The sequence below is a fragment of the Caloenas nicobarica genome, chromosome 3, assembly GCF_036013445.1.
Source record: "Caloenas nicobarica isolate bCalNic1 chromosome 3, bCalNic1.hap1, whole genome shotgun sequence".
Taxonomy (NCBI): Eukaryota; Metazoa; Chordata; class Aves; order Columbiformes; family Columbidae; genus Caloenas; species Caloenas nicobarica.
Genome location: NC_088247.1, coordinates 89,835,691 through 90,412,406, shown reverse-complemented (window position 1 = coordinate 90,412,406; position 576,716 = coordinate 89,835,691). Strand labels below are relative to the sequence as shown.

Below are 576,716 nucleotides of genomic sequence, written 5' to 3'. Positions count from 1 at the left end.
GAACAAAAGCTGGATGCATGTGTTCCTTTTGATACATTTGTTTTATAAGCTTATCACAATATGGTTCTTAGTATGGAAAATCTCTGTAAGATTTACCAGGGATGAAACCATCGAAGTTTTATAGAAATTAAAACCGGTTCTGTATTTTTATGGAATCAGAGATATATATTTCCTGCCACAGAATTACAAAGCATCGAGGTGTTGATACTTCTCCCAGGTTGTTAAGAGAAATATTAAGAAGTTTTCCTTCCCTATCACTATCTGTAGACACTGGTCTGGGCAGAAACAGGGGATAAGAGAGATGACAAAGCAAGAGAGATTTGAACACAGGGACATGGTTGTTTGGGATAGCACACGGAATAAACATATAAGTAAATATATATCTTATAAGGTCTCTATGCAGGCTTCCCCCTGAAACTTTTTATTGTTCCCAGTGAACATCTCCCTACAGAGGATGCTATGATACTGCTCTGTGAATGAAGTGAGTCTGTTTCATGTGATCCTTTATTTTGCAGAACACTTGGTAAGAAAATATTGTGTGGGTCAGCTCTTACCTGAGGCAGCCTACATCTATCTTTCCAAATCTTTGAAAAACAAAGTTGTTTTTTGCCTAAAGAGTCCAAAACCACAGGCAAATTTATTAAACAAACATCAGCACATAGCTTTTCATACACAGACTGGAGTTGTCTACATATTAATTATCCTCCTAAAGTCCAGTGTGGACAAATGTTATTAAAACCATGACTTTGGTCTTTGGATTGAATTAACTGTGTCTAGGTTCCTGCAAAGAAGAGATGTCTCCCTTCTCTCCCACTGTCCTTGCTGATTACAGAAGGTTGTTAGACCAAGTTTAGGGAGAATAGGCAACTTCTAAGCACTTTCCAACTTCAGTGCTGAAGTAAATCTGGTCTACTGGAAAAAAAAATATAAATCCCTACAGCTACATCCATTTTAATCCACTAGACAAGCACTTAGAGCTAGTGTCACATGGAGGGAGGATTAGGAATGTTAATAGTCAGCATGGTATACTGTGACTTCTGGAGTCTTTTCTCAGGAAATATTCCCAAACTCATACTCTGCTTCACAGAAGGAGGACCTGGGAGGAAACACCAGGATTGAGAATATCCAACACAACAGGATTCTGTAACCTCTCTGGAGACCTCTGCGTTAAAATCCCTATTGTAACACATACTGAAGAGGTCTATGAACCCATACCATAAATTGTAGGTAAGTGCTCCAGCAGCTGGACTTTTGTGTAAGAGACAGGAAGGCATTTTTTCTTGCAGATTGTGCTCAAAGCACATCCACAAGGTCAGTCCCAGAAGCTAAGGTAGGCAAGCAGATACCCAGGGATTTACTGAAACTGTAAACATAAGTGTAAAGGTATGAACAGTTGTGTACATAGTGAAAATAACAGAAATGTCAGCATCCAGAGACTCCAGGGTTAGGTTGCAAGTAAGTGCCAGAAATCGTTAGATTTTAGCACAAGGTTCAATCAGGAACATAACTTCTTCTATTCTCCTTCTTATATGAGGAAGTTTTTTTTAATACTTTGTCAGTTGCAAAAGGTTTAAAATAATACTATAATAAGAATGCCTACTGCTGTGGTGATCATTATAAAATTATGATACATAACCAGTAAAACTGCTAGCTGAGAGATATGCATAGGTGAACTATTGCTCTTTTATTTTGTATAATATGCATAATATGGGGCTTTTTTAGTTTTTCACACTCAAAAAGAAATATAATAGTATGTCAGAAGAAGAGATCCATCATAAAAATATACCTGCAGGCCTATGAGGTGGTTGTAACATGGGGACAAATAAAATGCCACCAAAAGGAAGCTAAGTTAATATGCCAACCAAAACCGTTGCCTACAACAATAGATCTCATTTTGCTTTGTTAAGAATTCCCTTATTTCACTTTCCTTGCTTTTTCTTTTCTTTTTCCCAGTACAATAGAAAAACATTTCAGAAAATGAAATATAGAGAGATGTGCTCTTGAAGAGTTTTTTTTCCATTCTCACTTTCAGAAAGTATGGCAGTCCATCTTCAGCTTACATAAGCCAAAACTGGATGATCTCCTTTGATCTCCTTCAGAGATAAATGGCCCACTAAAGTTGGCCAGATGACAACAGTAAATGTAACAGTAAAAACTTCAATGTAAGTCCTGATTCTAGCTAAGCACAATTCACCTGAATGCTGCTTAGTGACCACTTCCTGGGTCATTTTATCCTTGGCCACTTTCTATATATATATATATATATGTATATTTAAATAGCTATCCAGCTCCATTTGTTCCATTCTATTTCCGTTTCAGATTATACTCAAAAACAGCCCATAGGACTTTCACAAATACTCAGTAGCTGAGTTCCAAAATTCACTCCAACCTGTTATTTTGTATGCCAGTACATTTCTCCCCTATTTCTTTTATTTCTGGTTTGTAATCTCATAGTTGACAGATTCCCATTGCTTAACAAGCACCACTTTTATTCTTATATTTCTGAGTTTTATTGAGCTATCACTTAAGTGAAAATTTCCAATTCAGAACAAGCAGTTAAATTAAACACTAATATAATTCTCAGTAAGGTTGGAAAAGTAGAACACACGGTCCAAATTCACAGGCTCCAAGGTCCTAATGGGCCAGCTCTGCATCACCAGATAGTCATTTGGTCATGCTGCACTGAGATAAAATGATGTCATGAAAACAGGAAGGTTTATTTGCAGGATCATTTCTTAAAAATAGTAACCTTCATCACCTTATTGTTTTCTTGATAAGGATTAGATACAGCATGAAAAGAATGCAAAATAAAGATATTTTTTTAAAGAGTCCTGTGATTTTCCTGATTTGAATGCATTACTTTCACCCATCCTACTGTGCAAACTGACAACAAAGTCCATTAGTACTAGTACATGTTCTTTTCAAAGCACCTGTCTGGTACCCATATGGAAAAGAACACAAATCATTTTTCTGTTTTGCTTCCCTCTCATCCTCCCTATAGATATTTGAGGGGATGAAATTCACAGCATCATTTAATTATGCATGATATTAATAATTGTATATCTTCTTTATTACTCAAACCTAAAGAAAACAAAAAATATAGGATAACCTGGTTCTTACATCTTATACCAGAGATAATCAGGATTTGGCCTTCTGAGGACAGGAATGTTGCAACAGTAAAAATCAATGAAATAAGTACTAACATCTTTTGAGGCATTTAAGAACAACTCTAAAGCTGTGCATATATTTTTTGAGAAGAAATCACTCCCTTACAATGAATTTACTGGGAGTATTTTCACCTTTGCATGACCTTCTTCCACCACATCATCTGTACTTACCTTTATACAGAGACTGATATTAGATCAGTGGATTCAGAGGATGAGCATGATTTACTCAGAAACTCAGTAGGTGTTTTCTTCTGCAGTTGCTCTGTTATATACAATAGCTCAGCAATGCTGTTTACAGGATCTCTGCATACAGTCACTAGTAGATGCAATCTGCAATACTTACAGTCCTGTAAGTATTTGGGAGCACATTTAAGGTTTTTGCATTTATATAGACCTTGTTCATATCAGTGTTGTTTGATAATATTCAAAATTAAGAAGACACAAATCCTCACATAGTAGAAATCAGATTAGCTTTGACAGGTTACACCAGACAAGGGCACAGCCCAAAATGTATTATATCCTATACACAGCAAACCTTCAAAGCTCTGTATGAGTCACTGCAATTTCAAACCCTCATTCTCTAAAAGAAGGTATTGTTTTTACAGGAACTTAGCATTAGCCAGTGGAACCTAGCCAGCACAATACAAAATCTCCAAGCTGCAATGAGTTTTAAAACATGGTAAAGCAGACACAGTTCGCCCCACACTTGTCTGGCACTTAATCTACATAATATTTGTGTTCTCCCAACATAAGTGTCTGGATCCATCCACATTGCAGCTGTACTCTGTCTGGTTGGAGCTGCTTCATGCCCCAATAAAACAGGTGTCTCATGAGTAGCTGTACCTGGTCCATCTGACAGTAATTTAGAAATTAGGTTTTTACTATTAGCACTCTATAATCAGCTCATTGTGTGATTGCCAGTCTGCCCCCCCTGCCATGTTCTTGTGTGTCCTTTTGCATGTTTTCATATTTTCAATATGAAACCACTCTTTCTTGCTTTATGACTATCAAACGCAACCAAGATTTAGAGAATGGAACCACACACAATGAGCCAAACAGCTGGCTTTGTGTTGCCTTGGTAGAAAATGTCTAATTACAGCAGAGTACACATGCCACCATTGATGGCAACACATTTGTATTAAAATGCCTTTGTTCTGGGTAGAGTCCTATCATTTATCTAAAAGACTATTATTTTCCCTTTCTCCTCAGAGCTTTTATTAAATCTCTAAGCAATTTCAAGCCATTAGCCTACAGATACAGGCTTATTCAACAGGAATGCATTACTAGGAGAATGGCTGTCTGCCTAGCTGTGCCTGGCACTAGCCAGTCATGTCAGGAGTTCCAGCTCCAAGGGGTATGGCTCTTCTCATTTTGATTGATGCTCCAGTCCCTTAGTGTTGCTGCCAAGAGAGGTTGTAATTCATGCCCGGATGATTCTGCTGTCACTTATTTCTGTATACAGTGCCTGTCTTTTTCTGGGTGCATTGTAATTTCTGGGGTTTATTTCCATTACTGCCAAAATCCACTTGATGCTAGAGAGACTGCTTTCTAATACAAACTATTAATAATTGGGGGAAATGTCTAGGTGTGAGGAAGAAGCTGGTGCAGCTGGCCCTTATACATGCCTCTGCTCTTCCTCCTGTGGTTGGTGGTAAACAGGGCACATCTGCAGTCATTTCTTCTCCAGGCTGTGGTCTTGTCAACCTGCCTTGAGATATAAGATTGATCACATCATCTGTGTTCCTTTTGTCTATTTAAATTAAGCTATTTGGGCTAGGGACTGATTTACCTGCCTGTATATACTGTACTACATGTAGTTGGACAAGCATAATAACACCACTAAAATGCAAATACACACTAAATTTTATCTCAATAAAGATCTTCCAGAATGCTTTGAAAATCTGTAGCAGCTGGGCTGAATTTCTGCCTTGCAGGATAAAATATCACTGCCTCCAAGAGAGGTTAGAACCAGTTTTGGGAAAGCTACGAAAGACTTTCACGCCTGGGACAAAAGGTCCTCCAAAATAAACTGAAGAATGCAGGTAGAATTCCTCTTCCAGCAGTGCAGAGTATGGATATGTGGGCAGGACACTGCCCGATCCTAGGATTAGGGTTCATTTCAGAAACATCTTAACAAGAGACAGAGTAAAAATAGAGTCCAAAAGGGCCTATCAAGGTGACATTTGGGTCTTGGACTTAGACACCCCTCCCAATGGTGTGTCGTCTAATCACACAGACAGGCCTGAATCTCTGTTTCTTTACCAGGTTCAGGTAACACTGAGGGTTCTAAAAAAGATAAATCCCTGGGCAGTAGTAGGAGCACAGTTGTTTGAAAAGGGACTGGTGAAGTGAAGGGCTGCAGCGGGAATTCATCAGCCAGCATCGTGTGCTCTCAGGACCTGGAAGAATTCCAAGCCCCATTCCAGCTGAGGGCTAAGGTTCACAATAGAATCAGTTCTCTAGGAGAGACAGCAAGAGCAACATTGAAAAGTGCCTGATCACTAAACCAAGAGCTTGTTAATGTCTCTTCCAGACAGAATACTCAGGTACTGTGTCAGGGGTAGTCTACCATGTCCCAGTCTCCCTCCACTGGGCAATTCTGATCTGCATGCTGACACCTGAACTATTGCTGTCTAACCCTTCTAGTTACCAGACTACTTCATTCCTTAGCCAAAACTACTACTACGTTTTCTTTTAACCACTGTAAATGGCAAGCCACCTTGCTATTCAAGGGCCTTCACATCTTTCTTCCAGTTTATTTACTTACCCTGCTTACACTCAGGCTTTGCAGAGCTCTCACACCTGCACTTGAATCCTCTGCCATTTCCTCAGCTTATTTTCCTAGTATGCAGATACTCTCATGATGCTATCTTTACTTACTTTCATTCACAACTTCTTACTCCAGATTACAGATCTCCTGTATAAAGAAACTGCTGGAAACATTTTTCTGGTTCTGAAAGAGTATGAGGTTTAATTGTGTGTCAGAGCTCTAATTCAAAGCACCATTCTTGCTTACCATTGCTCCTCAGAACAACATGCACCAGAAGAGGATTTACTACCGATATATTCCAGTAGTTTTCATGAGTCATAGATCCATCTCCGCAAATGCAATGGATAACTCAATTAGCTAGGTTATATTTAATTCCCTGCCCCCCCCAAAAGATAATTTTAAAAAGGCATGCACTGAAACACATTGAAAAATATTTGCACCTAATTTTCTGCAAGAAACTTGGATTTATAAACAAAGTTAGTTTCTTTTTTCTGTCCTATACTTGTCTGCTGTTCTTCCTGGACCCGCAAAAGATGGGATGGGCAAGTGAACAAAGATAAGCTGGAGCTCAGAAGTCCAAGGCTGAGATTTGTGCAGTGTCATAGATGTCCTGTGTGACCTTTCATCCTCACAGGTGAAATGGAGAAACCAAGAACATACTTTTCTCACAGAGATGGCATGGGACGCTCAAGTACACATGCAATAGGGGTCACCTAATATGAGGATAAACTAAAGAAAAGCATACCGACCCACCCTTTCCTTTGACCTATTTTACAAGATTAAAGCAGGTAGCTTTCATAAATCTAAAAGCGAAGATAAGACACATGTATGATTAAGTTTTGCATCTGTAGTGACATTAGCTAGAATGAGATTATAATGGCTGTAAATCATAGATACTCCAAAATTAGAGATACAACACTATTGTATAGGCCAATCAGTCCACCCAATGGCAGGATTTCCAATGGAAACTATTCCCCAATATCTTTATCTAGCCTACTTCTGGAGTCTTTGTGGCTTGAGGCAGAAGGTGATCTCCAGATGAGGCCATAAATAAATTTTTCCCTATAGCACAATACAATTTCCTGAGCATGTCTGGATCAATTTATTTATTTCCAACAAGAGACTTTACCATTTTTTCCCTACCAATTTGAAGCAGATGGCCTCATCTGAAAGCTAGTGACCTGAAGATATATGGGTTTTTTTCCACTCACAGGTCAACCACTCATCGCTGACCTTGATGAGAAAAAAAATCCAAATCCTGAAAGAATTTGCATTGCTAAAGGAAAAACAAAAACATTTTAAGTGAGTGGCTCAAAATACGATTCTAAAATTATCCCGTGAACAAATTAAGCACTTAACAATGAAACAATGTTCCCTGGTATTATTCGTTACAAGGGATTTCAGCCCACAAGCCATCTGTAGCCTTATGTGACAGTTAACTCAGGCTGAAGCCTGCTTCTGGATTCCCTTTCAGAGGTCGCAGCCTGAGCCAACAGCAGTTTGCAAAAGAGGATGGATATTTCTGAAGGCAAGATGCTACCTTCTCCCAGGCATCTTTTCTACAACACGTTATGTGTGCATGATCATAGAATGCAAGAAGAACTCAGGAGATAAAGTGGTAAAAGAGCTCCCAGACACAGACTGTTCTTGCATTTCACTGTCTACTCCCTGTCCCAGTCCCAAGAACAATCAAGAAAAGTTGCAGCTGCGAGTGGGCTATATCAATTACTTTGTTCATGGCAACGTACACATGCAAACCATCTTTCCAGGTTACTTCTCAAGCTCTGATAGCTGTAGACATGCCTAAATACAGTAGTTGATCTGCTCATTAGTGGTACAACTGGCACTTCTCTCAATTTACTTTATGCAAAATGCAATTATAAAAAATCAGGTGCAGTTTTCCTCCTTCTATTCATGAGGATAATATTTTTTCCTTGAAATCCCTGCCCAAATGTCATTTGTGTTGTTTAATCACCTCATGCTGAATCCCACTGCAGGACTGAAGGACTTCACTTTCATAAGGCTATTTTCCATTTGCTTTGCATGGTGTTATTGCTGAAAAGCTTGGGTGTTTTGCTTCTGATTTATTCTTCCTGAAAAACCCAAGAGTACATGACAGTCTCTCACTGCACTATTTAGTTACATCTGGTCTGATTTCCAGAGCAGTTTATCCAACTGTTTGTTGGGAGATAGATTACCACAGAGCATAAGAAAAGATGTTCTCATGAGAACACATAAATGTTGGGAAAGAATAAGTTAACTTTCACAATGGAAAGATATCAGAAGTGGTCCTAATGTTTTTCAAGGTATTCATATATGATGTGGCGCAAAGTTATTCAGAGCAGTGAAAACTAGAATTGACAGATAAGAGTGGCAGAGGGCTCTTAATGATAAGTAACTGATCAAAAAAGCATTACATGAAATTCAGTGTCAATAAATGAAAACTGAGGAACACAGAGAACTTAATCAGATGCATAAAACATTGGCCTGTAAATTAACTCTTACTTCTCAAAAAGCGGTTCTAGAATTCAATGAAGACATCAGTGTTCAGCGTCAGCCAAAGAAGGAAACAAATTATTAGAAAGAGGTGAGATAGAAACACTGGGAAAAAGAAATGAGAAAGTGCATTGTGCTGTGTTATAATGCCTCGGAGCAGTTAAGGACAATGAAAAATAAGGAGCAGATTTCAGATGAGGAAAAATTAAAAAATAAGGGATCTTAATATTGGAGATGAGACAGAAGCAAGGGATATTATAGGCAACAACAAAATCATTACTGACATGGAGAATGTAAACAAGGAACAACTTTTTGTCATTTCACTCAACACAAGAGCTAGAGGGGACTCAATCCAATCCCTGAGCAAGAGTCTTAAACTATAGTCAGTATTCTGTTCACATGTCATTGCTTCAAGACAGTACAGGGGTCAGAAGTATAAATGGTTAAAAAAGTAACAAGATTTATTTATGCAAAAAAATTCTTCGAGGGCTCTTAAACACAAAAATTAGGGTTATAGCACCTGTCTTAGGAAATCCTTACACCACAGATTTCTAGAATCTGGGAATAAGAATAGGAGAAAATATCATTTTGTACTGTTTTGTTCATATACTTTTTCCTAGTCAATGTCTACTGGACACCATGAAGAAGAGTGTACTGAGCTAAATGGACTGTTAAATGACTTGGTATGGTTCATTTACTAGTATGGCTATTCTTAGGTTTGAACACCTTAAATCTCATCCACCTCATTATGATTTCATGCTTAGCAGAGGAGATTTATCAGTCAAGGATTTTCATGCTGAGGCAGAATGTCTTTTTGTGATCCATCACGCAGTGTGGGCCAGGAGTTCAGCATACACAAATTCACAGGCATGAAGTTATATACTATGTTCTTGAATTAAGTTTGGTACATATTAAGTGGCGTCTCCTCATGGCAAACAAATTGTTTTGGAATGTACCTTTGACTAGGTCTGATATTTTGGGCTTTATCATTCAATCAGCCTGTTTTGCTTAGCAGTTTTGTAAAGTAATTAAAGTTCGTAGTTTCCATAGTAACATGTGATGCTCCTCTGAAGTCAGTTATATGCTCTTGAAAGAATGTTGTCCTCTCCCAGTTTTCTGAAGAGTAATGCTATATGCAACTTAATATAAAGTAACACTGTTTAAACATGTAAAATATATGTTATAGGGTTTTGTAAAATGACAAGTATTCTTTATAGTCTATCACTCTTCACATAAGAATTCATATTATCTGTTCAAGTAAGGAAGTGCTATTCCACACCATCAAAAGCAGTAAAAACTAACTCAGAGTAAACATTAATGGCACTTTACAAAATAATAGAAAGTAGAGATATAGATCATATGCATGAATCCAGGGGAGTGTTTCAATAACTAGGGAAGGTAAATACAAACTTTTCCAAACATCAAGAGTGTTAAACAGGCCTGCTTCAACTGTTCATGTATTTAGTTTATCTCTGTTGATTTCAGCATGTAAGTTTGCTGGGTTAAAGAAAAGCTATAGGTAACTGTTGCAGAATGTTTTCAGAGACTTGCCTTTAATTTCATTAAGATATGTCAAGTTACTTCAGCTGTTGTTTGTTAATTTCTAAAATATGTATAAATAATATGTAACTGAAGGGGAATGTCACTCTGAAATAAAGAACTAATTCTGAATACAAACCTCGAAAGATGTAAATCCATACTAGAATCAGTACCACAGAACAATACTCCAATATAAGTCACAATTCCATTGACATAAATAGGCCAAATTAGCAGCTGACATAAGTAGCTCCGTAAGGAAAAACCTACTTATAGGGCTTTTCTCCAGATATGGGTCTGCATAAGTGGGATTTTTTTTTTTAATTAAAAAAAACGAAGAGAGAAATCTTTCACATTTCATTTCATACCAGCCAGAAGACTACACATTACCACTTCCTCCATCTGCTCTTATCAAACACTGAGGAGAGAAACACATCATGTTGCTGACCTTAGAGGCTGCAATTTACCCACTCACTTTCCTTGCAGCATTCCCCATTACAGCAGGGTCACTGATTTACTAAAGCAATGGTAACTCTCACTAGCAGGCACTGTCTTCGAACAAGTTGATTATTCACGAGTGCAATATGCCCCTCAGTGCTAATACTTGACCTCTTATTTGTTCTTTTCCTTTTGTATCTGGACCAATTTGTGCTCATAAAATTACTTTGGGCCTTTTCTATCCTCCAGGATTGTACATTTCCATCACATGATTGCTTCCTTACACAAAGGGATAGTAATCAGTAATTCATGACTTAATATTTCCCTTCTGTAGCTAATTAGCTTCCTGATCACATTGCTGCCATCAGGAGCATTCAGATGCCATAGATTATGATACCAATCAGGGCTCTCAGCCAGGAAATATCTAATACTTTTAGTGCTGGTAGGTGTTATGTTTGTTGGAGGTGTGTTAAGGAAGTTTTTTTATCCCCTAACTATGTGTCCTTTTCCAGATGTGATAGGAAGCCAAGGTTTCTGCTACACTGAGTTGCTTAAAAGATGACAGTGTCTCCACATATATTATATTCTAATTCTGATGTACTTGCTAGGTTTCATTTTCAGGTTTTGATAAATAGACCTGATATTTGAATCTAATGTTAGATTCTTCCTTACCTAAGCTAGTATGAAGAATTAGTATGTGGTACAAAGTTATATTCTGTGCTACAGAAGGGATTCAATGGAGTCTAAAGTGATTTTTTTCAGGGAGTTTGCAATCTATGTCAAAAGTTCTGTGATCTTCAGCTGGCAGGTACTCAATTTTAGGCATAGTTAATATAGTACAAAATTTAGACAATGAATATCACAGAACCACAGAATGGTTGGAGTTGGAAGGGAGATCATCTAGTCCAACCCACCTGCTAAAGCAGGTTCACCTAGAGCAGATCACAGAGGAATGCATCCAGGCACATTATGAGTGAAACAAAAAGAAATCTAGAAAAAGTCCTTGTTAGTGACCCTTGTGCAAGCTGTGGCAGATAGGATATCCATGTCAATGATACCAGTACAAACTTCATACCTTCATCTATCAACTCCACACTGTGTTCCTGAACATGCGCCTCCCTCATACATATTTACGTCCATATATGTACATTTAGATTAAGTTAAAGAAAGAAAAAGACAAGAAGCGGCATATTCCAGAAGTGGATTGCTCAACCTGGATTTTCCTGAGCAGAGAACAAGTTTTTACCACTAATATTTCTGTGCAGGTCTTATGTATCATGAGCTTATGTTCTAGTGCAGCCATATGAAAGATTTTGTCAGGAGCACCACTGAAGACAAAAGTAAGAACTTTGTTGACTACTAATGTATTCCTATATGACTTGTATACACCATATTTTCCAAGTACATTATTAGATTTATCTAGTTATTTCTAATAATTTCCCATTCACCAAGTCTGACTATGATACGGATTCCCTTTGATGGATCACTGATAGTAGAAGAGATGTCTTCAAAATTCAAGCTTGAAACTGATCCTTGTAAAACTGTCCCTGTTGGTACAGGGATTGTGTCAGACTTGGCATTAATAGTGAGGAAAATTCATTTTCTTATGTATCACTGCATCACTTTGTGTGTGTGTTGGCTTTCATTGAGAAAGGGAACCTGTCATTAATGAAATGCCTACAACCAAAACCAGTATAATTATTCTAGTTTTGATCAATGATAATTTTATTTTCCCTAAATATAAAGATTCTTCTTCTAAACTTCTTAATTCCCATGACAGCGTTGATAACATTAATGTTGATGGATTATCTTGCAAATCATGGTCATTTTTCTCAAAAGGACACCCTAATACAAATGATTATAGCATTAGAAGTAAGTTCTTTTTTCCTCTGAGAGCTGGTCAATATCCTTGAAAACTTTCTTTGTAAACTATTGTTTGGAAAACTTTAAGTGCAAGAGCTTGGAAAAGTAGAAGACTGCACAAAGGAGGCAGTGTTCTGTCTTCTGCTTTGAGGAATAAAATAGACATGGTAAGCAACAATTTATATTTCAGAGGTAGTATTTCTTATAATAACTGGTGAATTATTTCATTTATCATAAAGAATTTTATTACAAGCTCAGGATAAAAACCCTGAAAAAAATCAGCAAACATTCAATCCTGCCCTGACAAACACAGTGCATCTGTACTTCCAAACACAATGTGTTTGAAATTCCTGATTGTATGTATTTTGTCTCTCTGACTGTCTTTGCTTCCTAAATAATCTAAAAGATATCAGTGGAGGTCAAGATCATGGCAACAAAAGGTGTCTTTATTTAGGAAGAGGTGGCATCTTTTTCATTACTTGCAAACAGAATTTAATACTAGTCAGGAATATATTGACTTTTTGAAGGTTCAGTTTCATACAGTGAAAACATGTGTAAACTACCTGTAACTCACCAGGCTTAATCTGACAAAAAAAGAATTTAAATAAGAGAATGACAACAGGGAATGTTTCAAATCCTGGAAGATCCTAAGGGCACAATCAGGCAAGACAGGTAAAAATCAGTAAAAAGAAAACAAACAAACAAACAAACAAAATGCTGGCCATAAAGAGTGACAAATTTTTTTTGTAAATTAATGTGTGTGTGTAAAAACAGATGAAAAACAGTAAATAGACAGTTAAAAGAATGTATTTGAAGCTATATTTTTTATAAATAAGTATATATTACAATCCCTGAATTGTATAACATATCCAAAATTTGATTACAAGGTTAACTCAATAACAAGCACAGTTTGAAGTTCTTCTTGGTAAATGGCAGAAGTTTCTTCTGAAAACAGACTTTCAGAGATTCAGAAACACAGAACTCAGTTTTCTCCATGGGCAAGAGATGACAGAAGAGAGAAACCTCACTTTCACCCAATAAATACCCTTTTTTATTTATCCTTCTATCCCATTTCAGTTGTAGTTATATGTGAGCACTCAGTCCAAGGTGGTTCCCTAAAAGAAGCTCATTTATAATGTCTTCATTGCTTTCTAATGTAAATCTATGATCTATATTACCTTTCATCTGGGAAATATTGGATCCTAATTTTATTAATAGCATTTACTCTCCGCTCTATACATAAGAACTTGAAACCTCTCACAATGTCACAACTCCTGTTACTATGTATTCCCCTCACAACATTAGAGAAGACTCTAATCAAATCTAGCCCTTAGTATCTGTAGCAGCTACCAGAATGAGTGATGACAGTAGCTGTCCTCCAGCTTTAACAACTCTGTAAAATGAAACAAGGAGAAAGTCCAAGAAAACCCTATCTAGATACAAGCGCTGTCTTCCAGACTTGTGTTATAGGATCTCACTTCACACTTTGCATTTTTGCAGCATAAAGCTATGTTTTCTTTCTCTTACATCCTTTGGGATTGCACACAATAAAGTTTTAAGGTATAGGCTGGGGGGATCTGTGTTCCTCTCTCCTCAGGGCCACACAGCCAGAGCACAGACTGCAGTGTGCTCAGGCTATGAGAATTGATTTTGTGTGCAGGACCTCCAAATGTGAAAACTTTAGCTCTTGGACCAGCTACCCATTGCCCAGCTGCATATAATACATGGGATGCCAGAGCAAAAGACCAGGTATAAAGTCTATAAAATAGCACTGCAATTGAGATTGTATTACTATTCTTCCTCAGGCATGGTCTTTCACTCGCAGAATCACAGAATCACAGAATGTTAGGGATTGGAAGGGACCTCAAAACATCATCTAGTCCAATCCCCCTGCCGGAGCAGGAACACCTAGATGAGGTTACACAGGAAGGTGTCCAGGCAGGTTTTGAATGTCTCTGGAGAAGGAGACTTTACAACCTCCCTGGGCAGCTTGTTCCAGTGTTCTGTCACCCTCACCGAGAAGAAGCTTCTTCTCATATTTAAGTGGAACCTCTTGTGTTCTGGTTTGAACCCATTACCCCTTGTCCTATCATTGGTTGTCACCGAGAAAAGCCTGGTTCCATCCTCATGACACTCACCCTTTACATATTTGTAAACATTAATGAGGTCACCCCTCGGTCTCCTCTTCTCCAAGCTAAAGAGACCCAGCTCCCTCAGCCTTTCCTCATAAGGGAGATGCTCCGCTCCTTTAATCATCTTTGTGGCTCTGCGCTGGACTCTCTCCAGCAGTTCCCTGTCCTTCTTGAACTGAGGGGCCCAGAACTGGACACAATATTCCAGATGAGGTCTCGCCAGGGCAGAGTAGAGGGGAAGGAGAACCTCTCTCGACCTACTAACCACCCCTCTTCTAATACACTCCAGGATGCCATTGGCCTTCTTGGCCACAAGGGCACAGTGCTGGCTCATGGTCATCCTGCTGTCCACCGGGACCCCCAGGTCCCTTTCCCCTACACTGCTCTCTAATAGGTCATTCCCCAACCTATACTGGTACCTGGGGTTGCTCCTATCCAAATGTAAGACTCTACACTTGCCCTTGTTATATTTCATTAAATTTTTCCCTGCCCAAGACCAGCATTACAAGGTCTCTAAAACAGAGAGAGAACATACTACTGGTCTACTACAGGAGGCAGTTGCCAAGTAGAGCTCACATCTCTGCATCCTAAAAGTGCACATTGTTGCAGAAGATTTTTTGCACACTTCAACATATTAGCTCAATGCATAGACTATATAGTACCTTTTTCTGACATGCAAATTTCACATCTTTCTTTATCTTTAAAAGGAAGGTGTGTAGGGCACCTGAACATCACCATTTGCTGCTGTAAGTACATTTTATCAATAGAAAAATAATGGGAATGAGCAATTTTTATAGTGTGTAAAAAAAACCACTATAAAAACATCTACCCCGCTTTCATCCTATTTGTGAAGAACAAGCGACAGACCCCTTTCTCACTTCCCACTGCAAACCCAAGATAGCAGAAGCAGCCTCTTTCACTTGGCTAAGCCTTGCTATGCCATCACTTCTTTGTACACCTCTGAGTTTCCTTCTGTGTACATATATGAACAAAACCTTATTGTGTACACATAGGCAGGCATGTCGCAAGAAGAGCCAGAGGCCACGAATGCATTGCAAAGAGCAAGTTTTATTTTAGTTACCTCTCTACTGGGGGATCTCTGAAGTCGCACCTAAGCTGCCAGGCAGAGGTGACACAAGCAGGGATGCAGGCGCTGGTAAGTTCAGCCCTGCTGGAAGATCACTGGGCCTGCTGAGCTCACCTGTATTTCAAGGCTTCAGGCAGGCGCAGCCTCCCACTCATTCTCACAACAAAGCAAGAATCTCAGACATAGTGATAAGGTGCCTGGAGTTTCTCACAGGCCTATGTTATCTAACACAGAGGTTCTACTCATCAAGCACACAAGGTCAGTAAAACAATTAGTGTGATGTATATGCTTTTTCTACAGACAGGTGCAAGTCACTTGAGCATATTTACATTTAACTAACCTCCCATACACTTACACATGCAAATGTTCATGGAAAAGAATACAGAGAAAACATTTGGGCTCAGCCAGCTCAAAGTTATTTTGCTCTTGAATGGATTATTAATTGAATATGTTTGCTCTGAGCTCCAACTTTTAGACAAAGCAGTGTGTCAGGCACTTTAAATTGCATCTATCCATCTGAACACTTCTAGCAGTATAAGCACTGAATGCCTCCTATGACAGTCAGGATGGACAAGATGAATGAATTCATCACATCTCCATCATTAATTTGAGTGATTTCAATGCAGCCAGACAGCTATTTGCCGGTGGTAGCAGCATCTCTGTGATGTGTTACTTTCTCTGACTTAATATTTTTCTTAACGGAAGCATTAGAGAGAACAGAGCAGAGACATAGAGCTGCTAAAGCAGAATGAAATGATGTCCTGGAAAACATTTAATCAAAGCCCCCTCAGTTTACCCATTAAGAGTTCATGGAAATCCTGTCAAATTCAACTAACGGCCAAAGTAATTAAATACTTAAGTAAATAAATAAATACATGCAAGAACAAAAATAGAAAGGCACACATCTCTAGCACTCTACTTCTCTACTTCCTACAGAGTTTAATCATTACACTTTGTTGTTCAGATGAGTCACAGGATACCCAAACTACCGAGTTTGACTGAGACATAACTGTGGATAAATTTAGCAAATGTAGCTACTGGCTTTCTAATTAATCCTTTTTGATTCCCATGGATTCCTACCCAGTGGTGACTGGGAGGAAGGAAATATAACTGGGAAATTTTCCATCTGCAGAAGTGTTTCAATATAACCAACTATGAATATTACAAAGCCCATTTCTACTCTCATTCCAGATCCACAGACTCCAGTAATACCAATATAGATACTACTGATTTACACCTATAGAAGCCACAAAGCAGATATAAATGAGTTTACATATTTCGCTCTGCAGTTTTAGTATCCTCTTTTTCATTTTATTTTTAGTGTCAATACTATCGTTTGGGGTTTTTTTCCCCATGTTTGTTTTTATTGAATTGTAGTATAATTTATTCTTGGGAAAGCATCATGATCATTTGTAAGCGGCCTCCAGTTGTCATTTACATTTTTATTCCTTTGCTTCTGAACAAAAAAATTATTCTTTAAGGCTAGCTGGCAAGACAGTGACTATTTTTCCCATAGTCACTGCAGTCGTGAGACTACAGTGAAGCGTTACAGCAGTTCAGCTAGAGAAAACACACTTCATCACGGAATCTGGAGTCTCGCCAGTGGAGAACAGAGGCATGGTGCATTTTAGTGGTTCAGGGAGATGTGGACTTACTATGAATACATCCAGAAGTAAACATTTCCTTATTTTGTGTGACAAAAAGGAACATTTTTATTCCCACCAGTATAATGAAAAAGTCTAAGTGTAGTTATTAGCCTGCTAGTATGTGAGAGGAAGTTTATCAGGCAGAAAAGGATTTCACAGCATAGCATCATTTAATGGAAACTGTAAAGGGTTTTTAACCAGTTGGAAATAAACTACATTCTTCCACAAGTGCGACAACTAAGGCGATACCAACTCTCATATTCTGGTGCTCCCTGTCAGCAATTACCCTAGGTCCTTCCTTTACCCCTACGACCTTGAAAACTTTACCTTTCTGTGAAATACCTCCATGTTCCTCATTTCCTTCATCCCAAAGCAAAGATGAACAGCCTCTTCACACTCAGTCTAGTCACTGTATTAGCTGGACCCTAACAGACTGAGGACGTGCTCAAACAGCTTCCAAGCTTTATGTGCAATGTTTTGTCAGATGAAAGCCAAGCAGAACAGTTAACCATTGAGTTTACACTGCAGTCTTTCCTTCTGTGGGATCTCTAATTTGGATCTCACTCCTCTTCTCAGCCACCATTTTTCACAAAGCATATATGAAAGCAATTTCCTTTGATACCTCTGCTTCCTTGTGAAATGCAGTTGAAACTAGCCAACAGATTGGACAGTTACTTAGATAAGTATTAGGAGACAAACAGATGAACAAACAGGTGGAAAGCCAACATGATCACATTATTTTGTTCCCAGCCAAAAAAATAATTTTGGAAAAATTGCATTTGCTGCTACAGAAAGGGTTTTGTGGGAACTCTTCCATGGGAATGTAATAAGTTCCTCTATCAGCACTGGGTACCATCTTAAACTCTCAGGAAAAAGAAAAAAAATATTCTTTACTAAGCCCACACCACGCAGATAGAATTGAAGAACCTGATACTGCAGTCATGCTCTTGCTGATGAAGCACAGTGTATTAGTGAAAGGACAGTCTAACAACATGGACCTAACAGAACTGCTCCCTTCCCAAGACCAAACTGAGGCACACTGTGGTGGATAAACAGATGCAATCCTGGATGTACTATCAATCACTCAAAGCTGTTGCTCTTCCAATCTACAAGTCCAACACTCGTCCACATTATGTTCATTTTCAAGATGGAAACTTTGAAGGATTTCCTTTCAGTTCAACTTCTGTACATTCCACTGTAAGCAAAATAAAGTGGTCAGTGCAGAAGAAAATGAATTAGACAATTATTATTGTGGATTCAAAACTCCGTGGATCAAATTTTCAGGATCATTATTCCTTGACCTAGCATTGACATGCTCTGATTTTTAACAATTGCACTAGATTTTTACTTTGCATCTTTCATTAGTGCTTATAGAAGGCTGATTAAGTGATCACTTGAGATTCAGAGAATTCAGCATGCTGTTTTGCTTTGGCATCAAGATCTTTCACAAGTGTTGGGGTTTTAATTGTTTTCTCATGCAAAGTTTTATCTCCTTTCTTTGACTTTTACTGAAGTTGTCACCAACTTGCAACATTGTCATCACTTTAGAGAAATTTTAGCACTTTTGAAAAGTGAGGGGCATTAAACTGCCTCTCCCCCAAGGTAAAATGTGATTCTTGACTTTGTCTTTTGCATTTTCATTAATGTGCTCTGTAGCTCTAAGCAGGAGTAGATTTTCAGTTCTGAATGCTGACATGGAGAACTGAAATCAAGGTCATTATTATAGTCATCAGTCACTTTATTCTGAGATATGCCTTGAGGATGTTTCATACAGTATATTCAACTGTCCCTTGCAGGACATCTGAGTCTGTTCTGAATTCTAACACCTTTTTCTTTTTTTCTTTTTCGTTACTGCAGATTCACTTATCCTCATCTCTCCATCTTTATGTATAACTGTTCTTCTTGTTGAACCTTTCAACTTATTACAAATCGTTATAAAGCACCTTCACTATTTCTTAGAAGGCTTTCACACTTGCATATTTTTCTTTTATATGATGTGGTGAGTTGACCCTGACTGGATGCCAGTTGCCCACCAAAGCTATCACTCCCCTCCTCAGCTGGGCAGGGGAGAGAAATGATAAAGAAAGGTTCATGGGTTGAGATAAGGACAGGGAGAGATCATTCACCAATTATCGTCATGGGAAAAACCTACCTGACTTAGGGAAATTAGTTTAATTTATTACCAATCAAATCACAGTAGAGTATTGAGAAATAAAACCAAATCTTAAAACATCTTTCCCTCACCCCCTCCCTTCTTCCCAGGCTCAAGTTTACTCCCAATTTTCTCTACCTCCTCCCTGTCTAGTGGCACAGGGGTATGGGAACGTGAGTTGCAATCAGTTCATCACACATTGTCTCTGCCACTCCTTCCTCTGCAAGGGAGGGACTCCTCACACTCTTCTGCTGCTCCAGTATGGGGTCCCTCCCGTGGGAGACAGTCCTCCACAAACTTCTCCAACCTAAGTCCTTCCCACAGGCTTCATTAACTGCTCCAGTGTGGCTCCGTTCCACAGGGGTTAGTCCTTCAGGAACAGACTGCTCCAGCATGGGTCCCCAGTGGGGTCATAAGTCCTGCTAGGAAACCTGAGTGAGGACCGTGGGCTTCTCTCTTCACAGGGCCACATGCCCTGCTGGGAGCCTGTTCCAGGATGGGCTTCCCACAAGGTCACAGCCTCCTTTGAACACTCATCTGCTCTGGTGTGGGGTCCTCCATGGGCTGTAGGTGGTTATCTGCTCCACCATAGACCTCCGTGGGCTGCAGGGAGAAAGCCAGTCTCATCCACCATGAGCTGCAAGGTGATCTCTGCTCCGGTGCCTGGTGCATCTTCTCTTCCTCCTTCTCCACTGACCCTGGTGTCTGCAGAGCTCTTTCTCACACATCTTCTCACTCCTCTCTCCTCTGTCTGCTGCTCTGCTGCAGTTTTCCTCCACACCACTTCTTAAATATGTTATCACAGAGGTGCTACCACCACCGTTGATGGTTTGGCCTTGGCCAGAGTCAGGTCCGTCTTGGAGCCAGCTGGCATTGGCTCTATTGGACACATGGGAAGCTTCTAGCAGTTTCTCACAGAAGCCACCCCTGCAGACCCCCCACTAACAAAACCTTGCCTCGCGAAACCAATACATATGGACAGTCCTCTGCTTCCCATGTGGGTTTCTTCTCTTCTTGGTAATCACAGAAACAAGAAGAGGAGAAGACCAGCTGAGTTTCTCCATTGCCCTGGCTCAAGGGTGGGACTGAGCTTTATGATATACTTTCAATACTTATTCCTGTTGCATCTGATGTGTACACAGAGCAGGCCAGGCTTCAGTGCATGCGGATTGCTCTGACGCTGTTAGCTCCAGTAGGAAATTGCTCATTTACACAAACCAAAAATTTGGTCCACTTTGGCCCACTGTCCTCCCTCCTCAACCTGCCTGCTTACATACTTCAACCACACTTTAGATACAGTCTTCTCAATCGTACATTCACTAGGTTATGGAGAAGTATATGCTTATACTTCTCATACTAGCAAAAAGGCCTCACATAATTTGATATTTTCTTCAAAACCCATGTCTCACAGAATCAGAAGAATATATCACTGTTGTACCTTGACAATGTAAGGTTTGGGGTTTTTTTGATGAGAGAATAACATTGGACTCAGATCCACTCTAATCTCAAAAAATAGAGGTAAAATAATAAAGCCCTAAGGCATGTTTTTATTATAGGTTTTAGATTTTTTACTTTTAACACTACCTCATGATTTTCAAGGGCGTGACTCATCATTCTAGAATTCCTGGAATTAACAGTACCGAGTGACAGTAAAAACAAGGCTCCCTCATAGCATAAGCCCTTAGGCAATATTGTGGCAATAAAACAAACACTATCTTACAGTTAGGAAGTTATTTCTAGGTCCCTCTGGGTATCAGCAGGACTTAAGCAGAGCACAGAAAGAAGTGAATTTCACAGTGCACCTAAGCCTTTGTGGTACATCAGCACAGTTTCTGAGGAATTAATTCTGCTCACAAAGGGAAGCTTCCACCTCCACAGTACAGCAAAATTATCTAATGAACACTTTTATTATGAAGCCATTATCAGGTGAGTTTCTACACAGTGTTTACACCTTTCCTGTCACTATTGTGGCTATAGGCTTCCCCTCTCCAAAGAATACATGAGGGGTTTTTTGTATCATTATGAATGGTGAATTATAATAGAAATCAGTTTTGCTGCTTGATAAACTAAGTATCATTTGAAGTTCTCACAGTTTTATTTAAAAACTCAGAAACACATGTTTGTTTTGCTAGGACAATGAAATGCCATTTAGCTACTGAAATCCTAATTAAGTAAAATTCTGTGCTGGTTCTGCTGATGTAAATCAGGCTATTGGACAGGCAGTGCAAATGAAGATGCAGAATTGGTTCCAACCATTTAGCTATTGCTAATTGACATGAAATGGAAGGCAACACATTGAATTTAACATTGTCTGTATAGACAGTTTAGTAGTCTTTTTTTCATTGCAAGAATTTATGGACTGTGCAATGATAGCACCAGTGAAAACATGACAATGTAATAGTGTGATGCATTGTAAAGCTTTATCCTTTATTGTAAAGCAATTAGGAAATATGGAGGTGATGGTACATTACCTCCCACATTTTCCAATGAACCTTTCCATACTGCTGTATCCCATGGGACTGCTGAAGCTAAAAGCAGTGGAAGACTTACCAAGGGAATCTGGTCACAGGGGAAGGGTTATATTATAGTCACTAACAAAAGAACCTCAAGAGTCCAGATTTCCACAGGGGAATCTCCATGAAGCAACATTTATCCCTCTAACAGTCATTTGTAGATGGCTTGCCATTGAAGTGCACATCAGAGCAAAAAGGCCTAAATAACACATAGGGAAAGAAAGATATCTAAAATTTAATTCAAGGAAGTTGATAGCTCAGCTGAGGAAAGGCAGAATTCAGGAAAACAATTAGGGAAGAAGTTGTTTAGACTTTGCATCTCAAAGAGATTTTAACATGTGGGCTGAAAGGCAGTAATTCCCCTGACTTATGTTTGAGAGCTTGTAAACTCACAGAGTCCAGGGCCTAAACCCGGTCAGTCCTTAATTTTAAATAAGAAATCAGCAACATCCACCACTCAGGAAAGTATGCTATCCCCCACTCTGTCCAGTTTCAAGTGCAGCTTTCTCTTTCCGTCCTGCTCAAGCCTTCCCATTTCATATCAACAATACAATGTGTTGTGTTAATGGTAGGATACAAATGACTGAGCAGATCAGTAGTTAGGAGCATAGCTAGTTCAGGTCCTGTTCCAGTGAAGAGTTGGGTATTTCCAGCAGAAGAATTTTAATGGTAGATGTTCAGATTGCTTGACATCAGAATGTATAATAACCCATCACACTGGAATGCTTTAGGGTCAAGGTACTTCTCAGAACAGTAGCAGTCCCTCCTTCAAATCAGGATGAAGAAACTGTTGAACCAAACCAACTACATAGTTGGTGTAAACAGCTCATCACAAAGATCCACACTGATCACAAAAACATTATTATTTTTTGTTTGTTGTACTATTTTTAGCAAGAAACTAAATTGTGTTAAGAGAAACTGTTCTCCTAGGATTCCTGAAAGGGCAAAGAAGTTGAACTCAATATATATCTAAAGGTAAGATTAAATGTTAAGATAGGGAACATGTTTGCCATTTTAGACCTACTGGCATTTTTTTGTGAAGTTGGCTAAGGGGTCTGAGAACAGGAAAAGGAGACAAGGATAAAGTGATGATCTCTCAATATCTCTAGCAGAAGCTATACCATTCAGCATGAAACAGTTGGGTCAGACAAAGAAAGATGGAATAACTGAAGTTTAGGAGATTAGTCAGCCACTAGAGATAAGAAGAAACTTAAATCTATTATCCATTTCAATAAAGAAAGTCTTTTGTCAGAAAATTATTCTGGCAAAAGCTGAGGTGCTTTAAGATGTTAGGTTGTAACTGAGAAGGTCTTTGGAGAATTATCATTTTCAATGTAGTGCCTGCATGTTCTTATCAATGCACTTGTCTTCTGTGATCATTTCCCATAAGCATTTCTATGATTGAGTTTCTCTGAAATGAATATTCATGCAAACTATACATATTAGCCTCAATATGTGAATGCTTGTATTAAAAAAAATTAAAATGTACTTTCTGCAAACATTTACATCTGAAATGAATTACAGTCAGCCAATCATAAAGTGAAAGCATTACTTGTATGATCAGACACATAAAAGCGACATGGTTCCTTCTGGATTGCAAGCTGGCATAAGTCAAATGGTTTAACTGCAGAAAAACACAGGACATTCAAGAACATTCTCAAATGAACAGCATCTTGAATGTATTTCTATTCATTTCTTATATATTATGATACTCATTATTTCAAGAAGAATTTTTAAAGAGTGAAAATATTTTTATGACAAAATGAATTGGGCCTACCTATACTCATGTATTCCTCCCAGGCAGAAGCAACAGACATGAAAATGCTGCAGGGTTCACACAACAGGGTAATGAGAATTTTGGCTGAGATATGTGTTTTATGAAAAGAAATGCTTTCTTCTCTCTTGGGTGCGTTGCCATGAACGGTTGAAAGCAGGGGCCTGGAGGTTTACAATATGTCTCTACTTTTAGAATAAGGACTTAGGATAATGGATGTCTGAGTCTGAAGAAAGTAGCACACAGAAAACTGAGAAGCATGCCATTCCACCTTTTGGAGATGTCTGTTTTTTCTTCTGGTCTCAAGATTGGAGTTTGAGGTGGAAGAAGTAAATGAACTTCCATGTAACTTTCCCTTACCTTACTGTTAAGTACCAGGTGCTCAGCATCAGAAACCAGAACCCAGGATAATTATAAAAAAGGTTTAAAAACCATGAAGTTTTTTTTTTATATTTGAAATACATCACCTTACACCATGAGTCTGTGCCTTTACAGGCAAGTCTTCAGCTTTTCTAAACTAGAAAACTGCTCTACACCAGAATCTCAAGGGAAAGATTGATTTGTCAGTTATTTGCTTATATTACATGTTTCTAGGAGAAAGCAGAAACCTTAGAAGAAAAGTTAAATATCAGTGACTCAATAGCTGGTAGCATGCTGGTCACATAAACTAGAAACAGGGACAGGAAAAAAAAAAAAAAGGAAAAGGGCTTACAGTAAAACCTCATAGTAAGGAGACTGAAAGACCCCTTAAGTGTAAAAATGGACTACGAACACCACTGAAACTTGCTGATAATGGAGACTTTAATACCAAGTAACCAAAGACCAACCCTTCTCCATAAACGAAGTGTGGCTAGAGAGGACAAAGATATCACCCACAACTGTGCCTGAATTTTGTTAGCCTCTCTTTCTCTTGAAAGTAAGAATGTCTGGTCTGTGTGGCCAATAGCTTCCAGTACCAAACTGTCCTACAAGCAGCAGAGGTGGCAGTTGTGGAAGAAAATTGGTGATACAAAGTAGAAAGAACTGACACATGGGTATCTGGGCACCAGAAAAATTACTGTGATTTCTCTTAATGTAGTTTCTAGATATACTTGAAACAAGATTTGATAAACATGCATGTCTTTGTATTTTGGATAAGGTGTGATTGGTGTACTACAGTAGAGCACACAAACAGGCAGTAATGCATGCATAGCTCAATCCTATTGACATCAAACTTTGTAAACCCCATTGACTGCAGTGGGTTTCAAACCTAGTCCTCTGAAGGTTACCGATTTTCTCCTGTACCTGGTACTGAACTACACAGCGCACTGCTGAGTGACTCTTCAGGGAAACAATGGCAGGACAGCAGGAAGAGATTATATTTGTTCAAAAAAACCTTGTAGGTTACTTTTGAAGTAAGGAAGAAAGAATACGAAAGCTTTAATGACTCAAAGACCTGTGCATTGAAAGAACTTGAGAAGAAAATATGGCACACTTCATTTCTGAAACTGTCTTACAGAAAAGCTCTTTGAAAAGTCAAATATTTCTTTGTACCTCAACTTCTTTTGTCTTTATGAAGAGGGTACATATGCTGAAAGCACAGGGATAAGCTGTAAGATCCCAAAAGGGATAAGCTGTAAGATCCCCAAAGAATCTCAATGTATTTAAAGCTTTCCTTAAAAGGTAACGTGGAATATGAGATAGCATCTCAGTGATCCAACAATGAAAACTGTTTTTTAAAATTTTTTCTTCTTGTTTCTTGAATTATGTCCCTGATGCCTCAAATCAGTTAATGTTGCCTTTACAGGACAATTCAGGTTTGTGTATACCTGGAGTTCTAGATGAATTTTATGAGACATGAACACATTAAGTTTTTAATATATGTTACCTTTGTGAGCTGAAGGTGCTCAGAATATTGACAGACAGGAATTGACAGAAGGACAAAATGGGCTATGGACACTTCCAAACTTTATTACCTGCAGACCTTGCAGAGTCTAGAATGAGGTAAGAGAATTTTGGTCATCTTTGTTTCAAAAATAGTAGAGTCTGTGGGTGAAAATTCACTTTGTTTTGTATGTTCTTATCAAGCAGATACAGAAAAGATGATGAACCAGTTGCAAAGGTATCCTTGCTTTGTTCTGGTCAGCACTTTCCTTTACTCACCTCTCTATCCTTCTGCACTCAAATCTCTATACCAGTGCCAGTGACAGGAGTAAGCTGGGGAAAGGGAGTAGAAGGAGGGCAAGACATAGCTGTATCCATTTTTGCCAGTCGTGTGTGGTCGTTTAAAACAAGGTCTCAAGTAGTGACTGAAATGATGACTAGAAACTGGATTAACTGCATCCTACATTAAAAAAAAAAAAATTACAAATAAGCAAAATTAAGTGGAGGGGACCTGAACAGATACATTGAAGAAACTATGTAAAAGTAGAGGACACTTAAGAAGATGATTTTAAAAAGGAAGGAAAGAAGACGCAGAATGGATAGGTATGTATGAGAAAACCTCACTAAGATTTCGTGGAGCTTCTTCAGCTGTGAAGTTCACCACTCCTGCAATCTGCAGGAGCAGCTATCCTGTTCAAGTAAGTTTGATACAGTATTGGTCAGGAGGATAATGCCCCTTGCATTTTTAAGTGTTTAAAAAAACTCCATTAACCGTCACACAACACTAGTCATCTCAGCAAAACAGCTGGAGGTAGACATAGAAGTGGACAGAAGGAGTGTACTCAAAATACAGACCATTGTAATACCCACTAAAAACTGGTGTTATACGTAGCAAGCAGCAATGTGGTTTTCATAGATTGGGAAATGAATAATGTTAGTTTGTGGGCTTGGAACTCCTTAAGATGGTGATTTTCTATGTTTATGGGGAGCGAGAAACTTAAAAAGATACCTTCTTAAGAACTGCAGTTCATGTTTGTTCAATGCATATGTTGAAAGAATACCAGGTAAAAAAATTCCTGGACAATTCCTGCTAGGCTCAAAGTATCTGAAACAGGATGCCTTGGGATCCCAGATTTAATCTTTCTAAATTGAAATGTTTTGTGGTGTTTTCAGAAGCATTTCCAAGCCTGTATGCAAGTTTTGGAAGAAAACTTTGGAAACAGTTTCTTTTCTGTTATTCTATTTCTTGCTTACTGGAGAAGCTCTTTTCTTGACACAATAGAGTTTCCATCCTAGAGAAGGTCCTTACCTTCTGTTTCCCCAAGGTTGCATGACCAAGATCCATCATGCTAAAAGATGTGGTTCATTGTGAGCATGTAGAGACAGCTTTGGGTTCACTTGGTTACAGAAGACCTTCCTGGAGCTGAGGCCAAGATGTTGTAAGGAGTTATTTTGGATCCATTCCTTATTTTGGGTGAAATATTTCAAGATTTTTTAAAATTTTTTTTTTTCATTTTTCCTCACAATATATTTCTGGAGTTGCAGATCAGTTGAAAGAAAGAAGCGAATGCACTGAATATTAACACATATCATTTTAATGTTATTATCTTAGGCTATATTTATTGGAAGGTTGATTCATTGTTAATTGAAATGTTAATACAGAAATATTAGGCAAGAGGCTTCAAGGGCAATACTAGAATTTCTGATTAATAAAAGTCCTATTAATGTGCCTTAATTAACTACAATATGTGGTTCCTATAGCTTGAAGGTCTGACTCTTCTAAGCAATCTATTGCCAGTAAGGTCCAAAGCAGTGCCTGTTATAAATTTAATCCATTAAAATGCCACGCTTAATGAGAAAAAGGTTATTCTACAGAATTCAGACCGGGTGCATATATTAGCTTTGGTAACGGATAGAGCTTTTCTAATCTTGCAACAACTTTTTAACACAAAATTCTCTGCAATACATTCCTCCTCACTGTAGTTTCAATCAAATAAAAACAGAGAGGCAAATCAGAAACAAATCACAAACAAAAATGTGAGTCTCCCTCTCTACTACGGGCCTCTGGAGGGCCTTCTTGAAAGTAGTAATATGTATGGTTGTTCAGGAGGAGGAAGTGATACTGCCCTCCCATTATTTATTTTATCATCTAGATGATATTTATGCATACATTTTTCAGTGGGAAAATTAACAGTGCTATAGAGTATAAAATAGTGTTATAGAGCATAAAAGTACATAAAACTGAAAGACAAGAACTACTAAACTGTCTATTCGGATCAGACAGCATTAACATGATCCCTCATCTTATTCCTTACATAATGTACATCATAGAATCTGACCCAGCAATTCCTGGATCAAACCCACAAGCTCTTCTTCAGCTCTGTGGGACCAAGTGAGACCTCTTCTGAATCATAGTCACTCCATGTCAGGTGGTAGCTCACCCTGCATCAGCACGTAGTGAAAGAAAGACTAAAGGATCTCAACTCCCTTCTTCTCTCTTCCTCCCAGTGTGTCAACAACTGCCACAATCTTTATTTTGTTTTTGAAAAGCTTATTTTCAAATAAGACTAAGTAGACTAAAAGAAAAATAAATCCAGCCCATTTACTGAGAAGAAACTGAGGCTCAAAGAAATGAAAGTAATTGTGCTACAAAGGTGTACTAATTTTCTTCCTAGTAGCTGGTATAGTGCTGTGTTTTAGATTTAGAATGAGAATACTGTTGATAATACACTGATGTTTTCACTGTTGCTAAGTAGTCAAGAACTTTTCAGTTTCTCATGTTGTGTCAGGTGCACAAGAAGTTGGAAGGGAGCACAGCCAGGACAGCTGACCCAAACTGGCCAAAGAGATATTCGATATCATATGATGCCATGCTCAGTATATGTTTTGGGAGAAAAAGAAGGAAGCGGGGCGAAGGGCAGGCATTTGGAGCAGTGTCATTTGTCTTCCCAAGCAACTCTTACGTGTGATGGAGCCCGGCTTTCCTAGAGATGGCTGAACACCTGCCTGCCAATTGGAAGTAGTGAATGAATTCCCTGTTTTGCTTTGCTTGCACAGGCAGCTTTTGCTTTATTTATTAAACTGCCTTTATCTCAACCCATGAGTTTTCTCACTTTTACTCTCTTGATTCTCTCCCTCAACCCAGTGGGCAGGGGGTAGAGTGAGCGAGCATCTATGTGGTGCTTAGTTGCTGGCTGGGGTTAAAGCATAACAAAAGAGAATCTCTAACGGAGACAGGATTTGCAGGAAGGAAGAGTGTTAAGGGAAAATAAAAGGCTACTTAACTTTTACCAGCCCGATTATAGGTTTGATACTGTTTGAATGCTTGACACGTAGGAGGACCCTGGTCCTCCAGTCCCTGACAACACCACAGTTCTGATAGGATGTAGCCAATAAGAGCTTTCTCATTCCTAAATAAGACATGGTCTTCTATATAGTTTCATTATCATGCCATGACAAGGATCAATGTCTTGAGACTAACTTGTGTATGGACCAAATGGATGGGGCTCTGAGAAACCTGATCTAGTTGAAGATGACCCTGCTCGTTACAGGGGGGTTGGACTAATGCAAATGATTCTATAATTCTATGTTTCTGCTTCTCAGATGTTCTTATATCAGATTTGAGTGAAGCAGGGGAAGTAGATGAATTTTAACAAAATTGCCTTTACATGAGATATTGATTCAATTAGTGGTGCATTTCACATTGGAAAACAGCTTCCTGACACTCCTACAGAGCAAATGGTCATATTTCAAAAATATATTTTGATGTCCACAGTTGTAATATTTGCACCCACATGCATCACTTCTAGTTCCTGCTGAAAATGAAGATCTATTTCTGAAAATCTTACAGGCACCTAAATACCTTGAGAAACCTGGCTTTTCTGGGGCAACAAACATATCTCTGTTTCCTTCACTACTCAATTAGTAACCGCTATGCCAGCAGTTGACAAGGAACACAATCTCTGAAACAGATGGCCTGCTTATTGTGTTGTTGCTTTCCTCCTAGTCAGCCTAATTTGGGCCAGCTGTCCTTTTAAGAGATTCTTTGAGAGGTGCCTGCTTTCATGTTCAAGCTCCAAAAGTTTTCTAAGAAAGTGAAAATGCTGGGATAAATCATGAGTCAGGTTTCCTCCTGGGTACAAGTAGAACCTGGCAAAACTGTTGCTTTTAGGTTGTCTACAGCTCTGTCTTATTGAGTGTGGGCCGAACAACCTCCTGACTCACCAGCTCACCTGACCTTAGGTTCCACTATTCCTCTTTTTTCCCCTCTGACCTTTTCAGCAAGCGTTGCACAGGTTGTGTATATTATACCGATGTACCTAAGAAGAATAAATGAAACTTGTCATTTAATATGTTTAACAATTCAATAAAGTGAAAGAAAATAACTATAGCATTGTGATGAGAGACAACTGTGGACAGGGAGAGACTTGAGAAAAGTGAAGTAGTTTTAAAATAATGTTTAAACTCCCATGTTTTCTATAGCACTAGGACAGGACTAAGAGGAGGGCTAAAATTCATTGATGTTCCTCCAGTCATGTTCTTTCTCCTGTGGCAACATCCCCTTGCTTCCTCAGAGCCCTGCAAAGATATTGTACTCTCATGTGGTTGCAACTAACCATTTCTGTGGATATAAATTCATAAGTGAGGAACAGCAAGACAGGTGTTGATAGAGCATGTATACAAGAGAGGATGGTTATGCAGGCAGTTTGCTCACATTAGTTAACTTTGTAAGGCAAAATGCAGATAGAAAAAAGGGGGTAGGTAAGAGAAAATGTGTCTGTGTATTACAGCATTCTCTCAAATCAAACTGAGAACTGCAATAAATTAAAAACAAACTTTCCAAAGACCTTCATCAGACACTGAGCAGCATTTTTTAAATGATTGATAAACAGTTATAAAGCTGCTGTCATACCTCCAGCATCATAATTCAAGTCGTCTGCCTAGAGTATTGTTTAAATCACTAGTTCATGTCAGGAAAAATAAATAAGTCTCTATTCTCATATGGCACTGAGTTTTCCTCCTTTGCTTCATTTCTACCCAGAGTATTTTCCCTCAGCTGTTTGAACATTCGCTAACAAGCCAAGTAAGTTTCTCACTTACAATCTAGAAAGATATAGCTATATAACCTCTGGGCATTCTCTCTGGATGGGCTGCTTAATTGTTGTTCACAGGTGCTGAATACCCCAGGGAAACCCTTACTGCTGAAATGGATTTATATCCAGCCTCCTGATGAAAATATTGGCAGCTTCTTCCAGAGAAGCATGCAAAGAAACATGACATTTTGGGACTAATATTTATTGCTCAACAGCAGCTGGCAAATTGCTCTCATCTGATTTGGCTGGCTGCTTTGCTTTGGAAATCAATAGCAGATTGGAGATATTTCGCTCCCATCTATTAGGTCCAATAAAATATATATATATATATATATATATAAAACACCATAATTAAAGTCAGAGATTGCATAAAAACCTCATTTGAATGTGGGTGGTATTCTACAAGCCCAAGTTACAGCCCAAATACTGTATGGCTGTAATGCATGTCTAGCTGCTACAATAGGTGATGAAGTATACTCAGTCATCCAGCTGTGCAGCTGTTGCTGTAATTCTGGAAACTATTGAGGAGTAAATTGTATTAGTTTTGTTAACGTGTTGTCAGATTACAGCACATCATAGCACAGCTACAGCACACAGGCATCAGGGGGCAGCACCAGTGAAAAAAACACATCAAGAACATGCCAGGACTGAGCTGTTCCACATTCCAGGGAAATGCATTACGGAAAAGAAGAGACGGGATCCTAATGCTATTTAAACAAATTTACCCAGAGCTCAGAAAAGCTAGTATTTGAATCTAGTAAAAAAGAAAGGGTTTGAAGCTGAGTGATGTGGTTCTTTTTTCTGGTTCAAAAAAAAATATTTTATAGAGCTGCTTCATAGAAATGTTGTAATCTAGTCAACAGCTCAAGGGTCTTGGCTTCTCAAAGTTTAGAATGCCATTGTTTCGATGGTGGCATTACTGCCAATAATGGGTATGCAGAGATAGTATTCCAGAATATGGTGAACAGAAAAGAGGAAGTTTCACAACCAACTTCTGCTCAAATAGCCAAAGTAATTTTTCCTTCCACTCAAAAGGTAGAAAATTCTAGGGGAAAATAAATTTATCTGAAACAGGTGTATCTGTTGCCTTCATGAAGTGATCTCCTAGTCTAAGCAGGGATCTGGGAGCCAGGACTGAAGTTCTCAATGTTCAGCTACTATTCTATTTGATTGAGACCTAGATACTTTGTTCTAAAAGGGACAGAATTTAAGATTTGTTTTCATCCTTAATGCCACAGTTGTCTTGGGTCTTAAGTAGAGGGGGAGGGCTACTTCTGATTGATCTTGAGCCTAATTCATTCGCTGTGAATTCAGTCAATGAAATTAAAGCCAGCCTTTATACCTGTCCTTTGTTTCTGTATGGAACAATTTTCCTGCAGAAACATCAAAATGACAAAGGTCTGAGCCCCAGATAACAGTAACTCATCCAAGTTACTAGGGACCTCAGACCAGTTTATTTCAGGGAGCTCTGAGGCACAGTTCCTCAGATCTTAGTAGAGTTAAAGTGGTGAATGGCCACTGTGGTGACCAAGGATTAGGCTGGACAGCAAGAAAACAGGCTGGCATAGTCATAACTGTGAGTTAATATGCAAATTGCACACTTCTGGTGCAAAGATTTAATCACTGGGAATAGCTTTGTCTTGGGTTCTGTTTGCATTTCAGTATAAAGGAGATGCACACTGTTTTTCAGTGAGTTTGTATAATAGGTCATTTGTCTATTTCCTTCCTCTTGGAGCCTCATATTTTGCAATGATAAATGTATTAAATCTTTCCTGAAGTAAGCAAAAAAGATAGGGAAATGGGGAATAGATCAAAGGCTTGAATGAAAGAGTTTGTCATTTTTTCACATTCAATTGCCATAGAGATATACTGGATGTCAGGTTGGCAATTTTATTTATGTTCTGTCCTGCTGTTAAAAATATATCATTAAAATCTGCATTCAGTAAAATCATACCTGGGTGTGCCTTTACCATTAATTCAGTAAATTCAACTAACCAAACAAAAATGGCTAAATAAGCCATACCCCGCAGTGGAGAAGTCTCTATAGTTCATTGAATTCTTCTATGCTGTCAGCTGTCCAGTCTAGTCTCTTCCAGTCTTGATTCAAATCGATGAAAAAGTAGCTTCGAAGGAACCTTTATCCTTTCACATCTTTCAGTCAGTCCTGGAGTTATAATACTGAGCCTTAACTCTGTTGTTGAAGCTCATTGATTGCACTCCTTTAGCTGACAAATTAGGCAACCTCCTAGACACTGAATCTGCTTTATTTAGGCACATATATAATATTTTTACCTGCACAGCTACATTCTCCACAGTGGTGCCTTTTAGAGCTCCCTTCTGAGCCTGAGCACAATTTCAGAGTACACCTAGTGTGCTTGAGCAAAGCCTTTGTGCTCTTTGTGCACATTTTGGTAAAGACAATTAGAATGGATTTTCCAAATGAGTTTGAAATTATTTCTTTTCAGCATAAGAAACCTTAAAAAGTCCCTGTGGGATGTTTTGTTGCCTGAAAAGAGATAATTACAAACAATAACTGGAACGTAAATAGGAAAACACATAGGCTTGCAAGTACTTCCTATTTTTTTTAAGTGAAAGGAAAGGGAAAACATCTGGAAAGGTTGAAACTTATCAGAGAGGATGTCATCAAACTCAGTTAAGAATCTCTAGGTTGAATATCTTTTCACTACTTGTGTCTCAGAGGCACCCCAAAACTAATCCAACCAAATAATAAGCTTTAACTTTAATTCAGAACCGAAACCAAACAACAGAAACCCATGCAAGTGGGGGAGAGTAATCCAAAATCAGTCAGCACTCCTGCAACATTATAAACTGCAGGTTCACTATACCAGTTGGGGATATTATTACCGTATGGCCACACAAGACTGATGATCCACAGGGAGCACACACTCGCTCACAAAAAGAGGTCTCTCACTCAAGGATACCCAGAAGAAATAATCACTTGCCCAGGGTGGCCAAGGGCTCACTCAAGGATATATCCAGCAGAAATAATCACTCACCAAGGAGAAGGCGAGGATTCTCAGTCCTGGAAAGTCTCCTTAGACGGCGTCCCTGATCTAAGGGGAGGGCTCCGATCACAGACCCACCACTCCGAGAAGACCACTCCAGGGGCCGTCTCTGGTGGTGGCCCCATTTCACAGCCTGGTCAGATCTGGCTGTGGTCATTACCAGCACAGTCACGAAGGTTCTCCGGGCCTGGGCACCTCCTTGGCTGAGGACCCTGTTTGTTGGCTGGGGTGCCTCCCCTCCTGCCCCTCCCAGCCAGGGGGAGGTGTACAGGGGGAGTCACCGTGCCCCGGGATGTGAGGATGTGATGGTCGACATTGATCAAGGTGTATACCAGAGGACGTCCACAGTGGGGCACAAAAGGTGTTATAGAGCCATCAGCTGCCCTACTGAAAGCTGCGGATCTCATCGCACGGGGAGTGGGAGGAGAGATGTACCACTGCCACAGCTTGTGTATCTCTAAAGGATGTGGAATGGTATCACAAGTGTCTGGCTTTTCTATCAGATAGTCAACATATTCAGAGGTGAGATGAACCCAAAGCAGGCTGCCTTCAAAAACTGTAAAATGTCACTATGCTGCTTTGGATTTGGGGGGAAAACAAACAAACAAAAACCAAACAATAACCCAAACAAACAAAAACTACATACACACACACAAACAAACAAAAACTACAACAAAAAACCAACCAAACAAACAAAAAACTGAAAAAGAAAAGGTCAGGGAAGGGGTAGAGAAAGGGGAAAAGGAAGAGGAAGTAGAAGGGGACTTCACGAAGTAACTCACTACCTTCCAAAAAACCGAATCACAGGTTCTGAAACTCTGGCATGAGTTGTATTCATTTGCATTCATGTTGGTGAAGCTTGGCTGTGGATCTGAGAAACTGTTGGGTTTTCTCTGAAGGTTGTGAAGTCCTCTTCAGTAGCCCATATCATCAAATTCTACTGACAAAATTTTGCTTATGTTCTGGACTAATGACAGGCGAAATTCTGACTCCAGCTTCTAAGCCTCTAGAAAACTTTAGGGTTTGCTCTAATGTTAATCTTCTTAACTGCTATTGTGGCAGTAAATCAAGTACCCTAGGCAGAAATCAGCGGCACACTCAACAACAGGTGCTAGTCACAGCTCTAAAAAGATTGTGGCTTATTATTGAGATGATTCACAACAGCATATTCACACTTAGCTTGTAAGCATTTTGAGATGTACACCATCTGTTCCTGTGTGTCTTGTCCACGCTTGAGAAATTACTGTCATAATAATAGTTTTAACAATAATAGATGATTAAATGGGCTAAGCTAGACCTTTCAACAGTGTCAGTCAAAACAACAAAGCCCCAAAGAAAAAGCAGCTTTCAGCTCTCTTCATGCCTCAATGATTGCAGGTTGCTGCTCACAGTGGTTCTCAGAATAATAATCGTGCCTGTCAACACATTTGTTCCACCAGTTTTAGATCTCTAACAAGTGGTCTTGTCTTAGGCACAAGTCTAAGAGTGTTTTAAAAATTCAGCCAAGCAAGTACATTTATTTTCAATTTCCAAGCCTCTTTATCTCATTCACAATTCCAGATCATGAGGCTTTAGAGCTTCAAAGAAATTGCAGGTTTCGGCTTGGGGAAAGTACCATACTATCCACCAGCGTCCAATTTCATTAAGTCTTACATCGTGCAAGAATCACCATTTGTTGTTGTGTGGATCTTCTAGAAACACTTCTCTCTCCCAGCAGAACCTGACAGTTTTAGAATTAAAATCTTAATTGGACTGATATTTCCTAGGCAACTGTACTTTGGCAGCCCTTGAGTGCAAACAAAAACCCCAAACATACAAACAAAAAAAAAAATTTGCATTTAGATGGTGAAATCATTTTTTCCTTTTTTTGTTTTGTTTTGTTTTGAAGAGAGTAACAAGCAGCAAACCATGATAACTTTCAATTTTTGAGATAACACCCTCTTGGAATTATACCAACCCTGATCAAATTAGGGGTCTGCCTCTTATTAAAATATGTTCTCCCATACGAGGCACAATATGTTCCTTTTTTTCAATTTTATTGTTTGCCTGTAGCATGTAGCAACAGAAACAAATCAAATCAGCTCACTTTGTGCCAAATCCAAAGCATGAATTGCTTTCAGTAATACACCCACACTTCCATACTTTAAAAAAATAAATTGTTGGCCCCTTGACTTCTAAAGCTCTAGAACATTACTTTATTCATTAAGAAGCAGTCAGTCCTTTAAAGGTACTCAAACTGTATTGTCAAAGAAAAAACACAGTTGCTAAATGGTGCAGCTGTAAGTGAAATGATTAAATAGACTGACGGTTAAATGCTTCAAAGCTGGCTGTCCCAGAAGGTGTGGCTGCTGTACAGTTTTTGAGAGTCAGACATTCATACCCACTCTGCAATCACACCTCCACTTGCAGTATAGACATAGACTGAGTTTCATATCCACGCCTGACCTGGGGTCTACAATCCAAATTCAACACAAAGGTATTACATAAAACAGAAAAGAGCTAATAAAGATTGCGCATGTTGTCAAATTACGGTAGAGAATATGAGTGACAGTCTGAGCTGGGGCAGTTAGCAAAACTGGGAAGAGTTCAGAAATGCAAATTCTGTGATCTTACACCCACAGACTACTCTAGCTGAGCCCTAAACCAGAAATTAGTTTCCTTGAATGGTGTTTTTCCTTCCCTAACTAGCTCAGGATTAGGGGAAATGTAAAACATAACAGAATCACCACAACCTGCTTTCACCCAAAGAGTAAGTTAGGGTCAGCCTAGCTCAGGCTATGTTCAGACTGAGGATGGTAATTGTCAGCAATCACTACCTGTGGCACCGATACTTAGATAAAAGGCAACCAAAGCTAAAGGACAGTCTCTGGGTAAGTCTCAGATCTCAGTCAACAGAGGCTGCATCTGAACCAGCAGCTTTCTCAGTTTCACTGGGTGCTTCTGCACAAGCTTCAGCCCTGTGATATGTTCTACCTTTCCCAAGCCGCTAGTACATAAGGTAAAGAATTATTACAATAGATGGCTAAAACACATTGTATTTTTTTTTACTGTACTAAAAGGAAAAGAGATGAAAAGTGTTCATAGCATGAAGACAGTTCTTTATAGCAAGTACTTAATCCTGCAGTTTAGTTCCATTTCCTCCACTTATCCTAAAAATAAACCCTGCATTTTCTCTGAAAATTGTGTTCTTGGCATTGCTTATTCTCTTTCCACTCTGCTCTAACCTCAGCTCTAACTTTGACTCAGCTCAAATATAATACTTAGAACATGATTTCTATTTGATGGCTCAATTTACTTTGCAAACATTAACAAACTCAGTCCATGCCATTTCCAAAAGTCAGGAACTATTTGAGGAGTTAAGGAAGTTAGTGACAGAGCCTGGAAGACAAAACTGCTGTCCTCACTTCCAGGCCCCATATCTTAAACAAGAGACAATCCAGGGATTGTTTTGTTTTGTTTTCAAAGGGTGGAAGATACATTGTGCTACACAGGAACAAACCTGAGATAAATCACCTTTAATGCTGTTCTTGTAATTGAAGTGAAACTGCATACCAGTGCTAATCAGAAACTGTTCAATAGTATTGTCTGTTCTAGAACGTTTTGATTTTCATTTAATTCTTTCTACAGAAAGAATTTTGAAGCAATTTCATGTCAAAATGTGGTATTGCATTTTGATTTTCTCATTTCGTTCTCTTCTGACTTTTTTTTTTGTACAAAAGTGAATATTTTTTAAATAGATGTTGCCTTAGAAACATAAATTATTAAGATTTAGTAGTTAAACAACTGGTTTTAATACAGACCTTTTGACATTTCAGAATTAATTTGGTTTGGCTTTTTTTTCCAAATGGTATCACTTCACAATTCATAATTTATGCAAATCAGGGAAACATCATTGCAGAATCGGAATTTCGTTTGAAATACAAATTCTATTTTTGTGCATACCATGTGCTCATTTAATTTCAAGAGAGTATTGTAGTAAAGGTCCAATAACAAGCTTGTATGCACTTTGCCTGTTGTGATTCTAAATACATTGTTTACAATCATGCACTCACTGTCTCCATTCCAAACAGTCTCTACAGTCTAAAAAGTCTTTATAGCATCCCCAATAAAAAAGAAATAGAGACAAGACAGTAAGAAGTTGAAGACAAGATGGAAAGCATACATTTTTTATCTTCCAAGTTAATGAAACAACTGACTTGTCTTCCACAGGCCAAGTAAGGATTTCCCAATGGTGTATACTGGGCAACATACGATCCTATACAAGAATCACTACAGAATTTAATGCACATGCAGGTATCATGTTTCCAGAGGCATATACTAAAACTCTGTGAGTTGCTATCAAGAAAAAGTTTCTTTCTACGTATTTTGGAGACTTCAAGTAGAATTGCTTCCAAAACTTGGATATAAACTTCTATTAATATTAACTCTATTTAACAAATACAGGTACAATTGTTAACTGACTGTTTGGTTTTATAAAAGTTTGTCAAATGCACATGATTTTAATAAGCTTAAAGTATATGCAACGAACCAAGCTAGTACAGGTCTAACTTTAGTTCACAGGTGCTAAAAAAAAATTGAAATGGGGTCTCATTTGGAAAAGTGGTTTCCACTACTCTTCCTATTTTATGTGGGAGTCATGTTGTTCCATTCTCTTGCAATTCGTACAAAACTGAAATCTTGAGTACTGTGTCAAAGACTGTGCCAAAATAATAGGAGGGGAGATCACTTCAATTTCATATTGGAATATAATAATGAGTTGGTTGGTACAAAAGGAATGTAGCACATTTGCTCATTCAAAAATCCATAAATGAACACCAGGGCACACTGACTTAAAAAAGAAAATGGCTTGAGAATATGACTAGTAAATATGGAAATAAACAGGGTTGTCAGCCAGCTGAGACATTTCTGGAAGCAAGTGGGTCAGACAGCACTAAAACATATGGCATCAGTCTTAAGCATGAGGTATTTATAAGCAAGTAAGAGATGAGCTTCACACTACCTCCCATGTTCACCCGGGATCACAGTGTGACTGGAACTGACACACTGATTCTTAACAGTTGGATAATACACAGTGCATCAAAGTACAGCAGGTACAGATTATGTGTGGGGAGACTGCAAACCTAAATGGTGTGATTTTTTTCCAACGTGCTGAATGTTCACAGATGTCCTGAGAGTCAATGATATTGAAAACTTGGATCAGAAATTGAAGGCACCTTGCTTTACAGGCAGTGGAGTGGATGCCAGACCCCTAAAAGTTTCTCCAATACTTCTGCTGACATATTTGGAACAGAAGAAATACACGGGGGCTGCTCCCTTGCAGATACCTAAAAAGATTTGCACATGAAACTGTCAGAGATTTTCTGCCCAAGTCCATTTTTTCTACAGCCGTGGTTCTTATGGTTTATTTTCTTTTACATCAACAGCTTTAAAATCAGAACAGCTTTTTCTCATTTAAATTCTTATCCAGTGTGGAATTATTGCAAAGCTCATTTTTAAAGGTCATGGTTTATCAGATCAGCATTATATGGACACAGTCAGACATGAGGTATCCTAGAGGTAGCATCACTCAGGAAAGGTGAAGATTTCCTTTTTAATCCCAACCCTGAACATGTCATATTAATCCCAGCTAGAAACCAGCTAATGCTCAGGTAGGGTGGAGCAGAAGTCATGAAAATGTACGAACTTGACAGAACCTATGGATCGAAACCAGACTCATTTTAGAGCTGAAACATTTTTTCCTAAATAAAGCAAAGCCTAAAAAAAAAAGTGAGGATCCATGGGATGAGAATAAATATTTACTTGCAGCTAGAAGACCCCAATCAAAGGGGATTTGTATTCAGGCAGTAAAAAGGAATAGAAGAAATTCTAAACAATAAATAAGAAAACAAATATGACTATTTCCTTTTTGTTTTGTCCTGTGACATAGCAATAGGCGTATCCACCGAGCTCATCACCTCACAAGATGATTGGTAGCTTTTGTGCCAATTTGGAATTTGAGAGTTTATACTGTCAGTATAAATCCCTGTGCAAATGGTCAATGCTCCTCGTAATGCCCTTTAATATCTGGCAGTTTTCGTTCAGATTTTGGGGTACTGAGATGAATATCTGAGGGTCTCTTTCAGGTGCCCTCACTTTGAGAGCAATAAGGCATGGAACAATAACACACATTACCAGAAGGTACGCCTGAGGTTTTTGCAAGCAGATCACTAACACAGCCTGGAAGACATGGTTCTTCCCTTTGTAGAACATAGTACTACTGATGGTGATAAACTTCTGCAGTTTTTTTGTCTCTGGAGCTCTTTTGTACTCCCATAACACTATTCCTTGTCCTGTCAACACTATTAATAGTGTTCCTATATAAATAACAGAGGCAGATTACCTAAAGATGAAAAATAGGATTCCCATTCAAGACAATTTTTAAAGATTTTGCTTCTTTTGCTACGGGATCTTAGTATTGGCTTTCTCAGAGGCAATCTTAATCTGAAGGATGGTATGAGTGCTTTGAGAGATATCCAGATAATTTCAGCCTCCAGGAGGAAAATACCTTGATATCCACACAGCGTGAATAAAAAATCTGGAGAAAAGGAGGAGCTCTATTAGAAGAGTTTGATTTTAATAAAACGATGATGAAGTTAATTAAAGCTCAGTGCCCATGAGCAAAGAGAAGAAGAGAGCACTTTGGGGTTTTTCCTTTTGCTTTGCTCCAGCTGTTCCTATCTCCAAGCCAAACACATGAGCCAAAATGACACAAGCTGGCAGCTTTTTCTAGCAAGGGGATCATCTGTTAAATGGTTAGGTTGGTTTTGTTTTGCCATAAGAAGATGGGGAGTATAGTTTCAAAGTTTTCAGCCGGAATTTAGCCAAGTAGTTCTTTTCGCTTTTTTAGCCTCTCTTCATTTTCCTGCCCATAAATTATACAATGAAATCCCTCTCCCTCAGAGCACCTCTCATGTCTGGAGTTAGTCATCAGTTCCTCTTTTGCCTGTACCAACTTTAACCTTTCTAAGCAATTTGTGAGTTCTGTGCTTTCATTAATAAGGTGATTATGCATAAAACCCCCCTGTTTGTGTCCTAGAAAATAGACATTTGTGCATGCAAATTAGCAAATAATTGCCTAGGCCCTTAAATATGCTAAGATCCAAAATACAATGGGAACATAATAAATCTTTCAGTATTTCACCTATTATTAATACTCTCCAGGTCACCCACCTTCCAAAGTTTCAGACCAGGAGCCTCAAAGAACAGGGTTTAATGCTTGTCTGAAGCCTAGACTAGCCAGACTACTGAATTTGCACTCAGACAAAAATTCTCCCATGCATCCTTAGTGACTGTCTGTTGGTTCCCAAACTTGCCTTCATTCTGACGTAAGTCCTCTGGAGAACTAGGTAAGACTAGGTCTCGTTCCTGTGGATGGTGACTCTCTCTAACAGCCAGGTCAGGTAGCCACATACTGTCCCTTTAACTAAATTGTACCACAAACAGGCTGGTATTGCTTGAAAGTTTCAAATTCCCCTGTATTTAAGATCTGGTTCTCTGAAGCATTGAGAATTTCTTGAAAAAAACTGAATATGCTGAGACTTACATAAGAGAAAGAACATCAGTATATTTTATCTCTTCCTGCATGCATTTGGCCCTATAAACTGATTTGATGCTAAAAGAAATTCCTGACATCTGTGGATTTGCTTCTGTTCCACTTCAAAATATATAATGTAAATCAGGTCTGTGGTGTGTCCTGCTGTCTCTTCTCTCTTAATGAATATTCCTCTCCGTCTGTGCTTTGCTTGACCAAGACAGTTCTACCATAAATTGGAACGCACAGTCAGCATCTCACTTTCCCATGTTTGCCTTTCCTGATGATTCACCTTATTCTTACATACTCAAATCAGAGGAGTTTGAAGTGCTAAGACACTAGCCTATAGCCTTCAACAACTGCCAGGAGAAACACTCCCAGTGCGCTGTACCTTCAGATACAAACAATTAAACTAGCAGCTGTACAACAAACAAATTGATTTGTTTATAGTGGCAACATGTCAGGATATTTAAGGATTGCACAGTGAGGCACCTAATTCAGTCTTGACTAGGAATATTCCCCAAGTTAATAACAGGAAAAAGGAGAATCAAGAATTCCTCTAAATTCTCTTCCTGGAAGTCCTCATCTCCAATAGAAGTCAACAAAGTAGAGAATAAATCTCAGACTAAGAAGCTGGATGGAAGAATCTAGAGGGATAAGATAATTCCAAAAAGATGGCAACTGAGAAAAACAACTTCTTATATACCCAGCTGTAAACAAACCAGCTGGCAGATTAGTTTACAGTACGATGCAGAAAATCAAGCAGTATCTCAATGCCTCTTTAAATGTCAGAGTTGCTAACATTTGAAAGCAATTAATGGTGATTTTGCATAGGAAAGTAGGAGATACCTTTAACCCCCATAAACTGCCCTGCTATCCATTAGGTTTCTGTGAGAGGAATGACTAGTCAGTGTGGGTAAAGTGGCAAAAAGACAGCCTGCGTATTAAACTTCTCAAAACATTTGGAGCTCTAAAGAAAGTCACTAAAAGCAGAAAAAGTACTTTGGAGTGCTGAAAAAAAAAACAACCCAAAAAAACCAAACCAAACCAAAACAACACAAAACAAAAACAACAAACAACACAAACAAACAAAAAACCTAAATGAAACCAAACAAAACAGACACACACAAAACCCAATCAACAAAAAACAAAGAAAAACAAACAAACAAACCCATCACACACAACACCTGGGCAGTATCCCAAGAGCACTTATAAAACAAGTTGTAACAAAGCTGAAGTATTGGAAGACAGGTATAGATAAGGAAGGCAGTGTCATTTCCACAGAATCTTCGCTCTGAGGTTTTGGATAAACCTCCTAGGTACCTTGTGGTTTTGTTTCCGCTTCTGTAAGACAGAGAGAGAGATAAATGAGGCATGGATTCTGGAAGGCTTAATCTCTGAGAGTTAATAAAGTCTGAAAAAGAAGACATAATATCAGCAAAAGTGCAATATCTCATCAAAAGCAGACTCAGCTTTCAGCCAGGCCTCCACTTCACCTCACAAATTGAAAGTAACTAAAGTTGAGTTAATTTTCTCTCATTCAGAACATTGCTGAAAACGTGGCCCATTCTTGAAAAGGAAAGCAGGGAGGTTCTGGGTGCTTCTTAGGATACCTGTTTTTTGGATGATGAATGAAAGTCTGAGGTTGTGAGCATAATGTGAGAATAAATCTTATTGTCAGGAACTCATTGGCCTCCACATAAATATTTACAATATATTATTGATCCTATCCCCTTGCTGTTTTTATATCAGTGCTCAACCTTTTCAGCAATAAATCAATCATTTACCTTGAAGTACTGCAAAGTATTCCAGGCAGTTAAATAACTCCCTCAACCAGGTTCTCAGATCATACAATGCCATCAAGGCCAGTAGAGTCATGACAACATTGGATTTGGCTGGTAATCCCTGCCTCAAAGAGCACACAGAGTTATTTCCGTGATACAGCAAAAGACTGATCAAGATCAGGACAAAGAAAGTCAGATGAGACTGTCATCTGTCACAATTATTAGTGACCCCTTACTCCTAACATTATAACAATGGAGAGAATTTCACTCCATATCACTCTAATGTGCTACATTGCTAATAATACTATTTGAGAACTGGTAATCCAAAAGCAAGGAGACAACACCCGGTGGTGTAGCTTGCCATTCTGCATTACCTGTTCTTATTTTAACAGTTGTAGTAGAGAAATTGCAAGGCTCCTTTTCTCCATATCCTGAGATTTGGATAATTTTCTGTCATAGTTCCAAATGTGTAGGGCTGCAAGATCAAATGGTGCTGCACTCCCACTATCGACACTAATTTTTTGCAAGGTTGCCCTTGATCTACAATGTATAGGGTATATTCAGTTTACTTGAAGGAAGAGAAGACAGTTTTATTGCTATATAGGACTGTATTTACAGACTCCTAGCCATTGATGCTCCAAATGGCTGCTTCTATTCAGAATACAAAATCTGAAAAAAATCTTTCAGAATGCAGGTTATCAACTTACTGGTTACCAACAAAACAAAACAAGATCAACATTGCAACTAACAAGTTATATTTATAGAGGTTATCAGTATTCTGAGCAGAACGACTAAGGAAGCAAGTACAGCTCTACTTCATTCCAAGGATTTCTTCCCTACATGCAGCTGAAGCAGCTAATGACAGTCACTGCAGACTGACGGCACTACCAGCATTTTTGAAAATCTTCAAGTAAACAGTACTCAAAGGTAATAAAAGAGGCAAGTAGACTATGTGGTGAGAGAGCAGTACTATCAACCTGAAAGCATTCAAGTTCCAGAGCTGGAGTGCTATACATCGAGTGGTTAAAACACCGACCAAAGAAACAGAGTAGGGCACAAGGACCCAGAGTCAGTTATAAGGATGCGGAGTAGGGTATTTTGCTTGTTCTGTGACCTTGTGCTTCTCACCCTTTCCTTGCCATTATCTCTTTTGGGAGAAGCATTGTCTTTCACTATCTGTTCACATCAGCAAGCACCAAGCACAAGGGTGCTCCTCTTTCACATGTGGCCTCTTAACACCAACACAAGGACTAAGAAGCTTCAAGTTTTCTTGTAGGTCCTGCACCCAAATCAGAAATACATCAGCGAAAATTGTAAGAAAAGCCTGCCCTGGCATTGCTCACTATGTGTGTTTTCTGGAGAAAGAAACAAAGATGTCACTCATGTATCTTTCATCAATGCCAAATTCCCTCACACTAAATTCATAACTTAACATATTGGTTCAAGACAGTGTGAATAACGATATGGAAATTTTTAGATATAAGTGGAAGGCTAGTAATTATTTTTATGTTCAGCAAAAGTAATAATCATCTATTTCAAAGATGAAGTGAAATGACTGACCGTCCATTGAGAGCAGTGTAATTGGTCCATGTAATGAAAGACGTAGTGGGGGAAAGACTTCAACAGTGATGAAAGAGGAAGAGCCTAAGCAGCAAACATGAAACTAGCAGAAGAAACACAAAGTCAGAACATTATTCAGATTACTCTGATCAGATTTGTAAATGAACCCTTATATTTAAAGGATGGTGTACACCAATTCTTTTTATTTTATATTGCTTTGGAAATGAAACAGCTAAGAACAGAAAAAAGTATAAATTCCATCCACTGCTGGTAGCTGAATCATTTAATCAATGTTTTATTAATATTCCCACCCCAATCTGAACTCAGTTTGACTTTTCGTGGTGAAATCAATAGAGCACTTTTAACCTCTAATACTGACTCTTTTCCTGGAATGAAATATGTGGAGATATAACCATGGCTGGGATTTTACTTTTCAAAATATGGTTTGTTTTTTAAACACTAGAAGATTTTAAGTTTGTACTAGTGGCCAAAGACAAGCGCAGGACAAAACCACATAACAGAATACTTTATCTGGAACCTGGGCTGTCTATGAGTGTTGTCCCATAATCTTGACTTATAACAATATTATAAAATCTTTCAAAATCTTTGGAGTTCAATTAGGCTCACCTCTGTCTTACCACATGTGAAGAGCCTTTCTGGTTAATACTGTCAATGGAAGATGGATATTCCTTCTCCTCACTTCTCTGCATTAAGGGGAATGTTGGTTTGATTATTTTTTTTTTTAATACTTTGACTAAATATTTTGGTTCTTTGCACAAATGATCCCAAACCTCAGAGGTAAAAAGCTCCACAATCAGCAGTGTGGAATGCACTAATTCAAGGCAATTTGCTTTCAGATAATTATTAAGTCTGGACAAATGCAAATAACGGGAATTGAAAGCTCTTTTTCACCTTCCCACCTTGCTTTCCCTCAGAGTATTTACTGGCTGCATCGCTTTCCAGGTACCATCTCTTGTAGTTGACTAAACTATTACCAAATCTTTTAATCCTTTGGATGTTTAAACTCCTTCCCAAAGTTATTACAACATGAAAATCCTAGGCTGGTTTTCCTGTTACACTACATCTTGCATTTCTAATCAAACTGTCAGCTGATCTCGTGAGTTAATAAAAGGGTGTGAAATTAACAGATTATTTTATTCTTGCTTGTGACCTGCCTGATTGAGTCTAGGGTGACTGAAAACTGCTACCACTTTGAAAATTATCATGCTGTTTGCCATGTGAAGGCAAAGCCTACAAGATTCTTCAAAGGCAAAGTTTATGATGTTGGGCTGATTCCAATTCATCAAAAAAATCCTTCATCTGGGATGTCCTCTGGCCATCGAGGTTGAGAGACTTGTAGGAGTATCCTTGCTCTCATCCTGCCCTCATAATGTGTGGTTGTTTTTTTGTTTGGTGTTTTGGGTTTTTTTTCCCAAAAGAAAAATGTAAAGACAAAGACCCTGAACCTAGGAGCTAGGAAATATTCCTGCATCCCGCAGTTTAGATGTAAGCTGGCTAAGCCAGTTTGATATGTAATAGCAAACCCAGCAGTGAGTCACCAGCTAGTTTTGAAATAGAACCTTAACGAAGATAATATGGTTTGGAATAAGAAAGAATGCTCAGTGTTACTCCTCACTTACTACTCACATTTATGTTAGAGTGTATATGGTACCTACACAGGGACACTGAGGTCATCAGTGAGGTTCAAAGTCTAGCATGAAAGGCATAAGTCCTCAGTGCTTGATCTGAAGGAGCAGCTCTATCGAATGCACTAATAGCAGATTTTTATAGTTCACTAGGCAAGCTTTTGGAAACAAACCAAATCACCTGCACTGAATCAGAGAAGAAAAAAAGCTCTACTGAAGCATTTGTACGTGGCTGTGCAGACTCATGGGTTTTGCTCTGAAGATTCAGATTTAATGGAGAATTAACCGTGCCCACTCTAAGGGACAGAACTTGGATCCTTGTGGTTTCTTCAATTTTTAGGTCCTTTAGGAAATGTTTGCCCTCCCTGGTCAGACTAACACCCCACAGGAACTGTACGTTCTGCCTTTCACCAGGTGGAATATAAGAGATTTTCAGAATTTACGTGAAAAACAGCAGTAGGTGCTCTTCTCCTACAACATCTCACAGCACTTTTCTCATCCTAGGACTAAATCTGTTCTTAATTAGCGGTCAGCTATTTTTTTGGCAGAAGTAATGGGCTGTGGCCACTGAACCCCTTTGTCAGAATGCAGAGTTCCTGTGGAACATGTGGAGCCCATTTGCAGCAATGTCTATGCAGCCATGATAAATAGGTAATTTTTCGTCAACACAGATGGGCCTCTAAAGGTTTCTCTCCACAAAACTTCAGTGTTGTCCACTCCATTAATTAACCAGAAAGAGTTAACATAGTGTACTCTCTGAAGAAGTGACAGAATGTGAAACAGCTGTTACCTTCTTTCTCAAGATGCACATCTGCTCAACTCAATGTTCTTAGAAGAACATGCTTTAATCTCTGGGTGGGTTTTATGATCTTACTACAGACTGAGCTATAACACCATGGGCTATAACTTCTATGTCCTCTACTGGCAGAAACCACTGCTTCAGCAACCAAACCCTTGTTTTTATTCCCATTGCATGTATTTTGTGTCTGTAAAGTGAACACAGGGTAAAGATCAGACACTAATCCCGCAAGTTAAGAAACTTGAATTCCATTCTCCACTCTGCCACTAATTTACCTCAGGCAAGTCATGCTTGTTCCTTAGCCACTCTTGTCACTACTCCCATAAAAGTCAGCTTCTGTGTCACAAAGCTGACAGCAAGCCTGCCCAACACTCTAAGCTCACATGAACAGGCTGTGAATAACTGAAAAAATGACACTTCAAGTTCATTAAACTGTTTAGCTCCCACCTTCTGTATCTATGAGCAAGGACAGATTTAAACTGACATAAACCGTTCTTCTATTTTTTAGTATCATTTAACTTATGATACATTAATATGTGCTTTACATGTGTGGCCCTTACTTAACATGAATAATTCCATCAACTTAATGACACAGGGAAGGGGAAGATGTCCACATGCAACCCGCTGCTTGTTTTTTAACAATCACACATACCTAGTATTTTAGGAAGTAAACTGATTTTGCACGCTTCTTCTGGAAAAGATCTGTCTGTGTTTATTTACCACTGCTATAAGTAATGTGTTGCTTTTCAGTCCAAATCCTATTTATACAAGCATGAAAAACAGACACACACATAAAGAAGGATTAGAAGTTCACATTTTAAAGTTATCAGAAGGTCTTATTACAGCTGACAGAAAGCCAGGAAACTGACAGCTAGGAGCTGACACTCCATGTATCATGTTCTGTCAGGCTTTATTTCATGTGTGTGAGTGTGCGTGCATGTGTATGGGAGTGTGACTTTTCTGGCCTTCTTTAATGTTAATTTTAAAAAAGGACTTGTATGCTGGAACAAACTTGAGAGACAAGAACATTAACACAAACAGACAGTGTCCTTATAAACAATAAAGGCAACAGTAACAGGCACCATCCACTGTAATTATCTTGACATGGCGCTGTGCCTCTGTCTTCCAGAGCTACTTAACATGACCTTTTTAATGACAGTGTCAAAGGCACATCATACCCTGCTCCACTGGCATGATGCCATTCTCCCTCCATCCCACCCCACTTTGGGTAAGGTGGCTATTTCAGAACAGGCTGGTCACAGATCACGGGAGCCGCCAAAAAATTATTTGGCATATCATGAGACAGAAACAGCACAGATCAATCTTCATTATTTCCTGTGAAGATCCCAACCCAAAGGCCTCAGAATGCTTCACAAATATTAATTAAACATCAGAGAAACCTCTAATAAGAAGGAATTATTTTGTACAGGTCCACAGTGCTGCCGTGTCAGTACAATTCCTCTCCTAATGGGAGACCATGCTCCACAGGCAAGGTGGAGTTCTCTTGGACAGGCTGGGAGCTGCAAGAGCAGGAGATAAGCCCAGCACTGCCTCCTCTGGTAAGAGGACTCCTGTCCTAAGGAGTGTGAATGACCTACAATCTTACTGAGTGAAACCCCAGTGGCCAAGGGCTCACACACACCATTAATGGTAAAACAGCCAATGAACAATGAAGAAATTACTGTTTAAGAATATCCCTGCTGCCAAGGGTGATGCAGCCTCCTAGCAATGACCCTCTTTTTTGTGTCATGTTAGGCACTTCACGTCAGGCTGCCTGGGTATTTGTGGATAGGAAGATTTAACTAAAGCATAGATTTAAGGGTGAATAAAGCAGAAAAGGATTGACAGACTTGAAGTGATTTAACGTAACTGCTTATTTGTTCTTATTCTTTTTTCCAGTCTGCTGATCTTTTTCTGATATTCTCAGGTTTAGAATTGAAAATAAGGCGAGACTTAAACTGTTTCACCAGAGCTGTACAGCAAACAGCATAAAAGGATTGATCTGCAAATTCAGCTTACCTTTTCCTTCTCCCTTTTCCTCCAAACACATTGATTCTTAATGCCATTGTGTTTCGTTACAAAGTAATTTAACTTTTTTTTGTGGCCACCTCTAGGATTTTTTCAACCTTACCTCTTTTTCACTTATCTGTCTCCTCTTGAATAGCATGGAATCGAAGCATTATTCTCCAGATAATTTAGTTTGCATGCTATTTTCTGCCCATGTTTTAACCTGTAGATTTTTTTTTTTTATTATGACTGAGCCCTGACTGGCATTTATAATATTTTCCAATACACTTTCACATACTAATTAAGATGTGAGGGATGTCTTTTCACTTTTCCTAGTCAGCACAGAAGTGGCCCTGGAATTAGATATGACAAAGGGCACACAGGAGTATGACCTCAGGAAGCTGAATGCACCAATAACAAAGATCCTGTTTTCAGATAATACTTCTTGTACATCTGTAAGTATCTGCATTTTCTTTCATTTTTCCAAAGAGCAATGTCCACTACACAAAGGAAACTGTGATACTTTAAATGTTCTTAGGTTCATGCATGTCAGCATTCTTTACAGAGTGTTTAAAATCTTTTCATTCCTGAAGTCTGGCCCAAGGTACCTGGAAATGATCACTTTTTTGGATCCTGGCTCCCAGAGACTATTTAAAGGCATGGCAGTTGCCTTGCAATTCGAGAGACTTACCCATCATGCTATAGGAAGCAAAAAAGTGCCTGAAGTTCTGCCAGAGGACCAAATAAGTCTTGCTCTGGCTGTTATGATGGTACAGTGGAACTAGCAACACGCAGAGTAAGATGTGCAAGTAATCTGTATGCAGGGGGTACAGTCAATTTAGCAGATACTTGATGAATATGGAGGTTGAGTATAAAGGAGGCATAAATGACTACCATGTATAAATATCTTCAAAACATAATACAAAACCAGCTTTTCAGCATGGGTTTCCCCTGTTATCTAAACAAAACCAAAACAAAATACAAAAAAGAACAATGCAAAAGGGACTTGCAGAATAAAGTCTACTCTTGACTAGAAAGAAGGTGATAAAATATCTTTATGTGTACTTTTCAAGACTGCAAATTAATAGAACTTTCTAATAATTCAAAGGCTGAAGTAGCTGAGTGGATTCAGGAATGGTTTTTTTACTCATTTTTCCTCTTCCTGTGTTTGTGCCTTATCCTTGAGAAAATCATTGTTTTCTCGAATATGTCATTCATTTAAAATTACTGCTCCATTCTATTGCTTGCATGTATCCCATATTATGTTTTTGTTCTTGCATTGGATGAGTACCAGTCTTGGATTCAAATTTTATCTTCTCATAAAGTTCATTATTGTTTATTTAATTAAAAGCGTCATCAGAAATATTACTTTTTCTCAGCTACCTATTTTTTAAGAGGAAAGCAAATCCAAATGGACTCTCTGACCAAATTCACTTAAAATATTAATTTATTTTCCTGGAATTAACATTTTTTCAGGGTTTTCAAAAATATTTTATTATACTACAAGGAGTAAGCAGTGCATTTTTTATATTTAATGGGTGAAATATTGATGTTAAGTGATTTTACTTAAATTATTATTATTCAGTGATATCGAATGTTTGTTAGTCTAGCATACAGCGTACAGTGTAGTGCACCTGTACCTGAAAATGGTTTCAAGGGACACCTATACAATTTTGTGAAGATCCTTGAAATCATCTCATGTAGGTTACAGAAAAAGTCAGGGCTAACTATTGCTTCTTTATCTGCTATCTTTAATCCAGGAACAGAAATGTGCTTGCGAGACAGTGGCTTAGTTCTTTCAGTTCAATCCTTTTAGCATCTTCCTTGCTACCTACATCTTGCTCTTTTGTCATGGTCAGTGCATTTGTTCACTGCATAAAGCTGGTCTGAATAGTGCTTTAGATCAAGTGGCATCTCTATGCTGTGATAGAGCTGTGGCCGAGAATTCTCACTTGTGAAAATCTTTCTGATTTCTAAGTGTGTCCTTGTTCATATCTGAAATGAAAATGAAACCTTTCATAAGTCATTGGTTGTTCTTTGTTTGCTTTTTAAAAACAAGGAAGTTGTATCAAAGTCTCCAATTCCAAACAGGAAGCTTCAGGTCTGATTTGAGAAGAGTTGTCAAAATGTCCAGAGGTGGGTCACCTAGTAGCTGACATGCCCTGCTGAAGACATGAGATCAATTCCAGATGTCCTTCTTCCTGAATCAAAGCAACATTAAACCTAGCTAACATTTGAAACTGGGTCCCTTGTATCTCATAAATATTTTTAACTGCCAGGTGCAGAGTAGGCAATTCACTTTTAGTAAGAATAATTTTACTGAACTTTATTCAAGAAAAAGCAAAATACAAGGCCAACCAAGCCCTGCACTCAAACAGAGCAACTAGGAACTATGGTATTGCATGGCTTTGGTTCCCTGAGTAAAGAAAGATATATGGTATCTTCTGCAAGATGCTGGAGAAGTCACACATTTGCGAGCTCTGTAAAGAACAGCCAAAATCTACTCAACATTTTCAGAGTGATGGATTTGGGTCAGACAGGATGAGAATTCACTGTTTTCAGAGGTCTTGTGTGAAGATATGAACATCTCTCTTTTTCTTGCTCTCTCTCCTTTTATCTCCTAAGAAAGTGCAAAAAATCTTTGATGTTTGGCTTCAAAATGGAGATGAAACTTCAGAAATAGCTAAGAAATATAAGAGAACTTAGACTGTAGGTCACTCTGTGGATTTTTTTTTTTTTTAAGTCAAAACAAAAGCAGAAAGCTCAAAAAGGAACATGTTTACTCTTTTGGCACTAGTGTGATGTGTTTGGGGGCTAGCAAAGAACGTAGCCTTCTTCTAGGGATCAGTTTTTTTGTCCTGGCATAACTCATGCAATTTACCTAAGGTTAACTACTGTTGGTTTTTTGGTTTTATTTTGGTTTTGGTGTGGGGGTTTTTTTGTTACAGTTTTTTTGTTTTGGTTTTGGGGTGTGTGTTTGTTTGTATTCTTGTGGGTTTGGTTTGGTTTTGGGGTTGGTTTTCTTTGTCTTAAGTGAACAGCAATGTGAATGTGTTGATCTTCACTTGGAAAGGAAAATTACACTTTCTACCTGATTGTTTTAATACTTCTTCTTCTGCTGGCCCTCGCTCAGCTTTCAGCAGTATCTTATCTTTTTATTTTGTGTGAACCAGCCATTGGAAGAGCTTCTCTCTGTCTGGGGAGAATGGTTAAAAACATGAACTTCTTTGCACAGCTGTGTGGTCAGTGGTGCACGATTGTTCATAAATCCCCAGAGCAGACATGCAGGCTAGTGCTTTAGTACAAAGTCCTGTAAACAAATGGCACATGGCAGAACACTCACAGGGAGGCACGAATAGTACCCAGAGGATCTGCAGTGTAACAAGTTCAAGTAAAAAAGGTGATGTTGATTCAAGAAAGATGTGTAAACCTCTCTTACAAAGTAACAAGCTGGGCTTTTGAGCTTCTCGGGGTTTCATGACGATTTGACTAGTAATGCTCAGAAATGTTTCCAAAAAATCAACTTCTGCCAGAAAAATGCCAGTCCATTGAAAGTGAAATGTTTTGCAGAAATATGTCAATTTGAACAATTCTGCTAACAAAACTCAACAGTTCTCTGCCTCTTCTTTGCTCACCCAACCAGCTTCTCAGATGCTCCCTGAAGGACTGCCACATAGCTCAGATCTCCACAGCTTTTAAACTTCCAGGATATCTGCCTCCCAGAATTGCTGCCCACCTTTTATGCTCAGGAAACCTGTTTTCATAAGCAGAGAGAATAACTTATTGGACAGAGTTTCCAGACTTGCTGCCACAGCATTCAGAGCCCGAGTCTGGGATGGGCTCCTGGTCACCCTGCAAGTCAGCATCCTGAATGAAGTGCCAGGAATCCAATGTTTCCATTGCTCAGCCTGTCTACCGGTCTAGGAGTAGCGGCCTCACAGGGCCCTGGCTATGTGGTCACAGCAGCTTGCAAAGTCAATTACCCTGAAATTACAGTAGTCATCTGTCCGTATGGCTTTACGTTGGATCACCATGAAACTGGCCAGAAATAGCCTCGCTTTGAGTCAGTATGTTTCAAGAATTTAGAGAAGTTAATTTTATTGTAGGAATATCAATTCGCAATATTTCTGAAACAAAGTACTTCAGAGTGTGATTTTAACAAACATCTTTAAATTTTTAGTCTTTCTTTCCAAACATGAAAAGGTTTCAAACAATGCAAAATGTATGAAAAATGGGAAAGTAGTTTTCTGACCTACTATAGTCTTTTCTAAAGTGATTGCTCAATAGGTTATAGAAATAATGAGTTACTTTACTGCTTTATTGCGACCTCCCAGCCCACTGCCAATTGCTAAGGGAATTAAAACTCATATCAGCCTTAAAGAGAATGAATGAATGCAAATAAATGCCCCTACTACAAACAGAAGATCTGTTTCTTTTTCCTTTATATCAGTGAGACTGTCCTAAGCCAGTCCCCAGCCACCGACCATGCAAGATGAAGATGTGACTTGCATCAGCTCCCAGAGAAATACACACTTATGGTAACAGACAGGAAACTCAAGGTTTGTGTGTTGTCTTCCTGGAAAACTATGTAAAGGCCATGGAGGAAAAACAAAGATAGCTCTAATGATAGATATCTCATGACAAAGTCTCAGGCGATTTTTCAGAAATATTAAGAGAGATCTATTTTGCCTACTTTACTAATACTTGGTCTAAAAATATGATGTGTTCTTTGAATTTTGTGTGATCCTCTCTCATTAACTTTTAATCCTTTCCTTTCCTTTTTGCAAAGGAGAACACCTTTCCTCCTGGTCTGTAAAAAAAAAAAAAAGAATAAAATTCCAGCAGAATCAACAGAATCAGAAAATTTGGGAACAGTCTGGTCACCACATAATACCACGACCACCTCAGAAGCATACTCTTTAATTGTTATTTACTAGGCAAAATATTCTGCCTCTGTTCACCCTGTTTCCTGCCGTCCATATCAAAAAAGTGTATGATGTTACTGAATAAAAAGCTGGTTGGCATTCTCAGCATTAGCACCAGAGACAGAATAAACTATACAGACTTCAAGACCTTTATCCATCAGACCACATTCAAGGACATCCCTGGTATAAGGGATGCTGAAGGAGAAAGGAAAAGTGGTAGCTTTTCCCCACGAAATCTATTCTCCACTTGAATAAGCCTTGCGTAGTGAAAGTTGAAAGTAGACAGAAAACTTGATCTACCACCCTGCCACAGATCACTACCCCTTCTTAAAGCTGCATGCATGCTTCACAGTAGCCCCTGCATCAACCATACTGCAAAGTTTGTGTTTCTAATGGGAAAGCAAGACAAAGAGTAGTCAAGTGTTCACAGGAAGCCTTTTAGAATTATTTGAAGTGTCTAGACTAGACCAATCACCTGAAGAGTTTCTAGTTCCATTTCTGACTATATCACATTGTTTTATTTTTATAACTGCTAACCCTTGAGGAAAAGCCACACTGATTCTACAACAATGCATACATATCACTGCTGAATCCCCTTTCTTCCTCCACCAATAACCCATCTCCAAATTTTCTGAATCATTCTCTATGTCTTTGAATTTCAGATTTAGGTTTCAGAACATGGAATAGAATGTGAACCATTTATAAGTACAGAGGGAACACAGTGCAGATATTGATTACCTATCAAGGTTCTACAACATTCTGCTGAATTCAAGTCAAGGACAGAGAAATGGGTTTGGCTGAAATAGGATTTCTCACTTGTGCCTTTTATCTTTTTCCTAGCTAGCAAAGCTTTGCTCTCCAAATTACTTTGCATTAGCTGCTTCCCTCACAGTCTTTCATTGTGCTCAACTTCAGCATAGCCCTGATATTTTCAGGTTTAATTTGCAAAAATACAGAAGGAAACTGCCAGGAAGAACTTCATTAGGCTATAGATGAGTAGAAAAACCAGATGAAAAGAATCTGTCAAAAAATGCTTACAATGTCATTGGCATTTTTGTCAGCATTGTGAATCACTGTCTCCAGAAAAGGATTATTTCTTACCAGAAGACAGGATTTTTTTTTTTTTTTTTTTTTTTAGTATATAAACTTCTGACATTCAGAGTAGCTTTATTTAAGTGCACCGTTCACACAGTATTTGAATAGAGGTTCTTAATATACCGGGAGCCTCTTCAGACCTAGAGTGTGGGTCTGAATGCCATAGCTTGAGCCTCTCTCTGCTCACCTGAAAAAATGACATCATTCTCATCATCATTATGCACTATTTTGTAACTGATAAGAAACAGCTGTTTAATTTCAAAGCACATTATTGTTACTTGAAACTTAGAGCCTTCACAAGTTTGTCATTTGTGAGAGATGCCAAAGGATATTACAATAGTTATGCATTGATAACTATCATTCAAATGCTCAACAACAACCAAGACCATCATGGCAATGTATGGGAACATAGTCTCTGCCTAGGTGTACAGTCCATAAAAAAAAGACAAACTGAACTAGAAACTTCAGCTGTAATAAAGCAAGCAGCTCCTTCTGACAAACAGAATACGAATATTTCACCAGCGTTTATGAGGGATTTTTAAGTAAAGTTTGTATTGCCACAGAGCAGTGAACATGACAATGGTAATATACATACTATACATATAGAATCATAGATTTACAGAATTGTTTAGGTTGAAAAAGACCTCTAAGATCATCAAGTCCAGCTGTTAACCTAGCACCACCAAGTCCCTAAGCACCACATCTACACATCATTTAAACACCTTCAGGGATGGTGACTCAACCACTTCCCTGGGCAGCCTGTTCCAATGCCTGACAACCCTTTCTGTGAAGAATTTTTTCCTAATATCCTATCTAAACCTCCCCTGGTGCAACTTGAGGCTATTTCCTCTTGTCCTATCACTTGCTACTTGGGAGAAGAGACCAACACCCTCCATGCTACAACCTCCTTTCAGGTAGTTGTAGACAGCGATAAAGTCTCCCCGCAGCCTCATTTTCTCCAGGCTAAACAGCCCCAGTTCCCTTGGGTGTTCCTCATCAGACTTGGGCTCCAGACCCTTCACCAGCTTTGTTGCCCTTCTCCGAACTTTCTCCAGCACCTCAATGCCTTTCTTGTAGTAAGGGGCCCAAAACTGAACACATTATTCAAGGCAGGGCATCACCAGTGCCAAGTACAGGGGGACAGTCACTGCCCTAGTCCTGCTGGCCACAGTATTTCCGATACAAGCCAGGATGCTATTGACTTTTTTGGCTACCTGGACACACTGCTGGCTCACAGTCAGCCAGCTGTTGATCAACACCCCCAGGTCCTTTTCCATCAGGCAGCTTTCCAGCCACTCTTCCCCAAGCGTTGCCTGGGGTTGTTGTGACCCAAGTGCAGGACCTGACACTTGGCCTTGTTGAGCCTCATACAAGTGGGCTCAGCCCAACAATCCAGTCGGTCCAGATCCCTCTGTAGAGCCTTCCTACCCTTCAGCAAATCCACACTCCCACCCAACTTAGTGTCATTTGCAAACTTACTGAGGGTGCACTCAATTTATATGGTCTTAATGCTAGCAGTTTCATTATTTATTAATTTCTCATATACAGCAGAAGGTTACATAATTTCTTCTTCCACCTTGCCACTGAAGGTGACAGTGCCCTAATGGAATTGACTTGTTCAGTCAGGTGGCAAAATGTTAATTAGTTTTCATAAAAGATTAATCCATTGAATTCTAAGTGAGTGAATTTATTCCAGGGTGCTGAAAAAAACTCACTGTGATATGCTTTGAATTAGCAAGTCATATCTGTGGAAAACTCCACAAAGTAAGATCATAATTTCCTTGGCATACTGTTCCATATGTCTCACAGTAATTAAAAGGTTAAAATACGAGGAAGTATCACAGGGAGAAAAGGATGAACTGCTACTGTTTTGGTGCAATTTGAGCAGAATCCACATGTGTACAGATAATTATCATCAAAATCTAATCCAACAGTTTTCCTGAACTCCTAGTCTCTGTCATGGTGGTGTTTCTGCTGACCACAACTTAAAAGAAATTACAGTCTGACTCAGAGAAAAAGGCTGCAAAAAATAAACTAATATGGAAAAATAAAAAAAGTTGATAGCAATTAATAAAACTCAGATATTAGCAATTACAGAAGATTGGTATGGGGAGGAAAAGGGTATGAAGGGAATAATCTGTAGCCTGAGAAATTTAGCAGATAAGAAAGAACTTTTAGCAACAAAAAGAACATGAGTTTGGTCCTGCCTTATTCCTACTGAAAGAAACAAACAAACAAACAAACAAACAAACAAAACCTACACAGGTAAAAAGGTGCAAGGGATGTATGCATTCAGTAAATATTTCTGTTCTCTGCTTGGAAAGAACAGGTAATATATTTTCATCACCTGATGGCCTTTCAATACCTTCCTTTCTGCCAGAAGTGCAAGAGGATGTAAAGACAGCTACTACTACCAAATACATTTAAATCAGCAGACCTGTATAGTTAGTATGCACAGGTTTTGAAAACTAAGAAGTTGTCTTTGATGTAAATGTTGATTTTCAATGAATCTTGGCAAAACAGATTTCCAGAGGATACTTGAACCAAATGACCTGAGTCATTGCTAGTCTGACACTGATCTCAAACACAGCCTGATACAAGACTGATACAGGTCTAGATTAAAACAGAATTAAAGGAGGTAATGATAACTAAATCCAAGCAATATGAGCTTGTAAAAGGAGATTCCGTCAAGATAACATCAGAACTTTGAAAAGAACAAAAGCTCATAAATACGGTAGATAAGATGTATTTCAATTTTATTTCAAAAGGTATAATATATGGAAGTTATAAAATCAAATTACTGCTATATAAAATCAAGAAGGCATATATTACAGGAATTAAGAACTGGCTAATTGGCAATATCTTCAAAATGTACTTGTGAATCACATTTATGTAGAAGACCAGCAATCAGTGCCATCCAGTTGGGATACATTCTTTTTCCTAAGTTATCTGCCTGATGTAGTTGCAGACTCTGAAAGCCTTATGATTATGGAGATGGGAGTAAACTGAGGTAAGAACCATTTTATATGTACCCTATTCCTTACAGGATTTCCGTAAACATTTTTTGCTAGTCACTGTTGGAGATGCAGCCTCCACTGAGGTAGTAATTTATTTTTTTAACTAGTGCCTCAGAAGTAAACACAAAATTATTAATCTTCAGTTTTTCAGATAACACAAATGTTAGGGAAGTGAAATAAAACTGAATAAAATAGCTAATTAGACCACTGCACATATAAAGAGGTCAAGCAGAAGCAGACAAGTTACATTGCCTCTATCTGTGCTAAGCAGCCTCATAGCACTGCCTGCAGGACCATGTTCAGCTCTGGAGTCTGTAAGAGTGTAGGTTATGGAAGAATTGGAGAAAGCTCGTAGAGTAACCTTGCAAATGGTTACAGAAATGAAAACATACCCTTCTAAAAGAGTTTCCAAGAGCTCATGTGGAGGTCTACTGCATAGCAGTCTGCAAATATCTTCTTACAGGGACTGCAGGGAAAGTGGGACTATATAATTCAAAAGTATATTTTAAACAGTAGGTTATCTAAATACAGGTTAAATTTTATGGAGGCTGTTGTAGAGCTCCCACCTCTGTCATTTTTTTAATTAATATGATATAAATCATGCTAGTTTTCTTCAACTTTGTGCCATGATTCCCCAAGACTATAGAAAAATGAGAGAGAAGTTTAAGAAATAAGTGTTATGAAGTATTTAAGCTTAATAAATTCCACCTATTTCCATAGGGGTTGCATGAAGACTGATGATCAAAAAGGGAGTTAAACTTTCAAAGCATTAGGGAAATAAACAATTAACTCCAGAAATCCTCAAGACAGAAGATCGAATGAGATAATCATAATGTCCTTTCAGCTCTTCTAATTTGTTTATCTATTAATTACATCTATGTAAGTGGGGATTTGATTGCTCCAAAGTGCCAAGCTATGAGCTTAATTTACCTAGCCTGCATGGACTTATTGTGCCAGATGTACACTAAAGTGAAGTTAAAGATTTAAATATATGTTAGTGATCCAGCAGTCAGGTCAACAAAGGGTAGCTAAGTAATACGACAGCTATGATACAGACATTTTTGCAGGTATAAGTCAGAATTTATTACAACTGAGGATCTGCCACTCAGTTTGAAGCCTGCATGGGCCAATACCTTCTGCTGTCATAACTATGGTAGAGGTTGTAACATAATCAAAAATGGCTTCTACAAGTTTAAAGTACTCTCTAATGTTTATCTAAGTCTTTTGGACTGCATTCTATGCCCTGTGTGGCTGCAGAAAGTAGCGATGTTCTTTGAAATGGATGTGCTCATTATAAAACCATCAGTTTAGCAGCAATGGCTCAAATATGTATGGTGGCACTGGGAATATATATTTAGTCTAATCATCCAGTAAGAAGGAAAGAAACAATGGATAGAGATTTATCTGGAGGATGAAGAACATAGCAAGTATTAATTTTAATAATTCAGCATTTGTTTTACTATTTCTTAAATAACTACTTAGCATTTATATTACTGTTTATTACCATCTAATCTGCAAGGGCTACTCAGTCCTCTGTTCTTCAAACAAAGAACAGTAAACAGTATGATTTTAGTATGGATGTCCTTTTATAAATACTTGATCATCACAAGCTTCTCACTGAGCTGTTACTTCCTCTTTATCTCATTTTGTCTGAGTGGGGCTTCCCTCCAACACTGCCCCTTGCACAAAAATGAATTTGCCATTGCACTTGAGTAAAATCATGGTTAGTTTTGCTGTGGTCATTCTGCAATGATTTATCATTCGATAAGCAACTCTCGTCCTGCAACTATCCTAAAATCAGATGAAAATTTAGAAAGGAAATATTCCAATCGTATAGAACAGATCAAGAAGGATTTAACCACATCTGAAAACAGTTTGTTGAAGGTAAACAGCATGCTGGACTCAGTAGAATGTAACACATTTTTCATTTCTAGTCTTATTTTTTACGTTTTGAAATCAGTGACTTATTTTAATTTGCTATTAAGAATCTATTTGGAGAATACGAACATAAAATTTTGGTTTGAGGCTAATATCATTTAAAGAAAAAAAAAAAAAACACGCCAAGAGAGAAAAAAATATGTTTCCTGACTAGATTTGAATTTTTCAAGCTTTCCAAATTGAAATAGAGAAGCATATAGTCCAGATTCTCCTTGTATAAACCTCTGACTTTTCTTCCCTCTTGCATGTGAATTTATTATCATGTGGCATTGACTTTTATGGGATGGTATTGCTATTGCTTTGATTTAGATTCTTTCCAAATACCACAGTCTATTAAAAGCATCAGTTCGTCAAAGTCCAGAGTATTAATCTACTAGGAATATCCCCAAAGGATTTTTTAAAATAATTTTGTATTATGAAATCATGCTTCAAACTGAACTAACAGAAACCTGATTATAATTTGGAGCACAGTGCTAATTAAACCACCCACTCCAGCATTAAGGCCCACTTGGAGGTATTCACATTGGTAAGCTGCCAATTTAAGCTAAATTGCAGGATATAATAACCGAGTATTGGCTAGCCATGCCTTTCTGTTCCTCTCTCTCCTTTGGAGAAGGCAAGAAGCAAGAGAAGAATAGCTACTGTAGTAGCAAGGGTCAACCTAAAACATAAAGAGTTCCCAAGCCTGACTCTTCAGGTTAAAAGTAACCCGACATGCTCTCTAACATGGCTGGCCTATCCAAGACGCTGTCCCAGGTCATGGGAGCCATGGGAGCCAGGTCATGCCTGAGCCATGCCAAAGGACTGAGGAAGGCAGTTCTGTGCTAATCACTGCTCAGGGATCTGCTGTTTCCCAGCAGAGACACTCATTTCAGGAAAAAGGAGTCATCAACACACAGTGGTCCCAGCCACAGCACTGATATGGCCCATCTGGCTTCTCTGCTTTGAGTCTTCGCGATAGAGTGTAGGTTCTCCAGCAGAAAAGCTGTAACAACGAACCTTTGGTCAATTCTGTCTGATCTGCAGGCTCTGAGAGTACAAAGGCCAAGAGCCATCCGGGCCAGGTAACCTTGATCTTGTGTTCTGTCATTTAGACTGAAGGTCACCTATGCAACAAGTGGACTGTGTGTGATAAAATTACCTGCTCTGATATTTTGTTCAGAGAGAGATACACTAAAATGAATACTCAGAGCATTCATTTTAGTGAGAACAGAGATGATTTGATTCCCAGTAAACCAATACTCTGTTGAGAGAAAGCAAGAAAGTGACATGACTTAAGGATTTTATTTCAGAATAAGGATAGTGGCACCTCTCTTTTACTCTGAGAGAAAGGTAGCTAGGTGATAGATACCTAACCACTCTGACTGGACAGAGAGAAGGATGGATAAGTGTCCTAGCAATCAGCCTTTACTAAGTAGTGATAACCTGGATTCTAGGACAAAATAAGGATCGAAGGAGAAATTTTAAGAGGTTATATCTGGGTGTATATGTGCATATCTGTTATCTTTCCAACAAAACTTGAGTTTCTATTTATTACACTGAAGTGTTTGGCCTCTTAGATACCACCTGGCTGTTACCATCAAACATTAATGGGAATTTCACCGCTTTAGTGGCCAGATCCATAGTCAAGCTGAGACCTCTCTAACTCACTAGCAATGCTTCCTTCCAATTATGTATGTCTGGAGAGACCCACTGGGTAACTTTGAAAGGTTTTTGTGATGTATCATTAGACACACAGGACTGTGATTTCATACAGTAACTTCCCGACTAAATGATGTCAGGCTTGTTCACAATTTGTCTGACAAACCTCTGAAGATAGCCTAGGGAAAGAAGTAGCACTAGCACTTTGCAGGTAGAAATGTCCAATACACAGCGAGTAGTGAAGCACTGCTTAGTGCACTGGGGCACTAACACATCAAGAGGAAGGCTGTGTGACTGATTACTTGTGGTCATTAAAACACCAAAGTGTTCAGCAGAGCAGGCATATTTCTCAAACAGAAAAAATAATCCTGTATGAGAAAATAAAATTTCTTCTATATATAATACTATTGTTGTATTTTCTGTTATATATGGTAGTCACTACTTTTTCTGAAGTATTTGTGTACCCTTTTTATCTCTTATGCTGCTCTATGTTATTATCTACCATAATTCATACCAGATTTTTGTCTTGCCTCAAAAAAGTCCTGTGTCTTCTTTGTGAAGCTCTATTGTTTTGAAAGATGCTATGTTCTCACATGCCTGCAATGGAATTTCTAGGTGACAGGAAGCAAAAATAGGCATGTCTGGCTATACCTTATAGAATTAGATTTGCTTGATGCTAGGACCCAGTTCTCCATTTCTTACAATTTTTCTGAACTTTAACAGTCCATGCTGAGATTTGTTATCCTGAACATCTGTCCTAAGCTTTATCAGTGACATGGAGGAGGTGTGGAGTACACCATCATGAAGTTTGCAGGTGACACCAAGGTAGTGGGCACAGTCAATATGTGTGAGGGCAGGACAGCCATTCAGAGGGACCTAAAGAGTCTGAAGGAATGGCCGGACAGGAAATTCAACAAGGACAAATGCAAAGTCTTGAAATGGGGAAGGAAAGGATCCTGTAGTGGTACAGGCTGGGGACCGATGGGCTGGGGAGCAGCTCTGCAGAAAAGGATCTGGGTATCCAGGCAGAGAGCAAGCTGTGAATGAGCCAGCAGTGTGCCTTGGCAGCAAAGAAGGCCAACAGTATCCTCAGCTGTATTAAAAGAAAAGCCAGGAGGTTGGAGAAAGTGATTTTTCTGCATTACTTGTCAATCATTAGACTGTACCTGGACCACTTCATCCAATTTTGGGCCCCCAGTACAGGACAGATGTCAACAAAGTGAAGCAAGTTCACTGGGGTCACCAAGATGTTCAGGAGCAGGAACACTTGTTCTGTGAGGAGAAACTAAGGGAAGGGGGCTTGTTCAGCCTGAAGAAAAGATGACTTTGTGGACAGGTAACAGCAGCCTCTTACTATCTATGAGGAGGTTATAAAGAAGAGAGACAACCTTTTCACAGTGGTGCACGGTGAAAGGATGAGAGACAATAGGTACAAATTGAAATGAGAGATCCAGACCAGATATAAGGAAAAGCTTTTTTCACCACGAGGACAGCCAACCAGAGAAGAGGTTAAGCAGTCTCTGTCCTTGGAGATGTTCAAGTTCACACTAAATAAAACCCTGAGAAAACCAGCCTGATCTAATGGCTGACTCTCCTTTGAGCAGGAGCTCACACTAGAGATCTCCCGAAGTCCCTTCTCATCTGAATTCCATAACAGTAAGCCCATTATTTAAAGTTTCAATCAGGAGAGTTCAACCATTTCCAATAAGGCATTTTTAGACACATTAGAATACCTTTTGCAGAATATTGGTTTGGAAACTCTCATTCCCCGGGGTCTGGAAAGGAGACTTCTTTTATATTTTCATTTGAAGTTACCTTTGTGTTCCTTTTGCTTTTCCATTAAAACCCATTCAAGCTAGAAAATTTTGTAGAGGTCTTCTCAGCAGCAAAGCAGTGGGAGCAGGTCAGAAGTTGCCAAGAAAACTACCTGAAAATGTCCTTCTTTCTTTGCAGTGATTGTACAGGAAGAGCAGCATTAGGATTCACCTTGTCTACCTTTAGAAGTCTACAGTGTAGGTGTTCACTTCTGAGCTAGTCAGTCCATGGTCCTTTTATAGCACAGTGTAGGAGTTAACAGCTGGTTAGCTGAGTCCTGCCCTAGATGACTAGCCTAGACACAGAACTTTCAGAAGATTTAAATTAGATGAGATGAATCTCATGACTAACAAGCAGCTATCTAGTCTGTATTTGCTTTTTCCTCATGTAGCCCTCCGCCCCCCCATTACATGACCAGAAAGCAGTACTATGTTACTTCATGAGCTGATTTTCTGTAGTACCCAGATTCTTTGAAGACATGCAATTTTAATTTAATCTCAGTTCGAATCTATTATTATTCCTATTTTATAGGTGGAGGACTGCACTATCTGCAATAACAGATACCCACAGACATATTTATCTAAAGATATTTCATCTCCAAATCCCTGTCCTTAGTCTTATTGGTTTGAGTTGGTTTGATGTGACCTTACAGGAGACTTTCACTTGTCCTGAGATATGGTTTCTGCAAACTTTTACTAAAGCAGTGGTTGACACGTATAATGCATTGCACTTCTAACTTCAACTTTACTCACACACTGATCACAAAATGTTCCACAAACAGCAGTCAGTAGGGTTATCCCCATTTACCAACAGATAAATTGAGACACTAATTGTTTACAGTGTGACTTGTAGAAGAGTTCAAATTGTCATGTTAATGCTCTTATGTGAATTAACCTCACAGTTCTCAACTGAGGGAGAAAATGCACTTGGAATACTGGAAAGTGATCATGGGGGCTAATTCAATTCTTAATAAAAGTGTAGAAATAAACTGCGAGAGGAGAACTGATTTTTTTTTTTTTTTTCCCCCCAGAAAAAGAATGAATCTTGAGAAAGCTGCAGGGAGGATCCAATGGGAAGCGAATGGCATGACTGATCAACAATGCATGCAGTGTTAATGAAATAGTCACAACGTACTACATGTGCTATTTTCTGAGACCTCTGAGCTGGTTTCTTGTCTGCCATACACCTGAATGAAAAGCATAAGTCAGATCTTCGCTCTGATGCTTTTGGAACAGATGTATCTCTGATCACATTGCTGCAAAAAGATGAATCTTACAAATAGGTAAAAGTATAGATTTTGCTGTTTAAGTTACAGTTTGCTGAAGTCTTCCACTGAAGCTTAACTGAGTTTGTCCAAAGCAATCTTACATTTGCTTCCTAATGTGTTGTGTTTGTTTTTTCCCTGCGAGCCTGAAGGCAAAGACAGAGAAAAAAGTAACTTAAATGCAGGTGTTCAATACTGAATGTTCTGTCAATGCTGCTGGGACATCCTGGAACCGTGTCAGTTCTCTGGAGCGGAAGATACAGTAGCTGTTTACAGCATGATTTGTTGTTGTCCATTTTTATCAGTTAGTTCCTGGAAACTGAGACAATGCAGTGAGGAAATCTGTTACTTATTTCATGTTTAAAGGAGCTGTCTGTTTCACTGCTCTGAATGTCTGGTGGAGATTTCAAGTGAGTGTAAGCACATTTTAAACCACTTTAGAATATAAGGATTGTCACATGTTCCTCAAGTTCACTGTCCTGTCACCAGGAGTGGCAAGCCACATGTGCAAAAGCAGAGCTTGCCTATGATAATCATTCCTCTGTGACATCTTTCCATCCCAGCATCAAATTTAAAGACTTCCTGAGCCAGAGGTTGTAAACCAACCTTTGTGTTGAATAGCTACCAAAAGACTTCGAGGAGTCTCTGCAGTTTCCAGGAAGTGTGAAAAGGCATAAGAATTACATTCACCATCTTTCAAGCAATATGGTATGTCCAGAAACCTGCAAGGTGATGGTGAAGGATGCCTGGAGTGATTCTTGTTCAGTCCTACTTGTAATCTGTAGTGGAGACACAGTATAATTCTAAAGGCAGCTGCTGCTATTCCCCAGACTCTGGCAGGAGATGGTCTCAACTGCAGTTCATTGCAGGCTGAAGGTGTGTCAGAGAATCCCCCCTGCAAATTCAAGACTCATTCCCTGAGCAAGTCCAGCAATTCAAAAAGCGTTGTGGAGGAGTGGGGGGTGTATATGTAGAGGTATCTTTCTTCCCTGAGTAACATGTAAAATCTTTTTATTCAAAATTAATTGTACTATTGCTCAAGGGGGACATTTTTCAAGCTGCTGTAAATATGCAACATTTACTATTTGCCAGTCAGAAACAAGTGCTGTTTAGAGTTAATAGATATAAAGGGTTTATAGGAATGAGCCCCATTTATAGATAGTGAACAAAGGCACAGAGGAAGGAAAAGCAGTCTCAAAGGATGTTTTGTTCCCTTTGGAAAACCCTCAGCCCTAAGCGTTGTATTTTGCCAATACAATGTACAAGGAATATCACTAGATCCAGGACCTGAACCTCTGTACCTTCATATAGCACTCAGATAATGGTCTGTGGACTTCCGTGGTGTTACTTTCAGGCCCAGTGAATATTTAATGATCTATGCAAAATGCAGCCTCTCCATACATGTAGAGACATACAGACATGTTCGTGTGTCTAAATGGACATACAGAGAGACAAGCACATGGTAATAGTCAGTATATTACTAATGGTCAGGATGCGAGTTCAAGATTTTACTTTTAATCAAGCAGTTCTGTAATTTAAATACATCATAGGTGAGTATAAGACTTCAGCAGAACAGCAGTTAGGGATGTCTCACCTTACCCAGCTGAAGATTACAAAGCCTCTTGGAACAGTGACTCCATTTACTGTCCGGATAGGAACCGACTGTCCCATCCAAGAGCTCTGATCCTTCACGTGAACATTATATCCAAAGAACTCAACAGATTAGATTTAGTTTTGTTTTTGTAAATAAGCACTCTGTTCACAAGTGTTTGTACAACACTTACATATGCCCAGTTTATCTAAAAAAGGTCCTAAGCAGATCATTCTTTGCTATGGGTAGTATATCCCACCAAACACTGCTGTTGTGTACTATTACCATTTACAAACACTCATTTTCTTAACTTAGTTGGAGCTTTGATTTTGACTTGCTTTGACTGGGGGGACAGGAGTGGAAGGGGGTGAACAAGTGACAGAACAAGAAGAATTTAGAACTTAAAAAAATTTTGTTCTGTTCTTGCAGATGTTTCTTCATCTACTTATTACTTTTTGCATATGCATGTCTGTGTGTAATGTAGGTTTCATTGCTTACATAAGTTTCTGGTTAATATACTTTAAAAGCTTCATGAAGAAAATCGTCATTTTAATTATTTATCATTACAGATGCTTTTAAGGCACTTACCACCATGATATCTGGATGCACTTTTTATAGTTCGTATTAGATCATTAATAGCTAAAAAGAGAGAGAAAAAAATCCACCATCCTGTTCTGCAGTACTCTATAGCTGAAAGGCAAAGGAGGTGCTTTTGGCCAGTCAGCTAAAAAAGCAGAAGCTTGTTGCTTCAGATCAGCCCACACAGAGAGGTACAATTTCAGCCCTTGAGCACACCCAGATACACTCCGAATTATTTCCGATAGAAGCTATTTGCAGAGACAGGCCTCTTTTCCAGAATACTCTCCCTCCAGATTTCAGAACCCTCATCCTGATCCCACAGATCTAAGCATTTTATATAAGTAGAGGCCACATAATCTGGATAAATGAATCCCATTCCTTGGTCACCAAATTGACAGGAATGGTGGAGCTCCCAGTAGCCATGCCTCTGTTCTTGCGAGGCCTCTTGCTCAGCTCCAGGCTGTGAGTGGAATGTGTGGGTGTTACGGGTGGAATATGGAACAGGCTTTCTACACATTGTCATCTTCTGGTGTTGGATCTGGTGTTACTTTGGCTATATTTCAGAGAACTCAGCTAAGTTATTTTGCACCTGCTTGGGGCTAAGAGGATGCATAGAGGCAATTACTGCAAACTAGCTGATGCACAATGACCTGTTAGCTGTGTCACTTTATTCATACATCTAAACCATAAGACAACTTTAATAGGAAGCAAGATAACCTGAGGTAATTTTCAGCTGCCACAGGCTAAATATAAAACCACAAGTATCTTCCACAGCTCTACTTTTGTGCTCTTGCATGTTACCCTAGAACAACATGTCCATGTGTCTAAGCCATAAGCAAGATCCCTGGAAACATCCAAGGCCAGGCTGGATGGGGCTCTGAGCAACCTGATCTAGTTGAAGATGTCCCTGCTCATTAGAGGGGGGTTGGACTAGATGAGCTTTGAAGGTCCCTTCCAACATAAACTATTCTATGATTCTAAGATTTTATTAAACATTTGAGAAATCAATTTTTTAGGGGCAAGCAGACCAGGGTTCAGATCCCATGTCTTCTTGTGTAAAATGCATGTGTTCTCTTGTCCTATCTGATTCTGAATTTTGGCAACAGACCTTCAAAGCCACTGCTGAGCAGACTGTTTTTCAGAGCATCAGGAGTCAGACTGTTGAATACAGCACTGTCCCTGTATCTCTCTCATATACTTTAGTTATTATTCGCATCATGAAGATGCCCTTGTAACATGCTGGACTTGCTGCTGCTTCTGGTGATGGATTTCACTGGTTTTTTTTTAAACTTACTTAAAAAAAAAGGCAAGCTTTCACAAGTTTTATCCTGTAGATAAACTTGTAAGTCCTGCTATTATCTGTTATTAAACCATAGCAGAGCATTATCCCACTTGGACTGAATGAGTCTGTAAAAAAAATCACACCTCTTACATTGTTTCAGAAAATAACAATACCAGAATAGCCATGCTGAACCAGAACTTATCACTGGTCAATAGTACAAATTTTGGGAAAAATATAAGACTAGGATAAATCTACAGTGACACTTCTTTATGATAACATCCAAGATTTTAGCAATTGCTAGTTTACAGATGTCCTGAGCTGGAGATTGTACCTGCATCTTCACTCTTAATAGCCCTCAGTGGACTTGTTTCCACGAATGCCTACTTTTTCTGAACCTACTTATACTTTGGGGCTCTGCAACAATCCGAAGTAGCACTTTTTTTGTTGTTTCATTGTATGAAAAATACTCTCCTTTACATTTCTTAATTTAAAAATATCCATCTGATTCTTTCACTTGTACACTACTTCCTCTGCACTACTTGAGAATGTATAGAGATCTATCAAATTCCCTTTGGCCATCTCTTCTGCAAACTGAAAAACCTACAATGTTTAACCTTTCTTCACTGAGAAGCCTCTATTGCAACTTCTTTTTCACTACAACTCAGCTGACTTTTCCTTAGACTACACCCAGACTTGAAACAACTTCTTGACCTTACTACTGTCAAGGCTGGAGGCCAAATTTAGTTCTCAGGCATTCAAGAAACTTGACAGGTGGATGTAAGACAAATATCTTAGACCTCATAATTTGCTGAGAAATTCTCAAAGAAAAACACAAATACATTTATAACATCCTGGCCAAGTGTGCCATGTTCCAACGGAGCAGTTGCTTTGCATGAAAAAGGAACTTCTGCCAGCAGTTCCAGATTTTCTTTCTTGAGATAAAGCAGTGAAGTCCTTTTTTTAATGTAGAAATCCTTTGTTCAAAGGTATGCAGAAAGTTAGCATGGAATTCTTTCTCAAAATTGCAGATAGAGATTCCATGATAGCATAAACTAAAAGGACTAAAAGAAAAATCTCCCTTGTAATCATTGCTCTTCTACCATGTTGTAGAGCCACAGCTGAAGTACCTGTGATGTAAATAATCTTAAATTACCTGGAAGACAGTAATTAAAATGAGGTAAAGCAATGGCATATTTCTCCAGCTCTGGGCCAGAGAAGGAAGAGCTGCAATACACATTCTTGTGCAAGGATATCTGATGAAGAAGTAGAAATACTGAATTCTCTAATTTATCAATATCTCTGTTCACCTTCAGAGGTCAAATCAGTACACCACATTGCAAGAGTGAATCAACTCTGGTCAAATGCAGATGGAAAGTACTTATCTAGTTAGCCCCTCCTTATAGCTCTATTAGGTACTTTAAGGAGTTACTATTCTTATGTCTTAGTATCGATGAAGAAACGATTTCAGGAGCATCCTATATGATTACATAATGTAATTCTTGTGAACAGACATTCCCTCCAAGCACCAAAGAGAAATATTTGAACACATTTGTATTTTCCTGAATTACAGGAAATTGTTTCCATCTATTGAAATCTATCACTTTTCTCTGTTCAGCTGTAGTAAATTGATAAGGTAAACCAAAATGTATAAAGTACTGTGCCCGGTCAGCAGAGTGAAATTAAGTATTTCAGGAAAAAAAAAATTAACAATGCATCTATCCATGATGAAATTGTCAATAATAATATAGAAAAGGTTAGTGTGCAATAGACACTAGATTATCTTTGGGAAAACAGGATGTGGATTTATATCATATGAGGCTTTGACATGAGGGCTGTAGATGTATTTGTTTTCCCTAATTGTGCAAAATTAACAGATTGAAGACAGAATATAGATGAGTACTTCAGAACTTGGAAACTTAGCATAATGCAGCAATCCAACAGAGAAAAGGCAAACTTTAGGATCAAGAGCATTGCCAAATAAAGCTCTATCAGGTAAGAAGAGGAGAAAAACTAACACTAATCAAAGTGTGACTTCTTTCTTTTTAATTTAAAGTTACTACAGAATATCTATTCTGGGCAGCTTGGGCATTTATCCTGCTGCCTATCAAATCATGTAAAATCTTTTGCAATTGGCATCCAATGTGCTAAACCTTGGTGCTGAGTCTTCAGATAAAATTAAAAGCCAGGGAAATGTCATTCCATGAGAGGTTCCTAAAATCTAAAAATTTGCATTTCCTTACTGAAAGTAATATTTCAGTAGAACCAGAGAAGTTGTTGAAGGGAGGTACCTTTAACATCTATGATGCCTGTGTACAGATTATCCAGGTGCAGCACCAACACTGGAGGAAACTTAGAAGTCTGCACTAAGATGAAAAAAATAGATATAACTGCTCACCAATTAAAAAGTAACTATTTCTGAAGAAGCCTCACTGTGAGGTCTGAAAAGTTTACTGAAAAGTTTATATCCATAAAAGCCAAGACAGACAAAGCAAGGGATACAAATTTCCTGCTTCTAGTTACAACCTATCAGCTCTCACACTTCAGAAAACAACAAACTATTGTATGGATATGCAGCTGACAGGTTTTATGCTGGGTTTTGGCTAAAGTTTAACCCATAGAGGAGTTAATAGTCTGATCCATTTTGTAACAAAGCCTAGTTAGTAATTTATGAGTCATTACCAACTTATTCAAACACAAAATACAGGAAGCTTGTGAAGATTGGAAATAAGAGGAACAGAGAGAAAAGAAGCCAGAGAAGTCCTTCTTTACCATCAGCACTTCAAAAGCATCACCTTTGTAATGAGACTTTAAGCAACAGTTATCCCAAACCATAGAGAATGCAGCCAGTGGAGGAATAGTGTACATAGAGAGAACAAAACAGAATACATTTGTACATCTGACCTAACCAGGAAAACGGCTGCAAGAAAGGAGAAACTATCAGTAAGGAGAAAAGTTGGAAGAACTGAGGAGTGGGACAGGCCTGATAATGATACTGCACATCATTGCTTTAGCAGGAAATCCATCTGTCCCTCCTTTCCGATGACAGCCCCGACTTCTGAGTCATGGATGAATCCTGCCCCTACTTTCAATGATATTTCTAAAATTATCTTGGACCATTGAAATATTTTATATCTCAAGCAGAAGTTACAGAATTGATACAGAATTTAACTGATGAACCATGAGGCTTATGCTGTGCAGAAGTCAAGTCAGATGGACACAGAAATAATCCTTTCCAGATTTAATACCCTCAAGTCTGTATAGATCAGCTTCTCCAGCAGCCTTATCTTAAAATAGAAAAGTGAAGTTGATTAGATGGTGGCTGAGATGCAGGCCCAGTCTCCTGATGTACTGATTCCACAGTACTGCAAGTTACACCGTCTCACAGGATTGGAAAAAAACTCTTTGTTGTATGGACCATTGAATCTCAAAATAACTTATGTGCAGTGTACCTGCAGGTTCAGATTTTACACTTGACACACTGAGTGCTTAGTTTTGTCATCTTAAATTGTCTTTACACTTCATTGGGAGTGGGGAGGAGGTGTTGGAGGGTTTTCACCTGCTAAAGCCTGTAGGTGTCAGGACTATCCATTCTATCATCTCCCTTCTGTTTATGTTATTACCAGCTTAAAAATGGCATTTTGATCTGTTTAGGTAATTCATAAACACAGGGAAGTTAAAATCATAGATGTCTCTGACGGTAAATACAAATTGCCAGAGGAAAAAAGATAACTTCAAGCTTAGCTTACCTGGGACAAATGATTTGAGGACAAAAAAGGCAGAATCTGAAAAACTGTAATGTGTCTAGCCCATGAGAAAAAAAAGATGTGCAAGACATACATGCTCTTCTCACACTAGAAAATATCTTCATCACTACAGCACCCAAAGTAAATAGAATTTAATGAAGGACAAATTTGAGTAATTGCAACACAGTTATCCCTTTGGATATCTAATTCCTGTTGGGAATTAGAAATATTGAAGCATCTTGTTCCTAGAAAGAACTGAAAATGAAACATTACACTGTATCTGAATTAAAAATGTAATGAAGTTTTGGTCATGTGGAAAAAGTTCAATACCTCACGTTTTTATAAATCCAGGAACACAAGAAGTACCAGAATTTAATACAGGACTGAAGCCCTGATTTTTTCTCAGAGCTCTCCTGCCTCAACTAAAAGGCTCTCAGGAACTCATTTCACAGAATAATTGCACAGGTGTTAGATGAGCATGCCAGCACTCCACTGGCCTGAACTGAGAATCTATGATGGAGAAGGATTCTGCAGATTTGCTCTCATGCCAGTAGTTCCTGGAAGATGATCTGGACTTTCAATTTATACAGGAAAACATTCTTATCAAAAAGTAACACACAACACAGTAGAGGCAACAACTTTTTGTAGAAAAAGGTTTTAAAACAAACTAGAGTTAATCTGTGACACCTGCTACATCATGAAAACCCACAAAGCCTAAGATTTTATCAGCATGAAGACAAAGCTGGTTATTTACATAGATAATGAGGACATCCATATGCTGATTTGATAGCCTACATAAATTAAGAGACATAGAAACCCTTATGGCTTTATTACCTGTTCTGAATATGGGATAGTGCTGTCCTGAAAGACAAGTTTTTTACAAATGTCCATCATTCAGACACTTAGATTACTCACTGTAGAATCCTGTTTCAGAGATAACACACAGCGTTAAATGTTCTGCCAAAATGAATAGGCAATGGTCTTCCTCCAGAGATTGTCTGGCTGGCATGCCTCTGGATGGGTGAGGACTTTCTTAACAGGTATCTTTGGTCCCGCTTTAGATTTACCTGACAGATTACTATAAAGGCCCGTTAATGAAGACCGCCAGATTCAGCCACCTATACGGCCAAGTAGCACAGAGTGGCTGTAAAAATTGTTATGTTTTCATGGCAATTCTTTAGATCCACAGCTGCGCTCTTCCTTTTCCGGTACTGACTGGAACATTAAAGAGAAGACATCTAGAAACCACATATGATGAAACCAAAGAAATGGCTTCAAATCAGGCATGCTAACTCCTGCTATGCCTTGACGCACTGCAACATGGATCACACCCTGCTGCAGAGGAGTTGACTCACAAGCTTTCTCTTGGCTGACACCTCTGGTTAGTACAGAAGCCTACTCAACAAGTGATTTAAGGCTTCCTGGAAGATCAGTGTAACTAAACCACTGGAAGCTGCTCCCTAGAGCTTTATCCTGCTGAGTCCTACATGTCTCTGTCAGTGACCCTCTGGGAGGATTCCTGCAGCTGTGAAATACAGATACATAATTGTCACTGTCAGGAAAACTGTTGTGGGTGCAGTCATGTAAACATTACAGTGAAGTTCACTTATATTCATCACTTGGGCACAGAACTCACTTTTGTGAAGCTCTCAAAAAGGCAAAAAGAAAAGGACTAGCCAATGTTTCTGCTCTTCTATTGGGGCAGATATTGTGGGGGCTGCACAGAGCCAGGACATTCAGTAGTCTGTAGCTTTAGGCCTCAAAATGTGCCTGAAGACTCTGCTGAAGCCACAGTTCACCAGACAGAAGACATTTCTGGTGCTCAGACTAAATTTTCCTTATCTAGATGTTTCCTAGGTACCACCCAAACATCGCCTTTCCCTCTTGCCTACTGCATACTGCAGCCTGCAGATCTGCTTTACAGGATTATCCCAGGGAAGGCAGAGAAAGCAAGAAAGGAAAGATACGGTAAGATTAATTTAGTTTCAGGCAGCAGCAGCACACACTAAACGTTGCACGCTGCACACTTATTCCTCCATAGAACTGCTCAGATACCATTGTGAAGGACTAGCATAAAAAGCCAGATCATACCTAGTAGGATATGTAGACAAAGAGATGAGAACATCCATTTCGATCAGCTCAGATAGTCCTTTAATTCACAGTGACCAAATTCCAAAGCTCTGCATCACCTAGTGATATTTTTTTAAAAAACTAAGAAGCATTGTCCTTACCAGAAGCTTTTATGAAATCCATTTAGCAAATAGGCTGTACCGTCTTCAGTGCCCTATGTTGTTACAGGAACTAGGCTGTAGCAGGAGCTGCCAAAACATTCAGGCTGTAACAAAATGAAATTGACTGGTTTTCATGATATTTAAGGTACATAGCAAACATCATAAATCCTGCTCTCTCTATATATATATTGTCATACAGGGCACTTGCAGCACATATTTTAAATGGCTTAGAAATTGGGGCCTATTTGTAATGGTTTTAATTTATTGACAGTATTGCAGGTTTATTTATTTTTTGTTCCCATGAAGGTGGGAAAGTAATGTTGCTTAGACCACAAGGAGCCTGAGGTCATACATGAGTTGAGAGTCTGTGGGTGAGAATTAAGGGGGCCAGGCTGGCAGGGGTGATACTATTGTGGGTGTCTATTACAGGCCACCAGATCAGGGTGAGGATGTTGATGAGGCCTTCTACGGGCAGCTGAGAGCAGCCTCACAGTCACAGGCCCTGGTTGTCATGAGGGATTTTAACTTCCCTGATGTTTGCTGGAAGGACTACTCAGCCAGCCAGCCTCAGTCTAGGAGGTTCCTCCAGTGCATTGATGATAACTTTCTGATGCAAAGGGTGGAGGAGCCGACTAGGAGAGGTGCATTGCTGGTTCTCATCCTCACTAACAAGGAGGGTCTGGTTGAAGCAGTAAAGGTGGAGGGCTGCCTTGGTTGCAGCGACCATGAAATGGTGGAGTTCAGGATCTCGTGTGGCAGGAACAGAATAGCAAGCAGAATTGCAACCCTGGACTTCAGCAAGGCTAACTTTGGCCTTTTCAAACAATTGCTAGGGGAAATCCCATGGGCAAGGCTGCTTGAAGGTAAAGGGGCCCAAGATAGTTGGTTAGCATTCAAGGACTGCTTCTACCAAGCTCAAGATCAGAGCATCCCGACACGTAGGAAGTCAAGGAAGGAAGCCAGGAGACCTGCATGATTAAACAGGGAACTGCTGCGTAAGCTCAAGTGGAAGAGGAGAATTTACAGATCACGGAAGGAGGGGCTGGCCACTTGGGAAGAATATAAGGCTGTTGTCAGAGGATGTAGGGAGGCAACTAGGAAAGCTAAGGCCTCCTTAGAATTAAATCTGGCGAGAGGGGGCAGGGACAACAGGAAGAGCTTCTTCAAATACATGGCAAATAAATCTCACACCAGAGGCAATGTAGGAACACTGATGACCTGGTGCCCTGGTGACAGAAGATACAGAGAAGGCAGAGTTACTGAATGCCTTCTTTGACTCTGTCTACTCTGCCGGAGGCTGTCCTGAGGAGCTCCATACCCCTGAGTTTGCCTTAGTTGATGAGGATTGGGTTAGGGAGCAATTAAGCAATCTGGACATCCGTAAATCCCTGGGTCCAGATGGGATGCACCTGTGGGTGCTGAGGGAGCTGGCTGAAGTCATTGCTAGACCACTCTCCATCATCTTTGCTAAGTCTTGGGAAACGGGAGCGGTGCCTGAGGACTGGAAGAAAGCAAATGTCACTCCGGTCTTCAAAAAGGGCAAGAAGGAGGACCTCAGTAACTATAGACTGGTCAGCTTCACCTCCATCCCTGGGAAAGTGATGGAACAACTTATCCTTGGTGCCATCTCAAGGCATATCAAAGATAAGAGGGTCATTAGGGGCAGTAAACATGGCTTCACCAAGGGGAAGTCGTGCTTGACCAAACTCATAGCCTTTTATAAGGACATAACGAGGTGGATAGATGATGGCAGAGCGGTGGATGTGGGCTACCTTGACTTCAGTAAAGCATTTGACACAGTCTCCCACAGCATCCTTGCTGCTAAACTGAGGAAGTGTGGTCCGGACGCTCGGGTAGTGAGGTGGACTGTAAACTGGTTGAAGGAAAGAAGCCAGAGAGTCATGGTCAATGGAACAGAGTCTAGTTGGAGGCCTGTATCTAGTGGAGTGCCACAAGGGTCAGTATTGGGGCCAGTACTATTCAATATATTCATCAATGACTTGGATGAGGGAATAGAGTGTACTATCAGCAAGTTTGCTGATGACACCAAACTGGGAGGAGTGGCTGACACGCCAGAAGGCTGTGCTGCCATTCAGCGAGACCTAAACTGGCTGGAGAGTTGGACAGGGAAAAATTTAATGAAATATAACAAGAGCAAGTGTAGAGTCTTGCACCTGGGTAGGAACAACCCCAGGTTCCAGTATAGGTTGGGGAATGACCTATTAGAGAGCAGTGTAGGGGAAAGGGACCTGGGGGTCCTGGTGGACAGCAGGATGACCATGAGCCAGCACTGTGCCTGTGTGGCCAAGAAGGCCGATGGCATCCTGGGGTGTATAAGAACAGATGTGGTCAGTAGGTCAAGAGAGGTTCTCCTTCCCCTCTACTCTGCCCTGGTGAGACCTCATCTGGCATATTGTGTCCAGTTCTGGGCCCCTCAGTTCAAGAAGGACAGGGAAGTGCTTGAGGGAGTCCAGCGCAGGGCAACGAAGATGATTAAGGGAGTGGAGCATCTCCCTTATGAGGAAAGGCTGAGGGAGCTGGGTCTCTTTAGCTTGGAGAAGAGGAGACAGAGAGGTGACCTCATTAATGTTTATAAATATAGAAAGGGTGAGTGTCACGAGGATGGAGCCAGGCTCTTCTCGGTGACAACCAATGGTAAGGCAAGGGGTAATGGGTTCAAACTGGAGCACAGGAGGTTCCACTTAAATTTGAGAAGAAACTTCTTCTTGGTGAGAGTAACAGAACACTGGAACAGGCTGCCCAGGGAGGTTGTGGAGTTTCTTTCTCTGGAGACTTTCAAAACCCACCTGGACACATTCCTATGTAGCCTCATCTAGGTGTTCCTGCTCCAGTGGGGGGATTGGACTAGGTGATCTTTTGAGGTCCCTTCCAATCCCTAACATTCTGTGATTCTCTGGTTCTGTGATGCTAAGAGGAGTTGCGTAGCAGAGTGAGTATATCTGAACAGTGGAGGACCTTGAAGCTGCAGAGCCTGGTGCAGAGAATTTATTTGAAACCAAGACCACCTTCCACTGAAAAGTAAGTGTTTAGTCAGGTGCTTTGTAGCCCCAGCTCTCTTTTTGCTCTATCACTCAGGCAAATTAAAAGGGAATTTAAAATGGAGGTTTGAGAGGGATGATGGTGAAGGGAGGAGAAAAGGATAGGAAAAAATCTGAAAAAAAAAAATAACCTGCATGCTGGAAAATAATTTTCCCTATAAAACATAATTGCAACTTCCTATGTTGCTGTATTAAATTAAATTTGAATATTTAACTGGAGTACTGGCATCACAATGCCTGGTGCATGTGCCATCCCCTGCTCAGGAGAGGTAGAGCCTATCTTGCAGAACTAAAGTAGCCCTGTTGCTGTCCACTCCATGGGGCTGCTTGTCTCTGCAATGTGCATACCTCTTCTGCTCATGGCAGCTCTACCGGACCCAAGCAGCTGCAGATGGTGGCTCAAATGCCATAAAGATAGATGAGGCAGGTGGTGCCAGGTGCTTCTGCTGGTGCACTTTGCTTTACCTCAGCAAAAGCCAGTGGGACACCAGCCCTTCAAAAAGTGTGCTGTGGTCTCCTGCAGCCGGGAAAAGTCATGAATTCCCTGTACAATGCATGACTAAAAAAATCCAACACAGCTTTCATGGCCACAAAAATGGGAATGAGGTCATTGATGATCGATAACCTGTTATTTTCTTGAAGGATTCAACACCCAGAAGTCTTGCTAAAACCAGTATTAGAAATAGCCACATCATACATTTAGAAAATCAGACCATTAACCAGGCTCCCTGTGAAGGAAGGATGGTTCCTTGGAGTATACTCAACAGCACTCTGTCTAGTCTGCTTTTCCAAATGGCCTCTGTAAGAGAGCCTCCATCACATCCCTTGTTAACTATCCCATAACCTAACAGCTCCCATTTCTTGCTGTTCTGCTAAAGTGTTCTCTCAGTGTATTTATCCTCATCCTACCCTCTTGCACTCCCTTTAAAATTCCATCCTTGCGAGGCTATTTGGGACCCCCTCTCCCAAATACTCCAAGAACACTTTTCCTACATTTGTTTTAAGATTTATTGCGTCCTTTTTGTAGAGAACAGAAAAAGAGGTAGCATTGTTCTCTCCTCTGTTCTTTTGCCATCCAGAAGGGATCAGGGCTGTGCTATGTTTGGCTAAGGGACAGGCATAAAAGACGGAATCATAGAATCATTCCAGTTGGAAGAGATCCTCAGGATCATCGAGTCCAACCATAACCTAACCTAACTCTAGCACTAAACTCTGTCCCTAAGAACTTCGTCCAAACACCTTTTAAACACCTTCAGGGATGGTGACTCCACCAGTTCCCTGGGCAGCCTGTTCCAATGCCTGACAAGCCTTTCCATGAATAATTCTTTTCCTAATATCCAATTGTCCTGGTTTTGTTAAAAAACAAGTTTCTCTTCTAGTGAATTTTCCTGTCAGCTAAAGTCTTCTTACTAACTGCACTTTCCTGAAAGCTAGATGCATGTTTTGGTAGACATAGCAATGGAATGCAAGGTCACTGAACCGATAAGGATGGATGCACATCCTGCGAGAGGGACAACGAAAAGTAGTGAACTGAAACTGACCAACTAAGTATTCCATCCCATTCACGTGATACTTCATATAAAAGTGGGAGATCACGAGGATCTCGTCCCTTTTCCTTATGGCGGACACTGGGAGAGGACCTTGCGAGTTGTCCCTGCGAACTGAGGCCCAGTGACAGGCTGAATCCAGTTCTGGTTGGCTGCAGCGTCCAGTCCAGGACTTCAGGTGCCGGCCCTACATCTGCCGGAGCAGTTGCTGGGACTTTCAAGATTGGTTTTGTATATTTTGTATTATTTTCTCTCTTTTTATTAGTAGCATTAGTAAAACATTTTTGATTTTTCCAACTCTCTTCTCTCTGTCCTTCTTTCCCCCCCAATCACCTGTCCTTAGTGGGAAGGGGGGAGAGGGAGGGGCTAATGGGAAAGAGGGGGGAGAAGGGGTTAACGATACATCTGCCACAGTTTATTTTCACCCTGCAATCAAACCTCAACACCAATCTAAACCTCCTCTGGCACAACTTGAGGCCATTTCCTCTTGTCCTATCACTTGCTTCTTGGGAGAAGAGACCAACACCCTCCATGCTACAACCTCCTTTCAGGTAGTTATAGACACCAAGAAGGTCTCCCCTCAGCCTCCTTTTCTCCAGGCTAAACAGCCCCAGCTCCCTCAACCACTCCTTATAAGACTTGTGCTCCAGGCTCTTCACCAGCTTCGTGGCCCTCCTCTGCCCTCTCACTAGTACCTCAATGTCCTTTTTATGATGAGCGGCCCAAAACTGAACACAGTATTCAAGATGGGGCCTCACCAGTGCTGAGTATAGTGGCACAATCACTTCTTTAGTCCTGCTGGCCACACTATTCCGCATACAAGCCAGGATGCTGTTGGCCTTTTTGGCCACCTGAGCACACTGCTGGCTCATATTCAGCCAGCTGTCAATCAACACCCCCAGGTCCTTTTCTGCCAGGCAGCTTTCCAGCCACTCTTGCCCAAGCCTGTAGTGCTCCATGGGGTTGTTATGACCCAAGTGCAGGACCTGGCACTTGACCTTGTTAAACCTCATACAACCTGCCTCAGCCCAACGATCCAGCCGGTCCAGATCCCTCTGTATGGCCTTCCTACCCTCTAGCAGGTCAACATTCCCACCCAATTCGGTGTCATCTGCAAACTTACTAAGGGTGCACTCAATCCCTTCAACCAGATCATTGCTCAAGAGATTAAACAGAACTGGCCCCAATACTGAACCCTGGGGAACAGCACTCATGACTGGCAGTCAGCTGGATTTGGCTCCATTCACCACAACTCTTTGGGCCCGGTCCTCCAGCCAGTTCTTTATCCACTGAAGAGTACACCCATCCAGGTCATGAGCTGTCAGCTTCTCCAGGAGAATGCTGTGGGATACAGTGCCAAAGGCTTTACTGAAGTCTAAGTACACAACACCCACAGTCTTTCCCTCACTTACTAGGTAGGTCACCTTGTCATAGAAGGAGATCAGGTTGGTCAAACAGGACCTGCCTCTCATAAACCCATGTTGACTAGGCCTGATCACATGGTTCTCTTGTATGTGCTGTGTGATGTTACTCAAGATCATCTGCTCCATGACCTTCCCCGGCACCAAGTTAGACTGACACATCTGTAGTTCCCCAGATCCTCCTTCTGGCCCTTCTTGTAGATGGGCATCACGTTAGTCGACTTCCAATCAACTGGGACTTTCCCAGTTAGCCAAGATTGCTGATAGATAATGGAAAGTGGCTTAGTGATCATCTCTGCCAGCCCCATAGACTTGTGGGTGTCCAAATGGTGTAGCAGGTTGCTAACCATTTCCCCTTAGATTATTGGGGCTTCATTCTGCTCCCCATCTCTGTCTTCTGGCTCAGGGAGCTGGGTACCTGGAGCAGAACTGTTCTGACTATTAAAGACTGAGGCAAAGAAGGTGTTCAGTACCTCAGGCTTCCCTCATCCTCTGTCACTATGTTTCCCCCTGATGGATGCAGACAGAATCCCCCTTTGGTTTTACTCTTACAAAATCAGGTGTCCATAGTCAAATGAAATCCCAAAGATGGAACACCTGAGTCAACAAGGTTGCTGCTCATAAGAGCTATTCAATACCCTCTGTGGTCATCTATGAGTAGCAACAACTTTTACAGAGTGGTTTGCATAAGGATGGCAATGTGATTTTCTACAGTGCTATATGGGTGAGGGGGTTTGAAAACCTGTGAGGCTTTGTTTTTCTTGGTTGGAACGCTAAAGCTTTGCTGCAGTGGTTTTGAGAAGACGTAAGAAGAGGTAATCCTTTAGCTAAAAGGTAGCAAGCATTTGGGGCTTAAGACTCTCTGTGGTTCTTGCTGATGGTTCCACTTAGAGAGCAGTGAGTTCTGCGTGTTGCTGCTATTTGAGCAAAAAGCTGCCACTGCCTTGTAGCTCCCTTAAGCTTCTATGGGAGGTGGGTAATCTAGAAAGGAAGGGAAAAAAAAAAAAAAGGGGAGCACATTAGTAAAGCTGGAAGGAAAAGTTAAGGGGTGGGTTGTGAACAGTTTGGTCTAAATCCCTGAGTAAGTATGAGGAAATGAGTGTGTCCAAAGAAGGGCAACAAAGCTGGAGGAGTGCCTGGAGCATAAATCAGATGAGGAGCAGCTGAGGGAACTGTGGTTGTCTAGCCCAGAGAAAGGAGGCTGAGGGGAGACCTTCTCACTCCTTAAAGCTATCTGAAAGGAGGTTGTAGCATGGAGGGTTTGGGTCTCTTTGTCCCAAGTAATAGATGATAGGACAAGAGGAAATGGCCTCAAGTTGCACCAGGGGAGGTTTTGATTAGACATTAGGAAAAAATTCTTCACTGAAAAGGTCGTCAGGCATTGGAACAGGCTGCCCAGGGAAGTGGTTGTGTCACCATCCCTGCAGGTATTTAGAAGATATGTAGATTTGGTTCTTAAGGACATGGTTTAGTGGCGGACTTGGCAGCATTAGGTTTATGGTCGGACTCAGTGATCTTAAGGGTCTTTTCCAATCTAAATTATTCTATTCAATAGTTTATCCAGTCTCTGTATGTGACAAGTATAAGGCCTCAACTTAGCAAGATTTTTAGTGCATTCATATTCAGGACTGAGGAATTCTTTAGGAAATAGACAACATCTGTGCATCCAAAGCAACTTCTAAATTACCTAATCACTCTCTGTCAAGTCTAATTTCAACATAACACTTCTCAAAGGGATAGTACATTCTGAGTCACGCTGAAAAAAATCCAGTCTTCAGGTCACTAAGCGGCTTTCACCCCTCGCACTCAGAAAGGTTAGGCTTTGAGAAGAATCCAGGTGGGAGGATGCATAATGCATGAACTCATAAGTGTAAGCCTGATTACAGTGATTATACAACAACATTGTGCCTGGCTGAGTTTTGTCTCTGTGTTAGCTAATTCTGTGAACCACTTGCCTGGTGATTTATTGTTGGAGTTCCCCTGGAAAGGAAGTCCCTGAGCCTGTAGCCTAAAGCAAATGCATTCTAATATCAGAAAAAAAACAGAGAGAAGGAGAGGTGGGGCCTTAAAGCTTGGCACAGGTAAGCCTGTCTCAACATTCTCAACATCTTTTTTTGTAACAGGGGACAAAGCTTCCTCCTTTAATTTAATGATTTCTTTTGTAGAAATGAGGAACAACTCTTCAGTTGAGAGCAGTTTTATCAGAATAGTTTTTTTCTGTAGTGGGGATCCCCCAAGCTGTTTAACAGAGCTTTTCAGAGAACCCAAAGAATGAAGCAAGGTGACCTTTTTCAGGTATACTAATGTAGCAGGGTCACGTAGCACTTAAAACAAAAAGGTATGAGCCCAGATAGTTTTGCCCTGTTTCCACCTCTAGTACTAATTTGCTGGGTGTCTGAGCAGCAGAATTGATTGCTGCAAGTCCCAATTTTTTTTTAAAGAAACAGGCCTCCTAGTATTTTCTTACCATGTGAAAACTGCTGAAATGTTTGTGTAGAAGCACCTGTATTATGAATGCTCCCTCATTAAACAGAGTGCCCAGATCACAAGAAAGCCAAAGGAAGTCAAGGAAGCTCTGTCAGCTAATACTAGTTCAGACAGAATCCTCTAACCTGGGATGAAGGTGCGTACAACAAATATTTTTCTACAGTCTTTAAATGTCTTGAGAAATAGCTGATGTCTGATCTTTATCTCACTAAAATCTACCCCAAAGTGCCCATTGAGTAGACTGAGGATGAATTCATGCTTTAAAAAACCACAGATATATAATAGTTATGTCTCAGCTGCAGGACAAGCATGCTGCATGGTAGCTACTGATCATCTGGATTTGGCAGCTTGGCAGGCCAGGGCCTGCTTGCTGAATGACAGCCCTTTCACAGTCAGTGCTACTGTGTGCTGAAGGGCTTGGTCATGCCAGAGCAAAGCTCACGCGTGCTTAAGTAGAAGTGTACTCCTGCCACAGTCAGCAAGGGCCTCTCTCCAAGGAATTAAAGGCTAGCATGTACTTAAGAGCTTTACTGTATCTGGGTAAAGGTGTCTCATGCCTTGAGGACTTGAGCTCTGATGCAGCACAAGTCTAGTACTTGAGAAGCCATATTCTGCTTTCATTTAACACTGATGTAAACTAGAATAACTCCACTGAGATTAGTGGCATTACTTGAGCTTACACCACTGTGCAATAATACCAGAACTTGACTGTATTAACTGTCTCTTATTGTGATCTGCACTTCTGAGGATACCTTTGCCAAAGATGTTAAATTTCTGCAGAACTGTCTATTACTTGGGGCAACTGAAAGATTTCCATCTCTGTAATATTAATTTCTTCACTGCTATCAGCATGGCCCTGAGGAACCATCTTTCAACCTCTTTCAACAAAGATATTGATAAATTCCCTAATATGTATACTGCTTTTCTTTTCAGTGCTTGAATTGAATACATTTATAAAGCAGGTATTACTTTAATCTGGAAAATATTGCCCACCAGTGAACATGCTGTTGTACTCATGGCTTAGCCATGATGCTGTTCCTGTCTTCTCCCTAGTAACAGTTTTGGTCGTTGAAAGAAATATTGAACCAAAGAGATCTCAGGGCATCTAGTGGTTCAGAGGGTAAATTGCATCCTCATGCCAGCGCTTTGGGGATGAACTGTCAGTATTGACAAGTGAGGGAGGAAGTGATAAGGAGTGTTAGAGGGGAAGAGTGTCACCTATTCCAACCCTGGTCAGCAATGAGCCTTCGGCCTCAGTCGCAAAATTCTCTTAAAAAGCTCTGCCTGCATCACTACCCAAGCTTCATCATCAAATGACAGTGACAGGTACCAAGCAAGTTGGCGGAAAGCAGGAAGGTGATCCTTTGCATCTGCATCCATTCGCAGACTGTGATAAAGCAGACTGATTCCAACAAGGCTGTAAAAATGGAGGACTAACCTTGTGATTAATAGGATACAAAGCCAGATGTGGATTTCTGCCTCAGTTTTCCCTGCATGATTAATGGCTCATGTTAAAAATGGAGTGTTTACAATATGGAAATGCTGCTTACTCCCACAAGAACTGTCCCTCTGAGTACAGATGCACAGGAGATTGAGTGTAGCTGCCATGGCTACATACATATCGTTCAAATCCTTATTCTTGTCCATGTAAGTGCAAATAGCTTGGCTAACAGTGATCATTTTGCAAACTATTAAGCATTTTTGTAAAGGTATTGTTTCTATGGCCTGAAGCTAGTCTACAAGGTGTTTCTTTCTAAGCTCTGCATCTTGCAAGCAGCAGTTAAAATTTAAGTTTCCAGAGGGCCTAGCTAAGATCAGGGCTTTGCTGTGCCAAGCATTGAGTAAATATATAAAAGAGACCCCCAGGGCCGAATTAAAATTCTGAAAGAAACTGAGGTGAAATGAAAAGCAACTCGTGTTGAAACAGACATTTTAGTATAAGGAAATAAAACAGGACGGAGATGAGCAGGGGGAACAAATAAATAAATGGAAACCAATTGTTACTTCTATGTCCATCACCTCCCCCAAAGGGCTCTCCATGCTTGAACGGCTGCCCTGTGGGTTTTTTTGTATAAGATAAAGCACAGGCTCTCTGATTTAAATGCCACAGCTGGGAAAGCAAGAAGCACACTTCCCTCTTGATTTTAAATTAGATCTACACACTATAAGAAGTGGAAAGCATTTTATTAAAGTTGCAACTTTGCAGTGCAAAGTTAGAAAGTGGCGTAATGATGGCAGTACACAGAATTTTGGTTCAGTCCTCTTGTGTCTCTATTATGGCACACTTCAGTTCCTTGATTGCATGCTATTTCTCTCAGCATTCCCCTGACATATATCGCAGACCTGGGCTGAACTGATCAAAGTTAAGCATGGCAACTAGCAGGGAAGTTGTCAGCTACTGGAGAGATCTACAATGAACTCAGTATCACCAGCAAATATGAGATGCCTGCAGTTCACCTGACCATGGTTAGAGTTACAATCCATGTATATGCACAATATTTCAAAATGGCATTTGTGTGTCAGAAGTCCTCTAAAGCTAAGAGGGAAAACCTATACCAAATATGTGATCAATGTGCTCATCAGACAGTAGATAATCCAATAAGTAAACATGTTTCAAGTTCCTTAGCAAATGACTCATGCGGTGACAAAACATACGTTTCTGTCTCAAGGAAGTCATGGCTAGTGTACATTGGATTCACAGAATCACAGAATGTTAGGGATTGGAAGGGACCTCAAAACATCATCTAGTCCAATCCCCCCACCAGAGCAGGAACATCTAGATGAGGCTACATAGGAATGTGTCCAGGTGGGTTTTGAAAGTCTCCAGAGAAACAGACTCCACAACCTCCCTGGGCAGCCTGTTCCAGTGTTCTGTTACTCTCACCAAGAAGAAGTTTCTTCTCAAATTTAAGTGGAACTTCTTGTGTTCCAGTTTGAACCCATTACCTCTTGTCTTACCATTGGTTGTCACTGAGAAGAGCCTGGCTCCATCCTCGTGACACTCACCCTTTCTATATTTATAAACATTAATGAGGTCACCCCTCTGTCTCCTCTTCTCCAAGCTAAAGAGACCCAGCTCCCTCAGCCTTTCCTCATAAGGGAGATGCTCCACTCCCTTAATCATCTTCGTTGCCCTGCGCTGGACTCCCTCAAGCACTTCCCTGTCCTTCTTGAACTGAGGGGCCCAGAACTGGACACAATATGCCAGATGTGGTCTCACCAGGGCAGAGTAGAGGGGAAGGAGAACCTCTCTCGACCTACTGACCACTTCTGTTCTTATACACCCCAGGATGCCATTGGCCTTCTTGGCCACACAGGCACAGTGCTGGCTCATGGTCATCCTGCTGTCCACCAGGACCCCCAGGTCCCTTTCCCCTACACTGCTCTCTAATAGGTCATTCCCCAACCTATACTGGAACCTGGGGTTGTTCCTACCCAGGTGCAAGACTCTACACTTGCTCTTGTTATATTTCATTAAATTTTTCCCTGTCCAACTCTCCAGCCAGTTTAGGTCTCGCTGAATGGCAGCACAGCCTTCTGGCGTGTCAGCCACTCCTCCCAGTTTGGTGTCATCAGCAAACTTGCTGATAGTACACTCTATTCCCTCATCCAAGTCATTGATGAATATATTGAATAATACTGGCCCCAATACTGACCCTTGAGGCACTCCACTAGATACAGGCCTCCAACTAGACTCTGCCCCACTGACCATGACTCTCTGGATTCTAGGTACTGGATGAAATCCTGCTGGTCATTGTTTGCCCAGGAACATACAAATGCTGTGCTGCTTGGTGTTTGCTGTTGACAAAGTGAAAATATCTAAATGGTGGTCCTGGTGTTAGTTCAAGTATGTGGCAAGGAAAGTCAAAGACGCATAGGCTGAAAAAGCTAGGCAGAGTAAAGGTAACTAGCGATGGATAATTCTGCTAGACCTGCCTGATTACCAGCAATTAGTACAACTTCTCATAAGGCCTAGTTGTTCTTGGACAGGTAGGTCAATGATGTGTTTCTACTCTGGCTTAGTATACAACGACAACACATCCTTGAATTCCCAAGTGATCACAGATTTGCATTTCCAGCAAGTAATAGTAATTTTAACAACTGTTACTCCATTCAGATATCACTATCAGTAGATTGCTCTTCATCATGTTAAAAAACAGCATGAGATGTGAGGAATGGAACATAGCTATCTTATTCAGACTACAGGGTCCAGGTTGATGGCAAATGATGATATTGTTGATGGTAAATACTTCAGAGAGACAGCAGTCCTGTGCAAAACAGAGTGCTTGACTTAATTTCAAAGTGAAAGTATTCTAGGTAGTAGGAATAGTTAAAAGGACTGAGAAAGACACATCATGACAGACCTTAAAGAAAAAATGATTGTAGCTATGCAGTATTTAGTGATTCAATCACAGAAAAGCTCCTTGAGGAAGATAAAGTGATTTAAGATAATGTTAGATATAATAAAGGATAACACTATTCAGAATTATTACAAAGAATAACATTATTAAGAGGTGTGTTTTTATGTTGAGTGTCCCTGCTAGGATGAAAACTGTGAAGAGGGTTTGTGTCCCTACGCCAGGATACTTAGCAAAAAAGAAAAAGCAAAAGTGCCCTAGTGTCGTGGTTTGACTGCGGGGTGACATTAAAACCATGGCAGATGTATCGTTAACCCCCTCACCCGCCACTTCCCCCTCCAACCCCTCCCTCTCCCCCCTTCCCACTAAGGACAGGTGATTGGGAGGGAAAGAAAGACAGAGAGAAGAGAGCTGGAAAAATTAAAAATGTTTTACTAATGCTACTAATAAAAAGAGAGAAAATAATACAAAATATACAAAACCAATCTTGAAAGTCCCGGCAACTGCTCCAGCAGATGTAGGGCTGGCACCCGAAGTCCTGGACTGGACTCTGCAGCCAACCGGAACTGGATTCAGTCTGTCATTAGGCCTCAGTTCGCAGGGACAACTCGCAAGGTCCTCTCCCAGTGTCGGCCATAAGGAAAAGGGGACGAGATCCTCATGATCCCCCACTTTTATATGAAGTATCACGTGAATGGGATGGAATACTTTAGTTGGTCAATTTTCAGTTCACCTCCTGCTTGCACATCTCACGAGATGCATCATTATCATTGACCTTGCATTCCATTGCTATGTCTACCAAAACATGTATCTAGCTTTCAGGAATACTGCAGTTATTTAGAAGGAAATTCACTAGAAGAGAAACTTGTTTTTAACAAAACCAGGACACCTAGTAAGGTCACTGGACAGGAATACTCAGGAGTTGTCTGAGGAAGATATGTGCATATCCTTATTATGGATCCATTGCCCTCTCCTTGTAAGTCCAACTTGAGAACTCTGCTGATCAGTTTCCAAAAATTTCAAATAAGAAGCAACATCTTTTTATCCATCATGCAGAGCTGGGTGAGGAGTTCAGGGGGAAAAAAATGCATGTTTAAATAGATGCCCTGTAGGGCAATTTCTCACTCCTTGTGGAAGGAGAGAGTGTTGTTTGTATACATGTAAGCATCTACTTTTCCATAAGATTATGAAAACAAATATCAGAGAAAAGAAGTCCTACAATGTTGTCTTTTCTCTTGTAAAAGCATAGACAGCATTATATGTCAACTTCTGATATTTTTTGTCTCCACTAGAATATATGAAACTGCTGATAATAGCATGTAGAAAGTGGGACTGTAGGAGTTGGGGTCATAATGTTGTTCTACAACTCCATCAAAAACAATTGCTTAAGAAGTTTTCCATAGCAAAACCTAGAGAGATGCCAGTGTTGCCTGAGGGCAGGCTTGATGTCAGGTGAATGGACTGGCTCCAAACTTACCTGCTACTTGCTTCAATTGAAGAAGTGACATTACGCCTACATTATCCTTTGGGGAAATCAGGTAGATGGGTAGATACTGCCTCTCTATTTTTTTTTTCTTTTCTCCTCCTCTTTTTTTTTCCCTCCTTTTTTTTTTTCTTTTTCCGCAAGCTAAATGACATTGACGGCAGCAGTCTGACCACTGATCGATGGAGCAAATATTCTGTCCATTTCTTCTGTGTTGTAACCTCATGCCAAAATCTAATCAACTCATCCTCTACCTAAAACTTCCCTCCTTGCCCTCTTCTTTTTTAAGACATAAAATTTACTGAAAGTGCTGAAAAGATAGAAAGCTTTGCAGCAGAGCTGAGCATCAGAATTCTTTGGTTCTCTCTCTGTGCTGTGGTTTTCCCTGTTACCTTACAAATAAGGTGGTTAAATCTCCCTGTGCCTTGTTTGCTTCTGCTCTGTAAAATGGAGGTAATTAAAAACACCCACCTTATGGGAATGCCTTACACTGGTACTTAATGGATTAACATCTGTAAAGCTCTTTGAAAGCCTTGGATGTGGGTCTGTATAGAAACTCAAAGCGTTGTTATCTTGTGGGATAAACAGGCATTTCTCAAGGCTGATCCTGCTTTATTCGTGATATGTGGGGATAGACACATCAGTATAATTCAGATAGAGCTTTTGGCTTGCTTGTGCTTCCAATAATATCATTCTGTCTTCACCATCTTCTGCTTACATCAGCCTGAGAGCAAAAGTCCCAGTGCATGTAAGAGTAACCTAGGGCCTAATGACACAAATGCATGTTTTTCTATATTCTACAACTGGTGTTGTAGAAAAGGCATACTCTGGTCAGAATCCAGAACAAATATGTGGTTTTCCTTCATGTAGTGAACAGGCTAAGAGAAAACAACTTTAGCAGACTTTCTCCCCATGGCTGTGGAATTATGTCACCTTTCTAAATAAAAGTGACTTCTCCTCCTAGCCCCTGGCACCAATAACACTTTTAACTCTGGCCATCAAGTTGTCTCTTAGTTCTGACAGTAAGGGCTTGTACACTTTACAGATAAGGGATAAAAGGTATAATCCTAGGGGTTTTTTTATTTCTGTGTAGATTATGTAGCAGGTTTGTCTGCTGTAATGTGAACAGGGAGGCCTTCACACAATCTCTCAAGTAGGTAACTGAGACTTCCTGACAGGTCAAGTAAGTAGGTAGCGCAGCCAAGATCTTCAACAAACACAAGGTCACACAACTGCAAAAACGGTTAGATACTGCATCGTCAGACCATGCACTAGCTTACGCATTCCCTGTACTTTGTTAAGGGAAATAAAAGCCACGAAAATTAAAAAAACCAAGTTATCCTATACATCTACTTGCTGGTTTATGGCAATAGCAAAATTTTGGAAGACAGCTTTTAAGTATAGCGAGTTTTTTTCATCCCTGTTCTAATTCTTCTGCTGGCTCCTTCCTTCCTTACAAAAATCAGTCCATTCTGTTTGTAATCATGCCTAACACAGGCAGATGAAGTGAGTCAAGTCCTTTTTAGCTGTTTAAAACAAACATGATATTCAGCTAAATGTTCAAAGCAGTCACAAAGCTACTGGTAATCTTAAAACAAGGAAGATTGTTGTGGTGAAGAGCATAAAGCAGGTGAAATAGAACAAACTTCAGCTGAGAAAATACCAACTATGAGGAAATCTTCAAATATTTGATTTTGTTTTCATCCTTTAAAAAAAGAAAAAGTGTAAAGAGAGACATAAGCTTTCTAATGAATAAAAGATTCTCTATAGGGAAGAGAGATTGAGAAAAGTTTATTTTTAGCTGAGATTTTCACTGAATATAAAGAGTTGCTTACTACGAGGAAGACTAATGATGGGCTAGACCAGGCAGCCTAGAGATGTGGAATCCACTTTAAAGGAGAAGCTAACCAATTGAGGGATGGTTTCCAGCTAGTTGGTCTTGTATATGAGTTGGAGGTTGAAATGGCTTTGGTTTTGGTTTTTCTTGTAGCTGGTTTTTGGTTGGTTGGTTTTTCCCCCCTCCTTTTCCCCTCCCCGCTCCCATATGGTATGCTAAAAAAATGTCATGGGTTCTTTTCAATGACAATAAACAGTACAACCTCAGGTAGGAGGTGTGATATTTGATAAAGCACATGAATATCAAGAAATAAGAAAAGGTGTGAGATATTTCAAGATATACTTAAATTCTTATTGAAATAATTTAAATCATTCCAATAACATATAATAAGGGGAGGCTGTCTTTGCAATTGTTTTCAGTTTTATTTTGGAATAAATTAATACTGCCAATGGTGGGTTTGGGTTGTTTCTTTTGAATGGTGTATTATGAAACATTTAGCTGTGATCTTAACTTCATTATAGGAAGGAAAATGAACATGCATTCAAGTTTTTCACTGAATACATTGCTTTTGTTAACTTATCATATACAAGCAGAATCAGGAATACAATGCAAAAAGCAAATATGTATTGTGGGTAAAATAGATCTGATTAGACAATACCTAAACAACATGTCTATAGTTTTAAGTATCATGGCAAGCCCATTGGCTTCAGTGAGGCAACTTAAATCCTTAACATTCATTAAATGTCTTTCTGAATTAGTCTCTATAATGGAAAGTCTAGGCGAAGCTTTCTTTCCTCCTGATTCAGCTGTAGGTGCCCACTGAAGCCTTTGCAAACCATCTTTTGAACTTTGCACAGTGGTCTCTAACTCAGTTTTGCAAATTGCTGTGGATTACTCAATAGGTGTGCTTTCTGACCATTATGACTTGTGTTGAATCCTACTGACATCACTGGACTTATCCTGAAGAGGAATCTGGACCAAGAGGTCAGTGAGCAGCAGTGCAGTGTATTATGGGACTTTGATCTGATGAGGAAATAATAATTGCTAGTACTCTGAGGCCCTGTTCTGGTTGCATGCTGGTTTTGCACAAGAGTCATTCCATTGACTTCATTCAATTTGCACCAGAATCAAACTTGTTCCCCTTCTTATTGCATATTTGGATACATTAATAAGTGTTTATTTTAGGGGGAGAATGTTGTTGAATTTCAGTCATTTTTAAACTGTGGGATTCAATGACTAATGCAAGTTAGATCCTGGTCACACAGAGCATTAAGCAGCATGAGTTTAACAGCACAGTGTTAAAAATGAGTCACTTAACAATGGCAGGGAGTGATTAGTACAGAAGAGAATAAATGGTACCCAGCTAAAAATATTTTCTATGCTTTATTATTTCAATTTATTTGTTTTTACTTGAAATTACGTGGATTAGGGACACCAGGCTGACATATTTCACCATACAGCCCCAGCCTGAATATGTGCTGACAGATTACACTGCAAGTTAAATATGTAACAAGTGACTCTACAGATACTAATTGAGAGTCGTGTTCAGAAAGAAGGGATTTTGTGTTAGGCAGGAGAATTTTATGTCAGCTGATGGTAATCACTAGAATACCCAAAAGTGAAAAATATTCTCTGCTTGTATCTTTCTAAGTGACAACCATTTACCTGGAGACAAACAATATGGAAAACATCAGGTATATTAACATAGAAATAAGGAAATATTCCAAACTTACAAATTTATGTAAGACTCTGTCATATATCCCATTTCTGACCACCAAAGATGAGTATTTTCACTTCCTTCTAATTATTAACTTACAGATTGCCTTTACAGATTCAAACTATTTTTTTTTCTTTTCTCTCTAAATCTGGATTACTCATAACCCATTCTGTCATGTCAGCTAGTCATTTCTTGTGCCATTCTGCTGTTAAACCAAAAAACCTAGTTATTAGCAGGCTTCCCCTTTCCCATAGTTGCAGTTTTTCTTTCTTCTCCCTCTTTTGCTGATCATCTAATCACTGACAGAAGCTCACTGAAAACATTTTCTTTTAAATGTCAGCAATTTCTGTGTCCTGCCTTGTCGATGGCCCATGTTTCCATCAGGAAGAAAATAGGACCATGATCAAGGCATTTGGTTATGAGTCTGTTTCTTTCCCTGGGTTTATAGGGACATTACTTTGCTCTCCACTCTACCTTGATTGTACATCTATGAAATGGAGACAGTAATTGTGATCTACAAGAGGCAAAGGTTAGAACAGCTTATGGGTTGTTTCAGTCAGATGACAGAAGTTATGAAAGTACTCCATTTGGAACAGAAAAATACAAATCACAACTAAGGTATGGTAGACAACCATAACAGAAATTCCTGGACTCAAATAATAAAGTGTTGCAAGACATAAATGGAAGATGACCTGTCCCTTTTTTTAAAAGTAAAATGCCATCAGTAGATGACTGATAATAGGAACAAAAACAACTGCTTCTGATAGGCTTATTATGGACTCCTATATACGCACAGGAGAATTACAGCAAAAGAGAATGTGATTAGAAGCAGCTGCCAAAATTGGATGGTAGATGGAAACAAAACTTCAGAGTTATGTAGGAAATGAGGTGAAATAAAACGAACTAGCCTAGCTGAGATAATATAATGGTATATGAATTTGCCACACTTATAAATAAAACATTGACTTATTGTACTTCCAGGGTGTACAGATCACAGGGAATTTAACATAACATGATGCACATGTGGGGGCAGAAGGGAAGGTCATAAACAAAAATGTGATGCTGGAAATGGCTTTCATGTAGGCTGTAGAAGGGGGAGGAAAGGGGCTGGGGGGGAGCAAGGAGCATTCAAAACCTGATTACCGTTTTTTCTCTTTAGAACAAATTTCTAATCAGGGCTTGAGCACAGAAAATGTTAGACTGCTAGAAGAGTAATTCAAATAACAGGAAATAAAAGTGTCACTTCACTTATTACTGTCTTTGAAAGGTTTCTGTATCTCTTTCAGTTTTTCTCACCATCTCGATCCATTGAGCTTCATGTTTTCATGTCCAGTTGATGCAACCCTCTTTATAAACAGGAGGAACCATCCAAATAACATAAAGTGTCTTGTTGAAAACACACAAATATTTGGACTTCAAAAAGCAGGTTCTCTTTCTTTAACTCCTGGTATTTTGAAAGGAAAGAGAAACTCAATAGTGTATGTTCCAAATGGAGTGGGCGACCATTTGATGAATGAACAGAACACGAACACAATACAGAGGTATCCTGTGGAGTGTCTTTGATGTAAATGTGAGCTCAAAGTGCTTTATGAATTTAAATTGGGTAGGAGGATGGAGGAATTAAATGCCAGAAAGGTGAGAAAATTAGGACTTTTTTTTCAGCTGATGAGGTGGAAAGATACAGACAAGTTTTCAGCTCACACACAATGGTAGAGAAAGGTCTTGCACTGAGGTGAAAGAAAGTTGAAATTAATAAAATACACATGGAGGGAACTTCTGAATGTGTTGACAAAATGTGTGTGTAAAATTCCCTGAAGGTTTTGTACAGTTCATTGGAAACCCAGGGCTCTAGTAGAAGGGAAAATACAAAAGATTTATTTAAGAGAAATAACTTCATAGCCTCTCAAAAGGTGTGCCAGAAAGGCAGAAGAATATTTGCTGATGCTCCAGAAATATTTTAGAGGAGGCAGAAAGACTGGCTGTCTGTATAAATCACAGTTATCACTTTTTATGAATATTATCATGCAAGCATCTTTTTTTTTTCATATCTGTTTCTTTGGGGTAGTTTTTTGGTTTGATTTTTGTGTGTTTGCACACCACATTTTGCAGAATTTTGATGGTCTTTTGAAGGATTATTGACACACACTTGTCTACCTGCTTAGCAGTCATTTTTGAAGTCTTTGAATGACTCCATTATTGCTGACTTCAAATATTTGTCCATGTAGGGAAAGGAGGACATGACAGGTACAACATCATGTGCTATACCTGTATGCTGCCTGTTATTACTGTATTCCCGCTGCCTAGAAATACAGCCTATGGGGTATTCAGTATTGTATTCAGTTGGTTCACCTTTTTGTATCCATTTCCTGGTCACCTTGACAGCTGTCTCTGTGCTCGGCAGACAAGATGTGATACAAAGAAATTCTTGAGTCTGAATTCTGCTTATACTACACAATGTGCGGTCCTCACAAACACTGGATGGAGCCAGATGAGTTACATGTGTCCTGGGGAAAACAAGTCTCTGGCACTCAGTTATATGGACTGCTCTTGTTTTATTTAAGAGCCCTCCTTTCCAATTAGTGTTTGGATTTTTACCTATAGCTCAACATCTCCCATGTTAGGCATCTGGGTGGTAGCTATGAAAGCTTGCTAATATTTACAGTATTTACAGTCATCCCAACCATTTGCACTGCAGCAAGGAAAAGGGTATTGCTTACTTTTGTGCTGAAACAGTTCAAAGCATTTGGCCAGCTCCACTAAAAACAAGTTAAAATTAATCTAATATACAAAGAGCATCAAAGAAAGTCACTAAAAGGACACATCACCACCAGACTTCTCTGATTCTATTTTCTATTTTTCTCTTCCCCCTCCTCCTTTTATTAAAACAAAACCCCACAACCACACATAACCATCATTCTTGAGCACTTTAAACTGACTTACTCTGTGTTGACAGATGTACATGCGCAGTTCAAACCAGCTGGCAAAACCTTCAAACCAGCTGGCAAAAGCCTGTGCAAAGCACTGCATTAGGGAAGACCAGGCATAACCAATGACCCAGCCATCTGACCAACACCTGGCTGTATGATGATAGTGGAAAACCAGTTCTGCTGAAAACCAGGGCACCATCTCTGATGAACAACTGGCTACCCAGTGACAAAGAGGCTACAAGAAGGGCTCAATACATGCTGTGTTTGACACTTCATCAGCCTGCTACCTCAAAGACAGACGCTTGTGTAAGTGGGCCCAGAAGGATGCTCACACACCACTGAAGTGTGCATTCTGCCTCTGGTTGAGGCCATCCTTGTGTAGCTACTACAGAAAAGAGAGGTAGGGCAGACTGTCAGAACCCATAGAGGTGTACTCCATCCTACCACAACACAGGAAGGTCTACATTTGCAATTTTGTATGCACAACATCTCCAGGCTGAGTAAAAAACGCTGGATTTGGCCTTCACTGAGCAAGGCATCAAGGTACCTGGTTGTCACACATTAGCTTGCAAGTGTGATTACAAGAAGCACTAATGGAAACCTTCCTCGTTCCTATCACTAGCCTGTCAGCCTCAGCTTCCCTTTGAGAATAATAATGGAGTTTCTAATGGCATTAGTCATCCCTTTACATTCAGAGAGTTTTGACTGGTAAAGGTATAAAAATAAACAAGATGCAGTACCAATAAGCAGTAGGTAACAATTCTCCATACAATTCCTCTGTACACATTTTCACTGCAAATGTCACCATAAGAAAGAACTATATAATCAAGGCACAAATAACTAAAGAGCACAGAATAAACACAACAGCCCTCTTCCTGCAAGATATACAACTCACACTTATTGAAGCGTAAAGAGTATACTGAACACTAAGGAACAAATCACTTGCAGTAAGAGAAATTGTCTTTCTTCTGATGATATGGTTACTCAAGAGGAGGGAGGGAGGAAGGTAGAAGAAGTAGAAAGGGGAGGAAAGAACAGGACTCTCCGTCACAAGAGGAGATTGAAATGCATAAGCCAGTAGAAAGGAACTCTAGCTAATAAATTCAGTTGTGAGACACTTCTAGTTCAGGGAGAAGTCCCAGGTTTTAATCCACTCAGTGATTTCAAGGGTAGACACTAAAGGGCTTCCTTGTGGCCCAGAACAGAGCATAATTTTTAGGTAACACTTGAAGATGGATGGTGTCAAGCTCATTGAACCTTTTGGCACCTAAATTTCAGACAAGTCTCAACTCAGAGTTCCATTTCCTAGTCTGTTAATGCACAACTTCCAAAGGGACTGTGACCACATGCACTGCAGTGAGCTCCAGAACAACAGAGAAAATGCACCTGACTTCTAGAGAAATGCTTGTGTTATATGGAAAGAGATTAAAGAACAGCACATCGCTGAGTTCAACTGAACTCTGCTTCCTAATAATCCTGCTGCTTCTTTTCAGGTTTTTGTATTGGGTTCAAGCTGGTGAGCCACACAGTTCTAATGCTCTGTCAAATGCATTCATGTAACAATGGTGCATTTGTACTCAGTGTCAGTTACAGTATGCTACATAGTAATGTAAAAATTAGAAGTTGCCCTCAAAATCTAAATTGTTAGGAAGCACAGAAGAGATTCAACTAAAATGGTTCTGTGAACCCTAGGAGTGGTATAAAAGTACAGAGTCTGGAAAATAAACCTTATAAATGTACTTAGCTTGCTGTTTTCTCCAGCTATGTAAGATCTCTGTGGGAGTTTCTTAACAAAATACTTGTTATATTTGAGGAGTTCGGGGAGTTGAGGAAAAGTAACTGAAAGAACTGGATAACTGTCAAGGCTAAAGAATAAAATCTACATATAGTATTCAGGAGAGGATCACTAGAGCATGTACTTCCATGTGCACGACTAGCTAAAGACCCCTAGTGTTAAAGCAAATCATCAGTGTGTGTAATCTTTCCTCGGATTTCATATTGTTCAACACCAGTTCAAGGAAGACAATCTGCCACATGATTTCACAGATCTTATTTCATGACTAGCACTTGTATGCATGAATTTGATAAAAAGCTCATACAGGGTTTCAGTATTTGTCAGGAAATGCGTCTCTTCATCCATCACTGAAGTTCCCTGTTATTACCTCAATTCTGCTGCTCCACAGAGGGGTCTCATTGAAATTTCTATTTGATTTGGGCTGTGTCATGAGATAGGAAATAATTCTGAAGTGACTACTATTCCTGCAATACTAGAGACAGCAAAACAGAGCCTTTGAAGCAGTTTCTGACTACTACATCACATCCTGCTTCATACAACATCGTGACTAGAATGGAAGCCCTCTTATTATGCATCACTAATTTGATTGGGATTGCATAAGCCTATGGCACCACCTAGCTGCAAACATTTGTGATTTTTTTTCACTTCAAAAAAACAACTTCGTAATTCAGCTCTCGGCTTTAAATCAGCTAGCACTGAATTAAGCGGGTTAAGTATTTACTACAAATCTACTTATCATCTGGTCTGTGGTTCCCCAGATCTGTCTTCTGCATGTTCTAGCTTATGTCACTTATCTGTTATAGGATGTCATATTGGTGCTTAGTTATCTGTACTGACTTGGTGGAAGGAACTTACCTGTCTAGGGCTCAATTCAAGGTACAAGACTGCTTGGCTGAGCCAAAGTCCTAATTTGTATTTCTTCTTTCTGAACCAGAACAAATACTGAAGCTTTTTGTCTGTTAAATCACAAAATTGTGTTACTATCCCAAACAGAAAAAAAAAAAAGTAATCTAAAACCAACCACAAAAAGAGATACTTATTTTGCACTAGGAATTAAAGCTGCACTTTAAAAAATTATAAAAGGCTGAGAAATAAGTGTACCAAATTGTGCTGTTTTCTGGAAGTTAGAAGTATTTGTTTCTTTGGATCAAATTTGGCAGTTTCAAATTCCCAGAAAGGGGTAAGAAATATTAAACTTCCCAAATTGTCTCTTCTTTTCTACAGCTTCTCAAAAACATGACAAATACATTTTTGTTTGAAAACAAACGCCTGTATTTTTCAAGTTTAAAGAGTTCACTTAACAGGGTGGTTAAAAGAAGCATTCTTATTCTATACAAAATGGTATTTTGTCTATTTTCTTAAATAGATATTCATTTCTATGTTAATCTAAGCCAATGTGTCTTCCTTTTCTGGGATATTTCTTACAGCCATTGAACAAAATCAAATATCCTATTATTTAGCCAATTCCACACAGCAGGCTGGAGACACATCAAGATGTATTAATATCTTCATTGCTCTTGATATGTTCCCCAGAAAGCTTGGCATAAAAGAAGTAGAATTTGACATTTACAAGATGGGTTTTTATGAACTTGGTGGCCTTGGATACACTTACAGTCAGAAAAGATGCTTGAGTTGTAATGGCAAGGTCTTTATGACTGAGATCATTATACTGTTAATAGCTATTATATTTGGTGAAAGAACAGAAAGCTAATGTTTTTCTTTGTCAATGTTCATCTTGGGCAGAGTTCAGCAAAACGACTTTGAGGAAGATGCAGCACATGCTTTAGAGAACAAAGAATAGTTCGAGTTTTCTTTTTCTTAGAGATAGCATTTTAGACATGTCAGCGTCCTTGTCTCTGCTATATGGATGCAAGATTCACTTGTGCCATTGTGCAAAATTACTTGGAGAGACTTCTAATCTGTACAGACTTTTCTTTCGGTCTCATTATCAAAAGTCCCGCAGAAAAGTTGAAATGACAGCTTTAGCGCAGTCAGACCTGTGCTTTCTTATTGGTGCTGCAGAAGATTTGTTTTGAAAGCTTATGGAAGAAAAAGCAGGTAGAAAAGAGATCATAGTATCAGCACCTTAAATCTCATGCCCCAGGCCTCAAAGAATGCTACCACAGACATGAGGAAAGATGCAAATTTTCTCCCCAAGCAAGTTTTCTATTAGCAATTAACCAGAGAGTTAGAAGGTTCTATGATTCTATGATGTTTATTAAGCACACTGAAATTCTGCTTTTGCAGTATGGCAAGGTGAGCTGTTTGAACCACAGATGTAAAGCCATTCTGCATTGCATCGTTTCCACTGACTTGGAAACTCAGTTGTTGATTTCTGAGTTGTCTTCTCTGAACTATACATAAAAGCTTTCCCAAAGCTTAGTGAAATTATTGCATCCTTTTCAATGCAAGATTGCATTCTGACAGCTCTGGTCCCCCAAGCCCTGCTGTGGAAGTTTCCCAGAAATGAAGAGAAATCATTCAAATAAGTCATGAATTCTTCCTGATCTTGAGGAAGGTTTTGGATGAATTTCAGGGCAAAGGACTGGGACAAAATTCACTGTTCTTAATGGCTCACATTTCCAGACTAAGCAAGCGAGGGTAACTGCTAATAAGTAAAGAAGCCATGGTAAAACCTTCGTGATTACAGAGAAATAGGAGATGTTTCCCTGGGTTGTTAGCCATTATTCATAGCTTTTCTGCCCTACCCTCCTTTCTGATGCATACTGAAGAATCTGCGTATAGTGCTTTTGCTGCCCTTTACTATCCATTACTCAGTACAACTTATAAAGCACCAGGAAATTTTCTTGTTAGCATTGTATTCATTCATTCTGAAATGAGTCTCCTTGTTGTGCCAGCAGGGTTGTTTGGGGACAACTTGGTGAGATGAATTGGAGAACAGATCTATGTTAAAAACAGCCTTGCATACAAGTAAGAAAAGTCCTTGGAACCGTGGGTTTGATGGACCTTAGTGATATTTCTCACATAAGTGTGAGTAAAATTTTGAACATGTGAACAAAGAACTACAGCCAAGCAAATCCAAAAAAGGAAAGTGTCTCAAGAGGAATTTAAACACTTAAACATTTAGTGAAGGTGCTAGAAAAGGTATTTAGGTGTTTCTGCCATTAAGACCTCCCTTTCCACACACACTCCTCCTCCCCACCATCCAGAACATACATGGCTGCTATATGGGTGGAGGTTGCTTCATGATTCTGATATGTCTTGTCATCTCACACCAGAGAAGCAGAATGCACAAAGTGATAATTTTACTTCCATGATCTGGTTCAGTAAGCCTAATACAATGGTGCCTACCTTTTCCCAAGTGAAAACTGAGGGACGGGGAAAATCTGGTAAATGTACACAGCTCACAACCAACCCATCCAATGGAAAGGTCTTAATATAATTCTGCATAAAATGAAACTTTGTTATGTGTGAGGTTTTTACATTGGGCATCTGCTTGGGACTCAGGTGTCATTGCCTCCCAAATATTATAATTATCAAATATTTGTTAGAGTGGAAAATGACAGTCATGATCCTCTTCTTACAGAATGGAATGACTTAGATGTAAGACTGAAGAGTCTTGTTTTTTCCCCTGGCTCAAAAGCTAATTTTCACATGCAAATCAACAGCACCTTCAACAGAGATGGACTGATGGTGCTCTACTCAGGACTATTTGGACAGAACATGACCAGAGAGGTGGACTCTTGCCTCCTCAGGCAGAAGAAGCAATGTGCCAGAGCACCCTAAAAAACAGTACACTGTTGAAGAAAAGGGTAAGGGGAAATGTGTCATACCCTTCCTCCTTTTCCTTGCAATCCACATTGTCAGAAAATATTTGGCACTTCGTCCCTTCCACATTGCTTTACCAGCATCCTGTAAATAAATAGGTACTTGGCAATAAGAGTCCAGAAGAGGTTCTATAATTTTGAATCTTGGTTAGAAGCAGAGATTGCCCAGAAAGTGAGAGTATACTCCTCAAGGAAAAGAGTAACAGGACTTGAATATTAGTTTGGTTTAGACATTTATTGATGCAATAAACAAGATATTTATTTTTTCTTTACAAATCCCTAAACAAATAACAATTGCTGCTGTTTAGACTTAGGTTTGGTATGACAGAGGATATTACAAAATAATCAAATAACTGCATATACTGATCATTAGCATATTAATTTAAAATCAAAGTCTGTAGCTATTTAATTTAATAGGACAAACTTTGAGAGAAAAAGAAATGTGCTGCAGCACAGACATATAAAATACTGAAAAGGAATAGAATTTATTCCTGTTCTAAAAAGGAGGAAGAGATTTATTTAAGGAATTAAGATAGCTATTATGTCGCTTTTGTACCTACTCCTGCAGTACCTCACAGGACATGGTTGCTTCTGATGAGTTTGGATAGCCCTTATCTAGACCACAGTTGCATCTGGGCTGACAAATTCTATCTGTTATTTACGTCCTAGTCAAGGGGAAAAATCTGTAAGGATGAGCTTCAAAGATAAGAATCACTTCAACAAGAATATTGGGAGTGAGAGCGGGTGAGGAGGAAAGCCTTGACCAGAAAAGAAAGTTATGCTTTGGAGATCCAAAAGTGGAAGTATAAAAATAGTTGGAAAACATTGAAGTGTGACAGAGCTTGCAGTGTTCACAAAAATAAATGGTAAAATCTTGCTTGCTTGTGGAAATAAAAACTAATAAATGAAAGTAAGTGTGCTACTATGCATGGAGATAGCATAGACTACAGATAACTGATATATGAGCAACCAGTAAACAGTATCTTGTTCCCCATTCTACATACACATATTTTTATTGAAAGTATAGTAAGAGCAAGATTATTAACATGAATGAGTGCATAGATGTGGAAAGTACACACTCAACAGGGAATTAAGTGACCCAAGGCTAGTGGCAAGGTTATTTCAAAAGCTATCCCTTCTAGTCTTAAATGTTTCCATGAGATTTGAAGATAAAGTATTATATTTCCTGTTTAAGAAAGGAGTAGTAGTGTGATTCGGACAACAACTGGTTTATTAGTTTGACCTCAGCTGGTTAAGCACTATCTAAAAACTACAAAGAACATTTTGCTGAAAGAAAAGGCCTAGAAAGAGATGGCTAGTGGGGATCTGTCTTCAGACTTGTCAAATATTTTCACTAATAATGTTGGCTCAGAAATCTGGTGCTCTGATTAAAATTGTTGCATACACTTTGCAGTGATTAGCAAATCAGAGGAGGTATTGAATATCAGATAGGAAAAACTGGATTATCATGGGGCCCAGAGTAATAGAAATGAGGTGAAATTAAATCACACAAAACCGAAGGTCATGCATTTATATCATATATTATTGCTTGTTCCTTAGTGACGAAGTGACAGAAGATCCTATGCCCACTAGTTAATCATAGCTTGTCTGTTACTACCAACATGACATGATCTTCAAAAAGATAAATACGTCTTGGGATCATATTAGGAAAGACATCTCCAGCAGCCAACATATTGAGAAAGGATTAATTTTAATATATAAGGCAGAGCGCAGACCTCAGCTGCTGGAAGGATGTATCTTTGAATATATCTCTAGACAGCCACCCAAGTGAAGAAAAATATTTTCTTCTTTTTTAACACTAGGAAGGTGCAAGGAGAATGTTGGGTCATTCAGAAGAATGATCAACCTATGTGCCATGTCTAATGGCACTAGGAATTCATAGCATTGTTCTGTAGCTAAGGGCCTCGAGGAATGACTTTGCCAAGAAGAAGCATCACTTGTCTCACTCACAGCACCTACAGAATCGCGAGAACAGATTTAATTGCCCAAGAGCAAAACTAATTACAGCAGAACAAGTGCAGAGAAAGGCCTTCCATTTCCCTGCTCACCCTAACACCACATTTAATAAGAGAAATCTAAAAAACGCGTTTCATCTGCTCTGTGGAGGGGTACACGAGTGGAAAGCTGGGAATAGAAGTATATAAGACAGAGACCAGATTGTGCATAAGCTACTGACAATTTTTTTTTAGGTCAAAACTTAGAACTTTCATAGTCATCAGAGTTCCTTGGCTCTGAACTGGCTTCCCAGGAACAGTAAAGGTTCAAGTTTGTGATGTGGCCATCTCTAACAGCAACGTACTCATCTCAATGGTCCTCCAAGTCCCTCCCTGTCCTACTAAATTTCCTACGGAAAATTTCCACCCAGCTTTCTCCCTCCTCCCTTCATTTTTTCCCTCTGACATGTACCCTAGCGATTGTCGGAGGTCATGGCAATCTGAAAATTAGAAAAAGTGCTAGCAGGCAGTGAAACATAATCATAAAACTCCAGTAATCACAACAAGTTGGAGTCACTTGGGAAGGTAAGCAAAGAAAGCCTGAAATTCTGGTAGCTTTTGTTTTGGTCTTGCCTCTGTTACAATATATCTGTTGTTAGAATTAATGTCTGCACATTCTCATTCTCCAGACTCTTAGTCTGTATGTGAATTGAATAAAGTCTTCGTTAACTTTATCATGACTGAGTTAATATCCTAATCATAAACAAATTAGGGGACAAAGGCCATATCCTTCCTATTAATCCAAGGACAAACTTTTTCTTCATTTGAGCTGGAGCAAAATTGGATCAAAGGGCTCAGTATACTGTAGCCTTGTTCACTCATGCAGTCATTTACCCATGCAAGTTGATTGTAAATTATTGTACAAGGCAGAAGTCAATGATGAAAAAATTGCTTGGATTATATCTTCTGTTTAAGGAAGGACTCTCTGTTCCCACTCAAACATCAATTGTATCAGCAGATATTGTGAGTCATTAAATGGTTTGGTTTGTCTGAAATAGCAGATGAACTGTCTGTTGAATTGCCTTTTTGCAAGGGGATCATGTTCTAGTGAAAATGTTTCTGAAGTCTAAATTTTTATGGGAAATTTCTGAGAAAAAAAGCTTAATGTTATTTTGTTACACTTTACATATTTTTACAAATATGCAAAAAGAGAAGAGGAAATATATTGCAGGAAAAGACTGCAAACATAATATTTGAAGTGTCAATGCAGAAATGAACAGACTAAATAATATCTTAAGGTGCTGAAGTTTACAGACAGAAGATGACAGATTAGAATGAGCCAGTGGTCAGAATTTATCATTCAATCTTACAGCTATGTTTTGTCCTGATAAAGCAAAATAGGCTTAATTCGGTTTTGATTTTCCTTGCATATTAATCACCTTAAAGGGAGTGTCTTATTACAGCTGTGTTCTAGATTATAAACTTCTAAGCCAGTCAAATGTTTTGACCGCACAAACAAACTACACAGAAGTTTTCAGAACATTTCTTTGTCGTGACTCACTATTAGTGATTTACAGAAAGTAGAGCCATGCCAGCTGGATGGAAATACAGGGATTATCACCAGGTCCTGCAGGTTTGGGGGTCATCTCTATTTTTTCAATTATGTTTCTTCCCCAACTCCCTTACCCATCTCTCATCACACATCTTGCCAAGTCAGAACAAAGTTCCTCAGGATCGGTACTGTCTCCTCTGATACAAGGTGTAGAGCCCAGGTGCCTATGGGAATAGAGTGCTTCAGCATGAGGTCTTTAGTGTGACGCTCCCTGTGACAGGATTTAAGTAGGATTTGTTGTGCTCCTGCCTGTATACTTCTGCTCATGTGAAAGTTCTATGTTCTGCTACCACCAACCAAGGAGGTCAGTCTCCTTCTGTTTTCTCAGAACATGTCCAAATACCTTCCTGATAGCAGATACAAACCCATGTCCAAGGACGTGCAGACTGATTTGCCATGCAGGTCTAGACAGCAAGGTGATTAGATCATTTTCCTAATGCAGGAAACAGAGTTCAGATGTGTTCTGTTCTCTGCCCTGGAAGAGAACAGTTATGGTATTATTTTTATCAGGTACTGTAATGACAACTGGAAGTTTGAAACTCTGCCCTCTGGAGATCTGGTATTTTGAGGATTTCTGCATTTGGATTGAGGGGGCAGCTCTTTTCTAAATGTGATTAACCATTACTTATGTGGTTTACTTTTGCTGACCATTTTTAGTGTCTTGTATAAGCCCTCTTCAATTGGCTGGGATACCACTGTGAGTCATGGAAATATTTCAGTTGTCAAGTGCAAGAGTTTTCTCCCTTCAGTGTTGTTGCTTTGGATTCTCTGTAGTGGTCTAATATGTTGACCTTTTTCAATTTTTTTAGGCATATATGTGGTATTTCTTTTAGTAGTTTAAAGTCACCACTGCTGGCAGCTACCTCTGAGTTAGAACTGGTTTTCGGTAAAGCAGAGCAGGACAAATGTCGCTAGATAAACACAGCTACTTCAGGTGTCAGGTGTGAAAGGGATGGCTTGCTGCTTATTGTTATTGCACAACACAGAATTTGGTTTGCAAAGCTAGATTGAGGGAAAGAAGGTAAACAAAATCAGGGGCCTTCTTCCAACAACAAAGTAGCTATTTACTCTAAGAAATGGAGAACAAAATTAGTGTTCTTTATAATCAGTGTTCTTTATAATCAATTTTGCATGCAATAAATGGTTGTGTTTTGTACATGTTGAAATGGCTTTGTGCTAAAATGCGTCTCATAAACCAAGACGTCTGGAAGAAGGCTGAAGCACTGACTTGTCCACGTTTTCCTCACACCCTCGGTGATATTTTGTTTTATTGTTTCACAAATCTTCATTTGGGTTTTCTTTTAAAGTGTTCTTTTTACTTTTTATTTTCCCAGGGCAGCTGAACAAGCTAGAAGGGCTGAAAACCATTGCTGTCACAACCAACGGGATCAACTTGGCCAGATTGCTACCCCGACTGAAGGAGGCAGGACTGAATGCCGTTAACATTAGCCTGGATACTTTGGTCCCGGCTAAGTTTGAGTTCATTGTCAGGAGGAAAGGTACAGGCTTGTCTTCTAAGGCAACTGTGTTAATACTTGCAGTAATGTTGTGAATTGCTTGGTGTGCTTTTCACACTGAGTTCCTCGGGAAGGCAAAGTCAATTGCCATCCTTCTGAGGTTAGGAAGAATCTAGTCAATCCTAGCTGATTTGCTAGTGACTCTTTTTCCTTCTTTCTACGACCCTTAGGCAGGTAGAGCCCCTTGCAGCTGGTAGAGCAGAAGATGCTCAGCTCGCCACAGTCAGTGGGACTGTGACTACGGCTGCCAGTAGCTGGCTGGTTACTGCTTAGTCATGGATGTCAAGAGGATTCTCCAAATCTGGTGTTGGTCTTGCTTGCTGCTCTTCTTCAATACTGTTCAAAACCCAGATGTTCCTGCTGTAGCAGCTGGGGACTAAGCTGCCACAAGAAATGAACTTCTTGTCACGAACAGTGGCGGTTTCTGGAAGTTATATTTGGAGTACGCTCACAGTGGTCTCACTTGTAATCAGTGATGTTCCCTACCTCCACTACCCTTTAATAGGAGTGAACATAAATCGTGCCTGAGGGCATTTGAGGATAGGTGCAAGCTTTGTAACTTTTCTTTGATTGAGCTATTCTAGTAACTCCAAACAAAGTTTGAAAAATGCTTGGCTGTGCCCAGTGTTACAGATTCTTGTGTAAATGAATGTGAAAGCTCATCATGAAGTTCATCTTCATGGTTGGGCTTCCTTCCAATCTGAAACTAATTAGATCTTGTATCATCCTGTTTCTGTCCAGTAATGTAATTATAGGCAGTCTGTGAACTTCTAATTCAGACAAAACCTCCAAGTAGCCACTAGATGGTGCAACAACGCAACAGAAACGTAGGGCGAGGGCTGTAGAAATCTTGGATGCTCTGAGAAATCATTCAGTGTTTGAATCACTCTGCTATCAAACCGAAGTTCTGCTGACAGGTGCAGGAAGTTGTCCTTCTCTGTAGTCTCTCTGGGAGCACCTCTTGAGGTTTCTACATCATGGTGCAGAAGTCTGTTCCTGTCATAAATCTGACTGGAGCATTATCCTGCCAGCACAGGCTATTGCATTAATCTGGTTGTGTCATGGCACAGTTGGGTCTCAGTGAAATATCTGGGAGTATCTAATTGCAAGCAGGTGTTGACTGTTCTCTTTGCCTCTGCTCTCTGTATTTGAATGTTACCTGTTTTGTGACATTCACTGGAAACAAGCCCTTTCTTCACTACTGAAGGGGCAAATCTGATCCTCCAGCTTCCTAAATTATACGGCCACAGCTCTTTATATCTGATTGGAAGCTGGTAGGAAGCTGCTTATAAAGTAATTTGAAAGTTATTGGGGGGTGAGGGGAGCTTTCATATAAATAAATGTTCTCTTTCCCTCCTCCCCCTTAAAAGTAAAATAGGTCTTTAACCAAAAGAGAGAAATTGCTCAGCTGAATAGCACAGAGAATGCTTTTTTTTTTTTTTTTCTTTAGGTGGAGCTCAGGTAAAAATAGTAACACTGAGTTTGTGGTTTTGGTGGGTTTTTTTCTTCCTTTTGTCAAGGGCTGAAATTATTTTTTTAATTGTTTTTGAGGGTTTTTGTTTAATAGGAGACTTTCAAGTATGGAATGAGCAGAGAATAAAGTGCCTGCCCTACTGTTCTACCCTGTCTCCTGTGGCAGTTCCAGAGGCAACAAGATATAGCTCTATTAAGGTGAGAGGGATTCCTGGTCTTAGATTCCTACAGGCTGGTAACTTCTATAGAACGTGAAGGTGTCATCTGGTTATGGAGCTAACCAGGAAATCAATCACTTGGAATCAATTTTTCTGCTCCTTTGGAAACTCATTCTGAGGTTTTAAGAAAAGGCTGAAACATTGTTATCTTTGGTGCAAGTGCATTATGCCTGCTTTTATTCCAAATAGTTGGGATGGAGGGAATGACTGTGAGATGATCAGAGATTTCACTGCTGTCTGAAAACACATTAGATGACTAAAGTATTTCTACTTTTCCCCATCTACCCCATTCTAAGGGATAGACAAATGAAAACTACTTTCTTGCAGGTAGCCAGTCTAACCTGTTTCACAGCCTGTCCCTTCTTTTTTGTTCGGTACAAGGAAAATGAGATAATATTGTACTGTAATTGAATCATTAAACATTGGCTTGAAGCCTTTCTTCTTGTAAGGGTCAAAGGTTGGGGGGGAGTTGTCCCACATAGGATTGTTCTGGATGTGTCTAAGGTTCTCTGTGCTTTAAAGCTGGCTGAAGTTATCATTCCAGAAGAAGTCTAAAAAGATGAAAATACTGAAATTTTTCCTTGGGTGGGAGAGCTGTCATTTTGAAATTTCAAACAAAAACTTAGAGAGCTTCTGTGCCTTGACACTATTATATTTCCTGACACTATTACATCTAGTATTAATTTGTGCTCTAATATTTAGAAATGTTTTGGTTTTATTCTTTTTGTTGTTCCATTACCACACAAGGACTTTGATCTAGAAGGGATGTTTCAGTAAGTATGGCAATACATATGAACTAGTAACAGCTTTTCATAAAGAAAAAACAGAAAACAGTTAACATCAAAATACAAAATGTGGTTACAGATTTTTATTTTTTTACCGTTACAAATTTTTATTTTAAATAATCACCCTGCCCCCAAAATCTTTTAATGCAAACAAGCTCATAATTGTTGTTAATCAGAATAGCCTCCTCTTTTCCTTTTTTTTTATTGTAGAGGTTTTCGATAGCTGTTCTAAACCACACTCTTGTGCTAGCGTAGTAGGAGGTAAGAGGCAGAACTGGGAGGGATGCTGAGTTGAATGCATTGTAAGCTGTAATCCTGTTCTGTACCTCTACAGCGAGCTGAACCCAAGTGTGCGAGTATTCCAACATGCAGAGTTTTTTTTATCTACTGCTTGCTAGTGATTGCTTGCTCGCCTTTTTAGTTGAGTTCAGTTTCACCTTTCTGCAATCCTGAAGTTGCACATAAGCTTTACTAAGCTGTTGGGGAGCTTTTTGATCCCTTTTGTGGCTCTGGGATGTGCTTACAGTGATGTATCATTATCTCTGTTGCCACATTCAGCCTGCAAACTTGCTTAATTGGAACAAAAGTACCACTGGGGCTGCAAACTTCCTGGGCACATGCAGAACAAGTAGGTGGTGAAGGAGAAGGCTGACAAGTTCTAAGTTCAAACAGTTGCTTGCAAGTGTTAATTCGCTGTCTTCTCTGTGCTCTTCACCTCTCTCTTTGCAGCCAGGACTATATTATGGCCTGCTTATAAAACAGTTAGCATCTTCTGCTTTCCTGTGTTTATGCTGTATAATGCCTTTATCAACCAGAAAGCAGTTAAGTCAAAGTATCATGTCTTTCTTTTTTCCTCATGTTAAATGCATCCAATATAAAGTATGCACAGACTATTACCAAGTTATTGCTTATTTCTGGTAAAGCACCTACAGATTAATGCAGGTGTGATGTCTTCACTAGAGGACCTGAGTTTCCAGTAGATAAGAGATAGGGAAAGGAGGGTGATGGACCTACATGGAAAAACATATGACAAGGAACAGCACAGGGGCTGTCAGCACAAACGTCTGGAAGATATTGCCCTTTTGCTTGCATGTGTAAAGTATTTGCTGTTGAAGCCTGCAGGTTTGGAAGAAGGAGCACAATCCCATACAGCATTTGGTCTCTCACACCTTAGTTCAGAGTGCAGAACAGGAGGAGAACTTAGCCTGGTACCTGACAGAGCAGGAGTGACATTCACAAACTGGGCTGGCAGCTGAGCTTGGGAGCTTCTGTCTTATTCTTGTTCCTATCACCTTCTTACTTGCAGCCCTGTCTGTGGAATCTAACTGTTTTTTTCCCCATCTTTTAGTCTTGTACTCAACCACCTTTTGCATTCTGTTTTTATACAAGAAAAAAATTTTTTAATTATTTTTATATCTTAGGTTTTCATAAGGTAATGAATGGAAGGAATCCACAAAGCCACTGAACTTGGCTACTATCCTGTTAAGGTAAAGCCAGTGTTTGTTTATTCTGGAACTGTTGTGTGTTACCATAAATGGTGATGAAAGATACAGCTTGCCTGATGAGGAATTTATTATTTCCCCCACCTCTGTGAATATCTTCTGGTAAGACTGAAGAAGAACTTTAGTAGACTGAAGATCACATCAAGATGTGATGGGGGAAATTCATATTATCTCCTCCTGCAGCTGAGGGTACTGGTTCACTCTGGCACCAAACCTATTGACAGCCTCACTGCAGGCTCCAGGGTGGTCCTGCCCTGTACTTGCCTCTTCCTACCCCCTCTGTTGATTTGGCACTTGTCTGACCCAGCTGTGAACTTGGCCAAGAGAGTTAACAGGCAGAAAACCACCCTGCAGAAAGACATTCATTTTCTCCTGGTTTATCTCCTTCAGCTGCTGACAGCAGGCTCTGAGTGCCAGTGTGAAGGAGGGAGGGAAAGGGAGTCCTCCTTTGAGGGGGTGCAGGTAAACCAGCTCAGCTGTAACAAAACTTCATCCCAACTCAGCTGTTTGCAGTTCTGCAACTGTGGTTCCCTTCAGCTTCACCAGTGCTTTGGAAGATGTGCAAGTGGTCTAGGCTATAGAGTTATGAAAAACACTTGAAATTAAACTAGATTTAAGCTGTCTTGAAAGATCTTGAGAATCATGATGCACAATGCTTGGATATACAATCTGCCTTGCTAATAAGGTGTGTTTTAGCAACTGCACAGCTGTCTGTTGTTCTGCAGGTAAAGCAGAGAGTACCTGAGGCTCCAGTGTAAATATTATTTATGAGAAATGTGCATAAAACTCAAGTTTTAACTGCTTTTTGAAGGAAGGCAGAGCTAGTCATCATGCAGCCTATGGTTATGAAGTGTGCTGTGAACACTTCCTGGTGTGGGACATTTTCCTGATATCTGCCTTAAAGAGTGCTCTAGAAGGTATCCTGTTAGCACTGTTATAGAAGCCATACAACATAGGACTGGGGAGTGGAGTTGTCATTTTAGACAGTAAAAACCACCATACCTTAGGTGGGTAAGATGATGCCTGTGTTACCCAGCTTTTATTCATTTTCCATTTAGCAAAGCAACTCTAACAACATTAGAGTGGATGCAAAAACTTAGTCATTTCAGTAGAAATTATCATTATACCATTTCAATCCTGCTAACTTCTCTCAGTCTATTCTTTCAAAAAAACAAAAATTCTGTCCACCTTGCCTTCAGCAAGGACTGGGAAAACTTGTGTAAGAGGGTAGAAAGTCATGCTCTGCTCACTGATTTCAGGGCTCTGCTTTTCTTGCAGGTAAATTGTGTGGTGATGCAAAGCTTCAATGAGGGTTTGCTGCTTGGCTTTGTGGATTTTACGGAGCATCACCTCTTAATGTGTGGTTCATAAAATACATGCCTTTTGATGGTAAGCAGGCCTGTTTGGGGATTCTTCACGGCATGAACTGTACCTTGGACATAGGTGGATCTGGTTGGTGGTTATTCACCCCATGGGCTTGTCTCTGGAAATTTTGGTGAGCTCTTCTTGGGAATTATTAAGTTTTACATTGTATCTTTTGCAGTTTATCCATCTTCCCTGAATAAACTTGAGAATGATTTGCAGCAGGATTAATTGGGTCTGGGACACCTACAGGGAAAACTGAGATTTGTGTTTTGCTGAAAAACTTGGATTTCTTGTTCCTACAGTCTACTATATGACACCAGATAATCATAGCAGCTTCAAATCTAGTTCTAACCACAGTGCAACCTACATGAAATAAGCCATAGCAGATCCTACATGGAAGCTGTCTGTATCACAAGTACTATTCTCTAGTTGCCCCACTATGAAATGTAAGCAGATGGGCTAAGGTACCAAGAGTTGAGACTGAATCACATCCTTATATTGGACAGCCACTCCTGAAGGTCTGGAGTGGGGCATCTTAGAAAGTAACCATTCACATCTAATCAATTTTACATGGATGGGGGATTTTTTTTCCCCCTCACTTGGCTGTTGAACAAACATATTCTTCCAGAACTAAAAATATCAGAAATTACCAAAACACATTAGCCCTGCCTTCACTCATTTTCAGCTGCATTGGAGGATGTTTAGCCCACTTTTATTTGCATTAGGAGAGCACGTGAGCAGGAAGGAAATGAAAATGAATGTCAGTGCTGTAAAAACAGATCTACTGATGCAAAAGTGATTTATCTGGTAAATCTTCAGTTAATCAGCAAGAAGACATGCTGTAACTCTAGATCCTTCATGGTACAGGTGTATTTGTAGTTGTATAAGAGTTTCCTGCCTAGCTCAGGATAGCTTATCTGTCCCATCTCCCTCTCCTCCCCTCTGAACTTCCAGGACAATTCAGTGTGACCAAAATGAGGAAGACAAATCATGAAAAGGGAGAGAAAAGAGAGAAGATAAAATACAACACCATAAAATGCCTATCCTTGCATTACTGGCCAGAGAAATCCTCCCAATGCATTGTGCTGGAATAAACTCCCAAGAAAGTACTGATGGATGGTTTAGGAAACTCCAGTCAGGGGCTTTCCCTCACATTCAGGCCAGACGGATAACAATCAAAAACAATTGCATTTTCAGTTGGTCTAGAAAGCAGATTTAAAAAGCCTGGTGTGGCTTCTGATTGTGTTCCCAGCAGAATGTTTCCTGGTTGCCTCTCCAAGTACATCTCTTGTGGCCACCAACAGGGAAGTACAGGAATATCCTTTGCCTCACTGATGCAAGGTCAACAATACTGAATTGGGAACATGCTAGAAGCAACGCTATAGTTTCCCTCCCCATTGCTCAGTTTTCATCTTTTAATGCCCTGTACACATTCCCAGGACACCCTCAGAGTGGCACATAAAACACTCAGTTGATTGTCAGGTTGTTCCTAATTACTGATACCTAAAGAGAGTCACATGTAACAGACACAGGGATTTATAGCCAGCCTAATTCAAAAGGACTAGGTTGGTAAGCCCTAGGTTAAGGAATCAAAGGCTTGTAGAGTCACAGGGACAGAGGTTTGCTGCTTTCATAATCTTTCCTTATCCCACAAGGCTTGCAGTTACCACCTGCACTACATCAAAATTGCTGCTCTAGATCTAGGAAAATGCACAAGTTACAATTTATCCTAATTGGACTTTGTGTGTCGCACTGGAATTCCCTTCCAACAAATCATTTAAGGCGGGAGATGATAGCTCTTCAAGGGAATAATTTAATTACCTTTGTTTCACAACTGCTTTTCTGATTATCTAATAGATGCCATTCTCTTCTGCCCCCTCATGTGGAATCAGTTCTCAGGCATAGCAGACAGGAATTCTGTTTTACTAGAAACATTTTCAGATGCTTACTTTCATTTCAGTTAAAAATTACTCTTCATATCTCCTGCAAACATTAACATCACCTGGCGAGTTTTTTGTTTGCTCAGATTCATTGTTGTCTGTGTACTCATCATTGATACTACCTGCAATTATGGAAGAGAAAAAGCAAGTACCTGATTGATATGGAATAAAACTAAAGCAGACATAGACTCCAGCAGCTATAAAATACTTTCTTTTCTATCCTTTACTATAGGGACAAAGGAGTGTTCAACCTCTTATAAGAACACTTTGCTAGTCACACTAATTACTGGTACATAAATTGATTCATATCTTGTCAATTATAAATGTAGTGCTTATCTCTATATGCTGTTATCACCTTCCATACAGTACACACCATAGCAAAGCAGTGAAAATCATCCCAAACAGTCATTGTTCAGCTCATGGAGCAACAAAGGCTGCCAGACACACAAACAGAAAAGATTTTTGGCAGACGAGAGGTAATGGTGAGTGTTTGAACTGGACTAAGATGACCAGGTTACTATATCTACTCTTGCAAGAAACATCCAATTGTGACTTTCTAATGACCAAAATTGTGAGGTTCTTTTTTTATATTTCATCTTTGACTGTGACTCGGCCTCCAAAGTGACCCAATGTCCCCTTGTCTCAGCTTATGTAACCAATTTGGTATTGGGTGCTAGGACCAGTAAGTTAAGAACAAACATTAAAGCACTCAGATGACATGAGAACTGGTGAATGCTTTTAAAGTCACAAAATGCAACTTATTTTGAAGGAAGCTAGGCCTCACCCAACAGCTCAAAGCACCTAAAATGTATATTTTTAAAAAATAAAACAATTTTTTCCCTTCTGCTCTCTCAGTGGACATATAGGTGTTGATATAGCTATGCTGAAGACTACAAGACTCTTTCCATTGATTCCACAGACATCAATTGGATTCCTCATACAGGTGAAGGTAAAAGAGCTGTCTCTCTTATGCTAGGACTCATCATTCTGTCCTGAACACAAAGGGATCCTAATAGGTACAACTGCAACATATACTTCATTTTAGCTCCCTCCATACCAACCAGAATGGTGAAAAAGAATTTATATGGAGGCACAAGTCAAGCCTAACATCTTCAGAAATTAGCAATTCAAAGGCTGACAGGACTATAATAGCTTGGATACTTCATGAAAAAAAATCTGTTTCCCTTGTCATTCTGAGGGCAATGGCAAGTCTGCATCTTTAATGAGAGGTGACAACCATCAGTTTAATTTCAGTATTGACTGAGATATGGGTTCTTGCCAGTATTTCCAGAGGTTTCTGAAGGACAAAGAGGTGTGCAACTAAAGCTTATGTACATCATGAAGTGCAGACAGTGAAATAGCAAGATTAACATAAAGTACAACTCCTGCCCAATTTTTCCCGCTGTAAATGTACTCTTCTTGGCAACATAGTTTACATTGTCTGATAGAGAGGGTGCTGCTCCACTTCAGCCATAATGGCAGTTACACCTCTTCATCAGAATGTAAAATTTGAGGCATATTATGAACACTCAAATATCACAGTCCACATTAACACAGCTGCTGAATTTGTTATTTAACAGAACCCATGAACTATACTTTGTTTTGTCTTTAGTATTGTCTGCATGTCACTGATGGGAAACTGAAGCAAATGTTATGAATGGCATTAGAAAAATTCTAGCACATTTTCTTGGTCATGCCAGGCGCCTATGACAACAAATTAAGAATAGTGAAATGATTTTTACAAGATGATACAAAAAAAATCAGTATTAAAAGCCAGAGCTCCACCTTCTGACTGCCTTGTCTCTTACCACATGTAGATCTTGCTGTTCAGAAGACAAGACTTCTGCAGTCTGTACACCTTAGATCTCTTGCTCAACTTGTGAACAAAGCATACACTCCTGATAATGTGATAATTAGAAAGCACAGGAGATGAAAACAAAGTTATGTGAAACATGTCAGAGTTACTTAAATACACTAGTTGTAACTGGTAATAGGGAGGTAGCAACTACCTTCCCCCCCACCTTGCTTAAGACAATTCACAGCTATTGCAATCATACAGTATGCTGTATTTATTAACCCAGCAGGCACTGTCAAATGCCGATCAAGCATTTGCATGTAATCTTCAGCAGAAAAATTGCTTTTGATGGCAAGTTTATGGCATTCAGCAGTGATGGTCAATGTGTTGCATTGCAAAGCCACCTTGAGTGACAGGATTCCACAAAAGCCTCCTAAGACCCAAGGGATGAAGAGGTTAAATGTGTCATTCAGGGAAATCTATATAATCAGTGAAAGTGCCACAAGCATCCTTGCTGTCATTCATTTCCAGTTCCACTGCAGCTTCTCCAGGGCATCTACTGAAGAAACTTTGGGAAGGACTAATTTCTCTTCCAACTAGAATCCAAAAGTACCTATATTCTGGCAATACCCTTCTCTTGTGAAACTTTATATCTACATTGTCTACATTTCTTTAAAAACATCATAAACTGTCTCCTGACATGACATGTTCATTTATTTACTCATATATCCAAAGATGATCTATACTATAATACTACACTATGTGTCTTAAGATCTTCACACTCTTGAAAATACATCTGTTAAAGCCTCCCAAAATATCTAAAGCATGGAAAGTTCCTGCAAGGCGCGTTTGGCCAAACAGTCAAAATGAAGAATGACCCAAATGCCAAAGCAGCCAACAAATTCAGAGCAAATCTCTTGGAATAATCCTCCAAGACAAAAAAGATAAGTACAATTTTTGTTTTATTATAGCTTTGTGAGAGGTAGGAAGTTTCCATGTTGGTGACTTATAGGCCTGGAAGAAAAAGGATAGAACTACTTGTTTCTGCATGAGACTTAAAGCCCTTAATGCCACTGCTACATTTAGGATTGTGTGTATCTTGCATACAAATAGGCACATTGTGGTTCTCAGCCACTTCACGTCATGCCAGTGGCAGTGTTGGGCTCCACAGACTACCTGGAAATGCTGTATTTCCTTAATATTGTATTTGCCTGGAAATATTGTATTTCCAGGTAGCCTGTGATGTATTATACAGCAAGGCAGGGTTGACCATATAACAATAACATGTTTTCTGTTAAGAAGGATTTACTCTGGGTTAAGAGAAATATTCTCTCTCTGCTAGTGCCTGATGACAGCTGGGAAGTCTTAGAGGGCCTTGCACTGCAAGATAGTCTGGAAATACTGCCCAGAAGTTAGTGTTTGACTGCCCCAGCTGCATTCATGGAGTTACTCCAAGGAAAGAACATTATTGACTCTTCAGTAGGCTTTTAAATTTACTGTTAGATTTCCACAAGGGATTGCTTCTTATCCAAGTTCTCCTCCTTTTCTATTCAGCCTTCATCAGAATTCAGCTTTTAATGTAGATGAGTGGATTGTCATGTAACACTAAAGGCAAGTGTTGCAACATCTGTTTAAATAATGCAAAACTTGGTATAGGCCCCGCTCTAATCTTCTCTAGTTACCATAGATGCCTAGTGTTTGCATTTTGAAAACAAGGCAAAAAACCCCACATAAATAAAACAATACAAACCTTTAATTCTGATTTTTGTATTAGCCAAGGGGTTTTTATATGGGTACTAAACTGAAATTTCCCATCTGAAAGTGTCCAGCTTCATTCCCAGGCAGGAAGCTGCCTGCTTTTTAAGCAAGTAGTGTTTCTAATCATTGCCTGCTAATGAGCATATTAACCCGCATTTCTGTTTGCATTGCAATTTCTCTCTGCATTTCAGCCTAGTCAGCTGTTTTATTACTAAGGAGGATCATTACTGATGCAATAATATTTTTCAATTCATGTTTATTGCACAGATATAAGCAAAAGGCATCTATTTTAACTACTTTCTAATCAGATAAAGGAATGAAAGAGCGATGAATCAAAGGAAAAGTTATCACAAAAATGATTCAGTGAATTGTCTCTTATAATAGACAGTGACAATAAAGTAACATGCTGCTTTTTCATACAACAGTGAGCATTAACCAGTTTATCAGCCAATGCTACCAATGTGAAAAATATGAACTAGAAGAAGGCCAAGTGACCTGACCATGAACAACTCTCAGAAAACTCAGAGCTACACTGGGAACATGAATATTTCCGGTGCCTTAATCAGCACCCTGTGCTGTACTCCCGACCTGAACAGCCAGCCCTGCACATTCATCCAGCGACAGAGAGAGTTGCATTTCAGGAAGTCCATCTGTGGTGAGGTTAGTTCAGCTGTCCAGGGTTCCACACCCCCCTTTTCAGCACTATGAAGGGTATATTTTTCAAAACTCTAACTTCAAGACAAGAGGCTAACAGAAGGAAGTGGCTTCACTTCTAGGACCAAAAAAAAGCTTTTTCCACTGCAACTGACCTCAATGCTGAAGAGGCATTATTTTAGCATGCAACCTACCTAAAAACCAGAGGCCCACCATGATGGCACAAAGAACAATCAACATTTTCTAAATTTGCCACTGTGTCTGCTTGGTACTAAATGCTAGGATCAAGTGTTTGGTCATCATCTCTTTTCATTTTAATCTACATTTTTTTCTAACTTGCTTTACAGGCTGCTGAGCTTTCTCTTCTGCAAATCCGCAGCAAGATTAAAAAATAACATACACCCTGGCACCAAATAGGCCATTCAGCAATGAGTTCGCATGAATAGAGAATGTATCCCTGTTAAGATGTGTCAGAGCCCTGAGCACATCCATCCTTCCCCATCTTGGAGGTTTGTCTGCCTGGGCTTGGGGCCAGCACTGAGCTTATGCTGCTGGTATAAACACAGTCTGCCCTCAGACTGTGCATCTCAAGGAATAATTGCTTACTAGTCGGCCACAATGTAAAAGCACATTAAATATTCACATTTTGGCGATAGCTACAAGATTACAGTTGACTTATCTTTCTTGGGGAAAAGGACTGCATTTAGTTCACAAAGAACACATCTCGAATTAAAGCATTCCATTCTGGAGCCTGCCTGCCACCTTCTTAAACCATACCTCCCTAAAGCCAGAGACACAAGGAAGCAATGTAAATAAATGCATTTCTCAGGCCACAGAGGCAACATCCTCAGCTCTGCCAGACAGTTTGATGTCATATGGTCAGATGGAGCTGAGCAGGTGAGCATGTCAGGGATTTTGCTACAGAGGAAAATTCGAGAACGATAAGAAGTATCAAGAAGATGAGGAAGGCAAGTCCTGTGGTTTTTGAGATTTGAATGGCCTTTGATTAGACTTCCTCTCCTGAATTTGAGTAGAGTGTGCTTTTGGAACAATGTAACTCTAAACGTTACAGCGGCTTCCCTTTCAGCCCGCAGTGGTTTGCTATTGTGGAAATAAATTGACATATTTGCATATGAATGCTCTCTTTTATCATAGCTGGGCTCAGAATGGATTGAGAGCTAGCAGGTCTGGAAAGAGGAAAAGAATAGATTGCCCTTCAATAACAACACCAAAAAGACACCAATCCCACCCCTCACTTGTCCTCCCACCCTCCAAAAGAAAAAGGAAAAACCACTACCCCCTTCTCAGGTGTCAGGGACCAGAGAGGAAAGATTTTCCCTCTAAGAGCCCTCTAAATGCTTAGTCACAGGGGTTTTCAACTTGTGTAAGCCTTAAAAAAAAACCCTATAAAATAACAAAGATTCCATTCTTCAAATAGACCTGGCTTCATATTTTGCTCACTAGTCGAGCTGAGCAAAAACAGTCTTCCACTGTTTCTCCATTACACACACTCACTGTGTTTCAACTTACAGGCATACATACAAGGGGATATTCAACTCATCTGCCATGTTTAACTGGTCACCTTGCCCCTGAGTATGACTTGAAGGCAAAAAGCATCTTCCCTCTCTCCCCACACGACAGCTCAGCCTCATGTCAAAGATAACTTGCACAAAGACAAAAGGAAAAATGAGGACCTTCTTGGGCAAAGACACCATCCTCTCTCCTTGAAAGGGATCAGGACCCATTCTGAGCCTAAACAATGGATTATGCCAGCACCTCTTCTCTCACCCCCTCCCCAAACTACCGATCTTGCAGGAAATGCAGCATACTAAGGAGAAAGAACTACCAATAACAGCAACATCCTGCATTTCAAGCCTTCCACTTCCTGAGTCAACAACAAAAGCTTCTGACCAAAGCTGGAAAAAGGCAGCATATGCCCACTTTACAACATGTTGTGAAGCTTCGTAGTTGCAAAGAAATGGGATGCTGTCTCAAGAAGAAACCAGACTTTCAGTAGTAACTGGACAGAACAGCCAAAATACTCACAACAAGCATGGATTACAAAACAAATCCTACCAAGAAAACCTGGAATAAAAATATTAAAAACACCTGAAATACCTCAAAGAAAAAGCAAAAACTACTGACCGTATTACAATAAGCTCCCTCTAAACTTCCTGCTTTTTTCAGTTGAGCAGGAGCTTCAGACTCTGGAAAACGTAACAGGTCAGAGAAAGCCTCTCAAGAAACATCTTATGTCCACTCTGTCTAAGCTAACACCTCTCTCCATCACCCACAAAGAACTGAAACAAATGAGATCTGACTGTCCCCACCCACATATTGACCTCCTGATTACTCCTTTTCCACCTTTCAGGTGCAAAGGTGCTAACAAGTATCCACTTTACAGGTGGGTTGGAATTACAAGCCATAGCAACCCCCCTAAAAGCTCCTAGCATAAAGTAATGTAAGCAAATTCAGGCTGAGGTTGCTGTCAGAAACACAACAGATTGCTGATGGAAACAGGTCACCCTTATAATGACTCTGTGTTCTGATATTTCAAAAAATTATTCATTAAAATATGGTGTTTATTGCTCCAGATCCTGTAGCATCATCCTTTATTATCTAAGTCAAGCTGTGTACCCTCAGTTAAAGGCACAGTCTTCCAGATGTTTTATTCTTCCTGGCAGCCAGCTGTGGCAAACTATATATGCAAACAATATTTACTGGGGATGTGGAGATTTATTTTGCTTTTGCCAAAATTGCTGCACTTCGCACTGCATGATTCTGCCTTGAGTGCTCAGTTCCTGCTCAGTTGCAGCCACAGAGCAGCTCAGGCTGGCGATACTAACGGCTTGGAACTGATGTTGCTCCTCTGGGTCACTTGAACCAAATACTGGAAACACACCAGGCTCTTTCTTCCTCTTATGGAGAAGATCTTCTTCTATCTTGGTAGAGCATACTTGGGAAAGCATACTTGGAAGAGTCAGATGAAAAATGTCAAAACAAAGTGAGTACAGAACTAGGAAGAGGTTTGGGTTTGGTTTTGCATTTGACTATGGTTTGGTTTGGGGTTTTTAGGGAGGTTGTTTTTCTTTGGTTTTTTGTTTTTTTAAGTTAGGTCATTTTAAGTCTTGCTTGAAAGAGCTTTTCTTTCTTCCTACCATCAATAGTACACAAGCTTTTGCTAATGCTTTATAATAAATAAGACTGGCCCAAATTACGAAATTTTGCCTTCTGTGCAGGCAAAGCTCTCAAGAAAAAACATGGTCTGTGCTTTTCCTGAAAAATTATTAAGGCTAACAGCATAAGAACCTGGCTTAGCCATTTATACAGCATCAATTTTTCAAATTATTCAAGCACCAGAAATACTATTGACCCTATCAAACTTCAGAAAACTAAACAATACATACAGAGTATGGTGCCTCTCTCCTGATGGAGAGAAAGAATCACCTCCAGAAGAAAACCCACCCATCATAAGTGTTTGAAGACACCAGCCATCCAGCAGAGTGCCCAGTTTTTCTTCATTGAGACAGGGGCCCTCAGTGTACCAAAGCTGAAGTATGTAAGTTAAATGAACACTTTCTGGTGATCTTCACAAGTATTAGTCCCATTCCCCAAATACCTAGACATCTGCAGCACTTGTCTCAGCATTACTTCTCCAGCTAGCTGAAATGCAGACAGATTTGTGTTAGGCACACTAGAACCCATCTGAAGTTATCTAAATGAAATATTCGGAACTGACCAAAGGTTTTCAGATCTGACCTTAAGCTGAACCTTCATACCACCCTGAACCCAAGCCTTTTAGAAAAGCTTGAAATAAATGTCCTTCCATTCTAAAACTTCAGGTTTCCATGTCCCTTCTTCTTTCAATCAATCTGAAATCAAAGGCTTTCACATGCGATTGTTGCCTGTCATACAAGGAATGGTGTAACCTTGTGAAAAGGGTACTTTAAAAATCTTGCAGTGTGCACTTTCCTTGTTAAGCCAACATCTCTAGTGACGGCAGACTGCATAGGAGACAGTACTGAAGGTTTAGGTTTATCTTCTAATAAATACAAGTCAAAGTAAAAAGTAAAAACCAAAACCAAACCAAACCAAAACAGCAACAACAAAAACCAAACCAACCAACCAAACAAAAAAACCCCAACAACAACAACAAACCTCAAACTCCTCAACAGAATCTAGCCCATGTAGATGGGAAATAATGATGGCTAGTATTGACCCTAGACTAGGTCAGCTGCAAGATGTTAAATCTCAAATATCTGTAGGATTAGACCTACTAAGATGTTGAAATAGTGAGTGGGATTTTTTGCCATCATTATTTCTTCAGTAGTAAGAATCTGTCCCCAGACACATAAAACAGATTAAAAACTTGCACTGAATGAATTGTCAGATGGTGGATATGTCTACCCTTATTTCAATAGGCAAAGGTCAAAATACAGCATATGCTGTTATGTGCAGCAAAGACACTGCTATTGATTAGTCCTCCTGTCTGCAGATGTGGGTGGAGCAGAGCACCACTGATGGGGGTCACCAAGAACAGCAAGGCTGCACAGAGCTGTACTCTTCATCTACTCCCTCCACTCCCTCTTTGCAGCACAGCAGTTTAACAGAGCAACTGAGCTGGAGCAAGTCTCCAGAGTTACACCCTGAGTAAATGTGTGTGTAATTTGGGACCTGATGAGATGCATCCCAGAGTCCTGAGGAAATTGGTTGATGTAGTTGCCAAGCCATTCTCCATGATATTTGAGAAGTCATGGCAGTCAGATGAAGTTCCTGGTGACTGGAAAAAGGGAAACATCGCACCCATTTTTAAAAAGGGTAGAAAGGAGGATCCTGGGAACTACCAACCTTTCAGCCTCACCTCTGTGCCTCAGAAGATCATGGAAAAGATCCTCCTAGAAGCTATGCTAAGGCACAGGGAGGACAACGAGGTGATTCAGGACAGCCAGCATGGCTTCACCAAGGGCAAGTCCTGCCTGACCAACCTAATGGCCTTCTACAATGGAGTAACTACATCAATGGACAAAGGAAAAGCTATGGATGTTGTATATCTGTCTATGACATTTAGGCTCTAAGCCCTCGGTACAGCCAACATTTGTCTGGATGGGGATCCGATGTGATCAAGACAAGCTGGTTTTATGGTGGCTTTTACTTTGCCCATTATTAGGCTGTTTGGAAGCTGGATTCTCCCCTTGTTTTGTTTTTGTTTGGTTTGGGGTGTTTGCTTGTTTGTGTGGGTTTTTTTTTTTAGGTTGGTTGGTTTTCGTTTTGTTTTTACATGTTGCATAACCATTTTCAAAAGCCCTTTCACAGCAGTCAGTCAACAGAAGAGAGCTCATTCTCACTGAGCTGTTTCTGACCCCACAACATTGCCAGGAAGGTGGCATGAGAGTGCTCCAGGAACAGGGATACAACTCTGAGGTCATTCAGAGTGTTTTTTTCTTCATATTCCTTCTAGCTGCCTTTCAGTTTATATTAAAACCTTAATTTTGGTCCCTTGCTGTTCATTTTTTTATTAAGTGTTAATGGTTTCTCTAGAAGTATATGTCTTTTATTTTTATGAGTGATTTTTATCTCATACTAAGTCTCTTTGCCATGCTAACGAAGGGAATTTTTAGGTTTAATTAATGGAATTATTATCTTAATTTCCTTGGCATTTTTTAATAACCCTAACCCTAATGACCCTAACAATAATGACCCTAACCCTAACAAACCTAACCCTAACTCTAAAACCCTAACCCTGACCCTAACGACCCTAACCCTAACTCAAACGACCCTAACTCTAACCCTAATGACATTAAGCCTAACCCTAACCCCAACGATCCTAATCCTAACCCTAAACCTAACCCTAAAACCCTAACCGTAACCACTCTAATCCTAATGACCCTAACCCTAAAACACTAATCCTAACCCCTAACATTAACTCTAACCCTAAAGCTCTAACCCTAACTGTAATGACCCTAACCCTAACCCTAAAACCCTAACCCTAACTCTAACGATTCTAATCCTAACCTTAAAACTAACCCTAAAACCCTAATGCTAACCCTAACAACTCTAATACTAACAACCATAACCCTAAAATCCTAACCCTAACCCTAAAACCCTAACCCTAACCTAAACCTAAAACTAACCCTACAGCTAACCCAAACCCTAACGCGTAACCCTAACCCTAAACCCTAAACCTAACCCGAACCCTAACCTAACCCAACCCTAACCCTAACCCTAATGACTAACCCTAGTGACTAACCCTAACCTAACCCTAAGCCTACACCTAACCCTAATGTAACCCTAACCCCTAAATCCTAGCTCTAACCCTAACTCTAACTCTAACCCTAACCTAACCCTAACTCCTAAACCCTTACCCTAACCCTAAACCCTAACCTAACCGTAACCGTAGTGACTAACCCTAACTCAACCGTAACCATAAGTCTAACCCTAGTGACTAACCCTAAACCCTAACCCTAACGACTAACTCTAACCCTAACCTAAGCCTGACCCTAACTTAACTCTAACCCTAACCCTAACCCTAATGACTAACCCTAACTTAACCCTAAGCCTTACCCTAACCCTAGTGACTAACCCTAACCCCTTAACCCTAACCCTAACCCTAGTGACTAGCCCTAACCCTAACCCTAAAGACCCTAACCCTAACGACCCTAACCCTAAAACCCTAACCCTAACGCTAATCCTAACCCTAAAACCCTAACCCTAATGACCCTAACCCTAACAGCCCAGAAAGATTCCCTAATGTTTTTCTTATTTTACTTTATTTTGTTCTGTTTCCTGCCTTGTGACTTCCTAACTTGATAAAGCTCCTTGGATACAAATTATCTTTCTCAAGGTGATGTTTGTTACAGTTTCACTTACCTTGAGGGGATGCTTAACAGACTGGAAGCTGGCTTCTGTCAGCGAAATAAGCCAAATAAATCCTATCCTAGTTTGACTAAGACCCCAGCTATGAACACTCCCACTTGGTTTTGAAAGGGATAGAACAGGTATACTTTAGAGCCTTGACAGGACTGAATCAATTTCCAAATCACATGAAACTCTTCAGGCACAAATAAATCTTGAAGGTCTGTGCTGTTGCTTATTGTTTTGTTGTGATGTGGAGAAGGTTTTTTCCTGTTATCGATGAATATTCTTGCTTCGAAGCAAATTAAATGGGAAATAATCATCATATTTCATGAGATCATAGGTCCAGCTGTTTAACTAAATTAATTGTTCTTCCAAATACAGGGACTAATTTCAAGGGAGCAGGACAGCACCTGTATTGGAAAAGAGACACTTTTTTTTTTTAATGTAACGCCTAAGGACAAAGCCAGTATAAGGCCATTTGGAGTTTGTCTTATCCCCTTTTGAGGTCCAATGCATTTTTCCTGGAGCAGGGAAGGCATAATTCCTTCTCTTAGAGTAGATGAAGACCAAGAACTGGATCTATACTTCGAGGAAGAAGGGAGATCATGATTTGTTTTGTCCAAAATTCTCAGGTCTGAGACTTCCTTCCTTCCTTGCTTCCTTCCTTCCTTCCTTCCTTCCTCCCTCCTTCCCTCCCTCCCTCCCTTCCTCCCTTCCTCCCTTCCTTCCTCCCTTCCTTCCCCCCTTCCCCCCTTCCCCCCTTCCCTCCTTTCCTTCCTCCCTCCCTCCCTTCTTTTCTCCCTCCCTTCTTTCCTCCCTTTCCTTCCCTGCTTCCTTTTTTCTCCCTTTCCACTTATATCAACCTCTGGGTTTTATGCATTTCTTAATGCCCTTTCTGTAGCGTAGCTGTGCAACAGTATGGAAGAGTAAATGTAGACTTAGCTTTAATGTGTAGGATCAGTTGGATTCCTTGGTATTCCACAGCCCATTACTCCAGATACTGCTAGATACTGCTCAAACAGAAAATGCCAAAAACATCATCGCTACAAGTTTAGTAACATTAAAACCCCCTTTTTTTCTTTTCTCGTTGTGAGCAGCAAAACTAGATGACATCAAAGAAAATACAGCAGAGGAGAGTAAGAAGATGAGGGAGGGGAGGGTTTCTTCAGCAGACAGAAGGAGGGATGGGAGACATAGGATAGACAGCATCGACACCTGTTTTCTAACCAGCCTGGATGGTTCCACAGCAATGATTTTCAGACCAATTTAATTAAAATGGCTGGTCTTGTTGTGATTTCTTCTGCATCTGTGAGAGGCTGTTGTTTTTGTGGCAGCCTTGACATGGGTATTTAGAAAATCCCTGTTTGTAATTCAATGTGGTTTTTGGCACATGCTTTTTAATTCCATGGGAGCAGTACATCCTAGAGAGCTGTGGATGTTATTTTGTGCCAGCTACCAGGAAAAAAACACCAGGAGGGCTCCTGAGCCTCTTTCTAATGAGGAAAGCAAACTTTAACAGAAGTCTGTGCTGCACCAGCTCCTTAGGATTTCTCAAGTGTAGATAAGAATAATTACACAGTGGTGTGCTTTAAACTGAAAAATGCTATGATGCCCTCAAACAACTGAGATGTCCTAAGCTAGTAATTTGTACCTCACATATGCCCTGAAGTTTAACAGTGAATCTCTATCCTTGTGGTAGTTTCTTTAAAGGAGTGCCTATGCTGCTCACTAGTAACAAATGCAGAGAGGGACAATGTTCTGCTTTTGCAAAAAATGGACAAAACAATCAGGGTGTCTTTGCAAAGTCTAACAGTTATTTCGTGCTCAATTTGCAGGAAGTTGGACATGGAAGATTTCCCCTGCTTGCTCTAGACTAGGCAGTCCCACAGTCTTTCTGAACTGCAGCCCCAACACAAGCCCTGGCTGTGTTCCAGCCCAACAGGAGGACAGGAACAGGTCTTCCACTTTGCCGTGCTTTTCATTCAGGCATGTAGCCCGAAGTTTCAGAAAGACATTGAAACTTCTAACAGATGCCTAGTTTGGACAGTGAGGCAATCGTGACTCAGTGTGGCAGATCCATCCAGTTCACATACTGTGCTCTTCCCTAGAGTTTTAAATTATTATTATTTCATTATTAACATATTTCTAAAACTTTGTTCGGTGCTTATCTGAAGCCTGAAGAGCCCTGGAAGGAGTCCAGCACTTTGCATTTTTGTATTGTTCTGGGATAGGCTCACAGAGGATGCTGGAACATGGACTGGACTCTGCCCTTCCATTTTCCACGTGAGTGTAACACTCCTTGGCAGCACATGGGCTTTTATGAATGGCTCAGTGCAGTCTCGTGAGGAAAGCTGGTTAATCTCTGACTGTGCAAGAGTGCCAAATGAGACTTGTAAACTGTAAAGCATGAATTCAGCAAAATCTTGAAACAAATAAAGAGCTAAACAAGTCATGGCTAGCTTAGGATCCCTGTAAATCAGGAAGGAAGGCAGCAGCAGGAAGGGCAGGAAATTTCTCTCTCTGGAATTTGGACTACAGAACTACTCTGTGCCAAACACAAGTGAATGTTTGCATAATGTCTGGAAGACAACTGAAGGACCAGTGGCAAGAGTTTCTGTGGATGCTAAAACTATCTTGAGTAACTGTCTTCAGCTTCACCAGAGTGACGGTACCCTTTGCAGACAGATGTAGACAGGTATTATTTTGCCATGGTAGAATTTCACGCACAACTTCAGTTACAATGCAAAGACATACCACTGCGCAGCATCTTGGCCTAAATATACAAACCTCAAACATTTAATTCTTTACGGAGTACTAGTTCTTCAGATAGGTGCCAAGAAAAGCAAAGAAATAAAATCTCTAGCTGCTGTCTCACATGCGCAAAACCCCTTATTCTTCATGACACATGACACGACATGACATGACTGTATCCCAGTAAAAAAACGGAATCATCTCTTATGCAGATGCTCTTATTCCATTATATTTATTTTACAGTTTCATTTAATTCTGGGCAAGTGTTTCTGTCAAGCAGCAGTAGCTACTTCTGACAGCGAGAGGTTGCCTTTGGAGGTGTAAAAGCTGATTTTATACCGGTTTAATGAGCTATGCCTATATTTGTACAGCCTGATAAAACTGGAAAAATACAAGGCTTCAAGTATGCAAAGACATTTCATTTCTCATCTTTCCTGATATGCTCAGCCCTGCCATATTCAGTTGGATTATAGATGTAAGTCAAGCTTAACATAGTCTTTAAGTAAAATAAAATAACTATAGAACCACAGGACCAGACCCTTCATGGTAGGTAATAACAATTACTGGAGAAAGATATTCGAGATCTTGTGGATATTTTTTAATGCTGACAAAGCAAATGATAAAATGATAATTTTTGCTTCTTTCTGAGGTTAACAAATTTTGATCTTTATTCACTTTACACATAATTAAACATTTTTTGCAATTGAAAGGTTTATTTAATTGAACAACTACGACATTTAATACTAAGCTAAAATGCTTTCTGTATTTCACCCTTCATTATCACTTGCTGTTCAGTTAAATTCAGGAAATCCTTTAATTACAGTTATTCCAATTCTAGAGGGAAAAGCGATGCTTCATAAAGCTACTGTAAATGTAAACATCAGGCTCGCTTCTGCATCCCTTGAAAACTGTAGTTAAAACCAGCGTTTTGCCTTATGTTCTCTATTGTTTTGACTGGTGTGTATGTTACCTTGATATCATACTGACGAGAATGGTTTCAGAATGGATATTTGGCCATGTTACAGGTAATTCAAGTCTGTATTTAATTCTCAAATGGCTCAGATTTGGGGTGAAAAAAGAAGCAAGCAATGTTGTGTTAATTTTTTCTGTTAGTTTCTATCCAGGCTAAAGACTTCATTAAGTCTAAAGTCTAAATGCTTAAGGCTGAATTGCACAGAAGGTGTTTTGCTACAGAGCAAACATTTGAGCATAACCTGACTAAACATTTTAATCTGTACCAGCACATATAACTGTGTCTTGAAACAACAGCTGGCACAAGGAATTGTAAAACCCAGTTCCTCACACATCAGCAAGTACTAGCATGGGTCGAACACAAAAGCATTACGACTATGTAGAGAATCATTAACGTTTATGCAATTGTTATTTGCAAGTGCTTATTTCCCTGACACAGCAATTTGGTAACAGAAAACAAAATTATTTAAATCGGGAGAGTTACCATAGAAGCAGCACAGTGTACAAAGGTGTGAGTTTTACTCCTAAGAGCTACAACAATACAACAGCTGCACAGTTCTAAGGTTGAGAGTAATAAAAGTCATTTATCGAGATGTGTCTTTTGGAAAACTAGTGACATAATTTGGGAAAGGGGATCCAGGGAAATTTTTGGCACCCAAGCTCCCCTTTCATGTCTGAATCGGGCCAGAGCAAGCGTCTCAGGTTCAGCTTGGCCATGGGCGGCCATGCTCTGCAGACCCAGCGCCCAGAGGTGGATGGTGGGCTGCGGGGCGTTTCACCATAAGGAAACACTGGGAGTGTGGGGGAATTATAATAACGCTGGAAAACGGAAATATTCTTTTCTTATGCCCCATAAGACCGGAATATTTGGTTCCTGTGCCCAACTTCTGACAATGTTTCACAGATTTTACTTGAGACATGGGCAGGACTAAGGCTGAAGTCGTTTTTTCCACCAGAAATGTTTCCGAGCTGGGGATAACCGTGTTTCCTGCGCCTCTGCCCGTCCCGGCGGGGACATGCACCCCGTGTGCGAGCCCTTCAGCTGCCGCGCTGCCCGCGACAGCGGCCGGCGGGCAGGGCCGGCCTGCAGGCCTCGGGCTCCGCACCTGCGTTTGGGCGGCGGGAGGCGGAGAATCAAGGCTGCCTGTGCAGGTTTTGCCCTTGCTGCTGAGGGACGTGGGGCTCGCAGGAGCTACCCGGGACCCCTGCCTCAGGAGGGCACGGCGGGGTCGAGGCACCTGCGAGACGCCGCTCTCAGCTACCCCTTTCCTCCGCCCGCCCGGCTGCGGGGAGCGGACTACAACTCCCGGCATGCAGCGCCGCAGCTGCGGCCGCTCTGATTGGCTACCGCTCCCCCGCCCTCCCCCGCGCGACGGTGCGAGCCTGGTGGCGGCGCCGAAGCCCCCCGCGTGCTGGGGGCTGGTGAGCCCCATGGCGGCGGCGGCGGCCTGGGGGGCCTGGGGGCGGCGCGGCGGCCCCGCGCTCCTGCGGGGGGTGTTCGGGGCAGCCCTGGGCCGCGCCTGCAGCTCCGGGGCGACCGTGAGGGCTCCGTCCGCCGCGGCTCAGGTGAGGCGGGGCGCCGGGGGTCCGGCGGGGGAGGGCTGTGAGGCGAGGCCGGTGCGGCGCCGGAGGGTGTGAAGGGAGGTGTGGGGTGTGGGGCCGGAGGCCGGTGACGGGCGGGCGCGCGCCGCTGCCAGCGGCTGCCCGGCAGGAGTGCGGCCGCCGCGGGTCGAGGTTGGGATTTGGAGTCCCGGACCGGTGCAAAATTAAGAAAACGTAGTTTGCGAAGGGCATGGCCTGGCGGGGCTGCCCCGGGGAGCTCGGATTGAGAGCTCCGCACCGGGATCGGCCGCAGCGCAGGGGCGAGGCAGCTGGCATCTGCTGGGGCCGGTGGCACCGGCACTCTGCCTCTTGCTGTCTGGTAGACACGTTTATTTTTGCAACCTGGACCAGGCTGGGACAGTAATTTGTGTGGTGGACGTTACTTGATTATACAAATCGGGAAGTAGGGGAGGTCAGCAGAACATGGAAATATATACTTCAATGTCCTTACTTTAGTGAAATGCCACCTTTACTTTGAAAGTAAGTAGGACGTTCAGTGTCTTGGACTGATGCAGTTCTGTGTTCCTTCCAAGTCAAAGAAGAGATGGCACAACAGTGTTTGATCTGCCAAGGTCAAAATCCAGTGGTTTGGCAGCTCTTGGTGGTTGTGGCCTGAGTGGTCACACAAACTTTGCAATGAGGCTGTTTGCTCTGTGTCTGGCGTGAAACCAATACAGGTGTTGTCCAGAGCCAGCTCCATGTAGTTTGGCTTCCACTCCCTCAGAGGGATTTGGCCTCTTGGTGTTCAAACGCAGGAGAAAAAGCTGCACAGAAAGGCACAGGTTCTGTAACTGTCTAGCAGAAATAGGGCATGACATGCAGAGTAGGCTCAGCTGGGACATGATTTATCGATTTGCTTGCAATTGCATGGCTGGCTTTAGGAAGCAGAAAATAAGCTAAAGTTACTGGTGTTAGTCTTTGTGTCACCAGAATTGAATGCATTCACTACCACTTAGTTATTTACAGAAAGTCAAATGGATTTGTGCGTTTCTTTATTGAAATCTTACTTGGCTCAGGTATCTAGAAAGGTTATTGTGTTTCTTTTGTTTGTTATAAACCATGTACTTTATTTGTAAATTCTGATCAGAATTATTTTTAACTGCTTTCTATATCTGGAGTAGTTCTAGCATACATTTAGGAATACTTTTGGAAGAGCTTGATTACAGCATCCATCTCTGAAAGCACCACTGCCTTAGGGAATGAAAGCCACAGTGGTTGGAAGAATGGGATGGGTGATTGGTGTGTGTGCCATAGTAACTGTGGCAAGTGAGCTGGGACACTGGCTGATACCCTGCAGGGCCTGAGAAGCAAGCTAATGAAAAGCAAAGACAGTGCAAACTTAGCAACTCTACAGTGATAATATATTCATTGCTCCTTGTTGTTCTCGGTCTGTGATTGGTCTGTAAGGAGGAGCAATTAGTGTTAAAGCCATAGGGGACACTGAAACATGCTTTCATATGACAGGATGTTGAAACTTACAAAACAATTGTGAATACTGCTTGACTATCTTCTGGGTTGGATCTGAAAATGTTCATGGGTTCTGTTTAGTTTCATGAGATTTCAGTTGGGCGTGGGAGGTGCAGAGCTAGACTCCGTGCATTTCATCCCCTTTTAAAATGATCCTTCCAGCTGTGGAAGAAAAAACTCTGTGATTTAGGAGCTTCAGGAGACAACTGGATGGCTCTGTCCAAGGCCATCTGTTCCAAGTCTTTAGGTTAGATTACAAACAGTGGGGTCAGTACAGCTGCTGCATTGGTATTGTGTGATGAATTTATGTTCAACTTTTGGCCTTTTTGACCTATTTCTACTTGGTGTTTTTTGAGACCGTGGGAGGCTGAGTGCATGCTATCTATTCTGTATTCTGCATTTACTGTCTATAATAACACTTTCTCTGAATACTTGGTGACTCCCTCTAGCAGAAACACTGTATAGCTTTTTTTTGTGGTTTGAGTATCCATTAAGTCCTTATAATGTCGTCTATATGAAATATGTGGTTAAAATTGATGTATTTATAGAAGTGAAATTATATTGGCCAGCTAACCTGAGTGGGCCACCCCCAGGCTGTGAAAATTTATGTTAGTTTTGAAGGTGAAATCAGATATACCTGGGAAGCTGGTCCTAAATTGTTTACTAATAAAAGCCAGAACTTGATCAGATTGTTATTGGACTGGTTAGTGCACAAGATAGATCCTGTTTGTATCTTAGTATTTAAGGTGCGGTTGTCAGTCTCACAGATGTGTGCAGTGTAGGGTCCATTTTACTAAGACTAGATAAGGGCAGGTAGCAACAGGCACTCTGAAAGTGGCATTTTCATGCTTATTTGGTTGTGTACAAGCATTTCTTGACTAATTCACAGTAAACAAAAGAAAGTCTGATGCCACCCTGTCATCTTGTACATATGATGGCATATCCAAATTATATTCTTGAATTTAAAAAAAAAGAGTAGGATTACATGTTTTTACTACAAAACTGTGTTTTCCAGTACAATAAAAAAGTAATTTGTACTGTTTACACGTGAAAACCTCGGCTTTTTGTTATGAAGAGGGAAGGCGAGAGGACTCTTAAGGTAGTGAGGCTTGAGAGCATTAACATTAAGGAAATTAGTGTCTCTTTTTTTTTTTTTTTTCCATCCTGCTCTAGATGTATCATTTCCAGTAAAGGTCTTCAGCATCCTGATACAAATTTCCATTTCAGCATCCTCCATCTGTTCGTGTAGATCCTGTAATTCAGACATAACCGCCTGAAATTTTATGTGGCCTCAATGAAGTCATCACTACTAGGATGAAGAGGACAGCCCAGCTCCTCTAGAAAGACCTTGTGTGGCCCTTGTTCTTGGCCAGTCCTCTCTGAAACTCTCTGTGTCCTGGAGCTCCATTTTGTGGGTAGCTGGTCACAGACTCTGAGCAGCAGGCTCTGTGCCAGAAGCCAGAACTGCAGCATGCTGTTTGGGGTCAACTCTTGGGCAGCAGCTGCAGAGCCTTCAGAAAAACATTTGTCTTGGACTTCTGAGCTCAAACCTCATTCTGGCACTTGGCCTACTTAGACCCGTTTCAGCCTCTGTGGTTGTCTAATTTCCAGGTTAAACAAGGACACCGTGTCACTGCTTCCCTACAGACCAACATATTAAAGGTGAGGCATGAAACAGAAAAACTTTTGCTGAGTTGTGTCCATGATGCTGGCGCAGCAGCATTGTGTACTACAGTGAGACGGCAGCACTGATATAGGGACCTAAAAGGGCTGCAGGAGCTGAAAGATCAGCACCAAGTGTCATAAGTACACAGGTTGTGATGGTCCCTGAAGCCTATGCAGAAGAAGTGTTTGCAAGCATTGCTGTTTCCTAGTGCACAAATATCACTGGGGGTAAGGTGGAGCTGGAAGGCTAGACCAAGTACAGCACTCGATCTTCAGCATGATGAATAGATTAGAGTTCTGTTCTCTTCCCTCATGTGTTCAACTGAGCCTTCCCAGTGTCTGTCAGTTTGTGGTGTTCCTGGTTGTTATTAATACCTCTGGTGACAGCTTCCAATTTTGCTGTGTTGTTAGAAGAGTTCTCCTAGAAAGCACAGGTGAATTGGCAGGTCTGAAGGGCTGACAGCTTGTCAAAACATAGTTGCTAGGTCCAGTCATCTAAGCTCTCATTCTTTCAGTACTAGTATAGAACATGGGATTGACAGCCCAGAGACTGAAACTGTTTTTTCACGGGTCAGACAAAGCACACTCTGTGACAGGGTATACTTCTCTGATGTGCCAAAGTGTTGCCTGTCAACTATGCAGAGGGGAGTAGGGACTTGGGGATTGTAACCATCCCTTTTGACTGACTTACGTGTTTGGGCACTGATATGTTAAAATACCAACAACCACACGTTTTTTCCAACTGCAGGGAACTGAATAACCCTTCCCCTGTAGCATGGGAACTGTAGCAGATGGCTTTTGGTTTTTCCCTGCCCTCTTAGCTCTCACACAGGCTACAAGTGACTCTAGGTCCAACCTCATCCTATTCCTCCCCTGTAGAAAATCCTATTTACACAACTACCTGAGAAAGTGCTTCATCCTTCCCCTGAGTTGCCAGCTGAGTTTCCATCTCTAATATTTGGCATTCCTTGTGGAATTGATAAAAACATGAATCACTGCTGGGTGCAGTGGCAGTTTTGGTAATACAGGATTAACTCCCACTGGAGCTCAAGCTGATGCTACTGAACTCCTTATGAGTGGCTCCTAATTCCTTCTTGCTGACATCAAACTGGGCAGAAACTGAACTAACAGCATAAAAATTCCATCTCCAGTCACTTTTTCCTCCCAGACAAACCCATCTCTGTACACAACAAGAAGCTGTAGTAGCTCTGGGAAACTCCTTTCTGTTCCCCATTGCAAACCCTACTGTTTTGCAGCGAGACAGCAAAAGTTATTTATTTTGTACCTGAAAAAGGTACAAAAATAAGTTACCGAGAAAGAAACAAGAGAGGAGTGCTCCTACAAGAAGGGCTAAAATAGCTTTAATAAGTATGGGAGTGCTTTCACTCTCAAATATGGACGCCTTTTCAAAATAATGGAGAAGAGAACATGAGAAATTCAACCAGGCCAGAAAGCAGTAGTTTTCAGGAAAAAAAAAACTCTTTTGTTGCTTGTTTAGGTTTGGTTTTGTTGTGGAGGGTTTTTTTTTTTTTGGGGGGGGGGTTGGTTGTTTGGTTTGTTCTTGTTGTTTGTTTGTTTGTGGGTTGTTGTTTTGTTTGTTTGGGGTTTTTTTCTGTTCAGGGATGAGTTTTCTTAATGGGGGAGAAGCAGAAATGAAGCCTGAATATTTAGCTGGGCTTTTTGATTTCACTCTCCTTACATTCTGAGGAACTCTTACCATGAGTGCAACAGAGTCAGCATTTCTAACAAAGCAAGTTCCCAACCTGGGATTTCCTGGGGCAAGTGAAGCTGTGCAGAGCTCACGAACGACCCACAGTGCCCAAACTGGAGCATGTCCTCAGGGAGATTGAAAACCAGATGAGTTGTTCTGCCTGTGCACATTGGAGAGGAAGGAGATGTAGGAGCGAGTGTAAGTGTGAGGTTGCCACTGGCACCTTTGATGCTACAGAGGTGGAAGGCCAGGCCTGGCGTGGGCTGGCCTCAGCCCCTTATCCCTCTGCTCTTGTGGCACCGCTAGGAAATGGAAACTGAGATTGCTTGCTCCTGGCAGAAAGGCCAGGACTGTTCTTAGAGGTCTTCTTATCTAACCACAAAACTGTTTGGATCAAGAAGTGCAGTGGGTTGCTTGAAGGCTAACGGAAAGATTGTGCTGCCAAGACAGACTGCTCCTGCTTTTAAGTTTAGCAGCAGCTGTGGTGTTAGTGCAGCTGGAATCAAACTTGCTGCAGCTGCTGATGGCTGAAGTTGGGCCTCTCCCCAGGTAACCTTTGCTGTCTGACTGATCTGGTTAGTGAGGGTGTCCTCTCTGTCTTCCACCCAATCCCAAACCTTTCTTATAAATGCTTTCAGAATAAAATGTTTTGAGGAAGCATACCTAGGGTTTTTGAGTTGTTTCAGCTGACCATTTCCAAACTCCTTGCTAAGCCTGTTTAGAAATACTGTGCAAGATTAACTCCTGTGGTTACTGGTGATGACCAGAGCCAGGGAGATGATGGCCACAGCCACGTGTGTTTCTGCCCAGTCCCTTGGCGTTGTTCCATACATGCCAAGTTTTAATATGTCTGGAGATTTTGCAGGTCTATTTTTCACTAGGTGGAAATCGTGACTTTTGCTCAGTTAAGCAGTTTGAATACTACCTAATGTGTCATTTTGTCCAGTTCCTCATTCTGCATCTCAGGTTTATGTTGAAACGTTATTTAATTCTTTGCCTGCTGCAGCCTATCAGGACTAGCCAGCATGATTTTGGCTTGAGGCGCAATTTTGCAGCTTTTTTCCCCCTCCTCACTTTTTAAATTTTGTGAACACAGTGTAACCAGAAGTGGTTTTGTACGTGTCATTTCACTGGAGATAAAGTTCACTGTACGTCCAGGAACCTTCTAGCTTTCTTCAGTTTTCTTAGCTCGCTATTAAGTGTCTGTATGTGGTTAAACAAGAGTACAGTGAAGGTAATTCCTTTAATTATTTTGATCCAATTTCTGCTGTTTCATTTTGTGATGTTATGCATCTGGCATCTGTCAAAGTTATTACATTGGCTTTCTATAAAATGTTAATTTAACTGTGATATAGTAGATGAAAAGACACCAGACTTGACAGAGTTTGAATGATGATGTTTGTGGACATTTGTAAGCAGTGCCTGAATGAAGTATCTGCTAGCTGATTAAAGTATGTTGGTAAACTTTTGCTTTTCTGGGGTACTGTCATAAGAATTGGTTCAGTTACTGCATGTTTCACTTAAGGTGTTGAAATATTTTCCAGAAGTGGCAGAGTAGTTTCAGCTGTGCTTTACAGGTATAGAAAACAGAGATATAACATGGTAATTTGAAAGTCATGGGCTAAAGACAGCAGTGGGACCCCTTGTTCCTAGACCTTGCCGTAATCAACAGTGTTCTGGTGTTGACTATAGTGATGTTTTAAAGATGCTTGGTGTAGACTTGAACTGTATTCCAGTAGCAGCTGCTGGTTTATAATATTTCATTTGATACCTAAAGTCATCAGCCCTCATTCTGGAACACAAATGCTCAGTACTTTCTGAAAAACATGTTGCTCTAGAATATGTTACACTGTACTTTAAAAAAAAAATTGTAAATAGAAAAAACTTTTAATGATTACTTCATGACAGTTAAGACATTATTAAAATTCTGGATCTTTTTATGCAGGCTTGAACAGGTAGAATGTTTAGGATCATATGTGCTCTTCCAGTCCCACTGTGCCCTGTATTATTTATCATCATTTATCTGAGACAAGCTTTTTGGAAGTATTCTGTTGTATGGATTTGGGCAAGACGACCTTTTTGGAAATGTACTTGAAACAGACATCACGAAACATAATTGTACACAGCAATACTTTGGTTTTGCTATTAACAGGATGTTACATCTTGCAGATGAAGGTTGTTAGGGAGACAAGCAGACATGCAGAGTTTCATCAACTTCTAGTTCTCATGTGTTGAAATGCAGAGACTCTCATATATGGGATACATATATTTCATTTATCTGAGGGCTGTAGTGAGATGGAGTGGTCCTGGATCATTGATTCTGGAAAGTGAAGAGGCATGCAATTGAAAAAGCTGCCTCCTATGCTGCATAAAAAGCCTGAAACACCTGTTGCAAAGAGGCTGTATCTTTAGATGCACAGGGAAAATGGTAGTACAATTTCATGGAATTAAGCAGGGTATGGAACTTAATCTCCAAACAGCCATTTTTGACCATAAAGGCAAGTCATGTCTTGTTCTGCTGTCCTTGGAATAATAATTATCAGTTGAGTTCAAAGTTAATATTTATACACCAAGTTGGTAGTGAGGATAACTGTTAAAATATTTACTATTTGCTTGTTTGCATTACAGGAATTGCAGAGCTCAGGAAGAGGACACTTTCTACTGGAACATGCTGCTCCCTTCTCTGCTTTTTTGACAGACAGCTTTGGGCGGCAGCACAACTACTTGCGAATTTCTTTGACTGAGAAATGCAACCTCAGGTGTAAGCGTCTGCTTTTTTTCTTGCACAAAGCTCTTACGTAACATATTGTGTGCAGGCCAAGAATTGAGATAGAGTACTTACTGCTCTATTCGCTCTGTGCTGTTTCTTGTCTGTCGTGGTTGAGACGGACAAACGACATAGACCAAGTTCTTCTGTACAAACAGCAGTCTCCATTTATTGTCACAAACACCTTTTTATATAGTCTTTACCAGCTCAAGTGTCTTTTTGCTATTGGTTACAAGTTGCAGTAGTAACATCTCATTGGCTAATTTTGCTATCATCAATGTTACTCTTTTACTCCGTTCTCTCTCACGGGTACACCTTAGTATCTCCAGATACTCCTTTACTTCCATCTTTCTCATGGGTAGGCCTTAATATCTTCAAGGCTAATTTCTGTTCCCATGCCCTCTGTCAGGGAATCCTCAGACCCACCGTAGTCCCCCACAATTCCTCCTTTTTGTTTTTTGTGCTAAAGAAATTGCCTTCATTGTCCGCTGCAGGGCCCTTTGCAGCTGAGAAATCATGCATGGCAACATTAGTAATACAACCACAGCAGTCATCAAGACAATCAGTCCCATTTTCACTACTGATAACAACCACCCTGAAAGCCCCCAACCACTAAGCAATTTATTGCATATACCATCAAAATCTTCACACCCATGTCCTTGAGCTAATAACAAAAAGTCTATTGTGGCTCTGTTCTGAAGTTTAGCATGTCTTACAGAATCTACATCTAACAAAAGCCCACTTAAAGCCTTAGAAGTTCTGTTAGTTTGCTTAGCTAGCCAACATCCTAATTTTTCTAAAGTATTTAAAGCTTTAGCTGTGCCAACACCAGGTACAAGAGATCTTAAAACTCTTAACTTCGATCCCAAAAATCTACACTATCGTCACATTTTGACTCATATACATGCAAAAAGTGTTTTTCCCGTCTTGCTCTTCTGTGATCTATTATCATAGATACATTGGACGTTAAGAGAGTTAATCATCCCAAACTACATGATCCTCCAACAACATTAGAAGGAATTCCTGGCCAGGCTCTATCTCCACAGATCAAGAATATACCATACAGGAGTTTTCGAGGTCACTGTCCCACATTAATGATGGCACCCCTTGGATTCTTCCACGAGGCATTACACCATCAAGTTTCATTTCTGTAGTCACCAAGGGTAGCATTAACATTTTGCAGTTTTATCCATTCGTGCCCTTGTATATTGTTCTGATACTTTTCACAAACCAGCTGGATACAAGCATCCATGGGCACAGATCCCAGCAATTCCAGTTCCTGTGGTTCAATATCTGCTTCCGGGAGGCAATTAATCCAAAGTGCCATATTGGTGGTATTATAGTTCATTGCAATGCCTTTGCACCGACCACTATTTTGAAGCAGTCGTGTGATGCTGCTGTAGTCGTCAAGGGGGATGCCAACCAAGCATGTGTGAAATGAGTTTTCCGGATATGCCATAACTAGGCATATAGAGTCCTGGCCAGTCGTGTTGGCTAAAGTAATCCACATGTTAGTCTTTGTCTGTACAGGCATCCAAAATGCAGCAGCTGCAGCAGTCATCGTCAGGACGATAACACAGGTTTCACATTTTGCGCTGGCAATCATTGCGGTCCTTGATCTGTAAAGACACAAGCATAGCCTCTCCCCCAGGTTATCAATTGATGTGGCCTTTTCCATTGACCATCAACTAGTGATTTGACCATAACTGATGTAGGTTCTTTCTGGTTTAACATGTTTTTGGGTCTTACTTACAAAGTGTTGCATCACAGGGCAAATGTGGGCTGCACTACTTAGATAGAAGTGATTCATCACATACAATACTTTCGACAGTTGGTTTTGTGGTATTTCTCCTACTTCTCTCCCTTTTTGTTTTTACAAAAAAAACCCCAGTTCAGAATCAGATACGTGCATTGGACCTTGACTACGTACTCAGAATCACAAATCATATTTAGAGATTCCTCCTTAAAAAGCTCTAAGTAATGTAAAGCTGCACCAAGTTCTACTAATTGGGTGGAACTTTCAATAATTTTTACAGAATGATGCCAATTGTTATCTTCACACCAGACCACTACAGCTTTGAGACTTCCCTGAACCATCAACAAAAACTGCAAGCATGTGGGGTCAGACCAGATACAAGTATAGTCTGTGACCTGATGTCAAAGACTTGCAGGTTCTGCAGCAATTTACATTTAGGCATGCCAAAAGCTATACTGTTAAGAAAATCAGCTGGTGCAATTTACAAGGACATAGATTGCAAATAAAAAAGATCAAAATTAGGTTTCACAAATGGTACATATATGACAAAAGGATCATGGACTATTAAGACTTAAATTCATTCCCTGCATTTTTTGATCAAAGTAACAATCGGTATATCAATCTGTTAGCATTCTCATCATACTGTCCCACAATAGCCACAGGTTGTTTCTGTGTTGCAGCTATAACTAGACAAATCTGCAAGTCAAATCAAATGCAGTCACCCTGTAAGGTTGTCATAAATTTATTCATCAAAGTCTGTAACTCCATTTTGGCTGTCACATTTATTGGATATTGTTTTCCCTTACCAGATCGAATTCCTCTTTCAGTTCTATCAATGTAGTGTTGGCTTTACCAAAACATTGGCTGCCAATACTAATGGAAATACAGCATTCAAAATTTCCTTGGAGATTTCTCACTTGCAGCAAACAGATCTGCACCATCCAAGCAGCTTCTTGTAGGACATGCAACTAAACAGAATTATCAGAAAGCGTTATTTGAGCTTACAATTTACTTAACAAATCTTGACCTAAGAGAGGTATAGGGCTATCTGAAAAATACAAGAATTCAGCTGTTAAAACTTTGTTCTAAATTTGGCATTCCATTGGTTTCAAAAAATGGCCTGTCTTTCCGTCTGTCTTTCCCATGATCTCAAAAACTAGCACAGCGAATTAAAAATTTTTTTTGGTTGAATTTCCCAGCTTCATTAGAACTATGGATGCACTGGCGATGCCTTTAAATTTCACCCTCAGACTCCTTCAGTCAGTATTACAGTTCTCTAGCAGTGACATTGCTGGAGGAGGGGGGCGGGGAGGAATAAAGCCTCCCTCTCGCCCCCATCCGAGATGGCAAGATCTCCAGCCCAGCATGAAAATAAATCAGTCCAAACTCCACATCAAACCAACTTGGTTCCACTCCACACACAAATTAGTACCAGTCTGACCCAGAGAAGCACTGAGCACTCTGACCCTCCAAAGCTGACCAGCGTGAAAAGACTGACCCCAGCAAGGAGGCAAAATGACGAGCTCTTTCCCCAGATGTGCTGGAACCTAAGAAACCAGACGGAAGCAAAAAGAAGCAGCACTGACAACCCCTGATTCAGAGCTGAGAAGCAATGCAGCGTCACAAGAAGGATGGATGACAACACTCCAGGAAAAAAAGACGGAGGGGCGGGGAATAAAGCCCCCCTTTTTCTGCTTAGCAGCAGACAACCAGGTTTTTCTTTTTTTTTTTTTCTTTCTCTTCTTGCTGCAGTTTAGATATAGCGAAGGCCACGCAAGTGGTGTAATCGCTGGTGCTAAGGGGGAGTTGCCAGACTGCTGGGTTACAGTGAGCTAAGTTTATCTTGCAGCTTGACACAGGCCTGAAATTTATGTTCAAGCTGTACAGCACAGGCCTGCGATATTTTGCTTTTTTGTTTTCCCATTTCATTCCAAACATAATACACTTCATATGCAATTCCAATTAGCTTAACAGTTGTTACATTCCTTAGCTCCAGTTACCTTTTACAATTTCTTACAGATGTCAAAAAACAACACATTAAACATCAATCCATTATTTCCATTTTCCTAGATCCAAATCAGTTCATATTCTAGCAACTTTGAAATACAACCTCATACAATACCAATTTCACATCCATCGTAGCATTTAGGGGTTTTTGTTGTTGTTTTTGTGGGGGTTTTTTGTTTGTTTGGTTTGGGTTTTTTTTCAATGCGGATCGAGTTTAACAATTTAAATTCTTTTCTGGTCTCAAAATTATTAGATAGCAATAAGAGCAAATTAACTTACAGTACCGTACTTCATCCCATTTTTTCCAAAGTTCTGCAGAACAACATTAATTGCAATACAGCACTAAAATCCAGAATTCCACATTTAAGCCACATTGGAGTACAATATTGTTTCAATTTTTCTTCTATCAGAATATTTCCCCAAAAGTTACTCTAATGTGTAAGGATACATCCTAAGGGGGAGCAAGGTGGTATTTTAGTAGCAGAACTGGTTCCCATTTTGTAATTATCTCCCCAAGCAAAATTCTTTTGGTACCAAATATAAATATATGCAAACTAAAATACTGAGCTCAGATATGAAAACCAAATACCAAGTTCAAATATGGAGATGGATCACAGTTACACTTATTCAAGACAATATCTTGATTTTTAGCATTGCACCTTTGAACTGCTTACTGCTCAGTCAGGTAGAGGTGCCGCTGAGTCTCCCTTACAAAACAGGTCAGTGTGCGCTGGAGCCCAATCGGCACCTGCCCCCGATGCTGCCCTAGCAAGCTGGACTGGGCAAGGCTTTTATTAGCGTCTCATCTGGCGTGCTACAACTGTTATCCCAAACCCAGAGTTCTTTACCTGGTGTGCATACAAAAGAGCCAAATTTAGTACACCAAGATGAGACACAGCCTATCACAGAGTTGCGCAAGTCTGAATGCTGGAATAAAGCTAGCATGCTAGAAAGAAAAGTAACAGCTATTACAAAATTTTATCATCACATTCACACAGTAAAGAACTAAATTACTCATGATCTTTTGTATTATCACAAAATGCACATTTTGAGCCCATGGATTCTCACAATTTAACAGTCTGTGAACTCACTGTACCACACAACAGACAAAGGCCTACTAAAACTGCAACATACTGAAACAGATACTCACAAGGAAAATAGGCTACCAAGGAAGACATCTATGATTGCTGTGTTATACTTAGAGATACTTAAAGGTTCTATTCTCTGGCCAATTTTCCCAATCATTTAACTTATACAGCAGCCACCACTGATTTCAATATTTCACAAGATCCTCTTTCCTCATATTTCCAAGTGCTTTCCTATGTTCTAAAATACCTCCCAATACCAATTTCTTAGGAACACAACTGAAGACAGTCATTTCTGACCCCATCTCGTAAGTAAAAAACCATGAGAAGGGCGGGGAGGAAGCACAGGGCTGCTTGCAGCACGAGTGGGAAAAGTGGGGAGAAGGTTTTACGGCACACTTACACAATCAATACCACAAAGAAACAACTGTAACAACAACCAGTAAAACAATTAACTCACATTCCTGACAAGCTGCTTGATTTTCAGAGAGGCAATACACAGAAGCACGTAATATGTAGTGTAAAACTTGCAGATAACACGTTGATAGCAAACATCAGCATTCTCTACTGCTAATTTCAACACTAGTGCTTCCTTAGCTTCTAAGTTTTCAACCTGCTTATTGATGGCCTCTTGAAGATGGTCAATAAACTGCATGTAATTCTCATTGGGATGCTGATTAATAGTCGTAAATGATTTGGCTGCTTTGTCAGTTTCAGGCACCTTTATCATACCTTGATATGCAAGGTCTGCTGACTGCCTCAAGATTTCAGAAACTAATAGCACCTGTAGCTGTGGTGTGCCAATTAGTGTCTCTTCCAAGAGTTGGGGGCTACCTGCCCCTTTCAACAAATCCCCATCGTTTCGTCCTAAATGATCTATAGCTGTTACATTGCATAGGTCTAATTTTGCTTGAGTCTTTCATGGTTTTTATCTGATCTCAGGGCAACACGTACACATACTCCTTTTCCTTTTAACTTTTCAAGAGAATGCTGCGGGCCTTCATCCTCACCCGAGTCATCAGATAACGTGGACTTGAGCAGTGCTGAAGAATCATTAGTAACGGGGGTTCGGAATAGTACATATTTTCATGGTGTTTTTTGGTTTTGTTTGTTTGTGTTTGTTTGGTTTTGTTTTTCAAATCTAGCCCAGGAAAGCCACCCCCTTCCGCTGTCTCTGCCTGTTTCCGTTGCTCTTTTAATCCTCTCAAAGCCTCTAGCAACAAGTGCCATGTCATTACCAGTTCAGTTGTTTCTTTGGATCTTTGGGTAGTGCTTTGCCCTATAGTAACGTCCTTCGTAAAGTCAATTCCAGAAGGATAATACCCTGCTTCTTCAGAAGCAACTTCCATGTAGATAATGTAATACCCTCTTCTTTAGGGAGGTTCCCTCCCATATTCCCAGTAGCTGGCCTGCTCTTGGTGTGGGTGTCTTCTCAAGGATCTGGATCTCGGGCAGCTCCCCGCTGCTGCTCTATCAGCTGCACTGGGCTCCATCTCCCCAGCTTGTCTTGGGCTGTCACAGCTTCACCACTGTCTCTTCTTCATGCGGGATCCTTCTTCATGCAGGATCACATTGGGGTCACCATATGTCGCAGTTGAGACGGACAAACGACATAGACCAAGTTCTCCTGTACAAACAGCAGTCTCCATTTATTGCCACAAACACCTTTTTATATAGCCTTTACCAGCTCAAGTGTCTTTTTGCTATTAGTTACAAGTTGCAGTAGTAACATCTCATTGGCTAATTTTGCTATCATCAATGTTACTCTTTTACTCCGTTCTCTCTCATGGGTACACCTTAGTATCTCCGGATACTCCTTTACTTCCATCTTTCTCATGGGTAGGCCTTAATATCTTCAAGGCTAATTTCTGTTCCCATGCCCTCTGTCAGGGAATCCTCGGACCCACCGTAGTCCCCCACACTTGTCTTCACAAAGTAAAGGTAAAGGATAGAGACTGGTTTGAGGCTGAGCTGTTGGTGGGATGGGGAAGCAGGAGCAAGTCTAGAGGTCTGCCAGAGACAGGTAGGAGTGACAGGTCTTTCATCAGACTTGGCGTGTTGTCATACCCAAAGTGTGTGATAACTGTGAGAGCTCATACCTAGGTATTCCCACAGTTATGTCTGTGAAGTTTGTGACATTGTCCCAGTGCTTTCCAGTTCGCTTTGGTGCCTCTATTTGAATGCAGATTACATAGAAACAAGATCAGCTTTCCCTTCCAAGTGTAATTTTGAGACATGTCAAATGAGTCTTGAGTTTTCTTTTGAAGGAAAAGAGGAAATTGTTAGGAGATTGCTTGTAAGATTTGGTGTATGATTTTACCTGTATTTCAGAAAAGCAAAGTCATTTGACATCCATTAAAAACAGTTGCACTTGGGGCATTCTTTCCTGTCAGTATTAGATTAACTGCTGCTGTTTATTTTTTCCCATGTATGTCTGTATTCTTTGTTTCAGGTCAGTATTGTATGCCAGAGGAAGGTGTTCAGCTGACCCCTAAATCAGAGCTACTTACTGCTCAGGAGATAATCACCCTAGCCAAACTGTTTGTGAAAGAAGGTGTAGAGAAGATCCGACTGACAGGAGGAGAGCCACTTATCCGACCTGATGTGGTCGATATTGTGGGTGAGTTCCCAATAAATACAGTGTGTTTCAAAGTGACTTGCTATATATTGATCCGAGAACTATGCTTATAACTTTCTACTAATACAGTCCAGCAACCCGAAGAATGAAATGATGGTGCGTTTTCCCAACATTGTGAAATGCAAGATAGTTCCTTTCAGAAAACTTTAAGTTCTGCTCTGCTGTTTGGATGGAACTTATATCTTTTAATATTCTAACAGCTGAACTTAGCATCGTCTTCATATTTAACATCTACTGGAGTAGCTTGCAATAATGCAGCCTTGGGGTGAAAAATCGAGAATTGATGTGACCAGGTCCTCACTGAGGAGGAACAGCTGATATGTGCTTACAAACAAAACAAGTTTTCTTTGGGATTTTTGGGGGGGGGGTATTTTTGTTTGTTATTTTGATAACAGATGCCCCTTTCTTATCTGTGTTTAATAAGGAATGGTGGAAATGTCTGTGCTTTTACAGTTATTGATGAAGACTATTACTTGAATGGAAGATAAAGTACTGCGTAATTTTTAGAAGTCTATCTGCTTTGATTGTATTATGTTGACAGACTTTGGTGTTACTCTGTGGTGCACACATTTTGGCACCAACAGAAAAGTCAAAACTAAAAAGATCTCATGTAACATCTATGGGAAAACTCCTTGAAGGGAAAACAAGCACAAAAATGTCTTCTGCATAATGTGAGTCAGGCATCTATATTGAAGCCATCTTAGCACAATGTACTGGTTTAGGCTGGGATAGAGTTAATCTGGATTTCTAGGTGTTTTATAGAAGCTGGGTACAATATCTCAGGTGCTGAATAGGATTGAGATTTAAGTTAGGTTTGTTTTAAGCAAACCTTTCTCTTAACCATAAATGGTCTATGAAATACTAATAAAGGTCAAAAATATTAATGCTTGATTACTGTCACTGGGTTTTCTAACACTCAAGGTCAAACTTTTTTTTTGTTTCAAGGAAGAAATGTGATTTTAAGCTACTGTAGGAGACCATGTTGTTCAGAGACCTGCTACGGTTCTTTAGATTATTTCGAATCTTTTAATATATGTGCATACATAAACTGACTCAGCAACTAACACTTGCTGAAAGCTAAATCATGTCCTGGCAGCTGCTGAAAACATATGGTTGAGACTTTCCTGAAGCAGCTGATAGTGGAATATAGAATCCATCTCCTTGAGATACTCAAAGTTTAAATTAGCGCTGCATTCAAACTGTGTGATAGCTGTTTATTATTAATAGTCTGAGAGGTACAAATCTCCACTTAGAAAATAGTTTTTCATGGGGTGGGGGACAGATGGTTGGATGACTTTCTGTAGCAACATACACATTTCAAGAGTGAAGTGGAGAATATGTAAGCAACTTGTCTATTTAAGAAGATGCTCTTAATCCTAAAGGAAAAAATAAATGTAAAAGGATTTACTTGATGGTGTGAGCCTGACAAACAAGCTTTTAGCTTCATGCTATTGAATTATAGCATCTGTTCTGCTTCCTTTTCTACTTGATAGTTTTATCAGTTGCTGTTGCTTGTGCTGATTGTTGCTAAATCAGTGACTAAAGGTCAGCAAACAGACATAGTACAGGTACGAGGTGAGTTATAAAGTTATGAAATCTCTTCAATCCCTTTTGAATTTAGAGGCCAACAAGCCAAGAAACCAAGCAACTACAACTGTTCCACTTTTTGGCTTGCAAAGATAAAGCAGAGTGTACTAACTGGTCCTTTTTAACTTTAGTGTTAAGTCTCTAATTTCTCACAGTTGGCTTCTGTCCAGTTTGTTCTTACAGGTGGTTCCACATATTGGTGTATTTCTAGAGCCTCATGCTGTATCTCATCCTGCCTGATGAGGAAGAAGATACATTGAGAACAGCTGCTCCCTGCACTAACTGACCAAATCAGCTGGTGCTACTTTTTAAAATTTTCCATTTTAGGCTGCAACACGGCTTTGGTTTTATTCTATGCCTTTATGCATTTTACATTTCTAACAATGAAGCCTGTATGGTAGCTAGTATTTTTTTCTCTATTGTTAGGGGGTTGAGCATTTTGTGTGTTCTGAGGCTGTAAATAAAAGCAGTGGTGTTCCCTGTGCTACCCTCTGGCTGCAGAGGATATCCTATGCTCTCATAAAGACTAGGCTGCTAGTGGTAGTTGGCGTTAAGTAATTTTTGGTATGCTTGGGTCAATAGAACTCATCCTTCAGGAAAAGGTTATTCCTGGTCAGGAATTATGAGAGGTGAATGCCAGAAAAATCTAGTTCTTAGTAAAGACTGCTCTTTTGTTACAGCTTCAGTTGCCAAGTGTCTTTACAGGGCTCCTAATCATCTTGCAAAATGCTGCTGCTGTAAAGCTTCAGCATCTTTAGTGTGACCTGGCTCGTCCCATTCCAGAGTTTTGGGCCCAGCTTAGGGTGAATATTTTGAGAATAGCTGGGAAATGAGATAAAGCAGAAGTAAAGCCCTTATCAAGAGGAACAAATAGAGGTAAAATAAGGAGGAGAGAAGGGACTATGAAATATTTGTGCTGTAATTAAAGCTGCCTCAAGAGCAAGGGTTCTTCAAATATTTATCAACTAGTTAGGGTGGGGGCTCTGAGAGAAGGAAGGAGGGAAAATAAGAAAATTACTTTGCCATTGCTCTGCTTCTGCAAGTGGCTTATGGGGTTTTTTTCCTATTTGTTTTTCTACTGATAACTGGAGGTTTGAAACCCTGCCCTCTGGAGATCTGGTATTTTGAGAATTTCTACATTTGGCTTATGAGGAGGGAGCTATTTTCTAGATCTTAAATCTCATGTTATTAACCGTTTTTTATGTGGTTTTCTTTTGCTGGCCATTTTTTAGTGTCTTGATTAAGCTCTCTTCAATTGGCTGGGCTACCACTGTGAGTCATGGAAATATTTCAGTTATCAAGTGCAAGAGTTTTCTCCCTTTAGTGTTGTTGCCTTGGATTCTCTATAGTGGTCTAATATGTTGACCTTGTTCTGTTTATTTAGGCATATATGTGGAATTTCTTTTAGTAGTTTAAAGTCACCACTGCTGGCAGCTACCTCTGAGTTAGAACTGGTTTTCGGTAAAGCAGAGCAGGACAAATGTCGCTAGATAAACACAGCTACTTCAGGTGTCAGGTGTGAAAGGGATGGCTTGCTGCTTATTGTTATTGCACAACACAGAATTTGGTTTGCAAAGCTAGATTGAGGGAAAGAAGGTAAACAAAATCAGGGGCCTTCTTCCAACAACAAAGTAGCTATTTACTCTAAGAAATGGAGAACAAAATTAGTGTTCTTTATAATCAGTGTTCTTTATAATCAATTTTGCATGCAATAAATGGTTGTGTTTTGTACATGTTGAAATGGCTTTGTGCTAAAATGCGTCTCATAAACCAAGACGTCTGGAAGAAGGCTGAAGCACTGACTTGTCCACGTTTTCCTCACACCCTCAGTGATATTTTGTTTTATTGTTTCACAAATCTTCATTTGGGTTTTCTTTTAAAGTGTTCTTTTTACTTTTTATTTTCCCAGGGCAGCTGAACAAGCTAGAAGGGCTGAAAACCATTGCTGTCACAACCAACGGGATCAACTTGGCCAGATTGCTACCCCGACTGAAGGAGGCAGGACTGAATGCCGTTAACATTAGCCTGGATACTTTGGTCCCGGCTAAGTTTGAGTTCATTGTCAGGAGGAAAGGTACAGGCTTGTCTTCTAAGGCAACTGTGTTAATACTTGCAGTAATGTTGTGAATTGCTTGGTGTGCTTTTCACACTGAGTTCCTCGGGAAGGCAAAGTCAATTGCCATCCTTCTGAGGTTAGGAAGAATCTAGTCAATCCTAGCTGATTTGCTAGTGACTCTTTTTCCTTCTTTCTACGACCCTTAGGCAGGTAGAGCCCCTTGCAGCTGGTAGAGCAGAAGATGCTCAGCTCGCCACAGTCAGTGGGACTGTGACTACGGCTGCCAGTAGCTGGCTGGTTACTGCTTAGTCATGGATGTCAAGAGGATTCTCCAAATCTGGTGTTGGTCTTGCTTGCTGCTCTTCTTCAATACTGTTCAAAACCCAGATGTTCCTGCTGTAGCAGCTGGGGACTAAGCTGCCACAAGAAATGAACTTCTTGTCATGAACAGTGGCGGTTTCTGGAAGTTATATTTGGAGTACGCTCACAGTGGTCTCACTTGTAATCAGTGATGTTCCCTACCTCCACTACCCTTTAATAGGAGTGAACATAAATCGTGCCTGAGGGCATTTGAGGATAGGTGCAAGCTTTGTAACTTTTCTTTGATTGAGCTATTCTAGTAACTCCAAACAAAGTTTGAAAAATGCTTGGCTGTGCCCAGTGTTACAGATTCTTGTGTAAATGAATGTGAAAGCTCATCATGAAGTTCATCTTCATGGTTGGGCTTCCTTCCAATCTGAAACTAATTAGATCTTGTATCATCCTGTTTCTGTCCAGTAACGTAATTATAGGCAGTCTGTGAACTTCTAATTCAGACAAAACCTCCAAGTAGCCACTAGATGGTGCAACAACGCAACAGAAACGTAGGGCGAGGGCTGTAGAAATCTTGGATGCTCTGAGAAATCATTCAGTGTTTGAATCACTCTGCTATCAAACCGAAGTTCTGCTGACAGGTGCAGGAAGTTGTCCTTCTCTGTAGTCTCTCTGGGAGCACCTCTTGAGGTTTCTACATCATGGTGCAGAAGTCTGTTCCTGTCATAAATCTGACTGGAGCATTATCCTGCCAGCACAGGCTATTGCATTAATCTGGTTGTGTCATGGCACAGTTGGGTCTCAGTGAAATATCTGGGAGTATCTAATTGCAAGCAGGTGTTGACTGTTCTCTTTGCCTCTGCTCTCTGTATTTGAATGTTACCTGTTTTGTGACATTCACTGGAAACAAGCCCTTTCTTCACTACTGAAGGGGCAAATCTGATCCTCCAGCTTCCTAAATTGTACGGCCACAGCTCTTTATATCTGATTGGAAGCTGGTAGGAAGCTGCTTATAAAGTAATTTGAAAGTTATTGGGGGGTGAGGGGAGCTTTCATATAAATAAATGTTCTCTTTCCCTCCTCCCCCTTAAAAGTAAAATAGGTCTTTAACCAAAAGAGAGAAATTGCTCAGCTGAATAGCACAGAGAATGCTTTTTTTTTTTTTTTCTTTAGGTGGAGCTCAGGTAAAAATAGTAACACTGAGTTTGTGGTTTTGGTGGGTTTTTTTCTTCCTTTTGTCAAGGGCTGAAATTATTTTTTTAATTGTTTTTGAGGGTTTTTGTTTAATAGGAGACTTTCAAGTATGGAATGAGCAGAGAATAAAGTGCCTGCCCTACTGTTCTACCCTGTCTCCTGTGGCAGTTCCAGAGGCAACAAGATATAGCTCTATTAAGGTGAGAGGGATTCCTGGTCTTAGATTCCTACAGGCTGGTAACTTCTATAGAACGTAAAGGTGTCATCTGGTTATGGAGCTAACCAGGAAATCAATCACTTGGAATCAATTTTTCTGCTCCTTTGGAAACTCATTCTGAGGTTTTAAGAAAAGGCTGGAACATTGTTATCTTTGGTGCAAGTGCATTATGCCTGCTTTTATTCCAAATAGTTGGGATGGAGGGAATGACTGTGAGATGATCAGAGATTTCACTGCTGTCTGAAAACACATTAGATGACTGAAGTATTTCTACTTTTCCCCATCTACCCCATTCTAAGGGATAGACAAATGAAAACTACTTTCTTGCAGGTAGCCAGTCTAACCTGTTTCACAGCCTGTCCCTTCTTTTTTGTTCGGTACAAGGAAAATGAGATAATATTGTACTGTAATTGAATCATTAAACATTGGCTTGAAGCCTTTCTTCTTGTAAGGGTCAAAGGTTGTGGGGGGAGTTGTCCCACATAGGATTGTTCTGGATGTGTCTAAGGTTCTCTGTGCTTTAAAGCTGGCTGAAGTTATCATTCCAGAAGAAGTCTAAAAAGATGAAAATACTGAAATTTTTCCTTGGGTGGGAGAGCTGTCATTTTGAAATTTCAAACAAAAACTTAGAGAGCTTCTGTGCCTTGACACTATTATATTTCCTGACACTATTACATCTAGTATTAATTTGTGCTCTAATATTTAGAAATGTTTTGGTTTTATTCTTTTTGTTGTTCCATTACCACACAAGGACTTTGATCTAGAAGGGATGTTTCAGTAAGTATGGCAATACATATGAACTACTCCTTTTTTTTTATTGTAGAGGTTTTTCGATAGCTGTTCTAAACCACACTCTTGTGCTAGCGTAGTAGGAGGTAAGAGGCAGAACTGGGAGGGATGCTGAGTTGAATGCATTGTAAGCTGTAATCCTGTTCTGTACCTCTACAGCGAGCTGAACCCAAGTGTGCGAGTATTCCAACATGCAGAGGTTTTTTTATCTACTGCTTGCTAGTGATGGCTTGCTCGCCTTTTTAGTTGAGTTCAGTTTCACCTTTCTGCAATCCTGAAGTTGCACATAAGCTTTACTAAGCTGTTGGGGAGCTTTTTGATCCCTTTTGTGGCTCTGGGATGTGCTTACAGTGATGTATCATTATCTCTGTTGCCACATTCAGCCTGCAAACTTGCTTAATTGGAACAAAAGTACCACTGGGGCTGCAAACTTCCTGGGCACGTGCAGGACAAGTAGGTGGTGAAGGAGAAGGCTGACAAGTTCTAAGTTCAAACAGTTGCTTGCAAGTGTTAATTTCGCTGTCTTCTCTGTGCTCTTCACCTCTCTCTTTGCAGCCAGGACTATATTATGGCCTGCTTATAAAACAGTTAGCATCTTCTGCTTTCCTGTGTTTATGCTGTATAATGCCTTTATCAACCAGAAAGCAGTTAAGTCAAAGTATCATGTCTTTCTTTTTTCCTCATGTTAAATGCATCCAATATAAAGTATGCACAGACTATTACCAAGTTATTGCTTATTTCTGGTAAAGCACCTACAGATTAATGCAGGTGTGATGTCTTCACTAGAGGACCTGAGTTTCCAGTAGATAAGAGATAGGGAAAGGAGGGTGATGGACCTACATGGAAAAACATATGACAAGGAACAGCACAGGGGCTGTCAGCACAAACGTCTGGAAGATATTGCCCTTTTGCTTGCATGTGTAAAGTATTTGCTGTTGAAGCCTGCAGGTTTGGAAGAAGGAGCACAATCCCATACAGCATTTGGTCTCTCACACCTGAGTTCAGAGTGCAGAACAGGAGGAGAACTTAGCCTGGTACCTGACAGAGCAGGAGTGACATTCACAAACTGGGCTGGCAGCTGAGCATGCTGCTCACCAGAGATGCTTACCCAGAGCTCAGTAGCTTCTGTCTCGTTCTTGCTTCCATCACCCTGCTTCTCTGCCAGCTGGTGAGTGTGGCAGGGGAGGAATATGTCGAATGTAAAACTGGTATCACGATGCAGGGTGTTAACTTTGTTTAAAGTTGATAGAAGGTGTGGTTTGAATGGGATGATTAAGAGGCTTTCCTAAAGGCCTTTGGAATTCCAAAATTGCATTGTCACTTTATTTTTCTTCCAAATTTAGGAGGTATGTACAGGGGTGAAGATACTTGCCCTAAATTAGCTGTAGCTCTTTGGGAGCAGCTGACAAGTGTAGGCCACTCTAAATGGCAGAGTGAGGCCAGGCACTTCACTCCTTGAAGCCACTGCAGTTTCTGACATATTTCATTTGCTTTCAAGGTTCAAAAGCCAGCTGAATTGCTTTCCTAAATGCTCTAATTTCCACCTCCTCTCCACCCCCGCCCATGTTGTGCTCACCAACTTTACATGTTTAAAGTAGTCATAAAAATGACGATGATGTAAAATGCTGCCTGTGATTTTCAAACTAATGGATAGTCGGTTGCTTTGAGAAGCCAATTGCACCTGTAGCTAGGGATGAACAGGGAATCGAGGGGCTTTTCTTTGTTCTTAACCCCATGCCCCTCCATACACACTTTAGATAGATCTTTTAAAAATTTACTTTGCAATATTGCTGTCTGGCTGAGAACAGTGAGATTCTGCCATTTTGGTGAAGACATGTGCCATTATTATCAAATAAACATTAATCTAATATTCCTTACTGCACCTGGAGGCAGTTCACAAATGCTTGCCACTCCATTTAAGAAGAACATAAGGCCAAACTGAGTATGGGGCAGTGAAGAATCATATGCAAACAATATATGGATGTCCAAAGATGCAGAAAAGCATACTAATATTTTTGACTACTCAGATACCCATTAAAAAATGTCTGGGTGATTTAACCACAGTAACACTGGCAGCCTCTGGGGAGGGTGTGTGTAGCATTGAAATCTCTTTACTTGTAGCTCTTCTTAATTGCAGCCCTGTCTGTGGAATCAGATTGGTTTCTATTTGTAATCTTTTTGTCTTGTACTTAATAACCTCCTTTTGCATTCTGTTTTTATACAAGAAAAATATTTTTTTTTAATTCTTTTTATATCTTAGGCTTTCATAAGGTAATGGAAGGAATCCACAAAGCCACTGAACTTGGCTACCATCCTGTCAAGGTAAAGCCAGTGTTTATTTACTCTGGAACTGTTGTGTGTTACCATAAATGGTGATGAAAGATACAGCTTGCCTGATGAGGAATTTATTATTTCCCCCACCTCTGTGAACATGTTCTGGTAAGACTGAAGAAAAATTTTAGTAGACTGAAGATCACATCAAGATGTGATGGGGGAAATTCATATTATCTCCTCCTGCAGCTGAGGGTACTGGTTCACTCTGGCACCAAACCTATTGACAGCCTCACTGCAGGCTCCAGGGTGGTCCTGCCCTGTACTTGCCTCTTCCTACCCCCTCTGTTGATTTGGCACTTGTCTGACCCAGCTGTGAACTTGGCCAAGAGAGTTAACAGGCAGAAAACCACCCTGCAGAAAGACATTCATTTTCTCCTGGTTTATCTCCTTCAGCTGCTGACAGCAGGCTCTGAGTGCCAGTGTGAAGGAGGGAGGGAAAGGGAGTCCTCCTTTGAGGGGGTGCAGGTAAACCAGCTCAGCTGTAACATGAAACTTCATCCCAACTCAGCTGTTTGCAGTTCTGCAACTGTGGTTCCCTTCAGTTTCACCAGTGCTTTGGAAGATGTTGTCATGGTTTGATCGTGGGGAGACAATCAAAAACCGCGGTAGATGTATTTTTCTTAAACCCCCTTCCCCCATTCACCCCCCTTTCCTCCCCCTTTTCACTAAGGACAGGCGATTTTGAGAGGAAAGGAAGAGAAGGACAGAGAGAAGAGAGCTGGAAAACTTGAAAACATTTTACTAATGCTACTAAATAAACATAGAGAAAAATAACGCAGAACAAATATTATAGAATCAGTCTTGCAATTGCCATCAGCTACTCCGGCAGGACCCTGCACCAACTGGAGCATGATTCAGTCTGTCACGAGGCCTCAGCTTGCAGGTATGGCAGAAAAGAAGCAGAGACGAAGAAGCAGTGAAGCAGCAGAAGACCTAGCAGAAGAGAAAGTCCTTCTAGTCTCCACCTTTTATATCCAGGATGTCGTGAATGGGATGGAATACTCCAATTGGTCAATTTGTGGTCACCTGACTCAGACCACTTCCTCTCATTGTTTCCCCCAGTGACCCAGGACAGATGTGAAAGTGGTCTAGGTTATAGAGTTATGAAAAACACTTGAAATCAAACTAGGTTTAAGCTTTCCTGAAAGATCTTGAAAATCATGATGCACAATGCTTGGATATACAATCTGCCTTGCTAATAAGGTGTGTTTTAGCAACTGCACAGCTGTCTGTTCTTTAGATAAAGCAGAAAGTACCTGAGGCTCCGGTCAAATATTATCTATGGGAAATGTGCACAAAACTCAAATTTTAACTGCTTTTTGGAGTAAGGCAGAGCTAGTCATCGTGCAGCCTATGGTTATGGAGTGTGCTGTGAACACTTCCTGGTGTGGGACATCTGTGTGACATCTGCCAAAAAGAGTACTCTAGAAGGTACCCTGTTAGCACTGTTACAGAATCCATATAACCTGGGACTGGGGAGTGGAGTTGTTATTTTAGACAGTGAAAACTGCCATACCTTAGGTGGATAAGTACTATGAAACCTTGTGTAAGAGGGTAGAAAGTCATACTCTGCTCACTGATTTCAGGGGTCTGCTTTTCTTGCAGGTAAATTGTGTGGTGATGCGAGGCTTCAATGAGGATGAGCTGCTGGACTTTGTGGATTTCACAAAGGATCTGCCCCTTGATGTGCGGTTCATAGAATACATGCCCTTTGATGGTGAGCAGTCCTGTTTTGGGATTCTTCATGGCATGGAGTGTGCCTTGGACATAGGTGACTCTGGTTGGTGTTTATTCACCCCATGGGCTTGTCTCTGAAAGTTTTGGTAAGCTCTTTTTGGGAATTAGGAATTGCCTTTGGTTTTATGTTGTATCTTTTGCAGCTTATCTGTCTTCCCCAGATAAACTAGAAAAGGATTAGCAGCTGGGACACCTACAGGGAACACTGAGATTTGTTGAGAATGTAAAGGTGGTTCTCTGCTAATTAAAACAATAAAATCCACAGTCTAAAGTTATGCTGGTTTCATTAATTCTAGGCAATAAATGGAACTTCAAGAAGATGGTGAGCTACAAAGAAATGCTTGATACAATTAAGCAGCGATGGCCTGAATTGGAGAAGTTGCCCTGTGAAGCTTCCAGCACAGCCAAGGTGGTGTTAGACAAGAAACATGTGAAATTTACCCCTGTTCTTTCCTTACCCTAAACCCCCGAATTCTCCCCAAGTTCTGCATTTATATTTGACAAGCAAAATAAAAATGCTCCGTGTAGTAACTCTGGGATTTTGGTCAAGCTGCCTGCATGTGGTTTGACTCTTATTAAACACTGGTCATTGTCTTTATCTTTGGAAATACAATGTGTTTACTAGGTGCTCAGTCAGGTATAAAGAATGGCAGACTTATATCCTTTATTTGAACCATATATATCTAGCTTTTGAAACTTTTGTCAGTCTATGTCTGTCTATGACTGCACATTAACAAGCCTGATGAAACAGGTGTTCAGTGAAATAACAGTATTGCTTTAGAGTGTGCAGGGTCACATGGGGGATTTCTAGTCTACATGAATCTATGGTGCATGGCTGCCTGAGTAAGAATATGCCTACTGGCATCACCTGTGAGTTGTTAACTACAAGAGCAAACATTTAACAAGTTTGGGAATTTCCAGGAACAGGGCAGAATAGACTGGAACCCCTGACAAACCTGATTTTGCTTTTTTTCTGTCATGTGACATTAGAACTGAAGAAAATCTGTGTGAAAATGTCTTCTGGTCTTCAGGAAAGTGGAGCCTTAAAAAGGAGTCGTCTATATTTGACTTTTTTTTTCCTTCCTCTCTGTGTTTCTTTAGAGTTATAAGGTGCCACATTTCCAGGGACAAATCAGCTTTATCACCTCCATGTCAGAGCACTTCTGTGGATCCTGCAATCGGCTGAGGATAACAGCAGATGGGAACCTAAAGGTTGGTAGTGAAACATAATTCTATTTGCTTTCATGCAGTGAAAGTAGTGTTGAAATTCTTCCTTTAAAAGTAGCTTGGATGTAAAGTAGGGTGGAAAGGCACATAATTATTACCGGCTAATTCCAGTTTACCTGTCCTGTATGTATTCTTGTTCAAGCTTGTTGAGCTGTTATGGAGATGTTACATCACCTTTTTTTGGTTTCTCTGTTTTGCTAACATAATGAACCTCAGTTGTAAAACATGGCTGCAAGGCCAGTAAATATAAACATTTATTTTAATCTTTGCTTCAAAATCATCTTAAACATGAGGCAAGCAGATGATTTCCCATTAAAAAAGATCCAAGCAGCTGTGAGGGCTTGGCTTTTGTGTTCCACAAGGATCCTGTCTTTTTTCACCAAACATCTTCTTGCAACTCTTCTCCTTCAAAAGCAGTCTCTGTACATTTGCTCAACGGCTGTAGAAGAGGGAGGGATACCATTTCCTGCCACGTTGAAACTGGCAGTTTCTGGGGGAAAATTAAAGTTTTCAATTAAAAATTGGCACTTAGACATTGTCACCTGATACAGACAACAGCTGTGCTGCTGTCTACTGTCAGATGACTGAGGCAGCCTGAAGGCCCAAGCAGCTTCAGTTACATAAATGTCCCCGGCTCTCTATGTGTATGGATACATGAAGAGAGATAAAGAAAACAATCTCCATAAATCTTCTCTTTCTTCAGTAGGATAGGCCTCTTCAAAACTCTTTACTCTGAGGTTAGTATGATATACTTGTAAAAGCCGTTTATTTTATTCTATTCTTTCTCATTTCTCCTCTTTTGTTTCCTTGGGCTGACTGCAGGTGTGCCTTTTTGGGAATTCAGAAGTGTCCTTGAGAGATCACCTACGGTCAGGTGCCTCAGAGGAACAGTTGGTTCAAATCATTGGAGCTGCAGTGGGCAGAAAAAAGAAACAGCATGCTGGTATGTTCGTTGTACCTGAGAAATAACAGCAGTGACTAGGGAAAACAATGTCCTGGTACTGCTGTGGGATGCACTGACTTGCCAGGAGAAAGAAAGGAGAAGCTTCTTGAATGAAGCTGCATTAACTAAGGAAGGAGTTTTCGTATCTGATAAGAGTATTGTCTGATACAAAGCTGGTAACATACCAGTCCTGGAGTTACTCCAAAATCTGGAGGTCAGTTTTGAGTCTTCTAACCTTCCACATGACCTAGAATCCAGACCATCTAAAAGCCTTTCAGACTGACTTTTGTCTTCAACGAGATGCAAATGTCACTGCTCGTGATAACAAAAGCAAAGCATAAAGCTAACCCAAAATTGATGGAGTTGTAGTAGATCCATCTTTTCTTAAAATGAGTTTGCTGTAACATAAACACTAAAGCTAAACTGAGCTCTCAGTCCTACTACTGCATTAACACGTTTCTAGAAGGGACAGATCTCTTTTTTGAGTATGCAGAAATTTGTAGCCACTTGTTTAGTGCTATCCATAAGGTTATGACACAAGGTGCATGATGATGCAGTCAAATCCTTAGGCTGCATTAGTCTTTTCTGAATTTATATTAACTATATTTCAGTCACATCTGAACCTAACCATATTTTCATAATCTGGCTGCAGCTGGGAGTGCTGACCTCTTGTACATGAACTGGCTTAATGATCATGGAATAGTCCCCTTTACATTAAAAATATGCTTTGACCCTTTTGTTCTCTTGCAGATTCTGACAGAATACTAACAGCTGGTTTTGCCTTTTTTTTCATGATGTATAAAACAAATTTAAATGAAGCTTTTAAATCTGAGCATAGAATAACTTGCAAAGTATGTTGGTCTGACCCAGATGAAATAGTGCCCTGTAAGCATTGGAGAAGATGTGGAGTGATTGGTTCCTTTTCTTTTAGATCATTCATTTCTAATTGTTGGGCAGGAGGGAAGAAGAGTGGGTTTTTTTTTTTTCTCCTCTAGTGAGAGCATTTACCTGACATTGTCTTTCCTCTTCCAATTTTTGTTAATCCCATATTGTCCTTTAGACCTTCTGTGATTTGACTTCTTTGGACTCAAACACTGTTAACAGCTTATCCATAGAACTAGTACAGTCAAATGCTATTGTTAAGAACCAAGATAGTCCCAAGCTGTTTGATTTCTGTAGTAGGTAGACTGTAGTTCAGAGTCTGGAAAGCTTTCTGGGAAAGGGTTCTACAATGCAATAGACCCATAGCAGCTGGATGCTTAGAGACTGTGGCAGCTGTGGTTTTAAATAACACCATGCCAGATTCCCCCTCCTTCAGCTCCCTCCATCTTTATGGCGCTTTGGTTTGCCTAGCATGCAGTTTGTACTGTGAAGGGCAGAAAAACTAAATATATAAACTAGATGTATAACTTAAAAGGTAGAAAGCTAGGATTTTCATGTGTTCCTTGTTTTATTTCTAGGCATGTTTAACATTTCCCGGATGAAAAACCGGCCAATGATCCTGATTGGTGGGTGACAAATCAGTACGTAATAAACATACCATGATTTTGTTTGGTTTTTTGTCTGTAGGGGAGCAGAGTAGATTGGGCTTTTAAGTCTAACTGATGTACAGTTCTGGTTAGGCAAAGAAATGGGTTTCTTAAAAGGCAGTTGTGGTTATAATTATGCTGAAGTGGAAGAGGAAGGAGGGTTTAATGTCCCCACCAAGCCTTATCCAATCTTCTGATTGACAGCACTTTTTTTCTCTAATTTTGAAAGGTCATTAGATTTTCTAAAGCCATCACTAGTTTTTCCATCTGATTTCTTATCTGCTTCCTTTGTCTTTAACAAGAATTGTACAGCAACTGATAAGGCAGTTTGGAGTGAGTTTTATGAAATTGACCAAATTGCCATATAAACATTAAAAATGCAGGATGGACTTTTATTTCTTGATTAAGAAATTCAACTTTGGTTGTAATCTATAGAGCTAGTAACTTGACAGAAATGCAAGTTTTCCCACCTCACTACTTCTTTACTCAGAATCTGAAAGTTGGGGTTTCATTCTTTTGAAATGTCCCATTACTGCTGCAAAGTGTCTGAACATAACTATGAACACTTTAGTATCTGGTACCTGGCCAGCCTTGTGGGCAAGAGCTTTTCTGCTCCATTTTGTGTCTGATTTCTCACATCTTCAGTGTGTTTTTACCTCCTGCATCCCTACATTTCCCGGTTTTGTAAGGTAGCCCTCTTGCTGAATACCTTTTTTTCTTCTGTAGGCTTAAGAAATGCTTGAAAGAGTTACCACTGTGAGGTTAATTGGCAGTTGTTCTATTGTTTCTTATCAATAAGGGGAAAAAAATGCAGCTAGGATGGAAGAGATGAACATTCTGTTTTGAACCCAAACTTTTTTCCTCCCAGTGAATGACCGCATTAATGTTTATGAATATATAAAGAGTGAGTGTCATGAGGATAGAGCCAGGCTCTTCTCGGTGACAACCAATGGTAAGACAAGAGGCAATGGGTATGAACTGGAACACAAGAGGTTCCATTTAAATTTGAGAAGAAACTTTTTCATGGTGAGGGTGACAGAACACTGGAACAGGCTGCCCAGGGAAGTTGTAGAGTCTCCTCCTCTGGAGACATTCAAAACCCGCCTGGACACCTTCCTGTGTAACCTCATCTGGGTGTTCCTGCTCCGGCAGAGGGATTGGACTAGAAGATCTTTCGAAGTCCCTTCCAATCCCTAACATTCTGTGATTCACCAATGCTCTGGAGCAGGTTAGCTGCTCTGCAGCTTAAAGCACAGCTTTTAAAACAGGTACCCCTTGCGGGGAAAGGTAACATGCATTGCTTGGCAGGTGCTTTGTCTACAGGTGACACAATAACTGTTCTTTTGGTTTTTTTTTTAAACCAAAACCCTAGTGCCTGTACTTCTGTTGCTTTGAGTGGGAAATAGGGTCTTCAGAGGTCTTTTAGCATAGTTGCTGTTTTCACTGGGAATATTTTTCACTCTTTGCCCCCCTTTAAAGGGCATCATTTTACATGTTGAGTTTTAGAGAGAGTGGATTCAATGGTACAGGATTGTCTCTCTGCTTTTGCTCTTTTGTATCTGGCCACAGCTGCATTTTGTTCCAGAAAAAGGAGAAAGACAGACCTTTAAATAAAGTGTGTATTGACCTGCTGCAAGAGGAAAACCTTTTTTTTTAAGGTGAAAAAAACCTATGTTAAACTCTTGACAGCTCACTGGGACCTACATAATTTTTCAAGATGCCTTTGAAAGAATCCCCACGTTCCAAAGTTAGCATTCATAGCAATGTTTTGATGCCTACAGATCAGATCCACCCAATTTCCTTTTGAAAAGTGCTTTGCCATTGTCTGACATGCAGTGAAAGAGGCAGCCTGTCCAGCTGTTCCTCGTCCCTTTGAGACTAAGTGCTGGCAGTCACTGCATCAGTGGAGAGACTGAAGATGAGTGGGGAGTATCCCACTGTGACACATGGGGAATCATTAGATTTCGTAATTGTGTTTTGAATTACTTACAGACTTCAAATAATGTTGGCGTGCAAGCAGTCAGTGGGGGTGTGTGTGTGTGGAACTGATTTAATGAAACTTAATGAATGCTGTGGAAATCACTAATTGGTTTTTCTGGTCCCCATGAGCCAAACCTGGCTTCTTCCCTGCACTGCTGTTGTCAGAGCCTTTGCTAGATGGTTTGTATCCTATTTCCCTTAATCAAAATATTCCTTTTGGCAGGTTGTTCTCCTCATGGGTTCACTTCAGTTATGGGAATTTCCTCCTTAATTTAAGTATCTCATGCCTTCTTTTCCTCCCCAGGTTGTGCTAGTTGGAAACAGACACAATTAAACTTCAGGTGCAGTAATAGAATATAAGGAGAAGCAGTTTGTGAGGTGATTTCACTTGTGTTGTACATAGTGCTATACCAAACCAGTATCTGGGTTTTTTGTAGGTATATAAGCAATTTAGGTGAATACAGGGATGACTAGATACAACTTGAAATGTAGGTTGTTAGGAAAAGCAAAGATGCTTTGTATGCATTACAGTCTTGCTTTTTACTTACCACTCCAGCAAACAGTACTTCTCTTTCTTGTGCCCACTCATGTTTGTTCACCCTGTGGAAGGAAATATGTGTCTGCCTTTGCAGTCCAGCTTCACCTTAAGACAAGGCACCTTGCCAGGGGTTTACCTTTAACTTCAAAGCTAATTAAGGAATCAGGAAGAGCAGAATACTTTGGGTTCCTGGATTTTAAAAGGAATATTCAGGTTAGACCTCCTGTATAAAGAAAGAAGGAAAGAAAGGAATGATAAGCAGAGTTTCCTGCGCTTTTCTAAAGCAGAGTAGTGTTGCACTCAAAGCGCTTATATCCATTTAATCCCTTTCCTCTGAGGGTAGACACGTTACCACTAAACTTGCGGGAATCTTACTTTTAGTGGATAGACCACCAGCTATAGACTGAAGAGGGCCTTTGCTTCCATTCAGATTATTGCAGTGATTTAAATCAACCATATTTTTAATTATATAATTTTAAACTTCAGTAATGGGCATGAAAATGGGATGAAAAATGTGCCAAGTGCTAAGTCTTGTTATAGCAGAGGCTGAGACTAACAGGGGAGAGATCGGTTTGTTTGTCCACACTGCGTCTGTTATTGTCATGTGGACAGTTCAAGGTATAGTCCATTTGTGTAGCTCTGGGCAGCAGAGGCAGCTCAGCAAGGCGTAGAGGGGCCAGGAAGCTGCTTTGATTCACCTGTGGGCAGTCTCAAAACTCATGAGTAAGGGAGTCCCTGAATATTAGAGCTACCAAAGGAGGTTATTGAGCAAAACCTAATTCCAAGTTGCTCAGAGCAAACAGAGCGGGAGCTCCAGGAAAAAGAAAAACATGCTTATCAATGAGGCTATTAAACTAGAGCTTAGACACTTATCTCTATACTGCTTTCTCTTTGCTAACAAAGCAAATCACTTTTTATGTGAAAAAGACTCCTTCTGTCTTAATGCTTGGCATTTAGCCCTGTGCAAATGCCAAAACCAAGGGATTAAATGGTCAAAAGGGGCAGGAGGGCTCACTACCTCTCTGCCAGCTGGGAGGTCTGCCAGCTCAACTTGGAACATACTTCTGAGTAGTCTGTCAATGAGGAGAGCATGGTTTTTCCAGTGCTTAAACTTCAGCTGTCATTAACTTGGTAAGAGCTGGCAGTCATAAGTGAGGTTCCCATCACAGAGCCATCCTCTGAGCTTGTAGACAGCACAGAGGCAGACATAGTGCTTCTGGTCCCTGCTGTCCTCAAGTGCTGGCATGACCCTTCCCTGCAGAAGGAGATGAAAGCAGAAGTGCAGCCACCTGTGCTGGGAGGAAGGTGTTTGGAAAGCCAGAGTTGAGAATCCAAGTGCAAGAATTTCCTATTAACCCTGCCAGGCTTTCAAAAGACAACTGCTGCTGGGACAATCCCAAACATATTGTGACTTGCCTTTCTTCAGAACTGATGTTCCTATAAGATTTCTTGGCTGCTGTTTCTCAATAAGTGTTGATACTTTGAAAGCAAGTTGTTTCTTCTTGCCAGGGACCTTGAAATAAGTGATTTGAGTCTTGGGGTTTGTAATAACAAACCAGGAAATGCAGGGAACTGATGAGAGAAAAGAGAGAGAGCTTGAGGAGGAAAAGTGCATATTCACAAGTTTACCGAGGTTTTTGCAATACCAAAAGTCCCAAGCAGAGTTCTCAGCTACTGCAGACTTAGCTTAGCTTTCCAGTTAGTAAGATATATTCTCATGTTACTTTTTTTTTTTCCCCCAGAGGCTGCTTTGATGTCATTCCCACTATGCCAAGATGCCCTACAGAATGCCCCGAATTCAAGAGAGTGGGGCCACACACTTAGCTATTTGCCAACTTTGAAAGCAAGTTTACCCAAACAAATGGGAAAAGCATTAATGAAAAATAAGCTTGCAGGGCAACTGCTCCTGCCAGGATCTCACCCAGAGCAACAGTGGCACATAATGACAGGAATTCTACAAACCCAGCTCAGAGGCTGCTGCGTCTTCCAGAAGGACTTGAGTTCTACATTTGACACAAAGTGCCTTGAGGCTTCTCCTGTTGGCCAAGTTTCTGTGGACTCTCAGTCCAAAGAGTCAAGTCCAGGATCTGAATTCTGTACCAGGGATTCGGGATCTTGCACCAAGGTACCTCATGCCTCTGACAACTTGACTCATGCTGATGAGGAAGGACGGGCCATGATGGTTGATGTTGGAGGGAAGCCAGATTCAAGAAGAAGTGCTGTTGCCGGTGCTGTGGTCCGCCTGGGTGAAAAGGCATTTGGGATGGTGAGGCAGAACCAGCTAAAGAAAGGGGATGTGCTGGCAGTAGCCCAGATTGCAGGAATTCAGGCAGCCAAGCTGACCAGCCAGTTGATCCCGTTGTGTCACAACATCCCCCTCAACCATGTTGAGGTGTCTCTGAGCCTAGATGAGGCCAGATACGCAGTGGTGATTCGCAGCTCCTGTCAGACCTGGGGGAGGACGGGTGTGGAGATGGAAGCTCTCACAGCCGCCAGCCTGGCTGCTCTGACTGTGTATGACATGTGCAAAGCAGTTACTCATGACATTGTGATCGAAGAGGTGAAGTTGCTTAGTAAGACAGGTGGGCAGAGGGGAGACTTCTCAAGGGTCTAGATCATATCTAGACCGCTCCAGGTGACCACTGCTCATGTTCAGGGTCTTACAAAACTACTTTTCCTCAGCTGGTTGCTGTGGAGACCTCACCAGTTGTACCATACAACAACCCTGTGACTCCAGTCCTGCCTTACCCTGTCAGTTTCCTCCTGAGTGAACAGTGGAGCCACTTATCCCTATTGATAACCACATGTGTCTTTTTTAGAGGACAGACTTCTCCACTCTGCCAATACCTTCATTTCAGTGTCCTCACCATGAGCTTGAGCAAAGATTGCTAGATATACCACAGAGGTTTGGGTTTTTTTTTCCCCTTCTTGCTGTGAAGTATTCACAGCTGCTGTCATCACACCATGCAACCATAAGCTCTAGAAATGAAGCAAGTGCTCAAAGTGCTGTTATTTGGCAACTATTTTTAAGTCAAGGATTAAGATTTCAGAATTGTGTCTGTCCCTCTGTCCCCCTTAGTTGAATTTAGAAGGTGACAAGGAGAAGAACATAGCTCAAGCACTTTACCATACAGCAGAGATTATAACTGTGGAACAGCCAGGGTCAGAGGGGCAGCTCCCATCCCTTTGCATTGCTGCTGCTTCCCTTGGCTACAAGTGGGAAATGTCCACATATCACTTTCAAAAGAAAAAAAGATGGCAGCTACCCAGCTGTCTGCCTTGAGCGCTCTGTAAAACATGATGTGGAAACAGAGGATTTCTGGGTTTGGAAGAATTATTTTGCTGACCTGAAATATACTTCTACATTGTTAGAAGCATGTTCCAGCATTTTGACCTTAGCGCTCAAATACATTGAGGCCCTGTGTCTGCATGCATAAGAGCTTAATTGTGCCACATACGGAAATAGGTGTCAGCTCTCCCCAGCTTTAGAAATAGATGTCACGCCAAGCCCCAGATGGCTGCATGTTTTTTCATCCTATATTGCAACTCCTAGTAACCAGCAGCCTGCATAGTCCTGACAGATAAACTTTTAAGACCAGTAGTGACTTGGAAGAGTAAGGTAGTTACTATTGCCTCAGCCAGAGTGTTTTCCTGCATGTTCCTCTAATTTGCTTTCATGAAGTCTTGTGGCCTCAGACACATGAGCATCCCCATAAATGTACCAGTGGCCACTGTCATGTAGCATTAAATAGCTTTGATAACAGCTATCCTAGACAAGAAATTACTCAACATTGTTTTGCTAATATTGATGGATTATTTTCAAATATTAATTTAAATGCTCTAAACAGAGTATTTTCAACTTGGGTTTACTTGTTTTCTGATGCTAATAGCTAATGTGAAGTCACATACAATTTAGGGTGCTCCTTCTCCATACGCACAGAGTTGAAGACAGCTCTAATAATATCAAAGAGGCTGCCAAAAATATGTCTTAAACTTTACAAGTAGCTGCTTGTCACGAAATAAGGTTAAATTACTGTGGGCATCAGTAAAGCACACACCACACTGACATGCACATCCTGTTCACTTAAAGTACTCACAGGTCTAAGATGAGGAGGCAATAGGTTTTACTACAAATGTCTTTGCTTATCCTTTACAAATCTTATATGCTACTTACTGCAGAAGGCACTTTTTCCATTGAAGGTGAATTAATTTGATTCTTTATTCATTGTCACTGTGAGAAAAGGCATGTACAATGACCCACATAGGAGCTACAGCTGAAAGGGAAAGGAGTCTGGAAAGCTTGGTGCCCAAACTCTGTAAACATTTGTACACCTACATTCAGTGTTACAGTCCAGATTTCCTTGATATCATTGATTTGCCTGTAAGTTAATAGTAGTGACACTCCTGCTCCTTCCCAGGAGTGTACCCAGCACACCCTGTAATGAGCATCAATCACAGCTGATCCTGCAAACACAAGACACCTTTTTTATCTGTAGAGCTGCTGTGCCAATAGCACAAATGTTTCTCTAGCTCAGCATGGAAACAAATTGCCAGGAAAAGGAAGCAGGTCAGTAACCTGCTAGGTTAACTGATTTACACAAGCACTTTACTCCCCCCACCATGCACAACAGGCCCTGCCCTCCCTTGCCTTCACCCACTCTCTAGATCTTTGAAAACTAAAAGGACATACTCAGTAGTAATAAAATGATGCTTTGGGGCATATGATTCTTTGGCTTCTGAGAAGTTTGCTGTCATGCTGTAAAGCTCTCACAAAGGTCTCAAGACCATACAAGGGAGTACAGAGCACATGCGCAACTGCCACGCACATCTTAATAACGCACATTTCACTACTTTCTTGGAGTGAGAGTGGCTGGAAGCATTGGGCAAACAGACTTTGGTGCCATTTTATGCTCAAGTTACATTGTCAAGTCTTGAAACTATGCACATTTATGGATAATGAACCAAGCGTGATCAACAGAACATTTTGCAAGAGAAATGAGCTGATAGGACTGTGTGTTTCGGTGGTGCTGGGTGGGCAATGATGTAATATATGTTGATGAACTGACTGCTTTTTTGGAGGCTTGCTTTTTTTTGTCCACTGCATTTTTAATAAATACTAATTGTAATGAAGTATGTTTCTCATTGTTTTGGATGCCCTTTTTATTCACCCAGAGGAACATCTCTGCTTTAATCCACGAGCTTCTATTAATAGTTAACTCAGGACGAGCAACAAGACAGACTTTATAAGTTGCAATCATTAGTCAGCAATTAGCAAGAGATCAGTCACAATAATTTATTACTATAAGGAATCTAATATTTCTTTTTTGGTGTTGTTGAGCGAAACTCATCTCTATCTGGCTGTTCTTAAACTGAGTAATCCTGTAGTCTTAGGCATCATAATTTATCATCTCTCATCATTATTCTAGCTTCTCCCACATGCCCAGTCAGCGTCAGTGGATGTGTATAACCGTGCTGCTGTGTGTTGCAGAGTAACATGAGGAACTGGTACCTCCAGAGCTCGGTCTCTCTTAGTCTGAGTGACTGTGCACTGAAACTGAGGTCCGAGGAAGTGCCTGTATAGAAGTCCATCCCTCCTGAATCATTAATAGGTCTAAGGGAAATTCTCCTTCTGATCCATCCCAGCTTCCAGGAAAGTTCTCACTTTTTCTGCCATCAAGAAGGCCTGTTCCTACCTGAGGAAGTTTATAGACAGTTGAGCTGTTCACTGCAACCAGCCCCATTGTACAGCCCCAGTGGAAGCCAAGAGCCCCAGTGTGGTGCAGGTGCTCTGCGAGAGCGCAGACAGCAGCTATCCTGCCAGAGAGTCTCTCTCTCTCTCTCTCCAAACAGAGGCTCCAAATGCTGCTGATCCTGGGATGATAACACAAAGCTTTATGTTCTTTTTCTAAGAGCTGCGTACTAATTTGGAACCAGGTTTAACTAAAAGAAACAGTGTAAACACAGAACCCACCACCTCCTGAAGGGTGCCATAAGGGCACAGGTCACACCTCTGACACTGTGTGTGCAGAACACAACACAAATGCAAGTATTGCAGATTGTGGCAGCCCTCACTATGCATGCGCAGTGTAGCTTTTGCCTGCTGCAAACTCCCACTTGTCCCAGCTAATGTCCCATTTGTTTGTTATTGTCTATTCGCTGCTAATTCAGTCTGCATCTTTTGTGGCAGCTGGGCCTGTCTTTCCTTCATGGCCACATCCTGAGGCTGGTTACCCCACCCTCTGCCTGCCCTAGAAAAAATTGGACACAGCATATAAAGGAGAAGCCAGCAGAAGCTAGTCACTAAGTATTCTTAAAGAGATTAAATCTGTGTCAAAGACAGCAATGCATTCAGAAAGTGCTGAGGAAAGAAGAGTGGGGCATAGAGGGAAGATGCAGCTTGAAATACCTTGGGAGGGGACCTCTCTTTCTGAGTGGGAACCACTCAAAAAGCAGCAACAGCTGAGCACTAATAAAGGGAACAAAATTTTAGCTATTCTAAGCCACTGGTGACCTGTGGTAATTCTCCTTAAGTCCCTGATGTTACTCAGCTTTATGTGGGATTCGACTGAACAGAATCTGGCCCTTCATCCCACCCCTTCCTTGGCCCTTGGGTAGTTTGCAGCTCCTGGCTGGCTCAGCAGCAGTTAGGCAGACATGTAACAGCGTAAAAATGGCTGTAACATGGTGTGCTTTGGCAGGGACAAAGGACTGCTAATTAGTTAAATGGAAACATAGTTCACTTTACTTACTAGAGCCTTGCTCCAAGAGAAGCTTAGCATTTCAGGAAACCTAAAAACAGTTGGGGGAGTTGCTGGTTGCAGTGGGCTGACTTGGCTTTCATTTTTTTGAGATTTCAGGTTAAAGCCTCAGCTTTGGTCTCAAAAGCCAGTGGATCTGAGGAGCACTGCAAAGCTATGATGATGGCAGGAAAACTCCTGACATGTCTGGCATAATCCTTGGAAAGGCACAGGGTGGAGCAGACAAATCCTTTTTCAGAGGCTGGGCTTTGGGTGAGCTTAGTGCACCGTCATCAGAGCAGATTCTCATTTTTGGTTGCAACAAGCTCATACAGTAGTAGCTGAGACACAAATCCAGCTCTCTCTACCTTCCTCTGTCCCTCCACACTGCCAGTGCCATGTTTAGAAAGCTTCCAGTTTAGCATCTCTATTTCTGTACTTAGCCTGTTCACTCCTAAAGCAAAGGGCACTCAAAATAACAGTGGTGAAATGCAGCTGAGTGCAAATTTAAGGGCCAGGTGTCCCAAGACACTGCTGAGCCATGCTACAAGCAGAGCTGTGCGACACATTGGGCATTACTCAGCTTCAAGTTCGCCAGCCGACTGCACCAGCACAGCCAACAGGCAAGCTGCCCAGCACCTGCGGCTCTTCCACGCCACACTTGCTCCATCGAGCGAAGCTTCAGGCTTCATTGCTGCTTAAGGGTTGCTTCCAGGAGAACCCCGATTTAGAAACAGTATTACAGAGACAATTGCTTCATCAACAGCTCCATGAACAGAGCCAGCATAGAGCTTATCCTCGAATTCTGCAGAACCCGCTCAAACCCAGAAACTCAGTACTGCTGAGCTGCATGGATTTAGTCTTAAAAATAAATGCAACAGAAACTCTCTTCTATACCCATGATACTTCCAGGGTGTGCAGCTGAAAGGACACAAGGCCAGAAAAAGCAAAGTTTCTAGTTGCAACATCAAGGGCAGTTTGGCTGCAGTATGACAGGAGGCAGGGAACGAAGAGAAGTAGACAGCAGAAGGGTCGGGCAACTGTAAAGTTCTTTTAATATTATGCTTGGAAAAAAACCAAACAAACAAAAACAAATGCCATCAGACAGACAGCCGCTCCATTAGTAGTGCCCTAGGCCAGTTACCAGCACATTGTGGCACAGCTCCATCCCTGTCAGCAGGGCTGTGCAGCCTCGCACCAGGCAGAGGTCTGGCCAGCAGCATGTGCTCCTGCAGGCCTGGGAGACAGGGGTGGCAGCTGCACAGCTCTAACCTGCCATTGCTGCCACTTGCCAAGGCCTTAACAAACTCCCCTTTCGTTAACAGGGTCATTTTGGCACCTGAGCCTCCCCATGTGCAGAATTCCAGTGAGGCTGGGATTGCTGCTGTCTCAAGGCAGCATGTAGGGCAGCGTCCTCCCTCGCTCCCATCCCATCCCATTCCCTCCTCACTCCTCCCCAGCTGCCACCCACAGTCTCCACGCTTTGGAGAGCTGCACTTCCCCACCCTGGGCCTGATGCTGAATGGAAATGTTTTAGCTTTGTGTGGCTCATTTGGCTTCTGCAGATTGACTCCTGGGGCCATCCTCAGCCCAGATTCAAGAAATGAGCTGAGGGAAGGGAATAATATCTGCTGCCCCTGAAGCATCTTCTCTCCTATTGCAGCTGGCAGCTTGAAAGGCTTCATCCTGCCAAGGCTGAATCTTAATGGGATCAGTGGAAAAGACAAACTGCTGCCAGGGCCGCCCTGATCCCGGGCTTATAGAGAAGACGGGCAGAGCTTGCCCAGCCCCACAGGAAAGTGCCTTCATTAAGGTTTACAAAAAATAAAATAAAATTCCTTGCAGACCTGTGATATCAGTGGAAGCAGCAGGCAGAGGCCAAAGAGGAGAGGAGATGGCTTAGCCAGGTAGTTGGCAGAGGAGGAGCAGGTAGAACCACACCATGAAGAAAATCCTCCCGCCCTTGCAGTCCACAGGGCAGAGAAGCCACCAGCAAGGCTGGGGGCCAGCTGGCGACCCTGCAGTGAATTCAAATACTACAACAAGCCCTGAACAAACACACAAAACTATCACAGTCATCCAGAAACACTCCCGCTGAGAGCTATCAGAAAAAGGACAGGATGAGCTTATGAGAGAAAGGCCAGAACAAAACCTTCTCAAGCACCTTGTCTGCAAGTGGCATAAAATGCCACGTGATGATTTTCCCAAGCCACAGACACCAGTTTCAAGCCTGCTCACTACAAAGACCACTGCCAAAGCTCACTCATACCTCCACAATTAGGCACAGTCTAGCCGCCCCTTTGGCTTTGAGGAAGCACCCAGAAGCACTACTGCCAGCTCCTAACGTACCCAAGATGGGTGCTCCTGACCCCATGTCCTCAAAAGCACAGTGTCGTGTCATCCCAGCCACTGTCTTGTCCCAGCACCAGCAGAATAGTCTGGGCAATTTTGAAACCATTTGTTCCATCTTTCAGATTCAGGTGCATCTCTGAAGTCCCCACATCAGAGGAAGGCCACCGTGGTAAGGTCTTGCTTGGACTGGGAGTGTTAGAAGAGCTCACCTTGCTGACTCAGGACAATGGGTTTACCAGCAGCTTATGCAACAGATGCTGTGCAGGCATTTCAGAGCTGCTGGACCTGAGCAGCAAAAAAGGGTTCTTGCTCTGGTAAAATGGCTTTAATGGGATTTTCCAGGCAGCAAACATGCTTTGATGGACATACCCGGGACATTCAGCCATAAGCCACACAACTGCGTGCAGAAGGCTCTTGGCCAGCCAGACTGGGAGGGGTATTTAAGCACAAGTTTCTTGCATTCATCTTTATAGCCTGCTACTCCCTCCCAGGTTGCTGAGGATGCCTCAGAGCACGTCCTTCTGGGATGTCCCAGATGCAGCCAAGGCATGGCCAGCAACAGCCCATCACCGGTAAACCATAGCTTTTGCAAAGCTACGCCAGAGAACTCTAGCTGAACCCCAGCAGCTGGAGGGGCTTTTCATTTCCACTAGGCCAAGGCTGGTATTTCAAGGTGTTTTTATTTCTTTTTAATCAATCCACATGGCCAGCTCCGGAGGGGGCTGAGGGAGAGGGGAGAGGCGGTGCAGCCACTGTATCTGTACAAAGTAGTTCCACATGCAAGCAAAATGGGGCTCAACTCACTCGGTGTGTGTTTTGCAGTGTGGTTACAGGCTGTCATTCCACCTCCATGAAGCTGTTATTTATTTACTTAAAGACTTGCATTCCGTGGAAAAAGATGCCCCAAGATAGCACTGTGTTTCTAAAATTAAACCCAGCTGGCTGGAGAAGGGAGGGAGCGAGTACTCCTGTGCTCCCACCAGCAGCGGGAACAGGGCTTCCCATGTCCCAAGCTCCCCCACCCTTACCGAGCTGCAGGAGAGCCTGGCAAAATGCCTCCCATATCCTCAGCCAAGAGGGAGTTCAGCTCTTCAGGAAGCCAGGCTGGGACCAAGCACCTTTCCAAAAAGCAGGAGTGCCACCATTCCCACAGGGGATGAGGGTTTAATAGCAGTGACTGCACTCCCTGAACAACCCCAGGAAAGTCCTTGGCCCTCTGCAGGAGAGCAGACATCCCACCAGGCATCTCACACAGGTTTGAGTGTGGCTGGGAGAAGTCCTTTAACATAGTTTGTGGGGACAGGCTGGATTCCCGAGCCTCAACTCCTATCTAACCTGGCCAAGATTTTCTGCCAGTTCACGTGTCACCGGTAGCTTCCTCCTTGCCACGAAGCTCATTTAGCCCTTGCTGTTGTAACCTAAGTTAAGAAACCTGTTTTCACAAAAATAATTTATAGAAGGGAAGAGGAAAACCCAAGTGTTCCTCCAACCTTGCATGGCACCAGCAGGAATTTCCCCCTTAGACATGCTCTTGGCACCTGCTCCCCTGCCCAACACTCATGCACAGGGGCTGCCTCGACCTCAACAAGTAGCTCAGCTCAGAAATGAGGACATCAGCTCATCAGAGCAGCTGGTGCCAGAGCTGCTGTTCAGGAGTTTTATGCTGGCCTAGATTTAGCCTCATCCCTCAGACAAAATGTCTCCACATATGCACAGCTAAAGGACTGGTCAGACACTGGTGGAGTTCCCTGTGCCTGTCAGGGCTGAGAGCGTCCTGGAGGTGTTTGGGAAGCAAGGCTCTCAGGAATGGTAGAGGTGGTGCCATGAGGGCCATGGAGAGGATGGTGAGGTTCAGCCCCAAACCTCGCTGCTCTGCAGCTCATGCAGATGTGGGACAAGGAAAGATGGCAAAGAAGTCTGAACCAGACTCAGAACCAGCAACGGAAGATAGGAACAGCTGATGGAACTGAAGAGCAACAGGGAAAATGGCAAAAATGCTGGTGAAATCAGGAGTGCCTGTGCAGCTGCTGCCTCCAGGTGCGTGCACCAGTTCCCCCATGGGCTGAGGACCATGCCCTGCCCTGGACACCAGCAGGAGCTGCTGCTCTCCCAGCTATGAGCAAAGAGATGGTCCCTGGAATCCCACAAAGCTTGTTGCAACACAGGCAGGAAGAAGAGGACAGTCCCATCATTACAGGCCTGGACTGTGATCCAGGAGGACCTGACCACAGGGATGTGGGCCAGACCAACATGTCAGGCTTGATAAGTCACTCAGATTACTGTTTGCAGATCAGGACACTAACCCGCTTTCCCGTTGTTCTGTGTGCTCAGCACTGAGTGCCTGGAGACAGATTTGCTTGCTGGATTGCTCTTTACCTCTGGCATGCATCTGGAGAAGGTAAAATTTGCCACAAGATGGATGGGTTGCTTTTAGCAGATGTGGCTTTTATTCCTCACTGTCTCCTAACTGTTAGATGAAGATTTCACTTCTGCCTGCCAAGGGACAACCTCCACCTGTGTTGGGGACACCCTAGATCCTGTTCTAATGACTGCAAGAGGAGTTCATGGGTGGCAAATCTCATTGCAGGGCTGAGGGAAAGGACGGGCAGGAGTAAGAAGGGAAGAGAGCTGGCCACCTCTCCTGCAAGAAGTTCTCAGGAAAGAGCTTGCCCCTCATCAGAGCTCAGCTGTTTCTGTGATTGTGTCCATTTGCCCATAATTATACTGGTTTTGCTCTGCATAGCACTAAGTCAGGTCTATCAATTCCAATCCAAACTCCTGCTGCCTTCCTATTTGGATTAGGATGCCAGCACAGGTTAAAAATTAGAGAGTAAGATTGCTTCGATATCTGATTTATCCCCTTCCTCCTCCCATCCCGCTTTAGGATGTGCTAGTCAGCATTTCCCTGGGAGCGGATCACTCAGGAACAGCCAGAGAACTGGCAGCTGCCTAACAAGGACAAGATCGCGGCTATGGGACAAGCTGCAATTTGTAGTGTCTTTCTTTGACCCTGGTGCAAGTCCAAGACAGGCTTGCTGATGCCTCCCAGCACTGCCACCCTAGGAGCTGGCACAAGATCAGCATCCCCGAGGCCACAGCTAGCTCTGGTCCCAATGTCACACTGCCTCAGTGCTGGAGCCACTTCTGCGGTGAAAGGCTGCCCGTCCCCATGACTCCAGAGACAGCTTCAGCTCTCCAGCTGTGGAAAGGGCCTCCTCTCCCCTTAGGGAGAGGCTTTCATTTCAGGGACCAGAGCAAGGGAAGATGTTACCATCATTTTAAAAAGGCAACGCTGTATGTTTAACATTTGCTCCTCAGATGAACAACAGCTACACCACCAGCAGCTCAAACAAGGAGAATGATGGGAAGGTAGGAGATGCCATCTGATCTGCCTGACAGATCCAGACACATTAGAGCAGCACCTGTGTGGAAAGCCAGGCTCAGGGCAGAACAAGAGAGTTTGCACTAGGAAAGATCCTCTTGCAAGGGGCTTCACCTGGAGCCCCAGGTGCTCAAGCTCCAGCAGCTGATACTGCCACAGAGAAGGGGCAGCAGACCCTCCCAAGGTGGGCAAGCAAAGGCTCATGGCAGCAGAAAGGACTTGTGAGGGCACACAAAGGAAGCGAACAGGGAACCAGGAGCAGAAGCAAGAGGTAGTTTACAGGAGAACGGGGCACGGCTCTGAGAAGTTATTTTCCTGTTTGGTAGCACAAAAGGGAAGAAAACTCTGGAGTGGACAACCTGCCTTCAGGAGTTAACTAGCTCCCCTTCTACAAAGTAAGAGCAGATCCAGACTTGCTTGGAGACACAAACGTAGTCTGTGCTACCCAAGGAAATCCTTCACTTTTATAATACCTTATTGAGAGCCCAAGGGTGGGCAAGCACTAGACTGATTCCTGCTTCTCCCCCTGGAAAGACCTCATGACTCTACAGGGGCTGAGATGACTGTTCGTATCCTACCCAAAGGCCATTACACACAAACAGCAGGCAGCAAGGCATGGCCTGCATCAGGCCTGCTCACAGCCACAAGAAGCAAAGAGACACTTTAGAGCACCATTTCATATCTGTTGAATCCAGGGATCACCCAGCCTTCTTGGGGGGGAAAGAAAATAAATCCATCTTTGGTTCTTTTACAGCATTACCACAGCGCTACAACCAAATTAAAAATAACTTAAGCTTTAAGCAGATGGACATTCGTTTTCCTCTTTTGTTTTCTTCCTTTTGCAGGCAACAAAACCCACAAAAGCTTTTGATTTTTTTTTTTTTTTCCCCCCTTCCTCAGCCACTGTCCACAGATCACTGATACCTTTACAAACCACTGGCTTTTCAGGAACCACAAATTGCAGAACACTGGCAGAGTATGAGAACCAGAGCATGAGCTGTGGCTTCACCACAGGCAAGTACTCAGGTAGTCTCTCATGGGGTATCCAAGCCAATTCTTACAATACTCCTGATACTTCAGAGGATGATAAAACCGAAGCTTTACCCCTGCAGACCCACTGGCAAGGCAGATTCCTTTACTTATAAACAGACGAGCAGCAAGTATCCCTATTTCCCAGGTTCCTCAGGCACAAGACCCTATTATCTCAAGAAATCTGATGATCAGAGTTCCCCCTCCTCAGTCTTTTAAAACCTCCACAGGGGACACAGAGGGAAGAGAGCCCTCCTCCCTACAGGGACAGGCAGCAATATCACATAGTTTGCAATGCACTCACCTCCCTGTCTGCCCCACAGAGAAGGGTGGCCAGGGCTAACATGCACCCCGCTCCACAGATCCCTGCTGCCTCTGCAGGACTTCTTTGTCCTTTCCCTGCTTAGCAGCTGCCGCAGTCGTTGCTGGAACGGCTTTGAATAGCCATTTCCATTATATCTTCACGAAGGGAGCGGATGGCAAAGGTCTTGCTATAACACAACAGACCCAGCCACTGTTGGTCACAGACATTTCAGCCAGACAAAAGCCTTTTTCCACATCTTGCACTGTGCGATAAATTATGAAGTCATTTTCCCCATTCCTTCTCCCCGTTTATTTTTTTAGCTAATGTAATTATAGACATGTTCTGCTTTCATGAGTCCTGCAAGAAGTTGGCTCAACACTGCTGCTCCCCACATCTAAAACAAGGTGGGGAAAGAATGTTTCCTGGGTTCCCACATTAAACTAACCATAGCATTTCAGACCCCTCTGAACTCCCAGGGTTCAATGCTGTCATGGTAGGAAAGACACAGCAGCTCTCCCAAGGCAAGCTTACAGCTCACTGCAAACCCTTCAACTCACACAAAGATTCTCCAAGACCAAGTGAGAAGAAACATTGGCTTGGAGGGAGAGATACAGCAGTACAGTTAATTGCTCATTTTAAAACCCACCATTTAAAAAGAAAGAAAATAAGAAAAAAAAAGGAGCCTACAGATTCTAGTAGCTACCTGATATGTTATCTCTAGGAAGAGACAGGTATGCAGGCATACAAATGAGGGCATACACCAGCAAATGATTCAGATTTAGCCAAGCATCTTCTAAGCTCCAGCCCTGCAGAGACAGACGACAGCCCTGGTCAGGAGACGTGGCAACAGCTCACCCGAAGGAGGGACTGCAGAGGATGGGGATAAGCCCAGATGTTAAGGTGCTCCATTCCCCTGGGCAGGCCAGGTACTAGGGGACATTTGGCACTTCTTTCCTTGCCCCAGGTGACCACAAACAGTGAGAAACCCCAGGGGCCTTCCCGTCTCACAACTGGTTTCCCTCATCCGTGCATTGGGAGCTGCCTGCAGCTCCCACCCCCACCTGCAGCCCAGACATCTCTGTCTCTCCCCCAGCAGCAGAGGCTGAAAATGAGCTGGAACTCCTCAATACATTTGTGACATTTTTCATGCTTTGATCATGGCTGGAAAGTTTTGTGTTTTGTTTTGGTTTTTAGCCATATGAGTCCTCCTCGTTAATCAAGTGTAGGAAGGGAGAGGGAAGCTCAGCTGTAGGAGAAGAGGACGAATACTTGTCCTTAAAAAGCAAGGTTAACCCTTAGAAGGAAATACAGCTAGGATGCTTCCAAAGACACTTAAGGTGTTTTGGTGTTTGTTGGGGTTTTTTTTGTTTGTTGTTTTGGGTTTTGTTTGTGTGGGGGTTTTGTTTGTTTTTTGGTTTTTAAAGCAGCAGAAACATACCCTGCCAGGAAACAAACAAAAATATTAAAACCAGGTACCCCAAACTGACATCCTACTCTCATTTAGTCCTCCTCTGCTTCATTCCCTTTCCGAGGCACATGTGAGCAAGGCATTTTTCTTTTTTAATGCATCTTTACATCACTGTCCTATATGAAAATTCAGTCTGCCAGGCTGGTGCTTGTACAGACCGGCAGACCTCCAAAAATGGACAATAAGCAACATTTTTACAGAGTTACATAGCTCCACAAGCAGCATCACCCTCATCTCCTAAGCAATCTGTTCTAAGGCTGAGGGAGGGGTGGAGTTAGAACGAAAAAGAAAAAACATAGGAAAAAAAGGACCCTACCTCCTGATGAGAGTCTGACCAAAGTAGAGATAAACAGCAGCTATGTCTCAGAGAAAACAGCAAGAAACTCATTAGCTACAGAAACATCAAACAAAGTCTATCTAGCACAACAACATTGAAAACCAAAGTTCTGGGCTTTGGGAAGGGGAAAAAAAAAAAAAAAAAAAAAAGAGTATTTAATTATTTTGTTTCCTAGCAGTAGAATTCTGTTCCCAAAGGGCCAAGCAAATTTCTCCCAGAAAGCTCAATGTCTTCTATGGCAGAGAGAAAAAAATCATCTTTGTTTAAACAGAAACCAAAGGTCAAAGAAAGCGAAAACAAATGAATAATAGAACCTTAGCCCTTCCCAGCAAGAGCAAAGAGCTCCCCCTTACCCGCCTACCCACTCCCAGTCATTCAGGGTAGCTAAATCCCAGCCCTGGTTTTGCTCAGAAAAAGCTATCAAGCACTTACCTTGCAGCAATGACCAGGGCAGGGGGGTCCACGACCATGAGGAGATGCCAAATGGGAAGCCGGCAGGATGCTTCTGTACTGGACCCATCCTGCAGGGCAGAACACCAGCCCCTCACTGCGTACTCCAACTCCCACCAAAATATTGAATAAAGAAAAATCTTCCTGTTAGAATTCAAGCAGGATGCCTCTCTGGTTGTTCAAAGCAGACAGAATTCAAATGCTGCTGAGTTACACCTCTGACAAGAGGCAAAGCAATGGTGTGGCCTCCTCTGCTAAAACCCAGCTGCTAGAGAAGGCAAGGAGGTTCCTCCATTTTCATCCTGCCTCTGCCACTCGAGTGCCACATGGACTGGAGAAAAATCCCTTTGCCTCTCCATCTGTAAAGTAAAAACCTTGTAGACAGACTTTTAGCAAAGTCTGAACCAAACAGATTGAAGCAGAGAAACCGAGAACTCTTTTAACAAATATAAAACAAAAACATTGCCCCACAACACTCAGACTCCCATCTGCTGGTCCTCAGCCTGTGCAAGCAATTATCCCCTGATTGCTTTTGCTCGTTTCCATGGCCCTTCCCACCTGAGAGCCAGAACCAACAGCTGGGGCTTTGCTGGTGGTCCCTGGGAACCCAAGTACTGCAGCAATGTGCTGCACAACCAGCAAGGCTCCCACCCAAGGGAAGGCATGATCTTCCCAGGAGCTCACGGTTAAAACATCACCCTTTGATGGGCTGAAGACAAACATGAAAAGTTGCGGCTTAAGGATGAATTTTGTCAGTAGATTATTTCTGTTAACAGAGACAGGCAGATCCACAGCTGCACACATTGTGACTCAGATGAAAACAAGATTCTGCCCCTGAGCTCCAAGGAATTCCTCAGCATGTCCCTTGATTCACCCACAAATCAGCCCTAGCCCTTGCGTGCCTCCTGCTTGTCCTGCTGTTCTGTGTCCAACTTCTCTCACCCCTCCCCTCCCATGTCCTTGAAGGCTTCATCCCCACGGTTGGCTTTCCTGGCTTCTTTTCAGCTGGCCTTATTTAACTCCTTCCTTGGAAGCCATCCTCTCCTGCCCTCTCCTCCTCTGAGTCAGCTCTTGCTGTCAGGATGTTGCTCAGTTAAGGAAGGGAGCTTCTGGCCAGCGCTGCAGCCCTGCACTCCCTCTCTTGGACTCGTTACGCCCAGACATGGATTATGAACTCTTAGCAGGACTATCTTCATTTTTTTTGTTGTTTTAAGTGAACTCCTGTATTCCCGATGTTGTTCTGGGGTAGCAGTGAAAGAGTGCTTTATTCCCCATCTTTTTAAGAGGACACTTGGATATGCTAACCTGGTGGCCCCATGGTTAGTTTTTTACCATTGCAAGGTGTGGGGAGGTTGTGCTTGTGTTCCGCCACTTGTCTTGTTCCCCCAGACCAACCCAAGAATTTTTTTGTCAGCTCTGCACTGACTGTGTCACCTAAAGAGGAGCATGCTCTTCACCAAAGAGAAAGACCCAGAGCGTAGCAAAGAAGTGTACCCAGAGTCCAACTCACCTTTGAGATTTTCCAGTAAAATGCACAGACAATGCAACTACAAAGAAATTTGCTAAGACGCGATAGGGGCAATATATCTTTAATTTTTTTTGCTTTTGTTTTTTAGTATTACAGTATATTCTTATAAAAAGATACAGATAAAAAGGACACTACAGGATTTGTACATTTAATTCACTTATAGTCTTAAACTGACTAAGAAATGAGGATACGCCAAGGCATTACAGCAGCACACAACCTCCTACTTCAGTCAGCAGCACTGGACTTTCCAGCTTGGCGGCCAGGGGTGCCTCCCAAAGTGACCTGCGAGCTTCAAGCTGACCAGGTTTGCAGGGGAGGAGAATGGCTGGAGGTGGGGATGGGTTGGAAGGGAGGTGTTGAGCACAGGGCAGCTCAGGTACCTGACATCCCCTTACAGTTCTCCTAAAAACTGCGAAGGTTTTTAAAGAGCCTGTTTATGGGCAAGTGTGGGGGCGTGGGAATGGCTTGTCATAGAGGCTTTTCTAGATCACTTGGGTGAGAGGTCCTAGTGGTGGACAGGTGGAAGAATGAAACCCTTCAAAAGTTCTGTGGAACATCTTGTAAACAGCCAAAACTGCCTAAAGGGGAGTTCTGATCCAGATGCTGCTTTGAATTACACTGCTGTAAACCCAGAGCAACTTGTACTGGTCACACTGGATCTATTCTACATTACCACCAGTCACAGAAGACTCTCGTTTGGAAGATCTATTAAGCGTCCAGACTCTCTCACAAAACAAGGTGACAAAACACCATGCTAGACTAATAGCATGCTTCTCAGCAGGTGCAGTGAGGAAAATCTGGACAACTTCAGGGGATTCTGGTCATCAAGACTACTATTTAGAGTAGTAGATAGCTTTTATATATATTTATATATATACACATGTATATAAATTCTATATTTTCAGTTGGCCAAATTGTGTTACCCAGGCTGGCTTCTTAAACCTTTGATAACAGAAACTAAGGTGGCCAATGGAGGTGACCCATTTGGATGGCAGGCAAACAGAAATCTCTTATGTTGAGTACAGAAGCCAAGGAGCCATGGCCAAACACCTGGTGATTGCTAGAGACTCCACGGGTAGAAAACCAACCAGTAAAAAGATTTTGTTTATCCTGGATAATCTGGGGAGGTGGAGTGGAGGAGGAGAAAAGGGAAGTAGAGGAAATCCTTCTTCCTTGGCCTTGAAGATGGGAATGAATATTAGGTCTGAGGAATGAGAACTGTCCCAGTTTGTCTTATCAGCACGTTAACTCTGGTGAGAAGTTCCAGGGCATGAATGACTTTTGCCCATCCATCCAAGTTTCTCTGGCATTATGGACAGAATTTGTCTGGAAGGGTGAAGTTTGAGCAAGCGACTGTGCAGCTTATCTTTTCTCAGTCTTCTCACCATGATTCATGATGAGAAACAAACAGGTTTTCTAGAAAGTGTTCTAAAATAACCAACCTGCATCAGCTGACCACTTGCTTTAAAAAGCGTGCTTTCCCAGAACCAGGGTCACCAGGGGCAGAGTGATTACGACAAAAGCAAAAGGAAACCTTTTTCTTCTCTTCCTTCCCACACCAAGCCAGCTCACACGCAGCCCCTCGCCGAGCTCAGGTTGCTCCCCATAGCCAAACCAGCTGTCTTGCTGGTGTAATGCCCTGGCACGGTCTCAATAGTCCTTGCTGTAATGCAGTGTATACATACAAACATAGCAAACTACAATAAGGCAAAATAAATAGAGGTGTCAGATTTACAGGTTCCCCTTAGAGATTCCTAAAACCTTTTTAAAAAATCATTTAGCCCCCAAACAAACAAACAAAAAAACCCCAAAACAACCAACCCAGAAACAAAACTGCATATATCATGTACATCATCAACTGTACAACTGATCTCCTTCCCCCTCACAGAAACTCCTGACACAAGCTTCTCCCATGCAGCCCAGCTCAGAGCATGAGCTTTCCTAAAGAAGAGGAAAGATTCAGCCAGTGGGGCTGACTGTGACAGAAACACCTGCCCCAGAGTCTCCCATCAGGGCCCCTCGCGATTCCTTTCCCTTCCTCAGACATTGCGAACACGTTACAGAAATGCTTCTGAAGGACACTCAGCTCATCTCCTTAGTGGGGAGCGTCTTACCCCTAAACACTAGTCCTGCTTCTGCTCTCATAGGGAACCGGTGCCCGGACGATGGCTGTGCTGCAGGGCATGGAAGGGCCTTGCTGCCCTGAAGTCACTTTGCCTGGTAGCATTTCCAGAGACTTACGACCAACTGAGAAGAGTGACCCAGACCAAAGGGAGTGAGAGAGGGAGTTCTTCAGTCTTTTCTGTGGTCATCCTAACACAACCTGCTTAAGAACAATGCAGAGACACAGGGGTGAGTGAGCACTAAACGTCCAGGGACAAGGTCTGGAGAGTTAGAAAGTACCTCCTCTTCTAGGTGTGAGAACATAATAAAGTTAACAATGACTACATTTCTGCAGGAAGCAGAACAAGCCCTCAATTATGTCCTTCATTCTCACATCTCCTCCTCCTCCACTTATTTCCAGAGTGACTTCATTTAAAATGCTGGTGCTAGGCACAGCTGCAAGGACAACAGCAGACCCTACCTCTTCTCCAGCTTTCAGCACAATAAAGAGGTTACACCTCAATGCCATTCATCACAACTGCTTGCTATACCTGCTCAGGCTCTGTTAGCACTAGAGGACAGGGGATAAGATTTTTCTTTCTCCTTCAGCACTCAGCAACTCTGCCACAACTGCTGATGAAGAACAGAGCATAGATGCACTCACAGTACCTAAGAGATCTGAAGCACAGACAAACCTTTGCTTCAGCAAGAATCTGATGCCAGACCCTAGAGCAGAGCTAACTTTTTCCCTTATCTTGTGTGTGGCCAGCCTCATCTCATACAGTAGACCTATTATTGGGCCTCTCCGCTTGTCACCACTTATATGAAATCACTGCTTGCCTCAGTATGCCACTGAGCTATTTCAAAACTCTCTATGAACCTTCACCATGGAGTCAAGAGCCAGGGGGGACTGTCCAACATGCTGAATGAAGCCTTCAGACACCATCACAGGTTCGAAACAAGAGTCTGGGGCACTGGAGCACTGAGAAAGTTGAGTGCAATGAATCAGGGGCATGACTCCGAGCTTTCTGTCAGTCCCAGGAAGCATCCCACAGCTCATTTATAGGAGTTGCACAATCTCTCATTATTTGTGTATGAGTCAAGGAGGTGGCAGAACTACAGCAGCTTGCTTTGACTCTGTCAGTGTGGCCAGAGTGTGGCATACCATCATATAGGATTTCTTTAAATCAGGGTTGAATTATGTAGAAAAATGGACAGAGGGCTTATCTCTCTCTCTGCTTTTGCTACATTTGTAGCCTGGCAAAGTGACCTCAGTTTCAAAAAGCACAGCACAAACCTGGTTTGACAAATACTGGGGTGAGGGTGCGGGGGGAAATGCTGTATTTATTGTCAAGAGTTTTACCCTGAGGTGTTTCTTCTCTAACAGCACTGCCATGCTGACAGTCTGTCTTCTCAAACAAGTACCTGGGGAGCAAGCAAGCAGCCATAAACCGAACAGAGCCATGAGTCACATCATCTGGCACCAGAGTTGACCTTGGCACTACACCTGATTTTCTGGGTGAGTCCTAAACACAGGGAGAACAAAGAAGGGAGGGAAAAACGACAATGTCCTAATCCCTAAAAGCATAATCTTTGGAATTCAGAGATTATCCAAATCTAAACTCAACTGTATACCAATTTGGCACATATTATCACCTCTCATATGGCTTACATGGCATAGTGTATATGGCATGCTCTAAGACAAGACAAACAAAAAGGGTTGGGATATGGCATGTCTACTTCAGGGAGCAGCAAAGAGCTTGTTAATATAATTTACAAGAGACATTTCTAAAAATCCATTTTGTAATTTAAAATAAAAATGCTTTAAAAAGTGAGAGTTTTTCTTAAACTTTCAAAAACCTTTATGAAATACAGTCTTTCTTCTACAAGGTGCTTGTGTCCACTGCAATGGGCATTGCTGTTAATAGCTAATCCCAGAAGGGGAGTGGGGTAGTAAGGGAGGAGAATGCACCCAGCTCTTGTAAGATACCAGCTCTTTATGATAAGTATTATACAGAGGCGCGGCAGTCTGGAATGTTGTAAATAGGGAAATTCCAGGGCGGGAAATGCATAATTCAGTAAACAATGAAACATTAGAGTTTGACAATTCTAACTTTTTTGCTTCTTTCCATAGTTTACATAATTATTTTACTATCAAAGTGTTCAGAAAAACACCATAGTTTGCTTCTCCAATATTGGTAGTGTGTAATACTGATCAGGCAGCGTGCATGGCAGAGGAAGTTCTGTTCTGCTGACTCAGTGCAGAGCCTAAGGTTAAGTGACATTCAGAGAAAAATAAAATCAAATTATTAAAGTGACAAATAGAGCTTTTTTCACTTCCCTGGGATTTCTTGACATTTTGTGCTGTTAACTATTGATGCATAGTTTGTAGATGGTGTGTTCCTCTTCTCAAATGTTCTCTCTTCCTGTCTAGGAGGAAGAATCCATCACCATTTCTTTCTATTCCTCTTTTCCTTCTCCAGGGAAGGTAACAAAAAAGGAAGACAAGATTTTTTAAAAAAGAGCTCATGACAGCCCACACAATTCAATCCCTTTCCTAGAGCCATGAAGACACAGAATTCAGGCCTCTTCTTAGGATTCTTTGCTTTTTCACTGTGTGCTTTATATTATACATGCAGTTTAAATACAAATTTCTTTTTTTCCTATGAATTAAGCCATCTCCAAAGCCTGCTTGGCTTACACTGTTCTGTGTCCTCCTGGAAAAAGTACTCAGATTTCATTATGGGACCCTCCGTTGGCTCATCCCAAGTGATCCCTTCAAATTGAAAAAGGCTGTGTGCTTCAAGGCTCTCCTTTGACACCATTTATATCTTACTGAGTTACATGATTCCCTCAGGTAGGAGTGGAGTGTGTGCAGTAAAGGTCAGCCTGTTAGATAGAAAGACCAGTTCATGCCAATAGCAATCACAGCTGGCATTGAGTGGAGAAGAAATCTCATTTCTTGCAGCCTGTGACCCTGTTTGCTTTTTGCTATTTGTCACTTGTGGATGATACTAGGGAGCTCCCAATTTGCATTGGGCTGCACTAAGAAATCTTGCATAAACAGGTAAGAAATGTTGTGCTGTTTCCCTTCCACCCCCCAGCAATGACAACAGGCTCCACAGTCACCAACTTGTAATCCCAACCTGGCGGTGGCTTAGTTTTCTAAAGAAAAGCCAGAGCTGTTTTCCTAGAAGATGCATTTCATAGCTGAACCATCAACAAATTCCATAAAACCACTTCTAGAAAAGCAGAATGCAAAAGACTTTTACGAAGTATTTGATGCCCATCCTGATTCTTGAATTTCAATTTGTTCCAGGAAAAGATTACTTCTGTCTGAGCATCACTTGCTTTGGACAGTGTAGACCACACAAAACTACTGAGAACATGAGATCAAAAGCATTTTTCAGGTGCTAATCAATGGCTTATAAAATGCAATTCTGGAAGGGAATTTCAGAGCTCGAGAACCACAACTTGACAAGCCACTGAAGGCCAGTCAAGATCTTGAAGAAGCCACAGGTGTTTACAGAGCTGCTCTGAAATTAGTCTTGCTTATTAGCAGCAAGATGGAGATCATGACTAGTTTTTACTTTGGCACACAGAAAATTATCTTTCTCCAGCTGTGAGGCAGTCTGCAAGGCCCAAGTACTTCCTGTCATCACCATGAGGCCTTTGATGACACAATAAACTCCCAGAAGCAAATCTGTCAGCTCTGCATGGCCCGGTCACAGGCCCTGCTGACTCCACAGAGGCACTTTTATAATGGTTCAAATTAGGAGCACAGAAGAGGGATGAGAGGAAAGCTGATCATGGAAAGGTAACGTCTCTAGCCACAGATCAAAAAAATCCTCTGGGGCAGCTGTCAGCCAGGTGCCATCGCACACATTCATCTTCCTTGTTTTGCACTTTTTCATCACCTTCTTTTGGTTATTTTTCTTCCTTTTGTAATTAATAATTTAGCTTTGTTACCACTCGCTCTCGGCTTGTCTCTAAGCCTTGGTTCCCCGAACGCTTGCGGTTACGCTTGAGCTTGGATAAGTCTTTGTCAAAGACTTCACCTGACCTTAATGCTGACACCAGGTCATCAAACTCCCCACCCTCTTCGGAGATGCTTCCAGCTTTCGCTTTCTTTTGTCGCCGCTCTTTTTCCCTCTGCTCTTTTAGCTGTGGAGAAAGATACAGGGCTTTAGGATTAGCTAACCGAGATGCCAGATCACTAGGGACACTGCCAAGAAGCAGCTAAGAAGCACCAGTACAGTTTAGGAAAAAAAGAGATCAGGAGCTTATCCACAAGGCTGTCACCTGTGCCAAGAGCAACAGGCAACCATGCTGGGCTTCCCTTCTTCTGCACAGGCAAGCAGAGAGCCGGAGAGATGAGGAATGAGTAGTATCTTGTGTTTGCCTCACAAAGCCCTGCCACTCTGGAGCAGAGAAGACACATGGGATCTCTCTATGCTTCTGCTGTTTTGCACTAATTTTACAGTAGAATAGTGCCAGCAAAGTAGCTGTGCCAAATGACAGTCTACACGTGATGCTGGCATAGGTAATTACCCAGCTTCTGGGACCAGGCTTGCAGTGAGCTTGAATGTGGCAGCAGCTACTGTGCTGACAGTACCTAACCTAGTGAGCTTAAAGTTAGTTTGGATGTGTCACTACTATAGTCACAAACAATTTTGTGCTTGGAGCACAGCTACTTAAGTTGACATGCAGAAAGGCTGCAGTCCTATAGAAGGAGGAAAAGAAGGGGAAAACCCCAGAAAGCCACAAGCTAAACATACTAGAGATTGAAAATTGTGTGAGATATCAAAACATCAACAGAAACTCTATCCACCAAAAAGGTCAAGTTTGGATGGATGCAGTGCTTTGCAGTGATGGGAAGAGGAAGGCACATTGCCTCAACTCTGGAAAGAGAAACCAGTTATAAACACAAAGAGCAATGAAATAGATCTGCCGATTTTACAAATCATTGGGTCGGTCCACCTGTCAACATGATGCCCTCAGTCTCCCTAGGGTAGCTCTGGGGAGCTTGCTTATCCCTCTCCACTGCTCAGCTCCAAGATCAGTGGAAATGCCAAGGCATGGATGCAGCTGTCAGGAAGCAGGTCACTCATCCTGTGCATTAGCCCTCTGTTGCAGGAAGACTTTCCATAAGCAAACTGCAACCTCTCTCATGGTGTACTAGGCCTGCAAAATCATCCTAGTGCTTTAACAGTGGGCTCCTGCAATTTCCAGGCTAGCTGAGAGGAAACTTGAGCCTGAGTCCTGGCATTTTATGCCTGCGTCCAACAGTAAGGCTGCTGGCATCCTGGCATTTTACCTCTCTCCTTTTCTGAAAGGCACAAACTGGTGCTTTTGGCACAGTAAACATTTAAATTAAGCAGCACCTTCCTGCAGCAAGGCCTAGGGCCATGGCGGCAGGAGGCAGGGGACTGCTGAGCCTTTCTCAGGCCTCAGGAAAGGCTGAGGTTACAGGGGGAGGCTGGTTCACACAGACTCCTGGGGATATACATGTCTGTCTCCCAGCAGCAGAATCAATGATGCACAAAAGCTCTCTCACCACGTCAAGGCCAGACGTGGCCACAGCGATCAAAGCATTAAGGCTGGCCAGAGAGGAACTGCCAGCATGGGCTGTAGCAGGTGCCAGGGCATTCGCTGTGCCACTGTACGCTGTCAGGCGACAGGCATGCAGTAGATGATGATGGAGTCTGAGTGGAAGCTGACCAGCTGGCAGGACCGAGGGAGATCTGGCTCCCAGAGTTTTTCCACAGAGCCTGCAGCCTGGGGGCAGGACAATTGGACACTGGGCAAGGGCAGCACCATCCTGCAAAGTGCTGAGGCAGAACAGGCGGGGTTAGATTTGGTATCTGATTCTGAAAGAGGGTAATGAGGAGCCAAACAATGTGCCCTTGAGAGTTAACAGGACAGCCGGCAGGAAAAATGTCATCATTTATGAAGAGAATTATGCCAAAGAGAGGTGGACAGGGAAAAGGACATAAAACAGTGACAGGACACAAGCACTGGAATTGGCTCTCTCTGCCTTTCCCTCGAGATATGAAAAGGCAATGGAAGGCAACACCTTCCTGTGCCCAGGTCCTCACCATGGCCTCCATGCGTGCCCTGCGCTCCTCTTCTTCCTTTTTCTTCCTCATATTCTCCAGATCTTGCTTGGCCTCAGCAAATGACTGTAAGAAAGTGTCGAAGATGCCAAAAAATTCATCTGGCTGCATCTTGCCCTCACTCTCTCCAAAATGCTTCAGTGCCTTGGCATACTGTCAAGGGGGCAGAAAACAAAAGAGCAACAATTAGGCAGGCAGTTTGGTGAAGACAGTGAGGAAAGCTTATGAGTAACATCACATGTAATTCAATACCCTCTGAGCATTCATGCAGTGAGAGCAGAAACTACTCCCCAGCAACAGAAGTGCCTCTCCTTAAGGCAGGTGCTTCTGCCCCTAAAGAATCTGATTTCCTGGGTATCTTTTGGGCAATGTGGGGCAATGATGCTGGAGAGCACCAGCTGTTCACTTATACAAAAAAAACCCCACATGTTCAGTGCCTGAGGATGGTGGAGTCATTTCATAGGACAACTGTCTGGCCACATCTCAGCCGCAGCTGTGAGACAGCAGGGTCATGGAAGACAGTCAGCTAGCTGGGAGAATGAGTAGTTTTAGCCTATCCTAACTATTATACCAAACAAGTAGTTTTAGCCCATCCCTTCCACCTTCCCCTCAAATCCACTTTTGAAATTGCTGGAGTTAGAGGGTGTTTTTGCAATGATGTTACAGTCTTTCCTCTCAGGAGCATTTTGCCATGTTATCCATCTCTCTGGAGTCCTTTGAGTCAGGGTGTTGCCTGGGAGAGAGGAGACTATGGAGAGACATGGCATGAGAGAGGGGCAAGGAAAGCAGCCAGGGCTCCCGGGCAGACTTAAAAGAGAGTGAATACATCACAAGTGGCTTTTATTTTAAAAGGCAAATGTTGAGGCTGCAGGATGCATGTGGAGGCAGCCAACTGGCAAGACTTCAGTCACAGGGCAGTCCTGATTGGGATATGGTAAATTCACAGCAACCCTTGGCTCTTGGACTTCAGTCCTGCAGTAGTTGTACTCTCTTCTTCGCTCTCTCGCACTCACAAGCACACCTCTGTACTTACCAAAATGCACTCAAATGCATGCACATGTAGTCTGTCAACAGCATGTACACACGTGCCCACTAAGTGCTATATAAGTATACACATCCAACAGCTGTAACATTGTCCATCCACCTTCATTCACACACCCCTCTATCGCAACAGGCAGAACTGCAGAGCTCCCCTCGCACTCCCTGCTTACGCTTCAATGCACCACCACTGAGCAGCAAAGCATCCTTACAGACCTCAACGTTTACCAAACCAAACCCAGACTCTCCCAGGCTATGGACTGCCTCCAGACTTTCTTGTGTTTGTATTCAGCTCATATTAACACAGCCCAGCTTCCCTTTCCTTAGGTGGCTGCTTTTGCAGAATAGAAAAGACAGTAAGAACAGTTCAGGCTCCAATCCCAAGAACAAAATGAATTTGGAAGCAGGCCTTATAAACCCCTCTGGCCCTGTACCAGGCAAAGCATAAACGATGTCTCCCAGTCAACTGCAGGGGGAAGAAATCTCCAAGGAAAGCAGCTTCCTTCTGGCACAGCCTGAGAGATTCAGCATCTTCCCCTCCTCTGCTTTTCCTGCCAGGCCCACAAAGCAGTTTGAAGCAATAGCTTCTTTTTTCTTTAAAAAGGCTGTGTTCTCAGCCAGAAACAAACAAAGAAACCCAAAGTATCTGAGAAAAAAAAAGAACGTTGGGAGAAATGCAAGTTGCTTTGAGCTACCAAACATGGCAGGAGTTGAAGGAAGTACTACAGCAGCAAGTCATCGAGAGACTTCAGAGTATGGAAACAGTAACAGATTACTTCTCTGTTTTAACTCCTTTTCTGTGAAACCTCCGAAGACACATACATACAAGTATGCACCCCTACTCCTTCTCCTCACCCCTCTCTGTATGTATGTATTTTCTCGGTATATATTGTACACACAGTCTGCTTGAATATTAGGAAAGTGCAGCAGTGTTGCAGTAATCCACATCGACCAGCTCTTCAGCAGAGAGAATACAGGCTGTCAATACTGCAGAGGGAGATAAAGCATCTCCATGTGCTATATTTTCTTGGCTTGCCTACCCCAGCGTGGAAATCAGCCAGGGGAGCAGGAGAGCCAGAAAAAGTCTTCAGCATAGGCATTGCCACTGTTGCTTGAACAAGTAGAGCACCTGAAGCTCATTGTTTACGGGATATGTGCTACATGAAATATCTTTCCACTTAACTTGTGGTTAAATCCTGTGAAAACTGAAAATAAGGCACAACGGGAGAGCAGTGACTAGAGGTGCCAGCTAGAAGGAAGACTTGTCCACCTCCTGTGAAGCCAGAAGTCCAGAGGCAGCCCACCAGAGACAGCTGTTGTACCTACTGGTGCATCGCCTCCATCCCCTGCATTTCTCTTGTGCACAGCAAAGGTGTGTGAAGGGGGTGTAGAGAGACGGAGCTGGTTTGAGCCCATGAATGCCCACAGGAGTTCCCAGTCTCTTAGGGAGGCTGGGGGTTGAAAAGGAGAGCTCCTTGCCTGGGGCTCTTGGATTCTACATACATGGAAGTCTCCATTAGAGGGTGGTGTTGTCTGCAAATGTTCTGCACATGGCCTGTCACCCAGCTACAAGCACCAGCTAGTTCTTGTCACGCTGGCAGAGGGGCTTTTGCTATTGCTTTCCCACTGCCACTCAGAGGAGGAACAGTATTGCTGTGCTGGAAAGACCCAGCAGCCTGGGAGCCTTCCAGAGACACTCATGAGTATAAGGTGTTGTGGTCTCTAAGCAGCAGTGAGGAGGAGGCTGAGAACAGCCAGTCTTTAGTGGCCTGTAACACGGCTTAGTAGGTCACAATCTCTTACTGTGAAGCAGTGAAAGATGAAAAGCAAAAATCTGTGAGCTAGATGTACTAAAATAACTACAAAAGAGAAATCTGCAGTTCACTGAAGTAAACATTTGCCTTCTTTCTCTACCCCCTCCAGAAAAAAGCTGACAGAGCAGAGAAAGGCAAGTCAGGAGATCCAGCCTCTGTTGCCAACTCTGCCCATGATGTGGCTTGGGAGGCTCATGCTCCCTCTCTGAGCCTTGCTTTCTCCATTTGTTACAGAACAGAAAGAGTTGCCCCACTAATCTGATATAGGAAAGAGCAAAAAAAATCAGTTGTTCACATCTGTAGAGCACTACATCAGTTCAATGCACTATGGTAAAGAGAGCCACGCTGTCTTTTCACTGTTTAAACTGCAACAGACCCCTCTGTTTTTATTACTTCTTCTCTTTCCCTGTAGCTCTGGTTCTGCAATCACGTGTGCATTTTCAAAGCATCAGCACTGGGACGAGGGGCTGCGAGCTGCTGGAGGCAGCCACCCCAATGCTGGAACGAAGCCCAGGCTCCTACCTGTGCATAGGGGCTACAACCTCACTGCCTGCCTTGCTCAGGGTGTGAGAGGCAACGCAGCTCAGGCTGAGGGGTCGGGACCCTGGCCCTTGCTTCTGCTCCCTGCTGCAGTTTTGGTGTCACCCTGTACAAATCACTCGACTACTCCATGGGCAGATTCCCTGTCAAAGAGTACCTCCTCTCACGCACAATTGTGAAATCTGTAGCTAAGTCCTCATGCATGCGAAACACTTCCCAGAATTTTGTGACGTGCTGTAGTATTGTGGAACAAGGGCTGCAACTTGCTTATTCCTCAAGTCATTTGGGGACAGATGACATGGGCAAAAGCAAGATGGAAAACTGTGTTTCAGCAGGTTTTCCACTGTAACATAGGACAGAATCTCTTTTTTTCATTAAGAAATTCATTTCCACACCATAAGGGCCCCAAAGCTCCATGATATAACAGGTCCATGAGCTCAGTGCCAGCTCTGCTTCCTCTGCCAAACTTTCCACTGAATTCATCCTCTTGCCAAAGCAAATCGTTTAGACAGTTGTTTATTTTAAAAAGCCATTTCAGCAAGGAGAGGGAAAGCGGGACAGCAGTGCACACACTCTCTGCTGTGTTTGCCAACGAAATGTTAAACAGTGGCAGAAGAGCTCTTGAAACAGCAGGAATGGGGCTCTGCAAGGAGGAGGAAAATTGCCACGATAAAAATTTCCTGCTGTCTGTCCTGTTTGCTATTGTGGGATGAGCCAATGCAGAAATGAATTATACCATGTAGCCATGCAACATGAACTGCATGACAAGTAATCTTGAGTTTGCTGTGAAGACTCCAGTCCTGTACCGAGGCAGTTCAAATAAAGGCCTGTTCTCTTTATGCAACAGGTTCAGACTGGTTAATGGAAAGAGCACAGCCGATTTCAGGCAGGGCTGGGCCCAGCTCTCCTTGAGCCTTGTTGGTCTTATAGGATTATCCTAGGCATTCAAAAATGACCATGGCAGCCCTAAAATTGAGATATGGGTGCTATAAACATTTCTGATATGTTAGATGCCAACCTGCCCAAGCATCTGCAATTTTAAGTCAGTGCACAACAACTCTGCAATTTATTTACCAAATGGCTGTTTCCAACAGCAGGCTGTGGTGCCTGCCCATGCCCTCTGTAACACACTCCATCTTCACTTCCTCAGTCTCTGTCCCGATCCTTTCCTTATTATTACCATCTCCAATGGCTGGTAAAAAATACCGGTTCCCCAAAACGAATCACTGAAGTATGCAACCTGTAACCGGCACTTGGGCTAAAGTATTTCTGTGTGCTTCATAGTGTTCTGCCACTAATGACTATTTTCTTAAGTGGATTTTGGCTTTCACTGCCTTGCTGTTCTTCAAAACAGTTACTATATGTGCTAGGCTTATTAAATGCACGTGCAGAGTCTGAACTCTACCCTCCATGATGATAAACACCCTGCTTGAGAGGAGCTGTCATGAGAAAGACTGGGAATGGATGATTTTCCTATCCTCCTCAGCAGCCTTCCCGAGGCAGTGGCCTCCTTCTTGCCTCCATAGAGAGGCATACGTTTGATATACATCATAGGAATGGCAATAACTGACTAAGCAGATTTTGTTCTAGGAAGATCCAAAACATTTTAAAAGCAGCTTTGTTATGAACCGAGCACAATTTAGATCACTGAACTGCTTCATTACTGTTCTAAGTCCATACCTGTCAACATTTCAGTGTGTTGTAAAGCTTCATGTAGGGCAAATGTCACCTTTTTCAAGTAAGAAAATAAAATTCATACCATGGGAGGTCACTGTTTCTCTGCCCAGGCATTTTCATTCTTTCATTACAGGAAACACGGGGAAAAAAAATCACAAACAAAATTCAACCCTGTTCTGTTCTTTCTGATGTGAAAAAGTAAATTTTTCATCTGTTTGAACACATAAAAACTCATGAAGAATTCCAGGGCAGAATTTCACTTTCTTCTGTCCCCACCTTCCAGTTTATGGGAAATGGTAGAAAACATTATCCCTTGATCTGATCTATATATTCCCTTATAAAGTGGTATTGAAAGTGAGAAAAACACAAAAAGAACAAGAACCAGCTGTGCTAGAGAGCCTGTTTAAAGAGTTGGTTTAAGTTTTCAGTCAGTTCTTAACCAAGCCATCTGTTTACTGCATGAAGATAAGTACAGTTACAAGGCTTGCACTGCAAACATGGATGCCTGCATCTGACAACCTGGCCCTTTAAATTTAAAATATCGCTTCCTCCCCATGGCCACTAACTGTAAATGGTCCTGTTTAAGTAAAAAGGCCAAAAAATGTACTGCATGGGATTGTGAAAAATATCCTCTACAAAGAAGGTCAGCATCACGCATTGGTAATGGATTGTTTCCATAACTTAAAGGAATACAGAAATGACTTTTGCTAACTAAAGACATTTAAAAAAATAAAAAACTTCCCAGGTTTGAAAAGATAATTTGTATTGTTTGAAATCCCAGCTGAGGAAACATGGTTCTGATTAACTCATGGCAACCTATTAGCCACATTTATATTTAGAAGGATATCCAACTCCAGCTGTTAAAACTAGGGCATCATTATTATTAATAAATCTGTGAACCAGACCAATTCTTCCTGGGCTCATTAGGATATTTTTAAAAGTTCTCCCTCTCTCATTACTTTTTTTTCAATTTGCTTGACTTTGAGAAATCAAAAAAAGAACAGGATAATCAGATGTCTCTCTTCCTTTAATTGGCTAGTTATAGTAGGTTTCCATGGTAAGTAAAAAGCTTGTGATTCAACAAACATAGAGAGCCCGTTGAGGTTGGAAGATGTTACAGGGTTTGCAAAGAACATCTGGTTTCTTGAAAATTTCCAGCTTGCCTTTTTTTTTTTTCTTTAGGAGAAAAAGAGGAAGAAGAGAGGGGAAAAATACTATGAGGCAAACATGAGAAATAGCTCAGCATTGGTAAGGACAGACAGTTCCCTTTTAGGAGTCCAAAAGCAGCTTTTTGCCAGTGGAAGAACCAAAGCCATAGGCTGAGCAGAAGTTGGAACAGCGTGTGTTCAAACATAGTAAGGGTGTGCTAGGAGAAGGTAGAGAAACGTTTCCTAAGCATGTTATAGTCATTAAAATAAAACATCTCTTTATGTCAAGTGCTTTATGTTGGCCATGTCTAAAAAAGCATGCAACAACTTCCAGACATATTGGTCTGTCTGTAGGGAGATTCTCTGGTTATTCTTAAAGCAAAAGAACAGCATTTTTCCTGCAAATGCCTGATCAAGAAAAGTTGCATTGCTGTGCTGGACATGTAGCACTTACTTTTTTTTAACCCCTGACTGATCTTGGAAAGAAATTGCATTGGACTTTTGTCCTAGTGTGCCAAAAGAAAGGATTACCACAATCTATAGCACCAAATCAAAAGCGGGCAAGTCTAAGCCAAGAACAGAGTGAATTTGCTTCCAGAAATGTGCACCTGACTATAACGAAGCTGAAAAATCTACCCAGTCATAAAACAGAAGCCCCCAAACTATAGAAAATAGTTTTTCTCAGTAAATTTAGTAGAAGCATGGAATGTAAAATATTTGCTTTGTTATCAAAGCCAGTATGATATGAACATTATTACATTGGAAATAGTTTGAATCTTCTCTAGCAACATGACAACGATGAAAAAAATGAGGCTTGTTATTCTCCAAAAAATTTCCTAACAACATTACCAAGTGTTAGACTGCCCAGCTTTGCCTTCTGAGTGCCGTAACAACCACTGCCCCACCAGCATTTCCCAGGGCAGCTCCCTCCAGCTGACAGCCTGTAGCCCCTGGTGTTCCCAGCTGCAAGTCAGTATCAACATCACCTCCACAGCAAGGAAATGCGTTTGAATTAGAGAATGATATTACCACAGAGTGACTGGATGAGTGAGGAGTCTTACCATTCAGATCCTCAGCCTGTACTTTCCCTATCCTTTGAAATATAAGGCCTACAAACCTAACAGCACGTTTCAATAATAATGCAATAGGTCCCTTGACACTGCAAGGATTGACACCAGCAATGGAAACAATTCAATCCAAAAGAAATAATGCATTTGCTTCATCAAGCTTTACATGCCAGCCAACATGGGCAGATTTGCCGTTACATATCGTTTACTTTAGACCTTGCTCTTCTCTAAACATTTTCATATGCTTATGGTCTTTTCATATAAATTCTTCCACATTCAGCTGAGAGACAGAGGGAGTAGTGCCAGACTCCAATCATCAGCAAAGAACAAGCACCTCCTTAGTTGTACAAATCTGGTAATGGAGGTGCAGACAGTGAAAGGACGAAATGATCACAGCAGCACCTAAAGAATAACAACGCACATGGTGCTGGCTGTTTGAGAAGGATCCAACACTGTCGGACAAATCACGCATGTTTGGGATTTCTATCGTTGCAATGAAATACAAGCAGTAGCAGAGAAGCATAAGTGGAAAAGGTCAGGTATTCAAGGTTACCAAACTACCCAGTGATGCATTTTTAAAGGAAAGAAATGAAGCACAATTGTTCCCAGCTGAATGAGCAGAGTGTGATCAAGTCAGAAGTAGAAGGTAAAAGACATGAGGTCACTGTCACTAATCACCAAGGGATCTCTTTTTGAGAAATGGTTTAAAATGCAGTCCCTTCAACACCCAGCACAGTGTGGTATCCTGGTACACACATTGTACACACATCATAATTCTATGCCACGTATGGATAGTGTTAAGGGAGACTAGCAAGAAGTGGGCAAGACCATTGAACCTTCTTTTAATCCTAAAATATATTCTAAATTGCTATAGACCAGATTAGGAAAAGAAACTTCAGCCTAAACCACTGTCAGCATCTACTGTAGGTTTCACTACAGTCCCGGCAGTTGAAATTGCTGCTTCCATTTTGATTCATGTTTTTGACTGAACCAGTGAAACCCCAAACACTTTAAAAGGTATTCTTACCTTGTCTCTAGCCTCATTGAGAAGGTCTTCTAACTCTGAGAAGCTAAAACTGGCAACAGTGATGAAATCACTCATGACAGGAACGAACCTGTCCCCTGATTCCCGCACGCGTCTCTTCTGATAATCCAGCTCCTGAAAGAGAAGAAGTAAGAGTTACAGACAGGCAAGCATCAAAGGTTCCTTCCTGACGAGGAAGGGAGCAGGGAAGGACATCTATTTCTCTCAGTGCAGAGAGTGCTCTGCTCACACCTTGCATGAATTCACCCAGAGCTGTAACTCAGAAACCACTTTCTCACTAAGTCAAAGTTTTTGCCTTTTTGGAATGAAAGGGAAGGTTAAGGTGGGATCAAGGAAGGTCTTAGTTACGGTTCCCTTCATCCTCAAAAAACCACTGCTCCCAAGAAAGCCACTGACGTGCTGAATTTCTAAAGCAACTTTATAATTTAAGCATCAAGGACATGAAATGTTGCATTTTTTTTCCTATGCAGAATGACAAATAATAGAGAACTCAGATTGCAGATTGTGTAGCAAGTGAATCTGGAATTTTCAATAGTGACTTTCCCTCCATCTTCTCTTCCTGTAGTGGCCTGAAAGGCTGTATACTTGGGGAAATGAGTTACGTGTGAATAATCTATCTAGCTCCTAGCTCTGGATCTCCCTTTAGTTTACTGAAAATCACTAGATGGGCAGTAAAAAGACATCAACATTTCTTCCCCCACTGAAGAACAAGCAGAAAGATGTCAGGTACAACATTTACCAGCACCCTGCTAACCAATAAGTATTAACTTGGATGTCATAAAAGTCACAGAGTTATAAACCAGGGCTATTGCAATAAGAAGGTTTATGGAAAAAAAAAAAAAAGGTCATAAAATGATAGGAAACTAAGGTCTATTTGTTCACTACCTACAGAAAGAAAAAAAATAAGATTCTTTCTGGCTCAAGATTTTTAGTTTTAAGCCAAGATTACCCATGCTATGTCTTCCCTTACTCTATTCACCATGCTTGTGGCACTGAAAGAGCAGTGGAGTTCCTCAAAACGACTAAGTTATAGCAAGACTGGCAGTTTCCTATGCCTGCACTTGGACAATGAAATCATAATCTGGGCCTCATCTTTATTTCTCAGCTGGATAATCAGTGGGAATGATAAAGCCTTACTTTCTCTGTAGGGAAAGCAGCATGAAACAGCAGGTCAAGTTACAATCTGACCCTCTGTTCCCTTTGGAAAAATACATTTTTGTGCTGGCTGCAACTCCAGCTATGTGCATGCTTGGTGCTGTTACTGGTCACTGAAACACTGGTTGACAGAGTCAAATGGGTAGGTTTATAAGAACCTATGTTGAGAAACTCTTTGAGATTTGCTCCACAGAGCTGCTGAATGCAAAGAATGACTTTGGCCATCAACAATCTAAAATCAGATGTAATGTATCTTCTGGTCTGATGTGAGTTGGAAAGAGAATGTAACCACTACAAGGAAAGACCACATGGCAGAAAAGGGTCAGGAAAAGCAATGAGCAGGTGGCTGCAGAAAAGTCCACATTAAAGAAGTGCTACTTCCCTGGCTTTATGTTACATCCTCTTCTCCACTGGTTTTCCTAATACATCACAAGGGACAGTCCCGGGGGCACTACCCACAATGAATTGTATCTATGTTATGATCACTTTGAAGTGGAACTTACAAGTATAGGAGATGTCACTCACATGCTTCTAAGAATTATGGATATTTTTTTCAGCCGCTCTTTTCCATTCGAATTTTTAAGCCTCCCAAAGCAGGTGAGTATAACAGTTTTCTCATCTTACTCACTGATGAAAGCTGTGGCATTTGGGACTGTTACTAGAGAGCAATGTTTTTCGAAGTAAAATTAAGATTAAGTTGTCTGCCCTTTAATTTCAAATTCAGTCCTTCCCTGCAGAATAATTCTTCCAAAATAAAAAAAAAACCCACACGAGTAACAAGCATAACTATGTAATCAGCCTGAGAGCAAAGCCAGAGAATAAGAAACTCCTCTGTGTCTTCTAGAAATGGTCTATACCAGTCATAGTAGTAAAATAGCAGAAGCTAGCATTGCCCCTGGTGGGCTGGGCTACTGGTTCTCTAGAGAGATGAAATCATTCAGCCATGGAAATGATTTTCATGCAGCAGTTGTGATCTCCTTGCTGTGTAAGAGAAGGGCTCTGCTGACAGAATTCAGTTCCTGATTTGGAGAAAACCAAGAACTACTTAGCTGTCCTTCTGGGAGCACCCTACACAAAGGCAACAGCTGCAGGCATGTCTAGACAAAGGAAGATGTCTTATTTTTACAAAGAAGCTGTAAGTCCAGGAAGGCAAAAGGTTAATAGTACCTTTAAGAACATCTGACTGCGAAACTATTTTTAGCTTTCTATTCTTAAGGGGCCTTGAGGAAACTTCTCAGTCACTGGAGCCAAGGCTGTGGTGAGAACAGACTGGAATGGAATCAAGAATCACACCTTTCCCTACTCCCCCTTCCACCTGACAGTGATCTTCTATTGTTACTATAGTGGTGCTTTTCACACGCCAGAAAACCACAAATTGAGCAAGCGGACTGGGAGGTGCTGGCAGCCCCAGATGAAAAATACCGTGGCAGGGAGGAGACAGAGGAGGGGAGATGGTGACTGAACGGGAAGGAGAGGTTGCCCATGGAACCCATGTACAGGAAAAAGAAGAAATCTTGCTTTAAAGGCAAAAGGACAAATAACTCAATCACAAAAGATCAAGAAAGCAAAAGAGAAGTAGGTACTCACATTTCAATGGGGGGAATTGTCTGTCCCAGCCAAAACTGGGCCTCTCTTCATGTCATGAACTCCATGTCAGCCTTCCCTTTACAGGTGCTTTTAATTCCCAAACACAGCACTCCATGTATGCAGAAGTATCTCTTCCCATTGCTGTGTTGCTCCTTACCCAAACAATCCAGAACAAGGTTTGGAAAGTTCGTTTTTTTCACAGGAGGATCACTGGCTAATTACATGATGAACTTGGAGAGAGCCAGACAGCCTGGGGGCTGCCAAGAGGACAAAGATCCCTTCCTCTACTCCCAGAGCCAAACCAAACTCAAGCTAGGTTAAAGGAAAATGAAGTCATCACTGTCTGTCTCATAGTGGATGACAAGGACCAGAGGGTCCTGTGTTAGTCCCTTGTAGATAGGTAATCACTGCACAGAAACCATACGATGTGATTCCCAATAACTGGTCCCTTTGCCAGCAGTCCCAGTGAAGAACACTCTCGACCTGGAATGCTCCACTAGCATTAAACTGACACAAGTTGAAAAAGACAAGTGAAACACCCTGAAGACAGAGGGACACTGGCTAATAAAATCCTGTTCAAAAGGGCAAAGAACAGCTAAACACGGCAAGGACCTTCCTGGGCTTCAAAGACCTCTGCCTTGTCTCTCAGCACTACCCTCGCCTTAGTATTTCCAACAGGCAAGAGATGCCAGCACCGACCTGAACATAGGCTTTTGTTCCTATGCTTGCAGGAAGAGGGAATGATATTCTTAGGGACAGAATCTGTTTATCTGTGCAGATGATGGGAGAAGTTAAGGGACAGAGACAAGAGAGTAATGTTAGCCTTTAATCTATACTTATTCAACTGCTGTGCAAACACTAACTTGATGTTCCTCACATCAGCCCTGGTGAAGGGCAGGTATTGACAGCTGCCATTTCACAGAGGAGCCACACACATATGCCAGTGGCATAAAGAAGATGCAAATATGACAGTTCCTACCTTCCACTACCCAAAATGGTGTCCTGCCCTGTGCTCTCCTGACTCAGGAAGGCTGGAGTCTTTTCGCAGGAACAAAACCAACATGTTAATTAAAGGAGACTTCCAGGCAGGAGAAAAAAGCTGACACGTGAAGTTGTGACTCCAGAGAGCATTTAGGCCCATCCCTCATCTTTACCTCTCATAATTCAGTACACACAAAATTCATCAATGCACCATTTGTACTATTCTCTGTTGAGATGGAAGGCTATGCACTTAAGTACAAGGCTACGTACTTAAGTACAAACTGAATGCAGGTAAACTTAAGTCCAGCTTAAAAGGCTTTCATTAGTAGCAGGAAAAAATGTTATTGTTGCTTTGCTTACCAGCTCAGCTCCCTCGTCTTTAACTAGTCTATCTTTTCCTTTGCCTTCCCAAAGAGTACTTAGGATAGGTTAGGATTGCATGTAACAGTGTACTACCTGTTTACTACTACTCCAAGACCATGTGAAACACTTGCTCAGCAGCCAGCCAGCCCTCAGTAAGGAAGAGAAAGAATTTTATTTCTTAGTTCAGTGCATGCCATTTGTCAAACTGTCCTTTTACTTTCCAGGCTGAGATCAAACAAGGTTTTCATTAGACTTAAGTCTCCTAAGATCATCAGCATGAGCTCCACATGAGAGGCTTTTATTTGTTTTTTCTTAGTTAATGCATTCTGGAATGGAATGGAAAGGAATGGCAAAAGAAAGCCCACTTTCTCTTATCATAAAATATATAGTGCCCCTGATTCTGAGTGAGATATTTTAAGTATGGTGCTTTGGAAACCTTCAGATACTTACAGCTTCAACAGCTTTCAATCCAGTCTTTATGTTGTTGACTTCCTTCTCCAGCTCTACCAGGCTGCACAGGAGACAGACACAGGGCAGATAAAACAAAAAGAGCAGTGTTACACAGGAATACAGGAACTGTGCGGCAGAACAGACCATTGGCCCATCACGTCTGGTATCCGGCCTCTGGCAGCAGCCACACCAGATGATTAGAAATGAGGGGAAGGGGGTCTGTCAATGCTCTGTACTACTTTTTGTATGAGATGTAAGAGGAGGCAGACCCTGCTCGCCTGTGGTCACACAGAAGACAGGGATTTTCCTGAGAAGAAGATGGGGGGTTGCCCTCAGAACATCTGGCCTGTGAGATGAGCCTGACCCTCCAGCAAGGAGCGTATGGCATATGGCCAGCTTGCAATAATCCACTGACACATACACAAGGACCCCAGCTTTAGCACATACATTGCTGGGGTCTCAGATTATCTCTACATATGATTCTTTTACCACTTAACTACTAAATCCCACTAGCAGCATATTTACATGTGATTTTTGTCTTTCTCACAGTCCAAACATTGTTTTTTCCATCTGCATTTCTACCATACAGTAGTCCTTGCAAGCTTACATTGTAATGGAGCACGTAACCCCACTGTTAATGTTAATACATGCTTCCCTAGACACAAGTGTTGTACTGAATTTCTGCTCATCATATACAAAAAAGAGTTTTTTCTAGGACCTGTATGAAAAAAATTACTTTTCATTTCCAGGTAACTAGTTAGTAACTATTTGTGAGTCAGCAGGGATCTCCTTTAAGTATTTAGTGAGCAGTAGTTTACATCCCAAAAACACCACTAAAGCCTAAAATCTTTAAGTATGAATCTACATTTATTTTTCACTTGTCTTTCATTAGCTGGAGTAGTTCCCTATACAAAGAATCACAGCTGGGCAAATAATATGCAAAGGATTTTTGAGCAATACTCTGGAAAGAAAAGAAAAAAAAATGCTAGTATTTTGAAGGATGGCTTCTGTATTCATTTTCCACAAACAACTAAAGAAATGGGAAGAAATAGAATTGAAACTTCTGCAGAAAGTATGATGTTTTCCATATTTGTGTGCAAGACTGATTTGTGCAAAAATTTGAACAATCTTCCTGAAAAGGGCTTACTATAGCCTCTGTGCCTAATTGACTCTGCCTTAGAAACAAACCTTAAATTATCCAGAAAATATAGCATGCAACTCAGATGAACAATCGTAGAATATGGTGAGTGAGCTACAAACCACCACCAGTCTACTTATGCCTTATTCAGAAATAAAGTAGATATAGGCATATCTGAGTAAAGCTGTCAATTTAGTTATCTACAAATGTTTTCGGACCAAAATTCTCTGTTGATGTACATTTGAATAAGATCAAGGATGTGAACAAAGGTATTTCAGCTGAAAGGCTGGCCATGAGTTTAGAAGGCAACAATGAAAAAACTGATAATCATTAAGTTAACAGAAATCAGTGGGAACTAGCAATAGCACTGGACTTACTTGACTTTTGCTGCTTCTGGAAGATGCTGCAACTCAGACTGAATATCTAGGATATCTGGATAATTCTTTTCAAATATCATAATTAAGTAGTGCAACAGTGTAATGTTCCTAAAAAAGGAAAAGAAAAAAAAAGGAGGCAAAATGAGAAAGAATATAGTCATGAGAAGGAAAAGGATGGTGGAAGGATTGTGACAAATAAGTGAAAAATATTTGGGTAGGAAATGTGCTTGAATGAACAAAACAAACAATATATCAGCAGTTAGCAGCTCTGTTATTGAAAGAAAAGTATCACAGACTGCAATGAAAATGAATAAGCCCTTTATGAGCTAGCCTTCCTAAAACCTCAAGCAATATATTGTGCCTTGATTTATTCTGGAAACACCAGCATGCTTCCCTCCATCTGTGTAGATGCTGTAGCAGAAAATTTTGTAACACAGTATAGTATTTGTCCCCAGATACTTCAGAGAATTAACAACTAATAGTATTAAAGTGACATTAACTTGTAAGGGAGAAATGAGTTGTTCTCAGCAGCAATATGGAAAAAATCCGAGTTAACTAGGAAGAGGAAAAGGTTCCTGAAGATTAAAGAAGCTGCAAAGGAAACTCCTATAGTGATGAAACAGCCATACATATGAGTGATGGTCAGGCTCACTACTGCAAAAGCGATGGCAACTCAAGTAGGGGTAGACAGGAATGAGATGCATGAGAGGTGCAGGAGAAGGTTTAAGAAAATTTGTGAAGTAAATGATGAATTTTGCATCAGTGAATTTTGCATGTAGAGAAAATAGCAAGACATAACAGCTACTTGAGGTGGGTATTATGTGGTTAACTGACAGGCAAGACAGCAGATGGCCACTGCTTCATACAGACGAGAGCCTGGGAACTGGCGAGAGAACAGAATCTGCACAGGGCATTTAATATATGGAAAATAAAGCCAAGCTACATTAAGGCAAAAAATGGTCAACATTAGCTACACAAGTGTTAGCCTTGGAATACGGAAAGGACGTTGTGGTCATCAAAACAGAGCTCTGTTAGTTCAAACTCTATTAGGTAGGGATGAATTTCCTATGGCTTCTTACTGCCATTATTCATTCTGTCACAGCCTGAAGTCATTTCCCCACAATCATGGCCTCAGCAAGTGAAGGAAGGTGCGAGTTAGTAAGAACCAGTATAGGAGATCTCCAAGGAAAACCTTAGTGCTGCTGGAGCCCAAGAATGGTAATGTCTCCCCAGTCACAGCTGGATTAATTTCTAGAACCAGTATGGGGATGTGGGGCAAAACATGGGGTAGCATTATAAAGACCTGCAGCCCATGTTCATAAACAGTAAGCTCCACCTTCCCAAAACCAGCTTAATTGCTCTAGATACAGCCAGGCCTAGTCTCTGGGAAGTATGCCTTGTGTTTCCATTATTGGTGTAGGTAGAGAGTCAGCTTATGACAGTCCTGCATTGGAAACATACGCCATGTTTCACAGGAGACATAAAACTGTGGTCAGTTTTTTGTGTTTTCTTTTTTGCAAAACCATAGCCATAAAACTTTGGTAGAAAGGGCAAATTCCACAGAAATCCTCCTCCCCTCAAACTTATTTTAGTTATTTGCGAAATACTACATTTTGTCATCTTTGCATAGAGTTGCAGAAATGCAATCCAACAACAGATGTGCATTATCCAAAGAAACAGCAGAATTTGAGTGCTGTGTTAATAGCTGGTCTTAACTGCTGCAGAATCTTTTGGAGTGGAAAGCGCGACTTAAATGCCAAATAAGACATTATTTTAAACGGTCTGCAAAGCTAAAAACACACAAACCCCACTATCATTTCTATGATAAGAGATCCAGCAGCAGAGCATTTATGGCCTTCTAGCCTACCTGTCTATGCTGGATTTGGTGTCTGCAATTTTGTTCAGGCTGGAGACTTTGAAACCATATGCACTTCCCCTTTGGCCCTTGTTCATGTAGTTCCCAAAGGCCAGAACTACCTCCAGGAGTTGCCTCAAACGCTTGCTTCGGATGAGTTCTTTGGATGCCAGAAGAATGGCTTGAAGAAAAAAAGAACAAAGAAAGAAAGAAAGAAAAAAAGAAAAAAGGAACAGCTTAATACACAGTGGCTGGTTTTAACATGCTTGGGCCCATAACTTGAAGTACACTAAAATGCCCATCTATCACCCAGCAAATGTTGCAATACAGTCTGTGCGTGCACTGTCCTTCCTGCACCCACATGCCCAGAACCAGGACAACTGGAAGGAAGATGCACCACATCCAGTCTGTAGGATGTTCCTCTGAACCCAGGAGCAAGGCTTTTCTCCTGGACCTCACACTCTAACAACACAGTCAGTGAGAACAGGGGGAAGGCCTGAGTTTCTCTGAAAATGCGGAATAGTATACATTCACCTCTTCTCTGTGATAACCGTGGATGTGGCACAGAAACCACACAACTCCCCCTCCTTTTAAGTTACCTGTTCCCAGAATACCACCCTCCTGCCCCATGGAAGGGGAAGGTGCAAAGACTTGGAGGTGAGAAGGGAAGGCTGACCTGCACAGAAAGGCCATGAAAGCTTTTGGCAGCTGAGCACAGCCTGGTAGCACACTGTCACATCTGTCATGTCACATTTACAGTGTAGCAATCATGAAACTGACTTTATTAAGTCAAAGCGTGCAAGAAGAGTATCTGACAGAATTTGTTCCTCAGCACATGACATGCCTTGGACTCTGGCTCTACAACCACAGCACACATGTAACAGCACCTCCCTTGAAGACAAGCCTCTCTTGACCTTCTCTGCCCCTTTACCCAACTCTTAGAGAAAGCTTTAACCGTACCTTCCACTTTTGGCTTTGCTTCTGCCAGCCTCTCTGGAAACTTCTTCTTAAAGAATAATGCTTGCAGCCGCTGCTGATAGTGGTCAATCCTGCATGAAGGGTAGAGGAAAGCCAACACTGAACTGGAACTGTATTTTGAAGCCCAGGGTCAGTATGCTGCCTACATAAGTCCTATGCATGGGATTATGGACACAGTTCGAACAGCTAACACTACATAATCAACCGTGTTATGAAAATGGAGGACCTCAAGGCGTGTTTGGATCACAACTGAAAATAAGCTGGAAGAACTCCCATTACTCTCAAAATATGACAGTCATAGGAGATGTCAGCTGCATCTCAATTAGCAGAACCAAGATGCTAATCCTGATGGGGAGAGTAGCAAAGTTGGAACAAAAAAGGAGGTCAGAGGATGAGGTGATGGGATAGCTGAATGGAAAAAGGGATCTACATGAAATCCTGACCCATGGTTACACTACATCTGATAGCTGGAACTGAATTACTATTTATGTGAACAGGTTTAGGCAGAGGAGGCAGATTTCTGCTTGTCATCAGAGGACTGGTTCTTACATGACAGCACGGAGAGTGCTTATCGTCAGTAAAAAGTTTGTGTAATGAATGGAAACATTTGTAACATTTGTGGGCTTCTGGCAAATGCAGGGTATAATGCTGGCTCACAATCTCTTGCACATTCCCCCTCAGTGCCAGATGATCCATTTTCAATAAAAATTACAGCTGCTTCCAAGAAGCCCTCAGTGCACTTTCCCATAATGTATCAAACAGACCTGCTCATTTCAAAGAGGAAACGATCTGCCCGGGCCATGCGCTCGATTTCGTGTTTATGCTCCTCCAACAGGTCAGTGTCGCTCTTTTCAGGAACAAACTTCAGCAGCTGGAGTGGCAAATACAAACCAAATACTGAGATGAGAGCTCCAGGGAAAAGGAGAGAGGGACAGAGAGGCACAAATAAAAACCCCGATGGAGAGAGGGCCCTCAGATTTCTCTGCTACCATGGGGAAGCATTACATTGACTCAGCTGTGTGACCGTAACTTCAAAAAAGTGCAGCTGTGGCCACAAAACCGACCTTTTTTAAACCTTTGCATGCTGTTCTGTCTTTATCCCTCACTGACCCCATTAGATTAATTTTTAATTCTATGGGGAATTTCCCATTTCTAAATCCTAAAGGCCAAGTGCTACTGCAAGTTACCCAAGGGGAAGTACAGAAAGAACTTTTAATTCCCACAGCATTACTCGGAGTTTAGATCGGTGAAAGTGAGATCAGGATGTGTCCCACTCAGTGCGAAGTACCCATCGTGCCTATCCTGGAGTACACACAAAGCCTCATCTATCTCCCTCTTGGGTCTGCCCTACTCTGCTGAAACAATAAACAATAACCAAGCAACTGGATATGTGTCCGACACTGGCTGTTATTCATATGCTGACCTTAAAAGCTCATACTTTGACAGATTTTTGTCATATCTGGTGGTAGTTGTGCTTTAGTATGATTATAACTATTGCCATGCACACAGCCTCAGCGTGTACCCACAAAAACTGCTCCTAAGGCATATCAAGCTCTTTGCTTTTCACCATTTTTTGATATTTTATCCCACTCTCCAGAAATGCAATATTCAAAGGTGTGGAGCATCAGAAGCTTGTACTGACGTCTAGAGCAGCTGTGAGCATTCAGATAACATGACAAGTAAGCTATAAATTTCCAAAATGGAAAAGCTTTTTGTACACAATTAAATACTGTGACTGCACACAGAGAAGGAATCACATTCATCAGGCAGTTCAGAATTATAACATTTTGCACACTCCTAAGGAACTTTATTATATGCAGCTTTGGTCAAAGCATTGTATTTCACCCTCTATAAATGGGGAAGGTAGGGCAATGGTGGTTTAATATTTTTTTTTCCCCACGAGCTATGCAGTGAACTGCAGGCAACAGAAGCCTCTGATTCCTTTTCTAACCATTCTAGTAAGAATGTGAGATCCGTTCTGCTCCTGGCTCTCACCATTGACCTACATAGCCTGGTTCATGACATTTCCCAATGGAAAAGCTGCATGCTGATAAAGGAGAATAAGAAAAAGAAAATAAAAAAGAAAAAAAGAACAACAAAAATAATAAACATTATAAAGAAGAGATGGAAACATTGTGGGAAAGTCACAGGTGAGAAGAGGGGATGTGAAACAAAACCTCATACCAACTGTAATCATGCATATTTTGCATCAATAAAACTGTTATGAAGTCAACCTCATACAAATAGAGTCACCCGAGAAAGGTATCTCTGACAACATGGGGAGAAATATTCTTCTCATGCTCCCATATGCAGCTCTGCTGACATGATCGGGCCAAATTCAGATCTGCAGACATACATCCGCTTTAGGTGAAAAAAAGGCAGTGAAGGACTTAAAAATGAGATGTATCTGACTGTAATCTTCCTCACCTGCTCAAGCATATCTTTTGCTAGGTCTTCTTGTTCATCCATCTTCAAGATTGCTTGTCTGATTTCTTCATTAGACAGCTTCAGCCTTTCAACAGTATCAACATTGTACCATTAGTGCAAAGCCTAAATGACTCTGACAATTCACAAAATAGGAAACCTGAAAAGCTGCACTAAAAAGGCACAAAAGAACCATGGGAAGCTCTGCTATGAAGCTGCTATTCTAGAGTATTCAGTAAGATGAACAAAACTGTTCCAAAGGTCGAGATTTTATAGATCATATATTTTTATCCTCTTCAGCTAATCAAACACACATCAAAAACTAGATGGTTATTAAGAACAATCAGGTCCTCATAGATCAAAACTGCTTCCAGCTTCTCCCATTTCAGATAGCTCCCTCATCAAGTTCTTTTGCTATAGTAAAAACTCTCAAATCCATGTGACTTGTGACTGTGAACCCATGTAACACCCCAGCTTGTGAATATTATAGCATCTCCCAGAGTAACAACAGGACTGACCTTTCCCTTATAGATCTGAGAAAAGGGTTTATTGGAAGAAGACTGGTGGTGCTAGGTAAGATCACACTGTCAGCAATCACAGCTGAAGAAGGAATTGACAACATCTACCTATCAATGTTTCATATCCAACATGAAAAACCTCTGAAAACGAAAATTTATTAATATTATCTCAGGCATTACAACACACTCTCCTTCCCACCTACTCCTGTCCATCTGTGTGCAACAAGCAGGGATCATCAGTTACAATAAAACACAGAATCAATAAAAAAAAATCTCAAGGTCTCCACTTGAAATCTGATGCAGACCAGGAGGAGTCAAATTTGTGATTATTGAGAGGTTGATAGATTACATGAAATGAACTTGGTGGTTCTCAGTGCAGATGTCCATGAAGAAATACACAAGTGACAAACTCTACACCATCACCCCCAACCCATGACACCCTCATCAGTCATTTCAGGAGACTAGGGGAGGACCAAATGAACCATAAAGGAAAGGCTATCCACAAGAAAAATCTCAATTTTTGGACTGAAACAGGAAAGTGTGAAAAGAAATATTTGAGGAGTGAAGGCTGTAGTCTCCACGGACCTTCTGCAATCAGTATAATTAATTAACAGCAGAAAGAGAAAATGCAAATATAAATGAGAGACAGGCTGATGCATGAGGCAGAATGTTTTTGTCTTCAGTGCTAAGAAATTCCATGTTGAAATGTCACATTGCTATTGCCATTTGAATAGAATCATATTTTTGGAACTGGGTAAAAGCAAAACAAAGAGCTTTATTTTTACAGACAGGAAATATTACTAAATCTAAGAAACTTTAAACATCTTAATATTGCCCAACATAACCAGGAGCTGGAAACTAAAATGTGAATCAGCCGACATTCAAAAGCTTTTAAAATATTACACCTCTGAACTAATTGCTTTCACTCTTTTCCTAGCTGGTTATCATGTCTGCTTTTGACAAGGAGGGCAAACTGATACCAGCTAAGTAAGATAAAGCTACTGAATTTCCAGAAAAAAAAACATGTTAGGGCCATGCTTGGATGAGATATAAGGATTATAAGTTTTACAATGAAAAGTCCAGAAACTTTTTACTTTAGGTCATCAGTTTGACTCAGAATCAAAACAATAAACCTCAGTACATGGGGTTCTGCATAAAGCTCTACAGTCTCAATCAGAAAACTGAAGGGTTTCTTTTGGCTTTAATAATCATGAATTGTAAGTCCATAGTTGTGTGACCCTGAACTGATCAAGGTCTGTGACCACGTGATGGCTGTGAAGCATCTTGGTGGGTGTGGGCCTGGTTCCTAGCAGACACAGATACACATGCCCAGACAACTTGGTGCCTGCAGTTTTCAAAGTGCTACATTTTGTTGGTTATTTTTCATTTAGAAAGAACCTTTACATTTTCCAGAATCTGGAGTCTGCAGATGAGTTGTGCCTTGTGACACAGGCACACAGTCCATCACAGGGGATGCAATAAGCCAACTCATGAACACCAGGGTGGGGGTTTTTTTTGTTGCTACTTTCACTGAAGATAAAAAAAATGAAGGGGAGTTTCATGTTTTTTCCACTAAAATAACTGGAGCATTTACTACACTGACCACCCCATTACACAGTGCAAGTACCTCTGTGTCTGTTTTGGAATGCAGTAAACAGGACCAAATGGACAGGTCTGAGGTACATCAACACCACAGAAGGTGTAGTGCATATTATTGCTGATCTTGCTGTTCTGCCCAGGAGCCCAAAAACTTCAGGCTCCAAGCTCCTCTGTTTGCTGCCATTCATCAGCACTAAATACACTTGAAAACATCTTCTGTTAAAAAATAATTGAGAGCCCCAAGGACAGACAGTTGTGTAAACACTTTCATTTCTTGGATGATTCTGTGCCCTGCCATCAGCAGAAAAACATCTGGCTTGAATGGTTTAGCCCACAGTAGAGAGAAGCAGAAATCTTGCCAGCCCCCCATAGAGGAGCAGTTTAACTTAGTCACTTACAGGCCTGTAACGGGGTCAGGGTACCTGCAGGTGGGCAGCCTCGATTATTACCAATCCAATTACAAATACAGAAGGATTTATGGCAAAACAATCTTACTCTTCCAAAGTAGGCTCATTCCTCTTCTGGGGCAGGATGCATGTCAAGAGCTGTAAGCACCAAATGCACAAAACAAGGATCTTTCCACTTAAAAATTGGCCGAATAAGTGGCCAAAGAATTGTTAATCAAGTGATTCTTCTTGTATTTTCAAAACTCATGCCCAGCCATGCAGTAGATCTTAAAGATGGCCAGTGGTAACGTGAAACAGATGTGCTGCTTTTAAACAGAAACAGGTGAACTGATTAAAGAGGAACATAAAGCAGATGCGTAAAATCTTTCCATTTAGAACAGAATAGAGGCATCCCTCAGAGCTTAAAACTCCTATGGGACAGACAGCAAATTAAAGTGGAATTATGGCCCAAAAATTTACACTACAGAAATTACATTTCAGTATCTATTGGAAAGTCTGCAATGACTTTCTTCCAAGCTTTGAAGATCCAGGCACTCTTCCTCCAGCTGCTGAAGACAACTCAATTCAGAACAGCATATGATTTAAGCTGTATTCTTTCTGCCTTATGCTTCACCAAATCATGGATCCTGGCATTGGAACTCAGGGAGTAAATGTGACCAGAAGAAAACACAGTGCCTCTTTCCTCAGCTGCTGCACATTCATTCATAGCACAGATATTGGCTGTTTTTGTTCAACAGCAGCCTGACACTGGTCAGATGAGGAAGGAAAAGGATCTCTACTGAGAATACTCCCTCCTTCTTCCCTCACCCATACATCTGGTGGCAGCATATGGAAGTCCAACTGCTTGAGTCATCTTCAAGCAATGTCAAAGCTCAACAAGTACCACATAACTTCTGATATGGTACTTAGCCTGCCTCCTTCTATCCCCTCCGGCTTCATAAATAATCTCTATTGACTCTGCAGAGTAATTCATCATTAATCTCCCCAGGACACCTCGGCTGATTTAACACCAGCTTCACATGCAGACATCAAGTGGTTTATTGTTTCGTCCTCTTGGAGAAAGCCAGCAGCCTGATTCTGAACATGCCTGGGAGACATGTTGCAGTTTTACATCAACTTCCCTTACAGACATCCAGCGCTCGCTCATTTTTTCTCTTCAAATATACTCATTGATTTAACTCACAGTAACCTCCCCCTTTCACTCCTCCCTCCCATGGATCAAAGCAGAATACTTGTTGCTCATTAACCATCTCCCCCACCGCCGAGAGGAAAAAGTGAGTTATTTCATGGCCTCATTCCTTGGATTTGTTTAGATTTTGAGAAAGAAGCATGCTTGCCTGCTACCAGAGAACCTGGTGTTTCATTGCAACTCCCATACCACAGGGATCACAATCCCACTCTTCCTTTTACCTTAGAGAAGGGGACTAACTATCCTGTATCAAGGCCATTTTCTAATTCAAACTGAAATGAACCATAGTGTTTCCAAAAGATGCCAGCAGTTGTAGTTGTGACAGTGACAGACACTGACTGATACTTAGCTGCATCCTAAGGCCAGTTTATATAGCTCACCTCAATCTTAACTTTTACTGACTGCAGACTTCTCCATCTCCACAACTCATTTCACAAAGGCTACTTTTCAATTCACTCTCAAACTCTGTGACTGGGACATAAGCCTTCTTTGACTCCTGAGCTCTCCTAGGGCTCTGTACAACTCCCAAGCTGCAGGCTGTTAAATACCTATGTTTTGGGAATAGTGATTATCACTACCCCATAAAGGCAGGAAGAGGAGATGTTTCCCTGCTCTCAGAAGAGGCATTCAGGAGTCAGGCAGGTCTAACTGCATATTCACCCACAAGACAGAAAGATGCAGCCACTCTTTTCACATCCTCTTATCTCAGCTGCCAACTCATCTCGTCAGTGAAGAAGACAGTGCCTTAACCTTTTGGGGACAACAACTGGGAAATTTTACCAGTTACATCTTACACCACTCTATCAACATGTTGGGAAAAAAAATCCACCAGTGCTTTTTCAGCACTTCACTGCAAAAGTATTCTGCCATGTGCATAAAGAAAGAGGCTGCTTCTTTATTTTCCTCCTTCAGCAAAAGCTCATGAATGACCAAGCTACTTTGCATCCAAATACTCTCAGTTTCCTCCCAAGAAGGATCTGGGGATGGCTGTCTTTCTGAGCCAAGCAGAGCAAAGCAGGGTCAAACATGGGAATTCCCCAATTACAGTGACCTATTGATGAAGCAGTGGTTCATTTTTTATCACAACCCCACGTACTGGTTCCTGGTTGTGATCTAAGACAGGATGGCACCAACTGACATGCTTGGTTTAACCTTAGGGCTTATCATACTCAGAATAGCAGGTAAACCGATTTATTATGGACCTTAACTTTATAACAGAAAATGTCTCCAGGAACCCAGGAGGCATGGTTTATTGTGTCCTATTTTTCAAGACACCATATGGAAGAACTGGTGAATCCAATGAGTTGTTTCTGTAACAAGATATGATCTGAACCCCAAAATATTGTACTGCTTGGAATCTACCTTGAAATAAGGGTGAACACTGTCTTGTCACATGGCAGAAAGCCACCCAGGGACTGGGGCACAGCAGAGGCGGTACGAGGAGACTGACACTGGCAGAATTGCTTGACCTCTTAATGTCTGAACTGAAAGGGATTAGAAGCACTGAGACACAGTTATGTGAGAAAAATACTCGGTCTCTTTAGTATTTTGGTTGGAAATGCTGCACAAGTCCCTTTTCTTCTTCTTTACTGGTAGATATTTGAATCGACAATCATGAAAGCCACAAACATTTGGTAAAGCTGCCTGTTAGTATCTATCTACTGTCATAGTCACATTTAAAACTACTTTTGTGTAGTCAGATTCTGCCTTGTACTACAGGTTTTTTGATATTTTGCTAGTGCTCCTACAGTTTCCAGCCTCTTGAGAGGGCTACTGCTGACTAGCTGGGCCACAAGAATAACAAACACATCTCAGAAGAACACTGACATAATGATTTTGCTGGAATTCATGCAAAATAAATTGCACAAAAAAGTTCCATAAGTACACATCCAGCCTTCTTCTGAGCACCATGTCTGCTAGAACTGGACGGCTCCAGAGTATTTCACAGAGCAAGACAGTAAGAGATACATGTTTTAGACATGTTTTGCAAGAACATTTAAAGATATGGTACAACAAAAAGACTAGAGCAGCAGAAATGCTACCTGTTACTAAAGTAACAGAGGCAGAGGGAAGCCATACTGATGAGAAAGGTCAGAGAAATTTCCAGCTGCTAGGTGAAAACAGGGAAACACAGGGACCTGGGAAGACTCTTCTGACAGTAAATCTCCAGCCTGGTAGAAACTGAAGACATCAGGAAATTCAGGACGGATAGAAGATTTCCAGTGTGACAGAAATAACTGTATGTTGGAAACACCATTAAGAAAGCCAGAATTGAAGCTGGTGGGCACCTGGCCTCACATCAGGTAGATGGTTCCATGTCCTGGTTGAATCATGGTCTACTGGAAATACTGTGCGATAAACTGATCTTGTGCCTATGCAAACCTTTACAGCTGTCCTATGGGACAGAGCTTCATTTTGGACCCATCACACTCCAGACTCCATTAAACAAGGAAAATTACATCCTTCAACTGCAGGAAAACAGAAAGATGCTGCTATCAAGTAGTTTAAATAGAGCTTTTAAAATGAAAATAGAGGTGAAAGTGGGGAGGAAGGCTTACAAATCTGTTATTTGTCAGCAAAAATCAGCTAGCAATTCAATTTTTATCTCTTTTCAGTCTACCATGCCCCAGTCTCTCTGCAAAAGAAAGCAAGAGACATCTATTTCTCACTCTAGCTAGGTTTTGGCTTGTTGGACCATATGAAATATGAGCTCTGCCTGACCCCTTCTAACACAGTGTTAGTAAAACAAAAACATTTGAGTAGTAGAGGGAAAGAAAACCCAACCCATGCAGCTATTTTACTTTAAAGGGCAAGACAGTTTAGTGTAAACAAAGGGGGAATAAACTACAGGGATATATGCACAGTAAGATTCAATTGGAAACAGCTGTTGGCAGATACTGTGGCAACCTGAAAGCTGGGGCTGCAGCTCAGGGTTGCACAAACTCTCTTTGTTTGTCACCAGTTTTAAACTCTCTCTTGTTGCACGTGTGCGCACACCGACATGCACACGAGTAAGGTGCACTGCAGGAGTAGCAAGGGCACGGCAGCCACCAGAGATGATTTGTCTGGGAGTGTCTCTCCTTCAGCGTTTACCCTAAAAGAGGAAGAAGTGGAGTAACGAAAAAACGTGCAAAGGAGTCGTAAAACCCTTTCAGTTATTGTCTGCAGCCAATCCTCCCAATTGCTGTCTTTAATAACAGAACCATATAAGCACAAAGAGCAGAAAAAGGCATGAATGTAGAGGTGCCATTTTAGTGCCCAAATATTTTTTTCTTTTCCAGTTGCATTTAAAAGCGAAGTTTGGGGAGGAATAGCAATCCTGGGCCAAGTTGTAAGATATTTCTGATATCCTGGGGTAACACTCTCTGTTGCAAACATTAAATGATCGAGCCAGTGACAGCCTTGATGACTGGTGTTTCCTATAGTGCAGCACAGTGAAGTTAACAGAGCACAGCACAAACTGGCAAGCTCAGTCTCCAAATCTCTATTATCCACATTAGGCCTGCTAACAGTAAGACCAGGATATTTCCTAGTGGAGAAGCTGACAGTCACAAAACACAGCTTTTTGCCTCTGCGTTGAGTCCAGACTATCAGCTTGAGGTAGACCGGCTTCATGGCAAACCTGGAGAGAACACATGCCATGTACCCTGAAGTGCAAGGTTCATGCTTCAATGCCATTTTGCTGGAGGTAGCAGAAGGGAAGACAAACCACGAAGACTGTCTTTTCTCTCTCTCACTGTTTAGAAATGATTCCTCTCAGGTAATAACGGGCCAGACTTGCACAGCAGAAGAGGTGAACGGTGAAAAACATGTACTTCTGCCAACCACACTGCTTTTATTTTGGAAATAGAAAATTTTTACAAATAAATATCTAGTGTCACACCAAGTCATGGACCACCTTCCTGGATCCTCCTTAGCCCAGCCACCTGCACACATTATGTTACCACTTCTAGGAAATGTTCCATGTGCTTACGTGAGTTAATCTGAACCCCAGACACAACTTTAGCAGGTCTGTCAAACAGCATGAAAATCCTGCTGCCCCTATGCCTCCCCATTCCTCTGCCCCAGCCTGCAGTCAGCTGCCAACACCAGCAGAGACATGTGTTGGCAACATCTGCAGGGAGAGAAATCTAAGCCTGTCCTCATGGCTGGTTTGGATGGTGGGGGTCCTGCTGACATGCCGGCTAATGCCACAAAAGTAGCATAATGAGAGCCTCCGTGGGTTTCACTAAGCAATGGAAAGAACTCACTCCACTCCTGGTGGTCTGGCTGCAACTTTGCTTTTAACCGTTAGCTTGCTAGAGCAGACAAGCAATCACATCCATATGAACCTGCATTTTCTACTGATCAATAAATCAGTTTCATTGCTCAGTTTTGCCACAGCTTTCCCAGGTTCTCTCTCCAGGCCTGCTGTTCCTTCTCTGATAGGAAAGGCAACTTTCTCAGGTGGATCAGTGTCTGCACAAGTTTGATATTTAGTGACAGACATCCAGCCCAGTATTCATGTTGGTAAAAAGACATGAAAAGCATATAGAGGGCCCTAATATCACAGCATTTAAAGGTATTAGTCATTGCAGGAACATGCAAAGGCAACTCCTGTCTTGCAAAACCTAATTTATGAATAAAAGTCCTAACTCTTAAATATATATTCTTACATTTACCACTCTTCTTACCAAAAGTCAAAACTTACAAAGACGAATGCCACTCTCAGCTCTGCTGTATTGAAGGGAGATGCTACGAGCAACATTTAGAAAGAAACATATGGAACAGAGACAAATGATGTACACAGAGCTGGGAAACACATCACGCAGAGTTAAGTGCAAGCACTGCCCAAGAGCTGCTTTCATCTGCCTATAAGTACTGATGGTTTTCTGGTGATGAGTCTTCAGATACATCCTGGTGTCTATCCGTTTAATACAGAAGACGCATGTATGCATATTAAGTCAGCTAACACTTCAAAGAGAAGTGTTTCTCTGACACTGCAAGAGAGGTTTCTCTGAAGCTCTGCAGGTATTAGACAGCAGGTCTAGTTGGGAAAAGAAACATGCCCATTTGTTTAATTCCAGCCCCTCTTGCCTCTGCATTGATCATGGCATACCCTGTGAGCTTAGCATACTTACTTGGAAAGGAGAATGACACAATTCTGTGCCCTCCGGCCATCAATCACAGAGAGCTCTTTCACCTTTCGTGTGGAGAGGTAAAGGTCTTCTGTTGAACCCATCTCTTTCTGCATATAATTGAAAAGGGAGGGAAAACAATCAGTGTTATGTTTTTCACCCAAGACTGATAGACTTCACTGAGTGTAATTAGCAAAACCCATCCCACCCTAGGAAAATCCACCCACATGGTGAGAAAAGGAGACAAGAAGGGCAGGAAACATGTAGTTAGGCCCTCTATTACTAGACAAAGAGAAGTCACCCATTACCACCTATGAGATCATCTTTGATTCCAAATACTGGACCTGATTCTGACCTACTAGATTAACTCTACCGACTGTTATTATGTTAATGTGCAAAACTGACATGACAGGGAAATCAGGCACATTATGGTAAAGCCCACTGGTGTCACAGCATATCCTTCAGCAGATGCCTCTTGCAGGGGCTACACAGCATTCTTGAAAGGCTGCAGCACGATCGGGAAAAATCCTTCTATCATCTCTTAAAGCTGCCACTGGATCAGTCCAATCCATATTATATGGGAGATACAAATGGTAGGTCAAGATGGCATTTATCTTACTAAATGTGTCTTATCAAATGGTCAACATCTACATCTGGACTAGCCTTTCTTCTTTAAAAATTATTTAATACCTTTGATCATACAGAAACCACCCTTTTTCAAAGTTCTTTGTATATCCCCATTGCCAAACTCTTCATCTGAAAAAACAAATGGAAAATCCCCATCCAAAATGTTTGTTACAGCACACAGAGAGAAACTATTTGCAAACCCAGTCTGACCATCCAGAAATCTCTGTCTCCTTGTCCTGCCTACACACCAGAGCCATGGGATTTTCTCACTTCTGGATATTGGCTTTCTGTAGTTACTTTGAGTATCTTTTAACACCATTCCTTAAAGGGAAGTAGAGGTAATGTCAAAAGGTGTTAATCCTGGATAATAGCTCTTTAGTTAAACAACAGGGAAGAGGGAATTGGCAACAGGACAGTTTTTGTTTTCCCCGCTAACTGCTGCTGGAACCTCTTAAAAAATGCCTTTCCACGTTATATATACTGTCATGCCTTGAGATTTGCAGATTTACCAGTATAATCTTTGAATGCACCCATTAAATTAGCAATGTGACTTCTTTCTTAGGACACAACAGCAAGCATGCTGAGTCAGATCGAAAGGTCCATCAAGCCCAGTATCCTGTTCCTGAGAGTGGTCAACAGCAGAAACCCAGGGAAAGGTGTAAGATCATGGCAAGCACACAGTGGTGCCTCCCAGAATCACTCCCAGGACTCAAGGTTCTGCAGCTCAGGGCTTACTTATATCAGCATGACTAATCCACTCCAAGAGATTTTGACACCCAAATATTTGAGAGTTAAATGTTAATCATAGATTCATAGTGCTAGTTGTCATTTGAGCTCTTGATACAAAAGCTGTGTTGCTCCTGGATGTACAAAGGGTTCATACAATCCCATCCAAATGTGCTGCAGTAAGCCGCCACCAGTACCAAGAGGCATTTATAAGCAGGTACAATGCATTAGCTGAAGACGTGCACATGATGATTCTGCTAGATGTGCCCAAAGTGTCTAGCTTGGCAGAAAAAAATTACAACATTACTCGATACATCAAATAGTGTCTCCAGAAAAGGAAAAACTGGGCATTAAGCAAGTTGGTTATTTCTGAGAGAATAGCTAACAATACCAAGAAGCAGGGGACCTCAGTATAATATGGCATGTAGAGATGTTGAAGTTTTCCTGAGTTTCCTCAGTTTGTGGGGAGGAAGACAGGGAAACAGGGAGATAGGCAGCTGTTGAAGGTAAGAAAGGTACTTGTCGGTGTGTGCTCTTGGTTTAAAAGCTTCACTGTCCCTCACTGGCTAAAGTTTGCCGAAAAGCACACCTGGTCAGTGCTAACCAGCACCCATCCCAAGGGAAAAAACAAATTATTTCAGGGTTTGGCTGCGTATGCGTGGTGGGAGTTTGGACAGCTTCTCCTAAAGCCATGCAGCAGTGATTGGTATAGTTGTCGTCATGCCATTTCCAATTCCCCAGCCCACAAAGTTCAACACAGATGAGTAACTTGAACTATTTAGACTCCTTATGACCATGTAGTGGGCTAGTCTCATCTAAAAATATATTCTCTTCAACTCATATTGAGGAGAGAGATATTTATAGATACTTGGAGCTGTGTGTAAACAAAAGCAGATGAAGCCTCAGGTTTTACTGAAGCCAGATTGCAAGCTTAGCTGAAAGAAAACAGATTGCATATGGACTATCTGCATTTTCTTAGACACAGAAAAAGAGGAGCAAGGGGGCAGTAGTGACTAGCTTTTGTGAGACCGGCCAAGCACACCAAACAAGAATATTTGGAGCTGTTGCCAACCTGACAGACAAGATCCCTAAGCTTTATCCCATCATTCTTTACCAACTGGTGTAACATTATGTTATGTGCTTCAAAGGGTATTTCAGATTTGAGATTTTAATTGAAAATTCAAAAATCAACTAATATTTCAGTGCTGTGATGACTAGCATGTGGAATGTGTTCATCATATTGCTGCCCTGTTTCAAATACAGTTTGTTTTTGGTTAGCTGCAAAACTTGTGGTCTGGTACCACAGCAGTACGCTAGGTTCTAGTAATTATCAACATTTTAGGGAACTACTTCTACCATATTGACTTGTTTCATGGTGCGCTCTGCCATGATAAAAGCCAGTAAATGGCCCAGAGCTGAGTATTAGACTCATTCAGTGGCAGAGGTCCCAACCACACTTTCCAAATACAGCTCCTTGAGCACCCATGGTGAGGACCACTTTCTTCTGAAGGCACCGGAGACACTTGTGATGACATCTAAATAAGCCTCTTCTAAAAGTATTGCTCTTTCAAAAGTGTTGCCAAGAATTTTGCTTAAGATGATGAAAAAGTTGAGACGTAGCCAGTTTGAAGACATGTGGGCAGTCTGATATCTCTGCTTTGTCTCAACACCATTTCAGTCTTTCCCTGAACTTTCTGAGGGTTTCAGCTGTCTGAAATGAAGTAAGTTTTCCTGCAGTCTAATCCTGCTCCTCAGCTGGCACAAATCCTTCAGCCCAACCAAAGTGCCTTCTGGTTCTACAGAAAGGAAGATTTTCTTTGTCAGAAAGCCTGTGGCTAGTGAATACGCATGTAGACTTCAGTACTGTTCAAAGCAGATGGGCCACAGATGGGAACAGTGGGAGTGAAGGCTCCCTGAGAGACCCTTTTGTTTTTCACTAGGAAGACTAGTACTTTGGGTAAGGAAGAGTTCACGTTCACATTGTACTTTGCTCCTGGTCTTTTTCTCACAGAAAAGGGGACTACAGACACCAGCAGAAACCACAGTGAGGTTATAGTTCAGTGAAAGAACAGGAACTACTTCCTATCACAGAGCTAATACAACTAAAGGAATTTTTTTTACTACCTTCCCCACCCAGAAAGCAGAGGTGCAAGGGCATATGAAAGAGTAGCATGAGTCATGACCCCATAAGGGCATGGTGCAGGACTTCACCTTCCCACACACTGCGAGAGGATCAGGAGGCAGACAGTGATACTCACCTGCTTACAGGAGGAGGGGTTAGTTAGCAGGTCCTATCAGGCAGCAGCCCCAGATAACAAAGAAGGAAACATGCCAAAAATTAGTCACAGAGAAAGATATCAAGTTTAAAAGGGCAGTTGAATTTAGACACACACTGTTTTCTAAGAGAATAAAATGCTTAGCAAGTAATACTGGCCCACATGGTTCAAAGGTATTTCAGCATTTCTTTGCATATTTTAAATCAGCAGATGTTGGGGAACTAAGAGTTCTAGGTCTTTTCTGAAAAGAGTAAATTCAGTCTGCAAAGCATAAATCTCTTAGGTTTTGAAACATTAACTGGGATAATGCTTAAATACCTTTACAAATCTAGTCTGAAGCCTTATTGAAAGAGCAGCCAAGGTTAAAACTTGAGGGTCAGTTCTCCTCTCCTGAAGCACAAGCACAATTTGCCATCATTAGTAACAACTGGTTTCAATGGCACATTATACCCCTCAGCAACCTATAGCCAAGTATTTTGGGAACACTCTGTAACCACCAAAGAAGTCTGACAGCACTATTTCTCAACATATTCCATACTCCAGGAAAACACCAGATATACTGAACCAAAAGGTCACTATTGCATAGTAAGATTGGAGCAAGGTCAAAAGACAAGTGTAAGAATTCTTGGTCCAACATTCTGTACACTGGACAATTCTGCTTTCCCTCATGGCTACCAAAAACAATACACTGGGCTTGAGAGAGGAGAAGAGACCCTTTGTCATTAAAAAAATAAAGAAGAAAGAAAAGCTGTTCAATGTAAATGAAACTGGAAAAATATGAAGATCATGCTAATAACAGCAAAGAAAGAAATGTCTTTATCCCTACTCATTCAACATTTCAGATGCAAAAGAGCAGGGCTTTGCATTGACATTTTTCTTTACAGACATTTGGATAAAGTTTAAAAGTCACAAACCCAGGGTAAACACATACTTGGCCAGAGTGAAGTATTTACACAAATAAAAGAGGAGAAAAGGCTAAGTGTGAATCGACTGGAAAAGTTCTTGTAAGATTTTGATTCAAGAGCAATTTTGGTTGCCTGGTCTTTAAGAAACTAAAAAAAAAAGGGGGGCGAGGGGAAGAAAATTGATGAGGACTTGTTGATTGGAATCCAACTCACACTGGAGTGAGTATGGATTTTTATCATCAAGAAAGAATCAAGTAAAGTAATAAAAATGGAATATTTAAGAGGGGAAAAAACCCCCCAAAACCCAAAACCCTCAACAAAAGCTGGAAGGGCAGCTATACGCTAAATATACAAAATTGAAAGTAACTTACATAAGTGGTACTCCATTGTCTCGAACCACTGTCATGAAGTGTGTTTAATGAGGATGGAAGAGACCTGTTCTGAGACCCATGGAGGTCACTCTGAGATGATGGCTCCATTTCAGTGGGCAGGGGTAAGGCTCAGGTTAGTTTATGGTTGAATAAACCAGGCTGCTTGTCAGTGATTGGTAACAGAGCCATAAATATTAAAATTCTACCTGAAAGTAGGCAGACCAGGACAGCTTTGGCTTTGGATTTGGGGGCCCAAAGGAAGAAAAGGCTTTGCAAGGTCATTTCTAGTGAGGAAGCTGCAATGTTTGTTCCTGAAATAGTGGAATGGCACCTTGATGCTGCAATGGCTACTCATGTACACAGGTGACAGTCTGGCTACTTGCAAGACAACTTGGAACTCACCACCATAGCTAAGCTGTTGGCACAGAATCTAAATCCAGTCTCGTAACAGCACTGAAGTTTCATGTGCCTTTCTTCCCCTCTGTGAACTAAGTTCTTGTTTCAGGGAATGAGAGGAAAGAGAGATGAACTGACTGAAACAGTAACAGCTATTTGCAGGAGCAGAATGAGAAATGAAATCTCATCGTGCGAGGGGTATCGTTACATTCTTCACAGTTCAAGTTGGGATGCTTATCTAGGTGGCTGTGAGCTAGTAAATCAGAAGAGTTATTCGTTATTTTTATCAGATTAGATAGCAAAATGAAAAAGAGAAAGGAACAGATGGAAAGTCCAAAGACAAGAGGTTTGTTTGTTAATTTTAAGGTACTGAATAAGTTAATTATAATGACAATGAAGTAAACATCGCTGTAAGGCTTAATCATAAAGGCTGCTTATGCATGTCTGTGTCTTTTCCTAAAACTTCAGAGCAATAATACAATTCTACAGAGTACAAAAGATTGAATTTCTCCAAACATGTTCCAAAAGCAAAGGAAAGCTGGAGGAGTGCAGGGCATGCAAGTAAAATCCCTCTTCTGCTAAATCTCATTCAGCAGAGATGGACAACTTGAAGGTGACTTGCTTTCCAAGAAAAAGAGGAGGGGGAAAAAAGACATTCTACTAAATGGCTGCTTTTAAAGTATGCTGTTTGTGTTATAATCTGTAATTCAGACAGTTTCTGTCACCTAGCCAGTTGGGTTGGTTGGCTGCTTAAGTAAAAACAGACAAAGTGAAACACAGATAATTCAGTCACCTTGCTCAGTGCTCAGGCAACTACAGACTTTTTCTCTGAAAGAATGGGAGAAATAGAAAGATGGATATCAAGCATGAATGTAAAGCTCAGGAGTTTTTGGATGCCAATGGCTGCTGAGATCAAATAGAGCATTACCTGTTGGGAGCTGTTGTCTCTGAGAGCTGCCCATTAGTAAGGAGTATGTTGACAACAGAAGGTTATACTCTACCCCATATGTCCTCCCCACTTCTTTTGGTCTTGTGATTTTTTGAGCAGTGTAGAGCAGCAAATGATGCAGCCTGACTCCAGGTGGACAAGGGTCCAGATCACTGTCATGCATTCTTTACTTCTCCAGAAATTCAAGGAAGACAAGGTATGGAAGAGTTCACCCCTACCTGGTGTCTCTGATATGCGGAGAACATCTTTTCAAAATCTTCTAGATCCAGCACCTTGAAAGCCTTCAAATCATCAATCTCATTCCAGATTGTGCCAGGAATCCTCTCCTGAAAGAAAAGGTCATCTTTTAACGAGATAGCAAAAGCTTTAAGCTAAGAACATCCAATCTCATTTGAACAGATCATTCCCTACTGCTCACTGGCCATGATTCTGTGTACTACTCCTGTCATTTTAGAGGGCATGCTTTGTTTCAAGAGTCGAAGGAGAAAAAACAAACAAAAAACAAACAAAACCCCCCCATGTTGTGTGCTTTTTGGATTTTTTTAAACATATTGAGTATTTTGTATTTTTCATTACAGCAAGTCTCTGATGAAAGGGCACATTCCAAGACTAGCAGACCACATCTCAAGCAATATCCATGACCCCACAGTATGTTTCCTTTCAAGGGTGGCCATCTGTCTAACTCAAATGATTATGGTCATGCTGAAAGAAGTGTTACCATAATGAGGACAAAGCTTAGGAAGGGCACTGATGCATGACAATCCCCAGTCACATCTTCCCTTCTGCAAATTTTGCCAGGTTCTGTTGTAAACCCCAAAGACTGTGTGGTTTTCATTCTGCCTGCCTGTGAAAGTAGTTTAAGATTTTATTTTATTTGACTTTTAAGGCTCTGAGTCTTTGAAGTCTAATTGTTTCCTATTACATGATCTCCCCTGTCTACATGAGTTCTTTGTTGACTCAGATAGACACAAACTATACCCAGATCTCTGAAAGAGCATCATCCACACAACTGGAAATGTTCACAATCCATGTGATGCATTATCCCAAATGCCAGAGAATCCTAGCTGTCTGGCAGATGGTTAGCATGGAAGAACATGGCATAGACTCCTCCTCCAACTTTGCTGTCCACCAGTCTTCAACCAAATAAGCTCTTGTAGCACATGAATTAGCTAATCAGCAGTTATCCAAAACTAGGAGAAAGCCTTGGGCTCTCCTGCTGACATTCTCAGGACAGATGTCCTTGCTGACAAAGAGGTCACAAAGAGTGATCTACCTTCACCTTTCTACTGACCGTTAAGGTGCATGCTGTGTGGTACAAGCTTTTGGCAATTACCCATTCAGAAAAGGAAAACCTGCTCTTCACACCTAACAACACTACCTTTCAGTTCATTTAGTTAATGAATTGTGCATTTATTTTACTTTATTAACTGGAAAACTAAGGAAGGCATTGATTAAAAGAAAAAGGAAATGGACAGAAGGTCCTGTAAAGAGACCTAAGCAAACCCCGGGAGATGAAAAGCCAGCAGAACACTGATGCAGAGAAAGCCAGGAACAGCAAGTAATAGCAATGAGACCTTCACAGAGGCTCCAGCTCTGAAGTACCCAACTTGTACCTACACAGCAAAGCGCGTTAACACTTCATTATCGGAACTAATTAGGAACAGGCTCTACTTCCCATTCACAGTCATCAAAGGAATGAGGGAAATGTGCTAAGCCACAAGGCTCAAGGAGCAAGGAATAACACCTGATGTGAGGATGAAATGAGGGGGAAATAAAAGTGTGAAGTGTTCTGGAGGAAATTCTTGGCAAGGCAGACACTGTGGAGGAAAACCAACACCCTTTCTCCAGAGGCACCATGTGAGTGCCTGAGGGCAAGGAGGGGGTTCTGCAGTGCTATTTACAGTGAGACTATATACTACATGGGAGCAGCACCCATTCCTGAACAGGTTCACCAATACCATTATATCATTCCCTGCAATCAGCATGGCTCTTCTTTCTAGAGTAGGAAAAACATCATGACCCTGTGATTGTAACATGACAAATGAGTTTGGGAGGCTCATCTCAGCCAAAGGAATAGGAGACAAAGTTAATTTTCATTTTATCCTAACCCTGGACTCTACAGCCAATCCTAGCTAGAAGTAACCAGGCAGAGCATTCATTCTCATTCAATTTCCAGGCTGGCTTTATAAACCTTGAATTATAAATCCTGAGGGATGCATTTGAAAAGCAGAGCAGTTCTCCAAGTTCCTCACTGTTTCAGATTGTCCCATCAAACGCTGAAATGCAAGAATATTTCTTGACAGGAGCCAGTGGAACATGACTTCAGGAGCAGTCCTTTGAGTCATCACCGGGATGAAGCCCTGAGAACACCAGAAAGCTATAAGCTGTGTTTGGCAGAAGGCTGTGACTCAGGAGACAGATACTCATGAGTCTTGCCCATCTACCTGTCCATCTGCAAACCTCCCAATGGGTCTGAAGTTTCCCCATAAATAGCAAGAAAAGTGAAAACGTGCTACAGAACGGGCTAGTCTGAATGAATTTCAGAGGTGCCAGAACAGGCAGTTCTGAGACTCATAAAGGGATCACAGAGAGTAATTCTCATCCATACTTTCCCAGAAAAACAACTCAAGGAAGTGAAAATGATTCTCATTTCAAATCAGATTCATTTTAAGACCCAGGTTGAGTTTAGTCCTGTACAGGATGGTTTGTATGCTACTTGTAGCCGAAAGACAAATGTCAAAGCAGCACCCATTGCTATGGTGTGCACAAACAGAACTTTGACCCAGGAAACAGTTTTAGTGCTTAAAATCCAAATGGGCTAATCCAGTCAAAGAAAAAAACAAGGCAGGCAGAGGTATAAACAAGCTTTGTTATGCAAAACACTTGCCATGGGGCTGTCCTTTCTATTTCTACCCTAAGTTCTGCCTTTGAAAACTTTCATGTTGCTGCCAGATAATTTCCTAAACTGAGCTCTGCTACTCAGTTATGGATTAACTGGCTGATAGTTCCTTGTCATCAGCCAGAGAGACTGAGTGTTTTAAGAGAAACAGACTTGCATAATGTGGTTGCTATGATAAATGATTCCCTCAGCACCATAAAAAATATTTATGGTCCCTAAATAGTAATTTAAAAATAAAGTAAATTCTTTATTTCTTTTTTCCTTCTCTCTCCTACCAAAAAAAAAAAAAAAGAGGTCACTTTATCTGTAACATGCTTTTCTTCCCATATTTCCGTATTTAGTTTTATTTATTTATTCATTTTACAAGTCTTTCAAGATCTGTGGTTCCTTTGCTTTGCAAAGTCTTAGGCCCCTTTGAGAAGCAAATCCTATGAACTACATTTCCCAGAGGCCTCTGGCAAAATGGCAGGATATAGTGCATAAGGAAACATCTGATTACCAGAACAAATATTGGCAATGCATTTGCTCCATCAAGCTGAGTTTTTGGTATGTTACATTTCACAATTTGTTCACTGTGGCTGCTGCAGTTATGTCACTCCACCTTTGCAATGAAGCCAGATTTGCTGAGAGACTTACCAAGATCAGAGAATGTTTCATTGAGCTACAAATCCTATCAAGCTGTCCTCTGCTACATCTAACAGATTATTTCATTTACCCTGAAAGACAAAGAGTGATACTCTGCAAGCCACCGAAGTCCATCATGCCTTGACAACCTGACAGCATCAGTGAAAACTTTCAAGATTTTGGGAGAGCCTTTCATTTGTCCTGCACATCCAGAGAAACCACAGAAACGATGAGTGTCCTGTAAATACTGCAGCAGGCAATCCTGCTTATTAGTAGGTTAATACCTGTAAAATACTAACTATCAAGAAAGTGAAGCAACTTAAAATTTCCATTCATAATTCTATTATTAATCTGAGTAAGGGATATGAACAGAATGCATTTTTCAAATTTCTCTCTTGATATCGGATTATTTCCTCAGTGTAAGAAAAATCCACTTTGATCAAACTGTATTTCTGGCATGTTTGTTAACTGGGACAGCTATTTTACCTCACTGTAGGGCTAGGCACCACCAAGGCTATTATGAGTATCTTCACACTGAGATTTTGCAGGAATCTTTCCATTAATTTTGAATCTCTGGCAGCAGTCCTGGGGCATTGTTTGACATGATCCTCAGGCTGCATTTGGGAAGAAAGTTCCAGAAAGCAGAACGATCAGTAACATTACAGAGACTTTAAAAAAAAATAGTGTCAGAATGGATATTTTCTGTTTATGTGATTTTTTTTGGGGGGGGGCGGGGAGGGGGGGGTTGGTGGTGTGTGTTGTTGTTGTTGTTGTTTTTAAATTCTATGTGGTATGTAGAACAAATACCTTTCTTCTGGGACAATTTCGCCCAGGTCTATTTAGGGCTGGCTAAAGAAAGCCCTTTTCAGATCATTGACTAGAGTCGTTACCAGCCTGACTCTTAATGGGAAAAGCTTCTTCTCCAGCCATGAGATAACAAGCAGTGCAGCTGAACGGTTGGATTTACTCTAATAACTTCCAAAAAAAAAGTTTATATTTATTAAAGAGGTAATTATATTAATGCATTCTTCCAGTGTGCCTGAAACTAGTCCATCATTGAGATTAACCATAAATATCTGGTCCCTGTTTGACCTTGGGTGTTGTGTAAAATTCAAAGTGGGAGAGCAAACTCCACTTGCTGTCCAGAAACAAAGAAAGGAATCTTTCCAGGACATTACAGTGGTTACATTGCAATATCTTTTTCTTAAAAAACAGAGATCCTTGGCACAAGCACTACTGTAGTGCCGTATGAATGGAATTCACAGACTATGCTACACTGCTGCATGAATGGAGGGTTTCACCAGAACTCAGTCCATCCATGCATCTAAATGGCTTTGCCACTGATCATCAGCTCACATCAAAGCTAGTATAAAATCTTTAATTCTCAAAGGAAATTATAGTGGGTTATTGGAGTTTCCTTCTTAGAAGCATGAATACTTTCAAGTCAAACTTTTTTCATGGTGCCCATGGGAACTGTTTACAATCTGTTATTGTCAACTGCTAAGAGTTGCAATATATTTGATCATTCTTCTAACACCCAACACCTAAGTCCTTTCCTCCCAAAGACAACACCAGCATTGGGAAAAAGGTGTCATATGAATTGTCTTGGAGAACAGCCTTGATTCTGTTACTGAGAAAGTATATTGTGAACAAATCCCTCTCAGCCAGCCCTGTCCACATTCCTCTTGGGATCTGTCGACTTTCTCTCACTCCCTGAGGCATGCTGCATGGACAGAAAGGGGTTCCCTCTCATGTGGGCTGTCTCAGTCCTGGCATCATCTACACACTTAATATAGCTTAGGAGAGGGACTCTATACCAACTACTTTGAGAAGAACAGTCTAAAGATTATGCAGAGATACCTGAGAGCTGATTAACATCTTTGACCTGGCTGCAGCCCTAAGTTTGTGTACAGCTCTGTTTTCAACACTGTGTTACAGCACCTTGCTGTGTTGCATGGTACAAACATGCCTGTGCTATTTGCTAACCAGAATGGTCTTTTAAAAAACAAAAATGTATACATGGTGTCAAATTTATTTTTCCACAAAATATTTTTGTGAGGAAAACTTGTATTCACATGAACTGGATGTTAAACACTACCACGAAACACAATAATACTCTGCACACTTCCAGACCTCAGTTTCCCATGCTCAAAGACTCAAGATACGCTGCTCCCAGCCAGCGTGCTTGTTGTGAGTCTTCATTCATTCATGTATGGCTACTTGTACAGTTTAGGAGAAGACCACAGAATTGCTGAAATGGTAACAAAACACAAGATGAGGCCATCCAACCTCCCTGTGGCTTTGCATTCAGAGGCTTCATAGCCATGAGAACAGAGAGAAAGTGCCCAGTACTGAAGCAGGGAATCTAGGATAACTCATGAAGATGGCCAAAATGCATCGGCTCCTCCAGCAGTCAGTGGAATTAAATAATTCCATAACAAAGTGCAAACCAAATAACAAGGCAAGCTACCTGCGTCTGCAGCATAACTCTGCGGTTTTGCAGAGATCTTACTAGGTCAAAACACTAGCACTGGCAAACACCACAAAATGAAGCCCCCACCCTCTTATGCCCCTTTTTCCAACTATTCTGCCTTCCTCAAAATAGCATCTTTTACCCACCTCACCACCCAGGTCTTCAATTTTATTAGCACAGCTGCCTTCGCTCCTAACCAGAGGGCAGGATAAGCCTGCAGTTACTGTACACTAAACAGAAACACCTGTGACTCTCTCTTTTTCATATACATCCATATATATACATATATTAGCTATTATTTCTTTTCTTCAGAACATTAAGTCCCATGTTTTGCAAAGGAAAATAAATCCCTGTCCTTACATTCTCTTCCCACACCCCCCATGTCGCCTTGACAGACAAGCACAGACAGTGCAGCAAATATTTCTCTTCACTTTATTTTAAAGAAAAGGAGAGAGGGGGAGAGAGAATTCTTGTGGCATTCCAGAGGTCCCTGGACACTCATTCCAAATGCCAGAGTTGGGCCCTGGGTGAGTTTCTGTCTAAAAGAGAACCTGGGTTTCTAGGCAGCCATCCAAACTCAACACAGACACTTTTTTCTTTCTCAATCAGTTAAAAAAAATTAAAACCTAAAGAGAAGGGGAGGTAAAGAAAAAATTAAGTAGAGAATGAAGAGAGAGAAGTGGAGGAGAAGGATAGGCAACCAAGGTAGCAGAAATTAAGTACAACAGGAAGAATCCAAGTCCTTCATTTGTATTGCCAATTTGGAGTTTCATTGCCAAGAGATAGAGATGTAACCATGCGAGGAAAAGGGCAGCTTGCCTCCTGGCCATGAACAAATGGTGAGGGGAATCAGACCACCTTTCTCTCTTTGGTGACAGCTCCTGCCAGGGTAGAGAAGGCTGGTTCTGGAGCTGGTTCTCACCATGTTTTGCCCATGTTGGTTCTGGCCATCCTTTTCCCTGACACAAAATGACTGCTCTGGCACACCAGTCCTGGAGATGTCCAGCTCTGGCTTGCTTCTTCATTCCCACTACAGCTTTGCCTATCCAATAGCATGCCCAGATCTACCACAGCTCAATCTAACCAGCACCTTGGTCATCACAGGAGATATGCTGTACTGCTGAAGAACTGGGGAGATTCCCTCAGGACAATTATTGGCTCCTACTGACCTCGGCCCACAGAATCACAGAATGTTAGGGATTGGAAGGGACCTCAAAAGATCATCTAGTCCAATCCCCCCGCCGGAGCAGGAACACCTAGATGAGGTTACACAGGAAGACATCCAGGTGGGTTTTGAATGACTCCAGAGAAGAAGACTCCACAACCCTCCTGGGCAGCCTGTTCCAGTGTTCTGTCACCCTCACTGAGAAGAAGTTTTTTCTCAAATTTAAGTGGAACCTCTTGTGTTCCAGTTTGCACCCATTACCCCTTCTCTTACCATTTGTTGTCATCGAGAAGAACCTGGCTCCATCCTCTTGACACCCACCCTTTATGTATTTATAAACATTAATGAGGTCACCCCTCAGTCTCCTCTTCTCCAAGCTAAAGAGACCCAGCTCCCTCAGCCTTTCCTCATAAGGGAGATGCTCCACTCCCTTCATCATCTTTGTTGCCCTGCGCTGGACTCTCTCCAGCAGTTCCCTGTCCTTCTTGAACTGAGGGGCCCAGAACTGGACACAATATGCCAGATGTGGTCTCACCAGGGCAGAGTAGAGGGGAAGGAGAACCTCTCTGGACCTACTAACCACCCCCCTTCTAATACACCCCAGGATGCCATTGGCCTTCTTGGCCACAAGGGCACAGTGCTGGCTCATGGTCATCCTGCTGTCCACCAGGACCCCCAGGTCCCTTTCCCCTACACTGCTCTCTAATAGGTCATTCCCCAACCTATACTGGAACCTGGGGTTATTCCTGCCCAGATGTAAGACTCTACACTTTCCCTTGTTATATTTCATTAAATTTTTCCTTGCCCAAGTCTCTAGCCTGTCCAGATCTCGCTGGGTGGCAGCACAGCCTTCTGGCGTGTCAGCCACTCCTCCCAAAGGAGGAAAGCCACAATATCACTCGTTTCTGTCACCTTGCACTTCGTGGCATTATTCAACACTGAACTTAGAAAGTAAATTAATTGCCGAGAGTACCGCAATTTCTTACCTCACTCAGCTTAGCCCAGTTGAAGGATTTCAGTGGATGTGAAGGCTGTGGGATAGATTTCTTCTTCAGGCTGCTACCACTGCTGCTGAAGGTGGTTGTTGAAGGGGGTGGCATCCCCAGGCTGAAGAAAGGTGGTGCTCCTGGTGGGGGAGGAGGTCCTCCTGGAGGAGGTGGTGGAGCAGGAGGAGGTGGACAGCTGGAGAAAGGCAGAGGAGGTGGCAGTGGTGGCAGATTCTCAGACATGTGAGACGAGGACAAAGCTAATGGGCCACCTGGAGGCGGGGGAGGTAGGGGTGGGAAGGAAATGCTGCCCCCTTGCTGGAAAATAAAAAACACACAGAAAAAGAAAGCAAACAGTTTAAAAGGTGCAATAACTCCATGTTGCCAGCTGATGTGATTTTATTACGAGTCTCAAAATATTTGATGTTTTCTTTAAATCCTCCTGCACTCAAAGCCATGCAATAAAGGGAGGAATCTCAGCTTTCATTTAAGAGAAAGTTTCAAGCCCTTGAAGCTGTGGAGAAGAGCTTGAAAAAAAGGAACCATAAATGACTCAGAAAAACAGAAAGCTAGTAAAAGAAGCCAAAATGTATTATTTTCTCCTTATGTATGAAAAAAGAGAAAAGTTCAATCTTATGAACTTTTGAACTCCTGGGTTTTAAACCTTTGGGTTTGAAATACTGAATACCTGTCATTAGGCCCCACTAATGCAAAGTGGAAGAGGGAAGGAGGGAATCAATCTGGTTTCTGCAGCGTCTAACCTCTCAGAGCCAAGTCCTGGCGAGCTGAGGCTTAGGCACACTGCCAGGACAGAAGGAGCACCAAGCAGTAGGGAACAGCAGCAAATGTCAGTTCGGCAGAGCTGCAAGGTAGTACAGATGCTCTTAAAGGAAATCCTGTTTCTTCACTAAATTTACTTTTGTATCTGGGAGACTTCTCTCTATTCCACTGAAATAGCAATGAGGGCCACCCTATTCAGCAGTGAAAATTATGTCTGGAGGAAGACACGTGTGGCTCAGCAGCTCCTGCAAGGAAAGTGGCCAAGGAGAATGAATAGAACAGCCCATGTATTATCCATTCTATACTACCAGCTGAAGGGTTTTGGTCTCAACTAAAAGCAGAGCTCGCTAGACAGGCCCTCTCTGTACTGACCAGAGAAAGTGTTTCACTCATAATGTGCTTTTGTTCATCATTCACTAGTTAGCAGGCTTTAAACAAAGATGGGAAGAGTCCCAGTCTCATACCGAGAACTCATTAAGTTGAGCCACCAGGTCGTTCATCTGGTCCCGGGTCTGGCGCAGCTCCAAGGATTCCTTCTGCAGCTTGTCCTTCATTTTGTTCAGTGTCTTCATCATTTCATCTTTCTCCTGGGTCTTTGTCTCACATTCCCGCTCCTTCTTCTCTAGCCTGCTCATCAGCTCGGCATGATCTAGGGGGAACAGGTAAGTGGGGCTGATGAAATAAAGCTCATGAACAGTCCCCAAATAGATGCAGGTTACACTGAAATAAAACTGACAAATCTTTCAATTCAATTTGGGACATATAATGAGAGTGGGGAAAAAAAACCCAAAACACTAGTCTGACTGTCTTGACAGTGATCTTCAGTGATCAAGACAGAAATTCTCAAGTTTCAGTTAGACTGTAAAATCACTTCACGTGAGGACTGAAGGAAGCCTCATCTTATGAAACACAGAAACAGATCACCATGAGACAAAATGTACGGGAGGGAACAAGGCAAGGTTTGTCCATGAAAGTAAAAGTTGTGCCCAGCTCTGCTGCCCACTGCTTTGCGACTGAATCAGGATCAGTCTTGATTCCTCTTTCCCACTCACCTTTCCGAAATTTCTCTGCCTGGTCCCTCCATTGCTTGACTTCATTTTCATTCACCAGCCTGAAAGATGAAATCAAATTATTCAAAACTTGTTCTGAGCTACCCAGGCTGAAATGCAAGTGGCCATTACATGTAGTGATGAGCGAAAGGCAACCTGGTGAATTTATGTGTTTATACAGGATCATACCAGGAGTCAGTCTGGTTCCAGATCCTGATCCTTAGTGTAGCCAACAGCTAATTTAAATGTGATGGCTTATTGCTCAAAGTCCTGAAAGGGGATAAAGGAATGCTTGAGTTAAAAATCCTGGTATGTTCCTGTCTTCAGGTAATTCCCTCAGAGTGCCAAGTCTACTTATTTTGAAAGAGAAGTCATCACTAAAATAATCATAGGTGCTGTGGGTTACAAACTACCCCATCCTTAATAAGAGACCAGATAGCTGTCTTTTTTTTCTACTTTCTGTGGTTTCATTTTTTCTTTCTTACAAAGAAGGAGGATGCTTTTCTGTTGGGTAATATATCAGTAACAAGTCAATGCTCATATCTCATACTGGCACAGCTATTTCCTATTACTGACAGAAAATATGCAGGGCATGCTGGGGATTGATTAGATATACAGAATGTGGAGTAGCTGTGAAAGTAGAACGGGAAGACCGGGCACGAGGTCTACAATGAAGTCTGATATCCAGACAGACAGAAAGAGAACGTCAGCAGTGTATTTTTCCATGATGAGAAATCAGTTTTGATTTTGGCTTGTGCCTGTAACAGGAGGGGTTGTAAGATTTTTAGTACAGGAGAATTTGGTTTCATATGAGGCTTATGTTCTATAAAACGCTCTTTTCAGGCGATAATTCAGAAGGGTAATGGGCCAAGAATTACCTGCAGAGGCAGATGGATGGAATGAAGAGTCCAAAAGTTTGGCTAAAAAAGGACTGAGAACAGGGAAGTTGAGATAAGAGCCAGCTCATGTAGCTAGACTTCTCAAATGATGCATCCTATGGGAAAAAATAATGGTAGTGCCCTCAGCCAAGTCTGTGAGTGAAAGCATGCGACATTTTATGAAGAGGTAAAAGGTTTTGTGTTATAGGTGGGGGCTGCTTTCCACTATTTGAAACCTTTCTAAACTATGTGCTCATTAGTGAGGAATGAGATCTAAGTAGAGATGACCACTTTTTTTTTGGAATATCAATGAAAGCTTTCTTCAACATTCTAAATGAAAAAATGCACATGAGGAAGCCTAGTTGTAATATCACGGGTAATTTTTCTGCTCTTCTAACCAGAAATTAGAAGCCAATGGCAAGGACTTTGGTAGAAAATACTGTCCAGTTAAGATGTCATTAGAAGAAATCTGTTTAGAAGACTAACAAGATAAGGAGAAGCTGTAAGTTAAAATAAGAAAGTCCTCAGATATATTTTATTTCCTAAGCACCTGCATACTTATATAGCTGCATACAGAAATAAACAATAATAATGCTGCTTACATTTTAATGATATTTTTGACATTGAAGTTTTCCAATGGAGCTACATCCGGATCATCTCCTCGTTCATCCTGAAGAACTATTTGTTGGAGTATTCTGTCCAACAACTGCCACTGCTGGAAGTTTCCTCCATTCCTCTTATCTGTATGGAAAAAGACCAACCTATAAGAACTTCCATTTCCATGCCAAAGTGCACAGACCTGCCAACAGGCTGGCATTCCCTCCTTTCCACCCCTCAATCCTGTATATAGTACATTATAGAACACAAAGCTTAACCCTGAAGTGTTGCTAGCAGATTTTTTACAGACATCTGGCATATTGGAACAACATTTAACAGGCACAGGCAACTCTGCCTCTGATATGCACATTCAGGCTGTGCAAACTTTTTGGCAGATTAGCTCTAACTTGCACTTCAAATGCCTGTGGAAGTGATTTTTTTTTGATACCTAGGTAACATCATGACCAGGCACTGTAAAAACAATCAGATGTTCTATCTCCCTGTTCAGTTATCTGCAGGTCAGTGAAACTCAGCTGGTTTGAAAAATTCATACAAACATGAACAAAAAGTGTGGAGAGAAAGAAAAGAAATTGAACCAAAGGAACTGATCCCATGGATAACAAACAGAAGAGACAGAGCAACATAATGTTCATCTCACTCCCTGAGTTACATAAGCTAGACCTTTAGATTCTTTAAAACGGCTCTAGTAAAATCCTGTCCTCGCCTAGTAGGATTTAGCCCATCTGCCACCAAAACTCCAGGTCAATATCTAAAGCTCAAGTACTGTCTTAAAGAGCAATATCGAGGAGACCACTGGGACAAACAACCACTTGAATTTGTGCATGGCACTGCTTGAATTTAATGAGTGCCTGAAAACACACCACATTACTTTCTGAAAAAGCACACTACAGAACATCTCCCTCATGTTCTCTTCTTAGTTTGACTGCTCAAGTATGGCTGAAAGTAGTGAAGACCAGCACCTGATACCTAACAGGATCAAGACACACAGTTCTTTAGTGATCTTGCTATGCCTTTGCTCAGCTGCTACACCCTGGAAGCGTAACTGAATCATTTTGTTACAGTGAACAAGAAGATTCCTGTCACTTCTCTTGAAAACAAATGCCAAAGTTATTTTTCATCTTGATTTCAGGAGCTCTCCACTTATGCACTGCCATGAGATAGCAGCCTGAAGACTTACTGTGGAATTTCCCAGTGACAGAACAGATTTCAGTACTGTATTGTTTCACCAGAAAAATTCCTCAGTGCGTTTTGTTAATATTCAAAATGGTATCTATTTCTGGAAATTCCCTAATCTAGAGCACAGGGGCTCTTTCTTTTTTAAAACTTCTAATTTAAAATCATTAAAAGCTCTGTCAGTGACTAACTGGAATGCCTCAGCTACTTAATTTTATTTGGAAGTGCAGAGAAGTCAAGCTGCAGCTTTAAGTATTGCAACAAGAATCTGCTGGATGGAGTCAGTGTAAGACACCAAGTCCCTTAGCCACTACCAAGTTCTGAATGGAAGACAAATGCAGTGTGTGCCCTGGTATCTGTGACGCTGTATCTACACCAAGCCTTCACCCAGTTCTTCAATACCCTTTGCTCTAGAAAACTGGGATGTACTCACATGGCATCTGCAAGCAGTGCTGGAGGATGGATAACAAATAAGGATAGCCATCTGTGTGCTTCAATCTCTTCTTGATCAACTCAAACATCTGAGAGGCACTTTTTGTATCAATGTGGATCTGAAGTGAGAAAAGGTAGGGAAAGAACAAGTAAGAGAAAAAACATGCACAGTGAAAGCCTGACTAACTGTGAAAGATCTCGCCAACACAGAGATAGGCAAATTTCCAGCAACTGGTCCTTTGCAGAGTCCCTTTAATGTCCAGTTGCAGGTTCCAGTGAGGAGCAAGCACATGGGTCTTTGAGACCAGTATTGCCATCCCCAATCCAGTATGGAAAAGATCCCCAAAGTAAAGGGCTAGAAAAGGGGCAGGCATGTAAAGCCACCAAGAGCTGCTTTGGGGCAAGCCAAACATTTGGGTCCTAGAAAGTCAAGGCACAAAGGAAAAAAAAGTTGTGGCTAAGCAGGAAAGGGCTAATTGTTCTGTATCGGGGTGCGGCAAGAGCTGGTCATGAAGAATGGGGAAACTATAACTATTCTGGATCCTCCAGCCTCTTACTGTTGCTGTCCTTGTTTCATGCTTATCTTTAAAATCCACTCAAACCAAAATACTGATTCTCTCCACAGGCTCTAAGGTGACAGTCTTCAGGAGAGTTTCCTGTACTCTTGGGAAAGGTATCAGAGTAGAGCCCAAGCTTCACCCATAGTCCTGTAAAGGGGATGTCTGAAACTACAATGCATGTGGATCATCAGGACTGAGAACATGAGAGCAAGGTTGAGAACCTCCTCTACTCCTGAACCTTCAGCCAAACAAAAGAAAGAAGTCTTTATCAAAGATACTTGGCAGAAGCCCTGTCTGTGATCATTTTTTCCACTGTTCGCAATCACAAACACCCTAGGTGCTAAATGAGAGACAATGAAAACGAGAGCACCTGCTACTCTCAGCGCCAAAGTCAATCACTGTTTTCAGGGAACACAAAGGCAAGTTGCACTAGTATCCAAAGTGGATGTTCAGCTTTGGCAAGTTCAGGTACCCCAGAGACAAACTTACCAGGTCAAACCTCTTGGCAAGTTCCAGGTCATCTTCATTTCTGACCATCTCAAAGAAATCTAAGTGCCTAAGAGAAAACAGAAAAACAAAACAAACAAAACCTGCCCATGTTCATGGCATAATTCAGATTTAAACTAAACGTGTCATAGAATCACAGAATCATTTTGGTTGGAAGAGACCCTCAGAATCATCGAGTTCAACCATAACCTAACCTAACTCTAGCACTAAACCATGTCCCTAAGAACCTCATCTAAACACCTTTTAAACACCTCCAGGGAGGAGGGTCCACGGGCAGCCTGTTCCAATGCCTGACAACCCCTTCCGTGAAGAATTGTTTCCTAACAGCCAATCTAAACCTCCCCTGGTGCAACCTGAGGCCATTTCCTCTTGTCCTATTACTTGCTACTTAGGAGAAGAGGCCAACCCCCCCAAGCTACAACCTCTTCTCAGTTAGTTGTAGACAGCAATAAGGTCTCCCCTCAGCCTCCTTTTCTCCAGTCTAAACAGTCCCAGTTCCCTCAACCGCTTCTCATCAGACTTGTGCTCCAGGCTCGTCACCAGCTTCGTCGCCCTCCTCTTCACTCTCGCTAGTATTTCAATGTCCTTCTTATGATGAATGTCACTACAGAAGTAGCAACATCTTGCTTCCAGCTAGAACACTGGGAAACCAGCAAGCCTTTCTTATATGAAGTGCTGGGACAGGTATGGAAGGCAACTCATGTGGGTCAGTGACAGGTCAAAAGGAATGGCTGGCTGAGGTATGCATGATCTTTAATCCTTGTCACTGCGTTGAGGTAAGGCTGCTAAAAATAAACATAAAATAGGAAAGGGATATTCTATTTGTGATGAATAAAATGCCTGCAGTGATAATACATTTCTAAAAAGTCCATGCCATACTTGTTAACCAGATATTAGACCATTAACAAGTTGTTTCTTTTACACAGTGGAGCAGGGATGCATTCGGTGGATTAGTTACACAGCAGAGCTCACAGCTGTCTTTACATTTGCCTGTTGATGAGCACAGTGCATGTCTCTGTGGGGCTCTGGGGGACCTGGTGAGATGCACATTTGACCATGGCATTTGGACTCCCCTCGCACAGAGAAGAAAGCACAGCAGATGATGTGGAGAAAGGCTGTGGCACGTTCCCTTGTATAGGCCTGGCATGTAGTCTGCGTAATCCAGGCATCCGGGAATCTCTCAAACCTCTGTTATCATTCTCATAAATGTCACTTGTAAGATCCAAAGGCACCCCTAAGCCCCTCCTAAACTACTGGTTACTGACCAAAGGAATGGGGATTGCCTATAGGACAGGTTCTCTTCTCAGTTATAATGTTCTAGATCAAAAGCAACATTACTGGTTCCAGCTCTGCAGCAAACTGTAGACACATACAGCTGGACGCAATCTTTCCCTGTGACATTAATATGTAGGTGTATACCTCCACCTGCTTGAAGATGTGAGGCCACTCTTTACAACAGGTAGCTGGTGCTAACCTGGTGCTTATGCAGAATCTCAGGCACATTATACTTTCTCCCAGAGACAGCTCTGTTGCCCTATAGTAACTGCTGACAGTGAATGTTTGAGAAAACCGTGCCTCAAAAGCTGCCGGCATAGGCTTCATCCATAGTTTTTTCACCATGTGCTTTGGTAAACTTGACACTTCTATCTAGGAAATCCCAGATGTCAGATACCTACATAGAAGGGGCTTGGAGTGGCAGACAATAAGGGATTGCAGCATGTCAGCAGGTCGATGCCTCTCCACAAATCTTAATGTGGTCACAGGAGAAGGTAGACTCCCACAGCTCTTGCTCTTACAACTTTAAATGTTTCATTTTCTTAAGCAAATGGATTTTACCAGGCTCCTCATTGGTTCATCAGTCTTTTAGGTTTGTGAGCTGTCTCAGTCAAATTGTTCAGATTATTTACTCCAAGTTTATTTCAGCATGTGGCTTTGTGGAGGGTTTAATTTAAGGTCATTAGCAGCTTCAATTACTGTGGAAAAATATGGAATTACTGGAGGAGAATGTATTTATTATCCATATAACTTTTAACACAGTAATTGAAGGTGCCATTCAGTGTTACATTTTGTGCAGTAACAGGGCTGCTTGAAGATGCTCCTCATTCTTCTCTCTTGCCCCCTTGGCATCTCTACCCCTTTGCCCACCACAGGTGCCTCTTCTCTCATAGTTGTGTCAGAGCCAGTGTTTGGGAGGGTGTGGTATGAGCTAGATCACAAAAAAGACTGAGCTTTAAGAAAAACCTTGGAAACTCAGAACCTTTGATGCTTTGACCACACATACTCAGTCTCAGTGGAGTCAATGAACTATTGGCTTCCCTCCCTTCTACCAGGACAGCCTTTTGTTCCAGTTTTGCAACAATAGAGAAGAATTAGATTAGAACACTTTTGTTCTGTTTTGTTTGGTTTGGTTTTGGTTTGGGTTTTTTTTCCCTTTATTTTGATTGCCATCCCCAGCTTAGAAGAAAAGCAACTCCTTGCCACAGCCACTGCCAATTTAGCATGTATGATTCCTACTTAATCTACTGATTTTGATTTTAAGGACAAATCTCCTTTTTGTCTTTAAAGAGAGTCAGTTTTAGGAAGACACAGACTCAGCTTAGTGCTTAAATCTGAAACACAAATGGAGAAGAGCTTCTAAGAACACTTTCTGTTGATCAATAACTGTTCTCAGAAAACGTGTCTTACCTGTCCAGTGTGGCATTCTCATGTTCTCTTAGCTTGTCAATGACAGGTTGAATTCCCAGCATTAGAAACTCATATCGTAGGTGTAATCGGAACTCCAAATTGTCCTTAAAAAGTGGGAGAAAACCAAGTTACTAGGGTCCAAAAGCTTTTAATCACATTTTAAAAATTACTTAAAATTACCCCTAACCCCTTAAAACCTCTTCCTCCGTTTTAATATAATATATGCTGACACCAAATTCACAAGATGATTAACTCCAGTAAAGTAAAAAAAAAAAAAAAAAAAAAAAATTAATGCCTTCACCTCTGTTTCAATTAAAAATACAGTCCTCATTTGCCTACAATGCATTCTGCATGCCCAGTCAGAAAGACAGCACACTCCATATTGTTCCATAAAGAACAAGTTATTAGTGTTTGTCCCATTAGAGGTGCACCTCCTGCTTACAGATGAACAGTACTGCAGTCTTTCTCCCAGTTTATGTTTATTTGTCATAAAATCACCATATACTCTGGCAAACTTGACACCTATTCAGTGGGATGTTACAAGAGTGCCGCAGATAGAGACAAATACATTGCCAGACAGAGCTCTTAGAAGCTTGTTGTCTGTTGTGGTTTAACCAAAAAAAAGAAAAGCCAAAGTAACGAAAGTAACACTTTTCATGAAACAAAAGCAGTTTAAAGTATCCTCCAGACTCAAAAGAAAGTCCTGTTAATGAAAGAAAAACAACAAACTGTCTTTTCTGAAATGCCTCCATTCGACATTTTGAAATTAAAATGTTTTGAGTTTGGCTTTGAGTCAAACATTTCTGAAGGTAAACCAAAATGTTCTAAAAGGCTGAAATCAAGAGGTAGATGCTTTGCAGTTCTTTAAAACAAACAAACAAACAAACAAACAACACCACACACCACCAACCAAAAAATCCCCAAACCTCAAAGCAATCACTTCAGTGCAAGTAGTCCATGCTATATTAGAAGAGGCTGGGAATGAAATAATACAGAAGACATTATAAGACTGATACTAACAATTAAGCATTATTTTCCACAACCTATATCCACCCAAAACCACAAGATTTGTGACTTAATCTACCAACCATTTCCAAGGTAAATTAATTCAAGCATAACATTTTAGAAGGAATTTCCAGGGCAGTGACTCACCTCACCAGCGCCAGCATTCAGAACAGCATTGATAAAGGACATGATGGCTGTTTTGAGATTTACTTCATCTCGGTATCGCCCCATGCTTCGGTCTAGCTCATTCAACAATGTCTGAAACAGAAGAGCAGGATGGGTTAGAGAATATAAACTAATTTCTTGCACCCTTTTGAATACCGTTCATGGGATATGCACACAGTCTTATTTTGATTTGCTATATATTTGCTTAAAGAAATATTTTTTTTCAGACAAGGTTGTTAGCGATTTTGGGCATGCCACAATAAACAAATGAAGAATAGTGATAGGAATTTGACAGGGAGTTCATACACGCAGAAAAATAATATCAGCTTCATCATCCCTTCTACTCGCATCACTCAAGTAACTTTCATTATTTTGTATCTTGTCAGGACAGATTGCACTTATGTATACAGGGGACAGAATTCTGAAGAGAAGCTGTCTTTTGAGGAATTAAACCTATTATTATTCCTTCCTTATTCCTTCACTTACAACAATTTCACATGATGCAGATAATTACCTACCTCCTGGTAAGCTCCTTTTAGGGATTTGCATGTAACAGGAATATCCCCTGTGCATACAGCTCCAGAGCTCAAAGTTGAATTACACAGCTCCACTGGAAGTGCAGTTAGATTCCAGTTTCCTTGTGACAGAATTATAGACTGGTTTAGGCTGGAAGTGACCTTTAAAGACCACCTAGTCCACACCCTCTGCAATGGGCAGGAACATCTTTCATCTAGATCAGGTTGCTCAAAGCCCCATCCAGCCTGGCCTTTACACTTCCAGTGATGGGGCATCTATGACTTCTCTGGGCAAATTGTTCCAGTGTCTCAAGATCTTTATAGTATATAAAAAAAACCACCTCTTCATTTTATCCCATCTGAATCTACTCTGTTTAAGTTTAAAACCATTACCTGTTGTTCTGTCACTACAGGCCCTGGTAAAAAGTCTTTCTCCATCTTATAAGCTCCCTTTATATATTGAATGGCTGCTGTAAGGTCTCCCCAAGGACCATATGTCTCCCTGTTAAGCAAATAGCAGGGATATTTACCACTTGTGAGTATTTAGCACAGAAATACTTTTGTTCTAATCTCTACATATATATAGATATGTCACCATAATCTTGTGAATGTCAGGAGACAAAGAAGAAAAAGGACTAGATGAATAATGTTGGTAGCCTGCGCCTTATACGGTCTATTTGGGATTAATTCAACTTGAATATTTACCAACAAAGTTACATGTAGAAACTGATTAGCCATGAAAGCAACTCTACTTTTAGCTTTATGCTGACCGTGAAACTTCTCTTAAGGATCTTCTTTGATCAGCTCATAATTCCAAGGATGATTTTCCTTATAGGAAGAGTAACAAATTCCACCTGAGATCTGCTAGTTCAACTCTAGGTATCTCACTCCAGCATCAATAATAAATGCTCCACACTCATATATTTGTTTTGCTGATGCACTAGAAAAGACAAAATTCTTTTTACTCTTCCTAAGATGTTTTGGCCATAAAGGGAGAATGAAGACAAAAATAACTTTTTAGTGTTCAGCTCAGCAGATCCATCTAAATATTTTGAAGCTACAATGCTGAGTAGGGAAGTTCATTTTCCTTTAGTCAGTCTTCTGTCCCTGGCTACTGAAAGTGTTCATTCATCGCAAAATCTTTCCTGTGCGAGTCATCAGTTTCACAGGTCTATCTTGTTTCCTGTAGAAAACAGACATTACCACAGAAATATGCCTTGAGAAGCAGGGGCAATATCCTCCTGTGCATTCCCCAGGGGAAAAAAAACCCTTCTAGCTTCATTCAAAGCCTGGGCTTGTTTTTGTGTAAAAATCTTCTGATTTTGCACATACTGCTACTGTCAGGAGTTCTTATATCTGAGCATAGTATATTCACTACCAAGCAAGCTTGATTTCATAAACTCCTTTTTCTTGCATCTCCTAAATAGCCCATCTGGCACTTGCAAATGTCCCTACTCCTGGCATTTGAACTTCCACCACATCTGTGATTTCCCAGTAGCTATATTATGGTCAAATATCAACCCTATCTCAATTTTGTTAGAAATGGGAATGAGTCTTATATAAAAATGTAAGAAATGCCCTACTGAGTCACACTGATGGTCAGTCCAGTCCAGCATCCTTTCTCTGACAATGATAATAGAAGGCTATTTAAAAGGTCTTTAAATTCACCAACAAACCCAACTCTTCAACTTGACAAAAAAGAAGTGAAATGAGAGAATTTAGTTCTATTACCGTCAGATTAGACATGGAAATCCAAAGCATATGTGTCTTCTTGGAATAATTTAGGTAGCCATTACTACAGAAGCATCGAAGCCAAGGATGGTTTTGCTGGTTTTCTTCAGAGGCCTCATTCCTCCTATATATCCTCATAGAGTTTTAAGAACATGCTAGACTCTATGCAACAACATATTCAATACAGCATCCAGACAGGTTGAAGGATGTTAACAACAGTTTTCTATCCCTCATTTCAGAGGGCTGGACTAGGAGCAGAATGCAGTGGGCACTAAGCCAAAATCGGGGCAAGAAAAACAAAAACTCTGAGTTGCACTGAGCTAACTAAAGAGCAGCACATCTCCATGTGATTGTTCAGCTCCAGAAGGAAACACTATAAGTTCATGCAATTCCTAAAGATCAGGGTATACACCCACACATTGTGGTCAAACTCCAGTATCTCTAACCCTTTGCGAATGGCTGTGGTTCAAGTCTTCGCTTGAACATTTCCTGTGAAAAAGATTTCACCACACCTCTTGGCAGTCGGCTCTGTGGCCCAATTGATCTTCTGGTGGTAAAGGTTTTTCCTACTATTAAAGCAAAACTTTCTTTGCTTAATCCTATTATTCCTCATCACTGACATCTAGCAGTGTTTCATTCAATCTACAGCAAACCTCAAAAGGCTTTGGAAGAGCCCTGAAGGGAAGAAACAAATCAAGTGGGAATACAGGATTTCAATTTGTTCCCTTTTTTTTTACAATTTGCTCCTCTACTACAATTCCAAATTGATCAGATTTCTCCCTACAGATTATGGCCTGGACTGATGATGTTTAACACAAACCAGGCAAGGAGGCTCTGGAAGGAATGCTCCTAACCTTCACCTTTTCAACTGACAATATCAAGCTTCCTTTAGTCCTTCACCTCAAGATTCAAAATTTCTAGCAGCATTAAGAAGGAAAACAACATTGTTCTGACCAAAGCAACCCAGTTCATATTTTAATCAGCAGGTGAAATCAGCTCCTTTCAGAGAGTATCTAACACCTATGTTCTCTGAAGACTAAAAGGAAAATTCTCCCCACAGGGGTCCCCAGTTGGGTGGGTGTTTCTGACAGCAAACTAGGCCAGAAGGGCACTGGAACATCCTGACATACTTTTCTGGGCCAGTACAGCATTGTGACTTTGCAATATTAGTTTGACTCAAAATACAGCATGTTAAAACGTCATAACACAATGCATTCACATCAGAAAGGCAACAGCTTCAGGAAGAGTAAGATTGTGCCCCTTCCACAAAGGAAACCAGTCATAAATAGGATAATACAGACATGAAAGACACTGAAATCAGAGACTCTTCTTTCTTAGTTTTCATAGAATTTTAGAAACCTCCATCTTCATACGAAAAGTGCCTAAGAAATTCAAAATAAAGCTACATTTTCAGCGTCACATAGTGAGCCAGTTGCAAAATTACACTAGTACCAATTTCGAGTACATCAGATGGAAAGGAATCCCAGTAAAGACACCGAGGGCTCATCTTCCTTATTCCACATTTATGCTTTGAGGGTTTATTGTCTGGCTTTCCAATGTTTTCTTTCATCTCTCTTCTTTAAGGAGCAGAGTAGAATTTGCAGGCAAAGAAGCATATTTCAATCAAAAACTGGATGAAGAGAAGACAGAGCTTTTCTAGATTGCCTCAGAAAGGAGACAGAAGGCATGCCTTTATATTATTGTGGTATTTGGGTAAAGATAGAATACTACTCTGAAGAGGACAGTTTTCAAGCGATATCTTAAAAGAGGAGCTGCAGACAGCCTATTGGACATTGAAGGGAGAATTTTTGCAGGCAGAAGGGCAGCATAAAAGAAGGGTCAGACATCAAAGCAGGCAAAGGGATCAGCTCAGGCAAGAAGCTGCAGGAAATGTGAGAAAATAGGAATAGCCACAATACAAGTTCAGATACAAACATACAGTAGAGAATCTTGTTGCAAGTACCAAGACAAAGATGATCCCGACACACCTGTGAACGCACTGAGCAGTGTAGATATAGGGTGAATTTGTAGTACTAAAAGGCATTCAAGTGAAGACTGAAGTCTCAACAAAGAGTAAGTTCTGGAGAAGCTCATGTAGCTTTAAAGTGACTCCTCTCTGAAGCTAAATATTAGATTGATAATGCACTCAGTAGATGAAATGCTGGCAGTTTAGAAAGAAGCAATATTTTACATTGGAGTTTCCACTCAGCGCAAAATTTTGTTAAGTTAAGGAGATAGCCCTTCATATTCATAAAAGTTCTGTCTATATTCTCCATTAACTTCAATTAAAACAAAACAAACAACAACAAAACACAAAACAACAACAAAACACATCAAAAACAAGAACATATTTTCCAAAATATTTCAGCATAGTTTGATTAGTGGTTAACAGCTGGTATGACCTGGTGCCATTTAGTTAAATTAATTTGGATTACAAGTGCTTATAGCGCTCAGGAATCTCACTGTAATTTGGATTTTGACTTCAGATACACTAGCATGAAACTGTAAGTTTCCTGTTAAAACAGTAGGAGTTATAGCAGGACAGAGCCAACACAAATTTAGTAAGAACCATATCTTAAGTTGAAGCTTTCCTTCTCTACTAATTCACCAGTTGCTGGGTTCTCTGACTACAATGACCAGCAATAACTTCTGACATTCAATGAAATATGCCATGTTTTATGTTACTGTGGTAAATACATGTTCTCTACATCACTCCACCACGCTGGAGCATGTGTAAATTGGAAATAATCAGTGTTCAATCTAAAACTGCCAGCAGAAAGTTATGCTTGAGCTCAAATTTTAGATGGTTGCCAGTAAATAATTCTGAATCTCTTTTCCGCCTTCTTACAGAAAGGAGTGGAAGCAGAACCATGCACCCCAATTTTTTATTCATCACGATGATATTCCTCTGCCAGAAGGCAAAAAACAAAACAAAAGAAAAAAAAATCTGTTGGGGAAAAATACGTCTGGAACAGTGTTTCTTACATTTACCTCCCGATTCCTCAAAGTACATAGTGCTCGTCGCCACAGATGATATGGGGAGAGTGGGACACAGATTTACTGCAATTTGCAAGAGGAGAAATAAATCCAAACACGTAGTATATAAACAAAGCACCAGCTTTCATAGATGAAGAGGGATAAATTGACAGCAAGGTGGCTGAAAGAAGTGAAGAATATTATCAGCCACTCTTGTCAGGAAGGCAACTTAAGGAAGAGCAACGATTGCACTGATGTTGTCAGAGGCCAGCATTACCTGTAAATTATTTATTGGATGTTCCAATAAAAGCAAGTTCAGTACTGTTTCCAGAAAGCTCTACACTTTTTACTTCACAGGAACCAAGATTGATTTCCAAAACTGAGAATATGAAATTATTCTCCTCTTAGGTATTGTGTCTCTAGTTCAGCCATTGTATTACAGAGCTAGATCTCGAGAAAGCCTGAGCAGCACCTTTACAGTTCCCTGCTTTCTTTCACGTCGTCCCCCCACCCCGCCCCGCATTAGAATCAGTCTGCAGCAATGAACCATAGAGCCAAAGGAATAAATTCCCAACTCTGCACACTCAAAGTGTGTTTCTCCTGTTCCTACAGTTCAGTTCATTTTTTATTACTTTTCACAGAAAGAATTCTCATTCCTTGGTTCTGACAGATCCCCAGTTGTAGGGGATCATTTTAAACGTAACAGTGATTAGGTGTGACCAGTCAAAGTCAGCCTAAAGCTGCAAGCTCTAAACTGTTTGTACACATACACTGAGTGATGCTGCTACATGCTCAAGCTACAGGAAACATATCCCCAAAAGAGTTCAGTTTGAAACCTGAAGGATCTCTTCAGTTATTCGCAAAGTCTAGGTTACAAAGATTACACTCAGGACTAGGACAAAGAAAATAGGCCTTCGCTGGCTTTCATTGTATGCTAGGTCTTTGAAGTTTACAGTAAAGGTATAGGATAAGCATTGTCAGCTCATCCTTTTCTTGAAATGGCCTCCCCATAGACAAGCTACAGTAGATGCTTCTCTTGATAATAAGCTGCAAGGCTTTTCTGAGAAACAGGTGTGGGAGGGTAACAGACAAAGAGATATTACACTGTCTTAACTGACAAGTCCTAGAGTATAACCTTCCACTAAAATGTAAGGAAGACCATGACCATATTTGTTTCGTCAGCATTTTAAAAAACCCTAGCTTCTCTGTTAGAAGAAAATGACTGAAGATGGATGAGGAATGTCTTTGGAAGAATCCTTACCTTAAACTTAAACTACTGCTTTGTGTAGTGAAAGATCACATTCCAGCATCTAGACACAAGTGTTAGAAATTGTAAAAAAGAAGGCATCCCTTCTGCGAAATCATTTTGGGTTTCGGGTGGGGGTTTTTTGTTTTGTTTAAGAAATAAAAAAGGGAGAGTATCCATATATCTTTCATTTTTTCCCCAAAGGAAAAGCATTTTGACAAAAGCAAGCATTTATGCAAAGTACTCTTTCATGAATATGAGAGTTAGTAAGAATCTGCAAATCATTACACTACATTCCTCAAAAGCTCACAAGACCTGTGCTACCACACTTCGCCCAGCAATGAGTTATCTCAGTTATTCAGAAAATTTTAAACCAATTTAAAAGAAAAAAAAAAAAAAGAGAGAGAGAGAATGAGAACCCAAACAAGAGACACTGAGTAAACTCAGCATCTATGTCCCTTATGGGCTTATTAAGCAGAATCACTTAGTCAAGTAAGGGTAAGTTGACACAGGCTCACAGGTGTTGTCAGGGCTGTGAGATACAACTGCTTTTTGCAGAGTGTCTGAGGTTACTCCCACCTGTCTCCAAGGTATACAAGAATGTCAAATTAATTCAGGAAGGATTCTCTATTTCAGCTAATTACTAGAGAGCAAGCTGGATGGGGCAGTGCACACAGAGGGGTTGACTTGTCAGTGCCACATATAGGTTAATACCAAGCCAAGATCTCCTCCGTCCCAGTCTCAGGTCTGAGTTTCAGTCAGTGAATCCCATAGTGCATTCAGTCCTGACAACAAACATTGGCAGCTACTATTCATAAGCACAGACTGTTTCCCCATTCACTTCTACAGTCATTCCTCATTGTAGCTCAAAATCAACTGATGCATTAGCTGGAGAGGAGGCAGGAAATAAGGGCTGACAGAAACCAGGATCCAGAGCCTGCTGGCCCAACACCATCCTCATCATTTCACCTAGTGACAAATAGTAAATGGGTGAGGTTACTCCAAAGTTTTGGAGCTACAGCTTCAAACACAGCAACAGATGCTGTTGTATCTTTTTGTGAAGGTGCTCAGTTCACTGGGAAGAGGAACGCTGTAATAGTAGCCAGCAGTATCCACAATAAAAGCCTGTCAATGACCTAATGACCTACCTACCTCAAGGTCTCTGAGATTGAGTTTCCCTTCTGTGTTCGGAATGGGAGATATCTGAGCCAGCAGTTGCTGAGCATTAACGATTCACAGGTTGATTGCTAAGTGGCAACTGAAGTGCCTCCACTGTCCATTATTTAATCCATAACTCTTTTATTACTAAATTAATGGCTGTAACATCAGGAGAGAGGCTCCTGGAATTCTGTGGCTTTGGTTTCTAGAGTAGAACAAATTACTACTACCCCAGAAATGCCATCAGGGTAGAGTATGAGCAGATTAACAGCTTTAATTTAACATAGAAAACCTCCATTTTAAGGTAAAAATAGGAGATTTTAGATTAACATTAATGACAAGAAATCACGTCTTGGAACATATATGCTGATAATTCATTTGAGGAAGTGCCCTTCCTAAAACAAAATGAGAAATATTGCCTTTTTACTACCTAGCAAGTTTGCAATACATGTAAAAATCACTCCCTGCAGAGATTCATCATGTTGGGTATTTCTGGCAAAGTATCTTCCTTGTACCTGAAATCTTGTTCTTTCTGCAGCATAGACTTGGTAGTGAAGCATCGCTTGCAAGACTTTCTTGTGACCATCTGGTACCAAGCAGACAGCCCCTAGGATCTCCAGCACAGCAATCTTGGTCTTAATGTTCTCAGTCCGTAAGCTCTGGGAGATGATGTTGATACTCTCCGGATGAGCCAGGACATGAGCCCGTCCTTGGGAGTTGTTCATCAGTGCCTTGATACACCCTATAACGGATGTGTGTATACGGCTCTCTGAGGTGTCATAGTCCATGCTCTTCAGGAAGTTCAGCAAACAGCTCAGGCCATCCAGCTCAATAAACCTGGTCACAAACCTGAAAAAAAAAAAAGCAGGTAGGAAAAATAAGTAGACCAAATGCAAGTTATTCAAAAGATACCGTATTATTCAAACCTGCGTCCATAAAAGCTGGCTAGTTTCTAGCCTAATGTTCACAGAATAATTCCCAGGTATTTAAGAAAAACAAAACAAACAAACAAGAGAGAAAACAGACTAGTTAATAATGGTGTGTTACATAGTTTCAGGGTAATTATATTCTATCACCTGGTGACCTCACTGTTCAGTTGCTGTGCTCTTTGTTGCAGCGACCACCAAACACCTGCTATCGTCCACCCTAATAGTTGCTGCATTTTCAGGGTTGAATTGCTACATCTTACATACATGCTAATGCACACAAGATACATTTTCATACATACTCATCACCACACTTTTAATTATGAGTTCAGATTATCTTGAAAACCATTTTTAGACTTCGGTCAAACTTTTAGCCAATACCACTTATAGGCTGCCACCTCCAGGAGTGGATACACTGACAGAGGCAAACTCTTTAACACTATATCTGTCAGCTGTACTGACTCCACACTCTGATCCTGTGATATATATATATATACACACATATATAAAATTAAAATTCAAAAGATACATGTTCTCCAGTAAAAGGCATAGCTCCTATAATGGCCTTGGCTGCATTTTTGTTTGCTTGTTTGGCTTTAGTTTGAAGAGGTATATTAAGGATTAGACAGGTCCACTGTCAACCTGCAGTAGCAAAATGTACAGTAAAAACATAATACAGGAAATACAAAATGAAACAGTTACAAAATGACACCAATGAAGACTGAATCTATAGTAGGACAAGTTTGACTGCTGACATCACTAGACTTCTGCTTCTACTGTATTCTATCATAAAATTTGCCTTTCTTTAGGTTAAGATTACAGAAACAAAAGGTGAAAGCAATGTAGGAGAAAGTCGTTGGAAAAGTTTAAGGTTTTGTTGAAAACCAGGGTTAAAAAATCCAGATGGGTCAAATTAGACAATGCAGACAGCCTCCTAGACAAATCAATAGAAATTAATGGAATTATATGTCAGTTTTAACCAAGCATTCTAGCAATGTTTCATTTAGAGTTGCCAGGCTTAAAAATGGAGATTCAAAGATATTAAAAAGCCTGCAAACGATTTCTCTAGATCACCTTGTTTACCTCCTGCCTCCTCTAACGGATTGTTCAGGCAGGTGCTCTTTTTTAGAATATCTGAATGCAAAACCACGTGAATTACATTTGAATTTTCAGTCCACCAGAATGTACATCAACAATAATACGTCTACAACCATGCTCTAAACAGCATAATGTAGAAAGATATCTCAAACAAATGAAAAGGTTGTGAACAATTGCCACCTGGATACTTCCTAATATGCTGTGTTTCTCTTTCCTGTCCTTAAGTGAGATGCTGTTCCTAATACGCATCAGTAATCAATACACCATACTGAAAGACTGAATTTCACTGGTCTCTGTTCATGTCTCTGCATCAGCAAGACAAACCTGAGTCATACTTATATATCTCCTGGATAATATGGGCTTGGCATATGTGTGGTCTTCCGGTGGTTACACACCACAGAACACAGGAATTTTCAGGGCCTACCTGAAAGTTATGCTGACTATGCTGATGGATTTGCCAACTTTCAGCTTGTTTGGGCCAGCAGTTTGACCAAAAACATGGCAAAGCCTGGTGATTTCAACAAAGTTTCAGTCTGAGGTTTGGGTTTTGTTCAAAACTGAATTTCAAAGTGAATATCAGAGTAAGGGCAAGCACATACAGGAATACGTGCACACCAAAAATGAAAACAAGGTTTAGCTGAACCCTGCTAAGACATTCTGCCAAGTTTCACACATATCTGATTGCATGTTGTTTGGACGCATCATCTTGTCTACCCTAGCAAATCACAGGAGAAAAAGCCCCTCTGCCTCCAGGCCAGAGATTGGGGTCAGCATTGTGCACCAAGAGTTTGGTAAGTCACTCAAGGCAGCTTGTTATTTAAACTGATTATAGAAAGATTGAAACTTAGTTCAGTCTTTGTAATGCATACAGCTGCTAGCATGCCAAAGAAGACTGAAGTGCATTCATGGCTAAAAGCGTTGCTGCTAAGGATGTATTTGGAACCAAAATAAGCACAAAATCAACTTGTTACCAAACATTGTGATTCCAACAACATTTGAGCATTTCTCTAACTGTGGACCTAAAAAGCAGAGTTGCTCTTTGCATCTACTATGTAGGGACTAGCTTAAATTCTCCTTCTCCTCCTCACCTCCAAACTTCAGTTCTATGAATCTATCCTATACCTCAGCGAGTCCCTTTAACTTTTCGAGGAGGAAAAAAAAAAAAAAAAGCTAATGTTTTGCTGTTCTTTTCAGTTCCAGGGCTGAGAGAAGACTTAAGATGGATACTTTTCTAAATATAGGGAGCTCTATCGACAAAAGAAATAATCCTGACGATGCAGCTGAACAAAGGGTTCCTTAAACATACTTTTGGATGGAACACCTGGTCTTACGACAAGACATACGAGGCACTACAACCATCGTGTATTTTAGCTTGCTCTGATGACCGCATGAAAAAAATGGTAAATGCACAAAAGTCACATTGTCCCAATTAAGTACAATCCCTCACTAAATTCACTGGCAGAGCAATTTTTCTAGGATTGTTTGGATGAGGTCATTCCAAAAAAGAGGCATGCGCAGGAAAGTGGTGTCTGCCACGACCTTGATTAATGACATAATTTAAAACAATGTTGGGACTTTCCTGTACTCTTCCTACTTCACAGTGCAAACAGTAAGTTGTGTTACTCAATAGGAAGCAAAACCAAGTACCTTTCCATTTCAGCTGACATCAGAAGCAGGAATCAAATTACAATTTTTCACCTTTCTTTTCCAAAACACTCTGGAAAAGCCGGAAATCATGCAAGAAGAAGATAAAGAAATGGCGACAGCAGTTTCAGAGCCAACAGACACTCAGTATGAGAATTTGCTTGGTGCGAGCATGTATGTCAGGAGATATGTGTGTAAATGTCTGTACAGGAGAGAAGAAGTGGGAGTTTAGCTGATAGGCTGAAAGCCATAATACTCGCACTGTTTGCTATTTGTGCATCTGTCTGCCTGTAAGCAGGGACATGTGTGTATATGTGTATGCACAGGCAAACCCAACTTATACAAAAAAGGCACCTTCTTCCTCACAATATGCACGTGTGTGATTAACTGCCATCCTATATGTCCTGCATGCTGCAAAATAAGGTCTTGTTCTAGACAAGAAGGTGTAAAGTTAAGCAGATTTGCCAATGCATTCTGGCTAACACATTCAAAAAGTGAAGTGTAAATAAAGCAGGGTGTGTTTTAGTAGGTGCTAAACAAGCAAATTAAAGCCTAACCTCACCTCAGACTCTCACTTGACCAGTTTAGCACACTTTAAAATGCAGGGCGCCTCTTAGCCTTTCAAGTTTTAGAGAGTGATGATCAGAATGAGTTAGCTAGCTTTAATAGCAAACCTTTCATCCAAATACAGATGAGGCACAGCCTAAGATGTAATGACCCACTGATGGATTCCAAGTGTGGGGGGGGACAGCCTCACTGTGAGACTTGATCCAGCTCAGGAAAGACAAAAAGATCATATGCTGTGGCTGTGCAGAGAGCAGGATGTTCCCACCCTGTTAACAGCCGAGGCTACGCTTCCCTGCAGCATCAGTTTTTGAATCAGGGGGCACACATAAACCTGACAACTACTGAACTGCTGAAAAATTCAGCATAATGGGTTTTACTTGCTGAATTCATAAATGACCATCTCCAGTATGCGCTTGAATGCAACATGGCTAAATTGAACAAAAAATATCAGGAGTTAAACAAAACTACATAGAAAAGCAGACAGCAAAGGGAATTAGTGATGATTCAGACTAAAGGAGGTATTTTTATGGGTTTCCAAAATGTGACTTCTTTTTCCAATCACTTGTAAGTTTTTATTTTTGCTACACTTCTGAATCTCCATTTTTGGGCACTAAAATACCAGAAGAAAAGCTCTTCTCTCACTGCTTCTGTCCAACAGTTTGTCATCACACTTGCTTATACTCATAAGTTCTTACAAACCTAAAAGAAAATGTGTTTCCTTACAAGATGCAGATGTAGGTTTTTCTTCTCTGAGGCTGGGGTTGTTCTTGTGTGCTGGAACATAACCTGGCTTTATTATTTCAGGGCAGCTCCTAAATGTCAGAACAAAGTACACTTGCTCAAGTGGGGCCAACTAGCTGCCCAGGGATGCTTGTACTACCTTTTCTCTCCAAAGAGGAGATGAACCTAAGTTTGGGTAAGGCTGCTTCAGCTTTTGTTGCTGTTAGAACTGGTGGGTTGGAATAGAGGCACAGATTAGTAACATTACTCTGCATTTTGTTCTAGCAGAGACACAGTTCTACAGCAAAATAAAACATGGAGCCAAGCATATGCATTTTTCTTCTTTTGATTCCTCTAGATCAGAGAATTCAAGCAGAGGAGTCTCTTGGTAAGCTGTCAGAGCCTCTATGTACCCTATCATGACAAATTGAATCCAGACAGTCCATCCTGTATGAATTTTCTTCATTTTTTTTTCATATTTTCTTCAGAGGTCTGATGAACAGAAGTGGCAAGGAAAATAGGATTTGATGTCCAAATTCAACTAGAAAGACTAGTATTTTGAAGGTTTGGGTATAGTACCGCTTATGAGAGGGATTTGATGGAGCTGAGGGCCTCTCTACTGCAACCTTTCCATCAAGAAAAAATTGGCTTGTTGATCAGGCATTGGCATGCAGCCCATTTGGCAGCTAACGAATTGAGTCGCTGGAAATTAGTTGAGACATAGGACTTAACTCAAAATTTGGCTTGGCTTAACTACTAAAAAAAAAAAAAGCCCCATAACCATCGCCAGCGATTTAGAAGGGAACACTTTATAGGGCAGCTCGTAGATGCTTTTACTGAAGCTTGTTAGGGTTATTATAAACAGATGAAGCAACAGGCTGTTGTCAAGGGGATCCAGCAGAAGCAATATAGGTCTGAGCAGGAAAACCTTGCAGGGCTTTGAGCGAAAGACATTTCTGTTTCTTCTTCTCTTTCCACTTGCTCTCAACAATGAGGCCAGGCTGTTCTATTCAAAATGACAGAGCAGAACAACCAATGGTCACCACAAAAGTGTTTCAGCTGAACATAGCAAAGAGGCCTTGCTGCTGTGGCTATGCTAAATGAAAGCTATCGCTTTCACAGAGGAAGCATCAAACCTGCTCCACAATCATGTAATACAGTTGCTACATCAAGTCTCAACAGCACAGCACTTTGGTTTGAAGTCCTTGTGAGTGTTGGGAGTTTGGCAGTTGTCTTAGCTTCCATTTTAACATAAAGTCCAGCCGCATTTTGCTGTGTTCTCTGCTTTAGGATAGCAATAGACAGGATCAAACAGTCACTTATCCCCTTGGGTTTGGTCTGAATATATGCCACTGCTTCAACGCTTCTATGTTAAAAGCCGTCACCCTACCCATATGCTAAAGTTACCAAAGCCCGATGAATCTTCATGCCTCAGAAGAACATCAGGATCTGGCTTTGTGCTCTCTTACAGCCCATCACAACAGGAGGTAAAACACTGAGGTTTAAGCTGATGTGCTCTACCTCGTACTTGCTGTGAGGCAAGAAGCTGCACATAGTCAACTTTTTAAACATCATGAAAGGGAGAAGCACAATCAGAACTTAGCTCTGCAGGAAGTTCCAGAAATATCTTCACCTCAAGTCAAGATAACTGCGATACAAATTCTTTGAGATAATTCTGGGGGTTGTTCTTTATTTATTTATTTAATTTGTTTGGTTTGGTTAGGCTCCCCCCAAAAAAACCCCTTGTTTGATTAGGCATTATTGAAGCTCTCTTAAAATGTAATTTCAGCATAATGTAGATTCAAACACATTTGGCCTATTTTGGGCCCAATACAAAGACAGTCAGAAGCTTTTTGACTGAGTGTTTCCTGAGATGAAATTAACTATAGTTGTTGCTTCTGCACAATGCTCTTATAAGTGTTAAATGGGAAAAGTTTCCATGCTAGTCAGTTGCTATTGTTCAGAGCTTTGTTCCCATAAAAACAAAGATGACCTTACTTTCAAAGACACAGTACACAAAAAAGTCTCTTAATATTTCTGTACACCACATTTACACATAGAACAGGAAGAATGCCAAACCAGGTGATGTCAGATGGATTAGCTGCTTTGTACCAAACAGTTCACATTACTAAAGATAAGGGGAAGCCTGAATTCAAAGTTCAGAGTAGAGGCTGAGATTCTGCCCAACATCAATCAAATTACATGGGATGTTCAGGGGACTATGAAGTCTAAAAATCTCATCTTCATAGTCATTAGCTGTGCTTGCACAGAGCTATCATAGGTTTTCCATGGCAAACTGTGTCTTTCATTTTCCTGAAGCTATATGCCTCAGCATTAGTATGCCTCCCGACTAGCCAGGTTCAGACCAGGGACTGCAGGGCTCTCTGTGGATTGTCTGAAATGTCAGAGAGGCTTATGTGAGGTGAGACAATGAGGTTTCTGTCCTTGCCACTCTTTCCCATGTCACATCTGACTATAGGGAGTCAATGAATGGTGATGAAAGGCAAACAACATTACCTCATGGGCTGAGTCCGCAGAGCTGTCTTCAAGTCTTCAACTATTTTATTTTTCATTTCTGTTTCTTCTTCATCGAAAGCGTACAGCGTCTGCATCTGTTCAGAAACGAAAATGACAATTAGGAAAGCTTGGGCTGCCTGGAAGCTAAGAGACAAGCCGGGAATGATGAAAAACAACTATTCCATCAACCCATGCAGAGGTGCCTGCTGACCTCTCACCAGGAAAGCAGCGCCTCAGCTACAAAACTGAATCCAGATGAAGCTGCTCATGTGGAATGGCAGCAGCATAGCGCTTTGCCACACCAGCTAAAATAGGGTTCTCAGATTACCCCCCAGAAATCATGCTTGCAAGTATGCCCTCAGAAGATGGTACCTAATTTGGAACAGTGATCTGCTGTGGTGATCTATGGATATGTGAGGCAAAGTTTGTAGGGAGATGTAATTTCTTTTATTAGACTGACATGGCCGAAGGGATTTTGGGAGGGGGGAATAAAAAGAAAAAAAAAAAAAAAAGACGTGTCAGGTTTCAAAGTATGAAAGCTTTTTCTTCAAGTGACTAAATAGCCTGCAAGTACCCTAAATTACGGTCTGTGTACATACCAGTTTGACTTTTCTCCCCTACCCAAAGTATATCACCTGATTTAAGATACTGATTTTCCCTATACGCTTTGTCCTTGCTAATTAGGAACATTTACTGCAAAAAGCTGGAGCGTCGTAAACTCCCTGTCCCTGTTTTTTAACAGCATACAGAGCACTAGATTTTCCCCCAGTATACAGCTTGAGATAACTACAGCTTGCAGTCAACTGGAACTGAAGATGCTGTGGGTCACTTTAAATTAGAGTGAGAGACAATTAGTGGAATACACACAAAAAATAAGGTTCTCAAAGTCAGACAATACCATTTAAAAAGTGGTATGTCAGGAAATCGTGGTTCCAGATCTACACTCAGTGTCACTGCAACCTTGTGATGAGAAACAAGACTCCGTAGTGCCCATCGCATATACCATCCAGGCTCATAATTTCAATGTGTGACATTTTAAGCAGTCAAGACTCAGTGCTGGAAATTGTTAGCCTATAGCTATGTCTTCTTCATCGCTTTAATTGTACAACAGAGAGGACAAATGCCTCTCTTATTGGCAGGACTTCTGGGAGGTATCACTCAGTGGTATGTAGAAAGCAGCTCTGAACCCCTTCTCAAACGAATAACCCAATTAAACTAGTATCATCTGCCGGGGATCTCATATTATACTTTTCTGTGGTGGAATCTGAGTAGATACAATTATGATCCCTTACAGCAAAATATTTAAGTTTTTATTTTACTATTCAGCAAGCACCAAAGAAAACCTTCCTCTTGCTGGAACTTCCTTTAGCTCCCCCCCCACACACCTCACTTCCCTTGGAAGTGCTCCCATGTTGCTTGCTTTTGCAAACCATGTGGTGCCAACACATGTTGGATCCTGAGGGTGGTCATTTGGCTACAGGCTGTTGCTGTCTTATGCTGAACAGCTGGCACAGGGAGATATGTTTAACTCTAGGGGTCCTCTCTCTGATCCACGCTAAAGTCAAATTCACTCAGTAACAGAGCAAGCTATTTCCTGCCCTAATGGAATGACAGAGCGCTACTGATGGAAAATGAGCTGATGATGTTTTATCTTTTGCCAGCATCCTCCGACAGCCAGAAACATAAATTGAAATGCTTAAGCCAAGCCATATATGATCCCCATCTTTGAAAAATAAACAGAAATCCTGAGTAGGCATTATGGAATCTCAATGGCAGAGTCCTGGGGTGTGATTTGGGGCTTGATTTGTATTTTCTTGGGTGACAGCCCATCTGGTCATCTTTCCTTTGGCCCATAAATGCTCCTTTGAAAGGCTCCCATTCCTCCAACGGCTTAATTTCTCCTCTGAGCCATTGTGGGGGGAAATCAAATGGATGGTAGGAAGGTGCTCAACAGTATTTTCTTCAGAGTGAAAAGGACCATTTCCAAATGAAACAAATACAAATAATCCTGCCTTTACAACAGAGGGTGATCATAGAAAAACCCCTTTTCTAAAGCTGCAGGCAGCCAAGAGCCCTTCATTTCTCACTCCTGCGCGTGGCCAGGAACTTAAATCCTCATGCCCTCTCTAAAGACAGAGTGGTCACGTGTTTGTATTATGAAACAGCTTTCTCGGCAAGAGTTATAGAAAACATAATTGTCCCTGGGAGACAGAGGGGAGGGAACTGTCATTGTTGGAGGCTGGATTACATTAATGTGGCTGACTGATGAATTGCTTTCCTGAACTACCAACTGCACCCAAGGACTAACGTCTGCTGTGCTGAGGATGTAGCCAGTTACTGACAGTTAACCAAACACACCAGGAAGAGGTAGCAAAATAGTGCCAGGTGCGTACCTAGTTCCTAAAAAGTGGTATGCAGAATGCTCTTTTTTACAAGGATATTTTGCATATTTCAAGCTTTCCAGATTAAGTGCATCATTCAGGAAAGTGTAGCATCCAGTTACTTGATTTGTCAGTTTGAAAAAATTCACGAATTTGTGAAAACAACCATTCACATGGAATTTCATGTGTAAAACTTCAGGTAGTCCAAGAAACTACTTTGAAAATTTGGCTCCATTTAAAATGAAATATTTTAGTTTTTTAAAAGCACAGATTAATTCCCACACCTTGTCCTAATGGCTAATCATTTCCCTAAACTGCTGGGAAAGAAAGTACAGGACCATAATGACAGTACGTGTGAGAAAGAGAGAGAAAACAAGAAAAAGGAAAAAGGGGCATGAACTAACATCAGCAATAGACAGTATGATGGACCTAGTTTTACTTAACAGCCTCACACAAATGAAATGAAAGAAAGAAGCAAATAGAATAGTGAAAAAATAACCTCAATATCCTGATTTTCATTATAGTCCAAGATCTTTCTTTAGATCTTGTATAAAATCATAGCTAACAACGTGTCATCATTATTGAAATCACTTCCACCTCATAAACAAATACAAGTAAAATGACAATCAAAATTTAGTACAAAAAATATTATATTGAATGCCTCCTATGTCATACCTGGACAATACTACTTTAAAAGATTTCTTCAAAGCAAACAAGTCAGTTGAAATTCTAGATTCATCACATCTATAACTACATTAAGGCTGAACTAAGAGAATAAACTATGAATAGTAAACCATGAATAAATATAATGCAAAAAACCTGAACTTTAAACAAATAAGTTTAAAGTAACACAGATGTCACCCAACCCAGATGGAAGAGAAATTTGTCATCCACCTGATAAATTCTGCTGAAAGATATATATTTTTAATGCCCTGTGTAGCTGCTGTGCCCTGAACAAATGCTTTCTGAGTCAAGGAAAAGTGCTTGGATACAGCTGTATTTATTAATTTTGACCCCTGTGTCTCATTCTGTTGACCGAGCCATCTCTCCAGAAAAGCTGGATCTGCAACTACTGTTCACCTGAAAGTCTCTCTGTGGAAACACATTCACAGCCAGGCTCATAAAAGCAACACAGTGCTGTCATAAGTTTTCCTCCCCAGTAACATGAGGGTTGTGTTTATTTGTGCTGCCAAGCAGACAGTATCATGGGGCGAGGAGGGCAGGAGAAGCACAGGAAGGTATCTTTACATCTGATATTAACAAACCAGCTGCTGCATTTTTGAGAAAAGAAATTTTGTGTGTTGATGAATCAACAGAATCACAGAACGCTAGGGATTGGAAGGGACCTTAAAAGATCATCTAGTCCAATCCCCCTGCCAGAGCAGGAACACCTGGATGAGGTTACACAGGAAGACATCCAGGTGGGTTTTGAATATCTCCAGAGGAGGAGACTCCACAACCTCCCTGGGCAGCCTGTTCCAGTGTTCCGTCACCCTCACTGTGAAGAAGTTTCTTCTCAAATTTAAGTGGAACCTCTTGTGTTCCAGCTTGAACCCATTACCCCTTGTCTTACTGTTGGTTGTCACCGAGAAGAGCCTGGCTCCATCCTCGTGACACTCACTCTTTATATATTTATAAACATTAATGAGGTCACCCCTCAGTCTCCTCTTCTCCAAGCTAAAGAGACCCAGCTCCCTCGGCCTTTCCTCATAAGGGAGATGCTCCACTCCCTTCATCATCTTCGTGGCCCTGCGCTGGACTCCCTCAAGCAGTTCCCTGTCCTTCTTGAACTGAGGGGCCCAGAACTGGACAGAAGATGACAATGACCTGGTTAATGGAAGTGGTCTTTGATTGTGGGCATGCAACCTGTCCACAATCACCAGTATTATCTATAGCACGTAGGCATCGGAGGACTGGGCAAATTTGGAGGCTCCTCTTTCTAAATGAGACGTCACTAGCAGCTGTCCCTTTCTGTTGAGGACTGGTCTAGAAGAAACTCTTCGAATGATATGCTTGGCCCCTTCCTTTCAGTGAGGCTTCCTGAAGGATGGGACAGTCCCTCCACAGGAACTGCACACTGCAGAGTAGTGAAGAGATCCAGTTTTACTGTCATACACTCTTGTGAGAATTGGGTCTAAAACCTGTTAAAATCTAAAAAGTCATAGCAACAGAAACAGTTGTGGGAACAGAACTGTGCCTAAAATGTATGGCTTTTTGAATGGGATCAAGAATCTGTGACCTGAAGTGCTTCCTAACATAGTGATCTAAGGTTACAAGTAGGGAATGTCAAACTTGTCAGGAATCACCACATTGCTCTCCAGCAAAATCTACGACGGGCAGATATGATGGGTAACACTGCAGTGGGTCTTCTGAGAAAATGATCCTTGTGCACAGGGGCCTTGGCCTGCTGAAATGCACAGGAAGATATTTAATTATATCAGCAGGATATCTATTTCATCAGATGATAGTGAGAACATTTTTGCCAAGCTAATATATAAGAAAAGAACTTTATAATTAAACAAAAGGATATAGAAAAAGATGTGCAAACCACACGTAAAAAGATTCTTAAGCAGTTAATTCACAGGAGATGCAAAGATTAAATTTTATTTAAAAAACAGGACTTAAGGCATTTTAAACTAACACTTCTGTGATTATTGCTACCATTTCAAATCTAATACTTCTTGCAGTATTTATAATTAAAATATTGCAATACCTGATAGTGCCTAAGAGACACAAACTGAAATAGAATACACAGTGTCAAGAAGCAACATGAAACATTTTTCTTTCACCACTTCTGAGCCAACTCCACTTGGATGTAGTTTAAAAAAAAAAAAAGTAAGTAAAAACTCTACCACTACATTTAGGAGTGAAGTTATAAGGGACCCAAAATAACCATTTGGAAGTTAAGAATCTCAGAGGTCTAAATAATAATGAATAGAACATGTCTTTTAAAGTGTGTTTGAGCTGGTTCTCATCTGTATTACTCCAGTTTTCCACTGATACAATTCCTGTGAAATCAAGTCAACTAAGTTTCACCTGCATAAAAGTGAAGCAACTAAGTGGTAAATCAGAAGCAGGGGTTTTAACCCCAGTGTGTCTTCTTAATACTTCAAGCATAAGAGCAAATCATAAGGCTTAAAGCCAAATAAAAACTTACAAATCATTCATTGCTGAGGGATGCAAACAACATTATAGGGCTGGTGTTTATTGGCGCTCTTAAAACGTGTTTAAAATTAGAAACATAGGCCAAAATATAGTCTCATTCCATGGAACTGCTCCAGATTTACAATAGTGGTGTGTACATACTCACTCCAGGTTTACATCAAGATCATTTAAAGACTAATCCAAAAGTCACTGAAATCAATGGAAAAATTTTCAGTAGATTCAAGAAGCCTTGGATCAAATCCTACCAGAAGTATTTGGCTCAGTGACACTGCAAGGCTTCATACTAATATTTTTCCTTAATGGACCTTGTAGAGCAAATTTGTTCAGTCAGGAAATAAAAGCATAGTACCATGCCAGTCACAAAATCTCAATCTCTTTTCTCAAAACAAGTCCATATTCTTTCTGTTCCATTACTTTGCCCCAAGAAAATCTGGCATGAAGGAAGGTGATCATTTTGGTTATTCATGACTCAGAGTAGAAAGCAGCTTTTATTTTATCCTCTTACAGTAACTTATAATAGCTTGTAAATCTTGGTTTTTTTTTTTTCTTCACTGAGCAAGACATATTTTATCATGCAGAATGCACCAGTATTGACACATTAAACATCCACTTAGGCATTATTTTTATGAAATTATTTTATAGCTCATAACCATGACACAAAAGATGAAGAAAAGCCTTTAGAAATCAAACACAAAAGCATAAGTAAATAAACAAGGTGTGCTACCTGGGATGCTAGGAACAGAACCCTACAATCACTTCTACTTCTGCTGGTGACCTGCTCTACTGGTACATCAGAGGAAGAGACATATTATACAGCTATTGAACAAGGACAATTAAATAAAGTTTTCCTCAAATATCTTGTTGGCTTGTATCTGATGTCTAAGGTGTTACAGCCCTATGTTCCTCTGTTTATCTGATCTCATATAAGTAAGTATTATCTTACATAAACAACTACCTTTTCTTTAATTCTTCTACTAAACAAACAACCCCAGTGTTATTTTGTAGATTAGTTAGAATTGATTTGAAACCAGACAACAAACCAAAACTTTACCTAGTTTTCAAATAGTTGTTTTTCTGATTCACCAAATATTCTCTTGTTCTATTCTTAAGGGATAAATAGGGGTCTTGGTTCCTCCTTGTCCATGATTTTGTATAGTCCTCACTTACAGGCTACAGTTAAGACTGTTCTTGGAAAACTGAATTATTTCACCTCTACATGGCCCGAATGACACACAGGCCTCCAAAAACACTAACTGCAATTAAAAGTACAGTTCTAGAAAAAGAGAATTTCAACCGTCAGTGTTTCAGACTGGCTAGCCCTGCCAAGACATAAGTATGTGTGTGTGCATGCACTGAAAGCTAGTTTTACCTTAACTTTCCTCAAAATTTCCAAAACAGGGGTCATAGCTGAACTACCATTGTGCTCCAACAACACTTAAGAGCATGACAGTCTCTTCAAGATCATTATGGCCTACTGCAGTTTAAAGCCAGCTGAATTGTACAGTAATTCAAAAAAGACACACAGCCAATTTTGTCTCTTCTTTTCAGGACCAGTGCCAATGAGCAGAGATCTAGGGATCAGGGCTATACTTTGGGATAAGCTTCACAGCTGGCATGTTAATAATTTTAATCATCAATTTCATCAGTCCAGCTCTTAATTTTCATTCCAGGATGCAATTTGATTACCTTCAGTGTCCAGTATTGCAGAAATAAAAACTGGAAATGTTTATGGTTCTTTCTAATCTATTTTTCTGTTAGGGCAGGGCTCTTTCTTAATACACATACTCCTTTCGGAAGTCCTGTTTTAAATCAGTCATTCACTTGGGCTAACATTCTTCTCCTTTGGGTACTTCTTCCTAAAGAAACACATCTCTATGGTAGGAAATCATCTCTGCTTTGCAGGAAAGGTAACTTACTGCTGCCATGGAATTGATGCGGTCAATGTAGTAATCTGGCCAGCTGGTAGCAAGCTTATTAGGATCTTCTTGTTCCTGAAACAGAAAGTTAAAATAACGTTACACAAGCAGACTTTACAGGATGAAATGCACTGTAGAACCACTTGGGATTCTTCGCTGTGCTGTTCTTTATTGTGGAATCTCCTCCCATATTCTTGTATAATGTACATAGATGCCTTTTATAGCATTTATTAAAAACACCTCACAGAATCACAGAGTCACAGAATGTTAGGGATTGGAAGGGACCTCAAAAGAGTCCAATCCCCCTGCCAGAGCAGGAACACTTAGGTGAAGTTACACAGGAAGGCATCCAGGCGGGTTTTGAATATCTCCAGAGAAGGAGACTCCACAACCTCCCTGGGCAGCCTGTTCCAGTGTTCCATCACCCTCACTGAGAAGAAGCTTCTTCTCAAATTTAAGTGGAACCTCTTGCGTTCCAGCTTGAACCCACTACCCCTTGTCTTACTCTTGGTTGTCACCGAGAAGAGCCTGGCTCCATCCTCTTGACACCCACCCTTTATGTATTTATAAACATTAATGAGGTCACCCCTCGGTCTCCTCTTCTCCAAGCTAAAGAGACCCAGCTCCCTCAGCCTTTCCTCATAAGGGAGATGCTCCACTCCCTTCATCATCTTCGTTGCCCTGCGCTGGACTCCCTCAAGCAGTTCCCTGTCCTTCTTGAACTGAGGGGCCCAGAACTGGACACAATATTCCAGATGAGGTCTCACCAGGGCAGAGTAGAGGGGAAGGAGAACCTCTCTCGACCTACTAACCACCCCCCTTCTAATACACCCCAGGATGCCATTGGCCTTCTTGGCCACAAGGGCACAGTGCTGGCTCATGGTCATCCTGCTGTCCACCAGGACCCCCAGGTCCCTTTCCCCTACACTGCTCTCTAATAGGTCATTCCCCAACCTATACTGGAACCTGGGGTTGTTCCTGCCCAGATGTAAGACTCTACATTTGCCCTTGTTATATTTCATTAAATTTTTCCCCGCCCAACCCTCCAGCCTGTCCAGATCTCGCTGGATGGCAGCACAGCCTTCTGGCGTGTCAGCCACTCCTCCCAGTTTGCTGTCATCAGCAAACTTGCTGATAGTACACTCAATTCCCTCATCCAAGTTGTTGATGAATATATTGAATAATACTGGTCCCAGAACTGACCCTTGAGGCACTCCACTAGATACAGGCCTCCAACCAGACTCTGCCTCATTGACCACAACTCTCTGGCTTTCCTTCAGCCAGTTTGCACTTGTGGCAGTTGCACTTCCTCCCACCACGCCCTGAGAATTGGTGTGGCAGTTGCACATCCCCCTCTCAGAACTGGGGCCTTCAATGGGGCAGTTAATGGCTCTCTTTGTGGGGACCCCAGAGTCGGTTGACCAGGGTCGTTAGCAGAGGAGGGGCCCAGAGTGCCCACAGCCCAGATGAGGGGCCCAGAGAAGCTGAGAAGCTTTTGGAATGCCCACAGCCAGATCTGAACAGACTATAAAACGGGGTTCCCGCCGAGGACTCCTTTTGTGTGGTCTTCTCGGAGCAGCAGGTCTGCAGAGCCCTCCGGAGCCCTCCCCTTAGACAGAGACACCACCTAAGGTAACTTCCTGGGACTGGGAGTGCCTCACCTCCTCGTTTGGGTGAGTGATAAATTACTGAATATATCCTTGAATAAGTCCTTGCCAAAACAGGCGAGTGTAAAGTCCTTGCCAAAACAGGCAAGTGTAAAGTCCTTGCCACAACAGGCGAGTGTTTATCTCTTGTGGGCAAAATGGGGCAGAGGGCTCTGGTTTTGTTTCTTGTGAATGCATGTATGCATGCTGTGGATCCCCAATAATCTCCTCAACTTGATATCCGAACCTGTATCTTATGTTATCGGAGTGCTAACTAATTGTATAAACCCTATTTCTAGTCGGTTTATTGGCTGTACTTTTCCAGCCAGAATAAAGTTTGTTTTGGACCCTGTTGTCTGCCTACTGATTTTGGGGTGCCTCCATGACAGCACTATCACTGTGGTGTGTCAGATAAAAACAACCCACTTCAGCTAAGGTTATTAAACACAGAATAACAAAGTTTGGATGGAGACACAGTTATCTTTGGCATCCGAGCAGTAAACCACAGTCCCTTAAACATACTAAGTTTCCAAGTAGAAGGCCAGCTCATTTACAGGTAACAGATCTACATTTTGTAGCTTTGTATGACAGATCTTATAGATTATTTTGCGTCTCTACTGCTAGAGTGATGGTGGGATTCACCAACAAAGGCATTTAACATCTTTTATGGAGAGAAAAAAAAAATCAAGTCAAGGAACCTGAAAAGAAGCTAAAAGACTGCCTCATTTTGATGTGATAAACTGAGAAGAGGTTTAGACTGGACATTAGGAAGCATTTGTTTACTGAGGAGGTGGTCGAACACTGGAATAAGCCTCCTAGAGAGGTGGTCAATTCTCCAAGCCTGTCAGTGTTTAGGAGGCATTTGGACAACACCCTTAATATTAATAACATGCTTTAGATTTTGGACAGCCCTGAAGTGTTCAGGCAGTTGGACTAGAACTGGTCCCCTCTGAGCTATACTATTATTCTATTCTGTTCTATTCCATTCCATAGTTAAGCACAAAGGAACCGAACAGCATCTCCTCAGTTCCAGTAGGAGCGGTATTAATCCTTCTGTCCCTACCTCCCAAGTAAACCACCTGAAATCTTCTTCACTAGACTAAGCTCAACCAAGCTCAGTTTCTAAAAGAAGAACCATGCCTACTCAGGAACCAATTCTCTCCTGTTCTGTGGCTGCTCATTGGAAATGAGATATCATTCTAATAAGTCTGTTTATTTCTAGATAGGTGTAACTGTCACCAGTAAAATGAGGATTGGTTTCTAGGATCCTTATATCACATTATAAACTACAAATAACTCATATTAAGACTCATAGCATGTGATAAGAGATTGAACCACTTGATTCATCCTAAAGATGTCCAAAGATGTGTAAGACTGTGTGGATTTCACCAATGTTGTCTGTGTATGAATGCTTACTCATACTAGAAAAGTTACTCTGGAAGATAAACAGAACAACATCAAAAGTGTATGTGTATCAGAGTACCTCAGCTATTCCAGAACTGTTTCATTTAGAGAGGAGAAATAGCTCTACATGTTCCCTGCTGAGCCACATGCAGAAAACACCTTAATACCTGACAAGTTCCTGCCGGGCTACATACCAACACATGGCAACAATTCTGCACAAATAAAAAAACCTTTATATTTAGAATTAAAAACAAAATAATGACTGAGACTTGGATCTTTCCTTCCCCACTCTTTGTTCCACTGGTCTTTCAACATGCAAACTAAAGGAGTATCTCCATTCTTGATACCGACAAAACAGCTTTGTTCCCATCTAGCAAAGGATTGCAATATGGACAGATCCTGCACAGACCACAACAGTTTATTCAGCCCTTGCAGCCAACTGAACAATTAAGAAGAGAGGATTTAAACAAAGTGGCATATACTACTGCTGTATGAAAAGTATGAGAGGCTGACCAAGTGGCAAGAGATAACTTTTACATCCACAGTTGCTATGCACCAACTACCTCACAATAATAAATGGTAAATTAAGAACAAGGTGACCTTTCTCAAATTAAGTGAGAAGTTCTGGTGCTTTTCCTTACTTTCCCTTCCTGGCCACAATCAGCAGGAATCTGATGGACTCAAATCCTTGTCAAATGGCAGATTACAGAAATACGCAACTCCCTACCAATAGCCAGTTAGAATTGCCACACCACATGTTATTGGCAGACTGCCTTTTGCTGCCCTTTTCTGTGTATAATATCTAGGGCACCTACATACCCCTGGTCCGTTTACAATCATAGCCCTGAAAGCAGTTCCACACTCAGCTGACCTTAAACTCCTGTGCAAAAGTCAATATATGACCTTGCTGATGGAAAAATAAATTAAAACACAACAGATAAATACAGTATTATTTTTATAAGATAATCTTATCATCCCCAAAGTGAACGATAGAGATGGGGAACTACTCTAGAGGTAGTGAAGTAAGGTCATTCTGCAGGGAACAAGGTTGAGCCACCAATTGCAGCTGCAAGGTGTGCTCACATGCCCTTCTGAAATTTTTCTCTGCGTAGAATTATAAAAGTCTAAGTGACAGCTGTAATTGTTTCCAGAATACAGGTGACAAAAACACTGCCAGAACAGAGAATATGTATGTTCCCTGTACTTCTCCTGCCTCTATTCCGGTCTCCAAGTAAAGAAATAAACATATGAAAATTAAGGACTGCCTGGATCCATCCTTTATATCTGAAAATGAGCTACATATTTTCCTTAAAATTCTTTATTGGGGGGGAAGTATAAATGTTGGAATGCTGCGACCAGCCCTTCCAGATGTCTAGTTTAGACATGCAGGTTGAAGAACATCAGGATAGATACACTAAAAAAATTAGAATTCTGAATAATTCCCTATTTGAACCCAAATCATTAGAAATTTCACAATCAGAACCAAGGAGAAGAAAACTCTGATCCCCTAAAGTATATCTGTATATATGGTTAGCTTGGCAAATAAGGTGCTTGGTATATCCTGCTTTTTGCCATTCTCTGTCCACTAAAAATTGGTCTGACTCTGTAAGTCCTATGTTTTGGTTTGTTTTTAATCAGAATTGAGAGAAAACTGGTTTCAATGGAACACAGCAAGTGTCAGCTTTTTTCCTGAACTAAAGCTTAGACTGAAGCTGTACATTGCTGAGGTTTAAAAAGTTTTAGCAGATAGTCCACTATGCAATCTCTACTTTCTGAAGTTGTTTTGGCCCAGAGCATGTTAAGCAGAAAAGTCCATCTAGTTTCAATGGTTGTCCACATTCCCTGTTCGGACTAGAATTTTATGGCTGTCAAAGTGTGTTTTACTTCTACAGAACAAATCTGATCATGTACTTAAAACCTGGCACTCCATTTCCATTATGAAGCATTACGAAGCCCAAGCAAGCTACTTATACTCAGGATGAACATATAGATGTTTATCCAGCCCTATGAAATAATTAGGCGGCATAGTGTTATTTATAGCAATATACCTGGGCAACATTTTCAAAAGAGAGACAAGTTGACACCTGTAGCACCAGAGTAATTGGGAAACAAACTCGAACACAAAACAGAAAAAAACCAAAAACATTTCATTGCTTAAAGTGAGTTCTGCCCGTGATAAGAAATTACTGTGCCATGTTTCCTTTCAGAGAGGAGAATATAAGTTAAAAACAGAAAGCAATTTGGCTGGGGTGGGGGCGGGGGGGCGGGGGAGCGTAACAACAGGGTGCTGGGGGCTTTTGTTTGGTTTGGTTTTTAATGTATTCAGGGTTTTAACTCTCAAATAAAACCTCAGAGAAAACTGCAAGGCAACTTGATGATAATGGTAAAACCCTTCCACTGCTCCAGGAGACACAGAGACGGGGAATAAAAAAAAGTGCCAAACCAAAAAACACGACCCTAATGTACAAAGCCACATAGGTATTAAAAGCTGGAAACAATAACCCATCTGTATAAGGGAAAACATTAGCTGAAGGAATCTATTAAAGTAAAGCCTTTTTTTAGCTCCTTGAATAGTGTAAATATTACATTAAAAAACAGACGTCAACTTGTGGACTTTATAAGGGGCCATATCATTCTTCACTGGAGTAACAACTATGTAACTGCTGTGAAAACAGGATCTTGATACTATACAAGCCTGCCATACAGCCAAGGTATTATATAGGCTTTGACACTAATTTGGACAGGCTCCATGCCTTGATGGAAAGTGGAACTTATGACTTCATCCCAAATAGGACTTAATGGAGTTCTGCAAATATTTGGACCATCTGAACCAACCAAAATGAAACAAAATAAAACAAAGTATTGTGTGCACAGCTCAGCTGATCTTGAAAGCCTTTTTCTGATTCCTGGGAGACCTGATCCATTGGGCATGCTGTTCTCTAGAGAGCAGTGACCTTTAGTGGATGCTATGTCAGTGGACAAGCATTTGTGACACAAAGACTGCCGTAACAGGCATAATCAAGAATTATAGACTACTGCCTTTGTTGCAAAACTTTGTAGAAAGAAGTACCAAACACTAGTGTTAGAGAAATTGTGTGGAAATGCCAGATATTCATGGCTGAGCGGACCGTGAAAATGAAAGACACTGTTTACATAGTGGGTGCTTCTTTCAAGATGGTTTCAGTCTTGAAAAGAACTGCACAAGGGAAGCCTGAACAGTAACTCTCTGCACTGAAGCTCTTTTGTAGTGAGCATGGGATTTCAGTTTCCAGTGATGACACATTAGTATTTTACTCTGCACCAAACAGACACAAAACAACGTTGAGCAGTTCTCAAGAATGTGTTCTGAAAATCTGAGCATGTCAAAGCATTAATAAATGTGTCCAAAAAATTAGCAACTTTCCAATGCTTCTTTCCTGCAGATGGAGACAGGGGGACATATATGATGACACGACAATTAAAACTCATCCAGGAAACCACTGGCAAAGTTCGGAACAGACACTGAACTGATGCTGAATCCAGCTGTCTCTTATTTCCATCATTATTTATATCAGGTTGTTTTTATGTAACATAGACAAATCCCAATTCCCTGGGACCAGGAGATGCTCAGCATACCTGGGTGTCCAGCCATTACATGGACTTTGCCACTACTTGCACACACTGCCCCGTGACAAATTGCCAGGGCTGATGACTCACAAAGCCTTCTAACATGCAAACTAAAATAACACTTCCTACTTGAACAGATGCAACAACAAATACACCATATGTTATAGATGTCATATGACAAGCATGGGTGTTATTGGGATGACATCCATTCATTTGCACCATGACTTCCTTCTCAAACCCATCTCTTCAGACCTGTAGCCAGCGGGCCTTACTGCTTTGAGCTGGTCAGAGCAGAATGGGAACAAGCAACATACCCAATGCTGCAAAATGTGAGTTTAAATTCTTTCTTAGGTGAGGAACCATGATACCATCCATTGAGCTCCTCTCTGTATCAATAAAAACAGTGTGAAAACACAGATGAAGAATACGAAATTAGGCTACTGTAGTATAGATTCCTGTTCCAGCATGTTCACTGTATCCTGTCCAGACACTGCATGCTAAAGTTTATACTTGGATCACAAAGAATTGCATTTTCTTGCAATAGCCACATTAAGGTTAGTGTGGTTCTTCCTCTCAACAGTCTGCACACATCATTCTAGTACCTCACAGAGCTGAGGGACAGGTTATTTTAACTGGTGTGAAGGGTCAGCATCATAACATAGAGTTCAGAAAATATAAATCATGGAGTTCAAGGCATTACAAGAAACTAATACCTTTTAAGAAAAAGCGAAATATGTTATTTTTCATACTAAGTCTCTTTTTTATTTGTTTGTTTGTTTGCTTGTTTTTTATGCCAGTTCAATGAAACTTTAACTTTTAACATGACTTATGTCAATTGAGATTAAAGCCTTGCTGGATAAAGATTCTCTCCTTCTGGATGAAGACCTCTCAACACTCTGCAGAAAAACAGGTTAGCTGGTAAAACATTCATCTAAGATGTGCAGGATTCAGACTCATGTCCATGTTCTGTTTCAAACTGAGGTGCACGACCCTTGCTCTCCACATGAATATTTTGGCCACGGTAAACAAAGTGGGGTTTTTGTTTGCTCGGAGGGTGGCAGATAGTTATCACTTGTGCTTCATTTCCCACAAATGTTACTCTTCTCCCGTCAGATACTTTTAAAAAAGACTCAATTTATCACAACATCTACTATTAATGCTGAATACAATACAATCTCATAACACCTTGCACTCTACACTGTCAAAGGTCCTTGAAGAAATTAACATATTAGGTTTTTCAGTCTCTCAGTGAGATCACCAGAAACAGGGAAAATGGGATGCAGACAATCACACTGTTCCCAGTTACACGGGGAACCTGTAACACAGCCAAGAATCAATCCTCACTGAATTTGTACCACACTCTCATCCAAATCACCATTCTCCCTTTTTTCCATGACAGACTTGCTGACTTTTCTTCACTTTAAGGAGAAGTTTGGCTTTCAAAAAAACTTTTACCTGTTCATTAACACACTGTTCATCCTATTGGCTATGTCTCAGTTCAGAGCAGCCAAAGTTGCATAAATAAAAAGCACTTTCATTAAAAGATACAAAATGTGTTTGATCTGCTGCAGGATGAAATACCAATTTAGAAGTGGAGCTAAAAAACATTTAAGCTTTTCAGACAGTTTACACCTCCAAAAACCAACCATGTGCCAAGAGATGCTAATTTTGAAACAGGACAGACCATAGGACTGAGCCATTCACTAGACAGATGTGGTCACTGCTCCATTTCTCAGACTCCATGAACAGCATTTACACAAATATTCTCAGGGTTTGGGGGAGGGAGCCTATATCCAAGCCTTTTAGGCACATTTATGCAGAGTGAGCAAAACAAACATTACATTTCTCCCTGAAATGAAGCTATTGATGTGCAGGCAATAATCCTCCTGCCACAAAAGAATTCTACTGTATAACTTATGAAAAGAGAATATTCATCAATTACCAGCTGGTGCATGCAACTGAGGAGTTCTAATAGCCTCTCATAATGGTAACATATAACCATACATGCTTCCAGTTCACTGGATTATGACACAGGAATATTTTACCTAACAGACCACAGGGTGAGGTTTTTTGTTTGTTTGGTTGGTTTTGCTTCATTTAGCCTGGTCTCTGTAATTCCTGTGGCAGGTGAAGCCCACGATCTGACACTGTCCCAAAAAATCCAAAGCAGCAGCAGCACAACATACTCTATTGTTTCGTTATCATCCAAGCTCTGCATTGTCCCTACTACTTTTGACTCTGTGTTACGCAGAAGAATTGTGTGCACATTTCCATTCTAAATAGCATTAACCCTGTTCAGCTTACAGTCAATATGCTGTGAATACCAAAAAAGGACATTTCCTCACCCATCCAGCTTACCTTGTTCCAACAGCACTATATCCACCCATATTCCTATGCCACTAGTATTTATGTCATTTGGATTGTCTCCTTCCTTGCTTCCTTTCTTCCTCCTCCTGACATTCCTTAGGCAACATGAAAAGCTGCAGAAGAGCTCATCTTGCGTAACTGAGCCTCCTGTCTGCCACAGGAGTGCCACAGAGTTTATCTTTTTGTCTTACTCTGTTTATCTCCAGCAAGCAACTGTTTACAATCTTTTCTAAAGAAGATGAAGTCACCTAGCATTCATGGCAATCACCCTGCATGTTGCTTGACGATAGGAAAGAAATGTCACTAACCATGCCCAAAGACACATGGAACCATCTAGGACACATGTGACTAGAGCCAGCACAGCTATCTAGGACAAGTCCTTCTGTGAGCACACACAGAACTTGTTAATGCCAAACTCTAAAAGGTTTCTTTTCACTGTCCACAACACATCCACTGTCTGTTTTTCCAGTGACACTGCTGCTTGTTCCAGTTCACCTCTGCCCTTTAGAAAGAGTGATGATAGTTGGATGGTCAGAGCAGACACATATTTTCTATTTTCTCCCTCACTTAACCCCAGTCACTATTGAAAAAACAGTAAAGTTAGGAGCTGTTGGGCAGGTGAACAGGGGGAAGAAATACAGACTGAGAGGAACATGGCTTCTAAATTGCTAATCCAATATTTGAGTGTATCATTCAGTTACTTTGTCTCTCACCTTTCCATACACTCAGGTAAAACTGTTTCCTTTCCTCGAGCCTTCATTTCTCTTGCCTATTGCATCTGCAAAATGTTTGGGATGCCAGGTGCCTTTCAACAGACGACCGAATAACATGGAAGACAATGTGTTTTTCACCTTGATTCAGGTGTGTAGCTGAAACAATCACAGCTGACTGTAAAGAAAACTGAATAACTCTCCAAAACTGTAGAAGGAACTTTCTTCTTTCTCTTCATGGCTGTCACTAGATCCTGGCAACAATTATTTACCGTGTCTCCTTCTAAACTTTTCACTGAAAAGACAGGTAATTCAGCAACTCTTTCTGCTCAGTATTCACTAGCTTTTGAAAGGCTGGTGAGCATTCAGTGAAATTCAGAATACGGAGAAGAGGGAGCCCTAGTCTGTGCCAAATCTGCTTATCACATACCAGAGAAATATGCTAGTTATTTACATATTCTTTGCTCTTGCTTATCCACCTAAGTCTAATCTGAATGGTGAGAACTGCATCGTACACAGTATATACTATTATTATTGCATACCATCAGCAGAACTGACACATACTTGAATTGCGGAGACTCAGAACTTTTGCAAGAGGACAGACAATGACAGAACGTTATCCAGTGGCAGCAACTAAATCACATAATCAGCATTTACATGTACTTCCCATAGAGCAGAACTGAATTGCTCACCACTATTTTTGTTCCTAAGTACAGCAAATTACACCATTTTCGTAGGATGACAGCTGGATAAATGTTTTCTTTTTTCTTTTTTTTTTTTTTCCATGGTAGGGTCAAATCTGCTCTCACTGAGCTCTCCCAAACTCCCACAGAATGCAAGCCAAATGCAAAATACAGCATAAGGCATGATGTTGGCAATTTTCCAACTACCACTGTATAACTTCAGGACTATTCTGGGCTTCATTTTTGAGAAGTGTTGAGTGCTAACTTCAACTGGAACACTAGTAGCACACCTGAAAGATGCAGAACTGCAAGATGGACATCCAAATTCTACATACTCAGAATATTTTGAGCAATACCATGGCAAGTTTATGGCGTTTATGTCTTCAGCAACCTGAGCAAAAGAGCTGGGAAGGCAACAGCTAACCTTTCTTGTGGAGAGAGGGAGGGAGAGGGAGGAAGAAACTAAAAATATTCCATGCTGTTCCCACGGGGGGGTGGGGAAAAGAAGACTTTTTGATTGTACATGAATAAATACATAATTTCAAGGCCCTGACCCAAAATAACCTCGTATACCAGGATAAATAAATGAGTCTGTAACTGTTAGCATTGCAGAGTGGAAAATTTAAACTAAGTAAAATGAATAATTTGGGAAAACTTCTTATCTCCTCTTGTGTCTGTTACAATGCGGTCTTTTAGGTATCACAATTCCAAGCTGTAATAATGGTATATCAGCTGAATTGTGCAAGCATTTTTGCCTCTTTGACACCAAAATAATCCTTTAAACCACTACAAGAGTGACTCCAAGAAAAAAAGAGTAATTTTTTAAGAGGAATCTCTCACATCATTAAGCCTACTATATTGTTTCTCAAAGTAACCACATTGAGTGGAGTACTTGCTGTAGAAGGGAATGTATCGAGGAAAAAAGCTGTGAAGACAAAATTACAGAAACTTAATGATAAACCATACAAAATGTCCAATATTTCTTCTTACGTATGCTGACCTAGACAAGGAATAATAGGGTCAACATCAACAAATTTATACTTATGTAAGATGAGGAAAAAAGCCTAAATTCATTATATGGAACTATAAAAGAATGAGATGATGTCTTATATGAATCTCAAGTTTTATTCTTCTGGCAAGAAAACATTCTCTGCATGAAAGGATGTAGAGGGAAATGTATATAGCTTCAGGCTTTATTTTACACTGTGTTAGCCATATTGCCCAAATTTGGGAGCTACTACTTCAGCCTGCAACACACATTAACACATGCCATTAGTCAAATGGCTCTTTCACACTGAAAAGACCCAATAAACCAATAATCAGGAAATGTGTGCATTTGCTGCAATAGTTCCATTCCTGCTGCATTTTGTTGTTTCCCATTATGTCCTGTGCTTGTCATAGGCCAGAGTTTCTGAATTTACTGCCCTAAAGCCTACTTGCATATATAACAGAATAATTTTTGAAGCCATGTGCCTGTCTTCCATACCTAGACTAAAGATACTGGAATGACCCAATGTCAGCATCAAGCTAACAAATCATCGCAAACATCTGAGCATGAAGTCATTCTGTTAACAGAAAAAGGAACAGATGCTGGTGGGAAAAAAGCAAGTTAACTCCACAATTGCTGGCATTTTCCGAACATCCAGCTGTTGGAATGTTGCGGTTTGCAAAGGGCAACATCCTCCCACTGTGACTTACCAGTGTTACGAGATTTCCACTGAGCCATAGGCTAACCAAAAGCAAGTCTATTTTCAGAGAAGTCATTTGAGAAATTCCACATCTCAGACTGTTTCACCAGCAGTCTCCTGAGCTAAGGAAGTCACGCAGTCACTCAGACCAAAAGCAACCATGGATCCCAGGCACTGTGAGGGAACCAAATAACATCTTCTACTTCAGCCTATTTCAAGAAGTTGGTCTCATAGCAATAATACAGAAGATAGTACGTTGCACAGAGCCTAACTGTTGCCCCCTTTCTTTATAGGGCCATACAGTTGCTCTTCTAGTTTGATTTATGATCAGTCCAGTAATAACAAAAAAATTTAGAATGGAAGGGGCCCTGGGCAGAAGAGATCTGCTGAAAACTGAGCTAATTTCAAAGTTAGAACTGGTTGTTCAGGTCATTGTCAAAGTTTGAATACTGAGTTAAATTATAATGTTGACTGAAGAGCTGAACTCCTGCCACAAACTTCTAAAGCATTGGTAGGAAGAGTAACAATTTTCTGATGCACCAAAGACTTCAGATAAAGTCTAATTCTCCAGCTCCAATGTGGCTTTGGGTGGGCTTTGCTCTGTGATCATCAGATGTCCTCAACATCTAGCCAGCAATATACTTGCACTAAGAACTCCAAGTCCCACACAGCTTCTTCAGCCTCCTACTGTCAATCAACTGCTTTTTCTTTCAGGTTATCACATGTTACTGTGTGTTTTTCAGACTTCCCAGGTGAAGAGAGAGTAGAAGTCCCCCACCACCTGGCCTCCCCCTAAACACTTCATGTAAAGCTGGGAGAAAAACTCTCATGAAGTCACATCCAAGCCCCATCAAACTGAGATGCCTTACAAATGGCTTCTCAAATAGTGCAGCAAATCATCTTGTGTGTTCATGTCTGCTGCTCCCAGATACAGCCTGTGGAATAATGACTTTAAAGAAGGGAACTTATAAGGGACACGTTAAATGCTCCTTATAGCTATAAATCCATAACCAAAACAGTTTAATATTCCAAATCAATAACAGACTCTAAGAGTATTTCAAAGAGGAAAAAATACTGCAAAAAGATAGAACAGAAAACAATACAACTTCAAACCACCCACTTCATTTATTATGAGACAACCACATGCTTGGCACTCTTCATACAGAAAGGATGAACCCCAAAGGGCTTTCATAGCTCAGATCAGACAATACAAAACCAAAAGCTCACACTCAGACAACACAATGGTGTGATCTTCATCTGTTATATTGTATCACTAAATAACACCAGATGAAAATCCATTTTCTCTCTTCTTTAGGGGATATCTATCTTCCTCTGAATATCTCCATGTCTATATCTCCTACTTTAAAGTAGGAATCCAAAGAAATGAACTTTCCTACAGCAAGAATTGCAGAACTCCTACCTAAATACAACAAATGTACTACAGCCTCCTGCTGTTAGAGCCTCCATGTGAAGACTTAAATGCAAATAAAAGACCTCAGGGTTTTGGAAGAAAAGACCTGCCAGTTCACTTTAGCTGAGAAATAATTGCTTCTCTATCTTAACCAAGCTGAAACTACACTTCATGGTGCAAAAACACATAACAGAACTACCCTAAAACAAACAGTAGGTGCAGGAACTTTCACTGACTTCAGTAAGTTTTCCCCAAAGGCAAGGAGGACTCCAGGTTTTATATTTGCGTCCATCTTCTGTTTCATCCCTGGTAGGCTAAGGTAATTATATCAAAAGCTACAAAGGCAGCTTAGATTCCTCCAGCATTTTTTTAATACACACACACATCTATATATGAATGTATCTTACACATATGAATTATTTTTTATATTTATAGTTTTAACAGGAGGATGAATCCAAAGTATAGGGCGAATTGTATTCTCTGGAAGCTGGAACTGTAGCTGGGCTTCAAGCGGGGTTTATGGCAGTAATACAGCCTGGGTTTGGATTGGAAATTTTGCTTAGAGCTCTGCGAGAGTCTGGAGGCAGGTGTGGGCATGAGGGTGGAGGACAGAAGTATCTTACATTATCTATATGCAGCTGCACAATATCAAGCTATACTTTTTATGGTGACATAAAAAAAATTCCAAAACCTGACACGTAGACATTATCTCCATTAATGTTAGAGAGCCAGCATGGGACCAAAGTGGGAGTGTGTGAAATTGAGCTGCAAATGGTATAAAAAGACTGCAGTAAAACTGCCATAAGTTGAAGTCTGACTAGAATTCCCATGGGCATTCTGAAGCTTAATATAGGTCTGGATGCAGCCCTTATATTAGAAAAGGGAGCAGAACACAAGGTGATGCAGCAGTATCTGCTGCTTCTTTGTGGAAGAGGTGCAAACCTTCTCCAGAAGGCCATCTGGAGCACTCTACACTGGGCTGCAGCTCCACTGGTTTCAGCATTGACCTGTGACCTCAGTCCAGAGGGCTTGGACTCTTTAGTGACGGTGTAATGCAGAAAAGTGCCTTCTACTCCATCCTTCCTGCTCCTTACAGAGAGCTCTCCCAAGTCTGGAGACTTCACCACAAAATCCATTCCTACAAGAATACCTTAGAAGACAGATAGGTACAGCAAGGAAAAAGGATGAACAGTGCTTGAAGTGAAAAAACATTCAGATTTTTAAGACGCTATCTTAAAGGAAAAGGGAAAAGTTGTATGCAGCCAAGGCATGTGTATATATACTGCAGGGAAAAAGTGGGAGAGGATGGCATGGCCAGAACATTGCCACAAAGCTTCCTAACTTTGCTACTCTTTCTTTCAGGTAGAGAGAAATGTATTTATATATAAACATGATACTGACAAGTTCTTTGAAATTATACAACAATTTAAATCACAGACTTTTAGAACCAAGGAGTTTCCTGACTCCTATTCTCATATTGTTTAGTAGGTTTTTTTATTCATCAGGCAGATGAAAAATATAATGGACAGATAATAAAAAAAAATGCAGGGGATGGAATCATACAAAAATTCTCTTTTCTCCATATTGACTATTACAGGATATGGTTCAGAAAATTTTCCTCAGAATTTCTAAAGCCTATTTTGTTATTGTGGAGAAGCCTTTCTCTAGATCTGTTTTCCATAATAGAGAACCTATAATCAATTTAAGGATTATAAGCATGTACTCTTTTTTTCAAATGCCATAAATGCCTCTTTCCAGAAAGTTGCAGTGCCCTGATTATTGCTTCACTTCTCAAGTCTGAATAACATCCCTTGAGTAGGCAAAGCACAATTAACTCAAAGCAGCTATTCTAGGGTACAACTAAAATCAGACGAGTACAAAATAACCCCAAAATATCTAGGAGAGATCAACATAGTTATTAGGATTGAGCTTTTTGTTGCTTTTGTTTGTTTGTTTGTTTGTTTGTTTGGAGAGAAGTTGTATGATACAGCTAGTTCAGTTCGACCATACTTTGGAAAGAAATTTGCTACTAATTTTTCCCTCAAAGAAACACACAGAAGTAAAAAAAAAAAAACAACCCACAAAAAAACCCCCAACAACAACAACAAAAACCCACCAAAAAAGCCCAAACCAAACAACAACAACAACACAAACAAACAAAAACACCCTTAACTTCTTTAACTCTGCAAAATATGTGTGCTTCCTACTAAAATCTGCTCGACTGAAGGCTTACAAATTAGTCTCTGGAGGCAGGAAAGGCCATGAAAATGACTTGCTTTCCAATAGCAATAAGTCTAAGAGCTTGTAGGATTGTACGGAAGGCAATAAGCTATTGCCTGCACAATGAGGCCTCATCCTTAGCAATACAGGTTGCATCCAAAGCAATGCATGCTGAAGCAGTTAAATACTTGCATTTTCTACCCTTTTGGGGATGACATAATTGACCTGACAATTTTTTATTTCCATATCATTATTTGATCAGTATTTAATGAGGTTATGTACTTCAGTACCAGCTCCCAGTAAAAGAGCACTGAATAACAGCAGTTTTGTAAACCTTGACATCAGAAGCTTACAAACAAACACATCTGAAAGCATGGTCTAGTTTTTGATCTAATTCCTGCAAAACATATAACTAGTGGGAAATATCGAGAAAATTTTACAGGAAGGAATTACAGAAAGGGATTATATATTTTATGTAAATCTAAATTTCAGCTGATAATGAAACAGGAAGATTATTCTAAACAAAACCAGAATAAAGTACCTGAACTTGGGGAGGATGTTATCATTTGCCTTCTGTCTACATATGGCGTTACTTATATAATAACTCAATATGATATCAGGGGGAGTTCATACTACAGAGAAAGAGGCAATCTAAAACATGTTGTACTGGCATTTGGGGTAGAGGGTCAGGGTGCCATCAGTGGTGACAGATTAGTAATTCTTCTGATGCAAATTAGGACAACTGCGTCTCTCATCATCCACTCTGTATTGATTAATGCCAAGATAGAGGACAGCTAAGACTGAGAACACATCAACATTTTCCAACAGAGCAGCCTTTGTTCCTTGCAAATAGCTACTCCACAAATGAGGGTAAAACTTTCACTAGAGCTGCTAGCTGAAGCTACTCCTTTAGATAAAATCATTGGTGATTTGTTTTTATAACTAATGGTTTCAGATATGAACCCATTACAGAATAGCCAAAAGTCAGCAAAGCAAGCATGGCTGTATAACACTGTGTGAGTGCTCCTCTGTATATATCACTCATATTCATGAAATTTCAATCCAGAACTGAATCTCTTTTGAGTACTGTGGAATGTTGACTGGCAAGCTGTGCCCCTGGAATAACTTTAGATGAACAGACATAGGTCTTCCCCCTTTTCTTCAGAAAGGCTTGGTATCAGAAACAGGTAGAATGAGTTTTTTGATACAAAACTGACTTTCTGCCACTGCATTGGGAACAAGTACCACAGAAGATTATATCTGAAATCTAACTGTCCAGAGAAACAGACAGTGTACCTACAACAATGATCGATCTTCAGTTTTGCAAGTCCCTTTGATTACTTAAGACAGTCCATTAATCTCACCACCTTTGGAGCAAATCAGGAAACCCCGACCTTCCATTATTTTTACACTAGACAAGGCATCTGAGATTAGTGATTGCAAACAGTTGCCTCAACCTGCACTTCCTGACTTTCTATAGTTCATAGTGTTTCCACTTGCCACATTACGAAGCATAGAGCCCTCGCTTCCTGGGGAACTCCAAGAACCCACCATCAGCAAGGCAGAGTGCTCTGGGAACTTGTCCTGGGTGGCTGATAACATTCTGTCAAGTGAGGAATTGGGCCCTTTGTCGCTAAAATTAGATTACAAATTCTTCAGGGAAAAGACAGCTTTCCTCTAAAGGGGAGCCTGCAACGAGCTTCTCTGCCACTCTAAAACAACGATGAGAGGTGGATTAGGTAAGAGGTTAGAGAGAGAGAGATGTCATCACCCATCATCCAACTGCCTGTCAGGAAAACAATGAATAATATTGGACAGTTAAGGTTTCAAGCAATTGAAAGTATCTACAGTGTAATGAATAGACATCTGGCAATAGTATCCTGTTCCAGTTAGCACATCATTTTGGATAGCTGGAGTTCAGCTGACTGAGGTTGCACTATAAATGCATTATAAAGATTTTCCAGTGCGCAGCTTCTTTAACCCTGGGGGCCTTCAAGATTCTTATATCAAATCCACTGCTTTAAAAGAAAAAAAAAAAAAAGTGTAATGTAGTGAATCCAACCAACATATTAAATACATTAAAGCCTGAATCTTCCTGCCAAGCCTTCCTCGTCCAGGAGGCAGAACGCATGGTTCTCTAAGACGGCTACAAATAGAACTTCTCTCACTAGACCTGAAAAAGCCAGCTGAGCCGGCCAGCAAAAATGTAAAGAAGACATTAATCACAGCAGCTTGCACCTTCCTTCCACTTGCAAGTTCTCTGTATCAGCAGGAAGAAGAATGGAGGGAGCACCAAATACAACTGAGCCTGGACTGCTCTTAGACACTTTCTGAATTAGTGCTGGCTCAGAGGCACTGTAACTAATTTGTCCCTATTAACTTTCCTATGCGATGCTTTTCAGACAAAAGCAACACACATGCAAAGCACCCATCTGATTGTTTTGACTGATGTTTTCTTTAATTGCGTGGTACAGAAGCTAATTTTTCCCTCCGCTCCCTGAGGGAATAACGGCAGCAGAGACAACTTCAGAAGGACCATCACCAGGGTTTCAATCTGCCATCTTCAGTATTGAAATCTAAACCTCCCCTATCAGCTTCTGTTATGCACACTTACATACAAAAACTGATGCCCTCATAGCATGACTTGCACATTTGGGAAATAAAACTAATGAACTCGCCACACCTTTTCCCCCTAACATTCATTGTTAACGAATACATGCAACTGGGGATATCATTGTTTCTGTCTGTCTGTTTCCTTCCTAGAGCAGAAAAGCTTTTCCACCACGCCACTCCTGCAGGAATTCCTCTTTTACAAGTTTCACAACAGTGATAACTCTTGTTAATTCACTTGGCTACCATTCTGGCAGTGACAAAATACCCAGTGTGATATATCGGCCTGTAATTTACTGCCTCTCTCACCAGTTTGTCAGAAATTTGAAGCCCTTGAATACACAGAAATTGACAGAAGCAGGTCTTCTTTACTTTCCAGTGTAATACAGAACATTTCCTACAAGCTCTGGAAGACTTTGAACTACCAGATATTAAGATATCATTATTATTATGCATTTTACAGATATCTAAAGAAATCCTGAAAGATTTCAGTAAAACATTTTCTATTCTAAGCTCTTCTTCCAGCTCAAAGAAAACAAAAAAAAGTTTCGAAATGGGACAATGTATGGTTTTAACCTGCTAACATTCTCTTCAGAAATCACACATGCATACGGTACTTATAAGAAAGTTGTGCCATATTCATGCTGACAACAATCCTTACATCACTTAATCGTATCCTTGAGTAAACAGTAGATAAACATGTAGTTCAAATCTAGATGTAAATCAGTAATCATATACATGCACACAGAATTTATTGGTGAACTACTTCAACCAGGACAACAGTAGTACCTTCTTTTTGCTGCAGTAAATCTGCCATTTCTTCTCTGGAGGGAGTGCAAACATAGCCTCTCTGTTCTTGTCTGTGAGATCCAATTCATCCTGGAGATTGTGAAAAAGAAAAACAGAAAAATAAACAGTCAACAGTTGCATTGGTAACTTCTAGTAGGTTGAGAGGAATCTGCACTAGGTATGTTGACTAGCCTTCAATCAAAAGGCAGAGAACTTTGTGGCTCCCAAAGACTCCAAAGATTATTGGTTTCATATTTTTTACCTTGCTACTACAAGTTCTTCCTGACAGAGCAGAATCTATGAAGAGGGACAACTCCCATGTCAAACTTCTTTTACTAACGATTAGCCAAGGCTGAGAAAGATCACATGAAAAGTATGAAATGAAAAATTTAAAGCACTGGCTTACATGACACAGACATTATGTTAGACTTTTAGAGAAAGGCTAAAAATTCAATACGCCTTTTTCCTGGCCTGCAGTACCAGCTTGGTCTTCCACAGTAGGAGAAGACTGAAATCACTGTATCTTTCAAACAAAGGTCACAAGACAGTTGTCTAGTGGCAGTAATGCCAACAGCAACTTACAGGTTGAAATGTTTGTCCATGTATTTGTCCTCCGAACCATACCGTCCCCAGCAAAAGACAACCAGTGTTTGAGATGTATAGGACATATCTCCACACACTGTCACATCAGGTTGAACAGACCAGCAAATTCAGTCTCTGTCAAGAAAAGTGAGTTCAGCAGAACACTTCCCTTTAGAGCCCAGTCAAACTTACATTTGTAAAATTAAGGGTAATGCTGTGATCTGGAACTGACTCTCAACTCTTTCACAGGCTCCTTCTGGATACACCACTGAATTCCCAAGCTTTGGTTTCTCTTCTATAAAAGGTAGATAACAACAGACTCTCTTCCTATACAATATGTCTCTAAAATCAAAGCAGAAACTGCTACTTGCTCAGTGTTTATTCATCACTGACCAGAACAAGGCTCCAATCACAGGTGCCAGTTTCAGGTGCTAACGGGAATTAAACAAATAAGAACAATCTTCACAGCAAGCAGCCTGCATGAGCAGGGACAGATAAAGATGCCTAAACGAGAGTTTCAGCAATATAAAGACAAGCTTCCAATAATGTTTCAATAAATCAATTTTGACAGAGTTTTCTTTTTCTTATATATTTGAAAGTGTTTGGAGAAGGAAGTGTCCAGGAGTCCAATATCAAGATGACATTGCAGCACTAAGAATGCTGCACACGCAGATTCTGGCACCCACACTAACCTAGCCCAAGCAGAGACAATACCTCTTTAACTCAGCCCAACAATGGCTCATTTGGAAAGTGTTCAGGGCTGGGAAACTTGTGAAAACAGTGAGCTAAATTGCACACTGAGCCTGGTAGCGGCTGCTGACAGATTTAAAAGCCCATAGAGATTTTGACTGCAAAAAGGTACAAAAGAAATGCAAAGAGTAACAAGGTGAGGTCAGTGCTAAGCAGCCCAAGGTAGAAGAAGCTGGAGGGTTTTCTTAAACAAGGAAAGGTTTAAAGGCAGAAAAAAACCCCCAAAATTTTAGCTGTGCAAAAAGAGCGCAAACCATGTGGAAATGTTTAGGGTGAGTTTTCAAGCAAGGGGGCAGCCAAGCGAGGGAAGGAGTTTTATCCTTGCTACACACAATTGGAAAGCTCAGACCAGGATCACATTCCTGGGGAGAGAGGGAGAGGGAATCTACACGTAAGGTCTTAAGACAAGCGAAGGAATGCTATTGGAGGTCAAGCATGTGGGAGGGAAAGGAGGGGCAGACAGGGAATCAGAAATGTCAGGTTTGGAAGAACCACCAAAGAGGCCAGAATACACATGTGAAATGAGCTGCCTGGGCTCATCTAAATTATTAGAAAAATTATTATTGCTTTATTGAACTGCTTAATGATCTTAGCCCACTCCTTCCCCTCCCCCCTCCCACTTTCTTTCTTTTAATAAATAGCAACTAACTTGGTTTTCCAAACTATACTGCTCTTTCTGGAGTCTGGTTGCAGATCAGACAAGCAGCAAAAGCTCTTCCCAGAAACTGTGCCCAAAACTGAATGATGATCTCAACCAGTTCAAGACAATCATTTCATCAAAAGAATGCTCCTATTGACTAAAACCACCCAGAGGGCAGGATGCTGACACTTAGCAGCTTCTAGACACTGCCCTGGACACTGGCAGCATCAGGGACATAAAGAGCACTCTGCCTTCAATGGGGTCATAGGAATATGCAACCTTCAGTCACATAATTTTGCAGCCTGGTACCATGACATTCTTTTCAGGACAGAAGCCTAGAAAGGTAGTTTGAAAAGATGGAAGATCCAGTGGGGACAAAGCACATCCATACCCTGCTTTATTGTGACTCAGAAGGTTAGATGAAGCCAGAAGAATGTTACAAGTCATTACATAAGCTCAGGTAACATAGCAACAAGGAAACTGCTTCAGGGTTCCAGGCACAATGTGATCACCAGAGGCAGACCCAAACATACCTGACTGGAAAATAGCAGATGAAGGATGGATTACCCTTCCTTTTTAAACAGCTAGTGTTTGCCTTTGTTCAAAGACAAAATGCTAGGTTCTAACCCCCAGGTCATATGGGCAGGTAACAGGCATGAATATTCAGTAGGGAAACAGACATCTTCTCCAGAATACAAAGCAGCAGTTGAGCCCTTCAACAGCCTTTCCTGAAGTTAGACTTCCGTAAGTGTGCTACTTCACTGGGAGGAAGAAAGGAGAGGGAGGAACTGAAGAGGCCTACATGCCCCCCTCTATCTATACCATTGATCACATGCCCCCCTATAAAGAACCAAGAAATCCCTGTAAAATACAAAAGGCATGAATGTTCTTCTGGAATCCTCCAAACCATCTTACCTCTCCCATCCTCATCCCCTTTCTAGAGAAGAGCATCAGAAGTCCACCATGACTACACAAGAAACCCCTGGATCTAGCTAAGAAAGAGGATGCCCAGGTGGCCAAAAAGGCCAACAGCATCCTGGCTTGTATCAAGAATAGTGTGGCCAACAGGGCTAGAGAAGTGATTGTGCCCCTGTACTCAGCACTGGTGAGGCCACACCTTGAATACCGTGTTCATGACAAGACAGACATTTTGGTACTGGAGAGAGTTCAGAGAAGGGCAATGAAGTTGGTGAAGGGTCTGGAGCACAAGTCTTAAGAGGAGTGGTTGAGGGAGCTGGGGCTGTTTAGCCTGGAGAAAAGGAGGCTGAGGGGAGACCTTCTTGGTGTCTACAACTACCTGAAAGGAGGTTGTAGCATGGAGGGTGTTGGTCTCTTCTCCCAAGTAGCAAGTGATAGGACAAGAGGAAATGGCCTCAGGTTGCATCAGGGAAGGTTCAGATTGGACATTTGGGAAAAATTCTTCACAGAGAGGGTTGTGAAGCAGTGAAACAGGCTGCCCAGGGAAGTGCTGGAGTCATCATCCCTGGTGGTGTTTAAAAGGCGTTTGGATGAGGTTCTTAGGGACATGGTTTAGTGCTAGACTTAGGTTACAGTTGGACTGGATGATCTTGAGGGTCTTTTCCAATGGAAATGATTCTGTGACTCCATGATCCTGGATCAGGCAGACCTTTTTCCTACACTGACCAGGGATCCTAACAGAAGGCACATATGGAAACTTGCTGCCTTGGAGTGAAGCAGGAGGAACAACAGAAAAAACAAATTTCAGAAGGCTAATCTGGCCCAGGAATAGGTCATTCTGACCCAATGACAAACACAGATCTGTCAGTGCATAGAACTTCAGACCCTAGAGTCTCAGTGACAGCAAGCGGCTATTGAAGGAGAAAGGACTTGCAAAGGTTGGCAGGAACAGGGAAGAACTACAAACCCTGAATGCAGTCATCAAGACTGGGGTTGCAGCCAGGCTAAAGAAGCCGATGTGACCAAATGCCCAGGGAGCAAATGTGAAGGGCAAGAAAAGTGTCGGTCAGAACAAAAGGGGGGAAACACCCTCCTCCATCACCTGTGCCAGTTTCCCAACAGCAATGTAGTAACTTCTATGCCTTGGGTGGGTGGCTTGATTCCAGCGACTTATGCCAGCATGACCCTGCACGATGGAACTCTGCCTCCTGGCTCCTAAAAATAGTTGAAATTGCAAGTGTTCTCATGAAACACAGATTAAAAAGACATTTGCCAGGCTGGCCTAAGGGAGATATAAGGCATATTAACTGGAGGTACTTTACATTTCTCTCCTTTATTTATTTTTTTTTTTCTTTCTAAAAGACAGATATATTCAGTTCACTTTCATGTGGCCTTTATTTATTTATTTGTTTATTTTATTTTTTTACTTACAGAGATTGAATTTCAATGATAAAACATCTACAGTTTACTGGAGCTGGATTGGAGGTTCAAATATTTCCAGTCCAGTTCTCAGGCCAAAAGGGAAGATGGCCTTCATTCAAAATGGCTACAACCCAAGGAAATAAAAGACAGACAGACAGAAAGGGAACATGAAGGAAGAATGGGTAGGAAACATAAACCCAGTATTTTGTGGGCTTTAAAACCACATTATGTGCCTTATTTTGGGGAACATTCATCAAAGTGTGAAAGCTGGATTTGATGTTGAGTAGCCATCAGCTCAATAATGATATCACTCAAAGGCCCATAAGAGCTGAATAGAAAAGCAATTCTCACCTAGACTAGGCAGCACTTTTCTTAGTGACGCGAAATGAAATTAATATAGAGAAAAAGTAATATTTTGAGAATGTAGAAAAGCAGCTCACTTGGAGAGAGAGAGCCACTAAAGGAGAACTTTTAACACCTTTCAACATGCCTGCCCTTCTAAAGAACCTTTAATGCCTACCACTGTCTCTGTACTGAAATGTGTATTGCATCTCCACCATCCAGTCATCTGTGGAAAGGTGGGACAGTCACAGGATAACTGCTCCTTCAGTAGTCTACTTCGCTTGGCCTCACAAGAACACTTAGACAGTCCACAGGAATTTTGGAATTTAAATGGGGAAAACTGGAATAGTTTAAAAGGCAAACTTAGGAAGGTACTCAAAGACACAATGAGACTTCTCATTTTCAACATATCAATGCTGAAGCCACAGCAGGGGTAGGATGGTAACCTCAAGACTATATGTACACAGAGTATCAAGGCTTTAGGGCTCCAGCACCTCTTGGCTTCAAGTCAGAATGCTGGAGACCAAGGCCCCCAAACTTAGTTCTCTAGGGCTATCTGGACACTGATGGGAGATTTCCTCTGCTCTGGCTTCTTATTCAACTTGTCCCAGTTCCACTGGCTGCCAGACTTCCTGGTCACCAGGAAGCTTCACACTGACTTAAGGTCAGACAGCTGCTTCATTTTGTAAAAGACAAAATATAACAACCCAAACCAACCATCCAGCTGTCAGAGCCTGGTGAGGTTAGTTTTCCAGGTGTGATGGTGGTGGGGTTTTTTTGTGGGGGTTTTTTGTTTGTTTGTTGTTGTTGTTGTTTTTGTTTGTTAGAGTTTGTTTATTTTTTGTGGGATTGTTTTGTCTTCATAGAAATTAAATGAATTGTGCATAGTATTTCAAACATGATGAAGTACAGAATCCTGACATATGTTTTGTTTAATTAATATGGGCATAATACATTTTACCAGGAGAGAGAGGATATTTTGCTTATTTTCTTATGTTTAGTTGGATATCTGTCTTGTTTCATCAATTTCTTATAATTTCAGTGACAGATAGTTGAGTTACACTTAATTTTTCTCTGTAGGTCACAGTGCTCTTGAAAGCACATCCTTTCTAAGAGCATCCATCCCAGGCCTGTATTTCACATTTAACAGCTTTTTTCATTATGTTAATGACATCTAAAAGCATATTCTCATTTAACTGTTTATTTCTGCTTACAAACATATTCAGGCAAATTATTAAAGAATGATTAAAGAATAAAATACTTTTAAGATCCCCAGAGGGAACAGCTTTGGCATGAAATAAATCTTTATTTTACACCACACAATCCAACATTAAGATACAATACATTGGCAAATACGCTTCTTCACTCCTGGGGTTCAGAGATGCCTATTTTGACTGCCTGGTTACACCTCTATTACACTCTATGGTTCTTTAGGAGCAGATCGGTATTCAAGCAAAAGGACAACCAGGTCTTGGCATCAACAGGTACCATGGGAATCGAATCTTCAGATGGCATAAACTGACAAAGCTCCCTAGAAATGTTAAAGTTTATTCTCCCTTGTTCAATTCAAAATGGAAATTTAAGAACTCCCAGAACAGACGAGACTGGCAGTTATTTGACCTGTGACCAGGACCAAGAGTTTCAGAGGTCTGTTCAAAAGCCGTGCAAGTATACAGCTATAGGGGTAAACTCTGTAGATGGTCAAACACTTCCCAACTCTCTCAAAAAACTGGCTGATTCTGTGATGCAGGTGTGTTAATGTCCCTTTCAAGATTGTAATAGCATTGGTATTTGCAAATAGTTTTTTTGTGCAGCCATGAAGTTTTCCTTTTGTTCAGTCACACCAGAATTATCCTTAATGGTTCTTTGTGAGTCATCCAATCGTGAACGAAACTAAGTAGGAATTATATGAGGATGCCTTTACACATTCTATAAAACCTCCGTTATTTGAAGACTTTTTATTTGAATAACTTGCTTGCATACTCACCTCAAAAATTTAGGTTCCAGGGGTACATTCATTTCCACATTATAACCTTGCACTGTATGAATTTTAGTTAAATGCACTGCTCTTATCTTGATTCCTGTTCACATCCCCATGCCTTCTTTTTTTCCTTTCTCTTACATACACCTACTTTTTTTCCCTTCTCTGATCTTCTCATTCCCCTTGACCCTTTTTTTCCTCTCATGCACAAATGCACTCCCCTTATCCACCTCATTAATCATTCTCTCTTGGTCTCTTAGCAGCATCAAACCCACCCAAGTTACAAAATGAAGTATAATACACTGTTGCCAGTATAATGAATTCTCTGTACAGGATGATACCTTTTGCCTCAGGTTCCCCAAGATCATTCATGCCGCTGTCTGTCACCATGTCCTCAAAAGGGCCACATTCCAGTTCCACTTATGCTCCCAAGTGGCATAGCACAGCTGACAACCTTATGCCCTGGATGAATTTATTTAAATCTTGTATGAAGTAAACAGTAGTTATGACACACCATGGGATCACATCCAGTATCCACTGGCAGGCCCCAGACAGGGTTCATGTTCAATCACTTTGAGGGAATAATTGATGGTGGGTTGATCAATGTTGAAGTACAGCTCAAGCTGACATAAGATGAATGGCACTGACATGTCTGGGACTGCAGAGGAAGGGGAAGCAGTGGAAAGAGATCAGGGAGGAGGTTGTCAGCATCACACTACAAGCCTTTGCAATAGAGAATCCAATTTAGCATAACTATTAAAGCTTTAACAAGTGAATTGAGTAGGAGCACGTTGCTAACATGTGACTTATATTGCCTGAAAGCTACACTTTTACATTAACAGTCCCAGGAAGCTTTATTTTTCAGTTCAAGCTGCCTATGCCAGGTTTTGTTGGTAAATAACAAACAGGTTAGTCTGGTGGCTCACTTTTGAGCTACACCTCTGCCCACCAGGGAGGGAGGTCAGGGAGGACCAGAGACACACTTATCACAGGTCCAGAGGCAGCTGTTCAAAAAGCTGCTTCAGAGGTAACTGCAGTGAGTGAATAATAAATAATAATAATAAATCATCAGTCTTCTTCAGATCTCAGTCTCTTTGCAAAGAGCTTACGAATCCTTCAAGTAGAAGAGATAAATCTTCCCTATTTAATCACTGTGTCCACCTCCAGGGGACAGTATAGGATTGTTCCCCTACAGTTTTCCTTCCATTGCTTTGTTCAGTCCAGCTCACCAGGCTGACATGTAAGAGGCAGCCTGCTGGAAGACTGCACATTTCCAATATGAGGAGGTCGATAAGGCATTCTGAAAGACTGCCTGAACTGTCAGCAAACTAGGTTCATTAGACTGCACAAACTGCCTACATTCATGTAAAAACTGAAGGAATAAGCAGTGCAAAAGAAGTACCACTCAGCAAAGCTCCTTAAAAAAAGAGAAACATTTCACAGGCTTTACCTAATATTCAACTGCAAACAAAGGACTGTGATTGAGGCAGGCATTGAGAAGAGTGAAACAGAGCCTCCTTCTCTAGAAAGCAACTATTTCCCATCCCTGCCTTCTCAGGGCTGTGCCTGGCACAACTGCTAGTCTGTACCCACAACAGAATATCATGGCAGATGCTCTTTCAACAGGCAGCAGCGCTACCACTGACACAGCTAATACATCCGCAGGTGCAGCACATTAGTTAAAAGTTCCCACTTGGGCACCTGATATATATCCCAAGCCCACTGATAACACTTGAAGAAAAAGCAAAACAACCCCTCAAACTCTTCCACCTCATCCTAACCCTTGGAACGACAAGCAGTCTTTGTAAAGCACGCAGAAACAACACACCAGATGAGGCTGGAGAGTAATATTTTGATCAGTTTCCCAGTTTATAAGAATTAGGTGGGTCACTGCGAAACATCATTGGGTTACCATGCATTTGCATGCATATAGCATGCGTATGTGCAGATATGGAGGGCACTCACACCTTACATACACAAGAACTATATACATAATACATCACATAAAACATTGTAGATGTGGGCAGATGTTATCATTAAATTTGTGTGTAGTGAAACCACTGTGCACACATGAGCTAATCATATCACTTGCTGGCATAGGAAGCAATGTTTACATTTCAGCTACTGCCACAGATCTGACTGTAAAGCAGGAAAAACAGACAAAGAAAAGGTTGTGATTCCCATTCTACTTCTTTTTCCTTCTTGCTTTTTGAAAAAGTTGCAGCTTTAAAACCCCTTCAGTACTAGGAGCCCAAATCTCTTGACTCTCAGTCACAGCAGTCCAAGACAGAAAGCACCTGATGTTTACGTACTGGAAGGTGTGTTTCTCTTCTACCCTGCCAACACAGAAGTTACTCATTCTTAAGGCTCAGCAAACAGAGTAAGCCTTTCATCCATCAAGGTCACTGCTCTTTGGCTGAGACATTTATCTCGCAGAAAGTGAGTTAACATTCCCTCCCCTCACCCCCAAACACACCCCCCACTATACTGCTTCCTTTTTTCTTCCTTAATCATTAGTTAATTGCTTCCTGGAGAAGAACTAAATCCTGTCTCTCTCCTACTCCTCAAAGATCTCTGTGACTTGACAGCACACAAGTACATAGAATCAGCAAGGCCTATTGTGGTAGTGCCCTTTCACAGGCCACTAGCAGCAGCATCTGCTGTTCATTTTATGCCCTTCACAGGCCAGCTGTGCATTAGACAACAATCTACTGGGCCAAATAAAAAGAGAAAGGATGAGGAAAAGCAGTACCTATCTATGGAAAAATACACACAGATGTTCAAAGAGAGAGAGAGATCGAGACCTAGATACACATTCTCATATGTAGGGCTACAATACTGGTAGAGCAAGAGGGATGTTACATGCATATGGGTGGGCATATGATGACAATAATGCAAACAGATGACTATCATCACTGCTTTTCCTGTATAAAGTGGGCTGCATGTCCCTATCAGTGAATTGGAATGAGCCCAATGAGAGGAATGGGGATGAAAACTGAATAGTCAGGCTCATGTCTAATCTAAATCCCTGCTGCTGCAATTTAAGCCTATTACTTCCGGCCCTGTCAACCACAGACATGGTGAGCAGATTTTTTTCCTTCCTCTTGATAACAGTTTTCAAGGCTATTAAAGCCTGTCGTAATGTCCCTCTTCAGTCATCTTTCTTGAGGCTAAACAAGCCCAGGTCTTTCAGTCTTAGAGGTCATATCCTCTGGACCTCTCATTCCTCTTCTAATTGACCTCCAGGCTCTCCCCAGTCAAGGTACATCTTTCTCGAAGTGCACTGTTCAAAAATGAGGACATTATTTCAGCTGAGACCCTACCAATGCTGATTGTAAAGATTACTTCATGCATCTTCCAGACTGCATTCCTGGTTACATATTCCGTGACAACTTCTTTTTAAATTGAAAAAAACCCCAAAATCTGCATGACTTATGTTCGCGCATGCTTCACTATAATCCCATGTTTCTTCTCTGAAGAAGTGTACCTGCCTCTTTGCTTCCCATTCTGAATTACCAGACTTGCTCCTAAAAGGAGCATGTTTTAACTGTCCCCATTGAATCCCATCATTTTTCACACAATTTCTCCATCTTCTTTTAAGCTTATCTTTTATCATATTCAGTGCTTACAGTGTAGTAACAAAGTTAATAGGTATGCTCTCTGTTCCACTATCCAGTCAACTAAATGGAAACACCTAATAAGACTGAAGCCATTAAACCTCTGCTGGATACATCTTTTCACTGTGACAATTTTCAAGTCTTCTCAGGCAAGTACCACATTTACGTCCACTCTCTGATTATACACAGCACATCAGATACCTCTCTTAAACAAAGCTTCTATTATTACAATATATAATACTAAATAACAATAAAATCTGCGCATTTCCCACCACTCATTTCCTTTCCTTCTCCTCCCCTCTTTTCCCCCTCCCTTTCCCCTCCCTATGCCAGGGTTTGTTTTTCATGCCAAGGTCCTTTAGATGAGACCCTGTATGGGAAGGTAGGCCTGGGAAAGGTTATTAGGAAACTGCCGTCTAAACTGCTACCTTTCCTGCTTCCCCACCCTCTCCCTCCCTACAAAGCCTCCTCTGTTCTGTTTTAATACTAATGAGTTCAGAGGAGGTTCCTAGGCTGGAGCAATTCTCAGCTTGGACTGTGCCAAAGCACACAGGCACACACCTCTCTGATTGCTTCCTGCCCAAACACAGTCCTGCTGGCTCAACCCTCAAAACCTGGGCTGGGAATTGCTGCTGCAGCCCTGTGCCAAAGGCAGGTTGAATTGCCAGGGGTGTTGGTGCTACCTACTCCTTTCCTCCCAGCTTATCCTCTTGCATGCATCCTATTTGCCATATGCCCCTATGGAGGAAAACAAGAGTAAGTCAGAGCTTGGCTGACCTTTAAATCTCTGATAAAATATTCCATAAAAGGGCAGGAGGAACTGAGAGGTCAGTTCAGAATTTAATGAGCAAAGTTAACTTCTTAGTGAGCTCTGGTTGTGCAGCTCAGACACATATGTTCAAACTTATATGTAGGGTAAACTCGAAGGAACTCAAATAAATCATCTTTTCTGGCATGAGTTCAGGTTTACACAGGTAGAAGTGAAACCAGAAGCTGGCTTTATTTTTTTCTCTTGCTCTCTATATTATTACTCCAGACTTCGAAGTGCAAACCAGAGATCAGAATGTCTCTAACTCCATTAAACTGAAGGGACTTACTCTGAGTTTACACCAGTGCAAAATATTAATCACATCAGTTGTTTTAAACTGTAACAGAGACTAAACCTCTCTGCTAAGCAGCCTATAACACAGGCTTATTCTACAGTCTACAGCACAGATTTTAGACACAGAATAGACTGAACAGTCTATTGGTCTCCTTTTCACTACTTGTTGACTTCAATATATGGAGATGAGCTGTAATTACTACTAATCGGTCCAGACCAGCTAGAAGAACACCCACATGTGAGGCTTCTGTCATCTCCTCTGGGGTGAGGTGGAGGGCAATTCCACAATACTCTTCACTCACATAAACCAACTATTTCCATAGTCAAACACTTAATTGAAGGCAGGACAGTATATTTGGTTATTCAGTCACACCCTATCCTGTCTCATTGCTCAAGTATTCTGATAATCAGAACAGCAACTACTGCACTGACATCACTGGTCTTAAGAAAACACCAGTCAAGATGTTTTTCTCTAAATATTTCTAAGAAGGAAATTATCATAAACTTTTACAAAATACAGTAAAAAGGAATAAGAGAAGGATGAGCATTTGCCTTGCAGAACAAGCTTATCTCCTAACAACAAATCATAATTGCATTTACTATCTTGTTAAGCATTTGTAATCCAAAAGTTCTCTCACATCATTAATGTAGAAGCCAACAATTTTACACTGACTGACAAATTCATCCAGCTGTTGCTCTCTATACAAGACGTAATCCTGAAACACAGTCACTAAAGCAATCCCAATGGATTTTCCATGACTCAGGGATCTCCCTGGACACCTTCCAAACTGGGAAACTGCAATCTGTTCTCCCCTTGTGATTTCCTTTGGAGAAGTTATTCTTCAAACCTCCACCACCTAGTAAACCATTGCATAACCTTGTTGTGTACACTGCTAAACTCTTTTCAAAAAGTATTTGTGTTATTATTCTGGGCAGCCTTTCCCTTTTGCATACAGCACTGGGTCCATGTGTGAAAGAGAGTCTGCACAGGAAGGCTGTAGAGCCTTGCATCAGATTCTCCCTAAAAAAAGAACAAGTAGATAAGGCAGGGCAATGATTATGACAGCAGGCAGTAGTAGATATTTCCTCCCAAGATTTTCAAATACAATACATTTTGCCACTGGGAGACTCCTGTACTGCCTACAACCTACGTGTGCTACAGCTTTTCAGAACCTTTTAAGTCTGACTACAATTCTATATTAAAACTGGTTTAAGAAGCATTATTATTCCCTGTTTCACACTAGGGAAACAAACCCACAAATGCGTGAAATAAGTTGTATAACCTTGCAGAGGTACCTAGGAAAAAGACTTAATGTTCTTCAAATGTTTTGCTTACAGACTTTTTCATTTACAGAAAACGAGGTACCTAGCATTGAAAGTTCTTGGTCAGCAGTGTTCCATTGCCAGGTGGAAGGCATCTGCCTGTACTTCCTCCAGACAAAATACGTCAAAGTCAGAGCAGCTGTGGAGGCAGCCCAGTGTGATGAGTGACAGAACAAGCATCTTCTGACACTTGCCTTCCATGTGCTGTGCCCATCCAGTGCAGAAGGGCCACCACTCCTGCACTTAGTGACACCAAAATCTCCCCTTTACGCAGTGTGAAGGAAAGTGCCAGGAAACAACTGAACTGAAAACCTTGTACCCTCAAAAGGTGCTACTCCATCCACCCAGCCTCACCTGGGGCACCTTGTGTTCCCCACTTTGGAATCTTGCAGACCGGGCAAATGACAAAAAGAGGCCACTTCTATCCAATACTGGAAGAGCCATCCCAGATTACCTTAACAAGTCTTCTGAATGAAACAAACTTGAGCACTATTGGAAGACGCAGCCCACTTATAGAAGGTCGCAGAGGCACAACATAATTATAAAACCTTTTCCCTCCACTCTCTTTCAGGCTACAGGATACACTATCTGAGCAATGATTATATCTGATATAAATTGCTACTAGATGAGCAAATACAGAAACTAATTTGAGTCAACATATTTAACAGCTGATTCTTCATTATTGTTATCTACTTCTCCATTCAGTTATCTTGTTTTGTTAACAGTTCCTCCTAAGCCCCAACTACACTCTATCTCCATAGGGCAACTCTTATCCTGCAAAACACTTGCATCCCATCCTCTTTCACAGCCTTTCTTTCTCACTGGAAAATTTCACTGCTTCCCCAGCTTCAGGTGGTTACTTTTACATTGCTATTTTGTTATAAATTTTATAAGGTCTTCTTCTTCACAGGGATCTGGCTCCCCCTTTCTTGCTTAAATCAGGCTAAATGACAAATCATACCTCATACATCATCTCAGATCTGGCCCTTCTTCTATGAGCTGCAGAAGAAACAGACATTTGTCATTCGACCTTCCTTCATCAACGTGCCAGCTCTTTCTCTCCAATGGTACAGCCGAAAGATCATCTTGGCCTAGAATTCGTCCCATGTCAGCTCCATCTTTGCAACTTGCCTTTGTTTTCCCTTCAGCAGCACAGTTACTTCATTTGTTGTGACTTTTTCTTCAATGCTTTGGAAAATATTGTCCCTCTTATCGCAATCTCCCATCCAGTTACAGTCTGACCATCATGCTCTTTGCATAATGTAGTACTTTCCTCTGCTATTTCTCCTAGATGCATCGCCAGGTGGCACCTTCCCATCCCAAATGACCTTTCTGACCTGATTCATAACCTTTCCCCTCAAGCAGACCAAACTGAGGTTCAAATATCCTCTCTAGAAGGTGAGGAATAAGGTCTTAATAGATTTGTAAGTCATCTAACACAGCTCTGAATAACATAAGACATTAATAAAGAGAAGTAAAAAAAGGACAGAAACTGCAGAAGGGGAGGAATTATACTTGGAGAAGCCACTTCAAATTCGTGGGGCAACAGGACATGCCCATACTGCTGCTGCTGGCTCTGTTTCTAGTGGAGAGGGCAGAGTCTGTTACTCTAAGTCAGCAGGCATCAAGTAGGCAAGAACCATATGAGAAAGCTGGTTCAGTTGTAGGATGAAGGTAGGAAAAGCTCTACTTGATATCCATCCAAGTGGAAGCAGAAAAGCCCCAAAAAGTTGAAATAAAGATAAATTAATTTGATCCTTCCAATGAGCAACTATGACTTGTACTGTCAATATCATCTTAGTGTTTTGTCAATTCAGCAGTCTTCATACTAAATTCAGAAATTTCCTGACTCTTCATTATAGCCATAACAGAACAAGAAATTCAAATATTAATGACATCTTACTAAGGAAAAAGGCTAGAATAGAGCTTTACCTTTTTTTTTTTTCCCTTTTATGTAACGCTGTATAACACTTGCAACTATGCCAAAACAATATAGTATTATTAAATCAACTGATCAGGTATTAGAAACACGTGGACACAAGATTTCTGAACAGTAAGCATATCCTCCCTACCTATGGCTTAGGAGAGAGGATATCATGACAACTTCCAAGCATTGAAGTAGAGGGAAAACCCAAGACTGACATCTTAGCACATCCATTCTCTAGTGGTGGGACCTGTTCTTTCACCCCTTTTTGCATCTCAAGCTACTGTGCTTCCAAACTCCAGTAATTTCCCTCTTATGCCCTAGAGGGACTATACACATTTCCTCAGTCAGGGAACATCAAGATTACCCTGTTAAAAACATGTAGTACAGTAATCAGGTCTTTCTAATGTGTTTCATGTCTACTGCAAGTAAATAATAGTCAGAACACACTCGAACATTCCCATCAGATATTCCAACCACAGCCACAACCTTCTCCACCTTTCAGAAGGGCAGCCAGAATGCTCTGTTTGGGATATTCAGAAGCCAACTATCACCACAGACACAGAAAATACTACACAGGCCAAATTTTAGGCAATGCAGAATGATACAATTTCACTGCTGTCTTCAGTGGAACTGAACCACTTTACATCAGGACTATTTGTCCATAACTTTTATAATAAAACAACAAGATCTACAAAACAGTGTCACCCTGCACAAAAGCTTTTTAACTACACGGTACTTTGGTAACACCCCCAGCTTCTTCACACCCAAAATCTGGCACCTAAGCCTGGGCCTGGATTTACATTTGTTTACACAGCCTTATTGATTCTCAGACAAAGAGTGTGAGACCTGGCTCATATCTCCTTCTCCTCTCACAGCATCTGGGTCTCACACATTTGCAGCACAGTGACTGCTGCTTCTTACACAGCTGGTCAGGGAGCTGGGAACTGCCAACCAGCTGCACCTAGTGGAAGGGAGCCAAGACAGAGAAAGTGCTGGTGCTGCACTCAGTGCCACAAGCCTGTCCCTGCCACTGGACTCCATATATAGGTGTCTGAAGGGGGAAGCTGTCTCTGCCACAAAGCCTAAAATGTAATACCTCTTGTGTTTTGGGACTTGAGTAACTATAGAAAACTGCTTGTAGTGATACATGCATTAAAATCAGGGATATGTACACATGTATTGCACATGGGACACATGTAAAGCAGACTTGACATTATGAAAAATCTCTCTTTGAAGAGCAGGGAGAAACAGAAAAAAGGTATCCTGGATACAGACAATTAAAAAGGAAAAAAGGTATCCTGGGTATGTACAATCTCAGACTGAAGAACCGTGCTGGACTTGAAGGAACATCGGTGCACAACTAGACAGACCATGATACCATGAAGAGCTCTTGCCTCCCAAGCCTCAGCCCCTTAATTGTTTCAGAAATCTTAAATCACCCAGTACTTTTGCCATTATTATAATAGAAGACAAGTGCATCTGAGTGCATGAAAAATGTTAGTCTGACAACTATTAACTAATCCAAGAGAAAGTTTTTGTGGCCTGGCCCCCATCAGTGAGGGAAGCAATCTGCTGCCTCGAAGCTTTGCTTTTTTCTGCCTTGAGAGACAGTGTCTTCTACTCAGATGGTGATGCTAAGGCTTCTTCCTGGATATGAGCCTCCGGGTTGTGAAAAATCCAGCTTTGTCTCATCATCAGTAATTTCTTACAGCCTCCACTGGTGCATTCTCATTAATTGCAAGAAAGGAAACAATAATTGGGGTGGAGACCCTCCACTGTGCCAAGGCCAGCAAAGCCTCCTAGTTTGCTGGAGTCAGAGCTCATCCTATGAAAATAAAAATGAAGGACCTCTCCAGATCTTGATTGCATTTGGCACTACACAACCTTCCTGGCTGATTAGATACAGTCATTCATTACAGAAAAGCACAGAGAGGATGGGCACAAGGAATAAAAGAACTTCATCTTACGGGTAAAACAGCATAGAGGCACTTTCAAATTATGGTTGTGGAGAAATTTGCATTGATCAACAACTCAAAGCCACAGGCCCATCAGAGATGTAGTCTGAAGCTATGATTTGCATGCAGTGCAAGTGACAACAGAAATTAAATCTCTTTATTCAAAAGAATCCAGCAAGAGGATAGAATGACTCGAAAGACTGACAATTTGAAACCAAAATACTCAAAATCTTGGTAGCATGCCTAAATTTAAATGTTATTAAATACTCTTATCAATACACATATTTAGGGTTTGAAGTGAGGACCTAAAATGCATATCTTTCTAAGCCACAAGCTTTCAGTGAAAAACTAGGGACTAAATGAGTTTCAGACATGGAGGATACTTTTCTGGGAAGGTAGTGCTCTGCACTGGGAGCCAAGAGACAGAGCAGGCAACTCTGTGTATCTGCTCCCAGGAAGTGTTAAGGGAGCTGGGGAAGAAATAGAGAACTTTGTTCTCTGGGCCCATCAACAAACACAGAGAAACACAGCTGGTGCCCTCTTGTGCCTACATACATTGACATATATTGTCTTTGTTCACATGAAAGCCCACAATGGAGGCATTTCTACGTTTTACTCCATAAATACTCTTGCAGGTTGCAGAGCAAAAGAGGGGCCTCACAAACACTGCCACAGCTAGGAGTTGGCAAGCTTGAGTGGGACACATGATATATAGGTGTACTTATTCAATGTGGTAAAGCCTAGTTTTCATCTGAGGTTTATGTTGTATCCATTACATTAAATGGCCTGCAAGGGAGAACTAAGCATGAAGGAAACTCGTTACTTCCAAGTCAGCTGTTTGCAGTGGGAACTGCTACTATAGTTATTTAGGTTTGGATCTCATCTCCCTGTGGCTCTTGATGAAGGCATGTTATCCAGTGTGTGCCAAATTGATGCCTTCCTCAGAAATTGTTTTGCTTCCTCTGATGAAGTAAATAAATGAATTCTCAGATAATCCCATGCAATGTCTTAACCTCTTTCAACATAAAACTCCTTTTTCTTCCTTTTCTCCTCAATTTTCTCTCCTCTGGGAAGAGAGACTATAATCACTGAATTTTATTCTCTGTGAAGGTAGAAAGGGACCAGCTAAATTAGCAGAAAAAATAAGTGAGATCTGTGTGGTGGTTGAGGACAGAGAGAAAAGGGCAAGAGCAGACGGTACAGCAAAGCAACAGGCATCTTGCTCTAGATATCCTCCTTGCTCAGGTGGCACGAGACATTCAAAGTTCTAGTCACAGTTACAGAAATTATCACAGTATAGTGAGTTACCAAGCTGCTGCCTCTGCTGCTTGGACTCTCCTGCCACATCTCCTCCTCATATTTTTCACCTTCATGGATTTTCTTCTGTACAGCTCTTATTCCAAGGAGGCTGAAGAAAAAGGGATTAACACAATCCCCATTTCCTCTCTTCAATTTACTGTCATAGTCACTGCCATTCCTTCCAGCTAGATTCCTGGCCTAGCTCATCTTTAATTCAGAAACTGAGCTACCTGTGATGCTGTGGAAGCCATTACTAAATATTATGGGATCAGAGTTGACAAGGTGAGAGATTAAGAGTAGAATGTAGGGTTGTCAGGAAGGGACACAGTTCCATGTTCTTGTGGTTGGTGTTACAGGGCACCATGGACAGAAACCAAGGTTAAGGTTTCAATCATGGTTCCCAGCATATGCTGAACACGCTGAAGGTGCTTGATCCTGAGGGAAGGACAGAGCCCTTGATTAAGCACTTGGTTCCATCTTTATTTCATTGCACTCAGGCACTACCACAAGGAAAAATAAGTTTTTAATTTCCATTGGCCTCATAGTTCAGAAACACGTAACAGTTACATGTGCATCTTCTCTACAACAAAAGCTGGGGTTTTGAAGTAGGGTGAGAAAACTAGATCTCTTCAGAGAGAGAGGGAGAGAAAGAAGAGTGTAAGTTGCCTCACCCAATCAGCAACCTACCTCCTTTCAGCTGCTTAAGAATGCTGGGAACTCATTTGGAGCTGTCATTTCAGTGGACAAGCAGAAGCATAAAGGCAAGCCACAAGAAATGCTGGATAATTCTGAAGTTTTCAAATACAGACATTTCATAAATATTTATGCTGCTCCTCAACTGTAATTAATGTAACTTAATAGGTGCTTTTGGTGGCATAAAGTCTGAAGTTTTGTTCTGAGAAAACCTGGGAGGGTGGTAAACAGTAATATGGATAAAAAGCTTTTGTGAACCTATAAAGTCAACAACAACAACAAAAATAACCCAACAAGAACAAATAAACAAAAACTTTAAAAGAAATAGGTTCAAATGCAACATAAGAGAACTCAACCATGACAGAAGAATCCAGTCAACATCCCACCTGAGATAAATACCAGAATGCTTCAAAAGCAGCCAAGATTAAAGTGGGATAACAGTAAGCATTTCTCAATTTTTTCCCAGTCTAAGAATCTAAGGTGCTGCAGGTAACTCAGACAAGGATAACATCATACAAGATTGGAGGCTGTAATAATATGCTCAAGTTAGAAAACAGCAGCTCAAAAGACAACTCCACTTCTTCTCCATGGACCTTCCATCCTTAAAATAGACAACCCTGAACTCTACCTTCTCAAATAACATGACTATCTCAACAGAGCCACTAACAAAATAATTTTTTTTTAAAAACAAGATAAATGACAAAAACACAAGCTCTTTCCTCTGTGCTAGCAGCTTTTACATTTTTTCTGCTTTCCCTGAATTGCCAGCATTTAAGTTACCCTCCTTGCAACAGTTTTAATTCACATCTGGGATCAGGTTGCTGGCGTAAGAGATATCTAGATGGCAAAATCTTTAGTGTCAAGTAGCAGACCACCCTTAACCAACAAGAAGAGTCCAGGACTCTAATATTGAGCAAAAGGAATCAGAATCCACTGTAACAAGAACACACTGCTGCTAACAAATATGAACAAGGACATGGAGAAGCTGTTTCATGAAAAAAAATTATTTCCCCTTTCCTTGCAATAGTTCTTCCAGATTCTTCTGCAGTTCCTGTTCAGTCAATAAATCTGTACAAGGAAAAACACATGTACTTAGCACAGCCATTTTTGCCAGCAGGCACAAAAAAAGCTTGGCATCCGCCAACAGACCACCAACTGCAGCAGCACTTTACTACATGGTAGTATACACAGTGCCAGTTGAGAAGAAAGGCTGAGAAAAAAAGGAGAAGTGATGCTGGCTAGAACAGCTTTGATGGTCAGGTAGGGCCAGTTTTACAATTTATGAGGTACAGGACCACTTCACACACCCTACTCTCTCGAGCTTCTCTTCTTTGCCTGTTCACGGAAGGGGAGAGACTAAAGCTGGCTGTTCTGCCCCCTTTCAGTTGGGTGCATGAAAGTGGACCTTTCAAGGGCAAAGCTTGTGGTCACAAGTGGTTTTGTTAGCTTTGTCTTGTGCATCTATACTTCTGATAAGGACTTACCTGTACTATTACTACTACATTAGTCCCAAGGCAATCACTGCCAGCAGACAGCTTGAGAACTGGCACATCTTCTCCTGTCTTGGCCCAAACAAAATCAGACCAAATCACCCTGAGCCATAGACTTCGTTCAGACCTACTCTCTGCACATATTCCCAATGAAATAAGACTGAATTTGGCCCATATGAAGTAATCCTATCTGTTTTAATTTACTAATCAAGGAAACAAAGGCCTAAACACAGCACCCAGCTTCAAGTAACACAAAGCCTGGGATCCATCCTAAAACTGTTTTTCTGGTTGACCAGCATTGAGAGCAGACGTTTCAGCTTGTCAAATCAGCATCAGCTTGTCATTTGACAACCACTGACTTGGTCAGAGTCCAGTTAGGCAGCTGCCATTACTCGGTTGGTCTGGATGCATCCCCCAAACAGAACAGCCCATACATGTATATTTGCCTCAGCCCAAAGTCTACCCAAGCAAGTTTGCAAGCTCTGGAGTGGTACTGTGACTCCATTACAAATAAAGAATCCCAACATGTTCCTAATTCCTCCTGTTGAAAACTGGAAATCCCCAAATTTACTTTTCGTTATATTAATTTAAGGACCACAAGAACAAGAGAAGACATGCTTCTAACTCTCAAAGTGTCCATTTTCCTCAGAAAGGCGGGTAGAAATATACCAAATATTTATTGGACTGGAAAACTCATCACAAGGGAGGCTTTTCCAGCACAGCTAGGCTTAGCTCTTCTTGTCATTAACTCTTACGTGGGAAAATGCCCCAGATTTTAGCTGCAACAACGGGAAAAATAAGGCTTTTAAAAATTAATTCAAGCACATCGATGTTTCATTATACCCTTTGTAGAGCAGATAGCAAGATGAGGCTACACCCCCTGGGCCTGCTTCAGGGAGCTACCACAAATGCTCTTCTCACTACACATCTCAGATGATGTTGGTGTCATCATTTCACTTGGGGATTTGGGTCAAAAGGCTTTATACTTAAATCTGTTTTTTATATAGTGTAAGTGCACCCACACTAGATCCTAACAGATAAGCAGCAGGGAGGCGAGTACACAGCACAGAGCCCTCCCAGGCACTTCCAGGTCGCTGATTTACACTAGTGCATTTACAGACTGAATCTTTCTAGTCCAATTAAAATCTCATGTGAGCTGTCAATACAGATGTAGCCTGTTTTATTTTAGTGTCTCGTAGAACATGCATTAAGCTGGACCTGTGGACAAACTAGCCCTTCTAGGCAAATTCTGCATTCTGACAGCCAGGTTTCTAGCCCAGGTTCTTCTCTCACTCCTAAAGCCCTTACTGGTCTCATGTTACCTGCCTACCCAGGAACTCCTATGGACATGCATCACCATCCTATCTGAGTGCTTTATAAAAATGTGCAATATACAGCATTAACCTTCTGAAAAGTAGCACTTTTCTTTCCCAGCTCACTTCTCATGTAATGATGGCTAGGGTACTATCACTAAATACAAGAACGTGAACATGATCTATTTTAAATTCAATGGCTTCATTTGTTTGAAATGTATATGCCAGTTACAGGCTGTCAACACATTTAGTAAGTTATAGCACAGACCAATAACTCACAAACTTCTGGGACCAAAAATTTTTTACAGATCATCATGTATAGTTGTCATTAAGTTTTGCACTGAAAACATTATAAATTATACTGTTTAATAGACTTCCATAAGACAGCTGTGAGCTGTTTTACCGCAAGAACATGGAACACCAGTATTTGCCAGGCACAAAGCAAAAAGCTAAAAGCACCCTTGCATACCACCATAAGCTCTCAAACTCCTCACAGAAACTGATACCTTTCTCAGTAAGCAAAAGCCCAGTAGCAACTAAAGCAGGTATTTCACTACGACCCAAATGTAAACAAGTTCGAGTTTTAGCAAGCCAAGCTCCGAAGCAAAGCACATCGGTTAGCGACATCTTTAGGAAGGCTGGATTTAATGCTTCAACAGATCTTGGTACTGGAGAGTGGTGAACTTTGACACAGCAATTAAACCTTTGCATGTGAAAAACAATACTTGAACAGCATCCAGAAATACACTGACAGCAGATTAAAGGTTACACTCTTACTCATGAGAGATACCTGTCACCAAGCAGAATTCTCAGTCAGTCAGTTGCACTTTCCAAAGAGTTCAAGTAGTCTCACATAAAAGGAAAAATGACCCAAATATAGAACAGGATTTTGTGAGATATCTGCGTAAGAGATTCCTCATCTGTTACTTAGTCAGAAGCAAGTAGACCCTCTTCTGCTGCACACTCTATTCTTCCTGAAACAGCTGCAACTCCTATCGATTCCTTCCTGCACCACTGTCATAGAATACTGCAAATACTAAAAAATTGTCATAGTGCTAGGGAAGATAGAAACAGTTGAAGGAAAATATATACATACCAATTTACTGTGTACACAAAAAACAACTTTGGCAGAGGAAGTCCTTGAGCTGAAGATTGTTAGACGGTTGGAGAGTATCCTGGAAAAGATCACCTATGGCCATATCTTATATTCTTCTCTAGGCATCTGCTTTGGACCCCCATCTTGATGTAGGAGCCTGGACTAGGTTGTCAGACCACCGATCTGACAAACTACAGCTGGCCATATGTTTGGTATGACATACTGTAGTTGCCTATTTGTTAATTTTGTTAATTTCCACTTGCATACCCAAATGATGTGGTCATTTTCATTGCTGCATATTTCATTGTTGCAGTATTTTGAAGCATCAGTAACAGACAAGAACTTACTGGGCTAATGTTATAAGTGTAATATAGAAAGATTACTGGTAAATTCCTCTGATTCTGAGATCAAATATTTTCTGTTCATCATTTCAGTAACACTACTCAGGCATATACACACTTAAAGATAACTCACTTTACCTAACCTCTGATCTCAGAGTGGTAATGAGATAGCTAATCACCTGCATCAAATGGGCAGCTTTACAATGCAGATTGCAAAACGTCACAGCCCTATGACCTCTGCCTGAGTTTTGCATGCAGGCTGAACAAGAGGGCAAAGACAGCAAAATCATCTGATGCCAGGCATAAATAGCAAGTGCCTGCTACTGAAATCCACATTTACCACAAAAGCAAACAACAAAGTTCATCTGGAATAACTGCTTCCCTTCCTGTTTATGTCTGTTGCTGCAAAAGCACCATTTCATGGTTCAAAGGCAGCTGGCTGATGAGACATAATTAGCATGGTCACCTGATTCTTATACCTCATCCACAGTATATTAATGATCAACAGAACAATATAGTCATTATTTTATATACACACAAACTCAAAGGTTTTCCACTCTACTATATCATACAGCAAATTTTATCCCAAAGTTGTTAATAAGAAATTGACTGTCAGGGATTCATTCTCTCTAGAGAACTTATGAGATTACTTCTAATATGCCCAATCCTATACCTAGAGGACTGCATAGTGCTGCCAGAATAAGTAAGCACATTTAAGCATTGTGTTGTATATATATCCAGTGATACTGTCATTCATCCTGTCATTTACCACCTTTCTCCCACCAAAGAACTGGTCATAAAAGAATGAAAAAAACCCAAACCAAAACAAAAAAACTTCAACAGAAAGTTTTTTTTCCTTTCCCTAAGAAGTCCTTCAAGACCCTTTACTCTCCCTTTGACAGCAAGAGTTCATCCACCCCTCAAAATATATCAATTTTTCAGCAGAAACTTACCACGAGTTCAGAGAATCTGGCATTGAGCTCTTCTGCTGGTGGGATTGGGACAGAAAACTCAAGGAACTGGAGGGGGTTATTGTCCTTGAGGTTGATTTCAGGGAGGTCGCTTCCTCCAAAGCAACAAAGAAAGCCCAACGCATGACGATTCCTCTTCCGGGGGGCCATGATCATGGTGTATGATGCTATCTTCTGATCATGTTCTGCAAGAAGAAAAAAAAACAACAACCCAGACATTAAATTATAAACAAGACTCTGGATCTGTGCAGCTCTCTGCGGGTACAATGGTTATCACTGATGTAACAGCTGAAAGAGGACAGAAGGCTCTGAGACACAAAGGAGGAAAATAAACACTCAGGCTACACAAGGTAGATTTATCAGTAATGCTCAGTAGCCAAGGTTGAGTGCACCATTGAATGCCAGTACTGGCCTTTCTCTCACTATTACAGTAAAGGAACCAAAGTATCAGTAGCAAAAACCCCTATACTGGAGAATTTACCTGGAAAAAAATGGAAGAATCCTCCAAAGGTATCCCATTTGGTCAAAATAAAACAAACAATGGAACAATGAAGTAGACACAAATTTTCCACCACTCTGGATCCAGACGACCAAACACTCACTTATCCCTTTATGGCCAGGACTATGGCAGCAGGACCATTCTGTCTATCCTGTTTTCAAACACACATAACTAGCTTGGGCTGCTCTATGTATCCAGGGGAGGAACTGCACAGTGCTAATGCATGTGTTCAGATTTACATTTGAGCTGCCAGATCCCATCTTGACAGGACCCAGGCTTGAGGAGCTTTGGTATCAGGAGTGTAAAGGGAGGCAAAGAGAGGCCTGAAGGAGGGGCTGGGAAGTGACTGATTTCCCCACATAACACTGTTTGTGAGAGCCCATCCAAACAGGAAGCCTCCTGCCAGCAGTTTGAAAGGAGGGATCTGTGCAGTCCACAGAGAGCCGCATATTTTGCCCTTTTAAGGGACTTGTTGTTTGACAGCTCAGGGGCTTATTTGTGTCATATTTTTTAAGGACTTCACTTTTTCACTTAATCTGCAGAATAAGCCCTATCCTTAGAGAGTAAATAATTAAAGCCTGTTGGGAAGCCCAGCCCTCTGGGAAGGGGAGCAGGGAGGGAGGTGGCAGGTGAACCTGACCACAGGATGCTGGATGCTATATCAACAGCAACACAGCTGAGCTTTGTCGTCAGAGCAGCTGCTGCCCTAACCTGCCCTACAACGCTTTGGTCTGCTTGCTTGCCAGAACAAGGCTGCTTTGAGCTCTCATAGAGACTAAGTATCTGTGCTAGGAAAAACACCTTTAGGTCAGTAGTTGCATAGTGGGACTTAACATACTGCACACAGCCAGAAGCTCTCTGGGGATTTTTTGTGTAGAAAAAAAACCCTAAGAAAAAAACCAAGCAACAAATAACAATGAAAAAACCCAAACCACCCAAATCTCCACCCTTATGGCACTATTTGCTTGGCAGGAATCACCTGCCCTACTTTGTGCTGAGATAAATTTATCTAGCACCTTCTTTTATGCACTGGAGTGGCATCAGCTACAATTATAATGCAGCTGAAAGGAAAACGAGCTGGTACCAAGCGCTGGCTTCTGGCATGCCCGCTTTCCTTTGCTCTCCATGCCAACTCTGCAAGGGGTGGTATGTCTCAGCAGGACATCACTAGGTGGAGTGATGATGGCTTCAAAAGCACATTCATAAGAACACCGGATTCTCACTGGGAGAAGCCAAAGGTCAACTTAACCCTGGAACTGATCTCTGACACTGGTTCAGGCAGTGAAATCAAAATGCCCTCAAATCTAGCACAATAATGTGCATGGCAACTTCTGCTGTTTCTCAGTAGTAGAGACTTAAGAGATTCAGTTATTAGAAGATTTCACAAGAGAGCCTCAGAAGAAGCTGAGCTTGTCCACCACAGACAGTCTTCTCAGGGACTACTCTGAGTGCAATGTCCTTTATGGTAATCTGGTCATGAATGAGGACAGAACCCATTATTTTGACAAAACTTTGTTTTGGAAGGAAGTCAAATCAATGAGACAAACCTGATTTACATACAATACAGCTACATTTGCATCAATTCAGTTGTAACCAAGTTTTGGCCTGCTGTCTAGAGGCTTCCTCACCAGCCATCAAAAGACCAGTTCAAGAAGGATAGGGAACTGCTGGAGAGAGTCTAGTGCAGAGCCATGAAGATGATTAAGGGAGTGGAGCATCTCCCTTATGAGGAAAGGCTGAGGGAGCTGGGTCTCTTCAGCTTGGAGAAGAGGAGACTGAGGGGTGACCTCATTAATGTTTATAAATATATAAAGGATGAGTGTCACGAGGATGGAGCCAGGCTCTTCTTGGTGACAACCAATGATAGGTCAAAGGGTAATGGATACAAACTGAAACACAGGAGGTTCCACTTAAATATGAGAAGAAACTTCTTCTCAGTGAGGGTAACAGAACACTGGAACAGGCTGCCCAGGGAGGTTGTGGAGTCTCCTTCTCCGGAGACATTCAAAACCTGCCTGGACACATTCTTGTGTAACCTCATCTGGGTGTTCCTGCTCTGGCAGGGGGATTGGACTAGATGATCTTTTGAGGTCCCTTCCAATCCCTAACATGACCGGCATTCTTTGAGACATGGATAATGAATCCTCCTTGGAAAAATTGGCTGAGACAGGCCTTCTTCATCCATATTTCTGAGAAATACACAAGCTAGTTCTTGTTCCTGTGGTGTTTTTACAAAATCAGCATCTGTTCCTTGGGACCATACTTGATAAACCCAGCAAAGCTACTCAGTTTTTTACTACTCTGCAAAAGCATGCAGAGCTCACATGAACAGTAACCTCGCATTGCCTCACTTTCACAAAGCATCATTCCATTATGTAACTCCTACTCTTAACACTGGCATTTTCTAAGTCTGTCTAGAAGAAATATGCAAGTAACTCATACTGACAGAAAGGGGTAAAATGGCACTTTTGTATTGCTATAATACTGTAACCGTAGATAGGTGAGGGTGTCCAGATGCTTTTAAATTAAGACCAACTGAGGACTACTAGAGAGGAATACAGCACGAGCCTTTTAGAATTGGATCACTGAATGAATGAATGAATGGTATTTCTAAGCGGGAGCACTATCTTTCCAAATATTAAGCTTGCAGTCACAGGATGCTGAGGGGCATTTACTTAAGTTGCACTGTTTATGTTATTTAAGAACTAATTACAACACCTTGATTTTTCTTGGTGGACACAGTTTTAAACAAAATAAATATTTTCTAATAGCCTTCAAATTAATAATATTTTCCTTTTCTTTCTCTCTCGTTTGCCTTTTCTTTGTCAAGAACCAAACATGGGGGGAAATTGCTTCCAAAGGACAGGGCGGGGAAGCAACAAAGAAAATGAAGAAAGTAACATATTTCATTTTTCTAAGTGGTAATTGATAACAAAACTGTCGTAAAAAATTATGCACAAAAAGTGGTTTTTAAAATTCTAATAAAAGCTCTATCACCTTTCAACTTCTTGTATAAAAAGTAAGGTGACTGTAAAAATGAAACATACAATTATCTATTTCTATATGTACCTCCAGTGAGAATCAATGGGAAATCTCCCTCTGGAGAGAATCCCACTATTACACATAACTCCCTCCCACAAATCTTCTCATTTGTACTGTTTTATCCTTTTGCACAACACAAACAAGTTGCTATCGTTTTGACAGCCAACTGCACACCCGCTCCGTGCAGCAATCCCCCTCCTGCTTCCCAGCCTCATCTGTGGTTCAGTTCAGGTCAGGAGTCACAGGCTGGAACTTTGCCCAAGGTCTAATTATAACAACGTCCTCTTCCTCTGACAGTGCGTACGTGTTCATTTCTAAACCATTTGGCCCAGTGACCAAACATAATTAAGCTAATGCAGTTTTTCCAAGTCTTATCAGAAGGTTTAGCCACATGGGATGAGATCCATGCTAACTGCACACGAGGATCCTCTTTCAGTTGCAGGTTCTAAATCATTTCTTCAGTCTTACTTTGTTCTTCATTCTCAACTTAGAAATTATATTTTTCATGCAAACATATCCTAAATAAACAATGTTCCACAAACGGTAAGACACCCGGAACAACTGCTATGCCAGCAGCTCTCCTGTGCAAGAACTGCTTATCATAATTTTTACCTCACTGTCCTGTCCTTCACCGCAACAAACAGCCAGAGCACAACTGTAGCTAAAACAGAGGAAATTACTTTTGTATGGTCATCTTTGGAAAAACAGAAGAGTGAGAACTCCATGAGTTAACTAAACACATGCAGTCCTGCAAAAACAGTTTGCAACATGAGGAAGCATTAATGGAAAACACTGATATGCTCGCTTTCAGAGCTGAGTCTCCACCGATCATCAACAGACACACAATGTCAGTGGATGCAGCCACAGCTCTCACCTGAGCTGGGTGCATGGGACTAAATGTACAATGCAACATCACTGTCCACACTGGTTTATCCTAACAGGAGAGGAAACGAAGTAAATCACTTCCATTTCCCCATAAATCCGTATCTCTATGGCAGGATAAAACATATAAATATGATGTATTATCACAGAAGTAGAAAGAAACCTGAGCTTGGACTGGCTTCGAACAGAAGCCAACTCACCCCCCATCTCCAAACACAAGTTAAATCTCCATGCTATTCAACTATTAAATAATAAATTATCAGAACTTCATGGTATTATAGTAGCTACCTTGATGATCACTTACTGATAATGAAAGGAATAAAACAAGTACCATGTTCAAAATCGTCACCATTGGGTAATGCTAAAGAGCTCTGTAGTGATCCTATGGTTCCCTGGACCATGTTGCCTCTCCAGTACACAGATGGTGAAACTATGAGCTTCAAGACATGTTCCAGTTACCATGGGAATTTTCCATGTATGTCACATGTAACACGACAGATGTCAGATGCAATTGCAGCATGGGGGATGGGGAAGGGGAACAGGCAAGCAATCCATTTGTTGTATCTGCAGTAGTAACCCAACACCCTTGCTTTGGATTTTTCTCCATACTAAGGAGTTTCCTGGTCTCCAGGGTAAAAAACAGCAACAAAATAAGCAACTATTTAATATCCACAGAGTTAAAATCCTTCTTTCAGGAAAGTGGGCAGTCCTTTCTGAAGAGTGCACTTGCCTACTGTGTTGGACAGGAAGTAATCAGACCCAAAATGGATCGATAGATTGCAGGAAAGAAAATCCTGGAAAACGAGTGGGGACTTGTGCAGTGATGGACACTAGGTCCCAGCGAGCCACGGGCAACACTTGATGGTTCCACCAGAGGAAGGAGCTCAGCTTGAAACGCACAGTGCATTTTGAAGCCAGTTCATAGATTTTTTCCCTCCCACAACACACCAAAACAAGGGTGCAGGTCTCAAGGTAGTATAAGGACTTTGTAAGCCAGCCCAGGCACTCAGCTCCAGTCTCTTTTACACACCATCCCATCAAAACCGAGATGGTTGAGAATTTCAAAGCATTCTACAGACCTAAAGATTGTCTCCTGCTATAGTATTATATATTATTAATACTTTATTTAATTTTAAATTTTTGTTCATTTATTTGCCTAGGAAATATGTCCTGAGATAAAAGAAAAGGCAAGGGCTATATGAAGACTGTCAGATGTAACTACACCCATGAATCTACCTAATGCAACATATCTGTCAAAAATCTGTTTATTTGTAATACTTTAAGGATGCTCAGGATGGGCTGGATGACTAATGTTAGTCTGTTAATGTCGACAAATTCCATACCTCTCACCTGATACCATGTTAGCTTATAAACACACAAAAAAGCTACAGAACTGTAAGAGGCCTTTCCCTTCTGAAAGATTAATTTGCAACACTCACTCTGCCTTCCCTGGGAATGAGGGGAAAAGCCCTACAAAAACAAACCAGAACCCCCAAACAACAAAGCGAAAAAAGATGCCAGCAGGTTCCTCATGTTCACCCCAATAATTTATCTATCCAAATTGTATTCATAGAAAAGCAATTTTAAAAGAACAGTCAAATCAAGATTCAAAATGCATAGTAAGAGAGCAACACAACAGTTAGAACCAGTATCATAAATCAAGCTAGTAATCATTTGTGATTTCTTTACACCTTTTTTCTACCTTTTAATCAAGTTCAGATTAACAATTTTCTATACCTGACTGTGCTGACTGAACAATCCATTTATTCTTTCACCTGTAAAAAAGTTATTTTATTTTCATAAATGTACTAGTTTACTATACCTCTGACTCCACAGAAAAAATTTGGAAGGTCAAAACTAAACTGTCCTCCTAGACACAGAAAGTTAACTCTTGATTGTAATCTTGCATCTCATTTAGATGCAAGTAAATCTACACATCTTTAACATTTCTGAATGGTGATGTGAACACCACAGCTTAAACCACAACCAAAACAAGTAAAATTCACAACTTAAGTGTTTATCTAGAATACACATCCTTGATCTACGCAGAGTCTAAACACTGGCTAAGCAGGGAGGCAGAGGTGTCCTACTGAACAACAGCTTTGGAGGCAGGAATACATTTTGCTTAGTGCACAGGTTCCTGTCCTGATTTATCAATTCCACACGTAGGCAAGCTTGCCAGCAATTCAAGCTGCCATGGTGGTGGATTGAATGGAATTGCATACTCTCCAAATATAAGCAATCTTTCTGGTTTGAGTGCAGTAGTTTGGAGTCCCGTCTTTCTTTCCTTGCTCCCTCTGTGTTATTAATTCCATGTTTCCTAGTGTTGCAGCAGTGCTGCAACACTAACATCTACAGATACCCTCTACTCCCTTCTCAGTCAGAAAGCCTGGACTGTTACCGAGACCGGTTTTCTATCTTCCTCACCAGGAGGCACATTGGTTCTATTCATACACCTTACTAAAGATTCCCTTCTATAAACAAAAACAAACAAAACCAAAACAAAATGAAAAATACACCAAAACCACGAAACACCAAAACCACATACACACTTCTCCTTTAGGCAGGGAAGAATGACACTTTCCAGTTCTAACCTTAGTTGTTTCCTTCCTTTTTTTCCTATCAGTTTTTGTTTTATTATTATATTTTTTCCACTGTTCTGTTGCAATATCCTCACTTTCATAACAACTCTTAGACTTGGAATGGCTCCTAATAGCCACTTTCTACACCTTAAATTGCAAAACTCCTCTCTTTTTTTTAAGCAGATATTAAAGACGAAAAAAAAAAAGCCTTCTGATGAGACACCTACTACATAACACAATCTGTAAAGACCGGACCATACTTTGTGTACGTGGGGTTTTTTTTTTGTATTATACTCCATCAGTATGTTTTATTTTTATTGTATTGTACTCCATTGTTCTAGCTGTGGCAGCCAGGTTGTAGGTTCTCCAGTGTAGGTTCTACTTAAATCAGTTATTATACAGTGCCAAGTAGACTGAAGGTACTATACAACTAGTAACAAAAACGGTAGGTCAGCAAAAATTGATCACCTGGCTGGAATCTGGCCAGCACATGACAGTTCACACCCCAGTAATAATGCTGCTATAGAGGCAGCATTTAGCAGTGTCCAAAAATCCAGTGTGGATAAATTTATGCTTTATGAAGTAACAGAATTTATGCAATCATTTTCCCTACCACAGCGTTAGCTTCACTAGATGGGCTGGTTTGTCATGTCTTTGTTCTTCTTCAAATCACTGTGATCATAAAAGCCTGTGGGAAGTATGTTACATAAAAGCAAACATGGTGAAAGAATCACACAAGCCCCACAGATGCCACCCCAGGACCCAATTATAACTGAGACTAAGACCATCCAGCAGTAAGTCTTTTCAAACACTCTCTACAATCCGAGATTTTACTCTTGAAATAATTCAGGTGCTAAAAAGAATATTCTGTAATCTCAGTGCCATGAATTCAGGGACAAGGCTACAATCCAGGTTGCATCTGTACTACCCAAAAGAGTGGGTCTGACCTGCCTCTTCTGCAAGCTATGGATCTACACAGTAGAGTCCAGTTTAGACTCTTAACTTTCTTTTGGTGTTGGGTACAATGCTGAGATGCAATTCCATGGGAGAGTGCTGTGGAAGTTGGAGTGTGAGATGAAGCCTTTATTCAATAGAAGAATTCATACACTGAAGATGAAATAGATCATGATGATATCAGTCAAGCAGACATACACATTAACAGCCAGAACCAGCACATTGCTCCTTCAGTTCCAATGCAGAAGATTATTCTTCTCTACAGGAAGATGAAGTCCTTAGCCTTTTATAGGGCTTGTGGTATGAAATATCTTTAACATCATTGGTTTGAAACCGTCCCTAATCAGCAAGGTCTGTCAGTTCTATCATAAGACCAGCTCCCAAGCATGAGACATCCACATCCAAGTCTTTGATCACATCAAGATAGAAGCCAAGGACAGAGTGACCTGGAGAACAAGCTCTCCCACTCAACCTTCTACACCAAAAGATCAGGAGTACTAGTAGGGCAGATGAGTACTAAAGCTTGGTCTAGGGATTTGAAATCTCTGCAATATTTCCATCGGGAAGAGTGGGGTTTAGTGACAAGGGATGTCAATGAGAGTCGCCCAGTAGTAATAAGAATTGCCACCTTCAGAAGAATGAACACACAAAATCACATTACTAAGAGCACCTCTGTCTTGTTTCAGTCATTGTAATTTTTCCATTCTGTCATTGCCCAATTATTTCCAGACATGATGTAACTATTTTGCCAGGGGATTTGGGAGTCAAAATGTTGCTGCTGTTGTCATCATTATCCTGGGTGCCTGAATTTTCCAGACAAACTAAGCAGCTGAGGGCATTAGAGTGCCTCTACTGAGAGAGAAATAATCTGCAAGAACTGCCAGTGTGGTCCAAGAAAAACAAACAAAGAGTAAAGGTCCAATTACATCTTCCGAAACTCCAACTCATTTCCATATGAAATGTTGTTTTCTTCTTCAGACAATTAGTAGAAGAATGTTTCATCTGTTTTGTCATGTCCTCATAGCATATAAAAATTGATTTCCTTTTTAACATTGTGTTCATGGCCACCACAGGAGATCGTAGATCAACTTGACTGGAAATATGCCTTGGTTGTAATCACTGAGGAGCAGCCACAGACAGAGGTGTGCAAGTGCTGTCTTCACTATTGACAGGCAAATCAACTACCTGCACTGGTAGAATTTTCTTGAAGTCCTTTCATTGGAAAAAGCAATTCAGTCTTTATAGTAAATGGGTATAACTGGGGAAAAAAAACACCAACACAGATAACATTTGGACTTCTACATGTTTTTCATGACACTGAACTATCTTCAAAATGTGTGCTCATCAATGTCACCTGAGAAAGCTGGGTTCCAGCCTGCAGATGTGCCACTTTCCTACTTAGTGTCCCAGCCCAAATACAGTATATTTCTACTCTAGAACTACCTGAAAGGAGGTTGTAGCATGGAGGGTATTGATCTCTTATCTCAAGTAGCAAGCGATAGGAGAAGAGAAAATAGTCTCAAGTTGCACCAGGGCAGGTTTAGATTGGATATTAGGAAAGATTTCTTCATGGAAAGGGTTGTCAGGCATTGGCACAGGCTGCTCAAGCAAGTGGCTGAATCACCATCCCTGAAGGGGTTTAAATGATGTGCAGACAAGGTTCTTAGGGACATCGTTTAGTGACAGTCTTAGGCTGATGGATGGACTCAATAATCTTGAGTGTCTTTTCCAATCAAAATGATTCTATCATTCTATGTCACTGCAAACCTGTAAATAATAGAGATGGTGGTTCTCAGTTCATTTCCATATACTGAAAAGACACTGATGGCAATGACAGTTAAAAGGCTTCTTTAGTGATTCACTAAATGGAAGAAACAGTCAGTAGGTGCATCATAAAGGGAACAGGTCTTGGGAGTTTTATGCTCTCTCCATCTTAGAAATGGTTTCAGTAGGTCAAGGCACAGACAGGGTCGAAGTCTCGTTGATTTTATATACCTATTTAAGCTACTCAGATTCCAGAGTTGTCAATTTGGCACCAAAAATAAATTCACTCTAGAAAATGAAGTTAAGAAAAGGTCATATACAGCAATTTATTCCAGCATTTTTATTTTTGTTCAGTGTTCTGAAAAAGGATACTCTGGGTTCAATGCCCTGAAACCTCAACATTACGCAAGTAGGTTTGAACTCCAAGCCAGCAGCTTGGTGAAATTGTTGAACTTTTAACCTAACGTGTCTTCATGAAGAATGGATATTTGGAAAGAATTCTGCTCAAGGATTTTGGGTTGTTTTCTGTGTGTATTTTTAAGTGGCATCCAGATAAAATATATTTTCTGGCTGCTGTAATATTTACATGACGAGACTTTACACCAACACTGAAAGCTGATTTCAGAGCCGTGACTTACTGCTTTAGGTTTTGAAGCTGTTAAGTGTTTCATGGCATTAGGGTGAATAGGGCCTCACCCATATTTAGGTCAAACTCCACAGAGCTGATGCTCTGAGTGACACAGGTAGCAATCAATTATGAGGGTCTGAAAAGAAAGTGCTACCTAAAACCAGCCACCTTCCTTTCATAGTCAGTGCATGCTTTTGGCCGACAGCAGTATGTGGCAAGGAATGCAGTAAAAGGAGAACAGGAAGAATCCCCCTAAAATACCCAAATGTGAGGATCTTCTGTACAAAGCAATGCATATCCATGTGGTCTAGAGCATATGGTACACAAGGGTGCGGTGCCTGTGCCAATCACTACCAACTGTACTGCCTCCTCCAGGCTGCTGGTAGCTAGTTCTAGTCTCCCAAGAGGTCGTGTCCACATCAAGGCCCTTAACTCTTCATGATTAAGAAATGTTTAAGTACTGAAGTATGTCTAGGGAAGATTTCTTAGAACTGTAAGTGACCACCACACTGTTCTTCCCCAAGGACAGGCCATTCGCTTAAATGTATACTCAAATACTCAAAGAAAACCACAGAGAAACTGCATACAGCAGATGTGTGGGTAGTCATGTCCGGATTTCTAAGTATCTACAGCAAGTCAATACCCTACCTGAAGATATAGCAAGTTCTTTGAGATTCTCAGCCCAATCTATTTGCATCTCATTGACAAAGATTTGAGTACACTCCACAGAAAACAAGACTGCAGTATAAAATTCCCTCTGCTCCCCACCACAGCTACACACTATGGGGGGGAGGAGTGAAAAATAAACAAACAAAACCCCAACAAAACAAAAACACACACACCATCACCACAAAAAAACCCCACACCAAAAAACACACACCACACACACATCGAAGAAACCAAACACTGATTCTAAACAGCCATTTGATCTAGGTACATAGTCCTTAGACATGATTCAAAAAGAAGGTCCATTATACAACAATAGAACAGAAGCCTACCCTTTGTTAGAGAAGGAACATCTTTATCCCCTTAGGGCTGCAAACATTAGCGTTATATCCAATGATGTATGTCTTTGCAGAACGATTACCAATATCACTGCTTCTTGTCTCTAGTTCTGCACAGCACGGATTTATTTGATAGACTGTACAGGGTTTTATACAAATCTTCACCTGCCGCAGTTTGTTTTGTCTCACTATTCGGAAGCATACGTAAAAGTTACTTTAATCATTATTTTTTCTTGCATCTTATATCTTAAATTTATGGATGGAAAACATAGAAATGCAGTAAGCAGTCATACATTGCCTCCTACAACAAGTTCAGGTCTCAGCTCTGTTGCTCTGGTCAGGCAGGGACTTTTATAAGATAAATACATATTATGTAAGAATATCTCATACTGCAAGAAAGACTAAAATTGCTCTTATGCCCATTTTCTACCTGGTCTAGAGAAGACACAGCACACCAGTTCTAAAATCTTTCCAGTAACAAGAAACAGCAGCAGCATTCGACCCTGTCCCTACCCAGAAACCCATTTGAACAACTAAGCACTTGATTTGCACACAGCATTTTGCACTTATCTCCCAGCAAAATAATTGGGACTGTGAAACTTCAGAAGCCTTGAAACATTGAGACCAACTATGCATTTGGACTGGATGGCAAATCCAAGCAGAAATATATTACACGTAACCTAACAATTTGTGTGCAAGCTGCTAGCCTATCACTAATTTTTAACTATTGACGGTTGGACCAGAAAATACAAGATGAAAATGGCACTAACACTACAGAATCCCCATGTTTTACTTCCCCTCCCCCCATAGTCATTCATATTACAAGCAAAGAGTCCATCACACTACAGCGGTGCCTGGTAATGCTTAGAACTGAGAAAATTGTACAGAGAAATGGCTCCATCTTTAAATCTCTGAAAATAAGATAAACTAGCAGATGTCTAATGCAAACACTGAGCCCACACCACTGAGACACTTCAGGGTGACCACTTTGCTAGTGCTTGTTCTGTCCATACCCTAATATCAGTTAAATGCAGCCTGTAAGAAGCATGGCTACTGCCCAGGAAATGTTCTTAGTGCTGGGTTTACAGCATTATCAGCTATTAATCAGAAGAAGTTCCACTGGGATAACCTCAGAATTAAACAAATTAAGCAAAACAAGTCTAGAGAGGGGAGTCAGTGTGGGAAGCAGTTTTAAGGAACGTTAGTTTGTTTCCAAGAAAAAAAAAAAAGTTCTTTAGACAGGAGCAAGTCCACAAGGTCTCAGAATATCCTGTTCATGCTGAGATTTCAAACACAGGCAAAAATTTTCTACATTTTTAAGAGGTCATGCATGATAAGGAAACAATTAGTCTGCTACTAAGCAGCACTAACTCTCCTTAATTCCCTGAGCATATTTTATATCCATATCAATATTCCAGTAGATGCTGTAAATGTGTACTCCAATACTCCTACAGTGGCAGTTTCTCTCCATTTAAATTGCAATAGTACAACTACACGGCAAACAGTCCTCAATCATCAAATCCCAGCATAATGACCACCAAGACACCTATTTCCCAGAAAGCTGCTCATAATGGAAGTGCCCTCCAAGGAAGTGATTTTTCACATCACCTCAGAAACCTCCACACAAAAGAAGATGAAACATAACATTGCCCAAATGGAAAAAACAAAACAAACAAACACACACACAACACCAACCAAAAAAAAATAAACCACAACCCCACACTTTTGTACTGGAACTGGATCCACCTTGAGAAGCAGTTTTGTCTCATTGCTATATAGGAAGAAACCAACACTGACAGTATTTTAGGAATGAGATGATCTCTCTACTCCTTCTAACCAACCACTCTGGACCAAAGAAAGCATTTCTCCAAGTTGGAAGAAGAGTCTCTAAGGACCAAAATTTGAGCTTGAGTTACTAAATAACTGAATAGAGGGAAAACACTTATCACAGGAAGAGCAAAGGGCAAGAGGAAAGATCAGGTTTCTCGCTGAAAGGATACTGTGCTCCATGGGAGTACTATAACAAGTCTCGTGCTGTGGAAGGACCTTGGTGTGGAGGTAATGCCAGTGGGTCAACAGCCAATAGTTCAGTCAGGAAAATAAATGTATGCCTTTGTATTCATTTCTTTAAATATTTAGGCTGAGGTTACTCCAGAGGAAAATCTCTTTCTTATGGGATAATAAGGGTCTTATATTCTGTAAAGAGAATTATTTCAGACCTTTGCCAGGGAATCCCCCCAGAATCATATTTATGTAGGCAAAGTCAGCAGGGGAAAAACAAAACAAACACCAATATCACCAACAAAAAAAACCCCAACCAAATAAACAAACAAAAACACACCAAAAACAAGAGAGAACCATTCTATTCTGTTCATCTTATCAAGGCAGTAACTTCAGGGTGAACATACTATTGGAATTAGGCTATAGAGACTTTACAAGAGTCTTTCATTCCTCAGATGAGTGAACAACATACATTCCCCATACAGTTTCCTCTCCATGGCTATAACAGACTCCTATTAATTCCAATGGAAACACGTAATCTTGTAGAACAAGAGACCGACTCTTCCAAAAAGAACTCAGACTCAGTTCATTTCTTGTGAAATGTCCCTCACTGCACTTGTGCCAAGTGGGCACCTGAGATTTTTTTTTTTTAGTCCCCCAAATATTTCATTTTCTCCAAAGCCCTTTTGAGCTCATTATAGCAAAGACAAAGTAGAGCATGCAAATCGTCATTTCCTGACTCCTCAGGAATATATTCCAAGTCATACACAAACTTCAGTAGGTGCCAGTATGAACGCCTCTTTTTAACTGCATTCACTCGTGCAATTTCTATCATCAAAAAAGGGAAAGGAAATCTGATGGTGCTAGGATCAGAGTTGAAAGAGAAACTTCTTTTTTTAATAGAGATTTAAAATGAATGGTTAGATTGAAGATAAAATGCCTTTTCATTTGGGCTGTAAAGCTGTTTTCTTCACTTCAAGTAGTGAGAAACAGTGAGGCAGAAAGCTAAATAGGAGGGAGTACCTTACACCAGAACAAGAAAGTGTACATGTACTTGGTTAGTGTTGCACAGACCTCTTGCCAGACAATGTACTCAAAAATGTTTCGTTTTCCACCTTCATCTGTGAAAGCATCTGACTACAGATCCAGAAAAGCAACTTACACTGTATGTCAGTATTAGTTTTATGCTTCAGCTACACTTCCACACTTGCCTTTAAACCTTCTTTTCTCAGGAGTACTCTTCAATGCAGCTCTTCAACCAGCTTGCCTCAAATTAGAAAGTGACAGCAGAGTCATCATTGCTTCTGATGCCATTAAGCAGAAGCTGCTCTCAAGCTGTGCAGAAAGTCAAAACTCCCCATTCTCTCTGGGCCCCAAGCAGAATGTCTGTACCTTTACCAGCCAGTGCCGAAGTTGTGCTTCATGGACTGCACTGCAGTAACCTTCAGCTTTCTCCATCCTGTGCCCCCAACACCACTGCCAGTTATGACCTAGATGTAGTTTTCTCACTGTTCCTCCTCACCCGTATATTTCCAGTACATCACAGAGCAGCAGTAGATGAGCAGCACTCACTCTGGAGAGGGTAACTAACACAAGTCATACAGGGGAAAGCGGCTTTAGATGCAGATTGCTTTCCCCTCACTGTTTGAAGAACTGTTTGGGATATGCCAGTGTTCTGCATGTCTCTTAGTTGGTTTCAAAGGAACATTTTATATTCTTTTCTTACTTCTATTCACAGATTCTCTTCAGCAGCTATAGCTTTAGAGCCCAAACAAAATAATTCTCACCTTACTACCACTACTGAGACAATCCCATGGAAATAAGCTAATGCCAGCACACTGACATTCAGGAGCTGCTCAACAATCACATAAGCTGTTCAGCATCAGCCATGCACAAATAACATATGTGCATTCACAACCCAAGGCACTGTCAGGTGAATAGTAAAACAGTGTCCTCCTGTTCTGCTCGTCAGTTAAACTCCCACAAGTAAGTCATAAATAAGCATGTTACAAATGGATAACAGGTTTGGCTGGCAGAACATACTTTAAGCTCAACCACTGAAATAAGAGTCAAAATTCTAAGCTTCTTTCACTGCTTTGGTCATACATCCCTGGTTTTCAGTGCAAGGTCTTTCTACACAGTAAATGTTTCCAGGCCCACAAAACCAAAGACACACGCCAATGCAGTTCTAAAAGAGAAAACAGATAACTTACACACAAGTCTTCTATCCTTATCTATAATAAGGAAACAGCCTCAGTCCTGAATTCTGCCCCTGCTTTCAAACTCCACTGACTGCCACTGTAGCAAATATTCCACCTTAGTTCAAGCTCTCTCTCCTTTCTAGATAAAGCAAAAGGATTTGCAATCCATCTCAGAAACAGTCTGCTCGACAGAATTCCCTTTCAGTGGCTTAATTAGAATATTGAGAGCACATGTTTTTGCAACACCTCTTTTCTATCTTCTTCCAGCCAAGGAAACATTTCAGTAAGGAGATCTAAAGATAGAGGGCCTAAACCAAAGCTTTACTATAGTCCACATATGTGTATGTATATATCAATCTCTTTTCCTCGTTCTCATTCCCATCACCAGACAGACGCAAAAGCCCACAATGTTTTGATAAACACACCAAAAGTAGCTGCGGACGTAAGTACGAAAACATGTACAGCAAGTTTATTTTATGCCAGTTTGTTTTATGGCTTTCCTCCAGCATGTTGGATGCGCAACCCCACTAGGGTCACAGCACTAAAATTTTCCTTAAACAAGTCCAACTCAGAAGTCCAGGCCTCTTTTTCTCTCTCCATACCACCTGCATTCCAACACTCCTGAACAAAAATGGAATTTCCTCAGTGCAGAAAAGAATCATGGTATGTATGTACATCATTCTGTACCGTGTCCTCTCCTAGCCTGGCTGTGCCACACCACACCTTCCTTCATCATTGCAGTTTCCCAGGCACTATGTGGGGAGAGGATCTGTACAAAGCTGCAAAGGTGAATAACCACTTAGGCTCATTAGATCCAAAAATCGGTGGGAATGCAACTTGACAGTTTTGAAACAAGCTCAACAGAATAGCCAGAGCATCTTGGTCCCCTCAAAGCCCCTGTGAGATAAGAAAAAAAGGCAAGGTTCTCTCAAGTACTACATCCCACAATGGTTTTACAGACAAAGCACCCCATCTCCAATGCCCCATTTTGTGCTTCAATCCATGTTTTTCCATTAAAAGGACATTAGAATCCTAAACCATATTTTATTCTATCCATCTCTAAAAGGCAGAAAAAATTACAAGTCCTCATTATCTTACCAGGCAGTAGAGGCTAATCTGTATGAAATATATGGAAGAAAAAGAAAAAAAATGGTTCAAGGGAAGACAAAAAAATGAAAATATTGCCTTCAGCCTCACTGAACAAGATATATATTTTTCTCCAGGAACAGTGCGTCTTTCATGCACTTATACAGTTTTCTTTCTTTGCAAATACTGCAGCGAAAAACAATCAATCTCCAGATTAACAAGAAAGACCTGACAGGTTTTCTGTGAAAGACAGAACAAACAACTCTTGGAGCAGGTAGCAGTGGAGTAAGCCATGACACACCTTTCATTCAGAAGTTGATAAACAAGTTCTGAACAACTGATAGAAGAAAGAAAGATAAAAAAAAAGGAAAGTGTGAAATGATAAGTCAAAATTTCCCCTTTAAGAAAAAAGTATAGTTTTCATCTGCGAGGGGCATTAAAGAGGACATTCAGAAGCACTATGTAGTACCAAGATTCTTTTTCCAGGGACAGCCCAACTTCCTGGCTCCAGAAGCCACATACAAAAAACTTTTTCATGGTCAAAAGCCAAAAGACACATGCCACACACCTTGTAGAGCTGAGGAAAGGGGAAGTGCTTGGTACTGATTCACAGGTTGGATGTGACAACAAATCCTCATGACTCCTACTGTTGCTTTTGAGATAGGGCTGAGCCAGGCAGGTAGGCAGCTCTTAAGAAAATGCTGCAATATTGATCTCAGCAGTTGAGATTGGAAAGGCCCTCTTGAGACCGTCTAGTCCAATCCCCTTGCTCAAGGAGGGTCAGCTAGGGCAAGCTGCCCAGAACTGTGTCAGTTTGGGCTTCAAGTATTTCCAGTGAGGGAATCATAACTTGTCTGGGCAACTTGTGCCAATGTTCAGCCCACTTCACAGTGAAAAGGTTTCTTGTGTTCACATGGAATTCCCTGTGCTTCAATTTGTACTCTCTGCCCCTTGTCCTGTTACTGAAAAGAGTGCACCTTTCTGAAGCAAAGAGTCAAATTTCTCAAAAGTCTCTTACCAGGAAAGCCCCTGCTCTATGCAAGCATTTAGGGGACTTCTGTGTACAGATCTAGACTGGTTTCATGACGAGAGAATATTGCATAAATTCTCTCTTGAGTCAATGTCTACTAAGGACAGAAAAGAACAAGCTGCAGAACAAAGATTCATGCATTGAAGAGCTGTAATAGAAATAAAAACACCAGTACGATTCTCACACCACAAAAAAATTCAATCAGCTAAAAAAAAGATTCCTCACATTTGTAGAAGGCAAGTCTTCATAGATTGTTACTCCACTGCATTAGGCATCTTCCTCACCCTTTCTCAAAACTAAATGTTTAAGAAAACACAATTTCGTCATTAACCTTAAAAGTTGTCATTCCCCAGACAATTTAATACCAATAGAATCAGCCTTAAAGAACAGCACTTGGCTGGCAATGTTTATCAAGTTTTGTTAATGACAAAACTGTAATTAACATTAAAAGCTGAGGTTCCCCTGAGGATTTAACAAATAAAAATAGGCTTAAAGAAAAGCTCTTAACTGCTAATGCTTATCACACTACTGTTTCCCAGTTCTAGTATCATCCACAGCATAGACACTGTCCCTGCACTAGCACAGTGACAGTGACAAACACAATGGTTTTCTATGTCTACTGGTTCCCATAGTAGGTATGAGGTAACACCATTGCTATTGCACTGTCTTGCCCCAGGACAGTCTCATTACTTCACTGCTTGGGAATAAGTCTTTGTAACCGGAGATGATGCAAACTAAGAAAACCCCTTGGGTTTGGATTTGAACTCCCCAGTTTAGGGCTTTACAGAATTGTTCCCTTTGTATGCCTCAGCTGCTTGCACTGAAGTCAGTGGGTGTTTGACCACTGATTTCTGTGGGAACAGGATGGGATTTTAGCCACAGCAGGACTGCCAACTACAACCATCTAATATTTGCCCTACAGAAGCTTTTCAGGGCAAATGCTTAGAAAGTAGTTGAATTTAGTTTTTATAAGAAAAATCCCAGAAAAACCCTCTCAAGAGGTCAAGCCCTGTTCCCTGAGGCTGGGTGCAAGTTTTATGGCAGGACTGTTCCTGAGCCTGTTGTGTGGAAGATAAGGAATCTGAATGATTTCCTGCTCAGCAGCATGTAGCTCCCCAAACATCTGACAGTTGATGTGCTAGGGACTGCCTCCACAGAAACTTGGCTAGAGAAACCATCATGCTGAAAATGACAGCTTTCCAGTAGCAAGCAGGTCATCTTCACTCCCTCACATTCTCCATCTATTTTCTAACTTTATTTTCTTGCCCTGTGGCTCTCCCAAAGCACACCAGGTACTGCACACCTTTTCCCAACAGGTCTGAAGGAAAGGGTATTAACTCTAACACCAATGCTCCCCATGGGATCCTGAAATCAAACACATGCTCCCATTCACCAAAACACCATGTGCCAAGCGTACACTTGGCCCTGACTTGTAACCCTTCGGCACTGCATACATTATCTATCAGATAAGCCTCCGATAGAGCCCTCAGGTGATGTCTTTTTCATAACCATTTCAAAATCAGAAGGGCTTTCCCTCAAGACAGCTTGATTTCTATCTCTAAAGATGTAAGAGACAGGAGGAAACAAAGAAAGAAAAAAAAAAAGCAACCCTTACGTGTCAGGTTATTCTAAAATAGGGCTGCATGCATCTCTACGCCAGAAAAACAATGTAGCCCCAAGGACTACCAGCTGGGTGTTGCCTCTCTTCAGGTAATCTTTTGCTGTGCAGCTGCTTGGTCTTTTCAGGACACTCACCTGCTACACTACACTCGGGAGATGCTGAGCGTAAGATTCCTTCCAGCAAAATTGTTCAACCTCCCTTGGGGCCAGGCCTATCACATGCAATAGCTGAGCTTATCCAGTCATGTCCACGTTGTATCCTCATGGAATCAGTCCCTGAAGAGTAAGAAAGATTTGGTACAACACAGTTCTAAAGGCACACCTGAAATGATGCCTGCAGACAGCTATCCTGGCCTCTCCAAGTTGTATGTGGCCCTTCAGGGCATTCATTCAGAAGAGGAATTAATTGAAGAGAACATCTCAATTAGTTGATGGTTTTTCCATTCAACTACATGCCATAAAAGGAAAATTTTACTATTGAGGGGAAATGCAGGAAATCCTCTCTCTAAATGCACTGATCTTATCAGTCTGCCCTGCAGCCTAGCCCTCTTCACGACTGCCACTTGCAGGAAGATTATACACAATCTGCAAACTTCATTTGCCATGTGGACATGGCAAATTCAAGACACACTTGAATTTCAATAATTAGAATTCAATTTTAAATAGTTTGGCCCTTGGCATCAAGATCAGATTTTTAAAAAATTATCCAGCTTCCATTTCAGTGCAAAGCAGGAGACAAATTTCCAAAAGCTGCAGCTTATTGAGCAGAGCTCATGAAAAGGAAAAATAACTGTCTTGAAAAAGAAAAAGGTCATTTGGAAAAGAAGCAAGCTACTTTAGTATTGGAAATTCTATAGATGCCTGTTGAGATTTTTTTTTTCAAAGGAAAAGAAAAAGAAAACACATTTCCTCTTTCACCAATATCTTTTCCACTTTTATTGAATCCAAAAGAAATAAATAGAATAAAGAAAAGGATTTAGAAAAATCTATCACCATTGATTGCGTAGCATCCAGCAGCATGAAAAAAAAAAGGAAGGAGGAAATACTTTCAAATAAATACATGTTTCTGGTGTGATTTATCACAAATTTTGAAATATCCAGCTCTCATAAGAATGTGGAAACATTTGGGAAGCTGTGTTTTCTACAAATTTTGGCAATTCCGAGAACAGGCCTTTTTGTGAGAAAATCTTAGTGGAAAAGTTTGCATGAGACCTACCGAGCTCTTTCAAATTCTAACCACCAGTGGCAGTAAGGGAGGTGAACGCTTTCCAAGATCTAGCCTGTCTTCTCAGAACAGTCATTCGAAGAGCCAAGTGATTATCCTCTCCAACTTCAACACCCGTAGGCTATTACCAGCTGCGGTCCTTCAGCAACAACTACCATTTAGCTGCTAGTTTGGTCAGAAACATGGAGTTCTACTTTACCCCTGAGCTGCTTCACTGTCTCTGAACAGGTAGTACAGCACACCAGTAGGAAACAGAATAAACAAGACCCACTGGGCTAGTTGCCTTGTGCCATAATGTACAGGGGGGAAAACTAACAGTGGATCTCCATCTGACTTGCTGGACAACTGTGTTGTAGCGACTCAGCAGTGAAGGATCTCATCTTGTGCTGAGCAATTTTGAATGGTACTATGCTTAGGAAAAAAAAAAAATCATAAATAGAAATACATCTGAATGCCCTGTATCAATCATTGCCAAAAAGACAGTAGAACAGGACTGTCCAACTGTGTCCACAACCTGGTAGCCTTTTATATCTACTCAAACCTTCCCACTGCTACCAATTCCCATCTCAAAAACACTAAGCAAAACAAAAAGGAAACATCCCACAATTTTACAGCACACTTGGAAGGTACTGAAGATTAGAACATAGCAAGCTAAGAGGCACCAGGCAGTGATAAGATAAAAGCAATTCAGGAGGGTATTTCCCTGTGTTAGCTGGGCAACAAGTGAATACAGGCTGGAAGCATGAAGGATGCAAAAAAATGGCAGAGTAAAACTCTGGCCTTGGGTTTATTTGCTTCTGCTGGCCTCAGCGAGACTTACACTTGCTAATCTGATAGCCAGTCTTATGAACTATAAAGCTGAAAAGGTCGTACCAATCAGCTACTCTGACCTCATGCATAGCACGAGCCATAGGATCGGCATAAATTAATTCCTGCCTGAAGTAGAATGTAACTTTTCGGTAGACATCTCATTTGATTTAAAGACTTCCAGCAGTAGAAAACTTACCACAGCCCTCAGTAAACTGTCTCTCACTTTAGAAATTTGTGCTTCATCTGCCAAGTTTCAACTCCCAGAGCCTGGGCCCTGACTTACTTTTCCTAGGCTGAAGAATGCTATCATCAAATCTTCTCTTTATAGCTGATTATAAATGGTGGCCAACAAGTCACCTTTTAAGCACTTCCATAAATAATTACAGGATAAGCTTTTGAGTCTCATCCATCAATACCTGGGATTAACCAATGTTAAGTTCCATAACCTTCCATTTACTACCTCTGCAGCAGTCTGCCATGTGTACAATGGTCACTTGAAAAGCAGCTCGCTCTCGGATCGAAGGAGTTATTCAAGTATAAAACAGAAGAAGTTACACCTCATGGCAACCTGGCAAGGCACAAAGGTATCACAATACAGGTATGAAGAGAATGATGGTATGCTTAAGATTGTACAGCAAGTACACTGCAGAGTCCAGCATAATGCCAGTTAATTCTGATTTTAAATCCTGGTCATTGTTCACAATGCCATTTTCCTGCACAAAACAAGACAGAAGCTATTCTAAAAACAAACCAAAACCCCACATCCTGGAATCTCTCCAGATTTACAGCAAGGTTTTTGAGCTATTTCCATGCAACTGAAAGTAATATAGAAAGAAATCTTGGGATCTACATAATAGTATCCTTTCTGATTATTTTGAGGCATAGAAAACATACCAAGCAAATGAAACTCTTAGGCCTGCACCCACAGCAGGCCCACTCATAGATTCTTGTTCTTTTGCAACTCAAGAGGTGCTTGGCAAGACCAGTTTCAGCAGCCTACTGAGGCTTTACTATCAATTTGATTTCTAAGAACTAAGTAGTCAACAAATTCTCTTAGTTCCAATTTTAAGTCTGTCCCACAAATTCCAGTTTGCTAATGTAAACACCATAAAAGAAAAACAACTTTAAAAACAAAATATTTGAAAGTCATTTACTAGCTGCCAAGAGCAGAGTTCAGGTCTCTGTGCTTTTTGAGTTGATGAAATCATTAACACCTACAGCAGCATCAGGAATGTGACTCTGCCCTCAGGACTTGGTAAGTAATAAGAAACCGGTGTCAGTTTCACCTTTAAAAACCAGTTCCAAGTAATAAATTTCCATTTTCAGATCTGGATGGAAACCCAGCCCAAGCAGCATAGCAGAGGCACAAGTCAGAGCACTTTGTTCAAAAGTATCAAAACTGGCAACCATGTCAGCAAGATGCTCACAAAAACAGTCAGAAGATGCTGACCATAAAATTATGCCTTGCTGTAAAATGCATCCAGCAGTGTGTGTGGCAAGTTACTAGAAAAAACAGTGCACACTCACAGAACAGAATACTTGATTCATTTTCTCTTTAGCCAGTTCTTTTCTTGCTACCGACGCCAGACCAAAACTTAGGGAGACCTTGTGTGGCAACATCAGGCAGCAGTCAGCCAGTCTGGAAGCTAGAGAGCCAGTGTGAATTACAGGGTCTGTATGCATTTAGCAACTTGAATAAAGGACCCCCTTTATATTCATTAAAACACAGTTCTGTCTTTGCTGCTACAAGGGGTGTGACAGAGGAGGCATTAGCAGCTGCTCCTTGGAAGAGTCAAAATTTTCTAGTAGGATAAAAATGGGGTGCAACTCTCTTTCCAGCAACACGAGTCTTAGGTACCCCACAGCATGTGGCAATAGCTTTATTGTGGCTCATCTCCCTCTTCCCCAGATAAGCCTGCATAAGAGAAACACAGCTGGCTTTCTAGTGCACCAAACCACTTAAACCAACACTTTCCTGACTGTGCCACACCCCACCCATGCTCTCTGGGCTTTACGGCTGGAGCACAATTTGCTTCATAGCCCCCTCTCTGCTACTTTCATGTTTCTCAGCTGAATTCACTCTTGCATTATAAGGCACAGTGGAAAACAAATACCACAGTGATAAGCTGCCATTTATTCTGTATACATTTTAAGCTCAAGGCAAACTCTCTGTCTTTCATCCTATTAGGATGGGATGCTTAGAGCATCCTAACATGCCAAATGTCCTGCAAGTTGCTGCATATATTCGTGCACTTCTTCTGACACTAGTGTTATGTTTTGTTCCTTCCTATAAACATACATCAGATATCCTTCCTGAAAACACTCCCTCTGATGCATGATCCAGTATACAGCTGGTACCATATGCCAATCCTCCCACAAAATTCCCTTCCTTGTGCCCTACCAATAGCCCAGGAGTCCAGGATTCTCAGTCGTTTCCTGTCCCTTGGATTAGCATCCAATGATGTCCTGTTTACATTTCAGGGTTGTGGTGGAAATAAACACCATAATCTCAAGACGTTCCATCAGCAGGATTCCAGCGCAACCATGCTGGGCTGCAAACAGGATGCTGAACCAAGTATGGTCTGACTTTTTATTTTAGCTTCTTTTCTCTTCCTTATACTTCTGTTACCTAAGAGAAATACTAGAGGGTCTTACAGTCGTGAAGTTACTAAATCCAGGGAATTAGCAAGTAAGCAAATAAACACAACAAGCAAGGAAGGGGTACTGGATCAAAAAAATCCTTTTATTTCTTTAGTAAAAAAAGTTTCAAAGCAACATAACTACCCCTTCATCATGCAGATGATGAAATTGAGACATGGACAAGGCAAAGCCATTTCCTCATTAGATGGTTGTAAGGACTAAATTCTGCTGTCAACTACAGTAGCAATAAAACTAGAGATAGGTCAAAATTAATTCATTTCAATTATTCTTAATTATATTTCACCCACTTAAATAGCAATACTTGAATAATCAGAGGTGACATCACAAATGCATCTGCTATCAAATCTCAGCCAAGAGAGACTTCTTTTCATTTAAGTAGGTTCTAAAATTTCCAGGCTAGCAAACAGCCTGTTAGTAAATATGCTATCCTGTGGTATGACTAAAAACTCTCTATTTCTTAACCCAGCAATGTACGAACAACTGATGCCTTCTCCATTCCAATCAGAATATTAAATGTAAATATTATGAAGAAGGATCTCTTGAGATACACAAACTGGATGGCTACCAAAGACAGGCTGAATGCTTTAAAAGTGACATTTTCTATGATGCAATGGATCTCTCAGAACCAGAGAAAGCAAAGAGGGGAAAGATATACCAATCTTATATAGGGTATTTGTCCCACTCCTAAAATCACTGTGCTGGACAATATTTTGTTGTCTGGCCAGTTCAATCTAGATTTCAAGTGTTGCCATTTTTTGCACAGTAGAGCTACTGTGTAGGTATTGATCCTTGAGGGAATATAACAGGAAGCAAGAATATTGTGCCACTGGAATGAACACTTGCTATTTGGGATTTAATTGGCATATAAATGGCTCCCCAGCACTTGTGTAAGATTCTCTTCTCCAAGTTGCAACCCAGGCTAGAGTTGTCTTTAAGATAGTTTGGTACAATATCCCACAGGCATCTCATTTACTAACAGTGAAAGCCCTGTAGACTATCTGGAAACCTCAGCAAGTGCAATGACAGCTGTAATCTACCCCTTAATTAAAGCAAGGGAGCTAAGACTTGTGTCCCAGGCTTACAATGGTCTTCTTCCCCACTTCTAGGTGTTAGTTATTAGCCACTGTTCATCAAGTGGACTAGACCTGCCAGATACCTCAATATGACAAGGACAGCTTTGAGAATCTGCCTCAGGTACCACAAATGCCATGCAGAACATTTTCCGTTCTGTGAAGCTGGTTTCAGAAGAAATGTGTGGAAGCCTAAGCCTCACCATATTTAGACCATGATGCAAGACTCACCTCTTTGTCCAAAGCATAGTGTGAACTGTAGACTCAGAACCCCCTGGCTCTTTTCCATTAGCTGTATTTTTCTTTCTCCCTGTCTCTGAAGTTTACAAGCACATTGTTGGAGGCAGGTAGGGGGTACTGGTGCTTTTGGTCCCTCTGTTTGAGAAGCCATTGATTTAAACCATGTGCACACAGTGAAGTCTCAACAAGGACATTATAAATACATGTAATGATGTGACAGCCACTGGCAATCAATGGAAAAAAAGGGGGGGAGGAGGAGTTAACTGGGTTTTGGGCCAGCTCCTAATGGACAAGCTTCCACATCACAAAACCAAACACTGCAGCTGCCACTAATCACATCAATCAGCCATCTCCCCAGAACAGCCAAGCAGTGAATGGACAGACACTGACTGAGCCGCTCTTTCCCAGCGTGCTTTTGCAGGACTCTGGAGTGCACTGGCAAGACAGGGTGTGAGCAAATTTGATGTATACTGCCCACACTTTGCCAACCATTTTATAGCCACTTCAACAAATTGTACACTAGTTTTAAAAATAATCGGGCCCAAGTTAAAAATACAGTGCAAGTTGGCTTCCATGAGAAAGCAACTGAGCCAATGCCATTTATAGTAATTCGATGTGTCACTGAATAGCATCATTTTTATAAATACACTGAAAGCCGGACATGAAATAACTGGTTAACAGCTCCCTAATCACAAGGGCTTCCTCTGCTACACATTTTTCCTATTTATCCAATGGCTTCTGTTTTATATCTAGTTTGCTAATGGAAAGAGGGGAAGGGGAGGGGAGGCAAATTGGCCTAAACTGATCCAGCAGATGCACAGAGCTGGGGCCTCAAACACTGCCTTCTTTTCTGCAGCCACCAAAGGGCGGTGGGGGAGAGACATTTCAGCAAAATTCTTTCTCTGCAGCAACTACCGCAGAAACACATTTCCCTCTGTTTGGAGCCACTCAAAATAACTGCAGCTCAAATGCCAGGAGAATATTTTGTGCTTCCTGCATTCATAAGGAGAAAGATGTGAAAATACTGAAGCAAGTTCCTAGTACGGTGGTCTCGAAAAAGCAGTAGAAGTCTTCAAAAAAGAAAAGAGCGCACTCTCATAAAGAAAGCAAAACAAAACTAGTCCCAAAATATTTGTCCTTTAATGATCCCAAAGTGTTTTACAGCCATGCATAGGAAATACATTATTTTATAAGATTGCTCATCTTCTGGGCACGCAGACCATTCAGATTTTTAGAACAACTCTCCATACCCAATTTCTTATAACTGCCAGGAATCCCTTTGCAAGTGTGACTGTGTGCAGCCCAATCAGCTGTCAGCACTTCTGCGTATACTAAAATAAGTAAACAAAACTTCTTCAGGTATGTAGGATTTCTGTGTTTGCACTGCTTAGAAGGCAGGATTCTGAAGCACATTGGAGCCTGTGCACTTCCATGGTAGACACCCTGTCTTGTGTCACTGAATGGAAGAGGGCAGAGGATGGGAGGAGGCTTCTCACTATCATGAGACCAGGAGAAAAGTGAGGCATTCACCATTTACTCAAAAGTGCATCCATCTTTGTTTGCTCTGTCCACTTTAATTTTAAGCTGCTTGATAAATACTCAATGTTTTTAAACTACAAACGTGTGTGTGGTGGTGGGAACTGTACATGCAAGCAGAATGTGATTGGGAGAGTTGTCCAAACTCAAGTCGGTAGCAGAGGCAAGAAGCGAACAATTGCCTTGTATTCTTTGTCCATGAGGCCCTTAGCTCCAGCAAATTGTCCCATTGTCTCCCCTATTTCTGTACTGCAGTACTAACCTCAGAAATATATATGTAAACCTCCATGTTCACAACAAAACTATGCCTATATTACTGTGTCCTCGTAGTCCATCATCACAATCTAAAGGGGCAGTTTTTGGTGTTATGAAGACTTATACCCATTTCCCAGTCAATTGTCAAAAATTGTCTATCCAGAGGGGAAGGAAAGAGACTAGTGGCAGACAATGGAGCAGCCAGTGACACTGAAACAATCTTAACTCTGTTCTCACTGCAGGGTGGGCAGATTCTAGCCTCTAACCTATACTTCTAGCCTGCTTAGGGTAGCCTGTGCTTAAAGCACCTCCAGGTCTGGTTCAAAGGCATTTCTCTTTGTGGATAGTATAAATGAATTTGGGAAAAACTTAGGAAGATATCAGAAGAAATTGGGCTCTCGAGATCACTTCAGACAAACATTTTTAGTGGTTTGGTTTTTGGGGTTGTTTGTTTTTGTTGGTTGGGGGGGGTGTTTATTTTGGTTTGGTTTGTTTTTTTTTTTTTTTTTTAATTCACATGGTACCTTAGAACCACTCAATGAAGCAGGCCATTTATGGCTGGTTTATATTTCCCCAATAAGGAATCCTGACATAATAGGAGGCAACCAAACTAGTTGCAGATTGAGGAATGACTGAATGCAATGCTGGGCTTTTACACCAGCAGAGTAGGCAAATCAGAAAGAAAAACAAAAAGCTATTTCCACTAGAACCATGGTCACATGTCACCCAGGGACACCATGAGATTTGTTCTTTCCCTTCTGTCTCTGTATCTCCTTTCACCACTCACACTTAAGTCACAGTGTTTACAGAAACAAGTCAGCAGCTTTTTGTATAAGAAATAATGTAGTACTTCAAAGAATAGTTCCTCTCTTCTTGCTAGGAGTGAGGAGAAAAATACTACCCCAAGTAGTTACTGTTGCAATCCAAATGCAGATCCCTTGCCTTGTGCTACATAAAGTCAGAGAAGATGATGGGCCAGCAGCAAATGCCTTGACATGCTGAGTGGGATTAGAGACCAGAGTCTGCACTTTGTATGAAAAAGCATCAAGCAGACTGCCAAGACCCCTCTCTAAATACATTTCAAAGTAGGTTATTGTGAAGAGTGTGAGCACTATGGTCTTAGCTGCCAACAAGTACTTCTGTGGGAAGCAGTTTGCAAGCAGGAACTCATTCTCCCAACAATCCAAGCTTTGACCCATATTCATGCTGTGCAGTTAATCTAAGTGGATTTAGTGCTGGTGAAAGGGGCCATACGGACAGCCCTTGAGACAGAAGTCTTATTTACCCACAGAAATTCTCGTGTGGCAAACAGGCTTGCAAGATACATCTTACATGCCTGTGCCAAAGCCACGTGCACTTCTCACCAGCTCCCTAAACAACTAACCCTGGACTATCCAATCCCAATTTTCTGTAAGATTGCAGTGAAAGATTTTGCAATACCTAGATTCACTCAAAGTAAACAGAAGAGTGACTCAAAAGCATTTTTAGATAGCACAGAGGCACCTATCAGTGTTTTCTGATTAGCTCCATATTTTTCTGGGTCTGAACAGCAGACATCCAAGAACACATGTACTTGTATTCTGATCCAATTACAAAAGAAACACATTGTGTTATAATGAAAATGTGTTCTGCTATTCTTGCTAGATACTATTTTCCTCCATCTCTTCTCAGGCTACAGTTTCTGTAGCTCTACCCAGGAATTACTTAATAATGACAGACCAAAACTTCTAGTTAAAACGTCCTTTAGCTATTACGATGATGAAACCTATGAGAGGAACATAAAGCCAACAAGGCACAAGTGAAGCCTGGACTTAGATCCTGCTTTTCCTGCAAAGTGAAGCCTATAACATAATTCCTGTGTCTTCACAAGGCACATGGACTGTGTCTACATAAACTTTGGAGGACTCCATATATACTCCTCACATGCAAGATAGCAGCATATCACACAGCTGTCACAGAAGCATCCCTTGTTAACATTCTTCAACTTGTTTTATGAACTGAGATTTTGCAGAGGAGAAAAATAAGTAGAATAAGCTGTCCAACACCAGCACTATATGATGGTATATGAGTAGAGACCCAGGCAAAGATAGGTACACCAGAGATCCATACAATGATTGAGAAAACCAGGATACTTCTTCCCCTCAGTTAGATTACATATGCTGGAACAGCTACAGTAGCCCAGGACCCTTTCATTTCTGAAAATGCAATGGCAGAGGGTGTTAAGAAAACCACAGTTGGATTCACTGTTGTTCAGCAAGTGTCAGCAGAAACAACATCTGGCTCCCTTACTTGTATTTCTTTAAGTTTTCAAATGGAAATATTCTTTATTTAGTTACTTTCTAGCAACTCTACACAAGGCATCCCACACATCCTCCTGGTGGATTCTTCTACAGGAGTGCAGGCTGAAGCATTACAGCAATTCATTGCCTTTCACATCATACGTTTTCATGCTAAACTGAAATTCTGGATTGTCCATCACTGGCAGGTACTGAGACAATTCAAAAGCTCATTGCTGCAGGCATCCTAAAACTACTAGGCAAGCACAGAGCAAGTACATAATGTCACCAGAGGAACGGGTACAGCTTCAAAGACAAGCAGAAAGCCTCACTTCTTTCCTGTATCCCATCATCCCTGACCACTGTCTTTGTCCGATGCAAGGACATTAGTCTTTCAAAAGAGCCTGCGGAGAGAGCAGAGGCAACATTATATCTTGAGTCTGCCCCTGGATGAAGATATGCTTATGTTTGCATGCCATTGCCCTGTTGCACATTCCAGAGCAAAACTACTCAGGCTTAATTTGTCCCTGACTTCTACAGTCAGAGGGCTGTACGTTTGAGGAGATAGGGTAGGGATTCCTTTGTGGCATGTCTGCTTTTAGCCCTGGGAAATGAGACTGGCATAATATTCACTTCTACCTTCCTACTGAACTTAGGGGTAAACTGCAATTCAGTACTGAATGAAAAACATTTTCTCCAGGAAACTGGAAGCCAGCAAGTGTTTACTTTGGAGCTAAACCCTCCATTTCACCAAAGCAGTGTGTTGGACCAGTCATGCACAGGACAGTCATCTTAGATAGAAAGTGTTTGGGGAACACACAATAATGCCTTGTCCAGCCTTGGATAAGGCTCATGAAACACTAGACCTTTTCCTCTCCAAGCAGTAAAACAGTGTTAACATCTCTTGCATAAAAGACGACCCCAATCCTGCTTTTGCTTCTTAAACTACTACTGTTCCCACAAATTCTCCTGTGTCAGATCCTCAGCTTGTTTCTACTGAAAGTCCCTCAGATAAGTGGCAGCTTCTCCTTTTGCTCCTCATTGGAGCTTAGCTACAAAGAATAACAGTCAAATCTGCACTGGCAACATCTTCTATGGTCAGGCATCAAGCCCAGAGAAAGTGTCAGAAATCGTCTGACCTTAAATATATTTTCCTACCCTTGCTCTGCATTCTCAGTTACAGCCATCATTCACCTTAGAGGGATAAGTTTGCCTTTGAACCTATTGATTGTGATCACATAGTTATAGCAACATCTTCCCAAAACACTGCTAATATTGGATCACCCAGAATGGTATCACAGTGAACACATGGATAACGGGAAGAACACATCCAGTTCATACAAAGTACTAGGCACCAAATTCACCAAACAAGACAAGCACTGCTACTTATTGGTTACAATTTCCACATACACAAGGGTTTATGCCACAAGTTGGTCCTCCATTAAAAAAAATCTAAACACCGTAATACAGATGGCGGAGAAAAGCGAGGCACATAAAAAAGGTTATACTTCCTCCTTCTGGATCAGACTCCCTTGCAAAAGCCCATTCTCCCTCCTCAAGTCTAGTCTAAATGTCCCCTGCAAGTGTTGTTCTCATTAACATTCAGGAGATGATTTTTTTCATACATTAGCTCAGCTCTAAGCTTCATGCTTTAAGATAAATGCACAGCACACATTCTCCAACACCCCATGGAAAGATATTCCTGTAAGACAAAGGTCAAAGTGGAGCATTATAATCAAACCTGACCTCTTGCAGAGCACAAACTGTAGAATCTCACCTAATAACTTCTCATTCACTGTCTCTCATAGAGGTGGAAACAACTGTCAACTGTACGGTATAATTGTGTTTGGTTTTTGTTTTATTTTTTTCTGACTCCCATCTACAAAAGGCCATGAGATGCCTCTTAATAGCCAAAGACACTTCCTCAAGTCATGTTTTATAGCCACTCAAATTCTGAATCAAGCTTTCTACCTGAACCCTTCCCACCCAACGATCAGTAAATGCTTTATTAGCATCAGTGAATTTAGTCTCAGGTCAGGGCTTAAAGTTCTCTTTCCCCAGTTTCACAGATGAAGAAAGAGAGTTAGAAATCAGAAAACTACAACTATACAGAGCAGGATTTGTAGAGCTACAAAAGGAATCTAAGTCTCCTGCTTTCAAGACCAGCTCCATTTTTGGAAAAGCAGTTTCCTCTAAATTAACCATGTAATGCAGAACACTTGTTGTTTTGAGCTGGGGTTTTTGTTTGTTTGTTTTTTCCTTCTTCTTTATTGTTTCATTGGTTTTCACAGAAGCATCCAGAGGGCACGACAATAACATCCTGTGATCTCCACCATACTGAACAGCAGCAAAGAAAGTTTGCCCCTGCAAGTGCCTTCTCATGTCCTTCCCCAAAACCCAGAACTTGTCCATCACTGAAACAGGTTGTAGAATTTCACCCAGTAATATGTATAATGGTGTGGCAGCACTGCTCAGTTATACTGACTGCAGCAAGTCTTCCAATATGGGGAACTACAGCTTCTGAATGTGAAAGGAGAAATAGGATCCAAGTAGCCAAGACAGGGTTGTTTGGGGTTTTTGTGTGTGGTGTTTGTTTTTTGTTTGGTTGGGTTTTTTTGTTTGTTTGATTGGGATTTTTTTTCCACTTTTCTGTCAGAGGAAGGAGATTGGGATGAAGCAGTGAGCTTAAAAAAAAAAAAAAAATACACAACACACCAAATACAAAAGCGAACCAGACTACAAATTTCATTGTACTTGAGTGCTTCTAAAATGTCTCCAGCCTTTGTGTAAATGTAAACCAGCCTTGAATATGTAGGATACAGGCTTCACCACAAGACTTCTTTCTACAGCTCAAAAAACATCCACTGGTAGATTAACCAAATTGGAGTTCACCTGGTCTAGACAGCTGTGACTCTCAAATATTGCAGGGAAAACACTTAAGAATTCTGCTCAAACAGAATTTTCTTTTCAGCCTAGTAAGTACTTGTGGCTGAGGCAACCAGAAAAATCTACACTACCACAAAGCTAAGAAATAGCTAGAGTTTGATGCCTTTGTCCAGAGTCTTTGCTCAGTCATAGAAGAACAAACATGTCTCCCCTCAGCAGGATTTTCTTAGTATTTCAAAGGTGCTCTTGGCTTCCAACAGGATGCAAGCAGTAAACAAGCCAAGAACTTGGCTCAAAACTGCCTGTGGTCATTAAGACCCAACTACCAGATACTATTCCCACTAATTTTTATTATGCCATTATTTTGTTCACATTAACAGCACTTGAACCCAGTGGCTTTCTTTTTGTCTTATTCAGGTGATTCTTTTCGTTTTCCAGGCTGGTCATAAGCCCTATTCAACGTTCTGAGAAATATACGGTCTCTTCCTCTACTTTCTTTTGAACAAATCTAAGCACTCTGGTACTACTAGTCTTATGAATCCCATTAAGTTTCACTTAGTAATGATGTAGTTTCTTCTCTCAGAAACAGCAAGTAGGCTCCTCCATTGTGCCTGGTACAAATTCTTTGTGATCTCCACACAGGCAAGTATTTCCAAGGCCAAAGAAGTCTTGTATGCACTACTGGTATAAAGTGGAAAAGATGACTATCTGTAGCCATGAGCTAGACACTGTAACTAGCAAAAAGAAAAAAAAAAAAAGAAAGAAAGAAAAACTATATTTGTAACCTTCGGGATGTAAGCTAACCTGTGATAGGAGTCAGGAAAAATATGTCCTCTCCACCACCTTGGAAAGAAAAAAAAAATAATAATAATAAAAAAAAGATATTTTCGTTAGACTGGAATTATGTTGAATGGCTCCAGAACACAGGATAAGAAACATTATCTCTACCAATAAGTATGAAATATGGGAATCTTAAACTGTGCGATTTGTACAGGATGAAGAGGATGTAACACCATGAAGTTTAGCTCATCCTTTCCTCAGCATAATGCTTTTCTATTTTCCTTGCCAAAGTCATTATTCTTCAAGATGTAAGTTGATCAGAAGTTGAAAGCAGGGACAGTTACCCTTGTAACTGGCAGGTTACTTGTGCAAGGAATGCAGGGGAGTATGCATTGGCTTCTATTAGAGAGGAGATTCCAGCTGAAATGATTATTTTGTCCCTTTTGGCACAAGAGTTGTTAAACTGCTACATTCTGCTACTGTAACAGGACTTTCTAACCTTGCTGTTTCTCTACCAATTTAATATTGATTTCTGTTGAAGTTGCTGCCAAAGCAAGGTCCTGAAATAAGGGGCCCCACCGCAGTCAGAAGGAAAAGAAGGTACAGTGAAACCAGGGAGGGGTTAAAGAAAACACAGAGAAGAACATTGTACTTGGCTGTACAAATAACTTGTGAATGTCTCGAGAAATGTCCTGGATTATCAACTGTAATAATATCTCTCAATGAGGAAAACAGGGATGTCCTAGAGAACTAGGAGTTCTGGTTTTCTGTGTTCACTTCATGCCCAGTTTGAAAAGATTCCCTTTACAAAATTGAAGAAAAAAAATGCAGCCACAGAAAGTTCATTTTTCCAGGTAGCTAGAGACAGATTTAAGTACTGCTCCTGTAAGGAGAAAGACAGCAAAATACCATTTACATGGATAGGAGAGCAAGGACACCAAAATAAAGGTTCTTATTTAGCTCTTATTCACAGTCAAATTTAAGCGGAAGATTGAGAGCCTGATTGTTAGTTTGGAGCAGCAGTTCCTCTGTGAAGAATGTATTTGAAAAAAGAAGGATGAAGTGAGGCTTAAATAACAATCAAAGAACAAAATAGCCATCAAATTACACAGGTGTATGCTTAAGGTGGGCAGCTGGCTGTCAGGCAAGAAGACTTCAGAAGCAGCAGTAAAGATCTTGCACATTTTCCTCTCAAAGTTAGTATAGCACGATCCTCTCTATATCATCTGCTATGCAGTAGTCCTTTTGCATGTGTCTTTAAGTGACAGTTGGTAATATCTGTAAGACACAGGCCAGAAACAGCCTTCTGCACTATTACAGTACTAATTACTTCCCCTGAGTTTGAGGAAGACTGTCCAAGTTTCCACATAAGCTCCGCATTTCCTATTGAAACATAGTGGCTTACCACGTGAACATTTCTCTCTCTTCAGTGCCTGGATTCGTTTGAATAGGAAGAACTAACTCACCAAGTTATTCCTTTATCTAAAGCAATAGAAGCCTATAATTTTCTTGTTGATGTCCCAGTTGATGTCTTGTTGATGTCCCAGTATGGGACAGACTGGTGCCTGCATGTGCTTGTATAGAAGACTACTAGTTTGGTTTGGTGGGGTTTTTTTTAATATATTTGCTTTAGCCCCATCTTGATACGGTTGAAAACTACTTCAGCCTCCAACTCCCTACCTGTTGAGGTTAGGCTGGTATGTTTGCTATTAATTTTTTTTAACAATAGCCAAGACTGAAAAACTAGTCTTTCTAAACAGGAGACACCTCAAAAAAAAAATATCTAGCAGTCTGTTACAAATGCCAGTTAAGGGGCTAAGCTCTGCTTTATCTCAGGCATGCTTTTAGGATGCCTCAACTATGTGCAGGTACAAAATGCAATAAAAGAGTTTTAAGAACAGGAAAAAAGCAAGTAACAAATCTTATCTTCCCATCTTCATCATAAAAATGCAAAGCTACCCATATGGCCCACTGCAAAAGAATGCATTTCCTGGAGGCACTGTGCTGTCTCACTAGCGCACACATACAAGATGTACTGTACAGATATCAACTGGAGGTCACAAAATCCCACTGCTGATGAGAAAAAAAAATTCCTCATATTTCACAGTCAGGAGATTCTCACAGAGCCACATTTCACAGCACAGCAGCTGAGTAAGGATTTTTAGAACCAGCAAAAACATCAAAGTGTGTTTAAGGTCCCAGATACATGATATTTGTTCAAAACAAAAAGTGTCTGTTCCCAAGGCTTAGAAGACCAAGTTGGATGTGGTTGTGGGTTTGTACAGTGACGTGCGTGCACAGCATCACGCCAGGAAGCTTGCAGGTCTGTGATGAATGGCATGAGCATGTGTTCGTGTATCCCAGGACAAAAGCATGTGATTGCATGCCTACTGGCATCCTCAGGCAAACACATGGCGGTTGGGCAGGATGAAGGCAGAAACACAAGTTTGCACACATGCAATTCTTACCTTTTCTTTGCATATGAAACACAGATTTAGAGCCTGAGTGCAATAACTTGGCAGTCAGAAGAGAGTGATGTTTCTCATGTAGAAAATACCACCCAAGCTGCAAAAGCCATTTTTCTTGCTGCTCTTCCATTCCATGTGCATGCTGGCACATCACACTGACATGAAGTCATAGTATATTCCAGGAACAGCTCTAGCTTTTTTTTTTTAAAGAAGGAAAAGTGGCAAGTTTACCAAAATTGGCTTAACCCATGAAGACTGAGACCCTGAAAGATACGCAGATGCTTTAATTGCAGGACAACCATCCTCCAAGAGAGATCTTGGGAATCTGTGCTCCTGTGAACACCAACAGAGTCAAAACCACAGTGAGGTCATTTGATGACTATGGAAGAGGCTTCTGCAGGCTCTTATCCAGTTTGGCTGATCTGTATTAATAACCTGGGACTTCTGACATTCATAATGCAATCCAGTCATTTCTGATAAAAACAGGGGAGGATTATGTACATTTCACTGTATATGACAGCATCAGCCGTGGCTTTGAAGCAACACTGTGGGTCTTGGATGGCTTCTCTATGTTTTTAAGCCATTGGCTGCTTCGGCTGGATCCCAAACAGTGCTTTTCTGTAATGTGTGCTCCTTGACAGACATCAATGATATTTTAGAGCATTCTAGGCCATCTAATGAAACAAAGGACTGGAAACATGAACAGCTACTCTGCCTGCTACCAATCCAAGATTTTCGATGACCCAGAAAAACCACAGAACCTAACTTCTCCAGTTTCGCAAAGCTGTGCCACAGGATCCATATCCTGTCCCTCCAACTTCTAACCCACCAACTGAACAACAGGAGCCTCAGGCGTTGCAGCAGCATTCAGCAGGCACCACTAGAATTCCAGGCAGAGAATTAAAAGCTGGTTTTGCTTTTTAGTGACAAGAAATTTTTGCATCTAACAAATGCTCTGCAGCAGGAAGAGACAATGACTTTGTCTATCAACTCTGAACAGGGAATAAACTCCCAGCAAAAATGAAATGTTATGGAACCTTACCACTAACAAATACTGATATGTTTTAAGCCATGTGCTAGCAACTCTAACGTTAGACTGGCACGCCCTGAGGAAGCTGGAAAGGAAAGGTTCTCTGAAGCTACAGCTCCTCATTTTCAAACCAACTAAAAGGACGATAGTTATTCAATCAACGCTGTTTCCAGCCACACAGTTTTAGTGACTTAGTTTTCTGGTGGGTTTTTGGGGCTTAGACTGAAAGCAGGAAAAAAAAAATACTATGCATTACTTCAAACACCGAGAAACAAAATGCACCAAAAAATACCTACATGAATCTTGAAGGTCTGCTGTTGCAAACTCCTGCTTCATTATCAGGGTTAAAGTGCCACCAAAATGTTCAGATAAAAGTGTAAAGGGGTACCAGATATTCTTTCCTAAATACATATGGCCACATGTACAGAGAGGAAAAGAACACATTATCAAGGGATTGAGACTAACTCCAAATACAAGAATAGTTTTATCACATTTTTCCAACTTGCTGCATTGATCTCAGTCACACAAGCAGCATTTTCATTTGCTTTGTCCTCTAAACTCCCTTTTATTCTGAAGCCTATGGACTGCAAGGAATCCAGACCATTTTTCAAGCTCAGATGCCACAGGAGAAGGGGAATGATCCCTAGGTCATGCTATTTTTAATGCCTCTCTCCCTGCCATGTCATCACTTCCATGCTGCTTCTACAGAGGATGGCAGCTTTGGAACAGCTTCAGTGGAGAAGATATGAAAGACATTAAAAACAAACACACACACACACACCAAGGTGGGGGGGCGCAGAGCATGTACGGGGAGGGGGAAATGCAGCTTCTGACCATCCAGGAGTTTGGTAAAGGCTTAAGGAAGTTTTTGTCTTTTGAAGGATTTCTTAGCACTGGGAGATGAAAAGAAAAGAAAAAAAATTGCACAGGAAAAAAGATATCCAGAAGAATAAAAGAACATGTCTAGAGACCCATTTGTAATCCTTAAAGTTTACCAGAATCAGACACTAAATACAAATGAAAGGCCTGTTTGTCCTGATGCAAGAAAGGAGGTTTTTGTTTTGTTGAGGTTTTTTTGTTTGTTGTTTCATTTTGGTTTTTTTTGTTGTGGTTTTTGTTTTTATTTTTTTACAGTGAGAACAATCAATCACTGGAACAACCTCCCCAGGGATGTGGTAGAGCCACAACCACTAGAGGTTTTCAGGATGCAGTTGGACAGGGTGCTAGATAACCTCATCTAGTTTCCCTTTCCCATAAAAGGTTGGATCAGATGATTTTTCAAAGTCCCTTCCAAGCAGGGCTGCTTTATTAGTCTACAACCATTCAACTGAAGATTTGGTTAAACTGATAGCGGTTTAACCTCCATCTGAGTGCATCCTGAATTCTCCCTCCTGAAGAACCACTTATAGGGACCAAGACTGCCAAAAATAAATGCAGTTGATTTTTTTTTTTTTTTTTAACCATTGTTGGGATTTCAATGTGACATTTTTCCAGTAGTAAATTCAAAGTTACTTCATAGTGACCATAGGACTGGTTGGGCATTTACATCTGTTCTTATGTCCATACTCGTTCAGCTTTATCACTATTGGTTTTGGAGTCTCTACTTGCAGGACAATAGCGCCTGTATCACTATAATTTTTAATTGTACAGCCGGAGCCAAACAAGCAGACCGGTTATTTCATCTTTTGCTTTCCAATTGCTAGTCTTTAGATCACTGAAGTTTCTGCAGAACACCCCTTTGTTCTGCTGACCTCTAGTGACTTACGTCTAACCCTCCTCCATACATTTCCTGCTATGTCAACAGAGAAGCTGAGACAGCTGGAGTAATTAGATGAAGGGATCAGTGTTGGTGAATGCTAACTAGGCTAATGCAAAGGAGTTATGCCACAATTGACCATAGCCCATCACATCTCTGAAGCTTCAAGGTAGAAAGAGGTGCACAGATGCAAGTACACAGAGGAACTGAGGTACAGGAAGAACAAGAGACTCTTCATGCAGAGTAAACACAAGGAAATACAAAGATACAAAATACATCCCCTAAAAAGGACAGCAAGGTATTTTTAAACACATTTGCTATATGAGAAATTATGGCTATTTCTAGCTTTAATGAGATGTCTGACTGTGGTATATGAAGCCATGGCCTTCTATTATAACTTTAACTTGAGTGTCTTGGCTAAAACAGCACCTAGGGATCACAGCAGAGCCTTTTGTAGAGACTGTCTAAGCCTGCTTAGAAGTCAGGTTACTTACACAGGTGGCTAACTTTCTCAAGTTCAAGACACCACAGCTTTACTGCAACTGATTTCTAAGCTCCTCAGACTAAAGATAGCTCAGGTCTCTCTGTGTGCATCGTGTATTTTCCATCCTAAAGAGCAGTGCAAAACCACTACACTGGTAAGTTGCTGTTGGTTTCCATAACTTCATTTCACCATGAGCTAACATGCATAGTAACAGCTCGAGATGGAAGAAAAGGAGATAAGGTATTCAGTACTGAATGCATCATGGCACAGAATGAACTTGTGTTGCCTCTGTACAGTGGCAGTAATGTCATTTCATAGAGAAGTGCTATGTGACCAAACTAATTAGCTATTTGTAAAGTACTTTAGGATGAGAAATTAATGGCCAAAAATAAGATTACTGGTTATATTACAGTGACGTTCACTAGAGCAAGTGCCTGTTTAATTTATCCAGCTTTGTAAATTCATCCACTCAAGTGATGCTCTCAGAAGCTCTTCGTTATTCAAACTCATTCTGGTGGGACACCAAAGCAGTGGTATTTCTCAGATATTGTATCATAGATTGCCTTAGAATTAAGAGCTCACATTAAGAAAAGACTGTCTCAAAAGGTGACACATGAAGGGGTATTTTCTTCCAGTGGAAGTAAGAACTTGTGGAAAATCTATACTATTCATCTGCATGGAAGGCTGAGATGGGAGGCCTGAGTGCACAAACACATAAGCATAAGCTGGGAAAAAGGTCAAATGGGGAAGAAGAGGAAGAAAGGTGATAATGAAAGACTAACCAGTGCCAAAAATTCTGAGAGGACAAATATTTCAAGAGGGCTCAATCAGAAGGTTAAATGTGGACAAGCTACTCAGTAGCTATTCAAGTTCAGATGAAAGAGAACCCCTAGAAAAGAACAGACAAGTATAGAATGAGACCAAAGACAAAAGACAAATTATAAGGTAATGACAGGCAAAGTCAGTCAGGACCAGATAAATATAGAACTCAAGAAACAACAGTCTAGGGGGGGAAAAAAAAAGCATGAGATTAATATAAATTTTAAGGCTATAAATTTCAGACATCATCTGAGAATGCTGTGGTACTGCTCGTAGGTAGAGCTCTCAAAGAGCCTTCTCCCACTACTTGGCAGGGAATCTGATGCCTGTAAAACTTCAGCAGAGGGTAGCTCAAGACAAAAATGCCATAGAGGCAAGATGATGTCTGTGACACGACAAGGGAAAAATCTAGTTCAAGATTTTTGGAAGCAACAGAGAAGGTGAGGACACTTAAAATGAAACTTAAGTCCACAGAAATGGGAAAATATGAAGCCAGTGGAGAAGTGAAAGGTCTGCCCGGGTCACTACTACATGCTCCATGCACCAATTCCATCAACGTGACAAATCAAAAGTCAACAAGTGAAGGAGCAAAAAGTAACACTGAGACACCACGATTTATGGAAGCTTTTCTGTGTGGTTTTTATGTTTGTTTGTTTGGGTTTGTTTTGGCTTTGTTTGTTTTGTTGTGGTGGTTTTTTGTGGGGTTTTTTAATATCAAAAACTAAGGGGTACATTTTAAGTACCCTAAAAGTTTCATTTGGGGTGACTCAGCTGCTTAAGTTCTAGGTAATGTGTACAGCATGATTTGAAGAGGTCAGTAACTGTACACAAATTGTAAGGAAGTAGAGCTTGTGTATCTGTGTGTGTGTATATGCATGTACACAAGCGCATCCATCTAAGATAAAACTGAAGATGAGTGAAAGTTTTCCACGGAGCTATTTGAATCTCCTAAGCTATACACACAATCTTACTGTCATATAAAAGAATGTGAGAGACAGATTTCATCCCTTTTCATTAGGAAGGGAGCTTTCAAACCCATTCACTGTTTCTACTGCTGTATTATCTTTCTTCCAACCTAGGGACTCTGCCTAATGCAATGGATTGAGTCCACCAGTTTAAGCCTACCCACTCTTGAATGGAAAGAAAGAGGAGACAGAAGTTAAGACTGTCAAGTTTTGGAAAATACCCCATGCCTCTCTGATACATAGGGCCAGGATGACAGACTGATAAAAATCCAGCCCCCAAAAAGATGATTACATAGAAATCAATCTCACTGACTGAGAAATAACAGACTTTGAGAGAAGCCAAAATAAGGGTACTGGTCCCAACTCTGAGTTCTGGATCCCACCCACAACGGCTAGGCAATTCAAAGTTAGGTAGCAAGTCAGTCTTCAGAATTACACACTGCTCTTCCATACCACACAGACAAACACAGAGGATATACCTAATGAACCAGAAATCCACGTCACCCACCCTCTGCTTTAACTGGTAAGCTATATTCCCTCCTACCTTATCCCAAAGCCAAGAATACAGTCAGCAAGTCAGAATTCCCAAGTCCCTCTGCTATTCTCTTGAAGAATTACTAGAGTGCAGTAAAGCAGAGTTTCTTCTGCAAGTTGCATTAGAAAGGTAAGACTGGAGTACCATCTGTTACTCATCACGATCTCTGTCTGCATAAGAGAATGTGTTCATAATTAAATTATAATTATGTTTGTATTTAAAACAAGAGGGAGGGAAGAAGAGCTGCTTTTGGGCTGTTCAAAGGCACTAGGATAAGACAGATCTCTCCCCCCGCCCCCCGCCAGCTTGGGCCCAGAGATGCCACCACGAGATATTTACCCCTTTGTAAGAAAGGGTAAAGTACCATCAATTTTCACTTCTCTGGTTACAGAACACACCCAGAACCGGACTATGTTCAGACAGGTTGGGCAGGGTATAGTTCATGTTGATAAAGACCCAGTAAATATTTCCCAGAAAGTGGCACTGCAGCCTGCCTCAGGAAAGCTGAACTTCATTTAAAAACCACTTAAAAAGGAAACTCTCTACAAATTAAGACTTGGTAATGAGTAGAAAAAGATCAGAGGCAGAAGTACATGCTGATTATAAAAGAACTTAATTAAGGAAATTGTACCCATCTGCACAATGTTGAAATTGCAACATGTTCATTTCCAGGATTACCAATATTTCTACTACACAAGAGGAAAAAAAAAAAAAGATAAATCACAATAATGCCCAGGCTAAAGCCAGTTTCATAACCTAACAGTGCTGTCTACGTATATTCTGCATCTTTGTCTTATGTATTAAGCACAAACAGCAAGCTCAATGTTCTTTGTAGAAATATTTTCAAGCAAAGGCAAGGTCTGAATGTCAGACATACATAATTGATCAATAAGATAATCATCTTGAAACAGCTCAACTTCAATCTTGCATAACAAATAGTCAGAGCAAAGCTCTAAAGCATATCAGTAGAAACAGATTTTCATCAGCTTTGTTTGAGTGCCAACTCTTTCCTTAGCCACTATGAATACATCCAGTCCATCTCCCATCTAACTGTGAAATTCAGCTATGTTTCAGAGGAGTAATATTCTTATAGCACACATTAAATAAAGTCCTGCATAAGATCCACGAAGACATTTTTCCTACCTCCGCACCTGGTAACAGCTATGGCCATTCTGACTCCAGACTTGGCATTGACCACTGTCAATAAGTCAAGAGCAATCCTGCCTTTTACATTACAAACATTAAACGCCTTTGGTGTTGTTACCAGGAAGCACGTCAGAAGTGACGAAGCAGTTAGGTGTGCACAAAGCTCAAATGCACAATGAGGAAAGATAAGCAGCAAAGATCTTTTAGCAAAATATGCTTATTCAGACTGGGAAAAGATCCCATTAAATAGAAGGTCAAAAATCACCTGGAAACTAAATTTCAGGTTGCTAATATCAGAAACCCCACCCTGCCCGCCCCCCCCCCCCCCCCCCAAAAAAAAAAAACCAAAAACACAAAAACCACCAACACACCACAACTCAGTCTAAAAATATCATTGTAACCAAAAGCTTCTTTAACAACGAAACTTTCATAATACTCTTTTGACTATTTAACTAGCCTTTTGATTTAAAACGCTACCTCTTGATTTTGTGAAAGGAGATGTTGTTCTTTTAAAACAAACCATTGAGTTCTTATTCAGGCTATGTATCAAGAGCTAGATAGTGGAAAAAAATCATTATATGTAAACCTCTTTGATTTAAAAAGTATATGCTTTCTGCTCAGACCAGCCTACCCTTCTTCCTCATTTAATTGCTTAAACCACCTATTGCATTACTTCTGAAAAGAGACTCCCTTTTCCCCAGCATTAATGCTGCCATACACCCAGGAGCTCTCAGGTATGTCTTCTGGGAAATGTTGCCCCATTGGAAAAGGATAATTTTGGTCATTTGCCTCAGCCTTCTGAATTAATGGCAACTGTAGGCTGCAGACAAATAACCGAGCTGCATTTGCAAGTGAGCCTTACAGTACCACGCACAGAATGCTCAGTGTATCACAAATGTATATATTAAGAAATTAAAGAAAACACACGAGGAATGCTTAGCATCAGGCCCTCAAAGTTTGAACCTGTTAAATGTATTCAATATCACATTTGCCGGAGGTGGGGCGTGGAAGGTAATAGCAAAGAATTCTGTCATTCCTGCAAGCTGAATCCAGCCATTTATTTCCTTCTATGGATACTATATTGCTTTTTAAAAGAACGTTTATTTCTGGTTCAGCCTGTCCTGTACAAACGTTTTCCCCAGTATGAGTATAGTACAATTAACATTACTTTTCCTTCATCTTGGGAGACCATCACAAAAGGCAATCAGAGCATAAGGATATACTCCAAGTCCAAAAATGGAAAGATTTTCAACCAGCCTGTTTTCTTACATAAGTAGGGCTGATCATTACCATTCATATTTTATAAACAAATGAAGAACCAATAAGTAACTACAGAGCTCATCATAAAAAAGAAGAGTATGCTGGGCTCTGAAAATCTATTAGGTGCAGGGCAGTTTACCTATAAGCTTAGATTCTTCCTGCTTGGAGATCATTCAGATGGAAGAGAACAGAAAAAGCCTGGTTATGGTCCTTTACAAACAGTCAAACAAAAGCAATTTAAAATTTATTTAGTTATGGTCATGAAAGCATCAGCACCTCATGCAATTAATGATTAAGACTCTTTAAATAGATCTGTTGGAGGAGAGAAACAATAGTTACTTTGAATTACTGAACAGCAAATAAGCACCAAATATTCTTCTGCACCAGTCCCCCACAACTTCATTCCAGGAGGATTCCAGAGCTATCTGACTTGGGAAACTCCCAGCAGAGAAGGAATACAAGCAGTGCTCGATGCAGCAAGCTGTCATATCTGTGTGTGCATACCTCTTAACCACAGAAGCAGTGGAGACAATAAAACAGGATATAAAGGAAAAACTACTTGGGTGGAGCTATCCCTAGCTACAAGTCTAGCTGAATTTAAAAAATATATTGCAACACCTTCTTCCTAGAATGTAACTACTCTACTTAGAACTGGGTGAGAAAGGGTTGGGGTTTTTTTCCTGCCTTTGCATCACGGGGCGTGTGTGTGTATGCGCGCGCACACAGAGCAGGGGGAATTTAAGAAAGAAAAAAGTGGTTTAATTTCTTTGTTAATAAAAAAATAATTCAACATCCACAGAAAAATACAGACAGTGACTTCAGAAGAGCTCGGAACCACAGTATTCACCTGATCGATCCAAACAGAAGGACGACTATTCTCACACCATCTGCTCTAATCCAGGAGCCAGGTCTTTTGCTTTGGCTCTCCCTCCTCTCCACCCTTTGTCCTCCTGCCCCAAAACTCTATCCTAAATCTCAGACAGCTTGACTGAGTCTGGTACTTCAATGCAAAAAGTCCTGGTTTTGATGCACTCTGTTAAACAAAAAAATTGTCTTATAAAAGACACCTAACCTTAATTATATAACTTTAAGATCAGTAGCATGCTGATATGTGTAGTATAGCATACAGCAGCATGCTGAATAGACTATATATTTTTTTTCTGTTGAGTTTAACATCATTTGAGGAATCTTGTAAATGATGCCATTGAGCACTGCCCAGCAAGGGAAGATGCATGGGAACATATCAAGGTCACAGCAAACCTTACTCAGCTCTCTCTCCCCTCTATGACCACCCTCAACTGCAGCTTAGCGTGGGATCCTGACAGCAGGAGGTTCCCACTATAGGCCTTTGGCTTCATCTTTCTGTCAGCCCCCGGACTCGGTTCTTCTCAGGGACTCTCCACATGCTCTGAAGAAGAAAGATCCCAGGCATTTGTCTGGGGCTCTGGGAGCCGCTTGCCTCATTCCTTCTGAGGAAAGAGCTGGAAAGTTGCCCTCAAAAACTCATTTGCGAGCTGCACTCTCTCCAAAAGTTTTATCAGCTGGCTCATTTCAAGCAGGTTTTTACAGAGTGATGGGAGAACTGCACTGGATGAAGCCACTACAAACCTTTGCCTACCCTGGGCACCAGATCCTCAGACCCACGTCATTCTTCACAAAGTTCCAAGAAAGTTTTTTACAGATACAAAAACATGAAGGCCACCTTCTCCTCCTCCCCATCTCACCTTCCTGGCCCCCAGAGTTACAAAAATATTATACATATTCTCTGCCTCTCTAGTAAAATGCAAACAGCCACATTCTCCTGCTTCTGTCTGAGAACTGACTGGAAAGACTAAAGTGATCTCAAGATTAAAGAGTTTATCAAAACAGAGCACAATGACACTGGTAATGAAGAACATCGCAAAGAGAAGCACAGTTTTAATTATCTTCACTTCTTAGGTGAAAAACAGGAGATAAAGTCAAGAATCCTGTCAGATGATAGGACGACTATAAGAAAGGGGAAGAACTATTAAAGACCAGTGCTGGCACAAAACCAAATGGGCATGAACTGGCTATGAACAAATTTAGTTCGGAAATTAGCAGCAGATTTCTAAACCGAGGAGTGAGATTCTTGAATGGCTTCCCAATAGGAAACAACAGGAGCAAAAGCTGTTTAATTTTGAGACAGAGATTGATACATTTACAAAGGGAAGCCTGCAACATGATTTCCTCCAACTGCAGAAATGCTGTACTCCATGACTCAGGAGGTCTCTTTCAGCCTTGCACATCTCATCCTCTGCTGAGTCAAGACATGGTAAATAAATAAACAAAATCCAGAGACAAGGTGCAACAGAACCAGAGTATTAGCAGGGCAGCTAGCACGAGCATGAGTCTGCTTTCTTATTAAGTAAATTTATCTTGTTGGTGGTAGTTTTGTTTGTTTGTTATAGTTTTTTGGTTGTGGTGGTGGGCTTTTGTTTGTTTTGTTTTGAGTGGAATTTATCTATTTTGTAGGGATTTCAGTATTTTCAGGTAAAAATTTGGATCATAAAAAAAGGCCAAATCAGTGATAAAATTCTATATATTTATGAACGACTGCAAAGAACAGTATGGAAGTGAGGCCTCCCACCTATCATGTAATTATTAGACTAGACTGTGAGAAGTTATCTTCACAGACCTGCATCCAAGGGTTAAAGCTGTCAAAATGAACCATAAATAGGGGTAGATAAGTGAGAAAAAACAGCAAAACATTCAGGAAGAATGAGTTAAATAAGATTTACAGCTGTTGAATGTGTGGATGGGTGTAGAAGCAATCACCTGTATATTTCAGACTTGACTGACATTTTACTGGAAAGAAGTCTCTGAAACCATTAAAAAGAGTTGCCAGGGAGAAATCTTTTCACATTCTATTTCTATATCGAAAAACCCTGGATAATACCACCCTGTTCTACACATAGAAGAAAAAGCAAAACATACGACGCTGAAAAAGCATGAAAAAAATACAGTACTGTAACATAAGAAATCATCTGTGAACTCTCCCATAGCACATCAAACATGAGGTATTCATTCATTCCCACAAATGGAGTCAGTGTTGATCTATAAGCTGCAGCTCTGTATTACACATTTCAGTTTTGTGCATTTAAGCCAGAATAACATTCCCAGAGGATTGAAAGGACCCGCTACAGTGAGTTGTGGTTCTATTTTGGATCATATCACAGCATAACAAATCACAGTTTCAGACAATGGGATAAGGGGCTCAATAAACCAAGTAGCGTGATAACTTCATGTATATCCCTTCCACACACACAGCCATGTATAGAATCAAATCCACCTAAGGCCCTTCAAACTGTGCAACTACTAAGCAATGATCACTCTCATACGTACATGTATCCATATGTCATTATTCATCCAAACATATTCTTAAGTACATGTCGTTTACTACATGCTGTTGTACAGCAGTAGCTTTCTAACCCTGTCCACACACACCCAGACTATTTACCAGATCTGATCTCCCGCATTTGAGGAAACAGAAGAGAACAGAAGTTTTTAATGCAGAAAGTTCTTTTGGTGCTGCAAGTTTGTTCCAGTAGTTTTTCAGCTGTGCTCTATACAAAGTGGTCCTCAGAAGTAGAGTCACTAGATGTATTTGGTAACCCAGTAGCTCCCTGTGACTGCTGTCCTACAAGAAATTCTGAGTGCTGAGAATTACACACTGGTATCCTGCTGGTCTAGCACACCTTTATAGTCAAAGAAGTTTGTAAATTTTTAGAAGGAGGGGAATTCTTTTTTTATAACCACAAATTAAAGGTTGAATTGGAAAAACAGCCATATTGCATCTATCCTATACTGGAACTCCAGTCCTGCTGACCTTTGCTCTGGTTCCCAAAGGAATAAGGTTGAAATATGAAAGGGCATCAATGAAAAAAAAAAGGGTTATCTTAATAAAGCATCTCACAGCACTCTCCTCAGATTAGCAAGTCTTTTCGAAATACAGAAAACTCCTGTTAACCACCAAGTAAATATGAGAGACCAGACTTCCCAGAGAGTTCAAATATTGCTGAGGTATGAGATGCTATATTTTGCTAAAGAATTTTGCACATTAGATGCCTGACTATTAATGTCATTTGGTTCTCAGACTGAGAAACTGAAAATGTAACTCTGAGCTATTTTGACTGCCTGGGCTTTGGGACATGAAATGAGTCAAAGTAGGAAACATGACCATAAGCCTCCAAATCCTGACAGTCACACTTTCTTGTTCTTTCTCTATGGTGCTCCAAGCCAAAGCTCTGCAGTGGTTGCCTTCTTTCCAGCTAGTTAAGGCACCTTGAAAAGATAAATGAAACAGGAAAAATAACTTGGCTGAAGTACATTTTCATTTTTCCACTTTAATTTAACCTACAAGTCAGCCCCTTTAAGCATGGTACGGCTGGCAAAAGCGTAACACTATTGACCAAAACCTAATGTCAGTAGAACTCATTATTTGTTCTCGAGTATTTTCTTAAGTGAAGAAAAAAAAAGTTGTTCAATATAAATAAATCCCTGAAGGGCTTCCAACTGAAATACTGTACAGTATTAGACGATGAAAGAACTGTTAGCGAAGTGAACAAGAAACAGGAAGTTGGAACTACCTGGCCAAGTTTCACTCTTTAACCTGTGTAATGTGTAATTAAAAAATAACCAACACAGAGTGAAAAACAGCTTCCAGTACAAATATATACTTATATGACAAGTGCTCTATAGACAGAAATCAAAGGGGTTTTGTTTTGGTTTTGTTGTGTGTGTTGTTTGTTTGTTTTGTAGAGAATATGATTAAAAGACAGTTATTGTTTAAATGATTGTATCTATGTCTTCTTCCATTTTTCCTGAGATTTAAACACAAAGTTTGCAGAATTATTAAAAACAATATCTCTTTTTTTAAAATGCAACACCTTGCCATGAAGTTTAGTTTGTGCTAAAGTTATTTCACATCTTTGTAGGTACTATCACAAGCTCTGTACCACTCTCATAAGTAGTCCCCCTGTCCCGCCTTCCAGTCTGAAAGGAAGTATCTGCAGTTCACAGACTTGGACTTCTGGATGAGCTTAATGCAAAAGCCCACAAGCAACTTTCCAAAAGGTCTCTGAATTGGGCAAAGAATAGAGCGCCTAAAAACACAGGACTTGTGTAATGCAAGTGGCGTACTGAAAAACCGCATCGGGCGATTAAACGATTCAGAGGGCTGATAATGGAATACACTATGTCCTTCCACTAGGTCACTAGGCTGGATCCATTCTGGATAATGAACAAAAACCATTCCCATTTGATGGCTGCTCATGTGAAATTAAATGATCAAGGCTGTCCTGATAAATGAGCGAGTTTGCCACAGCATTATTTCTCACTTGAAACAGAAAGATCACAAGGACTAACCTCAACAGATCACAGAAGTAGCCATTCCAAATCTGACTAGTCAGCTCCTTGTTGGCAATCGGACAGTGCTGGCCAAAAAGATGAAGTTGAACAGAATGACGCTGAACTTCAGGTTTGAGCCTCTGACCAGACCATAAGGCAAAGCTAGAGAGCAGCACTCGGGGAGCTGTCTCAGCCATGGTCCAAGGCATCACTTGTTCTGTGGCTGAACAAAGGGACTGCAGTCTTCCAGGGCTGCCACTGTAACAGCTTTCACCCAAACTAAATTAATTTTGCCTTCTTAAAACAAAAACAGAAGAAATCCAACTCACCGGTGAAGCTGTCCAAGACTTTTGAAAGATAATAATCCTTCAGCTTACTGGGATCTGTGCTTAATAGATAGATGTGGGTGCCAAGAGGTGGTTCAGCCCCAGCTGCCAGTGCACCTTTCTATTCAAGCAAACCCAGCTTCCTGACTTTTAGAACACACGCAAGTTTGGCACATTTAATCAAGTTATTCTTCGTTTTACTAAGGTATCTAATTGCCAGAAAAATGTTTTGTTTGCCTAGCAGAAGATAAAATGGAGCCATTAGCATGTTTTCTTAAAAAAAAGAAGATCATTTTGATGCAAACACTGAAACTTTTATTTTCGGTTTGTTTCAGCTGCAGTACAAAAGAGGAAAAAAAAAAAAAAAAATCCGCCATCTCTCCCCTGCATCAAGTCCTGTACCTGAAAGCATATGATAATGGCCAGCCTGCTGTCAAAGGCACAAGCTGTAAGCACAAGAGTGAAGCACTAGCGTGGGCATGCACATACATGCGCATATACACACGGTGTTTATAAATCTGCCGCTGTAAGGGATTTGGGGTTTATTTTTTTAATTAACTGAAAATGATAACGCGAGAGCTTTTCATCTGGCATAAGCTTGGGTTTCATCAGCTGCTGGAAAAGATTCTCTTGGAGAAATGAAGTGTTTATCCATGTACTTTATGTGGATTTCAAAATAAACACAGCTATATGATCATGCCAGTTAATAGACAGATGTAGGCAAAGTTACTGGTCTTGATTCATCTAGAAAGAGGCTGCAGAGCTAGACACACAATCTGGCTAACACATCATATTGGCTAAGTGACACAATGCCCAGTTAAAACAAACAAAAAAAATACCCCACGTGAAGCACAAGTGAAAAGAACTGGGAAGGGCAGTTGGGAGTGGTGCCCTCAGCCTACCTGCTACAGCTGGTTATTGTTTTATAAACCACATGGCATAAACGACAGCTCATTATTTGATGTTCCTTCTGCTCATCCACATTTCAGATCCTGTCAGGTTTCTCAAATATAACAATGCATCAGAGTAGGAAATTAAAAATTATGCAAATACTCCAGAACCGTTTTTGCTCTATGCTCCACTTTAAAAGTCAGCAGTTGCACTCTGAATCAGTTGCACTGCCCCCCGCCCCCCCCAAAAAAGGACAATTTGACAAGATGGTAAGCAACAGCTCTTAGTATAAATCTTATCCTTTCCAATGAAGACACTAAGAAGTGCAGCCCATACTAAATAACAGCACTGCCCACTGCCACTTTATCTTTTTTTCTTATATGGAACCTTCACAACCCATGATCTCTTGAACTTACCCGATTCTAAAAAAGGAAGGGAAGATCTCAGCAGAGCCTTTTTTGGTCCACAGGAATCTAGAAATTCCTACCTCTTTTCCCCATTTCATGCTCCAAAATACATGAACTTGATACATACTTTTGCTAAGGGCTCAGAAGATTATTTCACAGGTTTTGGGGTGCAGCAAAGACAACAAAAGGGATTTCACCATTGTTCTGATTTACTGGCTGACAAGGTCAGTGCAGTATTTAAATGTAATTATTTAATGATGTATTAGGTCATTACCATGCTTTTGTAAGTATAGTTAAACTGATAGAGTGCCTAAGAGTTTTTTAAAGACATCTTGTTCATTTTTTCTTACATTTAAGAAATAATACTCTCAATAATGTATTGACACTAAAGAGAGCTTCAAGATTTCCAAAGATTCTGATGAATCTGGTTAAGAAAAAAATAACTTTGGAACTACAAATAAGACAAATGAGCACAGGTCAGTCATCAGCTGCCTCAGACACAAGATGACAGTTGTACACACGAGCATTGGTAGATCTGACATTGTCTGGAAGAGCCGGGACTAGCTGCATATGGGTATCTACTCCACTGAAATTATTCTTTGAGGAACACATTCCTGCAATAATTCCTTTCCATCTCCACCTTCAGACCTATTGTGCTCGTTTGACTGAAAATGAGTTAATTTTCTTCATGCAGTTAGAAACCTTTCTTTTTCATAGCTAGCACAGACATTATTTGGACTTAGTTTGAGAACAAGAGAGAACACCCCAGGACAGACTTTATGTTTTTAACTGCTCTGCTCTGAGAGCCAAGGACATTCTGAGTACTCTGCCCACAGGTGTGAGGCATCAAGGAAGGTGGGCATAGATGAGGCAGAGCTTGACTGACATCCAGATTGAACAATAAGAGTATTCCATCCCATTAGCATCATATTTCATATTTAAGGAGAATAGGGATCTTCTGGTCTCTCTCTTACTTCTTCGCTCTTTATGTCAGAGCCAGGGGAATTCTGTTTGGGATATTTAGTTCAGCCTTTTGTCGTTTCGCAGAGGCCTCTGGGCCTTTCTGCCTTTTTTCTGTTTTTTTTCCTCTCTTCAGGATCAGCTGTTTGGGACCAGGTGCTGCTTCCTGGGACTGGCTACTTGGTGTGGACAAAGTTCATGAGGAATTGCATTGAGTATCTTTTACTTTATATTCTATTTCAATTTTTATACATATTTACTGGTAGTGTATTAGTATTTTGTTATTTTATTAAACTGTGCTTATCTCAATCCGAGTTTCTCCGCTTTCAATTCTCTCCCCTATTTGGGCTGGGGGGGGTGACTAAGCAGCTATTGAGGTTGTATTGCTAGCTTGGGTTAAACCACAACAGCTATTAAATCTTATTTACTTCCCTTCACCTTCTCTGCAAGTCAACATTTTTTTGATGTTGCACAGGACAACTTGAGAGGTCTCCACTTATACTGATAAACTTATCCCTTGTGTGATGAAAAATGTGGGATTCCAAATGCTTGCAAAAGTAGAGACAGGCAAATAAATTAGATGTAAAACCACATTTCAGTGTAAAAAATTGACTATGAAATCTGTTATCAAAGAACAAGGCAGGTTACTATGTTATCAGCACCGTGAGTTTTTTATACGAAACTGAGGATTTAAGTTTGTATCCTGCTTGTTATATAAAGCAAAAAGAGGCTTTACCTACAACAGAGAACAAAGCCAGATTCATCTCGGCTATGTGAGCACCACAAGCCTTCATGACCTGTGGTAACATTCTGCACTACATGAAGCTAGAAACATCCTTAGAGAAACGATTTTGCAGTAGGCTTTGTTAAGCAGACTACGATAAGATGCTCAAAGATGAATTAACCGCAAGAAGCTGAAGCTCTGAAAACCAAAACTAATAATGCTAGAAACCAAACTGTCAGTAATTTGTTGAGTAATCATAAGTGTTGCTCTGGTGAGACTCACTCAGCAGAGTTACTGTCAGTGTAAGAAATGTATACATGTATACAAGCACTCCAATGACAAGCACAGAATTTATAGCACCGCCAACAGAGTAAGTATCTACCAGCAGGTAAAAAGAGCAGTTTCTAAAGAAAAGAGCTATTCAAGGAAGCTCCATTTCTTTAATTTGGCATAAATATAGGTGAAGGATTTCTTCACATTTATATACCACACACGTCATATTAAGCTAATGCTTTGGAGGCTCGACAGGATTTAACTGTATGACCTCAGCATGAGCCACAGACAGAGTGTGGACTCTCAGGCACAAGATAACCCAAAGAAAAACACTCAGGAGCAAAATAAAACACATACTAAAGTGCATTTCCAAACAACACAGTAAAAAATAGGATCAGGCACAAACTCTCTCATTTGTGAAGCAAAGATTTCAATTTGAAATATGGGCAAGTAGGAGAATCGAAATCACTTCAACTACTATATTAAAAATGTCATGCAGACAAATGAAATACATTGGGAGATGTAACTGATAGGAGTTTAGCTGAACCTCAGTGACTGTGGAGGACATACACTTGCAGTGAATAAATTAGCCTCCTAGCAAGACAAGCATCTGCTAGGGTCAAATGTGTCTCAGGATGTCTGATAGCTCTAGCATTCTCAAGAACTTGCTCCACTGCCCAGGGGTCCAGCCTGTCCTGCACAACACAAGGGGGACAGCTGAGTAATCCCATCAGGTAAGTCTGCTGGAAGGAAAGTGAAAATGATTCCTCAATCAACTGAAGCATCAGTCAGACATCTAATACCTGCTAGTTCAGAGACAAACTGAAGAGGGAAATCTTTCCTGGAACCCAGTAAATCATTTCAAAGGGCCATTCATACCTGGATGTCTACTGAACCATAAGGAGTATAAAGAAATGTGTTTTGTTTTTGTGGTTGTTGTTGTTTTCCTGAAAAACTACTAATATCACAAGGATGCGCTGCCTCACAATAACTGTTGTCTCTTGCAGGTAGGAAAGTTGACTTCTGCTCATGTTCTCCACTCATTCAGCAGATGTAGTAGCAGTCTAAACTTTTCAATGAGGTATAATAATTGGGAGTCTGAATAACTGCGTTCTATATGGTCATTCAGTTCTTTTAATCTGCTTTGCCCAGCATGTCTCACATTAAGGACTCAAAACCTGCAGATCTTTCCACTCCACTGCAAATGATTTGTAAGTAACAGGAATAAAGCCAGACAGAAACATCTTGTTGTTTTAGGCACAACCAAAGCCCAGGTCACAACAGAAACATCAAATTCTAATAGATGTTGTATCAGATGGGAACTTGACAGGTCTGATCCTTCTCTACTCACAATAGAACTGCACTAGTTAAAACAATACCTTCATTTCTTTTGAAGCCTTTGATTCAAGGAAACCCAATTCCTATTCCACAAAGCAGCAGAGTATTATTTTACACATCAGGGTACACATAAGCAAGTATACACACAGTATACACACAGAGAGGTTAGGATAGTCTATTACTGTATTTGCTAACTCTTCATTATGCATAGATAGAATATGGCACAGCTACCAGCCTCCTGTGCCAGTAGTGGTATTGAGATTTCTATGAAGAAAGCTGTACATCTGACTGAACACATTCCTCTCCCCAAACTACTTGGCAATACATGGTTCAGTCATTAGGGTTTACAGATCTTATTATTCAGTTTATAGGTCTCCAAACTCTGCAACATCTGTGCTGGATACCAAGGATACGATCCCATATCAGATGTCTAATTCCAGCCTGCAACTTGATCAACACTGAGTCAGAGTTCTTCCTCATCTCACACACTATTACTGAAGTAACATTTCTGTCAAGAGATTCCACGATTTCCCTCCCCTTCTTTATCCAGGCTGATTCCACAACACATTCCAGAAAAGATAACAGGATCATGACCAGGCTCTAATTTCTAGAGTTGAACAACAGAATTTATGTTTTTCTTTATAATTCAGATAATCACTCAAAAAAACCCAAACGAACAAACCACCTCCACAATCTAAGGGAAGAGAAATTAAGAACGTTGACTTCTCTAAGTGGATGCTATATGCTGTAGCTTTCTGCGTGTGTGAGTAGTTTCTGGTTTAATTGTTTAACACATCTTATCTCTACTCGATTCTTAACTTTTACCAACTCCCTGTTTCAGGGAGGATTATGCCAGATGCGGCAACAGCGCCCTCTCTCTGATACAGGGAAAATGGCATTTAATGCCTCTGCTTTTCCAGAGCTGCCAGTCTATTTAGTTAAATTTAAACAAACGTATACAACACCCGCTCGGCAATACTTCGGCATCCAGATTTCCACTGATAACGCAGTTTTTACAAGATTCTTATTCCTCCTGCACACATCCCAGCGAGTTTTAAAACTGTTTAAAGCTAGATTTGTTTTTACTCTGGAAAAGTAAATGACAAGTCACTTCGAGTCTGTTTTTCAAGTCTCCCTCTTTAATCATCTCCGCGAGAAAAGCCAATTACAACTCTTACTAGCTTTCTTTCTCCTCACATACAAAAGCACTTGCTGGTTTCCCGTTCCCCACTCCTGCAGCAAAGCGTCACTGTGGAAAGAGGATTTTAAAATAGGAGCACGAACAGTGACAAATCCTCAAAGTTTTTTTTACACTTTTATGTTGCCTCCATGTTTTCCCAGCTGCTCTACCCAGAAGACAATTAAAAAAAAAAAAAAAAAAAAACCAACACCAAAAAAAAACGGCCTGCAAAAAACATTACAAATTAAAAGACTGGAAAACTGCAGCCCACGAAGGAGGATGTGACTTTAGTTTGACTTACCAATTTTATCCAGCTGTATATTTTCCTACTTGTTTTTTACAGCAGCTGAGCTCAGTGCTCAGGAACGTCCCCGTGTCAGGGAGCCAGACAGGGCGCTGATCCCCACGCTGGATGCTGCCGAGCGAGGGGAGCGGGGGTGCCGGCGGCTGCTGCTGCTGCTTCGTGCGCTCGCTCGGACCCAGCAGCTCAGGAACTGCTTCCCATTCCCAGCCCCGCTCCAGCGCTGCGGGCTTCGAGAGGCTGGGCCGGCCCCTGCTACTGTGCTGCACTTTCTTAAAGGCACAAGCTCCGGCCTGGCAGGAGCCCACGCCAGCCGGGAGCTACCGGGGCTGCCCGGGGCGGCGTCTGGAGCCGGGGCGGCGGGAGGGGTGGGCTCGTCGCTTCCAACCCGGGTGATAACCATCGCAACACGAGGCAGTTCCCTGCATGCCTTGGAAACAAGAACAACGCTCTTCTACGCAGCTTTTCATTCAAGGGTTTCAGGTGTTGCCGTTCTTTATTTTTGCTGCGCTCGCGCCCTCTGCAACACAGGTGGGAATAATTACACGGCGAAGGGGACGCGTCTGCCCATTTCCCGCGACCTCGGGGACAGGTTCCCATCTGGGGCAGGGACCCCAGTGGGGTGCAGCGAGTCCGCCCCCACCCTATGCGCTGCGCTGGACACGGCGGCACGCTGTCCCCAGCCCACGGTTTGCAGTGGCATTAGGATTAGGGGTATCCCCTCGCACATCGGATCATTTTGACCTTCAGAGATTTTATTCCCTATAACAGAGAGGGTATGATTTATCTAAGTAAAAAGCCCTCATTTCCCGGTTTTTCCTCCTCAGTCATTCTCAAGATAGTTTAAATCCTAGGTAAACCACTGCTTCTAGCATGTTTTCTGTTTCCTGACTTCACTTTCAACCATATCTGATATTAATAGTTAGATCGATATGGGGGAGCTGTCTGCCTCATGTGTGTTGCTGTCTGCAGTGGAAAGAAACTGCATTCTCTGTTACACGGTAATGCTGAAATTCAGAGATAGTGACACCATCTGCAAAATCTCTCTCCCTCTTGCCCTTTTTTTTTTTTTTTAACTCATGAAAATATTCAGTTTGCTCTCTGTATGCGTAAGTCATTTGTTTTCATTAGAATAACTGAACTCTCATGATGACACCACCAATCAACACATATCACAAAGCAAAGTCATATATACAAGTATGTATATATTTAATGGCACAACCAGAGAAAGCAAGTTACAGAGGAAAAATATCACCTTCAAACCGGCAGGCCAAACCAAACAAGATGAGACCAAGTCACCACTGTCCTGTCCTGTCATCTCTGCCTTAACATACACCAATGCACCACAAGCACAGATTGGGTACAAACTGTGAGCAAGCCGATGTGATATCTTTCTGTTTCTTTGCTCCTATTGTAAAAGGACAGGGGTACAACCCAAAAGGTGAATCTGGCCCTTTTGATGCTAATGGTCCTTCACAAACAGGCTCAGTAGGTATCTGCTAAGTATTGGCATGTATACCTTGTACCCTCTGAGCAAAGTAACCATTTAGCCACACTACTAAATTATAATCTTCCGCATTATTAGCCTTGTATTAAACCACAGGGAGACATTAGCGTTCCTCTAGCATGAGCTGTACTATGCTACTGCCTTTCTCAGTGCAAAAACTGGGAAAGTTTTATATGATATACACGTGCAAACTACATGTGATGCATGGTAGAAAAGATTTTATAATTCCATGAGTCCTCCCCTCTGTTCACATGTTTCTATTGGTCTGTTAATTCTCATTTTCCACTCATATCTCTGCCTACTACTTTTTTTCATTGAATCCTCCAAGTCCTTGTCCATTTATTCCCTGTTTCCTCCTTCTGCATGCCAGGTACTTCTGCTACTGATCTCCACCCTGCAAGCTCCATCTAACTGTCTTGATCTCCCCTTCTCCCCTCTACCCTCTCAGTTTCTTATTGAAAGAGGAAAGAAGACCTGAAAGGAGAGGTGGGAATGATTAACTGATTCCCTCTCTGGCTTTCCCACTGCCCTCTCCTTCCTCCAGCCAAGGTTCTGGAGCTCAAGACCTGTATTCAGCTCTAGAATTAACTTGCAGCAGCAGGCCAAGGGACAAGGGTTAAGTAGGCTCACATTACCAACACCATCACCCCTCTTACCTTAGCGCACTGTACCATTTATCATGATACAGTGTAACCAAAATAAATGGCCCTTGTCTTGTTCGTTAGTTAAAAGTTAACAAAATGCTCATCTTTAAGACAAAGTTGGTCATCCATTTGATGTCTCAGCTAAGGTTATGCTGATATGTATAAAGCAGGCAGAGTCTGCCTACGAGGCAATAGGGTAAGGTGCTGCAGTGGATGGGGATTTGAATGGCAAAGGCATCAATGATTGAGAGAAACTGAGGCTTGGGGGCAGCTAAAGCAATGCTCCAGTGCTTCGCACACACCTAAGAAGAACACACAAAACACCAGAAAGTGCCCAGCAGGTAACAGGCTTGTGCCGCTGGACCAGAATGATCGAACCACCATAAATGTTAAGATAAAAAAGAATATCTGCTGCTTCTTACGTATGTTGCTCCTTACACTCCTCATAATCCCATGTGAAAGCTGCCCCAACCCCTCACCGCAGCATCTGGATGTTCCATTGACAGAGCATTGTCTAATGGTTACAGCACAACTCCTGGTTTCTATTACTGGCTGTAGGAGAAATGTGTGGTATATTAAATACAATAAAGAATGTAGAATTCAAATTCTGCTGTGTGCTTTCATATTTAGTCAGTAGTAAATGAAACTAGATAAATCACCGATTTTTTTCTGTGACTCTGTTTCACCACCAACAAAAAAAAAGTACATCAAACTCTGTTATATAATTCAATACTTGTATTAGTAACAGCCTGGGATAAAAGATGACAAAGAAGCCAGCTTTTTATTATTAAATGTTGAACTACAGATACCTTGGTGAAAACTGAAAAGTGTTGCAGTTTGCAAAAATGTTTGACTCTGCAGAACAATCCCCTTGCACAATAAGTGACATTTAATAGAAGCTATTTTGGTGTCTAAGCTTATAGGGGACAGCAAAACCAGAAGTAATGCCAAAGTTACCACAAAAGAAAAAAGGTATGTTTCTCTTTCCGAACATAACATTTACATGCCAAGACAGCACTAACATACTTACAGAGGCGGCTCCTTCTGAATATAGGAATAAGATCATTAAATAAATCACCTGCCTATTTCTATAAGCATTTTTAGGCTCTGATGACCAAGATCAAAACCAAAAAGCTCTAGTGTTATCTATATATAAGGGCCTGTACCAGTAATGAGTGAAAAGACAAGGGAAAAGGGACACACAAAAAGAAACAGATTATTTGCTTCTCAAAACCAGATTTCTTATAGAATGCAGAAGCAAAAGCTTCCATGAGATGTTGCTCCACCTCTGGAGATACCAACTGTTTGTTAGATCCCTTGTCAAAACAAAAGGACACGGGTATATTAATCTAACAACAAAAGTGCTCATTGTGAGAGGAGACCAGTGCCAGGCTGCCTGCTCCATCTGACAATGAGATTAAACACCAGGGCTCTGTGAGCTTGGCTGTGTGCCTTGCCTGACACCACCACCCGGTGCAACTACTGGGCCAAAAACTCCTGTGCAGTCACCACAGGCTAGAGAACTGGCACGACTCTCATACCCTTCCTACAGAGATCATCTCTGCATGTCTCCCAGTCTCTGAAATACGACACAACGTTTTGAGCATCTCTTGAGTCTGACATGCAGAGTAGTATTGTTATTATACTATACACTGACATTGGATGTAACATGGTAATGGAACCGTCACAATCCTTACTTACCAAAGAGCCACAAGAAATTCTGTCCCCTGTCGCTGAGACGCTGAAATGAGGCATATATAGTAAATACAATACAGACAAGCGTATAGGTCCTTTTAGTTAATATAACTCTTCAAAAATTATTTTTATCTTCGGGCTCAAACCACACCATCAGATCTATGGGCTGGATTCTACTCTCACTGACTTTCTGATGAATAAGGATCAAACAATGCTCCAATTCAGGGATATAAATTTCAGATTAAAGCTTTTCAATCCTACTCCAGATCTTTAATGTGTTAATACAGCAGTTTGACAACTTGCTTTGAACTTTAAAAAAATAGGGATCAGGACAATGCTCACCTGAATTAAAGTTCATTATTAACTCGAAATTAAAGCTGTTAATGCCGCAAGGTTGTTTTCTGCTGATGAATCGTAATGCATGTACATATCTGTGTGTGCATGCATGCATTTGCACATGCGTATGCATCCAAAGGTTTGAGTGAAACTGTGAGAGAACTTCTTGCTGTTAAGGCTAGCTTGCATCTGATGAATTGTTGTTGTACTTGTTTTCCTGCAGCATTCTTGCCATATTGGAAAAAAATTTTACTGTTAGCTGCCACTACAAACTCAGCACAAACATTTAGTTTTGGTGGGCTTATTTTCTCAGTTAAAAAAAATTGGTTAAAAGCAAACAACGTGCTTCCTAAAACCTAAGCCTTATCAGATCTGTAAGAGTTGTGCAGGTAATGAAAGTTATGGCCTTCAACATGAAGATAATGATCCTTGACATTGCCTTAAATCAATGTATTAGCTATCAAACTACTTTCAACAATTTTTGTTAAACAAAAATGTTTGTTTTCCATATTAAAAAATGGCCCACAGCATGGAATTTAGGTCAACTACAAGTACAACTACATTTGAATCTTTATCCGTCATAATAAAATGTAAGATTTTGGTCTGGACTTTTCTGGAGGTGGTACGTTTCAGTTTCACCTTTTTCCCCATCAGCTGCTTCTCTTTCATTGGCTTCTCAAGCCCATTATCACTCTCTCTCCTGTACTGGTTGAGCTTTAGTGAGTGATCTGCGTTAAGTTTTTTGCTGACAAGGGAACATGCAAACACCAAAGAAAAGCCATCCATATTTGCTGCAACTTAGATAACTGATATGGAGAGAGGAAAGAGATATTTGCCCTTCAGAAAGGAGAAAAGGTTTACAAGCTTAGAAAGCAAAGTTCAGAGATTACTGTAATGGAAGGGAAAAAAGAAAAAAAAAGTGGAAATTTGACAGGAATTGTCTCATTTCTTCCTTTAGTTTTCTTGGTATTTCTGAAACATTTTGGAAGTACAACTGTTTTCAGATAACAGCCCAACTCAAACTCAGATCCCTCAAAGCTAAGCAGACAGAATCAGACAGAATTAGACTAAATTTTCTGCCACCAAAACATTGATTATCTGCCAGCAATAAAAGGTAGTTAGCAGCCCCTGACTACTGTAAACATTTGTAGCCAGCAACTTCACCCTGACTTCATTTGCCTGACCTGAAAAAACCTGGGTTGTGTTCACACCTACCACCTTATGATTGTTTTGAACGTGTTCATAATACTTTCTCAGGGATAACAGGCCAGTGTTAGAAAAAAAAAATTCAGCTGAATTTCAGATTCTTTCAGTTTCTTTCTGCTTTTCACATAGCAAAACAGAGGGCACCAATTTGTAAAATTGAGTCTTCCTCTGCTTTCCCCGTATTTTTTTAATGCTTCCTTCTATTCTGCATATATCTTCTCATGTTTCAGAGAAATAATAATAAAAATCTATGTTCTAGCAAATGGCCACCTTACAGAAAGGTGCAATATGCAGACAGGTGCTCTGTATCACATACATTAGTAACCAAATGTTGTTAGCTAGACATTCTAAACATCTGAACTAAGGAGGGCCGGAGTGATCTTGTCCCTAGGCACCTATTCCAACAAAAGTTTACATAATGACATTCCTCAGAATTTTTAGTTTGAAGGACTTTTTTGCCTTTCTGAAAAAAATCCGAAAAACACCTTGGGCTGCACTGTAACTTAGGTTTTCACTAATAATACTATTTAAATTAGTTTGGGCTCTGAATGGTCTGGGGTTTTTTTTCCTTTTATTCCTCTGATTTATGTGCATGGTTTTGTTTAGCTGCAAGATGGGGAGGGGCACATGGACTTTTTTAAGATTTGAAAGTGTTTAGGGAATGCCTGATATATTGACCATCATTTAATTAGCAATGATCTAGATGAACACTTCTTGTTCCAACAAAGAATAGGGCATTAGTACAGTTAGAAATAAAGTCAGTCTCTAGCTATGAACACACAGACCTCAGTGACTTCCAGGAAAATAAAAGCAATATCTATATGAAGGAACAGGGAAAGGGAAAAGGAAAGGCTATTTCCACTTCTGATTCTGACACAGGGTCTAGGCCAGATCTTTTACTTTGATTGACTTCTGGTTAGCACAAAACCAGAGTGAAGAAGTAATGGTAACTTTTAAACTGCCCTTGCAACTCTGTGGTCCATAAGCTGATCAAGGTATGTTAAGACTTCGATGCCAACTTAGAACAGCCTTGGGGTTTTGTAAATGATACTTGGCCAGTCATGGATCGTGAAACAGCTGCTTAGCACTCAGGGAGCTCCAGCTAAATATTCTCTTCCTTACAGTACTGGTGACAGAGCTATCACTCTGTTCCTGTTCTATGTAGGAAACTCACCTCCTTCAAAAGTGACTTTAAAGTTCTGCACACCCTTGAGCATTTTGCAGCATATCAGTGGAAAAAACTAGCTAGAGCACCAACTCCTGGCTTCATCTGTGGTGTTGGGCAGGAGACAACATTTGTTTACTGTGTATTCTTTGCAGAGAAGCTAGAAGGTCTAGTTACAGTTGGTGTGACTTGCTAAACTCTGACTATTCACATCCTCTGAAGGTTACATGAAAACTAATTAGCAGTACTGATCCCTTAGAAAGAAGCTGAAATCAATTAGGAAGGTAGCTGACCTTACTTTAGCAATTAATTGCAAATCACATTTTATTTCACTACTTGATGGCCAAGCTCTTTATTCTGGCTTTTGGGGCTTCAGTGTTTTGTTGTTGTGTCTTTCCCCCCCTCTCTGCCTCCATTACACTATAGTTAACCCACCCTGATTTGTCTTAAACATAACTTCTGTCGTATTTTGTGACACATGATTTCCTGGACAATACTTGGCTTTCTTGACAGGAATTCCTATATGCTTAGGAGTCCTGGAAATTGAACTAAGTTCCTGTGGAAAGGTGGCTCCTTACTTCCAGATAAAGGGTGCTGAATTGCTTTCTTGGAAATCTGCTTGAATGTGAGGATGAGGACTGGGAGGTGGAAAGGTATAAGCCATCTTTGTTGTACTTGACAAGACAGTTCAGTTCACTAGGAATGCAGAGCACCCGTGTTTCAGTGAGGTGCTAAGTAGTACATGTGTGATTACCAGAAAGACTGAGTTGCTCTGGAGACAAAAACTACATTGCTCTCTTCATGAAGCAGTTGACTGGGGCGTGAAGAGGGGCACACCCAGATTCTGCAAGGTTTGATTCCATCGTGGTAGTCTGAGCCAGAAGGAGACTTGGCATATGCCAAGTGAGCAACACATGTTTAACTAGGTAGTGGCCCTGATTCTATACAAGATGTTCATGCACAGAGACTGGGCTCCTAAAATCATTGTTTGCTCCTGAACCACTGTACATGACAGAGAAGAAACTGGTCACCTTGAGCGACATAGCTAATCAAGAATGAATTAGTTTTCCAGAATACTTCAAAGATGCAAAATGGTAATGTATAAAATTATGGGCAGTAAATGTATTCCTCTTGAATACATATTCATACACTGCTAGAGAACTGGAGCTGTGAGCAAACAGCATACTTTATTTCACATGACAGAATCAAAAGTTTAGCATTTGTGGGTTTTTTGTATTGGCTGCCTGTGAGGTTCTAACAGCTGTGGGAACTGTTCAGGACACTGATAGAAGGGCAGGATCATGCCTATGGAGATGACTACAGTTCAGCAGAAGTATGACTGAGCTTGAGCCCTGGCAAATGATTCACCATGGCCCTGCTGCTTGGTGTACTCATTTACACCTCTGCAAAGCATGCACCATCTTACTCAGCTGCACTTTGTGCCCACATTGCATGCATGTTAAATACTGCTGCAGAGTGCGTGGAAGTAGGGAACTGGGTGACATAACTTCACAGCACCTTGGATCCCATAAAATTGGAACACCACAGGAAGAAAAGGTTTCATGCTATTTTGTCTCTGTAAGTGATTGTTGCAGGCACTATGAGAGAAACAGAAAGGACACTGAAAACGATGAGATATTAGGTTGGATTAGGCTTCAAGCACAAACTGAATGCACAAGCTCTTCTTAATAAACTAAAGCCCTGAAGAATTCTAAATTGCACCAAGGAGGAAGATGCTGACACTAAGTCTTCATCTAATTGGTGGCTGCTCTGGAAGAATGAAGGACAGAATAAAGAAAAGAGAAAAAACAAAATAGAGCATAAAATCAGGAATGTTGCTATATTATAATTTCTAATAAGAGTCTTTACTAACTTAAAAGAAATCCTTCCAGTTTAGACTATAACTACAATCAAGACCAAGTTAATATGCTGGCCCTCAGACTGAGTAACAGCGTGACTAACACATGTAGCACAGCTGAGATACAAGTTCTGTTCTGTTGAAATGGTGACGTGGTAAAGGACAGGGTATGAGGTTACAATTTTTATTAGGATATATGTTGCTTCTAAACACACCTGGTTTGTCTGTAACTGGGGACAGTGAGGCCCTGTTTACTGTAACCTTGCTCTGAAGTCGAAAACCACCTTGCAGTAGGTGGACAATTCCTCTTGGCTGGTGAACGTAGGTAACATCGCACAAGTTTAAGATAAAAATTAGACCAAAAATCTTGTTCCCTGGTATTCTGCTCCTCTCCCATTCCACACATGCAAATCAGAACTAACCTGGAAGATATGTGTAGTTTCTGATTTGATCTTCTCTCTCTTTGTAGGTCTCTGTCTTCGGTTCAGGTCCTCACTGCGTAGCAGGGGCCCACCTTCAGATGAGTTAATACAGCTATTTTGACTGTAGAGATGGTCTTCTGGAGAAACAATTGCAAATAAATAGTTCATTTTAGCTTTCTATCAATATAAAGGGCATCTCCAATGTTTTGTGACTTTCAAAAGAAATTACAGAAGAAATATATACAGAGGTTCCTATTTGGTATCTGTTAACTTCAGTGCAAGACTGGTCTTCCAGTGTTTCAGTTAGATTACTTTGTCTTGAACCAGAATTATTTGAAGTACATGCTTGACACTAAACAAGAGAAGATGTAGGTAGTAGGTACTATTTGGGCATGTAGAGGCAAGAAAACTCTTAGAGGTTTCTTCGTTGCAGCACTCAACAGTGGTCTTAATACACTCTCAAATCCAACCCAGCGTGAGTATCTCCCATGTGCCGTTATGTCTTCAACACTAATTGCATCTGTATTATAGGCAAACTGATGGTTGCTTACTTTACACATTAACTTTGAATATAGAGATCATAAGAGATCACTGATAGACAAAAAGAAACAAATTTGTTTGCACAGACTGTGATTAACATATACAAAGATGGTTCTTGGCTTCTTTTGTATCAGCTGCACTAGACAGATGACTTCCAGGATTTAGGAGGAAATCTGTTACGAATTATTTAGTTTTATCATTCAGCTAATTTTCTTCTTGTTGTTTTTTTTAATTATTTTTTTATTAAAGCCAAACGATTGTACTTCAGGACATTCCACAAATGCTGCTGTACTGTCGTCTTAGGAAATACCATTAAAGCGACCTTTTCCTTGTTTGCTTCCCATGGTATTTAACTAAGCTGTTTTAAGAGAAACATCATTAAAATTGTCAGTTCCTCCATGAGTGGTTTAAGAATATTCACAGAAACTGTAGTCTTTTGGGGATAACAGAAACACAGGGCCCTGTTTGCCCTTCATTAACCCCATTTTCCACTGAAGTAACAATATTAACTTTAACAGAGGTCTATCAACACTGGCCAAATTCAGGCCTTTCCCCCCCCCCCCCCAACCCCTTTGTAAGAATTTGATACTAGTGAAAGATAACACATTAGAAACATTAGAGAGTGAAGTCCTCTACCCAGCCTCAAACTACATATATCACAAGAAGCAATTCTACTGCTCCCTCCAAAACCTTTCACCCCAATTTCTGATTTTTGTCCTGGCATAACTTATTTTAAGAGGATGTGGGACAACGCATTCCAAATAGTACTTGGCTCAAAATAGTAAGTATCAGCTGTGATCACAGTTCTTGAGCTGTATTGACTCAGTCATGAGAAAAAAACAAATTAAGGTATTGCAGAGCACAGAACAGTTGAGATTGGAAGAGACCTCTGACAATCATCTGCTCCAAACTCGCTGCTGAAAGGAGCGTCAGCTGAAGATGGTTGCCTGTAGCCTGATCCAGTCAGGTTTTGAGTGTCTCTATGCATGGAGCCTCCACAACCTCTCTGAGTAACCTTTTCCAGTACTTGTTCAAGCCCATATTTTAAAAGTTTTTTCTTATGTTTAAATGGAATTTCCTGTATTTCAGTTTGTGCCCATAAAGTCTTGTCCCACCACTGAGCACCGCTGTGAAACATCTGGCTCCATCCTCTTTACTCCCCCCATCATCAGTTATTTATACATATTGATAATATCCCTTCACACCTCTTCTCCAGAATAAACAGTCCAAGGTCTCTCAGTCCCTCCTCATATGTCAGATGTACCACAGAATCATAGAATGCCAGGTTGGAAGAGATCTCAAGGATCATTTGGTCCAGCCTTTCTTTGCAAAAGCACAGTCTAGAAAGATGGACCAGCACACTGTCCAGCTGAATCTTAAAATTGTCCAATGTTGGTGAATCCACCACTTTCCTAGGGAGATTATTCCAATGGCTGATTGTTCTCATTGTGAAAAATTTTCCTCTTATGTACAATTATAATCTCCCCAGGAGTAACTTGTACCCATTACCCCTCATCTTTTCCATGTGACTCCTGGTTAAAAGGGAGTCTCCATCTTCTTTGTAGCCACATTTCAAATACTGGAACATGGTGATGAGGTCTCCCTGTCAGCCAGTTCCCCACCCACCGCAAAGACCACTTGTCTGGACTGTAACACATCAGGTTCTCTAGAAGGAGGCTATGGGAAACTGTATTGAAAGCCTTGGAGAAATCCAGGTAGACAATGTCTACAACTCATCCCATGTTAATGGTGCAGGTTACTCTGTCATGGACAAAGTAACTCTTTAATCATTTTTGTGGCCTTTTGTTGCACTGTCTCCAATACATACACCTCTCTTGCCCTAGGGAACCCCAGAACTGGACACAGCACCCCAGATGTGTCCCACCAATATTGAACAGAGAGGAGGATCTCCTCTCTTGACTTGCTGGCAATACTTTTCCTAATACAGCCCAGAAGTTTTTGGCCTTCTTTGCCACAAGGGTACATTTCAGACTCATGTTCAACTTGTTGCCTACCAGGACTCCCAGTCCTTTTTTGAAAAGCTGCTTTCCAGCTGGTTGGTCCTAGCCTGTACTGGTGCATAAGGTTATTCCTCCCCAGGAACAGGACTTGGCATTTCTCATTGTTGAATTTTATGAGATTCCTGTTGAGATGACTCCACACAGCAGTACAATTATCTGGTCTATCAATTATTCTTCCTAGTTTTATGTTGTCTGCAAACTTGCTGAGGGTGCGTCCTGGACAGATTTGGATCCCTGTACTGACTCTGGGACACACCATTCATTGTGCCTGCAACTGATCTGTTTGCTGCTGACCACAACCTTTTGATCCCAGCAGCTCAGCCAGCTACTAAGCCATGTCACTGCTTGCTTATCTAGCCAACACTTCATTGGTTTGTCAAAGAGGATATTACGTGAAAGTGTCAAAAGCCTTATTAAAATTAAAGTAAAGAATATCTACAAAACAAATCATCTAATCATAAAAGACTATCAGGATGGTCATACGTGATTTCTCCTGATAGGTCTGTGCTGACTACTCCCAGTCATCTTCTTGTCCTTCATATGTTTGGAAATGGTTTCTAGGGTTGTTTGCTCCATCACCTTCCCGAGGATTTGAGATGAAGTTGTCCACCCTGTAGTGCTCCAGATCCTCTTTCTTGTCCCTCTTGAAGATAAAAATGGAAGTTGATTATTTTCTGTCCTCAGAAACCTCCTTCAGTGGCCATGACCTTTCAAAGCTAATCAAGAGTGGCTTCACAATGACATCAGACAGCTCCCTCAGCATTTGTGCGTGTATCCCATCAGGTTCCAGGGACTTAATTGTTTACTTGTCTAGTTTATTTAAATATTGCCTAACCCAGTCCTCATCCATCAAGGTTAAGTCTTCCTTGCTACATACTTTGCTGCTGGTCTCAGAGGCCTAGGACTTCTGAAGGTGAATACTTCAAGACAAGACCACAGTGAAGAAGACTTGAGTAGAATCACAGAATCATTTAGGTTGGAAAAGACCTTTAAGATCATCAAGTCTCTGAGTATTCCCCACTAATCCTGACCCATAAGCTCTCAACTGGCTCATTGTCCATCCCTACAATGAGGTAGTCTCAAGCAGATGTTATCATCCACTGGATGACATTCACTTCACAGCAACACAAGGCTCCTCCTCTGCTGCAGTTTGTCCTTCCTGTGCTTTCCAGGGAACACTTGCAAATTCAAAGATAGCCCATTATGGGAGGCCTCATGTCCATTCAAAGCAACACCACAGTTCAGGGTCAACTTAAATCAGTTTCCCTACAAACCACAGTTCCTTCCCAGTTTGCTGGTGTTAATATTTCCATCCCAGTCTCCAGTCTTGCTGCCTGGTACTCTTCACCACGCTGAAACATTAGACCACATTTTAAGACTTGGAGCTTTACTTTCCTAGAAAGAAGCTTCAACTAAAGTTTTCCATCTCATTAATATAGAGAAAACCTCCCATGGCCCTGGTTACCCTAAGGCTGTCTGCTAAAGGTTATCTTCATTCATTCCCTACGTTACCACTTAATGATTTAGTCTGTCCTTGTATTCCCAAAGAAGCTATCATTAGTCATGCAATTCATATGGCATTACATCTTCTCATCCATATGACACTTGCAACTGTCACAGTTTTTCATTCTAATCGACTGAAACTCGACTTGAACCGATGCCCATACCTTTGTTTAGCCACATGTAGTAACTCTAAGCTTCCTTACCAAGCAGGCCTGCTTATTTCTGTAGCACTACTTTTGGTACGGAGCACTCGCTGTTTGATTCTGCATTCATGTCTGCATCTGTCAGTGCTGCAGCATCTCACTCTGCAATGAAGTGATCCTCGTACATTTTTCAAAAGCTTTCTGTGCACATTTTAGCCATATCAATGTGTGGTCACATAACTAACCCTGTCCTGGCTAGTGACAGGGTTTCCGCAATAGCTTATGTCTTCTAAAAGAGGGAAAAGCAAGGCAAAATTTAATAAATACATGAAATAACAAAGTAAGTGGGCAGAAATAAAAAAACTTTGATGATACTGAGCAAGCATTTGGCTTTTTTAGTGGGAGGAGCTGAGTCATTCACTCATGGCTTAATCACTTATGAAAAATGCGGTCATCCGAAATACACAGAAATAAAAACTTTACAGTACCTTACATCTGTGTTCATTCATTCAATCTCTCACTTTGTCTCACAGGTCTATAAAACCCATTCCTCACTTTAACAGAGAGAATCAAAACACTGTTCACATTTTCAACCAGTGGTACAGCCACTGCTATTTCTGCTAATTAATCTGTATAGCTGGAAAAACACACCTATATATCAATCCATAATGAGACATTTCATTTGAGACTGAAAGTCTGTAGGAGCAGGCTAGATTTAATGCAAGGAAGAGGGAACCTGATATCAAGATTCTCTATTTCTTCTCCTCTTAAGTCTTTGATGTTGCTGAAAAAATTTCATGGGGCTAATTTTTTGAAAGAGCAGGAAGAGTTTACATTGGGAAGTGTGTTACTATTTGTCTGTCCTCAGCTGAATTGTGTAGTTAATTTGAGAAGTTATGATTCTAGAAGTGACACTGAGAGGGAAAACTGCAGTAAAATGGAGCAGAGAAGATAATGGTACTGCTTTACACAGTACCTTTTATCAACAGCACATGAATTCATGTTGACTGTACTCCCCAAAAGTAAGGAGACCTCGTCCCTGGACTTGCCATGTTGCAGCCTAGTTCTTTCTCTTGCCTAATTTCCCAGTGAGTCAAATGGGGCCAATAATGAATGCTTCAGGTAGGCCTTATTGTTTAGACAGGAACACACACTACCTGCTGAGTACATAGTAGTACTCTCGTACTATATTTTCTGTGTTTCTCTGGCTTGGCTTTTCTTTCTTATTAAAACTGACTTTTGTCTGTTTGTTCTTGAAGTCAGAATCCTCTATTGCTCCCAGCACTGTAACTGCTGCAGCATCCTGTCTTCCTGATGGCAGAGGGAGAAGATACTGGTACTGTTCAGGTCAGTTCAGGTTAGGCAACAGCTACAGCAAGGTTTGCTCATAAAAGAAATGAAATAACATCTCCAATCTGATTGGAGAGGTCACTCCCTGAAATGCCTAAATCTCACACATACCAGGCGTTTTGGAGGCCTGGCATCTGAGTCTTGCATGAAAGCAGCACATGATAGAAGAAACAGTGACAGTGGATAACCTTTAGAGCAGGGATGTCAAACTCATTTTCACTGGGGGCCACATCAGCCTCGCGGTTTCCTTCAAAGTGCCTAATGTAATTTTAGGACTGTATAAATGTAACTATTCCTGCTGAGCTGGCTGATGTGGGCTCTGTTGAAAATGAGTTTGACACTCCTGCTAGAAGCTTCCAACCTTAACAATGTGCAAAAGTTTGCAAGATAAGCCTATTTCACAACACTTATCTTTTGGAATTAGGGGAAAAAAAAAAAAAGGAAACAAGCTATTGCTATGGACTCGATCCGTCCTCATTAAACCTAGTTTTTTTCTCAAGGGCTGCCTCTTTGAGTAGTCTTCGCTAACTTCGACATTTTTTCACATACAAGAGCAGTCATAAGAATAGAAAAAACTTAAATTAAGAATGTTGGGGGTTTTTACCATATCTATTTCACCACTTACATTGCATGTGATTTTTGGTTTGGTTTGGTTTTGTGTGTGTGTGAGGTTTTTGTTTGCATGTTTGTGTTTGGTTTTGTTTTTGTTGTTTTCTGTAGAAGAGCAAATGAAATGAAAATTCTCACAGTTCTACCCCATGTGTTTAATACCTTTCACAAGCTTCTATCCAGCCCATCCTTCAAGTTGTGTCTGATAAATGAAAACTCAAAGCTGGAAAAAAGGCATGAAGAGCATTTCCATTATTTCTGCATCTCTTCAAAGAAACAAGTTACAGTCCTAACCCCAAGTTACAGTCCTAACCCCAAGTTACCAGGAAGTGGAAAAACCCTGGCACCAAGTCCCCATCTTCCTAGTACAACATGTAAGAGCACTAAGATGTAACATTTGACAAGAAGCAACAGGCATGCTTCTGCGTAGTCCTCATTCATCTCAAAAAAAGTTCCTGCCTCAGCTGACATAAGGGCAATGAACCCCTGGGGCTTTCAGCAGCATCGCCTGGCACATTATCCATATGCAGTCCTAAGTGGTTTTCTCAAAAGAGCTGGTGGAGATGGAGCAGGGGAAGAGAGGTTTAATGCCAAATTTCTTCACTTGATGCAAATATCAACCCCCTTGAGTCATAATTTGACATTCCTCAGCAAAGACACACTCCACTTTTGAAATATTTACCTTTCCTTTATTTTTTATAACCTTAACAAAATTTAGGAGGAATGTGAACAGTTTTGGTTTTTTGTCTTCCTATGACGGCAGAGATTTATTTATAGCCAGGAACTGCAGGACAGTTCTCACGTGGCTGCTGGAAATTAAAACAGCATGTAGGGTTTTGTTTTGTTTTGCTTTTATGCCTTTGCCGCTACAATCTCTCCCTACGTTCCCTAACCCCTTGTTATTGTAACCAGAGCCACATTTTGCATTGCTACAATTGCAGGGTTATGTAAATTCCAAAGGCTTGAAAGGAAAGGGCCTGCAGATTCTGCTCCAGGCTGTAGGAAAGTTGACACGAACAGTTATACCCAACATCTAGGGAGAGGCAAAGGGATTCATAAATTGTCAACAGACAGGAAACCTAAGTCTCAACCTCAGCATCAACCTCAAGTTTTCTAAACCTCTTAGAACTTACTGGTTTCATTTAAATTGATTTGCCTCTCATTTTTAGTGTTGTGCTTTGCTATGGCCAGGAAAATTTCCTTTGGCCACTTCTGCAAATCTTCATATGTCCTCTCTCACTTTCCACCAGTGTCTACTGGTTTACCCAGAGAGTGAACAACAGAAAGCTCTACAGGTACAAACTTTCTCAGACTCGAGGAACTGTATTTCTACAGTGATCATGAAACTGTACGCATTGAAAAGCATTACTTTACTCATGAAGACTTTTATATTAAAAAGCGAATTACATCAAAAGAGAACAATCATACTCACGGAAGACAGCAAGAGAACAAGGAGTATGCATCTGATCCCTTGCAAGAAATCTTTACAGCAAGTAGGAGTGGGAAGAAGTGTGATACATGTTGTACATCTGTGTGTTTCTGAGTAACCAACTTGTAATGCTGACACTAGCTGTGCATTTCTGTGTGGGCATGGGCAAGCCAATTCATGTTACCAACTCTGTACTCTCTAAAAGAGGTATAATAATGCCTGACTCAGAGTTAATGTTAGAAGTCTCTGCATAAGCTCACCTTAGTTTCCAGTGTTTAGACAACTCAGCTAAATGAGAAAAATGTTTAGCCCACTTCTCCAGCCTTACTTCTATTTCAGCTCTAAATCACCATGAGTCAAATCATGCCTAGACCTCAGACAAAAACGTAGATTACATTATTCCTGAAGTATGTTGAGGTTTTGCACAGCATGGTGCACCCTGATCACTGGAGTGTGCTAATGAGAGCTCAGGCAAATGACCATTTTTTGTGAAAAGGTGCAGCCAGAACTCCCTAGCTAATTCAGCTGACACTATAAGGAAGGATGAGGTCGTGGCACCACTCCAACATGCTGCTTTCCACAGCTGTTCGGTTTTCCAGGCAACCTTAAACTTACCGAAGTGGATATGAAAAAGCAGGGCTTGCTGCATTGGTCACCCACCTCTTTGGCACAAAGCCAACCGTGGTAAGTTCTCAGGAAAGAAAACCAAGAAGCAGTGCTTCGCACTCTGCAAGCAGGTAGGTCAGTGTCAAGCCAACATAGAAGGGGCATTCCAAATGTTTCCCAAGACGTGATATTTTTTAAAAAAATCACTACAATGGAAGAGGTGACTTCAGTAGTGGACAACAGTTCCTACTCAGTTGGTAGTTACGGTCGCTGCATAGGTGGCAATAGCTGTTATTATTATGAAAGTGCAGTTGTTTAAGTTGTATTAAGAAATACAAGACACATTGCTGGTGGTGCAGCTACACAGGTTCTCTGCGTAGCTCAGAGGTTTCTACCAGTTTTTCATACAAGTTTATTTACTTGGATCCGGGAACTGCTCTGTGGAGCTCTGATTCTGACTGTCACAGTGACCTTGGGCAAGAGACTGAATGCTTTCACACCCACAACTCCCTTTGAAGTCAACAGGTGATGTGGATGCTCAACATTTCTGAAAAAAAAAAAAAAAAAAAAAAAAAAAGCCCTACATGTCAAAGCCAATGTTTACTATAACTAAAGTGTTCTGAGTCTTTGGGTCACAGCACAAATTGTATAAATTTTGAACACAAAAACTGAAGAACCCACACCTAACCTAAATTTATAAATTTGGTCCTGTAATTGGCCCACTGTAACACAACTCTCAGACACAGAGGGGTGGAATGCAAGGGGCCATCTATATTAACACTTTTTGGAAGACGACAGTTTATTAAGGTGTGTGGGGAGTCAGAAACAAATGACTGTTTTTGTGAAAAGGTGCAGCCAGAACTAAGTCTCAAGAAGCTAGAAGACAAAGAGAAACCAGAAATCAAAGGCAGCTATATTAGGCTGTGTCCTCTTTGTAGTGCACCTAATGATAAGTTTCTGAGAATGATACATTTTACTGAATCAGGTAAAGTACTGACCAAAATCATTATTCTGTAAGTTATGCTTCCTAGTAGTCTAAACTCTTGAATCTTTTCCTAAGGGAGGACTAGTTTAGTGCTAAACGCACTGTGGAACACAGGCAAGAAACTCTGATATCCTATAATATCAAATTCTTCAGATTTCTGTCTTGAACTCAAATCAAAATTGATACATGCCTCTAAAGGATAAGCACTGCTTCATATCTTGCCAAAGTATTAAGCAAGGTGGAAGTTGCTTGGCTTTTGGAACTTGTGAAGTTTGCAGCCTGTAATTATTGGCCAAACCAGCAGCATAGCTCCCATCTATAATTCACTCATTTCCCTGAGTTAACAAAAACCTTCTTTACCTTCCATGCTTGCCTATCTAGTAGATACTACTTGGCTCAGCACAATTAGCAAAGCAGGCAGGATAAGGGGCCACTTAGTCAGCTCTGACACATTTTACAGCAGAGGACCTCCAACAGCTGACACAGTTCAAGCAAGACAAAAAGTTCATAAAATACTACTAAACATAAGCACACCGATTTTTTGATACATCAGACAGGCCCAGTGAAACATAAATATAAAAAATACTCCTACTGATACCAAATGGCAATAAGAAAATGAAAGTCCTGTGTTGGCCCAGTGGTTCATTGTGGTGAGGTATAGTTAGGCCCATATTAGATTCTCATGACTACCATGTTCCTCTGCTGGGTAAAGAAAGGAAGGCAAAAAGGAAGAACAACTGTAACGATATGGATAGAAGTACACAGCAAAAAAAATAGAATGGAATGGAATGGAATGGAATGGAATGGAATGGGATGGAATAGAATGGAATGGAATGGAATGGAATGGAATGGAATGGAATGGAATAGAATAGAATAGAATAGAATAGAATAGAATAGAATAGAATAGTTCAGTTGGAAGAGACCTCCAATGACCACCTAGTCCAATGGCCTGAATGCTGTCTAATGATGCAACTCAGGTGAGTTGCAAAAGGCAGCCTCGTGTTGTCCTCTCTCCCTGCTGCAATCAGCTACACCCAAAAAGGTCTGGAGGGAAAATGACATCTGACACAGCCATGGTAAAAATGACCTAAACTAAGAGGTGGCAACTCTGAGGGTGTGGGAAAGTCTGCAAACAAATCACTGGGTGTGTCAGATATGCAGACGCCAATATAATGCAGTGATTAGTATGTCTCTGCTCAGTGAATATGTAAAAGTGAGCCCGGGTGTTTTAAAAACCATGCACAATCACCGCTGAACAAACTCAAGTCTGGGTGCATTTGCCTAGGAGCAGTACAACATTCTCTGTGACCTCACGGCTTCATGGGACATTCAGAACTTAACTGAAGTCCAGCCTACTAAACAAATCTAACAAGGCATCTTATTCTACCTGGAGAATTTTTAGACTGCTTCCAAGTATCATGGAACTGGGAAAATGGCTTTTGTGACACCCATGAGTGAATTTGTCAGGGAGCTTTACTGTGGGTAAAGAGCCCATTATTCCCCACCCTATTAGCATCATAGGATGCAGTGTGTATGATCCACAACAAATGGCAAAATCAGGCCCTAGAAACAAGCCTCCAAAATGCTGGTGAGAACTTCACCCCTAAAAGTCCAAACACAACAAATATAGGAACCTAGAGACCTCATGGACATAGGGTCACACAGTGTAAACAGGAAACCTAGAAAATAAAGTTTACACACCCATGCAGCCTGAATTGTTCTATTACAGCAAACAAACAAACAAGCAGGTAGGTAGGTTGGTAGGTAACTATGTAGATAGATAGATAGATAGATAAATAGATAGATAGATAGATGATAGGGATAGATAGAGATAGATAAATAGATAGATAGATAGATAGATAGATAGATAGATAGATAAAATGATAGATAGATAGCATGCACAGTGGAAAGCACATACCCTGAGTCGTGCGAACAGTTAATGGCAGTTAAAGGCAGTGGCCAGCCAGCAGAAACAAGCCCAAGATTAACAATGGGAGAAAGTCTAATAGATGTCAAAGAGTATTTCCCATTTCTCTGGAGGCGTTGCTCCCCAGTCTGGCACCAAATGGGCCAGCTCCCTCTAGCTTCTTTGTGAATTAAGTTTACTCCTGAAAGAGCTAAAGAATCCCAAGAGACCATGACTAATAAGTGCTCAAAGAAAAAACGAAGGTTGCCTATCTCTCCCCATCACTGCGTAACCACTTAGTATTGAGTACCCAGAATTGAACACAGCTTTCCTAGTGTTGTTTCATCATAGCTCGGAGACATATTTCCTCAGCAGGCTATTTGGATCAAAGACTTAAGGCAACATCCCTGAAAGAAAAGACAAGGCAAAACACAGAGGGGACTTTTTTGCCATCTGCTTCCATTTTAACTTGCTGCACTCCCACATGTCACCAGAACCTCTAGGGTGGTCAGTTGGATTCTGTGTCATGTGCATTCATGGGAGTACAGGACTACGAGGTCATAACGTTCTGTTTCCTACAATCACAGACAACTGCATGACAGACACGTAGTCCAGCAGATTCCACAGCACATTTATTCCAATACGGTCACACAAGAACATGAGACTTTTCAAGTGACCAGTGGGAAGCAGAATTAGGTAAGTTTTCCAGTGTGAAGTGAGGCAGACATTTTCAGTCTTAGTTTAAAGCTGACAAACGACAAATGAGATGTTTCATTGGACAGAGATATAAGATCATCTCCCTGACCTCTGATATCTGATTCTAGATATCATAAATTAGTTCACTCTTGTTTGAATATTCATGCCCAGTGGATAAAAATACGTACAGCTACAGATAATATTTTTATGTCAAAGTGAGTAAAACCAAAATATTTATATGTATGTAATCTGAATTGTATATTGATATATTTTGCAAAAATTGAGGCTGGTAATTGAAAAATTCATTCTCAAGACTGTTGAAGCATAATTCTTAAACTGCTTTTTATTAAAAAGTACAGTGATACCATATGAAAATATTAATATATTATGTTAGGTCAACTCTAGCTTGTATTTACAGTAAGTATTTTCTTGGATAAGGCTCCCATTTCACAGTAGCTTAGCTACACAAACAGGTGCGTAAATCAGAAAGAGTATGGGCCTCTGAAGATGTCCTGATAGATGTGAACATACTAAACATCACCACTGTAAGTAAGCAGGGGATGAGGCAGTGAGGAGTTGCTTGCTAAATTTTGCCTCTGTTTAAACATAAAATGTGTCATGAAGGGCACAGTAGGACATTTATAGCTTAACACATGTTCCCCAGCAGGCACATGAAGCTATTCTAGATAAGCCCAGACACAGCTGGAAAACAATTCATGGGTCCCCCAAGGAAAATTTCACCTAGTCAGAAAATGCATCTGTTTTTCTCCCTATAACTTAGTAATGGTGAGTGTCGAAGACTTTGTAACATTCATGCAGACTGCCTGAGTCCTGCTGAAGATGAAAGGCTAAGGTCAAGCTTTGTACTTCTGTCATTGGCAACACATTTTGGGGCCTCTACAATTGAGCCAGAGAGATTCACTCATTGGGATACCTGACCCACAGGGCAGTAGAAGTATGAAACAAGCAATGAGGGCAAGTTCACATCTCAGTAGGGCACAGCTGGAAGACAGTTCATATTGGCAGGGCCATCACATCGTTATTACTCTATCCCTGCATAACAGTGCAGGAGGATGCTGACAGATCAGAGCATCTGCCTCTCTGTGCATTCAGCTGTTAGAAACACTTTAATTGGTTCCCGCTGTATACATGGCTGCAAAAGTAGCAAAGACTAAAGTCCCCTCATGTTTGGTCAAGATCTTGCTTTCTTTCATCTGTCGTGCAGATGCTGATGGGGTCGCCTGCCTGGAGGGGGTCAGAATTCTGCCAAATGGATTTAAGCAGGGTACTCATAGTTCAGGCATCTCAGCTTAATGGTCAGTGACTCAGTGAGAAAACAAAGACTGTCTGCACCAGCGGATGGCCTCATTCCTGATAACATTTGTAAGGAGGAATAATGCGTTGGTGCCCTGGTTTCAGCTAGGATAGAGTTAATTTTCTTCCTAGTGGTTAATATAGTGCTGCATTTTGGATTTAGTATGAGAACAATGTTGATAATACACTAACATTTTAGTTGTCGCTAAGCAGTCGAGGACTTCTCAGCTTCTCATACTGGCCTGCCAGTGAGAAGGAGGGGAGTGCACAAAAGGTTGGGAGGAGACACAGCCAGGACAGCTGACCCCAACTGATCAAGGGGATATTCCACACCATGTGACATCATGGTCACTCTACAAAGCTGGGGGAAGAAGAAGAAAGGAGGAACATTTAGAGTGATGGCACTTGTTTTCCCAAGTAACCACTACATGTGATGGAGCCCAGTTTTCCTGGAGATGGCTGAACACCTGCCTGCTGATGGGAAGTGGTGAATTAATCTCTTGTTTTGCTTTGCTTGTGCACATGGCTTTTGGTTTACCTATTAAATTGCCTTTATCTCAACCCATTAATTTTCTCACTTTTATCATTCCAATTCTCACCCCCATCCAGTGAGGGGCAAGGGGGAGAGTGAGTGAGTAGCTGAGTGGTGCTTAGTTACTGGCTGGGGTTAAACCACAACACCTGGAAAGCCCTCTCTGCAGATGTATGCTGTTTAATCTAACAAATAAAACCGTTCCATCTAGTTAGGGTGGATCTCTTGCAGTCATCATCAGCAGTACCTAAATTTCATATTCTCAGTGTAGACAAAAACCTAAACGAAGAGTGAAGAATAGGAAGAAGAACTGGGGATTGTAGCTTGAGGCTCTGGGAAGCCAGAAGACAGATAGGGGGAGGGAGAAAGAAAGGTGAGAAGTACCCACTCTGCGGTAGGATGGTATACTTGCGTTCTGGGAGAAGTATGAGTTTGGTAAATACATGGCTTGTTTGCCAGGCAGAAGTCTAAATGCAACATAATGATAAAGATGTTGTTCTAATATTTCAGTTTAATTGCTATAGCTTTGTTAAACTAACATTTCAGAGAACATAAAGATAGCTTAAAGAAAATGGGTCTCTAATCTACCTGTAGTGAGAGTATTTATATGGTAGTATAGACTCCCATCAGGTTTCAGGCATCTGAGAAAGCTGTACCTTTTTGTTTCCCAAAATGATAAATCCGTTAATATTTGTAAAGTGCTTGGAAATTTTCCAAAGGAAAGTGCTGAATGCAAAGAATAAATTGCTAAATTTATATTCCTATATATATGTGACTTATCCTCACATATTTGTATTGTGTAGGATTGCAGACAGGAAAAAAATCCTCATCATTAATTCCTACTGGTTAAATAGGACCAGGCCATTGAGATTGTCCCAGCTCCATCAGAAACAATCTGGCTAATGAGTATACAATACTCACAGCATTCAGGGTTTGATCTTAAACCAGTGGAAAGTACAGAACATATTGTATTGTAGGGTAATGATTTATTGACTATATGTTTTCAGAGGGACTAAGTGTTGTAATATTCTTGGGGAATAAAATAGAGGGAAATAATGTTACACCTCTACAAGAGTCCAGGAAAATTCTACGTACAGATCAGCAGAGACAAGGATGCTTATTCAGGTCCACAGTAGCTTCATTCTTTCTTGAAAAAGTTGTTCCCTTCGACCTGACAAGGAGAGAAGCAGAACTGGCAGGCTGATGCAGAACAACGTGGAATTCCCACGTATTTCTTCACAGCCTTCTGGAGATTTGAAAGAAAACAGATGACAGTGCAGGACCAAGAGCATGCAAAGAGATTAATGATTTTTCAAGACCAGCCTGAAACACCTAAAAATAGCCTTCTTATTTTTTAAGCATTGAATTTTCCTGGAAAATGGAAGCACACAAACTATTTGTTATTTATATGTTATTTATTAGCCACAATCTTACTAATGATGAGTAAGCCTGTTTGAAATGTTCAAATTAAGAGAAATATTTAAACGCAAAAGAAAATGCAAAACAGTTCTAAAAATAACTGAACGGGGGTTAGCAAATGAAATCCTCTCTGCAAAAAATTGTCCCGTTTTGGAATACACTTTGAACTGGGGAACAAGGAGAGATGCTGGTCACTTTTTTCACTGGCAAGACAACACAGACAGTGCTAGAAATGAAGGTATAGTTTATTCATGTGTATTCTTGACACTTAAAGGACTCTTAAATGCGAATAAGTTTCTGGACGTTTGTGATGTGTCTGGTCAGATTCCTCAGTCCACATCTTACAGATATGACTGCTTCTCCCTTGTAGAATAGTGAAAACATCAGAGGATCTTCACAGTGTTTTCTCTCTTGAAGACCACAAGAATATAAAAACTAGTACATAGAGTCAGATCAGAAGTCCATGTAACCCAGTACCCGACCTCGAAGTAATGGTCAACTGCAGATGGTTAGGGAAAGCATATAAAAATAGCATATATAGTCTGATCCTGCCCCTGCTCAATCCTTTTAGTTGTTTAGGACTTGGAGATGAGAGTACAGCCAGATGACCATGTTTAATAGCTACCAGTGGATCCATCCTCCAAAATTTTTCATCTCTTCCCACAGGTTTGTCTTGGGAGAAGGAAATCTTGCCACGTGATAGTAAACCCTTGACATGTATCCTTGCATGCCTTTTTCGCAATGAAATTCAACCTGGATCGTGCTCCTTGGCAGAAATGTTCCTTCCTCCTTTTGCATGTGTGTGTGTTTGCGTATTTAATTTACGAAAGTGTCCTGGCAACAGATCTTCAGATCTGATCTTAAAAAGTTAAATTGGACCTGACCACTTTCTTCAAGGATGAACAGGCTACTGTGTAAATTTCCATCTCTTAAGGCTTCATGGCTCCTTAATTCAATCGTTTAAGCAGCTAAAAACATTGCTTCTCCAAACAGCAAACACAATACAAAGCCTCCGAAATCAGGCTTGTTCGCTGCCTTGAATAATAAAAGCCATAACAGTAAAAATGAGTCTTTGTTTATGCCTCCTTAAAAATGTAATATACCAAGGAGATAGAAGGGAGTTGTTAGGTCTCACAAATCAGCTTTGTCCTCAATTGAAAGAAGAGCTGGTCTGGCACATGCCTTGCCTGAATTTAAGTCATCCTGGGACACAGTGAAGAGAAAAATACACTTCAACAAAAACAAATGAGAACTTCAAAGCCTGTGAGCAGAAATATCAACTTCAGTGATTATTATTTTGAAGCCAGCAAAACTGGGAAATGAGCAGGCACTTGTTATTCAGGGAGGGAGCCCATTCCTCTCTTGATGCCAAAGTTTTTCTCAGTTCCTCAAGGTTACCTCTATTTCCATTTACACACAGTCCAAACACATCCTTCTGATCTCCAGCTCCCACTCCCTGAATTCCAGCAAGCCTTCTGATATCCCCCCTTTCTTATCTACTTCCTTCTTTCCACCGTAAGTCTCTCTAATTCTTAACTCCAGAGAAACCTTATCACTGGTATAAGCCTGCAATACTCTCAGAATAATTTTCCTATTAAATCCAAAACCCATGAGCTTCTCCTAGTCAGTTTTGTTATTCCATGTTGTCCCAAGTCTAGAAAACTCCTTCTACTAGGAGACATTACCTGATACCATAGAGGTCACCAGAGAAGCCAAAATCTTACGTATTAAAATATCACATCGAACACAAATTGAAAAAATAAATCTAACATAGAACATGAACTTTGAGCAACATACAAACTGGACAGAAAGCCAAAGGGAAGGAAAAGCCTGTTTGACCATCATCAGGTACAAGTTTAACACAAAGCACTAAGAAAGTTTGAGGCTGCACTACCAATAGAGCTGCTCAGCATGTGGTGTGTTCATGGGCATATGGCTATGTGGTTCTCAGCAAATCAAAGTAGCACACATCCTGGATGAGTCAAGAAAAACTGAATATGAGTTCAGGACTGACACACCAAAGCTCGAAGGAGCTTCCCACAATATGGGACATATTCCTCTGTGACTTCTACTGCTGTAAACCAGCAGTAACTCCACTAACCTTCCAAGAGTTACACTCCTTTAAAAAGTAGTATGTGAGAAGACTCAAATCCACCATGTAGATTTGCCCAAGTCAGTTGGCCAGCATTTGAAAAGCAGCTTATAATTTTGGCCGTCTCAATTTTTGAGTGTCTTGGTGCCTTAACAAGACACTAAAAATAAAGAGCCAAAATTACAGGTTACTTTGCACAACTTGGGCCTCAGTTTCTCTGGACCAAATTCTGATGCTACTTGAACTTACTTGTATTTGAAGCCTGGAATAAGTTTCTTGAACAATACAGAGCTACAAAAAACTTTCACTAGTACAGATGAGGGCAGACTTGCACTGTCTTCACTTCAAGTTAGTCATTACCAGTCTGAAGACACTGGGCCAAATCCTCAGCTGGAATGCATTTGTCATAGCTAGACTGAGGGCCCCATATCTATTTGCACTGGCTGAGAATCCAACCAAATAAATCCCATTTAACTAATTTACATAGCGTTATGAAAGATAATACCTACACAGAGTTTGGAAGATAACAAGTCCTCAGCCTGATAATGACTCAGAGTACTGCCAAAGAGAAGTAACTCCACTGTTAAGTGGAATTGCAGAAAGATGAGAAATGAGTCGGATATACTGCATGTTAGTATATATACTGACTCCTACTACTACCAGTTTTCTGCAAATGCCACAGTTCAAATGAGCTTGATATTAGGGAACACAACTGGTAAAATGGAAAAGCCACAAGAGACATCACTGTCAATCATCAACACAACAAAAAGCATGGAAAAATACAAGTAAACTCTTTCATCCAAAGAAAGTCAGAGCAGTCAACTTTCTTTTAATTTAGGAACATGCTGTGCTTGCCTAGGGGCTGCAGGGGCAGGGAAGAGAGAAGAGGTCAGATCTCCATAGGATTGACCCAGGTTTGAAAATTCACAGCAATTAAAGTGCTGAGAGCCAAACCTCCCACATATCCTTCTCCTAAGTGTCAGGAAATGGTGTCCCCTGATTGCTCAATCGCTAGGTCAGATGGCTGGCCTGGAGTGACTAGATGGGTTTCTGGGATTCCATTGGACCTTGGGGGAATTTTATGTTAGCTAAGGCAGATGGAGTAAACCCAAACTATCTGGGAGATGCCTTCAAGATGCTGTTCAACTCTTGTCGTGACTCCCTGCCAACAAAATACAGTCAGTGCATGCCATGTCTGGATTTGGTAAGGAAAAATTTTGCAACTGATTTCAAGATGAACAGAATGATCTCCGTTACACATAAGGAGCACGACTAACATAAACAACAGCAATAGCAACAGACAAGTGACACAGTGTGGTAAGGCCACTAGGATATTCAGAGAATTTGCTTACTCAGCTCTGTAAAACCATGAGACTGCACTTCACAACACATAATATAGACTTTTAAAACCTCAGGGTTGTACTGTGACTGTCATAAACTCCAACAGGGAATTGCTTTGTGTTTTACAAAGCAAAGCTGAAAAGTTGTCTTTCCTGTCCATATTGTGCTTCACTTGCTTCCAGGGTCAGTGTCCACCAGTAGAAGAAATGGCAATTTCCTGGCTGGTATAACCTAATGCAAACTCGAGGATGCTGAATGATGTCCCATGCATTCTCATGAGACACTAGACTTGTCTCCTACCAGATCAGTATGTCCTTTCCCATTCCTCCTCCCACCCTTCCACTCAGTGTGCAGTTTTCCCTCTGAACCACAACAAACAGCCCACCCCTGCAGGTAGTGTCACTCACTAGTGGGATGCTGAGCTGGAGGACAGAGAGAGGAATTGTGAGACAGACAGGAAGCAGTCAGCTTAAAACACCCCAAATCTGGAATTATCTCCTCCTTAGTTCCTCTTCTCACCCTCTCAGCTTTCAGCAGTTCGGTATATATTAGTTCCGTATTGCTCAATGCATGTCAGACAGGTTAACGGTTGAATCAGGTAAAAACGTCTGTGGCTGCCAAGCACTTTTCTTGGCTGTAACAGCTCTCAAGCTTTTATTGGAGGGTATAGGTATCTAACAATTTACTATATTTCTTAAGGATTTTTTTTTCTTTTGCATTGCCAGCCAATGTGATTAGAGTGTTGCTAAGAAAATAAAGCAGCTTATTGGAAAAGGAGCTGCTAGGCTACTGGAAAAAAAATCTAGCAAGAAATAAATGAGGAAGAGAAAAGGATTCCGATATGTCCTGATAAGGCAACTCAGATTCCAAACTGATTCCTTCCAAGTCTGGAGACTTCACTTAAAAGTGCATCCCAGCAGGATCTGGCTCTGAGAACACATGCTTCCTTACAGTTGCTTTTTCTCCAGCTCAGCCTAGCTTGCTTTACATGGCATGGCATGGCATGGCATCCTTTAGTGGTGATTAGACCTTGAACATCTGCCCAGTACATTAGCCAGTACAGTGGTTACATCAACCTGCAGTTGCTTTTAGCACAAACTGCACTTGCTCAGTTGCATTTTGCAGGGGACATCTTTGCAAAACTCCCTTCTCCCAGTTCTCACTTTTCCTACTTTACTTCCTTTTCCTTGCCCCAGCAACCCACTCTGCTGCCCTCAAGAGGAAAAGTATTTGCAGATTTATTCCATTACCAAAACAGCTCAGCCCAGGGAGCACTGACTCACATCAGCTTTTCTTGTGACTGCTTGCTGGCTGAAGCCAATTCCTAACAGCACAGTGCACTATATTGTGTAATTCGCATAGCTCTTGCTTCTTAGCCCAGCTTTGTGTTTATGTTCAAGGGCGTCATGCCTCCTTCCAGCAACTGCACAGAACAACCACCCTCTCACTGGCAAAGAGCTTTCTAAAGTTACAAATGCTAGCTGAGTATGTCAGCTTCACACAGGAGGCATCAAACTCTTCCACCCGCGTGGGGAAATGTTTCTGTCATGGGTCTCATTGAGGAAGATGCCAGCAAAGAGGGCAGTTGCCTCCACAGCTGTCTGCAGAACTGCTCCCATCTCTGCCCTGGGAATGAAGAAGGGACATCCAGGTGTGAGGTGGGGGAGATGAGGTTAATTACATGAATGCAGCACTGAATTTTAATTTTAAACAAATACAACTCAGTACACCACAGAAAACACCACCTTCTTATGCAGTATGCTTGGGAATCTCTGGACTGCTGAGGTAAAATAGATAAACAAATAGATAAAAAGTATTAAGAATCACTACTTTCCTTAGGACTTGCGCCATGTGTCTGTAGCAGTACTTCTGCAAGTTTTTCACAGGGAGATTCTCTTTGTAGTAGCTGCCTCCTTCATGTATGACCCTGTTACAGCTAGTTTTTGGATGTGAGAGATGCCTCTTTCCTCTGCGGAAGCAGTGGGTTATTTGGAGAGCTCTTAGTATCAAGCTAGTACAGGCTCAAGGTGATAAATTTCTTAGATTTAGTGAGCAACACACCATATTCATGTTAGGATCTGTTATTGTCAGCAGCCTGGCAAACAGAGTGGGACAGCACTTCATTATCAGGGAGCCAGGAAATTGCCTGTCGTCTTCATAAGGAAAGAACATGCCTTCTGCACAACATGACAATGGATTAAAGAGTTAAAAAAGAAATCCTGCATTGTGGAGTTGCCTAAGGAAGCTAGATTCTGCCTGGGGCTTATTTGGGATTTTGCTGTCCTGCTACCAGAACATTGAAGGAGCTGAATTTCAGTTAATTTTGTAGTCTTCCTGAGATTTGTCCTTCCCTCTCTCTCCCTCCTTCAAACTCCCTCATACCCTGTCACCCCCATCCACATATAGAAGAGTGCAAAAGCCTGAACTATTAGCCTCTCTGCATAGCTTTAGGAGAAGCAATCAAGCTAAACCTGAATCCTGTGTGCTGCCAAGCTGGCTTCAGGATATTTCAGAGGATTTTATTTAAAAAAAAAAAAAAAAAGGAAAAGAAAAGGAAAAAAAAAAGGAAAGGAAAGAAAGACAAGTGATACTTCCAGGGATTTGTTCTTGAAAACAAGCAAAAACGTGAGAAGATTTGCTGCAGCAGCTGCACTTACATTGTAGTGCCTGTGTCTCTGCGCAGTTCCTCGCTGTTCTGCAGTCCTATAATCCACATAGAGAAATGCCTGTGCTGCTCCTCTCACTGGCTGTGCTCTTGTAGTGAGACTGGAACTGCTGCTGTTTTCACTTTCAGACCAGCCTCTCTTTCCAAATCCTCTGACGTCAGACAGCCTCTAAGAGCTATTTATGGAATGAACAATCTAAAAGTTTCTCTAGGTAGAGCCCAGGTTGCAGTTTTTTGGGATTTGTAATTTTTACACTTTTGGACAGAAAACCCCTCCAAGAGGGGGCAGGAAGGAAATGCTGGGTAACTACAGATGTGGTTGTATAAGTCCCTGGCAAAAGACAATCCCTGTATTTTTCTGCCCATGGTATATTATATCCACACCCAGGATGTAACTATCTGTCATCAAAGTCCCCATTTGGAAAGCGGCATTTTCCAGTCTCAGCTGTGCCTAAACAGTGTTTGAATTAAGCCTGGCAAGGAGGTCTCTCCCCCCACACACCCTCCTAGCCCACAGCTCTCTGCTGCGTCCAGGCTTTGACTGGATTTAACCAAAACAGGAGTGAAACGGCCCTTCCAAACATCTTGTCCACATCCTCTTTCAGTTTTGCACTAACCCCTTCCAGCTGGAATGTTTCCCCAGGCATGTGGGCCAACTTCCCTCCTAACTGCAAAATACCTTCCAGAAGTGTCTCATCTCAGATGAATACCAGTTCAGAAAATTAATTTGATCTTTGATCTCTATTATGATCTGCCTATTTGCATCTCTATTTCTATAATTTCTTTGGTACTGTACAGTATGGCATGTTTCACCTGCTGGTAAAGCCACTTAGAGTGTTACATAGAAGAGACGAGGTGCCAGAGCAAAAACTGAAGCAGTTTTTTAGCATTCATGTTAAGCAGTAGGTGAAGAGTAGAGTGCTCTCATGGCATAATCCTGCTGAGGCAAGTGATCATAAATTTGGACTGATAAGACCGCTTCGTTTTGCATTTAGGAGCTGAGCTTGGCTGTAAGCCTGTAAGTATTAGTAGTCCTATCTAAGAGATGAGGAAACTGAGGTCTGAAGCTGAAGTTATATAAGTTGAAAGTCCTTGAGTGAGCCTTACCTGATGACAGACAGACCTTTCTAAGAAGTTCAAAACTTATTCAACATTTCTAGAGGAGTCTACAAATGTGCTGCTATTATAAGCAACTGTTATTTTTTTTTATATCCCATCATTTGCATTTGTAAACAGTTATAAGAAGTATGTGTCTTGGTACCACTTTTGGAGACTTGAGTGCTATTTCAAAATGTAAAGCCAAGGTTCTTTTCTGTGCAGCTTACTGGCAGAACAGAATATTTTTTTCATATGCATATGCTTTCCTTTTTCTGCTCTGCCACCATCAAATCTGGGCATGAGTCAGGGCCATTTGAAATCAACAAAATTCCTCTGATCAACTTCAAAAGGCTAAAAATCAAGCTTACTCTGACATTGCCATATCATCACTATGACCAAAAGCCTTGAGATAAATTCCAGAAGAAAATGGCATCTCTTTGAAAAGATTTCCACCTTGTACTTAAAAGATGGGTCTAAGATCCTGGCAGATGCAGGAACAAGAAAATATTCCCAGCCTCAAAGTGGTATTCTGTCAAGCAAAGGAAGTAAAATGTTTTAATATATAATGAAAAATAATAAAAAGAACCCAGTTTTGACAACGTCATCCAAGCACTGAACAAGCAGTGTAGCTGTCCCCTCTGGCTACCAGATTTGTCTACTTAAGATCAGCAAGGATAATTCAGGGCATGAGTCCCCTCCCTGCCATGCTGCATACTACTCTTACTGAAGATCACCCCTGTAGTTACGTTGCTGCCTGTTGGCAGATATCTGCAGGGAACTCTAAAGGGCAGAGTGATTCAAGGCTTCTCTGTAGGATATCAGAGCTGTTCCTTAGGGGTAGTTTCACCTCACGTCAGCTTTCATTGACTCAGGTCCTGTGGTTAATAAACTCCCTAAAGCACAGTAAAGGCATTTGCCTGGTGTTTGCTGAAGATGAGAAGGCTATCCACGACTCCTGCTTTCTCTGTTTAATTTACAGGATTGTATTACATCTTCTCCCTAGAGAGTGGAAAAGGAAGAATGAGGAAATTCTGACTATTGCACAGAAGTAAAGCACTAATAAATACAGCCTGTCCTACAGTTTGACCCAAGCACAAGTGGGATTTCTTTATTTCAAAAGACTTTGCAGCAAGATTGAAATGCCAAGAGACTGAAATTCTCTGTTTACCCATACATGTTATGGACAATGATAGTGAAAGCTGCTATTAACTGGTGTCCAGTAGCACATTTCTCTTCTGTCCTGAAGGGATCTGCCTCTTAACATGTAGTTGTTAAGGTAGAAACATCCATGCTGTCAGAAGTGCTACAACATTCCAGTTACTGAGGATTAAGACAGTATCTCTATGAACCTGTTGCATTTCTTTATGGAAATGAAAGGAAGAATAGCCAGCTGTATGGTTGTATATTCATAACCTCTGCACCAAACCACATAAGATTTACTTCTACAAGGTGAAAAAGGAGCCCTTCTTAGAACATAACACTGCAATATGAAGAGCACAAAGATCCCAAAAGATACTAGAAGCAGGTATTTTGGAGGGTGAAAATCAGCTTTGTGCACTGGACCAACACAAGCATAGGCATTACTCAGCCCTAAAAAGCAGACAACAGAATGAGACGCTCTGCATTACCAGCACGTGACTGACGAAACAAGATGGCATGTGTTCCTCAGATCCAAGCCAGTCTCAATACATGTTTACATGGGCAGCTCTAGCAGTCCAGTTGTCACTCCCTTAGTGCTACATAACAAAACAATAAACCAAAGGAAATGAAACCATATTAAACCATATTCTTGCTGCCATAGTGAAACAGAGCATTCAGCTCTCTAGCTTAGTACACTGCCTCAAGCAGTGGTTAGATACTTGATGATTCAGAGCATGAAGAATGGAAAACACACTACATCCAGCCAGTCGTGGGCAGGAATATTACATAAGAACTGAGGGGTAAGGAACCTCACAGTTGATCAGTTTACACCCGGAAACATGAGGTGGTTTCAGACGCCGGGTTTTTTCCTTTGCACTGGTATTGCTATGAAGGTTATTTCTGCATATATTTCAATTTTGAGAACCTGCCAGGTTTTTTTCCAATCCACTGAAGTCAGGAAATGCAAAGTTATGGCATACTTTCAAAATAATAGCACACACGAAAGCACACAGCCTTGGCCACACTTTTTAAATCCATGCGCTGATCTTCTTTTCATTTTGCATGACAGAATCCTACTGTCTGTGTAGTTTTGGCCTCCAGATGTAATTCTCCACTGCACTGACCAGAGTGAAAACACTGACAGATCTCCAAGATATCATAATTTCCAAGGCCTCAATCAGTACCAGGGCTTACCAGGTGCTAGTAAACAGTTTAAGTGATGGGAAGGGAAGCTGGTGATGTGCTACAGATACACATGTGCCAGCAAGAAGGACCAGTCTAAGACACTGCCAAAGCTATCTTTGTCCTGTGCAAGGGATTTTACTCTGTGTATCAGGAAAGGGCGAAGGAAGCACTTTCTGGTGGTGTACCTGAGATACCTCTTCAGCCACACAGGATCATGCAGAAAATGGTGTCTGAATATCATAATCAATGCATGGCACTGGATAAACCTGTGTTTATAGCTAGGCAATGAATAACAGCATTTTAGACTCCGTTTCCTCTAGTATCAAAGTCAACAAAAAGTGAGAATCAGGAGAGAATGAGGCTCACACAACTGAAGGAGTGCTTCCAAGTGGCACAGTGCTAGAGTAAGACTTACAAAGCCAGCACCTCTGCAGCACCCCGTGACTGAACTCAGAGACTAGGGGATAGACTGAACTCCCCAAACTAAATTTAGCAGCAGGCTTAGACTTTATGGACAGTACTTATACGTTGGTGTAGACAGAAGGCAGAATGGGCTGAGTACAGCCTGCCTCCACTGCTGGCAGAAGAGAAGGCAGGAAAGAACAAGCTCTGTCCCACACAGGGAGTTGTGGCTCAGATCTGACTCCTTTGCAGCAGTCAACTAGACCAAAGAGAATTGAGTAGGCCAGACCATTTAGACAGTTGTACACTGAAATTGTTCTGCAGATATATAATATCAGTATTAAACAACATTTTTGTAATATATCACAGCCCAACTACCTATTCCCAGAGCTAACTTAGATTAAATTTTTTTTCCACCAAAATCTATATAGTGAATTCAGGTTAACCAGAGTCCTTAGAGAGCTTTGTGGGACAACAGCTCATTGGCTTCTTTCACACACATACTGGACTGTTGGCTGTTAAAGTACAGATGCTCCAAAGAAGCCAGAGATGCAACTTCAGGGAAAAAAGGTATGCACACAGTAGACAACCATGCAGACAGAAATGCCACCAACAATACACCATATTAACAGTAATCCTCATGTGTTACAAAACAGCAAGGGAACCTGGGTTGGAAGGAAAGTTAAATTATATGGAGTGTATCAAATTTAAGTGTCTTGATTGGCATAATTTTTTTTCTTTTCTTTTTTAGACATTCTCACTCCTTGTGAAGGACTTATTTTAAAAAGACTCCAGGAAGCCAGGAGAGTGTATTAGACAAGCAATTATCCCAAGTCACTGCCTACGACAGTTTAAAACAACGTTTCAGAAAATATCTTCTGTGGGCATGGATGTAAGTACATCAGTAGCCCACAAAGAGTTGAACCAGTAAACATGAAAGGAGTAATGATCCACAGCTAACGACATTACATTTTTAATAATATTGAAAGAATGCCAAGGTTGGAAAATCAAATGTTGGAAAATTACAGATATCAAACACATTATGATATGGATATGCTTATCCACTACCCATGTAAAACAGCTGTGGCAGAACATGGGATGGGACCCAGCTGGATGCATTTTAGTTCAAGACATTTAGCTTAAGACAAGTCTCTCCTTGCAGCTTTTGCTACAGTTGATATGAGCCTGATGCATGGGATGAAGCAAATATCTATAAAATGTGAGCATATAGTCAGAGCTGGTGCTGTAATTTTGACACTTCCACACTTTTATGTGCTTTGATGTACCAATGCTTATGCTCTTTACTGTTGTTCTTTCTGTATTTTTTGCTAATTAAGGAGAAAAAAAAAGTACTACTTCTAAAACCTTCGCACATGTAAACCTACTGAATTTATATGCGTAAACCTACTGAATTTATATGCATAATCCCTTAACTCTCCTGAATCCAGGAGTTTTACTCTTCTGCTTTACTGTCATCCTATCCTCCTCTTGTGAAGCTGCCATTTCAAGACGAAATGCAGATTGACCATGACATTTACAAGTGTCTTCTCAGGCAGGAAAACATAAGTAAGTTCTTGAGTTCTGGTTCTGAATCATAGTACAGTATTATGGACATAGGCACAAACACTTGGCACAATTATTCTTGGAAGATATATGAACTGTAGAGACTTGAGCCCCAAGTTTTATGACCAGATCAGACAAAAGTGACCTTGTGTATCCTTGGTCACCTCACCTGCAGAAGAAGGAATTAAGACAGCCTGCCTATAGGATGAGAACACAGGATCTTGGCTGATAATATCAAAAAGCATTTAATAATCTTTTATAAGAAATGAAACAAGCAAACAGGACAAAACGGAACTATAACATTTAGGTGTTCTGTTTCCTTTGTACTTATTAAATACCAAAAATGAAGAAATAATTCTTACGTGATACATACATTTATTATGAACATATATTTCTATGACTTGCCCAATAGTCTATAAAAATGAGTCAGCCCATAGGATGAAACAGAAAGCCACTGAAATCCAGATTTTTTTTTTTCTTTTCAGATAGAATAAAACCTGGTCTTATAAATGAACAAAAGTTTGAAGATAGAAAACTCATTTGAAGAATCCAGTTTTGGACTGGGCTTGGGGAGCAGTGACAAATGACAGCAGTATAATCAGACTTCTGGTGAAGATATGCAAGAGCAACAGCTTTACAAACTTATGCTAAGAGCATACTGACTCCCCAGGGTCTTAGTCACTGTTGATTTAGCCATGGTTCAAGATATTCAATATCCCACAGCACCACGTTTTTGTGTCCAGAGTGGAGCAAACAAAACAACGAGACACCAAACAGCTATGACTGTCCTTAGAAGAGGAGACCAGTGCTGCTTCCATATTATTTTCCCAAACACTACACAGAATTGGGACTCAAGTCCCATGAATACCAAGATTGGCAGATGAGTTTTGCAGCCTCTTTAAGACATGAGACATCTGTGAAGAAGTATCTTGCAGGCAGCTACAAATACTGACTTTACTGAAGACACTGAGAGTGGGAGCGTGTCAAGGGAACGGGTCACAGCTGAGTGGATTGATCTGAGTTTGGACTCTCTTGTCTCATTGTCTTAAACTGCAGCAGATGCAGCGACCAGAACTAAGGAATGGAAGCTTAAAAGAACTTGAACTGTAGAGAAGAAAATGGGGCTGGGACAGGGTTTAAAATTGCCCCTGTAGCACAAGAAGGAGAAGAGGTACCTCTAGGGCACCTTAGTAGGGTAAGGGCAGGGTCACATTATGTAATGGGATGGCTATTGTGTTTCACTTAATAAAAACCCATCCAAAACTTCGCTAAAACCTGATGAGCTGGAAATTCTAAAAAATAAACCAGAATAACAATTCTCTTATGTCTAAATCCACTGATCTCCTGAATCCCAGAATGGGCTCCTTAGGATCCCAAAGCAGTTTGAAATGAACAAAGGTGGGATGCTCAGCATATTCTAAGACGAAGATACAACGTATTGTTAAATGTGCTTTAAATTACTCCCTTTTATTCTGATATACCCATTTATAGAAGAAGATGGACCACTGATGAAAATTAGCAGTGTTAAACCAGTTCAGATCAAACTTTGTTAACCAGTTTCCCAAGAAAAGGCTATATATCTTTGCTTTGTCATTTCCTTTGGTTATTCCAAGTATAGACAGAAAGGCAACAGGCTTAAACAAATAATTTTTTAACTTTTTGTGTAATTTGATAAAATTCATGCCATAAAAATTGTTACTAGAAGATTCTTGTCCTGATGAGGTACAGGAATTATCTAAAAATGAAGTTTTGTTCCTGAGCTTTTTTTTTCTTTTTCTTTTTTTTTCCAAATTGGTTTGGTAGTTCTAGCAAGGTATAACAATTTAACATTTGGATCAACTTAGTAAAGACATGAAAGTGGCAGTATGTGTAAAACACATACATATGTTTTAGTCTCTTTGACAGAATTCTTCATTTTTCTGGGGCTGTTTTTTTATCTGCAAAATAGGAATTACAGAATCGAGTGCTTGACATAGATCCTGTGAGGTTAATGTCATTCCTCCTGGTAAAGATCTGTGAGTTCCTCAGACTGGAAAAACTGAAGAACAACAAATTTAGCCACTGTTTGTGTATCTGATAAACGAGTGTGGATGAGATGTTGAAGAACAATCTTAGATGAAGGTGCTCCTTGTTTTACCTTTCTCTGTTCTTGGAGTACCTAACTTGATGTGGTTTCAGATAATTTGTTGCACCTGGGGTAAAGACAACAACCAAGCAATTATTCATATTTCTGATGATTGTGCTTGTCTTCCCAAATACCTTAATAGTAGGAAAACACTCTTCTGTGTGCATGTCATGTCATGTTAAACTAACATAGGTTACATGGAACTAGCTTACAGAAGAGAGAAAATCACTGGTATGGATGTAAATAAATAAGTCTTTGTACACCTTTCTGATTTGGGATGCCAAATGTGTTTTTTCTTAAGACAGGAAATATGCATACACAAGGCAAGGGTCAGAAAGACCAAAGCAGTCAAATGGATGCACAAAATACAAGATGTAGTTTTCCAGAGACTATGTTTGTTGAAACATGTCTCAAGTATACAAATGGAGAAGGCAGTAACACAGAATCTCACTCATCTCTCTTAATTTCCAAAATTCAGAAGTCGTTATTCTTGCTTTGAGGACAAAAGCCATCCGGTTGTGAATGGCTTTGTCAAGTTCTCTACACTTCTCTGCACATTCCACAGCAGCTGTTATGAGGTTCTACCTGCAGGACTTCTATACAGTGAGAATGAAATGCTGGTTCAGAGTCACTGAGTATGGAAAATTTCTGGACCTACTGGTAGAAGTTCACATGCAGATAGACAAGCTGAAACCCTGCAGCACAGATACCTTGTGCTATTATTCTCAAAAAAGATGACAGAGAACATTGAATTTAGTCTTACTTCTGGAAAAACAAACAAACAAACAAAACTTATTTCCATTCTCATAAGTATTTTTATGTCAACATGGGGAGTTCTGTTGATAAGAACTTTGCTTTCCTAGATGAAGGAGTAGTGTCTGGTTCAGGACTGGTTTTAACAGGAAGCAAGCTACCAGATATCTCTAACAATAAAAAAGTAAATGTTTCATCATCAAACATTAATAATTTAGAACTGTATGGATAGACATATCTTGTTTGATTAATATTTTATTGAAGAATTAAGATGCTAGAATGGAAGGATGCCAGAGATTGAGACATAAGCAGTACCAATAGTGATCAGGGCCAGGCTTGAGTAAAGGACAGGTACAGATACAGCTGTAAGGGTACCACATTCAGGGTCAAGAGGATTAAGGCTAGAGGCTTCACTGGCTAATGTCAAGGACTCCAAAGTATAAGCTGGAGCCGGGAGAAAGAAAAAGGTAGGGCTAGAAACAGTTCTGTTGGTGGGTAAAAAGGGCCCTGGCTGAGCAGGAAGAAAAACAATTCAGGAGGAAGGTTCTGGGACACAGTTATGACAAAAAAGGGACTGTCTGGGTTTCCTCATATACGTAATTGGTAGGGTACTCCACAGATCAATTTCATGTGGTAATCTACAGCAAGTCTGGATTATAAAGCATTCACTCTCAAGGAAATTCATTATGGCCATCTGTGGAACTGGTTATACCTTACTTAGCTATAAGCAGTGCTTAGTAATTGAATTGCAAACTGATCTGTTCTCTAGAGTACTTCTTTGGGGGTGTATTTGATCTGTATTTTGCTATTTTTTTAATGAAAACACAAGTTGCTCATAAGAGAAATGCTCAAAGCATCCAAATATTCAATGGTCTATAGTTGACGTAGATACAATTATGCCATATAATGTTAACTATATTAAACAAATTAAATTATTATAAAATTATAATAATATTATATGGTTGGAGGGGAGGCAAAAGGCATTTTCTAAAGCTTTAAACATACAATAAGATAAAAATAATACCATCTTAAGTGATTCAAAAAGTGCATTGAGGGCTGAAAGGTAGGGCAGGGCCAGTGAACCTGCAGGAAGAGACTGGATTCATTGTGCGGGGAGACCTCAACAGTGAATCACAATGAACAAAGTACCAACTAAGTACTGGCATGGATGCCTGGCTTACTTGAAAAAACTGGATGAAGACACTTTTGCTTCCCCCCCACCTGTGAAACCTGACGAAAACTGGTCTATATCACACTCAGTCACAGTAGCCCTCTGAAGTCATTCCAGAAGCACAGGACCACGGGAGTACTGTAATGTTTGGAAGCAGTCGAGGGGGTCACAAGTGAGTGGCTTACTTCATGTAGAATCAAGCCCTCTGAGGATAATTAATTTATCTGAGAGACTAGCCATGAGCATCCTCAGAAATTAGGGAATGTAAAAGCAATCCAAATGCAGGGGAGTAATTAGGAAGTGGTGAATGAAGTATTCTGTGACAGTTTGTGCTGGCAGAAGAGCATAAAGCAGCTAACTGGGGCAAGGATATTTTTTTGGAAACAAAGAGCTTGACCAGCTTCTTTTCTTCACACTGGTGTTACAAGTCTGATTTTGTTAGTATCTGTAAATCTCTTTGAGATTTTCCAATGGAATTTACTATTCAAGTTTTTAAAAAATATTATATAAAGGAAAAGTTACAGTGCCAGAATATATACAATGAATCTATGGGAAATCATCATTCTTGCATGTTTCAAGAATTGTTTGACAAGTTTTAAAATTATTTCTCTGGGAACTGGTCTGGCTTAAATGTGTTTATCCTTTTCCTTTTGTTAGCTTATGTTTGCATTTACTGCCTATTAATAGTAGATGAACACAACAGCCTAAGGTACTTAATTCTTTTATGAACTGTAGATAATTCCACATTTCAGTCCTACATAACATCAACAGCACAGGGAAAAATGGAATGTGGCAAGAAGCCCAGGAAAAGGCAAGTTGAGTTGGACTGGGAATTAGCTGGAAGGATAATAATCCTCCAAGCCAATATTCATTAAGTAATTTCATGTGCAGTGGAAGAAAATTATGATACACACTTGGCACCTGGAGACTTTAAAAAGTTACAAAAAGTATTTCAGTAACTGTACAAATTGGTTAACAATTGTGATACAAAACAATTGTTTCTAAGGTGTCTCATGCCAACATGATTCAGTTTTACTTGATGTTATTCTGAAACTCCAATAAGTAGTCTAAAGAATTGCTTATCAGACAGTCTAGCTGTTTTCTGAGATGTTATACAATCTTTCCTACCATTTTTCCTCTAGCAGCCATCATTTGGACTACATCCAAATCACATCCACTTCAATAATGTGAGATTAAACTTTAATATACTTTAATATGCACTAAGGCCCAGGTAAGGCTTACGAGGACATGCGAAAACATCACAATTGTAAAATAGAATTTAAGATGCTCAATAACTAATAAGAAAGGCAGTTTTAAAAACAGTGTACTTAAACTGTCCTTTTGGATTAATTTCATGTCTGTTCCTAAACTATTTATACTGGACCAAAATAACATGACCCCCTTCCAAGGTAAGATGTTTAATTCCTTTTGTGGCTCATGATTTGCATCAAACTGTATGTTTTACTTATGCAGCTTTTCTGATAAACCATTCAATAGACCCTGCAAACGAGATCCATTGAAAGGTAAATGCTATATTAGTAGTAACAATTTAGTTTGTTAGACTAGGCATGTAGGTCACCTAGAAGAACAATTTCTTTCTCTTTAGATCACTCAAATCATTCTCTCAAGTGAGACTATTGGAGTATCCCATTTGACAATGATCAATCCTACTCCATACATCTGGATTTCAGTTCTTGAATGAAAAAGGTATTATTTACCTTAAAGTAGACAGTAGATAGGGATTTGGCTTTGTTTCCTTTCTTTTTCAAGTAACATTTCTTGTTCATGCATCTCAGTGCATCAAACTTGACATCTGTAAAGATAAAAACTTTCATAGGGAGTCCTTTTCACACATTTTACTAGATTTACACATTTGAAAAAGTGGTTTTTTTTCCTTAGGTCACAAAATTATAGCTTCTTCAACGACAGTAACAGTTGAAAATCTTATCTGTTGTGTTAAAAGTGAGTATGTGCTAGTCATTTGCAAGAAAAACTATGTTCTGAAGAAGATCTCAAAAAATGAATTTATGTACTGCTGAAACTTGTTATTTGTGGAGGCAATTTGATATATGTACTGACCTATGTTTTCAAATACCATATCTAGTACCTGATGTTTATTAGCTTTGGAAAAATTTGGCTGGAGTGTGTACAAAGCACTGCCCTCTCCTGGGGGTCAGAGAACAACGCAAACTCAAGGGAAAAACTACAGAGGTCCTGATTTTGTGAACAGTATCTCCAGTAAAAGACGTACTTTAGATTAATAATAACAACATGAACAAACGCTGCCAGTATATATTTGCCTGGCAAATTACCTTCAAGGTCTCTAGGAACCTAACTTTCTGAAACAAGGATCCCTGGCATATGAAGTGTTGTTAATTTTACAACTCACCATCTTGATTACAAACAACAGGTGAAAGATCAAGATTCTTGACTGTGCTTACAATAACACTTTGCTTCACTAAATAAATAACGGAGTTAAAGTGCAGTACAGTTATTAACTTAGAAAAGAGGGTTTATTCTATTTTCAACTTTGTCCAGTTTACCTCTGTGTTCTTCAGTCATATACAAAAACAAGGTAAAACACACATTGTTGCTTGTGCTTGTAATCTTAGAGTCTTAGATTCAGCCTTAATTTGAAGAGGATTTAATTCCAAATGCAAGAGAATTGAAACTCACTAATTTGTTACATGCTTGGGGATTTTTAAGTGAAAGATCACAGAATCACAGTCACAGAATGTTAGGGATTGGAAGGGGCCTCAAAAGATCATCTAGTCCAATCCCCCTGCCGGAGCAGGAACACTTAGGTGAGGTTACACAGGAAGGCGTCCAGGCGGGTTTTGAATGTCTCCAGAGAAGGAGAATCCACAACCTCCCTGGGCAGCCTGTTCCAGTGTTCCGTCACCCTCACTGAGAAGAAGTTTCTTCTCAAAGTTAAGTGGAACCTCTTGTGTTCCAGCTTGAACCCATTACCCCTTGTCTTACTGTTGGTTGTCACCGAGAAGAGCCTGGCTACATCCTCGTGACACCCACCCTTTATATATTTATAAACATTGATGAGGTCACCCCTCAGTCTCCTCTTCTCCAAGCTAAAGAGACCCAGCTCCCTCAGCCTTTCCTCATAAGGGAGATGCTCCACTCCCTTCATCATCTTTGTGGCCCTGCGCTGGACTCTCTCCAGCAGTTCCCTGTCCTTCTTGAACTGAGGGGCCCAGAACTGGACACAATATTCCAGATGAGGTCTCACCAGGGCAGAGTAGAGGGGAAGGAGAACCTCTCTCGACCTACTAACCACCCCCCTTCTAATACACCCCAGGATGCCATTGGCCTTCTTGGCCACAAGGGCACAATGCTGGCTCATGGTCATCCTGCTGTCCAGCAGGACCCCCAGGTCCCTTTCCCCTACACTGCTCTCTAATAGGTCATTCCCCAACCTGTACTGGAACCTGGGGTTGTTCCTGCCCAGATGCAAGACTCTACATTTCCCCTTGTTATATTTCATTAAATTTTTCCCCGCCCAACTCTCCAGCCTGTCCAGATCTCGCTGGATGGCAGCAGAGCCCTCTGGCGTGTCAGCCACTCCTCCCAGCTTGGTGTCATCAGCAAACTTGCTGATAGTACACTCAATTCCCTCATCCAAGTCATTGATGAATATATTGAATAGTATTGGTCCCAGAACTGACCCTTGAGGCACTCCACTAGATACAGGCCTCCAACCAGACTCCGCCCCATTGGCCATGACTCTCTGGCTTCTCTCCTTCAGCCAGTTTACAGTCCACCTCACTACCCGATCGTCCAGTCCACACTTCCTCAGTTTTGCCATGAGGATGCTGTGGGAGACGGTGTCAAATGCTTTGCTGAAGTCAAGGTAGACCACATCCACTGCTCTGCCATCGTCAATCCACCTTGTTACATCTTCATAAAAGGCTATGAGGTTGGTCAAACACGACTTCCCCTTGGTGAAGCCATGTTGACTGTCCCTGATGACCCTCTTATCCTTGATATGTCTTAAGATGGCACCAAGGATAAGGTGTTCCATCACTTTCCCAGGGATGGAGGTGAGGCTGACCGGTCTATAGTTGCCCGGGTCCTCCTTCTTGCCCTTTTTGAAGACCGGAGTGACATTTGCTTTCCTCCAGTCCTCAGGCACCTCTCCCGTTTCCCAAGACTTGGCAAAGATGATGGAGAGCGGTCCAGCAATGACTTCAGCCAGCTCCCTCAGCACTCGCGGGTGCATCCCATCTGGACCCATGGATTTATGGATGTCCAGATTGCTCAACTGGTCCGTAACCCAGTCCTCATCAACTGAGGCAAACTCCTCCATTGCCCTGCCTTCCTCTGGGGCCTCAAGGGTACGTGGCTCCTCAGGACAGCCTCCGGCAGAATAGACAGAGACAAAGAAGGCATTCAGTAACTCTGCCTTCTCTGTATCTTCTGTCACCAGGGCACCCACCCCATTCATCAGTGGGCCTACGTTGCCTCTGGTGTTAGTTTTATCTGCCATGTATTTGAAGAAGCTCTTCCTGTTGTCCTTGACCCCTCTCGCCAGGTTTAATTCTAAGGAGGCCTTAGCTTTCCTAGTTGCCTCCCTACATCCTCTGACAACAGCCTTATATTCTTCCCAAATGGCCAGCCCCTCCTTCCATGATTTGTAAACCCTCCTCTTCCACTTGAGTTTGCCCAGCAGTTCCCTGTTTAACCACGCAGGTCTCCTGGCTCCCCTTCTTGACTTCCTGCGTGTCGGGATGCACTGATCTTGAGCTTGGTAGAAGCAGTCCCTGAATGTTAACCAACTATCTTGGGCCCCTTTACCTTCAAGCAGCCTTGCCCACGGGATTTCCTCCAGCAATTGTTCGAAAAGGCCAAAGTCGGCCCTGCTGAAGTCCAGGGTTGCAATTCTGCTCGGTATTCTGCTCCCACCACAGGAGATTCTGAACTCCACCATCTCATGGTCACTGCAACCAAGGCAGCCCCCCACCTTTACTGCTTCAACCAGACCCTCCTTGTTAGCGGATGTCATCAACATCCTCACTCTGATCTGGTGGCCTGTAATAGACACCCACAACAGTATCACCCCTGCCAGCCTGCCCCTTAATTCTCACCCACAGACTCTCAACTTGCTCCTCAACCTCACCTGGACAGTACTCTATACATTGTAGTTGCTCTCTCACGTAAAGAGCAACTCCACCACCACGCTTGGCTGACCTGTCTTTCCTGAAAAGGACATCGCCATCCATGACCACATTCCAGTCATGTGAGCTGTCCCACCATGTCTCTGTTAATGCCACCAGATCATAAACTCCTGACCGAACGCAGGTTTCTAACTCCTCCTGCTTATTCCCCATGCTGCGCGCATTGGTGTACAGGCACTTCAGGGAGCAAGCCGAGTACACCGATTTCACCCTAGGGGCCTGAGGGGCCTCCCGGTCTTTATGTATTCCAGCATGCTGCCCCACTGATGCAAGCCCAGCTACAACCCCATCCCCCTTTGAATCTAGTTTAAAGCCCTCCAAATGAGCCCTGCTAATTCCTGTCCCAGCATCCTTTTACCCCTGTGGGATAAACCTTTCCCACATATCACTGATCGGACTGGTGTCTTATAAAACCAGCCGTTATCAAAGAACCCAAAGCCCTGCCTGTAGCACCAGTCCCGAAGCCAATCATTTATGGACTTAATTTTTCTATTCCGTCCCACATCATCACCCAAAAATGGAAAGAGGGAAGAGAAGATAACTTGAGCCCCAGACTCTTTCACCATTCATCCCAAAGATATTAGGAAAGTCTAAACACCTAAATACATAATCAATGGCCAAGAGAGAGATATAAGATCAACATTGGGTAAATAAACATTTTGTATTTTAATATAGTGACTCAGACAGGAAGTCTGCTTCTTCACATTGGCAAACAACTGATGTCTGTAGTCCCTGGATATCAACCCTTACCCATTTATAAGATTTCTCAACTGTAGATGGACAACATCAGCATGTGACAAAATCACCCAGCCTTAAATGCATCGGGCATTTGAGACTTGAATGAGATTTGAATGAGCAACAGTAGTTGGATGTTGGGCGGGGCAGGGGAAAGAAAAAAACGAAAACGCCCACCACCACCACAAAAAACAATCCCACAAAAAACCCAAAACAAAACAACAACAAAAAAAACCCCAAGCAAACAAAAACAAACTAACCAAACTAAAACTATTTTTCCCCTTCATTACTTGAAAATGTGTCGACTTGTAAAAAGAAAAAAAAGACTGTAAATACTGTTGCAATGTGCTTAAATAAAGGCTACTCTATTTGATCTCAAACAGTTCAATAGTACTTCTTAATTTTACATTGCTTTGATGTTGGTCTTATACAAGTTTGTTTGTTTGTTTACTTTTAAAATACTGCTTTCTGTAGCTATTGTGATGCTGTGTACTTCAGTAATATCATGCATATATCCCACCTATTCACAGAATTGTATGGGGGGGAAACAACATTCAAAACCAAATTGGGCAAACCAGCTGCTTTGCAAGTGGTAGCACATGAATACATTTGCACTGATTTGTGCATTGACCTGTTTGTCCCTTGTTTACAACAATATGCAAATACATGGCAAGTTTAGTGGGAAGATTGGTCTTGGTCTCGGTCTCTTAAGGTATTTGGTGGCTTGGTACTGGACACACGATCTTCTCTGGCTACACTGCAAGCTGTGCTTGCACAACTGGACACATTACTCAATTTCACCCTGTCTTAATTTTCTTGTCTAACAAAAGGTCATCTACCAACTCTGCAGCTAAACATGTTAATGTCTGGCATGCCTGGCTGGAGCGTATTATTATATCCACGCTGAAGCACCAGTGAGCCTGTGTAAGTACTTATGTGTGCTCGTTACAGCAGCTTCTTGAGAACAGTGTATCCAGGAAGTACGAATTCCGTTAGTTTTAGCCATGCTGTGCTACTTAAATTATGATGCAAAATTTTGCTTCCTTGCAGAGAGCCTTCATCGTATTGTAGATACCCGATTCTCATCTAGTCACCTACTAAAGTACTAGTTGCCCCATCCTAATCCATCCTCTAATGAGATCAGCTATTATCCTTCTGTATTTTTCTTAATCAGTCACTCTCCTATGTCTCTCCACTTTCCCCATACTAACACTGTACTTCATTCTTTTCCATCCAAATAACAGGAAGAACAAAAAGCCCTCAAGTGGTCTGCTACCTTTGTTTGCCTTTGCCTCCAAAGCAATACTTAATTTTCCCCTCTTCTTTTAATTTTTACATTACCTAAAACACACAGCTTATTTTTATTGTCTGGAGTTCTCCTTTACACTTATATCCTAGAGCTTCCTTCAATATACCTCCCTGCATCATTTGCAGTTAATGATAATTTTAAGACTGAGACCCAGGCCTTTATCTCTACACTTTTGAACTACAAAACTTAATTTTATTCCATGGCTGTAATTGCCTTTCATCACATTTTTGCATTTTACTCCTAGCCCCAAAGAAAGAAATCCTCTTTCCACTCAGAACCCCACACAGAGACTAAGAATTCTATTGCTGATATCGTTCTTTCCGTTATCACCTCAATTATGCTGCACGTAATTGTGCCTCCTCCAGTAACTCTCCTTTATTGCGTTACTTTGTCTTTAAGGCCCTTGTCCATTCTGTAATACCTGATGCATGACTAAGTTGCAGATAGGTTTCTGTCTATTATGAATTGATAGTATCAGCTTCATGTTACACCTTCGAAAAAATTTTCCCTGCTTTCTTCTATGTTCGTTTTCATTCCCAAAAAGAGCTCTTTACAAAAATCTGTAAAGTTACAAAACTGTCCTTTAAATCCTCTTTATGGTAATGTCTATACAACAGCTTGATAGGAGAATCCTAGCCTCTGATTATTGTGCTAGTATTATCCACGTTGTTTCCTTTCAATTTCCTTTTATTTATTGCCCCCTGTGCTAAACTTGGATAGCAAGAGCTGTTTGGTACAGGGATGTTTCTCCTTTTATTTTTTTCTTCTTTTTTTATCTCTAAACCTACACAGTGCCCAACAAAACTTCTAGTCCACAGCTTCAATTTCTAAGATTTATTATAAATCAGTGATAACTAATAATTATGTTTCATAATGGTCTGTTGAAGCTGATGGGATTGTAATCCGCTTCAAACAAGAGCACACCCAAACTAATTATACAATTACTATAAAAGGAATTATTTGTTGAGCAGAATTGAACACAAGAATCTAAATTTTTCACCAGTTTTCAGATCAAAAAAACCCCAAACCCCACAGCCTTTTCTGCTCATGGTCACCTAGAATTTTATCTGTCCCTTGGTCAGAGACAAATCAATAATAGACTTTCGAAGGTTTCATGACAAAATAACGAATAGGAAAAATTATAATGCTAGAGATAAATGTGAGAGGGAGGTAGAGGAAATTGTGCAGATAACGTCAGCATTGCATTAGAAGTCTCCTGCTAACACTTCTTACATTGTAGTTTACAACAAAGGATGCAGTTTACCATTCAGAAGACCAAAAATAATCCCAACAAACCAACACACCAAATAAAACAAAATGAAACGAAACAAACTTAGAAAAAATATTTGTTGCCTGTTGCAGTCAGAGTCCTAAGGACCCTAAATTTCTCCATGGAATTTTGGTTTACTCTAAAACAGACAAAAAATACAAACATATATGTATACATATATGCATACACACAAACCCTTGGGACGATATTTTGAGGTTTTCTGTCTTGAATGAGGCTACTAAGACATACATTTTTAGGAAACATATAAATGTGTTTGGTATGAATGTCAGAACAGCAGTGAAATTTTAAGGTCCTTTCCAAATGAGACTCTGACACACATGAAGCTCTAGCACAGTTTCCTAAGAAACGGATTGTAACAGTAGCATAAAAGACAGAAACATCCCTGCTCTTCTCATGGGGCTGGACTAGTAAAAGCTGAATAAAACAGTTTATATGACAGCATTAACCATTTCAATACTGAACACATATGCAGAAAAGACAAAGGTTATAGGTTATGCCTGAAATATCAAAAAATATTGCCACAACTTTTTCACATTCAAATATAGAAACATAAGTTTCCATATCACCATGCCTTTTACAAATAAAGGTTGTACTCTTTCTGGCAGAGCTCGTATAACATATTCAACAGATATCATGCATAAATTTAGGCCAAGTTTCAGATCTTAAGTACTGGTCATTTAGGAAGAGTTTCTGGTCATGTAGAAGATACGCATTTGGCACAAATGTTTCCAGGAGTTGGATGATGAGACAAACTCAGACTTTGGCAAGAGCTTTGGCCCTTCATCCTGTCCAGTTGATCTGTGGAAAGATTTTAATGTTCTAACTTCTAGTCATTATCTCAGCCAAATGGCATGATATTTGCCAAGAATAAGTAAAGTCTATGAAAAGTAAAACTTCAGAAAATGAAAAGACTTGAAAGTTTGGGCTATTATAAAACTTACAAGGCTGTTTACTTGGAAGCATATTAAGTTGCTAGGTGACATAGTGGAGCACAAGTTATTCGAATGCCAGCTCCAGTATATAATATGACCCATATTATTTTTTTAATCGGGAGAAAACTACAATGGTAAAGGCGGATGATTAGTTGTGATGTTGTAATTCTTAAATCAGAATGCAATGGCTGACCTTTTTAAAACATGTAATTGCCAGATCCTGTAACTCATAAAGTCACATAGTTGTTTCAAGTCTATAGGGTGCTTGTGTTCTGTGGAGCACTTTCTCAAGTATTGGAGCTGAAAAAGGCTTGACACTTATTTCGGAGGCTTAGTAAATGCAATTGCCAAAAATTCTTCCCAGGGAAGACAAAAAGAAGACCTTAAACATAGTAAATTCAAAGCAAACGAAAACTCTCCAGGTCTCCAGTATAAGATGCAATCCATTTCTAGACCAGTACATTAGCCAGAATAGTCAACTGACACCTTCAGGCTCCATTTTCCAAGACTTTCTTCAAACGTCTGAGAAATACAAATGCCAAAACCAATTCTTATTGTATGGTAATAACAGAAAGACATCCTACAATTCCTGCATCTCTGTAATCAGCTCTTTACCTCTAATGAAAGGCCTCTTTTTCAAATCTTACAAAGAATTTAAAAAACAGTTTAGTATTTCAGCTAGGCTTCAAGAAAAGATTTCTTTTAATCAGCAACTCTGTAATTGTGGATTAAAAAGATGGCTTTTGTCCATTGTATTTCTCTTGTATCTTTCTAACTTATTTTCTCTTAGAGTTTCTAGCAAGCACTGGACATAGTGTGTAGATTTGTCACAGTGGGGTCTCTAATCAAGTCCCTGTTCATATGAGAATTAAGTTGTATTATGGAATAGTGAAGAGATTGAGACAGATGTCTTAATCTCTTTTGGCTAATGAAAGTTTTGTGTTATTTGGGGTTTTTTGTTATTATTTTGTTAGTTGTGTTATTTTTACAGCTTCGAAGAAAATAAATAGTATAATTAATCCTTTAATTATCTTTTAAAAGTTTCAAATAGTTTCTGTCCTCATATATACCTGTACATACTAATTTGATCATTTACACCATTTTTCCAGAAAAAGAATGCTAGTTTAGAAAAATTTCCCTGGGACTAATGCCTATGAAAAGGTAGCAGTCATATTAATACCTACATTACTTCAGCAAATAAGATACTTCGAGGTAGTAAGTATTATTACAAGATATTAGGAGATTAGTTTTTTTAAAAGGTCTCCATATGTCTTCATTCTTAAATGCCTGTCTCTCAACAGTTGCAAAAATGGGAGCCTGTTACACTTTTTGTCTTCCACAATGGCACAAATTTTCCCCTGCTTGACACTTTTCAAATCCTACACAAAATTACTCACATGTAAGCAAGTTATAACTCAAGGACAGAAAAAAATAGAGGTTATCTGTTTTGAAATTGGAAGTGTCTTTAAAGCTATGAAATCTGACCTTTTGTATAACAGACAACATAAAACGTTGTCCATTAATTCCTAAAACTCCAAAGTGATAATTTCTTATTGAATCTCTCTCAATGACAAAATTAATTCCTCCTGAAACCACTTCGAACGTCACACAGTACTTATCAGCACTTCTTTCTCCTAAGCAGAAGTTGCATTCAACTTACTGAAATGAGTGCAGACAACACCTGACTTTGATTTTAAGTTGCTGGAACGATTGAACCAAGTGAGGAAATTGTCTTGTCTTTGCTTTCTTGACCGTGCTTGAGTGTATGAGTTTGCCTTAAGAGGATGAGATAAAATGCTCTACCTCTAAGCATCTCAGCCTTCTGGTAAGCAACAGTGCTATTGTTCAATTTGAAGCAGCAAACAACTTTCTTTGCTGCCACTGCTACATTATTTGGAACTTTGGGTTTAAATGCCTCAGAAGCTCTACAGGAAAATGAAAACCATGGTGATGAGATTTAGAAGAACCATATTCAGCTTCTTACTATCTTCTGTACTGGACGAGCTGAAGTAGACAAAGACATTAGAGACTGGAAAAATGAGAATCAGTGAAATGAGAAAGGTTGATTTCTTACAGATGAAATGAAGACCTAAAGATGCACAATAAGATAAATAATGAAGCTGCACAAGTTCTTTGACTAGGAGATTTTTATTTTATATTTTCTCGGAAATGTGCAACTGTTGACTGATCTAATTAGGAGCAGTGTATGCCTTGTAGCTTTTAAAGCTATGAAGGTTCCCTGCAGACTAAAAATTACAACTGAGAGCATGGGTTTTTTTAACAAATTCCAGATTATCCATTGATAGTGACCTTATACAGAAGACAGGTATACATTACATCCAGGCAGGGAAATATTAGCATGGTTAAGACCACAAAATAAGGTAAAGGTAAGTTCCATCAAGTGACTTGGGGGAAGAGAAAGTACTCACATTGTTTTTGCCTTCTCATTCCTAGTATGGTTTTAGAACAATGTTTCAGTGATCTTTTAAAAATGCCTTTTGGAATAGAGGTTCTTTATTTCATCTTCTGGGTCAAACCTCTGCTAAGAGAAGTGATCACATAGTACTCTTTCAGAACTTTATCATGTTTTCTCCAGTATCCAAAGGGACCAATGGAGCACCTAATGCTTCAAATTTTCTTCTACTTTCCAGTGCGCATTTATTCACATTAAATTATTTCCATTTTTTCTTATGTCTATCTTAGAAGATTCTTTTACTTCCACATCAGTTCCCAACAGTGTATTTATACACATGCAAATAGCCTCTCATTTAGCCTTTGCTAAATAAATCAAGTCCTACTGGTCTGTTCTCTTACAGCAAAACCTCCATCAGCCTAATCGTTCTAGTAGCCCTCATATAAAAAGCTCAAAGAAATAAAAAGACTTGACCATAAACACACACAATAAGTATCCTGGGGGTCTCACCAGGACTCTGTACACAGTGTGAATGTTTTATTTCCTTTGTAGGACACATTCTCAATTCACTGAAGAACGAACCACAGCTGCCTTTTTTCATTGGCAGCTGTCATGTGGACTTCCACAACCAGAAAATCTTCTGACACTTCTAGCTGAATGGATTCCAGATTGTAGCAGAATGTGCTGTCATTAGTTGTCAGTCCTACATGCCTGACCGATTTTGCAACTCACACCACATTTAATGGTTATCTATATCTATTCCTCTAATCCTTACAGTCATTCATCTTCTCCTAGATATCTTGATCCTTTTCAGCACATATGACTCTCAGCCACATCATCAGAGTTTAATTAATATACACTCCCATTTTTGGCACAAAGTTATTAACTAAAATATTACATAAGATCTGCTTCCTCACAAAAGTCTACTAATAATTTCCTTACAGACCAAGAATACCGTTTTTCTTAACGAACTATAATAGATCACCTTTGACTAGGTTCTCACCCTTATTACAATTTTTCCACTGATCTCCAATCTTCTGCAGTCAACATACCACATACTCCACTCAAGAGGAAAACCTGGGTAATTTTGATGCTCACATTAATGATACAGCTTTTGTTTTGCAGAAGGACCAGCAAGTCTAGAGTGCTAGCGCTGAGCTGGGTGCCACTGAGCTAACACGCTCTTCTTGAAGGCAAGGCAAGGCAAGGCAAGGCAAGCACTCCAGCATTTCTGCAAGGATGGCTGTGCAATAAAAAGGGTATTTTAGAATATCTGTGAGTCCTTTCTGTTATCTTTGTTCTTCTCTTACTGCACAAGTGACCATTCTGCAGGTGGCCCACGATTCCTTCTCACTTTTCAGAAATTCAGACTATGTTTTTATGCTGGAAGCAGCCTGAGTCTGAGACAGTTCACTGACTTACCTGTGCAGGCCATATCACATTCAGACTAGTTCTATGCAAACCCAGTTGAGTGTCTCTTCACTATGCCATTGGTTCAGAGTTCACCACTCAGACTTCTTGTCGAAGGACATCTAAAGCCTTTGCACATCAGACTTGGTCCCAAAAGTAATACGGTCTCATTACCCAACTCCATGTGCCAGCTACTGAACACCAGTCAGTAGCAGTGTTTCAATGTCCATTGCCCAGTTAATTCACAATCCAGCTAAGCTGCTAAATAACAAGGGTTACTTACACTTGCAGTTTTCCGAAAATGCTGTACTCTCCTGCATTACTTTCAACACGAAACCAAAGAAACCAACAAAAAAACACAGTTCCTGGAACTTCAATTAACTGTCTCAATTATTTCAGAATTCTGGGACTGAAATTGACTACTCTTCCCTCCCAAATCCCTGTCTCCCATTCAATGAACTCTGTGGGCTCTGCTTCCCTCTTCGCTGCAGTTATTTCCCTCTCATGCTTCCTTCCTACCAGTCACTTCTGCCTCTGACATCACTTTCAGCATCCCCATCCCTACTGACAAGGGACAATTTTTTTTTTTTTTGTAGTTCTGGAGCAATGCTGAGAAGATACTATTTATTCCATTATCCCATTCCAGTGTCATCTATTTAATCGCCGAGTAATATTTTCCATTTGTTTTCATTTTTACCCTTTTGACTTTTGCACTTGACTTCAGTCCTTTTCCATTTCATTCCCTGAAGGCTCACTACTTATGCCTCATATGCTTTCTGAGACAGTCAGTCGTTCAGTTGGGACATAAAACCTTTCCCCTACTGTGTTTCTTATTTGGCATACAAGTTCAACATACTTTTACCATATCTGAGTTAAAGAAACTTCTACAATCCTCCGTAACAAGAGTCCCTAGTTTTCCACTTACTTTAAATTAGTGAGCTTGTAATTACTGTAATCTGGCCTTTACCACTGTGTCTCACCAAAACTAAGGCCAAAACACCACCATGTTGTTTGTGTGACTCTTTGGTAACCACTTCACAGAAAAACAGGGTCCTATTATTACTTCTGTGCAAGTTTAGCTCTCATAACAAGACAACACCCTGTACTTCCCACTAGCACTTTTTTTCTGAACCCTTTTTTATATTAGAATTTTTAAAAATTGATGTCATCATTGCATGTGATCTCAGTATTTTTCCCCAATTTCCCTTGCTGATGTTCCAGCTGGTTAACAACAGACACTTCTCTTGAACCAAGTGGTTTCAGGCAGAAGGCCGCCTGGACGCACGGGTAATGCACAACCCCACGGATCTAGCGGGGAACTTCTGGTGTGCCAACAGAGCGACCCACACACCACCTAAACCCCGCAGCCCTCGGCCGGGCGGCGTTCACAAGTTCCGTTTTCTCACAGCCACTACACTTTGGCCTCGGGGAGAACAGCTGGCGGGGAATTACCACTGCGGGCCAAGCAGGCGGTCACCTACCGGCGGGGGCGGCTGCCGCCCCTCGCAGGTGGCACCCGGCCGCTCGCTCGCTCCCTCAAGCCCCGCCAGAGACCCCGCGGGCGTGCGGGGATCCCGAGGGTGCCGGGTGCCCCGGGTCCCGCCGCGGCGCACGCTGGGTAGCGTGCCGTGGTTACCGTTGCTAGGCGGGCGGCGCCGCCGGCTGCCCCACGCTCGGAGGGCGGCGATGGTGAAGGAAACCATCCGGGTGTACGCGCGGGTGAAGCCGCTGGGCAGGCGGCAGCAGGCGGGGGTAGGACGGGGAGCCCGCTGCTGTGCGTCCGCGGGGTGGAGTGGGGCGGCTGAGGCGAAGCACGGGGCGGCCCGCGGGCCTGAACGCGGGAGGGAGCGGGCGGTGGCCGCGGCCCCTCTGCAAAACGCCGCGCCCGCCAGCCCGGCCGGCTTGTGAGGGCTGAGGGGCTTGGACGGCATCGGGTGCGGAGCGGAAAGCCACAGCCCTGTACTGTTCTCCGAAGCCTTAAGTTGACAAAATCACGAAGTACAGGAGCGTAGACTGTAATTACTGGGGGAGGGGACGAGGAACTTTTTTCCTGGCTGGTTGTTAGAGAAAGACTGCACAGGAAAAAAAACATTTGACGCTGGTCACTGGGTTTATGCAGTTCAACCCTGTTCTGAACTTTGGAGGGGAACGTGTAGCTCCCAGTCTTTAGCTGTCCTTGCAAGGGATAATAAAGATAATGAAAACATTCCTCAGAAATTGTGCATTTAGGTCTCTTCATTGTCTTCTCGTTCTAAACCAGCTCTGCTCATTCTGTCACAGTCTTTCCTAATGTATTCTTCCAGGCTTTTTTAGCGGGAGTTGCAATGGGGGCTGTGCTTTGTTTTTTATAACAGCTCAGACATTACAGTCATTTAGTAAGCTAATTACGTCAAAGAGGCTATGTTTCTGTTTCAAATCTTGTTGTAGTGTTTACATGGTAACAAACAGGATGGTGTTAGAATGTGGTTGTTTTGTTATGTAATAGCTGAAGGAGGATCTGCTCATGTACCAAGGGCTTTTGAAGTCAGCAGAACTATTCTGGTTTGCAATGCTGTTTTCGCACACTGATTAGCCAGGGTACACAATGCAATTTGCATGAAGTTTTTCTTCAGTCAGTTACAGGTGGTAAGCTTACATAAGTGTTATACCTAAGAGCTCTGCTGTTCTATTGGTAAAATTATTTTGTGAATTCATATCCATGCTTTTTAGATTTATTCAGTTGACGATGATGAGAAATCTCTGTCCAGCCTGGAGATTATCGTGCCACGTGATTTAGCAGATGGGTTTGTCAATAATAAACGAGAGAGCTACAAGTTCAAGTAAGTAAAAGTCTTGTCTTTGTATCTTCTGCCTTTAGTGATTGATGTCACTGTGTAGTGATACAAATCTATAGAACCTGGAAAAACCTATTCTTAAATCAAGCTTTGGTATAACTAGGTTTATCTTTATACAACTCCACTAACAAGAGGAATACTTCAGTATATTATGCTCTGCATGTGAACGATTTTGATAGCGTTTGATAAAGTTGTGGGGTTTTTGTCTATCCGTTGCATGTCATTACACATTTCTAAGTCTTATCTCAGAAAATGCGTCTTCATTTAGCAGTTGGGTTTTTTTTTACAGCTTGTTTTGAATTTGCATATGAAAACTGGATGCAGAATGGTGTGTTCTTTTGTGATCTAATGAGTTGGCATAGGCTGGCTAAAGACATCTTGATGTAAAATGCTCTGTTTAAAAACTGTGTTTCAGACATAACCAAAACACAGTAAAGAAAACCAAAGATTGTTGAAAGAAAAAAAACCCGCTTGTAGAATGTAAATAGTTTTTAGAAACTAAAAATAAGTATTAGAAATATCAAATATTTTTATCTTTTCAACAGAAAACTTGGAGGCAACATTGCAAAATTTTGATGAGTGAGGAAACTAGATGCATAATCATCCATAATGACTATGTTGAGATTGTCTTTTTCTAATGGGAATATTCTCTATTTTTTATAATACCAAATCAAGTAAATTTGTTGCTCTTTGATATTAAAAAAGACAGCTCCAGATAAACATCTGCAGCTCAGAGTGATGTCATTTTACATCAGCTGAGGAAATCTGTTCTGCTTGGGAAGAGAGGAGCTGCCTTTTCCAACTAGATTAACATGTGAAACTAGTTCAGGTTGCAGATGCCCTAGCCAGCCCTAATGAATGCTGGTTTTTTTCTGACTTTACCACTTATTACAAAGTCTGCAGAGTTGCATTTTGAGAAGCACTATGCCTTATATATAAGCCAATGCAAAAATAACGCTGTGGAGCAAGCATATTTTTGGCCATAAAACTCATGCTTTAGTGCAGTCTGTCTATCCTGGTTGTTTCAAGCATTATTTGTATTTGTTCTTACTTTTTAATATGAGAGTCAAACACAATTGTTTGAATGACCTGACTAATTAAGGGTTAGCGGGAGAGAATATATGCCTTTATACTTTGTGTATCACATTTGTCTCTGATGCTGTACACACTGTATAATCCCTGGCAGTCCATGGTGCCTTGCTATACACTTGGTGTGTGCAGTGCCTTTCTGCATACCCTATGAAGTTCTATGTGAATATACTATTCCAGATAAGAGGAACAACACAGCAGGGCATAAGCAGTCCAGGAGGTTTCTGGAACATACTAATGACAGCTTCCTAACATACGGTTAAAGAGCCAATGAGTGGAGAAGCTCAGCTACACTTCTTATTTGCAAACGTGAAGGAACTGATCAGAGATTTGAAGAGAGCAAGTCAAAAAGCAGGATCACGACACTGGAGTTAGGAGAGCAGACTTTGGCCTGTTCAGGGACCTGCTTGAAAGAATCCCATGAGACACAGATCTGGAGAGAAGTCCAGGAGAGCTGGCTGATTTTCAAGGATCACCTCCTCCAAGCTCAAGAACAGTCCATCCTGATTAGCAGGAAACGATGAAAAGGCAGCAGGAGGGCTACATGGATGAGCAAACAGCTCCTGACTAAATGCAAACATAAGAAGGAAGTGTACAAGAGGTGGGAGCAGGGTCAGGAGATCCAGGAAGGCTGTTTGAGGAATGGAATCAGGAAAGTCTAGATAAATGCATGGGGTGGGTGTTGAAAATGAGCTGAGCTGCTGGGCTCAGAGTGTTGTCATCAGGGATATGAAGTCCAGCTGGAGACCAGTCACTAGTGGTGTAATCAAATACTGCAATCCAGTACTGTTTAACATTAATGACCAGGGTGATGGGACCAAGTGAAACTTCAGTAAGCTCACAGAACTTGTGAAGCTGGGAGTGACGGTTGACCCACCAGATAGTTGTGCTGCTGTTCAGAGGGACCTTAAAGGGCTGGAGAAATAGGCCCAGAGGAATCTCATGACATTGAACAATGTGAAATGCCAAGTCCTGCTCCTGGTGAGAAATAACAATGATCAGCTCAGGGCTGACTGAAAGCAGGTTTGCAGAAAAGGACCTGGAGTCCTGGTAAACACAAAGTTGAACATGAATCAGCAATACACCATTTGCAGCAAAGAAGGCCAACAGCCTCTGGGCTGCATTAGGAAGAGCTTTGCCAGCAGGTGAAGGCAGTAGATCCTTTCTCTCTAGTCACCACCAGTGAGATCACGTCTGGAGTTCTGTGTCCAGTTCTGGGCTCCAGCAAAGGGACACAAAGATAATTAAAGGACTGGAGTATCTGACATATGAGGATAGGCTGAGAGAGCTATGACTGTTTACCCTGAGAGAAGGCTCAAGCAGATCTTATAAATGTGTGTGAACACATGATGGTGAGGGAGAGAATAAAGGAGATGGAGTCAAATGCTTTTCAGTGGTGCCCAGTGACAGGAAGAGTTAATGGGCAGAAATTGAAATAGAGGAAACAGCAAAAAACCTTTTTTACTGCGGGGTGATAAAATACTGGAAAAGGTTGCCCAATGAGGAGTCTCTGTGAGTGGAGATACTCAAAACCTGACCGTACAGACCTCTTCTGTAGCTGACCCTCATTTGAGCAGGGGGATTGGAGCAGATGGTCCCTTCCAACCTGAAGTATTCTTTGATTCTGTAAGGCAGCTGCAGATATTTTATATGGGAAGTGACAAAACTTAGATTGAATTAAATATCTCCTTGTGACTTGCAGTAACTGCAGCAGAATTAAGGAAGTAGTTACAAAAAAATGTGAGCCTGACTATATTGGTGGGATGCTGTATTTGGTTATAGTGTAATCTATTTATCCAGGTTTCATTGTGGTGCCAGTTACAAACACTGATTCTCTTGATAGATTTAGAATACGGTTTATTTTTTTCTAAGCCACATCATTTTATCAGAGGATTTTATTGTACAGATCTTGTCAAAGCAGCACTGTGTACAGACTATTTATGTACAATAGCACAACAGCACGCTGTGGTTAAGACTACAGGGCAAACATTGTACTAAGTTATGTAAGCCTAATGATGTAAACATTGACTATTACAAACACAAACAAAAATGTTTGAATCAAGTAGTGTTTTAAGATTCTAAGCAATTATTATTTGCTTAATATTTTCAGATTTCAGAAAATTTTTGATCAAGAGGCAAAACAAGATGTGGTTTTTGACAACATTGCCAAACCAGTAGCAGAATGGTAAGTTGTTGATCTTCTGAGAAACTGGGGTAACACAGGGTCAAAAATAGTTTTTATTGTATTACTTGGAGGAGAACTGGCAAGTGTTTGTCTCACTGTTGTAGAAATGGATTGATGTTTTAATTTTGCTAAATACTGATGTGTCTGAATCTAGGAGATATGCAAGAATCCCCTAAGAATTTTATGTATGGTAAGGTTCCATTATTAACTCCTAAAATAGCACTGCTACTGTTGCTCCTTTTGTTACATAGGCATAGAAATCCATGTCTAATTAGATTTTTTTTTTTCTATAATATAAGCTCACTTCATTGCATTACAAAAGTATTCCTTATATAGTTCCATGAAGGGGTAAACCTAATGAAAATCTTATCCCTCTGTTTAGTTTTGATTAAGTTAGGGACACTCCTGACTTAATTCCTGTGGATATATTCTCAAATTTGCCCTCATTTTTTTTGTCTTAATGTGTAGGGCAATGATTTTGGCACTTCTTTTGTTTTCTTCCTCCATATAATAATCAAGCAATGCTCTTGCTTTAGAGTTTGCAAAGGCAAACATTTAAGACTGATGTAGAAGCCCCCTTCATTCATTGTGTGGATTGAATGTCACTCTGGAGTGGTGGACTTTCCAATATGACATTCTCTTTGCTCAGCTTATGCCCACATTGCTGACGTTAGCACTGGTTTTAGCGGGGGAGAAAATCCCACAATGGAGGAAGCAGAATTTCTGCATAATGTTGGTTTGTTTACCAAACTTACTGCTGAGAATATAAACTTGTAGTGAGTTGGGAAGTATTACTTTAGCTACCAACTTTTCTCATTCATTGTTTGACCCATCTGTTGGTTTAAGCTATGATTCTGCAAGTTATTCTTCAGCCTGTTGCACTGGCCTGTAGGAAAACACACATCCTCTGTTGGACACTTGTTCTCAAATTGTTACTTGGAAGTAAAAATATACCTAGCTCTGTATAATTTCATTTTGCTTGATTTTTCCCTCTATTTTCTTCTTAAAAGTCCCGCATAAAGCAGGAGAGTAATTGATGGTGAAAATGAAGAGCCAGTGAATTTGAAACTACTAGGATAAGTTAAATATGCTTTAAAACGTTTTTGATATATTCTTCTTTCACCCTGTCATGGTTTGACTGCGGGGTGACAATAAAACCGTGGCAGATGTATTGTTAACCTCCTCTCCCCGCCCTTTCCCTTTCAGCCCCTCCCTCTCCCCCCTTCCCACTAAGGACAGGCAATTGGGAGGGAAAGAAGGACAGAGAGAAAAGAGTTGGAAAAATTAAAAATGTTTTACTAATGCTACTAATAAAAATAGAGAAAATAATACAAAATATATAAAACCAATCTCGAAAGTCCCGGCAACTGCTCCAGCAGATGTAGGGCTGGCACCCGAAGTCCTGGACTAGGCTATGCAGGCAACTGGAACTGGATTCAGTCTGTCACTAGGCCTCAGTTCGCAGGGACAACTCGCAAGGTCCTCTCCCAGTGTCAGCCATAAGGAAAAAGGACGAGATCCTCGTGATCCCCCACTTTTGTATGAAGTATGACGTGAATGGGATGGAATATTTAGTTGGTCAATTTTCAGTTCACCTCCTGCTTGCACATCTCGCGGGATGCACCATTATCAATGACCTTGCATTCCATTCCTATGTCTACCAAAACATGTACCTAACTTTCAGGAAAACTGCAGTTATTTAAAAGACTTTAGCTGACAGGGAAATTCACTAAAAGATAAACTTATTTTTAACAAATCCAGGACACACCCCAAAGGGATTTCTTTGCTTATCTGACTTGATAACATTAACTTCAGGTTAATTCATTTACTTTAAATATTTCTGGGTTTAATGGTGACTGCAGACAAAAACTTCTGTATCTTATTTGACTGTGCTTGGAAAGAGAAGGATTAAACTCTTGTTGTTACACGCTATGGGTTAAATTATCCTGAACAAAAACTCAGAGTATCAAAGCTAACTAGCAACAGACAGACCTGATGCTTTTCCTTTGCAGTGTTTTGCTAGAATATGGGAAGCTTTTCTACCTGAATAATTCACCTATACAGTGCTCTAATAAACTGGAGATGGTATTGTTTTCCTTTTTTTTTCAGTGTTGGCTGACACAAGATTTTTATACATTAATTTGCTCCATTGTGTAGAGTTTAGATTTGATTTTTAGAGATTTCTAAGTACTTAAATACTATTAAAATCATTGTTGTTTAGGCATACAATTATCTCTAGCTAAGTATTCAAATTTAACACTAAAACTGATTTATAAAATAATTCTTAATTTAATCCAGACTATTTTCACTGAGTGTTATAATATATTAAAGCTCATATTCTAAATGCTTCTATTGTTACTGATAATATTGAAGGATAATTTTGCTTGTGTTTTTATAGTAGAGTAGGCAATACCTGAAGCATGTTCCTGTTTCTCATCCTCTTCTTTCATTTTTACCTTTTCTTAGGCGAAAGTATGCATTTTAAAATGTTTTCATAGTCATGAGGTTCCTTGGCTAATGGAGTCCTTAACTGTGCCTCAAATTTATTTCACCCTATAGTTAATGACTCAATTTTCCTTTCCATTGTGGGACAATAAGAATTGCCCGTTACTCTGAAAGACCAGAGTCTTTCATAGCAAAACGTTCTTCGTTATTTGTTTCTTTCTATGTCAACATTCTCTTGCAGGAAAAAAACATTGCAAATGCACTCATTTCTGTTGTTGGAGTAACTGTACTAGGGGAACAGTTTTTGTCTGTGTATTGTCAGGGAAAATAAAGTAGCAGGAAAGTATCAATGAAATAGTTCAGCAACATTTTGAGGCTCTTTGCCATGCATGCCTACAGTCATGAGAAAATTCAGTTAGACTTGAATACTCAGAAAAAAAAAGGCTTGGGCATTGTTTAAACTAAAAACAGCAGTGCAGTGTTCAGGATTCTGTTCTTGGATGAATGGAAATTAGATGCAACTTTCTTTTTTATTTTTATTTGTTTGTTTCCTTTTAAGTGTGCTTTCTTTGATGTTGGGCCACTACTTTTCTCTCTTCAAGTCCAGTAACATTGTCATCTTCCCTGTGGTTTCAGAGGCACCAGACATTAGTTCAATTGACTTGTTTCTTCAGTTAAAAGTGGTAGCCTCTGCAAACAATTATAAACTTGTGATTTGCTTGGTTTTTTGTTTTTAATTACTCTTTCTAATGCTTCGGTCATTACTTACTTGGTTTCTTTTTATTATTTGTTCGTACTTTCCTCTTTTTCTTTTCATTTAAAATATGTATTCTTGATTATTTTTTTTGTGCAGAACAAACTTGATCTTTAAGAAGCAGCACTAAGTCTATCAAAAAATAGAGAAAATAACATCCTCCTTTTACAGTTTGCTAACAATTAAGCATTGCTTTAGCGTAACAACAGAACAAGGTTACTTTTACAATGCTTCAAATATTAGTGTTATGATGGTGAATGCAATTAGAAATTAAGTAGAAAATCTTAGTGCTTAAAATTAGTTTTCAGTTCTAATATGGCCAATGTCTTTTGGGTTATTGAAGAATAACACTGAAAACATTTTCTCTTCAGATGTATCATGCAAATAAGAAACAGCTCTGCTATTTATAAACCTAATGACACCTAGGGTTTTTTGAAAGATCTGAAAGCCTCCAGGATAATACTCTCATTGCCACAAATTTTAGTTTCTTCTCGTGCTGTTTTTATCCTAAGAATTAGCATCTGTAATATACAAGCTACTTCCCTTTACTCTTTTCTGTGGTTGGTTTGTTTGTTTTTTCTGCTTATTCTTACAGAATATGTAGTCAAAATATTTCACAGAACAGCATCATTATAATGTTGACTGTATTTCATAATGTCTCTCTTTCCAGTTTTAGAAAATATTTCACCAGTAATTGAAAATGTTTTGAAGACATATTTACATCATTAGATTGCCATGTAATACAAAGCCACAGGGTGCAGACTAAACATCTTAATAGGACATTTCTAGCTTTATATTTTATATATTTATACGCTTATATAAATCCAGTGACCATCCTTTGCTTTTCTGCTATTTTATTTTTTTCTTTCTGTCTAAGTCTATGAATAAGGTAATATAATAAGTATTTGGACCTGGGGTTTTGTAGTCTGTGGTTTGTGCTATTTGTTTTGGTTTTGGTTTGGTTTGGTTTTCTCACAACTCAGAGATTTGTGTTTTACTCTGTATTCAAGGAAAAATAACATATCTACAAATTTCTCCAAAGAAATTTCAGTAGATTGTAAAAGGATATGAATCTTCTTAAAAATTGTGGTCTCCTTTTGACCATCTAAGCTAGAGTAATGCTAAACGAGCTTTTACTGACTATGATAGGATTATAGTTGAATAATCACACTTAAATTCGAGCCATTAGAATAAAAAATTGTTTGAAACATGAAATCTGACTTAGTTTACAAGGTTTTGTAATAAATAAAAGAATATTCCAAATAAAAGGTTTCAGATAAATTATGACCTCTGTTTTTAAACATCACAGAGTAAAAGAAATTGAGAGATCCTTAAACACTGTAAACGCTTATTTCTGAACTCTTCATGCTTCTTTATTACTTTGAAAGCTAGTTATTAGAGACTGATAAAAATACCTTTACATCTTTTTGCAGCAGAAGGAACAGGTTTTTGCTTTCTTGATATTCCTTTTCATATACAATACCTTATTGTAAATTTCTTCTAACAAGAACAATGGAGTATTAATGGGGCTATTCCTTTGATAGTACTTAATCTGCAGACTTTGTCACATTTCGAAGCATGACAAAATTTGTATTTTCCTTGTGAGGTAGACCTTAAATTGTGGAAAAATAAAAATAAAATCCACATATCTGAAATGCTATAATAATTTGTTTTTACATAGGGTTTATATAGCTCTTTTAGCTTTCTCTGGGTCTTTCAGAAACTCCTTGATTTCAGGTATTGTATAAAGTTATGCAAAATTTGGTTCCATGCAAATGTTTAGCTTTGGGGGAAAAGATAATTGATGTGCAACTGGAATTTCCATTTATTTTTTAATTCACTTTATTTTTACTTGTGTATAATTTGAATACAAGGTGGGGTTTTGGGTATTTAACAGTGTAATTTTACATATACAACATGTTTGAAGTTTAAGATAGTTTTAACAACATTAGCTGTAAGAGCGCAAACTGTCTTCATGAAAATTTCAAAATACAATAGCAGGAATCATATGTGACAGGAGAACAGAAAAGTAGAAGTCAGTCTTTAACATTTATTCATTATGTAATAGCCAGAACTTACCATTAAACTGATTATTTGTTGTTTTCCATCTCAACAAAACTTATTAAGAGTTATTTTCCACTCTAAAGAAATTAGACCTCAAAAGAAGTGTATAGAACTCATCCTTTTGAGGAGTCAAATAAAGCAGTTCTTTTTAATGAGGAGACCTGAAACAGGTACAGGTTCCTTACCTGTATCTCTCTGTTTCAGTGAGGAAGTAATCTGAATTAAGTTCCTTAGAAGATGCACTAAACTTTCATTCTTATTTGGACTGAGCTTACCTGAGCATTCCAAAATCTTGCTTATATCTATGTATCCTCCTATATGAATGTCACATGTAGGAAGCTCTTTCTCCACCCTTTTTATCCACATTCCCTTCCCCTCTGCCCCTGCTTGCTTTCTGGGCTTCTTTAGTGCAACTGCAGCATGTTGCCTCTGTATTTGTGGAGATTGTTGGCTGGTAGAGCAGGTTGCTGTGTGCCCTAATAGGAAAGATTGTTTCCAACACAGTGAGCTCAATGAAGACTTGTACAGTTTTGGTACTGCGATGTCAATATAAATGTCAACTGACGTAAGCTGTGATACAAAAGGACTGAATGATTAAAATGTTTGTAAGACCCTTGTGATGCCAGTCACTTACTTGCTCTTTCCAGGCCTGGCACAGTGACTCCACATCCAGGTTAAAATCTCTTGGTATCATCAGCGTAATACAATATTTGCTACTGTGGTCATAGCTGGCCATTCTATGAAGACTTGTTAAATCTTCATGCTAATAAGATTAAAATGCCTAGCAAATGCCTAGTAAAACAACTATGCTCTGGTAATGGAGTTTGATGTTTGTTTGTTTGTTTTTTCTGGAATTTTGTTAAGGTGTGAGCATCAGGCTTGTTTACTAATTAAATGATAGGCTTGTATGAATAATTATCTATTCTGACCCAGATATATTTGTGACATAGTGTGGGAAGTAGTGGCTTGGGTCACCTGCAGGCAACCTCACATCACAGCTGTGTTATTGCTAATGTGGATGATTTAGGTACAAAAGACCCATGGAATCTGTATATAGTAAAGGATTTTTTTGAATGTCATCTTGAAACAAATGTAGTTTAAAATTTACCTTAAATTGAGAAACTGGAGCAGTAATTCTAGCAGTTCTTCCTGAAAGTATGTACAATTATGAGGCAATAAAAACTGAAAAGCTTAATCAGCGTTTCATCTCAAACCACTATTAGTTGCTCATGTTTATTTTTACTTAAATTGCACAGTTTAAAAATGTTGAAGAAAGCTCCTTATTATAGCTTACAGTTTGATAGCTTTGACTCAGACTGTCTCTGTGTCACTTATCTTCTGCAGTGCTTATGGTGGAATTCTAAATATATTCAGAGATTTTAGTTAAAAGGAGAAATTGTATTACACCTTCTCTTTTTTTAGGAAATCCGCTTTGAAATTTCTAAGGAAACTTGCTTACACTAAGCTCTCAAAAACACAGTTACATGCACATTTGGAAATTGGTGTTGTTTTTGAAAGATGAGGCATTACCAAATTAGATTTGTTCCATAAATCTGGCAAAGGCATAAAGAAAAAATGTCATATTGAGATACTTTATTTTAATTAAAAGAAACTTTAACCTGAGCTCCAAGTGATGGAAAATACCTAGATACTTAGTCTCTATATAGAAAAATGCTCCCTGAAAACTTGTTTTCCAGATCCTGTGAATGAAATTCTTCTTTTTATCTTAAATGGCATGTCTGAGGACTGGTTTTTCAAGGACTGCATTATTGGTGGTGTTGTTTTTTAATAAAATAACTGTGAGTCTATTTTTCTGAGGTAGGAAGAAGGAAAGTGAGGGACATTGGTAAAATATTTCAAGGTTAGATCAGGTTGCTCAGGCCCTTGCCCAGTAGAGCTTTGAAGATATCCAAAGGCGGGGATCCCAGAATCCATCTGGGCACCTGTTCCAGGGCTGAACTGTTCTTACTGTGAAGAACATTTTCCTTATACCCACTTGGAATTTCCCCTCTTCCAACTTGTGACCACTGCCTCTTGTCCTACCACTGTAAGCCTCTGAGAAGGGTTTGAGTCCACCTCTGTAATGATCCATTGCATAATGGCAGGTGGTAATTAGGTACATGCATAGCTTATTCTTCTCCAGGTTGACAGAAAACAGCTCCCTTGGCTTCCCCGTATATGTGATTTGCTCCCGTCTGAAGTAACTTGGTTCTGTCAGGCTCACTCCAATTTCTTTATAGTATCCTTCTTCTACTGGGTGGGTCCAGGCTGGACATGGAGCTCAAGGAGGAGAGTTTATTTTTTTGCAAATTTTGAAGGTAACTGTTCTCTTTGATCTGGCAAAAGCAGTGTAGCAGCAGAGGAAGCTGAGTTGTTCTTTATACTTAGGCACAAGCCTCTCTGAATTCTCGTTAACAGTGAGTACAGAAACAAATGAAAAGTTCTGTGTCCATAAACTTTAAATAGAACAAGTGATCTTCACTGGAAATTAAAACAAAGTGTAGTCAGAAAAACCAACCACAATAAACCAACCTCAGTCTGCTTTCAATCTCTGTCTGCTGTCACTGGGCTTTATACCACTATTTATATTGTCTCAGATATTCAAGGACAAAGTACTGAATGATATTTTAAACTGTAGTGACTACCCATAAATTGTCTAGCTCTCACTTGAGGAACATTAAGCAGTTGTAAACATAATGTATGTATCAATTTCAGTGGAATTGCTTGCATGAGTTAGACTTCTGTATCATATCCTTTATTTAGGAATTAAACATCTTTTAGGCTTGAGGCAAGTCAGCTGGGTGACTGAAAATGCCAGCACACAACTCTGCAACAGCTATTTATTTGAATAGGGATCTGGATCTAAAACGAATTTTTAAAGTAAAAGTCAATTTCACACGGTGCATGTTTTGAAATCACCACTAATTATGCCTAAGTTAGAAAGTGCAAGTTAACCGATAACTGAGTAAGAAACTTTGAGGAGCAAAAAGCACATGGCCTTTAACTACATTTAATGTATGAGTATACTAGAAAGAATTGTCATGTGTCTGATAATCAACACAAAGTTGTACTGACAGCTTTTGCTTAGCAAGATTGTAAGGAAAGAGGCAGAGCCTTTCTAATGTAACCAAAAAACCAGTAGTCCACTGAAGCCTTGAGCCTAGTCTTGTTTTCCTCCGATTATATTAGTGAGTCTAGTAAAAGATCACAGAATCACAGAAAGTTAGGGATTGGAAGGGACCTCGAAAGAGTTTCTTCTCAAATTTAAGTGGAACCTCTTGTGTTCCATCTTGAACCCATTACCCCTTGTCTTACTGTTGGTTGTCACTGAGAAGAGCCTGGCTCCATCCTCGTGACACCCACCCTTTATATATTTATAAACATTAATGAGGTCACCCCTCAGCTTCCTCTTCTCCAAGCTAAAGAGACCCAGCTCCCTCAGCCTTTCCTCATAAGGGAGATGCTCCACTCCCTTCATCATCTTTGTGGCTCTGCACTGGACTCTTTCCAGCAGTTCCCTATCCTTCTTGAACTGAGGGGCCCAGAACTGGATACGATATTCCAGATGAGGTCTCACCAGGGTAGAGTAGAGGGGAAGGAGAACTTCTCCCGACCTACTAACCACCCCCCTTCTAATACACCCCAGGATGCCATTGGCCTTCTTGGCTGCAAGAGCACAGTGCTGGCTCATGGTCATCCTGCTGTCCACCAGGACCCCCAGGTCCCTTTCCCCTACACTGCTCTCTAATAGGTCATTCCCCAACCTACACTGGAACCTGGGGTTGTTCCTGCCCAGATGTAAGACTCTACATTTCCCCTTGTTATATTTCATTAAATTTTTCCCTGCCCAACTCTCTAGCCTGTCCAGATCTCGCTGGATGGCAGCACAGCCTTCTGGCGTGTCAGCCACTCCTCCCAGCTTGGTAAAAGATGCTGCCTGTCTCTAAAGATCTGGTTTTTCTTACGCTTTTAGACCATCATAGTTGCAGTTACAGTATTACAGCATTTCTTTATTCTTCCTCGGTGTTACTAGCTAAGTCCTTACATGTAATGACTATTGCTTATTAATATTTTTTTTCCCGCTCTGGACTCTGAGGATTTTTTTTAATCTGTCTTACCACAGATAAGGGCACTTTTAAAATATTGAACCCTTGCTATTTTAGTCATTGACTGATGGTTTTGTGGGTGGTTTTTTTTTTCATCAGTGTCTCAGAGCAGATGAGAAAGTGTGTTATAATTCGGTTTTCATAAAGCCAAAACTGATTTTCTTGAGCAAGCATCATTATATAAGCTTCTGTATAACAGTACTTGGGTTATGAAGCAGTTTTAAGGTTGTGCTGCAAGTGAACTAATTAAGGAAATTTTACTTCAGCTTGCTGCTTTTTTGTTATGTCTCTTCTCCCAAGTAATAGGAGTATTAAAATTAAGAGTATTTCAAGTTAATTGGAAAAAATAATTTGTAGAATGTATATTTGGAGTTCATCAAGTATTAGAAGTACTTTTGAAACATACAGATATGTTTAAATACTGTAGCGTGTTTAAGCACTTACACTGGCAAAAAATCGCATCAAATTGTCCAACGCTTTGGATCCCATCTAAAACTCGGTGGGATTATTGCAAAGGTGGCCATTGACTTAAGCCTTGGATCATGGTCTTAGTGATGCTTTGCAGGTGGAGAACTCTTTCTCAGTGTGTTTTCTAAACCTCTGCTCATTATTTCAATATTCTGATGAGAAAAATATTGTAAGTGTTGTAGTTTCTGTCTCAAAGATCATCATTTTGGGAGATTTCTTGGTAGTCTGTGTAATAGCTTGGAGGTAAAACTTGAAAATTTTTGTTTTGTTGCATCACATCGTGCTGAATTATGTTGCTGTCATAACACGTGGTTAGGTTTATATAGCACTGTGATCAAATTAATCACCTTATTCAGTTGTGTACAATCTCTCAGGTGTGGTTTCAATTCTGCAGCACACAGGACGTGTACAATACTTTCTTTATGTTTAGCTTTGTGTCAAGCATAAGTCGTTGTGTTTCTAAAAACTAGTGATATTTTTTCACTGCTTAACCAGGAAAGAAGCATTCAGTTCTTTGAATAAAATGTAAGTACTGATCTAACCTTTTTCTGTGTTAAAATCATCTTGAAATGGGCATATAATTAGATTAGAAATTATACTGCAGAATAATAGGATAAAGATTTAGGACTGTAATAAAACAATACTTATTCATAGATTAGGAGTTGTTTGCCTACAATTAATGTTAGTATTTCATTAAAACTGATATTAGCTGTCGTTACTGTTTTCTTGTTGGTTTATGATTTTTTTTCTCCTCTGTCTTATTCTGACTTCCACCAAGAGAAATTTTTGTTGTATAACTTTAGTGAAGAGAGCTGCTTATTAGATAAATACTTGTTGATAAATTCAGAATGCTTAGAAGGTAATCATATTTCCTCACTAATATTTTGCTTTAAATTTACTTTTCTTAGAATGATTAAAACCAACAAGACTAAAATTTATCATCCACACCTTTACAAACAGCATGCATATGTGAATATATTGTCACATAGGCATATATTTCAATTTCAAATCACTGTATCTAGCAAACATTACAATTTTTTCATGCATACAGCTTTGGGATATGAGTCTTCATGTAGCTTGACCAGATGGATTTTCACTGAAACACAAAAATATACAATTTTAAAATATATATTTAAGAAGTAGTGACATAATTATTACTTATGCTACAAAATCTGGGAAATCTTAATATTCTGGCATCGTGATTTAAATCTAAAATATTAAGATTCATTTTGTTTTAGTTCTTCTGATCTATTTGAATTTGCAGAGTGTGACCTTTTTGGGCCTTTCTTGGCAGTCATGCATGTAACAGAGATCTCCTACATGTTGATAACAAGATATGTAGACAGCTCAGAATATTAAATAAGATCGAAATACATTTGTTTGCAGAACTACTATATATCTGTATTTTCCCAAAAGGGTCATCATTTTTTCTGGAAATCTTATCTTCACAGAATTTGAGGTCTTGGGTAATTTTTCTGAGACTTCTTTACATGTAGCAATTCAGGCCAATGACACTTGTCCATATTCAGTGGATTTTGTAATTTACAGGTATGAAGTCCAACATGTCAGACTTACTGCTCACACACACGACAACTTAGATTTTCCCTTTACACATTTAAGTTGGCCCACATTTTCCAGATAGGAACATGGCATAGCTGCTTGTAAAGCAGTAGAAACAAAGCTGAAATGACAAATTAGTTATTAGAAACTGACTTTTTTTGTATCTCCTTTTCTGTATGTTTAAAGCTAACCCTAAATATTTCTGTAAGTAAAACTGATATGAGTTTTACCTTGTAAAGATTGCTTTATGTGGCTTGTGATGAATAGCACTTTCTCTTCTTTTTATGAAAGATAAGTATAACACTAAGTGTTATAAATATATGCCTGCATGTTTTAGCATGTAAGGAAAATGAACTCTTAGAATTTCCTAACACAGTGAAACAAATATATAAATTTGGACCAGTTTTAGTAATTGTATTTTTAAAACTTATTTTTCTCTGTAGTAGGCTTCATAGTTCTGAGCTTTGTATTATTAAAAAAATAAGACCCTCCAGGAACTCTGACAATCATAACAGGCGTAACTGCTAAAATATATCAGAGACAGATTTCTCCAGCAACATTTTAGCTAATCTCTCTGGAAGTAGTCCATGAACTTCTGAATAGAGTGCGATACAACATTGCATAAATTCATGAAAGATCTTTTCAGCAAAGCCTCTTCTTGGATTATGTGTCTTTGATGTGTGTTGTTTGAAGTAGTAAAGAGACAATTTATTCAACAAAGTGTCTCCTTAATAATGCCAAAACTCATCTTCCTGGAAGAAAAAAAAAATTGCAATGTTCTGGATATTCTGATAACATGACTGAAAATATCCTTTTAGTGTATGATTTTTATGTATGCATATTGTAAAGTCCTCACAAGACTACCATCAATAACCATGTCAACCTGTGTACTTTCAAATACTACGTTTAGCAAAGGTTTGGGATTTTTGTCGAGAGAATCTGTAGAGCAAAGATGCAGAATTTGCCTGGGTAAACTGACATCTTGCAAAGTAGATTCTGCAGAATAGGCAGTAGAGAGATGCTTCCCAACAGAGAATCAGTTCCACTACCGTTACGGACAGCTTTAATTTGCAAGTGAGAAACTTCAAGCATCCTTTTGGTGGATGCTGTTTAGAAAATACACTCTCTTCCTGTCATCTCATAGTTGGTGTTGCCAACCTTTTTAGGCACCTGTTGTGATTACATTTTGTGACGAAAGTGAGAATGTGTATATTTTCTGCTCACTATACTAACTCTTAGCATCTGAGAGACCCTTCACTTTGTCAAGGGTAATTCTGCAGTGTAATTTGTTGGTTTTTAAAATAATGTTTTATGGGTGCCTAAAGGGTTATGAAGTTTTCCATATTTTTATTTTCCTAGAAGGTTTTTGCATCTTAGGTTGAAAACAGTATTGTATGTATCTTAAACTTGCAGAGTATTTAGTAAATAGATATTGGTTTAATTGATTTATTGATTGATTAGTTATTGGTCCACCTGCATATTTTGTTACCATTTCAGTGTGAAACTCCTTAGGACAATGAACAAAAGCTAGATTGATAAAGTTTGGTATTTATTTTTGACTTGTATTTCTTAGAAGTGGAAAAAGAGCACAGTATATGTTTAGCAAGTATTTGCTATGAAGGTAGTTTCTCCACAAGCCTCATTGCTAAAATATTCCCATTGAATCCAAGAGAAGTTCCTTCAAAGAAGTGTGATTTAATAACATCAGGCATAGATTTTATATGACTTAATCCATGTAGACTTTATCACATACAGGCTTTCAAAACTGACATTGGCTGATATTCAGAATATTATACCCTGATTGGTGGTCACACATCTTCAGTTTTGAAATTTGTTCTTTCATAAACATAGATGTGTACACATAAGCTTTGGTTATGTTTAGTTCATAAGTGTAATTCTTTGTGAACAAGCTGATACAGTAGAGACTTTTCAGTGTGTCTTTCCATCTACTCTTCAGAAGATTAGATCATAGTCTTCAGCTTGCTTCGAAGCCAAAGGAGCTCTGTCAGTCCCACTTGAACTCCTAGTCCATTGTCTTTTATGAAGGTGGTTTTCTTGCTAGACTTAGAAAGGAGATGTATTCTCCATACTGTCTTCACGGGCTTGGGCTTCACTCTTAGAAGGCTTTGCCAGCATTTTCACTTATGTCATTGGTAGTTCTCTTCCTTATAGGCTTCCTTAGCACCTCAAGCAAACTTTTCTTCGATTAGCTTGGTTATTAGTTTTAATATACTCTAAATGAAAGGAATGAGTGTTATAAATATGGACAGGATGCAATTTTATATATAATTATACACACATACATAAAAAAGAAGATTGAGTTCCACTTCAAGGTCCAAGATGAAAATCACCCTTAGAATCATAACCAACACTTTCATAGTGCATCTCTGTAATGCTACATTAATATTACCTATAATTACATTGGACTGTGAGAATACATTATTGACATTGATATATTCACATTTTCTGAACATTCAATCTTTTCTTGAAAACTGTTCAGAGCTGTGCTGCTGCAATAAGTATAATAAATATATGAATCAAATAACACAAAGAAAACTCACTGACTTTTGTAGCTATTTTGAGAGTGTACGGTGTGTGACATTTTATCCTATGTTTACATATGTGGTGATCTTAATCAATAGCTTTTAGTGAAGTACAGGGAGCTCAAGTTAGGAGTTTGCAGCCACACAGCACTTCTTTTATACACATTGCAAAACACACCTTTGTGCAGGGGTCGTGTCACAGTAGTTGAAAATATATATCTTTAACAATTTTAAAGAATAGAAGGAGTAAGAAAACTTAACAACCCAAAATGCTAGATCTAGAAAAGCTGAAGAGCCAGAGGGCAGATACGTAAAAACAGAAGAACAACTGAATTAGGTCAGACCAAAGTTCCATCTATCCCAGTATGTTATCTCTCACAGGGACTAAGTCAATGCTCAAGGGAAAAAAGCAAAACCAACCAACCAAAACCAGTGTAAGCATGTAGAGCTACATCCTCCAAGTATTCTGTTACCCTCTAGCCATTTGTACACTAGGGACTTTCTGATTTCTCTGTTTAGTAGTCCTGAGAGAATTTTTTTTTTCATGAGTTAGTCCAGTCTCTACTGAAGCCTGTGTGAACTTTTGCCATCCAAATCACCCCATTGCAAGGAGTTTCACAGTTTAACTACATTTTGCATGAAGAACCACTTCCCTTTGCTTGTTTTGAACCTGCCATCTCTGAGCTTCTTTTGATACCCTTTGTGTTATGACAACTCATTACTGTTTTCAGCATTCAGATACTCTGACAGTGGGCACCAGAAATTCCTAAGATAGCTGAATGAGGTGTTTTATAATAATACTTGTATTGATTTTTAACATCTGGAATCTCAAATCTTTATATACTCTCTCTTTGGGCGCTTTGGTCTCTGGGAGCAGATGTTCATTGTAGTTCCTTTCAACATGTTTCTGGTTTTGTCTCTGACATCCTACTGTAATGGACTAAAATAAGCAATTTGGCAACCACTCAGGCCTTTAAATAAACTTTAATAACTTGGAGACCATTGCATCACTTGTGGCGCCAGACCAGCAGCTATCTATACATAGTTCTTTTCCTCTTATGCAAGGGTTGTTTGCCCCCTTTTTATTTTTTTTAAAATCTTAGCTTATTTATCACTTTTTCAATAAACAATATGCATAAGGATAATTTTAGCATTTCTTTAGCTAAAGTAGTAGGTCTTTAAGTGTAGTAAATAAAATCCAAAGAATATTTTGGTTCTGATAAATTTTATCAACAAAATAATTCTTTCTTGATTATTTGTTTTCAAATACTGCTTTCATATATTTTGTCAGGATTTGCTGGGATTGTTGTAGAACAGTTTTGAGACTGATGAATCCAGGAAATATTTTGATATTGACAGGAAATAAAAAAAGCTTGACAGTCTAATCTGATTTCTTTATTATATATCCTGTCAACTATAGACTCTCATGAGTCCTGGTTTGATTTGCCATCTGAGTATTATAGTCAGTAACTGATTCCATCACTGGTTACTTTTTGATTCTAATAATTGCTGGTAATTTTATTCAGTTTTTGTTTGCTTTTACAGACAAGTGAAAATTAAAAATAATTTTGTCCTCTATCATTTTTACCTCACTATTTATAGCCGGTCGGTGTGAAGGATAAAGTCTTGGAGCACTTAAAATACTTTTAAAGTTCAGGACAGTTCACAATAACTCACAAAAAAATCAAATAGAAATTAGACTTTTAATATTTTTTCTTTTGAGACAGAGCTGTACAAGAGAAATGTATGATAGTCAACCGTGACTATCAAAAGAGATTTTAAACATTGGATACCTGAAATTTTACTTTTAATATCAAGCAAAAAATGAAATGTTTTAGTTATTTTTCACATGTCAGCCCATAAAAGGGGTCTCACTTGAGAAAACTATGACCCTGTCTTCATAAATAGTGCGAGAAATTTTGCCACATACTAATATGAAAAAAATGCTATATTTGCATGTAAAAATAGTCCCTTTGAATTGTGCTGTTTATCAGTAGTGGAATCTAGATCACCATAATTTAGGAGACTGCTTTTTGTTTGTTGCATTAAAAGCCCTCTCCCTTTGAAAGAAACCAGGACCAAAAATCTTGAAATGTGTTGAGTCACAACTTAAAAATTCCCTTCAGTGTGTCAGCTGTAGCTGAGGTCCATGTTTCCTCCACAGTGTGCAGCTAAACCACTGTCCTGAAGTTTATCTTCTGTTTGGTGGAAATCAGGTGGGAGTTAACGATGAAAGTGTGGTGAATTAGAGAAAGATATTTGAACTAGACTTTTGTTAGGGACTTCTGTAAGTAGAAGTAAGAGGTATGAAAAAAGATGATTGAGCTTGAATGTCATTTCAAGCTGTGCCATTGCATAGCTACAGTTGCTGTTCCACAGAAGCTTCTTGTACAGACACAGTTCCAACAGAAAAGTTTGCTTTTACCAATATGGTTTTTTGTGTTTTCATAGTAAATGAAGATTTTACTAAGCTGATATAAGCACAGGTTCTCCTAAATACTCTAATTCAAGCTAAAAGTAGTCTGATAGTTTAGTATAGTAGTATTTTCAGAATAAAAAAAGACCCCTGGTATAACTGTATCCTTACATGAGTTTCTAACCGTGATACAGTTTTCTTTGGTTGCAATTAATGAAGCCATATGTGAAATATATTTAGATTCTTTAGCTGTAGTGTATCAATGTTCACAAATTCTGATACCTACAGCCTTTCAAGAGGCCAAATATCATTCTTGCAAAAAATCACCAGTCAAAGAAAAAAGTATACAAAGCTAATGCAAATAGTAATAAATATGATCAGATATTGATGATATTGAAAAATGGGGTAAGTCAAGGCATCAAAAAGTCCTTCAGTTCTAGACAGTTTAAATTCCAGTGATTCTAGAATACCTATCTTGAAGCGTGATCTTGTATTACTGAAGACAGCTACTATGTAATTAACAATTACTGGTTTTGATTCTGTACAAAATTGATCATGGAAAATATGTTATGTCTCATATATTAATTATGTCCCCTTCTTTTTATTCTATAGTGTTTTGGCAGGATATAATGGTACTATCTTTGCATATGGCCAGACAGGCAGTGGCAAAACTTTTACCATCACAGGAGGAGCAGAACGTTACAGTGATCGAGGCATCATTCCCAGGACTCTATCTTATATTTTTGATCAATTGCAGAAGGTATGTGGCATTATTTTCTGTTTATTTTTAATGTCTGGTTTACAAATAGTTAACTATATCGCAAAAGGCTGTTTCTATAAGTGTTAGAGGAAGCTCTAAAATTAATACTGAAGCAATGCTAAAGAAAATGTCTAACCCAATGGGATACGTTATGCAAAAATACATTGCTGATAGTTTTGGTTACCTGGTTTGTTGCACTAGACTGAAAAAAATGGACATCACTGGAGGGGTTTTTTGTGGTTTTAAAAACCATGCTATCTTTAGTTGGTGCAACAAACATTCAGATCACATAACTGATTCTCCTTGTCTTAACGCTCATATTAGCTCCACTCTGGTTTTGTATTGTATACATTGCATCACACACATCTTGTACAAAAGTTGCTCTGATTCCTATGTAAGCAAACAATATTGTATAAAAGATGGCCCACTATTTTCACTTTTCATAAGTTACCTAATTTCTTTGTGCTTGACCGATGCTCAAAAAAAAAAAAACAACAAAACCAACCCCAAAATTGAAAAAAAGTGGAATAGTAAAGTGAGTATTAAACATTTTAAAATATTCAGCTATTTCACCTAATGCCTTTATTTTATCTGATGTTACTTATTAGCTAGAGTGTTATAGAATGATATGCTAAATACATCTAATTATGATGTAAAACAATTCTTAAAGTCAATAATGCAAATCCTTTAAGTATTTGAAAGAATATAGATATTCATATTCATTTTCCTTTTCCTTCTCTACCGTTTTCTGTTTCAGTCCAATTATGTATTTATATGGAATGTTTTAAGTGTATATGATATTAATAATTGAAGTCTGATTCACTGAATATGGTTGGATAGAAACTGTTAGGCACATTTCTTAACATGATTACATACAACATATGTAAAGATGTAAATAGTAAAATGTCATGAATGTTGTTTATTATTGTTACTGCTGTTATTAATTATTCTTAATGAATTATTTCCAAATTAAAGAAACAAGAAGTCTCTTGGTCTGTTTTTAAAACACTATCAGTACCTAAACACTAATTAACAGTGTCTAGAAAAACACTTTCAATGGAGTAAACTTTATTTTGAAAACCAGTTTTCCAAGTGCTTCACATCTGAAACTTGTAGTGGAGAAATAGTCACTGCACTTATGTAAATCTTGACTTGGCTTCACCAAAAACTTGGGCGGTAGTAAATATTTGAAATAGTTATATGATTTCTCTGTCTCTTCCCTTTTCCCTCATCTTATAGTATTTCTGAGTCTTGCAGTTGCCAGAAACATAGTGTCAACACACCAACATTCTTTTCTAGTGCTAATTATCTAATAAAACCAAAATTGAATGAAAAATAACTACTTCATTTGCTACATTGTCAGCACATAAAACATTTTTATTTTTGTAGAAATTGTGTTTTAATTTTCAGACTGGTTTTTGGATCAAAATAACTTCTTAGTTATGCTTATAGAGATATTTCTGCCTGCCTGCTTTGAAATCTGTGTGTTTGTTTCATGCAGTTTCTTTCTTGGTGCATCTTAAAGAATCTCTTCTTGGTGTCTTATCTTTCCACTTGCCTTTCTTTTCATACCTTTCCCTTGTTTCATTTCTCTTTATCTACAGCTGTGCTTTGGAAAGTGCTGACATAGTGGAGAAGAATGATCTGCTTCCTAACCCTAAGCAGGATGAAACAGCAGGAAGGGACACAAAATGCACGATTTCTGAAGCTCTTACTTGCACCAAAGCAGTGCATTTTGAAACCAAAGAAACAAAACTTTTTACTCAAAATGAGAAGCGAATCAAGCCCTTTGTTTTTAATAACATCTCCTTTTAATTTATTGTTCAGAAATTCTCCTATTTCCACAGCTTCCTGTTTGAACAATTTCTTACTACATTTTTTCCATCCGTCTGTAGTGTATGGTATCCCTTCTAATACTGAACTGTCATTATCAATTAAAAAAATGGGAAATGACTATTCAAGGAAAATAAAAAGTTCATCTCTCAAAGTATTTTGGAAAACAACTATAGTGGATTGTTAAACTGCTACTGTGAGTGTGATATGAGTGCTTTCACAGTGGCTTCATCTGCTGAAGTGACTAATCTTTTATTTTGGAAATCATAGCCCATTATTTTGAGGTTTCTGTTGTTTGGATTTAGCTTTGGGGTAGGAGAAAATTCTGTCTACAAAAAACAGTTGTGTTAAGTTACGTTTTGGCAATGTATTATACAGAAAAAATGAGGATTACGGAGAACAACCGACAGCATATACAGTGCTTAAATGTTATGATAAAGAGCGTGGAAAACAATATGTCACTGATGTTTCTAAATAAAGTAAATATTTGATTATATTTTTTGTTTTGGTTTGCTTCTTTTATAACTATAGTCTTTCTATCCATAATACAAGGATTTATCTCATTATAATAATGTTCTTTTTTGTTATAGAAGTGAAAAATGGCATGTGGCATTATTCTGTAAGCAGGCTGCCATGTTCGAAGCATATACAGACTTTGCTAGATATAAGGAACTAATAAAAAACCTCAGACTAAACTCATGGTCATGGTTTTTTGGTTCTGGGTGTGTTTTGGTTGGGTTGTTCTTTGCGGGGGGGGAAGATGCGTGTGGTTGTTTTTGTGGTTTTGGTTTTTGGTTGTGGGGTTTTGTTTTTGGTGTTGGTTTTTTTTTCATTTTTTTTCTTATTCTTCTTCTTGAGCCTTTATGGATATGGTAACAGAAAACATAAAAGTATCACCAATTGAAAATATAACTGATACCCAGGAAAAGAAAAAGACACGGAGTAAGGAAGCATCATAAAAGCTGTAGTGATAAATTTGTCCTCTTGTCTAGCTCTGACTTCTCTTTATAGTTCTTCCTTTTTTTGTTTTTCTTTTTTTTTTTTTCTTATCCAGGATAGCAGTAAAGTGTATACAACTCATGTTTCCTACTTAGAAATCTACAATGAATGTGGTTATGATCTGCTGAACCCAAGACACGAGGCCTCCAGATTGGAAGATTTACCGTGAGTAACAAAACTACAAGATTATCATCAAAAAGAACAGAAATAATTTTCAGATACCCTGTTGCATTGTTTGGGGAGTTTTTGAAACTGTGCTACTGATCTCGGTGTTAATTAACTCAAAATACTTTATTTTCTCTATTTAATGAACACTGTCTGAATTTTCTCTTATTTTAAATGCAATAGAGGCTAGGGAAACTAAATAGGAGTAACTGAAAGTGGAATTATTAAAAAGGTACATTGATACTACGCAGAAGAGATCTACTGCAGTCACTGAAAACAGATATTCTTGTTTTCCTCATGACAGCATTTCTCTTCGTATGGGTATGCACATTCTGTGTGTGACAGAGGCATATGTAACAGGCAGTATTTCCTTGCAACAGTAGGGAGAAGAACTCCCTGCTTCCACTTGGACCTTTTCCTTCAAGGACAATTATTTTTCTAGAATTAGCTATTATGAAATAAGGTAAGTAACAGGTAGAGAAGACCACAAGGAACTCCAAAGGACAATACATTTACTTCAGAATGGATATTTGTTTTCATTGATAAGACACTAGCACCTACTAATACTTGGAGAAGAGTAGTAAATAAAGGTTATAAGGTCATGAAAACATAAGCCTGGTGAAGTTAAAGATCTTATAATTTATAGGAAGTTCAGAGCTCTAGTTTCTAAGTTTCTTCTGAAAATACATAGTCTGCATTATTGTTAAAATAACTTAGCAAACAGTAAATAAGTATCAATAAGTGAGCTGATGACTGCTTGGATTTGCAAATACCCTGAAATAATTCTGGGAACCATAAACTTTCCCACTCAACATGATGGTGACAGAAACATGTAAATATTTATAGCAATTAAATCACTGCTGATACAAGAGCAGGAAATGTACTCAAAACTGCCAATGGAGCAGTAACAAAAGTCAATGGAATTTTATATCAAAATAGTTAATTACACTATTAACATATTAAACCCATTATATTTCTTTAAAAAATAAAGTATTTCAACTGGTTTTAAAATCTCACTTTAGTTTTCTACACAACATGTGGTATCTTGGATGTATATATCTACAAAAAACTTTCAAGATTGATTTTTATAAAACAAGCTAGTCTAGAGATAAGGAAGGCAGCCAACAAACTCAAAGTATGAGACTGGTCTGTAAGTTGCTCTTATTGCTTCACTTCATCTGTAAAATGGAACTAGATTTTATCACTTTTGATATCACAACTGTGTGTATTTCCTGATGTCTTTCATGGTACAGTTTAGGAATGAAATTTGATTTATTATCCGCTTCATGTGCTATGCAAAGAAAAAATTTAAATTGGAGACTAACTTGGGTATTAATATAATTTTTGTGTTCATTTTTACAGATGCAGATTTTTTTCACAATCGTGTGTAAAATAGTCTGTTACTTAAACTTTTATTCAATTTATTAGCTAATATTATTAGCTTATTCAACTTTATTAAATAATTAATTGCATTTTTTACATTATTTTCAATATTTTTTTGAACTCATTTCATTTATTCATTTTATTAAACTGATTTTCTTCAATTGAACTAAAATGAATTTCATTAATTTAATTGCAACTTTATTTGAAACAGTTATTTGGGGGTCATATACCCTGGAAAATGTCACTTTTTAAAACTAGGTTCTGTGTGTTTACTAATAAAATGAATTTTAGAATCTTGAAATTGGTTTGTGTATGGTTATTCAATTAAGCTAAAGAATAACTTCTTTGTTTGTATTAGTCTATTTTGAAAAAGTAAAAGTTGACAGATAATTTGGTGGTGAATTAGGGATAAAGCACACCGGGATAATCATAATCACCTGTAAACTTACGTAGTGTATGCTGTTGCAGGATGGGTTTCACCAAGATAATAAATTTTTCTCTGCAGAGTAACTAATCTTAATAAGTGCTTAATGGTTTTACTGTACATGGTCGTTATTGTTTCCAGTACATCATTTGTCAAAAAATATATACTGTACACTAAAGCTACACCTTCACTACTCATATTTAGCATTACATAAAAGTATTTAATAAGATTTTTTTTTGTTATTGTTTAAGATACTTCTTTACAGATTCAAAATTTAAAAATATATAGTGACATTCTGAGCTAAAAAGGGAGTATAAATTGCTGGACAGGGTAGTTGTGTGATTAGCTGTATTTTAGTTACTCGGTTAATATTTGTAAATGACAAAATAAGTAGCAGTTACGTGTAAATTAGATAGTAATCACATACTTTAAAATACACCAGATGTTTACTACCTACTATATATTTCATTTTTCTGAGAATTTTATGTTCTTAGACCTTTTAAGATTTTAGTGGACATAAGTACAGAATAATCGAACTTCCTCAAGTTTGTTTAAAAGCATGTGTTTAATGAGAATATTAAAAGGCACTTCTGTTCTTTATACTTTAAAAGGGTCATATTATGCATAATTTCCTGTTGAACTCCACAGTGGATCATTAAGGTTTTAAGCACCAGACAAAGCCAAATGCAGGTTTTGTATGCTTGGTTAAATATTAGCAGTCTGTGTAAGATGGACAAGAAAAGTCTTGAAAACATTTGTCATTTTAGAAGAGTAAATAAAAGATTAGTTAGCCTCTTAAAATATGAAGATTGTTTTGGAACAGTGTTGTTATCCATATTCCTGCAAAAGAAGGGGATGCAATTTGAATTAAAGATATGAGCTTCTGCTTAGCAAACTGTGTTCATGAATTAACCTTATCAGTTCAATGGAAGGAATAAACACAAGGTGATGGCAGTCAAGTAACAGAAGTTATGAAAAGCACTCAAGAGACTTGTTGGTAGTACTTGGAAAAAAAAAAGACATTTAAAATTGTATTTAATATTTAAGGCAAATTGAATAATAAAAACTTTGAAAATTGCACATTGCATCTAATCATTGTATGATTAGATTTGGAATCCCCAGCTCCTGAAGTCAGTTTTGTGTGTAGCCATCCTTTGTATATTTTGTACATTACTAAATTTTCATCTTAATAGTGTTTAATCATCTCATTAGAGTCTGCCAGATGAGAAGGGAGGAGGTTCTCACAAAAAATCACTACTTTTCTGGAAATAAATTGCTGACAAATGTCTGAATTTAATTCATATATCTGTATATCTATATGTCTATATGTATGTAAACGTATATAGATTCATATATAGAATTACATAATTATTTCTCTATGTATATGTAGAACTATGTGTGCATATACATATTTATTGATATATGTATACCTAAATATGTATCATGTTTGTAATAGGTGTAGATACTTATGCATCAACTAAATTTGGGGTTGAAATCCCATTGAACTTTTATTTTCACAGAAAAAAACCCCAGTTTTCATAATGTTTAGTTGTAATGATATTACATGTAGCCCATAGAAGTTATTGTTTGATATACCTTAATACTTCGTGTACAGTATGCCTTAGTTTACAATTGTAATTTGTTTTTCAATGCAAAACTGACCATGTTTTAATTTTGTGACATTGTAGCTGAAACATAGCATATGCAGTTGCAAATACATTTGAAGAGTCTTATTTATTAGAATGCAAAAATTTAATATCAACAATCTAATTCTGGTTGTAGCTGTAGAGAATTCCATGTTATACAAATAAATTATGGTTATTTTAAAACATCTAAAAAGTATAAAGCTATTGCTACAAAATATAGCTGGTAGAAGACTATTTGAAATCTTACTGCCATCTCTTGTTTTCATAAAAGATTTGCAGAACTTTTCAAATTAGGAAAATTTTTCTGAAGGTCTTCATTTGCTCTGAGGTTGTGCAAGACTTTCTCCTCTAACAGGTTTTCTGTTGTACAGTGTATTTGTAATCTGTATAACACCATGATATTGACTCATACCAATTTAATTTAGTTATACCCTAGCAGTGCAAACTCTTCCTAACTAGCTTGTATTATTTATTAAGAACTAAGAATTTTCTTGGCACTGGACAAAAACACAAAAATAAAGTCTGTGGTCATAGAACCATTAGTCATAGATTAAGTCAGGACAGCCAATAAGTTACTGCTTTACCTGTCCAAACTACAGTATGTGACACTCTTGCATGTGAAAGTAGTGTTAAATTAATGCTTTTTTTACCTTAAAATGTCAGTCTTTAAACTCCATTAGTTTAGAAGCTACTTCACAGAGAGCTCAGACAACCATTAATCAGGAGTCGTGTGGCCGGGGGAAAATGTAATCTAAATGGCCAGCCAGCTCAATTGATTCCCTATTTTTGTATGAAAATTCTTTAAAGTCCTCTTTAATAGGGAAGTGTATAAGATTTTGTATGATGTTGGCTGACTTTAAAAACAAAACAAAACAGCTTATGCTTCTGAAAGATGAAGTTTATTTGAATTGTAGATTAAGTGAACTCAATTCCATGAAAAGGAAGACACTTTAAACTAAGAACCAATTAACTTCAAACATCAACGACAACTATACCAATATATATTAGTGACATTCAGAACTGTTATGTTCCATGGGATTAGTGTAAAATATTTTCATTTTTATAAAACATCTGGAACTGAATATTGGTTCAGATAAATTTATATTGTAAACCAACTAGTATAATAATTCCTATACTCCTTAATGAAGGAGGAGAAAAAAGAAAAAGGCTAAAGGAATAATTTTCAACATATAGGAAATACATTTTATTCAGTCTAATTTTGAGGTTTTTTAATGCAAATAAACCTGTCGCCTATCTCCAAGCTCAACAGTGTTAATGTCAGCCCTTCCCCTTTTCAGTGGCTGTTCCAGATATGTAATCCAGAAACTGGCCATCATCCATGGATCTTCAAGAACTATATTTTCAGTGTTCTGAGAATTACCCGTGTTTTATAATTTCTAAGGCTTATAATAGCTCACTCTTTCAATATGAAATGCATTCTTTCGAAATGAAGTGTGTTCAGTGTGTTACTACCGAATATGAAAGATAAGGAGAATCTTAAGGTTTGTAAACTTAAGCTTTTCTGTTCATTAATGGAGAGAGACCTGAAAACTTCTCCAAATAATTTCTTCAAAGATTGTTTTGTTCATTGCAGTTCAAACAAATTACATTTTAAATGTGTAAAATGTCTTCAGCATACATTACATATTGTTTATTCCCATCCAGATTTTATGTTGATTTCTTTCCTGGAAACTAGTAGAAGAAGTCAGTAAAACTTTTCTAGGATTATTGCTGTGCTGTTCAAGGCAACTTTACTCTTGAATATCAAAGCATTATTTAACAATTTTTGTGATATTGTGCAGTTGCCCAGAAATTCTAACAGAATTTATATGTTTTGTTTGAATGTGAACTGCCAATCTCATTGTTTTGGTTGTAGCTCCTTGTTCTGTACAGTGGAGTAGCAGGGGAGAGAGCTGGTGCAGGGGTCTTGCCAAGTCTCAGTAAGAAAAGCCCAACAGCAAATGGCTTAATAAGGTAACTGCTTTAATAAGACAGAATAAGAAGAGGAATGTAGATGGCCAGTAAATCTTGCATTGCATCAGATGCTGGGCACCCATGGTTTGTGCAGCACCGGGCAGAGCTTGGGTGGATTTCCCATGGTGCACTGCACAGAACAGCACAGATCCCATCCTTTTGGTCATTCACGCTATTATCTAATTTCCTTACAAGAAAACGGCTCCATTTCTAAAGGATCTTCTCATGAGAACTTCTTGCGACATTTTTTGCTAAAGGTGAGGGCACACAGGTGGTGTGATGGCCAGGTGGGAGCTGCCTGCAGACTTTTCTGTTACAGTGGCCTAGCTGAATTTATCCTGCAGCCAAGGGGTCTGTGCAGCACGACACAGTCCTGGATGCCACAGCACAGGCTGTGCCCGCTCAGGTGAACTGTTACATGGATCGCTAACTTCTAAACGTGCAACAGCCTCTCAATCAGTATCAATGCACTCCTGTGTCCAGAAAGTGTAGAACAACCCAACGGTGTTTTTCTTGTCTCACGTGTAGAATTCATTGGAGACAGAGGGAAGGATTTCCTATCACAATATGTCATGTCAGGAGAACAGCCTGCACTAATACTTTCTCATCTTATAGTCCTGGCATGTGTTACAAGCTAAACTGATTATGGTCTAGGTCTATACTTGAATGGAAAATCAAATCTATGTGCTATTGAAAGTTGTGCTGATGGCTGAATAACTTTGTAATCTTGCCTCTTGAGTTAGTCTTGACATTGTCACTGGTTTGTGACATCCCATTGTCTGCTTTCTGATATAACAATCCTCCAGAGCTTTTCATCCAAACTTAGGTCATTGACTTATCTTCATTGCCTGGAAATTGTTTATAACCATTCATCAAAGTAAGGTCTGAAGAGATCCTTAAAAAATTTAAATACTATGCCAAGTGTGCACTGTAGAACAGCATTCATTTCCTAAACTATAAAAGGAGGTAGATGATGCATACTGTGCATTTCAAAATGTTAAAGTTATTCAAAGCATCATGCTGTAATCAGAACCATTCTGGACTTTAGCGTGATGCACGTGATGCACGCACAGATGGAATTGCAGACAGAATACAAGGTGACATTATCAAAACATTGTTATGTAAGAGAAGAATTATCCTTTGGAGTTTATGCTCTGAATGGGGGAAGTGGAATTTAGTGACTGTACTAATGCTGCCTTACCGTACCACACAAAAATAAGGCTATGGTGGGAGGCAATCATACTTGGAAAAACAATTATTATGACTGCTAAAGAAGCATTGTGTGTATTCTTACATGTATTTTTCTCTTGAAAATAGTGAGTGTATTGCAATGTGTTCAAATTATTTCTGTGTATCTATTCCAATGTTTTGACCATCGGAGGGTGAACTACTTCCCTAATACTTAAGAGTAATTCTATGGAATGCTGTGTAGCTGCTCGACTTGATTCTGTCAGTTTTGGGGGAAAAAAAGGACAAGCAAAGCAGAACAAAAACCAACCTGCGTGGTTTTGAAGCAGCTTAGAGTAATTAACATGCAAGAGCTATCTAGAGATAAAAACTCAAGCCCCATACTCCCTCTTGTGGTTAACCTCGAAGAATATGAAGAAAAAAATATATACACACATATATACATGTATATGTATATATATATAAAGTATTAATGGTAAGTACAGGGAAAGGGAAACCTGTGTTTTTGTTGTTTGGTTTGTTTGTTTGTTTTAAAAAAACTTCTTACTTTTAAACAAGTCGTAAGTTGCTTCTTGTTGTTGTCTCTGAACATGTAATTCACCCTGAAGGACGTATCATTCAGACTCAGAATTAGTGGACTTCAGTTTTAACAGAGTCTTCACTCTGGGAGTTTTCCAAATCCAGTGATGCAACTGCTGGGCTTCCCTGTTTGATACTATAGAATGCCCTAACTGAGGAGACCTTAATGGCTGTTCAGTAAAGCAAATGAAGTTCAACTCTCAGTAATGTGAACAAAAGGAAAAAAAAAAATTAAAAGTCTATTTAGAGAAGTGAAAAGGAGTTGCAGTGATATTTAGTAGCTCTCCTGGAGCTTTTGCCATATCCTTGCTACTTCCATCTAACTTCCTTTTTCTGAGCTTTAGGGCTTAAAGAAATACAATGAGAAGCATTTCTAACCTGAGTGGAAATAACTAAAATAATTCTCTTTTCTTGCTTTTAATTTAACTAAAGGCATCATTTACATTTGTGGTTATTACCATTTGAGAAGAATGAAAAGGGAAATAATCTTGACAAATGCAAAGTTATTAGAAACATGTTGGCTAGAGATGTGTTGATTCTGAAATATTCTAGGCATATTTGTTCATCAAGATTATGATATGCTTTATGTACCATTTATGCTTAAATATCTGTAGTAATGGCAAACAAACCACTACTGATTATAATAGATGATTCATCTAAATTCTTGCTCTTGAGATTTTATATGCCTCATAAAAATAAAAAATCCCAGAGGTTTCTCTATAGTTATAGATTCTATATATTCCTTTTCTATGCAAAGGTTTATAATAAAGGAATAAAAAGGAGGTGACAGAGTAAAAAAAAAAATCAGGACTTTCTTTAATGTGCATCATCAACTCTTCAGGATTTTAGTTATTTTCTTATGATTGGTTTTGGGTTTTAGAGTCACCTTTTAGGTGCAATCAAAATGAAAGTATGGAACAAAGATGACCTTACAACAATTTTAGTTTGTTTTGTTTTGTTTTTCCCTTGTAGAAAAGTAACAATCATGGAAGACCCCGATCAGAACATTCATCTGAAAAACTTGTCTCTTCAGCAAGCGACCAATGAAGAGGAAGCCTTAAACTTGCTCTTCTTGGGAGACACCAACAGAATGATTGCTGAGGTGAGAATTGCTGCTACAAATCTTACTTAACATCACCAGAGTTAAAATAGCCATAAATATCTCCACATAAGATATGTATTTTGGAAATCCTTGGAGATAGATCAGTAAATGTCTTCTTTTTGAGTCTATTTCCACAGTGAAATTAAATAAACTTTTCTTTCATTATGGTTTTCAGGTTGCAAACAGCTTTCTGTTTCTCATTAGTGAATCTGCTTGGTGGTTGTTGATGTCATACCTAACTGCAATTAAAATAAGTAAGAAAAAAATAATTCTTATAAACCGTAGACAGACTTTTGAATGTGCCATGTATCTATATACATACACATTTAAAGATTAGAAAACATGGCCTTACAAAGCATTGTCAATCATTCCCAGAGAAGTACCAAGTTACCTTTGAAGTAGTTACAGCAAGAGTTAGCAGTTCCCCCTTTTTTGTTCTTATTGCATAAACAGGTGGTATTATGTGTAAAAAATCAAATGATAGTGTGAAGCACATTGAAAATAAATACTTGCCAATATGCAAAGAGTGTTTTTACTGATTCTGGAAAATTCAAATGAAATGTTTCCATATCCATTAATAAAATCTGTGTGACTTTTTTAAAATCTATATAATGTGAGCACTGTTAATGTGTCTTTACCACAACACAGCTAATTCTGTTTTATATATTTGTGGGGTTTCTTCCTCTGTCTGATCAAAAAAGATATTTAATAACTCAATGAAAAAAAAGACATTTAAAGTATATGAAATAGTCAAGTAACTCTCTGTTTCTGCTAGCTGACCATGTACACCTGGGCACAGGGGAAGAAGACTTTGATTGCAAAATGTAAATGGGGAAAAAAAATGATTTATTATCTCTTTCTCAAGGAAGACTATTTTGGCAGTGACATTTTGAGAGGCAGAAAGAAATTAAGGCAAGAGATGATCAAGCTATACTTCTGGGCTATTAGTAAATATTAATATTAAGGCATGGAACTTTTGGATGATACTGAAATGGAAAAACTGATACAATTTAGAGGAGAGAAACTTGACAAAGTGTAATAGAGGAGACAAAAATATGATATTGAGTTCAAGAGCCTGAAAAGATACCATGATAGTTGGTAATGAAAACAGAAAAAGAAAGTTCATTACATGGAGGAAGATCTTCAGGAAATATCTAATCAGTTTAAAGGACTTGTGCATGAAAATGGAACAGAGTATTTAAAGAATGATGTGCTGCCGGCTGACAGTGTCATAAGTCAGCAATTGTAAACGGCAATTGTGTCACATATTTGGAAAATGTTGCCTAACGAGAAAATATGTCCTAAACACTGAAAGTCATGAACAAATAGCAGAACTAATGAAGATGGTTACTCATTAAAGGTCAAGATAAGTAATGCTTAGTAAAACTAAAATATCTGCTCCTGTTTCCTGTTTTGAACAATGGCCAGTAGCAGTTATATGGAGATAAGTAAAAGATAAACCAAGTAAATAATGTTACATTTATTTATTTATTTATTAATCTCCTAATCTTCATTAGCATTTGTGTTTCAGGCTATTTATAGCTAATAACTTTTGTTGTATTTTTTCTTTACATAATTGGTCCAGATGCTTTTTTTAACCTTGGTAAATTTTTATCATGAGATCTCATGTGACACTAAGTTCTATGATTTAACTGTGTTGTTTGAAGAGCAATCTCTTTTAACTTATTTTTTAATCTACACTTTATTAGTTTATTTGTGGTGTGCTAATACTTGCTAAAAAAAGAAGAATAGACATAAGAATGTGTAGAGGATTCACTAATCTGAGTGGCTTGGGTTGGCAAATGTGATGCTGTTGTCACTTTTGCTGCTTTTGTCACAGCAATGATTTTTTGTTATATAAATACTATAAATTTGTTTCATTGGTCTTTAATGAAGAGTACTTAAAATTAAAAAATGCAGAGAATACTTGCTTGGCATAACTACCACACTTTGCAGTAATATTCACTTTGCTTAGTCTGAATGCTAATACAATTCCAAAAACTTCAAATGAGGTGGATTTTATTGTAGAAGGTTTACTTATGTAGTTATCTCATACATTGTTTCTTTGCAATTGCAGCAAGTACGTTACAGTACAGTTCAGTGAGCTTCCTGAGTGCTGCTGCTTCTTAAGCATTACAGAATTTATCACCCATTATCATTTGGCACTTTTGGCTTTAGATGAGTGTGGAATTTTATATGATAACTTATCAGAATGAGAAACTAGTGTTTGTAGAAATGAGGGATTAATGTAGAGATCTAGGGAAGATGACTTACAACATCAACCATAGCTTCTTCTCCAGGCATCCATATTTTTAAACCTTAATTGAATTATACTTAAACGATTAGGACCATATTTAAGTGAACTTCAAATAAAAATACACAAGATGAATAAACCTAAATGTAAAATAAAGTAAAAGAAATGCTTGCCTCATCTTTTTTAATGATGAGGAGTTTGACTATGGAAAAACTAAGATGAGTTTCACGGATCAGCTATAAAATTTGTGGCAGAACTGCAGCCTGTAAAATTGCAATCTAGTGCTTTACCCCAAGATAACCCTTCTTTGAAGAGCTGCAGGACCATTTTGAAAATATAATAAGAATGACAATTTAATTTCTGCAGTGCCTTGGCTAGTGGAGTCTGACTTGTGATTCCATGGCTGCATTTTGCCCTCACTGCTGACTGTGCTAAAAAGAAAGTGATCATAGTATTTGAAGTATTCTGGAGGCAACATCCATTAATTCATTAAATGTCAGAACTTAAGGGAACTTTAATAGCTGATTACTTCTTTCCTACACATAACTATATAGCTCATGAGAAGCAAAAAAAGAGGAAGCTAATCTAATTGTGCAAGATTGGTTTATTGGTCAGTATGTGACGAATCCTTTGCTCTAGTTTTGACATGTACTATAAGTTGCGGAAATGGTAAGAGACATCTGTGCACAAATGCTTCATAATGTAAAAATCCATATAGGAACTTTTTGTCTCTTGTGTTTTGCCAGGGAGAAATAGGCAGAGAACAAACTCCAAAAACTGATTGTTTTGTTGGCAGCTCTTCCAACTGTAAGGACTATATTTTTGTATATTTGTTTTTCCCATAAAACACAGTTTCTTGTTACATTTGAATGCATAGGAGTATCAGCACCACTTTATTAAAAAAAAAAAATTATTTTTTTAAGCCAACTCTGGTATGTAGGTGTCTCAAATACATGCAAACAAAGTATAACAAAGTCTAATTTGTACCTATGACACAGTTGGTAGTAGCAGCAGCATCTAAAAAAGCTCTTGTACAGAAATAAGTGTCTGGCCACGTAGGTAGTGTTCACAAATCATTTTATTTTGGTAGATACATAATTAATATGTCTTCAGCTGAAGCGGTCTTTTCTAAATTCTTGTGATCTCTGTCTTGTGAAATAATATAACCAAATCTCTGGATTTAGAGAATTCTTAGTACTTTTAAAATATTTTTCTGAAAATAGCAGAGCAAGATGGACTTGGTAGACTCCTAAGGGCATCCATCAGTTTCAAAACTGTAAAATCTTTATGTGAGATTGATATGCCTGAACACTGCAGTTGCATATACAGTTAGCATTTGGTTTTCCTCTAATGAAAAATAGCTTCATTTAATGAGGAAGGGAATGTTTTAGTGCGTGGTTTTATACCTAAAATACCCTATTGTTTAAATTTGGAAGACAGTGTGTACTATATAGTATTTGTTTCATCATTTAAAATGCTCGGAGTACACATGAGGCAAGCAGTAAGCTTTTGGCAATGTTTAAATATGTTGATTTCAAGAAAGAATTAAACGTTTAAACATTTAAAGATATTTGTGAGGACTGACTTGTGACCTCTGAATTGGACTCATTCCCTTTGTATTTATTTTTATTGTGCATTAGTATTCTCTTAAATATATTTAGAAAGCCTCTGGTAGTGTTTTAATGCATTTGTGTTGGATGAAATATGAAAAATAGGATTTGAATGTGTGAACATATGAGATTAAATGATGCTCTTGCCAAGAAGGCATGTTATCCATGTTAGAGCTGCATTCCAGAACGAATTACAGCTTGCTGCTTCCTCAGGTTCCCTATTGGTGTCAATTGTTAATTTATTTCCACTCTGACAAACCTGTTCTATAGTATCATTATCACCAAATACCATCATCATGTCAGTACAGGTGCTTTCATTTCCATGTGTGCTAAAACAATCACTGGTCATACATGCTACTTTGAATAGTTCTTAAAGTGCCTTGAGATTTATATGGATAAAAGGCACTGTGTAACATAAAGTTTAATTATATCCTCACCAGAGAATATTAATTGCTTTTAAAGTTACCTCAGTTACTGTGGTCTAACTGTGAAACTGTACTTGTAGTAAGTATGAAAAGGTAAAGTATTGCTTTTTGAAATCATGGAAGTGTCAGATTGCACCTATTCTGATCCTTATATTTTCATGGCAATAAACTTCCAATTTCAACTGTGTCAAGTGTACCTAAGTACACCTGAAGAGCCATTTCGCTTGTACCATATTAATCAGAAAGGAAAAGAAAGATATATTAAGGCAGGAACCTCCTATTCTTCAACTTGCATACCCTTCCATATAGGATGGTTCTGTTGGAACTGGTGGAGTTTATATTAATTAAAGAGATGTATCCACTCTCTTTCAACAAAGAATCTCTGCTCCTTCAGCCTTGCCATATGAGGTCCTGTGCTATAAACCAACAATGTGAGAACACCAGAATATTCTAATGCTGAACTTCAACCAGAGAAACAAACTGTGTTATATTGCTTTATTATTGTTCTTGGAGGACACAATGGCTCTTTTCTTACCATCTGAACTGTGAAATGACTGAAGCTGTTAGAAATTCTTCCTACAGTTATCCATCTGATTGTATTGTGAGCTTGGGGAAAATTAGTTTGATATCAGCCTTGGATGCTATCAGCGCTTTTCTCTTGCCCTTCTTCAAAAGGTTCAAAAGAAAAAAAAAAACACTAAAGAAGAAAAAGAAACCCCGCTTAAAACAAAATGTTGTACCATTTAACTAAAACATTCACTCAAAAAAATGGAAGCATTGAAAATCAGCCTTTCTTCATTTGGGCCTTGGCTAGTCACTAGTTCAGTCATACAGGAAAATCATGTTTTGATGTATAAATATTTTGATTCAAAGAAGAAAAAATTCCACTGGAACTGTATAAACTGCCAAGTGGTGAAGGTTTGCAATATGGGCTGAATGACTGCATTTATCACCTGTGAAATCTTTTTGTCCCAGCTGTCCTGAACTCTTTTCGGTATTTTCTCTGAATGTATTTGGCAGCAGTACTCAACACGTTATTTTTCCAGATAGTAGCAGCTTCTTTTAGTCTAATGGTGGTTTTCAAACAGCTTTTCATATGTTCTTCTTCATTTTAGAAATATTATCTTTCTTAGGTCCTCAGTTACTAGGAAGTCTGTTTAGACCAGTAGCATCCTATTTCTGTCTGAGTGAAAACAACACTTCTATAGCAGCTGCAACAAATAAAGGATTTGGGAAATATGGAAAATCTTGTACATGGAGGAACTCCTTCAGTCTTTTGTTGATTTAAGATAGTTTACAACTAGATTAAGAAGGATAACTTAGGCTCCAGCAGGTTTTTGGACATTTTATGCCCTTGCGTTCCTTGATAGAACCATCCAACACAGATGCTTCTTGCAATATGGCTGTGCTGAAGGTTCTCATTTAAGTAGAAACCACCTTCTTGCAACTGTTGCCTGAATACATGTAATGGTTTAAGTCTCAAAGCTTCCATACAGTTTATTCAGTTTCAGCAATCACAGGTATATCTTGGTCCTGGAAATAAAGAAGATAGGGTTGCATGGCTTGAAATCTCTCTTGTATGTATTTTCCAAGATCAAACAAAACACTGATGCTTTACCAAATCAAAAGAAAGAAATGTTACTGAATTCCTCTTTTACCATGCTGCAAATTGGCAGCAACAGATGACCTGGCATTAATTCCTTTGTAGTGTTCATGTGATATCACAAAGCATCTGAAGTCTGCGTATGTGGTTTATGATGTCACAGAATTCCTGGAAAAATTTATTTCTTTGTAAGTAACTGCAGCTCATCAGTTGTTCTATATATAACTTTGACAATAGCAACCATCTGCTGAAAGCCAGGCCACTCCCCTCTTTCCTTATTTTCCTTCATCACATCAAATTAGTGTGAGGATGATTTCATATACATATGGTTTGAATACTGCTAACAAAGCCAAAATGAACTCTGAAAGCCACTAAAGGAACCTTTTAGTAGGCTCTGAGACACCGTTCAGATTTTTTTTTTCCGGTTTCTGAATAGCCGAATGGTGATACTCAGAAGTTGCATATGTAAGATAGCAAACAAACAAAAAAGGCTTATTTTTGGACTGAAGATGCTGACAAGTTGTCATTTCTGTTACTGTGTGCTTTACATCTACTTGTGTGGTAAAAGTAGCAAAGCATGGAGGATTATGACTGCAATTAACATTTCATGATCCCATCCCATTTAACAGTTTAGATTTTTATTGGCTTATGCTTCCTGCAAGAGTCCGAATAGAGCTTTCTTTATATGGGGACTGCAAAATGGAGATAGAATCATTGTAAAAAGGACGACTGGTGTATTTATTAAAACATGGTTCTTCTCTGAAGGTCTTTATAAAAATAGCAGTTTGTGATTCTGTCCAATGACTTCCAAATCAGCTTTGCTCATTTTACGTGAAAAAAGAGGTTGTGGAGAGAAAAGCAATGGAATTTCTAATGACCAGTCCATCAGAATCTGCTTGGAACATGAAAAACCAAGCTGTGGCTAGTGTATTGCTATAGGCAATAAAGACCTAATAGGACAAATATTGCCCTGAGCTTTTGGAACTGAGAGTCCTAAAATTGTTTTCTTTTATGCTTTGAAATATTTTTACCTCTGTTTGGGTTAAACAGGTGTGACTAAAAGCAAGTATTGAAATACATAATGTTTTGCAGCATAGCAAAACTTAAGTTTGCTTAAGAATGCTTATTCTGAGGTGTGATGATTTCTTCTACTTTTTTAAGAGCAACCTTTATTTTGTGCTTCCATAGCTAGTCCTGTGTTTATATTAGATCTGGCTTAAACTTGTCTGCAATATAGTGTGACCAATGCCATGACTGCAATGCAAAATGTCTTCAAATATCAGTTCTGTTGAGGAGACTGTCCTTGAGAATTATTTCTGTTATGAATTTTGAGCTGGAAACATAAAATATGCAGTCCTGCTTCACAGAGCTGTAAGTAGTAAAATCATAGCTCTCCTAGTAAAATAAGTGTAGCTGGCTCTGATTATTCGTGGAATCAGAATTGCTGAATGAAGTGCATTTTAACAGCATATAATTTTTCTGAGTAGAACTGCATTTTAAATATGTTTGGGAGTATTTTCTTGCTTGACATCTTTCCCTGAGACTGTTTATTTTGATTCCCATGCTACAATTCACTGCCCTGCATTTGTTCAGCTTTGCCTCTGAATGCAGCAGTGTGTGACTGCATGCTGATGCTCGTTTCACAGGACTCTGAAATGATTCTTAGAAACCAGGCAGATACGGAGAGCCAGTGGCTTGCCTGTATTATTCCAAAATTCCTCATCTATATAATGATCAAAACTCTTCTCCGTCCCCCTCTGAGCTTGGCTTTATTAGGTAAAACAGCCCAAAATAAAATAATGCTAAGGCTGTAATTTCATTACAGAATTTTCACCAACAACTACAAGCATACGCTATTTCTGCACAACACCCAGTTGTTCACATGCTGTATCCTGCCATTTTCAATTATTCTAGGACTGCTTTCTACAGCTGTGCCGTGACTGAATCCAGACGCTGATCCAGGTTAAATACCTATGGTTTGCAGACTTTTTTAAAAATTATTTTTACGTTTGAGCTGGATCTGTTCCCAAAAAGAGTTCAGTTGTAGCAGCACTATTAAGGCTGGAAAAAAATATTGTTAAATTGAAGGGTAGACAATTCAACCAAGATGTATAGCTGTTCATATTATTCTTGGTATGAGAATATTCAGTTTATAATCTTTCTGTTAAGAGCTGTCCTTTCTAGATTAACAAGACAACACTGTCAACACCTGTAATGTGCAGGCTATATTAACATTTACAATGTTTCATACCAAAGCAGACTATGGAAAAAAAAAAAGGCAATATGTTGGTATATGTAATCTGAATCACAGGTTATGCCTAGATAAATAATTACTTGAGAATAAGAAAGAAGTGAAGTATAGATTATGAGATTAATGTATACAATTTAACTAGGATTTTTATCATCTTTTTAAACAGCTATAAAGAAGTATAGATTTTGTTGCTAACTTAATAATATTTATTATTAATTTATTTCACTACCCTACTTTTCTGCAAGTCAAGTATTTATGGCCTGATAACAATGTAGTCATAGTTGTTATAGTTTATAAATATACTATTTGAATGGTAAACCTATAATCTCCATATATATTCTAAAGCTTTAGCTATTTATAAATGAGGATAATAAGGAATTCATTTAGTTTTAAGTTTTCATAAGCAGCTTGATATAACTAAATGAAAAGGGCTTTAGATGCTTAAAGTTCTTTTTATATGTTGTTTAAGAAAAGAAGGGTACATGTGTGATGGTGTGTGGCCATTTGAAATCTAAAATATCTCAGAGCTGTTTAAAATTTTCTGTTCTGCATTTCAAATATAGTGGGAACATCACTAAAGTTGTAGTAAAGCTGAGCATCTCTAAAAATGGACCGAGAGTTTCCATGTGTCTAGTTAAAGAAGTATGGCACTAGCTATTCCAAATAAATATATTTCATGCCAAATCTTTTATGAAAATTCTCATGCCACATAAAATTCTGATACAGATTTTGCCAAGTTAATTTTTTTTTCACAAAAGTAATGAAAATTTGGAAGTCTAAAGCCTTCTAGAAACTCCTGGTCTTACACTGGTAGCTGTCTAGCCCCCCCCCCAAAAAAGGGGGTAGGCGGGAGGCTTACCAATGGGGACATTGACGTCATGGAGATCAGGAATTAATAACTTTCCCTCTGATCAAGATGCCTTTTTCTAGTATTTCTCAGTATCCCTCAGCATAGTAAGGCCAGCTGCTTTGCTGATGTACTCACTGCTAGAGAATCTTGGAACAAGGTTATTTGCTTGCAGTACAATTTGTCCAGATCAGAGTTATCCAAGTATTTAGCCAGAATGTGAGTGCCAGGTATATCCTTTTGGGTTCTTCTTGCTTATTTATTACAGGTGCAATACCTAAAAAATTGGACACATGATTTCAGTTACCAGATTAACGAGCTAAAAAGCTAAATTTATTTAGTAATTGAGCACTGAGGCCTCTTCCTTTCTTTTCAACGTAGACACCCATGAACCAAGCCTCAAGCCGATCGCACTGCATTTTCACTATTCACATCTCCAGCAAGGAACCTGGATCTGCAACTATCCGACGTTCCAAGTTACACTTAGTAGACCTTGCCGGATCAGAGCGTGTTGCAAAGACTGGAGTTGGAGGTCACTTATTGACAGAAGCCAAATATATCAACCTCTCGTTACATTATTTGGAACAGGTAAGCTTGGAATAGAGTGAAACATTTCTCCCTTTACTACATCCTGTTTAGCAATGTACAATGTTTTGGAAATCTTGATTCAAATATTCAGTTAGTCTTTAGTGCAGTTTTTTAAAATGTTTGAGTTGATAGCTCTTCATTTGAAATTATATATTTTAATTTAGGAAAAGCTTAAAAATTAAATAGTACGCTTACAGTAGGTATACATGGTAGTATTTCAAAAATAGTTTTCTTGGTTTATTTGGAAAACTAAATGTATTTACAAGATTGCAGTTATATTTCTGAAAAAAAAAGTTCTTTGTGGTCTTCTCCCTCTTCTATAGCTGGAATCAAGATGTATCACTCAAGAATCATTGAACTAAAGTGATCAGGTTTTATTTAGTTCAAACATTCTAATATGGCAAAATATTAGGCTTTTCTCTCATGTGTTGTTTTATTCCTCTACTAATGTGAATCTTCAGACTCTTTGAGAGAGGGTGTCCCATCCCAACAGATGGGATGAGGGATGAGTTAACTCTGAACGCGACATGCGCCCTGACTCAACAGATGAGACCAGGTGTGAGTTAACTCTGGGTTAATTCTGCGCGGTTATGTGAAGCGAATGACAGACAATCACTCCAGGGGTCCAATTCGATTATGAATTTTACTAAAAGTACGTGTTGGAATACTAGTTACAGTGAATAGTGGCTTGGCAAAAGTATTTTATGATATCACAGAACATATCAACACATTAACAGCAAAAGTCCTTCTACAAGCAATGTATTGGCAACCATTAGTAGCTATAATACAAAACTTAACAAGAATCCAAGAGCAGAGCTTAAGATGATGTTACTCTTATATGTTCAAAAGGAAAAGAGATAGGGAAAGAGAATAATATATCACTCACGGAAGGAGAGACAAAGAAATAGGGATATAGAAAAAAAAGATACAGAAAAAAAAGGAGAGAAGGAAAGAGCAGAGAGAGGGGAAGAAAGAATAGAGTGAGGGATTCAGCCGCTCTTATGACTCTGCAGCGTGGTGTATGATGATATGTGGCCTCCGGTGTCCCACGGTGAGGATGCTGGGGTTTGTAGTTCAGGAGTGCAGCGTTCTTGGGTGTCTGCTCCGGTTCCCGTGGCAAGGCTGGTGCACGGAGGGTCCTCAGGGTGGTGGGTTCCCTGGCGGAGGGTCCTCAAGGTGGTGGGTTCCCCACCACTGCTGTTTTAGGTGAGCTTTTTTATAGCCCTCCGAGTAGAGGAAAGTCTAGGGGAAGGGGTGGTTGCAAAAGATCGACAAGTCCCAGGCCATGTTGAAGGGTCTCAGCTTTTCCCCTTTGTGCGCCAAGCTGGGCATATCAGAAGATGGAGCTATGTGCCATCCAGCACGTCCCCCACCTCCGGTATCGGCCACCCAGCCTGGGCTGTGGCTCGTTAGCTTGTCGTTGAAATGTAAATCGCAGTTCATCCTCTACTGAATGTGTCATCTCCTGAGTCCTGGGGCTGGAGGAACTAGTTTTGCCAAAATGGTTTTGGCCATGATCCTTATCAATACACAACAGAGAGGTTATCTTTGTTAATGTATTTATGGATTAACTACCATAATTGGTTTTAAACCAGTAAGACTAACAAATGCAACTGCAATAATAATAATAATAATAATAATAATAATAAATCTCCACAAACCTTTATAATTTAGCTGTTATTACTGAAAAAGGTTTAGCCTGTTGATTTGAGGTATACTCAAATCTCTGTCCTCTTTTCACTGCTGCTTTTTATTTCAGATGTCACATTTGTAAGAGAAATGAAATTCTTTCTAAGATTGAATACATAATATTGTTTTCACAGTAAATACTGTTCCTTTTGCCAGAAATTTGTTATTTTTTTAAATTCTGCTGGAGAATATGGCATTTTTTCCTAAGATTGATTTAAATGTTTTTATATACAGCAATAGCAGGTCTGTAAAGCTGTCATGTAGGGGAAGAAATAAGGGGTGGGGAGAGAAGAAAAAATGTTTAACTATAAAATTCAAATTTATCCCTTTTAAATTATGCTCCAGTATATGTGTTATTTAGTGAAATTTACAGTTGAGGAAATCCATTAAAACAAAATTTTGTGGGTGTCTATATGTGAAAATTCTTTAAAATTATGATTAGGAAACATAACTGATAGTTCCACTTACTGTGAAGAATATTTTTCATTTTTATGTTGTCTGTTTTTCTGCTAACACAAAGAAATCTCTTAGATTTAACTTAATCTACTCTCAGACATATTTCATCTGTCAAAAGAAGCAGCTTAAGGCACAGCAGGTGGCAGTCAGTCATTTACTATTATACTGAATTTTTTTCATATTCCCCATTTGCTTAAATTTTACCTTGAAGAAAAATGTCTGTATTTCATGATAAGGGTAAGTTATTCTAAAATTGACCCCTTCGGAATCATAAAAATTGTACTTGGGACCCTTCTCATTTATTGTATGATTTTTATGTATTTATGATGCAACATTACATGAGCTTCTGTGAGGATGAATTTAATAATCAGGGTAGTGTGTTTTGAGATACTCAGGTTTGAAGTGCTGTAGAAGTGTAAAATATTCATATTTTGTCATGCAACTTTTAACTCTTGTTTTTAGAATAAAACCAGAGATAAGCACGTATGATTCTGTCTGGGATTGCGTGTCATTAGTAAAAAGGTTTTCTAATAGTGAATAAAAGACCACTGAAGACAGAAAAATATCTTTTTGTTCAGTGGTAATTGGGCCATTCAATCCTGACCTTGCAGTGACTAAAATTAAAGTACGATGATTCCTCAAAATAAGCTTATTTTACATGCTCAACTACTTAGTTATCTACTAGTGTTTCAGTGTTGAGTTATGCCATTTTTAAACACTTTGTAGTAATGAAATAGTCGTGTAAAATTATGTGTGTCAAGATGACAATGGGAACACAGTTCTGTGTTATCGCTCTTGCTCTACTTGTTAAATATCCACAATGTGTTAAAAAAATCTTCAAATAAATCAACTGCACTTTTTCTCAAGTGGCCCATGTCTAGAGCAAAATGCAGATGAAATAGTGTCATGCAGCTGATCTACAGTGGCAATAAGGACAATTCCATTTTAGTGTCCACAGTGATTTGATGCAAAGGTGCTCTTCAAATTCACTTCTACCATATCCAAGTAGCTTTTGTTGTCTGTAAGATGAAGTAGCATGTTCTGGAATTACACGGCACCTTTTTTTTTTTTTTTTTTAAATGTATGTAGATACTCCCTTCTGATACAGAACAAAAGGTATCCCGGACAAAATTTAGAGTTACAGATTAACAGTAATACAGCCACATGATTTGACACTATAGTGGAATTAGAACTATATGTATTTCTCTAAAGCAATAGAATACAATGTTCCCTCTGCTTTGATGAATATGCCTGTTAACTGTCATTTAACACATGCTCCATTTAGGGAATGCTGAAAGTTTTTATTCATTAGGGAATGATTGCTACTCACACCTACTGGTCATAAAATTTGAAGTCACTGCCAGCCATCAAATGCTAGATTTATGCACATCCTATAGAAAAAGTAATTTTCTGGTTTTGTTGTTTCCTAATTAGCATATAAAGACATTAGAGTAACAGAAAAAAAAACCAACAAACAACAACAACACAACAAACACAACAAAAACCAACCAAACAAAAAAAACCCAACCAGGAACCTTTTAATAATTTAAAGTGAATTATCTACATTTGTTTCCAATTAGCAAATCATGGTTTTTTGGGTGAATTATTTCCAGCAAGACCTGTAGTATATGCTGGAGGCAAGTCCAAAAACTAAGAATGCTTTTTATTAACTACAAGACCCAGCAGTAGAGTTTGGATTTTTTGCTGTAAGGACCAGAGTTTAAGCTGATAAACTCTACTAGAGATGGGGGGTGAGATGAGAGGATTAATTGACAGAAATCTGAAGAGTGGGGAGGTGTGAGCAGGAATCTGGAAGGATGCTGAGTATGGATCAAAGGCAATGTCAGAAGTCTTGTGACTGCAGATGGACAGGAGAAAAAAGGAGACCTCTGGAGCTGGCATATGGCTTCAGAGCGTGTGATACGATCAGCTGCAAGATATAGATGTAGCTGGTAATGCTGTACCTGTAAGTGATGCACCCCAAAATCCACATTTCCTGAGTATGCCCTGAGAACACGTCCTGGCTGCCTGTTGGCATGAGGTGCACATCTATTGTCCGTATGAAGTTACTGCTTGCACAAAGGATGTGGACAAGAACACAGACTCTTGGGCACACTTCATATCAATCATATCATATTGACTTGTGAGTCTCAGTCCTTCCTTGATGCTTAACAATATTTCCATATGTTTCAGTGAAGTTATATGTGAGCGATTGTACCTGCTGTATGCTATCATATTTTATATAAGATGAAATTTTATAAAAAGTGACAGTATTTCTGACAGCTTCCACATTTAAAAAAATAATTAGGTCTTGAAGTGTTTTTTTCACCTATGCAAAATTAAACTTTCTGCCTTAAATTATGTTGATTTTAATCATCATATTACAGTCCTAGTTCAGTGATATTAAGGCCTTTTAAGCTTAGACCTACCAGTATTAAAAAACAAAACAACACAATGAACCCAAACAAACCAAAACCAAAACAGCAACAAACAAACAAACATAGTTCCCATTTTTAATGGAAATAACATATCTTCCCTCTGGCTCTTTTCCCATCTTGTCTATTCAGATCAAAGTCTCCGTGGGGCAAAGATTGGGAATGTGCTTTTTAATGTATACACTAGTCTACTACGAGGTTTCGATGCAATATTATAAACTAACAGAGATATAACATTTCCATCTAACAAGTTGTAATACATGGGATTTGAAAATGTTGATCCAGGAATGGGTTTCTGGATTCCTTTATGAGATAGTGATTTTCATATTATGCATTCGTCCCTCTCAGGGCTGCCAGTGTAAGATTTATAGCAATAAGAAATTTTAACTTTCTGAAGACTGTTAAGAGAAACTAGTGCCAACAAAAAAGTTGCTACTGTTTTCTAAAATAACAATTTTCTTAAGTGCAGCATAAATTAAATGTATGCTGGTGTGTGACATTTATTAAAGGAAAAACAACTCCTAATAACTTAGGATAGCTTGCACAACTTGTATAGCTAGTTTTTCAGTACAGTGCTTGGCCAGATAACAATTCAAATCTTTTATATCACAACAGATCATGGGTTGATCTAGCTTTTTATTTAATAATAATCAGGTCCCATAATGTAAACAGTTGAGAAAGGAAACTGAGAATAATAGGTGTACCATTTCTGTTTTGGCCAAGGCGTATATATTCTAAACTGAGGTATTTCTTTACAGCAGTACATTGTAATCATGCGCTCTTTTATTTGTATTTTACTCTTGAATACATTTTCTCAGAAATGAATGTATTGTCCCATCTAAGAAACATATGCTATAAGAATGTGCAATTTTAAAATAATATTTTAGCAAATATTAAGGAAGTTTTACTTGAATACTATTCACACTTTATTCTTATGATAGAAAAAATATGAGGAAGATTTTCAGGAAGTTCCCATGTCTTAGGAAAGTCTGTGGGGTTTAAATTACCTTGTTCAGTTTCCAGGTTGCTGAGAGGCTATAAAGCTAGGGTATGATAAAATTAAATTTAGTTGGTCTTTCAGGTCCAGCTCCTACAAAGAGATGTAAACTCACTGAAATTTAAGTTGAAATTATTTCAATAAAATTGGTGAGTTTGCAGCTAAATGGGTGCTTAAGCAGGGTTTTGTTGTATCAGAAGTTTAGGTTCCTGAAAATATTTGGTTTGTTCTTTTTACGTGTCAATCATTAATAGACATGTAAATTTTATAGTCTCTTCCATTTTTGCTGTTGTTTCAGGTAATAATTGCTCTTGCAGAGAAAAACCGGTCCCACATTCCTTACCGAAACTCTATGATGACCTCAGTGCTAAGAGACAGTCTGGGAGGAAACTGCATGACTACCATGATAGCAACACTCTCTATAGACAGAAGAAACATAGAGGTATGTTATTTCTATCTATTTTCAACAAAAATGTTTTCACTTCTGTAAAGATCCTCTTATGGCTTCTGTTAAGTTTGCAATTCAAGTCTGTATGCTTCATTCTTATCCTTACAAAAAAACTTTTAAACTTTGTTTCCAAGACATAATTTAATCAGTGGAAATTGCAGTAGGATATAGACAAATCCCTTAGGAAATGTGCTTTTCTGTAAGTAATCTCAAGTCAACAAGCAGTTGGGAAACAACTTGCACCTAGTAATGAACTATTTAAGATGTATAAGTAGATTATGGATCATACTTGAAAGCCTTGGCAGAACTTCTGTAGACTTCTTTGGAGTTGAAATTTCATTGAGTATGGTGGACAACTAGAAAGTTCACTTGGAAGGAGAGGGAATTGGGTGTGGTGATTTGGGATTTTTGGAAATTTTTCTTATACTTCTATCTCCCTTCACCAGTTTTCTGCACTGGAATTGTATGTAGTGATGTTTTCTTATCTTCGTTTACCCAAACGGCTGTAGTGAATGGGGCTACATCTGGCTCATGACTGGTCGCCAGCAGTGCTCCTCAGAGTTCAGTTTTAGGGCCAAATCTGTACAATATATTTGTTAACAATTAGGACCTAGTTTTGTCTCTTGCAATGAAATCAATGAAGTAGAGAGTTCAAAGTCAGAAAGGGCACTCTCATGACAAGGACAAATAGAATGTTATCCTAGAGAACTAGATTATATTCCCACTTCTATCAAAGAGTTTGTACACAACTTCTCACATCACCTACATAAAATTTTTGCAGTTATTTCATACACCTGCAGCAAAGCAATCCCTAGAGTATTAATTGATTTATTTTTGTGAAGTCCTCAGGTACTATAATGATAAGCATGGCAGAAAAAATGCTTAGGAAATTAATGGCTGTCAGCTTTGATTACCATTTTGATGGCATAGGATAAATAGATCGTAAGCTTACATATTGAACATTGAAGACTGCATTAATTAGCTACTCATTAATTTAGCATATGCTTCACACTGAACAGGGCAAAGAGGTCTGGTGGAAATGTATGTACATGTACTGTACATGTAATAGTACTTAATATATGTGTAGAACCTAACTAAAATCACATTAGCTGATCATCATAGCACAGGAACCATACAGCAGAGGCAAACATAGAGCTGAGCTAAGACTGTGTGCAGCTTTATTGATTGCAAGGCCTTCCTTTCTTTTCCTTGAGAAGTCGTCTTTGATTCTGTAGGTATATAGTATGTACTTGGCAATAAACACTAGTATTTTTCGTCATGTAGCCCTAATTCAGATACCACACCTCCCAGCACTAAAAGAAACATGTCCTGTGGTAAAAGGAGTATATGATCATATATTTAAATTGGTATTTTCATATGTCGGAGGACTGAAAACTGCAGAATTACTTTGGTTCTGAAATATGACTCTGTAACAGTAGTAAAGTTCTCTTAATGTAGGGGTGTCCTTGTTTTGGCTGGGATAGTTGATTTTCTTCCTAGTTGCTGCTGTAGTGCTGTTTTGGATTTAGAATAAGAATAATGTTGATAACACCATGATCTTTTAGTTGTTGTTAAGTAGTCAAGTGCCCAAAGAGGTATTCAATAGCAGATGACATCATGATCAATATATATTTTGAGGAAGCTGGCCAGGGGAACTGCTGCTCAGAGACTGGCTGGGTATCAGTTGGCGGGTGATGAGCAATTGCATTGTGCATCACTTGTTTTATATGTATTGTAATTATTTTTGTTATTGTCATTATTATTATTTTCCATTCTGCCCTATTAAACTGTCTTTATCTTAATGCATGAGGTTTACTTTTTCTGCCGATTATCTCCCACATCCCACTGCGGAGGAAGCAATCAGTTGTGTGTTGTGTTTATCTGCCTGTGCATTAAACCACAACAAGGGGTTATGTGTAAATTCTTGCATTTTAAATGCAGACTGACACATCTCAGAAAGTTTTTTTTCACAGTTTATCAAGCATCTTTGGAATTTCTAAGACTACTGCATGACGTTTTGTTCTTTGAGCTAACTGAAAACAATTGCTGGTTTTTTTATTTATCAGGTAGATAAGTTCTCTAGCAGGGTCCAGCATGTCAGTATCAGCTGATCTCAAAGGAGGGATAAATACTTAGAGATCCTCAAATTCTTTCTGTGCCCTGGATGAGGGTACTCACTGGTTGTAATGGCTCCATCTTTTATGTTGGGTTTTTTGGGAGTTTTTTTGTTTGGTTTTTTTTTTTTCTTTTCACCTGCCTTCCTTTCCTCCTGGACCCCATCTTAACTCATCTGACAGTTTTTTATCTGGTATCACACTTCTGTGTGCCTTCTGAGTCTCCCGGTTTGCTTCTCATTTGTTATGGACTTCCACTTTTCTTCCCTTCAGCTCTTTTCCCAGCTTCTTTTACATAGACTTGTCTAGTCCCATATTTGCCAAAAAATTGGGTTTAGATACTTTTCTCTTTTTCTCATCATTCAGAAGGTTTTACCTTCTCAGTAGTACAGTCTTCTTATCCTTTAGTGCCCATTCGGAACTCATTTCAAACACAGCTGATCAGGGGATTGACTGGGTCACTAAAATATGCACTATGATTTGACAGTTTTGTTGTCATTGTCATTAATATACTAACCTAATTTCCCTTGAATATTTTCATTTTGGATTATGAAATGACAGATTATTTCTGTAAAATGTACAAAAAATGGACATTTGTTTGATGAGTTCATTAGCACTCTGTTCTACTTACTTGGTGCAAAGCTAAATGAAATTTTTCTTTTTTCTCTTTTTTATTTGTTTTTCCCAGGAATCTATATCAACCTGCAGATTTGCACAGCGAGTTGCTCTTATTAAAAATGAAGCAATTCTTAATGAAGAAATTGACCCCACACTGGTGAGAGATGTCTGGGGGCAGAGGGGAAGAGATCGTTTGTTTTAAGCTTTAATAATCGATAGCAGTCAAATGGATGTTGAAGGTTTTATACTGATCACCCCATTAAATTGTTTTCAGATGCAAGTTCCATTTTTTCTATAAAATAACTACTGTTTTTACTTTTTTCTTTTAGACATAATTATAATTACACAGAAGCACAGAATCACAGAATGTTAGGGATTGGTAGGGACCTTAAAAGATCATGTAGTCCAATCCCTCTGCCAGAGCAGGAAATGGACCTTTATAAAACCTCTAAAGGCTTTCTCAGCTCTTAAGTCATCTGAGGAGCAATGATCACTTTCATTATTGTCTTTATATTGCTTCTTTTAGGGTGTTAGTTTCTAAATCATAGTCACAGATATCTGGATGTCCTTAAAACTCTTAAAAAAATCTACTAAGATTACTAGTCACTTGATGAAGGTGCACTGCTGCACTGAAACAGTTTGTGTATTTAAAAGCTAAGAGACATACAGATATAGTCGTTCCTTGAGATTGGTCCAAGGAACATAGTACCTAGGAACAAAGAACTCTGTAAAGTTACCATTAGGAAAAAAGGAAGACAGGTAGATGAGATGTAGAAATAAGGTTTCCGCATAGAGCATTAAGCTGATGTTCACATCTCAAAGAGCAGCAGAGGAGCTCTGCAGAATGGTTTGGGATTTAGGAAGTGCGGAGAATGGTAGAGGTAATAATCCACATTGGTAAAGCATAAAGCATTGCCAAATAAAGAAAATTTTCTTCTTTTAATGCGCATAACAAAAATATTTTTTATTTGTAATTTTTAGTATTTGGTTAGTCTTTCCTTTGAAAGTTTTTATATATTTCTGGCTTGTCGCATGCCAGATGTGTTTGAAGATGTGCTCTGCAATAAGTTGTACTAGAGGCCTTTGTTGGTTTATTTAATGTAACTTTCTGCATTACCTGGAAAATGTATTTCCTTTCTAAACATTGAGTACACCTATTAAGGACTGATTAATTCAAGATAGAATTGCAGATAATTATAGCTACTGGAGCTGCTGGGTTGCATGCTGTATATTGAAGATGTTTTCTGATATGAGAAATGTTAGACTGAGGCTACATTGGTCATGCCAAAGCTGCATATATGGATACAATGAAGAAAGAACTATGGATGCATTTCAGCATAACGTCTGTCTCTGTGACAGAGACATCAGATGACAAATAAGTTCAGATTAAGCTATTACATTATTCTGTTTACATATAAACAGACAATATTTAAAACATAGTTTTTAAAAACATAAAGTTGAACTGAGCTTTTAACCTCTAAATAATATAAAAATCTGAATTAAATATTTTAATTTAAGTCGTCCTGTATGTTTTTATGACATAATAATTTCATCACCATTCTTTTTAATGGGCAAAATTATGATTGTATTTCTAAATTTCTCATGACTAATTTGTAATTACAAGTTTTATTTAGTTCTCATATGACCTTCTGAACTGGCTAGGAAATGCCTTTCCCTTGAATGCTAGACTGTAAAATGCTTGATTATAAAACACAGGAAGCATTTCTTGTCTAAAATTTGGGCAATTAGATGATTGATTATTTCATTCATTGTTACTCGATGGTAATTAACATATTTCAGTTACTGTTAAGGATTGCGCTTTTATTTTCTCTTGTCCTTGAATTTCAAAGGGAACAGGAGGTTATTGTCAGATTTTCTGCTGGTTTAGTTTTCTCATTATTTATTTATTTTTCTTTTCAAACAATTTCTAATGGTAACAGCACCATCAAAAAAAAAATCCAAACCAAGACCAAATGAACAACAACAAAAAATGGCCAAAAAATAAAGCTAGTAGGCACTGAACAACTTCATTTTTGTCTGTAACAAATTCTATATTTCCATCTGTCTGTCCTTTTTTTTGATTTCCTACATGGGCTTTATAGTAGCATATCATGCAAAACATTTGTTACATGGCCACAGAAGCCTTTGATTGAGGTGGAACATGTACAGGCTCCTGAACATTGACTACATGCTGTGGAACTATACTCCATGAGTTTGGTATGTGTCGCTCTGCAGGATCATTTAGCAAGTAAAGCAAGAGCGGACCTGTGAGAGTTAGAAAACCATCCCCTCTTGTGGAAATGGCAGGGGAACACAGGTACCTAGATTTTATTCGGCTCTGTGCTCATTGTGGAATTTGTGGCCCATCTTAAGTACCTAAAATATATTCTTATGGTGCAACCTGATTATTCAGTAAAGTGCTGGACTTACATGTTTTGTTCTTCAGATCAAATGCCATTTACACTATTTATCATCTGGGAATTGAATGCATGCTTTAGAAAAGGAGTGCATAGTACCTTTTGATAGATCTGAGTTAAGTCTGACTGTTGTGTTAACTTTATTCTTCATAATGTAGACTACCTGACTGTGTATCTTAAGAAGATGAACCTGTACCAATAGTACTTTTTAAGCAATTCAGCTTTGAACCTCTCTCACTCATGACCAAAGGATTTTGTTTAAACTGAAAACGAAACTGTTGAACCTGAATTAAATCTAGTCTCTTCTGGCATTCATTTAAAAATAGAAATGAAATTGTTATGCTTCTGTAGGTTTTTGTTTGTCTTAATAATACTTGAAAATCAGTCTTTTATCCATGTCTTGAAAATGGTATTTCTGTTGTTGTCAGGTTGAGGTTAATCATGCTAACAAATCTGAACACTGATGAGGGATGGTACTATCAGTTCAGCTTTCTGCTATTTTATACTCCAGCTTCATATTTTGTTTTATTGACACAGTAATTGATAGAGACTACAGCAGAGTGTGGCACTAGGGTGAAGCAACCTAAAATCAGGTTAAAATGTTTGGACTGCAATATTCTTGAAACATCTCTTGCAACATCTGTAACGGGCAGTTCACCACCTTAACAGATTCTTAAACAAAATATTGTTAAGTTCACCTTTCATGCTTTGTAATAACAAATGTAAGTCTCGAGTTAAAAGAAATAATCATGTATGTTTAGAATGTTTTGATTTTTAAGGTAAAAATACTGATTCAAAGTTTAGGAAGTCATGGTTAAATTTAAACATTAAAAGAAACAAAAATTTTTGAAGGTATTTTAACATCCAGTGAAAATGTGTCATTAGTTACAATAATCTTATTTCTAGAAAGCACATGCAATCAAGAATGATTCCTTTTTCCTTGAAAATGTTTTTCTCCTGAAAACTTATGTTGCACGTGGAATCAGTGTACGCATATTCATCTAAAAATATCATTGGACTCCTGATACATTTGAGCCATTATAAGGTGGTGCGTCATTAAAATGATTGATCATAAAGTATCCAAGAACTTGCTTATTCAGATTTTAGACAGGGATTTGTATATTGTCCCTGCTTTGTAGAATTTGGCCCTGGGAGACGAAGGACTTGTAAAATATGGTTTAATACAGGCATTTTTTTCCAACTCTACAGGCTCCAATAATGAGCTATTAGAATTTTAAAATCTAATGCAGTTCTGCGAGTCAATTTTCCAATCATTACTGTCTGTTAATGCAATTTAATTTCATTTGATTTATACTATTCAGTTGTCATTAGCATCTGATACATCCTACAATTATAGTACATTATAATTCTAATAAGAGTGGATGTTACATGAAAAAGAAGAAAACTTAAGATTAGAATACTAAGATACTGTTTTGGTATTTCTGTTTCTAAAGGGAAGGTAAAAAAAGCCCTGACTTTTGGTGTGTAGTCCTTTCTCTAAGACATCAGTTCTATTTTAAAGGTGTTTTCAATACTAACAGGCAAAACTAATGAGTCAGAAAGCTCTTCTGATCCTATGGCAATTTACTTTTCTGTTTTGCAAATAGACTTTTGAAACCTTTCTGTACAGCCATGTCTTCCAAATTGAATTTACTGAGTTTGGAAGACTTTTCTAGTTTTTATAAATGGAAAAGGAAAAGAAGTGCTTGGTGTATTTAAGGCATTTGGACTGTTTTTTAAAAAGAGATGTTGTTTAAAAAAAGAGCCAAATTATAAGATTTCCCTAAACTCAGCCTTCTAATGCAAAAATCATAAAGTAGTTATTAATTTATAGGTGATGTTTGGTTTATGCCTTACTGTTTGCAGATGATCGTCAAGCTGAAAAAGGAGATCCAGGAGTTGAAGGATGAGCTGGTGCTGGTGACTGGCAAGCAAAGAACATCAGAGCTTTCACAAGAGGAGCTACTTCAGTAATGGCTTACATTGTTATTATTTTCTTCTTTTGTGGTGATACTTTTCATCAGTTTCTTTGTTGGTATAAATATTTAAGTTCATCTCAGAATTTTAAACTTCTCTGAGTGAATAATAAAGTGCAGTTAGGTGCCAGGTTAGAATGGCAGTTTTCCATGAAAAGCTCTGTGAGGCTGCTGGCTGAGTTTTTGCAGCCTCAGCTTTGAGGAAGTGAAGTAAATGCAAAGGATGGGAATGCCTGTCAGATGCCAGGCAAAAAGAAGTGTTGTATAATAGCGCAGAACAAAAAACCCGCCTCTCTCAAAACTGGATATACAATCTGAGTAGAATTCAAGAAATATTTGTGCTGAGAAGTATCCTGCTGCAATGTTAGTTTGACATAGGCCAAGAGAAATCTTGCATTTCCGATACACAATTAATCAATGTCTTAAAAGCCAAATATTCACATTTTTACTGAGTGTGCTATTGAAAATGCTTGATTAATTCACATAAGTGTTGTAACATCTTACAGCTTTTTGTAACAGATCAGTCCAGCATGTAAGAACTTTCGATGTGTAACGTAGAAATAGTTATTGGGTCTCAATGTTCACAATAACTAAATTAAATTCCCAGTTTTGAAAAGTTAATTGATTCTGTAGGATGGACCTATTTAATCCCTGTGCCTCATCTGTATAGAGAAAGTAGTAACTGCCTAGAGATTTTGTTTGGTTAGTATCCTATTGGTAACTAAGTTAAAGCTGTGAGAATTTTTAGTTTTATTTTAATTTCTCTTGGAATTGTTCCAGGAGAAAACTAACAGTGCTAACAATTTTCTCTGACATTAAGGAGATTCTGGAGACATTAGGACAAGCTGGTACCTTGAACCTTGAGTTTCTCATGTAGATTGTTGTTATTATTAATTCTTGGGTTCGATTGTTTTTTCTGTTTTAATTCAGAAGCTAAATTACATCGGGATTAAGGATGAGGAGCTAGATAGCATTATGTATGTACTTCTTTTACACCATCAATCTGTGGCATTTTCAACATAGGCAGTTACCAGTATAATCTTCTAACCAGAAATGTCCCCGCAGTTCTTACTGGGTTAATATTTATTTATCATTCTGCCCAAAAGTTTGGGAGTCAAATGCACCAAGAACATTACAGAATAGCATTGGATGTGACAAAATCAAGCCACAGAAAGCAAATTAAAGAAACAAGAACAGAGAAGTATCTATCCTTTTCTTTACATGCAAAATTAAATGCTCTTATTATAATAGCTAGATTCTTTTTACCCTGACAGAACTAGTCCTTCAGAAAATGAATGATTCTCAGTCACCTTATTCAGATATACTTAAATAATCTATATATTCGTTTAAAGATGTACTTTGCTAACGTTACTGTATTAATCTGTCACATGAATTTTCCACTGTGGTCTTGTTTGCTATATATTTTGTATAGGGAAACTGGGTTTCTGGAAGTCATTTGGGTTTTTTTAGGCCACACTCATGAATCTTACTTCCTAAGATTTCCTTCCTGACTTTTTGCCATGAAAATGGCAATCTTACAAATGAGAATGAGTTCACATTTGATTGAAGTTTTTAATATGAATATACAAAGGAAAACTAGGAACACACCATCTGCATACAGTTGCACTATAGCATACATCTGGGAGGCTGTAGTTCAGAAACATGTGACTAAAAAGTGTGTCAGTTGTATGATTTTCCTTTTTATCTATATAGCACAATATATAGGGTGTTACATTGTCAGAAAACATTTCTTCTTAGATCATAGCAATGAATTTTGCATACCATTCCTCCAGAAAGAAGTAGGTGGAGAGTTTAATAAGTTTCTACCTGTAATAAGATGCAGAAGGAGAAATAACCTTCAAAGACTTCAGTTATGTTAGGACAATAAAAAGCTTTAAGTTTTTTAAATTTATCATTTATTTATGTTTACTCAGGTACTGCTACCTGAGATACTTTTCCTGAAGAGCAATAATAAACAAGAACCTCAAATGATTAACCCCGTCAGTCATAAATGCCATATAATGGCCTTATTCAAAGATCATTCTTTTTAATATAGACTTAAAATGGAAAAAAGAGTTTGATATACAGAGGGCTTTTTTTAATGGGTAGCGTAGTTTCAAGCTGAGAGCAGAAGATACTGCTAGAGAATAACTGTCATATAGATGAGTCAGACTGGCTTATTAATACTATGTGCTGTAGTTGAATGAAATTTTGAAAGATAAGTCAATCTTTTTTTAAACTGTACAGCTGGAGGAAAACATCAAATGTCAGGGCGTATGAGTTTTGCATTTGTATGTGTTCTTGCAAACTGAGTGTTCACAGGTAAAAAAACTTGATGTGGACTGAAGACCCAACTGAAAGTATAATGAAATGATAGTATAAAAAGCTACTGCTTCAATGAAAATATCTTTCTGTCATTTTGAACATATAAACATTTTGAGCTGGCTTTCAAATGCGATGATATTTGTGACCATGCTGGTTTATATCTGTCTGAGTCTCCTCTCCATAAATGTCCTGAGCATTCGTGAAAATCAATAGATAGTGTCTGAGAGTTCTATCTCTGGTTAGAGCCTATCAATGCACAGCACAGCAAATCTTTATGACAATTCTGTTTATTGAGACTGGCCATCTGAGTTTGGAGCTTCTCATTATCTGGAGACTTTGTTCACATTAAAGAATAAATATACGAGTAGTCCAAATAGAAGTTTTGACCTGGAGAAGGGCTGATAAAATCATGGTTTACTGTTACAGGAAAATGTTTAAGTTGTGGTTTGCATCTAGTTCTGTATCTATAATGAAGCCTAAATAATATTACTTATCATGAGACACATGGATCAGATTGTTATGACAGACAAAAGCAGAAAAGAAACATGGTATAGGTAATAATGCAGCATACTGTGTTGCACTGTATTTGGTTCTTAGGGAAGTGGTTACTCTAGGGGATTCCAGACAGAATATTTTTTTTTTCCTGCTTTTTTACTATGCCAGATAGGAAATTATAATTAGGGATTAGGGTCATTAGGGATTTCAAATAGTATTCAGAATTTTCTGCTTAGTTATATCCAAAGTTATATCCTTAAACTTAAATAAACCGAATCTCAGCATGTGTGTGTGTATATATATATATATGCAATCCCAGTTTACGTAGTTCTTTTCAAAATTCTTGGACTTCAACAAAAGTCTTACTGTGATTCATTTTGTTACAAATAAGGTAATTAAACTATTAGAGTAAGTAGAAGTGTTACTGAATATAGTCTCAAAAATGAATGTTTTATTTCTTCTGATTCATAATACATATTTCAAGGGAGCTCAGAGCAAAATTAATCTGCTGAAAGGATTCTGTACCTTTTTTTTATGCTTTGATTCTGACCACAGATGATAAAAAAAAAAAATAAAAAAAACATGTCGATGAGAAAATCCATGCTATAAGTACGTATTTATTTTGTTTTCTCTGTACAAGCCTTTATCTCAAGGCAGCTTTCAGCAGAAGAAGGATGCCAAAATGAAACTGGGTCCAGTGGTACCTATGTAGATCCAATAATATGTTTTTAGTCTTATAAAATGGTTATTGTAATGCATAGAGTTTTTGCTCTCTACATATGTTGCAGGAAATAAGTCTTAGTGAATGCCCTGGAAATAAGTATTAATATTATGTTAAAATTGTATTTTGTATGTTTCTTGACTTACTAAGAGATGCCAAATATTTATTCCAATTATGAGCTTCATTCCACTGGTTTACTTTCAGGGCATTCCAAATGAAATCAGTGGGCTACTCAATGCAGTTAAAATTGCTAAATGTTTGAAGTTAGTATGTGAATAAGAGGTAGTTCATTCTTCTTTTATTTTTTTCCTCACTTAAATTAAGTGTCTTCAGGGATTTTTTAAAATTATTTATTTAATGGAAGGGAAAAAAAAAAACATTTGTCAAATAGGCTTTCCTCATAAACACTACAATGTCATGTTGTCATTCACTAAGTTTAAAACAAAATGGAAAACAAATGCTCTTGACTTGTCTTCTGAATGCTAAATTATAATACAACACAACTTATCAGTCCTATGAGTAAAGCTGCAGCTGTCTGGAATTCTTACTTCAGAGTTCTGTGTTAAACGTTAAGCATTTACATTACTATGCCATATTTTTATTTTATTATCATAAATGTCAAACAAACATGAATTCTGCTGCTTTCATTTTGTTTATTTAAAAAGCACAGCATAAAAAATTCAGCTACACTACATAAGTGGTTCAGAACATAGTTTGTAAAATGCTTCCAAAATCTGAATTGCTTGCTTTGGATCTTATCATGTACTTCCTCAGCTGTAAAGGGCTGATCTCTAAATGTTTATTTGAGCTGGAGAATTAGTTTCTTGTTTGGGGGGGAGGAATATACATATATGTATATATATCTTTTAAAATATAGAAAAAAAAATCATACATCCTAAATAGAAGGAAATTGTACTCTCGTAGGCTTCTATATTATGCTTTAGAATAGAATTAAATGGCCTTCAAAAGATTTTGTGTGTGTGTGTGAGAAGCATACCAAAAGTAAAAGGGTCCTTTTTGCTTGAATCATTTGGGAATTTTGCTTTTTTCTTTCTTTGTTATAAATGAGCTCACTAGCATTTAAAATGTGTGCCCAAAAAGTCAGGGTTTTAAATCGAGGCCCTGTGTTCCAGAGCACCCACGCTTCCCTGGCCTTTGCCAGCTGGAATTCTCTAGGAACAGCACCGGAAGTACTGGCTTAGCACTGTAATTTATTAATAACTTTACCTTATTTCTTTCAGATACATATGTTATTACAGACGCTTCTATTTTTTACTTCAACAGTCATATATGGTTCATCTTACTCAAGTCCTGGATTTCTCATTACTTCTTTCTGTCTTTCATTTTTCTGTTTCAACATTGTGACATCTGTATGCTATCATGGCATTAACAATATTGCACTGTTGTACAATATAGAGCTTTAACAGTTACTCATACTTAAGCTGTTGAACAAATGGTTTCATTTACAAAGCAGAGCAAATGTTCTTATTTGCTGATGTCAGTGTTCAATTTCAGTTGCAAGGTGGAAGAAATAGAAGCAGATTACCTTGCCTTATGTCAACACAGTTTGGCAGACAGTGGATTTGGGTAGAAGTTAGCAGACTGACTGACATAAGCTGCATAGGCAATATTCAAGAGAAAGGAAGCTACCTTAAGTATAAAGTAGTCTTAAAATGTCTCACATTAACTTCTAGCTTAGATACCTGATTTAGAATGCTATTAAATCAACGTTTTTCTCTAGAGGACTTTTTTTTTTTTCCATAGATGTTGTAAAATCTTTAGTGTCAGCACAGGAAGTTCAGATTCCTAAGGCAGGTGTCTAAGCTGGATGCTTGAAGTGTAAATGTAATACTTTTCTTTGATCTTACCTTTTCGTTCCAAGGTCAATGAAGGTATAAAAAGTTCTTCTGTTATTTAAACTGATCACCTTTTACACTGAAAGTTATTAAAGTTTACATTAAAGTTATTTTCAAAGATTAGCCAGTTTGTTTTATCTTGGGAGGCAGGGGGAAGACTACGTACTATGTCCTGTTTTCTAAGGTTCAAAAGTATACCAGCCATCTAATGTCACATGGCTTCAAATAAGATAATGAAACATAGTATAACTCGTATTAGTGAGGTGTATGGAGAACAGATAGCATAGCTAAATTTGATCATTTAGATGTTCAAAAAAAATCTTGGAGCAAACGTCCAAATATATTTGTTCAAAAATGTCTGATCATAGCAACTTTTTGAATCTCACTGAAATTCATTGAATTCTTGGTTAGCTGAGTTGCTTCTGAAAGTACCACTAAATACCTTTTGGCATTTCAAGTACTTTTTGAAAATCTCTTTCTTCTGAGCTTTTATATCGAATTAATAACCTGTAAGTGACACTTTACACAATTTTTTCAAAACTACCACTGTCTTCTCTACTGCAGCAATGTCTTGGTGTTCACCCATGAGTCCTTTTGACTTCCTTGAGTAGTTTTTATGCATGTCCTGTGTTCGTTTTTTTTATTTCAAGCTCCTGCTACCTTCTCCTTAGAGATATTTATATTTTTCAAATTTTTATAAACTGAAGCTTAGTTTTCTCTTGCTACTTTTAGAAATACTCTAGTGATTTGAATATGACTACTGTTATGGCCATGAATGCTAGCTGGCAGTGAGTAGCATTTCTTGATATATGTGCTTTTGGTTTATCATAAAGTGCTTTTAAAGAAGGAACCATCTACTCTGCAAGCTACTTGACATGTTTCTTCCCTGCAAAAACTTTCAAAGCGTAATGTTAGTGTAGGCATTTTTTTTCTCTCTATAAGCCAGTCTTGGTCTTTTTGAAGTCCATGCCTAAACTCCCTTTGACTTACCAATACAAAGATTTAGATCTGTGTGCATTTCATCATTGGAATGAATGAGTTCAAACTGTGTGGAAACTCTTTACATCTGTTTGCCACATTGTAGCCATCTAATTCAAAAGAATCTCCTCACATAAAGAAGTAGCAAAAATATGTTTGAAAAAAAAAAGGGGGGAGATTATATCTCAAATAAGAGGTTTATGCTGCTCTACTCTGCAGTGCAAATGTTTAATGGTAGTCATTCATCTGTGTGTAAGCTACCATTTGTTTGATTTGCTAACAAAATTAGAAGCCCTATTTTCAAATTTTTTACCCTCAAATAACTGAACTTGATGCAACTGAATAAAAATCCAAATGTTTTGTGCCAGCTTGAATGTAGGTAATCTCTTTGGATGCCAGCCTGTTTGCTAGGTAAAGAGGCAGCATATAAATCCTAGTTGTTGCCTATAATATTAACAAAATGCACATGATATTAAAAAATCTATTTGTTTCCATTCATTATTAATAGGGAAGAGTCTCCTTTAGCTCTATTATCTGTTATTTTATAAGCACTTGACCCCTGCCGAAAACATTAGATAATTAGGAATAGAAAGTTAAGAAAGACCATTTGGTCTAACAAACATGTTCATATTGGACCAATAAATACCAGCCAACATTTAATATTTATGAAAAACAGTTTATCTCCATATGTGTAAACTATCAGCTGTATTCCTGTGTTTTCTGTTTTCACCTGTTCTTTTTACATTTCTAAATATGAGAATTTAATATTTTTATTATGTCTATGGCTCTTTGGTTTGGGGTTGGTTTTTTGTTTTGTTTTGTGAAATATCGTGACTTCCTCTTCAGGAACATTACTGAATTGATACCATCATTCAAATCTTATTCACCAGCTCTCTTTTCACCATTCAAGACAATTGCTATCTATGCAGGCTTAGGAGAGACTTGAAAGTTTAAAGGTCTTAATATTTGCTTGTGGAAGTATCACAGGATTCACTTCTCACTTTTTTCTCCTGTTCTCCATAGCGTTATTGAAAACATTTGCTGCTTAGAATCTCTATGGTCTTCCCATATTGGTGCACGCTTGAAGCTAACTTATGTAGTTAGATCTTATGAAATATAATGGGAATTCTACATCAAGTATCATGCATTTTTAGATAGATGCATAAAATATGTGGAGATCTGGACTTACTTTTGTTTGTTTGTTTGTTTAAATAACATATATCAAATATGTTACCGATAGGAAAGCGATTGCAAAAGTTCACGTAAGCAAACTTCTTTCTTTAACTGAAGCAACCTCTCTGGTTACCTGAAGTGTTTCAGTAGCTTCTTTGTTTGCAGCCTATTTTTTCTAACTTGGATTTCCATTTTGCTTGTCACAGAGTTCACAACTGGAGCACAAAATTAATTGTACTTTAAGTGAACTTAATTTTGATACATAATATACAGTGTCAGTGATCAGGGGTTAAAAGGCAAACTCTCCCAGAAATGAATCATGGCACATAAAGCAAGGTTAAAATGAGTCCTTCCAGATCTGTGTTTTGAGAACATGCATCCTGCATGCTTCAGAGAGCTCTAAACTTTAAAAAACATACTCCCAGTTGGCTAGGAGTGCTTTTCTGATGCATTTCAGCTGTGTAATCTGCATCCCACTTCATGCAAACATATGACTGATTCAGAAGTGGATTTTTTATTTTTTATTAATATGGAAGTCTGTTATTTAATGAATGGGTAAAACTGAAGTAGCACAGGCTCATCTAATCATTCTGGAGCTGAGCTATCAGAAAAATTGCATGGAATCTAAAGTAATGTGGCGAGAAAGCTTTTGTGATTTATGTGTGGTCCAAATGGTAAGCAGGGTACAGTAAAAAAGAATTTCTGAAGGGTGGAAAGTAACAGAAGAGAATAAAGTTGATAATGTAAAAGCTGCTGTGAGCTGCAGTACAGTGTGTGTTTACATTATTTGCAAAAAAAAAAAAAATAAAGAGGGAAATGCTAGACCAGGAATTTGGGACAGATTCACAGTCACTTACCAGAGAACACAGTTAGCTTAACATGTTTCCATCCCAACTGTTTATGGCTGGTTTACTGTGAGTTTTTTTCCCAGCATCAGCCTAAGAACAGACTTGTGCTTGACACAGTGTGTGTTTTCAGAGTCTGATATCACGATTCAGACTCACCTGGATCAGCACTGTAATGCCTTTTTTTTTTTTTTACTTTGTTAATATCTGTAAGACCACTATCAAAATGAGTTTTAAATTAATGTCATAAATGATGTGATACTATTCCCTTGGCATTGACTTAGAAAATGGTTTTTTGTATGTGTGGAATTTTTTTACTAGTGTTTTCTGGGGTGTTTTGTTTGGTTGGTTGGTTATTTTGTTCGTTGTTTGTTGTTGGTTTTTTTCTGATGAGCACTGAGAAAGAAAACCCCATTCTTTGTTTACTGCTGTTATTCACAGAAAATGGGTCTTTGTTTGATACTTTCATATTCTTCCTCCTTCAGGGAATTTCTGTTTGGAAAATTATTCTTCCTGATACAGCAGGGTTCTGGCAATGGGCTTCAGCACACCCTTGCTCTCAGTATAAGTTAGGCCTGCTGTTCTTAGGGCAGAACCTCACGGTCCTAAGTGGAAGAATGGAGAAGTATGAAAAATCCCCTCTTTAGGCTTCCTCTACTGTAATAGCATTAAATAATAAATATTTAATGGTCTATAACTTCCTTTACCTAACATAATACAAGAGAAAAGGAAAAAAATGAAACATTTTAGATGTCCAGAAGGTAGAAAAGACATCTTCATCTGACACTGATTTGAATTTTTTTTCTTGTCATGTGAAATTAGCAATGATTATCCATCTTTCAGATTTGATTAGCAGAAATTCTGTGTGGAAACATTACTGAGAGCCTTAGTAAGCTAAAACTAATAAAGAATGAAGTAGCTGGCTTGCTAATTTTATTAACTACAACAAATAAAAGACTATTAGTTTAAAATTTGTTTCTACACAGAAATAGAGATTTTAGTATCTCTAAAATATACCTTTAGGTTTTGTTGTTATTCATGTTTGGTTAGATTTTTGGTTGGTTTGTTCGATTTGGGGTTTTTTGGTTTTTGTTGGTTTTGGTGGTGTGGGCGTTTTTGTTTTGTTTTGGTTGGTTGGGTTTTTTTGTGCTATTTTAGTACTTTCAGTGCAAGTATCTTGTGGCTAGGTACTTCTATTTCAGATTAACGTAGCCTTTTCTGATGTAACTCACCAGTATTACAAAACTCCCTCAAATTAAAATAACTTAAATTGACCATCTTACATTAAAAGGGTATCAAATTCTGAAGTCAAGACACATGCTGCGTATTTCCACTGAAGCAATTAAGTGTGACGTATTAGTAATTCAGTAATTTTCAATTCTATGTTTGTAGCTAACCCCATAATTAGATTTCCATTGAATTTCAGTTAATTAAGCAGTTTCCATCATTGCTTTTTCCCATCAAGCTGAGTGCAGTTCAACTTTCTAAGCTGAGCAATGGGAAGACTGAAGGCAAAGAATTTTTTATAAAGGTCTCCTCAGTGTGAAATATAAATCTTGGTGTTGATCTTCACATGATAGTATAGAGACCACCACTCTATTCAGGTTTCTGCTCCAGTGAGTGAGAAGTAATTGTTACCAGGTTTTTTTGTTGTTACCTTGTTACTAGGTATTTGAGTTAATTATCTTTTCCAGGAAACAGAACATACTGACTATCTAAGAGAGGTCTAGGTATATGATCTCAGGACTGAGCCACCACATCTGACCAAAAATAGTTTGTTTCCTCTGCTTTTTTAGCTATTCTACTACAACTGAGATGAAAAAAGTCCCTAAGGAAAAGGACAATGGTATTTTACCTCGTTTCATATAACCTTTGCGCTGCTGCACAAGCATTGCTCTGACTAGGCAACTAAAGCAAGATTTGTTAGTGAGTTCTCTGGATTTCTTATTCTTTATGGGTTTCTTGTTGCTCTTGAACATCTAGACCCAACTTTCTTCAGTGCTGGGCTGCTTTATGTGTTTTTCTGGCTTGATTCTTGTTGATGTATATTCTTGCAACAGTTTTTGGTTGGAGGAAAACTGTTCAATATGCATTCTTCTGGTAGAGAACTGAGGATCAAAGATGAGATGACTATCTCACAAGAAATTATTATTGCTAAGGAGAAAGGTATTATCCATCACTTGAAAGTAACTGAATGAAAACCAAAAGCCATTTTGACTGTCCTTTATTTATAAAAAAGGTTTTCTCATTCTGCCTCTTTTAGTAGGAAGATGACTACAGCCTGTGTGTGATGTTTTGACTAGAAAAAATGTGTCAGAGCTGTAAGTGTAGATTCTCTATATGAATTTCTTAAATCTTTTACAGCCCTATTTTATATAATTCTGTGCTCTAGATTTCATATATTCCATATATTTCATTTTATTTTTATGGATATTTATAGAGAGAAATGTAATAAGAGGTTTGAGTCAGAACTATTAGAAGGAAAAGGATATTCATTTAGTAGAATTTTATTGTCCTTTGTTTTTAAGTCACCTAGCAAGCAGATCTGCCTTGTCTAATATATATTAGGAAAAAAAAAATAGTATTCTCAGTATTCCTTTTTTTTTTTTTTTTTTTTCTCCTTTCGTCCTCCTGTGATTATTGTCTCCTTGATTTAGTCTGTTAACATTCTGGAAATGAATTGGAAGTAGCACTGGTTTTTTTCATTTGTAAAACTGCAAATCTTGCTATTGTGTAAATTCATAGGAGAATGTTTCAGTTGTTTTCACAATCCTTGATCTGATAAATCATTTGGAAAAAAAATGGCTCTCTCAACTAAGATCTGTTCATTACCAGGAGAAACTTCAAGCTGCATCTGCATCACATCATCAGTTTATTTTTTACCTTTGTTGGATATTTCAATATACTGCAAGAACTCCCAGAATACCCAGAATGTAGTCAGACACTGTGTTTATTTTAGAAAGAGTTCTGGTAATTTTTACATGGAAACCTAAAAAAGTGTGAGGGATGTGGTGATTTCTTTTGCAGGTATTCATAGGGATTTTCGTTGTTGTGCTGCTTTTTTTCTTTTTTTTTCTTTTTTTTTTTTGTCCTTAGTGTTTAGACCAGGTTGGTCTGTTCTTGTTGTGATTCTTAAAGATGACATTTTAAAAATGTATCTAAAAATACACTGAAGAGTCTGTTGTTTCCTCAAATGGGTGAAGAGGCTGAATTGGTTTATAATTTCTGATTTGCATTCTACTGTTTCAGACTTGAGTGAGTCTTCTGGTGCTCAGATCTCTTTTGGCTTCTGTGTAGTCCTTATGACACAAAAAAATAAATTGAGCTGTTGTATTTTTTCAAGAATACCAAACATATTAAACGTAATGTAAGAGAGAGGAAATAGCTCATATCTGTAACTACAGTTTGTGTAATTTATTACTCTTGATAAATCAACCTTGACTCTTGACTGCCAAATATGAATAATTTTCAAAAACAGAGCATTATTTTACAGGAATTATATATTCTTTTTCTTTCTCTTGAAATATTTAACTTTCTGCAGTGTTATTCTGATAATGGTGCAAATTAGTGTAATTTTTTTTATTTATTGTCATAGCCTAAATCTGTGGTAATCTCAGTATGGGTAAATCCCTGGCAAACAGGTACTTTTAGTAAGGTTAAAATATCTTCTTTCTAATTTCTAGTTCAAGAGGCCCATTTTTATAGATGATTTCATATAGTCAGTCTACACCGTCAAGTTTTAAAAATATTTTTTACTTGTTTCCTCTTGCTGAGATCAATAATGTGCTTGAGATAGTGACAATTAGTGACTTTGTGTAATCACTATAGCATTCTCATTAATAGTATAAATGCCTCTTTTTTCCCAGGTATAACACAAATGTCTAGCTCCACCTATGAAGGATTAATTCTCCTACTCTCCCCCACCTTCAGCCCTTCAGCCCCCTCCTCTCCCCGCTTCCCACTAAGGACAGGCAGTTGAGAAGGAAAGAAGGACGGAGAGAAGAGAGCTGGAAAAATTAAAAATGTTTTACTAATGCTACTAATAAAAAGAGAGAAAATAATACAAAATATACAAAACCAATCTCGAAAGTCCCGGCAACTGCTCCGGCAGATGTAGGGCCGGCACCCGAAGTCCTGGACTGGACTCTGCAGCCAACTGGAACTGGATTCAGTCTGTCACTGGGCCTCAGTTCACAGGGACAACTCACAAGGTCCTCTCCCAGTGTTGGCCATAAGGAAAAGGGACAAGATCCTCGTGATCTCCCACTTTTATATGAAGTATCATGTGAATGGGATGGAATATTTAGTTGGTCAATTTTCAGTTCACCTCCTGCTTGCACATCTCACGAGATGCATCATTATCAATGACCTTACATTCCATTGCTATGTCTACCAAAACATGTATCTAACTTTCAGGAAAACTGCAGTTATTTAAAAGACTTTAGCTGACAGGGAAATTCACTAAAAGAGAAACTTGTTTTTAACAAAACCAGGACAGCAAGTCAATGCCAATAATGCTTCTATAACTAAAATTTCTCCTTAAATATACTCTCCTTTATGTTCTCCACATGTTAAGCTCACATTGACTGCAGGGAGTGTTCTGTAAATTCACAAGTTATGAATTTTGCACGTATGATGAATGGTGTAGACAACATATTTGTCTCTTGTTCTTTAACTGAAATAATGAAACTGGGAAAGCACAGTTCATCTGAAACTAGCTGAGGGTTGCTCTTTCCTTTTCTCTCCAATTTGTCCTGTTTTGAGAATTCACACTCTGTCATGGTGAACTCTGGAGGAGATAAATAACCAAACCTATTTGTTATGTTTTCCAATTTTCATTCCAATCTTACAGGTCCTGATTTTCAGATTTTATCTCCTGAAAATAATGGGGGTTTTTTTCCTCTGTTTGTTGTCCATCTCATTGTTTTACCCTCCAGCAGGGAATTGTTACTATGATATAGTAATGTGAGGATTCTCAGTAAGAGAAGACTTCAAAAGCAGGGCAATATCCCAAACACCTATGTCAGTGTAAACTTTAGATACTGTGAAATCATAATGCTTAAAACTTTGACATATGGCTACAGCAAAGTTATTCAGATAATCAAATGGCAAGATGATTCCCAATCTTGCAATGGAAGAGGATGACTACTAAGTGACATTCAGAAAGCTTTCATATTTAGTGAGGAGCCGAACAGAACTAGTCCAAAAGAAACACCAGGTACAGAGGTGGTTCTGAACTCCTGCCCTTCTCTGGCAGTTGGGCACTTGATGCAGGTACCTTAGATACCGTGGCTCACTCAGATTCACAACCTAATTTCATCTTCTGAGGACAGTAATGTGAATAAACATTTAAAATCATAGAATTATGATTTACAGGGCATATGGCTGTCATTGTTGCCCACCATTTGCCTACTAAGTTAATGGTGATAGCATTTCTCAGGAACCAGGAAGCTTTTAATCTAAAACCAGTTGATCAGTTCGAAACTTTCACTTGCTATTTTCCAGAACGTACCTTAGTAAGTGGGCTAAGGGCTAGTTTTGGTTTAGAAATCCTCTGCCTTTTTTCTTGAGGAGGATCTCCCATGCATCCTGGAATGCAAGACCTGGAGAGCTGGTGAGAGCATGCAAAAGGAAATATGACTCTAACCATATAGCTGTGACATCAGCCCATAGGAATGATATAATAAGCCAGTTTCTCAGTCTGAATATTTTAATTTGGTTTTGAAAAAGCAAGAGAATGCTTGTGTGTGCCAGATTTTCTTATGAAGACCGAATGACTGAAATAAGAGTTTCTCCTCCCTAAGGAAGATGTTGTCTGGTGTTTGTTAAATAAGGAGAAATAGCAAGAGAATAAAATATTAACTACATTTCATTAATAATAAGAAGAGCAGTAGGTCTCTGAGAAATCTATAAATATCTGCATCAAGATAGGTTGCTTTGCTTGGTGGTTGGAGCAGGTAGTATTATGTGTGAAAACTATGCTATCTACTGACTCTTATAATAGAAAAGGAAGCAGATTTTTCATTTGCACAAATAATCTTATGTATTAAAAAATCTCATGCCCAAAGCCTCTAAAAGTCTAGTCTTCTGAGAGGGCAGGCTTTAGATATTTTCAATTATGAGATGGCGGAAGAAGAGAATGTTATAAAATAAAACAGAAAAAGAAAAGATTACTTATTAGATGCTTTTAGTTCTAGAACTATTCCTTAGTATGTGCAAGGATGTTCTCATATGGAGATGTAGAATCTCCACTATCAAATCCAGGTTTTAGTATCAAGAACAAAAGTACATTGCAGTTGCATGGACCTTGAAGGAAAATAGACTGCTAATATCAGTCAGTTTGGTAAATCTTGTATTGTGTTTGACACATTACTTTACAGGTTGTTTGATTGTTTGTGATTTTTTTTTTCCTTAAAAATCCTATGTATTTTCAGGTTGGATGAGTTAATTGAAACATTTCTTGAAGATAATGATCCCAATAGCACTCTGGATGTTGGTGCTGACATGCGCAAGATCAAATATTGCTTCATTCATTTGAAGGTATTTCTCATCAACATAGATGGAAGTGCAGCAGGCACTGAAAATAACTTGAAGACTTTCATGATTGGAAAGTGTTGAAAGAAATGCAGTACCGTTGAGAGGCATTGGAAAAGGGTAAAATAATGGAATTGTGAAGTGCATAGAGGACTAATAGAAATTTGAAATTTAGCTGGAAAAATTCAGCAAGGATCTCAGCATGCAATAAATGTTAAGAGAGCTCTGGAAGTTATTTGAATCAACACAGACAAGTTATTTGTATAGGTCATAGATGTATCCATCTGTATTCCCAGCACTATGGAGACTTTATTTTGGACAAACTATATTAAAAGAGTAAAAACACCATATCCCTGAATCTGTTACACTAACTTTCCTAATGGTGTTGAAAGCCCTTCTAAATTGTTGGGCAAACAAGATACACTTAAACTAAGAAGAACAAGTGAAATTTATAGGGAAAGCAATGGAAGATAATGTATACTTTTCTGTATTTTGGGATGTATTTTTCCAATATAATAATGTATATATTCCTGATCTTAATTTATTGCTTTTAAATAATTAGGCTTTAGTTATATTGTTAATACTGAAAGCTCTGAGATACTAGAGAAGACCGGAATTTATGTGTAGAAAGACTAAAGTATATTGTATGCTTGGTAATGAAGATCAACAAATATAATTTGTCCCATACGTGACACAACACATATAAGTTGACAGTCAGCTGGTGGCATGATTTTGTTCTGTCAAGAGTTTAGAAAGGCTTTGCCTTTTCTACCATAGCTAGACAGTCTCAGAGTAGAATAAATACATAGCTGGAGGCGAAATTAAGAGAGTATGCTTTTTTGTTTGTTTGTTTCTCCTAATAGCAGCTAATGAATGATTCAAAGATTTCTGATAAAAAACTGCTCTTGCAACACAACTCTGAAGAAAAAGACACTAACAAAGAAGTAGGAGAAGAAGAACTGAAAAAACTGAAAGAACTTCTGCAGCAAAGAGACAATGAAATCAGTATCCTTTGTGAGAAAAAAATAATATTTGGGTTTCAGGTGAATTGGCTACAATGGGTTTTGTGTGTGTGTTGAGATAGGCATTAGCTATATGGAAGGAAATTCTCTCTACTGACCCCACTGTGTTGAAGCAATTACTCAGTTCCCAACTTCTTTGTGGCAGGACTCCTGCTTTGCACCTGCTTCTGTTTCAGTTGTGACCCAAACCAACATCCTGGATCCAAGCACCACTTAGCTTTAGAACAGTCCGGGCAAGATCCAAATACCATAGATCAGGCCACACCTAAAACACTCTCCTCAAGCAAATTAAACCTTTTTTTAGAATGCAAAACTCTGATGCTATATAAAGACTCATTTGTTACCTTAGAAAGGATACAATTTCCTGTAAGTGCTCTTTTTAGCCAAATGAAGTGCTACTCTGGGGACGATTGGGCTATTTGCCTTTAGAATAAATATAAAACTTGTACTCTTTACCTGCAACTTTAAAATTTAAATTAAAGCTAAAGATTTTTGCATATAAAAGTACTAAACTGCTCAGACAGGCTTTGTCCATGTTACTACCTCACAGGAAACATGTGAGTAGCTGCACTGTTGCACAATGGGAGGGAGTTATTTTTCACAGGTTGGCAGAACTGTAAGCAGACCCCAGCATCCCTGTGTCCCCAACTTTGTGGCTACTTGGTGGGTAAAATTTGAATATGGAAGAGAACTGAAAAATTTGGTTTGTTTAGGCTTGTAGTTATAGGTTACAGCGATTGTATAACGGATATTAGTAAAAACCAAATTCAGTTGGATTCTCTGTGCTCAATAATTCCAGATCAGTTTTATATATCAAATGAGAATAGCATTTTACATCAAGGTGTAACATGGTACCAGTCTAAATTGAGGTGGCAGGAAAGCTTCTTTTTCTGCTCTATCACAGATGAGATGTTTATTTTCCAAGGTTCACTTTCAAATAAATTTAGCTATAATATTTTTCTTAGTAATGATATTATATAATATTGTTCTTCAGTTTTCATGTCAATTTTAAGGTCTTGATTCCCAGAAACATTTCTTCCTGAAATAATTCATATTGACAATGAAAAAAAGCAAAACATCTCTATCAAATGCGCTTGTGCTTGATATATACAGCTTTGTTTGCAGAAGTACGAGGAAGAAACTTGTGTAAATCCATGCTAGAGTTATATAAGAAGAACAGAAAAATTAAAACTTGGAACACAAAACTGATTTACAGAGTCTGCAGCTGCTAAGCGACTGTACATCATCATTAGAAAGCTATTAATGTGTTTAATGTGATGAAGCAGTGGAAAGTATGGAAGCTGTTTAGCGAATAAACTATGACATCCTTCTTGCGTATGGTAGCAAGGACCTGTCATAAAAATGGAATTGTGAAGTGCTTTATTATTACTACCTACTCCAGTTAATAATATTCCACAAAGACTACTTAGATTTTCTGCTTTTCATTTAGAAGATTAATTAGGATTAAAATGGATAGCATATTAAAAAACATATCACAGGGACTTCTGTGGATTTGCCTGAATGCACGTAAGATTTTCATTGTAAGTCCTCTATAAGCTGTTAGGCAAAATGTATTTATACCAAATATGCTTCCAATAAATACGGCGTTATTGGAAGAAATTTCCTAAGGACCTGTTCTGCATTTTAGTAAACCTTATTGTGAAAAGCTTACAGATGTGAAGCACTTGACAGGCTAGTTGTAAGTTAAAGAGTTTTTTTCTTTCATTTTGAATTTTTTTATTGTAGAAATAAAAAACAAACAAACAAACAACAACAAAAACCAAACCAAAACCAAAACAAAACCCAACCAACCAAACAAAAAACCCACAAAGCCAAAACCATACCAAACTGTGAGTGTCACCCAATAGCAATAAGATACCAGAGATTTCATTCCTGTTTGTCTGTAAATCTGCTTTTATCATGCATCAACTGAATGGGACTGACAATTGTGGTCAATGTGTGAATTTGTTACTGTTTAGTAAAAATGAACCTGCCGTTTTGACAGACCAAGGTGGATGACTATAATTAGAAAGAATATGCCCAACTCCAAATTCACATTCACATATAGTCTTCCATAATGTGAATTTTTCCACTTAAAACCAAAAGACTTAGGGATAAACAAAGATGATTGTTGCTTTATAAAAAAAAGAGGTCCTTAATGATTTCCTTAACTTATCTTGAAGATATTCTGGTAAATATGCTAAAAAAAGAGAAAAAGAGAGCACAAGAGGCTCTTTTCCAGCTTAATTCTGCCTCTGCTGGTTCTACAGTCTTGGAGCAGTCTCTTTGTGTAAACTTGGAAGAAGGTCAGAGCCCAGCTAGCTCTTTTAGTCTGAAAGAGGCAAAAGATTTCAGCTCTTCAGTTCACAGACTACCTTTTCTTTCCAGACAAACAGGTTTGTGTAATTAATTAAGTGAACAGTTACTGGATTATTACAATATGATTTACAGTATATAATTCAAATGTCTACCAGAACAGGGAAGTTTTACTTTCAATATCAGCCGTATTGTGTTTATATTGTACCCACAAATTCAGGGATTTAAATTTATAACCCTCTCAAGGTGCCGATGTCTTTTACAAACTGATGGGAATATTCTGTTGAACAGTCCTATGAAACCACAATATAAGTTCAGTTACATGCCCTTGAATCTTCAAGTGAATTCTCAGAAAATGTTTTTTTTCTTTAAGCATAATTCATTAAAAAATACTAGGAAATAACATATTTCCCCTGGAATATTTGAAAATATTTACTTTTTTAAAAAAAAAAAGTCTTAACTGGAACTCAAGATACCAAGATAATTTTTGTGCGGGCATTATTTATTGTACATTATCCTTGAAAACCAATAAACACTTCCTCCCTCCTCTCCTCCCCCTCCCCACCCCTTTTCCTTCATCTTCCAGCCTAAGAGAGAAATCTTATATTTGAATAAAATGAAATTTTGTTACTTATGCTTCTAGCTCTGTAATCAGACTGTAAACACAAAACTTTTTGTGTTTATCTTTAAGATTTTTTTTTCCTATTACACACTTTAGATATCTGGGCTTTCTTTAGTGTTTTTAATAAACCATGGTGGTTATTTCTTTTGTTTAAAAAAATCAATGTGATTAAGTGACCTGAGACCTTAGTTCCGGAAACGACAAATAGCTCCATTTTTGTGCGTGTGTGTAGCTTTAGTGAAGTGGTACCCTTCTGGAACAAGACTTTAGCAAGTGTGAACAAAGTAAAAATTCTTATGCTGACGTATTTAGAAAAATACAAATTTTATTTTTTCTCAAGTTCTTAATAATTCACATACTTTGCAAACAAGTTAGAGCAGAATTAATAAATAATGCATTCATTTAGGATCGCTAACACACTCAACAATGTTTTACCACGTGATGTGCCTTTGTCAGCAGATGAGTACTGGTTGTCTGTAGGTAGGTGATAAAAGGTTTCAATCCCTTATAGTAAAGGCAGTGTATAGTTATTCATGCTTTATTCTAATTGAGCTGTTTGTTTTGTAAAATTTAGTACGTAAGCGTATCAAATACTGCTCAGTGAAAAAATAATTATTGGGGACAGATGGTTGGCACAGGGAATCTTGCCACAATGGTGAAGTATTGTCTTTGGTTAATCAATAAGTAAAATAAATGTAACTGATTCCCATCCTATTCAGATAATGAGTTTTAAATGGACATGTGTCTGGAATGAGAAGGTAGTAGGTTTTTGAGAATTTTCTTTTTTTTTAAATTATTAGATGATGATACTACTTATATTATTAAATTGCACATTATATGATTTTTCTCATTCTGAAAGTAGCCAGAAACCTAATCCCTTCTTTATAGTCCTCTTTTCCATCAGTTTTGGGTCAGGTTTTGTTGTTCTGCATCTATGTGGACATGAAAATGGTTAAGTCCTCAATAACCAAGATGCTATATATGAACATGAAATTCCTCCCTTAGGTTCACTTAATTTATTTTTAAACTTTTCAGTCATGTTGTTTGAGGGCTACAGATAAATAAAAAGTCATTTTGAGATTATTTTAGGTTGTCCTACATGTCTGCATTCCTTTAGAGTGGCTGGACATTCTGCTACAAGTCTAGTCCAGTGATGTTGGCAGTGTTTGGACTTATAATTTTTGTAATGTAAATCTGTTATAATGATAATGCCATATAACACTATTCTCAAAATGCTTGCGTTATTTTGCTCAGGGAATATTCAGAATAGGTGCCAATCTCTTCTCTTTGGCGACCAATGTCAGAACCCAAGGGAATGGCAGGAAGATGTGCCAGGGGAGGTTTAGGCTGGACATCAGGAAAAGATTCTTCCCCCAGAGGGTGGTGGAGCACTGGAACAGGCTCCCCAGGGAGGTGTCACAGCCCCAAGCCTGACAGTGTTCAAGAAGAGACTGGACAATGCCCTCAGACACATGGTGTGAACTGTGGGGTTGTCCTGTGCAGGGACAGGAGTTGGACTTCATGATCCTTGTGTGTCCCTTCCAACTCAGGACATTCTATGATTCTATGTAAAATAGTCGAAACACCAATAATAATACAGCATCTACAACCTTCCCAGTGTGACTTCAATCCAACTTTGGGAGACCAATTGTCTTTGCAAGAACATAACTGAGTGTCCAGGCTCTTCCATGCATTTGTGTCTCTAAAAGTGGCAGTATTTTCTCCTTAATATATTATATAAATAACTTTATTTTTATCTTGTTTGTTTGTTTGTTTGCTTCTGGAAGTTCTGAAAGTAAAAAGCTTCAATATTTATCTTCATATCGTAACTAACATTTATATTAAAAAGTTCTTGTAGGCTGGAGAGTATATATTTTTCAAATCAACTTGTAGGGTTTTCACAGTTTGATTCTCTGTGGTACCAAGAGACATGTTTGGGAAACATTCACTATATAACACTTGTAAACACATGCAGACAACTCATTGGAAATGCTGAAAAAGGTCTCACTGTGTCTCACAGTTTACATAAAGCCATCATAGCAGATGTAAAGTTTTGCTACAGGAGAAAAATGTTAATGAAACTTTAATAATTTTTTCAGAAGTATTAGAATGTTTCTATGGTCTTCAAAATTAAATACCATTTTAAAATCTCAAATGTGAGATTTTAAAAGAATATACAAAACACCAGAATGGATAATGACCCAAAATTTTGGAAAAATAAAACAAGTATTTAAGAGCATGCATTAAGAGTTAAGGCCAGAGGGCTCGAGGAGAAAAACAAAAACAGAAAACCAACAAACAACAACAAAAACACAAAACAAAACAAAAAAGCCCCACAAACAATGCAGAACAATATCACATGAAGAAAAGTCTATAATCATACATTCTACTTTCTTGTTAGGCGAGTTATTGTTTTGAGATGCTTAGCTGCAAAGTACCGTAAAACCTCAAGTGGTTATTACTGGTTTTCTGTTTAAAGCTGTGACGGTGAAAAGATACATTGGTACATTCCATGGCAGCCAAAAACTCTTAGCTCTGTCTGCTAATGTCTAGGATACAGCTCTCTTTCCTATTGGACTCAACCCTCGGCATATTTATGTGCTTCAGACTTTATTAATCTCATTTGTTCTACTCAAGAATGAAGAAAAATATCTTGAAAGAACACCATCTGGTGAAAAGCATAGTGGTCAACTTACGCAGCAAAATAAGTTATTTGCAAATATGTAATTTTAATAATCTGGTATCCACCAAATATATGTTCTTACTTAAGGTTTTCTTTTTAACCATCAGATTTCTTTATGGATTTGAAAAGCTTTCTCATGATTGTAAGTTTTTGACAGTTACAGGCCTACTGCAGTGATGAAGTTGTCAACTGACTGGGAAGGTTTGTGAAATAATGGGAAAGAAGTTTGATAGGGACCATAACAAAAGGATGAAATGTCATTCACAGGAGTTACGAATTCCCATAGACCTTGTCATAACTCATACCTGTTTCTTCTAATGTTGTCTTGCAAACTTGAATTAATATAGCTATTAAAGTCATTCCAGAAACTTATATTGTCAACCCCCAAAGTTATAAATACTGAATCATGTACCTTAAAAGATGAAATTAAATATTTGAACCATTAGATTCTGGAAGAGTGTGTTTTAAAAGATATAGAGGCAGAAGCTATTTTGGAAAATGTGATCTGCTTCATAGTAAATTTTCAGAACTACCTGAAGCATTCAGTTCAAGTGTTATACCATGAAAAGTGAGAAATTACTTTTCAATACCCATCTTAATTACAGAACACTCTAAATTATAAGTCCATAACTACATGAGTAAGTGTGAGCAAAACACTCTAACATACTCAGTAGCTGCTGTTATTTATTGCATCATAGCATAAATCTGAAACAGATGTAAATCTCTGGCTGTGAATTTAGTTTACATTTCAGATGAGCATTCCAGAAAAGATAAATTACTGGTATAATAATCTGAGCTTTACAAATGCTTCAAAAAATTTTAATACAATAATTTAGTTCATAATAAAGTCTCTACTACAGCTTTGGTTTTATTCATAATTTATATCTAGTAGAGATAAAGTATGTGAAGTTTAAATTCAAATGTGAAATTACGTATAATCTTTCTCAGGAGATGGAGTCAACTATCACAAATTAGTCATTTCAGGATAAATTGAAGTATGAATGAACCTGTCTAAACAAGAAAAAAATCAGACTCCTTCATACATTTCCCTGGAGTGATAAACATTTTGTTGTGTTTTACCTTTAGCATATTATATCACTTCTTCTGTAGAGATAAATCTTATTTTGAAATAGGTCTCTGCTGCTTGCTTCTAGCATAATTCTGTCAGTGTAAGACACATATGATACCATTCTTCCTCCTCCTGGATTTGTTTTTCTCCTGAAATATAAACAGTTCGGTTACCAGAAAACAGTGTGAATATTGTGACATTCAAAGAACACAATAAATCCAAGCTTCCAATAGTTGTATGTTCTGATGGGCTAGAGAAGGATTATTTTACTCTCTCAGAAGATTTTATTAGGGTCGTGTTTTGACCATTTTTAGCCATTTCCTTTATCTTTCACTGACAAGTTGTGCGATTTTTTTTGGAGTTTGGTAAAGAACATACCTTCTATGTATCCCATTCAGGGTTTAAGAATCACTTTTTGCTAGGCACTAGGCAAACATGTGCAAAAAAGAGCATTTCTACCGAAGGGCTGACTAATTGACTTTAAAATGAAAGGTGAGAGATGGTCTCTATAAACAGATGGTGATTATGAATAGCTGGGAAGTAGTGATGATAACACACCAACTGCTCAGTTCTGCAAGCTAAATATTTTCATCTTGTATTAACACTCCTCAAAATATTTATCTTGGCTATTTTATATATTTGTGTAATAATTTGAGGGAAAAGCTTCCTTCTATTGTTGGAAAACCCACAGAAAGTTCCCTAATGGAAAGGATTGACTGAGGTTTTCCATCAGAATCTCTTCTGTGTTCTTCAGTTCAGAAAAAGGCAGGTCTCAAGCCCCCAGAAAAATGAAGTGCTTAGTAAACCTATATGTTTCTTGGAGTATTTTTTGTGCCTGGTAGTGCTTTGGGATATTTGGGGACAGACTCTTGGCACTAGGCTCATGACAGATCTTTTGTCAACAAACAAATGTACCCATTTTATTACTATTTGGTCAGCAAAAGAGCTCACTGATGCATTTAGGGTGTTGTTCAGACTTACTGTTGATCTTTCTCATCAGTCAGAAAAGAAAGTATGTGCTGCGTTTTTCTGTTATGGGTCCAGGAAAAAGTATATATTCCATTTGCTCTCCAGCTGAACTTCTACCAGCTAGTAGTAAGATGTAGTGAATATTTCATTGCTACTGCTAAACTTTTGTAAATAATATTTGAAGAGACGTGTTGCTAATTTCTTAAGTATTAGATGTTTTCTATAACGTAGAGCGATTATTTGCTACAATACATTTTTCACGGTTTCCAAGTTTAAGGACCAAGCAGGAAGTATTGGACTTCACTGCTTAAGATTTAGGTATTTTAAAACACCTTCAAAATAAATTCAGCAAATGTTAACCATCAGCATATGCTTTTGAACAATTTTATGTGGCTTTACTTGTGATAAGTTTAATGAAGTTGTTTTCTGGTATTTCAAGTCACCAGATAAAACATGTATTGCTAAGGCTCCAATTCATGTAATAAAGATGAACACATGTCTATCTTCAGGGAGATTTTGTAGCATGTAATTGTAGGAGTTTTTGAATTTATCGTATGCTTTTGTACATTTTGGTATCTCTGACTGTCTTGAATATCACATTTTTATTTCCCTTTTTAATCTTGTGAAATGAACAAAAAGTAAAAATTAAAATTCAGAGAAGTTGTTTCTAGAATAGAATTACTCTCTTTAAAAGTACATTGATTGCAATAAGTACTAAGAAAACTAACTCCATTAATTTATGAGATGATTAATTTTTTTTTTGTTTGGTTTTGTTTTGTTTTTCAAAATCTATTCTTGTAACTGAACTGCTTCCAAGAGCTTTATTTTGTCAGTATTCACAGTGAGTCCACTGTGATTCTTGCTTGAGTGAGGACTTTGAATTCAACTCGCTGAGATTAGTGAGCAGTAAAAAACGAATGCGTTAAGAAGCTTGAGGCTCTATAGAGACATCTAGGTAAGCAACAACAGATGACTATTCTTTGTTATGAAGAAATATAAATATGTTGTAAGATTTAAAGTTAAGTGAGCTCTTACAATTGGTATTTCGTGATAAATCCCTGTGTGTTAGGATTTTTGCCATCTTAACTAAGTGTTTATAAATATGAACATAGAGTTATTTTTAGGAGATGAAGCCCAGATTTTGGTTTTTGGAGGCTAGGTCTCCATTTGCAACATCAAAGGCAGATTTTTTAAGTTGTAAGGATTTAACAAGAGTGGGGAGTGGATCATTGCAGTACTTTCCTTTATTTTTCAGAGACACTGAAACTTAATTATCTTAATATATTGAAAATGCTGTTATGTAAAAGCACTTCCTGCTTATATGACCATCAACGGCTTTTTCTTTCCCCACGTTTATTTAGTTTTACAAAAGTTTTCTGTATTTTCTAAGATGCCCATCATGTCTTCCCTTCCTCTTCTCAGCTGGGAATCTCTTCTGATGTGGAACGTATGTTTAGAAGCTTGTTAAAGATGCTTTTGGCAGTTTTTACTGCCTTCATCTTGAGTCTGTTTAGATGGGTAACTTTCCAGTATTTTTATGCTAGTTTACTGTTCTCTTATCCAGATTAGTCTGCTGAAATGTAACCTAGTGTTCCCTGGAAGTTCTCTACTATTTCGAATTTTTTTGGCTTCCTGAATCATTAGCCATATTTGGCTGTCTAAAAATGCTATGGGATCCTTCAGACTAACTCCTTAAAGATGTTTTCAGTTTTTGTGACTGAAGCTCTTCAACTCTTGATATTTTAGAGGCAAAACATGCGGCTGAAAGTTTCTGCATACTTGAAGGGTGATTGAATTCCTTTATATATTGACTGTCAGGTTTGGCAAATGCATCTGTGAAACTTCTTCCATATAGTTACTGTTATGAACATCAGTCCCAAGACATTATGGTGCCTTTTAAAGAGAGCCACTACACACACGTTATATGTGCATATGGATAATACAAAATACTAGAAGCTCTTCCAATTAACTTAATCTATAGATATTTCTGTGCAGATACTGCTAATTCTGCTAAATATTAAGATAGTCTAAAAAGTTGTGTTTCACTTTTGTTTGTATATTTAATCTAAAAGATGCCTTTTCACATCCTGTTCCTAACAGAAGCAGATATTGTCTTGAGACACTAGTCTCAACATATTTCGATATAAAACCAAACCAGAAATTATTGGAAATATCCCATAAAACCCTACTTTTTCTTCATATTTGCAATACATTTAACAGGTTAAGATAAGTTTCATACAAGTGTTTCAGGCCAATTTGGTGCTTCTGCTATTGTACGATTTTTTCATTGAAGTTGTTGGAGCTATGACTTTTCATCTCAGCAAGAATGGGCTCCCAAGTTTTGGATGCTTTTCCTGAAAAAAGCAAACATTGTACAGTTCACTTATCTCTGATACATCATCTTTTTGTCTCTTACAGTTTTAACTCTGGAGCATCTATTTAATAACTGTGCCTTTGTTTTGTTCATTTTCAACCTCTGTTGTAAGCTCAGAAAAACACTTTTAAAAGCATAATAATGTTAGCAGGAAGTTACGTAGTATTTATGTTAATTTGAGAAAATTTGGACCATTATTGTCTTTCATGTGAAAGAAAAGAGTAAACAAATTATTGGAGATAAGCTATACAATTAGAGCTGAGGTGATGTTTGGTTTTCCATGATGTTATGCAGCAAGTTTGGTAGCTTTTACTTCTAGGTCAGGTAAAAGGTCTTTTGTACATATCTATGACCAAGATGCTCTGCTGTAAGCTACAGTGAAAACAGGCTTTAATCTTTTTATTCCTAGAGGCAGGTTCCAGTACAGGTTGGGGAATGACCTATTAGAGAGCAGTGTAGGGGAAAGGGACCTGGGGGTCCTGCTGGACAGCAGGATGACCATGAGCCAGCATTGTGCCCTTGTGGCCAAGAAGGCCAATGGCATCCTGGGGTGTATTAGAAGGGGGGTGGTTAGTAGGTCCAGAGAGGTTCTCCTTCCCCTCTACTCTGCCCTGGTGAGACCTCATCTGGAATATTGTGTCCAGTTCTGGGCCCCTCAGTTCAAGAAGGACAGGGAACTGCTGGAGAGAGTCCAGCGCAGGGCCACAAAGATGATGAAGGGAGTGGAGCATCTCCCTTCTGAGGAAAGGCTGAGGGAGCTGGGTCTCTTTAGCTTGGAGAAGAGGATTCTGAGGGGTGACCTCATCAATGTTTATAAATATATAAAGGGTGGGTGTCACGAGGATGGAGCCAGGCTCTTCTCGGTGACAACCAACAGTAAGACAAGGGGTAATGGGTTCAAGCTGGAACACAAGAGGTTCCACTTAAATGTGAGAAGAAACTTCTTCTCAGTGAGGGTGACGGAACACTGGAACAGGCTGCCCAGGGGGGTTGTGGATTCTCCTTCTCTGGAGACATTCAAAACCCGCCTGGACGCCTTCCTGTGTAACCTCACCTAGGTGTTCCTGCTCTGGCAGGGGGATTGGACTAGATGATCTTTCGAGGTCCCTTCCAATCCCTAACATTCTGTGATTCTGTGAAAAGCTGGTCTAACACTTCTACAAGTTAAGGCAAATTCAAAAGTTGGACTGATTACACAAAGAACTGAAGCTGTAGGTGACTGTGACCAGAAGCAGAAGTGGTGTGGCTAAAGCAATTATTTAATGTTGGTAAGCATTTAGCAGGAGTTCCAGCTCTTCTTCAAACCACTGATATCTGACTCTGATACAGTGGATAGTGGAAGCTACTCATAAAGTTCTGAACTGTCTACTTTTGTGTGTATTACAGTGCTTATGGTTAATTTTCTCCTCAGTAGTTTGGGGTTTTTTTTGGTTTTGGGGTTTTTTTTTTCATTTTTTCCTGATAATATGATTTCTATAAGTGATTCGTTTCATTACTATGGAGCAAAACATTTGCTGAATGATCTTGTTGTTGTTGTTGCTAATGATGCTATGCCAAATACTTGTACTTCTAGTGTGAGCCCCCTACCTGATTTTCAACATACTTTTAGTAGACCTGCATTCAAATATAACTAAATTTCATCTTTTGCTGTCTTTTCTAGTTTCCTATCATGATGTTAACCATTTTCTGTAATCAGTATTCTCACTCTTTATTGTGTCTTGAGTGTAATAATCTCAAGCCTTTTCCATTTGGTTTACTCCTGGCCTTGAACTGCTGCTGCCTCATCATGTTGCTGGACTTGCTCACTGTTACTATCTCAGTATTTTTTGTTTATTGTAATTCCATCATTCCTTCAAATAAAGAGCAGCTCAAAAACTATATTCTGAAGTTCAGCTTTAGCCAAAACTAATATAGAAAAGTAGTCTGAAAATCTGATGCTGTTAATAGTGGATGCCATGTTTGAAACCTTCTACAATTTATTTTATTATGCCTATTGCAATGTAACTATTGTTTTCTGCTGCCATTTTAGGCTTTATATTACCTGGAGATAAAAGCCTTGAGAAACATCAGTCTATCATGCTGGAACTAACAGTAAACTTTCCCAAAAATCTGAATGGAGACGTTAACTTCTTTAATATTTATAATATATATTTATACACTATTGTAGGAAGGCACCGTTTCTGTTGTTTATTCCTCAACAGAAGGCAAACCAGTTTCTCTGTATTTATGTCTCTATACAGAGCATACTAACATAGTTTAGTTTATCACAATAGTAGTTCAAGTTTATTAAATCTTTGGCTCTAAAAATTTTCACCGTATAAGGGATACTGATATCTTGGCATGCTTTAGAGTATGTATATATCTGATTTGTGCCCTCCTTAAAGTAAAGGCAGACTCTTGCTGGATTTTTTAATGAAGAACTGGAGATTTTCAGCAATGCTTACATTTTCAGACTTATTTTTTCCTTTTGCATTTATGAGGACCCAGTGGTCATTTAAAAAAAGAAAATACTCACACACAAATTATACGAAATGCATATAAAACTAGATGCATTTAATATGTCAATGAAAGAGATATAAAAAAAAATTTGAAGTGGTAACTTTAATTCTCTCTCAAATCTCTGTCTTTAAAACAATGAAGTCAATGTGCAACTAATCTTTTATAATACAGAAGATACAATATTTTCCAGGATGTCTCCAACTGATAAAGTGGGAAAGTGCTACAAATCTTTTCTTGAAGAGAAGATTTTTATTATTTAAAGTGTCTGTTTATCTGTTTTCCCCAAGAATAAAAATAAATGTATTTTCCAGTCCTTGTTTCCAATGTATTTTCTTCCAGAGGACAGGCAGTAAGAGAACATACCCTAAGATGTTATTCATGGCTTTGTGTCAATACTGATTGATGACATTTCTCATGTTAATTAGAAAAAGGATGGGTGCTTGGAAAGTGAATAGGTCCAAGGCAGTCACAAGATTCATTGTATCATTGCATGACCAAGCAGGATTCATTGTCAGTGCTTCTGTAAACCACTAATTCTATTTTAGTCTCTGAGGAAGTACATATAAGCATGTTATTTCTCTATGAAGTCAGTTGGACATAATCACATATTGAATGTTCGTTTAATGTTTTGACAATTTGTGAATTAGAACTTTCTTGCATTTAGCCTTATTTTTAAGAGGCAAGGTTAAATCAAAAGGATCTCTTTCGCATGCCTAACGTCCCTCATGAATCACTGCAGGTTGCTCTCGTGTTGTTCTTAGGTATGTCTTTGAGTGAATTTAAAATTAAATAAAGCTGGATATAAAAACATAAGGTGTTTTTCAGAGTAAAAAAGCCCTGATATTGGTTTCTGAAATTTCTGAATACTTATGCAATGGATTTCAGCTAGGATTGTATATTGGAATATGACCTGTTAGGTTTTGATAAAAAAAATTGACATACACTTATTTGAGATTGGGATTTAAATGAGAATTAACGTACCCACTTAAATCCAGATAATTGTTATGCAGCATTATAAGAACAATGGGAAGAACTACTCAGAGCTTTGAGTAGCACACCTGAAGAAGCAGCTTGCCTGTAGTTCGTAATACAACTTTGTAGGTTTTTAGAGTGCAAGCTCATTTGAGTACAGGCTATAAATAAGCATTTTTCAAATAAAGGATTGTGCTACACTCCTCCATACATTTGTTGCCCTAGGTTTGACTCCTGCCGTGTACTCTGTAGAGAGCTAGAACTTTAAACTCTTTAGAAACTTAATCTGATGTAAAAAGTCTCTGCTTGTCTGTTAAATAGAAGTGGTCTCTGCGAATGACACAGTTCTACAGTATTCCTTCTTTGCAGATATCTCTGAAATTAAGCCCTTGGCCTAGAAATGTCAGCCATTTGGGACCTGCCTCCTTAAGAAATACTACTTGAAGTTACATCTATTGCAAAAGGGAAGATCTGTGATCAGGCCATTGTTTCAGAAGTGTCTTCTCTATTGGCCTCCTTATGAGGTGCCCCAGAGCTTTTTAGTACTGGCTTTCCACACTGTTCCAAGTCTGCTTTTCTCCAGATTTTAGAAGGAAGGAATAGATTGAAGGCTGCCAACCATGAGAGGACATATATGTTTCTAAAATATATTATGTTAACTTGTTAGCTGTAGTTCTTAATGATAAATCATTTAATTTATTTTTAGGTGAAAAAAGGTTGGGTAAGTTGGATCTTGTTTTGGTCTTTTGAGTAAATTAACTTTAATGCTAGATTTTAAATTTCTGTGGTAAGCACTAAAGCAGTGGAGGGGAGCTCAAAAAAAGGAAAAAGTGACAAGGATGGTAGGCCTTTTATTTTCTCTCTCAAACTCTATTTCTATTTTGTTTGGTTGGTTTTTGGTTTTTGTCTTTTTGGTTTTGTTTTTTGTTGTTGTTTGGTTGCGGTTCTTTTTGGTTTTTATTCAAATGTCAGGAATTTGTTTTATCCATTTGGTGGAATGCATTAGGAGACTGGTTACAAATAACAAATGCGTTTCTGAGTATTATTTTTTGTCTTGTGAAAATACTGTGGCTGCCAGGAAACTGTAGTAGGAATAGACAGCGACAGCAATTGATATTACAATAGTTTTGGTGTCTCACACTTGACTATGCAAAACATGGGAGGAGAAAATTGGTGTGGAAAGGGTCAAAAAGGAAGGGCAGGTATGGACTGGAGTTTCTTTTGATAAATATAGCGGAAAAGGGCAGAGAGGTGTGTGGCTTGAGATATATTCCTGATGAAGCTGTGAACAAGATGAGGAAGAAGAGAGACTGTAGGATGGAGGGAAGCAAGATCTCAGTTACTAGGGAACAAAATGTGAACCCAAGAGAATTTCTGAATAGAAAATGGCTAGAGAGAAAAGGCAGTTCTATGTGTCTTGAAATGACATATGCAATAAAACAAAACCAGTAGCTGGGAAGTAACTGCTTGACTCCCTTAATTTAGCTGTTATCCCTAAAAAGACCTGAGGGCTCAACAACAGGGGCCTGAGCTGGGGCATGTTTTAGATTTAATGCAGCTTCATTAAATTAGAGAGTCTGTAAAAAGACAAGTTACAATTTTACACTGTTGCATAGCTAATTGCGATCCATTAGGCAAATTTTTTATTCTTTAAGATAAACAGGTTGGTCTAGACTCAAAGCAACCAGATTGATAGCAGATTACTTTTTCCTTTGTAGATACTTTTAATCACTTTATGTTGTTACAGTCATAGACCTTTGTCATGATACAGATTGTGCAGGGCAAAACCTGGTGAAACACCTGTTAAGAAAGTCCAAAAACCAAAATTCAATCATTGACAGCCTGTTCAGCTCGTCTGATGACTTTCATGTATTTGACACTTTTTTGTTACAGCAGCCCAGGTGTTTGTTATAGACGCTTTCTCATAAAATTTTCCTTTTCTCTCTGCTACTGAATGAGGCGTAAATAGTGTCAATGCCAAATATGACAATGACTATGTTATGCCATCTTTCAATCAATGGTGTCTTTGCAGATATTTCATAAGTTACTCTTTACAGTGCATTCATGTGCGAAACAGCACAGGGATAAGAGAGGAAAAAGAGCAAAATACCAATAATGGAATAATATCAGGTTTGTTGATGAAGTACTTGGTGTTTTTGTTGTTTGGAACCTGCTTGATGCTATTTTTCCTGACAGATGTAAAATTTAATTTATTATTACTGGACTGTAATACTTCGAGCAGTCAAATATATAACACTGGCATACAGTTCTGGGGCTAAATTGAGTTTTTGTGTGGCTGAATGGAATGCCCATCTTGCTTGGATTGAAAAATGTCATAAGGCTTTTTTTACTGAAGCATTTCTGCGAAGTGCGTACAGGAAGTGGCTTTGGCAGTTGTATCCAAACAAGTAACTTCATTTCCTGGAATCTGCTTTTTTGCAAAATGTGGACTTTAGGAAAGAAAGTGTAAGAAGGAATGTTAAAGGGTAGAGGAAAGATCACCCCTAAAAGCCTCTGAAAAGAAGTTTCCCTAAATTATTAAATTCCATTTTATCTAGATGTATTCACAAAAGCATCGTATTTTTAAAAAATTGATAGTTTCTTTATATAATTAAGGTAATATTAAAAATCTGTTGAGCTTAACTGTACATTATTACTGAAACTATTGTCTTTACTAAGGTCCATTTTGTCTTGGTCTATTTTATGTTTGGAAACAAAAAGACAGCATTTGGTGTCTATTGTCAAGGCAGCCACAAAGTAGTTGAGACACAAGAGAATGTATTGTATGGTGTTGTATGACCATATAGGTTGTAGGGGGCTGTCAGCAACCTGAGGCTTAGTAGAGTTTCTATTTACTGCCATAAAAAAGAAAAAAAAGGAAAAAGAAAAGAGAATAGATGTTGTCAGGTATAATTTTCAGTCAAAAAAAGAGGCATGAGTTGATGTAACATTAAACACATCCTGCTAAAAATATGGTTGGTCACATGCTATTTTTCATACTATTGCAAATTCTTCTTCTAGTCTAACTTGCTGGTTTTGAATCATGCTTTATTTTTTTCCTTCTTTTTTTTTTTCCTATTCTTTTAAGATTACTATCCTGAATATTTCAATAACAGTGCCTGCAACCTTCCTCATAATGCTGGATAGCTGCCTGTAATATAAGCATAGTTTTCATCTTCCTATGCTCTTAATTTTAGGGACAAATGATAGATCTTTTTCAGATGCTTGAAAAGCAGTAGTTCAAAAGCTGGTTTGTATAAATTTCTGGTTTTGTAATGTTATTGCAAAGGAGGGGCTATTTCAGAATTGCTAATAGGGTGCTTTGAAAAATGTAGTAGCAATGGGTCACGCAGTGATGCATCAGATAGGAATCTTGAAAAAAAATACTGTTTTCTTATAAATAATATTGCAAAATGCTAAAGTTTAGAGAGAAAAGTAAATATTTATGACAGAAGAAATCTTAGTGTCAGAAAAATGCTACACTGTTCACAGATAAGAGAAATTGGAATATACCTTTTAATAATAGATTTAGTTGGGTACTAATAGATGATATACAAAACAACTTAGTATAACTGTTGATTTGTGTAGATTTTTTTCTTCTAATGGATGAAGAGACAAGGAAAAATGCTCTGGAAACAGTTCAGTGCAGTAATTAAAGTATAAGTAAAGACAGGGAATTATTTTGTATACCTTTCCCGAATGGCAAAGGCTGTGCTTACTAAGTCATAAATGGCAGCTGCTGTAAATGTGTTTGGGGATGGAAGTTTGCCTTTCCCTTTTTCTTTTTGATACTTTCGATATTTCATTCTTTATATAATAATGTGGGTTTTTTGGTTTTGTAATGTTCACATTTTCATGACTTATGCAAAGTAACTTCAAACAGTAGTTGTGTTCGCAGTTGTACTCAGTGACTACTTGTGCCAGTATTGTTAGTCCTAAAGAAATGAAACTTCTTCTTAGTAAGAATCTTTCCTGAATAATGTATGAGCTTCTGTTAACATTTGCCTTTGTATGTTTCTGATTTTCAGTGAATACCTGTGATAAAGTATATTGTCTGACTGAGGTGGTTAGCTGGCTTGGAATTTATTTTTGTTGTTTGCCATTTTTTTTCCTTTACGTTCACTATTGTTTGCATGCTTCTACTGTTGTGTGCATTTAAATTATAAATAAAACAATCCATTGCATTATAAAGGCAATACATTGCATTGAATAAGATCCCGGACTGAGATGCAGGGGATCTGTTGTTTGTGTCAGTCAATATTATTTACTAAGTTTGTGAAATTATACAAGTGACCTCATCTCTCTGAACCAATTTTCTCAACTCTAAAATAGAGTGGCCTGTCTTTCTCGATCACTTTGAGATTTCACGTTCAAAGGCCATCTCTTAGTGCAAAATATTTTTTTTCTAACATCGAGGAACAGATCAAATGGTTTGTGAAAGTAAGATAGTGAATTAAATGCAGGAAACAATATAAAACCTTGGAAGTCTTGACTCTTCATTTTAAGTGAGCATGAATGTTGCAAGACATTTGTTCTTGAAATTACTTCTCCTTATCAATAGCTGATTTGTTTGAGAAGCTTTGTTGAAAATCCAGGTTACATTTGCTCCTTAAAAAGTCTATGCAAGCATGGGTGAACATTTCTATTTATAATATGTTTGATATTTACTGTAAACCCTAAGAGTAAGCTGTATACAAATATTTCATGTAAAGCCATCTCTACTTACTCAGTAAAAGAAAGCAGAGTAAAGCACTCAGAGTGAGCTGGGAAGGTTCTGAGTATTTAAATGATTGCATTTTTTATTATGAATCCTTTCTTCTGCAATACATTCCCACTTTGATCAACTCTATTTATGCCATTTACATCCACCTTTACCTCTGAGGATAACAAATTCTAAATATTTCAGAAATTTCCTTTAATCTTTAAGTGTACAGAGAGATAGTGACATCACTTTGAAGAATGGCTAGTGTTTGGAAACAGAAAAAGAATGTCTTAGTTTTGTATCAGGAGCTTTAAAGCAATTATACATAAGGGAATAGTAGAAGAAAATGTCAGAGTTCCAGGCAAACATCCTTTTGATTTTCAGCAGGTTTATTTAATTAACTAAAGCCTAATACAAGAGCTCATGGCTCTAAGATACAGCACATTTAATGTTGAAGTAAGATCATATGACAAGGAATTTCCATAATATATTGCCCCATTTTGATCTTAAGGAAAACAAGCAGTTTAAAGCCATCAAATAAACATAGTGTACTTGGCATTCAGGAAGAATTATGCTATGATTCTAGTGATAGTCCCTTTTTTCCAAGAGATTTCCAAGGGGCAAAACCATTCTTAATTTTATGTCTTGACATAAGCAGATTTAGAGCTACAGAGGTTGTCGGTGCAAAAATTATCTTTTGATCCTGTGCTGCATATTAATCATATAGTTCAGTTGGTTACAAGTTTTGGTTAAAAAGGAAATGAAAGAAGTAGCTTTTCACAGTGTGAATTGTGCCAATATGAAATGGAATTTCTCTCAAGTACTTTACATGACTATCCTTTTTTTAAGTGAAGTTCCCTAACATAGCTACTGAGACCAATGAATTTTCACCAGAAAACCTCTGTTGTATTATAAGTCAGAGAGACAACAGAGGAGTCTTGCCTCTGTAAGCAGTTTTACCATTAATATCAGTGGGACAATAATGATGCAGAAGAACTCGGATTACTTGACTTTTAAAAATTATTTTTGATTTTAACATGTATTTTTAGACATGTATTAGGCATCATAAGAATACAGTTTTCCTTTTCATGTACTGTGGAGACTACAGTCAGCATAACTAAGGATAAATTAGTAGGAATGGACTCTGCAGAGAACATTTTTAAGTAATGTGAAATATATTGCATGTTATTGTGAAGTTCTAGGCATGTTTTATAAAAATAATTGATATTTTAAAAGATTAGGGTTGCCTTCTAATATTAGAGATATTGGGTTTTACCTATTCATTGTCAGGAGGGAGAAAGATTTTGCATCTCCATGCTTATCCATGTGTGCATATACATATCTTAGCTGTATTTCTAATTTCTGTGAACATACTTGGGGTAAAATGCCAGCACATGTTTATTTGCAGGATCAGGAATTTAAATTCCAAATTAATTTACTTTCTACCATCAGTGTTGAGGATGGCAAAAAAACTTTGTAATTGTGTAGTGTAAATATTCGTCTAATAGTAAGTGATCTGTAACCACTGTGATCTTTTGTAGGCTTATGGAATTTAAAACACAAAATATTTTTATATAAATAGTCATCTTCTAATAAGACAAAAAGAGAAATGGTCAAGAGATTGCTGAAGATGCACTGATAGATTTCTGGAAGACAAACATTCTGTGAATTATTATAAATCAATGTTGCCAAATCCTAGGATTTATTTTACCACACTGCAGTATTAAATTCCTCTCTGACTTTTATTTCATGTGGAATGGTAGCTGCACATAAGTACAAGGAATTATTATTTTACTGAATGTGGATATTTATTGTTATGGCAGCAGGACTTACTGTTAATGGGATAGACTACATCAACCCATAACTACAGGGTAGAAGGCACTTCCTGCCTCTAGGGACAATTTAAGATGGCAAATTCATCAAAAAGTTGGATTAATTTTACCATGGTGAGGTTTCAGGGATTAAATTTGGAGTTAATATGTACACTTTTGTTTCAAAATTATATTTGTAAACCCTGATGTTATTATTTCTGATGTTTTCTCTGAGGACAGAAAATAATATGAATAGCACAGATCTTTTGGCCAATTTAGCAACTATGAGGTCTTAGTTGTTTCTGTCTAATCATTCTCCCTTTGGTAAGACAGAGAAATTCGTTCTCTGCAGTGGGCCTGCCCTCAAGGGAGGTACGTTAATCATTTCAGTGGGCACTGTACAGTAGGGGAAGCTCAGAATTACTTTTATAGTGGTCACAGCTTCTTGATTCTAAGCTCAAAATATAAAAGTTCCTTAGCATTAAGCGGTAGTTTTTTATTAAAATGCATTAAGATATATTTAACAAAAACCCCTCACTCCAACATTTTGCAGCAGCAATAGCATAAGCACTCTTCATGGCCAGTGTCATCCCTGTGCTGCTTCCAAAATGTTGTGTGCCTGAGGGAATTAATTTTTAATGAATATATTCCTCTTTTTTTCCCCTTCCTTCTCAGTTCTGGGAACAGTACTGTAGTTAGCCATAAAAGATGTTCCTCATTCATCATCCTAGAGTGGATATACAATGCCCCAAAAATGGATGGCCAAAGAGGAGAATGCCCAGGTGAATCCCTGGGTTGAAGGGAAGATGCTTTGAGTCCTGCAAAGGACTAGACACAGTATGCAGTAAAAAGTAATCCACTTTTTGTTATTTGAAGACGACATGACTGGCAGTGGGGAGCTCTCACATTCAGTCTTATTAATTTAAAACCTAGAGATAGCTATATATTTGAGTGGATATTTTTGCAATAGTGTTGGAAATTAAAGCTTTCATTTCAGGTGAGGTTTTTTTGCTTTATGTAATGCAAATTCTTTTATCTTTTGGGGGTGGTGGTGGTGGTTGGTTGGGGTTTGATTTGGTTTGGTTTTGTTTGTAATAATGCACTTCAAAATGCATAGCAGTGAAGTTTGGGAAAATGACAGACAGCATTTGCACCAATGCTGAGTTTAAGTTTCCAAGCTCATCAAGTGGTAGTACTAGCTGGGGAAGTTAACATTCCTGGTTTAAATTGCATCTTCAATATAAAACATAGAGATTTTAAAGTATTGCTTCTAAAATCAGATGGGGTGTTAGAATCCTGTTAATTGTTTTTTTCAAATGTGTCTTGGTCTTCCGTGAGGAGCGCCTGTGCCAAGAGGAATAAACAAGGATATTTACTTGAATTCCAGAAATATTTCTGTAATATTAATGAAATTCGTCAATAATTGTTACCACATATTACTTCTAGTCTTGAGATAAGCAATGAGGTTTTTGCTTGTATCATTTTGTGTTTATGCAAAGGAATTTCCAAATATATCATATGTTTACATGTTATCCTGTGTTTACATAGGAATTTCCAAATTTATCAGACACAAGTTTTTTAGAAGCCTTTAGCTGATACATAGCATTGTGTGGTGCAATACTAACTTTCATTGATCTTGATAACACTTCAGCCTTGCTTCCATCCTCCTTCACTCGAAACTGTGCAAATATTGCACAAGGTGTTGGTTTGGGTTTCATTAACTCAGTTTTTGAACTGCACTGAAACAGGAAATTACACATTTTGAGTATCCAGCTTACTATATATCAACACTAACAAAAGAATACATCCACATATTTAACCTTCTGCAGTTGTCCTGTGGCTTGAAAATGACAATTTTTAATCTCTGTTGTTATGAAATTGTCAGAGTGAAAGTATCATCATACCTATAGTAACTAAAGAGGGATATCAGTGAATACCATGAGATGATAGGAACTTTGTTGTCACATTATCAACTTAGAAGCATGTAAGTAGATATTTAGTAAAAATAATTAATGTCTTATTAATTGATTGCCATAAAGAAAAGCCACCTCACAAGGGCTTGGCTGTCATAGAGTTTGTTGTCCGTTATATTTTTGGCGATAACAGCAGCATTTCCATTCAGTATACATGATTGTTTCTCTGCATAGGTTGATATATTAGTAAAGTCTGATTGCATTTTTCTTAAAATGAAAATTTTCAGTGTTGTCTATAAACTGTTATGTAAAGAAAGCTACAGATCTATCTCAGAATTTCTTGAGCCTGAGCTGTACTGGAAGAATGGCAAAACCAGCATACAGCTAGAGTTTGTGTCTCTACCATGCAGTCCCACTTACATCCAACACATGCCTCCTTATCACCAGCCTCCCTTGAGGTTTGCAGCATTGGAAAAGGTCTCGATATAGGTGCATTTTTGTATTCTAAAAATTTCATCTGCTGTTTATATAATTTTTTTTTTCACAAGGATGTTTACTACTTAAAATATTTTCCATTTTGATTAATTTATCAGTACTTCCATAGAGCCAGGATTTCTCTTTTCTCAACAATTGCTAATGGCTACAACTCACACCATATGAACTTAAGTAAATTTTCAATGGTATCTTAAGAATTTTCAAGTTAAAATTTGTCTTTATGTTGAAGAACTGTTTCTGAAGGTTTTATTCGTAGAAGATTAATAGTAAATAGTATTAATGTGTTGCATAATTTTTTCTTAAAAATGTAATGTGTATGTTATTTGTCATTATTGTCAGCTATTAAAAGGAATAAGCAAAGGGATTGGTAAAGCTCATTCATCTTGAATGTAAATAGATAGCAAATTTTAAAATTCATTAATCTAGGTGGTTGACTGGTGAGAAGACATAGCTTACCATAGAGTATTTCTCATGGTTTCTTCTGTCAACTCTCTCCCTCAACATACCCCATTTTTTTTGGTGCTAGAGTTCCTGCTGGAGGAAAAAAAAAAACCAAACACAACCAATTTCTCATGAAGTGACTCTTGCAATCCTGTAGTTTATAGCCTGAAATATTAAGATAGCCCCAAGCTGCTACTAATTGATAGTGTACTCATTACAGATGCTTTTTCCTTGTCTGCCAAAGCTGTAGTACATACAAACTTCTACTTAGAAAACCTCAATACCTTAATAAAGAATAAAACTAAAATGTAATATGAAATTAAAAGTGCAGTAAGTTTCCAAAACCAGATTGATGTTTATAACAAGTCATTTTTCTCTGCTAAACTGCTCTGAAAATGAAATATGTCTCTTTTGTGGTTTTTTGTGTTACCATCAAGATGGTAGAGACAATTCTGCAGGCACCAAAAATACATGCAGATCTCTACAGATGTCCCTAACAAAAAACTTCACTTGCATTTGGTCCAAGCTGTCATGACTCCATTGATGTATGTTACCATTTGGTTGAGCTCTTAAAATATTCTTGTCTAGCCATTCAGAGTCATTTTTCTGAAACTGAGAAAGAAAATGGAAAAGGAGAATTTAAATACCGTTTCTATCACTCAAAACAGCACAGAACATGTCAATGAGGCAAATTTTGTTTGGAACATGTTGTTCTAGTTGAAAAAAGCAGACAAGTTTTTTAACATAAAAGCCTTTATTCAGGTCTAAAACAGAAGTGGCAAATGTTGCTACTGCAACATGGCAAATATATGAAAGATGTTGAAGCATATAAATTTAATTTGCTATTATTCAATCTTAACTGAAATCTTCATCTTAAGCACAATACTCTAAACTTGGTAGGCAACTCAAGTGCCTAATATGTTGGCCCTTGTATTTAGTAGATTTTTTTCAACTGCATTAACTTTTGAAGGGAACAGATTTCAACTGCCATATAGAGAGGGAAATGCACAGTCTATTTCTGATACCCAGTGTTTAGTGTGAACTGCCCAATGCAGTATAACACATATGTCTTCTTTTATGAGAAGTTATCTGAAATGTGTGATTCCAGCATAGGCAAAAGTGAATTTTATTTATTCAGAAGTGGCAGCACTGCTGGGTGGGTCTCCTAAAGTTTTTGTGGGTTTGACTTCATATTTTCCTTTGTATCCACCCACTGAGCTTCTGCCAAGCCTACCATGCTTCATTTCAGGCTCTCTCTTTGTACCTACTAATTGAGGACTTTCAATGTGTGCATGTATTATACAATCAAATATGACCTCACAGACAGCTTTAAAGAAGAAAATGGTTGCAAATAGTAGCTGAAAATTATTTTTTTCTCTTTTGAGACATACAAGCTGTCATACATGAAATGTAAAATATTTCTGCAATAAGATTGGTATCAGAACATGAGAAAAACTTGGTTGTACCAATAGACACATTACTTCATTCCTCACTGCTGATTTCTGCAAACATTTTGTTCATGTTTGGTAGCCTCTATATGCACATTTGTCTCCTCTGCTCCCACTTTTATAACTCTGCTGCCTATTGGCTCTTTAAAGAAAATATAAAAGCATAACTAGATAACATAAAAATAGGCACACTGTAAACCTTTAATGCTAGTGCAGATATTCTACAGCATCTTGAAGCCATCCCATGTAATCTGAGAAATTATTAGAACCCATAACTAACAGAAACATGATCAGGCAAAAATGGTCCTGTTAACTGAGTCTAACACATCCTAGGAAAATATGTGCTCTGTCAGGTGAAGGTGATGACAGTATATTAAGTGGCTATTAACAGTTTTATCCTGTAATTCTCACTAGCATTGTGCTTTGCAGCATTTGTCAGATAGACAAACTGGTATACTAATTTCTAGAGAGGAAAATGAAGGAAAGAGATTTCAATAGTTTTCAACTTTTCACATTGAGATCATTCCAAGGTTCAATCTGGTATCAGACTTACTGCAAGTGAGCAAGAAGCCTAAAATTGCATTTCTGACTGTCGTTAGGAATTAGAAGTCAAGTGGCTTTTGTTGCAAAAGTAGAACTATTAAAAACATACAGCTGGGATAATATGAAAAATATTTTTCTTACCTGTACTGTTACCTGAGATTTCTTAAAATAATGAAACTGGAGAAAGTCAGTATGATTAAATTCAGCTGTCATATCCCATTTGGGGGTTTGTTGTTGTTGTTCTGTGATGTTGGACAATCTTAAAATAGTCAATTTTATCTTGTTTTACATTAAGTTTATATTCATTTAACCTTTGTTTTTGAAATGCGGTTCAATATTTGCCTTACTACTCTTGCAGAATAATATTAATAAATGTAAAAACCTACTCCTAATGGGATTCTTGTAAAGGGTTGGAGGGAATTTTTGGAAGCATTCCAGTTGAACTTTATAAAAATTGGCTTTTACAAAGTTGGCATTGTATGTAACATTTCATTTTTGTTCTTTTATTTTAGTAATCTTAAAGAAATCCCAGTTTTAGTGATCACATGTCCTCTAACAGCAGAAATGGTACTTGTCTTTGATTTGTGTCTGACATACTCCTGTAGAAGTTTGTTCTTTGGTATTAGGCATTTGCAGTGTTTAATTTATTGGTGGTTTCTGTTTATAAATTATTTCAATGTATACGGATAGTTTGTCTCGTCAATCAATTAACTTTATGTGTATAAAATGATGCCTAGGTAAGTGACTGATATACCAATTAACTGGAGGGTTTGCAAAGTGCAGTCTGATCTGCCTAGATCGATGTTCAGTACCACAATAAATATGCTCAAGATCTCAAGAAGCTATTTTATCCTCTTCCTTCCCTGTAAATAAACAAAGAAAGCCCAGAGCCAAAGAAATTAAATTTTTCCAGGGTTTTATTTAGTTCATTAAGTCTGAATATTCTGGTTTTCCTTTGAGGCTTTTAACTTCCCCAAAGACTATGTTTTGCAGTTCAACACTGTAGGGGTATCGTGAGCAACCTTGTTTTATGTCTTTCTCATTCTTGTATTCCGGTCTAATGAAGGTAGCCATGTGTAATGCACATGCTTTACATGAGGAATTTAGCTGAGCTTTACAGTGGGCAAGTACTTGTATATTGTTTTGGGGTTTGTTTTCCTAATTTTAAGTATTTATTCTTTGTTGAATCATTATTCCCAAACTCTGTTACATTTACTTTTTTCCATTCTGAACAGATGGCTATGATATCTTGAGGAATCCTGGTCAAGATGTAATGAATTATGTTTACATGGAAACACTTCTAATACCTTAGTTCTAATACAAAGAATTAACAAATAATTTGTCGTTGCTTTCTTTTGAAAGTCTCCACAGTTCCTTGTTTGTATTTGATAATAGGTGGAAATACATAATGCATGAGCAGGTTGACAGTCTTCATAAGCACGAAGGCTCACAATTCATGCTAGCTGCCCCCATGAAATTCTTCAGACAACCCTGACTTGAATGAGAACTTTTCTTGAGCCAGGGGGACTTTTTGCTTCTATTGATTTTAGTGGAAGAGTTGGCAATTCTTGTCAGACAGAGCATGCAGTAGGAACGGAAAGAAATGTCTTCTACTGTGAAAATGTAGTTTCTGCAAAACCAGATATGTGGGTAGATATGTGGACAGATGCCTTTCTCATTAGAATATATGGTCTGAACAGCTATTCCCAAGAGTTTTCTTTTGTTAGCAGAAAGTCTTAATGTTCCTCCCTCAGATCCACTCAACTTTCAACCTGGATTCTTCTCTCCTGGGGAGTTGTTTCCAATTCTTTTTGCAGATTAAACTGGCAGCCTCTGGCATGAAGTATCTTGGAACACCCTTGGAGCTCTCATACCAGGACCAAAATCTGGTTGAAAGGTGGGGTCTTGAGGAGACACAGTGATTTTGCTTTCTGACAGAGAAGATATCAATTTCATGCTATTGCTTGACAGACTTTTCCAGACTTAAGTGAAGATCAATGTGAATGTTCTCTGTGGGTTTCATGCATTAAACTTTTTGAAGATTGTCTCCCTCTGAGCGATAAACTCTTTTTCAACAAACCAGCAACAACAACAACAACAAAAAAAAAAGGTGGCCAGACTCAGCACTCTGTAAGTGCCATTTCCAGTTTGAGGACTCTTGAAATCTTTATTTTTAAAATGCTACAATAAAGTCCTTAAAAATTGTCCAGTATTTATAAACTGATATCACTAAAGCAAGCTGCAATGGGATTTGTGGGTGTTGCATATATTTAAAAATCAGCATGGTCATTTAAAAATGTACAACCATGTTTGATCACTTCTGGCAACAAAATAAGGTCTAAGTTTATACACTTGCATGCTCTTACCTACTCAGATACAATCCTTCAGTAATGCCAGTGGATACTATTTAACTTAAAAATAGCTTTCAGCCCTATAATTTCTCTGCTGGCAGTTGAGCATGCAGTGCCACAATGTACCCTATGAGTTTCTTTAACTTATTTTCCTAATTAAAATTTGTGAGGAACTAAACAGTTGCTGTTTAGGACGGCTATAAATAGCATTTGATTATGTAACTGCATAGGATAAATTATCTCTAAATTAGTTAGTGATAGAATAGGGTGCATTATATAGGCCAAGGGTTTTGCTGATATGCAGCCTTCTGTAGACATACAAATGAGTCTTGGAATTGCTTTGATCTTTTCATGTCACCTCAAAAAGTAATCAGCCACATCCAAAAGCCTTATTACATTTTTGCTCAGTGTATTTTGAATTATTCTCAATTTCAAGAGTTTAGCCTATGATCAATACTACAGTGAGCTTTCTATTTCTTGGTCATTTCAGATCTTGTTGCTCTAGTTCAGAGCTTGTGAGCCGTCATTCTCCTTCTGCTTTCTGACTTACCCACATTCAGTGGGATAGTTGTAATTTGCACATTGTATGAGAGGAGCTTATCGAACGGAAAATTTCTTTTAATATGAAAGTTGGTGGAATGCACTGGATAGAAGTGCAGACTGAAATCAAACTTTCAATAAGAACATTATTAAACATTCAAATTCAGGATGTGCACCAAACCTGAATTTTCCCAAAATGTCAGCTGTTCAAATTTGCTGTAAATAATGTGGCTTTGCTGTAAATTTTGCATCATGAGTTGGGCATATTTGTGTTTTACCATTAAAGCAAATTTACACAACCTAACAGGAAAGGTATAATTAAAATTAAGTTGATACAAAGTTTATCACTTTTTAGTGCAACCCTGTCTACTGGAGTTTCATGAATGTGATTGCAAGAAATGCTTTTTCCAATGATCTGAGTTATTTTTATGGTAATGATTATTCCAGTTCACATTATAATGACTTGATGACATCTGTTTCCTGGTTCTCATCCTGTAGGCTATGGTGATTCCTCCTTAGATAAGTATTTTCAACTACTTATTTCATGACACTTTGCTGCGGTATTAAAGGAGAGAAGAAATTGTTCGGCCTGTAAAAGGAATTGTTTTCTACAAGTCTAGCAGTTTTAGCTGGACTGTTTGACTACCTTGCCAAAATTTGTTATCATCAACGGTTGCTTCTCTCAGTTCTGCTTTTATTCATATTTTATTCATAGGTTTCAATTTATAGCTAGAGAAAAATAGAAATTCAATAGCACCTTGTTGTAAAGGAACATATAGCTTATTTATTTGAATTGGGCCCAGGAGAAACTGTATGCCACTAATGCTAGTGCACCTTTGCACTTGGAGACCATTTGAAAGAAGGTGAAGCTATTTTATGGAATTATAGATTGTTTAAAGAAATATAAACAGCATATTGAAGATGCAACATCAAGCATGGAGAAGGAATAAATTTTATAACTGAGCAGAATGAAAACACAACTATTCCTTGTTTCTTGCAGTCTTTTACTAAGTATTCCCTTGTTATTATCCTAAACATCTCCCAGAGTCTGCAGCATTCTTCTGTACCTGGTTTATGCTTATATTATGCTGAGATAAAATCTTAATGGTCCTTTTTAAGCTCCTTTCCTCAGACACCATTTTCAGAATGCGGTTGTTTACTATTCCATGTATTTTTGTATTTTCTTGAAATGAACTGTATAAACCAGAAAATTTCCCCTTCCTAGGAGTTCTGGAGATCTATTTTTGTGTGCTTTGTTTGGCTATACAAATCTGCTGCCTCTTAATGTAGCACTGGAAAATGATTATCAGATCACCTTTAATTTTGTTTGATGCATTTCTGCCAGGCAGAAGCAATAATCATTATAATAGTTTTGTTTTCTGAACCTACTTCTACTCTCATTACTTCTACTCTCAAAGGCAGCACATTGTCAGAAGGGTTAAATTCTTTACATTGCAGTGTTACGTATGAGAAAGGGTGTTTCAATGTTTCTTTTAGGCTCAGCCATTAATTTTGTTCAGGATTCTGCACTTAATACGGACTTTTTCTGCAACAAAAGCAATTCTAGCAGGTCAATTCAGGCTGCATATTAAAATTAGTGCTAGTGATGGGATGAATGTGCTATAAAACTGCTTGCAAAACTGCCTTTTTTTCTTCAAGGAAAGCATGAAACAGGAACATTATTGTCTCAGGTCATCATCACAGAAAAATATATTCTTCCTAAATCCTCTTGTTGTTTTGGATCACACAGCAGTAAAGGCTGCACTGTATCTTTTTTTTATTTTCTTATTCAAAAAGGGTGGAGTATTTCTGTGTGCTTTGCCATTCAAACATTCCTGGTGGTTCTATTTTCAACTAAAAATTGTTAAATTAGTAACAGATGTGCTGATTCTTTTGACCGAAAAAGAGGGCAATTTTTTCTACCGTATTTTGAATAAAGTTTTTTAAACATTCACTGATTATTGAACCCTGAGTGCTAGTTTTTGTTACCAGCCTTCAGTGTAAACAGTATCTTACACCACAGAAATCTCACTGAAGTCAGTAGGGAGTAATCCTGATATTACAAGTAGGATGAGGGGCAGCAGAACACATTTGGATTGACTATAAAATGCAGCTTATGGAGCTAGACCCCAAGGTGTAGCATCCCAGTATTGCATTTCCCAACCTGTTTAGGTATGTTTTCTTAATTATTCATCCCCACTTACACCAAAATTGCAAGGCAGGTAGCCCAGAAAATAATTGACATACATGCATACATATCTTATTGGTAATACTGGTCCATTGACACAAAACATATAGAAATCCTTGCGCAGCAGAACTCCTGGGAAACTTTATATTATAGCTCTTGTGCACAACAAATTTAGGAGTCTCAATAGCACTGAAGCATGAGAGAAGGCTTGTGAATAGGACAGAAGAAAGATGCTAGAGGAAAAAAAATCCCATTTATGGAATACCATTCTGAGGTTTGAGTTACAACCATGAGGTTGAATGAGAGGTGTAGCTATTTTGCATTTTTTACACAGTTTGAGTGTGAGATTCCTCCCCCTTTCTGCTCCTGAACTATTTTCATTACTGCAATTTATTTAAGTGCAAGTATTATTCTTTCTCTTTTCTTGCTTATTTATTGACATGTATGTACTCATGATAACACAGATGCTGCTGTAATCTTTCATTCTTCTTAAGCCTTTGGATTTTTTTGTTAATGATAATACGGATGCATGATTTCTTACTTGGATCTGTAGATCATCTAGCAATGAGAACTGATAAATAATGCAGACTGTAATACTTTTCTGTAGTGATTTTTTATAAGATTTGAAGGCCAAATAGGTCTTGACCTTCTGGCACATCAAAGGAAATGAACACCATGTTGAATATATTAAAGACAGGAACCAACCATTTTTGTAGGTGCAATGCCTGCTTCACTTAAAAGGGGACTAAAAACATTCACTAAGGGGGATAAAACATATACATAAATAAAAGAAACCTTTTTCTTTTTTTACTTCCAAGAATACTGAAAATATTCAAGGTATGTTTAGGAGCTAATATGAAACAGGGATGAAATTATAGAAGCAAATAGCTGTTTGCTGTTGTTAAAATACCTCTGGCTCGTGCTTGAGGATATTTCACATATTTTTAATTTTTGAAGTTCGGTTTTACTTTTCAAAGTTGTTTTACTTATGAACATTTTAAGTTGTCTTGAGAAATTTCACAGCTCAAATATTCAGACTTTAGAGAAGTGAAACAAAATTAATTTCTCAGAAAAGAGAGCTCGTTTGTCAAAAATGCTTTTGTGTTGGTGGAACACTGAACTAATCTTTGGGTGCTTTTAAGTCTCCTGGGCTGACTTGCTGTATTTGTCTAAATAGGAGTTAAATAAATGCAAAATGTCTGTCTTTTGGTGACTCTGAAGTAGTTTGGGGTTTTTTTGTTGTTTTGTTTTGGTTTTCTTTTTTTTCTTTTTTTCTTTTTTTTTTCCTTGGGGCAGAAGGAAAGATGTCACTTGGATGTCAGGAAGCTTTTGAAGTTTTCAAGCAGGACCATGCTGACAGTATAACCATTGAAGACAACAAAGAGCTTCTAAAACAGAGGTGAGTGTCACAGCAAGATACAGCTGGAGGCAAACATCCAAGATTTCATTATAATCTGACTAGGAAGGCATAACTTTACACCAGACATCCCAGGCTTCTACTGAGAAATTGGTATAGAAAATTCGCCTTTTCTTATTGAGGATATTTCATATTCAGAAGGCACTGAGTGGTGACGGAGTAAAAGTCTGGATAGATTATGAAAGTAGCATGAGGAATCTTAGTGCCTCTTTCCTCTGATTTTATTCATCTTTGCTTCAACACGGCTATGAAGATATGTGGTAAATGGCATTCATGATCATGAATTATCTAAAGGAAGTAAGATCCATGTGACTGAATCAATTACTGCAATTTCCATTGTCAAAAATGCTTTGCTGGCTTCAGCACTGAGTTGGACAGTAAGCTAGGAGATGTTTAACATATGCTTTTGTCTGTTGTTCCTAACTTGTTTGCCAAGTGATTTTAGCTTCTCTCTGCTAGTTTTGCACTCAAAACCAGAAATAATACTTTCCTCTTCCACATTTACTGTTCATGTTGGCAAAACACTTCAAAGTCTTCAAGTGAAGATGGTGAGAATGGTAAAATATTGAAACATGAATTTTCAAAAATAAGATTTTAAACATCTCAGAAATTAAAACACCAGCACTTGTCTGTGTTGATTGGATAACAGTACTGCTTCAGTGTCAGTTTTTCAAGTGCTAACCCTCCTTGTACTGCAAGAGAAATACAAAGGGTTTTTTTCTTTTTTTCTTCTTTGTTGTCCTGGTGTTTTCTCCTTCTCCAGGTTTCTCCTGCTTTCTTCTGCTTTCTCAATAGCACTGTTTTCCCACTTAATAGACATGAAAGACATTGTTTTCAGGGTCACTGAGTCTTATACTCATTTACTTCAGTGAATTTAAGGCAAGAAATGATCTCTATATCTCTGCAACTTATTCAAGATCTTGCTATTTATCACTTTTCTGAAGTGATTGACTTTACTCCTGGTTCTACAACTCCACAGGGACCCAAATTGCCAAGGTATTAGATGTATGTAAGAATTTATCCATGTAAATTGAATGTTTAGTAATGCCTTCCTTCTGAACAATATGTCAGATGATGCTGCATCACTGCACCATCACTGCATAAATGATTACACTGCAATCGTTTCTGGCGCTGCTGTCTGTTGAGCAGAACACTTCATGGTCACAGCATGATAATGGGAGCAATACAGTTCCGAGCCATGCCCTGAATTTCCTCCAGTTAATTACAATTCTTCCATATTTTTTCTGGTTTTTATTACTATGAAGCAAACTGTTATTTCCTTCTGGTTTCAGAACGTGTAATAGACATGGGCAGAACCCACAAAGTTTGACATCAGATTTGCTTTCCCTGAAGGACAAAGAGATTCAAGAAGAGATTCAAGAGAAACCCCTCTCTAATATGCATCAGCTGATTACAGAAATCAGTGCTAATGTGAATGCTGACACCCTGGACCAAGACAGTTTTCCCCTGCCATTTGTAGTCCTTTATAGCATGGTACCTATAGCTCGAAGTTTATAGTGTTCATCAAAATGGATTTATATCAAGTCCAGTCTGTAATTTGGAATGCAGCCGCTGAACTACCAGTTACACAAAAGCTCTGTTACCCAGCCAGTGTTCAAATTGCACAGGAAGAAGTGTGTGGACACCACATGTTTAAAGGTTACCATAACTTCCATTTATATGTAGGCCTCTTATGTTAATAATTTTGTTTGTAGTTGCATAACCACTTATGTAATACCACAAACAATATTTGATTCACAAATTACTTATTTTTAGCTGTCTTATTTTTTCCTTTGGGTATTTTGGGTAGATTTGCTTGGCTTGGTAATTATATCATTCTCATATTAATTGAATGGTGAACTGTGATTGAGCAGAGTTGGAAGTTTGTGAAGGTCACAACTGTTGCTTGGGCTGTGAAATTATTCATATAGATTGAATATATATGGTCATACATATACAATCTACTGGAATTTTTTTGTAACTACCTGTGTATAAGCAATCAAATACTGAAAAACTTTTGTCTTGTTAAAAAAATATATACAAAAGAAATATTGTTTTTAACATAAAACTTTTCACCTACTACTTCAGAGGTCTGTACAGGGGCAGTAGCTCAGTACTGTAATTCAGTACCATTTCTGGATTTGAAAGTGGGGAAGGCTAAATAGTAAAGCATAACTTCTCTCTGAAGCACATTTGCTGACTTACTGTTCAAGTGAAAGACAATAGATTCAAGCTATTATTGTAGGACAGTTTCCTATGGGAAGTGGCTTTGTAAGATAGGAAAAGTGATCTTCTACAGCTTAGTTTGCAGGTAATGCAAAACAATTATTTTTCTTTTTTTTTCTGTATGTTAATAACTGCTGCCCTGCTTAAAAAAACCCTGTGTTTATGCCCAGACAGAATCAGATTTCTGCAATATGGACTTTCTGTACTTGACCTCCAGAGAACTTAATAATATCCTGTTTCTCATTGTGACCATGTTCTCTTAGCATTGTTTGTCCAAGGAGGAGAAAAATTAATCTCATTTTCTGGTGAAATATGCTACAAAGAAATCTTACAGCTGAGCCAGTCCAACATAATATTGCATACTGCACAAAGCTTTTAAATCCCATCCTAGTTAATACTTCCAGTAGTAAAATTCTACTGAGGTAGACGTGATGTAAAGCTAATTTCCATTTTGTTGTTCTCCATTAATTTTTTCCACTTTCTTCTTTCCTTGCTTTCTGTGTTTCAGCTGGTTGGCAGCTAACTTGTTTTTTCAGTACCTATGGATGAGTTTCATGGAAAGGATGAGTTTCAGTTAGGTCACTTGTTGTTGTAATTTCTAGTAACTAAAAATGAATGGATGCTCATTTAATTCACTAAATGTCTCCATTCTCTCATTAGACAGCCTCTGAGTTTGTCTTGGTTCACATTATGAGTTAGAGATTTGTTTTTCAAAATGTTGATTTTTTAATTACTGACATTTTCATTTAAAGAGCAAAATCTTTGCAAAAAATGCTTGTCCCACTAAAATTAGTGGCTAAATTCACTGGAGTTTTATCATGGGATATTTATCTTGTATAATAAGTAATAGAAGCCATGATTTGGCAACTTCAGCATTTCTATGGAGTAGTCGCCATGTAGGATACACATGTACACTTTTCAGCTAACAATATAATTATTCACTCATCACTGTTCATAGCAATATCACCTTTATGCTACATAATATCACCTTTTTATTAAAGCAGTATCAGAAATAGCCTTTTCCCTTTTAATATTAGAGTCAAATCTTGCGTCTTTAACTGGTTTATTTTGTTTGACTGTGATTCATAGTCACAGATGGAAGTTGTTGGACTGTCATAAATTAATGCCGAATTTCAGTTTATGTTATTGTGCCAGTTTATAAACTGTGCTGTTTGAGAAACAGATGCATGGCCCATTCCGCTATTGGCAGTAACTTATGAATTAGGGCTGGATAGATAGCTGACTTCAACTTGTCCAGCTAAATCTCTCTGTGAACATGAATCAGTCAATAGCCAACAGGAGATTTGCCTCAGGAATTACTAAGTGATTTGCCTCCTGGGAGCTAAGGGAAAGAGAGAGGTACTTCAGAGTGTTTCCCTTTGATCTTTACACAGTCTTCAAGGTCTTCTTGGGTGCTCTAAGTCACCACCAGTGGAAAAAGCTTATATAAAGTCTCACAGATGTTTCAAAAGCTTCTGCTTGCCTTATGTAAGAAACAGTAAGTGCTGAGGAATCCTCCAGCTTCAGCCATTTAGCCATGTTGAATTCAGCCTTGAAAGCAAATGTTCATGAGCAGATACAAATGTGGGCACCTGGAATTCTGACTTGTTCCAGTTTTACAGAGAAATGGACTAACCGAGAAGGGGCAATTTTCCAAACCCCATCTCCCTGGGGAAAGTTGTATTTCTTTATTCTGTTTTGCCATTATTTAAGTGAGAGAGAAATACAATTTGTGGATTTCCTTGGTTACTTTGGTTAGACCAAGACTATTCCAGATCATCTGAAGGCTTGCTTAACAGTTAAGCATTACACTTCTTCCTCCACATTCAGCAAGGTTCGACTTCTGCACATCCAAGTAACAATTCAGAATTTCATGTCAAGCCTAATGTCCTACAACAAATGTCACAATGCAGCAAATCATCCTTCTACATTTTAAACTATTACTATTTAGACTATGACAATGAATGTTTCCTTGAACAAGCCTCAGTTCTCTCAAAGACTCTTCAGACTTTGCCATTGTACATTGACTTGACTGTCATTATTTTTACAGCAGAATATACTTGACATTTGAAAGCCTGACATGTATGCCATTTGTCCTAAACAGTTTTATACAGTACTGAGTTAAATAAGTGTAAGAGAATAATTATGACAACAACTGCTGTATAAGATTAGAAAACTGACAGAAAAAAGCACAAAAGGAGAAGGCATCAAGTTATAGTCAATTGTAGGGAATGTAGAGAATATAAGTGAATTTGTAAGGCTCTGTAGGCAGCTGTTTTTTAAGGCTATGCTTAGATATGACACCTTTCCTAAAGAGCAAGACACAGTGAGCAGGATCCTAAATAACACTGAGGTGAGCATCACTGCAACACCATGTTGCAACCTAGAAAAGAAACTTCCCATCATTAGAATATTTTAAATACCATGTGAAGATTTGATTATTTGGATAAAATGAGGAAGTGGTCAGTGAATTAGTTTAGAAATATACCTGGTGGAAATTTCCCATTTCCTCATTTCCATTTTTCATTTGAGGTCAAGCTATTTGCATACTGCAAAAAGAGAGTTTCCAAAGCCTGGTTCATTGATTTGTTTCCATCCTTCTCAACCTGCTTCTTGCTTGCTATTCGCGTGTATCTATGTGGGTGGTTTGGGCTTTTATCAGTATTTGAGCAGTAGCTGAATATCATCTGAAAGTCTGAATTCAAATAAGGACAATCTGTAGAAGAACAAAATAATATAGTTTTGTCACACTTTCTTATATTTCTATTTGAGAGGTTTCTTAGTGACTGGGCTGTACATTTTCACACAGCACAAAGAGCGATCATCAGCAATATGCAAATTAGAGGCTGAAATTTGAGAATTCCTGGTGAGCAGAAGGTCTAACAATTTCAGATATTTTGTTTTGACTTTGCTTGGTTTTTTTCTTTTATATAACTGAATGTTAAAACATTGCGAGTAATGTAGCATATTAAAATTAATATTGCAGTGTAATATGAATGAATATCTAAGAAAATCCAATTGTTATAATTGAAATAACACAATTTTTTTAATTTAGAAAGTTAAATACATTTGTTTTGTCTGTCTGGTAAACCTATGTGTTGCATGATTTCTTTTAGATTGGACAATCTTTTCTGATGGAAAATTGTTTCCAACTACGTCTACTTACAAATCAAAAAGTAGTCCTGAGTAATTCTGTATTTTATTGGGAAGAACTAGCTTAACTAGTTGTTCTTTAGAATAATTTTGTGTCACTATGTTTGCATTGACAGGTTTGCTGAAGCTAAATGCCTTGGAGAAAAATTAAATGAAGTGAGAAGTAAAATAAGTGAGTACATTTTAGCTTCATTTTACCTTTTAGCTGATGAAATCACAGCATTCAAAGGATATTAGAAGAGATTCTAGTTTCTTAAAAAAAAAAAAAGTAAATGCCTTACTAAGATTTACAACAAGGTAAATCATTAGCTGATGATAGCAGTAATAATTTTATGTACAATTTTTTTATTATTTCAAATGCCGTAATGTGAAAAACAGTTCCCTTCTTTACTTGACAGGTTGTCTGAAATTTATCAAAAGAAGTTAACATGTTAACATTGGATTTTCTGAATTTTTGGGGGGGATAAAAGGATCCAAAGCTATCATTTCAAATTGTAATATCTATAGATTAAACATTGTATTTATCTATTAATTTATATAGCTTCTGATAAAAGGATATTTCATTGTTGAATTACCCCTCTGCACTTCCTTTGTGCAGATTAATTAGAGCAATTCTGAGGAGTGCCTCAGTTTTCTGGAGTGCTTTGTCATTTTTTCCCTTGAGGGTCTCAACAGCATGTGCTTGGCTTCTGGTTTCAGATTGTTCAAAGCCAAAACCCACCTATAGATACATTAAACCCCAAGCTAGGTCTTATCTGATCTTCCTAGCAGCCTTTGATATGTCCCTAGTTGAATTCTGAGTCCTGCTGCTTCCAAGTCTGTAGCTCCTTTCCTAAAAATTGGCTATCTAAGCTCTGTCAGATGCAAAACGCAGTTTTGTCCTGTACCGCTGAAGTCCTTGGAGACCAGGTCCATGTTTTTCTGTATGCACACATTCGGGTGAAACAAGTCTCTTCAAGCTTCCAGATACAGGCTGTGAGGGACTAGATTTAAATGTAATTTGGCACGCTGGTCCAGTGGTGTAGACCTTGCTCTTAGTTTCTCTCTATTTCCTCTTTGGGTGGCATCAGCACAGACATGGACAGTGAAGTCATTATCATCACTTTTTGTCTTATAAGAGCAGTTGAATTCTGGGAAAGGGCAAAAAAATCTCGTGGAACTCCTGACAAGTACTCTGAACTTTCACCAGAGTCATGATTATATTCTCTGTGGTCATGAATGGTAGCTACTGCCAGATTCCCCGCCCAGTCACGTTTTGGTACACCACAAGTCCCTCAGAGATATTATGCAGTATATTTAAAGTTATGTCAGCTATGCAGAAAGCCTCAGCCATGTTGGCACTGTGTTTTCAAACCCCAGCACAAGGGATGTTTGGAAATGACCCAGAACCAGAGGCATCAGGTGCTGAGCCCTGCTGCAGCTGTTTTCTGAACACTGGGTTATTTCTGCAGGACATGACACTTGAATCAACCTGCCTTCTTTCAGTAGGCTCATTTGTCTCCTTCAGACTGGCCAGAACATAAATGTCAGTACAGAACTCGTGCATGGATATCCACAGATTGGCCCATGCAAGTAGAATTTTAATATCCATCTTGCAACTATGAGTCAGTCCAGTGTCCATATAAGCTCACTTAAATCCTGCCGAGTTGGCTTTTTCGCCTGGTAAACTTGGAAAAGCAGTTTAAAGTTACTGTGGAGGACAATGCATGTTATTCACTGAGCAACAGGAAGCACCTCCAAGGTGAATAACACCTGCAGTGTTTGTGCAGTGGTGTGCACAGGTGCACATGAGCCATCACATCAGGATACGTCTTTTTTCTGCTGCCATCTTGAAGTCCACATTGTCCTGCTTTAATTCTTTCTCCTAGATTTTACTCTTTGATAAGTCCAAGACATTTTGTGGCCTAAATGAAGTAGAGCCAAAGAAAGCACAAAGTTAGACTTCTTTCTCTTGCTGAAGGTGAAATCCATTTTGGAGCATGCATACTGAACACCAGCAGTGAAGCCACACACAAGCACATCTTCCGCAGTGCCTGGGGCTGCAACTTGAAGACAGGAGCCTAGCAGCTGCCTTATAGCTGTTGCAAATGTTTTAGGGAGAGAGCAAATGTTTGGACGGTGTGAGAGACAGTACAAGTGGTGGGACACATGCCAGTCCTGAAGGTACCACTTGTAGTGTCATGTTGGGACAAGACTTGTGTGGTCTATAAGTTCCTTGTGATTTCCAGCAGTCTACTATGGCAGCTCTCAGAAAAAAATGTAGCACAGCAATGTAGATGTAGCCTCTCAAGACTGTTTCCGTGGATCCCAGCAAAATCTAAAAGAAATTCTTGGTTTGGACTGAATTGCTGTGGGTTTTTCCCCAGTAAGTTGGGCAAAACTTCTGATAGCTGTAGTGCAGTAGAGTATGGATTTTGCTGCAATTAAAAGCATCTGGTTTAAAATTTGGTTTTGGTTAAGTGCTAGAAGTGAAACAGGAGTATATTTGGGGAACATGAATGATACAAAAATCTGAGTGCATATTCATATGTATATGTAACCTAAAAAACCAAACTGATCCCTTGAACAAAACAATCAGCTGTATGAAAAGTTAGTAGTATTGTGCTGAACTTGACAATGCTTTTATGCCTCCTATAGGAAATTATAATAGCTTGTAAGCCACATGAATATTGCAAAGCACCTTTAAGAATCAAACTAGAAATGTCTCAATAGTTCTAAGACAAATTGCACAAAATTACACATTTTGGTTTTGTTTGGGTTTATAAAGTGCAGTTGCAAGTAAAGTGTTCTCAAATTGAAAATTAATTTTGTTACTCTCCCCTTTTTTTAATTTGGTAGTAAAATGGAAAAATGGCCTTTTCATTTAGTTCATACTATAATCCTACTATATAAGAAAGAGATTCTATCCATGTTGTATCCTTTTATAGCTATCTGTATGCTGATCTGTGCAGATGTACACTGCTTTGTGGATGGTTTTTGAACACTGATGTCTGAGGCTTGAGAGGGATCATATTGTACAGTCCTTCCTTCAATTCTGTCTGTGTAACTTTATGCATCATGTGAAAATTAGCACTCTGGTTAATATAAGTACTACATTTTATTCATAGATCCTTTTTTCCTATCCAGCATTGTTTTCATCATAGTTGTTAATCTACCTATTAGCACCTCTCTAAAAACTATTCGATCTTACATCCAGTATGGCACTTTCTGGCTTATTTAATTTAGCCAATGCAATTACACTAGTTTATATAGTTTAGCAGCTTGAAACAATTTTTCAGTGAAATCTGTCTCATTGTAGCATACATACTCAAAAGACCATTATGGATGCTAAGTGAGGTTACTAACCTGCCAAATTTTTACTGAAAATGTGGTAGGAGAAATAAGAGTCATCTGTGGCCTGCAACTAGATTTTAATTTACTTTTATTGTTGTTTCGGCTTCCTTAAGCATTCCTGGCTGCCTTGTTGTGCACAATCAAGAACAGATCCCATCAATATCAGTTTCTGTTGTTTCTAAGCTACACTTAATAGTATAAAACTATGCACCACAGAGGCCCTAGTGCCCATTTCATGCAGTCCGATCATACTTTGAGACAGCAACAGAGCTGGCTGTAACTTTTATGTCATAAATTCCCTTTCTTTCTGACTTTGGAAATGTTAGTGTTTTGCAGTAAAAAGTACACAAAATACTCTAACCACTTCTCAATTACACTAGCATTTCAAAAACATCAGGAAGCTTAAGCTGGAAAAAGAATTTGCAGTAAGATTTTCAGGTTAGGCTTTTGCTGGTGTTATTGCTTGCATAAAAAGATTAAGGAAAACAATGTCTAGATGTAAGCTGGAGTTTAAGTGTAGAGTGATTATAGTATCAGAAATGATATATTGTGGCTAGCAGGCCTCTTTGCTACTATACCACATATTCCTGGATTCTCTCTCCTTTTGTGTTTAATAGCACTGCAGAGAACGCAGAGATTTTAAAATTGTTTTTGTGGAAAATAATATGAATGTCTTAGATTTTTCATAATGCTTAATTTTCACGATTATGTCCTATTTTATTGTAGGATAAAAATTGTCTTTTTCTGATACTTAAAAAAAAAATGCTGCATAAATACACCATCAAAAGGCAGGGAGATGAAGTATGGGTTCTGAACATGTAGACGTGTCTGGATTGGTTTGAGTGAACTATTCAGAATTGTTTACACATGACTGGAGAACGTATCCAAGGACTGGACTTTAAAAGACAAATACAGAAAAACAACATGAGTACAACTGGAAAAAAATTAACTGAGAGGTCAGGGAGCTAATGAGAACTCACTAACCAGAGCAGAAGTGAAAAGTGGGCCAGCATTGATGTACAAGTAAATTTTTGCCTTCCTAGTCCAACATTAAGAAACTTAAAAATGTGTGTTTCACTAGCTTAAAAAAAAAAAAAAAAAGTGAAAAAACACGCTGTCTCACTGCAAGTGTTTTTGTATTGTATCATTTTCAAAGAGTTAGGGTCTCTGCCAAGAACTATAGATCCTTTTGGTATTACAGAAGAAGACCTGGTGAGGAAAATTTGATGCTGAAACCAAGGATTTAATTTCAGGATAGTGAAGATACAGAATTTCTTCTAGCAAAAAATTGAATGATTGTTCCTAGCACATCGTGATGGGTCAGCCTTGGCTGGCTGCCAGGTGCCTAACCAGCTGCTCTCTCACTCCCCTTACTTAGCAGAACAGATGGAGAAAGTAAGAAGAAAAAGCTCATGGGTCAAGATAAAGATGGGGACACCACTTACCAGTTACCATCAGGGGCAAAACAGACTGAAGTTGGAGAAAATTAATTTAATTTCTTTCCAATTAAAATAGAGCTGGGTGGTGAGAAAAAAAAGACAAAACCTCTGAAGTCAAAACCTCTCTGCTTATCAGGCTTAGCAGGAGTTTTGTTTCTAGGATACTGTTATCAATAAGGCAGTTTTACACCATTACAAGGACATTCTCTATGAAAGGACTCTGACAGTAAGGAGAAGTCTACATCTGAACAAACTGCAAAGCATTAAAGAACAAGAAAAAAGTTCAACTGCTATGACATTGATCACAGAGCAAATTAGAGTTGGGAGAATTGAAAATACTGGTTTTGGTGTAACTTAAACAGATATCATTCAGAATTTAGTGACTAAAAAGTTGCCTATATACAAGAATGTGCTATGGCTTAGATGCATTTAAGATTAGTAAAGATTTCCAGTTCATCCCTAAAATGTCTGTCAACTTGGGGTATTTATATCACTATTAGATTTGGTCTTTTCCTAAAGGAAAAAAAGCAAACTAAATGGTATTTAATGCCCAAAGGGAAGCAGCTGTTGTTTTTAGTCTGTCCAGAAATCAGCTAACATTATGATTGAAGCTGGGAGAGGAAGGGCAAACTCATGTGGGAGTAATAACTGTGTGAGGAAACAGGCACTCTTGGAACGAAAAAGGGTAAGTGGGTGGATTATGTGCACATGATGCTGATGATGCAGCTATGCCCACAAGAATGCTGAGATATTGCACTGCTCTGCCTCATTTCAAGCTTTGATTTTAGTGTACAAGATCATAGGATACCAAAGCCAATTTTAATCTTCAGTGAGAGCAAGTCCTAGTATTGCAAAGCTAGGTTATTGAAAAGTCTTCCTTTAATTTGCTTGCAAATTATTCAAATGAGTGACCTTATGTATCACAGTTAATGGAGTGCTACACTGAAATGAAGAGGACTGGAGGAGAGTGGGGACAAGACTTTGCAGTGCTCAAGGATAATATTGATTCTGATTCACTGCCTTGTACCTCACGCTGCTATTTCTGTGAATGCAAAGTTAGATGTAAAACCTAATCAGACCCTAAATATTGTAAAACCTGAATTTATAATCACCTTTTTCTCTATGTGCAAGACTTTATGGATGTATACATAAAAAAATCTTTTGTTATGATGACTCTACCTCCCCATGGAGATAAGCCAAGTAGCCCTACTTTTAAACTCCAAAGTAAGAATATTTTGTGCAAGGTTTTTCTTTACATGTGCACAACTTTATGAAGGACCTGATAGCAACCTTTTTGCATTGATAAGAAATTAAATAAGAGGAAGTGATGTTTCTCATGCAGAGGTGGTCTGAGAACACTTTGTTGGCTACATTGTATATCTACATGGTTTTAGCTTCACATACAGGCAATAAATTACGTTGAAAAAGAAGAATAGGTTAGTTAAGAACTAGAATCCCAAGGATGATATTAGGAATGTGATGCATATTTTAGGTCGCGGTTATATAGACTGAAAGAACTGAGAGAAGTCATGTACCAGCAAAAAGCATTTTTTAAACTTTTGCTGAAGAAGTATACGTACTTAGGAAGGACAGAATTTTTCTGTTGAAGAAAATTTTCATGCTTTACATTGAACCTAAATGAAATGAAACTGTTGTGATGATTTACTATATCAAAAGAAAATTAATCAAAATGTTGCTTTCTTAAAGATCAATAGTATTGGTAGTATTATCTATTGATTTTGTATTAACATAAATGTTCTGAATCAGAGACATTAGCTTACTGGATATTGTTTCTGACATGAATGAAGTGAGGCTATAATAAGAGAGAAATTACCATGCTTTGAAATGCATTCCATTCTTCAGTGTAATATTCTGAGATACTTATTCTTTTGTGGAAATAAACACTGAGACTTCATAGCTGCTGATTAGTATAATTCACTGTTCCAGTTTAATTCCAGAAAGTATCAAGTACTTACACAGACATATCTGATGTACATGCTCAGTGAATTTTACTGGAAATGACTAGTGCAGAAGAAAAATGGCAAGATTGGGCTTAAAAAGGGATTGAGAAACTTCAAGAAACGTTACATTCCACAGGCAAATCTGGTTCAAATGAGATGCAAACAACCCATAAATAAATGAATTCAGTATGCAGATTTAATGAACAGATAACTCAGTAATATCATTCCACAGTGTTTCATTCTTCAGGTAGCTTAGTATGAATTGCTGTTCCCAGCAGAGACCTTTAAAGTCCATGGAACGTGAAATCTTGAAATTCTCACTCAAGAAAAACTGTAGCTGAGGTCAGTTTGAGTTCTGCTTGTGTAAGGATTGAAAAGCAAATTCTGGAAATATTTCCATGTTTGACTTTATTGTTTTAGTTGATAAAAGGCAACAAGCATTAGGTATGGTAGTAATTGTTTCAAACAAACAAATAATACCACTTATAGTATAAAATATATTGCAATATAGTCCAGTGTCTCCAAAGTTGGCTCCTTGAACTGCATCCACAGTTTCAGCAAACTTTATGCCACTGAGGCTGCTCAGCTGCCTTCTGATGTTGAGAGCAATCCATTGTTGTGAGCTCAGCCAGCCACTTTAGCACTGTCCTCTATTTAAAAGGTGGTTACCTTTAAATGTTTTCTCATTCCTCATAATCAGGAATGATACAACAGGTATCACATGTGGTCTTTCAAGTGCTTTTTCTTATTTACAAGCAAGTGTTTCACCCGATGGAAGTGATGTGTACCGCCCTTAAACATTACACTGAGTTCTGTGTCACAAAAGGTATAACTTGAAGGAACAGCAAGGAAATTTTCTATTTGCTATTTATCTTGTTCTTTCATCAGAGTCCATTCTAGATGTGGAAAGCTCCCTGAGAACCAAACATTAACATATCCATCAATGCCTGACATTAAAAAACTAAGGATTCCAGATTTCCTTCTCAGACAGAAATCTGAGCAGTGCACTGAATCTGACATGCTCAGGATATGCTGAGTGCATGCAACTGGGCACCTGCACAGCACAGGCTGTGCAACCCATCCAGCACATCCTATAGGTGTCAAAAATACTGTGTGTGCCCAGATGACTTCTACAAAACTGGCTCTGTGTCACTCTACATGCATTCTGCATGTACAATGATTTATGTGTCCAGGATTTCCAGCTGCCAGGCAGCTGGTCCCCCAGCTGCACTGCTCAGTACCTGAGAAATTCCAGATGAACAGCCAAGTCAGTGATCTAGAACAAGGTGAAGCAGTAATTTACCATGAGAAAGGGGAGATTTGGCAAGTACACATCAGTGCAGACTTGAATCCCTCTGAAACAAAAAAGGTTGCCTGCCTGCTGCTTCACCACTTCTGTTCCGGCACAGGGGATATATATATATATATATGTGTATATAGATATACATAAAACATAAATACACTTAGTCTCCACCAATTTCTCCTCTCCTGGGAAGCTGCCTGCATGTTGCAGATGTCCTCTGCCACTTAACGGAGTTAATCTTGGCCTCAGGACATGAGAGTTTTTTCAGAAAAAGTAACACAAGTGGTATTTCTACCATATTTAATCTCGGGTGTGTAACTATGCTGTTTACTCCCAAGAGATGTCACTTATGACTAACATAACAAAGCACATTAGCTCTGCAAAACCTGCAGCCATCTGTGAGAAAAACAGAAGAGAAAACAGGCCATGGGGACAAACAGTCCCCAGCTGTAATTTCCCAGCTGGGTTGTTGTTCACTGTGGCCCAGTGCCTGGAAGCCCCAGCCTGTTTCTGATCTCCAGGTCAGTATCAAAGAAGTTTTGTAATCAAGGAGGCATGTTTATATGTCCACCAAAAATAGCAGTAGCTGTTAAAGCTGAAGCCATTCAGCATGGCTGACATGGTCTTCAGATTCTTTCTCCTTAATTTCTTGGCCCAATTGTTTTGCAACCTAATGCTGAAAAAACATAATTCCTATGTGTGTTTGTTTTGGATAAATATCTAATCATCGTGCCATCGTGACTGCAGTTTTGGAATTTATTTTTTAAATGTTACATTTTGATTTTTGGAAGCATGGAATTGAAAACACAGAAAACCAGCTGAGATTCTGCAGGTTTTATTTTCTTAACCACCTCATCACCATCTCTAGTTTGTTCTCCGTTAGAAATGTGATTTACTTTGCAGGATGCTCCACCTTATTTTTCTGTTTGGTTACAACTCCTTCCATTTTAACTTATTTCCTTCTTTCTGTGATGAAATACAGTTTACTTTCACCCTGATTCTGTTAAGGTTCTTTTTCTACTGATGCTGAACTCACTTCAGGCATGATTTCTGTGGCTCAGTTTAGCCAGGGATCTGTAGAACACAATGCAAAAATGCTGTGACCTCTCACAGCATCTTTCATAAGATCTCCCACAAGGTGCTGTATCGCAGAATGGATGTCATGCATTTCACACAGACCTGCCATATAACTGCAAAATGGTAACTGGTTGCTACCATTTTTGGGCAGACTCAGCGCTGTGATGAAAGTTTCCGCAACTATTTTCTTGTTCTAGGAGCAGCCAGTTTATGCATAAGATAAAGCAGAGTGACAGAAAGATATTTTTCTTGCTTGCTAACAGTTTAGTGAAAGGTTCACGTTACTAAATTTTTTGTTTCTTCACAGTGTTCATGGTGAGTCAGAGTAATCAATTAACTGCCTTGTTTGTAACAGCAAATAATATTTTTCATTTACATGAGAATTTGTGCTTAGAATCTCAGAAGTCACTGCAATGTGAGCAGGGCTCACATTGTGTTGGAATAATGCGGTCACACTTGCTTAGTGTAATTCTTAACACCCTATGATTAAGCAATTAATAATAAAGTAATACTTTTAGCTGAGTGAGGGTCCTCAGAAAAATGATAGTAATATGTACAAACAAGGAGAAAAAAACAGACAAGAACATAAACTCAATTATAACAGCCCATAAAGCATTACTGTGCCTTTCTGAAATCAGGAGAGACAATCCATCTTTGTTACATTTACTGTAGGCAATGTAAATATTATAGGTCTAACTCTTGTCTCGCTTCAGATGTATACCTGGACTGGTGCAGCTGTACCAGAGCTGTCTGTTCCACCGATGGACCCCTGCTGCGTCATGCTTGGGCAACTGTCGGACAAGACAATCTCTCTGTCCTTAGTTAGTGTAGGATTTTTCTTCCCTGCTCTGTTAGAGCTGAGACTGACAAGAGAACCAGGGAACCCCAGCAGCAGCTTTGTGGCAGCCTTTCTCCTTTTTCTGCTTCTTCCTATAAAAACAGGATACCATCTTCGGTAATATAAAATCATCTTTGCAGGAGCACTCAGGAAAATTTTTTTGGAAGGTACAAGTGTTTTGGCTTCAGGGGGCAATGCATATGTTTATGCCAATGCTAAATATTGTCCATTGTTTCAGAGTAGCTTACATATGTTTGGTTTTACTTTTAAACAATAGGCAATGCCCCTGGGTGACAGTGCATAGGCTGAATGGGTCCTTAGAATGAGAAAACACAACTTGTCAAATGACTTATTCAGAAAAGACCAAACTGAATGAATTCATTTGAACAGCTCTGTTATGCTCCCCTGATGTGCTATTCTTTAAACAGAGGAACATTTTTAGTGTAACAGTCACTCCAGGCCTAAGATGTTAATGTTTTCTTTGGATCTGTGTTGGAATCTACATATGTAGGAAAATTTTTCGTTGTCTAATTATTACAAATGATGTTCTGTTCTTTAGAAACAGAAGTATTTTCAGGGGAAAAAGTTATGGTCAGGAGGAAGCCAAGTAAACACTTTTTACTTAAGGTTTTCACTAGAATGACTAAAAGCAAATGGACCAAGCTCATTTGACTTAATTAAGCTATGAACTTCCATGACTATAAACTTGGAAAACTACCTCTCGGTGACAGATTTTCTGCTTGTAGGCTGTCTACAGACTGAAAATGGATAATCATTGCTGGATTGCTATGCTGCATTTGCTCTTTTATTAGGCTAATAAGTTCTTAAGTCACTCCTTTAAATTTGGGATTTTTTTAAAGAAAATATGCTAGATGATAGTTAATGCTATATTACAGTGTGGGTTTTTTTTAATTGTACCATCTTTCATACAAAAAGCTTTCCTTGATCATGTCTGTCTTTAGTACTGGATGAGCTGAGAGGTTATGAGTGAAGAATCAAACCTTCAAACTGTAGAGGGGTACACCTTAGCTCATTCCAAGTAGCATTGTCAAAGGATGATACCCCTTCAGGAGCACAGAAATAGAAAATTGTTTTTCATACGATTTTATGGTTCATTTACACATCTGGACAGCATTCATGCAGACTTGCAATGCAGGCATACATACTTACATGCACTAAAATACAATAGCTGTTTTTTTCTAATCAAACTAGTTCCTAAATCTTGTAGGACTATTGATGTAGCGATGATTCATGGCTGGTTGTGAATATTGCAAGAGGAGTGCAATCAATGAAGCATAGCTGTAGTATGAAGATGTTCTCATGCACTTTAGTTAAGGCTGTCAGAAGACGGCTGTCCAGAGCTGATGACATCATTATGCCACATACATAGAATCAGGTTGCGTTTCAAATTGATGAGCAATTCAAGAAGCTGAACTAGGCTTATCCACAACAGTAAATATATACTGTATCTTTACAGGAAGCTATTTCAGATTTTACTGGATGCTAATATGTCTCTAACATTCAAAAAACCATTTCTCAAAAGTTTGGTATATATAATACAAGTAAATGAGCATTAAAAATATAAGTGACATGCCTGTTCTCACTCTGACCTTGTTTCTATCACCCTGAAACCTTGACATGCCCTCAAAACATGGTAGCATATCTAAGCAGCCCCAGTGCCACAATTAAAAAAAAAAAAAAAAAAATTGTGTCAAATCTACCAGATTTCTAACATCAGTCTAACTATGTCTCATCTGACCACAAGACACACAGTAATACGAGCTCAATTCCGATGCAATTTCTTGAGTAAAATAGAAAAATTTTTAAAGGTTGTGAATCTGAAGTATATAGTGAAGCCTGGAACTCTAATTTTCTCTTGGGCAGCCCTGGCCAGAAAAAAATATCACAAAGTGAAGCTGGACATCAGACTGTTGCATAGAAATTACAAAGCCATGAAGGCAGTATTGTAACAGGAAATAACCATCTCCATCTTACACTTCGATGTGTTCGCTCTCTGTTCAAAATATTAACTGAGACCAATGTGTTAGTACCAGAAAACTTCTTGGGGATAAAATTCTTTGTCTTTGACATTGCCTGTTTGTACTTTAAGACCCTTCATTTGTTTTTTAAGCTTCTTAAATTTGAACATTAAAAGAAAAAGGCAAGGAGCTGTATATAAAGCTGTTCCTCTGACTTTATTTTCCTTATTCTTTCTCTTCCACTAATTTCTCAGAAATAATCAAGAGATAAGCTGCATTTAGTCATATGAGCATCCAGAATACCAAATTCACAGATTATGATTCCTTATCCATATGGCATTGCTTTTCAGCCATGCTTTTCGGGCCAGCTTAATATTTAATTCATGAACAAGTAGATGTGATAAACAACAGAACAACAGTTTCCAGATGTGCATCATTTCTGTGTCTTTTCTAGTATATGAAAAGAAGATAGATGCACAGAATATTTGTTAACTTTGGACAACACCTAAAATAACGCTCTGACATCTAAGGTACAGCTTACATGAAATTTAGGCATGTAAATTCAGGAGAGCTAGCTAGGAAAAAAAAAAGAATAAACAAACACACAAACAAACACACAAACAAACCAAAAAAAACAAACAAAAAAAGCCCTATTCACTTTAATTCCTGAAATATAACAGACTGCCTTTGCACACAGAAGCACTACTTTATTGACTGAGCTGCCTATTTCCTACCTGTTGAGAATCAAGAAATGTGTCCTTCTGTAGAAGTCTCTTGGTGTGTGCTTCCCACTAAACATCCATGCTTGGCTAAAATTGCCTGGTTGGCTTTGAGTTCAACTTAAAAAAAAAACCAGCTGGGTAGTGACAGCCAGACTTGGGATGATAGACTAAAGGTCTGAGCATTTGTTTCTGAATTCAGAAAACATCCAGGTTCTGAGTTCCATTTTCAAGGAGATGTTGAACCACAGTCCCTTAGTGCTTTCCGTTGGCTATCTTAGATACCCAATATTGTGTACGTGACCTGTTAGGAATTTATGAGCACTTACCACTTCCCATACTCTGCTTTCTACAGAAAGGAGTCCTGTGCCTTCAGGTGAACAGGAGCTGTGGTACATGCTAGCATATCCCTCATTTAGATGAATGGGACCCTGGGGAACACCTCATACAGCCAATGATGGTCTGTATTTAGAGGAAGAGAGAGGTTCGGAATGCTGTCATCAGAAAAATAAATTCTGTTTCTGTACAGTTTTGCTGTATAGCCTTTCCTTCTGTGCCAGCCAGAAGGTATGAAAGGCTATTAGAGAAAGAAATGTGGGGTAAAGGGTGCTGTGGAAATGCAGGCTAAACAATGAACTGTTACAGTAATGCCCATCAATCAGAAAGTATAAGTAATCATCTTGTGAGAAAAATAAGGACGATGTAATGTGGCCAGAACTAATGAGAACATGTAGGAAATGGGGAGGAGAGTTAATATCGAGATTAGAAATAAATGCATAGATGTGGAGACAGCGTTTATCGAGTAGCTCAAGGAATTATCATTGAAGTCAAACACAGTGTCATCCTATAGCAATGTGTGACAGAGACTGCTGTCTCATGAGATTTGTCTATAAATTAGATCATGTTTGAAGGTATCAAAAGTGTTGACAAAACTGTGCTTGTCTCAGCTGAGTATGGCAGGGAAGAGAAGATGCTCCCGTCAGATATTTTAAACAGTAATCTCAAAATGTGTAGTATCCCAGATCACAGTAAAATGTATGCATTTGAATCTGTGATATTTAAACTACAAAGAATGGGAGTATGTTGTTCATGTGCTGAGTTCAGACTGTGGTTTGCAGCTATGGATTTCATGTGGAAGTCAGGATTGTGAACCTGCCGCCTTTCCTGGAGCCTCTGACTGATGAGTTCTACTAAATACTATGAGCTACCTTGCTCCTAATGGTCTGGCCCATCTCTTTGCTGGCAGTCACTGCCTCCAATCCTTCCTTCCCAGCACAGCTAGCAAAAGAGAGTGCTTACTAGATGATACTATCACCAGCTTAAATTGTCAGTATGCGTGTAGTGAAATGCCAAACTGTGCTGGAGTAGCCAGAAAACAGGCAGGCATTTGCTTCTACCCACTCCGCTGTGGGTGCAGTAACCTTTGACAGCAAACCTTGTGAAAGAGGGAGGAGAGAAGGAAAAAGAGAAAGGAGATCCAGTAAAATCTTAAACTGCTGCAGATGTTTCTTCAGTGAACAAAAGGCAGAAATCTATTGCAGCAGATTATACTTTACAGTATGTTACCTCAAGTATTGTCATCAATAGATTTTTAATGCTGATGAGGGCTGTATCTCATATCTTGAAAAATGTGTATGCTATAGTCAGGAGGCTTTGAGTGCTGCAATAGTGTTTTTTCTTTCCTAATGCCTCCGAGGGCTTTCTGAAAGTTAGAACATTTTAGGTTACGTGAGACTTTGGCCAGCCACGTATCTCATAATAGAGCATTTGCATCAGAAATAGTGTTGAGCCAGGTTAATAGTGCAGACTACTTTGCCCCTGCCTGTTGTCCTAATAGAACTGATTGGCATGTTTTTGCCGTAAGAGAAGGGCAAAGTTGCAAAGAAGGGTCAGAATTTCTCCGGGTCAGAGAAAGGCTGAAGAGTTTGTCTGCTCTTAGTGCTGTAGGATTTTGAGTTAGAACAGAATTTTTTTTTTTTTTTTTTTTTTTTTGTTCCATGACTTTTCTTGTCAGAGACTTTTTTCTTAGGTTGTGTTCTCATACATTTTCAGCACCAGATTTTCAAAAGTATCCAACACATTTTCTAAGATTTCCAATAACTATCTCTGTTTGAATATTCTCCATTTGAGAAATTACTCCATTCAAATCTCTCCATTTAGATTCAATATCTCCTACTTTCAGAAATCCTTTGAAATCTGTTAGAACTCTGACCTCAAGCCCAATTAAAAATATATCTCTGCAAGGCTCATGAAAGTTATGTGATTACCTTCCTCTCTGTCTCTAAAAGCCTACCTCAGTGATTATTTGCGGAGTACACAGCTTTAATTTGTGCTTATTCAGCAGGACTCCTTATCTGACTCAAGTGAATGCATGCTACTTTATGAATCAAATTTAATAGATCCAGGGGCTTGAGTAGGTCTTCATAGCTGGATGATAGCTGGGTCCAACTGTGTATGTAGGGGCATTACATTACAAACAACGACCCTGTGTATTTTCTGTCCTGGTTTAACCCCAGCCAGAAACTACGCACAGCACAGCCACTCACTCCTTCCCCCTCAGTGGCATGGAGAAACGAATTGGAAGGGTAACACTGGGAAAACTCATGCGTTTAGACAAAAGCAGTTTAATAGGTAAACCAAAAGCTGCATGCACAAACAAAGCAAAATAAGGAGTTCATTCACTCATTTCCACGGGCAGGCAGGTGTCCAGCCATCTCGAGGAAAACAGGGCTCCATCACACCTCCTGGTGACTTGGAAAGACAAATACCATCACTCTGAACATCTTCCTTCTTCCAGCAAACTATTAAAAAATAACAAGAGATGAGAGGTTATTGATGAATGTTACCATCCTGTCAATTATTAAGTCAGAAGAGACCCTGCATCAAGTAAAAGGTCTGTCCACATTAATAACAACAAATATTCTCAAAGGGAGGGAGTTAAGGTTGTGTGTGTACTCTTTGTTTGTTCAGTGTTTTTATCCTTTAAGCTAGCAGTCTTTGAAACCTTATAATAGTATTATATGGAAGGTCTGACAAAACATAAGAAAATATTTAAAACCTGTAATGTGGATTCAAACAAAACCAAAACACTTTTAAAAATCAATATTTTTTACATCGTTACATGCTCATTTTTGTATTGCTCTGAAGCATATGCAGTATTGTCAAGGCATTCATAGTCTGTAATGAATTGGAATATAATTTCAGCTCCTTGAAACAGCCCAGAGGAACACAAAGACAAGAAGCTAAAGGACAGCCATACTACTCAGATTATGGATTCTGTCATGTTTAGTCAGCATATAGGATACTTCCCTCTGCTTTATATCAGTCTTAATTAGACATCTCTACTCGGTTTTGTCTTCTCTATTTCCCTCCTTGCTTTTGTCTCCTGTCACAAAACCGAAGTTCTGTGTTACCAGCTCATCTCTTTTCCATACCTCAGGATGGTACATGTGTCCAGAAACACAGGCCAAAACCAACAGATTTATCACAGCCTTAATGACAGCTGGCTGCATGCTGAGTGAATTCTTAAATTCCCCAAAACTACTTTTTTGCCAAAACATGTGGAGTTGCAGCATTCAACATTTTATTGGGACTGTTATCTCCAAATGAAGAATGACTCTACTGGAAAAAATTATTTGCTATCAGCTACAGACCTATTTTTAGCTTCTTGTTTGGTGAAACTTTAGAAAACTTAATTAGCCATATGCTGAAAGATGTTTGCCAAGTCTTAAATTCAATTTTTGCAAACCACATTTAAGCACTACCTTGTCTACAACTTTACACTGTTGGAATCAGAATGCATGGGGGATTTTTAAGAGAATGTGGTTCTTCATATTTCTTTGAGTAAATATTTGTGTTTATGAATGTTGTAGAACTGGCAGTACTAAAGACTGTAATCTTCCATTTGTTTATATGGGAAGGTCTGTGCAGGCAACAGTAGTGCTGGAATCATCCGCTGCTTCTGTCACTTACAAACTTCAAGCCTTGCATTGGAGTGATGGTGTTCTCAGAGGCAGAAAAGTAGAGCAGGTCAGAAACATTCTCCCCCACAAGTATTTGTAGTGAAAACAGAAAAAAATACTTTAATCAAAAACATGTACAGAAAATGCTAAGGTTTTGTCAAAAATAAGTTTCTACAAGAAAAGCAGGAAATCTAAATAAACTGTCAAATTACTAATTGGATTAAAGAGAATTGAAAGATTAAATCATATCTGACTAAGTCTTGGTACGGAATTACAGTCAGGTGCCTTATGATACCATCAAGTCCTTTGAATCAGAATTCCTGTGTGGACTACTATTCCCGTAACACAATCACAGATTCTCCTTGGGAAGTTTTCTGCAAAAATGAAGTTCAATTTTTACTGCCCTGAAAAGGCAGTTTGGACTATGTGAAATGGATGTCACCTTTTTATTTCTATTCATAGAAGAAAAAGAAAAGTATTTTGCTATAAGAATGGTAAAATTAGATTTTTTTTTTTCTAACGGAAGGATGAGTTTTCTTTGATAGCCCTCTGAGTACTGGTGGTCTTGTTCCAACTTCTCGTACTTTCATAAAGCTTCCAAATAGAAGAAGGATGAGATTTCATGGTCGATGTCAGCAATGGAACAGAATAGTACGAAGGCTACAACGAAGGGATGGAGGAGCATTTGGGAGAGTTCCACGCTGCTGGCTGGCCTAACAAACCTTGCAATAAGAGCAGGGGCTTCTGCAGCCTCTGTGCTCTCTGTCCCAAGTGTACTGCAAGTAAATTCTAGGTAATTGGAAGTCAAGCCTCTTGGCTTTAATAATTTAAAAAACAGTTCCCATATTCTTCCATTTCCACTTATTTGTACTGACTGCAAGCTGTTATCTGTCTGTTCGATCTTGCTTTCATTGACTTGTTTGGCTTGCTGCTTTTCTGTTGACCTCATTGCCACTTGATACAAATGTATGCAAAACATTTTGATTTCTGCTGATCTGTTACTAGCAAGGTTAAAGAAAGAGAAATAATGCTACTAAAACCATGTAGTGACAAGATACAGAACTTGTATGTCACCTTCATTTTCAGTTGATTCTTGATGAACAGCATGTTCTTGCTACTCGAACCATTTTTTTTCAAATGACAGTGGCATTGCCTTTTGCAGCTCACAGTGCTTAAGAAAGGTATTTTCTGAGCCATTACAGGAAGGTACATGTATAGATGGCTTTCTGAGGCAACTAAGTTAATGGTAATGCATTGAGATGAACCTCAAGATTACTACAAATTATTTAATAACTGTCTCATGGCTCAATATTGAGTGAGTAACAGCACCCTGTGTGATACAGTACAATAGAATACAGAGATATAAGTATCCAAAATAGCAAAAATAAAATTGAGGGAAAAAAATGGTACGTTTAATCACATTTCACTGAGTATTGACATCAGCTGAGTTGCTATATACAGCTTTCAAAGCACAAATAGCATAAGTGTTGATCATTTAGCTGGGCTTTTATTGGTAAAAAATATTAATCAAGGTAGGTTATCTGTAGTTACAGAAACTGGGAACTTATGTAACTGAATGGGGTTTTGGTTGAGTGTTAGTACAGCTGAGATGGAGGATTTATTTGGTAAAGCTGGGGTAGGTGACGTTAGTTCTTTCAGTTAACCTGTTTCTCAGTAACTGAAGGCTTTTCTTAATTTTACACATAACTTTAAGTACAGAAGAATCCATTAGCTTAAATAGAAATAATTGAAAAGAATAAAACTTCCTGTGCAGAAAAATAGTAATCTGCAATATCTGTTTTATGGACAAGGAGTAGGTAGAGTTTTTTGGTTTGTTTTTTCTAAAAGCATTCAAAACAAAATAACCTGGCTGTTATACTGCAATCTATTGTATATAATACCTGTTCCACAATGCTACTAAATACTTAAGAATTATTCTCGTAGTTCCTAAAGAGGTTTAATTTTTCATGGTTCTTTGGTGCTCATAAAACAGTCTAGTTCTCGTGACTTGTAAATTTAAATGTTTTTTCAGATTCTCTAGTTAAGCATTTAGTAGCTTTTAAGGACTTCATTTGCTCCAATGTCTTCTCTTCTAAGCAAAAGGATATTTCTAATTCAAAATGCATACTAATATACATAATCAAAGGTCTGGGGAAAAGAAAAAAAAAAAAGATGAATCCAGTATGGATTTTTTTTTTCTTTCCCTGCTATCCAGATGTATGGCTTAGTAAAGATTATGAACATGTCTCTGCTTAGAAATTGTTCTAATTTGAAAACTTGAAAGACATAATCCTATCTTCCCTCAGAACACATATACTGCTGAAATTGCACATTTAGGGTTATGTTTTTCCTTTTTTGGTTCCATTAATATCTATGAATAATGGCTTCCCATGTGGTAATCTAATTACCATTTGAAATAATTGGTGAACTGGAACAGTGTCATAGATCAAGGAGGAAATTAATAAAAGAAGGGTAAAGGTGAATTACATGGAGCATGGGAGCCTGACTAGGAATAATGAGATAATGCAATTAAAGAAAAATTTTGATGGAAGACCAATGACATCTACACAGTGAGTTCTGTTGAGGAGTAGAACTTGCAGAAGCTCTGGCACATGGGATATTTAAAACTGAGCTGGACGAACAGGAAAAAATAGAGTGTAGGGAGCCAATTCTTCACTGGCAAAGAGGTGGACTGGATGACCTAATATTTCATTTCCACTGCTAGCGTCTATAAGTCTGTTTGAACAAATACTTGGAATTCTGTACGTCTTCTGGCTTCGCTTGGACGTCTTTTGTATCTAGCAGCAGGAGATCATTATCCTATGAAAGTGCTTGACAGTAAATATCTTCATTTTCAGTCTTTCTTAATGGACAAAGTTAAATCTGAGGATATGTAGAGCGAAATTGTGCCTACTTGTTTACTTACAGTAGTGGGAAGGAGAAAGCTCAGAAAACTACTTGTCACAAAAAAATCCTCTTAAATTGGCCAGCAGTACAGACATTTCAAATGGTGCGGAATCAGTAATAAATTCATTGATTTTTGACATTTTAAATCCTAACTATTTGCATTTTGTGTCTCTTACAGATCATCTGAAAGGAGAAATAACCCAGAGGCACATTCAGAGGGCAGTTCTCGGTAAGATTAAAACATTTCAGATACAATAGGATACAACAGAGGCAACAAGTTCTCTCCCAGGGCTGAATCTGTTTGTGGGGCAGGTTGTATTTTCCATGACAGTTTTTTGCCATAATATGTCTACATTAGTCCATACCATAAATGACACGGACCCTGTGAACTTTGCCAGAGATTTGGCTCAAAAGGCATCTGATTTTGTGTGTGATGAGAAAAATAATGCAAAAATCTTAATGGTTTAGGAGTTTGATATTGGCTTTCTTTTCAGAGTGACCAAACAAGAACAGAGACATCTAAGCTCTGCTCATCTTTAGATTTGGGTTGTTTGGTTGTTTGGTTGGTTTTTTTCTGATGCCTCTGATTTGAATTCCCATTAACAGTCATTGATCTCTCTTGAGATTGAGCTTCTAGCCATGTTGCCACAATCTGTCTAACAACCTTTTTAATTTTCATAATTCCAAGAGGAACTGAAGGCATATACAGGTCATTTCTTTTGCATCTAGTTATAGAAGTTGAGAAGTTATTTCTTGCAGTTTCTGTTGACACAGCTGCAAAGCTAAAAGTGTCTGTGTGAGTTGTTCACATAAGTGTATAGTCATCCAAATTTGGTTTAAGATGCTTTAAGCTGACTCCACTAACTTTGTACTGAAACAGGCTAAGAGTGTTCAAATGAGAATTCCACTTTTGGGACAGTAAACTTCTGCTAAAATGTGACAGAGAACTGCTGGGACAAAAACAGTTTAAGCCCCTCTCACTTAGATCCATAAAAGAATCCCAAAATGTAGCTTCATGGACCTTCTTCACATAAAAAAAAAGGAGCTAACCCAGACCAAATTGCAGTTGATGGTTTTATTTCTATGTATACATAACACAGTGAACAATATTTGTCTCTTAATAAGAGACAGAAAATTTGAGAGCTTTCTTTTCTCCCAAAAGTCAGGAAAATAAGTTGCTGCAGAGTAGCAAAATAGTTTCCCCTTTCGATTTAAAATTTAGCTGTGCCGATCAAGGTCTATTGATGATATTATTGTTTTATACCTTTATCCTCTTTTATTTTTATTTGAAAATCAGCACTGAAAATTAATGTTTGCCATGTCAATTATTTTGATCAGTATGAGAAGGGGAAGTGAAGGAGGTGCTGAGCTCTTCTCGCTGGTAACCAGTGACAGGACATGTGGGAATGGTTCAAAGTAGCATCCGAGGAGGTTCAGACTTGATATTAGGAAATATTTCTTTACCAAGAAGATGGTGAAACGCTGGAGCAGGCTTCCTAGAGAGGTGCTTGGTGTCCCACACCTGACAGTGTGTAAGAAGCATCTGAACAGTAATATGCTCAGTAATATGCTTTAACTTTTGGTCAGTCCTGAAGTGGTCAGGCCATTGCAAACCTATTCTATTCTATTCTATTCTATTCTATTCTATTCTATTCTATTCTATTCTATTCTATTCTATTCTATTCTATTCTATTCTACTCTACTCTACTCTATTCTATCCTACTCTATTCTCTTCTGTTCTACTCTATTCTACTCTTTTCTGTTCTCTGAAGTACAATCTAAAAGTGATATCTTCAGTATAACAAGGAATTCTTTCTCTAATCCACACCAGCTTTTAATACTATTTACTAATTTTCTACCACTTTAAAAATTCACATCAAGATGAATCAGAGCAATGCCATTTATGAGAACTCCTTATTCAGTGTTTCAAAAAATGAAGTGATGTATTCTGACTGTATGTTTCAATCTGCATGATAACATCTGGTCTTGTAGACTGATTTCTTACTATATAGAAAATTGTGTTGCAAATGCTGTTTTCAATAACTATCTAAGCTGCTTTTCATAAACCAAGTAAGCATAATTTTTTCCTGTCCTTAGAAAATGACATAGTAGTGGCTTTACCAGCTATACATTCACATTGTAAGTATCTTATTAGTATCCCACAACATAGCAGGCAACCCATGTGTTTTCGGCTTTTGTTTTGAGCATTGCTATCTGTTTATCATCACTAAGTCTGGACCGTGCAAATTATTTTCCAGACTTTTTTCCCCTTATTCTTTTTTTTTTTTTTTTAATCTTATTCTTTTTTCCCCCATTATTCTTTTAAATATCTGGATATTTTGACTTCATATTTGTTCTATGGGTTGGGGGACTATTACTTGCCTGCCTGCCGTTTTGGATTAATGTTCTTCCAAGGAGTAACAGGTGTCAAGTCTCCCAGGATCTTCTTGATGACCAGAATGTCATCAAGATATTTTTAAATGAAAACTGCATGGTAAGAAGTCTCATTAAGAGTCTGTTGAAATCCCAACATGAAATAAAACACATCACTGTTTCAATTAGAAACCAAGTTAACATCTTCCAGCTGCCTTTTTTTTTCTGAACTTAAAGCGTTTTATGGTCAAAACTCTTTAAGAAGCTATTCTAGTTGTACTCTAAACAGTGTAGATCTGTTTCCCTCCTAGCTATGCTTAAGATGTGGATTTCTTATTGAAGGAAAACTCCACTACTTAGCCCATTGTTCTAAGCTATCTCTTTTAAAACACCATAGGCTGGGAATTAACAACGGACACAAATAGATGGGAGGTTTCATTGGAGGCAAGGGAATGCTCCCTGTTTTTCATTGCACAAGCAGAAACAATGAATACTTTGTGTAAAATTGCAAGGGTTTACTCTCAGAGTGACTTTCATCTTTATTAATTGTAAGAATACCTTATTATGCAAATAACTTCTTTTACTCAGCAAGATCTTCCAGAGTAACATGCTTTACTGCATTTTAGGCAGTATTTAAAATGAAATAATGTGCATGCTATTGAAGTACTGACGGAGCAAAAACATTGGGTCACCAGCATGCTTCTAGGTGGAAAAGGTGGAAGAGTGAAAACAAAAGCTTTCCCTGGGGTTTGCAGTGTTGTAGAAGGAAAATACATGTTTTGTATTATTTCAATGAAGAATTATCTGAAGATACTTTAAACTAGCATTTCAGTAAAGTACAAGACCTGATTCTTCATTATCTTATTCCAGTTTTGCATTGATAGAACTTGATTACAAACAGACAGTCATGCTAATGTAGCAATATTCTCCAGCTCTGGGGGAAGACTGAATCCTAAACTGAACCTGCCTGATGACATAGGAAAACCTGTGACATATTGTAATGGCGAGACACCTCTATGAGGACACAGTCATGGTAGCAAAGGCATATTTTGTACAATAACTTTCCGTAACAGAAGCAACTGAACTGAGACTAGCATGGTTTTGCCTGTTCCACTACATCTCAAGTAAAGGCCCCTGTTGGGTCAGCTCTGGAAGTTAGGGAGGACTGTTGAACGTATTCATGGCTGATCTGTCCATATCAGCAAAAACATTTAATAAATCTGCAAGTCCCCCAGACTGCTCAGTCAGATTCAAACAGATCCTCATGAAGCTTCATATACAAAAAGGTCATTCGTATATGTGCAGTATGCAATGCATTTTCCGAATCAACATGAATGGTAGAGTCTGCAGCCAGTGATGCAGCATCTTCAGCACAACATGCCCCTTGTTATCGATAATTGCAGTTACTCTGTCACTTTAGTTGAAATGCAGCTTTGCAGATTTCCATTTCAAATATTTTTCTTATTCATCTTGTTGTCCATGAGCCTTCCTTGTCTTTTTATGTGAGTTTTGAAATCTGGGCTAGTAGCAAACTATCGGTTCTTTTGGGACTCTTCTGAAAACATCAAGAGATGGCAAAATCTTTCGGCTCCTAGGGAGGTTTGTTGGGACCAAAGTAATCTCTCTCTTTTTGTCCAATTCCATTGTCTCTGTAGAGCTATTTGAAAAGAAAAAAAATAGGTACAATCTAACATGGGTAAAGATGGCAAATATGGGTCTTTGTAACAAATCTGCATCCTTTGTAAGGACTTCAACATTAAGGCCCAGTTTTATCAACATTTTGTTAAAAAACCCTTGTTTTCCTGGGTTTTGTAACTTGGCTTTTAGAAATTACATTTGATAGGATAAGGAGTAATGGCTTTAAAGTGAAAGAAGGTAGATTTAAGTTAGATATAAGGAAGAAAATATTCACCATGAGGATGGTGAGGCACTGGAAGAGGTTGCCCAAAGAAGCTGTGCATTGCCCATCCCTGGAAGTGTTCAAGGCCAGGCTGGATGGGGCTTTGAGCAACCTGGTCTAGTGGAAGGTGTCCCTGCCCATGGTGGAGGTGTTGGAACTAGGTGATCTTTAAGCTTCCTCCCAACTCAAACTGTTCTATGATTCTATGTTTCTGCTGTTATTCAAGGAGTTATTCCCAAATTCTTTTTTTTTGGGGGGCAAACTTCCTTTGAAAAAGTCCATTCCACACAAAAAATAGAATGACTAGGTGAGAGACAGATACGACAGATACATTTGAATCCCTGAAAATGCATGCCAGCATTTGATTTAGCACAGCAAATGACTGCAAGCAAGGATTTGGGTGTTTGTTACTTTTATGTTTGGATTTGTAACACACATTTGTTTGAAGCAAAAAATAGTGAGCTTTCTCTTTATCTTTGTTCCTTCTATAGCTTTGTCCACATCATATTTTCCTACATTTTCGAAGTTACATACCTGTTCTAAAGATATTAGCATCAGTTTATGTCCTTGTTCCTGCTCTTCTGTGTATTCCTTCACAGTGTATTTCATTCTGCTTTCTCACCTTTCCTTGATTAGAAGTGAAAGAACAGTGTGATCAGTACCAGGATAAAGCAGGGACAGACAGTGCTGTATAATGCATCAGGGTTCTGCTGCAGGAATAATCCAGCCAGTGCTAGGAAAGAATTTCAGAGAAACTATTCCTCCCATGCACTAGTTTGTGATGCTCTGAGAAGCTGCCACTACCATATATCCTGTACCTGCTGGGATGCCAATGTTTTCTGACACATTTCTGTATATCTGGAGAGGTAGAATTGGGAGCTGCTGCTGCCACTTGTCCAGAGTGAGATATCACATAACTGCAGAATTGTTTGGGTCAGAAGAGACTTTAAGAATCATTTAGTCCAACTCCTCTGCCATGGGCAGGGACACCTTTCACTAGATCAGGTTGCTGAAAGCCCTGTGCAGCCTGACCTTGAACGCTTCTAATAAAGCCCATGCCACCGGAAAGGCTGGGTCAGCATGTTTTTTATCTGATGAGGATGTAAGGTATGTTTAGAAAGGGTACAACAGTTCTCTCTGCAACAATAGCAGCATCCTACAGATGTGTATATTACATTAATTAGGCTAATATTTAGTAACTGTCTTGAACTCACCTGCTGTGATCTGTGTGAATGGAAAGCATGTAGCACTTCCAAACTGCTGGTTTGCATCAAAGTTAATATCTTATTTAAATAAATCCATATTTAAATAAAATGAGCTCAGTTTCTTTCACTGCTTTCCATCTTTTAACTGAGATACCATTTAGCTGTTCATATGAAGCAGGAAAGTCTTGATCTGCACTAATGCTATGAAATGATGAGACACAAGTGTTTTCAATCACAAAATGACAGAAGCTGAGGAAAGTGGCAGTCTGTGTTTTCCCACACAAATCCAACACACTCCATGGAGAATAATAGATGTCCTGGTTTAAGAACGTCATTCCTGGTGCTAAAAAATGATATGTTCTGTATGGGCTAAATAAAGCCCTTTGGAGAAATACTCTGTTTGAAGTCCAGAATTTTAAGGTTTATTTGTTTGGTTGTTTGGTTGTTTTGTTTTGTTTTTTTACAAGAAGTAAAGCGACACGTCCCCAGGAATCCAAAGATTCTTCCTCTAAATCTTGGTGGGTTCATATATTTCCAGTCTGTAAAATATGCTTTCTTTTAGGAAAAAAAATATTGCGGTGCAGTCATTTTGCAATTTTGATGTGCACAATATTTCTGTGTGTTATGCTCTTCTACAGATTTGTGCTTGAAACCTCAGGCAACAGCAGCGTTTTTGTAAAAGTTCGCTGCTCTTCTGCGTGCAGGGCACTGACTTCATTCCTAGAGTGACCTCTAGTGGTATCAAGGCTTTTTAGTGATAGAATTAATTTCTTAATTCTTTCCCTTTCAAAGAAAAAAAAAACAAAACAAAAACCACCATAAATTCTTTGCCTTAAGGTTTATTTTTAGAATTCTGAGACTGACAGAAAGCTGGTAAGGTTGTGCTTGTTAAAAAGAATGATGATTTTTCACTATTGTTAATACAAAGTTATCAACAGCAAAACTGGCTGAAAATTCAGAAACCAGTGCATCTTTGCCTTTCTTAAAATAAGACTTTCACTCTGGCAAAGATACTTTTGAATTTGCTTTTTGGAATTATTGTAACATATAACGTGCTTTTAGAAATATTTACCAAATGAGTTTTCAAGCAAATGCTTGAAATACTAATGGACAATTAATTTTGAAAACATATATAAGTAGTTATATAGGATATTATAAGTAGATTAGAGGCTCTTTATAGCAGCTTCTTACTGCAGTGTATTTAAGTCACTGTAGTTATTCCAGATTTTTCTTGGAGGAAAAAAGCATAGACTTTTATCCTGTGAAAACTGTGAAGTTACACACCACAACAAACTTACTCCCTTGGTTTCACATGCTATTTTGTCCTTCAGGTCAGCACAGTATATGGCTAAAACTCTGGGCTCGTGAAGACCTTCTGTATTTTTGTATGTACCAAGTTCTTCCGTAAAGAACAGACCTTTCCTTCCATAAATGTCCCTTTGGAATTTCTAGGGTGTTTTTTAGTTGTATTTCTTGCTGCGTTTTTTCTGTTACTCTTTTTAGCAGGTTTTACTAGTTGCAATGCGAAACTGTAGAGGCAGCCATGAGTTTTCTCTTTCATTGTGTCTTCAAGAACTGCATCTTTACTGGAAATCTTTGCAAAAGTGTTCTCCTGAAGTGTCAGAAAATTCTGAGACTACCCACGTGTTCCTATTCAGCTTTCCTTGTGACCCACTCAACTTCTGCTTATCAGATCTCAAAAAAGAGCAAAGATATCTTTGGATCAAGTGCTATTTTTATTAGGAGTCATAAACTTGTAGCACAGCTATCCAGTTCTCAGTTTTATTGACACTGACTGCAGCACTTCACTGTTGTTGGAACAGTTTGCAGTTTCTGTAAGCTTTCTTGCAATAAGTATTTCTTCTAAAATACTGAAAAGTTCAGTGTGAATTGTGTTATTATTTAGAGACTCCTTCTGGTCACTAGTAGGTAAGCAAGATAGGATCTGGAGATTAAGGTCTCAATTCTCTGATTAGGTCTACTAGAATTAAGATATTAGGAAAAAAGATCCTATGAGAATAGTTACACCTCGAAAGAAGTCCTCAGAAAAGTTTGTAGAATCTCTGTCCTTGGAGTTTTTCACAGCATGTCTGGACAATCTAGCCTGATTCAGTTTTCACCCAGCTTTGAGCAGCAGGTTAGACCACACAGTCTTCTAGGGTCCCTTCCAACCAGAGTGATTCTGTAATTCTAAGACAGGACTTGAGGTGGAATGAGCAAAAATTTAATTTGGTTTTAATGCACACAGTCTACTAATTCTATGCCTAAGCTTGTTTGCTTTAGCTTCAGTATATCTCAGAGTAGCCTCTCTCTGTTGGCTCTAAAAAGCTTGTAGGATAACTAAGAGTAACATGCAGTTCAAAGTGCTGCGAACTTCTTTCTTCTGGCCATGTCCAGTGGGTGTGTGGGGCAGTTTGACTAGTTCTGTATCAGTCAAGGTTTCCTCCATGGGAGCTCTTTGTAACAAACAAAATTCTGTAATCTAATGTAAACAACAAATGGAGCTCTTTCACATCTGTATTTGTTTTGATTTTTTCAAGGTAAAGTTCAGACCTACACTAGCCATTTCCACCTGATCATGTAAAGCACAGGACAAGAAGTGGAGGAGAAATGCATGGCTAATGCTGACATCCAGTATTTCAGAACAAGCTGCAAATCTGGTGAAAAACTTCGATTTTACATTTTGTGAAATGGCTAAAAGAAATTAATTCACTACTTTTTTGCTCAAAACTTCTTCCATGTTTAAGATCAAAGAAAATAATGGCTTGGAACAAGTAGTTACTAATAATATCCCACAAACTTGCAAAGGCTGAATATACTTCTCCAGCTAAGAATCTGTGGATAAGTTGTAATCGTTTCCAGATATGTCAGGATTGTCTCTGCTCAGAAGAGTATAATTCAGCCAGCAGCTACCAGAACATGAAGCTCAATGTTCTTTCTTGCATAGGTCATAGGAAAGAGCTGTCTGAGTTATAAGAAATGCCTAAGTACCTGTGTACTTTTTGCACCGCCTTGAGCTGGTAGCCCAGCACAGCCAGCAAGCTGTTCTGCAGCTGCAGCCCGTGGGGTGTGCATGGGAGAACCAGCAAAAGTGTGACACTCAATGTGGAATATGAGTACGGCCAGCAGGGACAGACGGTCCCAAAAAACATAATCTGGTTCTCATGACTGTCCAAGCTGTATATGGCCCTAATGCAGCACATGTGCCAGAACACTGAACAACATCAAAATGAATCTTCCAAAAGAATGATCACAGAATCATAAAATGTCCTGAGTTGCAAGGGACCCACAAAGATCATTGAGTCCAAACCTTGTCCTTGATAGGACAACCTCAAAATTCACACCATGATTCTGAGGGTGTTGTCCAATTGCTTCTTGAACACGGTCAGGCTTGAGGCTGTGCCACCTCCCTGGGGAGCCTGTTCCAGTGCTCCACCACCCTCTGGGTGAAGAACCTTTTCCTAATGTCCAACCTAAACCTCCCTGGCAGATCTTCCTGCCATTCCCTCAGGTCTTATCATTGGTCACCAGAGAGAAGAGATCAGCACTGGCCCCTCCTTCTCCCCTTGTGAGGAAGTTGTAGCTGCTGTGAGGTCTCCCCTCAGCCTCCTCCAGGCTGAACAAACCCAGTGACTTTAGCTGCTCCTCATATGGCTTCCCCTCCAAACCCTTCACCAACTTTGTGGCCCTCTTCTGGACACCCTCTAGTAGCTTAACATCTTTTTGTCCTGTGACACCCAGAACTGCATGCAGTTCTCCAGGTGAGGTCACACCAGTGCAGAGCAGAGCAGGACAATCACCTCCCTCGCCCAGCTGGCAATACTGTGCTTAATGCACCCAGGACACGGGTGGCCCTCTTGGCTGCCAGGGCACACTGTTGGTTCATGTTCAACTTGCCGTCGACCAGAACCCCCAGATCCTTCCCTGTGGAGCTGTTTTCCAGCATCTCGTTCCCCAGTCTGTATGTACAGCCAGTGTTGCCGTGTCCCAGGTGCAAAATCCAGCACTTGCCCTTGTTGAACTTCATGTGGTTGGTGATTGCCCAGTTCTCCAATCTGTGCAGATCCCTCTGCAGGGCCTCTCTGCCCTCGAGAGTAGCAACAGCTCCTCTCAGTTTTGTGTCATCAGCGAACTCACTTAGTGTTCCCTCAAATCCTGCGTCCAAGTCATTTATAAAGACGTTGAAGAGTACTAGCCCTAAGATGGATCCCTGCGGAACCCGCTAGTGACTGATCGCCAGCCCAACGTAGCCTCATTTACTAGAACCCTTTGAGCCCGGCCCATCAGCCAATTGCTCACCCACTGCATTGTGTGTTTATCCAGCTGTATGCTGGACATCTTGTCCAGGAGTATACTGTAAGAGACAATATCAAACGCTTTACTGAAATCCAAACAGATCACGTCCACTGGCTTCCCTTGGTCAGCTAGGTGGGTAATCTTGTCATAGAAAGAAATTAAGTTGGTCAAGCAAGACTTTCCCCTTGTGAACCCCTGCTGGCTGGGACCAATGACTGTGTTGTCATTTAGGTGTTTTTCAAAAACTCCCAGAATAATCTTCTCAAGTTTGCCAGGCACAGAAGTGAGGCTGACAGGCCTGTAGTTGCTGGGGTCATCCTTGTTGCCCTTCTTTAAGATTGGGACAATGTTTGTCAACTTCTGGTCAGCTGGGACCTCTCCAGATTCTCAGGAGCACTGAAAAATCATGGAGAGAGGTCTCACTGTGGCATCAGCCATCTCTTTAAATACCCTTGGACAAATCCCATGAGGCCACATCAACTTATAGGGATCTAGTTGGAACAGCAAATCCCGCACAAGTTCTGGATTGATTAGGAGTTTAACATTCTCACAGTCATCATTCTCTAGCCCAGGGCTCTGGGGGTCCCAAAGACCATCTTCAGTGTTGAAGACACAGGTGAGGAAAGCATTAAATGTCTCTGCTTTGTCTATGTCCTTGTTTATGAGGTGACCATGCTCCTCAAGTAAGGGGCCAATGTTATTTCTGGTTTGCCTTTTGCCATTGACATATTTTAAAAAGCACTTTTTATTGTGCCTCACAGTACTGGCCAGCTTCAACTCTAATTGAGCTTTGGCTGCACAAATTTACTCCCTATATAATAATAATGTTTCTGCTGACATGAAATCCTATGGTTGTGACTTCAGAAATTTTCTGGAAAACTCATACATCATACCAACATTTAGAAAGTTTTTCAGGAAACTCTTTTAGAGGGCTGATGGAGTAGCCAGGTGGGCGAATGGAAACAAAATTTCTGTAGTACTTCGGTCTTTATTGTACACTTAACTGAGGTGGGGTCTTTAGCACATAATATCTGCTATTTGCACAGAAAACAAAAAATCAGATCTGTGATAGAGGTGTTTCAGGCTCAACACCTTTTGTCTTATTTGGGGCAAGAGTTAAACTAAACACCGTATGGTGCAACCCCATGCTCATAATATACAGATTTCACCAACAATGGTGTATTTTTCCTCTCTTTTTTCCATCTCCTCTGCTTCTCTCTTGCAGATGAAAGGTCTTTTATTGATATGTTTTATCAGAAAGATCAAAATTGTTCAGGCTGATACTACTGTATACATTTAGTTAGTATTCACCTCTTGAATCAAGGTCAAAACCTCTTTTGTTGTCTAACTTGAAGTGACACATCAGTTGCATGACTCATCTGTACCTATACATAGCTGAAATAGAAACAGTTAAGTATAAACCACACATGCTTATTTTTCCTTAATATTCTTTCAGATTACCTTGCTAGAAATTCAGTGTACAGTCCAAAATAAATGCTTTTGTCACAAGTGTTTGTACTGACAACTACAACCAGAGTTCCACACAGAATGCAGGGAAAATACCCATCATTTTTAGAAAATTTTAGACCTGTTGAATTGATCCCACAGTTGCTGTGTGCATTGCATGCCTAAATGTGACCTGCAAGCACAGGGTTTACTGTACATGCATATCTATATTGCTTATGTGCAGTAAGGCTGCCACTTCTGAGAACTGTACATCTGCTTATCTGAGAATCCCCAGCAAGAAATATGGATGCAGTAAGCTTCAGTATCTCTTCTGTGCTCTGTGACAGTGGGTCTGCATCTTTAGCACCCTTAGGTATTTCTTAGTAAAGTTGTGCTGTAATATTCTCATTTGAGGTCTTATCTTGACCAGGCATTCCTTTACAAAAGTTATGATGCTGTCTTATTACAACTGCAGTCTGCACATTGGTGGCAATGTGTTCCTAATGTCTAAGCATTATGATGAGCAACCAACTTCAGAAGTATTGAGCATCCTTTTCTTTTGAGAAGATCACAACAAAACATAGCCAAGAGATTTTTTTTTTTTCCCTTAAAGCTCTTGGATATTGTAGAAACAAATGCTAATGGAGCCTCAAAATTTATGCATGACAAACCACATGCCTTCTTGGGAGGCAGAGAAAGATCATTTGAATATCTGGTATGGTTTTATCTAATATTATGAACAAGATAAATGATGAAATAATAATCTCATGTAATCAACTGGTTAAACGTATTTATTAAGTGTAGGCAAGAATCTGAGCTAGTAGGGGTTTCCTGACTAAGACCCAGCTATGTTACCATTCCACTACATCAACTGGCCTGTAATGGGACATATTAAACTTGAAGCTGCCTTTTGGGTCTTTTCTTTCTTTTTTTTCACTATATTGTACTTGTATATTTGGAAACCAACAGAAAACTTTTAGCCACAATGGTTTCAGAAACTTTTATGGCTTGAGTGCAGCTGTCGTGAAGGCAACGCCTTTTGTTTCATATGCCATGTATTTTCAGGAGTGAGTATGTAGATAACTAGTTTCAGAGAAAAAGTTGGAGGGAATTGAAGCATGAGTCCGTATTTAGCCAAAACAGCTCACAGAGACTGGAAAAAATAGCTTCACTTCCCAGGTGTTCTTTGGAAGTAAGTTAGTTTGAGCCAATAGTAAGCCAGTAGAACAATAAACAATACAATGATATAAAGAAAAGCAGCATACCAGTGGACACTTTAACTAACTTCAGCAATTAAAATTAAAAAAATAATAAACAAGATACACATGCCCTTAATCCCTCAAACTTGTAAAGTGCTGAAAATAGGACAGTTTGTTTCAATGTATGCTCACAACCAACTGGGTGATATTTTTAAAAATGTATTACATTAGGGTTAGGAGTAAATTGCTCTAAAACCCACAATATAAACTCTTCCAGACATTAGGGTACTTCCGTCTTCTCCTGAGTTTCATTGCGTATACCTATCTTTGCTTTTGTATAAGGTACACATGTGGTGCCCAGTGACAAACATAGGTTGACATGGCCCAGGGGAGGAATAAGAAAGAAGGGGAGAATTACTTGTAAGGCAATCCTGAATAACAATGGACAGGTAGTTCTTTTTAAAAAACTCAGATGACAGCATATGCTCCAGTTTGAATGCACCCAAGTTTGCCAAAAGCTGCAAAGCTGATAAATAAAGGAGTAAAAATATAAAGTGGATACTGAAGTCAATTCTAAATTTGGTTACTTCAAGTGACTATAAATTTAAGCAGATAAATGCAAGACTATCCAGTGAAAAAATGAAAATCTTTGACTGCAACAGTACAGCTGGAGGGCAGAGCACAATGTTATTTAATGCACAAGACAATAAATCTGTAGGAGTTTGACTTCTAGGATACACTCAGGTCAAGAGATATATGAGTGCCCCAGAGAACATAAAGTTCAGGGTCGCAGAGAATTTATTGCAAAATTTTCTGACTGTAGACAAAAATCTACCAGAGCACTTCTAGTTGTTGCCAGCTTGCAATAAACTGTGGTGATAACACTTGGTATGTCATGCTAGAAATAGTGTTTTTCATTGCTTGCCATAATGCTTTGAAATAATGATCCCGTTAGCAGGTGCTATCATTTCTTTCTGGTACTGTGTGATTTGTCGATGTGGAATGTGCTGTGAAATCCACTACTTCCTTGCTCCAAAAATGGCCCTTTCATTAGAATAAAATCATTACATCTTAAAATGCCTCTTACAGTCTTGTTTAGGAAACAAACCAGCCAACAAACAAACCAGCCACAAACCTTTATGATACAAACAGTGTCAACTCATGCAGAGCTCTCACCCTCCTTTGTAAGCAGACAGCTCCTATCAATTATATGCTGTGCCTCACTTCACTAAATGGGTTGTATCTGAAGATAAAATGAACCCTCTTCTTTACATCATGAGACTCGGTACTATGAACAAAAGACTTCACAACATAGGATTCGTAAGTTTTGCCACTCAGCTGTATGTGCATTTATGCTAATATAAAGGAATTCATACTCCTTATGAGTACGTTGCTGACTTCTGCTAAAATAACTCTCTTGTATAGAACTGGATGGAGTCATGCCAACAGAAGCCCTTAGCATACACGTAGGCAATGTTTTCCTAAACGTGCACATCATACCTTCCCTGCACCCCTGAAACCTGGGTCTGCATTATCCAAATGGCATCAACTGCATTTGCTTCTCAGGTGAAGTCACGGGGTCATTAAAAGTGCACCTGAAACTGCACATCAGCTGAATGGCTTATCTGAGCTGGTGCACTAAAAGCATAGAGCTAGACTGTACAATCAAGTTTCATATGAAAAACTGTCAAACGATTAATTAGAAGTCAACCCTGAGTGAACAAAGCAGATAGAACATTGTGTTCTGTGCAGTTGCAGAAGTGATATCTGGTAATTAATATTTCAGCAGTAGTACCTCTGCACTTGTTAATGTATTTCAATTTTTTTAATGTATATGAGCAAAAGTTGATCTCATGAATTTTCAGCTTTTCTTTGTTATGCATACTTCCTATATACGTGGTTAATACCTAGATAAAATTATTTGACGTTTCAATAAACATTTTCTGTTTCTGTACGAGCAGGCAGATATGTACAATAAAAGGAAGCTCTTTAGAGGCATAAAAACCTGTAGCAAAAAGAAAGTATTTCTTCTTGAGTATCTTAAACTTGTGAGTAAATATACTTTCCACATTTTGCTGTGTATTCACTCAGTTGTTCAGCTCATGCATTTTAAAGTAACTGACCCTACCTATTGAGGAATGCTAATGTTAGACATGAGATTCAAGGAGGCTTGGCTGCCCAGCTTCAGCTGCAGCTGAAATTGCCTGAGCCAGTGGGAGGAGAGGGGTGTGAGGTGGCAACAGCAGAAACCCAGGGGCAGTGAGAGACCACTGCAGGGATTTAGGAAAGGTAAAGGGAAGAGGGGAGAAAAGAAGTAGCAAGAATCAGGAGAAGGCAAGAGCAGCAGCAAACCAAAGGAAATAGAAATACACTCCACTAGACCATAGTTCTCTTTTGCTTGGAATGTTCATCTCTATATATTACAGTAGGCAGATTCAAAAAGGTCTAGTCTTTAGACCAGAATGCTACTCGGTTCACAAGCGTGTTGTTTCAATGAGCAGGCATGACAAAGAGCTGAAATGGAGACTGCAAGAGCATGGGAAAAGCCATCAGAGAACTTACAAAGCAGTGTCCACCTAGGCATGTTCTAGACCTGACTTACTACTGGACTTGACCTGTCCCTGTCATCAGATCTCTTCTGCTTTTGTGACTGGAACACATTGATGGATGTCTTAAGTTTAAGCCATTTACTTGATGAAAGATCTGATGCTATTTTTTGCTGCTGGGGCCACATGAGCTTTCAGTGTACTCATCTCTTTCTGTTCTGCACATGTGCAAAACTTTGTGCTGCTCACCACCTTGTCCACAGCTGTGTTTCCTGCTGTTATCACCAGCATATTGCTAGAGATAATGAGTGGAGCTCTATTCAGGGTGGAGGATGCTTGGGCCTTTGTGCCATAGAGGTAATTGTCTCATATAAAAGGCTTTATGATAATTTCTGAGGGCAACCAAATAATCCCTTCTACCGAGTGTAATCAGCAGCAGAAAAACATTTTTCTTGGTCTAGTACTAGATGTCCAAATAAATCAGGGAAGTAAAGTTGCAATATTATGGCCTTGCATTAGTCTGTAATGACTGGAAGAATTTGGTGATGTGTTTTCATGTAGGGAAGTTCCCACTTCAGAAACAGCATTAACATTTTAATAGGTTACTGTCTTCCACTTTGTTATAAGGGGCTGGACCTGCTACCTCCTGAACTCAGACACCGTAACAGATTGTGCGAATGGGCCAAATGCACTTCAGTGCACTCAGGAGAGTCTCTTTTAACCGCTGCTGAAGACAACTAAAGCTAAGCCTGGCTGACTTTGCATGTAAACACGTTAAGGGTGCTCACATGGTCTGTGAGCATGGCTCACTTGGGAGGCAGTAACTCCCTAAATTGTTTCAGTTTGTTCCACAAGAGCACATTTCTCTCAAGCCTGGATGCTGTATATTCATGAGGGGCAGAACAAGTGTGGACCTTCAGGAGCTCTGCAGTGAGTGTCTCCCCTCGAGGTCCCTGTGTAGCTCTGCACTTTCTCTCATTATGTCTTCTCCTGAGGATGAAATATGACAAATCAGAAAACCCTGATCCCCTGTAATCATTCGAAGATCTACTGCCTTCCTTAAAGGTTCTGGTGTGATGGTTATGGCCTCCTTATTATCTGTCGTGTTTGGTTATAACTTGTTATACAAAGCCACTGCTATAGGATATCCTCTGCTATGATGTTTGCACCTCCTGACTTGTGTGTTAACTTTAACATTCCAAGCAGCTTATTTTTTTAAATTTTGAGGGTACCCTCTACACCACAAATATCTTCACCCTATCCTTCTTTTGTAACCTGCACATCCAGCAATGTATGAAATGAGAATTATGCGTGGGCTTTGTCCACCTTGGCTGTCTGTATTAACATGCTTGACCTGAGTACTCTAAATGAAATAAAATGCTTTTCAGCTACATCTGTATAAAGCTACAGGGTGCTAAAACAAAAGATTAATGGTTTCAGTTGGCTTGCTGACAGGTGGAGAGGAGTCATTACTGCCCCCTTGTTCCAGACAGAATCCTCCTCCTTGAAGAGAGGGTGCACTCCTCAGGCCTCGTGACAAGTTGATGCAGAATTTATTTTCTTGGCAGAAGTAACAGTCAGGATGGAAACTTGCATGTATTGTACAGCAAATCTTTTGTTTCTTTCATTTTTCTTCAGTTAAAAAGATAAACATGTTTTCTTGGGAACCTTAAACTATTCTCACTCATTCTAGAAATAGAAACTCCTGTCATACTAGTAGGTAGGTTTACATTTCCTGTCACTGCTGAACATATAAGCCATGATGGAAAGACTGGTTTCCTGTCTCTCAGAATAAGCATATTGTGTATTGAATGCTAACTATCTCTGTTACAGGATAGGGAAATCCTAAGTTGCTTTCTTAGGTCAACTTAGTCTACTGTTAAGGTATTTCCTCAGTTCTCCTTTACCTTGAAAAAATTCTCGCACAGTTTTAGGACATTTTCCCTATTTATACTAATTGTCTGAATTCATTGCTTACCGAAATTAATTTCTCCTTTAAGATTTGGCTTTTACTCTTCTTTCTTTTACTCTTTTTCTAGGTACCAGAACAGCTACTGTTGCATCTTTTTTTCACAAAGACTTTGCTGTTCTGGTCTTGCCTTTATAGCCAAAACTGTCAGGTTAAATGTGTTTGGCAGGGTTTATGCCAAAACCAAACTTTTTAAATGGACTGGAAGCTCACTTTTATTCATATCTAAAATAAATATTGCAGTCTTTACGGAAGAAAAAATACAAGCAGCTAATCACTAAAGTTATCAAGTGTCTCTTATACTAAGTAAGGCCTAAATAAGGAATTTGAAGAAACATTTCCAGAAGAGAGAAACTGTTAATGAGCCACTGTGCTGGTTTGACTGAAAATGGGTTAATTTTCTTCATGCAATAAGAAGCCTTTCTTTTTCATAGCTAGAACGCTCATTATTTGGACTTAGTTTGAGAACAAGAAGATAACACCCCACGGCAGACTTAATGTTTTTAATTGCTCTGGTTTGAGAGCCAAGGACACTCTGAGCGCTCTGCCCACAGCTGTGAGGCAGCGAGGAAGGGGGGCACAAATGGGGCAGAACTTGACTGACATCCAGACTGATCAATGAGAGTATTCCATCCCATTAGCATCATGCTCCAGATTTAAGAGTGAGGTCTTCCGGTTTCTCGCCCCTTTTCTCTTCTGTTCTTCTCTCTCACTCCCTCTCTTGGGCTCTTTCTCTTCTGAGAGTTGTTTTTTTCTCTTCGCTCTTTTTTGCCGGAGCCAGAGTTCTGTGCAGGATGTTTATGTCGGCTTTTTACCATTTTGCAGAGGCCTCTGACCCTTTCTGCCTTTTTCCTCTCTTTTCTCTCTCTGGGATTGGCTTTGGGAACAGGTGCCATTTCTTGGGATTGGCTGCTCAGCGTGTTCATGAGGAATTGCCTTGAGTATATTTTATTTCTATTTTTATATATATTTACTAGTAGTGTATTAATATTTTGTTATTTTGTTAAACTGTGTTTATCTCAATCCAATTTTCTCCTTTCCCTTTTGATTCTCTCCCCTGTCGGGGGGTGGGGAAGGGGTGAGTGAGCAGCAGCAGCTATCTTGGTTGTATTGCTAGCTCGGGTTAAACCATGACAGCCACGTATCATTACCTTCCTCCTAAAAAATAGTTTTTATTGTAAGTAAAAGGTGCTTGTTTTGACATCATATGGTCATTGTTTACATCTAGTCATTTCTCCTACAGCTGTTTCCAGTCCTTCTGAAGAGCTAAATACACTTGATCCAGTAGAAGAGCAACTTCGAACACAAATTGAAGAGGAAAAAAAAAGGTATTCCTTCTGCCTTAAACTTCTGCCAAACTTCAGAAGATAAATTACACTGATAGTATATTCCAATTGCAATTCTGCACGCACAGCTACCCTCAGGGTTTTCTCTGACATTTGTAAAATGTCAGCTTTGTGGTTCACTAATAGTTTTTAAATTTGTTTATATGCTATTGGATTGTCTGTAAGATGACACAGTACGTGAGTGAGGAATATTTATGTTTGGGCTAATGGCTAAAAACAAATAAAAATAGCTTAATATCCTCCCTGAGGATTAGTGTTAGAAACTAATTTGAATCCAAATATATTGTGAACCGGTTTGGTTGATTCAGAAATGTCCTGCTTTCCCTGACCTAAGGAAAATCTTTAGGCTATATAGGATTGACTAAGTGTAAATAATACGTAGAATTTGCATTGGTTAACCAATCCTTCTGTTTGCTCTAATGTTGCTGTAGCTAGGAAGATAAAAGAAAATAGATGCAAGGGTATCAGGTCTAAGTATTTTGCTAGCATTTATGGCATGTGCAGTCTGTGAGGAAACTTCTGGCTATTTCATACAAATGGTAAAGCTCCAACTATGTGTTAGCCAAGAGGCCTCATTAATGAAGCTTCCATCTGAAAGGGGAATCAGCATTCGGCTCCTGTCTGAATCCAGGCTCTGGTGACCAGTTGTTTATTAATGGCAACATGCTGAGAAATCAAAAGAAATAATTGTCATATTTGAATGTGTATTTTAATTGTTAATCAATATTGATCACACTTGAATGTCAGTAATTTCTTTAGTGAAATAAAAGCTTTGTTGGATAGATTTCTTGTACTTACTGTCCAGGGATGCTCTTCTAAAATGTGAGATGTCTCTTCCTACCTCAACTCTGTCTGTGTCCCCTGCATCCATAATTATTATATATTCTTTTGTAGTTTAAATCTATGAGTGTTCTAGGTAGGATAAAGCTTTTATTCAGATATGTGTTGGAAGATCTGTAATGCAATTTCTTCTTCTTGTATTAGTTATAAAATTATGTTCAATCGCTTGAAAGGGCTGAAGGTAGAGATTGAGCACCTGCAGCTTCTTATGGAAAAAGCCAAGATGAAGCTGCAAAAAGACTTTGAAGTCTGGTGGTCTGAAGAGGCACAAAATCTACAGGTATGAAAACACTTCATATTTCTTCCATTTTCATGTAAATTAACATCTTCAATCGTTTCTTAAAGAAGTAGTTAATTGATTAGATAGAAAGGAGTATGAAGGATGGGATTTTGACCTGATTCACCTATGTCTATGCCAACGTGAATCAGACAAAGTGAATGTGAATTATGCTCATAGGAAGCTAACACAAACGAAGAAAAACCCTTGCTTTCTGCTTTCTGTTATGACATTCCCCTAAACAATTTGATTGAAAACCAAGAGTAGACCCAAAAAGTCTGAAGGAACATAAAACAAATAGAGGAGATTGGAAAAAATAAGCCTTTTTACTGCTGGCAAAACTATGTTTTCATCAGGTTTATGACATGTTTATTGGAAGATGGCAGTCATAACTGTAATATGGACAAATCCCAGAAAATATAATTGGTTTTCAGCTTCCTTTTTTTGCAAAGACTCTGGTAACCTTTCTGCTTTCCTAAACTCCCAGAGGGTCAGCAGCTCCCAACATAAAGCTCCTCCCCTCACTCTAGCCGAGGTCCACCACTGTCATCATTGTCTGTTTAAGAACCCAGCAGAAACAGAGTGCTCTAATTTCATGACTTGTGTAAAAAAAAAAACAACTAAAGAGATGTCATTTTAAACAATGTATTAGAAGTTTATAATGCAGTCAGTCTGTAAGCTACACAGTTTCACGCAAACAGGAGACAGTACAAAAGAGTCAGGAGGGGCATCAACTGAAACAACAATATTGCTTTCTTATCCTCCCCATCAGACACTTTTTTAAATGTCTTTTAAATAGTCACATGGCATCTCACTGCAAAGCACTGCCATGAAATGCACATCAGCCTAATGAGAAAGAGTGCTGAGTGCAGTCCATCCCATATCATTTATTATTAACTGGAAGAGAAGATGTACTCCTTGGGAAAAACTGTTATAAACAAAGAAGTGTTTAGTCAGTATTTTAATTCTTATGAGTATAAATTTAAACTGTATTTTTAAGAAAACAGCCTAAAGTAAATATGGAACTTAACATGAGGAACTTGTTGATCCATAAAATGTCACCTAACTGCCTTAACTTCAAGTCATCATTGCAAACTACTTTTCAGGTTAAAATCCCTAACCATATTAGTGGCAAAGAGGATGTTTTAGTCACCCTCCTGTCTAAATATTTAGGCTTTTCAAAGCACTTCAAATAATATTGTTGAATCTGCTGGAGCATATTTTTCTCTACCCCTTAACAGGAGAGGTCCAGTATTCAGCTTCTCATGATTCATCAGTAGAAGATTAGAAAACTAAAAAAAATAATTGGGATTAATTTATTGGATCTTGACCTATCTATACATCTGAGCTCCCTAAGAAACTCAAATCAGCGAACACATGGTGTTACATATTAAAAACTTGTAACTTGAGCTTAAAAATACTTGAACCAATCCTAAACATTTTCTCTTCATTCAGAAGTGTTTGTCCAAGTGAAGAAAATACTGTGTGATTCAGACTCTATGTTTTCTGAATGAGTCATTGCCTACTTTATTATTGCTGAGACCTGTAGGCCAATATTAAGCACTCTAAAAAATCCTATCCTACATAATTTTGTTTTTCAATCTAAACCCAGCAGGAAAAGCCAGAGATGGTTAGCTCATCAAATATCATGACTGTTTATCCTCAGCTTAGAAAACCCTCACAACATCTATCAATTAACAGGTAAATTGGTCATTTTTTCTTCCTTACTTGTAAGAAAATGCAGTTTCAGTAGAAATACAGTTCACCAGAATGCTTTCGCAAATATCACACTCAAACACCATGCTCCCAGTTACAAGAGAAATTATTGTTTAGAAAACAAATTTTTATCATTCCATTATTTTGCAATCATATTGAAGGTATCTTATTGTAACTCAGTTCTTTTGACTTGTTGGTCTTGAGAGCCTGGAAACCTGTCACTAGGGAGCCTATGACATAGCTAAGGAAATCAAGCCTGTTATCAATTTTGCTATATGAGATTATATATCCTTTGGAATGTATTCATAAGGCTGCAAACCCCTCCACCCCCCCCCAAAAAAAAAAAATTATTCCATAGCCTAGATAGATTTGCTGTTGAATTGTCCTGGTGCTACATTTATGCAGCATATTATTCCACAATGAAATTGCATTTGATACTGTAAAACCCTGGTGCATCCTTTGCAGCAGAAAAATGTAATCATCTTTGTTGTTCCGTCGTCAGTCATTTCTGATCTCAATACCTCTAATTTAAATTTACAGTAATAGATCTTTCATAGCCCTCAAGCAAAGTAGAGTGCAGGAAAACACTTACCTGAATGTGCAGTTTTCCATATTCATTGAAAATAAATGGAAGTGTTCTCCTCCCCTTTTCCTCTCTCCCTCCCCACCTCTAGCTTGCTCACTTTTTCTCCCTCTCTCTCTCCCTCCTCATTATACAGTTAATCTTTCTCTGATGAGTGGCTTTACCTACAATTTTATAACAAGAGCCTTCATAAATGACGTTTCCTGCTTTGCAGCAAACATAATATATCCTCCATAGCATTAAATAATGAATACTGGATTTTATTAAAACTGTAAAATATATTACAATTTTTATTGTAAACTTTTGTGTATCTATAGTAAACGCTCGATAATCAGTACAGAGACTGAAACACATAATCCTCTAAAGTTTTCTAAGAAGGCATTTTCAGATGTCAAACTGATGAAAACTGAGTCTGGTCTTCTCTCTTTGCTTCAGTTCTTATTTTGTATGCTCTCCAGATTTAGGCACTATTCACTTTGCAAATGGCTGACAGGTGTTAATTTATGGTTTTAGGCTGAAGGTGACTTGTGCCACAGAAAAGCTGATGGCACAGTACATGAGAGCATTTCTGGTCTAGCTTAGCACAAAGTCAACCAAATTAGCTCAAGGAATCTTTGACTGTCACTCTGTTTAACTTTGTACTGAACTGACCTAAGGACCTCTCGCACAACCTTTCTGTCCCATTATTCTTGGGAACAAGCATGTCCAGCTGGTGTGCTGATGCATTGCTCAGGAGAGTGATATCTTTTGCAGTTTAAACTAGAATTTAAAAGAATATGTGATAATGCCCAGGCACTTTCCAGTGCAATGGGAGAGTGGCCTCCAGGAGTGGTGATTTCTCCTTCCCCCACCCTAGTTCAAAAGCAAAATTGGATAACTGGTTTCTTTATAATTTTCTTTCAAACGTTTCTTTCAAATGCCTTTATCTTTTGTGTTTATTACTGGAGGACCAGTCTCAGAAAAGTGTGTCTAGCATTTTGAATAGGACACGGAAAGGTGCCTGGTTGCTTTCAGCAGCTAAGCTTACTTCAGAGTCCTGTGCTGCCCCACATGGTCTCTTGCAGAAAACCACATATTCTTTATAATTAACAGTTTCTCTTTTTCTAAGTAATGGACATGTTGACTGAGATTGACTGGATGATCCTTGCATACTTATCACAGGCCCAGAACATTCATCTTCTTGAACTTAAATTGTAGAGGGAGTCAGGATTAATATAGTTTTGTTTTCCCATCTTGATATTCTTGCAATGATCTTTTGAAGTTAACTACTGTTTCTGCCTTATAGTTGCAGAAGGTCGATCTGATTTTATGTTAGCCTGTTTAAACACATCTTACACAGGTACATTTCCAGTGTGATGTATATGGAAGTAGAAACACTACGTCTGCTTTTTGTGAGGCTGAGTTGCAGGCTTAACATCCTACTGTGATGAAAATGTATTTTTCCCCCTACTTGAGGTAATAACATTTTAGAGTAAAATTTTCCAATTTCACAGGTTTTAAGAGTATGAAACAGTAGAATATGTATTTCCCAAGGATTTCCTTGACCCCATTTGACACAGGAACTTATCGATTCCCATGATTGTGTCGGATGAGTACAGGCTACAATTGCTTCTTACAGATACATAGTCCCAAGACACAAATAGCTGTTTGTTTCTAACTCACCTAGAAATCAACAATCTCCTTCTGTGAAATAATATTACAATTTTCACCCAGCAGAATAACCAGTCACAAAAGTAGAATCTTGCATAAGGTATATTTGATACAATGTGGTGTAAATAAAACCTGTTTCCAAGGTGTAATTCAGGTCACAGGTGTATTCAATAGATGCAAGGTCTAAAACTCAATGGGCTGCATGTCAGAAATCTAAGACTGCTGTTCACAGAGTAAGTATGCAGTAAAACCATTCAGACAAACTCCCGAGTGTAAATGTATATTAATAAAATTTTCAGGATTAGAAGTAATAAATTATGAAGGATACAGATATATTCCATAATCTTTTTTGAGATTTATTGTTTGACACACCTTAGTCATGTTACCAGAGAAAACTAAGCCTTAGGAAGGGAATGTCATAGCCTGAAATTGTATTTTATATTAAATCAGTTTATAACTAAAACAGAGAAGGGAAACTGATAATCCTTTTGAGGCTTAAGAACGATACACACATATAAAAGGCACTTGACTCCTGGCTAAACATGTCACTTTCTGAATTGAAAAAAAAATGGCCGAATTGTTAAGTGTTGAAATGAGTCTGTGTTAATAAAAGGGTTGAACAGTGAGCATTTCTGCCTTAGTAAGGTTTGAGAGCCATTAGCTTGATCCTGCTCGCACTAGAGTAAGAAGCAAAACATTGACTTCAGTGACCACAGTGCTGATATAGGGGGAAGGGTGACATAAGGGTTATCAGTAGGTTTGGCAAGAGAAAAATTATTTCTGCATAAGAAAGTTAATTTATTGAACAGGTTAATCCCATTACCAAGCCTAATATACTAAAAATAGCTAAAATCAGTAGTTTGTGTATTGTAGAGGCTTACAGACTCATGTTCATTAACCTGTTGAGTAGATTCAGGTTTCCAGACTATATTTGTCTTTGTATATGTCTTTCATATGAAGGTCGCAGAAATATTAAACCTCATCAGATCTGAACATATTGCTTAAAATTAAGAATAACTGTGCAAAGTGGAAAAAGAATGACCCATCTCTATATTTCAGACAGAAAATGGTCTAATCAACAATCCTAGAGTCAAGGTACAAAGAGAAAGGAAGAAAACTTAAAATAATCCATAAGTTATTTTATTGAAAAGGAATACCCAAGGAAATCCCTCAAACTTGAAAGAGAATACCCTACTTGTCCAGATTGTCTTTACCATAAAGCTGTGGTGCTAACTGCAACTCATACTGTATGTACATTTATGTCCTTCAGTGTGTTCCTGTCAAGTCAGCAAAAAGTCTTAAAATGTGCGTTGGGCTCAGCGTTCCATGCCTGCTCCACAGTGTTTTGTTCAGCCTCATACATTCTTCTGCCACGTTGGCTTTCGTTTAAGAAATTTATCAGATCCTTGTCTGTTCATGTTACCGCTCTCACTGAATATTTAATTACACTGCTGTTCCTGTATTCCCCTTGAATCAAGCAAATGTTCAATAGTTATTCAATTCTTCTAAAAATTTTTGGATTCTTTTCCTTTTCTCAGAAGGAATGCATTCCTTTTTAATTCAGTCAGATCTTTCTTAACCTTACTCATTCCCTGTTACTAAATCTCATTTGTCCTATGCCAGCAAGCCCCACAGTACGTTCAAGCTCAGAATCCTTGGCTCTCCAACTTCTTCAAAATCTTCCTGTCACTTTAGATTCCCCTGGAGAGATTTTCAGATAACTTTTCCTGTTCCCTGATGACTCTGAGCAACAGGGTTTTTAACATTTATTGTCCTGAATTGCAAAATTCACTCCCTATGTTAGTGCTATGTGAAACAAGGGAAATGTTTACATATTCTGCAGCTTTTTCTGTTGTAATCATTTTTCATTTCTGCCAGTTTTCTGCAATGTTACATGATGATAAAATATAATCTGGGAATAACATTTTTCATTAAAGACATTCCAAACATTTTCACATTCTGTTGGTAACAATTTCACTTGAACAATTTATCTATGAATTTGCAAGTTAGGCCAAATTTGATTTTGTAACCAAATACTAAAATGCTCAAATTTTAAACAACTTTAATCTTGCCTGCCTTTACACAGAACATTTGTTCCCCTCACATCCAAGGGTCAGATGACTGTGGAGCTGCAGCTGAGGTTTTTTTCAACATTGCAGAGGTTGCACACCTTCAAATTTTGTGCTTTCCATTTTGATCTACCTTATTTTCCACTTTTTTTCAGCTGGCAAATCAAGCTTTCGTGCCATGACACCCATCATTTCTCCAGCTCCTGTACCCTGTGTGCTTGATGGAGCTGGTCAATCCATGGGACATCTGTCTCTGACCCTTGGGTTCCTGCAGCAAGGGGGACACTGCCACAACACTGTGTACATCTCTCAAGCTGCTACCCCATGCCTGACTGAGACAGATACCCCCAAAAGATGACACCCCTAAACAAATCACGTTAAACACTGGGTGAAACTTCAGGTACTAGGTTAAAAAAAGAACTGAGACATATGAATTTTACAGACTTTAATCTCCAGAAAAAGCAGGAATTCTACTGACACTGTCAGGAAATAGTGATTTGAGATGTCTTAAATTCAGCTCAAGGAAAAATCAGATAGATTCAGAATGAAAAAAGAACCTGAATAGTTTCAGAGCTTAGGAGCCAGACAAAGAGACAGGACTTCTACACTTTGTATGTCAATCCAAATCCAAAACCGTGATCCCAGATTGCCTATTTACACATTACAGAAATGTTGGTTGGAAGGCACCTCTGCAGATCTCTAGACCAGCCTCTTGCACGAAGAACTATCACCACGATAAATCAGGTTACCTGTGGTTTTGTCTGGCTCTGTCGAGCATCATGAGATGTCGAGTCCTTCAGGTTTAACATACAGATGGGGATCATTATCCCCACCGCATGCTGTCATAATAACTTTCCATTAAATTCAGAGAAGTACTAGCAAAATTTCTCTTTTCTTTTTTGTCACTGGAACAGCACCTAACACTCAGATGAAGGAGGAGAGTCCTGGCTTCTGAGAACAGGCTAGGAGCAAGTTACATTGGGAGGAGTGTACAAACCATTCCACCACAAAATGACACTCTTTCGTCCCCTTGTGATTCAACATATCTTGCAATGCCATAGAAACATTATCAGAGCTTCAGTATGAATAAGCAAATTATCCCCATACAGGCCATCCTGCTGGCATAGGGATTAGAGAAATCTCTGGGATACATAAAACATGGTTTTCAGTTCTGCCAAGCTGAGGGACACTTTTGTTAGATTAGTACTCTAATTGTTAACCTCTTATATGGAAGTAGCACTTTGAGTCATTACAAAAATTAGTTATAAGCTTTCTTCTAAATTTCCTTAACTTGCAGAAGAAGAGTTTGCATCCCACAGATGAATATGTCTGGCTGTAACCACACAGGCAGAGGGTATGAGTTTAAGGTCCATCTCTGACCACATTAATGTTAATTTCCTGATTCTGGGCATCACCTCACTCAATCTAAGGTGGTGGGGGTTTTTTTTAGTATCACCTTCCTCAGGTGCCTAGTTCTCCCAGAGCACTCTAAGACAAGTTTTGGCATATTGTCCTGGGTCCAGGCATCCACCTGAAAGTGAGATCCCTAGAGGTCAAACCCTGCCACACCTGTGGTGACTATTTTTTTTAATCAATGTGGATCTAATTTCCTTTAAAATGGGGATTTAACAATTTTGGGGAATAATTTTCATTTAAATTCAATGGGAAAAAAATATTTCAAACATATAAACTACTGCAGCTTAAAAATAAACTACTTTAGCTGATTCAAAGTATTTATAAAAATATACATTCTGTTCATGGCAAATAAAAAGCAAAGAAGCTTATTTCAATGAAAAGAAAGCAATGAAAAAGGATCACATTAAGTCACATTACCTTACATTTGTTGCAGGCTAAAAAGAGATTCATGAATGGTTGCTATGGTTCAGCTGATGTGTAATGGTGTATTAAACCATGGTTATATGACTTGGATGCCTAGGTATCTCAGGGCACAGACACAGTCCTTCTAGAAAATTGAATTTAAGCCCCTAAATCACATAGTTTTTAAGAACTGCCAATTCGATGAAAAAATATTCAGGAAATCCTAAAGCAGAACTATGATGTGAAGTTTCTGTATGTTGTTAAATGACATAGTAGGTAATAACATCACATATCCTTTCTAGCTCTTGTAATATGTAGGTGTAATAAAGTCTGGAATATTGTTAACATTAAATATGATATTGATTTACTTGAATTAGGCTGAGTCTTGAGGTTATTTTCATCCATTTAGGCAGGTGCAAATGGTATGGGACTCAAGGAGTTAAAGAGAAACATTCTGTAAACCTGGAGCTGTTCATTTGAAAATGACGTATACTCTTGGGCACAATATCTTCTGCAAAACTGAACCTGGCACAGTGTAATACAGTAAAATTTTAGTCATAAATTTCTTTCCTTTTTCAGTTTCTCTGCCAGAAATATCAATTTATCAGCCAACAATGAATAAACTACTGCAGAGTTTGAAAAGCAAGAACTTGCCAATCCTGCCATCTAGTGGAAAAAGCCTAAAACTGAGTAATTCAGTGTTTCTACTTTCTCTAAAATTGGCACTGCGTCCGGCAGCACACACAACTGCTGGATGAAAGGAGAGAGTCCCCAGACACCCTGTGGCAGAACTCTGCCTTCCTGGTGGAGATGGTCTCTGATAACACTATCTGCAGGGACAGGAATGCACAACAGCTGCTTGCAATATATTTGGCTATCATCAACGAGCCGCATCCCAAAGTCCTCACTGAGTTCTCGTCCAGTCTCCCACTGATTTCAGTAATAATTTTGCCTGACAAAAGAAAGAGTGGAAAATGAGCTAAGGCCTCACTTGGCTAATAGTCAGTTTGGGAACTCAATATACCATTACAAACTGTACATCTGATACATACATCAAAGTGCTTTAAAAACCCTGCTTATAAGGCAAATACTAAAAGTAGCATCATTATGAGCTTGCTTGTCATCCTTTCATAGCTACATTCTCTACATAAACCTGATCATCACATGGATTCAACTGAAAGTCCTCTTCCAGTAAACAACAAGTGCTTTATATAGATAAAAAGTCTTGAAAAACAGCGTATTTACAGTTACTTAGCATGTATTAATATTCGCTCCGCAAGGGCTAAATTCTTTCCTTCATTTCTGTACCCATTCCAGTTTTTCAGAGACCACAAGAGTCAGCCCCAGTGAAGATCCAGCTGGGAAAAACAATTCAATCACTTCTAGTAACCCAATTTCAAAAACAAGGTAAGAAGTGTACCTGGGCTATTCAGAGGAAAAAAGCAAACCATAAGTAATATAATGCCTAGATAATCCTTTATCAGTCTCTTTAACAGTCTTCTTGAAAAAAAAAAAAAGACCACCACCACACACAAAAAACAAAACAACAAAAAAAAACCCCAAAAACCCCCCTGAATTTGCAAATTTGCTTCCAACTTCCAAAACAACACCAAAGCTGCCCGGAGCTTTACACCATGTAGCTGCATTATCAGCATTAAAGAGGTGGTTTCTTGTTTGACCTGAAGCTTTTTTCCCCGTGAGCTTATGAATCCACACGACTGTGTCTTCTCAGCAACAGAAAGTGACTTTGAAAGAGCAAATTAAAAAAATTGAAAGGCAGAGAGATCAGAGCATGTAAGTATTGCAGAATGTAGCAACTACACAGAGTTTTTTCATTCTCATGGTTTTGTCCTTAAAATATTTTGAGTCTCCCTCCTACAAATTATTCTAGTAAAATAAAATAACGCCAGCAGCCTAGGTATGTCATACTTGGCAAAGATTATATCTCACATTTTCTCAAAATAGGTACTGCTTTGTGAAAATTAGCTTAACAGGTTAACAGGAGCTACTTTTTTTTTTTTTTTGACAGCTTCTCTATTTTTTCTAATGTGCTCATTTCCATGTTCTTTTCTCCCACCAGAACATCATGCCAAGTCAGTATACTTTCAGAAGTTACATTCTTATTGTGCTCAGCACTTCTGGCTATTAAGGCCCTTAGGAAAATATGGTTAAGTTACTATTTTTCCTACTGCATTCATAAAAACAAATCACAAGGGGGTTTTCTTTCATTTTCCAAAACAATCAATTTCTAGAACAGCAAAAGATCATGGAAAATTTCATCCCCCAAAGCCTAATGTTTTAAGTTGCATTTGTGCTTAAGGAAAACAGAAGAAAAAGAGAAGCTAAAATGAAATTTAGACAGTACCTTCTCAAATATATTGTGTATTTTTTATTTTTTATCTTGTTGTTAATCAAATTAAAATCAATGAGCGAATAGTCCTTTACTGGTGTTCTGAGACCACCTTGTAAATTGCATTAAAAGAAATATTTTATTAACTTCATAGTAATTTTTTTTTTTTTTTTTTCATTTTGATTCACTAGTCCAGCAACTGAGAATTAGTAGCACGAAGACAGGACATCAGACTTCTGCTTTATGTCAGGCACAATTACATTCTACTGCAATAGTCAGTAAGGAACAGTGGAAATAACTCTAATTACAAAAGTCGGATATGAAAAAAAAAATCACCACTTCCCTCTAGCTCTACTTGTCCTTTCATGTTGTAACTTTTATCACTGTATTTCTCATTTCACTATTAGTGCTTAATCTTTAAACAAAGCTAACAACACAGGGCCAAATTCTTAGCTTTCTTAGCTGAATAGAACAGCTTCATTGTACTACATCATGTTATACCACCAGAGGGTCTATCAAAAGCAGAGGTAAGTCAATGATTTAACTGCACAGATACAAGATCTCAGCTGGGACTGGAGACTCAGCAGCACAAAGGAGTTGCCTCTGTCAGCAAATGTCATAAATGTCATGATTGTTTACTTCTATGTATGTTATGTTATTCTATCTTGATTTCCTTACAGTAGGCAAAAATATATTGATCTGTTTGAATAAATAGCAACACTAAGTAAACAAACACATGGCATAGTCACATCCATAATTTCATTGGTAAACTCACTATATTACACTTTTCCACTTGGCAGAAAGTCTTTGACGCAGCAGTAAAATATTTTTAAGCCTTTGTGAGAGGTTTTATAGCTGATCAGCATGTAGGCCTACAAAACTAAAAAGATATTGGCTAACCTTAAGAATCTGCGTAAGAGCATTAAGAAGTCCTGAGTTTGATTTTCCTCTGAACTGTGCCATCTCTAACAACGTATATCGAAAACAAAGTCCTCCATGCTGAAAAAAGAGAGGAGATAATGGAATAGAAAAATGACCTTCTTGCTCAGTTGGGTCCACAAGTACACTTTCTTATTTCAGGACCCCAGCAAGTTCAAGTACATCTATTCCTCTGACTGGAGACAGCCAGGCTGATGCTGACATCCTAGCTTTCATGAAAGCAAGACAGAACATCCTGCAAAAAAAAGGTAAATCCTGCCAAAAAACAGGAAGCCAACCCAAAATCTCCAGTACAGCATTTTAAAGTCAAAATAGCTTTACTCCACATTTATACTGACGCAAGTGAGAACTGATTCTGGCTGAAGTTATATTACATTATGTTCTCAGCCATTCTAAACACTTGAGGTCCTTCACATGTATTTATTTTAGTAGCTCAATGCTGCAGTGTAAAACTATGAAGGCTGGCTGTTTTCCTCAGCCACCACCAGTGAACTTTCTGAGGCATTCACGTCTGTGCAGCCTGCATAGTGTATTTCTTTACACTGAAGTAAATGCATTTGAATGTGGTCTCTTGATGATTCCAAAATTTTCTGTATATGTTTTCTTTAAACTACCTGTCCTGGTTTTCAGCTGGTACAAATTTATCTGTAACAACTGACACCAAATAAAGATTGCAGAAATGACTGCACTGTACCTGCCTCACAAGGCAGACTGGCCCATTGTGTCTAGCAGTGTATGCCATTAACAGGTATTTCACTATATCAAGGTCAAATTAAACTTTCTATGGGTATTTGTCACCAAATCAGATACTGAGAGTAATCATAGGTAGGCAATAAAGTTCACTCTACAGTGTAGATAAGTAAAATTGGCAGGAAGCAAGAAAGCAATAAATTCACAATGGTTGCACTGCAAGGTAGTCTAAAAGTAATTCACCGCAATAAAGAAAAATGACCTGTGATTTTCTTTTTCTGTTATGTTTGGTTTGGGTTTTTTGTTGCATTTGGGGGTTTGGTTTGGGTTTTTGTTTTGGGGGTTTTTTTTGTTTTTTTTTTTAATAATAGTTTTTAGTGGCAGTAACCAATTAGTAAGAAGATGAAAGCAGTAGTGGTTACTGAAGCAATAGCTTTCCATCAGCACCTGAGTGCTGATGGCAGCATTATCCAGCAAGCTATCAGCACCTGGCAGATGGTGTTAGCATTGTCACAAAGTGGGGTTTTGGTATCACATTGCTTATCAGAAAACTGTCAGATAAACACACAGTGACTGAAAAAACAGCCTCTGCACTCATCCAAAGCAAACGCTTAATACACTTAGGCTTTGGGATCCCTTTTGTCTTTATTTAGAAAAGCCGTTGTCAGGTTTCTTCTGCAAATGAAATTAAATTGAGTTTACAGGCTTCTCACAAGAAGAAGGTTGGAGATAAGTGTCTTAAACATTTCAGGCCTTTAGAAGGTCGAAAGCTGATTCATTCTATTAGGCCCCAAGTTGTAAAAGGTATTCTTGCAGAACAGAGGAGATCTGAATTTCAGTTAGACAAGATGGACTACGTGCTGCCCTAAGTAGCTGAAAAGGAATGGAGTAGCGTTTGGTCATCTGGGCAGTGGGCTGGATGGCACAGGCAGGGGAACAAAAAGTAAAGAAACTTCATAAGTATGACTGGCATGTTACAAACACATAGGGACCTGATATGTCATAGATAAGAGACAGCTCAGCAGCAAGTTCTTAGAAGCATTTGGAGTCAACCTGGCAGATAACAGAAAGTTTTTCTTCCTTGACTACATGTGAGGAAAGGGAAAACCTCCTAAATTTGAAAGATGGAGCCACAGATAGCAGGAACCATTGATCAAAAAAAGCCTGTGAATTCTGATTTAGCAAGATGAAGAAGGGTAAAACCTATGGATTAGTACTACTAAGGAAATACTTTGTGCTTCATCACCGTAGTGAAACCTGAGGACATTTATGAGGTGCTGTGGTAGCCTTTTTAACTAGGAGAAGTGGGCTGAAAGGCTTCACTGTTGCCTTATATGTGATAGTGGTATGTGTTCCCTTTCCCTGTGAGCATATCACTTCACTCTTACCTGACTTGTTCCTAGTCTAAAAGGAGACATGAGGAACAGTAACTGGTACAGTGTTTGTGCATCTTTGGCTGTAAGGAGTTTGCAGAAACTATTGCATCCAAACTGGAGGGTTTTGTCTTCGGGGGTAGGGATGGGGACTTGATTTTGTTTATAAGGAAAAAATATCAGAGGCACAGTTAAGCAGAAAGGAAGAGTAGAAGAAGGAATGTATTCTGACTGAATACTTTGGGGGAAAACATTATGTGTTATCAGTCTCATACATAACTTTTTCTCAATAAATCTCAAACATATACAAGATAGAACAGATTTGCCCAGAGCCACTAAGTCAGACAGCTCCATATAGAAACTAAGTGTGCTGAGTCCCAGTCCAGTGCTCTGTTGTCTCCTTCCCAAACTCTCTTCAACTGAAATATTCAATAAGCGTTTCTACACTTGCACACAAATGTATTCACTCCCTGCATTATTATTACACACAGAGGGCCCTGCAGGAAAGTACATGAAAAAGCACAGGCTCAGCCAAACCAAAATCCGCTAGGCCTAAAATATGTCAACATGCTTATTGCTCTTTCCTTTATTGATCCTGACCCTTTTAAACTCTTATAACAGTATCTTAGAAGCAAACTGAGGGCCCCACTTTACATCAGCTGGGAAAAAAAAAAAAGGTGAAAAAGGGTGTGCAGAAGCCAACAGAGTGGAAAATATGTTTCATAAACAGAAAGCATGGGAATGCTCAATATCCTTAGTGACAGTCATGCAGGAGAGGGAATGAGAGGTCTCACAGAAGATTACCTCGGAGTTTGTAGGTTGTTACCATTTGCTTTCTAAACAGAGATGAATTAAAGCAGGTAGATTCAGAGAGGCTCGCTGGGGTTGTTAAAGCACTGTAATAACTACATTGGAAAGCTTTTTACAAAGGGCTACTCTGCAAACATATGCTTTTGTTGCCTTGTGCAGTCTTGAGGTAGAGAAATGAAAATGCAGAAGAGTAGACAAATGATTTTTTTTGTCTTAAAAGTTTTTTTTTTTCCTTTCATTTTATGTTTCTGAAGTTCACTTTTAAAACTGACAACACAACCTGAAATACAGTCTAACGTATTCTTTATGTCCTTTCAGGCTTGGGGAACAAATGAAATTCTTCTTGCAGTCCTCTATTTCCTTTTAGAAAAAAAGACCTTTATTCTTTGCCTTCCTCTTCTGTTTAGAAACAGGTATGAATAACTACTTTAGATGTACAGATTTAATTGTTAAAGATATAGAAGTGATTTGTCTTTGACAGCAAAATCCGTTTCTCCAGTGAATTATATTTGAATATTTGCACTCAGTATCTTCAGCTTGCATTAAAATTGAGCAAAACTAAACCAATCAGGAGTTTGCCAAATACGTTTCTTTATTGAGAACTCATTGTATGTTTTCTAAATGTTAAAATTATCTAATGTCTTAATGCTCTTCTACATTTTTAATCTGGGGAACACTTATTTCTACTGATGGTAGTTTTGTTTGCATAGATTTGCATAAGGCTTTATTAATTTCACCTAATCAGCATCCAGAGACTTCTGTGCAAAAATAGTAGTTATCTGGGTTACAAAAGTCTATAAAATTGATTTGAGACCTTTTGTTGATTTTTATTTTTTCTCCAAGAAATAGTAGTTTTCATATCAGATTGTTAGAATACTGAGATTGCATTGTAATATGAAAATAAATTTTTATTAGAAAGTAATTCTAGAGTTAAAAAAATTCCCAATTGTTTTTCTTTCATTTGAATATATTAAATATTATGCAAAGTATATACCCTCCCAGAATATACAGGTTTCAGAAGAAACTATGACACTTGAAAAGCTTAAAGTAAAACAGGGCAAATAGTCATAAAACACAAATGAGATGTGAAAATTTAAATGCAGTTATATATTATATACAATGTACATCCACTAGTGACTCGGTACTACTTTATTGAATAATATTTGGTTATGCAACAACTTA

The 576,716-nt window shown here is 39.5% G+C and overlaps 4 protein-coding genes across 7 annotated transcripts; 2 read left to right on the top strand and 2 right to left on the bottom strand.

The window, feature by feature from the left end:
- The first annotated feature begins 129,001 nt into the window (after positions 1–129,001).
- On the top strand, positions 129,002–165,877 carry MOCS1 (molybdenum cofactor synthesis 1). 2 transcript variants are annotated; one of them, XM_065632303.1, is made up of 11 exons: positions 129,002–129,180; positions 136,688–136,820; positions 144,127–144,294; positions 147,809–147,973; positions 152,728–152,789; positions 154,407–154,518; positions 154,835–154,947; positions 155,640–155,750; positions 156,588–156,708; positions 158,169–158,216; positions 162,498–165,877. In XM_065632303.1, exons 1-11 carry the CDS (start codon positions 129,046–129,048, stop codon positions 163,367–163,369), a joined length of 2,040 nt encoding a protein of 679 aa, XP_065488375.1. In that variant the 5' UTR covers positions 129,002–129,045; the 3' UTR covers positions 163,370–165,877. The 2 variants fall into 2 exon arrangements, with proteins under 2 accessions (XP_065488375.1, XP_065488376.1); XM_065632304.1 differs by having other exon boundaries at positions 158,169–158,231; positions 162,498–162,586.
- Positions 165,878–178,400: 12,523 nt separating this feature from the next.
- DAAM2 (dishevelled associated activator of morphogenesis 2) lies at positions 178,401–390,066 on the bottom strand. 3 transcript variants are annotated; one of them, XM_065630842.1, is made up of 27 exons: positions 389,972–390,066; positions 383,558–383,633; positions 368,829–368,965; positions 304,716–304,918; positions 280,972–281,061; positions 261,838–261,912; positions 254,376–254,470; positions 247,419–247,752; positions 239,260–239,370; positions 238,108–238,211; positions 235,405–235,471; positions 234,357–234,474; positions 232,735–232,873; positions 231,258–231,316; positions 230,670–230,854; positions 229,426–229,743; positions 221,497–221,604; positions 215,032–215,138; positions 206,202–206,286; positions 204,539–204,645; positions 203,757–203,845; positions 202,809–202,977; positions 200,942–201,049; positions 199,427–199,487; positions 194,873–195,004; positions 186,544–186,714; positions 178,401–184,609 (listed from the first exon to the last, which is right to left on the bottom strand). In XM_065630842.1, the coding sequence occupies exons 4-27, from the start codon at positions 304,887–304,889 to the stop codon at positions 184,394–184,396; spliced, it is 3,222 nt and encodes a 1,073-aa protein (XP_065486914.1). In that variant the 5' UTR covers positions 304,890–304,918; positions 368,829–368,965; positions 383,558–383,633; positions 389,972–390,066; the 3' UTR covers positions 178,401–184,393. The 3 variants fall into 3 exon arrangements, with proteins under 3 accessions (XP_065486914.1, XP_065486912.1, XP_065486915.1); XM_065630840.1 differs by lacking the exon at positions 383,558–383,633; XM_065630843.1 differs by lacking the exons at positions 368,829–368,965; positions 383,558–383,633; positions 389,972–390,066 and adding an exon at positions 359,996–360,186.
- A 24,315-nt stretch (positions 390,067–414,381) lies between these two features.
- On the top strand, positions 414,382–575,953 carry KIF6 (kinesin family member 6). Its single transcript, XM_065631980.1, has 22 exons — positions 414,382–414,447; positions 415,405–415,514; positions 418,729–418,803; positions 435,772–435,919; positions 438,807–438,916; positions 447,083–447,212; positions 456,584–456,790; positions 462,666–462,809; positions 465,618–465,704; positions 469,831–469,934; positions 484,768–484,873; positions 485,731–485,872; positions 488,073–488,285; positions 517,122–517,224; positions 522,738–522,793; positions 542,318–542,368; positions 560,317–560,401; positions 561,404–561,539; positions 563,152–563,237; positions 570,690–570,779; positions 572,803–572,909; positions 575,853–575,953. The coding sequence occupies exons 1-22, from the start codon at positions 414,382–414,384 to the stop codon at positions 575,867–575,869; spliced, it is 2,373 nt and encodes a 790-aa protein (XP_065488052.1). The 3' UTR covers positions 575,870–575,953.
- LOC135986466 (adenylosuccinate lyase-like) lies at positions 523,733–532,515 on the bottom strand. The gene is given in 5 exon segments (XM_065630429.1): positions 523,733–523,962; positions 523,965–524,053; positions 524,055–524,288; positions 530,596–530,630; positions 532,456–532,515. Coding segments are annotated over 5 exon segments (648 nt in total).
- Positions 575,954–576,716: the final 763 nt, after the last annotated feature.

Excerpts from the sequence above, each read along its gene's own strand:
- MOCS1 (XM_065632303.1), top strand. The coding sequence starts at position 129,046 with ATGGCGGCGGCGGCGGCCTGGGGGGCCTGGGGGCGGCGCGGCGGCCCC. Across the intron at positions 154,948-155,639 it reads AAGCTTCCAGCACAGCCAAG|AGTTATAAGGTGCCACATTT; the intron begins GTGGTGTTAGAC and ends GTGTTTCTTTAG. Across the intron at positions 158,217-162,497 it reads CCGGCCAATGATCCTGATTG|AGGCTGCTTTGATGTCATTC; the intron begins GTGGGTGACAAA and ends TTTTTCCCCCAG.
- DAAM2 (XM_065630842.1), bottom strand. The coding sequence starts at position 304,889 with ATGATCATGGCCCCCCGGAAGAGGAATCGTCATGCGTTGGGCTTTCTT. Across the intron at positions 230,855-231,257 it reads GGCAGAGAAATTTCGGAAAG|ATCATGCCGAGCTGATGAGC; the intron begins GTGAGTGGGAAA and ends TGTTCCCCCTAG. Across the intron at positions 206,287-215,031 it reads TGTGTCATTCTCCTTTCCAA|GCTGAAGCTGTCTAATGAAG; the intron begins GTAAGTATGCTA and ends TACTGTTGAAAG.
- KIF6 (XM_065631980.1), top strand. The coding sequence starts at position 414,382 with ATGGTGAAGGAAACCATCCGGGTGTACGCGCGGGTGAAGCCGCTGGGC. Across the intron at positions 456,791-462,665 it reads CGTTACATTATTTGGAACAG|GTAATAATTGCTCTTGCAGA; the intron begins GTAAGCTTGGAA and ends CTGTTGTTTCAG. Across the intron at positions 560,402-561,403 it reads ATTGAAGAGGAAAAAAAAAG|TTATAAAATTATGTTCAATC; the intron begins GTATTCCTTCTG and ends TTCTTGTATTAG.